This window comes from Carcharodon carcharias, chromosome 4 (genome assembly GCF_017639515.1).
Source record: "Carcharodon carcharias isolate sCarCar2 chromosome 4, sCarCar2.pri, whole genome shotgun sequence".
NCBI lineage: Eukaryota > Metazoa > Chordata > Chondrichthyes > Lamniformes > Lamnidae > Carcharodon > Carcharodon carcharias.
In genome coordinates this window covers 151,953,058-152,396,679 of record NC_054470.1, presented here as the reverse complement: position 1 = coordinate 152,396,679, position 443,622 = coordinate 151,953,058, and the positions used below count along the sequence as shown (strand labels likewise).

The 443,622-nt window shown below is 44.2% G+C and overlaps 1 protein-coding gene across 1 annotated transcript; it reads left to right on the top strand.

The window, feature by feature from the left end:
• The first annotated feature begins 91,087 nt into the window (after nucleotides 1-91,087).
• Nucleotides 91,088-356,600, top strand: rasgrf2b (Ras protein-specific guanine nucleotide-releasing factor 2b). Its single transcript, XM_041185342.1, has 27 exons — nucleotides 91,088-91,363; nucleotides 121,926-122,032; nucleotides 161,603-161,750; nucleotides 176,127-176,216; nucleotides 192,976-193,229; nucleotides 209,608-209,687; nucleotides 213,967-214,160; nucleotides 216,381-216,490; nucleotides 227,899-228,017; nucleotides 239,081-239,241; nucleotides 241,530-241,596; nucleotides 242,424-242,560; nucleotides 246,181-246,263; nucleotides 250,247-250,495; nucleotides 255,613-256,001; nucleotides 270,699-270,824; nucleotides 272,919-273,033; nucleotides 307,313-307,421; nucleotides 328,536-328,648; nucleotides 332,876-332,936; nucleotides 334,293-334,396; nucleotides 340,052-340,136; nucleotides 342,846-343,043; nucleotides 349,786-349,865; nucleotides 352,455-352,572; nucleotides 353,757-353,825; nucleotides 355,401-356,600. The coding sequence occupies exons 1-27, from the start codon at nucleotides 91,088-91,090 to the stop codon at nucleotides 355,491-355,493; spliced, it is 3,735 nt and encodes a 1,244-aa protein (XP_041041276.1). The 3' UTR covers nucleotides 355,494-356,600.
• The last annotated feature ends 87,022 nt before the right edge of the window (nucleotides 356,601-443,622 follow it).

Sequence of the window (443,622 nt, the reverse complement as noted above, 5' to 3'; positions counted from 1 at the left end):
GCGCGATACAGTCCGACATATCATCAACATAGTCAAATATGTTTCTGGTGTTTTTGTGCTGCAATGCGAGCATCTCTACAGAATTTGTAGCATCGGCTAGGGAAATGGATAGGCGAATGGGTAGGAGTTCATTGGCTTCCTTGGGCTCCATGATTTTGTGCCCTTGTGTGATTTGACCCAGCTCAGATCAATTGGTGTGGTCATATGACAAACTTAAACAAGTTCAGCTAATCCAGAGTTACCCGTGCAGAATTTCAGTTTATCTTGGGCATTGTGGGAGTTGCTATTCCGCCGGTGGGAATATTAGAGGACTTCGACATAACCAGGATTTCGTTTCGGCCAAGTTTGACTCATCGCAGTTTCACTGTAGCATGCTTCAATATATTGAATTCATACTTGTTGCCTGTTCAGACCAGAAAAGAGCTCATTGCAATTCATGCTATTGTTGTTTCTTTTTAATACACTTGTTTGTGCAGAGTAGCTTTGAAAAGACGGCAATCTCAGACAGCAAAGACTGCCAAGGTCACCCTGTAGGAGGATATTAATGATGAATGAAATAATGGTTCTTGTTGTTACTTTTTCACACACTGAGTCTTCTTACATGAGCCATGGAATACAAGAAAAACTCAGACTTAGATTCTGATTCCATGTGATAAAATTTCACAATCCTGGTTGTCAAATGAGGAAAAGGTTATGGAGCTAACTCCCAACATTTTTCAATGCAAATCTCCAGCCTTTTACAAGGTCAGGCCATTGTGAGGTCATGAGTGAATGTGGCCACTGTTGAGAATTCAGGGACATCATTCGCATGTACGAATCCAATTAGATGATTCCAAATTAGACACCCCAAAATCCAAGGGCTATTAGAAACTTGGATAGTTATTTACAAATAAAGGGGGATTGGAAAAGTTATCAACTTCACCAGACTCACCACCATGACCAAAAGTGTTTTCTATCTTAATTCTGTCTTATGATCACAGTCAGTCGAATCTATGCCAACAGTAGAGTACCTAGAATTGAATGTTAATACTCTCTAGATAGAAGCTTGTGGGTTTGAGGCTAATGACAAGATGGCCTTATAATTTAGGTCAACCCTCCAATGGACTACTGAGAATGTGCCACATTATCAGTGGTGCTGTCTTTCAAATGAGATGTTAAAAACTAAGTAGGCATTGAAGCCTTAATGGGAAGATAGTAGTGTTGGTATCCTAAAAGGCTAAGATTAATCAGCATGAAAAGCAATCTTGGTCTGGAACCATTTTTTGAAATCAAATTTGACTATGGTTCCTGATCCCTATCACCTGTGAAATGGCATGAGTAAGATCCAATGTCCCAATTAGAAATGATCACCGTGAAAGGGCTAATGTACACCACAACTGAGCATGGTTGACAGATTCATGCTTGAGCATAGAAGACCCAACCACAAGTTGCATATGAAGCTGGCATGCTTGTGCCACAGACTGTCCTTCAGCCCTCGCCTTTACCATCTGATGGGTTATGGCTAGTCAAATGAAATGACTGCAAGCATTTAAAGATCAGTGCATAGACGCAGTGTGAAGGCAACAATCATCTGACCTATTTTCCTTCCGAACCATTTGGAGTAGTTGTTTTGCAAAACCTTAGTTATAAATTTGGCTCAAGGTAATCAATAATAGAAACAGAAGGATCACACCTTTAGTGACTTTAAGAAAATATTTTTTCATTTTCAGAGGGGCCAATTGCAAAACTGTAGCTGTTTTCTGCCTGTCTCATGACTAAAACACAAATCTATTTTGAAGACTGTTGTGACTGCAAGAAGTTAGCAATTTAAACATATTCAGACAATTGTGTGAGGAAAAACTCAACATGTTCAAATGCTTTTTGTTCTCACGGCTTTTGAATTTAAGCCATTTCCTTTATAACAGGATCTTGATTTCTCACACAATATTGAATATTGTTAGCCATTTGCTTTAATGGGCAGAAACATTCCAGATACACTGCCTTCAGTACTGTTTGCTGATCCTGTGACCTCTTTTGATAGCTTGAGCTGAAATAGTGAGATGATCCTACCACTTTATAAATCATGGGTGTGACCACGCTTAATATATTGTGTCCAGTTCTGGTCACTGCAGTACAAAAAGAATAACATCCTTATTTATTTATGCAGAGGCTTGGTTGCAGAAGAGATCATATAAAGCAATATTAGATAAAGATGTAAAGCTGTGAAAGATACAGCGTTATGGGGAGAGATTAGAGTGGTGGGATTGATATGGAATTAATACGCTCCAATTCTGTAAAACCTAAATAAAGCTGATGCAATTATCTATCCAAGAAACCATGTCAAATAGGGTTCCAAGGCTGGGCTAGAGATACGGAAACAGGTAATTATTTTAATTTAAATCCCCCCTCTCCACCTCAGGACAATTTGAGGCACAGGGCTTTCTGCCTCTTTCTCTCCAGCAGCAGAATGTCCTGATCTCAGTAGCCAGGAGCGCAGGTTCTTCTGGCACAATGCTCAGCTGGTCTGCGAATGGAGTTCTCCTGGGCCATGTAAATATGAACATCTGTCTCCTTGTGGGCCCAGCAGGCTCCCATAAAGAAAAAATCCACCTCTAGTGTGTTAGCTGCTAACTTGAATGGAGTACAGATCTTCTATTCTAAGTATTATGAAAGCGATTCATGCTAAATCAATTAGCACTGATTTCAGCCAATGCTTGATTTGTCTCCTTTATGGCCTCACTGCTCACTTTCAAAAAGGTGATTTCAGCTAGTTCAAGAGCAGTTTTGCATTTTGTCCTATCACATTTACATCCTTGGAACCCTTAGAAAAATATAGCCCTGTGTGTTGAAAAACTGCCATAGAAACCGCAAATAAAACATGCAATTCTCCTGGCTTTATTGAAACCAGTGCTGGAATTAAGAAGGCAGAATATGTTTATGGGTTATGAATAAACTGGACAAAAAAGTCCAAGGAAAATAATTGAGCTACAAGGGCAGCCAGAGGAAGTTTCTTCAGTTTCCATTCGTGTGCTGCCATCAATGTATACTTTCCTTCTCATTGCATTACAACAACTTTCTCATCAGTTCTCAAGTCTTGAGCAGTGCTTTTGCCAACAAAATACCTGTAAGCATTACATATTCTCTCTAGTTTCTTAGAATAACGGAGTAAAATAGATCAGTTTTACAACAGTGTTTATTCAGGTCTTTGTGGGTTTAGTGTATGGCCAGTCGATGAATTGGCTGTTCCAACATTTCTGACAATTCTTATTTTATACACAACATGGAATTGAAGTTTTTTTTTAAGATAAATCAAATTTCAGCCAAAGTTCAAAGTTTTTCCACAGGCAAATAGCAAGCTGATTTAAGAGTAAACTTGGTGCTTCCTTGCTGCCAGCTGTGCTCAAAAAGGGTGTGGGTTGGAAAGAAAGAGAGAACATGGTGACATTGATTTTCTGATATGCACATCCTTTGAGTGCAGCCCGCCAACCCCCATCCCAACACTTTGAGCACAGGAGCTCTGAATTACACAAAATCATAGGGAACATGGACTGGATGACAATTTGGTGAGGTCAGTGTGGTCAAGTGGAAATGCAGACTTGATGCCTCTTTGGCACTAAATGTAATGCAGGAGAAAATCTAGTTCAATATGTTCATACATGTGGACATCCAGGCCTGAATTTTCAGTCCCCACCAAGCTTGAAACGGATGTGGATGGGGCCCGAAAATACTGCTGCCGGCTGGCATGCCAATTTCCTAACACATTCCCTGTGCCTGCCGTTTTGTTGAAGGTGAGTTCAAGATCAGCAGTGCTGCCTGACCCCAAGAGGTGGGCAGCCAATTAGGCTCATTAAGAGCCTTTTTATGGGGTTTGAAAACAGGCTGACTAGAATTTTCCAAACAGTCTGCAGTTTTCTGAGCCGGTGGGGGCAGTTTAACTGCCTGGAGACAGGCATCCAACAGCAGGCTGGGGGCGAAGCACTCCAGGCAAGTCTAGAGGCCCACCCTGCCTGCGTGCATGAGAGTGCAGCCAAAGGCCATCGTGCAGAGGAACCCCCTGTACAAGGGTGGTCTGGTTGCTGTATGTCGGGGGATGTAGTGGGATAATGGTAATCTCACTGGACTAGTAACTCAGAGACCCAGGCTAATCCTCTCATGTTCAAATCTCACCACATGGAGTTTGAATTCAATTAATAAAATTTGGAATTGAAAGCAAGTCTCAACAATAATGACCATTAAACTATCATCAACAGTGGTTAAAAACCCATCTTGTTCACTAATGTGCTTTTGGGAAGGAAGTCTGACCTACATGTGACTCCAGGTCCACATTAATGTGGTTGACTCTTAACAGTACTCTGAAATGGCCTTGAAGGGCAATTAAGGATTGGCAATAAATGCTGTCCTTGCCACCACCAACAACACCCATGACCGATGTGTTTTTTATTTAAAGTTTTTTAAAAGGTTGGAGAGAGGGTGACCTCATGTTGAAGTATCCTCTCAGTTATTTACCCATCACTACAGCCTGCTACTTCTCTCAAATAGGAAGGCCAATTGGCCCTCCTCCTCCAAGAGCCTGCCTGCTGCCCTTAATTGGATGGAAAACCTGTCTCCATGCTAATTAAGAGGAGCCCCCATAAAAATCCCAATTCAATTTTCCCCCCAAGCATGGGTTCAAGACCCAGAAATAGTCCCTGCTCTTGTTTCCAGGCTCCAATGTGAAATTCAACCCCCTGGCTTAACCTTTTATTTCTCAACTGAAACATTTTTTCTTCCACTTTTACTGCTACAGCTTTCCTCCCTCCTGCTTCTTTTCCTTTGTTTACATTTCCTGTTTCATTTTTTTCTCTTTAATAGCCTTTTTTTTTATTCATTCATGGGACACTGGCTGAGCCAGCATTTATTGCCCATCCCTTGGGAAGGCAGTGGTGAGCTGCCTATCAGCCTGTGCCCATCGGTAATTTGTTTCTTCATCTGTCTCTACCCTTATGATCCATTTTTAGCCTATGATACATGGGGACAGAGGAAAAAATTCTACACTCATCAAGTGGATGATCTTCTGGTCCCAGCATGGAATCAGCAGGACTTCAGAAGAGCACCATGAGCAAGCTTAGTTAATTTTCCATGGAAAATTACCAGCTCATATTTGGCCTGGCATTGCAAGCTTGCTGAAGGGGGCGGGGTGGTATGGGGGGGTGGGGGAGGTTGGGGTGGTGGTGGGGGTTTGTGGTGGGGCGGGGGGGGTGGTTGGTGTGGAGTGGTGGTGGTGGAATTACATATATGAGCAATTTAAAGGCTCACTGCCAACATTTTTAAAGGACGCAGCTGCTCAAAAGCAATTTGCTGCAGAGGAAAAAAAGATTGTTTCAGCCTTTGCAGGAATATTTGAAATGTATTTGCAACCATTCCAAAGATTGTATGGGACAAAATAAGTGCCTGGAAAAATCCAAATGAAGGCGAAAGAAAGGTGAAGACAGCAAGTAGTTTGCAGCCAAATGCTGATGTAGTGCAGCACCTCAATCATCTGGTGACTAGGTTTAAAATTGGGTACGGTACTCATACCACCTGGGAACAGATGCAGAAGATGATGGTATACCTTAAGGAAGGTGCCAAAACAGGACTTCCCAGTAGTATCATTTACTATGTAAATGTCATAAAGTTTAGACTGTCAAAATAGTTCTCATTTGCCCATGGCAAGCCCTCACACAATGTCACAGCTCTTTATTTACTTATTATGTATATCCATAATACAGCACGACACTCACTCAGGTGCTATCTTACAGTTGGTACCCTTGCGTATTCACATTTTCAAAGGGCTTCAAAATCATTGCAATACAGGCTACTTGAATAATATAAAAGCAAAATACTGCAGATGCTGGAAATCTGGAACAGGCTACTTGAATAATATAAAAGCAAAATACTGCAGATGCTGGAAATCTGGAACAGGCTACTTGAATAATATAAAAGCAAAATACTGCAGATGCTGGAAATCTGGAACAGGCTACTTGCATGCTGTATTGTCAACACATGGGATGGGTCAGGATAACCTCTAAGGCAATTATCATTGGCACCTCTATTTTAGGAAATACAACAGTTTGGTGACATGGAATGGCTGTGTTATGCTGCTGTTGGTTTTCGGTAGAAAAGGAAATTAAAACACTGGACAGGATTACTGACACATCTGTCACCTGTTTGATACATGTGTGGACAGATGCTGTCTATGTAATCCTGGAGGGAAATGGAGACAAAATGGTCCCAATTATCTCAGGCTAAAGACTATGAATCAAAGTTGTCATAAGATGAACAGATATAATATTAGCAGATTACAATTAATTCATAGAAGCTCTTTTAAAACAGCACAAATCTTGAAGGACTTGCAGCTCTCAGTTTAAACTAAGGTGATGAGACGCTTTACACGAGACTAACCAGCCCACGTAGAAGTAAAGCAACCAGCAAACTAAAGAATTGGTGTTACTATATATTCAATTATATCTCTCACTTTACTTTGAAGGGCAAATTGGGACAAAAATCAAAAGGATACCTACACAATATTCAAAACTGCCAATCAAAATGAACTTCAAATATAACAGAGCAGCCCCCACAAACTACTGTTTTACGTTCATGATCTACACCAAAATGAAGCAGAACTGTGAGTTCTGCCAGAGGACCAGCTTCCACAGAAGTTAAACATGGTGGGTCTTTAAAGAGCTGGCAGGTTAATGATTGATAATGATTATTTCTATCACCTGGGTGTGTCCTGTATATACCTGTTATCAGACAGTTAATTTTAACAGAAATGGCATATTCATCCTTGAAATTGTATCCACTTTTGTAATACTAGGGTGTTCAGGGCTGAAAGGGTTAATGTGTTGGACTGGAGAAACAGTACCGCCCACTATATGATGTAAGAAGGAGTCACATGACTAGGAGTCTCGAGGGCGAAAGCTCATGGCTTAGACTGAGTAACACCTGCAATCTTGTACATCTGTAAATACTTACGTTCATCCAATAAATCAGTTGTTCAGACATATCTATGTCTCTGCAACAGTCCCTTAGCCAGTCACAGCCAACATTCAACACGGCAGCAGCAGTGAAGGATCCCAAAATCCCTGAAAATCAACTTTAAAAAAAACAGCTGTGATGGACCCTGAAACCTCTGAAAATCAACTTTAAAAAAGTTTGTAAGTCTGACCTGAAAAAAGACACCAAAACTGAAGACTTTGGTAAGACAGTTAGAAAGCTCCAAAAGAGCAGAGTTCCATAGAGGACATGAGAAGCAGAGAAAAAAAATTAACCGTTCAGCTTACTAAGTGATACACCATAGCTCATGGTGGTCTGTGAAAAATCACACTTCAGCAGCAGAGTCAAGGAACCTAGTGACGATTGAGGAAAGGTGAACAAACCTTGAAAGAGGTGCAAAATCTTCAAATGAACGGTGCAGTAAATAGGCAGCACTGGGAAAAAATCCTTTTTTAGTGAACGCAGGTTTTGATACACTCTGGAGCCTGGGTCCGAGTTGGCGCCATTACATATGGTGACTGTGAGGTAGCAATTGAAAAAACAAATGGCTGCTTAAACACAGTTCCTCAGTAGGAGAAAAGCTGTGAACAGAGCTTAATAGTAACTTTTAATGATTAGTTTAAAAATTCTGCAAAGTCTAGGAATGATTACCAAAAAGGGTCAGCAACTGCAGTGGGTATCAATGCAGGGCTGATCAGAGTGGGAAAACTCCATTACTGCAACAGAAGTTTTTTAAAAAAGGTAGAATTCCTAAGAGCTTAAAACAAATGTGGATTCCAAATTCAAATTGCCAGACTGATTTGAACATATGGAAGGGCCAGACAAAACAAAGAATTGGGAACCATGGAGGAAGAGATTTTTAAAATTCAGAATTACATCCGGATTGAACAATAAGTCAGAGCTGAACAAGTTAATACGTTATTGTACTCTATTGGAGTAATTGCTGATGATGTGATAGCAAGACAAAGCATTGATGAAACATTAGACAAATTCAAAGAGATCATAAAAGCCTTTGATAATTGTTTTAATTTATGGAGCAACAAGATATTAGAAAGAGCCAAATTTAACAAAAGGATCCAGAAACATGGTGAACCAGTAGATACCTTTATCAATGACCTGTATCGACTGGCTAAAGGTTGCGAATATGGTGATCTTAAATCTGAGCCGATATGAGACTACATCATAGTCGGGGTAACTGATGACACCCTTTCTGACCTTCCAAAGAAGACTTAACTTTGGAGAAGGTGATACAGTTAGTCAGACAATCAGAAGTCCATCAACAAACTAGAGCCATACTAAGAGGGGAAGACAAACATTGGTTCAGGAAACCCCCAATAATGGTACAGTTTATTAAACAAAAGAATGTCAAAAACACTCCACGGAAAAAGAAACCTATGGAACAAATTTCAAGATGCCATTAAGCCATGCCAGTGCTGTGGTGCCAAAAAGCCCCACAGGCATGAACAGTATCCTGCAAGCTCTGCAGAATGCGTTCATTGTACAAAGTTTGGATACTTTAGAAAGATGTGCAGAACTGAAACCTTTAGATACACAGAGTATAATGAGAGAATCTTCACACACAAGGCTATGAATGAAATCGAGGAGTCTCAGCAAGAACAGGGACAACAATATTACCTAGGTGAAATCAAAAATCCAAGATACACATTCTGGAATGTGGACAGTTGTGTCAATGGTGTCATGAGGCTATGCCCCTTTAATTTTGAAAATGTGGTTTTTAAACTTTCAACTGGCTGGAAATTTTCCAATTTGAAATGAGACAGAACAAACTATTTAAAAATGCAAGGCCACCTTCCAAGGTGAAGACAAAAAACAAACAAATGCAGAGACCCATTGAAAATCACCATGTTGAAACAATGGCTGCCACAGACAGACCCACCCAAAACCTCTTTGAAATACACAATGGGTGAAGTACAATAGGCCAGGCTGCAGCCACTGCAGGGAGATTGCAAGTGATACAGGGAGCGTCAAGAAAGTTTTCAGCAGAGGAAACAGGCTGAAAAGCTACACTCTCTCCTCTCTCACTTAGAAAAAAATTGTTTTGATGTAGATGTTGCAATTATTACGAAATCTCAGTTGGCTGGTAGGTTTCCGATAGTTGACTTCTCGAACTGGACATCTGACCACACCCAAGAAACCAGTTAACCTAAATCGGCCAGAAAGTTTAAAACCTATGCCTCAAGGAAAATCAAAGAACGCTTAACCGTATATTATTTAAATTTTTTTTATTTGGACTCTAATTTTCCATATTTCTGACACCTGTGTGTCTATGACATCAAGTCTTTTTTCTCTCAGGATTAGTGGTTAATAAATTTGCTCCATCTTTAACTCAAGAAAACCTTTATTTTGATTGTTTCCTCATTGCTCACTGCATATATCGTCAAATGCATTTTGATTTGGAAAAGGGATGTCGCTGTGGAAAAAAAACTTAAACCTTTGTTCTGACCAATTAAGGAGGTTGAATAGAGAGGAGCCTGTTCACTCCTTCTCACCTGGTCATAACAATGGACATATCACTAATTTTAAATTGGATACAGGAGCAAGTGTAGCAGTCATGTCTGATAAAGAATCGTGGCTAGTAGAACAACGCCAGAAACCATCTACAACCCAGTCATATGGCCCAGGAGGAATCAAACTACAGGTCAGAGGTATGTTGCAAGTAACATTCCAATATAAGAACAAACAGATACAGGAAATAGTATATGTGCGTCACCACCAGGAATTCTCTCCTGGCTCGAAGATCCTGTGTCGACCTCAACCTCATCCAAAAGAGCAGGGAAATCAATGAGAAACGATCTGGGTCAGACTTCAAAAAGGATTTTCCAAAACCATTTGCTGGGCCGGGGCGATTGAAGGTTGAGAAAAAATAATAAACCTGTATGTCTTTTCACACCGAGGAAGATACCACATCCAATCATGAAACAGGTTGACGAAGATGGGACTCATCCCTCCTGTCACCCAGTCAACATGGTGCTCCAGGATTGTTCAGGTTCCTAAACTAAACGGGTCCCTTTGCATCTATGTTGATCTGACTCAACTCAACAAGGCTGTGATGAGGGAAATCCACCTGATGTCCTCAGTGGATGAACGTTTGACTAAGCTCTCCAAGAGTACAATGCTCTCAAAACCTGATACAACAGCAGCTTTTGGCAGGTATTGTTAGATGAAAAATCTAAATCATTGACAATTTTTATTACCCCATTCAGCAGATTTTGCTTTAATTGTTTGGCGTTTGGCATAACTTCGGCACCCGAAATTTTTCAGCGAACAATGAGTGGAATTATCTGTGCCTGCTGGTGTCAGGTGTGATTGGTGCCATCAGTGGATGATGTGGCACGATTGGTTTTATGACGGCAGGAAACTAATTCGCGATTGTCTGCTCAGCCTGCCAATGGCAGGCCGCGTTTCCCACCATCAGATGTTGGGAACCTCATTGTAATACATCAACATATCATTATCAGGCCGGCTTGCCAGAATCGTCTCCCCACCGCTGGATCATCCGTCCATGTCAGTGGGAAAGCACACCAATGTGTTTCACAACAGCACATAAAAGGCATGCACTTGGCAGCCTGCATTTTGAGGGGAACTTGGAGATGAGTACATAGGGTCCCCAGGGTCGCCTGTTGGACTTCAAACTTCAGGGGCATCGGGGTTAAGGGCAGCCCTACCGTTGAGGTGACTGGTGGGTGGGGGTGTTGTGGGGACCAAGGGCAGCCCTGCCATTGAATATAACGCACAAGCATTTGGTGTGTGTGTGTGTGTGTGTGTGTGTGTGTGTGTGTGTGTGTGTGGAGTGGGGGGTGGGGGGGGGGGGGGGGGGGGGGGGTGGGGGTGGGCGAGGGACGTGACCATGCATTAGGGAAACCTATATTAAGTGACAATTCCTCTGTAACCAAGACAGTTCAGGTGCAGCCGCATTGATACGATTGGAGTCGGGCTTCTAGCTTGTCTGCCCACTCAAGCAACACAGAGACATCAAAGTGCCACCAAGTTCTCCAGGGCTCCTTGCTGCTCCCGGCACAGACTGCAAATTCATGAGCATTTTAGGACTGCACACGTTGTACAATCTCCTTGCTAAAGTGGCCATGGAACAGTCACTGCTAGAGGCGCTCACAGCCATTTGTAATGACAGCATCCCAGTCTGGACCAGTCTCCCCCATGGTTCAAGCTAACAGGGCAGCCTTGCAGTGCACTAATCTCTGGCCATCCAAGTAGTGGCCAATTCTCTCCGGGAAGCGTTAAGGGGCCTTCACACTTAACCAGGGCAGGTTCCTAGTACACACACGCTAACCACGTGTCTCTCTCTTCCATCCTGCAGGAGGAGTACATTAGGATCATGGAGCCTGATGAATGAGCTGTATGCCTGATGGCCTACAGAGCACAAACACGACAGATCAGCGAGTGACTGAGGCTCCTCGCTGCGCAGAGGCAGGAGCAGCAACCTCATGAAGAAGGGACGGCTGGGGTTCCTGCACACGCCACCCAAGAGCCGCAGCGAGCTGTTGCAGACCGGCACCCAGTGACACCCAGCTGCCTTTCATTCCTGCAGATGACTGAGAACTAGTTTTGCCGAAGACTACGAATCTCTAGGGAACTGGTCAGTCACATCTGCCAGTTACTGCAAGATTTGGCGCCATGGGGACATGGAGGGCATCCACTGCCAGAGGCTGTGAAAGTGACTGCGGTACTCAATTTCTATGTCAGTGGCTCCTTTCAGGGCTCCACAGGTGACCACTGAGGGATATCACAGGCCTCCAACCACAAATGCAACAATGAGGTCACGGATGCTATCTTTGCGAGGGCACACAACTTTGTTCATTTCGTTCAGGGCCAGGACGGTCAGGGTGCAAGAGCGATTGGATTCACCCAGATCTTGGGTTTCTCACAGGTGCAGGGCCCGATCGATCGCATTCGTGTGGTCCTCAGATCTCTGTCATGACACACCATGGACTACATCAACCACAAGGGGTTCCATTCACTGAATATGCAGCTTGTGTGCGACCACCAGAAACGCATCCTGCAGGCGTGCATACGGTTTCCAAGAAGTGTGCACGACACCTACATCCTCAGTTGCTTGCAGATCCCTAGAGTCTTCCAGGGCCCACAGAAGCTGCAGGGATGGCTCCTTGGGGACAAGGGCTACCCACAGAGGCCATGGCTGATGACACCCGTGTGGCGGCCTCAGACTGCAGCAGAGTGACGAATAATGACGCTCATCATGCAACTCGCAACTTGGTGGAGCAGCCCATTGAGATGCTGAAGATGAGGTTCCGGTGCCTGGACCAGTCTGGTAGAGCCCTGCAATATAGTCCACAGAGGGTGTCATGCATCGTTGTCGTCTGCTGTGCCTTTTACAACCTGGTGCTCCAATAGGGAGATGAGCTGGCTGAGGAAGAGATAGAGGAGCTCCATGTTTCCCCCAATAAGGAGGACGCTGAGGGGGATGAGGAGATCCTTGGAGGCTGCGATGAGGCCCTCGCATTGGCTAGAGGAGGCAGGCATGCTCAGGTGGCCCTCATAGCTGCTAGATTTGTGAAGGAAGAAGGCGACGTGCAGTGAGGCGACCCCATAGATCGTTACATCGCATCTGTGAACATTTGACTCCAGTCTGGCTTATGGCAGCACGAATACCCTGTGTGAGAATGCTCCTGTCAGGGAGATGCAGTGGAGGTCCTAATAGTTGCTGGATTGCAGGAGGATGATGACGACACACAGTGAGGACACTCCAAAAATCTTCACATAGCCTCTGAGAATGTTTGACTCCTGCCTGGCCTAGGGCAGATCGCTTGTGCTCCATAATCAGGGTCATATCATAGACGTGCAGCCATGAAACTTTAGAAGCATTTGAAGCTTTGTTTGCCTTCGGCACCTGAGCTGTTCAGGAGCACAGCATCACTGGTCACAAATGTTGAAGAGATGGGGGCCAGCCCTTCCCTAAAGGTGCTGAGAGCACACAGAGAGAATGAAAGAACCTTGTGGTGCCTGCCCACGACTTTCTGGCAGCAATGACCATCACTGCCAGGGTGCAGGCATCAGTAACGTTTCCCTGGGAGTGTGAGGCTGGACCACCACTGTGATCTGAAGGGAAGAGACCTTGGACTGAGACATCTGCTTTATATTGTGCAGAAAGGTTTCACATCTGAGTGACAAGGACACTGCTCATCAGAACAAGGAGCCATAGGCAAGGAGATATTCTTGGGAGTTTATTTACAATAGTGAACAGTATGTACAAGTAGTCAACACCCGTGCCCATGCTGTACAACTAATTCTCCTTAACTTTCCTAACGCTGCCTCTCCCTGGACATCCACAGCAGAGGTGGAGGCAGCCTGCTGATTGCGACGCCTTGTCCGTGATGACTTTGGCAGGTGTCCTCTTGAGGGCTGAGACTTTGAGGGCCCTGGTCTGCTTTCAGGTTCTTGCTGTGTGGCACAGGTACCTTCCTCAGTCTGTGGAGTTGGAGCTGCCGAGGTCACAGGAAGCGGGGAATCAGATGGGCACCTGGATGGATCGGCCCAGATTGTGCACCAGCTGACCGTCCTCCGAGGGCCCCTGGCTGACTACATGAGCGGAAGGGGTAGCTGGAATGAGGTCAAGCTGCCCAGCACCCCTCACGTGTACACACTATTGGAGGCCAACTATGGCATCAGCAATAGAGTTGAGCTCATGTAGCAGTGCAGGAGCAAAATCTTCATGGCCGCCACCATCCTATCAGTGTTGACCTCGATGCGTTGGCATGCCGGCACTATCACCTCGGAGAGAAGGCAGACAGACTCCTCCATCATACCTGGCAATCTGAGGAGTGCAGTGGACATCCCTTCCTGATGTTCCCGAGCTTGCCTTTGCAGCTCCAGCAACTGTGACATGACTGAGTCCAGAGGGCTCGTCATCTGACTCGGACTCAGCAAATTTCTGGCCTCCAGTAGTCCTCTGAGTGCTGGACAGCTGGGAAGTCCCGGTCTCCACCTGCTGTGGATCTGATGGTGCAATGTGTTCACCAGATTGTGATCCTGAGGCTTCTCTAAAGCTAGGTCCCAATGAGGTGTGTGTCTCTGCACTGGTGGAGGGTGTGGGTGAGCGCTGTGATGGGACTTCAGGGAGGGTGCCTTCAGATTCTTTTTCAGAGGTTTCTTCAGGGCTTGATTGGAGGCCCTGGGTCGTGGACTCCTTCGGCTGTTTGACAGATGTGCCTGTGGAGGTGAGGGGAGATAATTAGTGCATGGCAGTGGCCTGTGAAAGAGGACACATCACTCATGGCATGGTTGTCTGATGGATGTTGCACTGTTGGACCCTCACTTGGTAGAGCAGCGCTGACCTCACTGTCAGCACAGGACCGGTCCAGATCCTCATTGGCCAGCTGGATGCCTCTGTTTTCAAAGTCCATGAGGGCCTTAATTTTAGGCATTCCGCCACTGGTCTGTGACCTCTCCCTTTTGTTGTGTGCCAGCTTGTCCTGCATTAATAGAGATAGAGGAAGTGTAATCAAGATGCTTGCCAGGCCAGATGATAAGTATGCCTGGCCTGTGTGGGTGGTGAGTGGTCGCATGGACAGGATGAGGACAATGACAGTGCATCACAAAATGCAGAACACGAGCCCAGTCTGCTGGGTGGTGACCAGGACTATAAAGATCAACAGAAGAGATGATTTCACACTGCCTGGTGTATGCGCTGCACAAAGCAGACCAAAGGGAGCCCCTTATCCCCTTTCAGTTTCCTACCAGACCCTGGGAACATCTGAGAATGCATCTATTTATGTACAATGGAAATCTTTCCTTATCATTGTCAACTACTTCTCCAGGTGGATCGAGGTGAAATGTTTACACACTAGAACCACTGAGTCGGTCATTAGGTCATTGAAAGAAGCCTTGCAACACACGGCATTCTGGACAAGGTGGTGTCCAACAACGGTTCGCAATTCGTTAACAACTAATTCACCCATTTCACCGAGAACTGCAAACTCCTACACCCCACTGGTTTCCCAAGGTATCCCCAATCCAACGGCAAGGCAGAAAGGGGCATCCGCACTATTAAAGCCCTCTTGAAGAAGAATGAGGATTTTCCAATGACATTTTTAATATACAGGTCTACTCCACTGCAGTGTAGATTGGCACTGTCTGAACTGCTGATGGACAGGAAGCTTCAAACACAGCTTCCCATTCCTGCGCAAGAAATTACCCCCAGGGTTTGCAGTCCAGGGCTGTCAAGAGATTCAGGACTAAGAACAGTCCTACAGTAAACAACAGGCTTCCACTTACAATAGGAGATACCGCACCAGAAACCTGTCCAGGCTGAACCAAGGAGACAAGATCTGGAGGCAGAGAAGGTGTTATCATCCAAAGGGATGATAATCAACAATTATCTTACTTAATACGTACCCCAGAAGGCACGATAAGAAGGAACAGAAGAAATCTTATCCTCATTCCTCAAAGTGAACCTTCCATTACACATTTGGGATAACCAGATGTGGAGAGCCAAATTGACAATACACCATATACTGCAACTCTTATCGAAGACCAACCATGTCAAAGCAAAGAAGTTCAAAGGGGGACTATCGATCTTCCAAACCTCCCAAGAATACGATCAGGGAGAGTCGTGAAACCTCTCCACTGATTAAACCTATGAAGTCAGAGACTTGGGAGGGGGAAGGTGTAGTGTGTAATTATTACATCTTTTATAGAAGGGGGGAGATGTAATATTAGGATGTCCAGGGCTGAAAGGGTTAATATGTCGGATTAGAGAAACAGTCCTGCCAGATGATTAGGTATCTAGAGGGTAAAAACTCATGGCTTAGACTGAGTAATACCTGTAGTCTTGTATATCTGTAAATACTTATGTTCATCCAATAAATCAGTTATTGTTCAGACGTATCTATGTCTCTGCAACTGTTCCTTATCCAGTCAATTTAACCAGAGAAGTGAACTCTTCCGAGTTTACCCAGCACAATTCCTTCAATCAAGACTGCAGAAAACACGTTAACTGGTCATTTATCTCCTTGTTGTTTTTGAATCTTTGCTGTGCACAAATTGATTGTTGCCTTTGCCTAGAGAGCAAAAGAAGCTACTATTCATCAATCCTTTCCTGGTGACTGGGAAACTACATTGGGAAATCTTGAGGATATGAAAGATTTTATATTGGTGGAAATGCCTTACAATTCTCAGGGTGATTTCCACCAGAGAAGCTCAGACTATAGGATGGAAACTGGCTCTGCTGGGAATCTGTCTTTAGATCTGATCTTTCTATTCAACTCCAGGGTCTGTAGGCAGGTCTTGCACCAGTAACAACAACAAGGAGATAAATGACCAGTTAACGTGTTTTCTGCAGTCTTGATTGAAGGAATTGTGCTGGGTAAACCCGGAAGAGTTCACTTCTCTGGTTAAATTGACTGGATAAGGAACAGTTGCAGAGACATAGATATGTCTGAACAATAACTGATTTATTGGATGAACATAAGTATTTACAGATATACAAGACTACAGGTATTACTCTTAGTGAGTGTGTACTGAGGTGGGGCAGGGGAGTTCTTGGGCCACTCAGGAAATTGTTCCCTTTATGCCTCTTGTGATATTGTATACATGCCAATGCAGACAGTGTGATGTGCCTTTAAGAAGCTGCATAGTGACATCACTATGACATCATCATGTGTAAGGCTGGAGGATAAAAGGCCTCCATGTTTATGTTCATTATTGCTTATGATTTCTACTGCAGATGTTCATGACTGTCTGTGACTCTGTATCAGTAAGACCAAATGTATATTTGAGTCAAATAACCAGCCTATGTAACTGTTAGGACCCAGGCTAGATCAAGGCCTATGAAGAGCTGTATATTGTTGTTGCTAGTAATAAACCTCATGTAATTGTGTTCAATCCCTTGAGGTCTACATCAAGATCCCCAACATATATGGCTGGAGCAGGCCGAAAGAGACCTTGACATGGTTGGCAGTGGTGGTTGCTTCTAAAGATCTCGTAGCAGCGAAGATAATTTCTGAAGATACCTGGACACAAGACGGAAGACTGCTTAAGCAGCAACACCAACTGTTGTGATTCCACTTACCCAGCTCCAATCCAGACTCCTCGAGGGTAGGACAGTCTGTAAGTACAACACTTTAAGGGAAGTCACTCACAGGGAACTTCAGTCCAGGTGCTTTGGTTTAAAAACAAAAACTGTCCAGTTCTTCAACCACAAAAACTTGGCATCTGACATTAGGCACAGAGACCAATTCCAACAAACATCCATATTCAGAAACGAACATGGCCTCTTATATAAAAACAAAAAACTGCAGATGCTGGAAATCCAAAACAAAGACAGAAATACCTGGAAAAACTCAGCAGGTCTGGCAGCATGTTCTTCTCCGCCGATGCTGCCAGACCTGCTGAGTTTCTCCAGGTATTTATGTTTTTGTTATGGCAAAACTCTTACTCAGTGATTTAGGCAGCAGACTTCGTTTTATCTGAATATTGGGATCAGCTGTTTGTAAGTCACTCATCCTATAGTTAAGGCCAGAGCGTCGAGTTTGTTTTAAAAAAAACGTACTCCAGGTTGAGGGCCAGGAGAGACAAGTTCCAACAACTCTCGGCAGAGCTCAACACAACTGTCGATTAGTTACGCCATTTTGTTTTTCAGTTTTGGTGCCAAAACCAGCTTTCCCACTCCGCCAATTGACGTGTGGTAGCAAATCAGCAGAATAAAAAGGCACAGCTTCAATACTGCAACAGAAACAACAAGCAAGGCAAAATCTCTACAATCTAAAGATCGGCAATTTAAAATTCTTTCTCCTTATTTCAAGCTAGACTAGAAGAAGCCAACCATCTGAAGTGCTACTTTTAAAATATACAGTAACAGGAGAAGCAAGCATTTTCCCTTAACAGCGCACTGTCATGAGCCCACAGTGATACATTGTTGCAGCATCTGTTCTCCAACAGCACAGGGACAACAGACAGACAGCAAGTGCAAATTCTCATTCAAAGGGACACAGCACTCAGTAACTGCATTTGTGTAGCACCCAGTGCAGCCAATAATCAAGAACATCACAATGGCGCGCAGGAGTTCTCCCTGCAGAATTTCAACCCTTCAGACAGTTGAAATCTTACACTTTGTAGACTCAGGAACAAGAGAAAGATGCCGGCAAATTACTAATTGCTCTTGGCAACAAGAGGCTAAAGCATGTAAACTTATCATGCCTAGCTGATGAAGATCAAAAAGATCCCAATAACATCTTCAAACTCAAAGAAAATCAACTAAAGGTCCAAGTTAACTTTAGAATTCTCAGGCTAGAGTTCCGACAATAGCCAAGTGAAAGCATTGATCAATTTATAAACAGTTGCCGGTGCAAAGGAGCCAAATGCGACTTCAGTGCCGATGACCACGCAGAGTGATTGATGGAGGTTGTCATCACTTCAGTACCCATCAAGTCTTTCAGGAAAGCACTACTAGGTTACTTAGGAGATGCACTACTGGACGAAGATAGAAAATTTGAGGCGTTAGTGGCTGGCAAACAGCACCTTCAAGCCCTTGATCACAAATCTACCATTGCTGTGGTGCCCAAAACATCAAAGACACCCAAAACCTGTATGTGGTGTGGTCTTCCACACTTCCCCAGGCTATGTCCAGCATTTTTAGACACGTCTAAAATATGGTTCACCAGAGGATTTGGGCAAAAATGTGTCGCAAATATACCCAAAGTACAAACCTCACAACAAAGAAGGATTCCACAGCAATCGGACAACACTGACAGTTCCAGGGCTTGTCCCACAAAACATAAACATGTCAACAAAGTGAAAGACACCCCCAATACACCACAGTGAACAGATCCAAGCTGAACTATACATATTGTCAACCTCACTCATGATGTGGACTAGGTCAGGTGAGCTGAAGCATAGTGTTGTGTGGCACTACCACCGTGCTAAATAGGATAGATTTCGAGCAGATCTAGCAACTCAAGACTGGGCATTAATGAGGCACTGTGGGCCATCAGCATCAGCAGAATTGTACTCAAACACAATCTGTAATCTCACGGCCTGGCATATCCCTCACTCAACCATTACTATCAAGCTAGGGGATCAACCCTGGTTCAATGAAGAGTGCAGGAGGACATACCCGGAGCAGCATCAGGCATACCTAAAAATGCAGTGTCAACCTGGTGAAGCTATAACACAGGACTCCTTGTGTGCCAAACAGCATAAGCAGCAAGTGATAGACAGAGCTAAGCAATCCCACAGCCAACAGATCAGATCTAAGCCCTGCAGTCTTGCCACATCCAGTTGTGAATGGTGGTGGCCATTTAAACAACTCACTGGAGGAGGAGGCTCCACAAATATCCCCATCTTCAGTGATGGAGGAGCCCAGCACATCAGTGCAAAAGATAAGGCTGAAGCATTCGCAACAATCTTCAGCCAGAAATGCTCCATCTTGGCCTCCTCCGGAAGTCCCCAGCATCATAGATGCCAGCCTTCAGCCAATTCAATTCACTCCGCGTGATATCTAGAAACGGCTGAAGGCACTGGATACTGCAAAGGCTATAGGTCCTGACAATATTCTGGCAATAGTACTAAAGACTTGTGCTCCAGAACTTGCCGCGCCCCTTGCCAAGCTGTTCCAGTACAGCTACAACACTGGCATCTCCTCAGCTTTGTGGAAAATTGCCCAGGTATGTCTTGTACACAAAAAACAGGACAAATCCGATCTGGCCAATTACCACCCCATCTGCCTACTCTCCATCATCAGTAAAGTAATGGAAGGGGTCATCAACAGTGCTATCAAGTGGCATTTGCTTAGCAATAACCTGCTCACTGACACCCAGTTAAGGTTCCGCCAGGGCCACTCAACTCCTGACCTCATTACAGCCTTGCTTCAAACATAGATAAAAGAGCTGAACACCAGGGGTGAGGTGAGAGTGACTGCCCTTGACATCTAGACAGCATTTGACCGAGTGTGGCATCAAGGGGCCCTAGCAAAACTGGAGTAAATGGGAATCAGGGAGAAAACTCTCCACTGCTTGAAGTTATACCTAGTACAAAGGAAGATAGTTGTGGCTATTGGAGGTCAGTCATCACTGCTCCAGGGCATCACTGCAGGAGTTCCTCAGGTAGTGTCCTCAGCCCAACCATCTTCAGCTGCTTCATCAATGGCCTTCCTTCCATCATAAGATCAGAAGTGGGGATGTTCGCTGATGATTGCACAATGTTCAGCACCATTCGAGACTCCTCAGGTACTGAAGCAGTCCATGTCCAAAGACAGCAAGATCTGGACAATATCCAGGCTTGGGCTGACAAGTGGCAAGTAACATTCGCGCCACACAGGTGTCAGGCAATGACCATCTCCATCAAGCTAAAATCCATCCATCGCCCCTTGACATTCAATGGCTTTACCATCACTGAATCCCCCACTATCAACATCCTGGGGGTTACCATTGACCAAAAACTGAACTGGACTAGCCATATAAATACTGTGGCTACAACAGCAGGTCAGAAGCTAGGAATTGTGTGACCAATAACTCAACTTCTGACTCCCCAAAGCCTGTACATCATCTACAAGTCACAAGTCAGGAATGTGATGGAATACTTCCCACTTGCCTGGATGAGTGCAGCTCCCACAACACTCAAGAAGCTTGACACCGTCCAGTACAAACCAGCCCGCTTAATTGGCAACACATCCACAAACATTCACTCCCTCCACCACTGACACACAGTGGCAGCAGTGTGTACCATCTACAAGATGCACTGCAGGAATTCACCAAGGCCCCTTTGACAGTACCTTCCAAACCCACAACCAGTACTATATGGAAGGACAGGTGCAGCAGATAGATGGGAACACCGCCACCTGGAGGTTCCCCTCCAAGTCATTCACCATCCTGACTTGGAAAAATGTCGTTGTTCCTTCACTGTCGCTGGGTCAAAATCCTGGAACTCCCTCCCTAACAGCACTGTGGGTGTACCTACACCACATGGACTGCAGCAGTTCAAGAAAGCAACTCACCACCACCTTCTGAAGGGCAGCTAGGGATGGGCAATAAATGCTGGCCCAGCCAGCGAAGCCCACATCCTGTGAACGAATACAAAAAAACTGCCACTGTAAGTGCTAAGTATCCACAACACTACGGACAGTGTACCATACATGTGAAAATTGCTACCAGTGCAAGTGCCACACCTTACCATTGCACGTTCTCAACACCGCATACAGGGGATAATGGCACGGCGTATTCCAGTCAACATCTTGACATGCTTACTGCCTGCAAAATTTCTGACATCCCATGTATTGGCACCATCACAATACAACGCTAGTATGGAAGATCCAGGTGGACACTGGAGATTTTTTATGTTGTGGAAACCAGTGGCCTGGCAATCTTTGGTCTGCCAGCGCACCATGCCATGCACGTAGTTACCATCCATGGCATGTCAGAGGTCACTACTACCAAATAGGAAAGCGCCAAAGGAGGCATTGATCCATAAGGGAAAGACAGGTAATCTCTGACAACCTGAGTCACTTACCCAATCCAGCCGACAGAAAGATATGCCTCTAGACCTCCACGTAGACAATGTCGAATACAAGGTGAAAGACAAACTGCACGTTGACTTGGTCCATTTCGGGCAAGTTCAATCCGAAATGATACAACAGGCCATCCAAGAAGACCCACAGTTTCAACAGCTGAAGTAAGTTATTATCGCACATTGGTCCGATCACATCCAGGATGTTCACAAAACTATCCGATCATTTTAGCGCTACAGAGATTTTTATGACTGATGCAGTTGTAAAGCGAAGTTAGTTAAAAATCCCAGAGGGAAGTTTTAAACGACTGTCATAACCTATAATTTTAAATGTTATGTTAGAGATGTGACTCTAAATTCAGGAATCAGACAATCAGTTCTTGAGGTTTTACATTAGACTAATTGAAACATTTTATTAATTTACACAGGTTGAAAATATATATACACATGACCACAGATTACTACTATTGTAGCTTTTAACAAATTCCCAAACTAATTTCCATTAACGCAACAGCAACCCATAAACTTAACCAAACACCAGGAAAAGCATTTTCGCCTTATGAATTCAAAATGACGTTCTTTCACTTTGGTTGCTGTGGAGCCAGTTGTAGGGTTGCAGCTGCCTTTTGATCTCACATTGCCTCTGCCCTGCACACCCGAAAACTACTGGAGTTATACCTGTCAGCCCCATTGAAGGTTAATTCTCATTGTATCAACAAACTCTTTGAACTTCACCTTTTAACCTTTCATCATACCAATTTTGTTAGTAATATAAACATATTGCTTGGTAGCTGCTAGGAAGGCATCAGTTTTCACCCCCCTTGAATGCTCTGTTCAAAAAATGCAAATACAAATTCTATCTCTCTTACATGTCAAAGCTAGTACACATCAAAGCACCCAGATTAGCTGGTTTTAATCCAATTAAGACACACCCACAGACTAAACCTCTATTTTAAAAGAAAAATATTTTTCAAAATAATATATGCATTAATAGCTTCATGACAGAAATGAAATGGCACCTCCAGAAGCATCATATTCAAAGGCAAGTAAATTCTTATACCTCAGGCAATGTGTCAAACCATGTTAAGTCAGACATATGGGCACAGAACGAACAAAACACCTTGCCAGAGAATTGGTTTATTAGCCAGGTATTAATAAGGACATTGACAAATTGGCATAGTCTTGCCACACCTGCCAGATGCATCAACCACAACAGGGCAGAGAACCATTCTTACCACATGAAATACCTCAATGCTAATTTGTTCAAGTATATCACAGTCCCCCTCCTGATTTCTATACCTACATCGTCCTTCTATATAGTGAATACTCATTTAAAAGGTACTCATTTAAAACCTCACTTACATCTTCCGGCTCCTCTCACAGATTGCCACTTTGGTCCCTATTGGGCCCCACTCTTTCCCTGGTTATCCTCTTGCCCCTAATATACTTACAAAATACCTTTGAGTTTTCCTTTATTTTACACGCCAATGTTTTTTCATGCTCTCTCTTCGCTCTCCTAATTTCTTTTAAATAACCCCCTGCACTTTCTATACTCCTCTAGGGCTTCCGCTGTTCTGAATCCTTGGTATCTACCGTAAGCTTCCCATTTTTCCCTTATCCATTCCTCAACATCCAGGGTTCTCTGAACTTCTTGGTCCCACCTTCACCTTTAAGGGAACATACATCCTCACTATTTCCTTTTTGAATGACTCCTACTACTCTGATGTAGATTTTCCCACAAGTAGCTGCTCCCAGTCCACTTTGGCCAGATCCTGTCTTATCATATTAAAATCAGCCTTCCCCAATTCAGAACCTTTGTTTCCAGCCCACCTTTGTCCTTTTCCATAACTACCTTAAATCTTACTGAGTTAAGGTCACTATCACCGAAATGCTCCCCCACTGACACTTCTACCACTTGCCCAGCCTCATTCCCTAAAATTAGGTCCAGCACCCTCTTGTAGGACTTTCCATGTGCTGGCTTAAAAAGCTCTCCTGGGTACATTTTAAGAATTCTGCCCCCTCTAAGCCTTTTATACTTTGTATATCCCAGTTGACATTGGAGAAGTTGAAATCCCCTACAACTATTATCCTATTACTTTTACACTTCTCTGAGATTTGCCTACATACCTGCCTTTCTATCATTCCCTGACTGTTTGTGGATCTATAGTACACTCCCAGCAATGTGATTGCCCCATTTTTGTTTTTAAGTTATACCCACATGGCCTTATTTGAGAAACCTTCTAAGATATCATCCCTCCTCATTGTAATATAGTTGTTGCTAGTAATAAACTTCATGTAATTGTGTTTGACCAGAACCCTCATCAGTCTCAATATCATGCTTACCTTAGAGTCCTTGAGCTCTACATCGAGACCCCCAACCTATATTGTGACAGCAGCCCGTAAGAGACCACAACAATGCCCTTGAAAGACTTGAGCAGAATTCATGCTAGTTGAGGCCTGCTGTAAGTCCCTTCAGTAGGCCCAGACATTTACATTACAATAATATAATTGATCCCAAAAGGAACCCAATCACCTTCTCTAGCATTGAGTAGCTCTGGTGTGAGATGAAGACTGGTTATTTTGTTTTTACTGGTCCATTTGGACCTTGAAGGGACTTTGGGCAGAGAACAATGAGTGGGACTGGGAAAGATATTGCTAATGCTCCATTGCAAGCCCAAGTAGGCCACCCCAGTGGTATGAATGTCTGATACCTGGGATTTGGAATGGGGATATCAGACCTTGGCAAAGATCTTTGTGACTGTTGTGTAGTTGAAGCAGCTATGCCTGATGAGATGCTTCCTTTGCACTTGGTTAGTGTGGTAATTATTTTTATGTTGCAGAAACACTGAAGTTGATCTGATGATGAAATGGCTGACTTCATTTCAAAATCTGGAAACTTCTTTCTGGATAGCACATGTAAGAGGAGGTTCTGGAACGTAATTGCTACGCTATTATGTCTCTATCAAGGGGCCCTCTAGTATTCAGCTACCAATTTGCAAGACAACGTATATCACTCTTCCCCTCAGAATTTGAAAGTGGCAACAACTATCTCAAAAATGAGCCTGGGTAACAGTAACTACATTATACAATGAAGTGATTAAAAATAACCATGGCATTCTTCCAGTAATACACAGGTTATGCTAACACTAAAACCATGATGAAAACCATTATACTCATAACTATCTACAAGTACAAGTGATTTGGTGGTTTCCTTGAACTTTAAGAATATCTTCGAGTAGGTTTAACAATGGCTGAGTTGGGGCTAAATAACGGGAGCAAGAGATAGGAACATCACTAGTTTGGTTTCAATGTTGCTGGGCTTCATAGTTTCCTTTGGAGGCCTCCTGGAAAATTCACACCAGAGTATGATGCATGGGAATAGGCAAAGCAGCTGAAGCCTCCTGAGGCGCTGAATCAGCTATTACCTTATTTAAAACCGACGTTGGTGATAGGTCACAGGCAGTGTTATTATTTAGTAATGGGAAATAGGTCAATAGAGCTTTTTTAACTGATCTTCATAAAGCTTCCACAGCAAATCATACACTAAAACTAAAAAATAACAGCTCTCATCTTTTATTCAATTGTACTAACACTTCATTTTTTCACATACCCATGGAATAAAAACAATGTTCTTTCTCCCACATGACACTGCTTCAAAGTTAATGATCCAGTTTAACAAGTTTTTCTTCTCAACACTGACGTTTTCAAATCAGGATTACAAACAACAAAATAAGTTTGTAATTTATGCCTTGTGAATACTCCAAAGGTGTCTTTAACTACATTACAACAGCGATTAAATTTCAAAAAGTACGTTATTGGATGCAAAGCACTAAATGCCAGTCTTCCTTTTCATTTTTAACTTCCCTACAATTACAAGTGGCTTTGTTCGCAGATATTCATTAACTACTTGGACTTTTTCTCATAGCTTTTGTCTTCAGGGTGGGTAGGAGTGATCAGATTCTACTCCAAGTATACATTGCAAGTTGCAGAGTCATTTACAGCACAGAAGGTCATTTGGCCCACCCAGTCAGTCCCATTTCCCTGCTTTAGCCCTGTAGCTGCAAGTTTATTTCTTCAGGTTCCCATCCAATTTCCTTTTGAAATCATTCATCTTCTCTGCTTCCACCACCATCATGGGCAATGAGTTCCAGGTCACTGCCACTCATTGTGTAAAATAGTTCTCCCTCACATCCCACTACTTTTCTTACCCAAAACCTTAAATTTGTGTCTCCTAGGTCTTGTGCCATCAGCTTTTGGGAATAGTTTTTCCTTTTCAACCTTATCCAAACCTGTTGTAATCTTGTAGACCTATATCAAATCTCCCCTCAATTTCCTTTGCTCCAAAGAGAACAACTCCAGCTTCTGCAACCTAACCTTGCAGTTAAAATCCCTCATCACTGGAACCATTCTGGTAAATCTCCTCTGCACCCTCTCAAGGATCCTAACATTCTTTCTAAAGTGTGTTTAGAACTGGATGCAATATTCTAGTTATGGCCTAACCAGAGTTTTATGAAGATTCAGCATAGCTTTTGTACTCAATGCCTCTATTTATAAAGTCCAAGATCCCATATGCGTTACTAACCACTCTCTCAATATGTCCTCCTACTTTCAAAGATTGATGCACATGCGCCCCCAGGTCCCTCTGTCACTTAACACTCTTCAGAATTGTGCTATTAAATCTGTAATGTCTCTCCCTATACCTTCTGCCAAAATGCATCACCTCACACCTCTAACTATTAAATTCCAGGAATGTTATGCTGAACCTTTATAAAGCTCTGGTTAGGCCACCTGTCTGTTCATTCTGCTACCCTATCTATGTCATGTTGCAGGCAATTGGTATCATCCTCACTGTTTGCCACTCCTCTGTCCTCCAGCCTGAAAAATAATCATTTACTACAATTTGCTGTTGTCTGTCCTTAAGCCAATTTTTGATCTAAGTTGACACTGTCCCTCTTATTCCATGAGTCAGAATTTTGTTAACCAGCCACTTATGTGGTACTTATCAAATGTTTTCTTATGTTCCATATAGACAACACCCACTGCATTCCCTTCATCAACCTTCCCTGTTACTTCATCAAAAATTTAATTAGAATAGTCAAACACAATCTGCCTTTTACAAATCCATGCTGGCTATCTTAATTAATTCAAACTTCTCCAAGTGTTTGTTGATTTCTTTTTTTCCAGACTATTGTTTCTAAAACCTTACCCACCAGTGATGCTAAATTAACTGGCCTATTGTTGCCAATAGTGCAGTGGGATTCTTTGCATCCATCCAAACAGGCAGATGGGACCTTGGTTTAACATCTCATTCGAAAGACAGATGCAGATCACAGAGAACAATCAGTACTGCTTTCTACTTGATACCTGTTGTAAGTTAATTTGCCTAGAAATAAAAATTAAATCTATCCACATATTCACTCCACTTGACCCTGTTCTGTACATCAAATTTTGGATTGAATGCTGACATGATAAATAATGAAGATTAAAGAATGGGCCATTTGGCCCATTGTGCCTGTGCCAGCTCTTTGATAAAACTATCCAACTAATCCTGTCCCCTGTCCAATGTTGGTGCAGCCTTATCTGCGAGGCACCTCTCTCAACATATCTGTAGCTCTTTGTACCCCTATCATGAATGGCTTATCCCGTTGTCAACCAATTCCTATTTTTATGTTCTGCCTTAAAGTAATTGATATACAAGTAGTAATCTTGCTCCTTATACAGTCTTTAATATAATATTCAATAAACAAACAAAATTGCCATATAAAACTCAAAAGTAGAATGTGTATGCAGTTCCCAGTTTTAATTTTAAAAGACCCCCTAATTCTCAAAAATGGTTTAGAACAGAAAGGCTTTTTGATTGACAAAAAATATATTCTTGATCATGAATTTTTATCGATAGAAACAAAATAATACAAAATAGAGCTGTCATTATTCACATGTATATGAATGAGAGATTTTCTCTGAGCACTTCATTATAGAACCATTGAACTAGATTTTTATCCTGAGCCAGGGGCAGGTTGGAGGCTGGCATGCTGGCAATTTTTGCCCATCAGCTGGCATGTCCCTGCCTCTGACCTATTTTCAGCAGACAGCTTCTGAGCAGTGATGGCTATTCGCCCATCAGTGGTAGGTAGCCAATTAGGCCAAATAAATTAGGCCAATTGAGGGCACTCTTCACATGCTGACTAGATGTTCCAGACAACAGGCAAACCCCCCAATATTGGAGCCCATGAATGAAATGAAGGCAGCGTCCCAGCAGCAAGCCTGTGGGAATAGGGAGCTGGGGGCAGGTGATGCAGAGGCATACCCAACAATGCAGCCCAGCGTGGATCCACAGCCACGGCCACATTACAAACTGTGAAGAGATTCTCCCTCCTCTACGATAGCTTGACAGTTGTAGCCATGTATATTTTGTAGCATTTACAAGTCTTTAGAGGGTGCCTCCATCTTGAGGCTCTTCTCACAGAAGCCCTCGTAAAGCAACAGTGCCCACTTCTCCCAATGGGGCTGCCAGCTGCTCAGAGCCTCAGACACTCCTATTGCCCCTCCCACCTATGGAACCCACCTTCCATCCTTAATTGGATAGGGCTCCGGGAAGTGGCTCAAGAACTGTTCTGATGAAAGGACACTGACATGAAATGTTAACTCTATTTTTCTCTCTCCACAGATGCTGCTGGCCCGGCTGAATATTTTGAGTATTTTTGTTTTTATAATAGCTGGCCTGGTTAGTGGCAAGAATAAGTCAGCAACTGACCGACATTGATTTGGTCTAAGGTCCCTATCTTTATCTAGTAAAGAGAAGATTGGATTATATCTTTAAGAATTTTTACTTAGTGCAATTGTTTTGAAAATAAATGGTAATGTCAGAATATGTGATAAGAAGCTGTGAAGTATCGCATTAGTTAATTAGCTCTTGATTCATTTATAATGCCCTTCAGCTATATGTTTATAGTACTTCACAATTCAGCATTATAAATGATTTATGTATTTGCAATATTTACGATAAAAATAAATAATTGATCTCTTAAACAAAGTCTGACAAATTATTTTCTATGGGACATGAATTATTAAATAAAACAATTGAGAAGTTTTATGTCCAATTGTAATGTCCTTTGTTGACTTCATTATTTTGCTTTCTTTGAATGATTTTCTTCAAATTCTAGTTATGACCACTAAGAGAATTGGAATGGAAGAGCTACTGAGCCTAAAGCTGCATGGACAATGAATTAACATCAACAGAAACACTATCATCATGCTAAATGGGATAGATTCAGAACACATCTAGCAGCTCAAAACTGGGCATCCTGGCAGCATTGTGGGATATCATCAGCAACAGAATTGTACTCAACCTCAATCTGTAACCTCATGGCCTGGCATATGCCCCACTCTACCATTACCATCAAGCCAGGGAATAACCCCGGTTCAGTGAAGAGTTCAGGAGGATGCCAGGAGCAGCACAAGGCATCCCTAAAAATGAGGTGTCAATCTGGTGAAGCTAAAACACGGGACTGCTTGCATGTCAAACAGCAGAAACATCATGCAATAGACCAAGCTAAGCAATACCACAACCAGTGTATCAGATCAAGGCTCTGTAGTCCTGCCACATCCAGTCGGGAGTGGCAGCAGGCAATTAAATAACTGACTGGAGAAGGAGGCTCCACAAATATCCCCATCCTCAATGATGAGGTGGCCCAGCACATCAGTGCAAAAGACAAGGCTAAAGCATTTGAATTATCTTCAGCCAGAAGTGGATGATCCATCTCAGCCTGTTCCTAAGGCCCCTAGAATCACAGATTCATTATCTTCAACCAATTCTATTCACTCCGCGTGACAACAAGAAACCACTGAAGGCATTGGATGCTGCAAATGCTATGAGCCCTGACAATGTCCTGGTAATAATTCTGAAGACTTGTGCCCCAGAACTAGCTGTTTCCCTAGCCAAGCTGTTCCAGTACAACACTAGAGCTACAACACTGGCATCTACCTGACAATGTGGAAAATTGCCCAGGTATGTCCCGTTCACAAAAATCTGATCTAAACCAATCTAGCCAATTACCGCTCTATCAGCCCACTCTCAATCATTGGCAAGGTGATAGAAGGTGTCGTCGACAGTACTTTCAAGTGGCACTTGTACCACAATAACCTGCTCAATGGTGCTCAGTTTGATTTCTGCCAGGGCCAGTCACCTCCTGACCTCATTATAGCCTTGTTCCAAACATGGACATAAGAACTGAACTCATGGGGTGAAGTGAGATTAAGGGAGCATTTATGAGCATGGCATCAAGGAACCTAGCAAAATTGAAGTCAATAGGAAGCGGGGAGAAAACTGCTTATTGATTGGAGTCATACCTAGCATAAAGGTGATTGTTGGAAGTCAATCATTTGAGCCTCAGGACATCACTGCAGGAGTTCCTCAGGGTAGTGTCCTAAGCCCTATCATCTTCAGCTGCTTCATCAATGACCTTCCTTCCATCATAAGGTCAGAAGTGGGGATGTTTGCTGGTGATTGCACGATGCTCAGCACCATTTGCAATCCCTCAGATACTGAAGCAGTCCATGTCCAAATGCAGCAAATCCTGGGCAGCATTCAGGCTCGGACTGATAAGTGGCAAATTCCATTCATGCCACACAAGTGTCATGCAATCATTTTGATGGACAAGTCAGGAGCATGATAGAATATTCTCCAAGGCTCCGCAACAGCGCCTTCCAAACTAATGACCCCTAGAAGGACAAGGGCAGCAGATGCATGGCAACATCACCATCTGCAAATTCCCCTGAAAGCCACACTATCTTGGCTTGAAACTATATTTCTGTTCCTTCACCACCGCTGGATCAATATCCTGGCACTCCCTCTCTAACAGCACTGTGAATGTACTTACACTAGATGGACTGCAGCAATTCAAGAAGGTGGCTCACTACCACTTTCTTGAGGGCAATTATGGATGAACAACAAATGCTGGGTAAAATAGATGATCAGAAAATATGGAAAAATGTATGATGTCATTCATTTTCAGGTTACTTCATCAAAAATTTGGGCGGATATTGCCACTCACAAGAAGGATTGTGCAAAGGGTGATAATATTCAAAACTGTGTGGATTCTGCTGCAAAACTACTTTAGAGGGCATTACATGTTTCCTGCAGAACGTCCTTTGTGATAGCACATTATAAAATTCCCCTGAAAATTTGTTCTGTGTAATTACTTCTAAGTGCTTAAATTGCAAAATAATGATAGAAAAAATTCTTATTCTTAGTTAATAATTGCTCAGGTAAAATGTATCACTGCAGTTGTAATCTGTAAGGTCTAATGATTTAAAACATCCATGTTTATAAAAGTTCTATAAAAAAATGTTGATTTATAACAAAAGAAAAAAATAATTCTGCTGGAATCAATCAACTATTAACCTTCCTCATGCCTCTCCTTACCTTTTTTTAATCTTTCCTCCAGTAGATTACTCTGTAGATTTCCTTGCGCTTTCTCTCACTGCTTTCTGTCCCTTGTTTTGCTCTGCCACATGTATAATCACTGTGGCCTCCTCCTGTAATTATAATTCCTGTCTCCCCCTTGTGCCCAATCATTATCTCCTTTCCCAACAGTTATTATCACCGTATCACTGCCTACATTTATCATCATTGTGACCTCTCCATACAGTTAGAATCATTATGCTCTTTCCCACCTCCGAGCCATAATCATTGTGTCTTTCCCTGCAAAGATAATTACTCTGCCCCAGCTGTTATAGTTCCTGTGAACCCCCATCCACCCCACAATAGAGTTATAATGACTTTAATTATTTCCCCCCTGCCCCACAGTCATTTTACCTTCCCACTATTACAGTTCACTAGATCAGACAAATATAATTATGAACTCCGTCCTGGTTATCCATCCAGGAATATCTACAATTCACCACATGGCAGTTTCCTATATAACTTTAATGATTATGTCTCCACTACCCAACCTGGAAATCCATTTCATGTGTTCTTCATACTTTCGGGTCAATTCGCTCATAGTGGAGAGCACAACATGCAGTAGTGCATCACTGGTGCAGGGCCTGTGGTTACATATCCATGTAATTGAATTGATAGGAGATTACAGGGCAGTGTTCCCAAACTGAGTGAAGTAGAACATCCTGTCATCAGTTCTAAATTTTCTTTGAACTTGTTGCCCTCTTATTCTATTATTACTTCTTTAACTGATGCTCCAAATTTACCTTTCCAATACTGTTTAGTATCTATTAGTAGATGTTTCTTTCCTTCATTGTGGAACTAGATCTGTCTGGATACATTTCTCTTAATTGGATGGATGCACAATTGGCAAATATGTGTTCCCAGTGACTGCAGTTCCACACTGGAAACAGAGAATACTCCCATACAATGCTCCCTCTAATTGCTATCTTTCATGACCGAAAAGCCCAAGTTTCTCCAAGCACCCTTTATACTCAGTCCTCAGGCCTTCCTGTGCATTCCCCAAGTTTCCATGGGCAAGCATTAACTACAAGCAAGGACAATGGCCTGCTCTACTACACTGAACTATGGAGACCAAGGGCTGGATTTTCAAGGGACCATGTGGCCAGAATCTGGTGCAGGGAGGTGGTGGCATAGTGTTAATGTCATTGGACTACTAATCAAAAGGTGCCCTGGGGACATGAGTTCAAATTCCACCTTGGCAACTGGCAAATTTAATTTCAATTCAGTTAATAAATCTGGAATCTAAAGCTAGTTTCAGTAGTGGTGCCCATGGCCTGAATCTTAACTTTGATGGGCTGGCGCGATCTGCAGGCCCGGGAGCAGTCGGGAAACAGGCACCCCGATCGCGATTTCACACTGGCTGGCCAATTAACAGCCAGCAAATGTGAAACACGCGCTGAAAATTTCAGTGCTGCCAGGATGGGGGCGGGAGAGGGTGGGTAATGATAAACAAAAACAGAATTACCTGGAAAAACTCAGCAGGTCTGGCAGCACCGGCGGAGAAGAAAAGAGTTGACGTTTCGAGTCTTCATGACCCTTCAACAGAACTAGGTGAATCCAAGGAAGGGGTGAAATATAAGCTGGTTTAAAGTGTGGGGGGAGGGGGGGGGGCAGGGGGGGTGGAGGGGGTGGTGGGGGTTGGGTTGGGGGAGAGAAGTGGAGGGGGGTGGTGTGGTTGTAGGGACAAGCAAGCAGTGATAGAAGCAGATCATCAAAAGATGTCACAGACAACAGAACAAAAGAACACATAGGTGTTGAAGTTGGTGATATTATCTAAACGAATGTGCTAATTAAGAATGGATGGTAGGGCACTCAAGGTATAGCTCTAGAGGGGGTGGGGGGAGCATAAAAGATTTAAAAATAATGGAAATAGGTGGGAAAAGAAAAATCTATACAATTTATTGGAAAAAAGGAAAAGGAAGGGGGAAGAAACAGAAAGGGGGTGGGGATGGAGGAGGGAGTTCAACACCTAAAGTTATTGAATTCAATATTCAGTCCGGAAGGCTGTAAAGTGCCTAGTCGGAAGATGAGGTGTTGTTCCTCCAGTTTGCGTTGGGCTTCACTGGAACAATGCAGCAAGCCAAGGACAGACATGTGGGCAAGAGAGCAGGGTGGAGTGTTAAAATGGCAAGCGACAGGGAGGTTTGGGTCATTCTTGCGGACAGACCGCAGGTGTTCTGCAAAGCGGTCGCCCAGTTTACGTTTGGTCTCTCCAATGTAGAGGAGACCACATTGGGAGCAACGAATAAAGTAGACTAAGTTGGGGGAAATGCAAGTGAAATGCTGCTTCACTTGAAAGGAGTGTTTGGGCCCTTGGACGGTGAGGAGAGAGGAAGTGAAGGGCCAGATGTTACATCTTTTGCGTGGGCATGGGGAGGCGCCATAGGTGGGGATTGAGGAGTAGGGGGTGATGGAGGAGTGGACCAGGGTGTCCCGGAGGGAATGATCCCTATAGAATGCCGCCGGGGGGGTGAAGGGAAGATGTGTTTGGTGGTGGCATCATGCTGGAGTTGGCGGAAATGGCGGAGGATGGTCCTTCGAATGCGGAGGCTGGTGGGGTGATAAGTGAGGACAAGGGGGACCCTATCATGTTTCTGGGAGGGAGGAGAAGGCGTGAGGGCGGATGCGCGGGAGATGGGCCAGACACGGTTGAGGGCCCTGTCAACGACCGTGGGTGGAAAACCTCAGTTAAGGAAGAAGGAGGACATGTCAGAGGAACTGTTTTTGAATGTAGCCTCATCGGAACAGATGCGACGGAGGTGAAGGAACTGAGAGAATGGGATGGAGTCCTTACAGGAAGCGGGGTGTGAGGAGCTGTAGTCGAGGTAGCTGTGGGAGTCGGTAGGCTTGCAATGGATATTGGTGGACAGTCTATCACCAGAGATTGAGACAGAGAGGTCAAGGAAGGGAAAGGAAGTGTCAGAGATGGACCACGTGAAAATGATGGAGGGGTGGAGATTGGAAGCAAAATTAATAAATTTTTCCAAGTCCTGACAAGAGCATGAAGCAGGTAATGGTGTTTCCACAGGCGTGCGTAAGCACTGTGAGGGAGCTCCCTGAAGGTAAACAGCTACCTCAAGGAGCTGCAGACCTGAAAATGATCAAACAAAGGATTAAAAAGCTGCAAAAAATTGCCCATGCATCACAATCAGGCATCTGAAAATATTGCTAATAAAAACTCTGTCCACAGATATTTATTTTAATTTTATTTCATAACAGAAATTTCATCCCGCCCTTGGGTGAGGTTTGATGAAAAATGCAAAGGCCGCCTGGCTGATTCATCCATCTGCCAACCATAAGATTGGCTGGGCCATGAAAACTTGGAGGCAATTGCACCGTTAATGGGCTTAATTGCCCTCTTAATTGTCGGTGAGCGCACTTCCGACTTTTGTGCACGCCTACCGAGTGAAACATTGTGCGAGAGTGCGATGACATCGGGACGCTCGCCCGACATCTTCTTGCGCGATTTTATGCCTGATCGGGTTGGGCACGTGCCCACCCATGGGACATAAAATTCAGCCCCATGACAGCTATAATTGATCATTATAAAAAGCTTTAGGGAAGAAAACCAGCCATCATTACCTGGTCTGGCCTATATGTGACTTCAGACACGTAGCATGGCGTTGATTTTTAATTGCTCCCTGAAATGGCATAACAAGCTACTCAGTTCAAGGGAAATTAGGGCTAGGCAACAATTGTGGGCTTGTCAGTGATGCTCAGATCCCATGAAAAAAAGAACAAAAAATCTCAGTCCTGGAGGTTCTCTTGGAATCCTGATGTCTCTGGGACGTTTGAAATTTTCAAAGGGCTGGTGGGGGAATGGAATGGAAACCAGCTTGCCATCAATTAATGACCCATTAAACTCCTTAAGGAGCTCATTAAGGCATCTGTGCAGTTGGGAATGGAATTTTAAAAATTTACTTCGGCAAATGCGAGCAGTCTGGTGCATGTTAGTGCACAGCTGTTAGGTTTGCCATGGAGCCAAAGAAAAGCTCCTCTTGTGATAGTGAAAGTTTTGGAGCCGTTGGGTACACTGCACAGGAATGTGCACATTACCTTGGTTTGGTGCGGTCGCCCTCATGATCATTTCTCTTGCATGGTTTGTCTGCAGGGCAGCAGTAGTCCCCAATATGGCTGTCGCCTGCCTTTGCTGATGACACCAACCAGGCAGCTCCTGTTCCCTGGTGGTTTTCAGTGACGCTAATCGAACGCCAAGCTCACTTCCTGTCCAATTCGGCCATTTGAATTTAAAAATAGCATTGCGAGAACGACGCAGCTGAGGTGTGGGATCGGGATTTTGGCTTTGAGATCCAGCCCCAAGAGACACCCAAGAATATCCTGATAAAGATTCCTGTGTTAATTTTTTTTTTGGTCTCTGCACAAGGTTTCAGTGAAGTAAGCCCACAGCTCACCACTCAAACATAACATTCAAACTTACCACAAAGGGCCCTGCCTCCATGTCACTGTCATTGAGAGACTGATGGAAAATCATGGGGGCCACAGTTCACAATGTGTGCTCCTAGTGGCCAATGATCAATTGCCATGAGCATGATTCCTCTTGTGTGAACTTGGTTCACCTCTAAATTTTTTTCTTGAAATTTCTAAACAAGATTTGCAAGATTCCAGTAAGAATCTATTATAATATATAAATCCTGATGACTCAACCCTTCATTTTCATCTTTATTGCTAATCTACAGTAAGGGCTTATTATCTTTTTTATGGGATGTGGGCATTGCTGGCTAGGCCAGCATTTATTGCCCATCCCTAAGTGCCCTTGAGAAGATGGTGGTGAGCTGTCTTCTTGAACTGTTGCAGTCCATATGGTGCAGGTACATCCACAGTGCTGTTAGAAAGGGAGTTACAGGATTTTGGCTCAGTGACAGTGAAGGAACGGCGATATATTTCCAAGTCAGGATGGTGAGTGGCTTGGAGGGGGGCTTCCAGGTGGCGGTGTTCCCATGTATCCATATCCTTGTCCTTCTATATGCTAGTGGTCGTGGGTTTGAAAGGTGCTGCCTAAGAAGGCTTGGTGAGTTCCTGAAATGCATTTTGCAGATGGTACAGACCGCTGCCATTGTTCGTAAGTGGTGGTGGGAGTGAATGTTCAGGGGTTGGATACCAATCCAGTGGGCTGCTTTGTCCAGGATGGTGTCAAGCTTCTTGTGTGTTGTTGGAGCTGCCCTCATCCAAGCAAGTGGAGAATATTCCATCACAGTCCTGACTTGTGCCTTGTAGATGATGGAGAGGCTTTGGGGGATCAGGAGGTGAGTTACTTGCTGCAGGATTCCTAGCCTCTGACCTGGTCTTGTAACCACTGTATTCATATGGCTAGTCCAGTTCAGTTTCTGGTCAATGATAACCCCATGGATGTTGATAGTGGGGATTCAGTGATGTTAATGCCATTGAATGCCAAGGGGTGATGGTTAGATTCTTTCTTGTTGGAGATGGTCATTGCCTGGCATTTGTGCAGCATGAATGTTACTTGCCACTTGTCAGCCCAAGCCTGGATATTGTCCAGGTCTTGCTGCATTTGGACATGGACTGCTTCAGTATCTGAGGAGTCGTGAATGCTGCTGAACATTATGCAATCATCAGCAAACATCCCCACTTCTGACCTTATGATGGAAGGAAGGTCATTGATGAAGCAGCTGAAGATGGTTGGGCCGAGGACAGTACCTTGAGGAACTCCTGCAGTGATGTCCTGGAGCTGAGATGATTGGCCTCCAACAACCACAACCTTTGTGCTAGGTATGACTCCAACATGCAGAGAGTTTCCCCCCTGATTCCCATTGACCACAGGTTTGCTAGGGCTCCTTGATGCTGCACTGTTTTTCAGATAAAGAAAAATTATGCAATTGAAAAAGTACCACAGGTTGGCCAATTTCCTAAATTGCAACATGCTTTTCTTAAAGAATGAGATGCATTTATTTGTCTAGATCACCAGCCTGATATTCCATTAGCCAGTGCTGTCTGCGTGGTGGTATAATTAAGAAATTATCATTATTGCCAGCAGGTTAGACTATTTAGACTGCTCCAAAGAAGGATATAACTGCCAACCAGATGATATGTGGAGTGAAGACTCCTTTAATGTTATTAAAAATGAAAACAGCTTCCGTATGAGGAAGCAGAGAAACAATTTTACAAAATTCCTCAAACCCAAAAATAACATGCGCGGCCAACATTCATTGACAATAAGGATGGAAATGATGGGTTGAACTGCCAGGGTTTATTTTTATATGTAAGTTCTTACTGAAACTTTCCATTATTTGTGAAGCAAGCTGTAAATAAACTTCAACCATCTCTGGAATAAGGGAAATGTCCAATAGATTGATTGTAGAAAATGGTTTCTCAAGATTCAGACATTTTCTGTGTTGTATCAGTTTAATCCTAGAGAATGTTAATTGGGGTCAAGATAGTTTAGTAACTTCAAACCAAGCTGCTAAATTTCAGCTGTTGGAAGCTTACTTAGCTATTCGATTTTATTTTGCTCACTCTAGTCTTCACATTTTTAAAATATGCTCAGATATTTCATACTTTCACCTTCCAAATGCTTTTTAATGAACTTTGGGAAACACCCACAATGCTGTTAGGAAGGAAGTTCCGGGATTTTGTCCCAGCGACAATGAAGGAAAGAAGATATATTTCAAAGTTGGGGTTGTGTGAGGCTTGGAGAGGAACTTGCAGGTGTTGGTGTTCCCATATATCTGCTGCCCTGGTCCTTCTTGATGATAGAGTTTATGGGTTTGTGAGGTGGAAGCAGCAACTTGGTGAGCTGCTGCAGTGCACCTTGTAGGTGGTTACACACTGCTGCCACTGGTGGGTGGGGTGCCAATCAAGTGGGCTGCTTTGTCCTGGAGGGTGATGATGAATCTGATGGGTTGTTACATGGTCATCATTAACCTTTCATTACAGGCTTATTAATTGAATTTAAATTCCACCAGCTGCCATGGTGGGAATTGAACCCGTGCCCCCAGAGCATTAGACTGGGCCACTGGATTACTGGTGCAGTGCCATTGCCACTATGCTACCACCTAGGATGCCTGCCTATTATGTCTGAAAAGCCCACGTTTCTCCAATCGTTCCTTATAACTCAGTCCCTTGACCTTCCTGGGCATTCCCATGGGCAAAGCATTAAACATGTGCAAGGGCAATGGCCTGCTCCAGTATACGGAACTGGAAATGAGTGGCTGGATTTTCAAAGGGTTGTGGGGTCCCTCTATCGTGACTAAACCGAGTGACCAGTGCTTTCAGTCCCCAGTGTGTCCTGACACCATTCTTCTGGGTTCAGTTGAGGCACTGACTTAGATCTGCAGATGAGTTAACATTTCCAGGGCCTCACCCCGCCATGGACCTTGAATAGCCTGACTGCCACCCAAGTTAAAATTGGGGCTTATAACCTGGCTATTAAATGTACTGTGTAAATAACTTACCTGGTTAACTTATAAAATAATCCACTCTAATTAACTAAGCAATGTAAAAACTGCCTCAAAAGTTATAACTGTGGAGATAAATAAAAAAAATCAATAACCAAAAGCTGTTGATTTCTTAATTTCTAGCTGCCACTGGTATTATCAGTATTTTCCATTGCCAGCACCTATGGAGCTTAGTATCAAAAGGGGCAAAACCAGCATTTTTTATTTGGCAGTTTTTCTGCTATGCAAGGGAAAAATAGCTCATTAACACTAGTACTCTGGCATTGTTTTATTAAGGGCTTTTCAACAGGTATCGTTTCCTGTTTGGAGGATTATATTTTCCATTGTGAATTAGTGTTTAAATTAAAAACAGAAATGCTGGAAATAATCAGCACGTCTGGCAGCATCTGTGGAGACACCTCAGGCTGATGACTTTTCGTCAGAACTTTTTTCTTTGAAGCTTGCGATCCTTCACACCTGAAAGGAAGAAAGAAAGAGTTCTGATGAAAGGTCATTGACCTGAAACATTAACTCTGTTTGTCTCTCCGCACGTGTTGCCAGACCTGCTGTGTATTTCCAGCTTTATCCTGTTTTCATTTCAGATTTTCAGCATCCGCAGTATTTTGTTTTTGTGTTTGGATGAATTAGACTTTATTGTGTCTCTGAGATGTGCTGAGCTTTATGTGCTGTCCTACGCCACCAGAAGGGCAAAGTGGGAGTGAAAGCTTCATAGAATATTAATGACCATCTGTAGTAACAACAACAACTTATACTTATGTAATGCATTTAAATTAATAAAACACCCCAAGGCACTTCACTGGAGAATTATAAAACAAAGAATGACACTGAGCCACATAAGGAAATATTGGGCTGAACTTTGCCCTCGCCGGGTGGGCACGGCGGGCTGGCTGGTCCAGAAGCTGTTCTGAAATTGATTGCTGCCTGTGATTGGGCCCCGACATCAATTTCATGCTGGCTGGCCAATTAACGGCCAGCCAGCCTGAAACGCACACTACAATGCTGAATGCTGCTGGAGGAGGAGGGTGAGTGTGGAAGTATGTGCCTGCACGCAGGTGCATGCACTGAGAGCTCCCTGAGGCACAGAGCTGCCTCAAGGAGCTGAAGACTTTTAAAATCAAAAATAAAAAACTTACAAATGTTAAAAACATGTCCCCGCTCATGTGACTCTGTCACATGAGCAGGGGCATGTTATTAATGAGATTTAAATTTTTAAAAATTTTTAATGCTTGTTGGAAACCTTATCCCACTCGTGGAAGAGATTTTGTAAAAAATCCAAAGGCCGCTTGGCTTTTTTGCCCGCTCACCAACCGAATGGTTGGACGGGCAGCGAAAAATCTGATTTAATTAATTGATTAAGGGCCTTATTAGGCCTCTTAATTTTTGGCGGGGGCGCTGCTGACTCTCGTGCATGCTTGCCGAGCGAAATATCGCGAGTGTGAACGATGATGTCAGGATGCTCGCCTGACATCATCACACGCTATTTTACTCTCGGTCGGGCTGGTGCGGGCCCGCCCAACGAGAGAAAAACTCTGCCCATTAGGTCAGATGACCAAAAGTTTGATCAAAGGGGTAGGTTTTGAGGATTGTCTTAAAGGAGGAAAGTGAGGCAGAGAGACAGAGTGATGCGGGAAGGGTATTCCAGAGCTTTGAGCCTAGGCACAGCCACCAATGGTGGAGTGGTTAAAATCGAGGGTGCGAAAGAGGCCAGAATTAGAAGAAAACAGATATCTCAAGAGGTTGTGGGGCTGGAGGAGATTACAGAGATAGGGAGGGATGAGGTCATTGAGGGATTTGAAAGCAAGGATCAGATTTTTAAAATCAAGATGTTGCTTGCCCAAGAGCCAATGTAGACCCAGCAAGGACAAGGTTGATAGGAGAACAGGAATTCGTGTGAGTTAAGGGCAGCAGAGTTTTAGATGACTTCTAGTTTGTGGAGGGTAAATGTGGGAGACCAGCCAGGAGTCCGTTCAAAGTGTCAAGTCCAGAGGTAACAAAGGCATGGAGGAGGGTTTCAGCAACAGATAAGCTGAGACAGACATGAAGTTGGATGATGTTATGGAGGCAGAAATAGGTACCCTTATTGATGTTGCACATATGAGGCTGGAAGCTCATCATGGGGTCAAATGTGACAGCAATGTTGCGAACAGACTGGCTGAATCTCAGATACTTGCCAGGGAGTGGGATGGAATCAATATCTAAGGATTGGAGTTTGGAGAGTGGACTGAAATCAATGGCTTCAGTCTTTCCAATATTTAATTGGAGGAAATTTCTGCTCATCCAGTGCTGTGTGTCAGATAAGTAGCCTGATAATTTAGCAACTGTGGAGGAGTTTAGAAAAGTGGTGATGAGGTAGAGCTGGGTGTCATCAGCGTGTGTATGAAAACTAACACTCTGCCTTCAGATGCTGTCACCGAGGGGCAGCATGTAGATGAGAAATAGGAGGGCACCAAGGATTAATTCTTGGAGGGCACCAGGGGTGATGGTGTGAGAGCAGGAAGAGAAGCAATTGCAAGTGATTCTCTGCCTAGAATCAGATAAGTAAGAATGGGACCAGGCGAGAGCAATCCCACCCAACTGAACAACTGTGGAGAGGTGTTGGAGGAGGATGGTGTCATCAGCCATGCCAAAGGCTGTAGACTGACCAAGAAGGATGAAGAGGGAAAGGTGACCTCTGTCACAGGAACATGGGATGTTATTTGTGACTAAGAATACTGTGATGGTGGGGGCACGGGTGTTTTGGGTGGCGGGGGAGGGGAAACCTGATTGGTTGCAACTACCTTTGAAGACTGTGTGCACGGAACAGGAAGCTCTACCTGTTCCAAATGGAGAAGAAGTACATGCAAAAGCTGAGGATGTTTAGACAGGTGGTTATGAACCTGTGCCACCTGATGGATGATGAGCTTCAGGACAATGTTCAGTTAACAGTGTCCACTCTGCAACAACAAGACAAAAACAATTCTGATTCCATATAAAATACTAATTCATTCACACCATTTTAACCACAGTACGTATATATATTTCTTTTCCAGTTCAGGCAAACCTCGTCATTTCTAATCATCTGCTCTTGAGCAGTTTTATTTAATTTTACAAATATGAACTTATAATAGCGCCACATTGTACTTTCCCCAGATAGCTCATTTGCACATTAATTTCCATAACCAAGCTGTATTTGCATTATGTGGATGGCAACACGATACGCATCACAGACAGCATTACAATTCATATTTATTCTTTGACTCTTTGTTTCATGTATTAATGCTGACTTATGTTTGCACTTTGTGAAAGTTGTTCATCATTCTCCCTGACTTTATCCATGATCCAGGGATTTGAGAGACAATGGGTGGAATTTTCCCAAATTTGCACTAAGTGCGGTAATGGTGGGTAAAATGGTGTACTGCCTGCCCACGGCGATTGCGGTTTTTCACGCCGCATCATCCCGAACCCGCCTCATTATCTATGCGCTCCCGGGAAACACGCCGTTTCAATGGTGGCCGGGCTCCTCATTCGCCCACCCGCCATCACCCTGCCATTGCATCACGCCCGGCGCCATGTTTAAAAGCTGGCCGCAAGCACAGCGCTCATTGTTTCCAGCTCAGCTCTACCGCCCGGGAGACATGGCCCACAAAGGCAAGAAGACTGCAGCCCCCCAGTTTAATGACAGGTCCCTCGAGTGACTGCTGGATGCCATGGGGGCCCGTTGGGATGTCCTGTACCCCCGCTCGCACTGCAGGATGGGCAGCAACGTGACCAATCTGGCTTGGGAGGCGGTGGCAGTGGTGGTCAGTGCCATCACCCTTCAGAAAAGGACAGCCACCCAGTGTCTCAAGAGGATGAATGATCTCCTCTGTTCCGTCAGGGTAAGTCACTCTCCTCATCACAATGTACAGATTCACAAACCCATCACACATCCACAGGGATCCCACTCATAGACAGTTCAAGGGACATCACCATTCACTCTCCCACACACACTTTCATTGAGCTCATTCCATCCATGGGGCCACTTACCGCCTGCATAGGCCAGGCATACTTATCATCTGGCCTGGCAGGCATCCTGCTTACACTTTATCCATCTCTATGCATGCAGGATAAGCTGGCACATAACAAGAAAGAGAGGTCACAGGCTGGTGGCAGAATGCCCAAAATCAAGGGCCTCACGGACTTTGAAACAGAGCCATCCAGCTGGCCAATGAGGATCTGGACCGTTCCTGTGCTGTTGGTGAGATTGGTGCTGCTCTACCAAGTGAGGATCCAACAGTGCAGCATCCATCAGACAACCATGCCGTGAGTGATGAGTCCTGTTCCACAGGCCACTGCCACGCACTAATTATCTCCCCTTGCTCTTGTAGGCACATCTGCCAAACAGCCGACAGAGTCCATGACCCAGGGCCTCCAATCAAGCTCCGAAGAAACCTCTGAAGAGGAATCTGAAGGCATCCTCCCTGAAGACCTGTCACAGCGCTCACCCACATACACCACCAGCCCAGAGACACAGACCTCAGTGGGACCTAGCTTTAGAGTAGCCCAATCTGGTGAGCAGATTGCACTGTCTGATCCACTGCAGGTGCTGGCAGGGACTCCCCAGGTGTCTGACACTCGAGGGATTGCTGGAGGCCAGAAATTTACTGAGTCTGAGTCAGATGATGAGCCTCTGGACTCGGTCATGTCACAGTTGCTGGAGCTGCACAGACAAGCTCGGGAACATCAGGAAGGGATATCCGCTGCACTCCTCAGATTGCAAGGCACATTGGAAGAGTCCGTCCACCTTCAGGCTGAGATAATAGCACTGAAATGCCAACGCACCGAGGTCAACACTGGTAGGATGGCAGCTGCCAGAGAGACCCTTGGTTGAAGATTTGGCTCCTGCACTGCTGCACGGGCACAGCTCCATCACTGATGCCACAGTTGGCCTCCAACAGTGTGTATGCGAGAGAGGTGCCAGGCAGCTCGATCTCACTCCAGCTACCCCTGCTCCTCAAGCAGTCAGCCTGGGGCCCCCGGGCACCCTTAGGGGGGAGGATTTGCAGGTGCACGCTCTGGGCCCATCCATCCAGGTGACTCTGAAAGTGTCTGGCCCATCCGACTCCCCTCTTCCTGTGACCTCTGCATCTCCAGCTCCACAGGCCGAGGAGGGTGCCACTGCCACAAAGCAGGACCCTGAAAACAGACCTGGGCCCTCCAGACAACACCTGCCAAAGTCATCACAGATAGGGTGTAGCAGTCAGCAGGCTGCCTCCACCTCTGCTGTGGATGTCCAGGGAGCACCAAGATGTAGCGGCAGGGTTAGGACAGTTAAAGAGAATTGCACAACCGGGGCACGGTTGTTAATTGTACATGGTGTTCATTATTGTCCATAAACTCCCAAGAACGTCACCCTGCCTGTGGCTCCTTGTTCTGAGGAGCAGTGTTCTTATCACTCAGATGTGAAACCTTTCTGCAGGTGTCTCAGTCCAGGGCCTCTTTCCTGTGCTCTGTGCAGCCTTCAGACCACATTGATGGTCCAGCCTCACATTCCCTGGAAACATTACTGATATCTGCACCTCGGCGGTGCTGGTCATTGCTGCCAGAATGTAGTGGGCTGGTCCACAGAGTTCTCTCATTCTCTTGGTGTGCTCTCAGCACCTTTAAGTTGGGGCTATCCCCAAACGCTTCAGCATTATGACCACTAATGCTGTGCTCCAGCTCCTGAAAGGCTCTGGTGCTGAAGGTGGACAAAGCACCAAACACTTCTTAAGTTTAAAAACAAAAAAACTGCGGATGCTGGAAATCCAAAACAAAAACAGAATTACCTGGAAAAACTCAGCAGGTCTGGCAGCATCGGCGGAGAAGAAAAGAGTTGACGTTTCGAGTCCTCATGACCCTTCGACAGAACTTGAGTTCGAGTCCAGGAAAGAGCTGAAATATAAGCTGGTTTAAGGTGTGTGTGTGGGGGGCGGAGAGATAGAGAGACAGAGAGGTGGAGGGGGTTGGTGTGGTTGTAGCGACAAACAAGCAGTGATAGAAGCAGAATATCAAAAGATGTCAACAACAATAGTACAATAGAACACATAGGTGTTAAAGATAAAGTTGGTGATATTATCTAAACGAATGTGCTAATTAAGAATGGATGGTAGGGCACTCAAGGTATAGCTCTAGTGGGTTTTTTTTTTTATTTTATATAATGGAAATAGGTGGGAAAAGGAAAATCTTTATAATTTATTGGGAAAAAAAAGAGAAGGGGGAAACAGAAAGGGGGTGGGGATGGGGGAGGGGACTCACGACCTAAAGTTGTTGAATTCAATATTCAGTCCGGAAGGCTGTAAAGTCCCTAGTCGGAAGATGAGGTGTTGTTCCTCCAGTTTGCGTTGGGCTTCACTGGAACAATGCAGCAAGCCAAGGACAGACATGTGGGCAAGAGAGCAGGGTGGAGTGTTAAAATGGCAAGCGACAGGGAGGTTTGGGTCATTCTTGCGGACAGACCGCAGGTGTTCTGCAAAGCGGTCGCCCAGTTTACGTTTGGTCTCTCCAATGTAGAGGAGACCACATTGGGAGCAACGAATGCAGTAGACTAAGTTGGGGGAAATGCAAGTGAAATGCTGCTTCACTTGAAAGGAGTGTTTGGGTCCTTGGACGGTGAGGAGAGAGGAAGTGAAGGGGCAGGTGTTGCATCTTTTGCGTGGGCAAGGGGTTGTGCCATAGGAGGGGGTTGAGGAGTAGGGGGTGATGGAGGAGTGGACCAGGGTGTCCCGGAGGGAGCGATCCCTACGGAATGCCGATAAGGGGGGTGAAGGGAAGATGTGATTGGTAGTGGCATCATGCTGGAGTTGGCGGAAATGGCGGAGGATGATCCTTTGAATGCGGAGGCTGGTGGGGTGATAAGTGAGGACAAGGGGGACCCTATCATGTTTCTGGGAGGGAGGAGAAGGAGTGAGGGCGGATGCGCGGGAGATGGGCCGGACTCGGTTGAGGGCCCTGTCAACGACCGTGGGTGGAAAACCTCGGTTAAGGAAGAAGGAGGACATGTCAGAGGAACTGTTTTTGAATGTAGCATCATCGGAACAGATGCGACGGAGGCGAAGGAACTGAGAGAATGGGATGGAGTCCTTACAGGAAGTGGGGTGTGAGGAGCTGTAGTCGAGATAGCTGTGGGTGTCGGTGGGTTTGTAATGGATATTGGTGGACAGTCTATCACCAGAGATTGAGACAGAGAGGTCAAGGAAGGGAAGGGAAGTGTCAGAGATGGACCACGTGAAAATGATGGAGGGGTGGAGATTGGAAGCAAAATTAATAAATTTTTCCAAGTCCTGACGAGAGCATGAAGCAGCACCGAAATAATCATCGATGTACCGGAGAAAGAGTTGTGGAAGGGGGCCGGAGTAGGACTGCAACAAGGAATGTTCCACATACCCCATAAAGAGACAGGCATAGCTGGGGCCCATGCGGGTACCCATAGCCACACCTTTTATTTGGAGGAAGTGAGAGGAGTTGAAGGAGAAATTGTTCAGCGTGAGAACAAGTTCAGCCAGACGGAGGAGTGTAGTGGTGGATGGGGATTGTTCGGGCCTCTGTTCGAGGAAGAAGCTAAGGGCCCTCAGACCATCCTGGTGGGGGATGGAGGTGTAGAGGGATTGGACGTCCATGGTGAAGAGGAAGCGGTAGGGGCCAGGGAACTGGAAATTGTTGATGTGGCGTAAGGTGTCAGAGGAATCACGGATGTAGGTGGGAAGGGACTGGACAAGGGGAGAGAGAAGGGAGTCAAGATAACGAGAAATGAGTTCTGTGGGGCAGGAGCAAGCTGAGACGATCGGTCTACCGGGGCAGTTCTGTTTGTGGATTTTGGGTAGGAGATAGAAGCGGGCCGTCCGAGGTTGGGCAACTATCAGGTTGGAAGCTGTGGGAGGGAGATCCCCAGAGGAGATGAGGTCAGTGACAGTCCTGGAAACAATGGCTTGATGTTCAGTGGTGGGGTCATGGTCCAGGGAGAGGTAGGAGGAAGTGTCTGCGAGTTGACGCTCAGCCTCCGCGTGGTAGAGGTCAGTGCGCCAGACAACAACAGCACCACCCTTGTCAGCGGGTTTGATGACAATGTCAGGGTTGGACCTGAGAGAATGGAGTGCAGTAAGTTCAGAGAGAGACAGGTTAGAATGGGTGAGAGGAGCAGAGAAATTGAGACGACTAATGTCGCGCCGACAGTTCTCAATGAAAAGATCGAGAGAAGGTAAGAATCCAGAGGGAGGGGTCCAGGTGGAGGGAGAATATTGAAGATGGGTAAAAGGATCCGTTGAACTGGGAGAGGACTCCTGCCCAAAGAAGTGAGCCCGGAGACGAAGACGGCGGAAGAAGAGTTCAGTATCATGCCGAGCCCGAAATTCATTGAGGTGAGGGCGTAAGGGTATGAAACTAAGTCCTTTGCTGAGCACTGAACGTTCAGCATCGGAGAGGGGAAGGTCAGGGGGTATAGTGAATACACGGCTGGGGTTGGGATTGGAAGATGGGGTGGGGACGGAGGGACAGGCAGGGGTGGAGGGTCCTAGATGGGTGTTGGTGTCGATGAGTTGTTGGAGCTTGCGTTCCTTAGCACTTGAGAGAAAGAGAAAAAGTTTCTTGTTGAGGCGTCGGATGAGCCGAAGGATAAAATGAAACTGGGGGCACGCGCAGCTTTGAAAAAGGGTACGGCGGTGCTGCTGGAGGGAGAGGTCGAGTGTGTTCATATGGCGGCGCATGGCACTGAGAGTGGATTTCAGAATGTGACGGGAACAGCAGTCCGAGAAACGTTTTATGTCCCGGAGATACCTGTAATCCTGGGTGGGTTCGAAACATGAGGGGTGGAATTTCAGTTGAAATCCATGTGGGGTAAGTCGGAGACGGAGACAGTCACTGAGAAAGGAGATATGGCTGTGAAAGCGGGTTTTAGTAAACACCTTGTCAAACACTAGGAGAGAAATGGAAAGCAATGAAGGTGAACAAGGCAACAGAGAAATCCGGAAATCTTGTCGCAGAGAGGAACAGAACTTCTTCAAGGAGGTAGGCATTTCTTGAAGAGCAGTGGCAGTCAATTAAACACAGAGATAAAAACAAAAAAACTGCGGATGCTGGAAATCCAAAACAAAAACAGAATTACCTGGAAAAACTCAGCAGGTCTGGCAGCATCGGCGGAGAAGAAAAGAGTTGACGTTTCGAGTCCTCATGACCCTTCGACAGAACTTGAGTTCGAGTCCAGGAAAGAGCTGAAATATAAGCTGGTTTAAGGTGTGTGTGTGGGGGGCGGAGAGATAGAGAGACAGAGAGGTGGAGGGGGTTGGTGTGGTTGTAGCGACAAACAAGCAGTGATAGAAGCAGAATATCAAAAGATGTCAACAACAATAGTACAATAGAACACATAGGTGTTAAAGATAAAGTTGGTGATATTATCTAAACGAATGTGCTAATTAAGAATGGATGGTAGGGCACTCAAGGTATAGCTCTAGTGGGTTTTTTTTTTTTATTTTATATAATGGAAATAGGTGGGAAAAGGAAAATCTTTATAATTTATTGGGAAAAAAAAAGAGAAGGGGGAAACAGAAAGGGGGTGGGGATGGGGGAGGGGACTCACGACCTAAAGTTGTTGAATTCAATATTCAGTCCGGAAGGCTGTAAAGTCCCTAGTCGGAAGATGAGGTGTTGTTCCTCCAGTTTGCGTTGGGCTTCACTGGAACAATGCAGCAAGCCAAGGACAGACATGTGGGCAAGAGAGCAGGGTGGAGTGTTAAAATGGCAAGCGACAGGGAGGTTTGGGTCATTCTTGCGGACAGACCGCAGGTGTTCTGCAAAGCGGTCGCCCAGTTTACGTTTGGTCTCTCCAATGTAGAGGAGACCACATTGGGAGCAACGAATGCAGTAGACTAAGTTGGGGGAAATGCAAGTGAAATGCTGCTTCACTTGAAAGGAGTGTTTGGGTCCTTGGACGGTGAGGAGAGAGGAAGTGAAGGGGCAGGTGTTGCATCTTTTGCGTGGGCAAGGGGTTGTGCCATAGGAGGGGGTTGAGGAGTAGGGGGTGATGGAGGAGTGGACCAGGGTGTCCCGGAGGGAGCGATCCCTACGGAATGCCGATAAGGGGGGTGAAGGGAAGATGTGATTGGTAGTGGCATCATGCTGGAGTTGGCGGAAATGGCGGAGGATGATCCTTTGAATGCGGAGGCTGGTGGGGTGATAAGTGAGGACAAGGGGGACCCTATCATGTTTCTGGGAGGGAGGAGAAGGAGTGAGGGCGGATGCGCGGGAGATGGGCCGGACACGGTTGAGGGCCCTGTCAACGACCGTGGGTGGAAAACCTCGGTTAAGGAAGAAGGAGGACATGTCAGAGGAACTGTTTTTGAATGTAGCATCATCGGAACAGATCCATCTCTGACACTTCCCTTCCCTTCCTTGACCTCTCTGTCTCAATCTCTGGTGATAGACTGTCCACCAATATCCATTACAAACCCACCGACACCCACAGCTATCTCGACTACAGCTCCTCACACCCCACTTCCTGTAAGGACTCCATCCCATTCTCTCAGTTCCTTCGCCTCCGTCGCATCTGTTCCGATGATGCTACATTCAAAAACAGTTCCTCTGACATGTCCTCCTTCTTCCTTAACCGAGGTTTTCCACCCACGGTCGTTGACAGGGCCCTCAACCGTGTCCGGCCCATCTCCCGCGCATCCGCCCTCACTCCTTCTCCTCCCTCCCAGAAACATGATAGGGTCCCCCTTGTCCTCACTTATCACCCCACCAGCCTCCGCATTCAAAGGATCATCCTCCGCCATTTCCGCCAACTCCAGCATGATGCCACTACCAATCACATCTTCCCTTCACCCCCCTTATCGGCATTCCGTAGGGATCGCTCCCTCCGGGACACCCTGGTCCACTCCTCCATCACCCCCTACTCCTCAACCCCCTCCTATGGCACAACCCCTTGCCCACGCAAAAGATGCAACACCTGCCCCTTCACTTCCTCTCTCCTCACCGTCCAAGGACCCAAACACTCCTTTCAAGTGAAGCAGCATTTCACTTGCATTTCCCCCAACTTAGTCTACTGCATTCGTTGCTCCCAATGTGGTCTCCTCTACATTGGAGAGACCAAACGTAAACTGGGCGACCGCTTTGCAGAACACCTGGGGTCTGTCCGCAAGAATGACCCAAACCTCCCTGTCGCTTGCCATTTTAACACTCCACCCTGCTCTCTTGCCCACATGTCTGTCCTTGGCTTGCTGCATTGTTCCAGTGAAGCCCAACGCAAACTGGAGGAACAACACCTCATCTTCCGACTAGGGACTTTACAGCCTTCCGGACTGAATATTGAATTCAACAACTTTAGGTCGTGAGTCCCCTCCCCCATCCCCACCCCCTTTCTGTTTCCCCCTTCTCTTTTTTTTTCCCAATAAATTATAAAGATTTTCCTTTTCCCACCTATTTCCATTATATAAAATAAAAAAAAAAACCCACTAGAGCTATACCTTGAGTGCCCTACCATCCATTCTTAATTAGCACATTCGTTTAGATAATATCACCAACTTTATCTTTAACACCTATGTGTTCTATTGTACTATTGTTGTTGACATCTTTTGATATTCTGCTTCTATCACTGCTTGTTTGTCGCTACAACCACACCAACCCCCTCCACCTCTCTGTCTCTCTATCTCTCCGCCCCCCACACACACACCTTAAACCAGCTTATATTTCAGCTCTTTCCTGGACTCGAACTCAAGTTCTGTCGAAGGGTCATGAGGACTCGAAACGTCAACTCTTTACTTCTTAAGTTTCATGGCTGAGTATCTATGATGTAACCTTGATCATGGAGTCCAAGCTAGTTGCCCTCGGCCAGGCAGCAGTCAGACATTCTCAGAGGCTGTGTGAAGATTTATGGAGTGTCCTCAATGTATGTTGTCATCATCCTCTTGTAAATGAGCGACTATTAGGTCCTCCACTAAATCTCCATGACAGGAGCATTTTCACAGAGGTTATTGGCACCGCGATAAGCCAGATTGGAGTCAAATGTTCACAACTGCGATATGAGGAACAATGGGGGCACCACACTGCATGTCGTCATCATCCTCCACAAATCTAACGGCTGTGAGGGCCTCCTGAGCACATGTGCCTTGTCTATCCAGTGCGAGGGCTCATCTCCGTCATCATTGCCTCCGAGGACCTCCTCAGCCTCACTCATCAGAGGATATGTGCAGCTCCTCCATCTCCTCCTCAGCCTGGTCATCTCCCTGTTGGAGCGCAAGGTTGTAAAGCGCACAGCAGACAACGATAATGTGTGACGCCCTCAGTGGACTGTATTGCAGGGCTTCACCAGACCGGTCCAGGCACTGGAACCTCATCTTCAGCAGCCTGTTGGTCTGCTCCACCAAGTTGCTAGCTGCATCATGAGCCTCATTGTAGCGTCGCTCTGCTGCAGTCTGAGGCCGCCACACGGCTTACCGCGGTGCTAGTACCCTCTGTGAGATTGTCCTGTCATAGAGATGCAGTAGAGGCCCTAACAGTTGCTCGATTGCAAGAAGATGATGACGACATACATTGAGGACACTCCATAAATCTTCACACAGCCTCTGAGAATGTCTGACTCCTGCCTGGCTGACGGCAGCTAGTTTGCGCTCCATGATCAGCCACAGCCTCTGCAGGTAGCCCTTATTGCTGAGGAGCCATCACTGCAGCCTCTGTAGACCCTGGAAGACCCCAGGGTCTTTATACCAACCAAGGATGTAGGCATTGTGCACACTCCCTGGAAACTGTGCACACACCTGCAGGATGTGCTTCTGGTGGTCACATGCCAGCTGCACATTCAGCGAATGGAAGCCCTTGTTTGTATTCACCATTTGTAACAATGGAGATCTGAGTGCCTCGTGAGTCCAGTCGATCACACTCTGCACCTGTGGGAAACCTGAGATCTGGGCGAATCCGATCGCTCTTGTATCCTGGTCCTGGGCGAAATGTACAAAGTTGTGTGTCCTCGCAAAGATGGCATCCATGACCTCATGGATAAGATTGTGAGTGAAGGCTTGTGATATCCCTCAGAGGTCACGTGTGGAGCCCTGAAAGGAGCCACTGGTGTAGAAATTGAGCACCGCAATCACTTTCACAGCCACTGGCAGTGGATGCCCTCCATGTCCCCTTGGTGCCAAATCCTTTCGTAACTGACAGATGTGAGCGACCAGTTCCCTAGAGATTCACAGTCTTAGGCGACACTGGTTCTCAGTCATCTGCAGGAATGAAAGGCAGCGAATATAGACCCTGGGTGCCACTGGGTGCTGGCCTGTAATGGCTCGCTGTGGCTCTTGGGTGTCTTGTGTGGGAGTGCCAGCTGCCCCTTCTTCCTCTGCGCAGCCAGGAGCCTCAGTCACGCTCTCTTCCATCTTTTTCATTCTCTGTAGGCCATAAGGGATATGGCTAGTTCACCAGGCTCCATGATCCTGAGGTGTTCTTCCCGCAGGATGAAAGAGAGAGACATGCGGTTAGCATGCGTGTGCTGAGAACCTATCCTGGTTAAGTGTGACGGTCCCTTAACACTTCTCAGACAGTGCTGGCCACCACTTGGATGGTCAGAAGTTATTGCGCTGCATGACTGCCCTGTTAGCTTGAACTATGGGGGGGGAATTGTCCAGACCGGGATGCTGACATTGTAAGGGGCTGTGAGCGCCTCCAGCAGTGACTGCTACATGGCCAGCTTTAGCGAGCAGATTGTACAACATGTGCAGTCCAACTGCTCTGCAGTCCACTCAAGTGCTCATGAATTTGCAGCCTTGCCGGCAGGAGGGACGGGGAGGAGGTGGGGGGAGGGGGGTGGGGCTGGTGGAGGAGGAGGGGGTCCTGGAAAATTTGGTGATACTTTGATGCCTCTGCATTGCTTGAGTGGGAAGATAAGCTAGGAGCCCAACCCCAGTCATATCAATATGGCTGCACCTGAACTGTCTCAGTTGCAGAGGAATGGTCACTTTCTACAGGTTTCCCAAAGATGTGGCCACTTCCCTCGCCCACCCTACTTCCCACCCTGAATGCTTGTGCACTATATTCAATTACAGGGCTGCCCTTGCATCCCCCCCGGCCCCGCCATCAGTCACCTCAGAGGCACGGCTGCCCTTAACCACCAAACCCCCGCCACAAACAACAAGGCTGCACCTGCCCCTCGCTCCCCCTCACCCACAAAAGTCGCCTTCGAGGCAGGGTGGCATTTAGCCCCGACCCCCTGGCACCCCTGAAGCCTGCAAAGTAACAGGTGACCCTGGCGAATCCTGCAGGACGTTGCTGTGCATGCACTTGCAGCTCACCCAAAGTGCAGGCCGCCAAAGTGCACGATGCCTCTGTGCTGCTGTGAAACACATTGGCGTGCTTTCCCGCTGACGTGGACGGATGATCCAGTGGGGGTGCAAGACCTGGCGGATGTATTACAATGAGGTTCCTGACCACCAATGGTGGTAAACGTGGCCCACCATCAGCAGGCTGAGTGGGCAATTGTGACCTGCCTTCCTGCCGTTGTGAATCTGATTGTGCCATATTGTCCGCTCATGTCACCTATCATGCCCGCCGCCAGTGGGCATGGAAAATTCTGCCCAATGTTTACCATGTCAATAATTCACACAAGCATGCTGATTCCTGACTCTTGGGGAGCCAAGAGATCCTCTTTCTTCTCTTGAGGCTGTACCTGCAAGATTCAACAGAAGCCTCTGTGTTCAACTGAGACCAAAGCCCCAACTTTTACTCTGATTGCTGGCAGAATGTTAATGGGCTTTCATTTTTAGTTTACTTTATTTGTGTTTTTGCTTGGAAGTTTTTTCTCCTATTTTGCATTTCGTGCTGTGTAATTCAAAATTTCCAAAAATTGAAAAATTTTAAAAAATCAGACTGAACAATAATTTTAACAAGGTGCTGATTAGTTACTTGTACCATTTAATGTATCGGAGAAATTTAACAAGTCTTTGTCTCACAACTGTGCACACCCATTTCTCAGTGTATCTACTTGTCCATGGTTTAAGAGGATACGCTGTTGACAAATTCATTTTCATTAATCCTCTGATTCCCATTAAATAAGTCGCATGCCTGGACTAGTAATGTATATGCCACTTCCTTGCCCATAGTTCAGCTCACCCAAGCTATTCTGGTGCAAGATTGTCTGGATGGTTTGCCTTCTGAAATGTTTCAATGCTTTTCATTATTGGTCACAAGTTTGCTTCCTTTTGCCTGGTGACACAAATCATGTGACAAAACAAATTCTGCTCACTTTTGTCCGCAGACGTTGGCATGAGTGGAGAAGCAGTTGGGCACAGAGGACCTCTTGTACAACCTTCACAGATCTGCAACCCCTTCATTATTTCCAATGGGAAACTGATTATTGTCAGAAAATTATGTAATTAACAATTGTTGGCACAAAGGCTAAAGTAAACCTAACAAGTCAGAACATTATGAAGGAAAACAGTTAAGGATTGACTGAAATGCATGTACCTTAAAATTACTGTATTCTTTCTGTGCCCTTCCTTGCAAACCTGCAAGTTCATTTCACAGGGCTGTGGTCTATATCTGAGTAAGATGTGGTCCCAAGTGAGCATTTAAACTTAGTGCAGAGTTTTCTGTGCCTGCTGGCAGCAGGTGTGATAGGTGGCATTCGGACAAGATGGTACGATTGGTTTCACGACGGCGTGAAGGCTGGTCGCAATTGTCTGCTCAGCCCGCCAACGGCAGGCCACGTTTCCTGCCAAAGGTCATCGGGGAGCTCATTGTAATACATCAGCATATCATTAAAAGGACGTCCCACCAGGTTCTTGGAACCCCGCCATATCGTCCGTCCACTTCAGTGGGAAAGCACGCCGATGTGTTTCACAACAGCACACAGGCGACCTGCACATGGTGGCCTTCACTTTGGGGGAATTGATGTGAGTGAACAACATCGTTTTCCACAGCTTGGGTCGCCTGTTGCCCTGCAGGCTTCAGGGGCGCTGGGGGGCCTGGGTAAAGTGCCACCCTGCCTCAGAGGTGACTTTTTGGTCGTTGGTGTCCAGGGGAACTGCTGCCCTGGCATTGGATCCTACGCGCAAAAAAACGAGGTGGGGGTCAGGGTAAGAGAGGAAAGTGGCCACACATTAGATGAACCTATATAAACTGACCATTCCTCTGCAACTGAGACAGATCAGGCACAGCCACAGTGATATAAGTCTTTTGTAGCTGTCACTGCTAGAGGCGCTCACAACCTCTTGCAATCTCAGCATCCTGGTTAGGAGCTGTCTCCCCCATGTTGCAGGCTGATAGGGCAGCCATATAGTGCACTCATCTATGGCCATCCGATGGGTGACCAGCACTCTCCGGGGAGCGTTAAGGGGCAGTCACACAGGGCCAGGAAAGGTGCTTAGTTCACCCATGCTAACCACATCTCTCTCTCTCTTTCATGCTGCAGGAGGACTACATCAGGAGCACGGAGCCTAGCTTGCCTTTGCAGCTTCAGCCACTGTGACATGACCGAGTCCAGAGACTTGTCATCTGACTCGGACTCACCAACATCCTGGCCTTCAGCAGTTCTCCGTGAATGCTGGGGACCTGGGAAGACCCTTCCGCCGCCTGCAGTGGATCAGATAATGTGATGTGCTCACCAGATTGTGACCCTATTCTAAAGCTAGGTCCCACCAAGGTGTATGTCTCTGCACTGGTGGAGGTGTGGGTGAGCGCTGTGACTGGACTTCAGGGAGGGTGCCTTCAGATTCCCCTTTGGAGGTTTCATCGGAGCTTGATTGGAGGCCCTGGGTCATGGATTCTGTCTGTGGTTTGGCAGATGTGCCTGCGGAAGCAAGGGGAAATAATTAGCGCATGGCAGTGGCCTGTGAAAGAGGACACATCACTCACAGTATAGTTGTCCGATGGATGTTGCACTGCTGGATCCTCACTTGGTAGATCAGTGCCAACTTCAACATCATCACCGGAGCGGTCCAGACCCTCGCTGGCCAGCTGGTTGGCTCTGTTTACAAACAACGTGGGGACCTTGATTTCGGCCACTGGTCTGTGACCTCTCTTGTGTTCCAGCTTGTCCTGCATGGTTAGCGATGGAGAAAATGTAAGCAGGACACCTGCTGGGCCAGATGATAAATGTGCCTGGCCTGTGTGGGCAGTGAGTGGTCCCATGGATGGGCTGAGGACATTGACAGTGAGTGTGAGAGAGTGAATGGTGATATCCCTTGGACAGGCAATAAGTGAGGGCCCTGTGGATGTGAAATGGTTTTGCGAGTGTGTGAGTTGAGAGTGATGAAAAGAGTGACTTACTCTGGTGGAACAGAGGAGATCATTCATCCTCTTGCGGCACTGGGTGGCTGTCCTCTTCTGAAGGGCGCTGGTGCTGACCACCACTGCCACCGCCTCCCAAGCCGGATTGGTCACGTTGCTGCCCATCCTGCGGCTAAAGCGGAGGTTACAGGACATCCCGATGGGCCTTCACAACACCCAGCAGTCGCCCAAGGGACCTGTCATTAAACCAGTCTTTTTTCCTTTGCTGGCCATATCTCCCAGGCTGTGGTGATGAGTTGGTGGCAATGAGTGGTGTGCTGGCAGCTGCCATCTCTTAGTCATTCTTCATTGTGGGACCCCAAGCAATTAAAGGTAGTTTGTCCGCTGATATCCCCCTGACTTCATAGTTGTAATCAGATAGATGATCTGTTTTGTTGTTGCTACCCATGATGTGTAATGCTTTGAAACCATGAAGCAGTCTTACTGAAGTTACAAAGGAGTCTTTATTACCAGTACTGAACTTTACTTACTGAAGTTACAAAGGAGTCTTTATTACCAGTACTGAACTTTGTACATATTTACAGTAGCGAGTAATGGTATGGAGAGGACCCCATACTAGAATATTATAGAACTTACATATTGCTTCCTATCTCTAGGCAGCCCTTAGCTCTAGGTCATGCACCTTCTTACATCATTATGTGGACGGTACTGTACTCAGTCCCATATTGGTGGCCGGTGTGATGCAATGGCGGGGTGATGGGTTGGGAGGGTGAATGAGAGCCCTCCCGCCATGTCAACAGCATGTTTCCTGGGAGTGCATAAATAATTAGGTGGATTTGGGACGATATGGCGTGAAAACCCACCATTGTTGTTTTACCCACCTGCTGCAGCACTTAGTGCAAATCTGGAAAAATTCCGACCTTAGTTCCTGCTGTTGAAGGCAGGTGCTTTTGGCAGCTACGGAAGTGGGCAAAGATCTTGCTTAAGATATGCATTCCATTTCCTGCTGCTGCCTTTTGTAGTAGAAGGATCTGGTACCTAAAGGGTCAACATGGGACTGAATACAGTACTACCCACATAGCGCTGGAATAGTTTACAGTGTAACACTAAAGTTAAGTGCACAAGACTTATAGCGATATAAGTCTTGAAGGAAACTGTAAGTAAACTAATGTCAGTCCATATCCAGGGGATAAAGACTTGGAGGGAGATATAGCAGAGGGATCTTGTACCTAAAGGGTTAATATGGGACTGAGTACAGTACCGTCCACATAATGATGTAAGAAGGTGCATGACCTAGAGCTAAGGGCTGCCTAGAGATAGGAAGCAATATGTAAGTTCTATAATATTCTAGTATGGGGTCCTCTCCATACCATTACTCGCTACTGTAAATATGTACAAAGTTCAGTACTGGTAATAAAGACTCCTTTGTAACTTCAGTAAGACTGCTTCATGGTTTCAAAGCATTACACATCATGGGTAGCAACAACAAAACAGATCATCTATCTGATTACAACTATGAAGTCAGGGGGATATCAGCGGACAAACTACCTTTAATTGCTTGGGGTCCCACAATGAAGAATGACTAAGAGATGGCAGAACTTAAAGGGATGTGCTTTAAAACCCATGGAATCACAGTAACCATTTTTTCAAAGAAAAGTGGACAGGAAAAGCAAAATTATTCAAGAATGCATCTGTGATGTAACAAATAAAGCTAATCCATTCACTGAAAATGGTAATAGAAAAGAGCTGCAGGTGTATGTTCTATATCACATAAACATTATTTTTTGCAAAGATTAGACAGACATGTGTTCATTGTTTTCTGTGAAAGCATTCTTACTAATTTGTTCCTTTTCACAAATGTTGATGTTCTATTACAATTTCCCCTGCAGCAAATGAGAGATCAGTCATTATTTTAATTTTAATTTTGTGGTCTTTAAGCAAATAGTCTACAATGTATGAAACTGGAACACAATTTTATTTTGCACACATTAGAATTGTCCAAGCTCACAGCTGTTGCACAGCCCAGACACATGCCTTTTATCCTGGCAAAGGTACTTGAATCCCATTCCCATCCTAATTGCCCAGCGTTACATTCCTATTTCACCCATTCACAACTGCAGTGGCCTTGTTTGTTGTACATTTGTTCACAATTATTTGTGTTTTAATTTCAATTTATTCCATTGAGAACAATTATAACTTTTAACAGGTTATCAATAAAATGCATATCCATATTCCTGAGCTGACAGGACAATATTCCATCTAGTGCCCCACAGGATAACCAATTAAATCAAAGCTCAGATGTTGAGTGGGTCTTTTTGAGTTGCTGTTATAAAACTACAGCTGTTTTCCAGGAACTGTTTATATTCCATTTCAATCATTCCTCTGAGTCGTTTGTTTTTGCGAATACTTGCTCGATCGTAGGGTCATGTCACTTGTCAAGCCCTTAAATAGCTCAAACCAGCTATGACACAACCCTCTAGAGGTAGTTCTTCCACATCTCTCATTTGTGTAGCTCATCATTACCAAGTTTATTTGCAAAACACATAAAAAGTCATGTGCTTCTCTAAGATCCTGTGAAGGAAACTGGCACCTACAGTGCGTTACAGGAACACACGAACTAACAGATTGCTCAGGCACCAAGCAGTGCCCTCCTGCTAAGTGTGCAAAAATTACAAAATCAGATGATTTAGCTTATCTGGCATTTCATTAAGTATCTCATTATCCAAAAGAATTAACATTCTCCATTTTATCAAGTGGTCGATTTTGTCAACAAAATTTAATAAATTTTTTCCCACCATTTTTAAAACGTTTTAAAAAATGTTTCTTCCTTTCACCTTCTTGGATCTCCTTACACCATACCTACACTGGTGCTAATGCCACTCTACAACTAGCTATATAGGAACAACTTAGGCTGGCTCTTCCACCAATTCACCCTGTCTGGCCATAGGGAATTATGTGGTCTTTAATCAGTAATTCAACACAACAGCATGGTTAAATTCTGGAATGAAGTATGTGCAGGATTGTGAAATCATACCAACCTTGCCTGATTCCTTCACTTGTGGTGTGGACAGTAAGATCCCTGTTCAATAATTCAACAGCAAACTAACAGGATTGAATCTTGGCTGAGGATATGGTAAAAGTACAATTAATTACACTCTGTTTTTGGCATGTCCGGACCAGCTGTTCAGTGGGAAGGCCTGAGCTGCACTAATTGTCAGCTCTGTGAAATGGAAGTTGCATCAAGATAAATACTTTTAAAGGAAAATATTTATGGGATATGGGGAAAGGACAAGGGATTGATGACTCTTTCAAAGATCCTTCAATTTCTGTATCATTGTTGCAATTTTGGATTACATCAGTTGATATGCAGTCCATATTTTGAGAGATGCTATAAGGCAAAGAGAGCTTCAGGACATTGACCCAGCAACAGTGATATAGTTCCAAGTCAGGATGGTGTGTGGCTTGGAGGGGATCTTGCAGGTGGTGGTGTTTCCATATACCTGTTGCCCTTGTCCTTCGAGGTGGTAGAGGTTGTAGGTTTGGAAAGCACTGTTGAAGGAGCATTGTTGAGTTGATGCAGTGCATCTTTTAGACGATACACACTGCTGGTGTTGGAGGGAGTGAATATTTAAGATGGTGGATAGGGTGTTAATAAAGCAGGCTGCTTTGTCCTGGATGGTGTGGAGCTTCTTGAGTGTTGCTGTAGCCACAATCAACCAGGTACGTGGAGAATATTCCATCAGACTCCTGAATTGTGCCCTGAGTAGGTGGACAGATTTTGGGGAGTCCGGAGGTGAGTTACTCGCTACAGATTTCCCAGCCTCTGACCTGCTCTTGTAGCCACAGTATTTATATAGCTGTTCGAGTTCAGTTTTGGGTCATTAGTAACCCCTAGGATGTTGATAGTGGGGGATTCAGGAATTCGGTAATGGTAAAGCCATTGAATGTGAAGGGGAAATGGTTGGAATCTTTCTTGTTGCAGATGGTCATTGACTGACACTTGTGTGTTGCAAACATTACTTGCCACTTCTCAGCCCAAATCTGAATGTTGTCCAGGTCTTACTGCATATGGACATGGGCTGCTTCAGCATCTGAAGAATTGTGAATGGTGTTAAACATTGTGCAATCATCCATACTCCTGACCTTATGATAGAGAGATGAAGCAGCTGAAGATGGTTGGGCCGAGAACACTGCCCTGAGGGACTCCTGAAGCAATGGTCTAGAACTGAGATGACTAGCCTCCAGCAATCACAGCCAACTTGCTTTGACCAGTGGAGAGTTTTCCCCTTGATTCCATTGACTTCAAATTTGCTACAGCTTCTGATGTCACATTCCATCAAATGCAGCCTTAACATCAAGGGCAGTCACTCTCACCTCAGCTTCTTGAGTTCAGCTCTTTTGTCCATAACAAAAACAGAATTACCTGGAAAAACTCAGCAGGTCTGGCAGCATCGGCGGAGAAGAAAAGAGTTGACGTTTCGAGTCCTCATGACCCTTCAACAGAATTGAGTGAATATTAGGAGAGGGGTGACATATAAGCTGGTTTAAGGTGGGGGGAGAGAAGTGGGGGGAGGTGGTGTGGTTGTAGGGACGAGCAAGCAGTGAGCAGATAATCAAAAGATGTCATAGACAAAAGAACAAAGAGGTGTTGAAGGTGGTGATATTATCTAATTGAATGTGCTAATTAAGAATGGATGGCAGGGCACTCAAGGTACAGCTCTAGTGGGGGTGGGGTGGAAAGACTAGCAGGGCATAACAGATTTAAAAATAATGGGAATAGATGGGAAAAGAAAAATCTATATAAATTATTGGAAAAAACAAAAGGAAGGGGGAAGAAATGGAAAGGGGGTGGGGATGGAGGAGGGAGTTCAAGATCTAAAGTTGTTGAATTCAATATTCAATCCGGAAGGCTGTAAAGTGCCTAGTTGGAAGATGAGGTGCTGTTCCTCCAGTTTGCGTTGGGCTTCATTGGAACAATGTAGTAAGCCAAGGACAGACATGTGGGCAAGAGAGCAGGGTGGAGTGTTAAAATGGCAAGTGACAGGGAGGTTTGGGTCTTTCTTGTGGACAGACCGCAGGTGTTCTGCAAAGCGGTCGCCTAGTTTACGTTTGGTCTCTCCAATGTAGAGGAGACCACATTGGGAGCAATGACTACAGTAGACTAAGTTTGGGGAAATGCAAGTGAAATGTTGCTTCACTTGAAAAGAGTGTTTGGGCCCTTGGACAGTGAGGAGAGAGGAAGTGAAGGGGCAGGTGTTGCATCTTTTGCGTGGGCATGGGGAGGTGCGATAAAGAGGGATTGAGGAGTAGGGGGTGATGGAGGAGTGGACCAGGGTGTCCCAGAGGGAACGGTCCCTAGGGAATGCCGCCGGGGGGGTGAAGGGAAGATGTGTTTGGTAGTGGCATCACACTGGAACTGGTGGAAATGGAGGAGGATGATCCTTTGAATGCGGAGGCTGGTGGGGTGATAAATGAGGACAAGGGGGACCCTATCAGGTTTCTGGGAGGGAGGAGAAGGCGTGAGGGCGGATGCGCGGGAGAAGGGCTGGACATGGTTGAGGGCCCTGTCAACGACCGTGGGTGGAAAACCTCGGTTAAGGATGAAGGAGGACATGTCAGAGGAATTGTTTTTGAAGGTAGCCTCATCGGAACAGATGCGATGGAGGCGAAGGAACTGAGAGAATGGGATGGAGTCCTTACAGGAAGCGGTGTGTGAGGAGCTGTAGTCAAGGTAGCTGTGGGAGTAGGTAGGCTTGTAATGGATATTGGTGGACAGTCTATCACCAGAAATTGAGACAGAGAGGTCAAGGAAGGGAAGGGAAGTGTCAGAGATGGACCATGTGAAAATGATGGAGGGGTGGAGATTGGAAGCAAAGTTAATAAATTTTTCCAAGTCCCAACGAGAGCATGAAGCAGCACCGAAGTAATCATCGATGTACTGGAGAAAGAGTTGTGGGAGGGGGCCGGAGTAGGACTGGAACAAGGAATGTTCCACATTCCCCATAAAGAGACAGACATAGCTGGGGCCCATGCGGGTACCCATAGCCACACCTTTTATTTGGAGGAAGTGAGAGGAGTTAAAGGAGAAATTGTTCAGTGTGAGCCAGACGGAGGAGAGTAGTGGTGGATGGGGATTGTTCGGGCCTCTGTTCAGGGAAGAAGCTAAGGGCTCTCAGACCATCCCGGTGGGGGATGGAGGTGTAGAGGGATTGGATGCCCATGGTGAAGAGGAAGCGGTTGGTGCCATAGAACTGGAAATTGTTGTTCCTGCCCCACGGAACTCATTTCTCGTTATCTTGACACCCTTCTCTCTCCCCTTCTCCAGTCCCTTCCCACCTACATCCATGATTCCTCTGACACCTTACGTCACATCAACAATTTCCAGTTCCCTGGCCCCAACCACCATGGACGTCCAATCCCTCTATACCTCCATCCCCCACAAGGATGGTCTGAGAGCCCTTAGCTTCTTCCTCAACCAGAGGCCCGAACAATCTCCACCCCTCCATCATTTTCACATGGTCCATCTCTGACACTTCCCTTCCCTTCCTTGACCTCTCTGTCTCAATTTCTGATGATAGACTGTCCACCAATATCCATTACAAGCCTACTGACTCCCACAGCTACATCGACGACAGCTCCTCACACCCCACTTCCTGTAAGGACTCCACCCCATTCTCTCAGTTCCTTCGCCTCCGTTGCATCTGTTCTGATGATGCTACCTTCAAAAGCAGTTCCTCTGACATGTCCTCCTTCATCCTTAACCGAGGTTTTCCACCCACGGTCGTTGACAGGGCCCTCAACCGTGTCCAGCCCATCTCTCATGCATCCGCCCTCCCGCCTTCTCCTCCCCCCAAGAAACATGATAGGGTCCCCCTTGTCCTCACTTATCACCCCACCAGCCTTCGCATTCAAAGGATCATCCTCCACCATTACCGCCAACTCCAACATGATGCCACCACCAAACACATCTTCCCTTCACCCCCCGGCAGCATTCCATAGGGATTGTTCCCCCCGGGACACCTTGGTCCACTCCTCCATCACCCCCTACTCCTCAACCCCTACTTATGGCACCTCCCCATGCCCACTCAAAAGATGTAACACCTGCCCCTTCACTTCCTCTCTCCTCACCGTCCAAAGGCCCAAACACTCCTTTCAAGTGAAGCAGCATTTCACTTGCATTTCCCCCAACTTAGTCTACTGCATTCATTGCTCCTAATGTGGTCTCCTCTACATTGGAGAGACCAAACGTAAACTAGGCGACCGCTTTGCAGAACACCTGCGGTCTGTCTGCAAGAAAGACCCAAACCTCCCTGTCGCTTGCCATTTTAACACTCCACCCTGCTCTCTTGCCCACATGTCTGTCCTTGGCTTACTGCATTGTTCCAGTGAAGCCCAACGCAAACTGGAGGAACAGCACTTCATCTTCCAACTAGGCACTTTACAGCCTTCTGGACTGAATATTGAATTCAACAACTTTAGATCTTGAACTCCCTCCTCCATCCCCACCCCCTTTCCATTTCTTCCCCCTTCCTTTTGTTTTTTCCAATAGTTTATATAGATTTTTCTTTTCCCACCTATTTCCATTATTTTTAAATCTGTTATGCCCTGCTAGTCTTTCCACCCCACCCCCACTAGAGCTGTACCTTGAGTGCCCTGCCATCCATTCTTAATTAGCACATTTGATTAGATAATATCACCAACTTCAACACCTCTTTGTTCTTTTGTCTGTGACATCTTTTGATTATCTGCTCCTATCACTGCTTGCTCGTCCCTACAACCACACCACCCCAACCCCAATTCTCTCCCCCCAAGCCCCCCACCTTAAACCAGCTTATATGTCACCCCTTTCCTAATATTCACTCAATTCTGTTGAAGGGTCATGAGGACTCGAAACGTCAACTCTTTTCTTCTCCGCCGATGCTGCCAGACCTGCTGAGTTTTTCCAGGTAATTCTGTTTTTGTTTGAGCTGAACTCAAGAAGCTGAGGTGAGAGTGACTGGCCTTGATGTTAAGGCTGCATTTGATAGAATGTGACATCAGAAGCTGTAGAAAAATTGAAGTCAATGGAATCAAGGGGAAAGCTCTCCACTGGTCAAAGGAAGTTGGCTGTGATTGCTGGAGGCTAGTCATCTCAGTTCTAGACCATTGCTTCAGGAGTCCCTCAGGGCAGTGTTCTTGGCCCAATCAAATTCAGCTGCTTCATCAATGACCTTCTCTCTATCATAAGGTCAGGAGTATGGATGATTGCACAATGTTTAACACCATTCACAATTCTTCAGATGCTGAAGCAGCCCATGTCCATATGCAGTAAGACCTGGACAACTTTCAGATTTGGGCTGAGATGTGGCAAGTACCATTTGCACCACACAAGTGTCAGTCAATGACCATCTGCAACAAGAAAGATTCCAACCATTTCCCCTTCACATTCAATGGCTTTACCATTACTGAATTCCTGCTTGCTTGTCCCTACAACCACACGACTGCCCCCCAACTTTTCTCCCCCCACCCCCCACCCCACTTCAAACCAGCTTATATTTCACCCCTCTCCTAATATTCATTCAGTTCTGTTGAAGGGTCATGAGGACTCGAAATGTCAATTCTTTTCTTCTCCGCCGATGTTGCCATACCTGCTGAGTTTTTCCAGGTAATTCTGTTTTTGTTTTGGATTTCCAGCATCCGCAGTTTTTTGTTTTTATCTCTTTTGTCCATGTTTGGACCAAGGCTGTAATGAGGTCAGGAGCTGAATGAGCCTGGCAGAACCCAAACTAGGCATTCGGTTATTGCTGAGCAAGTGCTGCTTGATGGCACTGTCGACCACACCTTCCATCACTTTGCTGATGGTCAGAGTAGACTGACGGGGTGGTATTGGCCAGATATATACAACGTACCCCACAATTCCATTTTGTTAATGTATGGTTGCTTGTATTATCCTGCGCTCAGAATTAATATTTGGGGATAATGTAAAATTAACAATTTTAGATCTGTTGCTCATAACACATTTCCTTGATTTGCATTTCTGCTAAAGTCAAATTAGGATTAATAATTGGAAGTGATGCAGAAAGGGTGGTTATTTGATATCATCTATTTTACACCATCACTCAACATCAAAATTATCCCTTGATGCTATAAAGTAAAAGAGTAGGATGGAATAGGGATAGATTGATATTGTGGTAAATCTTTTGAAATTTTCCATTAATAACCTATGACTGATAAATTTAGAGGGTTCACTATAGTAATTGTTAATCCTAAAATGATTTGCAAGATTCGTTTAAAGATAGGTTTTTCTCTTTGTTCTGAATGGGTTATTTTAGCACTTGAGATCAGGTGAGTGAAGGATGTTAGTGCTGAAGAAATAAGCACACTCAGATTAGATATGGCTTATTATTCAATTCAGGTGTTTTACTCAATAGTTATGTGCTGTGGACCTAGACTGGTGTGGAACTGGGTTTGAATTAGCACTAACATGTCAGATCCTTACAGTGAGGAGATTTATGTTCTATCTGTCTGGATTAGATTCAAACTCATGTCATGAAAATGAAGGAACAATGTCCTATTAAAGATCATCTCTCTGGGTTCAGTTTCACCAATCTCTACCATAAATGGCCCTCACACCCCTTATGATCAAAAGCTTACCTTTACTGCCCAATATCCAGTCATAAAATAACGTAGCCCAGGGGTTGTAACAATATGCAAATATGTGAACTCGAGACTGTAATTTCACATGTAACTCACAAATATTTAACAAGTGTTCTGGAATGTAAACTGATGAACAACTTAGAGATACAGTAAATTTTGTATTATCTGGCATGCTACCAACTTGAATTCTCTACTAACCAGAATTTCTGATATTCCCCTAATTCAAATCATGTCTTTACCAAATGGATACCAAATTACAAACTTATCTGGAACCTATACCTTTATACTGTATTATTTTATAGCTGAATTTATGTTTCAACATACTGTTGAAGATTAGAAGTTAAAAGAATACTGTTCTTTACTTCCTGAGTACATGCATATTAGTTCATGCTACAAATTTTGCACTGTATTCCATTGGCAAATGTAACTTGCTGTAAACCGGCATTTTTGATTAACTGGCACCACCCATTCCTTGCGTATGTCAGATAATAAAGATTTTACTTATTAGATCAATTCTAAATCAAAACATTGATTTATTGTTCATGCAGTATGTTAACAAACAGATGAGTATTTATAGAAAATTTCAATCTGTTTGTAATTCTTCTCATAACATGGAACACATAGCATGTGTTAAATATAACAGGCGAAATAAATGTGTCTGAATGGCATATTTCCCCAAACCAATTGACTTAAGGAATGAATCTTCATGTTAGGGATGCGGAATGTGAGTGGCGTTGGTTTCTTCATCACAAACCACCCAGCCCTCGGGAGAGAAACAGAAATGACGCATGATATTCATGGGGAAGACTCCTTAATTGTTGTAGAGATGGTTTTGCTATCCAACTGCAGGCCGATTTAAACAGACCATGGCAGCCATTTCTGTGGCTGCTGTTTAAATCAATCTGTTGACCTTCCGAGGATGTCCTGAGCAGGGCTGCCCAAATTCTCTGATGCTGTCCGAGAAGCAATGCTGGAGGCCATGTAGGAGAGGAGGAAGGAGATGCTGACCTGCACAAACGAAACAGGCCGGAAAGGACATAGCAGCAATTGTGAGGGGCAGTGGTTTAACCCATGGATCCTGGATTCAGTGCGGGAAATAGTTCAACAACCACATATCCTCTGGCAATGTGAATGAAGCCCCTAATCCTCAGGACAGACCTTTAAGTATCCACCTTCCAGCAGACACACAGTTGTGGAACCTCAGGACATTTGCTGCTCCTGAACATGAGAGGAATATGTGCCCAGGGCAGTTACTGACTCCTCTGAATGGCTCAGAGAAACAGTGTCGTTGAGGACCCATCATCATTAACCTATGCAACTTCTAATGCATAGGACCAGCAAGCACTAGCCATGGAGGTCAGCACTGTCTTGTCTCGTTCTCTTTTGTCCTTGCAGGAGAAATTAGTGCACAATTAGCACACAACCTGGAAGTCCCTCCAAGCCACTTACCATCCTGACTTGGAAATATATCGCCGTTTCTTCACTGTTGCTGGGTCAAGATCCTGGAACTCCCTGCCTAACAGTACTGTGGGTGTACCTACACCACATAGACTGCAGCGGTTCAAGAAGGCAGCTCACCACCACCTTCTCAAGAGCAATTAGGAATGGGCAATAAATTCTGGCCCAGCCAGCGATGCCCACATCCTGTGAATGAATTTAAAAAAACAATGCGAGGGAGAGGGCCCAGATGGAAGGAGGTGTCTCCTACTTTCATGTGATAACTTCCATTGAGCATTGAGCAAAGGAAATAGCCAGAATTGCTGACCAGGGGAAGTGGGCAAAATGAGCTATCATGGAGCAGATGCTGATATCAGAGGATACTGCATGCACTGACAGGGTACATTGCACTCCACATTCAACAGCATGTCAAACACTAATTTCTATTGGAAAGCTGCAGCACTGTAGAGGCTTTTAAAAAGAAATTTCATTATTTTATTGCTAGCTAGGCCAGCATTTATTGTCATCCCTAATTGCCCTTGTTGAGAGTTTTTTTTTAAAAAAGGAGTCAACATGTAGCCAGACCAGGTAAGGACAGCAGATTTCTTCTTTGAACCGGATAAGCCTTTACAACAATCAACAATAACTTCACGGTCATCATCCAGATTTTTATTAATTAAAATTCCATCATCTACCCTGGTGGGATTCAAACCCAGGTCCCCAGAGCATTATCCAGCATTACTGGAATATTGGTCCAGTGACAATACCACTATGCCACCATCCCTCCCAGACTAGCTATCATAATCTTTTGTGTCACACACACATGCAGACATCCATCTATGGAGACCCTCTCCCTTCCAAGCTTCAGCCCAGGAGAAACAGCTGTAAACAGAAGAGACATCATGACATCTTACAAGCGCATGATCCACCAGTGCTGATACACTCACCTCAGTTTGGCCTTCATGTGTGGTTAGGAAGTGTGTCAAAGCGTGATGATCATGGCAGTAGTATGCAGGAGGAGGTACCAGAGACAGAGGGAGTGGAGTCAGTTCCCCTCAAAGGATGGCACAGCCCTGCTCAGCTGGTCAAAAGGAAGGAGGATCTACCTGGACCTGCAGCAGCAGATGTGCTCCTACATGCCAGAGTTCCCTGAGGGAGGTCATCTTGGAGCTGTATAGAACCTTGGTGAGGCCACAGCTGGAGTGCTGTGTTCAATTCTGGTTGCCACATTATAGGAAAGATGTGATTGCATTGGAGGGGGTGCAGAGGAGATTCACCAGGATGTTGCCTGGGATGAAACATTTAAGTTATGAAGAGATGTTGGATAGACTTGGGTTGTTTTCGTTGGAGCAGAGAAGACTGAGGGGCGACCTAAGCGAGGTGTACAAGATTATGAGGGGCATGGACAGGGTGGATAGGGAGCAGCTGTTCCCCTTAGTTGAAGAGTCAATCACAAGGGGGCATAAGTTCAAGGTGAGGGGCAGGAGGTTTAGGGGGGGATGTGAGGAAAAACTTTTTACCCAGAGGGTGGTGACGGTCTGGACTACACTGCCTGGGAGGGTAGTGGAGGTGGGTTGCATCATATCCTTTAAAAAGTATCTGGATGAGCACTTGGCATGTCATAACATTCAAGGCTATGGGCCAAGTGCTGGTAAATGGGATTAGGTAGATAGGTCTGGTGTTTCTTACGTGTCAGTGTAGACTCGATGGGCCAAAGGGCCTCTTCCACACTGTGATTCTGTGATTCTGTGAGTTCCAGGTCATGGGCTGAGAAAGGAGGGCTCCATTCAGCTTGTATGTGTCAGCATCACTCAGGGCTTTGAACCCATCACTCTTCATCATCACAGGATGTATGCCACACTGTGTAGCCTTGTCTGCTCAGTGGGGCTGGTAGCACAAAGATGTTTGGAAGGAATATCAGTTTTACCCCAGCTGGTGCACCCTTCCAGCCATCCAGGGTACCTGCTAAGTGCTGAGGATGTCATGGGCACCAGGATCATCCTTGGCCTCCTTGGCTCCTCTGACAGTGAGAATCTTTGTGTAGCAGGGCCAAGGGTTGGAGGCTGCCCCTGCAATGATGCTGGTGCAGTAGCCTCTGGAGATGCCCCCATGAGCATCTCAGTCTGAAGCCAAGATGTGGGGAGCATCCTCCTCTTCTTCAGAGGTCACAACGGAAAGTACAGTGTAGGAGTAGCTGAATGCAGAGGTGATTGTGTGGAGTGGAGCACTGAGTTGGTCACAGGGCTGTCTTCTTGCTGTTTCTGAGCATTGTCCATTGCCTTGTGCGGTGTAAATAATAATTAAGTCACATGTCTGAGACTCATTTTATTGCTGATGTGACAAGGAAAGTAGTATAAGGTGGTGAAGGAAATCAATGGCTCCTTCGTGGTGAGGTCAAAGCCTCTGACTCTAGCTCCATATCACGCCCTTCATCCTGGGTCAGAGGGGCTCAGCTGAAATGTTCCTGAATCAAATGATCCCTGACATTCATGACATCCTGACAAGATCCTTTCACTTTGTACCCTGCCCGGGCACCTCTCTGTGCAGCCAGAGCACCTTGGTGTTCTGTATCCTCCCCCTCAGCCTCCATTTCCTGCTCCTCTCACACCTCCTGCTCCTCCTCTTTCTCTGATGAGCCAACTGGTTCCAGGGCCTCACCATCCTCTCTAGAGGGCCATGTTATAGAGGGCAGGGCAGGCATCATAATGACTGACACCCATGCAGGAATGTGTTGATGGCCACATGGGTACAATCACTGAAACCCACTGTCCTCTGTGCCTTTGAGACCACGAAAGTTGTGAAATGACTGTATTGTCCAACTCTAGCATGCAGGACATGAGTGACCTGCTGTGGTGTGTTTCTGTCTGTGGGATGCCAACGAGGTCTGCAGCTGCTCCTTGGAAAGAACCAGATGTGAAGAAGTTCAAGGCCACAGGCAGGGTATGGCGCCCATTGCTGCGATGTGTGATGCTTTCGTCAATGAGGGCACAGATCTCTGTGATCATCTGGGTGGAGAGTCACAGTCTGTGCCTGCAGCACTGGTTCTCACTCAGGTCCAGGTAGCTCCTTTTTGGTGATAAATCCTATGCTGAGAGTATTCCTGCCCCTTGACCCCCTCTGCGCTCCTCATGCCCAGGGCTCCATCCTTTATGTGAGAACATTGTTCCTCATCACTACTGGACTCAAACTCTGAGGGCCCTACCTCTGTTGCCAGCTGCTGCCTTCCTTGCAGTCAGCTGGTTGTCCAACTGTCCTTGGCAGCCTTGCTTCTGCTCTTCTTGCCCCCAATGCCAGGCTGGCAGTGACCCCCCTACACTGTCCAAGTGCTTACTGCCCAATCTGCCTGCGCAGTGCCAAGGACACCTGTTTCCTCTATAATATGGCCCTCTGGAGAGGATGGTGAGGCCCTGGAACCAATTGGCTCATCAGAGAAAGAGGAGGAGCAGGAGGTGTGAGAGGAACAGGAAATGGAGGCTGAGGGGGAGGATACAGAACACCAAGGTGCTCTGACTGCACAGAGAGGTGCCCGGGCAGGGTACAAAGTGAAAGGATCTTGTCAGGATGTCATGAATGTCAGGGATCATTCTCTGCTCCATTGAAACTTCGACAGCTCCAGGCTAATTCCCTAGGGTGGCCATGACTGACTTCTCATTCCATACCTGTATCCCAGCATCTGCTTTGGCCAGAGAATGCATGTAGCCAGTGCACCTCTGTGAAACCTGTAACAACTGTCCCAACAGCACCCCCCACCCCACCACCCCACCACTCCCCCGCACCCCCCCCCCCCCCCCCCCCCACCCCCCAGTAATAAATTCTTAATGAACTCTACAAGCACTTTGATTGACCACAATGGGATGTGTGGCAAGGTTGTGATCCTGCCCTTTGCGCATCCTGGTGAGCATAGTTGATGTTGGGAATGGCTTTGAGAAACAGGCCAGTAGTTTGGGCCCGATTTGTCCTCTACCCTGACCTTAGCGGGGTCTGAAAATTCATCCCTAAGAGCATGTAGGAAGATCTCACCCTCTGGCCACAATAATAACTGCCAGTTAGGAAGGGGGTTGATGGGGGAGGATTTATGGTCAGGAAGTCTGGAGCTCCTGGAAATTTTAACATCAGGCTGGCTATTGAGTGGGAAGGTAGCCAGCATGTAGAAAAGTTAAAAGTCTGATTGGGGGGAAAGGGGTGCAACAAGGTGGTGACAGAGCATGTTTGGTGGCCAGTTGCAGGGGCCCATCACTTGGAGGTAAGCTTAGTGGGCTGAGAGAAGACCCCCTACTCCTCCTGGCTGACAAACAATGTTGTAAAGACACTGATGGATCAGGCCCTTCATGCCTCCCTTCAGCTGCCAGGTTTCCTAAGGCCTGGGAATCTAGATGGACCAGGAAATAAGGTAACCATCAGGTTAACAAGTATTGGATGAGATGTAAGTCTTTAATGAAAAATTACAATCTTCCTATCATTGCTTTCCATCTGGACTAAGGACTGCCAAGTTGCCCTGAAACTCCTTGAGAGCATTTTTTCTATTTAAAATTACTTGTCTGATTACGTAGCTTTGACTGTGGAGAGCTCTGCAGTTTGGAGCACATTAAAATGCAATTGATAATTTCTTCAAAGGTGGCCCAATATGGTATTCCAGCTCTTAACATCTACTTGATTTAGTCCAATCTATTTATTGCTTCTCTCCTTCCCCACCCCCATCCCCTGTTTTGAGTTTTAAAGTGTTGCACAAATGAAAATTGTATTGCTTGTGCTTCTAAGTCTCACACTCCCCTCAGCAGCAGCCATGAATCTTGGCTTCCATCACCACCAGCCGTGATTCTTCTACTTCTTTCCTATTGAAACCCAAGGCAGAGCTACTGTTTTGCTATTTATTCTGCTAGCTCAAGCTACTTTACAATTTGTGCACTAAACATAACCATAGTGGATGGCAAGGCTAGCTTAATCAGTTTGCTTGTGACAGTTTGTAGATCAACAGCAACTTCAGTTTGGCAATTTGCAAAATGCTTAGAATTGAAGCATACTTCTTCATAACAGGAGGTGCAAGGTATAGAGTATAAACCAGAATTTCTTTATTTGCCTGTGAACTTTATACTGCTGTAACAAAACTATGGTGGAGTGAGTAATGAGGATGGGAGGTTTGAAGAGAAATAGGAAATAAATAACGTTCGCGCCACACAAGTGCCAGGCAATGACCATCTCCAGCAAGAGAGAATCTATCCATCTCCCCATGACATTCAATAGCATTACCATCGCTGAATTCCCCACTGTCAACATCTTGCGGGGTTACCATTAACCATAAGCTGAACTGGACTAGCCATATAAATACTGTGGCTACAAAACCAGGTCAGAGGCGGTGAGTATCTCACCTCCCGACTCCTCACCATCCCCAAGGCACAAGTCAGGAATGTGATGGAATACTTTCCACTTGCCTGGATGAGTGCAGCTCCAACAACACTCAAGAAGCTCAACACCATCCAGGACAAAACAGCCCGTGTGATTGGTACCCCATTCACCACCTTCAACATTCATTGTCTCCATCACTGACACACAGTGGCAGCAGTGTGTACCATCTACAAGATGCATTGCAGCAATTCACCTGTGTTCCTTAGACAACCTTCCAAACTCATGACATCTACCACCAAGAAGGACAAGGGCAGCTGATGCATGGGAACACCACCACCTGAAGTTTCCTTCCAAGTCACACACCGTCCTGAATTGGAAATATATCACTGCTCCTTCACTATTGCTGTGTCAAAATCCTGAAACTCCCTTCCTAACAGCACTGTGGGTGTACCAATACCAAATGGACTGCAGCGGTTGAAGAAGGCAGCTTACTACCACATTCTCAAGGGCAGTTAGGGATAGGCCATAAATGCTGGCCTAGCCAGCGATGCCAACATTCCGTGAATGATGAAATAAAAAAAAAGAGGTCCAATAACTTAATTCATCTTGAATTGCCTGCTAATAAAGTAATATTGATAATTAATGGCTTCCAGTTTACAACCCAGTCTGAGAAAGTGGGTGGGAAGTAAAGAATGGAAAGAAAATACATCACAAAAAGCCAGATAGCCACTGAATATATTTCAGTCACAAAAATAATAGAACCAGTTTTCCAAACATGTGCTGATAGCAGGGGAACTCACACACTAACCATACATATCAAAAAACTCAGATATGAAGATTACAACAAGCAATTAGGAAGGCAATTGGAATGTGGCCTTCATTGCCAAGGGATTTGAGTACAGGAGTAAAGATGTCCAGCTGCAATTGTATAGAGCTTTGGTGAGACTACACCTGGAGTATTGTGTACAGTTTTGGCCTCCTTATCTAAGGAAGGCTGTATTTGTCATAGAGGAAGTGCAACGAAGGTTTGCCAGACTAATCCCTGGGATGGCGGGCTTATCTTGTGAGGTGGGATTGAGGAAACTGGGTCTATATTCTCTAGAGTTTCGAAGAATGAGAGGTGATCTCATTGGAACTTACAAAATACTTACAGGGCATGACAATGCAGATGTGGATGGGATGATCCTCTGCCTGGTGAGTCTAAAACCAGGGGACATAGTCTCAGGATAAGGGGTAGGCCATTTAAGACTGAGATGAAGAGGAATCTTTTCATTCACAGAGTGGCGAATCTTTGGAATTCTCTCCTCTAGAAGGTTGTGGAAGGTCAATAATTGAGCATGTTCAAGACAGAAATATTTAGGTTTCTGGATACTAATGACATCAAGGGATAGTGGGGAAAAATGATATAGAGGTAGATGATCAGCCATGATCTGTTTGAATGGTGGAGCAGGATCAACGGGCTGAATGGCCTACTCCTACTCATATTTTCTATGTTCCTTTGCTCCTACAACCATTGATCAGTTACAAAAAAACTATAATAAGAATAAAACGTGAATGGACCACCTGGCATCTACCTAGGCAATGGATTTGGATAACAAAGGCCCACCCAGCCCAGCTGATGCTGCATAGTCTGCCTCTTTAACATCTTTTTGTATTCTTTCAGGGATGTGGGCGTTGCTGGCTAGGCCAGCATTTATTGTCCATCCCTAAAATCTGTGAATGTGTGTCCCACTGACTAGTCAGGCAACAGCCTGATGGAATCATACTCACAGCATCATACATTTCAGACAACAGCCCAAACTCCTCTGGGTACCTTCTATTCCATTGGCAGGACAGATGCACCAGAGACGATGGCGCTCTGCTATACAGTAAGGAGGGAGTGGCCCTGCGAGACCTCAACATTGACTCTGCAGCCTAGAAAATTTCATATCATCAAGTCAAACATGGGCAAGGAAACCTGCTGCTGATTATTACCTACCGCCCCCCCTTCAGCTGATGAATCAACATTCCTTCATGTTAAACACCATTTGGAAGAGGCGCTGCAGGTAGCAAAGGCACAGAATATATTCTGGCTGTGGGATTTAAATGCTCATCACCAAGAGTGTCTCTGTAGCACTGAGTTAGCCAATTCCTGAAGGACAAATTGCCGACTAGTCCTGTAGCAGGTTGTGAATGAACCAACGTGACAAAAACTACTTGACCTCATCCTCACCAAGCTACCTGTTGTAGATGCATCTCTCCATGTCAGTCCGCTTTAGAGCTGTTTTGTCTCATCACATTCCTCGCATCATTGCCGCCCGTTGTCATTGCTCAGCACGCGTCGTCATGCACCAGCTGCCTTAGTGTAATGTTGAGTGTCATCCTTGAGGCTGTTTGTATTGGATTCGTTTTTTTTCGTCACTGGCTGGGCCAACATTTATTGTTCATCCTAATAGCTTTAAAATGCCCTCAGAGGGCATTTTAAGAGTCTGGTCTGGAGTCACATATAGGCCAGATCAGGTAGGAACCGCAGTTTTACTTCACTAATGGGAAGATGGGTTCTTACAACAATTAGCAATGGTTTCATCAGGATTTTAATTCCAGGTCTGCCCTGGTGGGTTTCAAACCCAGGTCCCCAGAACATTACCCTGGGCCTCTGGTATTGTTCAGTAACAAGACCATTATACCACATTTCCCAAAAGCAACATTGATTTTTATTTAAAAACCCAGAGGCATCCAAAGCCAGAGTTGTTTTTTTCAAGCAAAAGTTGGATTTAAATTTGATTTAAATTTTGGAGTTTCAGGAATGGCTGATGTGAGTGAGACTTTTAAATTACTTTTAGACATGAGCCAGAAATGCCCAGTAAGTGCTAGTAGTGTGTCTGCTACTGCAAAGAAAGCAAGAAAAGCCATCAGCTTAGTAACAAAATTGGACCACCACAAAGTCCTTGTTGAGATGAAGTCCAGTCTTGACACTTGACTCCATCGTGTGTGTGGCACTACCACTGTGCTAAATGGGTTCAGAACAGATCTAGCAGCTTAAAACTAGGCACTCATGAGGCACTGTGGGCCATCAGCAGCAACAGAATTGTATTCAACCACAATCTATAATCTAAAGGCCCAGCATATCCATCACTCCATCATTATCAGTAAGCCAGAGGACTAATCCTGGTTCAATGGAGAGTGTAGAAGAGCATGGCAGGAGCAGCACTAGGCATAGCTAAAAATGAGGTGTCAATCTGGTGAAGCTACAATACAGGACTATATGCATGCTGACAGTGGAAGTGGCATACTGTAGACAGAGCTAAGGGATCCCACATCCAATGAATCAGATTTCAACTCTGCAATCCTGCAGGATCCAATGGCGAATGGTGGTGAACAATTAAACATTTAACAACAGGAGGAAGCTGCACAAAAATCCCTTCCTCCATGATGAAGGATGCCAACATGTGAATGCAAAAGGCAAGGCTGAAGTATTTGCAACCATCTTCATCCAGAAGTGCTAAGTGGATGATTCATCTCAGTCTCATCCTGAACTCTCTAGCATCACAGATGCCAGTCTTCAGCCAATTCGATTCACACCACATAAGATCAAAAAACAGCTGAAGGCAATGGACACAGAAAAGGCTATGGACCCTGACAACACCACACTTGCTGAAGACTTTTGCCTCAGAACTTGCCACGCCCCTAGCCAAGCTGTCCCAACACAGCTACAACACTGGCACCTACCCGACCATGTGGAAAATTGCTCAGCCATGTCCTGTCCACAAAAATCAGACTAAATCAAATCCAACCAATTACTGCCCACTCTCAGTCATCAGCAAATTGATGGGAAGGCATCTTCAACAGTCGTGTTAAGTGGCATTTACTTACCAATAAGCTGCTCATCAATCCTCGGTTTGGGTTCTGCCAGGATTCCACCTCCAGACCTCATTAGAACCCTGATCTAAACATGGATAAAATAACTGAATTCCAGAGGTGAGATTGTGTGCCCTTGACATCAAGCAGCATTGAACCAAGTGTGGCATCAAGGAAAATTGAAGTAAGTGGGAATCAAGGGCAAAACTCTCCACTGCCCCAGGACATTGCTGCATGAGTTCATCAGGCTCAATCATCTTCAGTTGTTTCATCAATAGCTTTCCTTTTCTTATTAAGTCAGAAGTGGGGATGTTCACTAATGATTGCAGAACGTTCAGTTCCATTCACAGTTCCCCAGATAACAAAGCAGTCCTCGCTTGCATGCAGTAATATCTGGATTTGGATTGATAAGTGCCAAGTAACTTTCACACTAAATAAGTGAATGGCAATGGCCACCTTAGACAAGAAATAGTCTAATCCCCTGCTCTATGTATTACCATTGTCAAGTTCCCCGCTATCAACGTCCTGGGAATCACTTAACTTAGACGAAGTACATAAATACTATGGCTACAAGAGCAGATCAGAAGCTGGGTTGTCTGTGACAAGTAACTAACATCCTGACTCCCGAGTGCTTTTCCATCATCAGCAAGGCACAAGTCAGAAATGTGATCCATTATGTTCCACTTGCCTGGATGAGTGCAGCTCCAAAAGCTCTCAAGCAACTTGTCACCATCAAGGACAAAGAAACCTGCTGGATTGGCATCCTATCTACCACCTTAAATGTTCACTCACTCCAGCATCAGTGCACTGTGGCTATCAAGTGCATCATGTACAAGATGCAGATGCACTGCACCAACTTGCCAAGCCTCCTTCCAAAATGGCAACCTCCACCTCCTAGAAGGACAAGGGTAGCAGATGTATAGGAACAGCATGACCTGCAAGTTCACTTGCAAGCCAGCTACCAACCTGACTTGAAAAATATCACTGTTCCTTTATCGCTGGCTCAAGATCCTGGAACTACCTATCCAGAAGCTCTGTGAGAGTACTTTCACCACATGGACTGCAATGGTTCAAGAAGAGGGCTCACCGCTTTCTTTCTCATGGTAATTGAAGATGGGCAATAAATGCTAGCCTTTCCAATGTTGCCTCAACCTGTGAAAAAACTAATTGAAATACTGTGGCCACAAATTTGGATATGACATAATTAACGTCTGTCCATTGCTTCTAATACAGGCAGCGCACAAACATCGTGCTGCCTGCTGATTTACCTGATAGCAGTATGCAGCCAGCATTAAACGCAATGCTTAGTGACTATATGCCTCAGCAGCACCCAAGTTTCTATGACGTTAGCACTACTTAAAGCTAGTCTGTAGTATTTAAAGCCAGCCTGCATCTCTTAAAAAGAAAGTGCCTTCTAGCTGGAGCATATGGTAAAACTAGTGCATTTATGAGTTTGGAAACAGGAGGATAGAGCAGATGAATGCATGCTAGACAGTGGTACAGGAGGGAGGTCTTTAGAGTCCTGGGACACTGCGACTAGTTATGGGGGAAGTGGGGTCCTTCAGATCATATGGGTTGCACTTCAGCAGAGCTGGGACCAATCATTTAGCAGGGTGGTTTGCTAGTGGTGTGAGAGAGGATTGAAACTAAGTTGGTCGGGGACTGGTAACCAGACCCAGTAGATCAAATGGCTTCCTTCTGTGCTGTAGCCTTTCTACAGTTGCAGAAGAATGTGTGAGCAAAAAGAACCCTGAATTTTGATGCAACCCTGCAGAAAGCTTGCTCCAATGTCCTCTGATGTTGTGCTGGATGCCTTGGTGGAGGAGGTGGACAGAAGGAGAAAGGCTCTCTATCCACAGGGGACCAGGAGGCACTCTAGACAAACTGTGATGGCAGTGGGAGCAGGCAGTTGTGGCAGTCAATGCCAGGAATCTAGTCCTGAGGACCTGGATGCAATGCCACAAGAAGTTCAATGATCTCACAGATATGGTGAAGGCCAGTGAATTCATCTTCAAATGCCATATCCCACCAACTGCACATTCGTCTCAGATGCTGCTCAGCACGCCACTCTCCTATCACTCCAACAATCTGTACCAATCACGATTCTTAAATAACCTTCATAGCTTTACCTCACCCTCACACACTTAGCATTGCAGCAAGCCTCATACCCTGATCTCACGGCTTGCATACATTGCCAGCTTTCAGCCATGAAATTCAGATTCCTAAACACATTTCACCCCACTTACTGATACACTTCCCTCGCTGCTGTGGGGCAAGCTGGTGCATGATGGGGAACATGTCCTCACCCCTATAGAGCTAGTGATTGCCATCATGTGAGTGGCCATGACTGAGGCCATTGCCAGCAGCAAGACTGAAACCATTGACGAGTTGTGCTCATTGTTATGTATTCTGGTTCCCATAAGCTAGAAATAATCACATTTTAGACTCAAAATGCTGGAGCTTCATTGAGTATTTCCTACAGCTCTCCATGTGGCTGGTGGACTACATTGCTCCTTGACACGTGACTGCAGTGCCGCAGTAAAATGTGACATCCTGGATGAACATTGTCATAACAATTTGTTCCTATTTCTTTACAAATAATATAATGAGATAACACTCACATCTAATCCTGCTTTCACATCGCACTTCTCTCATCCCACAATCTCTTCTGATTTACAAGCTGCCAAGGTGTGAGCATACAATGCTTGCTTTCTCTACCTGTCTTACCACAGCCCTGCCATTGTGTCTTTCACCTTTCAGGTTCCCAAGAACTGCAATCTGGCCAGGCAGTTGTGGAAGAGAACAAGGTGGAAATACAGGAAGGCAAGATGGCGAAACATCATCACTCACTCCCAAACTCAAAGCCACCACCTCAGATATTTTAGGCATAAGTTTAGCAGTGGGATCTACATGTGACGAGACACCTGACATGGCTGAGTTACAGCCAGGGCCGGGTAGTGCAGGGAACAATTGTAGATCAATGCAATCAATGTTAAAGACCATGGATGAACTTGGCACCAACTTGACACAGGGTTTTGTGCAAAGCTTTGAGCCCATCATCTGGAAGTGGAAATGATGGCCAACTCCATGAAAACACTTGCGGGCCCATCCATGATGCAGCAGCTGATGGCTGACGTTTCAGCTTTCATTGCAGCACAATCAGTGGCCATCCCAATATCTAGGTCCTGCAGTGGACGCTCAGACTGAAGTCATGCAAGCTCAGTTTGCTGTCATACAAATTCAGACTGCATGCAAGTTTAGCTTGCTGCCACACACACTCAGACTGTTCTCATCATAGCTGAGTGTTCAAAGAAGCATGCTTGGTATCACAGCAGTCCAACAATCTGTCCTCCAACAGATTGCTAGGAACACTGAGGCATCTCTGTGGGAATAGCAGTGACACCATAGAGTGCAAACATTTTGTTCTCTCTCAGGATGACAGCATTCGTTCTCACACCACTGCCACTGCACCAGTTCTCTTGCTTGTTGCCTATCAATCAGCCAACCCAGGGTGCTGCCCATGCTGAGGTGATGTAGTCTAAAGCCAGGCCTTCTAGAGCCAGACCTGCTCAAGGTTGTCTTCCAGGGCCATTTGCAGCTTCCTCTAGTGGATTTCAACAGCATTCCACCCGCCATGTTGCAGGCACTGACTTTTGTATGCAACATGGCATAGTTTGATATATAATTTAATTTGGAATGTTTGTTTTGTGGCTCAGTATTTAGAAAGGTAAGGTGTGGGTGAACGGGAAATTGGGATTGCATTCACAGGTACCGCACTTGGATGAATCAATCATGGACAGCCCAGATAGAAAGTGTATTGCTGGTTTCCTGCTCCATCTATCCTCCTCTTCCTCAGCTGTTGACAGTATCGTTGGTGACAAGGACTGTGCCCTCATGATGATGAGGTTGTACAACATGCAGCAAACAACAATGAAATTTGACACATGCTCTGACGAGTACAGCAGAGTTCTTTTAAAGCAATCCGGAAGCATTGTTTCAGTTCCCCAATGGTCTGTTTGATCACATTGTATATGGAGCATGGCTGTCAATCTATTAATACTATATTTGCGTGGGTTGTATCATATTGGCTCAAATGCAGCTGGTACAGTGGACCGCTGCCGAATGAAAGCAACATGATTGCAACCAGAATACTGAATGTTGATCTGCATGTTATGCTGTGATTTGTTGTCCACCAGCTGGACACTCAGGGAATAGAATCCTCTCCAGTTGTGGTACAGGTCAGAATTGACATTCAACACCTGCAAAGTGACATGTATGTGTTCAGTGGAATCTGCATCTTGGGGAAATATCTTGAGCTGCATGCTCAATCTGCTTCTCTTAGTAAGTTCGCTTTTCAGTTCTCTTAGAATATAGATCCTCCCTTGTGTGAATGACAAATTGGGAGATTTTGCAACTACTGTCTGCTCCAACCTGTGGAAAGAGCCAGATAGATCAAAGTTCATGGCCACGGTCACCTTTCTAGCTCTGGCAATGTTGTCCTCACCCTGCTCTGAGGTTGCAGATGTAGCAAACTGACAGCAGATAGCAGGTTGCATTGTGAAACTCCTAAGTGAAGTGAAAAATCTGCTTGCTGTTCTGCACTGAGGTTCAGGTCAGAGAATTGCTCCCTGAAAACTATGGGTGCAGACAGACCAGTTAGCTTAACATGTTTCATAGGGAAAATGTTAGGAGCTTTTCTTAAAAATTTTATAGCAGGGCACTCAGATGAATTCAAGGTAGTCAGGCAGAGTCAACATGGTTTTGTGAGAGGGAAATCATGTTTAACCAATTTATTGGAGGTATTTGAAGAAATAAGTTGTGCTGTGGATAAAGGGAGCCGGTGGAAGTTCTGTACTTAGATTTCCAGAAGACATTTGATAAGGTACCATATCAAAGGCGATTGCAGAAAATAAAAGTGGTGTAGGGGTAAACTATTGGCATGGACAGAAGATTGGCTATCTAACAGGAAACAAAAAGTAGGCATAAATGGGTCATTTTCTAGTTGGCAAGATGAAACTAGTGGTATACCACAGTGATCAGAGTGGGGCCTCAACTTTTTACAATTTATATAAATGAATTGGATGAAGGGACCAAAGGTATGGTTGTTAAATTTGCTGATGACACAAAGAAGGAAAGCAAAGAAGCAAAGTAGGAAAGTATGTTGTGATTGGACATAAGGGGGCTACAAAAGGATATAGATAGGTTAAGTTGGTGGGCAAAGATCTGGCAAATGGATTATAATGTGGGGAAATGTGAAATTGTCCATTTTGGCAGGAAAAATAAAAAAGAAGCATATTATCTAAATGGTGAGAGATTGCAGAGTTCTGAGATGGAGAGGGATCTGAGTGTCAGTGCATGAATCACAAAAGATTAGAGTGCAGGTACAGCAAATAATTAGGAAAGCTAATAGAATGTTATCATTTATTGCGAGGGGAATTGAATAGAAAAGTAGGGAGATTACAATTCAGTTATATGGCATTGGTGAGACCACATCTGGAATGTGTACAGTATTGGTCTCCTTAGGTGTAAATGCATTGGAAGCAGTTCAGAGAGTGTTTACTAGACTAATATCTGGAATGGGCAGGTTGTCTTATGAGGAAAGGTTGGACAGGCTAGGCTTGTATCTGCTGGAGTTTAGAAGAATAAGAGGTGACTTGATTGAAGCATATAAGTTCCTGAGGGGTCTTAGGGTGGATGTGGAAATGATGTTTCCTCTTGTGGGCAGGGGGTGGGGGGAGGGGGGTCAATGTTTATAAATAAGGACGCTCACATTTAAGACAGAGATGAGGACATTTTTTTTCTCTCAGAGGACCATGAGTCTTTGGAACTCTCTTCCTCAAAAGGTGGTGGAAGAAGTCTTTGAATGTTTTCAAGGCAGAAGTAGATGGGTTCTTGCTAAGCAAGGGGGAGAATGGTTATAAAGGATAGGTGGAAATGTGGAATTGAGGTTACAATCAGATCAGCCATGATCTTATTGAATGGTGCAGCAGGCTCGGGGGGTTGAGTAGCCCACTCCTGATCCTATTTCGTATGTTCATATGACTTTCTACTGAATGCCCTTTCCCTCTAATTCTCCTCCCTCTTTCAGCCATTGTTCTGCTCTTTGTCGCCACTGCTCATTTTCCCTGTTATACTGTTGTCCAGAGGGATTCAAACTACTGCACCCATGCCTGGGAGTAAGTGGTTTATGCAGAACCTTGAAGTCAGGATGTGCCACATTGTTTCCTGTAGACCTCGGCAACTGTAAACAATTCTGGAAACTACCAAACACTTGTACAATCACAGCAAGGGCTAACAGGCATCCATTGGGAATGAATCTGAAACAAGTTGATCCCTTTAAATAACACTGGTGGAGAGCCCTTCCTGATGCTGAGCATATGTTCAGCTGTTTGAGGTTAAGAGATTGAATTAGTGTTGGGAGTGTTGAGTTCCAAAATGGCAGTGCTGGCATACACAATGATTGAAATCACAATCCGCAAACTCAGCATGCTTCTGACGGACACTCCCTGTGTTCATTCTCATGCTTACACCAAAATCCCAGAAGTATGCGCATGCACCTATTTTTAAAGGCAAAATAGCAACTGTGGTGCCAAAAATTCGGGCAGAACTGAACTGAATTTTATGGCTACAGTGTCTTATACAGAATTCTAGATAGCACCGTTATACAGAGCAATATATTGAAGATGCTTCGAGCTTGATTTTAAATTTGGGGCCAGGAACCCAACCCCAAGATCATTTCCAGGCCCTGACCCGGGCCACATCTGCTCATGCGATATGATTTTCAAATGTAAATGCCCTAATTGAGCAGGAGGTGAGCTCAGCACTCAGTGGCACTGAGCATTACCAGGTGGGACCTGCCTGCACAGCTTAAGTGGCAAAGGTAGATGGCAGCCATTGTGGGGCCTGCTGCTGCCTTGCAGAGGAGGGGAGGCACAAAATTAGCCAAACAGCCAAATGAAAGGTGATGTGCATGATCCAGCTCAAGATCACTCAGATCTCAAAACTTCTCAGCTTTAAAAAAATGACTTTTGCCCACATTGAACCTTACAGCTGTGCACTAACATGCACCAGGCTGTTCACGTTCTGCGATTTACAAACTGAGAATTCCATTCTCAAATTCCCCAGCCCTTCAAAGAGCTTAACAGGCCCTTATGGAGGCAAGCAGGTTCCCTGTTCCACCCTTCTGGCGTCCCTTTGAAAATTGTGCCAACAGGATGTACTGCCACCCTCCGCAAATGAGATTTTCAAATCAGACCCACAGCTGCCCCCACCCCAGCTGACAATTAAAATTCAAACCCTATAAATCTGAAATAAAAACAAAAAATTCTGGAAAGAGTCCTGTGGCGTAGGGACGCGAGAATAAGGGAAGTAAACACGTGGTTAAAGGAGTGGTGCGGGAAAGAGGGGTTCCATTTCGTGGGGCACTGGCATCAGTATTGGAACAGGAGGGATCTGTACTGTTGGGACGGTCTCCACCTGAACCAATCTGGGACCAATGTTCTAGCGTAAAGGGTAAATAAGGGTGGTCAATAGGACTTTAAAGTTGAAAGTGGGGGTAGAGGGAAGGGTAAAATTCCAAGAAGTATGACTAATGGGAAACAAAGCAGCAGGTTAGCGTGTAGGGGGGGGTGGATTCAACTTCATGGAAAATTATGAAAAAACTGAAAAGAATGGAGAGGCTATTAAAGTCTCCAGAACACAAAATAGAACAGAGTGTTTGGAAAGGGCTAGGAATCTAACTTCAAGCACATCAGATAAAGGGACGACAATGAGAAAGGGGACGGGAAATACAGGACTGAACGTGTTGTATCTGAATGCACGCAGTATACGAAATAAGCTAAATGAGCTTGTGGTGCAGATTGTAATTGGCAGGTATGATGTGGTGTGCATCACGGAGACATGGCTGCAAGGGGATCAGGACTGGGAGCTAAACATCCAAGGATATACATCCTATCGAAAAGATAGGCAGGTTGGCAGAGGGGGTGGGTTGCTTTGTTAGTAAGAAATGAAATTAAATCGATAGCAAGAAATGATGTAGGGTCGAATGATGTAGAATCTGCGTTGGTAGACTTGAGGAACCGCAAAGGTTAAAAAACCATAATGGGAGTTATGTACAGGCCTCCGAACAGCAGTCAGGATGTGGAGCACAAAATACAGCAGGAGATAGAAAAGGTGTGTAAGAAAGGCAAGGTTACAATGATCATGGGGGATTTCAATATGCAGGTAGACTGGGAAAATCAGGTTGGTAGTGAATCCCAAGAAAAGGGATTTGTGGAATGTCTACGAGATGGCTTTTTGGAGCAGCTTGTGGTGGAGCCCACTAGAGAACAGGCAATTCTAGATTTAGTGATGTGTAATGAGGCAGATTTGATAAGGGAGCTTAAGGTGAAGGAACCCTTAGGAGGAAGTGACCATAATATGATAGAATTTACCCTACAATTTGAGAGGAAAAAGCTGGAATCAGATGTAACGGTATTACAGTTGAATAAGGGCAACTACAGAGGCATGAGGGAGGAGCTGGCCAGAATTGACTGGGAGATGAGCCTAGCAGGAAAGACAGTGGAACAGCAATGGCAGGAGTTTCTGGGAGTAATTTGGGAGACACAGCAAAAATTCATCCCTAGAAGAAGCATACTAAAGGGAGGATGAGGCAACCATGGCTGACAAGGGAAGTCAAGGACAGCATAAAAGCTAAAGAGAAAGCATACAACTCAGCGAAGAGCAGTGGGAAACCAGGGGATTGGGAAGCCTACAAAGACCAACAGAGGACAACTAAAAAAGAAATAAGGAGGGAGAAGATTAAATATGAGGGTAAACTAGCCAGTAATATAAAAGAAGATTGCAAGAGTTTTTTAGATATATAAAGGGTAAGAGAGGGGCAAAAGTGGACATTGGGCCGCTGGAAATTGAGGCTGGAGAAGTAGTAGTGGGGAACGAAGAAATGGCAGAAGAACTGAATAGGTACTTTGCGTCAGTCTTCACAGTGGAAGACACGAGTGACATCCCCAAAGTTCAAGAGAGTCGGGGAGGCAGAGGTGAGTATGGTGGCCATTACCAAGGAGAACGTGCTAGGAAAACTGAAAGGTGTGAAGGTGGATAAATCACCTGGACCAGATGGATTACACCCCAGAGTTCTGAAGGAGATAGCTGAAGAGATAGTGGAGGCATTAGTGGTGATCTTTCAGGAATCACTGGAGTCAGGGAGGGTCCCAGAGGACTGGAAAATCGCTAATGTAATCCCACTGTTTAAGAAGGGAGTGAGGCAAAAGACCGGAAATTACTGGCCGATTAGCTTGACCTCGGTCGTTGGTAAGATTTTAGAGCCCATTATTAAGGATGAGATTTCAGAATACTTGGAAGTGCAAGGTAAAATCGGACAAAGTCAGCATGGTTTCATCAAGGGGAGGTCATGCCTGACAAATCTGTTAGAATTCTTTGAGGAGGTAACGAGTAGTTTAGACAAAGGAGAGCAAATGGATGTTATCTACTTGGACTTCCAGAAGGCCTTTGACAAGGTGCCGCACAGGAGGCTGCTCAGTAAGGTAAGAACCCATGGTGTTAGATGCAAGGTACTAGCATGGATAGAAGATTGGCTGTCTGGCAGGAGGCAGAGAGTGGGGATAAGGGGGTCCTTCTCAGGATGGCGGCCGGTGACTAGTGGAGTTCCGCAGGGGTCAGTGTTGGGACCACAACTTTTCACTTTATACATTAATGATCTAGATGAAGGAACTGAGGGCATCCTGGCTAATTTTGCAGATGATACAAAGATAGGTGGAGGGACAGGTAGTATTGAGGAGGTGGGGAGGCTGCAGAAGGATTTGGACAGGTTAGGAGAATGGGCAAAGAAGTGGCAGATGGAATACAACATGGGGAAATGTGAGGTCATACACTTTGATAGGAACAATAGAGGCATAGACGATTTTCTAAAAGGGGAGAGAATTCAGACATCTGGAATGCAGAGGGACCTGGGTGTCCTAGTCCAGGATTCTCTTAAGGTTAACTTGCAGGTTGAGTCGGTATTTAGGAAGGCAAATGCAATGTTGGCATTTATTTCAAGAGGACTAGAATATAAAAGCAAGAATGTGCTGCTGAGGCTTTATAAGGCTCTGGCCAGACCACATTTAGAATATTGTGAGCAATTTTGGACCCCGTATCTCAGGAAGGGTGTGCTGGCCCTGGAGAGGGTCCAGAGGAGGTTCATGAGAATGATCCTAGGAATAAAAGGCTTAACATATGAAGAACATTTGAGGACTCTGGGTCTATATTCAATGGAGTTTAGAAGATGAGGGGGGATCTGATTGAAACTTACAGAAAACTAAAAGGCCTGGATAGAGTGGACGTGGGGAAGATGTTTCCATTAGTGGGAGAGACTAGGACCCGAGGGCACAGCCTCAGAGTAAAGGGAAGACCTTTTAGAACAGCGATGAGGAGAAACTTCTTTAGCCAGAGAGTGGTGAATCTGTGGAATTCATTGCCACAGAAGGCTGTGGAGGCCAGGTCATTGAGTGTGTTTAAGACTGAGATAGATAGGTTCTTGATTGGTAAGGGGATCAAAGGTTACGGGGAGAAGGCGGGAGAATGGGGTTGAGAAACTTATTAGCCATGATTGAATGGCAGAGCAGACTCGATGGGTTGAATGGCCTAATTTCTGCTCCTATTTCTTATGGCCTTATGGTCTTATGAGTCAGGAAGCACCTTTGGACAGAGAAACAGAGTGTTTCAGGCAATGACCTTCTTTCAGTACTTGTCAGCACTGGTGAATGTGATAGGTAATTGCAGGCTATTTGAAATATCTTCTATGATTTACAATTGCAGTTTTCCCTCTGGTGAGATTAACAGAGCAGCAAATTAAGCAACATGGCAGTCTCTGCTACGTTAATCTATTTCAACTCTTTATCCTCTTCAAATCTTTTTCCTCTTGCATTCCTCTGTTGAAGGATCTCCTTCTGAAAATCATTCGGATGCTGACAGATCACAATGAAATCATAATGAAATTTAGAATCTACCAGCACAGTATATATTGAAAATACACAGCAGGGCCAGCAGCATCTGTGAGGAGAATAAGCAGGTTAGCCATTGCCTAGAATTGTGATGATTCATAGACTTTCTACTTTTTGCCTTTCTCTTCAGATATGTAACAGTTGCTTTCTAGTTGCATAAGAAACATAAGAAATAGGGGCAGGAGTAGGCTATTTAGCCCCTTGAACCTGCTCCACCACTTAATCGGATCATGGTTGATCTGATTGTGGCCTTAACTTCACTTTTCTGCCTGTTCCCCATAACAGTTAGCTCCCTTGTTGATCAAAGCCTGTCCAACATAGCCTTGAATATATTCGATGATCCAGCCTCCACTGCTCTCAAGGATAGAAAATTCCAAAGATTAATGACCCACAGAGGGAAGAAATTCCTTTTTTATCTCTGCCTTAAATGGCAGATCCCTTATTCTGAAACTGTGACCCCTAATTCTAAATTCCCCCATGAGGGGAAACATTCCCTCGGCATCAACCTGTCAACCCAATGTTTGTTTCCTTTATGTTTCAATAAGATCACCTACCATTCTTCTTACCTCCAACAAGTGTAGGCCCAACCTGTTCAATCTTTCCTTTTCAAAAGGTTTTTGTTGTGTTTTCCAAAAGGTTTAATGCATTGTTTTAATAACTTTTTAAGGCAAAGTGTTCAGCATTATTATTATTTTAGTTGTTATTATGTGAATCATTAAGACTTCCTTAAATTTATCCTTCAAAGTTACACTGTACTGAACCACCAATAAGTGTGCAGGATATTCTACATTTTTGAAAGCACTTTCATTCTTTTTCCTTCTCAATTTTAAAAATATTTTTCAAAATATTTTTCTTGCATTTTGCAAAATGTTTCCATGCACTTTCAGGACATGTTTTGACACAAAAAAACAGGTTGTGCAGTACTTGCAGGCACACATTGAGGACCTATTGTACTGTTACACATTTCAAAAAAAAACTTGCATTTATATCAGCATCATTCAGGACTTCAGGATACCCCACACCAATGAAGTTCTTAAAAAGATGTAAAGCAAAATGCAACTGTTACATATCTGAAGAGAAAGGTAGCAAAAAGTAGAAAACCCATGAATCATCAGAGTGCTAGGCAATAACTAACCTGTTTTTTCTCTTCACAAATGCTGCTGTGTATTTTCAGCATATTCTGTGCTGGTAGATTCTAAATTTTGTTATGATTTTACATTATTGCTTTCTTACTTGGATTAGGCACGTGTTTATCTTTATTTCTGTTAGGCACCACCTAACATTTAGGACAGCCTAGAAATTTTGTGATTGAAAGACCCAAGGGGCTATGGAATTCCTCAAGGGAGTGGCACAAGCTGGGTGATAGTGTTGTGATTTAATTTTGATGGAAGAGGAAAAAGTATAAAACTGATGACTGATTCACCATTGTCCATTTAACATTACCACCCAAGGTCAATTTCACCCCCAAAATTGTGAACTTACTCCCAAACCTGTCCAAATACCACGTACAAACAATTTATAAGGTTTTTAAAACTCTGCTTTGTTAGTAACATTCTCATCTTTGAGCCAGGAGGTTATAGCTTCAATTTTCATTCTGGGAGGAAATAATTCAAACTGACACTCAAATGCAGCAATATCATACATACGAACATTTGAATTAGGAGCAGGAGTAGGCCACTCAGCCCCTCGAGCCTGCTCCGCCACTCAATAAGATTGTGGCTGATCCGAATGTAACCTCAACCCCACATTCCTGCCTACCCCGATAACCTTTCTCCCCATTGCTTATCTGTTCTGCCTTAAAAATATTGAAAGACTCTGCTTCTACTGCCTTTTGAGGAAGAAAGTTCCAAAGATTCATGACCCTCTGCTAAAAAAGAATCTCCGCATCTCTGTCTTAATTGGGTGACCCATTATTTTTAAACAGTGACCTCTAGTTCTAGAGCATCCTACAGGAGGAAACAGCCTCTCCACATCCACCCTGTCAAGACCCCTCAGGATCTTAAATGTTTCAATCAAGCCTTCAATCAGCACCTTACTCTTCTAAACTCCAGAGGATAAAAGCCTAGCCTGTCCAACCTTTCCTCATGAGACAACCGTTCCATCCCAGGTATAGAAGGAGAGCACAGTCTGAAGCACTCTCCCTAAGATGACAAATTAAACCAAGATCCTGAATGACTACTAGTTTAGATGGATGGTAAGCGTCCCATAGCACAACTTGACACGAAGGGGGTTCTGGTGTCCTCATATTGCAACCAACATTATCAGAAACAGCAAGATAAAAGCAAAATATTGCAGATGCTGGAAATCTGAAACAAGAACAGAAGATGCTGGAAAAACTCAGCAAGTCTGACAGCGTCTGTGGAGAGAGTAACAAAGTTAACGTTTTGATCTGTATGACCCTTCTTCAGAGCATCACGTTTCCACTTCTCCAGCTCTGAAGAAGAGTCACACGGGCTCGAAACGTTAACTCTGTTTCTCTCTCCGCAGATGCTGCTAGACTGCTGAGTTTTTCCATCATGTTCCATTATCAGAAACAGACCTATTTGGTTGTTTACCTATTTACTATATGTAGGATCTTGTTGCGTGTAAAATGGCTTAGCGGTTTGTTTATATAACAGTAATTGCCATTGAATACCAATGTCTTTGGAACATTTCTGGGAGGTGAGATAAATTTTTGTAAGGAATGTTATGGGTGTTCTTGGAGATGCACAGCCATTTCTCGATTATTCCCTTGCGGTGGTGAGCAGCCTGAGCTCAGTAACATAACAGTCTGTGGTTAACAAGCAACTGCGGGGAGTTCCCATCACAGGGGACAGTGAGAGTAACTGCGCCGCCTGACGGACGAGTTCCCCGGCTGTTTACAGCCCAACAGGCTGCAGTAACCGCGACCCACTCCATTACAGCAATCCAAGCGCATTGACTGAGTGTTTGAAAGCAATAAGCAGTTCAATACTTGTTACTGATCTAGGATATGTAGGGCAGCATGTTCCACTGAGCATGTTCCACTGAGAGGTTTGGCCTAAATAGCCAAGTGGTTATGGTACTGGGTTTGTAACCCTGAGATCGAGAGTTCAAATCTCACAATGGCAAACTATGAAACAATGTTCCACTGAGTGCGCGCTCTCTCAAAAATGTAGTTTGGGATGTTACACATTTTAACCAAAACAAAAACTGGAGGAACACGGAAGGACAGTAAAGATGCAATTTTCTCCCCACTTTACACCAGTCGCGTTAGTCCGAAATTAGTTGATCGATTTGAGTTTCTCAGGGCGAAAAAAGGAATTAATTAAAAATGTAAAAAGAGCCAGACATCAGCGAGGCTCCCTTAAAATGTTAAACACGTTTAAATAGTTTATTATAATAAATCGATGAAAGGCTGTCATTTTATTTTGTACATTCACACACACGGGGAATAGCTACCGGCTCAAACTTCCGAGTGAAGAATTGCTAGCGAAAAAAAAAGAAATCAAGTATTTAATGTGGTCAGTTTGGGGTGGGGAAGCAGCCACGAAACTCGAGCCTCCGGTGTCTATCTTCCACAGAATCTTATCCTGAGAAGGGCGAGCGAGATCCCAATGGCAGCGGCGAGTGTTTGTGGCCCTTGTCACCCGGTTTCTGTGACACTGGGGAGGGAGATCCCGGGACTGCGCTGCAGACTGTGACAATAACAGGAGCCACACGGGGTCGTGTCTCTTTAAATCGGTGTCAAAGCCGATTACAGCTGATCTCCCCACGTGATTCTCTCTTACCGTCTGTTCTTCAGCCCCGTGCTTTCCAGCGTGCCTGGGCTCGGCACCTCCACCACACACACCCTCTCCCACCTCCCCTCTCCCTGCCCCTGTTAAGGCCATGTCTCTGCAGCCAGGCTGGAGTTCGGTGCTGCATCGCAATGCCTGACCCTTCGCTCTCGTCCCGAGGTGTTTGCTCCTGGTCTCTGTCCGCGGACCCATCACTTTCTGGAGATACCTGAGCTTTCAGCAGCTCTCCGCTGGCTCGCACCTTAAGTTTTATTTTTATTTGTGGCTGTTGTCGCTCCCGGCTTTGGGCTCATGGGTTTCTATCTAACACGGCTCGCGGTGGCTCCTTATGGAACAATGATGGAACAGAACTAGTTGTTTTGTTTCTTAAAACAATCAGCAATCTTCCTACCCAGCCTCACCCCCACCACCACCACCCCCCCCCCCCCCACCTCCCCGCAAACCCCCCCTCCCCCTTAAAAACATCTCAACAGACCTAGCGGACGGAAGATGCAGAAAAGCATCAGGTACAATGAGGGACACGCTGTGTATTTAGCTCTGATCGCGCGTAAAGAGGGGACCAAACGCGGCTACCTGAGCAAGAAGACAGCGGAGAACAGCAAGTGGCACGACAAGTGGTTTGCCCTTTACCAGAATGTGCTCTTCTACTTTGAGAACGAGCAGAGTAGCAGACCCTCGGGGATCTATCTGATCGAAGGCTGTGCTTGTGAGAGGGTCCCGTCCCCCAAGCCCCCGACAATGGGCAAGGAGACCCTGGAGAAACAGGTATGAGACCGGTGCGGTGCAAAATTCCACGTGGAAATTCAGCTGCATCAGCTAGCTAGCTATCTGTCAATTGCACTTAGATCCAACTGTCAGGCTGCCTCACTAACAACTAGCTTGCCTGTCTATCAGTCTCCTGACTGGGTTTTGCAGTTGTCACTTTTGAAGAGGAAATTTGACAATTACTGTCATTTACAATGATCAGAAGTGCCAATAAAGGTGCCATCGCTAAGTAAAGCTCACGTGACTGTATTCATGCGGTCTACACACTCCCGGTTCTAGTTCTGTAATGAGCACTCAGACTCGTTTGTAACCTGCGCTGTAACTATGATGCCTTCATATCTTGTGGCTATCGCAATAGAAGTCAGAGCCCGTCTGGCGTCCGGTGATAGTTCTTTTGAAGAGCCGCTTCTGATAACCGTAAAACAACTTTTAATTAGTGTTGAAATTAATGATCAAACAAAAACATCCACTTCCCCCCCATCCCCAGGAATAAACGCTGGTATCATTTGGGCAGAAGCTTCTAAGACGCCAACATTTAATAAACAGCACATGGTAGAAGATGAAATCTCTTCAGTTAGCAACTTTTCAGTTCTGACACTACCTCTTTAAATAAGACCTGGTGAAAGACTGATGCTCCATTAGGAATATAACGCTGTCTTTTGTCGTATTAACAAATACAGAAAACTAGGTTTTCATTGTTCTGTTTCCAAGAAATATAGTTCAGCAAGATCCATAAACATCCAGGTGGGACAGTCGCTCGGTGATATAGGGAGACTAAAGCTTGCCTCGTGCTTTTTTAAAAAATATCTTGTTCCAAGTATTGCTTCTCTTTTTAAAATTTACCTCATACTAATTTTGTCACTTGTGGCGAAACTTGCTTCCAAAACGGATTTGAAATAAGGTTCACTCACTCTCTCCTCTTACCACAACTCATAGAAAATGTTAATTCAGTATGAAATCCAATTCTCTGGCGAAAGCATTTTATCTGGCAATTGATATTCGTGTTGGAACCAGGTAATCTGCATTCTTCATTGCATAAATACGATTATAGGCATTTTGTAGAATTTGGAAAGCAGAGATATCCTGTCATCATTACAAAATACTTCATGACTTTTTGGAAATAACCCAGGAATCAAGTTTCGAGATTTATCCTTTTTTTGAACGCACATGTCTGCACTGGTGGCGGACACTTGGGAATTATTACCAGGTTGTAATCTTAAACTTTGTGGCCCGAAGGCTACACTCTGAGCGTTACAGACTGGCTCTGCGCTAGTTATTTGTATTAAGCGCACACGCACACAAACAAACAACAAAACGTTGTGGAGTTATGTCATTTGCCCTACAGTCAAACACCATTTATAAATAGAAATGTGTCTGTACCACCTGACCTATCTTTAGTGCCAGGGAAAGAGAAAAACACTCCTGTAAAAATATTCAGCCTCTGTGGTTTTCCACTAATTAATGTACTTAACATTTGTGTGACTGTGCCTACGGGCGCAGTTAAAGATAAAACATAACATTGCATAATTCTGTGTTCATCTCAATTGGGTCATACTTTCCAAGTCACCAACTGTTACCTTAAGGAATTACAGACAATACATAGGGACGATACGGTAGTTTGAGTAGCCCTAATGTAATTGGACTCCAAACAAACATTAGTGTATCATAATAGTGTTATTCCACACTGGTACTGTGTGTGCCCACATTATTGTTTGTTATAATATTAACATAGTGAGCTTTATTTTCATTATTCCCTAGGGGTACAGGATATATCAGGGAGGTCTTATGGCGCAGTGAGTAGTGGCCCTGCCTATGGGCCAGAAGCTCTGGGTTTGAGTCCCACTCCAATGGCGGAATTTTACAGCCTCAATGTGGCAGGGGCAGGGCGTGAAATGCAGCAAGGCATTCAAAAGCCCATTGACTTTGGCGGGACCTTAAAATTCCACCCCAGGACTTGACAGTCAAGGAAGGTTTGTTCATAATGTGGCAGGTTGAGTATCAGCCTGCAAATCCCTTCAACACATGCCAATAGCAGGCAGTAAGAGTGGGGGAGATCTTTGCTCAGTCAGGTGATGGAAAGAATGCTGGAGCCTCTACCCCCAGTATCCATAGCTCCAGGCTACCACATGGGTATTAAAGTGCATGTTGCCACAGCAACTTAGACTCCCTGAGGGAACTGTAACACACCACCACCACAGGATATATCAATCCTTCAATAGCAATCTGCAAGGATAAACACTGCACACTGTTTAGACTCTGTAAGGGCTGGCAATCTTTTGGTCTGAAATGGTAACAAAAGGCTAGATGGCAAGGGCTGATTTTGTTGTATATTACCACTCCCGAATAATATTGAGAGCATGCTTGGAACATATTGTGTCTGAAACTTTATTCCTCCTCATTTTTTCACAGCTAGGAGGTAACTCATTCTAACATGTCTTCTTCAGATGGTTGTTTGTGACATTGTCAGCATTCATTCACCAGGACCTTCCCTTTTTAAAGCTCTAAGTAATTAAATATTTTGGGTTTGGCTGGCTTCTACAGAACAGCAAGTGTATGTAGGGTAGAACTTGTCTCTAGGATGTGGGAAATTTCAATGGACGTGTAACAGCTGATTCACTCAAATGGCCCATTCATTGAAAAAAATCTAACCAAAATCCATTTTCTTAAATATGGTTTATAGTTTAGTTGTATTTGTTGCATATCTCAATCAAAACCACTGTGTAAAAATAATTTGCTATTGGGTGTGAAATAGTGTTAGTGATAATAGTAGAGAGACACCAAATTCACTCGTATGATATTCCCTTGCCTACTATTTTAACTGTCATTCACCAATTTAATGCAAGTGTTACAATAGTACACAGAGGTTGTGACATATTACGTTTCAAAGTCATGAGGGATCTGGACAGAGTAAACAGGGAGAAACTGTTCCCATTCGTGAAAGGATTGAGAAAGAAAGGACAGATTTAACGTCATTTGATAAAGTGATATGAAAATAAACTTCTTCATGCAGCAAATGCTTAAGGTCTGGGATGCACTGTCTGAGAGTGTGGTGCAGGCAGGTTCAATCGAGGCATTCAAAACGGAACTTGATTGTTATTTGAAAAGGAACAATTTGCAGCATTGTGGGAGAAGGTGGCAAATGGCACTAAATAAATGGCACATTTATTTGGAGAGCTGGTGCAGAAACGATTGTAAAGATTCTGTGATGTATGCATTAAGCATTTTTTTGCTATTATCTGCAACAATAATTTTGAACTAAACTCTTATTATTTTTGTTGACAGAACTATAACCAATGAACAACCAATGATGTTGATTAAAGCAATTCCCTAAAAAAGAAATCTTCTTTAGGTGATCATGTTGGCTTCCCCCACACCCTCCCCTAATTAATATTACATCTCATTATGTAAGAAAGACATTTTGAAATAAATTATTAAAACTCAAGTCTTGTATTTATACATACCATCATTTCATTACCTTTTGACAAGTTTCCCTACCACAGATCTCCCTTTCTCCTGGCCTGATGAGTTGGCATTTTCTCTGTTGTTGGAGTTGGGATGTATTCCCCAGAGTGCTCTTACGATGTTTTGAAAAATCAAGGTGTTCCTTCATATTGTGTTTATACAATGTGATCAGAGTATATTGGTGTGATAATGTAATGGTTATGCCACTGAGATAATATTCTAAGAGTTGTGAGTTCACATATCACCACAATAAGTTATGAAATTCCAGCCAATAAATCTGGTAGTTTATGGTACATCAGAAAATGACTGTGAGCATTATTGGATTGTTGTTCAAAAACTCCAGCTGGATCACTATTCATCTACAAGAAAGGGATTAACCTATCAGCCCTACAGATGACAAAATTAAATTACTGCAGACGCTGGAAATCTGAAATAAGAGCAAAAAAAGCTGGGGCAACTCAGCATCAGTAGAGAGAAACAGAGTTAACATTTCAGCTCGATGACCTTTCATCAGAACTGAAGATAGATAGGCATGTAAAGGGTTTTTAGCCGGCGGAAGGGAGTTGGCGGCAGGAAGAACAAAGGAGAAGGTCTGTGATCGGGTGGAGGCCAAGGGAGATTAAATAACAAAAGATTTCATGATGCAACAGTGAAAGGGAGTGGTAATGGATATAGTAGAGAAACAAACATTGTGTCCAAATTAGGTGTGGATTGCTAAATAAAGACCTGCTGAATGCAACTTAATGAGAAAAAGAAAGAAATAAGATGAAGATCGACCCATCAAAACAAAAATGGAAAGAAACACATAGAATAAGGTGGAGACAGAAGTTATAATCTAAAGTTGTTGGACTCAATGTTGAGTCCAGAAGGTTGTAGAGTGCCCAGCCAAAAGATAAAGTGTTGTTCCTCGAGCTTGTGTTGAGCTTCACTGGAAAACTGTGGCAGGCCATGGACAAATAGGTCAGCATGGGAGTAAGGTGGAGAATTAAAATGACAAGCAACTGGAAGCTCAGGGTTGTGCTTGTGGGCTGACTGGAGGTGCTCTGCCAAGCGGTCACCCAGTCTGTGTTTGGTCTCCCCAATGTAGAGGAGACCACATCATGAATACTGAATGCAGTATACTAAATTGAAAGAAGTACAAATAAATTACTGCTTCTTTTGGAAGAAGTGTTACGGTCTTGGTCAGTGAACAGGGAGGAGGTGAAAGGGCAGATGTTGTGTATCCTACACTTTGACTGTTGCAGCATGAAATCTTTTATTATTAATCTCCCCTGGCCTCCACCTTATCACAGAGCTTCTCCTTTATCCTTCTTGGCCTTACTAGCTTAAAAGCTCTTATATTTCTTCAGTTCTAACCAAAGATTACGGACCTGAAATGTTAACTCTCTTTCTCGCCACAGATGCAGCCTGGCCTACTGAGTTTCTCCTGCTTTTTTTTCTCCTTATTTTAGTCCTAGTGTTGAGTCTGGTCCACATTATAGTATTGACTCTCAGGTCTCAATATTTATGAAGAGGCAGGGAGAGAGCTGGGTTAATTTGTTTGTGGCCAGGGAACCCAGAATTGTGGGGTATGTGGAGGTCTTGCTGAGTTTAGGACCCCATTTGAATTTTTTTTCACTGTTGGCCAGGCAGGCCTGCGGTACCAGGCCACAGGAGGAAGGGAGAGGTTGCAGGGACAGAGTTTGCAGGGAGGTAGATTGCGTTAGGCATTGTCTTGCTGGGTGATCAGCCTGGAGGCTGTGGGGAGGGTGTGTGGATGATGGAGATAGGGGAGAAAATTTGAGGCAGGTTAGCTTGGGGCCCGAGGGAAAGCACTCCTGCTCCTTCTGGCTGACAAGCAGTGCTGGAAAAGTACTGGCTCTTCTCATCTCCCTCCAGCTGCCTGGTTTCCCGAGGCCTGGAAAATCAGATCTGCAGCCATGAAATCTAAATGCCTGTTAAAATCTGAGGCAGCCTCACTGAGTTGTTGAAATTATTGGCTCACTCTTGCAAGCGGTTCACAGGCCTGCCGCCCCACCCGCCCCAGTTAAACCGGAAGTTGGTGCATTCTCAGCAGGCTTTGGGTTTGGGTTTCACATTTTAGGAATTTAACCACTCCAGCTCCTCTCCCACTGATCCTGACAAATTAAAATTTCCCTCTTGATATTCTCTGAATTGCATAAACAATCAATACGGCCAACTACTTCTCAGAGTAGCAAGGAATTACTTTAAATTCAACTTTGCCAGTCGCTCACGTGCCAAAACCAAATAGGATTTCTGCCCCGATATATTTTTAAAAATATCCCTATAACATGCTAAATGTATCCACGAACCTGCTTTTTGTTTTTCTGAGGACCTTCATGAGTGTTTTTATTTAAAGACTGCCAGCCTTTCCTGTAAGCTTCAATTTTAATTTTTCATTTATGCCCAGAGTTATGACTCACAGTTTAAGCCAAATCCTACAGCCTGAGGGTGAAGTGTGAACAACTTCCCAGTATACTTCAGTCACATTTTGTTGACTGAAATGGCTCGGGCACAAAAATCAAGGCTGACAGTCTAATGCAGTACTGATGGAGCACTGCACAGTCAAACAGAGGCCCTATCTGCTTGCTCAGGTAGATGTAAAAGATCTCGCAGCACTATTTCAAAGGAGACCCTATGACCTGGCCAATATTTATCCCTCAATCAACAACCAAAAAGAGATTGTCCGGTCATGATCACATTGCTGTTTGTGGGAGTTTTCTGAATGCACATTGACTGCTGTGTTTCCTAAATTACAATAGTGACAACACTTCATTGGCTTTAAACTGCATCAAAAATGGTCATGAAAAGCGCTATATAAATGCTCGTCTTTCCTTCTTTTAATTCCTGTAACAGTATCAATTTGGTTGTTTTCCAAAAGCAACATGATAAATTCTGGCAGTTCTGTTCAGGTAAGCTTAATTATTAAGTTTTTTTAAAAAAAAAATTGTGAGGTAGAATGGAAAACAAATATTCACTTCAAAGGGGAGGTGGTGGCATAATGGTACTATCACTGGACTGGTAATCCAGGGACCCAGGGTAATCCTTTGGGGACCTGGGTTTGAATCCCACCACAGCAGCTGGTGGAATTTGAATTCAGTGAAAAATCTGCAATTAGAAGTCTGATGACCATGAAACCATTGCCAATTGTTGTAAAAACCCATCTGGTTCAATAAGGCCCTTTAGGGAAGGAAATCTACTGTCCCTACCTGGTCTGGCCTACATGTCAGACCCACAGCAATACAGTTGACCTCTGAATGCCCTCTAAACAAGGGCAATTAGGGATGGGCAACAAATGCTGGCTGAGCCAGCTATGACCACATCCCATGAACAAATAATAAAAAAAAGAGACAGTAATGACTACATACTTATTTAAAGTGGAATCTATCATTGTAGAAATTCTGTTTGTGTACAGCTTCAATTTGTTTGATTTTGGAAATGATTTGGATACAAACTGGCCCACATGGAATTTAAATAGATTTTCATTTAAACATTTACAAGCAATAACTTATTGTTTTACTTCAAAAGTGTCAAACTGAGAAAGATAAACAGAGACACTGTCTTGCTTATGTTTACAACACCAAAACAAATCATCATTTACATAAGATTGGTTTTGCAGAGTGAGTGCAATGCTAATTAAGTGTTGAGGAAGAGGTACCAACCCTTCCTCAGAACTGTACATTGATGAGAGGTACAGAACTTTTGCTGATAGCCCCATGTCCTGTATATTTCTAGAGCTTTGATTGGCCAGTGATCTGGGAGACTGCTTGAAGTCTTATGTTTCAGCTCCCTGTATTTGTTATTTATAGTCATACTGTGCTCCTGCCATCTTCCAGAAAGTGACAATGGGACCCCCAGAGAGTGGCCAAACTTGAAGATGGCAGGTTTGAATCTAATTTCATTTTCTCATTGAGTAAATTCTTATTAAGACCCCACTCTGAGTCATTGCCCTTACCTCCGGTCCCATGATCGAAGTGTCCCTTATTTTAATTCTTAAGAGTTGGTCACCCTGCTTTAAGATGAAACTTAAGATTCTAGCCCACTGGACTTTGAATGAAACATTAAACTGAAGCCTTTATACCTTTTTGAGTGAATGCAAAACTTTTCTGGCACTATTTGAAGGAAATTCTAATGGTATCCAAGCCAATATTCCTCCCTCAATAAACACTACTAAAGGAATTATGGTTTGGTCATTCTGTGGCCACATCATGGAGAATTCAGCAAAGATCAATGATCTGGGATAATTTGATAGGATGGATTGACACACTGACCTGCCGAGACACTGAAACGCTGCTTAATAATCCCTTCCCTAACTATCGACTCCATGGCTCTCCCGGCAAAAATTTGTAATTAAGCCAGCCTATTTGCAACCTTGCTATCCAATTTGATCCTGAGATGAGCTTCCAATGTCATATCTGTACCATCACTAAGACTGTCTATTTCCACCTCTGTAACATCGCCCGACTCTGCCCTTGTCTCAGTTCATATGCTGCTGAAACCCTCATTCATGCCTTCGTTATCTCTAGCCTTGACTATTCCAGTGCATTCCCAACAGGCCTCCCATGTTCTATCCTCTGTAAACTTGTGGTCATCCAAACTGCTGCTGCCATGTCTTAACTCGCACCAAGTCCCATTCCCTTATCACTCCTGTGCTCGCTGACCTACATTGGTTCCTGATCAAGCAATCTCTTGACTTTAAAACTCTTATCCTTGTTTTCAAATTCCTCCATGGCCTTGCACCCATCCTCCATTTCTGTAATCGCTTCCAGTCCCACAAACCCCTGAGATATCTGCACTTCTCTAATTCTGACCTTTTGAATATCCCCAGTTATAATTGCTCCACCGTTGGTGACTGCACCTTCAGTTGCCTAGGCCCTAAACTTTGGAATACCCTCCCTATACCTCTCTGCCTCTCTATCTCATTTTGTTCCATTAAAACACTCTTTAAAACTTATCTCGTTGACAAAGCTTTTGATGATCTGACCTAACATTTCTCTTTTGCAGCTCGTTTTCATATTTTGTTTTGTAAAGGCCCTGTGAAGCACCTTGGGATGTTTTATTATGTTATAAGCGGCGAATTCAAATAAGTTGTTGGCTTTAAGTCCAAAGTCATACTTACTTACATCGAAATCCATTTGTCACAGTTCTTTGCATTCACATAATCTGTTAAAATCTCTTTTTGTAATTTTATGCTCCAACTACACTGTTTACCAGCTTTGAAAGTTTTCTGCCATCAGGACCGAAGCGGGTTCCGACCCTGCTGGTTTTGGCTGGCCGCATGGTGTTGTGATCCTCCAATCGAGAGGTCACCTCTATATTCAACATCAAATTAAGAATGGTGGGTGGGGTTCCTGAGGCAAGAAGGCCAATCAGAGGGTCCAAAGCTCAGGATGGCTGGTAGCCTGTGACAGGCATAGGATTGTGAGGGCGCCTTAAAACATTGGTGCTCTCAAGAATTCTGAAAATTTGAAAAGAAAGAAAGGCCACAGCTTTCAGGCAATTTTTGTGGAGGGTGAATCCCCCCCGCCACCACAGGATTGCTTGTGGCTGTGCCCGTCACCTTCATATCGTGATGGGATCATTGAGAGGAGGAGTCGATGGCTCCTGGCACTGTCAACAACTGACCCCAATTAGTCCCTTAATTGGCCTAATTGGCTACTTGTCACTGCTGGGTGGGAAGCTGCTGTCATGTCGACCCACCTCCGGTAAGGTTGTTTGGAAGCTCGAGAACATCTGGGAGCTGATCTGATGCACATTTTTCAAGTTTTGCTCCTGGTCCCATCTTCAACTCTGCTCTGGACCAGCTTATATTTCAACTCTTTCTTGGACTCGAACTCAAGTTCTGTCGAAGGGTCATGAGGACTCGAAACGTCAACTCTTTTCTTCTCCGCCGATGCTGCCAGACCTGCTGAGTTTTTCCAGGTAATTCTGTTTTTGTTCTGCCTCTGTGGGGATGGTAAGATTCTGCCCAATGTCACCTTATCTTCATATCATCAAGCTTGGATGCTGCCTGATCTACAGAGTGTTTCCAGCATTTTCTGCCTTCATTTCACTGAGCAATTTGTTTGGTTAGGCCACCAGAACTTTGGTATAATTAAACAGAAAACATTTTGTAATTCAGTAAAATTGCTAGCCAATATTAACAGTTCCCTAACCTATAGTAAACAGCATTCACAAATGCAATTTAACAATGAAATATAAATACGCCAGACCTTCTTCAACAGCTAGCAGCCAAAGAATCTATATTATTAATCCTAGTCTAAGGATATTAAGCATAAGTTGGAGAGATTTTCCTCAAGGGCAGGATTGCTGCCAGAAGTGGGTCGAGGCAGGATTTCCACCAGCCGATCCAATCCTGATGTGATTCTTCCTCTAGTTTCTTGGTTGGGTCAACCAAGCATCCCAGTGGTGGCCCACTGCTGCAGAAAATGGAATGTATCAGGATCTATTTTAAAGGAGGCACAAGCCTCCTAATTTTGTTGGGTCCAATTTTAATTTTTTTATTCTTTTGTTGGACCTGAACATCACTGGCAAGGCCAGCATTTGTTGCTCATCCTTATTGGCTCTTGAGAAGGTACTAGTAAGCCACCTTCTTGAGCCACTACATTCCATCTGGTGTAGGTACAGTGCTGTTGGGAAGGGAGGCTCTGAACGAGCTCAACTGCAAAATAATCAGCAGTTGGAAGAATAAGAAGTGGTCAGATTGTCTTCCTTGATGTCACAAAGATATTCAATGTTCCTCCCACAACCATAATCCACTCATCACCTCTTCACTGGCCATGGCCTCCATCAGCAATGCAGAGTAGAGAAGGAAATCTCGAATCCTAAGCTTTGCCCCTTCGTCACAATTTATGTGCAGATGGACAAGCAGTGTCTTTGGTAGCAGTGAGGGCATCGCAAAACTTAGCAGCCAGTTTAGGAAAGGAAGGCCTTCCCATCCAACTTTACTCAATTCCCCACTTTAGGTGCCAATTCAGGGAACATCCTTGCTGATGGGTTTGCAATCATTATTTTTTTTACCCATCCATAGCGTTTTAAAAATATAATTTGTCAGTTCATTAAGTACTGCCAAAATGTAAATCTAGTCATCTTTAATGTATTGCTTTTCTTACAACTGCACACACTTCCTGAGTCACAATTTTGTCACATAATATAAAACTGTGAACACTTGCCGATGCCTGGAGTCAGGCTTAACAGTAACATCTATTTACATTTCTTTCAGTTAGTCACACTAGCGTTACACCTCCTTTGCTTTATATTTCAGTTCAGTCTTCCTATATGGCACTGCTATCCATCTTTGATTCTATTATCATTCATTGTATGTCCTCCAAATCGCTCAAGCTCTTTTTTTTCACTCCAACAAAGCTGCAAATATTTTAGTTTGCATCAAAGGCCTTTATTTTTGTTCACTCTGCCAGAACTTACTTCTTTGTATCATAACGTTTCTGCAATCTTTTCTCACTGGTATCATCCATCACTATTGCAGCTTCTCACTCTTTACCCCAAGTCAAACTCATCTGTTTCCCTTCCTGGTTACTATGGCTGCTGACTGTTCATTCTGAGGCACTGAGAGCCCACATTTAATATTTTAATGCCAGTGTCAACAAATAAGGAAATAAATTAAACTAGTGTAACTTTACAGACATGCTGATAACCCTGGTTTAAAAATCCTTTCTTCAATTCTAGCCTTTCCGGCTCCTGCCTGTTCTCTCCATGTCCACAATTTTAATTTCAAAACTGTCACCATCTTTTGAAAGTTAATAGTGAATCTTCTAATGCTGTTGCTGATGAGTTAACTACAGTGGTAAGTAGCTTGGTGGTTATTTAATTGGACTGGAAACCCAGGCATTGTAAGTTCACAATCCCACCATGGCAAGTTGTGATTTGAATTCAATGGCCTGGATTTTTGCTCCCCCATCAGGAGCACAGTCAGGATATTTCCCGGCTCTGCGAACCTGATCTGGGAGAAAGTGGCCTAGAAGGTGTGATATTTGTTCTGGGGTGCTGGAGTTCCCTGGGAATCAGGCTGGGTGACCCCAGAGTGAGTGTGGAGGATGCTGGGTGCAGAGGTGGGCTGGGAGGAAGGCATGCCTCAGTGCACAGGCCCTGAATCAAAGCTTTAAAAAAAAACAGAAACATAAAACAGCCATCCACTCCTCACCACTCACAGCACACACTCCCCATTGCCCATACAGGACAACTCTTGTCATCTCATGCTACCCCACCCACACCATGGCCCCCACAACCTCCATGCCAACCTATGCCCTTCTGCTGTACCCTCATGGCCCCCTTTACCCTCCATGCCAACCTATGCCCCCACCCACCCTCATGGCCCTTTATAACACCATGCCAACTTAGTGTTAATTCAAACCAACCTATGATCCCCACCCAGCACCCTTTGCCCTTACACCTACCTTGCTAACCGAACCAATATCCACCATGGCCAAACTTCAGGTCTCATGCTGAGATTAAATAAAATAAAAGTTCCAAGTGTCTATTGCAGGCTTTATTTAAAAAACAATACACTCTCATTCATAAAAACCCATTTCCTACATTCACATTCCTTCAGCTACATTATTCAGTTCAACAACTATATTATTCCTTTCAACGACAAAAATGTCATTCAATTGCATGATACTGTCTAAAAACCAAGCCTTGGAATTCATAATCCCTCCTCAAAGAGTCCATAACTATTCGGAGATATCAATCAAACTGTGAAATCACATGAAGCCTACTGTGATAATGTGTAGTTATGAAATCAGTCATGCAGCACTAATTCAGTAATGGTAACCCTTAGGCTTATGTCAACAGGTAGAGTGAAATAGCAAGCAATCATTTTTCTAACACTCCAGACAGTTTTTTTCAAAGAGTTAAAGGGCAGGAATTTTAAATGCCTTGAAAGCTTGACAGCTCATTTTGACAGTTCATCTTGACCCTTTTGATAGTTATTCTTGACAGTTTGAATGAGGTTATGCGCTTTTTAAATAAACATTCATGCCCAATTTTAGCAATCCCAAAGGGCACCTGACCTCCCCCAATGGTGTCCTGGGACCATATATAAAGAGGTACATTACCTCTCCAAAAAGGTACTCTGGCTATCTAAACAAATCCACAAAGTTCAGATCTGCTCCTGCCAGATCAAATCTGCACATGTTGGGTTTCACATGCCTGGGTCACCAAAACCACACGAGTGGGGGCAGCTGTTGATTGTGGTGGGCAGCTGCCTCCACGCAATGTGCAATCTGGGCCCATTCCTGCTCCCATGAAAATGGTAGGTGCTGTGTTCAGGGCTGGGGCATCCTGATTCAGGCCTCTTCTGCCATTTTTGCAATGACAGAGTAGCTATCCATTGTTGCAAAATTCCAGGCCAATAGGCCTGGTGATTTGTGAGCTGTTTTAAAAAAGACAGTTGGTTCACCAATGTCTTTCAGGGAAGGGAATCTACTACCTCTACCCGCACTGCACTGCTCCTCAATTCATTTCATTTCTCATTTCTAATTACGTTGACTCTCTAATTGGTATTCAAACTATTCATATATTCACATTAATTTTTTACAGCCAGTATGTGCAATATATTTTCTTTGTAAATTCTTACTTCCATTCCTGGGACTTATGCTCTTCTTCTACCCACCAACCACAATTTAATTCCTTGCCATCTGTGCCTAATGCGCACTTTTTCCTTCCTCATTAGACACACACTGCATACTTCACCCACTCTTCTTTTTCTGCCCCATTGCTCACTTGTTTTCCTTTCTTCTCCGCTACTCCGCTTGATATTTTTCATCTGCTATACACCACTTGTTTTTTTTCTCATCTTCACTCCACCAATTCCCCACTCTATTCACTTCTGCTCTTACCTTTCTCTGCATTATTGCACTTTTTCCCACTGCTGATAACTTCCAATAATTTGTACCCAACCCTGTCCTGCTTTTTGCCAAGGTAACCATGCTGCTTCCTGTTAGCCACTCTCTTTTTTGTTGTTTTTTCATGGGATGCTTGCATCGCAGGCAAAGCCACCATTTGATACTAATCTCTGATTTCCCTCAGGAAGGTGGTGGTGAGCTACCTTTTTGAACTGCTGCAGTTCATCTGATGTAGCTACAGTGCTTCTAAAAAGAGAGTTTCAACATTTGGATTCAGTGACAGTGAAGAAATGGCGATATAGTTCCAAGTTAGGATGGTGTGTGGCTTGGAGGGGAACTTGCAAATAGTGGTGTTCCCATGCATCAGCTGCCCTTGCTCTTCCTTGCTCTTCTAGTAGAGGTCATGGGTTTGGAATGTGCTGTCGAAGGACATTTGATGAGTTGCTGCAGTGCATCTTGTATATGCTGAACACAACTGCCATTGTGCATCAGTGGCGGAGGAGTGAATGTTTAAGGTGGCGGATGGGGTGCCAGTCAAGCAGGCTGCTTTGCACTGGATGGTGTCAAGCTTCTTGAGTGTTGTTGGAGCTGTATTCATTCAAGCAAGTGGAGAGTATTCCATCACACTCCTGACTTGTGCCTTGTAGATGGTGGACAAACTTTGGGGAATCAGGAGATGAGTTACTTGCACAGGATTCTTAGCCTCTGACCTGCTATTGTAGCCACAGTATTTACATGATTGGCATGTTTACATGTTTCTGATTTACAGGATTTACATGTTTCTGGTCAATGGTAACCCCCCAGGATATTGATAGTGAGGGGATCAGTGATTGTAATGCTATTAAATTTCAAGAGAAATGGTTAGACTCTCTTGTTGGAGATGATCATTAGCACTTGTATGGTGTGAATATTGGTTGCCACTGATAAGCCCACTTATGTTGTCCAGGACTTGCTGCATATGGCATCAAGTAGCCAACAAAATGAAGTCAATGGAACCATGGGGGAAACTCTGCTGGCTGGAATCATACCTAATACTGCTTCTGTATCTGAGGAGTTGTGAGTGTTGCTGAACATTATGCAATCGTCAGCAAACATCCCCACTTCTGACCTTATGATGGAGGGAAGATTATTGATGAAGCAACTGAAGATGTTTGGGTCTTGGAAACTAGTCTGAGGAACTTCTGCAGTGAAGTCCTGGGGCTGGGATGTTTGGCCTTCAACAACCACAATCATTTTCCTTTGTGTTAGGTATGATTCCAGCTAGCAGAGCGTTTCCCCCATGATTCCCATTGACTTCATTTGCTGGGCTACTTGATGCCACACTTGGTCAAATGCTGCCTTGATATCAAGTCAGTCACTCGTCTCACCTCTGGAGTTCAGCTCTTTTGCCCATGTTTGGACCAAGGCTGTAATGAGGTCAGGAGCTGAGTGGCTCTGATGGAACCCAAACTGAACATCAGTGAGCAGGTTATTGATGCATATGTGCTGCCTGATAGCACAGTCAATGACACCTTCCATCACTTTGCTGATGATCAAGAGTAGACTGATGGGGCAGTAGTTGGCCAGATTGGATTTGCTCTGCTTTTTGTAGACAGGACATACCTGATCAATTTTCCACATTGCAGGGTAGATCCCAGTGTTTAGCTGTTTTTCTAATACCAAACCTCATCTACCACTCACCATACATTTTTCTCCCCTCAAATACTTGATTCTGCTTAATATATCACCACCATCTTGTACTACATACATTTGAGAATTGTCAATTGAGAATTTTTTCTTATCTTCACAATTTTCCTATTGCACACTACTTTTATAAAACAAGCTACCTGGTACTCACTATGTACAATGCTACAGAAGGTCTGCTAGTACATGTATTAAAAATTGAGATTGCAGAAAAACACTCCAGATTCTGCTTTTTGTGTTAAACATCAACAGATCATATAAGTACAAGAAATAATTATGTCAGGCTGTTTTTTTTTCTGTCTGGAGCCAGAAAGTAACAAGCACATTCCAAGTTGCAAACACACCTCACCAAAGAGTAATTAAACTCAGGAGCCCAAAAATTCCACTGGGCCAATGCATCCTGAATTAGGCCCCCTGGGATCTAACCTGCAATCTCCTTTCTCTTCCATTTATATAAATGAATATAGGCAGATGCAGAATAATTGCACTTTCTGATAATAACAAATTAATGGGTATCATAACTCATGAGAAAGATTGCAAGACATAAGCAGGTTGGCTGAGGGGTCAGATAAGTAATCAATGCACTTCAAAGCAACTAATACGAAGCATTACATTTTGGGGAAAAAAGTGCAAGGAAGAGTGTCATAAATGATGAATCCCATAGTCAAGTGAAAGAAAAGAAAAATCTAAAGGTTCAAATAAACTAGGTAATAATAAAAAATAGGATGTAGCCAGTAAACACTTTTGAAATGGAATTATTGGCACATTTAATATAAAGGAAAGTAAAGCTTAATCTGTAAAAGATACTGGCAAGTTCACAATTGCAGCATTACTCCCAAATTTTAGAACATTAGTTCGGCCCCTACTGGTGTTTCATATCTAATTCTGGGCACCACAGATTAGAAATGAGTGAAATCTTTGGAAAGCACTCAGAAGAGATTTACTAGAATTGTTCCAGTGATGGGGAATTTCATTGAGGTGGATTGACTGGAAAAAAATGGGTTTTCTCCTTGGAACAGAGAAGGCTAAGAGGACATTTGACAGAAGTGTTTAAAGCCATGAACAGTTTAGATAGGGTAAATAAATAGAAACTGTTTCCAATGACTAAAGGGTTTGGTAATGAGAGGCTGCAGGAACAGAAGTGATATCAGGGTAAACTCATGCAATGAATGATTAGTGTTTGGAATGCACTGCCTAAAAGGATGGGGGATACAAATCCAATAGCAGAATTTAAAATGGAATTGGATAAATACTTGAAGGAGATTAAGTTACAAGGAAAAAGAGGGGGAGTGGCACTAACTGGATTGCTCTTAGAAAGAGCTGGTACAGACTCAACGGGCCAAATGGCCACTTTCTGTCATGTACTGTTCTATGGTTCTTCCAATAACGTCTGTATCTTTGATAGAAGATCAATGGACATGCTAAATGTCATTTTTCACCATTTATACTCTTTCTGTAGGGGTTCCACTGAATGGGGAGATGCTTTGGCAATTCCAAGTGATTGTGTGCAAATTGTGTACCCCCTTATAGTAAGAATATTAATGTCAATGAATGGGTACAGTGAAGGCTCACTGAAATGACTCCAAGGATTAGAGTTTTATTTAATAAAAAAAGGTTTGACCTTTTCCATTCTCTGGGCAGGAGAAGTTGAAGAGAAATCCAATATAATTTTGCAAATTGGTAACAATGGTGACACAAGCTGAGGACAATTATTTGAAGATTAATCGAGGAAGTTAGAAAAATATTTTTCACACAAGATTATGACAACATGGAATATATAGGGGGAAATAGTGGTGGAGCAGACAACTCTGCTCTAGCACTCGCATAGGTGCAATGAGACAAAATGGACTCCTTCTATGTTGCTATTTCTAACATTCTACGAAAAAAAGCTGAAAGCATTGATTCCCTGCAGAGCACCCGGACCAGATCTGATCTAGAATTTGTAGGAGGTACAAATTACTCCTCTTGTAATTCAAATGAAGTATTAATCGAACATGTTGAGCACTAAATTCGCATTTTGTTGTGTTATTTAAGTTGTTTAATTTGAGTTATTTGGCAATTAAAAATATTTTGGCTTGTAAATCTTTTTGAATTATCAGAAGCAGGCAGGGGTTCGAATTGAATTTAGAGAATGGCTCGTGCAGCCCTGTTCTTTAAAGATGAGAACCATAAACCACCTGGATGCTGCTGTGATGATGTGCTCAAGATTCACACATGAATAATGAACACTTGGGAAAGGTGGTGGAGAGCAACCAGTGTTGAAGGAATCATAACCCAGCAAGGTTCATTGCCTCCAGGCAAAAAATTTGATGAGGGGGAAATAAATTCAAACATTTTAAAAAACATTGAGTTAACAACACTCATAACTTTTCAAAACAAAAATAACAATAAAAATACCTGGATAAACTCAGCAGGTCTGGCAGCATCTGCGGAGAGGAACACAGTTAACGTTTTGAGTCCATATGACTCCTCAACAGAACTAAATAAAAATAGAAAAGAGGTGAAATATAAACTGGTTTGGGGAGGGGGGGGGGGGGGGGGGGGGGGGGGGGGGGGCGGGGGGTGGGTGGGGGTGGGGGGCTGTGGGACAGGTAGAGCTGGATAGAGAGCCAGTGATAGGTGGAGATAGCCAAAAGATGTCATAGACAAAAGGACAAAGAGGTGTTGAAGGTGGTGATATTATCTAAGGAATGTGCTAATTAAGGGTAGAAAGCAGGACAAGCAAGGTACAGATAGCCCTAGTGGGGGTGGGGTGCAGGAATCAAAATAGGCTAAAAGGTAGAGATAAAACAATGGATGGAAATACATTTAAAATAATGGAAATTGGTGGGAAAAGAAAAATCTGTATAAGTTATTGGAAAATAATTTTCCGACTAAGCACATTACAGCCTTCTGGACTGAATTTTGAGTTTAACAATTTTAGATCATGAACTCTCTCCTCCATCCCCACCCCCTTTCTGATCCCCCCCTTTTTTTCCAATAATTTATATAGATTTTTCTTTTCCCCCCTATTTCCATTATTTGTAAATGTATTTCCAACCATTGTTTTATCTCTACCTTTTAGCCTATTTTGATTCCTTCACCCCACCCCCACTAGGGCTATCTGTACCTTGCTTAACCTGCTTTCTACCCTTAATTAGCACATTCCTTAGATAATATCACCACCTTCAACACCTCTTTGTCCTTTTGTCTATGACATCTTTTGGCTATCTCCACTTATCACTGGCCCTCTATCCAGCTCTAATTATCCCACCGCCCCCCCCCCCCAAACCAGTTTATATTTCACCTCTCTTCTATTTTTACTTAGTTCTGTTGAAGAGCCATACAGACTCGAAACGTTAACTGTGTTCCTCTCCGCAGATGCTGCCAGACCTGCTGAGCTTTTCCAGGTATTTTTATTTTTATTTTTGTTTTGGATTTCCAGCATCTGAAGTTTTTTGCTTTTTACTCATACCTTTTCAGTTGTTAATGCTAGAAAGGTTTAACATATTCATACTCACTAAAAATTACAGGATGCTGCCCATAAAAGCCTTATATAACAGCATGTATCTATTTATTTTGCATGACCTGGAATGTCTAATTTAATCAGTTCTTAGAAACTGCATGTCAACAAATAGTAATGGAACTAGAATCTCCTTAGCACTTGAGCCAGATTAAAGATTCAATTTTATTGTGTCTCTACAAAATAAAGTTCAATGTCGAGTTCTAAAATTCTATCAAATAGTAATGCAAATGTAAGCTGATTTAAAAAAAAGCATGAGGTGCTACTTAAAAATTTTAATGAGGTCTATTTCTCAGCACCAAAGAATCTTATTTTAAGGTAAAATTGTAATTGCTTACCTTGAAACTTAGATTTTAATATTGTGAATATTGAAACTCATTTCACGGCATTATATGTTGTGTAGAATCGCTAAGAATTCAAAGTTCGAATGAGATAATGGCAAATCTAGTGATATTTTACATTCACTAATGGAAATTGTACATATATGTCGGCTAATGTTCTCTGGTATAACTGAACTTCGGAACATTTACTTTTCTAAATTTCAAAACTCAAGGTTTTTCATTGCCAAATCTATGGTACGATCATTAATATTTATCTTCCTGACCTCCCAGGGGGTCGAGCCAAATAAGGGGCTTTTTGATATCCCAGGCACCACATCAACTGGAACACAGGAAAAATTTCAGCAGCAGAGTTTGTGCAGGTTTTTGTCACTAAACTCTTCCTGCCTTCAGTCTCATGAAAGTAGCAGTGATCTGGATTTACTCTTTTTCTTCTTCCTTCTCCACGCTTCCATTTTCCTCTGCAGGTAAATAACTTGTGGAGTAATAGCGCTTCTAACTAGCTGGGCATTTTGTCAGAATCTATTTTCTGTTTTCTCTCTCTAAGTGCAAGATGTACATACATAGGAACAAATAAATTAGGAGCAGGAATAGGCCTTTTGGTCCTTTGAGCCTGCTGCATAATTCACTAAGATCGTAGCTGATCTGATTGTGATCTTAACTCTACTTTCCTGTGTACCCTATACCCTTTGACTTCCTTGTGAATCAAGAATCGATCTAACCCAGCTTAAAAATATTCAACGATCCTTCTTCCACTGCACTCCGGGGCAGAGAATTTCACAGACTAATGATCTTGTGAGATTCTTTTAGTTCTCCTCTGGAAAATTCATATCTTCATAAAAGTTATCGGTCTCAACGAGGATTGTAACAATCACTATTCACAATCAAAGAAACAGCCAGGCAGCATACTCACAAAACTCTCTCATGTCACATTCCAGCTGGGTGCAATCATAAGGAGATTTGCTCTCTGTTTCTCTTAACTCTGTTGAGTGCTAAAATAATGGATTGATTAATATTGGGAGATGTTAAGAGATACCATTTCTCCCCATCTCTGTCTTAAATGGGAGACCCCTTATCAGTGCCCTCTAGTTCCAGTCTCTCCCCTAAGGACAAACACTCTCTCAGCATCCACCCTGTCAAGCTCCCTCAGGATCTTATATGTTTCAATAAGATCACCTCTCATTCTTCTAAACTCCATTGGATACAGGCCCAACTTGTCCAACCTTTCGAATATTACATTTATATTACATCGCGTTCACCAGCGAAACTGGCCATTCAGCCCAAATGGTCTAGTATGCTGTTTGGTAATAGGTTAACCTGAGAATGTCTACAGTTTAAATACATGGGCCAGGATTTTACATTAGTCGGGCAGGCTCAGCGGGAGTGGACAGGGGCAGTCGCAGAGCCAACCGCCGCCCACGATCAGCTCTGCATCACAATTTCACGCGGGCAGGCCAACTAAGGCCCGCCCAGTTTGGATCATGAGCTGTAGTGCTGAGCACTACCTGTGCACACAGGGGAGGAGGAAGAGTTGGGTCCAGCATTCTTTTGTGCATGCGTGCAAAAGAGCGCTTCAGTCTCCCTGAGAGCTGCCTCAAGGAGATTGAAGCACTTTTTAAAAAGATAAAAACATTAAAAATTTAATGAAACATGTCCCCTTATGTGACTGTGTCACATGAGATGGGACATGTTTTTATTTTTCAAAGGAATTTTTTACTTAATTTGTAATAAGCTTTAGGAAACCTCATCCCGCTCATGGATGAGGCTTCCTAAAAAATGTAATGGCCGCTTGGCCTTTTCGCCTGTCCGCCAACCATGGTGCTAAATGGGATAGATTTTGAACAGATCTGGCGACTCAAAACTGGCCATCCATGAGGCACTGTGGGTCATCAGCAGTAGCAGAATTGTACTTGAACACAATCTTTAGCCTCATGGCCCGACATTTCCCCCACTCTACCATCAAGCCAGGGGATCAACCCTGGTTCAATGAAGAGTGCAGGAGGACATGCCAGGAGCAGCAACTGGCATGCCTAAAAATGAGGTGTCAACCTAGTGAAGCTAGAACACAGGACTACTTGCGCACCAGACAACATAAGCAGCAAGTGATAGACAGGGCTAAGTGATTCCACAATCAACGGGTCAGATCTAAGCTCTGCAGTCCTGCCACATCCAGTAATGAATAGTGGTGGACAATTAAACCACACACTGGAGGAGGAGGCTCCACAAATATCCCCATCCTCAATGATGGAGGAGCCCAGCACATCAGTGAAAAAGATAAAGCTGAAGCATTTGCTATAATCTTCAGCCAGAAGTGCCGAGTGGATGATCCATCTCAGCCTCCTCCGGAGGTCCCCAGCATCACAGATGCCAGTCTTCAGCCAATTCAATTTACTCCATGTGATATCAAGAAATGGCTGAAGGCACCGGATACTGCAAAGGCTACGGGCTTTGACAATAATCTGACAATAATGCAAAAGACTTGTGCTCTGGAGCTTGCCATGCCCCAAGCCAAGCTGTTCCAGTACAGCTACAACACTGGCATCTACCCGGCTATGTGGAAAATTGCCCAGGTATGTCCTGTACATAAAAAGCAGGACAAATCCAACCTGGCCAATTACCTCCCCATCAGTCTACTCTCTATCATCAGTAAAGTAATGGAAGGGGTCATCAACAGTGCTATCAAGCAGCACTTGCTTAGCAATAACCTGCTCACTGACACCCAGTTTGGGTTCCGCCAGGACCACTCAGCTCCTGACCTCACTATAGCCTTGCTTCAAACATGGTCAAAAGACCTGAACTCCTGAGGTGAGGTGAGAGTGACTGCCCTTGACATCGTGGCTGCATTTGACCGAGTGTGATATCAAGGGGCCCTAGCAACACTGGAGTCAATGGGAATCAGGGGAAAACGTCTCCACTGGTTGGAGTCATACCTAGCACAAAGGAAGATGGTTGTTGGAGGTCAGTCATCTAAGCTCCAGAAGATCACTGCAGGAGTTCCTCAGGGTAGTGTTCTAGGCCCAACCATCTTCAGCTGCTTCATCAATGACCTTCCTTCCATCATGAGGTCAGAAGTGGGAATGTTCACTGATGATTGCACAATGTCCATCACCATTCGTGACTCCTCAGATACTGGAGCAGTCCGTGTCCAAATGCAGCTAGACCTGGACAATATCCAGGCTTGGGCTGACAAATGGCAAGTAACATTCGTGTCAAGCAATGACCATCCCCAACAAGAGAGAATCTAACCATCACCCCTTGATGTTCAATGACATTACCATCACTGAATCCACACTGTCAACATCTTGAGGATTACTATTGACCAGAAACTGAACTGGACTAGCCATATAAATACTGTAGCTACAACAGCAGGTCAGAGGCTAGGAAACCTGTGGTGAGTAACTCACCTTTTGACTCCCCAAAGCCTGTCTATCACCTACAAGGCACAAGTCATGAATGTGATGGAATGCTCTCCACTTACCTGAATGGGTGCAGCTCCAACAACACCCAAGAAGTTTGGCACCATCCAGGACAAAGCAACCCACTTGATTAGCACCACATCCACAAATATTCACTCCCTCCATCACCGATGCACAGTAGCAGCAGTGTGCACCATCTACAAGATGCACTGTAGGAATTTACCAAGGCTCCTTAGGCAGTACCTTTCAAACCCACGACCACTGCCATCTAGAAGGACAAGGGCAAAAGATAGATGGGAACATGACCACCTGGAAGTTCCCCTACAAGTCACTCATCACCCTGACTTGGAAATATATTGCCGTTCCTTTACTGTCGTTGGGTGAAAATCCTGGAGCTCCCTCCCTAACAGCACTGTGGGTGTACCTACACCACATGGACTGCAGCGGTTCAAGAAGGCAGCTCACCACCACCTTCTCAAGGGCAACTAGGGGTGAGCAATAAATGCTGGCCCAGCCAGCGAAGCCCACATCCTGTGAATGAATTAAATAAAAATGGCATGGGAAGTGTGGAAGTGATGGGATGTGAGGGATCAGGGCTACAGGGCTACCAGCCCACCTTGGCACTCAGGTATCCTTGTGGCTGCCTCCGATCTGCTTCCGGGGATAATGGGCCTGACTCTATCCTGCCCCTGCCACCGCGGAGTGAAAATAATAGATAAAAAGGTGATTTATACTGAGCTGGTCTGCCGAGTCTGGAAATTTCCTGAGTTAAGCTACCTGCCTCGGTTGTGAAATCTGACTCAATGTTTCAGCCTTTGACCTTACATCAGAACAGTTCTGATGCTGCCAGACCTGCAGAGCATTTCTAACATTTTCTGTTTTTATACTGTATATTTCTGAATGGCTCCTCACATACAGAGAAATAGTTCTTTACAGAGTAGTTAGCAGTGAGTCAACATTCTGTACAGAGCTTTGGTGAGACCACATCTGGAGTACTGTGTACAGTTTTGGTTTCCTTATTTGAAAAAGGAGATAATTGCATTAGAAGCAGTTCTGAAAAGGTTAATTCGTCTCATTCAGTGGTTGAAGGATTTATCTTATGAAGAAATGTTGAATAGGTTGGACCTATGCCCGTTAGAATTTAGAACAATGAGAGGTGATCTTGTTGAGACATGTGTGATCATGGGGGGTTTGGTGGGGTGGATGCTGGGAGTATGTTCCCCCTTGTGGGAGAAACTAGAACTAGGGGACATAGTTTAAGAACAAGAGGTCTCCCTTTTAAGAGGGAGATGAGAATTTATTTCTCTGAGGGTCATTCATTTTTGGAATTCTTTTCCCCAGAGAGCAGTGGAGGCTGGGTTAGATAGTTTCTTGATAGATAAAGGAACCAAGGGTTATGGCAGGCAGACAGGAAAATGTCACAATCATATCAGCCTTGATCTTAGTGAATGGCGGAGCAGGATCAAAGGGCCTAATGGCCTACTCTGCTGCTAAGTCCTATGTTCCCATTAAGCAGATGGAAGGAGGAAGAACAAGAAGATGGGATAAGTGTAAAGTAAGGCATGTTTAAAGTGAAGGGCCTTTAGCAGGTTTCTGAAGGCAGGAAGTAACAATAAAGAATGCTGAGGGAGGAACTTCAAGAAGGCAGTGATATTATGGCTGAACAAATGTCTGTTGATGGTGGAGATCAGAGAGCGAAGAATAAGAAGTAAGCTAGTGTTAGAGGATTGGAGCGTAATGCTAGTAGTATCCATTTGGAAACTATGGACAACAGGAGGAAGTGAGAACATAGAGAGATTTGAAGATGTTATTAATTATCTTAAATTCTTTGCTGCAGCGGAACCTTGTGAAACCTGGTAAGGACAGGTGTGTTGGGGATGTAGGCCTTACTGTGAGGAGAACACAGTTCTAGGTAATTTTGAGTTTGCAGTGGGTGGAAAGACTGGCAAAGAGACTGTTGGAGAAATTCAGCCTCGATAATAAAGATATAGATTACAGTTTCAGCAGCAGAGGAGGTGGAGGTGGGCAATGTTGCGGGTGTGAAAGAAAGGAGTCTTTGTGATTGATCAGGTGTGGGAAAAGGGAGGAAGTTGAGCTTGGGATAGGGCAGGATGCCAAGTTTCTGCACCCCTGGATTTAGTTTGAAGTGTCAGTTTGATTGATAGAATGGAGGCTGGAGGCACACAGCGTTTGCCTGTACTTAAGGGATGGCTTCAGGTTATATTTTGTCTTGGGAATACTTTATCTGATAAACTATCAGTTTACATGATATTTATCTTGGATTCAGCAAGTCACCAGATTACTAATATGCCTTCTGTGTGTCAGAGTGCTGTGAAATAATTTATAATATCTAATTTATATTGAATGGATAGATTGCAAGGTAAATTTTCCAAGCCCATACCCGTGGTGATGTACCTGGACCTCCATGAGTGTACTGCTAACCGAGTAAATACTCTACTCCAGGCAAGGACTGAGAAACTCTACTTCCATAACTACATCTCAAACTACAGATTCCATTTACGTAAACTTTAGTTGCTATTCATAAGTGACACAAAAATCTTTCATCACAAAAATAATTATTTAAATCAATTTCTTCTCTTTAGTATTACAAGCCAGAGTTAAACAGGCCTCTGAGGGTCAAACATAAAAAATAGCACAAACCAAGTGGTGTGTCAATTGTGAGTTATACTCTTGATCCAATACTATTTTTAAATTTTGTTGATGTACATCTGATCTTATAGTATAGCTTCACTTTCGACCATCAAAGATAACTTTTTTAAGATGGTAAAATGAAAGCAAAATACTACAGATGCTGGAATTCTGAAATAAAAACAGAAAATGCTGGCTCCCTGAAGAAGAGTGATACGGACTCAAAACGTTAACTCCCTTGCTCTCTCCACAGGTGTTGTCAGACCTTCTGAGTTTTGCCAACATTTTCTGTTTTTATTTTTTTAAGATGCTGTTGTGCATTGTCTGAATTGATGGGATTCTGTGTGATGCAAAAAAGTCTACATAATGTCTATGGGAAAAGCTTCAACAGTGGCTAACAGGATAAGTTTAGGATAGTATTAGAATAAAGGAAGGAGCTCATAATGTTGTCAAAAGCAAAGTAAGCCTGAAAATTGTGAGGATTTTAAAATTAAGCAAAAGGATGAGCAAGAAATTAATAAAGAATAACAAAATATGAGAGTAACCTAGCTAGAGACATAAAAGATGGTAAAAGGTTCCACAGGTATGTAAAAAGGAAAAGATTAGCTAGAGTAAATGTGGGTCCCTTAGAGGCAGAGTCAGGGGGGAGAAATTATAATATGGAATAAGGTGACTCCAAATGAATATCTTGTATCTGTCTTCAAGGTAAAAGACTCAACAAAACATTCAGAGAATGGTGAGAATTCAAGGGTCTAAAGAAAATTTTAAAAACTTGCATTTATATAGTGCCTTTCATGATCACTGGGCATCTCAAAGGGCTGGATTTTCCTGAGTGTTGTACTCCCTGCTCCCCCACCCCGGCGAAAAAGGTGGTAGGGTACGGGCCCACTAAAAGGCCAGCTGCCCTGCAGCCATTTTGCACCGGAAGTAACATTAATTGTCTAAGATCGAGACTCCCCACTGCCCTCGGGGAAAAAGTGTTTTGGCTGGCATCTCTATAGACCCAGCAGCGCCAGGTTCGAGTGGTGGCCACTGCTGGGACCACAGGCAGTCCCCCAAAAAAAGGAGGTTATAGATCCGGACTTCATGGTAAATTAGGGTCATCAGGGGCCTAGCTGGCCGACACCAGTGAGGGGGTTGGGAGGGGATGTGTTTGAGAGGCCAGGAAAGGAGGGTTAAAGGGGGACATGACCTTCTGGGGAGTGGGGGGGGGGCCTCTGATGGACACAGGGAATCCCAAAAGTGGCTCCCCACCTGCCCTTGCCTAACATACGCCTGCGCAGTGAAAGCTGCCGGGCTCCCACCTGACATGGGCCTCCCACTGCCATGGGTAAAATAGCAGCGGAGATGGAATGAAGCATTTAAGTGGTCATTGATTGACCACTTAAGGACCTCAATAGGTCCAAGGGTAGGTGGGCTGACCAATGCTTCCCCCACCCAGCATAAAATGGGAGACAGGTGAGGACAGGTGGGAAGGCCACGCACTATATTTTACGAGACCTTCCACCTTCAAATATGCCGGTGGTGGTGGAGGGGGGCTGGAAAATTCATCCCAAAGTGCTTTATAGCCAATGAAACAGCTTTGAACTGTTGTAACATAGGAAGTGTGGCAGCTGATTTGCACATAGCAAGGTCACAAAAACAGCAATGATATAATGACCAGATAATCTATATCTTGTGATGTTGACTGAGGGATAAATATTGGCCAGAATAACTCCCCTGCTCTTTTTCAAAATAGTGATGTGTGATTACTTTATGTCAATCTGAGAGGGCGGATGTTTAACATCTCACCTGAAGGATAGTACCTCTGACATTGCAGTAAGTGCCGGGCTTGGGTGTTAGCCTTGATTTTTGTGCTCAAGTCCTTGAGTGAGATTTGAACCCAAACCCTTACAGCTCCAAGGCTAGACTGCCACCAACTGAGTCATGGCTGACACATTAAAATAATTTAGGATATTAATATAATTTGTAAAGAAATAGGAAAAAATTAGGAATAAAAACAGAAAATGCTGGCAAAACTCAGCAGATCTGGCAGCACCTGTGGAGAGAGAATCAGGGTTAACGTTTTGAGCCTGTATGACTCTTCTTCTGAGCTGAAATTAGGGTAAGTTTGACTTTAGAGGTGGAAAAATGCTAGAATCAGTATTGAGCTCAGGGAAAGTTGAGGGAAGTTGGAGCTCATTGTAAGAAGATCAGTGGATTAAGGCTGATCCCAGGACATTGAGTGAGTATAGGAAGGGAGAGGCCATTCTTGGCTGTTCTGTGAGTAGGATTTGTCCAGCATAAGGGATACAGAATAGGAAGAACTCGCTACTTAAAATCACTGCAGCTTTCTCTTCTCAAACCAGGAATGAATATTTCTGGTTTAGCTCTAGTCTGATGCTGTTTGATGTCAATTTTAAAGCTGAGGTTCTTATCAACCAAAGTTATAAAGGAATATGGGACAAAGACAGGTATATGGAGCAGGATTTTTGGGCCACAATGGGGGTGGGTGCAGAGAAGGGTGCAGAGGTGAGCAGGTGTAAAAATCTGCGCTACTGATCGAGGTGCCAGTTTGCAAGCTCTGTCTCACTTCAGGGCCATTTTCCTGAAGACGGAATTGGATTCAGTAGGGAAAGCAGCAAGAAGCCAATTAATGGCAGTTAAAGGCCCATTAATGATTATTGTCAGAGGCTGACTGGAAAATTTTAGTCAGCCACTTGGCCTCCCCAGGCATCGGGGACTAGGTCAGCTGCCTGGAGGCAGGCCTGGGGGCCAGAGTTCCAGGCAGACTTTGAGGCCCTCCTCTCCTGAACGCATTTTTAAACTTAACAGTTTAAAAAGTTGGGGAGTGGGTATCTCAAAATGGAGTCATCCTCTCTCTCTCTCTCTCACTGGAACTGCAGGCCGCTGCTCCTTCAGTGTTGGAGTGCTTTCTATTGGTCCATCAGCTTTGAGAGCTCCCGCTGTTCTTAATTGGGCAGTGAGCCTGTCCTCTGGCCACTAATTGGGCAATTCATGGAAAATCACTGCATAGTGATCGTTTCCTACACAGTACAAGGTTGTGACTCTCATTTGAACCAAACATAGGGGTCCCGACACAAGGCCTAAAATCCTGTCCATGGAGTTAGGTCATAGATCAGCCATGATCTCGTTGAATGAGGGAACAGGCTTGAGGGGCTGAATGACCTACTTCTGTTCCTATGTCATTGTTATTGGACAGTTCAATCAACTGGGCGGTTCAAATGATCTTCCTCCCACAGCTTCCAACCTGATAGTCGCCCAACCTCGGACGGCCCGCTTCTACCTCCTACCCAAAATCCACAAACAGAACTGTCCCAGTAGACCAATCATGTCAGCTTGCTCCTGCCCCACGGAACTCATTTCTCATTATCTTGACTCCCTTCTTTCTCCCCTTGTCCAGTCCCTTCCCAACTACATCCGTGATTCCTCTGACACCTTACGTCACATCAATAATTTCTAGTTCCCTGGCCCCAACCGCTTCCTCTTCACCATGGACGTCCAATCCCTCTACACCTCCATCCCCCACCAGGATGGTCTGAGAGCCCTTGGCTTCTTCCTCGAACAGAGGCCCGAACAATCCCCATCCACCACTATTCTCCTCCGTCTGGCTGAACTTGTTCTCACACTGAACAATTTCTCCTTCAACTTCTCTCACTTCCTCCAAATAAAAGGTGTGGCTATGGGTACCCACATGGGCCCCAGCTATGCCTGTCTCTTTATGGGGTATGTGGAACATTCCTTGTTCCAGTCCTACTCCGGCCCCCTTCCACAACTCTTTCTCCAGTACATTGATGATTACTTCGGTGCCGCTTCGTGCTCTCATCGGGACTTGGAAAAATTTATTAATTTTGCTTCCAATCTCCACCCCTCCATCATTTTCACATGGTCCATCTCTGACACTTCCTTTCCTTGACCTCTCTGTCTCAATCTCTGGTGATAGACTGTCCACCAATATCCATTACAAGCCTACTGACTCCCACAGCTACCTCGACTACAGCTCCTCACACCCCACTTCCTGTAAGGACTCCATCCCATTCTCTCAGTTCCTTTACCTCCATCGCATCTGTTCCCATGATGCTACCTTCAAAAACAATTCCTCTGACATGTCCTTCTTCTTCCTTAACTGAGGTTTTCCACCCACGGTCGTTGACAGGGCCCTCAACCGTGTCCAGCCCATCTCCTGCGCATCTGCCCTCACGCCTTCTTCTCCCTCCCAGAAACATGATAGGGTCCCCCTTGTCCTCACTTATCACCCCACTAGCATCCGCATTCAAAGGATCATCCTCCGCCATTTCCGCCAACTCCAGCATGATGCCACCACCAATCACATCTTCCTTTCACCCCCCCTGTCGACATTCCGTAGGGATCGTTCCCTCCGGGACACCCTGGTCCAATCCTCCATCACCCCCTACTCCTCAACCCCCACCTATGGTACCTCCCCATGCCCACGCAAAAGATGTAACACCTGCCCCTTCACTTCCTCTTTCCTCACCGTCCAAGGGCCCAAACACTCCTTTCAAGTGAAGCAGCATTTCACTTGCATTTTCCCCAACTTAGTCTACTGTATTCATTGCTCCCAATGCGGTTTCCTCTACATTGGAGAGACCAAACGTAAATTGGGTGACCGCTTTGCAGAACACCTACAGTCTGTCCACAAGAATGACCCAAACCTCCCTGTCGCTTGCCATTTTAACATTCCACCCTGCTCTCTTGCCCACATGTCTGTCCTTGGCTTACTGCATTGCTTCAGTGAAGCCCAACGCAAACTGGAGGAACAGCACCTCATCTTCCGACTAGGCATTTTACAGCCTTCCGGACTGAATATTGAATTCAACAACTTTAGGTCTTGAGCTCCCTCCTCCATCCCCACCCCCTTTCTGTTTCTTCCCCCTTCCTTTTGTTTTTTTCCAATAATTTATTTAGATTTTTCTTTTCCACCTATTTCCATTATTTTTAAATCTTTTATGCCCCCACCCCCACTAGAGCTATACCTTGAGTGCCCTACCATCTATTCTTAATTAGCACATTCGTTTAGATAATATCACCAACTTCAACACCTCTGTGTTCTTTTGTTCCTTTGTCTGTGACCTCTTTTGATGATCTGCTCCTATCACTGCTTGCTTGTCCCTACAACAACACCCCCCTTCTCCACTTCTCTACCCCCCCGCCCACCACCTTAAACCAGCTTATATTTCACCCCTCTTATTGTAAAGAAAAATCAGTTCTGTTGAAGGGTCATGAGGACTCGAAACGTCAACTCTTTTCTTCTCCGCCGATGCTGCCGGACCTGCTGAGTTTTTCCAGGTAATTCTGTTTTTGTTTTGAGCGGTTCAATAAACTGGGCAGTGCATTTGCCAATGATATCATGAAGCGATTTATTAACATTCCATATACACTTAGTCAGTGCTCCCTTCTATGACAAGACCCATCTCTATAACTTAACACACAGCTGGAGCTGGATGTTTTCAGTATTTGAGTTAGGTTTATTAATTGTCAGATTTATTTTTGCTAATGGATGCTTTCGAATTTTATTTTGCAAAATTTTGGTTAAATCTGAATGTCACCAAAACACCTTTTGTTCTGATATTTCATAGCACCATCGAAAAATATAATGATTAATATTGTAATATTCTGTTTGTTGTGCAGCATTATTTTACTATAAATTTTGGCCATGAAGGATATAAACCACTGGAGCTCCGAATTGAAGAAGAGGCTGACTGTGAAACATGGGTGGATGCTATTCAACAGGCCAGGTACAACCACTTATATTTTTTTATATTTGAATCCATAAACTGCCCTTAGGATGACAAAAACTGGCAGTTAACATCGTGACTTAAAAAAGATGCCTTGGAACATTTACAGGGCAGAAGATTGGTAATGAACTGATAAAGGAAGAATTTAGGAAGGGAAAGCAAAAGCATGGTTTAAAAGATGGATTTTTTTAAAGGTTTCTGAAGGCTCAGAGGAAATCATTCTGGGAGAAAATCCAGTGGCAGGAGGTAGTGACTGAGTAATCAGCTTCCAAAGATTAAGTGAAGAGACTTAGAGGAATGGTAGTAGGAGGGTACAACATGCATTTGTGACCAGAAAAATCCACTCAGAGTGGAATGGGAGCCTGGAGGGATTTGAAGGCAAGGATCCATCTCTGGAAGTTAACTTGCAGTGGAACAGGGAACTAATGGAACTTCACAAGGACAGGAAATGATAAGAGTGCAGGAACTTTGTGAGGGCCAAAGCACTTCCTGAGGAATTTTGGATTGGTTGGAGTTTGTAAAGAGTGGAGCATGGATGCTAGAAAGGTTTTAAAATGACAAAGCCATGTATTAGGATTTCAGCAAGAATGGGGCAGAACTAGTGGTGTAAACTGGTAATGTTCTCTTCCTGTCTAATGTCTTGATTGCTTGACTGAATCAAAAAAAAATACTTTTAACAGAACTTGGAAAATCAATGAAAAGCGTAAAAGCATTATAGCTTCTTCTGAGTGAATCAGAATGAGTATTATTGTGTGGAAGGAGTTATACAGTTACTTTGCTTGTCAAAATAGATACAAGTGTTATGTCTCATGAAAATGGATCAAAGTTTAAGTTGTAAAAAATAAATAGTGCATTTTACAATGCATAACACATTCTCAGGACAATCTGAAATGTTCTATAACCAATTAATTAATTGTGAAGTGCAATCACTATTGTAGACAAATGTAAGGTACCACAAATTTGCAAATTATTAAATGACCAGACAATTAGATTTTGTTGGCATTGTTTGAGGGAGGAATGTTGGCCAGAAGAACAGGAGCTCTCCACAGTGCCATGGAATGATTTTATTTTTAATATTTATTTATCTTCTTTAAATGAATTTAATGCATTACTTTAGTTTTCTAGATTACCCAATTTTTCTTACTGTGTCATTCATGTAAAATTATAATGTAGTGCAGTGAATATTGTTCAAACTACTCCTCACAAATAAAACTCAATTTAGAGAATGGGAAACCTATCTCCGGCCTTTTTATATAAATAGAGTGCTGACAGTTCAGTCACAAAACCCCACTTGTAAAACTCATTCCCCACAACATTTAATCATCCAACTCTATCACAGAAAACAACCTGAGCTTTTTAACTCTTAGATTTGCATCAGGATATTGCATGAAGTGTGAATGCTCCTGTTAGAATGAGATTGCATTCCCTTCTGCAAGATTTTGCTTCTGGAGCGGTGGAACACGAGCTATTCAGCATGAATTGCAGACAGGCCTCCCTAGAGGTTTGGCTGGAAGAGGTCAGGTTGAGGAAGAATGTTCTCATTCCAGTCTGTGGGAGGAAGATCGCAAAGAGCCAAGTGCACCAGGCATGGAGTGAGATTGCTGAGGTTGTCAGCTCCAGGAGCATAAAGGCTCAAACCTGAATGCCGTGCAAGCAGAACTTTGACCTCACAAGTGTAAGCAGGGTAAGTGGAGTTCTCCATTTATCCATTCTTCTCAACAGCACAGCCCTTTCCCTCCTGCTCCAGCCCACTCAACAATTCCCTCTCATTCATCACAACATTTTGAGTTTAAAAATGTGACCATGAGAATTTATGGCTATGCCTGCGTACTCAAGGGCTGTATGACGAACCAGCCAGAAGCTAGATTGGGACCAAATATATCAGGTCTGAAATCACTGAAGTATTGATGGTCTGCAGGGGGTAAAACCTTCACCCAGCTCAAACTTGTTTATCAACCAGGCTAAGCAGCTGAGGCAATGGGATCACCTTAGGTTCCAGGCTGAGATTATTGTCTGGATCCCTGAAGATTTGCCTCTAAACCTTCTTTTTCACTGTATGCCCTTATGTAAGTGAGCAACTACACCTTGTATCAGAGTCAGGGCACAGCATATTCCGCAACCATTCCTGCACCCTACTCAGCCACCCTACTTTGGCTGGATTTGCTGCAATGACAGATCTCAATAATGCATCTAGTGGTATAAGAGCTCGCCAACTGTAGACAAATGAAGGGTCCTCCTCCAATCTTGCAAATGTTGGCAAATTCAATGGCAGAGGCCCAGGTGTGTAAATCTTAGCACTTGGCTTTGAGATGTGTCATACTGCAGGTTTCTTTGGACCAAATATCCTCAGGCGCAATCAAATTTCTTATCAGTAATAGCTTCTGTAAATGTATTATCTAACCTAATGAAATTTACAGTTCAAATGAGCAAACCAGAAACCATATATACAGCCAACAAAACGCCGCATGGGATCTGAAGCATCCTTGGCAGACACACTGTACAGGAAAATCATCAAATGTTATTACTTTTTATTGCATATCAGTAAATCTTGTCATCATGTGGCAATAACATTTTTCTATCTCACAAATCTCAGATTGATTTTAGTAAAATTAAAGAAGTAAAAGTTAACAGCTTATAGTAAAACTTATAGTAAAATTTATATAAATACTTAATGCAAAAGACAAGGCTGAAGCGTTTGCAACCATCTTCAGTCTCCGTCTAATGTCCTCAGAATCACAGATGCCAGTCTTCAGCCAGTTCAATTCACCCCATGGGGATGATTTTTCCTATGGTGGGCAGGCTGGGCTGCCAGCGATCGGCTGCACGCCGCCATTTTATGCAGGCGGGCCAATCAGCACTACCTGTGCGGGCGGCGGGAGGAGGGAGAGTCAGGGCCAGCGTTCTTTCGCATATGTTCAGGAGAGAGCGCAGCAATCTTCCTGAGGCACTGAGCTGTCTCGAGGAGATTGAATGGTTGTGAAAACTTTTTTAAAAAATGAAAATTTATTTAAACATGTCCCCTCATGTGACAGTATCATTTGAGCTGGGACGTTTGTGAAGTAAGTAAAATTTATTAATTTTGTAGAACCTTCAGGAAACCTCATCCTGCCCGTGGATGAGGTTTCCTGAAAAACGCAAAGGCTGCTTAAGGTTGGACGGCCAGCGTTGTTAACAAGTTAAGTTAGTTTTTTAATGGGCTTAATAGGCCGTTGACAGCTTATCGGGCAGTCAGCCGCCTCCAGTGTGTGCCTGCCAAACGAAATATCAAAATGATGCACAATCACGTCGGGATGCAAGCACGATGTCATCGCCTGTCATTTTACGCGTTGGCATGTCGGGCCTGACCCTGCATGCCGACTGGGAGATTTAGCCCCATGTGTTATCAAGAAATGGCTGAGTGCATTGATACAGCGAAGGCTATGGGCCCTGACAATATTCCAGCACTAGTACTTGATATGTGCTCCAGATTTAGCCACACTGTCAACGAATTTGCTCCAATACAGCTACACCACTGACAACTCTTCCAACAAAGTATAAAATTGGCCGGGTATGTCCTATTCACAAAAAGCAGGACAAATCCAATCTAGCCAATTACTGCCCCATTAATCTACTCTCAGTCATCAGCAAAGTAATGGAAGGTGCCATTGCTATCAAGAGACATTTACTCACCAATAACTTGCTCAAGGATGCTCAGTTTGGGTTTCTTACAGCCTTGTTCCAAAGGTGGTCAAAAGGGCTGAATTTCAGAGGTGAGTGACTGCCCTTGACTCAAGGCAACATTTAACTGAGTGTGGCTTTAAGAATCATTGATAAAATTGAAGTCAGTGGGAATCAGGGGAAAACTCTACCGGCTGGAGTCGTTCCTAGCACAAAGAAACATGTTTGTGGTTGTCTGATGCCAGTGCCAGCTCATTGCTACAGCAGTTCCTCAGGAGAGTGTCCTGGCCCAACCAACTTGAACTGCTTCATAAATCTATCAGAATTTTCTATATCATTGGTTTAATTCACTAAATAATGTCTTGAATCAGTTGTTAAGTTGACCTGTTTGTGTATTTCTGAAATGACATTAAAATTCATTTAAATTCCACAGCAATGTGGTTTAGCTGTCTTACTTTGTTGCTGCTCTCGACTTCTTGCTGTATTTAGACCATAAGATGTAGGAGCAGAAGTAGGCCATTTGGCCCATCGAGCCTGTTCCTCCATTCAATGAGATCATGGCTGATCTGATAATCCTCAACTCCAATTTCCTGCCTTCTCCCCATGACCCTTGATTCTCTTACTGATGAAAAATCTGTCTATCCCTACCTTGAATATTCTTAATGACCCAGCTTCTACAGCCCTCTGCGGTAAAGAATTCCACAGATTAACAACCCTCTGAGAGAAGAAATTCCTCCTCATCTCTGTTTAAAATGGGCAACACCTTACTCTGATATTATGCTCTCTGGTTCTAAACTCTCCCACAAGGGGAAACAACCTCTCAGCATCTACCCTGTCAAGCCCCCTATGAATCTTATATGTTTCAATAAGGTTATCTCTCATTCTTCTAAACTCCAACGAGTACAAGCCCTAACTACTCAACCTCTCCTCATAAGAAAATCCCCCCATACCCGGAATCAACCTAGTGAACCTTCTCTGGACTGCCTCCAATGCTAGTATATCTTTCCTTAGATAAGGGGACCAAAATTGTTCACAGTATTCAGGTGTGGTCTAACTAGTGCCTTGTATAGTTTTAGCAAGATTCCCTATTTTTATACCCCATTCCCTTTGAAATAAAGGGCAACATTCCATTTGCCTTCCCTATTACCTGCTGAACTTTTATGTTAGCTTTTTGGGATTCATGCACAAGGACTCCCAAATCCCTCTGTGCTGCAGCCTTCTGCAGTCTTTCTCCATTTAAATATTTAGCTTCTCTATTCTTCCTGCCAAAGTGCATATCCTCACATTTTCCCACATTATATTCTATTGGCCGCTTTTTTGCCCACTCACTTAACCTCTGTAGACTCCTTGTGTCATCCTCACCATTTGCCTTCCCACCTATTTTTGTATCATCATCAAATTTGGCGATAGTACATTCACTTCCCTCACCTAAGTCAATAACATATATTGTAAATAATTGTGGCCCCAGCATTGATCCCTGTGGCACTCCACTAGTTACAAGTTGCCATCCTGAAAATGCCCCCCTTATCCCAACTCTCTATGTTCTATTAGTTAGCCAATCCTCTATCCATGCTAATATACTACCCTCAAAACCATGGGCTCTTATCTTATCTTATTATGTAAGGTACCTAATCGAATGCCTTTTGGAAATCCAAATATATTACATCTACTGGTTCTTCTTTGTCTATCTTGCTAGTTACCTTCTCAAAGAATTCTAATAAATTTGTCAGGCATGATTGCCCCTTCATGAAGCCATGCTGACTCTGCTTGATTGTGTTATGCATTTCTAAATGCTCTGCTATTAAATCTTTTATAGACTCTAACATTTGCCCAATGACAGATGTTAAGCTAACTGCTCTATCATTACCAGTTTTTTTCTCCCTCCCTTTTTGAATAAGGGTGTTACATTGGCAGTTTTCCAATCCTCTGGGACTTGTCCAGAATCTAAGGAATCTTGGAAGATTACTACCAGTGCATCCACTATCTCTGTAGCTACTTCCTTTACTATCCTAGAATGCAACCCATCAGGTCCAGGGGACGTATCAGCCTTTAGCCCCATTACTTTCCCCAGTACTTTTTCTCTAGTGATAGTTATTGTATTTATTTCCTCCCCCTCTTTTGCCCCTTGATTATTTAGCATTGGAATGCTATTAGTGTCTTCTACCGTGAAGACTGAAGCAAAGTATTTATTCAACTTCTCTGCCATTTCCTGATTCCCCATTATTATTTCCCCATTTTCTGACAACTAGGCTAAGAGGGGACGAGGCTGTACACAACCAGATATATATTTCATAATCTGCGTTTTGATGTCTTGTCGATTCAAAATTGGGTCCATACCAATTATGAATATGTAATTTGTTGCAGTTAGAGGAATTATTAGCCTTGAATCACGTAGGCCGGGATTTTCCGGCTCTGTTGCAGGGGGGACCTGCTGCAGGCGAGGCAGCGCCCCGACCAGAAGTCCATTGACTTGCGGCAGGACTGGAAGGTTGCGGTGGCAGGACGGTGCAGAAAATCTCACCCATAGTGTCTGCAAAGGCAGGCAAAACATTACTGAATTATGGTGGAGAAGTTCCGTTCACAGGAACTGCCATGAAACTGTTGGAAGAAAATACTTTGGCATTAAAAAAGCAAATTAAATTAGATTTTGGGTGAAAAACTGGGTGCATTATTGCCCATTTAAAAAATTTTACTCCAAAGTGGCATCCATGGCATACTCAGACAATTGTGAGATGAATCGCACCGGATGCCATATCGGTGCAGGTTTTGCATGTATGCAGTAAGTATCCTCTGGAAGTATGCAAAGCAGAAAGATTGTGATATCAATCAGCATGCTGCACTGGCTTGAGTCAGTGGTGCCATTTGGCAGCTCAATTTCCAGATAACTCAACTTCACACAGCTGAACAGCATGAAGGACGCTCCCATGCCAGCAGTATTTAAAGGGATCATCAACTACTTACAGGTTAGTTGCTGATTGATTTCTACACATTTTTACTATGATTGTACAAATGTTTAGTGCTTTCCATAGTAATTTCAAGTTGCCAAAATCTATAGGGAGTGGTGTAGCAGGTTCTGAGGAACTTTGTGCTGACTTCAAGGCTTCTGCCTTGCAGACATTTGTACATTAGTAGACATTCCCCTTGGAATACAGCATGATTTAGAGAATGATTTGAGGCCATGTGAAACAGGACAAACTGCTGAAAGATGGAGAAGGGAGAAGGATTCACAGCAGAAGAACATACCCACCCAGAGTCTTCAGGGAGCAATTCTCCCACATGAGCCTCAGAGAGGAACAATGTTTGATACTTCAGTGCTTCAATAAGGACATCCTTAATCTGCCGCCTGTTGCAACCTATTGCTACAATTGCAACTTCAGAACAGGGCAAGGATCACATTGCCAGTGGTTCTGAAGATAACTGTGGTGATGAACTTTTATTGATTTGACTCCTTCCAGGCTGGAGTTGGTGATAATTGCTGTTGGGAAAGGAAACAGTTAACCCACAAGGAGTTGAGTTGCTAAGTATCAGTTAACATTCTAGTACCCATTTGGATATATAAAAGGGATAACAGGTGAGACAAGCTCTCTCTGTGGAGAGTTTTATGCACCAGAAATAAAACTCTATCTGAAGGAGCCTGTCTTGGTCTCAATATTTATTGCCAAACAGCTATTGGAGCTTAACAGTGGTAGCAGAGAATGATTTCTACCTGTAAGCAAAAAGATTGGAAACTAAGCTTTCTTCGGACAAAATACTGTATTTGGAGTTAACTTGAAGAACAGAGTGGTTTGGAGTCACTCAAAAAGGCTGAATCAAAATGTAGAGTTTCGGGGTATGATTATCCACCAATGTTTTCTGAGAGTGAATCCTTTGAGCAAGGAAGGATGAAGTAACTATGTGGACATGGGTTAATTCCTTGCCAAAATAGAAACAAGGAATGTCCTTGGCACTTTAGCTACCATACAAAAGTAAAGTGAGATGCAAAGTATTTTCAGAGTTGGAGCCTGAGCATTTTGACACAGATGAAGGTTTGGAAACATTATTAGATTTTATGGATAAAATCTATCAAAAGGATGTGTGATCATATTTTGACAAATTTAGAAAGTTGGAGGATAATTCCGTAGAAGATTACATAATGGAATTCAGTAGACTGTATGCAAGATTGTAAAAGTTCCATCTAGGAATTCCCCAATCAGCGCTGGCATTTAAGCTACTAGACTGAGCCTGAGTATCGAATATGGAGAGGCTTCTAGTTTTGACAGGAGTTAAATTTGCGGAAAAACACACACTGCTAGAACAGATGTCAGAGCTCTTTAAAAAAATTCTTCAGAAAACATTCCTTTCCGGCAGCATTCATGGCACAAATGGATCATTTAGCAGTAAGACAGAAAATGGAGGGTACAATGTTAACAGGATGGTGAGATTGTTTAGAAACAGGAGGTGCAGATGTCATTATGAAAGGTGATTTGTAACTAAACACAGAGGACAGAAACACCTTTGACAATTATGGCAGGAGAAAAGAATTGGGTAATTACAACAAAAGAAAGAGCCCCAGAAATGACCAGGGTGTACTCAATTGGTGTTTTAGATATGATTCAAAATACCATTATGCAATGAACTGTCCTCAATGGTATAATAAGGTGTTTGAAATTAAAAATGAGACAGAAGACTCAGAAGAAGAATATGGAAATATTGACCAAAGAGAGGGCATTGTATTAGTTACGAGAAGTTTCAGCCCATTGATGAATGTATTGGTTGTAGATTTCTTTAACTGTGCGGTGCTAGATAGTGGATGCGTGTCTACAGTCTGTGGAATAGACTGGTTAAAATGCTACCTGGATTCCTTAAATGACAAGGATTGGAATAAGGTTAAAGAATTTGAGAATTCCACCAGTTTTAGATTTGGAAATGATAATACCCTAAAATCTTTAAAAAGGGTAGTGATTCCCTGTAAGATAGCCAGAGTCAATCATTTCATCAGCACGGACATTGTGTCTAGCAATATAGCGTTACTGTTGAGCAGACCATTGATGAAGAAAGTGCAAATGAAGCTGGACATGGAAAATGACAGGGCCGTTGTATTTGGAAAACCTGTGGATTTACAATTTACAATCTTTAATGAAACCTAACTTTTCTACTGAGGAAATTAAAGAAGTGCTATTAGCGTCAGGGGATAAGAATTTACAGGACAAAAGACTAATTGTGTTAAAATTGCATTGGCAATTTGCCCACTCTTCTTCCCAAAGAATAAAAATGTACTTTGAACAATATCTGAGACTAGTGCTGCAGTTGGTAGGATATGGCACCTGAAGATACATTCACTGACCTTGACCACTTGTGTGAAGTCATTCAACTTCTCGTGGCACTGCATCTTGGTCCTTGGGGCTTGACTCCTAGCACTGACCACCTGCTTCCACTGTCTTTTCAGGGTGTGCCTGGAAGGCCTCCTTCCCCCACTCGGCGGATACAGGACTTCTTTCTTCCTTTCTACCACCTCTGCCAAACCCTCCAGTGCAGCGTCCAAAAACCGTGGAGCCTGGTCTCTTTTCTGTAATTCCATTCTTCATTCTATCCCAGATCTTTTCTCTTCAACCAACACTCCCCGCAGCTGCTGCAGCTACAATGCACCTTTCCTCTCAGAGGTGCAGGCTAGCTTTAAGAAGTGCAGCTTTAAGACATGTTCAGCTCTCAAGATATTGGCCCTCTTCAGGTGTGTTTAGCTAGTAAAAACATGGGTTGAACACAGATGGCTAGATGCAGAGATCTTTCAAATGAGCATACAGCACAAAGTGACGTACTGCTTATATTGCAATCAACGGGCACAGGTTAATCACACATCACAATCTTCACACTTGCTTTCGTGGACTTTCCAATTTAGCCCTTCCTTATTTGAACTTCTACCAACAAAGTGGCAGTCATGTGGAAACTGTGTCATGTATCCATGTTATTTGTCTATTATTGACAGGCTTCTTGCCTCTTTGAACTCTAATAACAATCTCTAATATGTTAGGATTCTTGAGCGATTGGTGGGAGTAAATGGCTTTGCATTCTTTCAACATGTTTCCATGTCATTCTGAACAATATGTTATACATTTTATTTCTACAGTGCTATACTGCTTTTGGACAGCAATGAAAGTCAAACATATTGCCTTACATAATACAAATAGCTACAACTAGCAGGCTTACCAATATCCCTGTATTTGGCCAGAGTCATTTACATGAAGTCATAATCTGCCACTTTTCAGGGCCAGGATTGTAATACTAATGCAAGTCCCTACCTCACACCAGTGGAGGGCCCCAATTCTCACAGGGCATTCAACACAGAAGCTCTTACCTGTACAGTTATAGGGAATTTGTTCCATCCACATTCACAAGAACAGTCAGATTCTGTGTTCTTAAAAAGAAACATTCAGTTATACACAATGTAGGGGGAATAGAAGAAGGGGCCAGCAAACAATGGATTGAAAGAAAAACCGAAAATGGTGGAAATGCACAGCATGTCTGCCATTGTAAAGATTAAGCAGATTAACCTCTGAGAATGAGACCCTTCATCAAAACTCTAGATATGGGTTATTTTTTAACTCAGTGACTTCTTTCTTGAGATTCTGAACAAAATCTGAATCGTATGTACATTTTCAAACAAATGATTAGAAAGACACAACTATTCAGGAGAACATATCAAAGACAATGAAATAATAAAGTCCATTGAAGGTGTTAGACACATTTACCTGTTGCAGAAACAGTAGTCATGTTTTCTGTACAATGAGTTACAGTTTATATTTCTTTCTATAGCCCAGAAGATCAAAAAGAGCCAGAAAAGATTGAATCAAAATTCATTTCTAATGAGGATTATACCCATAATGTTAACTGATCTTTTTCCTTTAAAGTGCTGACTGGGCTTGCTTGTGTATCTTCAGCATTTTCTGATCATTTGAAATCACTTTTTTTTTACTTCTGATTTCAATTTGTTGAGCCTGCATTTCCTGTGATAGCACTAATTTATTTTAGGATGTTCCCTGCCCCAAGAATCCTGTCATTGCCATTGCTTACAGAGTACTCAAATATTCAATGAGCAGTTTCCACAAGATCAGACTGTAACACATAAGTGGTTGGATAGATGTAAAATAGTGCAGAGCTAGGGAGGGACTGGAAAATACAGATGCATAATCAGACAAAATAGGTCTGCAAAACCAAAAGGGGTATATTAGAAGGGGTGACCTAAAGGTTGATCAAAGGATAGGTTTTAAGGAGGGTCTTAAAAGAGGGAAGACTGTGAAAAGGCAGGTATGGTTGCCCACTCTCCAGGAATTGAAGATCATTCTCCGAAGAGCAGTGTGTGCAATCCTGGAGAAAAATCATCAGGACATTAAAAAGTAATGTTTTAAAATTTTCTTTGAACATTTCTCTTTACAGATACAAAGATATTGAAAATGTGGCAAAATAAGCTGTTTGGCTGACAGTCAAGCATCATCCAACTGAGTAATGAATTGTTTTTGCTTTCCAATTGGTGTGTCACAAGGATGGATGTGTTGGTTAACTAATGGCTGAAGCATGGAGACAAGTCATGTGATGAAACCTCCAGAATTACATTTAACTACAGTTGGCAACCCTAAAGACAGGGGGTTGTAGTAGGACCTTCCAGAGCGTGGAACCTAGATAGCTGAAGACACAAGCATTAATGGTGGGCTGAAGGGACACGGGAAGGCACAAGAGAGTTGGAGGACTGAGGTGTACTGCGCAGGGTTGTGTAGGGTGGTGGTGATGTAAGGCTACATGAGGTTACAGAGATGGGAAAGCTCAAGGGAAAAAAAAACAAAATTGAGAATTTTAAATTAAAAACGATCAGAGGGCCAGCAGCTCAGTAGCCTCAGCAATGCCACTGCTACCAATAGCCATTACTGTGGCTGCACCTGGAGGATGAGAGTGCATCAATGGCTGTGAGTCAGGCAGGCCCTGGTGAACGGATGGGGACAGGCGGCACTGTTGCTGAGAGGTTAGTCATTGGTGCCGGGCAAGCCCCCACCATGGCCCAACTAATGGCCAAAAAGATGGGTGCTACCCCCACCCCCCGTGCCGGATGGGAGGCTGGTAGGCTTTACTTGGTGGTCTCATTATCTGGCATAGGTCCCTCCTGATGTGACGAATTGCCTGCAGAGATATGAAGAGGACCTTCATTAGCCACTTAAGTGATTCAAATGGGCTCCAGGTGATGGGTTGTCTGCCATCTTTCCTGCTGCTGGCAAAATGTCAAGGTGGCAGGAAGATGTCAGGCACCCCCTCCGACTCCTTTTCCAGTCCCATTTCGTCACCCTTCTGCCTCTCAGTCTATCCCAAAAAGGACCCGGAAAATTCTGGCTTGATGCGTGGCAGGTTTTTGATGAGCTGAGGTTTAAAGAGTATGGAGAGTATTGGAAAAATGAAATCTGGGTGAGAGTTCAGCAGCAATAAGGATGAGGCAGGGCTTGAGGTGGGCACTGTAATAGAGGTGGAAGTAGATGACCTTTGTGGTGGAGAGAACATGGGATCAAAGTTTCAGCTTGTGGTTGAATAGGGTGCCAAGTTTGTGAAGAGTCTGAATTAAATTGGGACAGCGGTCGGCAAGGGAAATGGAACCATCTCGAGGGTACTAGTGATGAAAGATGATGAGTTTGGTTTTCCCAAGGTTTAAACTAAAACTGTGGATCATCCAAGACTGAATGATGGACATTTGCCCTGATATAAGGGTGAGAACAGAGGCAGGTGGGTGTGTAATTTCACACCACCAGCAGGCGTGCCAATTTTCTCAGCATCATTCCACCCCGGAGATATTTTCCCAGAGTTGGGATCGGGGTGGAAGGGCTATCCACCCGCAAGCAGCGGGTAGCCAACTGAGGGAAATTAAAGGCCTGTTAAGGCCAATTATCAAGGCTTTGGGTCCAGGTGGATAGAGTATAAAAGTAAGCAAGTCTTGCTACAACTGTACAGGGTGATGATGAGATCGCACCTAGTGTACATTGTGCATAGCTCTAGCCTCCTTATTTAAGGAGGGATATTGTTGCATTGGAAGCAGTTCAGAGAACGTTCACTTGGTTGATTTCTGGGATGAACGGGTTGTCTTATGAGGAAAGATTGAACTAGTTGGATCTATTCAAGTTTAGAAAATGTGAAGTGACCTTATTGAAACTTTTAGGATTCTGAGGGGGCTGGAAAGAGTAGGCACTGAGAGGATGTTCCCCCTCTGGGAAACTAGAACTAGGGGGCACAATTTAAAAATAAGGGGTCTCCCATTTAAGATAGAGATGAGGAGGAATTTCTTCTCCCAGAAGATTGTTAACCTTTTGAATTTTCTATCCTGAATAGCAGTAGAGGCTGGGTCATTGAATATATTCAACACTGACAGATTTTTAATTTACAAGGGAATCAAGGGTTAGGGGGAATAGGCAGGAAAGTGGAGATGAGGCCACAGTCAGAGCAACCACAATCTTATTGATTTGCAGAGCAGGCTCCATGGGTTGAATGGCCCACTTCTGCTTCTATTTCTTACGTTCTCTTATCTGATTCCCAAGGTGAGCTTCTATCACTTATTTGCCATCACGTAGACTGCCTAATTCCAGCTCCGTAACATCACCCAACTTTGTCCCTATCTCAGCTCATCTGCTGCTGAAACCCTCAGTCATGCCTTTCTTACCTCTAGTCTTGACTATTCCATCACGCAACTGGCAGGCTTCCAGTTGCCTAAGCTCTGAGTTCTGGATTTTCCTTCCTATCCCTCCCTCTCCACTTTTTTTTCCTCTTTTAAGACTTTCCTTAAACCTGCTTCTTTGACCAAGCTTTTGGTCTTGTTTTCACAAAATCACAGAATCACACAGTGCAGAAGAGGCCCTTCGGCCCAAAAGTCTGCACCGACACATGAGAAACACCTGACTTACCTAACTAATCCCATTTACCAGCACTTGGCCCATGGCCTTGAATGTTATGACATGTCAAGTGCTCATCCAGGTACTTTTTAAAGGGTGTGAGGCAACCCGCCTCCATCACCCTCCCAGGCAGCGCATTCCAGACTGTCACCACCCTCTGGGTAAAAAAGTTTTTCCTCACAGCCCCCCTAAACCTCCTGGCCTCACCTTGAACTTATGTCCCCTTGTGACTGACCCTTCAATTAAGGGGAACAGCTGCTCCCTATCCACCCTGTCCATGCCCCTCATAATCTTGTACACCTCGATCAGGTTGCCCCCTCAGTCTTCTCTGCTCCAATTTGTTTTGCATCAAATTTTATTTGATAAGGCTCTTAGGAAGCAGTAGCAGGCCTTTAACTATGTTAATCACTGTATATAAATGCAAGTTGTTGTTGGGGAGAAGTCAGCAACTGCACTGTTGGAACCTGATTTAAATATTACAATACACTGTCCTGCCTCTCAAGGGCAGGACACAGACACACTTTGCAATTGATGACAATACAAAGACAGCAGGTGCACGCATGGTTATTGTGTTACATGATTTAAAATTTTTAACCCACCTGCCCCGACTCTCTCCTCTCTGTCTTGTGGGGTGGGTTAGTATCGACTCCAGTATTTTTGTGGTGACCATATTTAAAAGTTACTGCTGATTTGTAATTTTGCAACAAGGCAAATTGAATGAAATACATACACGAATCTTAAGTAAGGATAATCTCATAAAAATGTATGCACTTATAACAATGAAAGGAAAAAAAGAGAAATCTTTAACACTAATAATCAGTCAAACCAGAATTACAACTTGGCTGTGCTAACAGAATAATGAAGTAAGAAATGACAATTGTATTTTTATAACACCCTCAAGCACCACTCATATTCTGGGATTAGAGAAGACAAACAATAGAATAGTGGCCAGAAGAAGTCACAATCAAACCCTATGGTGCCCTGGTCAGGCCAGACACTGAATATTGTGTCCATTTCTCATCACCAATGAAGGCATACAACTACTAGAGGCATCATGAGGCTGATCCCCAGTATTAGAATCCTTGGATGTGAGGGCAAGTCAGGGAAACCTTGAAAGGAAATATCTGAAGTAGGATCTTGTAAAGGTGTACATGAAAAAAGATTCTTGTGGAGTCTTATTTTATTTTACTCATTCTTGGAATTACAAAACTGTGGAATTCCTTTCCTGCCTCCTATAATTGCAAAGGTAAATAAAACAAACCTGGTGCCGCCTAACCAGAGCTTCTTGCTTTAGCCCACCAAATCTGCTTCTGGTTTGCAATCATTATGGTATGGTGCACTATGGACCTTGGGTCCTTACCCACGCTTTTTAATTTAAAAAAAACAAAGTATTCATTGAAGAATCCTGCTACAGACACCATGAAGTAGGCTTCATTATCTTGAGTATGTTAATAGCAAGTCCGTATTAACAGCTCATAACTCTGTACTTACTTACAGTAGAGGGTATAGGTATGGAGCTGAATCCAGCCTAGGGCTGGAATCTTCCAGCTCCTCCGGGGCGGGTTCCAGCCCAAGCCTTTAGCCTACTCTGTCTATCTCTAGACTGATTCTGGCTCTGGGTCATGCGCCTTCTTACATCACTGTGTGGGTGGTACTGTACTCAGCCCCACATTAACCCTTTATGAACCAGACCCTACTACTACATCTGCCCCCCAGATTTTATCCCATGGATATGGAGTAACTTTAGTTTACTTCAATTCTTACATTATTATAAGTTTTGTACATTAACCTTATTGTTATAATCTTAATGCTTTTCCAACATTATTGCTACTATGGCATTAACATTAACAACATTCTCACTATCCCATCTCCCCCCTTCACGTCCTTGAAGTTAGAGGTTCAGGCAGTCTGGAGGCCATATAACCCTTCCACATCTCGTTCGTTCTTGTGTCGGGAGATTGGTAGGCTCTGGTACTTCTTGTTCTTGTTGTTGGTTTGGAGATTTGACTTGTGTTTGGCTGTGATTTCATCCATTTCTTCCATTGCTAGAGGTTAAACCTCGCCTGGTTGGTCCGGCTGGCTTGGCAGTGTATGGTTATTGTTTGTCTTGACTGTTGCTTGCAGGGTGGATGAAAATGGTATGCGTCAATTTGGCAGTGTTTCTTCTTCTTTCTTTTCCATTTAGGCTGTCTGGAAGCTCTCTAAGGCTGAAGAGGAGTGTTCCTGTGGTGAGAAGAAGATTGACTAGCATGCTCACCTCTGTTTTTTGTCATTGGTCGCAACTGCTACCGGGTTCCAGCATCTTGTGCTTTTGGCTCGCTGGCTGGACGTTGATGTGTGTGCACAGTGGTTGGTGTGTCTACCGAATGTACCATCATCATAATTGGAGATATAGGCTCCTCAGACTGTTGGTCCTTCTCTGGTATCACTTCCATTGGAGGTGCAAAGGTAATCTCATGTGCGGGAGGTTGGGCTGACCATTTGGGACTTTCTGGGATCTGGAATGATGATGGACAAAGCTGCTTTGCAAAAAGAGAAGAGATCGCAGGTGAAATCAGAGTATGAATATCCTTTAGTGCTGAGGACTCAGGACCATGTTGTTCTGGTTGACTAACAACTGTGGTGGTCTTGACAGCTTCTGCTGGCTGGTGTAGATCGAGGCTACGCAGGCATTTCTGCTCAGAAGAGAGAGAGGCTGATTGCGGACCACATACATCAGCTCAGAGATTTGTTTGTCAGCATACCTCAGTGGTTCAAAGATCATGCAGAAGTCTGGGAGTTGAACTCCCCCACTTCATTCAGTGGAGTGTCTGTCGATCTAATCCAAAGGCCTTGGATCCATGGTTCATCATCTGACAGGACTGTCACTCTAGCACCTGAATCTAGTTTAAAATTTGTTAGATGAACATGTACCAGTATGTCAGCATTCCAAAGGGAAGAGCCACGTTCTCTGATGTCCTCCAAGAAACATGGCCCTGTCTTCGGTCTCGACCTCGTGAATTACCTTTGGGATGTCTGGGTGGTGTTGGGGTTTTGACGTGCACAGTTTACCAAAGTGTCCCTATCTGTTGCAGTGGAAGCATTGAGCGGTAGTTGCAAGACACCGATCTCTCCTGTGAGGATGCTTCACACCACAGCACCACCAGGGTCGCTCTGCTGGGCAGCTCAGGAATCGCTTTTCTTGGCTTGAGTGGTCCCTGAGTTTTCCTGACCTGATATGATGGACTGAGGGTTGGTTTCTGCCCCATGAAGTGTTCTCTCCCCTTAGGATGGCCCTGTTGTTCACGTAGCTCAGACAGCCTAACTAGCTGGAAAGCCTTGTCGAGGGTAAGATCATCTTTAGCTTGTAGGAGGTCAGAGAACGAATTGTTTGCGGCACCCTCCATGATTCTGTCTCGGATGAGCTCAGACTTTAAATTGCCATATTCACATCCTTCTAACATCCTATAGAGATCGTTAATGAAGGAAGTATCATTAGTGAAGGTTCCCCAGAAAGCTGGACTCTCTTATTAAATTTAGCTATCTCCAATATCTTATTGGATTTCAAGTTGAAATAGACATTGAAGGATTTCAAAACATCATCAAATTTGGCAGCTGATTCCTCAATAGGTTGTCATGTAATGATGTTGTCTGCTATTGGTTCAATCGAGTAAAGAAGTGTAATAACTTGTTCTGCCTCTGATTATTTTTTTTATTGAGATTTGCAGCAATGCTCTATCTTAAAAACCTTCTCCCCCAAAGACACCAATTGTGTGACTGGTCTGGGCCATGGGTGAATCCCAGTGCAGCTTAAAATGTGGAATTGAAATCCATTTTTGATGATTTTAAGAAGTGTGGGTATAGCTTTAAGAGATTACAAGCTTTCAAGATGTTGTCGGTTATGGTTGAACAAAGGATCTCCCTGCGCTTGCTGGTTTTTGGTGGGCTCTTTAAACTGGCGGTGGCGTGTTTCTGCCCGAAGAAGAAGGGTCTGCAATGGTTGTGTATGTCGGCTGGCTGCTGACTTAATTCATTCAGTGGAATCACGTTACAAGTCAGGATTCTTGGAAAAGAGCTGCATGTTTGCTGCTTCTGAACTTGGATGGTTGCGAGGTACATGGAGCAGACAAAATTAATTAATTAATTTTTTTTTTGCCAGACTCGGGAGCCACAAGCCAAGACTTGGGGTGGAATTTTTCCCTCGTTGGGTGGGCATGTGCGCGCCCAACACAAACGAGAGTAAAATAGTGCGCGATGATGTCGGGCAAGCGTCCCGATGTCACCCCGCACTCTTGTGATATTCCGCTTAGTGGACGTGCACGAGAGGCAGCAGCATGCTTGCCGACAATTAAGAGCCCTATTAAGGCCCTTAATTAATTAATTAAACCGATTAATTAATTGCCAGCGTGAAATCATGGTTGGGGCCCGATTGCGGTTGGTTTAGCAGCCACTCCCAGGCCCGTCCACAGTGCCCGCCTGACGAGGTAAAAATCCTGCCCTTCGAGTCTGGAATCAGGTTTAGTGATGGGTTGCTTTCAAACAGTGCTTCTGACCGACTGCCTTAAAGGGGGTTTCTCAGGACTGGCTGACCTGGAATTTAAAAATTTTATCTCACCCTTGCAGGCTGCGAGCTCTGCTTGCTGAAGCTGGACTTCCAAGGATGATGCAATGGAGTCTTCTGTTGAGCAAAGCTTCTACCTGTTCTTGTTTGCTTCCAGGCTCCTCTTTCTCCAGAGCTTCTTCTTTTATTTTTTTTTCTCTCTGTCTGGTGAGTTTTCCCAGCATCTGTAGCTTCAGTTGGCAGGTTGGTTTGGTGCAGAATCTGCTAAAGGTGTCCTTTTTCTTAAATTCTCAGCATTCTTATGAGGATGAGTGTTTTGATCCCAATGTTGTCATCATGAAGAATCTTGCTTTGGACACCATGAAGTAGACTTGGTAGTCTTGAGTATTTAACAGCAAGTCTTTATTAACAATTCATAACTATATACATATATACAGTAGAGGGTACAGGTATGGAGCTGTCTCCAGTCGAGGTCTTTACCCAATTCTGCCCACCTCTAGACTGACCCTGGCTCTGGGTCATGTGTCTTTTTACATCGCTGTGTGGCTGGTACTGTACTCTGTTCCACATTAACCCTTTCAGTCCTAGGCCCTACTGGTACATTCAGAATTTGATAAGATCACAGGGCAAAGGAAATAACTCCTTAACTGTAAATCCATGTCAGTTCTCACCCAACGTAAATTAGATCTGCTGTAAATGTCAGAAAAGAGTTGAAGCCAAGAATTACTGTCATACAGCACAGAACATGAGGAAAGTAATTGCCAAAATAAATGTTTACCACATCAGCTAAGGCTTTGAAAATGCTGCTGGTAAATATCCAGACAGACTGGGGGAACATGTCCTTTATTTAAAACTGCAACAACCTGAGGCAGAAAAATGAAAAGTTTGCTGTTGGACACCCATTGGCTGAGGAAAATGCAGAGAGTCGAAAGTGCTAGTAGCAAAGAAAATAGTGTCAGAAAAGATAGGGAACCTTGTGGATGATTTCTGGAAGATTTGTAAGGCAGCTCCCAGACAATAAAAAGAAGACACCGTACCGTGTTTTGAATTCCCAGATTCTAGAATTTATGGGGCGAGTTTTAACCTAACCTGTCCAGTGGAAAACTGACAGCATCAGTGTGAATTAGGTGCCTGTATTGAAATTAATGGAAAATTGTCCCCTAGCCAGCAGCACTCTGGGTGTTCCCACACTACAGTGACTGCAGTGGCTCAAGAAGCCAGCTCACCATCAACTTCTCAAGGGTACTTAGGGATGGGCAATAAATGCTGGCCTGTACCATGAAGTCCAGATCCTACGAATGAATTAAAAAATGAAGTGGTTGTGATATATATTCCTATCCTATTGGGTTCCCATTGTTCAGCCCCCCAGTATTAACACCCTGAATGTCACCAATGACTGCTGTCTTAATCAGACCAGCTATATCAACTCACTGCTACAACAGCAGGGCAGAGGCCTGTGATTAATGGCTCACTTCCTTACTTAGTCCCTGCCTCGCCACCACCTACAGAGCTTAAGTCAGGAGTTGATGATACATTCACTTGGATGAGTGAAGCTGTAACAACATTGAAGAGTTCAACCGTATCCACTTGACCAGTACTACCGCCATTGAGCTCAGTATCCACCCTCTTCCCCCCGGCACGCTATGGCTTCAATATGTACTATTTACAGGATGAGCTGCAAGATTGTGCCAAGCTTACTTTGATAGCACTTTTGAGCCCTGCGACCTCTACCATGTAAATGGATGAGAGCAGTAATGTCAAGGGAACACCACCACCTGCATCTTCACTCCAAGTTATTCACCATCTTCACATGGGCATATGCTGCCATCCATTCATCATTACCGAACCATTATCCTGGAATTCCTGGCCGAATTGTATTGTAGGAGAATCATCACAAGGGGTTCAGCATTTAAAGGAAAAGGCTCACTAACTCCTCCTCAGGAGCTTTATGGATGAGCAATAAATATAGGATTGACAATGCTGCCCATGTTCTGAGAACAAATAACACAATGCATATCTGGAATCAGCTAACTATTTGTTAGGCTTCAGATTAGCGCCCAAGTGACGAAAATAAAAATATACTCTATGGTGTCCATTTCTGACCACCAGGACACAATAGAGACATATGAGCATGGAGGCCATAAAGAGAAGTGGCACAAGGCTAGTTACTAATGTCAGGGACTTGAGTTATGAGGGAAGACTTGAGCTTTTCAACTTTGAAAGGAGGTACCTCAGAGATGATGTGATAGAGGTATATAGATATTTGATATGGAAAGGTAAATTAGAAATATTATTACAAGAAGACTCAGACCCAGTCTAATAAAAAGTAAATTGAAGACTGATATCAGGAAGTTCTTGCCTGCAGGCATGTGGCACTGCAAATTCCACATCACTGCTGGTGATGTATCCTTGTGAATAGTTGTTAAAGATCAGAGTTATAGTTTTCATTCCAGAGTTTCCCTGGTAACCTGGAAATGTTGATTCTGGCCAGGAAATCATGTGGGTGGCTTGGGCAAGTGAGTTCAGCCAGTCTTGGTGAGGAAAGTGGCTGCTGGGGGCAGTGTATAAATCTGACTTTGCTGGATATGCTACTTTCAAAGGAGCCCCGGAAACCAAACTTTGAGGCTTTTTTTCTTCACCATCAATGCAGCACTGCCAGAGCAGTCGTGACAGAGCTATTAAATAAAAGGGCCATGTGGAATGTAGTTCATAACTGTTGACTCTCAACTTGGTTACTCACAAATTCCTCACGAATGGAATAAAAACACCATTTCAGGTTACCCAGGAGAATGCTTAACGCTTATTTATAAAAATACATGGATATCATGGTTGTCATGAAATGCATAAAAAATTTGCTCTTGGGTAGTAGTGTTTGTTACTGGGAAACAAGACTGCAGTGAATTGATCCACAATTTTATCTGTGCATGCCTGTTAGTGTTTGCAGAATGTATTTGTCTCCTGAGAAGGAACTTTGCTCCGAATAAATTTTAAGACTATGGTCTCAATAAGCGTTCGGTTTCTGCAGCTTTTCTTCAGAGGGAGTAGAGCTTGCCTCAGGTTTGCTATTTTTAAGTGTTGCAACATTGCAGCACGATAGCTTGCAACAAGATTCTTCAAGCTTCTGTGGAGAATATTGCATGCTGTGTGAGTTGCTGTTTTGAATCTTTAATCTCACGCTTGGTGTAGCAGTCTAAAACATAAGTAAAATGCTTTCCACCTTTTGCTTTTTAAGTCGACACATTGTGATCTTTATGTGTTGCTCAGTGTCTTTAATGGTTATGATCATTAAACCAAATGATAACAAGCTTACATTTATATAACAATTTTGATTTAGCAGAATGTCCCGAGGCTCTGCACAAAATGGGAAGAATATTTGTACCCAGGGCATTAGTTTCAAATGTGGGTTAGAGGACGCGACCAAAGAATTAGTTGAAAAGGTAGCCCCAGCACTTCTGGGCTCCCTCGTCTAGCTATTTTTACAAAGATCCTAAAGGTAAGCCTAAACGAGGGATGTTTCTTGGCCATTCTGGATCGCTCTTTCAAAGAATTTTGCAAATCCACCCCATCATTGAATTTTAAAACCACTTCAGCCAACACATTGTTGACACAAATCCTTATGTTACAGTAATAAACTTAGTTAGTTATCAATAATTCTTTATTACTGTATCATCAATTCTACGCTATTATGCTGGGTCACCTGACAGTTTGGGCAGGAATTTTCCTATGGCAGGCGGGGGCAATTAAGGCCCACTCAGCATAATAGACGACCGGTAGTGCTCAACGTGACCGGCAGCGCTACCTGTGCTGGCAGTGGGGGGAGGAGGGAGAGTCAGGGCCAGTGCTCTTTCGCGCATGTCGTGAAAGAGCACAGCAACCTCCCTGAGGTTTGGATATTAAAACAATTAAATAAATAATTAAAAAATGTATTTAAACGTCCCCTTATGTGACTGTGTCACATGAGTTTGGACATGTTTTTAAATTTATGAAAATTTATTTATTTATTTGATAAAAGCTTCAGGAAATCTCATCCTGCTCATGGATGAGGTTTCCTGAAAAAATGAAGGCCACTTGGTCTTTTCGCCTACCTGCCAACCTTAAGGTTGGATGGGCAGCGTTCACAAGTGCTTAACTTAATTCCTTAATGGCCTTAATAGGCCATTGACATTTTGGCGGGCACGCAACCCACTCTGGTGTGCACCCGCCGAACTAAATATTGGATGGCGCACGATGACACGCCCGATGTCATTGCGCATCATTTTATGCATCGGCATGTTGGGCCCGCCCCCACACGCTGACTGAAAAATTCTGCCCTTTGTTTTCAATTCTTTCATGGGATCTCAGCATCACTGACAAGGCCAGTGTTTGTTGCCCATCCTTATTTGCCCTTGAACTGTGTGGCCTTTGTTAGGCAATTTCAGAGGGTAGTTAAGAATCAACCACATTGCTGTAGGTCTGGGGTCACATGTAGGCCAGACCAGGTAAGGACAGCAGATTTTCTTCCCTAAAAGGATGTTCGTGAACCAGATGGGTTTTTACGACATTCAATGATAGTTTCATGGTCACTGTTACTAAGACTAGTTTTTTATTCCAGATTTATTCCAACTGCAGTGGTGGGATTGAGCCCATGTCCCCAGATCATTAGTTTGGCCTGGATTACTAATCCAGTGACATTGGCAATTTTTTTGTATTCATTTACGGGTTGTGGGCATCACTGGCTCGGCCAGTCGAATTGCCCTTGAGCAGGTGATAGTGAGGTGCCTTTGTGATCTGTTGCAGTCCTTCTGGTGTAGGTAAACCCACAGTGCTGTTAGGGAGGGAGTTCCAGGATTTGGATCCAGTGACAGTGAAGGAATGGTGATATATTTCCAAGTCAGGATTGTGAGTGGCTTGGATGGGAACTTCCAGGTGGTTGTGTTCCCATGTATCTGCTGTTGTCCTTCTAGATGCTAGGGGTTGTGGCTTGGGAAGGTGCTGCCCAAGGAGCCTTGGTGAGTTTCTTGTAGATGGTACACAGTGCTGTCACTGTTCGTCAGTGGTGGAGGGAGTGAATGTTTGTGGAAGGGGTGCCAATCAAGCAGGCTGCTTTGTCCTGGATGGTGTCAAGCTTGTTGATTGTTGTTGGAGCTGCACTCATCCAGGTGAGTGGAGAGTATTCCAGCACACTCCTGACTTGTGCCTTGTAGATTATGGACAAACTTTGGGGAGTCAGGAGGTGAGTTACTCACCACAGGGTTCCTAGCCTCTGACCTGCTCTTGTAGCCACGGCATTTATATGGCTAGTCCAGTTCAGTTTCTGGTCAATGGTAATTCCCAGAATGTTGATGGTGAGGGATGCAGTGATGGTAATGCCATTGATTATCAAGGGGCGATGGTTAGATTCTCTCTGTTGGAGATGGTCATTGCCTGGCACTTGTGAGGCATAAATGTTACTTGCACTTGTCAGCCCAAGTCTGGATATTTCCAGGTCTTGCTGCATTTGGACATGGACTGCTTTGGTATCTGAGGCATTGTGAATGGTGCTGAACATTGTATAATCATCAGCGAACTTCCCCATTTCAGACCTTATGATAGAAGGAAGGTCATTGATGAAGCAGCTGAGGATGGTTGGACCTAGAACACTACCCTGAGGAATTCCTGCAGTGATGTCCTGGAGCTGAGATGACTGACCTCCAACAATGACAACTATCTTCCTTTGTGCTAGGTGTGACTCCAACCAGTGGAGAGCTTTCCCTCTGACTCCCATTGATTCCAGTTTTGCTAGGGCTCTTTGATGGCACACTCCGTCAAATGTTGCCTTGATGTCAAGTGCAGTCCCTCTCTCCTCACCACTATTTCCCCCTGCTGCCTGAATTTCTGCTCCTGCCAGCCTGCCAGGCAGTGATTCCTGCTGGGTTTGGGTGAGTATGTAATAGAAATGAAGCCTATGAGGCAAAATCTTTTTCTCACTGTTTGCATCACTTTATTGGGAACAATGTGCGAGGTGAGGCCAGGGGCAGGATGATGGGCAGAGATTCATACTGTTGCACTATTGTCCATTTTCTGTTGGATGTGACACCAGCCAACTATTTAAATCAGCTAGTAATGATGGATATTTTTTGTCATTATCACTTGAGCACCACTGGATGCTAAGGCCACTTATATTTAACATTGCTGGGAGAGACATGTGCCATTCGTTACTTCAATACCCAAGCAAGATTTGAAGAATAGTGGAGTGCCAATTCCTCATGGGTAGATTTTGCAAATTCATTGCGTCAGGAAATTTCTTTTAATGAGGCTCCATGCCCTTTTATGCTGAAGCACACCAGAGTATTCCCAAAATAGATCCCTAGGGGCACCCCACTGGTTACAACCAAAAGAAATAGCAAAGGCCCAAAAATGTATATTTCAGGGTTTATTGAGAGTATATGTTTGTGTGAGGTGAGGACAGGATTAGGCTTGCGGCTCAGATGTGATGCCTCATAAGCAAGTAGTCAATGAATTCACTAATATGTCAGGTATAATATCTAGGGCAGATATTGCAGGACTGTCAGAACTCAACAAGTCATTGACTGGTATGAGACAAAAGTGAAAACATTAGAGAGATGAATCTTTTAGGCAAAATCCTACCAGATCATCTTCAGACAACTATACACTGACACTTTCAAACGGGAGTCAGTGGAATACAACCAAGAGCAGGATCATTCTCCACTCCTGTTGATTGTTATGTGCAAATCACAAATCCTTTGTGCATTGATGATATAAATAACATTGAAATGAGACCAATCAACACAACAGAGGTCATAGTTAACCTAGTAAAAATAAAGTAAATTCAAAAATAAAAACAGAAAATGCAGGAATACATCAAAAATTAATGAGATTAAAGGCACCACTTGAATCATAAGTCCATTATTTAGTCCATGCTGACCAATCTGCTCTGCTCTTTATATTTCAAATGTACTGAATTTGCTAGGTTTATATCCCTACCATCAACAAAAATCATATAATTTGTACTGTTTATTTGGTGTTGATCTATATAATAACATTCCACTCTATAATGCATTGGAATTCTTCACTATCGATGCTTTATTCCACTCCAAATTGTTGTCCCACCCTCAAAACAGCATTGCATTATATCTTAAAAGAAATATTCTACTTATTAACCATTTAGACGATGATTAACGTGCGTAAGGTTCAAATGCCATAAATATTTGCATTTAACTGTTTATTATTTCATTTAATATTTTAATATTCTCTTTTATACTTACACGACATAAAGAAATACATCCCTCTGAAATATGGACAGGAGGCATCAATGTGGACAAGATATGCAAATAGTTTCATTGATCAGGATATAAAAAGGAGACTACTGAGCTGAATACATCCGTCCATTGATTAATTCTTAACATTAAGGAAAAAGATAATGTTGCCTCAAAGACTATGCTCAAAGCACTCAAAATATTACCAACTGTATGTTGATAATTATTCTGCTGGTCTTTTTCTGACTATTCCTTTCATTGATTAGGATATCTCATTGCATAAAAATGTCAGATGAAACATCTCAGTATTTTCATATTAGTTGGTGGGTAAAGGACAAGAAGCCCTCCATTAAAAGCAGTCATTGCTCTATTATTCTCTCACATTGGTTAAAACTCAAATCTCAGATCACTAAGTCAGCAGGGATGGTTGAATAATGTGCATAAAAAAAATAGTTTGATCACAAAGGAAAATGAGTGATGTGATAAGTGCTGATCAGATGGTGCAAATCTAGGATGCCAAGCACTTAGATATACTTGGGTATCAGAGAAAGAAGAATACAGGCTACAGCTGTCCACACAATATGCTAGTGTGGTTTTTGGTCTTGATTATGTCAAACAAAAGAAAGTCAAATTATTCTCTATGCTATAAACAGACTAAACACATGGAAAGGGTGGGGAAGGAGAGGCAAACATCACTCCTGGTGAATGTGAGAGAAGGAAAATACAGGTTAGGCAGTGAGGCAGTGCTAGGCAACCTGCCTATGTTTTCCTTCACCATGTCTCCCCAGCAACCAGACTTAGCGAACCTCTTAAGCTTACTTTGATATTGGCATTGGCTGCACAAGACCTTCTGTACTCAGGCATATTTACAGCTCACTCCATCGTACTGGTGTACTGGGCTGATTGGAATTTGACCCCTTATTCTAGACTGGCAGCTCAGTGCAGTACAGAATCGATGTTGCATTTTTTTGTCATCTCCTGGATGAGATATTATATAGAGGCCCTCACTGCCAATTCAGATGGGTGTAAAAGTTTCCATGGTACTTTTCAAGGAAAGCTTGGAATTAATCTGATGCCCTTGAGAATATTCCTCCCTTAACCACATAAGATTTGGTCCATGAGTCACAGATTACTCAAAATGGGGGATTGAAGTCATAGGTGATTTTAAAGCAGTTTATTAAGGAGCAACAGTTTAGATATGATATATACGTTAAATAGGCAGAAAATAATTTTACATTTGCCGTGTAGGTGTGCGGCAGCCCTGGCGCCCACCGGCAGTTAAAGGGCCGATTAAGCTCATTGAAAGTGCAATCGATCCTGATTTTGAGAAGCCTGTGTCCTTTTACGCTTGAATCACTGGAGCCTGCATTTTCAGGGTCTTACGGTTCTGCTGAGCCAATCAGTCAGGCAGGCTTCATGTTTTTTAATCATTCTAGATCCAGTGCGGGACAGAAGGGCTAGAAGGAATGGTGAGGTGAGGAGGTAGCAGGATCAAATTGAGTTGTGAATGTGTGCATTATAGTTCATTTTTTGATTCATTTTGTCCATTTACACAACTTTAGGATGTTTAAATCTTTGCAGAGGCTTTTTGCAGACAAGCCCCTTCATACTTGAGGTCAAACCTCTGCAAGCATAACGTTTGACATGTGTATTGTGTACTGTTCTGGAGGGACCTGCTCAGATGAGGAGAGAGCAAGAAGGGAGAGGAGGCCAGTTGTCCGCAGGCACGGTAATAGAGTCTGCCCTCAGGGCCGAGAGGCACAGCCAAAAGGGGTCGAAAGCCAGCAGGTGTTGCAAGGGAGAAGGGGCAGGAGAAGGCACTACTACCAAGCTGCAAGGGTATACAGGCTGTGATCCAGCTACCTTGACATGACACAGGTACAGTGACAAAGAAGGCTCTGCTTCTCCAGAGAAACAGTCACCTCAATATGTGACACGATCGGCCCTGAGATAGCCTCAAACTATGTAGGTGGCCACCCAATGCCAGTGGCTCCAAAGGTCACAGTTCCCCGAAATTTTTATGCCTTGGGTTGGTTTCAGGGATCTGTCGGAGGTCTTTGGGGTGTGTGGCAATCTGGGGGCCTTTACAGATAGAAAGTGGTTCCATTCTCTGAACATTCAGATAATATGTGTGATCAGCAGCATGAGCTCCTGCAGGTTTATGCCAGATATCCTGGAAGCTGCCATGATGTGTACATCTCAAGTCACTCCCAGGTGCCAAGGCTCTTCACAGCCCCTGCATGGTTGGATGGATGGCTGCTGGGGGGCAAAGGATATCCACTCAAAAGGTGGCTGATGACACCACTCAGACACCCAAGGATGCCAGCGGAGGAGAGGGAGAACCAGAGTCATGCCTCCAAAAGGGCCATCATTGAGGGAACAATAGGACTCCTCAAAATGAGGTTTCACTGTCTGGAATGTTCCAGAGGATCTCTGCAATATCCTCCAGAATATGTTTCCCTTATAGTGGTAGTCTGCTGTGCCCTTCACAATCTGCCTCACTCAAGGAGGGGAACTGATAGGGTTGAAGGCCATGACATTCTTCCAGAAGCTGCTGAGGATGAATCGAGTGCTCAATCTGAGGAGAAGTCTGCTCAACCCCAGAGTGATGAAGAAGATCCAGCAATGAGGATGCTAATGGGAGCTAGGGAGACCAGGGAGTCCTTGATTCAGAGGAGTTTCCAGTAGGACTCCAAAGTCAGTACTCCAAATGTTCGTAAACAGGCCGTCACCTTACTGCTCGGGGCTGATGAGGCTTCCTGGCACCATCTTTGCAGCCCAATCGATGTCTTACAGAGCGCCAAGTCTCCTCCCTAACTATGACATTAAGCATAATAAGGCCATTTGACATGATGGCACATTTTAATAGTGATGCGTGACAGGTACATTTAACATTACACAAGTGACAATGAGAAATTATTCACCAGCGAATCCCCTTCAGTGATCATGGTGACTTCAATTTCCATTTATGAGTGCTACATCTTGGTGCTTTCCCCTTGCTGGCAGCTGCATTGGAGGCAGGCTGCTGACTCTGATGGCCCATCGGCCTTGATGACTTTGGCAGCCATCCTCCGGTTGCCAGTGCCTGTGTGGGCCCTGTCTGGGTGGGAGAGTCCAGCGTCTTGCCTGGGCTCTGCTCCGTCATTGTGGTCTCCTCAGATGCGACGGTGACTAATAAAGGGACAGAGGTGTTGCTGCCATCATTAGGAGTGCCCTGAGAGGAGCTCCCAGATGCATGGAGCTGCAGGTCATCCACCAACATGAGGTTTGTTTGAACCTCCCTGCTCACCAGCAGAGTCACTAGGTGCCTCATCCATCTCTCACTGAGGTCACTGCCAGTGTGTGGGCTCGCAGGTCTGAATACAACCCCAGAAAGCTCTGATTGAGTTCCTGGGGCTGCCTCTTAGTGGAAGTTGCTACTCTCTCAATGGAGGATGCTGTGGGTTCAGCGTAGTGGGCTAATGCAGTGTTCATGCTCCACATGGACTCTGATACAGAGACCATGGCATGCAAACCCTCGGGGGTCTCTGCCATATCTTCATGTGCATCTGTCTGGATATCCAGCATTTGCTGCTTAATGGATGAATCCAAAGGCTCATCATCTGCCTCAGCCTCAGCATCATCCTGGTCTCCAGCAATCCTCCAATTGTTGACACCCTGGGGACTCAGCCTCCACCAGCTCCTCAAGCGCATGTTATGTGCCTTCCCCAATGTGCACTACCATCTGTTCCGGAGCACACAATTCCACCAACATGCCTGTATCTGTATTGGTGCGTGGTGCAGAGAGAGGATGTGATGCAAGTGCATCTGGCTACACATCACCCTCTGATGTCAAGGGAGGGTCTTCTGAGTCATTATGCGGTCTGGAGGATGTTCTACGTGAGGGAGGGAAAACATACGAAGTCTCCAGCAGCTTTTACGAATCAGAGTACATGCATTCTCAGATTCAAGATCTAGCTAAGCAACGACCTTCTAAATGGAGGCGCATAAGGGATTAGTGCATTTCACGTGTCAGTCTTACAACTGCTGCCGCACAACTCTCATACCCTCCCCCAATCTCTTCCTTGTCCACTGCACTCTTAACCTCCTCCAAAACCTCTGCCTCTCCATGACCAGTGGCACTTGATCCACGCTCAAATGCCATGCCCAGGATATGCTCCTTTACCGGAGCTAGCACCATCAAATTAGGAACAGCACCCGTGTGTCTTCGCTCCTGGGCATTGTGACTCTTTTTCTCAATCTTTAAGGGAACAGGTAGATGTGCCACATTAAGCTCGGGACTTTACACCCATGAGCCGCAACAAATGCAGGCACACACAAACATATCTCTCCATCGTTACAAGGGGACTCAATACTCATCCTGGCAGGTCGCAGAAGATTATTGACCCTCTTCCTAATTACATCCAGGTCCTTTGGATTACATTATGGCCACTGACCAAAGACACTACCACTCCATGCCTTCTTCGTTAAGTGTGGAGGCCTCCTCTTTCCATCTTGTGGCAGAAATATCTCCTGACAATCACTCACAGCCTCCAATAGAACTCACAGGAAGTCATCTGAAAAGCTGGGGGGCTGATTGGCTTTGGCCATTTCCATCAGGTTTGGCATGGTTTCTGGGTCCTGATGAATTGCTTGTTTCATGTTCAAAGACAGAAGAGCTTCTCGGCCTTTCTCATTGTAGGTCTTTATTGAACTGATCTCAAGATGACAGCTTACAGAGATTGCCTCATGGCAGAGGCCATCTGACTACAGAAAGCCAGATAGGACATGTAGAACTGATTGCATTTCAAACCCAAACATCCCCTTTTCATACCAACAAAAAATACAAACAACCCCCTTTTCCTAGCGAACAAAAGACAAATTTGCATGCATGATCATGTGTAACTGAGTTACCCACTATACATCCACAGACCTCATGCATTAACTGCTGTTTGTTCTACTAGTCAGTCTCTGTTGGGTTGATGACTTCCAGATCTTGTCAGTAGCCCCTCATGTATTTTCATGGCTACATATTGATTCTTCAAGGAGTCTTTCAGGGTGAAAACTTCTTTCTGTGCCTTTTCTGATGGCCGTTTTGACTGGCAGTACCTCTGGTTGATTTTTTTCAACTCCTTTGTTTTTCCAGCTGTGGAATTGAGGGTCATTATTTTCTCCTGGTAACTTGGTGTTGTCTCTAAAATTTATTTGCTTAGATCTCGAACAGCTTGGTTCATTGAAGATTCCAGTTTATTATGCATTTTCAGTGCGATATACTCAGCTTGAAGCAAGACCTTCAAATCTTCCAGTCCAGCTCTGATGTGAACATTTTCCTGTAAGACTGCTTCATTTATCTTTGGCTTGTACATTTCCTGGTCCTGACATGGTTGGCAACCATCTTGTTGTTTTCTTGAGTATTGTCTCCCTCTCCCTGGGGTCTTTTATTACCCTTTGTCTGTTGGCATGTTCAGGGTTACTAGTCCAAGCTTTAGACGAGTTTCAGCTGAGCTGAGTGGCCGTTGCATCCCATCTATGATCTGGAACTCTAGATCTTCCTTCTTACCATTGCACTGGGCTCTCAGTCTAACTTGTCCTCTCGGTATGAAGATCGTGCCATCATATAGCCTCAACCTTACTTTCAAGGGCTTCATTTTTGGATCACCATATTGAGCTGCTTCACACAGCTCTGTGAAGGTCATAATGTCGCATGACGTACCAGTGTCTACCTGATACGTTTTTGTTCACTTGATGCTCTCCTTCTGCCATCATCATTGTAACAGTCGCAAACCAGTTATCACTTAAAGGTCTGATAGAACCAGCCTGTTGTATCATGTGTAGTGCTTCATCAGACTCTTCGGCTGATATCTCCCCAGTGGCCATCTGTATAGGCTTGTTTTGCTCCTTTCTAGCCAAGCACTTGTGGTGTGAAACGATTCTGCTTCCTGCAGTTAAAATGCTTCTTTCCCCACTTTAGGCAATCCTTCTTTTCCTTTGTACGATGTCCTCCACAGTACTTGCATCCTGCTCTTTGTCTGTGATTGCTCTGCTCTGTCAGCCTGGAATGTCTCTCAGCATAACGTATCTCCTGAACAGCATTGAAGCCAGCTGGTCTAACTCCCAGTAGTCAGAATAGTGACAAGATAATCAGCTCCTGCTGTGGTGAAGAGGTCTACTCCCAGTTTCATCCATGGTCTGTCTGTGATGTCATGCGTCATCAATGGCTTTCTAGCTTGTTTAGCTTGGTACTCGTTACAAACACCGCATTGGCTGATGTGGTCTTTAATTTCATTGCTCATGCTTGGCCAGTAGGGCACTTCTCTTGCCTTTCTCAGACTCAATTCAATTCCTTGATGGCTTGCATGGATGCACTTCAGCATTTCTCCTCTTACCTCCTTAGGGATGATGACTCTATTTCTTTTGTATAAGATGCCATCTTGGGCTGTCAATCAACTCCGTATGCCCAATATGCTCTTGTGACCACAGGTGTATCCTTGATGCTCCCAGGCCATCCTTTCATCAATACTACTTGAAGTGCTTGCAGTTGCATCTTGTTGGGTAGTTCATTTTAATGAATGCTGCTGTCTGTTCTGTGCCCCGATACCACTGCACCTCCTTGGCAGTGAGCTTGCGGAATGTTTTACAAACTGGTGACAAATCTCAAGATGGTAGCTTACAGAAATTTCCTCATGGCAGAGGTCACTGACTACGGAGAGCCAGATAGGACATGTAGAACTGATTGCATTTCAAACCCAAACACTGATAATGTCCTGACCACACTTGCCTGCACAGTGTCTCATGACAGTTGTCTGCCCTTTTAAAGATGACAGTAGCCCTCTGCCACAGTTCCTCCCTGCGTAGCAGCCTTCAGAGAGCTGCTTTTAAACACCCTGCCCGCAGATGCAATCATTCTGGAACTTGCCCTTTCCCTCCTCCCCGCCGCCCCCCCCACCCCCCAGTAGCGTTGAGCCTCTCACGGTGCGAGTTTCACACTGGCCAGCAGTTAATTGGCCAGCCAGCATGTAATCGCTCTGTGGTGCTGATCATAGGCGGGCATGCATTTTGCACCTGCTTCTGGTCCCACTGATCGCACTGCCTGACGAGCCGAAAATTCAGGCCACACAGAATCACAGAACCTTTACAGTGCAGAGGGAGGCCATTCAGCCCATCAAGTCTGCACTGGCTTGCCGAATGAGCAATTCACCTAGTGCCATTCTCCTGCCTTCTCCACGTAATCCTGCACAACAATGAACAATCCTTTTCAAATAAGTCTAATTCTCTTTTGAATGCTTCGATTGACCGCGCCTCCACCACTTTCTCAGGCAGTGAATTCCAGGCCTTAACCGTTCACTGCGTGAAAAAGTTCTTTCACATATCATTTTTGCTTCTTTTGCCAATTACTTTTAAATCTGTGTTCTCTCATTCTCGATCCTTTCATGAGTGAAAGTAGTTTCTCCCTATCTACTCTGTCCAGATCCTTCATGATTTTGAACACCTCTACCTGATCTCCTCTCAGCCTTGTCTTCTCCAAAGAAAACAGTCCTAATTTCTCCTATCTATCTTCATAACTGAATTTCGTTATCCCAGGAACCATTCTTGTGAATCTTTTCTGCACTCTCTCCAATGCCTTCAGATCCTTCCTAAAGTGTGGTGCCCAGTACTGGATGCAATATTTAGCTGAGGCCTAACCACCAGTAACAGTTTCCTGGCCCCGGATTGGGGAGGGGTGGGGCGGGCGGGTGCGGGGAGTGGTGCAGATCTCCGTAGCTGAAAGTGTCAGTCCCATCTGTTCTCAGTCTTCTGGAACTAGCCAAAGTGTTAGTATTAGGCTGAAGCCAATAAGGATCACTTTGAAAAGATCTTTCCTGTCCCAAGTGATCTTTCCTCTTGCCTGTTTAATCTTTACTCAGACTGTTGGTTTATGTATGGGTGATGAGATCTAACCCTGTCAGGTTTAGGAATGGCCTTGTTTCGGGGCTTGTGCTAGGTTCAGGTCCTTGGAAGGATAACATGTCTACGCTGTCCTGTGTTTGAGAGAGAGAGAGAGAGGGAGACAGAACACTACTTCTGTAATGTTAAATACATTTTTTAAGATTTTACAAGGTCATCATGCAGCAATTGCTTATAACCAACACCACCAAAAGTGGATAATCTGATCACTTCCCCATCCTCAATGATAGCAGATTCAATTATTTATTGTTTGCGGAATCTTGCTGTGTGAAAATTAGCTGCTGCAATGGCATACACTTCGAAAATAATTCATTGAGTATAAAGTACCATGGACATCCTGAATCAATGCCAAAGTAGAAAATAAACATAGGTCTTTTTCTTTTACTACATTATACACACAGGAAAAGAAATGCTAATAAATGTTCCATATTTCTATTTGCTCATAAACTAATATTGCATAGAGTTAATGCTAATTGATTGTAAGTAGAAAACTGAATGCTTTTACTTATAGAGTGGTGTCTATATGTGCGTGTGTGTGCAGGGAAAGGGAGGGGTTGAAAGCAATTCTCTTGAAAGCAATTCCTGTTTCAATGAAATAGAATAAATTTCTGGATTGCCATATTTTGTTACAGAAAAGACCTGTAGCTGAGATCTGTAGGAAAAGTTAAGCAATAAGTCAAACAATAAGATTTTCTGGTGCTTAACAACAACTGTGTTCCACATACAGGCTGTTCTTCCAAATCGCATTGAAATAAATTAACTAACTGTCACAAGCTAACAAATCACTGCCTGCACAAGCTCTCCAGCATGCCTCCAACACCAAGGGCTAAGGGAATATGTGTGGTATTTTCTAAAATATCATGCAAAATTAATTTGGCAGGAAGCAAGCTCTAACTGAAATGAGGTTTCTAATTCATTAATTAATTTTTTTTCTGCATTCACAAGATGCGGGCTTTGCTGGCTAGGCCAGCATTTATTGCCTTCCCTATTTGCCCTTGAGAAGGTGGTGGTGAGCTGCCTTCTTGAACCGTTGCAGTCCATGTGGTGTAGGTACAGTGCTGTTAGGAAGGGAGTTCCAGGATTTTGAACCAGTGACAGTGAAGGAATAGCGACATATTTCCAAGCCAGGATGGTGAGTGACTTGGAGGGGAACTTGGTGGTGGTGTTCCCATCTATTTGCTGCCCTTGTCCTTCTAGATGGTAGTGGTCGTTGGTTTGGAAGGTGCTGTCTAAGGAGCCTTGGTGAATTCCTGCAGTGCACCTTGTAGATGGTACAAACTGCTGCTATTGCGTGTTGGTGGTGGAGGGAGTGAATATTTGTGGATGTGGTGCCAATCAAATGGGCTGCTTTGTCCTGGATGGTGTCAAGCTTCTTGCACGATTCCTAGCCTCTGACATGCTCTTGCAGCCATGAGGGTTATTTCAGACTTCAGGATCTGAAAAATAAATAAACTGAGCCACAAATATCTGCCACACTACACCTGAGAAATAGAGACAGAGATAACTGATCCCACACCCAACGGATCAGATCAAAGCTCTGCAGTCCTGTCACATCCAGCCGTGAATAATGCTAGACATTTAAACAACTAATTAGAGAAGACTTCACAAAAATTCCCATCCTCAATGATGGCAGAACCCAGAATGGCAGTGCAAAAGACAATGCTGAAGCATTTGCTATTATCCTCCTGAGGATCTCAGTATCAGAGATGCCAGTCTTCAAAGGTATTCAAAAGGTAATTCGAGGTATTCAAAAGGGAATTGGATTGCTACCTGTAAAGAAATAATGTGCAAGGTTACAGGGATAAGGCAGGGGGCTGGGACTAGGTGAAATGCTTTATCAGTGAGCCGGTGCAAACTCAATCGGCCGAATGGCCTCCTTCTGCACTGTAAAAATTCTGTGATTCTTCAGCAAATTTGATTCACTCCACGTGATATCAAAAATGGCTGAAGGCACTGGATACTGCATAGGCTATGGGAATCATAGCTGTAAAATGAAGGCTCATGCTTTACAGCTAACTGCCCCTAGCTAAGCTGTTCTGGACTTACTGTGGACGTTAGAATATAATATAGCTTTTGTAACTTGTGTTATCCTTACAAATCTGTATATATCTGTAAAGGTATAGTTGTGGGTTAAGAAGTATTGTAATATAGTTCATCTTTTCTTGTTTAATAAATGTTTTATTCTTTTGTTAAAAGTTCATCAACTAACCCCTGTGACTGTTCAGCAGCTACGCTCCACATATTTAAACAAACAAATAAAAGTTAGGATCTCTCAAGCTGGATTCCACTCTGGGATCAGTCTTGTCCAGGGGTAATCTCAGCTGGGCATCATAACACATCGGTTTACTCTCAACCATCAGCAAGGCTCAGAAGTTGTTGATGACAGAGCTATCAAGTGGCATTTACACAGCAATAACCTGCTTGCTGATGCTCAGTTTGGGTTCCACCAGGGCTACTTGACTCAACACCACGTTACGAGCTTGGTCCAAACATGGACAAAATTGAATTCCTGAGGTGAGGTGACAGTGCAATTGCCCTTGACATCGAGGCAATGTTTGAATGAGTGTACTATAGGGTGTTTTAATAACATTGAGGTCCATGGGAATCAGGGACAGAACTCCCTGCTGTGCTATGATCCCCAGCTGAGATTACCCTGGAGTCAGAAGTCAGCTGATGAACTTTTAACAAAATAATAAAACATTTATTAAACAAGAAAAGATGAACTATATTACAATACTCCTTCACCCACAACTTTACCTTTACGGATATATAGGCCAGGATTTCCCAGTCAGTGAGCGGGGGCCGGGGCCTGCTCGCCGACATGTAAAATGACGTGGGATGATGTTGGGCGGAACTCCCAATGTCACCCTGCCTCACTTCAATTTTCAGGTGGGCGGGGGCTCAGCAGGATCAGCTGTCCGCCTGCCGACCTGTCAATGGCCAATTGAGGCCATTGGCAAAGTAATTAAAATACTTAATGGATCTGCCCGTCCAACCTTAAGGTTGATGGGCAGGCCGGGAGCCCTGGTGTGCATTGGTTAAAAACATGAAACCTCATCCCCGGGTGGGATGAGGTGAGATTTCATGTACGTTTTTAAATTTTTAATAAAAGTTAATGAAAGTGATAGACATGTCCCAACTCATGTGGCAGTGTCACATGAGGGGACATGTCAGGGGAATTTTTTTTCTATTGTTAATATTTTTAAATTTGGCACCGATCTCCTTGAGGCAGCACTTAGCCTCAGGGAGATGAGTGTGCCCTTTCGCGCACACCCACAGTTTAGAGATCCCCCCCACCCCGCGCCTGCACAGGGAGTGCATAGCACTTCCTTGTAGACATCACGCTGGGCGGGCCTTAGTTAGCCCGCCCATGTAAAATGGTGGCGTCGCCCCAATTGGGGGCGCTGATCGGAGGTGCGCCTCCATGCGCCCGCTCCTAAACTTTCCCTCCAACAGGAAGGAAAATTCTGCCCATACAGATTTGTAAGGATAACACAAGTTACAAAAGCTATCTTATACTTTAACGTCCACAGTAAGTACACAGTCCATGTACCAATAGGCACGCTTTGGTCAGACCCACCACACTCTGAAACCAAATAACAGATACTGCCTCAACCAGATGTTATTGATCACTCCTCAACTCCCCCCAGATGCTTGTCACACTGTGAGCCAACCAGTCTCACTGAGCTCCCTCTTTCACATGGGGGTTTCCAATCTCCACTCTCCAAGGACTCGCCTTGGAATCTTCCCACAAACAAACGTTTTCTCTCAGATGCCTACCGCAAGGGTTCACCTCCAGGGTTTCGAACTCTTCTTCTGATGTTCCTCTTCCCTGAGTCATCAGGGAAGCTTTCTTCCACATACTCTCACTCATCAGCTCATTCATCAACAGTACTACTGCTTCACATGCCCATAGCAAAGAGTTACAGACCTTCAGTTGTCTCTTTGGACCTTCTTGCCTCGTGCAAGCGTTCTCACTTTAAATCTGCTTTCTGCAGCTGTTGTCTCTTTAAATCTAAAATTTGGAGCCTTTTTCACTGGCCCTCACTCTTAGCTTCACTTAACAGGGCTTTTCAGATTCCTGTCCTTTCTTTGACTAGAAGGTTTGCTTTGGACTTCCCCCTCTCCCACTCCCATGGATTTTTGGAGTTTTTCTTTAGCTTGGGACTGGCTATCTGTCCCTTCCAAGTGGCTTCTGTTTAGCAGCTGGCTTTCAAACTAGTTGAACTCCAACAGCTTCCAAATCAAACTGCTGTCTTTTTCTTTGTGTGTTTGTCTGTGGAAGGGACCTGTCTCTCTGCCTCCCCGTTGCTAGGCAATAGTACTGTTTTTCAACTCTTCCAAACCAACTGAACTCCAACAGCTTCCAAATCAAACTGCTGTCTTTTTTCTTCTGTGTGTATCTGTGGAAGGGACCTGCTTCTTTGGCTCCCTATGCTAGGTAGCAGTACTGTTTTTCAACTTTAGTGTTTGCTTAACTTCTTAAGGCGTAAACTCTCATCAGCAATGCAAGCATCATTTTAAGGTGAAACTAAAACTCCATTTGACCTTTCTTAACACACAGATACAGAAATACAAATCAAACTTAAACTTTAAAGCTAAAACGCATTCCTAAAATCCACAAATACCAATATAACTTACTTAAACTACCTCTATTTCCTAACAGCTGGTTGAAGTCATACCTAGCACAAAGGAAGATGGTTGTGACTATTGGAGGCCAAACATCTCAGCCCCATCAGGACATCACTGTAGGAGTTCCTCAGGATAGTGTCCTTGGCCCAACCATCTTCAGCTGCTTCATCAATGACTTTGGCTCTAAGGTAGGAAAGAAGTAGGGATGTTCTCTGATGATTGCACATTCACAACTCTTCAGTTATTAAAACAGTTCACACCCACATGTAGCAAAACCTGGACAAAATTCAGGCTTGTGCTGATGAATGACAAGTAGCATTCATGTCACACAAGTGAGAGGCAATGACCATGTCCAAAAAGAGAAAATCTATATTCTCTTCGTGTTCAACAACATTAGCATAGCTGAATCTCCCACCATTGATAACTGGACTACCCATATAAATATTGTGACTACAAGAGCAAGTCAGATGCTGGGAATTCTGTAGAGAGTAACTCACTTCCTGATTGCCCAAAAACTGTCCACCATCTACAAAGCACAAATCAGTAGTCTGATGGAATACTCTTCACTTGCGTGGATGAGTGAGGGCAGTTTCAACAGCATTCAAGAAGTTTGACATCATCCAGGACAAAACAACCTGTTTGATTGGCACCCCAACCACCGCCTTAAACATTCACTCCCTCCACTACCAATGTACAATATGTACATTTTCAAGATGCACTGCAGCAATTTATCAAGGCTTCTTTGACAGCACCTTCTAAACTCATGGTATCTCCCATCTAGGAGGACAAAGGCAAAAGATACATGGGAACACCACCACCTGCAAGTTCCCCTTCAAGTCACACAATATCCTGACTTGGAACTATATCCCCAATCCATCACTGTTGATAGGTCAAAATCCTGGAGCTCCTTTCCTAACAAGATTTCCTATACCACATGGACTGCAGCAATTCAAGAAGGCAGCTCACCGCCACATTCTCAATGAAATATTTTCCTTTATTGGATAAGGTATTGAATACAAAAGCAAGGATGTGATGCTGGAACTGTATAAAATGCTGGTTAGGCCATGATTGGAATTTTGTGTACAGTTCTGGTCACTACATTACAGGAATGACATAATTGCTCTGGAGAGAGTGCAGAGTACAAGAAGTTGCCAGGGATTGAAAACTGCAGCTATGAGGAGTGATTGGATAGACTAGGGTTGTTTTCCTTAGAACAGAGGAGGCTGAGGGGTGGCTTGATTGAGGTGTACAAAATGATGAGGGGCCTAGATAGAATAGACAGTAAAGACTTGTTTCCCCTAGTAGAGAGATCAATTACCAGGGGGCACAGATTTAAGGTGATTGGTAGAAGGATTAAAGGGGTTTTTAGGAAATATGTTTTCACCCAGAGGGAGGCGGGCATCTGGAATTCACTGCCTGGATTGGTGGTTGAGGCAGGAATGTTCAACTCATTTAAAAGATACCTGGAACTACACCTGAAGTGCTGTAACCTGCAAGACTATGGACCAGGTGCTGGAATGTGGGGTTGGAGTTGGAGACTTGTTTTTTAGCTGTCACAGACATGATATGCTTTTTGTGCTGTAACTTTATAGTTCTATGGTTTATCATTACTGGTGTTTTTATGTTGCAAGAGATGTTGCATTCAATTTCCTGATACTACTTTGCATTAATTAATGTTATTTTCTCCTAGTTATTGTGATATTCTAATTGAGCGAGAGGTACTCATGCAGAAGTATATTCATCTGGTTCAGATAGTGGAAACGGAGAAAATTGCAGCACATCAGCTCCGACAACAACTTGAGGACCAAGACACAGAAATCGAGAGATTGAAAGCTGAGGTATGTCATTCAAATAATCAGAAAAAAACACTTTTTTTTGTGTACTAGTGCTTTTTACCCCTGCACCTTGCTTTGTTCAGAAGTATTGCATACCGTACCCAATGGCTTTATTGCAGCAGTCCTTGTAGATCTTCAATATTTGTAACTATGTAAATCCATTCAATTGAGGATTAGATGGATTGAGTTCAACTAAATTCTCCTGATATCATTTGGACGAAGAGCTTGGTTCACTTGGCTTTACTTTTGATTTGAAGAACCAAAGTTTGGACATTTGTGAAGTTCAATATGAAGGTTCTTATTACCCAAGTCACTCAAAGCTAATAGGTTTGATAGACAGAAATCATGTGTTGGATTTTATGGCCCCTCCCCCCAGGGGCAGGTTGGCGGGTGGAGGGCCATAAAATGTCATGGATACTGAGCCCATCGCCTACCCACCTGCCCCACAACAATTTTACCAGCCGCAGAAGCCGACAGGAGGCCCTCGCGCCCAAGGGTCAATTAATGGCCATTTAAGTCAACTGGTTAAAAGTTGGAAGGGAAGGAAGGGTGACAGTATGTCCTTCTGGGGGAGGGGGGGGGGGGCTGCTTTGTGCACATTTGGGGGCACCCCAGCAAGATGATACCTCCTCTTTGTGCCTCCAAGAACTCCCTTCCCTCCCTAAAGGCCTGGGACTTATCTTAGTCTGGGATCCTTTGCTTTTCTGTCTGGGGCTTGCTTGCAGTCCGGGCAGCACCCAGTACTGAGTTTTGGAACTGCTGGGGCTGCTAGAGCTGCTGCCAATCACATTGGCCAGCAGCTCTCAAGGGTGGGACTTCCTCCCAACGAAGGATGACAGTCCACTCTCTGTTTATTTAGGTCACCCCCAGATTGTTATCACTGTGGGGCAGCCTTTTTAAAAGCTGGTTGGTTTGAAACCAATATTCCTAAAGGGGCAGGGAGATGGAGGGGGACCCAACATGCACTCCACCCCCATCCCTGTAAAATTCATACTGGGCGTGCACAGCAGATCAGGCAGCATCTGAAAAAGAGATAAAGGGAAAAAATTGCAAATCTGCTGTAAAAAAGATCAGATACGAAATGTAAATTTGTTGTGACAGTCTAAAGATACTGACCGACCTGTTTTCTTTTCTGAGCGACTGGGTTGATATGTTTGAATTGAACCCTTCATCAGTAAATCATGTGAATTGAATTTTCTGCTACTCAGTTATGAACATGGCTGGGTAGATTTTTTAATGCCAACAAAAACTTATAGGGCAGAACTTTCCATTTGTCGGGTGAGTGGCCGATTGCCGTTGGAGAAGTGGGCCGCGCCGCCATTTTCCGTGGGCAGGCCAAATAAGGCCCGCCCAGCGGGTTAGCGACTCCCGTGGAGAACGGGAAAATAGTCGCGGGGTGGGCGGCCTCAGACTGCCGGTTCCAATGGGGAGCTGACAGCCTGTATAAAGAGTGGCCAGGCAGCCTGCTTGAAGCAGTGCACTCATGGAGCGAGGGAGGGAGGACTGATTGGACAGCAGCATGAGCAGGAGGAGGGGGGCAGGCTGCAGGAGAGGCCAGCGGGGGGGCCAATGTGCCCCACCCCCAACTTTCAGATGCATGCCGTGCTGTCCCCCTCCAAGAGGTGTCTATCCTTCGGCACGTGCTGTATCCGGAGGATGGGAGGAGGAGGGCCCCCCATGTCACTAGCCAGGCATGGGAGGAGGTTGGTGACTCTGTCAGTGCCCATGATGATGTGCGGCGCACTGGCACCCAGAGCAGAAAAAGATTCAATGATTTGCTGCGCTCTGGATGGGTGAGTACCATGTCAGCTTTGGCCATTTGACCCAGAAGGCAGCCTTTGAGCCCACCCTCACGTCTTGCTGTCATTACTGCATAGGGCATCTGGCGCACGCTGGGTGGGCAAACGGGTACTGACACATACTCAGAACTCCAACACATGTCATACTGATGTTGAAGAGATGGTGGAAGGGGTGCCTCAAGGTGTTGTGGCCAAGAGCCATCTGCTGGCCTCGGCACCACACCTACTTGCGCCTCCTTGCCGTGGGCGCTACGACCCGTGTGCTATTCAAAGTGATGGACGCCAAATGTGTCCAAGGTGGCCGTTGGGAGCAGCCGTGCTATCTTCTGGGGACTGATCACCAGTAGTGTGGACAGCAGCTGCTGGAGGCCTCAGATGGGCCACTGTGGTTGGGGTGTGGCTTGCGTGTGCAGAGTACATGATCGAACAGCCCCTATAAATCCTCTTTGTTTGCAGGCAAAAAGTCAGCACAATGGACGGGAGTGCCAGAGGATTGGAGATGGGTGCGCCCTCCTCCGGTGCTTCACAACATTTGAAGAACAGGCCAGGGAGCTGGGCAGGAGGCAGGAGGCCAGGGCGGCCGGGGGCGGCGAGGCTGGAGTCCAGCGGCCAAGTATTTGAGGTCCACAGTCCATCCACTCTGTCTGCCCACCATCCAAACCACTGATAGCTGCTGCAGTCGTTAATGCTGAAACACTGCTCATCCACAGACTGAGACATTCTGACGTGTGGGTCATACAGAAAGGACCCTTGTCCCCTTGAGGAATCGCTTCTCCACCACCTTCCAAAGTCACCTTATTCCATTTGTGACCACTATCACCGTGGCCTAACATGCCATGGCATCGCTGCTGCACAGCCAAAGACTTATTACATCTTAGGGGATTTGGGACCTTCAGCATCCTTTCAGCCAGTGCGCCCCACATTGCTTTGTCCAAAAAGTCCTCAGCACCTTAGCTGTGAACCTCATGGCACTCAACTTAGATAAATGCCACCACGTTATTCATCCCTGTGCCAAGGGGAAATGTTGCCTTCTGCCCACTCAGTCTATGCCCCTCCTAATGGAATGAAGGTCAATAATGTGACCTGTCAATCTCCTGTGATCCACAGCAAATGTTGCAACTGTTTGCGATGTTTCCTCAGCCCCGCAACTATCCAGGCCAGCATGTATCCAGGTCAGGAACCTCTGCACTCTCCCCACTCCAATGGTACATAACATGCCATATGGCATTCCTGAGGCCATCTGACCAGCCTGGCTGTATGTGCATTTAATGGTTGGGGCTCCGCTTGACTCTTTTCCACCTCACCAATGTTCGTCTCCTTAGGGTCTTGAAGGGTGAGTAATTTATGAGGCTGGGGTGGGGAAAGGGATGAAAGGTTTAACTGACTGTACGCTAACTGATGCAGTGTCCTTGTTGTTGATTTCAGCATCACCAGCAGAGCGAGCTGCAACTCGACACTGAAGCCCCCACTCCACACCTGAGGCCCAACATGTGCAACTTGCAGCACATCATTTCAGCCAGCCAGGCACCAGCACAGACACATACACCTTGTTGGGGACTTTACTGTCGGCTAGCGTCCTGGATTACAGTGGAGAGGGCACATCACAATCGCTGGAGGAGATAGTAGGGGCAGAGAGTGCCGGAGGGCTGTAGGGGACGAGGCACATGCTGAGTCCGGCACTGATGATGTGCGTCTGGAGTTGTCCCCAATGCAACAGCTGCAAAACAGGCAGCAGGAAGTGTGTTTATATCTGGCAGGGTTGCATGAGGGAATGGTTCAGAACAAAGAACAAAGAAAAGTACAGCACAGGAACAGGCCCTTCGGCCCTCCAAGTCTGCACCGATCATATGCCCGTCAACTAAAACATTTTGCACTTCTGGGGTTCGTATCCCTCTATTCCCAACCTATTCATGTATTTGTCAAGCTGCCTCTTAAACACCACTATCGTACCTGCTTCCACCACCTCCTCTGGCAGCGAATTCCAGACACTCACTACCCTCTGCGTAAAAAACTTGCCCTGCACATCTCCTCTATAGTTTTCTCCTGTCACCTTAAATCTATGTCCTCTAGTAATTGACTCTTCCACCCTGGGAAAAAGCTTCTGACTATCTACTCTGTCCATGCCACTCATAATTTTGTAAACTTCTATCAAGTCACCCCTCAATCTCCGTCGTTCTAGTGAGAACAATCCGAGTTTCTCCAACCTCTCCTCAAAGCTAATAACCTCCAGACCAGGCAGCATCCTGGTAAACCTCCTCTGCACCCTCTCCAACGCCTCCATATTGTTCTGGTAATGTGGCGACCAGAATTGCAAGCAATATTCCAAGTGTGCCTTACCAAGGTTCTATACAGCTGGTCTCTAAGACGGAGGAGTCCACGCAGAGTGCACGTGAAGGTTTGATCCTCAGGGTAGAGCTTCAGGCTTCTTCCAATGAGAAATTGGCAACTCTCATAGAGAGGGGGTTCAGTCGGATGGAACAACTCATGATTGGGTTACGCTCTGACCTGCAAGCCCTCACAGCAGTACTGGCCACGGGTGGTCATTCCCAGTGTGGGAGATGTTGTGGGCACCAAGCATCGGTGCTCAGTGCCCATGCATCTGCGGTCAGCAGGGAGGTCGAAAGGGATCTCATGTTGGTGCAGCAGCTGCCTGTCGTCGCTGCGAGCTCCTCTCAGGGCGCTCCGGGTGAGGGCAGCAGCTCCTCCATCCCTCTGCCAGTCAATGTTTCTTCCGTTGAGGCTGCAACAACTGGGGAGGTGTCAGTTCTGGAACTGGCCACTCCGTCTCAGGCGGAAACATCACAGTCTCCACGGGCCAGAGGACGCCCGCCAAGGTTATCGAGGCCAATAGGACAACAGAGTCAGCAGGCTGTCTCTGAAGCCACTCCGAGCGATGGGGTGGCACCTAGACGTAGCACCTGCAAACGTAAGCATAAGGTATGTTTGGCACTCAACGGGTATGTCACTGGTGAATTTGTGTTGGCCTTAGAATAGGGACCCAAATTCTTCTTATTGCAATGGAGTGTCATTTGCTTTTCTTTTGGACATAATAAAGTCCACCTTTGTTACCATGGCTGAGGGTATTTCCTTTGTGCTGCATTTTTCTTTTTCACAGAAATATCATGAGTGTTTGAGTGGACATTGATGTTTCTGTACTAAGCCCTTAGTTGCAGCTGATGAGGTGGAAGATGTAGCACCTAAGTGCCACGTGTGGAAGTGGCAGGCAATGCTGGTCCTGCTGATCCATGTGTGTGGAGCTAGCTGAAGGTTCGTTGGATTAAATTGTCCTGGGTGTCCCTGCCTCCTTGGTGTAGTAGCGGGTTGGCGTGCTGCCCTTCATCATTGCCCTGTGCTTCCTCATCCTCTGAGCCACTACTGGATTCATCATGTGCAGCCTCATCCAGTGCATCAAGGTCTTCATCGTCAACTGCACCCTCCCTTTCCAGCGCAAGATTGTGCAGAGTGCAGCATGCTACCTCTATCAGAGAGACACGATCTGGGGGGTACTGAACTGCACCCTGAGTAGTCCAGGCAATGGACATGCATCTTGAGAAGACTGATGGCTCTCTTCACCACAGCCCTTGTGGAGGCATGGCTCCTATTGTACCGCTGCTCAGCTTCTGTTCTTGGACGGTGTAGTGGCGTCATGAGCCCAGCAGCCAACCATCCAACCGAGCCGGAGCACTGAAGAGCCCCGGCACCTGGGAGTGTCTGAGGATGAAGGCGTCGTGGGAGCTGCCTGGGTACCTTGCACAGACTTGTAGAATCAGCAACCTGTGATCACACACTATCTGCACGTTCATGGAGTGGAAGCCCTTCCTGTTGACGAATGCACCGGGCTCACCTGCTGTCAACTTGATGGCCACATGTGGACAGTCAATTGCACCCTGGACATGGGGAAAGCCAGCAATGGCCGCGAAGCCTCTGGCTCGCTGTGCCTAACTTGCCTGGTCCCAACGGTAGTGGATGAAGGTCAATGCAGACCTGAACAGAGCGTCTGTCACCTGCTTGACACCAAGTGTGCACAGCTGATTGGGAGACACTGCAAAGATCACCCACCGAACCCTGGAAGTAGCCAGAGGCATAGAAATGGAGGGCAACTGTGACCTTCAGAGCTGCTGGCGTGGGGTGTCCACCCACACAGTTAGGGGTGAACTCAGGGCCAATCATCTGACAGATATAGTTGACTGTCTCCCTTGACAGTCAGAGCCTTCTTTGGCACTGCACCACAGTCATATTGAGGGAGCTGCTTCGTCACCTTTATACCCTGGCAGCACGATAGTGGCGTCTTCTGCGGCCCCTTGCACCTTGGACAACCTCTTGGCCCTGTGTCCCTTGTGCCTGCACCTGGCCTCCCAAAGGTGGCTCCCCTGGAGGCTGATTGTCCAATTCTGGTCTCCTCCTTATTCTATCCCTCCCTTCCTCCTCAGGGGAGCTGCCTCCAGTGGAGATGTCAGAACCCATACCCCCTAGCTAAATGGAGACCTCTGGAAAGCTGCAGGCCCGAGGAAGATTACTGTCTGCAGACTGGTTTCAAAGTACACAAGAAGCTCTTGGAAATTGTTGAGAACTGCTAACAATCACACAGGCAACTTTAAAACACTTTCAGCAATTAAAACTTTCGTGTAAAACATGAACAACTCTTCTGAGTCCACATATCCCACCAGTGCATGAGTTTTATTAAAAAATCTCCTACCCACCTGCCCTTTGGGCCCGTGCACCAACCCGAAGTTCGCACGGGCCCCTCAAATTCCAGGACAATTGGCAAGTTAAGGGCCTAAACGAGGCCTTCGAATAATGGCGGGCGAGCGTGCGTCCCACTGCTGAGCGCGCCCGCTGACCGAAATATCGCGATGCCACACGCTGATGTCGGCACGCTTGCGTGACATTTTAAGCGCTGATGTACTCTGCTACCTGCACGCCAGCCAGAAAATCCTGGCCATAGTACTTGTCAAAAATGGGGAAAGTAGTTTTATATGCACTCACTTTTCTGGCATTACATATTTCCCATTATTCATGTTAATAATTTAATTAGCAAAAACTTTTCAAATTCATTTAAAGTAATCGTTCCTTTATTAAATGTCTACCCTAAATGTTGCTGCGTTTGTTGTGTTGAGCTGCTCAATGGATGGAATTATCAGTTTGAGGGACAAATACGAGGAGCACGACATTGATAAAGATTGGGACTAACCCATGGTGACCCAACCAGATAGCTTGCAATGGAAAAGCGGCAGGTGCTGTAGTGGAATATTGATTCTAAGTGAACTTTAGTGTTAATGAAAACAGTGAATCATCAGGATTAATATTTTGTTTAGTCTCCTGGTAGCAATCTGGATATGACATTGTAGAACAACAATCCCGTGCACAGCTCAATTAGAAGAAAAGCACAATATAAATTTTGCAATTCAATTTAAGTTTTACGTTAGGATTTAAAAACTTGAAATCGTTCTACACAATTCTGGGAGGCCAAGGGAAATAGAATTGATTAGCTGAAAGTGCTGTTTTGAGAAGGGGTTGTATACACACCGGGCAGAATCTTCTGGCTGGCGTGTGGGTGGCGGAGCCCGCATGTCAGCACTTAAAATGTCACGCGCGAGCATCCGCATGTCAGTGCACAGCATCGCGATATTTCGGTCAGCGGGCACGCTCAGCAGCAGGACGCATGCTCGCCCGCCATTATTCGAAGGCTTCGTTTAGGCCCTTAACTTGCCAATTGTCCTGGAATTTGAGAGGCCCGTGCGAACTTCGGGTTGGCGCACGGGCCCAATGGGCAGGCGGGTAGGAGATTTTTTAATAAAACTATGCAATGTCGGGATATGTGGACTCAGAGGGGTTGTTCATGTTTTACACAAAATTTTAATTGCAGAAAGTGTTTAAAAGTTGCCTGTGTGATTGTTAGTAGTTCTCAACAATTTCCAAGAGCTTCTTGTGTACTTTGAAACCAGTCTGCAGACAGTAATCTTCCTCGGGCCTGCAGCTTTCCAGAGGCCTCCATTTAGCCTGGGGGTATGGGTTCTGACATCTCCACTGGAGGCAGCTCCTCTGAGGAAGGGAAGGATAGAATAAGGAGGAGACCAGCATTGGACAATCAGCCTCCAGGGGAGCCACATTTGGGAGGCCAGGTGCAGGCACAAGGGGCACAGGGCCAAGAGGTTGTCCAACTTGGAAGGGGCTGCAGAAGATGCCACTATCCTGCCGTCAGGGTTTACAGTTGGTGAAACAACTACCTCAATATGTCTGAGGTGCAGTGCCGAAGGAGGCTCTGACTCTCAAGGGAGACAGTCAACTATATCTGTCAGATGATTGGCATTGAGATCTCTCTAACTGTGGGTGGACACCCCATGCCAGTGGCTCTGAAGCTCACAGTTGCCCTCCACTTCTAGGCCTCTGGCTCCTTCCAGGGCTTGGTGGGTGATCTTTGCGGTGTCTCCCAATCAGCTGTCCACACTTGTGTCAAGCAGGTTACAGATGCTCTGTTCAGACGGGCATTGACCTTCATCCCTTCCGCTGCGACCAGGCAAGCTAGACAGAGCGAAACAGAGGCTTCACGGCCATTGCTGGCTTTCCCCGCATCCAGGGTGCAGTAGGCTGCACACATGTGGCCATAAAGGCGCCAGCAGGTGACCCCGGTACCTTCGTCAACAGGAAGGGCTTCCACTCCGTGAACGTACAGATAGTGTGTGATCACAGGATGCAGATTCTACAAGTCTGTGCAAGGTACCCAGGCAGCTCCCACGACGCCTACATCCTCAGATACTCCCATGTGCCGGGGCTCTTCAGTGCTCCAGCCCAGCTGGATGGTTGGCTGCTGGGTGACAAGGGCTATCCCCTCAGAAGTTGGTTCATGACGCCTCTCCGCCATCCAAGAACAGAAGCTGAGCAGCGCTACAATAGGAGCCACAGCACAAGGGCTGTGGTGGAGAGAGCCATTGGTCTTCTCAAGATGTGCTTCCGTTGCCTGGACCGCTCAGGGGGCACACTCCAGTACCCCCCAGATCGTGTCTCTCTGATAGTGGTAGCATGCTGCGCTCTGCACAATCTTGTGCTGGAAAGGGGGGGTGCAGTTGACGATGAAGACCTTGACGCACTGGATGAGGCTGCACATGATGAATCCAGCAGTGGCTCAGAGGATGAGGAAGCACAGGGCAATGATGAGGGGCAGAATGCTGACCCGCTACTACACCAACGAGGCAGGGACACCCAGGACAATTTAATCCAACGAACCTTCAGCTAGCTCCACACACATGGATCAGCAGGACCAGCATTACCTGCCACTTCCACACGTGGCACTTAGGTGCTACATCTTCCACCTCATCAGCTGCAACTAAGGGCTTAGTACAGAAACATCAATGTCCACTCAAACACTCATGATATTTCTGTGAAAAAGACAAATGCAGCACAAAGGAAACACCCTCAGCCATGGTCAGAAAAGTGGACTTTATTATGTCCAACGTATAACAGAAACGTCTCAATTGCAAACGTAAGTATATTTTTCCCTATTCTAAGGCCAACACAAATTCACCAGTGACATACCCATGGAGTGCCTAACGTGCCTTATGCTTATGTTTGTGGGTGCTATGTCTAGGTGCCGCCCCATCACTCAGAGTGGCTTCAGAGACAGCTTGCTGACTCTGCTGTCCTGTTGGCCTCGATGACCTTGGTGGCCGTCCTCTGGCCCGTGGAGCCTATGATGGCTCCGCCTGGGAGGGAGTGGCCAGTTCCAGAACTGGCACCTCCCCAGTTGTTGCGGCCTCAATGGAAGAAACATTGACTGGCAAAGGGGCGGAGGAGCTGCTGCCCTCATTCGGAGTGCCCTGAGAGGAGCTCGCAGCGACGACAGGCAGCTGCTGCGCCAATGTGAGGTCCCATAGGATCTCCCTGCTCACCGCAGATGCATGGGCACTGAGCGCCAATGCTTGGTGCCCACAACATCTCCCACATTGGGAACGACCACCCATGGCCAGTGCCACTGTGAGGGCTTGCAGGTCAGAGCGTAACCCAGTCAGAAGATTCTCCATCTGATAGAACCCACTCTCTATGAAAGTCACCAATCTCTCAGTGGAGGAAGCCTGAAGCTCTGTCCTGAGGTTCATGCCTTCACGTGCATTCTGCCTGGACTCCTCCATCGCAGAGACCAACTGAAGTACACCCTAATGCAACCTTGCCAGATGCAAATGCGATTCCTGCCGCTTGTCGTGCAGCTGCTACATTGGTGACAACTCCAGAGACACATCATCAGTGCGGGACTCAGCATGTGCCTGGTCCCCTGCAGCCCTCTGGCTGCTGGCGCCATCGGCACTCTCTGTCCCTACCATCTCCTCCAGCGATTGTGATGTGCCCTCTCCACTGTGACCCGGGACACTAGCTGATGGTAAATTTCCCACTGAGGTGTTTGTGTCTGCGCTGGTGCCTGCCTGGCTGAAATGATGTGCCGCAAGTTGCATGTCTTGGGCCTCAGGTGTGGAGGGGGGGCTCCAGTGTCTTTGGGCACGGCCATGTGGTGGTGATGCTAAAATTAACCAAAAGGACACTGCATCAGTTAGCATACAGTCAGTTCAACCTTTTATCCCTTTCCCCCCAGCCTCATAAGTCGCTCACCCTTCAAGACTCTAAGGATATGAACATTGGTGGGGTGGAAAAGAGTCAACAGGAGGCCCAAACATTAGACGCACATGCAGACAGGCTGGTCAGATGGCCTCAGGAATGCCATATGGCATGTTATGTACCATCGGAATGGAGATAGTGTAGAGGTTCCTGACCTGGATACATGCTGGCCTGGATAGTTGCGGGGCTGAGGAAACATCGCAAGTACTTGCTACATTTGCCGTGGATCACAGGAGATTGACAGGTCACATTATTGACCTTCATACTGTTAGGAGGGGCATAGACCGAGTGGGCAGAAGGCAACATTTCCCCTTGGCACAGGGATGAATAACGTGGTGGCATTTATCTAAGTTGAGTGCCATGAGGTTCACAGCTAAGGTGCTGAGGACTTTTTGGACAAAGCAATGTGGGGCACACTGGCTGAAAGGGTGCTGGAGGTCCCAAATCCCCTAAGATGTAATAAGTCTTTGGCTGTGCAGCAGCGATGCCATGGCATGTTAGGCCACGGTGATAGTGGTCACAAATGGGATAAGGTGACTTTGGAAGGTGGTGGAGATGCGATTCCTCAAAGGGACGAGGGACCGTTGTGTATGACCAACATGTCAGAATGTCTCAGTCTGTGAATGAGTATTTTTGTAGCATTAATGACTGCAGCAGCCATCAGTGGTTTGGATGGTGGGCAGATAGAGTGGATGGGACTGTGGACCGCAAATACTTGGCTGCTGGACCCCAGCCTCGCGACCACCTACCGCCCTGGCCTCCTGCCTCCTCCCCAACTCCAAGGCCTGCTCCTCAAAGGTCATGAGGCACTGGAGCAGGGCATGCGCACCTCCAGTCCTCTGGCGCATTCCGCTGATTGTGTTCAGTTTTTGCCTGCAAAACAGAGAAGAGGATTTATTGAGGCTGTTTGCTCATGTACTCTGCACGTGCACGCCGCACCCCAACCACAGTGGCCCGTCTGAGGCCTCCAGCGGCTCCTGTCCACACTACTGGCAGTCAGTCCCCATAAGATGGTATGGCTGGTCCCAACCCCCTCCCCCAGTGGACACCTTGGACACATTCGGCGTCCATCACTTTGAATAGCACACGGGTCTTAGCGCCCATGGCAAGGAGGTGCAACTAGGTGCGGCGCCGAGGCCAGCAGATGGCTCTTGGCCTCGACACCTTGAAGCTCCCCTTCCATCATCTCATCACCATCAATGAGACATGTGTTGGAGTTCTGAGTATGTGTCTAGCTGCCTCCCCTGCAGGTTGCCCCCAGACTACTCAAATGCGACAAACACCAACATTTGCTGCGGGGAGAATGCATCTTCTCATCAACCACTAAGGCTGATGTAAGCATGGTCACTATCTGTTTGCCCACCTAGCCTGCACCAAATGCCCAATGCAGGAACTACAGCAAGACATGGGGGGTGGGGGTGGGGGGCCCAAAGGCTAAGGCTACCTTCTGGGTCAAATGGCTAAGGCCGACGTGGTACTCACCCTTCCAGAGCACAGCAAATCATTGAATCTCTTGTGACACTGGGTGCCAGTGCACAGCACATCATCATGGGCACTGACAGCGTCACCAACCTCCTCCCACGCCTGGCTGGTGACATGGTGGGCCCTCCTCCTCCCATCATCCGGGTACAATATATCCCGACGGCTGGACACCTCTTGGAGTTGGACAGCAAGGCATGCATCGGAGAAGCGAGGGGCACAGTGGCCCCTCGCTGGCCTGTCCTGCAGCCTTCCCCCCTCCTCCTGTTCATGCTGCTGTCCTGTGACAGCTGCCCCCCCTTGCTCCCCGAATGGCCACGGTGCACTGCCTCAAGCAGGCTGCCTGGCCACTCTTTATACAGGCTGTCAGCTCCCCATTGGAACCGGCAGTCTGAGGCCGCCCGCCCCTGTGACTATTTTCCCGTCCTCCACAGGAGTCGCTAACCCACTGGGTGGGCCTTAATTGGCCTGCCTGCGCAAAATAGCAGCACGGCCTGTTTCAGCAGTGGCAATCAGCTGCCCACCCGTCGCCAAGTCGGTCAGGCCTGCCCGCCCATCAAGGGCAAAATTCTGCCTACCATGTTTGCAGAAGAGCACTTGTGGCATTTGCACTAATTATGTGTTTTACATGATAATTAGCTCTGCTGTTCAGAAGTAGTCAGGATTTCTGCAGAAATAGTAAGTTTACTAAGGTGTAAAATGTTCCATTCAATCAAATATAGATAAATAGCACTAATTCCCAGAGCCTATAATTAAAGATAGAATGACTGAACTCTTTGAAAATTTTCAGCTGGCAGTCAGCTTGGGTTTGTAAAGTGTAGGTCATGCTTGACAAACCTCATTGGATTTTTTGAAAAAATGATTGAAGCAATGGACAAAGGAATGTCTATGGATGATATTTATATGGACTTCCAGGAAGCTTTTGATTAAGTTCTTCATAAATTCTCTTAGCTAAACTTGAAATTTGTGGAATAGATAGCAAATGATTGACCTGGTAAATAACTGGCTGAGAGGCAGGTGATAAAGAGTAGGGATAATGAATAGGTATTCTAATCGGGACCATTTGTCCAGTGGTGTCCCACAAAGATGTGTTGGGGCCTCAATTGTTAATTGTATTTATTCACTACTTAAATTATTGAATAGAAAGCTACATATCCAAATTTGCTGATAGAACAAAGATATAAAACATTGTAAACAGTGTGGATGGAAGCATAAAAGTACAAGGAGCTATAGATAAATTAAGTGAATGGGAAAAGCTGTGAATTTCAATGTAGGCAAATGTGAGATCATCCACTTTGGACCTAAAAAGGATAGAGCAGGATACTTTTTGAATGGTGAAAAGCTTGAAACTGTGGAGACCCAAAGAGACCTAGGAGTCCAGGTACATAGATCATTAAAATGTCATGAGCAGGTAAAGGTGAAAGGAATACTGTCTATCATACCTAGAGGAATAGAAAGGGATAAAAGTCATGCTTCAGCTATACAAAGCCCTGGATAGACCATACCCGGAATACTGTGAGCAGTTCGGGGCACCACAATTTGGGTAGAACATAGTGGTCCATTGAAGGGGCTACAGTGTAAATTTACCAGAATGATACCTGGACTCCAAGGATTAAATTATGAGGAGAGATTGAAAAACTAGTATTATAATCCCTAGAATTTTGAAGGTTAAGGGGTGATTTGATCAAAATTTTCAACATATTAGGGGGAACAGATAAGGTAGATAGAAACAATTTCTGTTGGTTGGGGAGCCTAGGACTAGGGGGCATTGTCTAAAAATAAGGGGCAGACCTTTCAGGAGTGAAATTAGGAAACCACTTTTATGCACACAGGTTGGTAGGAATTTGGAACTCTCTTCCACAAATCACAATTGATGCTAGATTAATTGTTAAGTTTAAATCTGAGATTGATAAATTCTCATTAACTCAGGATTTTAAGGAATATGAGGCAAAGGCAAGTATGTGGAGTTAAGTCACAGATCAACCATGATCTCATTGAATGGCACAAAAGGCTCAAGAGAATAAATGGCCTAGTCCTGTTCTTATGTTCCTAATTGTAGTGGTTATGCTCGGATATGTAGAAATTACAACACGGGACAAGCCCTTTCCCCATAGCCCTGCTTTTCTTTTTCTTCAGATGTAATGCTTAATCACTCTCTGAACTGATTCTTTGAATTTGATCAATAGCAGACCCTTCGCTCAGCGGCAGACTTAGCAATGTGCAAAATGCTGTTTAAACCCTGTTACAGCTCAACTGTATGGATCTTTGGTGAATATTTTAATGGTAGAAAGAACAGGAAATATCCTGTAAATTTGGGAGCAAAGGATCAATAACATTACATCCAAGATACTGCTATAATGTTCTACTGGGAAAGAACGACAGATGTAACAAATGGCCCAGTAAGTACCATGGCTGATCAAGTATTGATGTACAGCCTGGGAATTTACCTAAGAGACATTTTCCCTGTTATTATGATTATTATTCTTTTCTTCCTAAGATTGTTGCCGTGAACAAGACTAAGGAACGGATGCGTCCTTACCAAGGAAACCCAGAGGATGAAGACCCAGACATTAAAAAGATTAAAAAGGTAATATAATAATGAATGGAACTATTAATGTAGAGGATTCTTGTGAAAACCAGATGCATGATGCCATTTTCAGGTTCCTCAGTCATTTAAAATGATGGTGTGAAGCTAATGTCTTGAATATTTGACTGAAGAGGTTATTATTTTCTGAACAAGTCACTATTTATAAGATACTTGATATCAAATCTATGAAGTCTTTGTGCTGTTGTACCTAATTACTGGAAGATTTCTTTGCTTGAATATTCATTTGTAGAGTTGATTTAAAACATACCTAAGAATGAAAAAAAAATCAAATGGTCTAGGCTCCTTTCCTGGAAATTTGAACAACAGGTCCCCTCCTATACTGGAAGGGATAGACTGATGCAACTCAAAGTATACCAGCTGTACAGAATGTGAGACCCAACCTAAAAACAATCCTAGAAAAGTTTAGATAGCCCTATCTGGCAGCTGGGACAAACTGTCTGCTCACTGCACTCTCCTGGTCTTGTTCATGCCACCTTAAAATATCAAATCCGTAAATTGGGACTTTTAAGTTAGCCAGTTAGCCTCAGGATGGAAGAATAGGAAGGCAAGGAACCAGTGGACTTTCTACTATCACTTGCTACCCTCCCAAGAAGACCAATCCAGCTCTGGAAATTTCCATTTTTGTACATCATTAAAGTCCAAACAAGTTTTAAGTTAATAAGGAGACGTGTTTGCAAAACATGACTCACAGGTTCCAACAACAGAATACTGTGGATGCTGATGAAAGGTTCACAGACCTTTAACGTTAACTCTGTTCCTCTCTCCACAGATGCTACCTAACCTGCTGCTTATTTCTAGCATTTTCTGTTTTATTTATGACTCACATGTTTCCTACATGTGAAGGTGTGAAGATGTTTTCCTTAGTCATGTCCAATACTCTGAAATATCTTTCTATGTGTGAGGAACAATGTAGAAATGTACAGTGTGGTTGTTGGATGGTAGTTGCTGGCTGGAGGATAACTCTGGAATAAAACTTCAGGATGTATTAAGTTTTTTTACTCCTATTAAATGTCAGCCTCACTGCTGACTGGTCTTGTTGCATGAGTAGACAAAGGAGTACAAAGTTAAGACAATAGCTTGAGATTGTTGTTCCTTGCTCAGGAAATATCTGACTGTGTATTTTTTGAGAACTTATGGACTATTGACAATGGCAATGGGTGAACAGTTAATATGCGTTATGACACATCTCTACTATTTTAATGCAGGACCATTTATTTTAAATGGGTTAAGACCTCTGATCAAATTCTGAGACGGAATTTTCCGTGTCCATCGGCACTGAGCGGCCTGGCGGGCATGAGCAGACAATATGGTGGGAAGGCCAAAAATTAGTTTTCACGATGTTGTGAAACCAGTTTGCAATCGTCCGCTCAGCCCGTCAATGGCGGGTGTTTCCCATCGCCGCATGTCGGGAACTTCATTTTAATACATCTGCATTATAAACCCAGTTCACCGGAATCATCCCCCTGCTGTGTCACCCAAGCACTTCGGTGTGATTGCACACTGACATGTTTCACAACAGCATTCATATGGCGTGCACCTGGCAAGCTGCACTATGATGGAAATTTGGAGGTGAGTGCACAGTAATATTGTGCAGCGCTCGAGAGGTTCGCCTGTTGGACTTCAAGGTTGAGGCACCGCGCACTCAGGTGAGGGTACAGGCAAGTCACTTTCTCCCGGCTGGCTGTCAGTGCAGTGCCGGGGCAAGTGCTGCCCTCCGGTTGACATAAGTTGGTGAGGGCAAGGGTTGCACTGCAGTTGAGGTGAGTTGGGGTGGTGGGGCAAGGACTGCACTGCAGTTAAGGCAAGTTTGAGGCGGGGCAAGGGCTGCACTGCGGTTGATGGTAGTGCACAAGTACGTGCGGGTTGTAGGGGGAGGGAAGCGGCCATGCATTAGGGAAACCTTGTATAAAGTGATCACTTCTCCACAGCTGAGACAGTTCAGGCACAGTCACATTGATATGCTTGGGGTCGGGCCTCTAGCTTATCTGCCCTCTCAAGCAATGCAGAAGCCTGAAAGTGCCATCAAATGCTCTAGAGCTCTTCACCCCTCAGGTGCAAACTAATGAGTGTTTTAGTAGAGTGCAGAATAATTGGACGACTGGGCACATTGTACAATCTCCTTGCTAAAGTTGGCCATGGTGCAGTCACTGGTGGAGGTGCTCACAGCCCCTTGCAATGTCAGCATCCCAGTTTGGATCAGTCTCCTCCATGGTTCAAGATAACAGTGCAGCCTTGCAGTGCAGTTTAGGAGAATGCCTGTGCCTGAGCTGAGAGCACAGCATGCAGTCCAGTGGGCAAAGCTGCTGCCAATTGGTCAGGTGGAGTGGGGCGGAGTTGGGTGGGCTTTTGGGCAGCCATGCAGTGCACTAAACTCTGGTCATCCATGTGGTGGCCAGCACTCTCCGGGATGCATTAAGGGGCCTTCAGGCTTAACCAAGAGAGATTCTTAGAACACTCAATCTAACCCACACATTTCTATCTTTCACAGGAGGAGTACATCAGGAGCAAAGAGCCTGGTGACCTAGTTGTATGCCTCATGGCTTATAGAGATCGGAGACGAAGGAGAAGAGAGCAATGGAGGCTCCTGGCTGCGCAGAGGGAGGAGCAGCACCCTTTGGAAGAAAGGGCGTCTGGGCCTCCTGCGCACGCCATTGAAGAGCTAGAGTGAGCCGTCAGTGGTCAGCGCCTAGCTAGACCCAGGGTCTATAGACACTGTCTTTCATTCCTGCAGATGACCAAGAACCAGTGTCGCTGAGGACTGCACATGTCCAGGGAATGGTTGGTCACATCTGCCAGCTACTGCAGCATTTGGCACCACGGAGACATGGAGGGCATCCACTGCCAATGGCCATGAAAGTAACCAAGGTGCTCAATTTTGACCCAGTGGCTCCTTTCAGGGCTCCACAGGTGATCTCTATGGGACATGAGCTGGATGTCCTCCATGCACAAATGCATCCATGATGTCATGGACCCCATCTTCAAAGGTACACAACTTTGTGCATTTCGCCTGAGAAAGCCAAGGGGATGCAAGAGTGCTGGGATTTGCCCAGATCTCTGGTTTTCCACAGGTACAGGGTGCCATCGACTATACTCACGTGGCGCTCAGATCTCCATGGCAACAAGTGGTCAACAATGTCAACCGCAAGGGATTCCACTCGCTGAATGTGCAGCTGGTGTGCATCCTGCAGGTCTGTGCACGGTTTCCAAGGGAGTGTCCACAACTCCTACATTCTCAGTAGGTCACATATCCCTGATGTCCTCCAGGGTCCACAGAGGCTGCAGGGTTTGCTCCAAGTCCTCCAGGGACAGGGACATGTCACAGGGAAGGATGACTGCTCTGTGTCCACCACTTATCAAAAGAATGAATGTTTCACATAAATTATAAGCTTAAAGAGAATGCCAGTGTCGGAAACCTGGGAAGTCCCTGCCTCCACCTGCTGTGGGTCAGGCAGTGTGATGCGCTCACCAGCTTGTGACCCTGAGGCTACTCTAAAGCTTGATCCCACCGAAGCGAGTGTCTCTGCTCTGGTGGAGGGTGTGGGTGAGCACTGTGATGGGTCTTCAGCGAGGGTTTCAGCATATTCCTCTTCTGAGGTGTCTTCAGGGCTTGAGTCAAGTCCCTGGGCCTGGACTCCTTCGGCTGTTTGGCAGATGTGCCTGTGAAAGCAAGGGGAGATAATTAGTGCATGGCAGTGGCCTGTGAAACAGGACACATCACTCACAGGATGGTTGTCTGATGGATGTTGCACTGCTGGACCCTCACTTGGTAGAGAAGCACCGACATCACCATCAGCACAGGAACGATCCAGGTCATCGCTGGCCAGCTGAATGACTGTATTTTTAAAGACTGTGAGGACCTTGATTTCAGGCATTTCTCCACCAGTTGCAACATCTCCCTTTTGTTGTGTGCCAGCTTGTCCTACATGAATACAGATGGAGAGAATGAAAGCAGGACACCTGCCGGGACAGATGAGAAGGATGCCTGTCATGTGTGGGTGGTGAGTGGTGCCATGGATGGGAAGAGGACGTGAACCGCAGGGCAGATGAAGATATGTGTGTGAGGGTGAAGGCAGTGAATGAGATTCCTGTGGTTGTGTGATGGGTTTGTGAGTGTGTAAATTGAGAGTGCTGAGAAGAGTGAGTTACCCTGGGGGAATGGAGGAGATCATTCATCCTGTAGCGGCACTGGGTGGCTGACCTCTTTTGCAGGGCGTTGGCACTGACCACCGCTACCACTGCCTCCCATGCTGGATTACTGCCCCTCCTGCGTCCAGAGCGGGGGTAGAGGACATCACGGCCGGCCTCCATAGCATCTAAAAGGTATTCCAGGGATGCGACATTGAATCGGGGGGCTGCAGCCTTATTGCCTTTCAGGGCCATGTCCTCTGTGCAGCAGTTCTGGGCTGGAAGCGCTGAGAGGTCTGCGCGCAGCTGCAATTAAATATGGCGCCTGGCGTGAGGAAGTGGCGAGGTGACAGCGTGGCAGGACAATTGGAGGCCACGCGCCAGCAAAACGGCGTTTTTCCTGGGAATGCATGATTAATGAGGCGGGATAGGGACCATACGGTGTGAATTTTCGCCATTGTGGCTGGTGGGTAAAACGTTCTTTTTCCTATCTTTTACCACACTTATTGCCAATCTGGGACGATTTCACCCAGTGTTTTATTTTACTTTCAAAGAGACTGGAAAGAACCTGCTGTGGCATTCTCTTTAAGCTTATATTCTATGTGAAATGTTCATTCTTTTAGATAAGTGGTGGACACAGGGCAGTCATCCTTCCCTGTGACATGTCCCTGCTTTATCTTTTGATTCACTTGTTTGGCCTTTGGAACTTTTCATTCCTGATTTGTGTGATCTTTCCTCATTGTTTCTGGCCTTACTCCACAGGATCATGAAAACGCTTTAAGTGCTCTGGAATATTAGTCGCTGACCTGAGAGCATTTCTGCTGTAGAAGGCCCCCCTTGCCATTGAATCAGGAGGAAGAAAACTTGTGACTATTGCTCCTGAACTTCCATTCTCATCAGGATATAACTCTCAGCATGTTGACATTTTCATTCTGACATCTGCATTTGTTCCTGTTCAGATTCCTTTAGCTGGAAGAGCTGACAATGCTGGGCTGTGGTGTAACCAGTCATTGGGAGCACAATTGGGCAGATTACATAGAATTACATAGAATTTACAACATAGGCCAGAATATTGCTGTTGGCACGCAGGGCCGGGCCTGATACGCTGACACGCGATGACCTCGGGTGTGCGTCCCGATGTCATCACGCGTCATTTAGATATTTTGTTCGGTGGGCATGCGCTGGAGGCAGCCACGTGCCCGCCGAACTGTTAACGGCCTATGAAGGCCATTAAAAAACCAATTAATGTTATTTGCAACACTGCCCGTCCAACCTTAATGTTGGCGGGCAGGCAAAGAGCCCAAGCGGCCTTCGTGTTTTTTAGGAATCCTCATCCACGAGCGGGATGAAAAGAATTTCCTAAATATAAAAACATGTCCCAGCTCATGTGACACAATCAGATGAGGGGACAAATTTAAATAATTTTGTACTTTGCTTTTAACAAAGTTTTTTTATCAACTTAATCTTCTTGAGGCAACTCCAAGCCTCGGGGAGATTGCTGCGCTCTTTCGCATGCATGCACGATAGAGCACAGGCCCTGACTCTCCCTCCTCCTCCCTCCTGCACAGGGAGTGCTGAGGGCTACCGGCTGTGCATCACGCTGGGCTGGCCTTAATTGACGCCCCCCCCCCCACATAAAATGGCGTGCAGCTGATTACGGGTGGCGATTGGCTCCACTCCCGACTCGCCCGCCTGACATAGCTAAGTTTCTGGCCATAGAAACAGGGACAACTGGTCTCTGTTGGTGTTTATGCTCCACATGACCTAATGCGCACTCTATTGAATCAAACCCAATCAGGACTGTTGAATCAAACTGAATCGGTTTTTGATACTTATTTTCCCTTGTTTAACATACTTCAACTAATACTTCTAGGTAAGAATTGATAAGAGTCAGCCAGGCAACAAAAGAGTTCAAGAGCAGACAAAGGCCTTTGGTTCACCACCCTCAATTAACTCTAGCCTCACCTAACCTCTCTTTCCCTTAGATCACTGTTTGCAGAGCTTAGGCTGGAGGAAATCAATTGCCTTTGTGAAGAAGTGTTTTGTAAGCCTTTTTTTATTTCAGAAGAATGAAAGAGCACTGCATTATGTTTGTTTGTGGTAACATTACAATGAAATGATGCATTTGAACATGACTTAAGGCATCATTGCATTGTTAGTAAATAAACAAAAGTTTGGCAAGCACTTTGGGGTGAAAAAAAATAAAAACAAAAAAACTGCGGATGCTGGAAATCCAAAACCAAAACAGAATTACCTGGAAAAACTCAGTAGGTCTGGCAGCATCGGCGGAGAAGAAAAGAGTTGACGTTTCGAGTCCTCTTGACCCTTCGACAGAACTTGAGTTCGAGTCCAAGAAAGAGTTGAAATATAAGCTGGTTTAAGGTGTGTGTGTGGGGGGCGGAGAGATAGAGAGAGAGAGAGAGAGGTGGGGGGGGGTGTGGTTGTAGGGACAAACAAGCAGTGATACAAGCAGATCATCAAAAGATGTCAATGACAATAGTACAATAGAACACATAGGTGTTAAAGTTGGTGATATTATCTAAACGAATGTGCTAATTAAGAATGGATGGTAGGGCACTCAAGGTATAGCTCTAGTGGGGTTTTTTTAAAATTTTTTTTTAAATAATGGAAATAGGTGGGAAAAGGAAAATCTTTATAATTTATTGGGAAAAAAAGGGAAGGGGGAAACAGAAAGGGGGTGGGGATGGGGGAGGGAGCTCACGACCTAAAGTTGTTGAATTCAATATTCAGTCCGGAAGGCTGTAAAGTCCCTAGTCGGAAGATGAGGTGTTGTTCCTCCAGTTTGCGTTGGGCTTCACTGGAACAATGCAGCAAGCCAAGGACAGACATGTGGGCAAGAGAGCAGGGTGGAGTGTTAAAAGGGCAAGCGACAGGGAGGTTTGGGTCATTCTTGCGGACAGACCGCAGGTGTTCTGCAAAGCGGTCGCCCAGTTTACGTTTGGTCTCTCCAATGTAGAGGAGACCACATTGGGAGCAACGAATGCAGTAGACTAAGTTGGGGGAAATGCAAGTGAAATGCTGCTTCACTTGAAAGGAGTGTTTGGGTCCTTGGACGGTGAGGAGAGAGGAAGTGAAGGGGCAGGTGTTACATCTTTTGCGTGGGCATGGGGTGGTGCCATAGGAGGGGGTTGAGGAGTAGGGGGTGATGGAGGAGTGGACCAGGGTGTCCCAGAGGGAGCGATCCCTATGGAATGCCGATAAGGGGGGTGAAGGGAAGATGTGTTTGGTGGTGGCATCATGCTGGAGTTGGCGGAAATGGCGGAGGATGATCCTTTGAATGCGGAGGCTGGTGGGGTGATAAGTGAGGACAAGGGGGACCCTATCATGTTTCTGGGAGGGAGGAGAAGGCGTGAGGGCGGATGCGCGGGAGATGGGCCGGACACAGTTGAGGGCCCTGTCAACGACCGGATATTGACAGGGCCCTCAACTGTGTCTGGCCCATCTCCCGCGCATCCGCCCTCACGCCTTCTCCTCCCTCCCAGAAACATGATAGGGTCCCCCTTGTCCTCACTTATCACCCCACCAGCCTCCGCATTCAAAGGATCATCCTCCGCCATTTCCGCCAACTCCAGCATGATGCCACCACCAAACACATCTTCCCTTCACCCCCCTTATCGGCATTCCGTAGGGATCGCTCCCTCTGGGACACCCTGGTCCACTCCTCCATCACCCCCTACTCCTCAACCCCCTCCTATGGCACCACCCCATGCCCACGCAAAAGATGCAACACCTGCCCCTTCACTTTCTCTCTCCTCACCGTCCAAGGGCCCAAACACTCCTTTCAAGTGAAGCAGCATTTCACTTGCATTTCCCCCAACTTAGTCTACTGCATTCGTTGCTCCCAATGTGGTCTCCTCTACATTGGAGAGACCAAACGTAAACTGGGCGACCGCTTTGCAGAACACCTGCGGTCTGTCTGCAAGAATGACCCAAACCTCCCTGTCGCTTGCCATTTTAACACTCCACCCTGCTCTCTTGCCCACATGTCTGTCCTTGGCTTGCTGCATTGTTCCAGTGAAGCCCAACGCAAACTGGAGGAACAACACCTCATCTTCCGACTAGGGACTTTACAGCCTTCCGGACTGAATATTGAATTCAACAACTTTAGGTCGTGAGCTCCCTCCCCCATCCCCACCCCCTTTCTGTTTCCCCCTTCCTTTTTTTTCCAATAAATTATAAAGATTTTCCTTTTCCCAACTATTTCCATTATATAAAAAAAAAACCCCACTAGAGCTATACCTTGAGTGCCCTACCATCCATTCTTAATTAGCACATTCGTTTAGATAATATCACCAACTTTAACTTTAACACCTATGTGTTCTATTGTACTCTTGTCATTGACATCTTTTGATGATCTGCTTGTATCACTGCTTGTTTGTCCCTACAACCACAACTCCCCCCCACCTCTCTCTCTCTCTATATCTCTCCGCCCCCCACACACACACCTTAAACCAGCTTATATTTCAACTCTTTCTTGGACTCGAACTCAAGTTCTGTCGAAGGGTCATGAGGACTCGAAACGTCAACTCTTTTCTTCTCCGCCGATGCTGCCAGACCTGCTGAGTTTTTCCAGGTAATTCTGTTTTTACTTTGGGGTGGAGTTGGTCTGGATTGGGACCACAAAATGGGAAATAGTGCATTGGCAATTTCTTTTACACTTGAACAGAAACAGAAATACCTGGAAAAACTCAGCAGGTCCGGCAGCATCGGCGGACAAGAGCACAGTTGATGCTGATGCTGCCAGACCTGCTGAGTTTTTCCAGGTATTTCTGTTTCTGTTTTTGTTCTGGATTTCCAGCATCCTCAGTTCTTTGCTTTTATCTCTTTTACACTTGGCCTGATTTTCTTTTCTATGGTCTTTGTGGTGTGTATAAGGAGCTGCCAATGCTATTGCCTGTTTTTGCAGTACTATCCAAACTGAATTTCACCACCCAACGTGTTTGCCAGATCTTTAAGATAACTTGAGTAAGAAGATATAAGTGTAGAAAACGCATAAGAACAGCTAAATGAGGTGATTGGAATCACACCTGGCATTGCACTGATTATTCAACAGACTGCTTTCAGTCACCATGTTTATTGAATCCATTCACAGTGTGGTTTCAATAAGGAAGAGGGGACCAGCATTATATCCACAAAACCACATGCATGGGGAAGCATAAGAAGAAAATTACTATTTTTATTTAAGTATATTTAACAAGCTGGTTTAGAAGTACAAGTTAACATAAAAAAGGAAATTTTATGACATACACTGCTAGTAAGGACCCTTTCCCATTTTGTGCGCACATGAGGAATATATTTTCGTTCATGGGATGTCAGCGTAGCTTGCAAGAACAGCATTCGATGCTTATCCCTAATTATTCTTAGAATGTGGAGGTAAGCCACCTTCTTGAACTGCTGCAGTCATGTTGTGTTAAGTATACCCACAGTGCTTTATTTTCATAGTGGCTTGATACAGCTGAGTGGCTTACTAGGCCACTTCAGAGGGCAGTTAAAAGTCAACCACATTGCTGTGGGTCTGGAGTCATATGTAGGCCAGACCAGGTAAGGAAAGATTGCTTCACCTGACAGACATTAGTGAACCAAATTAGTTTTTAATTGTTGCCCAGATTTGTTGAATCGTTTACAAGACACACTCGAATTTCTACTATGTCCTGCTGGTTCACCTGCGAGGCTCACTTCTAGCAGCATGGATTTGTAAAACTACTCCATATGTTGCAAAATGTAGCCTTTGTATAATGATACAAAAAGACCAACAAGAACGACTTGTATTTATGTAACATCTTTGATGAACAAAATCTAAAGGTGCTTTACATGAATAAAGTTGGATGCTGAATCAAGAAGGGAGAGCTAGTCAAAGGACAAAGATGAGTTTTGAAAAGGTCCTTAGAAGGCGGAGGGAGGGATGTAGAGCTTTGGGGCAGAGGTGGCTCTGCAAACAGTGATCTAAGGGAAAGAGAGGTTAGGTGAAGCTAGAGTTAATGGAGGGTGGTGAACGAGAGGGCAGCAGAGAGTGAACATAAGAATGTAAGAAATAGGAGCAGGAATAAGCCATTCAGCCCTTCGAGCCTGCTTTGCCATTCAATGAGATCATGGCTGATCTTCTACTTCAATCCCAATTTCCTGCACTATCCCTGTATCACTTGATGCTTTTAATATACAGATCTATTGATCTCAGTCTTGAACACGTTCAGTGACTGATCCTCCACAGCCTTCTGGGGAAGAGAATTCCAAAGATTCACCACCCTCTGAACGAAGAAATTCCTCATCTCAGTCTTAAATGACCTGCCCCTTATTCTTGACGCCCCAGCCAGGGGAAACGTTCTTCCTGCATCTACCCTGTCAAGCCCTGTCAGAATTTTGTATGTTTGAATGAGATCACCTCTCATTCTTCTAAACTTCAGAGAAAAAAGGACCAGTCTATTTAATCTTTCCTCATAGGATAACTCCTCCATCCCAGGAATTAACTTAGTGAACCTTCGCTGAACTGTCTCTATGGCAATTATATCTTTTCTTCGGTGAGGAGATCTTAAACTGTCCACTCCAGGTGAAGTCTTAACAAGGCTCTATATAATTGCAGTAAGATATCTTTACTCTGATACTCTAATCCTCTTTCAATAAAGGCCAACACACCATTTGCCTTCTTAATTCCTTGCTTTACCTGCCTGTGGATTATAACAAGAGATCTGAGGTAACAAATGCCTATGGTTTCAATGATGGAGCTAAATTTGGGGCAGAGGAATGCAATGTTTCAGATATTGAAATAATTTTTTTGATGCTCCAGCGTTGTAACTGGATGCCTAGATTACCAATAATGTCCTTCAGCCCAAGAAAGTGGAGTCAGTGGGAAGGGAGCACTTTGTAACTGGAGTAGAAGTGAACAGCTTCAATCTTCCCAAGGACAAAGTTATGGCTAGTCAAGGATGTCAATCAAACAGTATGATTTCACAGATGCAGTCAAGGGGACAGGAGAAGTGGTGGAGAGCTAGAGCTAAGTATCACCAGACTACATGTGACAGGTGATCCTGCGTTTTTTTTTAATTCATTTGTGGGATGTGGCTAGACCAGCATTTATCACCTATCCCTAAGTGACTTTGTTCAGAGGGCATTTAAGTCAACCACATTGCTGTGGGTCTGGAGTAACATGGAGGCAAGACCAGGTAAGGACAGCAGATTTCCTTCCCTAAAGGGCATTAGTTTTTATGACAGTTGGCAATGGTTTCATGTTTGTTTTAAAATTGAATTCAAATTTCATCATCTGCTGTAGTGGGATTTGAACCTAGATCGCCCTGGGTCTCTGGAATACTAGTCAGTGTCAATACTACTATGCCACCACCTCCCCCAGATAATGTTACTGATCGGCGGGGAAATGGGTGTAACTTCTGTCTGCACCCCCACCCCCATCCTATGGCCTGACAGCATTTCAGGGGCGCTAATTGGAGAGCAAGCCCAGGATTTCCAGCTATCCTGCCACAATTAGACCCAGTGGGGGATCCAGAGTCTGCTGAGAGTAGGTGTGGGTTCTGCACTGGGTTTTCCGAAGTGAGATTGGTGACCAAAATTAATTGACCTGAGAAGGGATTGATTACCTCTGAATGCAGGCCTTGTTTCCCTGCAGGGAATAGTTAATATAAAGAGCACCAATTGATCACTTAAGGTCCTTGGGCTCATCACAGCTGATTTTTCATCAGCGCTCCCAAGGGGTCACCTCTGTTACACCTCTTCAGGTGCAGATCATTGCAAGTACTAAAACGTTGCTGCCCCTAGGATTTAGGACAAGGTCAATGCAGTCCCTCCCTTTTGCACTTCCAATTGCAATGTAGGATCTCAGCAATCATTGGCCTCAAGTTTTTTTAAACTCAAGTTTCTGGACAAATACTCCATGGCTGTGCAAGGATAGATAGATCAGTCAAAAACAAGACTGCACACTTCATAACTGAAAGCATAGCAACCTGTTTTAAACAGGTTTGTGATTTGTTTTGTAACTAATGGCCAGACATCTAACTCTGAACATTCTCATGATGTGAACGAGACTGCATCCCAATAAGGCAAACACATTCTTCAGCAGCATAAGAAGTATGATGTGTTGCTACCATTTAAAGTGGCACATGCCAAACATGGTACATGGTGAAATATGAAATATAGAACAAACTGCACTGACTTACTTGGCAAAAGAATTTGGTCTCTAATAACTTTATAAATAACTTTGACATGTCTAGATTGTCTGCCAGTGAAAATAAAGCAGGCTGCATGGATGCAAACTCTATTTATTTTCTTTTATCAAATGCGAAATATGGGGCTGAATTTAACGGGCCACTCACAGGCAGGAAAACAAGGCACAATGCCATTGGTGGCTTGCCCACTGCTAGCCTGTGCACCCCTGCCCCACCATGATTTTAGTAGCAGCAAGCGAGGCGTTGGGTAGGCTGCTTGCCCGTGGCCAAATTGAGGCTCTTAAGTGGGCAACTAATGCCCAATTGAAGACCTTATCCTGCTACTGCTCGGATCTCAAGGATGCCAGGAGAAGCCTGCACCCAATGTGTACCCCGGCAGATTTAACCCTCTGGGATGCTGATCAGTGAAGGGGGTTGGCAGGGGCGTTGCCCCCTTCCCAGGTTCCCTGTATCAATCAGAGGCCACCCTCCACATTTGCACCCCCACCCCCCCCACCGCGTCCCCCCCTCTCCGCTCCCCTGAGCAATATGCTCCCCACCCCTCTCGGTGGGGCCTGCCAACCTGGGTCCCCTGAAATACCGGTAGTAGCCACTGATCCAGGTGTGGCACAGAGCTGCTGGTCACCAATTAGCCGGCAGCTCTAAGAGGCTGGACTTCGTCCTGGAGACGGACGAAAGTCAATTCTGATGCTAATTCAAGGGTTGTGGTCTGAAAAATTAAAGCAGGGCGAGCCAGACAATCGGAGGCAGGTTTGCCTCTGAAATTTATGCTGCGGTGCAGGGAGTCTGCTCTCACTATATAATCCAGCCCATGGAGGTTTTGAAAATACTGCACTAGGTTGGTGAGCACTCCATCTAGTGGATCAAATAGCATTGCAGCATTTCCTTCTATTGACCCATTTTGAGGGCAAAATTGGTCTAAACCAACAGCCTAATACTGGCTCGTAGCAAATCAGCTGCTGAATTTTCACTGGAATCAATCTTCTTTCTACTGAAGATCACAAATCAATAGATCGTACTTTTTTTGAAGTTTCATTTCCTAGTCTCAATGTTGCTTTTACTTTATTTGAAATTAAAAATCTTGCAATATTTTCTAAGTCAATGGAAAGTAAAAACTGGCACACTTTGCACTGCTGGCATGGAATAATTTCACCCCCTTTATATTTAGCAAGAGTCACAGTAATTTATAAAATGAATTGTTAAGATCTGATGTTGCATATTGTCATATGTACCCATGCAAAATAAAAATCATGCTTAACTTGACATCACACATCACAGAGCTTCTTTAGTTCCTAAGTTATTTTGTCATTAATTAAATTATTACATTTAATTTTAAAATTAGATTTAATTATTTAATAATTAAATTATTTGAATTTTTAAAATATTATTAAATTGTTCATTATTTAGCTCCTAAATCAGTTTGAATTTATAGAGGATCTAAAATCACCCTAAGTGATCGAATGTGAAAGATCCAGCACATTTGCTGAAAATTATTTTCTTCAAAACTTACAGAAGGCATTGGCTCATTTATTTGAATCTGGCTCCTCTAAAATAGTGGAGATGAAATTCAGACAAAGGCATTAAGTATTTGTACATTAGTATCCAAAACATAATTCCAGGGCTGTCAACATCAAATATAAATCATACTGTTCCATTCCGTGAATTGCAGTGGTAAGACGTGTGTTGCTCTTTCCCTATGCATTTAAAGTACTTATTTTGCACATTAACTTTTGTTCTTTCACACTTCTTTGAGCAATCAATTTTGAATCAGAAGCTGAACAGTGCATTGCATCTTTCACCGGGAATTTTCTCAAGGTTTCCCACAATTGGTTGCCGCAACTTCGATGGAGTGTCAATGGAAACTCCTGTTGAGAATTTCCTTAGGGTTTCTCCTGCTTTTCTGCTGTAATGTCGGTGAATGCAACATGAGGTGCACATTTGCTGTTGGTGCATATTGCCTGAGTAATCATCTTGGGATTTGTTATCTGACATGGGGGTCATTCCTTTGTTAGTTCTATCTTTCTGTCTCCTCTGTCTCAATCAGTGAACAGCAAAATTAACTTGTTATTTTTATATATGTAAGTGAAATTTTGATAAGGAATTAACAGATGGGAAAAGCTAATGTATGATTTAGATGATGATGTATTATCGACACTAGTCAGTCATATGTTAGGCTCCCTCTCTCTCTCTCTCTCTCTCTCTCTCTCGTCAAGCTGAAGAGCTACATGTAACCTGTTTAGAAGTAGTACTAATACATATGTGTTAAGCAGATACCAGAGTATGCCTTTAGTCTGTTTAAGAACTACGTCCTACACTTAGAGTCCAAGACAGAAGGACCCAATCTCAGAACAAGGCAGTGATGGAGACTTCAATGCAAAAAGCACATTGGAGTTAGTGATGGGACCACAGAGTGAAGAAACCTTCGAAAGCAGCTTGAGACATTTCGGCAGTAGAAAGAGGCCCACTGGAGAGAGGTAACGGTGACCATACCTAGTGAGCAGTCCATGCCCTTGCCCTGCCCATTTGACTGCCTTGAGGGCCCATGAAGAGCCCAGCAGTGGGAGTTATGGAGCAACATCAGGCCTTCATGTGAAAGAGCCAAAGCTCCAAGTTAGTTCCTTTCATTATGCAGTAGGTCCAGTAGCAGACGATGTTCTCTTAGGATAGGGTGTGCAGGAGTCCACCAGAGATTTTGACTCCATTGCAAAAACTCTTAACACCTAGTTTAGCCCGAAGCAAGATTTAGTCATTGAAAGAGCACATTTTAACCAGCATTCGCAATGACCTGGGGAATCAATTTTATTATTCCTAACCAACCTATATCGCCTAGCTAGTCCTTGCAGATACAGGGCACTGATGGCTGAGCTAATCTGTGATCACATAGCTGTGGGTGTTTGGAGCAAGAAGCTCTCCAACTTTCTGCAGATCAAGGATGATCTCACATTGGATCAAACGGTCCAGTATGGTGACAGGCTGAACTTAAAGCATTTAATCGGGCTATAATTTGTGGTGACACCAAGGCTTCACACGACTCTGTAGATTGGGTAGACCCATGGGCAGTGGCCCCACCCGTGCAAAAGCCTGCCTGCAGTCCAATGGCATAGCGGAGAATAATGTCAAGATTGTTAAATGACTTCTCCAAATGCGAAGACACTGGTCAGTCAGAGTTTTTAGCCCTGGTAGTTTGATGCAGGTGTAGGTACAAGTCCTGCACAAGAGACTTCAGAGTTGTAGGTGCAAGATTGCTTCCTATGATGAAGCACTCCTACGGCCTAGATATTTAACTGAGGAAGACATTTGGGTGCTTGTAATCAAGCGGCAACATCATCAGTATTATTAGAATGGGAATGTTAAATGCACTTCAAGAAATGTACTCTGGTGATACAGTGCAAATGAAACTCCCTAACCAGAGTGTCTGGAACATGCAAACATGTGGCGGGTCCGAGAAGTTACAATGTGCAAGTTGGACACTCATTTTCAGTTAATTTATGCTGACAACACAGCTGTGAGCAAAACTCATGAGATTGAGGAGTTTTTTCTGAAATGCAGGTACTCAATGGTCCTCTGAACTGTCAGCCATCTTCAAAGAAAGAAACAGCTGCAACACCTGAAACGTCTGGTAGTCAGCCACCAATTGATGATCTGGAGAAAAGCATCAGCCTCATCTTGATTGAATTGCACTTTGGCTTTTTTTTGATGCCTCCTTATGATTGTATGCTTTGTTTCGGTTAAATTTCTGAGTTCCTCTATCTGTGTGTATTTTTTTGCACTTGTTTGCTAGTGTTAGAGAGCTATTGACACAGCAAAAACCCTGGGCACCCTGAGCATCCATCAAAGGTAGGGAATAGAAAACTCTGAGGCTATACACCTATATTGGGGGACTTTGCAAACCTTCCACCAAGGTTACATCAGTTGATTGGGAGAGCCTCAAAAGAAATTCTGGTGTTACCTTTTAACAGATTTCAGTCTTACATAAGCCACAGAACCAAGAATAAAATGATGAAGCCACAAAGCTTTATTTGTCAACAGTGATTTCCTTTTCTCACTAAAATTAATGAACAGAGGAAATGTGGCAATTATATTTTCTTTTAAATCTGCAGATGTTATAAAATCCATCTTCAAAATTTCCTGAGTGGTTGCCTGTACAATAATGTTGAAATGAAAGTTATCAGCAAAAATATCAATTACAGGACTTAATAGTTTCCACAGTTCATGTTTTCAGTGACAAAAATAGAATGATGATACGCTTGTAGCATTGCAGAATAGTTGCAAGGATGCTGCAAAATATAATTAGCCAGCCTGTGAAATAAAGCAATAATACTGGCCTTTGCTGCCGGAGAATTATTCTATGTAGGTGTGCAGTCACAAACACTTCTTCATCTATCTTTTGCTTTGTTTTTTTTTCTCATTGATACTTACAGGTTCAGAGTTTCATGAGGGGCTGGCTATGCAGAAGGAAATGGAAGACGATTGTTCAGGACTACATTTGCTCCCCACATGCAGAGAGTATGAGGAAAAGGAACCAAATCGTCTTCAACATGGTGGAAGCAGAGTCAGAGTATGTGCAACAATTGTACATCCTGGTCAACTGCTTTCTCAGGCCCCTGCGGATGGCTGCCAGCTCCAAGAAACCCCCTATCAGTCATGATGATGTCAGCAGCATTTTTCTCAACAGGTATTTAGCAAAGGACACGTGTCATCATGGGAATGCTTGTTTGTACCAATCAGAAATTCTTTTTAATTTTGCTGAATAACTTTTGGAATAGATACCTTCTCTTATGCTATCACATATTTACAAGAACAAGCAATCTCTTAAGTATTTAATTGTATCAATGTCCAGCAACAGCTCCATTTACCCACAGGCTGCTTTGATTATCACAGAATAAAGCTTTGCTAGAGGATTATGAACTGAAATTTCTAGAGTGGGGCTCAAACCCACAACCTTCTGATCTAGAGATTAGCAAGCTATCCACTGAGCCAAGGCTAATATCTAAAAGCCAAGTGTTAATGATGAGTTTACATAAAACCTTAATAAGCTAGAGCACAAGTATTGGGCTCTGCACAATAGGAAGTATATGGAGTCTCAGAGAGTACAACAAAGATTTATTAGAATGCTGGTATGAGAAAATATTAATATGAAGAAAGACTTGAAAATAGTTTTTTCATTAGGACAGCAGAAATTATGGGACAATATGGCAGAAATGTTTAAAAGTATGGAAGAATAGGAGAGGATAGTTAAAAGCAGACTCTCTCCAGTAGTTGAGGAATACACAAGGAGGAATTTATAGATACAAGACTTACTAGAAGAGATTTAGAACAGAGGAAATGCAGTGAATGCAAAATTCACTTCCAAGATTAGGTTGTTAACATTTAAGATTAGATTGGGAATGAAGTAAATGGGTGTGAGGGATCTGGGAATATTCATGTGGAGGGTAAATGCTGAAGCTGATTGGTTGAGCAGAATGGCCTATTTCTATAATCCTTTAGGTATTTTTATAGAAGACAGATCCAGATCGTGTTTGACTAATCTAATTGAATTTTTTGATGAAGTAACAGAGAAGGTTGATGAAAGGAATGCAGTGGATGTTGTCTATATGGATTTTAAGAATTTGTTTTATAAAGTAACACAAATGGCTGATTAAAAAAATTGAGGCTCATGGAATAAGAAGGTAGGTGCCAGCTTGGATAAAAAAAATGAATTAAGGACAAAAAACAATGGTGAATTTTTCAGACAGGAGATATAACTTTGATATTGGAATACAGAGTAAAATTTCAAAATTAGCTAATGATGCCAAACTTGGAGGTGTGACAAAAAATGAGAATGATACCAAAGGACTGCAATGGGACACATAGATAGGCTACCAGAATGGGCAGTCAAGTGGCAGGTGGAATGTAACACATAGAAGAATGAGATGATGCATTTGACAGAAGGGTCAGGCTTATATAGGCTTAATGGCACATTTCTAAAGAGTGTAGAGGGACAAAGGAACCTGGGGGTTCATGTGCTTGAATCTTTGAAGGTTGCAGAAAATATTGAGAGAGTAGTTGGTTGAGCATTTGGGATCTGAGACATCATAAGTAAAAAATGAAGGGATGTTATGTTGAACCTTTATAAAGCTCTGGTTGGGCCAAAACTAGGGTTTTGCATCCAGTTCTCGTCACCACACTTTAGGAAGGCTGTGAGGATGTAAAGGAGATTTATTAGAGTCGTTTCAGAAATGAGTGATTGACTGGCAAATATTTTGCTCATTTATCTTCAAAACTCATGTACTTTATTAGTAATTGTAAGCTTTTATCAGTTGTAGTAAGGTTTACTGAGGTTATTGGGAGTAGCGGTGTTTATTAATTTTAAATTAAGAAAAATAAAGTAATAACGCATAATAAAGATGGCAGGGCAGGCAACGTGTTGCGACTGCAGAATGTGGGATTTCCTGCATGCCAGCATGTTCCAGGTCAAACATGTCTGCAACAAATGCCTGTGGTTTGAGGAGCTTTGGCTCAGAGCCATTAAGCCGTAGACAAGGTGATGCACCAGAACAGGGGACAGTTGCCTGGACACTTTGTACCAGAAGGCAGTCACACCCTTTAGGATGAGATCTTCTGATTTGGTCAGGAGTCAGGGACAGAAGGGTGTGACGGCATGTGAGGCAGTTATGGGGACCCAAAAGGTAGAAGTGGAGGAGCCTCAGCCCTTGCAATTGTCCAGCAGCCTGTATGGATGCACGTGGTAGTTGCAGGGTGGATGAGCAAATTGACCATGGCATTGTGGTACAGGAAGCCATTCAAGCAGGGGGAGTTAATAGAAATGTAGTGGTCATAGGGGACTATGTAGTCAGGGGGATAAACACTGTTCTTTGCAGTTGAGACCGGGTTAGGGACTTCTGCTCTGGGCTGGAGAGGAACTCGCATTTGGAGAGGAAAGATCCAGTGGTCATGGTCCATGTAGGTACCAACCACACACTGTCCCTACGACTGAGCACTTACCGGCCAATCAACTTACTAGCTTCCTGTGATGTCACGGTTGCTTTTTTGCCTTTTTCCCCGGACTGCAGCTTCCCGGGCTGCAGCTGAAACAGTGAAACAGCGCACTGCTCAGCCTCTGACTGTCTCCTGGAGGTCTGCTCTGCTCCGCTCTGACACCGAGCACGATAACCAAGGTACCCAAACTACCATCTAGAAGGACAAGAACAGCAGTTACATGGGAACCTCCCATACATGGGAACACCATCACCTGGAAGTTCCCCTCCAAGTCACTCACCATCCTGACTTGGAAATATATCGCCATTCCTTCACCGTCGCTGGGCCAAAATCCTGGAACTCCCTCCCTAACACCACATGGACTGCAGCGGTTCAAGAAGACAGGTCACCACCACCTTCTCAAGGGCAATTAGGGATGGGCAATAAATACTGGTCTAGCCAGTGATGCCCACATCCCATAAATGAATTTAAAAAAAACAGAGAAGACAAGGCAAGAGAGCAAGGTAGGAATAAGGGAAATGATGATCAGAATGTGGAAGGAAGGGACAGAATGTACAAACCTAAGAATGCCCTAGCAGATAAGGTTAGAGGTTGCAAAACTAGCAAAAAGACAAAACTAAATGTTCTGTATCTGAATGCATGTAGCATTCATAACAAAAGAGATATTAACAGCACAACTAGAAATAAATATGTGTAATCTGATAGCCACTGCAGAGCCATAGCTGCAGGATGACGGAGACTGCGACCTGAATATTTAAGGGTACATGATATTTAGGAAGGACAGAGAGCTAGGAAAATGTAGCTCTGTTAATTAAAGGTAACATTAGTACTAGAGAGAGAGATGACCTTAGTTCTGTAGATCAAGATGTAGAATCAGTTTGAGTAGAGATGAGAAATAGTAACGGTAAGAAATCACTTGTGGGACTGGTTTAAAGCCCCCCTCCCCCCCCCACAACAGTAACTATACTGTAGGATGCAGTATACAGGAAGAAATAATACAAACTTATGAGAAAGGTACAGTGTTAATCATGGGTGATTTTAATCTATATTTAGATTGCATGAATCAGATTGGCAAAGCTAGCCTGGATGATGAGTCCATACAGTGTTTTTGGGGCAATTTCTTAGAGCAGTATGTTCTAGCACCAATTAGAGTGCAGGCTATACTAGATCTGGTATTGTGCAATGAGACAGGATTAACTAATGACCTCATAATGAAGGTGCCACTAGGTAGCAGTGATCATAAAATCATTGAATTTCATATTCAATCTGAGGGAGAGAGAGGAGTGGATATAAGACTAGTGTTTTAAACTTAAATAAGTGCAATTACGAGGGCATGTGGCCAATGTGAACTGGGAAATTAGATTAAGATCAATAGAGATACAGTGGCAGACATTTAACGAGATACTTCAGAATACTCAGAAAGATACATTCCAGTAAGAAAGAAAGACTCCAAGGGAAGGATGCATTATCTGTGACTAACTAAGGAAGTTAAAGATAATATCAAATTGAAAGAAAAATCATATATTTCTGCAAAGATGAGTGGCAGGTCAGAAGATTGGACAGAATATATAGAACAGCAAAGAATGACTAAAAGATTAATAAGGAGGCAGAAATTCAAGTATGATAGAAAGCCATCTATAAATATAAAAACGGAGAGTAAAAGTTTCTCTAGGTGTTTAAAAAGGAAAAGAGTGAGTAAATTGAGCATTGGTCCTGAGAGTGAGTCTGGAGAATTACTAATAGGAAATAAGGAAATGGCAGATAATTGAACAGATATTTTATGTCTGTCTTCAATGTAGGGGATACAAATAACATGCTATAAATAATTGTGAATCAGGAGGTGAAAGGGAAGGAGGAACTTAAAACAATCACAGGCATCAGAGAAAGAGCATTGACAAAATTATTAGAACTAAAAGCTGACAAGTTCCCAGATCCTGGTAGACTTCACCCTAGAGTTTTAAAACAAGGTGTTGTTGAGATACTAGATGGTTCTAATTTTCCAGATTCTGGAAAGTTCCCATCAGATTGGAAAATAATGATTGTGATTTCTCTATTCAAGAAAGGAGGGAGATGGAAAGCTGGAAATAACAGGCCTGTTAGTTTATCATCTGTTGTAGGGAAATTGCTGGAATCTATTCTTAGGGAGGTTATAGTGGGGCAGTAAGAAAATCTCATTACAATCAGGCAGAGTCAACATGGTTTTGTGAAATGGAAATCACGTTTGACCAATTTATTAGAATTCTTTGAGGAAGTAACAAACAACACGGATAAAGGGGAACCTGTGGGTGTGCTGTACTTAGATTTCCAGAAGACATTTGACAAGGTGCCACATCAAAGGTTACTATGCAAAATAAGAGCTCATGGTATAGGGGGGTAATTTATTAGCATGGATAGAGGATTTGTTAGCTAACAGGAAATAGAAAGTAGACAGAAATGGGCCATTTTTGAATTGACAAGATGTTGACAGGGATCAGTGCTGAGGTCTCAACTATTTACAATTTATATCAATGACCTGGATGAAGGTGAATATGCTGATGACACAAAGTTAAGTAGGAAAGTTAGCTGCGAAGAGGACATAAGGAGTCTGCAAAGGGACATAGTTAGTTAAGTGAGTGGGCAAGAATTCGGCAGATGGATGATGTAGGAAAATGTGAACTTGTGCACTTGATATTTTGTTACATTCCTGTTAGGGACTATTAAAGAAGACCAATTGAAAGGGATCATTTAAAGAAAAATTCTGAATACCCACCAATTAACCGACACAAAGTTTCACGTTTTTTTAACTCAACAAACTTTATTGTATTAAAGCAAAATTAAACAAAGCAAGCACTACTAGCTTAACACCATAGCTTATAAGGTCTTACGCTATAAACTCAGTTCTACTTTTTACTTTCCCCCAAGAGTTTCCTTATCTTATGAAATTTTGAAGATACATTCACATTTCCTGATACCAACCCAAAAAGTATTTCACAGCCCTCTGGAATTTTCTCTAATTCTCCTTAATATTCCAGATATTCATCGAGGTATGAATTACATGTGGAACCTTCATTTGCTTTTGGCTAAACAATCCTCCAAGTTTCTTTCAAGAACTCATGCCATTGGATTCTTCAGCTCCTTCTCCTGGCTTTGGACATACATAAACTGTTTTTTCCAGTCTGCTCCCATAGCTTCTATATAGCTCTTTTAAAACTAACTGTTAAAGCTGAATGCTTTCTGCCACAAAGCTCTGTGAAGACCACTGTAGATTTCTTTCAATAGCTGCAAGCTCAGGCAAATCTTCTAGCTGCTTTTCCCTCCCGAAATTCAAACTGAGATTCTGCCCATCTACCTTCCATGAGGTGAATGATGTAGAAAGCATTTTCTCTGCTTGAAGTACAAGCTTAACTAACTCAGGCCTGCAGTGGTTCTCTCAATCTGGTGAGATATAGTCTATCCCACAGCAAAACTGCAATTGTCTCTGTCAGTTCCCCAAACTGAACTGCCTGCTGATGTCAGCAAACACACACAGATAAATTAAACAACTGAACCTTCTAACCAGGGCTCCATCTTGAACCATTGGCCAGAATTTTCCGGCCCTGTTGGCATTGGGTGAGGGAGGACGATATGGCAAGAAGGCCAAAAATCAGCTTTACGTTGTCGTGAAACCAGTTTGTGAGCGTCCGCTCCACCCATCAACGCACGTCGGGAACATAATTTTATTATGTTTGCATCTAATTATAAGCCGGAATCATCCCCCATGTCAAATTTACTGCATTTGGCAACGTGACTTCAGAATGGCATGCTTCAGGGCTGCCTTCAAAAAGCCTGTACCTGACATCCTGAACTTTGAGCGGAACTCAGAGGTGAGTGTGCACAACCTTGCGCAGTGCTTGTGAGCATCGCCTGTAGGACATCAAGTCAGAGGCACTGCTCATATATGGGACACATAAGCAAGTCACTTTCATGGCTGGGGTGGGGAGACAGCACAAACAGATTGAAAGAAATGCTCAAGCAAATGCTGGGGGGGTGGTGGGTGGTGGGGAGGGGGCCTGAGGGAAGCTGCCACGCACTTGGAAAAGCTTGTCAAAAGTGAGCATTCTTCCGCAGCTGAGACTATTCAGCTGCAGTTCCATTGATGTGCTTGCAGTTGGGCCTCTAAAGCTTTTCTGCCCAGTCAAGCAATGCAAAAGCATGAAAGTGCCACCAAATGCTGCAGAACATTTCACTCCTTGGGTGCAGATTGCAAATTTATGTGCATTTTAGTGGGCAGCAGAGCAATTGGCTGACTGGGCAAGCTGGACAATCCCCTTGCGAAAGATGGCCATGGTGCAGTCACTGGTGGAGGCACACACATTCCTTGCAATGTCTTTATTAAGCTTTGGACCAGTATCGATTATGGTTCAAGCTAACAGTGCAGCCTCGCATTGTAGGTTAATAGAATGCCTGTGCCTGAGCTGAGAGCACAACATGCAGTCCAGTGGCTGAAGCTGCTGCCAATTAGTCGAGTGGAGTGGGGTGGGGTTTGGACAGCCAATGAGTGCACTACACGTTGGCCACCCAAGTGGTGGCCAGTATTCTCTGGGATGCATTAGGGGGCCTTCAGACTTAACCAAGAGAGGTTCTTAGTACACCCATGCTAACCCACATGTCTCTCTCTCTCTTTGATCCTGCAGGAGGACGACATCAGGATCATGGAGCCTGGTAATTTAGCAGTATGCTTCATGGCTTACAGAGACCAGAGAAGAAGAAGAAGAGAGCGGTGGAGGTGCCAGGAACAGCAAAGGGAGGAGTACAATCCTCAAGATGAAAGGGCAACAAGGCCTGCTGCGCATGCAACTGAAGATCCACAGTGAACCATCGCTCAGAGGCACCTCGCTGCCCAGGGTTTATAGACAGCGCTTGTCATTCTTGCAGATGACTGAGAACCAGAGTTGCCAATGACTACGCATGTCTAGGGAACTAGTCAGTCAGATATGCCGCAATGCATATAATGCAGTATGACATGGCTCATGCTGCAACCCGGACATTGGTGGAGCAAACAATAGGCATTTTGAGATGAGGTTCCGGTACATCAGGTCCAGTGGAACACTGCAATACAGTCCACTGAGGGTGTCACGCATCGTCATTGCTTGTGCGTGCTTTACAACCTGGAGCTGTAATGAACAACTCCAGCCTATCCAACCTTTCCTCATAGCTCAGACCCTCCAGCCCAGGCAGCATTCTGGTAAAAATCTCCTCTGCACCCTCTCCAGTGCAATTGCATCCTTCCCATAATGTGGTGACCAGAACTGCATGCAGTGCTCCAGTTGTGGCCTAACCAGCGTTTTACACAGCTCCAGCATAACCTCCCTGCTCTTGTATTCTGTGCATCGGTTAATAAAGGCAAGTATCCCATATGCTTTCTTAACCACCTTATCTACCTGCCCTGCTACCTTCAGGGATCTGTGGATATGCACCAAGGTCCCTCTGATCTTCAGTACTTTCCAGGGTCCAACCATTCATAGTGTAATCTCTTGCCTTATTAGCCCTCCCCAAGTGCATTATCTCACACTTTTCCGGGTTGAATTCCATTTGCTACTGCTCTGCCCACCTTGCCAGTCCATTGATATCCACCTGCAGTTTAAGGCTATCCTCCTCACTATTTACCGCCCTACCAATTTTCGTGTTATCCACAAACTTCTTGATCATACCCCCTACATTTAAGTCCACATCGATTACCTACATCACATACAGCAAGGGCCCCAGCACTGAGCCTGGCGGAACTCCATTGGAAACAGACTTCCAGTCACAGAAACATCCCTCTACTATCACCCTCTGCTCCCTGCCTCTCAGCCAAATTGGAATCCAACATGTCACTTCCCTTGGATCCCATGGGCTCTTACTTTCTTAACCAGTCTGCCATGAGGGACCTTATCAAAAGCTTTGCTAAAGTCCATGTAGGCCACATCAAATGTATTACCCTTACCAACACACTTAGATATCTCCTCAAAAATTTCAATCAAATTTGTCAAACATGACCTTCCCTAAACAAATCCATGCTGAATATCCCTGATTAATCCTTGCCTCTCCAAGTGTAGATATATTCTGTCCCCCAGAATTCTTTCTAATAACTTCCCCACCACCAAGGTTAGACTGACTGGCCTGTTATTTCCTGGTCTATCCCATCCTCCCTTTTTTCACAATAGGACAACGTTAGCAGTCCTCCAGCCCTCTGGCACCTCATCTGTGGCCAGAGAGGATTTGAAAATTACTGCCAGGGCTCTAGATATATCTTCCCTTGCCTCCCTCAACAGCCTGGGATACATCTTATCTGGGCCTGCGGAATTAGCCACTTTTAGGGCTGGTAAACCCGCTAGTACCTCCTCTCTCTCTATGTTAATTTCCTCTAATATTTCACAGTCCTCCTGCTGATGTCTATACCTGTGTCATCCTTTTCCATTGTGAAGACTGACGCAAAGTATTCATTGAGGACTGTACCCACATCTTCCGGGTCCACACACAGATTACCTCTATGGTGCCTAATTGGCCCTACTCTTTCCTTAGTTATCTTCTTGCCCTTTTTTTTAATTTAAAAAACCCCTTTTTGTTCTCCTTTATTTTACACACCAATGCTTTCTCATGCATTCTCTTAGCTTTCTTAATTTCCTTTTTAAGCTCCCCCCTGCACTTTTTACACTCCTCTAGGGACTCTTGTATTGAGCCCTCAGTATCTGCCATAAGCTTCTCTGTTTCTCTTAATCCTAGCCTTTATGTCCCTTGACATCTAGGATTCTCCGGATTTGGACCCACCCTTTATCTTTAAGGGAACATATTTGCCCTATATGCTCGCTGTGTGCTCCTTGAATGCCTCCAATTGCTCTGGCACAGTTTTATCTGCAAGTAGCTGCTCCCTGTCCACTTGGGCCAAATTGTATCTCATCTTAGTAAAATTAGCCTTTCCCCAGTTTAGAACTTTTATTCTCTGCTCAACCTTATCCTTTTCCATAACTCAGTTAGATTTAGGATAGTTATGGTCACTATCTCCAAAATGCTCCCCTACTGATATGCCTACCACCTTCCCGGGCTCATTTCCAAACTGCCCCCTTCCTTGTTGGGCTAAAAAATTCTCCTGGATGCAACTTGAGAATTTTTCTCCCTCCCTACCTTGCACACTAAAACTATCCCAGTTAATATTTGGGTAGTTAAAATCCACAACTATTACTGCTTTATTATTCTTACACTTCCCTGAAATTTGATTACATATTTGATCCTCTATCTCTCCCTGACTTTTTGGGGGCCTATAGTACACGCTCAACAGCGTGTTTGCCCCTTTTGTGTTTTTTACATCTACCCATATGGCCTCATTTGATGATCCTTCCAAGATATCATCCATCCTCACTGCTATAATTGAATTGATTCAATATTGCGACTTTCCCTCCCCTTCTATCCCCCTCTCCATCTTGTCTGAATATCCTATAACCAGGAATGTTGAGCTGCTGATCCTGCCCATCTTTTAGTCAAGTCTCGGTCACAGCTATGATATCATACTCCCACATGCCTCTCTGTGCCCTCAGTTCATCTGTCTTATTCCTCAGGCTCCTTGCATTAAAATATACTCCATTTAGCCTTGCTAAACTCACATCATTCTTATCTAGCCTATGTTTCCTCTGCTTTCCAGACTTACTTACTAGCGTTTTAACTTCTAATTACATCTCGGCTTCTCCCCCCTCTGAACTACTTTTCAGGATCCTAATCCTCTGCCAGTTTAGTTTAAATCCATCCCAACAGCATTAGCGAACCTCCCCGTGAAGATGTTGGTCTCGTTGGACCATTACTTTGGTATGAAGATTACAGACTGCACATGGAAGAGGCCCTGGACTGAAACACCTGCTTTTAGCTTGTCCAGGAACCAAGCTTTCACATCTGAGTGACATGAACACTGCTCGTCATAACAAGGAGCCATAAGCAGGGAGACATTCTTGGGAGTTTATTTACAATATTGAACATTAAGTACAAGTGATTAATGACCATGCCCAGGCTGTGCAGCTACATCTTCTTAACCTTCCTAACCCTGCTGCTACACCTTGGTGCTCCCCGGACATGCACAGCATGGAGCCTGCTGACTGCTACACCCTGTCTGTGATGACACTGATGTGTGTCCTCTGGAAGACCGAGTTCTGGAGGGCCCCAGCCTGCTTTTGGAGCCCTGCTTTGGGGCAGTGGCGCCCTCCTTGGCCTGTGGAGCTGGAGCTGGAGCTGCTGGGGTTACAGGAAGAGGGGATTCAGATGTGCCAGACACTCCTGGAGTCACCAGGGTGGATGGCTCCGGGGCGGGGGGAGGGGTGGGTGGTGGGGGGGTGCACCGGCCGATCTTCCTCCCTATGGGTACCCAAGGGCCCCTGGCTGACTCCTTGAGGTGAAGGGAAAGCTGGAGCAAGATTGAGCTGGCCCACTCCTTTCTCACATTGACACTGTTGGAGGCCAACTATGGCATCAGCGATGGAGTTGAAACCGCACAGCAGTGCAGGAGTGACATCCTGGACCAAGGTCTTCATGGCAGCTGCCACCCTACCAGTGTTGACCTCGGTGTGTTGGCACGTCGGCACTGCTTCCTCCATTGTGCCTTGCAATTTGAGGAGTTCAGCGGACAACCCTTCCTGATGTCCCGAGCTTGCCTTTGCAGCTCCAGCATCTGAGGTATTACCAAGCACTGAGGCTTCTCATCTGACTTGGATTCAGCAGATTTCTGGCCTCCAGCAGTCCTCTGAGTCCTGGAAACCTGGGAAGTCCCTGCCACTGCCTGTTGTGGATCACACAATGCAATGTGCTCACCAGATTGTGACCTCGAGGTTATTCTAGAACTAGGGTCCCACCGAGGTGTGTATCTGCACTGGTGGGTGCTGTGATGAGTTTTCAATTGGGGTGTCATCAGATTCTTTTTCCAAGGTGTCTCCATGGCTTGAGTGGAGGACCTGGCTCATGGACCTCCTCGGCTGCTTCCCAGATGTACCTGTAAATCAAGGAGAGATAATTAGTGCATGGCATGGCGATGTTACACTGCTGGGACTTCATTTGGTTGAGCACTGCCGACCTCAGCGTCAGCACAGGAACGGTAGCTAGCCTGATGACTCTATTTTTGAAGTCCGTGAGGACTGTGACATCGGGCATTCCTGCACCAGTCTGTGACCGCTCGCTTTAGTCATGTGCCAGCTTGTCCTGCATGAAGACAGAAAGGGGGCATGTAAGCAGGACACCTGCCAGGCCAGATGAGAAGTATGCCTGGCATTTGTGGGTGGTGAGTGGTGCCATGGACGGGATGAGAACACGATCTTCAGGGCAGATGAAGGTGTGTGAGAGAGAATGAATGGCGGTGCCCCTTGAATTGGCAGTGGGTGAGATCCCTGTGTATGTGTGACGTGCTTGTGAGTATGTGAGCTGAGATTGATGAGAAGAGTGACTTATCCTGACAGCAAGGAGCAGAACATTCATCCTCTTTCGGTACTTGGTGGCTGTCCTCTTTTGCAGGGCATTGGCACAGACCAAGACTGCCACTGCCTCCCATGCTGGATTTGTTACCATGCTTTCTGGTCTTCTCCCAAACTGGGGTTAGAGGGCATCGCAGCAGGCCTCTATTATGTCCAGTAGGCGCTCAAGGAAGGCGATGCTAAATTTGGGGGCAGCACGTTTCCTCCCTTTGGCAGCCGTGACTTTGCAGCAGCTTCCGATCCTTCAGAGAGTGCTAGCTCTGTGCAGGGCTGTCCTTTAAATATGGTGCCCGGATACTGAAGGCCTGAGGTGATGGCAGGGCAGGCGAATCAGAGGTCACCTTGCCAGCAATCCGGCATGTTTCCTGGGAATGCATTATTAAAGGGGTGGGATGCATTGGGGATGACACAGTACGGCACGAAAACTCACCATTGTGGCCGGTGGGGAAAACATCCTTTTTTGTCATCTACTACCGCACTTTGTGCAGATCTGGGACAATTCTGCCCATTATCTCTATGGCAATGTGGCTTGTTTTGGGGTGCTTCAAACAGAAATGCAAGCAAATTCTTTTACCTTTAACATAGCTCTTTGATTCTGCAACCCATATGAATAATTTCTATCTCTAATGGAGTTTCATGAATCCTTTTCCCAGAATTGTTAACTTATAATTTCTCTTATGTTGATAACAATCGATACCCTGGCTCTACCAAGGGGTCCAGAAATGGTCATCTATATAAGTTTTTTTTCTATCAATTCTGACCTTGTAAGGTAAACGCAGTTTAGTTTTTAACTGTAATTAGCACCAAGCTTGTTTGAATTGCATTTACTTCAAGGTAGTTTATCAGTTTCTCAATCAGATGCCCTCGTTTTTCTAGAGTTCAAACTTTAATTCCTAAAACTAAAAGTTATATTTTAAAACATATGAATTAGATATTTGCAACAATAAACAGGTTGGTGAAATGAGCAGACACATTACAGATGCATTTTAATGTGTGATGTGTTGCGATGCACTTGGGAGAAACAATATGAAGGGGCCATATAATCTAAATAGTGCTATTTTGTGGGGGATGGATACAAGAGCAGAATGACCTGATGTTGCATAGTCACAAATTTCAAAGGTGGTAGGGGAAGTGAATGAGGTAGTTAAGAAAAGGTATGGGATGCTTGACTTTACAAACAGGAGCCTTGAATATAAAAATAAATAAGTCATACCAGACGCCAATGAATCATTGATTGAGGTTCAGCTGGAGTATTGTGTACAATTCTGGGCACCATACAGTAGGAAGGGAGTCAAGGCTTGGAGAGGGTACAGAGGAGGTTCACCAGGATGATACCAGCCATAAGAGAATTCAGTTATATATGAGATTAGAAAAACTGGAATTGTACTCCTTAGAGCAGTGAAGGTTAAGGGGGAGATCTAATCAAGGTATCCAAAATTATGAGGGTTTTGACAATGAGTCATTTTGGTAGACTGAAAAGAACTGCAGATGCAGAGGGCTAATTTTCAGTGTTAAGGGAAAAAGCTGCGATATGGGACCAAATTGAGCAGCTCTTTCAAAGAACTGATACAGACAAGGTGGACCAAATGAACTCCCTCAGTGGTGTAACATTTGTTGATTCTATCAATTTAAACAAAGTCATATTGTTTACATAAAACTAATGATTGTTACTCCAACTGAATGATGATTCATAGGTCCGCAGATTCATTCTGCCTTTTGTTTTAATCCTGACTTTGGTTCTCTTTATGTCATTTCTTTTAATGCAAACACCACAATCTAACTTGCCTGGGGGATGTGTAGAATGGAAATTCCAGGAAATGCTTAGCTTGTTGATAATAAATAACATGGAATGTTAAAAAAAGGTAGCAAAAGATGAAATGGGCCATTAGCCAGATGGACAGCAATGAGGTAATCATCTGGTAAGTGGTATATAGCCTGAAGAGAATCAGGACTTGACAAGATCGTTCCTTTAAAGGTTAACTGTGCTTTTCAACTTTAAAACTATGAAGTTGCTTTAATTAGGGAATGGTCACTAAACAAATCATAGGAACAGGAGTAGACCATTTAGCCCCTTGAGCTTGTTCCAACATTCAATAAGATCTTGGCTGATCTGCGACCTAATTCCATGTGGATAACTTTTCCCAATATGCTTTAATAACTTTGGTTAACAAAATCCATTAATTTCAGCTTTAAAGTGGATCTAGCAACTATTGCCATTTGCAGAAGGGATTCCAAATTCCTACCATCTTTTGCAAACTTTCTAATTTCATTCTTGACTCTCTACTTCAGACTGTCTCCCAATCCTAGATCCCCAATCAACAGGATAGGATAGGTACAGGGAAACTATCTGTTCCCCATCATGGACTGGATTTTCATTCTAGAGGCAGGTTGTGGGAGTTGGGGAATTCCCTGGTTCGGACTGCTCACCTTTGGAGAAAGTGCCTGAAAAGGAAGGATTTTACTTCCGGGTGGGGGCTGGGTGTGAGGGATGGGTGGTCCATGCTGGAGTTGGTGAAATGAGCAGACACATGGCAGACGCATTTTAATGCAGATGTGTGATGTGAAGTGATACACTTGGGAGAAACAATATGAAGAGGCCATAATCTAAATAGTGCTATTTTGAGGGGGATGGATACAAGATGGTCACCCTCGGAAACAGTGTGGAGGCAGCTACAGGTGCTGCTGGCTGCAGAGGCAGACTGTTTAAAATACCTGCCTTGGTGCTCTGGCCCCAGTTTACCCCAGTTGTAACAAAAGTAATAAAACAGAAAACAGACCTCTAACCCTGATAACTCATACCCCCGAACTGCCCCAGACACTCTCCATGCTGCCTCCATGCTCCTACACAAATCCTCCATGGCCCCTCATACCCATCATGCCAACCTATGCCCCTGGGCTCTCAGCCAGGAATGACAGTTTTGGCTGCAGGTTTTCCAGCATTTTCTGTTTTTAATGCATAATGAGGCTTGGCTGAGAGCCTAGACACCCATTGATTTGTGGAGACAGCTGCACCCAAGGGAAAACATTGCTTGATTGACAGATTTTTCTCTTAGATCTATTTTTCAATTGCTCAATATTTATTTCCACAAGATATAGAGGTGTCAAGTGCTTGCAATTTCTGCTTTTGATACTTTAAATGTCTGATTGATTGACATTTTTATAGGGCTATAGAGCAGTTTTTTAAAAAGAAAGTTATGAATAAATGACTTTTTTAAAGCTTTTTCACAAATGCCATTGTTATTATAGGGTTCATTGGTTCTGTACAGAGTGTATACTGGGTGAATAGGCATGGAAGTGCCATAGGTTGATATGGAGGGAATGAGTGGCTATTGGGTGTGGGTGGAGGGGCATGAAAGCCATGAGGGGCCATGGTTGGGTGGGTGGAGGGGCTTAGATTGATCCACAAAGTCTCCAGCCCAATATCTTGAAAACCTTGACCAAATCACCTTGTAACCTTCTAAATTCAAGTGAATACCTATTTTGTGTAACCTCTCCTCAAAACTTAGCCCTTTGAGTCCAGGTATCATTCTGATAAGTCTATGCTACACTTCCTTAAGGCCAATATCATTTTCGTAACAAGTGGAGCCCGGAACTGCTTAAAAGTACTCCAGGTTTGGTCTAACCAAGGCTTCGTGTAGCTGTGGCATAATTTCCACCCTCTTGCATTTTTGTCCTCTAATTATAAATGCCAGAATTCCTTTAGCCTTCTTGATTATTATCTAACCCTAGTCATGACATCAATATATTGTATATATCTATATGCTTGGACTCCTAAGTCCCTTTGAAGCTCCACTGTTTCTAGCTTTTCACCATTTAAGAAGTACTCTGAGCTATACTTTTTAGGTCCAAAGTAAATGTCCTCGCATTGCCTACTTGAAAATTCATTTGTCATAGTTTTGCCCATTCACTTAATCTATCAATATCGCTTTGTAATTTAATGCTTCCATTTATACTGCTTAAAGTGCCTCTTATCTTTGTATCATTGACAAATTTGGATATGTGGCTTTCTATCCCAATGTCTAAGTTGTTAATAAATATGGTGAATAGTTGAGACACCAACACAGATTCTTGTGGGAGACCAGTGGTCTTGCCAATAAGAGTACCTGCCCATTATCTTTAACCTCTGTCTCCCGTTGCTTAGCCAATTTCCTAACTAGTCAACCATTTGTCTTCAATTCCTTGAGCCTCAAGTTAAGGTAACATTCTTTTATGGGGGAATTTATCAAATGCCTTCTGAAACTCCCCTTTCCACTATAGGTTTAATTTAGTTTTGTAAGAAACCTATAAGACTTAGTGGCCTTTTTACTGAATTCAAAGCCAACATCCCGAACAAATACAAATTGTAAATAGTTGTGGCAACTGCTTCAAGTTTCCCTCTGGGATTTGGGCAGCTTGGCATTTACCATCCACCTGCCATAACACGCCTCCAACACTGGAGGAGTGCTGTACTGGAGTGCCAAGCTAGATTATGTGCTCAAGTGTCTGCTGGGGTTGAGGTGCTTAAAACCATGGCTTTTTGACTCAGATGAGAGTGCTGCCACTGGGTCCTTCAAGAAGCTTATTGTTTATAGTTTTTTGTTTCTCTTAGCTAATCAAATTATAATGTTACTTTTCTGAAATATTTTCTTTCAGTGAAACAATTATGTTCCTTCATGAGATATTTTACCAAGGACTAAAAGCACGGATAGCCAACTGGCCTACATTGGTGTTAGGTAAGAACTGGTTAATGTAGAAAGTGGGAAGACATAGATTGCATTCATTAAAATAGACCAAAATATTAAATGACTGGTTGATTTTGCTGGGTAAGAGAATCAGTTGCTGAGTGCTGTTAAGTATAGTTGAACGCAAGCTGCAATTTGTTAGTCAGTCCCTTAAAGGTAATGGAATTTATTATACTTAAGTGAAGAATAAAAATTGTATTACCACTGGGGTTAACAGCACAATGACAACTAACGTCAACCTTATTGGGTCATTCTTTAAAAAAAAAATTTCCTTTTTCCTTTGGAGATAGGACAAATATTTTAACAGAACATTTATTGTGACCAGCAGTATTCTAGATAAGTATTTCCTACTTATAAGGATACCATAATTTATTTGACTTTGTCGCTTGCGAAGTATCTGACCAACATAACCATAGAACAGTTATTGTAGCGCAGTTATTTTTACCACCTGGGTGTTAAACAGTATCTGGACAGAGCACAGAAAAGGAAAATGTCTGGGTGGATTGCACACTGGAATCAGAATCTTCTGGAATTTTCCTTCAATTGGGTTCTGTGTGATCCTATCTGCTAGATTTTCCTTTCTGTGATCTGCCCAGGCAATACCCAAATATTAAAGATGAAAATCTGCCACTGCAATTATTAAATATCACAACAGCTTTATACAACAGCTAGCTTTGAAACTGGGAAAAGTGTAGCCTCAGATAGAATTTTAAATGACTCTATAATTCCTGTAACCCTCAACAGTGGATGGTATTATTCATTCGCAATCCATCAGCTGTTTTTCCAGCTTAAACCAAAGAAAGATAATTGTTTATAGATTACACAAAACAGATGACAAACAAAAAACATTCTTCCAGCAGAATAAGTGATGAGTGGAACTAACTCAGCCAGCAATAGCACTGCCATGGCAGACAGATGTAGCATATCCTTCCTCTGTAGCATATACTCTGGTCCAAATCAGAAAATAAAGAACTTCCTATCTAAATTGCAGGGAATCAGCTTTAGTGAGCAAACTTCGTTTGCAACCATTGTGCACAACCTGTGAGTTTATTGGTGGATTATGAGGCGTAATTTTCCAGCTGCCCAGGAACGTCAACCACCAAGAATTCACCTGAGAATCTCAGGTCGCACTTTGCACTATTTTCTGACCATCAATTTAAATCATGGTGTAATGCATTCCCTAATTTTTTAACGTACTTGTCCAGATGGGGATGATGCTCTTGGCAATAGCTCAATTTTGGAGAATTATCCCTGTGATATATTAACAATATGTACTATAAGACCTGTCTTAGTTTATCTCATCATTATTCTTTATGGAGGTGAAATTCCTCACTTGTTGCAGCAGGCACTTGTTTGTAGCTTTGGCAGAGGATCTGGACCTGGTTATGCTAGGTTCTGGCCTTGGCATATAGATTCTGGAAGTCCTTCTGTGGCAGATCATCTGCCCCTTCCTATAAGGTTATTGATGTAAGAGGTCGGAGGTTAGGGTTACCTAGATTGCAAGTTCTTATACTCACTTTCCAACAGGACTTGCTGTTATATTGGCAACCATTATATTGTTGTAAGGGTGGCCGAGTTGCTAATGTTAATGATAGAGTTGAACTGCAGACACTTCTTGGGTGGAAAAAACATTAAGTTTATTTACAACATACTCAGCAGCAACTACATGTGTGCTTTAAACTCCAACTCTATCTCTACACTGACTGGTGAAGTAGCCCGCGCTACTCTCCTATTGGTCACTACAGATCATGTGATCTCTCCTATCACGTATTATTCTTAAAGGTACATTACACACTTAATAAAACCAAAATTAATACAGGTATGCTTGGTTTCATCAGGTGTCTGGTCTCATCAGGTGTCCTTTTGCAACGCCAGTAAAAGAGGGGCCAACTTTCAGGGCTTAGACCTTTGAAACTGAGAGGAGGATTTTTTTTTGACATTGCATGTGGCCTCTGCTAGAGGGCTATTGGGGCCATCCATTTACCAATTTTGAAGGGTGGTGGGAGGGGGCAATGAGGGGACCTAGTACCTCTCCAGTCCAGTAAACATCATCGATGTCAGTGGGAGCTGCTGCAGATGTGTCCCCAATCCACTAAACGCCAATTTTTAAGGCATCTCCCGCCAACTCCACAAACTTCAGATTGACAAAAATCACTGGTGGCTGCTGTACTTGTGTTCTTGCTAGGTGCTCCAGGTCTTTTTGGCTAACATTTTACAAAAGTACTTCTTTTTAATGCCCCCTAAAAGCCTTTAGCTTCCAATCTCTGTGACTCTCTCTTTCACAATTATTTCCTCTTTTTAGCTTGTTGATGTTTTTTTAATGAATGCTCCCCTTAAATTTCTACTTCTGTTCTAAATACACCTTTTTACACACTTTTCCTTGTGTTGAAATCAAGATTCATCAGCCACAGTCTCTGCTCATTCTAGTCAAAGAACCATGGAACAGCTTACCCTCATTTCCCTCCGTTTCCACCCTCCATAGGCTTTTAAGGCACAAACCTTGGGTCTTATAACCATTTTACCACCTCTGTCCTACCTTTCTCAACCTTGGTGATGGGCTCTAGTGTGGGTCTTGACTATCCTAATTTTATAAAACAGCATGTATTCAAGTGAAATATTAATTTATGGAAATTTGGCTCTCAGCCACTCACTGATTGGTGTCGTTTCCTTTAGGCTAACAGTGACATCACTAAACAGCAAAGTGTTGGATTTTGTTGTGTATATTATGGAGATTATGATGCACAACAAAAGCAATGTTCAAATACACTGTAATAACTGTATTGCTATATTCATGATGTGTTTCATACACTTTAACAAAAGGTCAAGTTTATGTGCTGGCTACAAATCCTGTCAAGTAGGAATGACCCTGCACTAGTTACTGTTTACGGTGTACTACTGCAGGCTCATTTTCAGAAGGAGCTCTTGTACAAATGAAATGGCCAAAGTTCCTGCTGCCTTGTGATTTTTTTCTGCCTAGTTATTTTGGTGGAAGGATAATCATCAGCTGCCAAATGCAGAAGCAGACCCCATGTTTCTCAGATGATTGGGGCTACAGAATCTGCAAGTGTTTAAGTAGTTCGGAGTTATGGAGTTAGGCACCAGTGGAGTTATGGTTCTGGGTGGGTAGGGGCTGGGCAAAGAGAGGAAATGAAAGTTTTTTGAGTTAAGAGGAACTTAGATCACGACACAGAAGGAAATTAAAAGAATTGTTCTACAAGGACAGTCCTGCTTGTGCATCTTGTGAAGAAGGTAGAAATAAGCTGTGCAGAGTTGTTGGGAGCAGTGGAGCGAAGATCACTCCAGTAGAGCTGAGGCAGATCGAAGCCTGAGAAATAATGGTTTGAAGTTGGGTGGTGGAATCATGATCCATAGGGAGATAGGAGGAGTCACTGGGGAATTAGTGGTTGGTCTCAGCAGGGTATGACATCTTCTGCCATATAACAATGAGCCCCTTTTCTTCTCAGCAGGTTTGCTGGTGATGCCAAAGTTAGAAGCGAGGGGTTGGGGTGTTGCAAGTTTAAAATGAGATGAAGTCACAACAGTAAGGAGAGTGGAGAAAATGAAATGGCTGATATCAAAATGATGGTTCTCAATATGCATGTGCAGACAGCAGGTGTGAACAAGAATGGACTTTGCAGTGATACCAACCCCCTCAAGATGAAATAGCAGGCTGACTTCCAAGGTCATGCTTGAAGGAACATCATGTGGATATAGTTCCAGAAGGGGGAGAAACAAATCTAGGTTGGAAGAGAGAAAGAGGGGATAGGTCACTTCAACTTTTTTTGTTACTTTATAAGGACAAAATGACAGGATTCCTTTTGAAGCACTGCCAGAGAAATTTTTGATGTTTCCAGATAGTCAAGAGTTAATATTATATTTTTGCCGCTTTACACAAAGTCACAACATTCTTTTAGGCAGGATTTATGACATCCTGGTTGCTGATTAGAAGCTGTGGTGTTAATCAGGCACAGCAATCCATTTCCTTTTCAACAAAAAAACTGTAAGGTTCCTCGAAAGAACAAAAGATTATAGTTTAACTGAAAACAGAACCACTTAGGAAATAACGTCTCAATCAAGCATTTCAGATAGACTATGAATCTTCATGATACAAATAAGTATCCTCTAGTTGTTACAGAGTTAGAAGATATTAAGATTGTGCAGATCATACTGTTTCTATGGATACCAAATAATGTTGTTCCTGCAGTCGCCATTACAAGTATGTGAAACAGCTGCTGTGATTAAATTTATTGACTTTTGTTTCTTTTTCCAGCTGACTTATTTGACATTTTATTACCTATGCTGAATATTTACCAAGAGTTTGTCAGGAACCACCAGTACAGTCTGCAGGTATTGGCAAACTGTAAGCAAAACAGGGATTTCGACAAGCTGCTGAAACAGTATGAATCAAACCCAGCATGTGAGGGGCGGATGCTGGAGACCTTTCTTACATATCCCATGTTTCAGGTAAAATTTAACTCTGCAGATGAACATTTGGAGTAATCTATCAGTTACATGGGCATAGCCATGTTGGGTGTTAAGTGCAGACCTCTGGATTGCAGAGGCTCCACAAAGCCCAGTACTTCTCTCTCTGTTGTAACTAAAATTTGATTAAGTTAGTAAAAAGTAGGTTTTTTGACTGAGGCGATTCCTACATTAATGGTGATAGTGATGCCTCATTAGCATATTATCTTTTCTATTGCAGTAAGTAAAGACTGAAGGAATGCTTTTGTTATCAATGGTTAAATTATTATTCATTGTAGTATTGTTACTTCAGAAACTCAGCTTCCAATGTCCTGTCATTGGCCTGAAAATTACTCTATGTGAAGATGAATGTATTGATATCAAATCTCTTTGATCACTGTTTTACCAGTGGCAACAAATGGGTTGATGTGTCTGTTAAAATCATAGAAAGAAATCTGATATGAAAATATCATTTGTATGCAAAACTTCTTACACAGTAAGGGTAGTTTTCACCTTCACAACTTGGGGGCAATCTTGCGATGTTTGGATCTCACGTCCATTCTAGGACACATCCAATTTTAATTTCATTGATTTTAAAAATTGTGCAGGTTCTACCAAGAATGGGCAATCCACTCTGCTAGATTGTCACCTAGAGGGTGAAGTTGAAAACTGTCTCCAATAATTTCATCAACAATATTGTGCACAAGGAATTATAACCAGAGCACTTGATGAATTTATTCTCTTATTTTCTTAGTGTTTGACTGCTATAAAATTCAATGAATACCCCACACATGCATTGGCCTGCATTCTGTAATGTGTGGTTATATTTTTGTCTTGTTTTTCTGTGGAGTTACTTGGCCATTATGCACTTGGCATTCACACTGACAGCAAATATTTAGAACCCCTGGGGGCAAAGTATCTTGGTTGGAGATGTTAAGCAGAAATGATCACCTGTGCCAACGTTGTTTTTAATCCTGGCGTTGCTAAGGCAAATATAAAAAGAATGGCCCCCGTCGTTGATTATCAAATCTCTTTCCCTCCCTTTACATGCTGGAGTCGTTTTCTCAATGGACACCCAACAACTAGCCGTTGCCCGTTTAACCTCCGTGATATTCTGTGGGGCAATTGCTGGAACTGTGCAATGCAAATGATGCAGCACCATGATCTGAATGAACGGGGCAAGGAACTATGTGTCTCCTCAACCAATCAGATTGAAATACAATGCAAGGTCTAAACAAAAAAATGCAATTTTGAGTGGGTGGATTCAATGTCAAATCAATTACAGGAAGAGAAATAAAGAGATGGACAAAAGATTCCAATCTTTCAATTAAGAGAGCGGAAAAAATAGAACAAAAATTTCTAAAAAAATTGTAAAAATACCTGCAATAAATAAAATCTGAAGGAATGAGATGCCACATAGGTAATAGTTAATTTTCGGTGTCCGAGAGGTTGGCTAGCAATAATTAACACTTATCACATTGGTTAAACATAAGATAACTTGACTTAACTTTCTGTGGTCTCTTTGTATCTACTGTGCAAGTACGGGGACTTCAAGCTGCATTTGAATGTGGAGCCAGGTAGTGATATGCCATTTTTACAAAACTAACAGAGGAGTGAATCATCTCTGACTTCTTGATTTCTATGTTTAATCGCATACCTGCTGAAGATGCTGGGGCACTTGCACTTAAATAATGGAGAGCACTATTAGCCTTGCCATTATTTTGACATCAGTTTTTGGGCCATGGTTTTATAGTTGTTTCTATGGGTCTAGCAACAATATTTTACATTTTAATGTATCTCATCATTTACTTCAGGGTTGTATGTTCTTTACTCCTATTGAAGTTGGTTATCATCATGTCAGGAGCATGCCTGAGGATCTCTGAAGAAAAATTTAAATCTGAAAATTATAAACTAATGGCATTCAAAACAGCAATAGCAGTGTTCACCATTTATATTATAGCAAGCGATTTGTAATTATTCAGACCACCTAAGAAACAGGATTACAATGCCCCTGGGACTCATGATACTTAGACAACAAATTGTATTGCATGCATAAAGTGTAGAAGTTCAAGGGATCTGTCAGAGAATACTCTACAAAGTAAACTGTTGGTGCTAAGCACACAATGCCTGCCCATAGCAGAATGTAAACATGTGTGTTGTTAAGAATGATGGTATATTTTGTTTCTTACCAACTTTATGTCTTTCTCTGTTGTACAATTTTAGATTCCACGATATATAATAACATTGCATGAACTTCTGGCGCACACACCACATGAGCACGTGGAAAGGAAAAGCCTGGAATTTGCAAAATCAAAACTGGAAAATCTTTCGAGGCAAGTGGTATTTGTGTGTTTTAAAAACTGCACTTAATAGATGCACATCACCCTTTACTCCAGAGTAAGCACTTTATAAGAAGAATCTGCCTAACTTGATTTGGCAGTTCAGGGGATGGGACTGATGCCCAACTAGCAAGCCAGCTCACAGGAGGTCAAATTCAATTTTGTTGGAGGTGAACATCAAGCGATAGTGGACTGACTGCCTGTTATCTACCTCCATCCAATTTTTGGTTCGAGTGAATTCAAAGGAAAAACTGGTGCTTTAAATAACAAGCAGTTGACCCACTATCACTATTTTTGCATTCCTGTTGAAGTTGAATCTTACCCCCTCTGTATCCCACAGCCATTCCTGATTAAACCATTGGCGCTTTTTAGTGTGTTCACCAATTATTTGAGTGTACTAATTAATTATTCCAGTGTGCTCATTGATTATTTCAGTGTTCTCGCTAATTAGCGGTACTTTCATTAAGTATTTGATTGTACTCATTAATTGTTCCAGTGTGCTTGTTAATGATTCTGGCATGTGAGGATCCACAGATGAAGGCCCAAATCTTCTGATCAGGGTCAGAACCTAGTTTTTGGGGGGGGGGGTTGGGGGGGAGGAGATTAAGAGGGGGGAGTTGGGGTGGGGTATTGGGGATTTGGGTAGTCAGTGTGAATGATTGATTGGGCGGGGGGTGGGGGTTGCTCAGTTATATAGTTACCCAGGAGTTAGACTAGGATTTTTCTGCCTAACATTCCTTGGGTAACCATTCAAGTAAGTCGGCATCTGCCAAATATAAACAATTATCCAAGATTGCAAAAAAACATTGACCAAGGTTTGTGGAAAGTGGAGTTGTTGCCACACAAAAGATATGCCACAATTCTGTTCAGGCAGAAAATCTAGCCTTTAATCTCCTAGGAACAGAAACAAATAGAATTTTTTTGATGCAGAATGATTGCAAGTGGATGTTCCATTTGTTATGCTTCAGCCAGAAACATGGAAATTCACCAGGACTCACTGGGATAAAAATGCAGCATAGAGGTGAACTTAGAATAAATGTTGCTCCTATAAACAATTGCTGACCACAAAATAAGGGTAGGAACAATCTTTACAGTTGCATACAGGGTGCACGAACAAAGATAGTGAGGGTACTTTTAAGTGCAAATTGTGAGTGCCTTTGCCAATAGGTGTGTAGGTGAAAGGGCTCAAAGTGGCAGTGTGGCAGGAGGCTGGCAGCAACACTCTGACCTGGGCACCTTCTGTGGCAAGCGAGAAACCTCTGTGGGACAGGGGGGCTTGTCATTATGAAATGTTCATTAAGAAGTGTTTTACCTCGAGTTGAGCCTTAACGTTGAGATGCGCGGGTTTCCCTTCGTGGAACTCGCCAGAGGAATCATGGCGAGAGAACTGTGGGATTTGACGGGGTTGAACAAGTGACAGGTAAGAAATCCTTTAAATGCTAAGACTTCACACCTGCTCCTTTGACAAGGTGAAAGGCGTTTGCTTATAAGGCTTGTTCTGAGAATGTGCTTTCACTGTTTTGAGGATGATTCCCACTACTTTGGAGATAATTCCCGATACTTTGGAGTTTATTACTTTTGAGCTGAACTTCCCAGCCGTCAAGCTTCTGTTCAGTGTGGGAACTGCTTATGCTTGAACATCAGATAAGGAACAGGATAAGCAGCAGCAGCTTCTCGTCAACTACCCGCTGCACCCTTCATTTCTTCGCTTCTGGCTCCTTCCTTGGATCTGCTGGTGATATTTGCAGCATCTCACAATCTGTTGCCCACAAGCGCATCTCACAGTGACCAGCGACATGTTGGTGAGGACCAGACCTTATGTGCATTTCTCAACCAACAAAGTCAGCGAGCGTGAACATGCACTTGGCTTTTCCAATCTGGCTGGCTTCCTACATGTTCAGGGAGTCATCGGGGAGTTCAGTGGCGATCGACTCACCACTCTGGAGTCTTCATTAATGGAAAGGGTTTCCACTCCATCAATGTTCATCTCGCCTGCAACCACCAAGATTATCGTGCTTGTCTGTGCAAGAATCGCAGGGAGCTGCCATGATGCCTTCATCCTGCACAAGTCAAGGCTCCTGGTGATTTTTACACCTAGAAGCAGATAACTTCTTGGAGACAAGGGATACGCTCTGAAAATATGGCTGATGACCCCCGTGATAAGCTCAGGCAATGAAACCTAGGAAAGGTCCAATAGAAGCCACCTGACCACCAGAGTTGTGGGGCACAACAAGCAGTCAGGATGCTGAAGATGTGCTTTAGGTTTCTGGACAGATTTGGGAGCACCCTTCAGTATGCACCAGCCAGGATGTCCAGATCGGTAGTCATCTGCTGTGCCTGCACAACATAGTGCAGCAGCGAGGACTGGAGTTCCAGGAGGAAGAAGGTGCTGAACGCTCTGTCTGTTTGGAGGAGGAGGAGCAACAGCAGCAGGAGGATGAGTGCAACTTGCCACTGCACTAGCAGCCACACACACACACACACACACACACACACACACACACACACACATAGCTGCCTGGAATACCCACCTGGGATTCAGGAACCGTTCACTTAAACTGAGGCAGTGCAGCCATCTGGCAGGCAAATTCTGAAACACATGCTGTATCAGCCCCCAGCACAATCAACCATTGCTCCCATTGCTTGTTTTTACCTGTCTTACCATTCTTCAAAAGACAGAAGACCGCTTGCCAGGCAGCAGGGAAATAGGGATAATACAGGAGATGGAGCAAACAAATAACCTTTATGGTACAGAAAAATTGAACAGCAATTTAACAAGTTAAACATCCATGTGAATACCCTATTGAAACTACAATTCTTTGTTTGTCCTTTTCCAACACTTCCTACATTCTGGGTATTACCCTCTGGTTTCAACAGTGCTGGAGGCAGGCTGTTTTTATCCCTTCTCTGACTGATTAGTTGCTCAAGGCTAACCTCCTCTGGATTTTGGACCCCTGACAACTCCATCAAAGTCTGACTTACCTACACTCCTGTATGGGGCAGACTTGCCCATCAGGACAGGAGGCTCATTGTGGGGCTCTGATGGGGTAGAGGCACTGGGTGAGAAGTGGGATCGCTTTGAGCAGGGACCTCACTACCATGCCCCCTTTCTCCATCTTCCCCATTATGGACCACCCACACCTCCATGCTAGGCAAAAGCTAGATAGCACTTTTCTACACTTCAGTAAGTTGATAAATGGCCAAGGCTAGGTTTTCATCTCATATTTTCATAGGTTTCTGCTTAAGGTGGCATTCTACGTGTGCAGGCCATTGGTGAGGGCCAGCATGCACTTGGTTGATTGCTGGTCTGATGCTCCATGCAAGTGGCCTGCCTTTCAATGGATGTAGAAATTGGAGCAGTGCTCCCCCGAGCATCACGAGGAAACCTTGGACCTCCCCTGCCTGGACATTCAAACCCCACCCTTTCCTTGATCACGACTTACCTGAATAAATGCGACCATTCCTCTGGGTCCGTGGTGCTGGTTTATAGTTGCACTTGCCTCACTGCTGGCTATGGACAGGAGTTGGGCCTGGACTATATTAATGAAGCGCAGAGATTTAAACTGATCCAGGTCTCAACCTAGCCCCACTCTCACCTCTCGCCCCAGGTTAAAATTGTGGCTAATGTGCCTTAGTAGATACTAACTCATTCGCTGGAAAGAGCGCTCCTTTACATCAATTTAACCACCATATCCCAGAGGCACTTCAGGATCTGATATTGTGCAACATCTCCTCATCAAGTCTCCAGAACAAAACGAACAAGAATGAACGGCACTGCTTTTTGATGTACATATGTGGAGTCTAACACAAGCCACATGAGGGCTCTAGAGTTCACAACATCAATTCCTTTCTAAATAATTCAACAAGCATAAAGTCAAAACAAGGTTTTTAAAATCATGCTGAATTTTATCTTAAGTCATTTTATTTTTAACTCTGTGCACATCGTCAGAGTAAACCGTGAAACAACAGCCATAAGATTGATTGATTCTGAGAGCGATGAGAGTGATGAATGTGATTATATTATGGCCTCTTCATTATTTACACAGTTGGTTGTAACCAAACTTATAAATTCCATTAAGCCTTTGTAACTTGGAACTTAAGTTGGCTTTTTTAAAAATAAATGATAAGGATTGTTATTATCAAAAAATATCCCTTTTTAGAGGGGCAGAATGAATAGAAAATTAAATCATAAAGCAAAGGAAAGTTGTAACTGAAATAATAATGTTGGTTACACTATCTACGACACACAGTTAGTCCTTGCAGTGACCACCAGTCCCAGGAGGCCTCAAGCATACCAATGGACCCTGTATGCTCCTGCTCCAGGACCACCATTTTGTAAACAAGCAAGCCTTGTATAATGGTAAAAGCAGTGGCTATACAGAGGAGATTTTATGGAGCCCACAAGAGCAGGAAGCTTGGCGTGCGAGGTGACTGAATTAGGTGGGATGAGAAATTTTGATTTCTCAAGGGTGGATTGAAATCCAGAGGTTAAGCCAGCATTGTGTCAAGCCTCATGTCATCCTGTTCATAATTGTCATACATTTACATACCATGAACACACATTAGCGTAAAACTTTTTTTCAATCACATGCTACATCCAAGATAAAGTCAGTGGCACAAAAGAATCTTGTGGTAACTGGTTCACATTCATTTATAGATGGCATGTACCAATCAGCTTTGTGTAGCCAGTCAGCGGTCTTTCTTACTGAACTCTGCAGCACAGGGGAGGGGAGCAGGAGAATAGCAGTTTGCATGAAGTCTCAGGACCAGAAAGGGCGAGTCAGGGGCACGTGGGGGTTGTGGTGGGGGTTGAGAGGCTGAGGGTCAGATTCATGGAGGAGTGGAAGCAGGACCCAAGGAAGGGGAGGGGATGGGGCATAGACGAGTGAAATGGGAAGAGCCTGGCATCCTGGGTGTGGTGGATGTGAGTGATTGGAACAATCAATCAAGGTTATGAGAGGCCTAAAGGGTGGGGTCAATACTGTCAAAATGTGTGTCCATCTCAGGGTGTTGGCTGGCAGAGTTCTTAAGGGTCTTTGAGTTCACCTGCAACATTTCAGTTATCCCTGCTGAGAGTGATCTCAGATAATGTCTTTTATATTGCCTAGAAGGGAGGGCCAGCTGAGCCTGCAAGTTCAGCCCGCCTGCCATTGAAACGGCGTGTTTCCCAGGAATGCATAAATAACGTGGCAGGTTTGGGACAATACGGCATGAAAACCCGCCATCGTGGATGTTTTACCCACCTGCTATCGCACTTAATGCAAATCTGGGACAATTCCACCCACTAACATGAACATTCAATAAAGAGTGAACAAAAATGCACAATATTGTTTTTCCACAATAAGGAACTGTCCCTAACTCTCCTGTACCCATCACTGCATGCCAACCATGAGGTGTGCCAGTACATTCAACCCTCTGACTAAGCTGGCCTCAACAAATAACGATGATGCAAATGTGAATAAAATGAAACCAGTGCAATATGAAATCTTTCCAAGTGAAATTTAAATGTGAAAGAATACCCGGGCCACCTTAGTGCTCTCTATAAGTCTTAAGTTAATGGCAATGGAGTTGTGCCGTGATGCAGGACCTCCCTACTTGACCAGGAGTATCTTTTATAACCCGCCGTACCTGCTGCATTGTCAGCTGACAGTGGGCTTCACCACTGAAAGGCTTCTCCTGCCGCAGAATTGGGTTTCCCATGCATGTAGCCGGCACTTTAAATTTTAATTGTAATCCCATGGGAAATGGGGAAAAAAGCAAGAGAGCAGAGGTGGTGCCTACTTCCTGTTCCACCATTGGCCACTGCATGCCACTGAAAATTCCACCCTATGTTTAGAAGTTTAAAGGTATCAAAATGTTATTGCTTAATATATACAGTTGGTTCCTGTCTTACCTCTTATCACGCTAATTTTGTGACCCTTAAAAGCTAATCAAATTAGTTAGCTCTCAACTGCTTCATATGACCCAATTTCCTAGAATATGAAGTAGCAATGATTAATTTTCCAATGCCTATCAAAATGAAATTTAATTGTCAGCGCTTGAAGACGATCTCTGTGATGTTCTGTCTGGAAAGTTCAGCAATCTATTCTCAGATTGGAAGCTGGTGGAATTTACAATGTGGCCCATTCTCTGGAGCTTTTCATAACTTGCTTAGTGACCAAAAGAAGTCACATGAAGTTTTCCAAAAAATTTTTACCCATATAATTTTTAACATTTAACTTTTCTTGATGGAGATATCTAACCACCTTTTTGAAGCATAAAAAGAGACTTCTAAAGTCATAGAGTCATTACGGCAAAAAGGAGAAAATTTAGCCTTTCAGGTCCATGCCAACTCTCTCTAGAGTAATCTAGTCAGTTTCATTCCCCCAATCTGTCTCTGTTGCCTGCAAGTTTATTACCCTCAAGCGCCCATCCAACTTCCTTTCAGATCATCCTTGCTTCAACCATCCTTGTAGGCAGCAATTTCCAAGGTTTTACTACTCGCTGAGTAAAAAAATCCTTTCTCACATCCCCAATCAATTTTTTTACCCAACGCTTAGAATCTGTGCCTCTTTGTCCTGGTACAATCAACTAATGGGAGTAGCTTATCTATGATACCTGTGATAATCTTTTACTTTTAATCTTTATTAAATCTCCCTTCAATCTCCTTTGCTTCTCCAAACTAACCAGTTAGCTAAGATCCCTCATCGTTGGAAACATTCTGGTAATTCTGGGACCCTCTCAGGACCCTCACATCTTTCCTGCAGTAATTATGGGTGATTTTTATCTTCATGTAGGCTAGAAAAATCATATTGGCAAAGAGAACCTTGAGCAAAAGTTCACAGTGTATTTGGGAGAGATTCTTAGAACAATATATTCTCAAACCAAACAGGGAACATGCTATTTTAGACCTGGTAATATGTAGTGGGACATAATTAATTAATGATCTCAACATAAAGGATCCTCAAGGCAAGAAGGATCATAACATGATGGATCTTCACGTTCTGTTTGAGAGTGACAAATTTGGCTCTGAAACTTGTGTCATAAACTTAAATAAAGGCAGTTACAAAGATATGAAGACAGAGTTGGCTACAGTGGACTGGGGAATTAGGTTAAAAGGTAATATGGTAGATAATCACTGACAGACATTTAAGGAGATATTCCATAGCTCTCAATAAAGATATATTTCATTGAGAAAATAAAGTTCTGTGAGAAGGCCTCAATTGGCCTCCAAATGGAAGGCTGTCTTCGACACTTCCTGCACCAGATTTAATGAGGATGGGGGGGGGTGCGGAGGGATAGGAAATTGGAAAGATCCCTCCTAAATACATAGGCCACCCAGTTACCAGTCCACCTCAAGGGGGAGTATTTAATTCCATGCAAAAAATCTGCGAAATGATTCAGATAGATAAGTGGGTGGGCAAAAGTTTGGCAGATGAGTATAATGTGAGAAAGTGTGAGGTTGTCCACTTTGGTGGAAAGAATAGAAAAGCAGAATATTATTTAAACAGAGAGAGACTGTGGAGTGCTGCGGTACAGAGGGATCTAGGTGTTATCGTATATGAATCGCAAAATGAGAGCGTGCAGGTAAAACAAGTAATTAGGAAGGCCAATAGAATATTGGCCTTTATTGGAAGGGGAATGGATTATAGAAGTAGGAGGATCTTGTTACAACTGTTCAGGGCACTGGCGACACCACATCTAGGGTATTGTGTAATTCTGGACCCCTTATTTAAGGAGGGATATACTTTCATTAAAGACAGTTCAAAGAAAGTTCACTAAGTTGATTCCTGAGATGAAGGGGTCGGCTTATGAGGAAAGGTTGAGGGGGTTGGGTCCGTACTTGCTGGAGGTTAGAAGAATGAAAGGTGATCCTGTTGAAACGTATCAGATTCTAGGGGGCTAGATGGGGTGCATGCTGAGACAAGGTTTCCCCTCGTGGAGAAATCTAGAATTGGGGGCACTGTCTCAAAATAAGAGGTCTCCCATTTAAAATGGAGATGAGGAAGAATTTCTTCTCTCAGAGGGTCAGTAATCTTTGGAATTCTGTACCCTAGAGAGCGGAGGAGGCTGGGCCATTGAATATATTCAAGACTGAGTTGGACAGATTTTTGGCCCTCGAAGGTGCCAAGGGTTATGGGGGACAGGCAGGAAAGTGGAGTTAAGGCCACAATCAGATCAGCTATGATCTTATTGAATGGTGGAGCGGTCTTGAGAGACAAGAAGGCCTACTCCTGGTCTTGTTTCCTATGTTCTTCTGTTACTTTTCTAAAATGAGGTGACCCAGTACTCTAAGTTATTGCCTAACCAGAGCTTTATAAATGTTCAGCATAACTTCCCTGCTTTTGTATTCAATATCTCTGTTTATAAACCAAACACCCCATATGCTTCACTAATTATTCCATCAATATTTCCTGCCAACCTCAAAGATCTATGCACATGAACCCCCAGGCCCTCCTGTCCCTGCACACACTTTAGCACTGTGCCATTGAGACTATATTGCCTCTCCCTAACCCTTTTGTCAAAATGAATCACCTCACTTCTCTGAATTAAACTCCATCTGCTACTTGAATTAAACTCCATCTGCTACTTGTCTGCGCATCCTACTGGCCTATCAGTGTCCTGTTGTAGTCGATTGGTACCTTCCTCAGTATTCCATATCTCCAAGCTTGGCACCGTTGGCAAATTTTACATTTTTACATTGCATTTCAATATCTAAGTAATTTACATAGTTATGATCTCTGTGGAGGTCAACAAATCAAAAGAACCCAATTTCCCAAATGACCCCAATGAAAAGCCGATGGACAAGATTTCACTTTTTGTAACTTTTACGTTAATGATCAAACTAAAATCAACGTAATTTGTCTGTTAATTCAAGTTTAGCTTATTGTCAGTGTATGTTGTAAATTACACTGTTTGAACTCTAGATTAGTTTATCGATCTTGCATATTCCCCGATAACCTTGTCACACTTCTCCATTCACTCGCCCTACTCGAACCCCTTCAATTTGGCGGTAAAGCTAACCTAAAGTTACCAATAGGTTTTGTATGCACTGTGGGCCTGTCCCTTCAGGCACTGAGGAATCCTACAGTGTGGGAAGCTCGATGTTCCAGGAGCTCCAGATAACTCTGCAATCCACTGCCCTGGTATGCAGAAGGGTCCTGGCTGAACTACAATGCTTTGGACCTAGCATATTAAACTCCAGCAGAACCTTGACATTAATTTCAATCTGCTGAAACTTTGCTTCTGGCTAAACTGTACCGAAGTTCTCTAGTGGTAACTACAGTTGGTCTGTCAGCTCCTCAAGGCTGCTCACCCATTCGGTTTGACCAAGCCTGACTCAACTCCAATTATTTGCCTTAGCTCCATTTCCCTTGATACCCTTACTTGGCAAAAATATTAAGGATGTACTCTACAACAAGTAAACAGAACTATTGCTTGGTGCGGATTTCACAATAGCTTGGTTTGGAACTTTGGAGGCAATTAAATATCTGTGGTGGTCAGACACATGGGATGACTAAATCCATAACTTCATCAGCTAAGTTTGAATTTGAGTCCTAATTTGAAATTAATGAAAAGCAATTAATTTACTTTAAGTTTTGAAACAGGAGCAGTTCAGCCCCTGCTTACATAGCTCCATCTTGTAGTGCCCCGGTTGGAAGAATCTATCTCATGCCAGTTGTTAGTTGATGATTATTATGAAAATGTCAAAATTACATATTCAATGGCTATGGAACACAGACAGAGAAGAAATATCAATGAACACTCATTCTATATTATTAGAGAGTGCCATACAAATATAAGAGACTGCACTGGCAACATATAAGGCATTGGCAGACCATTACCTAGAGCATTATGAGCCATTTTAATCACCTAGTTATAGCAAGGATGTCATTATCCTCGAGGTGGAAGAGGAAATGACCAGGTTATTCAAGTTATCAGGAATTTAAGAGAAAATGTTCTTTTTAAGAATTCATGCATGGCATATGGGCATTGCTAGTAAGGTTGACATTTATTGTTAATTCCTATTTCCACTGACACAACTAAACTTTTTATGTATTTTACCGTATAGCTATTTATCTTTCTTCGCTTCATTCTTACTGTCTCCAGGTAAACTGGGAAATAAGTAACATTGTCACAGATTGACTATTTCTTATTCTCAAGTTGCTATTGGAATGAACTTTGATGGGCCTCTACAGCTCAACTATGCAGTTCTGTTACATAAGTGAATGACAGTATGCATAATTTGAATTTTCAGTCATTAATTTAGCACTTCAGTTAAATCAAAAGATATACTTATTTAGATTTTGAAAACACATTTGCAGATTATGAAAAGCCATTTACAGAAAGGATTCATTTGTATACTGACACAGGGATAAGAACAATTTACACATGCAGCTGGGGTGAAATTGCAGTGGAACATTAAGGAATGAATGCTTTTAAATGGATTATTGCCTTTTTAAAATAATAGATAAAGAACTTCACATAAATATGTTAAGCATTGGTGCATTCATAACATAGAACTTAATTGCACCCCTGTAATATTCCACAGTAGACCTCAATGCTGCACAGTTCAGCTTGTTTGGCAAAAGCTATGTTAGTCTGGGGGTAAAATTGGTCTTTGACAGTAGTGCAAAATGAATGATAACGGATTGGCAGCCCATCTTCCACCCCGCCTGATTTTCTATTCCATTGAATTATCAATTCCCTATTGTCCACCTAGTGCTACCAGTGAAGACCAATTTCAATCTCATCATGATCATGTTGTCTGTTTAAAAACCAGAATGGAATGGGATAAATTACATCAATTTCTTTTGCACACTGACAACAAAATTAAAACAAGAAATGTTTCCCTTATTAATTTGCACAACTTTTTTTTCAACCTCTATTACAATATTGACACATGGCACCTGCAGCACGGTGCAACTAGTTATTTGTTTCACTCAGAATAGATAAGAATGTGATCATTAAATAACATGGAATTATGAAATTGATCTGAAGTCATTAAGTTGGCAGTTGAATAGGTGATGAAGTTTTAGTCAGTTATTATTAGAATGGTGTTGAAGTTCCTGCCAGAGTTTAATAATTACAGACACAGTACACTTTATAATAATGGAGCACACTCAGGGACAAGTCTCATCCCTTGCTAAGTGACCTTAGTTCATATTAATTTGCCATGTGTGTATACAGCTAATTACAATGATTTCCTATGAATTACTTTGCTGTACAACAAGAACACTTATATTCTGTGAATTGTATCAGGTCTAATAACTGTATTCTACTTCTCTTTAGCTCTGAAGAAGAGCCATTTGGACTCGAAACGTTAACTCTGTTTCTCTCTCCACAGGTGCTGTCAGACCTGCTGAGCTTTTCCAACATTTTCTGTTTTTATTTCTAATAACTGTATTGTTGTGCATATTCAGGGTAATGCATGATGAAGTGAGTGACACAGAAAACATTAGGAAAAATCTTGCAATAGAACGAACAATTGTGGAAGGGTGTGACATATTGCTGGATGCAAGTCAGACATTTGTACGCCAAGGTAGGTGTATTTCATCTGTCATAAGTTAAAAACTGATACATATTGTACAATGGCAGTAGATAAGAGTGTCAAATCTGGCCTCAACCACCCTTGTCCTTCTGTGCCAAGGCTGTCTGATGCTTAAATCTGTATTGCTTGAGCTTTTCATTTCTGCACCAGGCAGCTGGTTGGAGTGCTGAATAACGTTTTAAGAGCTTGAAGACATGGAGGATAAAAAAAATCTGATAACATGTACCTGTTTTGTGATGGAAAGTAATGGCTGTACCAAAGTCTGTTGTCAATTACATTAATTTCCTCATAAATGTGTCAAGGTACATGGTGTCAAGCTTTCTGCATGAATGATGCAAATGGAAACAATAGGATTAGGTTTAGAAATATTTGCAAATTCATTTTGAGCATTAGAATAAGATGATGCTTAATTGCAACAGAATTTGTTCAAGACCATGTGATGGCTACTTACTAAAATCATCGTCAGCTAGATTTTAAGAATGTTTGCCTGCTTCAATAAACCAGAGCAGAAAATAATTTAAATATTTCATGTGCTACTGATGTGAAACAGAAAAAGAAAAAGTTTTGAAAGGCTATGGGACAAATTTCAGCAAAATGCTTCCAAATCACCAAAGCTGTAAGAAAAATATCAATAAATTGTCTGTCATACAATGAAGGTATGCTCTACTCATAGCTTTAAATATAGACTCTGCGTTCATATAGAAGCTTATGAAATTTTCTTTTATTTAAAATGGGCCCTGATGAGCTGCTAAGGTGGCTGCCAAGAGCCAGGTGACCTTTGCTTATTCAACATAGGCTATCTCAAGCTTCTGGAAAGTTCTATTTGAATCACCCTGGGTAGGGACCTCCCAGGAAATGAACATATCAAGAGGAATGTTATCTGTGGAACTTGCACCTGCCATTGTTTGAAGTCCACCTCAAATACCGCATCAATAGATCTCCAGACTTCTTGGCCTGGATTTTCATCACTGAGGTGAATAACAGGGGTCAGGAAAGTTCTCAGCTCAGCCGTCAAATTCAGGAGAAAGTGCCTGCAAAGGAGCGATCCTCATTACTGAGGGAAGGGGGTAGATGTAAGCTGGAGTCGGGCCACCTGACCTGGGAAAGAGGTTGGAGGCAGCCAGAGGGACTGCTGGGTGCTGAGGTGGTCTGTTTAAAAGGTCTGGCTCATTGCTTTGGTGCATAAAAGCACAAAGGCCCTCTAGCACTCACCCCCAATACCCCTCAGCCCCACACACTCCCCATGCCCCATCTATGCCAACTCATTATCCCCACTGACTCCTTAAGGCCCCTCATGCCCCCATGCCAAGCTATGTATGCTTGACTGAGTCCAGACATCCATTGCTCTGCTGAAACACCTAGGCCCCAGAGAAAACATTGCTTGATTGTCAGATCTGGCTCTCTGATCTTTGCTGTTGGTTTCACAATATTTATTTACATTAGATTAATAGGCTTCAAGGACTTCCAGTTTCCGTTACTTTAAAGGGTCAGGATGATTGACACTTTCATTGGGCAGTAGCGAAAGCAATTTTTATGATTGACTTTTTTGAAGCTTTTTTTCACATATACTACTGTCACCATAGGGTTCATTGGCTCCATACAGTGTATAGTGGGTGAATGGGCATGGAAGTGCCAAAGCCTGGCATAGAAGGCATGGGGGCCATGGGGGTGTGTGGAGGGGCATAGATTGACACGGAATGAGGGACCATGGGGTATGGGTACAGGAGCATAGTTTGGCATAAGGGGCCTGAGAAGAACCTTTTGAGCTCTCAATTTAAAAGGTCCCCTTGTGCAGACGATGGTTCATGACTCTTCGGAGAGGCTGTGGGCCATGACTCTTTAAATAATAAAGAGGGAGAAAATAAACTTTCGATAAACTAGAAAGTAATATAAAAACGGCAAGCAAGAGTTTCTTTAAATTTATAAAAAGGAAGAGAGAGGCCAAAGTCAATTTATGTCCCTTAGAGAATGAGGCTGGGGAAATAATAATGGGGAACCAGGAAATGGCAGAGGAGTTGAATAAATACTTTGCATCAGTCTTCACGGTAGAAGACACTGATAGCATTCCAAAAATTTGAAATAATCAAGGGGCAGAGTCCGGGGGAGGAAATAAATACAATAACTATCGCTAGAGAAAAAGTACTGGGGAAACTAAAGGGGCTAAAGGCCGATAAGTCACCTGGACCTGATGGGTTGCATCCTAGGATGTTAAAGGAAATAGCTGCAGAGATAGTGGATGCACTGGTAGTAATCTTCCAAGAGTCCTTAGGGCTGAATTTTCCCCCCATTGGCGGGGTTTGTGCGGGGGCGGGTGGGAGCAAGCGCGAACCCGATCAGCAACCCCGATTGGGTCCGCGCCGCCATTTTATGTGGGTAGGCCAATTAAGGCCCGCCCAGTGTGATGCACGCCCGGAAGCGCTGAGTGCTCCCTTTGTGGACCGTGGGCATTTCCTGAGTCGGGGCCTGTGCTCTTTTGCGCATGCACGCTAAAGAGTGCAGAAATCTCCCTGAGGCACGGAGCAGCCTCAGGGAGATCAGTTTAAGGTTATAAAATTTAAATAAAGGGGAAAAAGAAACGTTTAAAACATGCGCTCTCATGTGACATTGTCACATGAGCTTGACATAGAAAGCATGGGGACCATGGGGCTGGATGGTCACGTGTCACATGCCACATGAATTTTTTAAATAATTTTTATTGAATTTTAAAACACTTCATGAAATCTCATCCCGCCCGTTTCATGAAAAATGTGAAGGCTGCCTGGGCTCTTCGCCTGCCCGCCAACCTTAAGGTTGGACGGGCAGCTCAGTTAACTGTTTTAGTTTTTTGCAGGCCTTAATAGGCCTTTGACAGTTCTGCGGACGTGTAACTGAGCCAGCTGCACGCTCGCTGAACTGAAAATCTCAATGACACACGGTGACATCAGGACGCCTGCCCAACGTCGCTGCGCATCATTTTATGTGTCGGCTAGCGGGCCCCGCCCCTCTCATGACCGGAAAATTCTTCCCTTAGGTGCTGGAAAACTCCCAGAGGATTGGAAAACTGCCAATGTAATACCCTTATTCAGAAAGGGAGGGAGACAAAATATAGGTGACCATAGGCCAGTTAGCTTAACATTTGTGATTGGGAAAATGTTGGAGTCTATTATAAAGGATGTAATAGCAGAGCAGATCAGATTAGCCATGATCTCATTGAATGGCAGAGCAGACTCGATGGTCCGAATGGCCTACTTCTGCTCCTACATCTTATGGTCCTATGGTTTAAAACCTGGCCCGACTCCATGAAAATTCCAGAGGAGTAGGACGTGCTTATACCTTCAGCCAGCCAGGTCAGAAGTGTCTGGTATGGGCTTTTGACTCAAATCCCTTTAAAGGCACTCCTGAAAAACAGATAGCTAGGGAATGGGGTCAGGAATCCTGGAATCCGGACCTGCCCATCATTTATAATGGGCTCCTGAATCATTCCGACTTGGTGAAAATCCAATCCCTCATCTCCAAGATCAATGCTTCATAAACAGAGCTAAAGAGGCTAGTTATCTACAGAATAAATGTGAAAGACCACCATTTACCTTCTATTATGTAGTGATGTCTTTGGACTTCCAAACCATTCTAATTAGACAATGCTAGCATTGGACAGGTGACTGAAACCGGCTGGAGATAACGAGTTTTGACCTAAAGACCCAGAAAAGACCCAGCTAGTCTGCAGAAGTTACCGGAAAAGACAGCATTTGCAGGAGAAGAGGCTGTGCCAGCTTGAGCTTTTAAGAACCAGGAGGCTGTAAAATCCTTAAAAAGCTTCCCGGCCTGATTCCAAAACTCCAAGTCCATCTGTAAAGAAATTTGACCTCCTGATATGAAAACTGCAAGTGCCTAGCTTTTCACAACCTGCTGAACATTTACCTCTTTGAAGGAATTCTGCAGCAATCGGGATATCGGACTTCAGCTATTTTTGGACCCGTCACAACCACAATTCAAGGAAAAAGACCTCTTTATCAGGCCCACACCAACTGATCTCCTTAGCAAGCCATACACATGAACTGTTAAACTATTCCTTTGATTTAACACTTGTAGAAATGTACTATCTTCTGTAATTGTATCTTCCTTGAGTGTATGGTGTATGAGTGATGCAGACTCTTTTGGGTGAGTATGTGAATAAGTAATCTCCTTTATTCTTAAACCCACAAAAGCTCTAGAATTGCCTAATTCCTCTCTCCTCTGTTTACTTGTAAGGATAACCTAACTTTATATTGAAAAAAATTAAGTTGTGGCCATTTCCCCATCAGGAAACCATCTTTTTAGGCCTGATGTTAACTTTCTGCAAGTGAATGGGTTTTGAGTGACTCTCAGCCAAATTTGTAAATGCTCAATCTGCTGACATGTTGCTTTTAATGGATCTGCAGGGAATATAGGGAGCTGTGACTGGGCACATACTTTTGAACTGATCGGTCTGAACAACTGCGGTAATGTCTATTCAATCCAAAATTCAGTAGGGGATGAAGCAGTTTAAAAAGGCTACACATGAAGACTGACTGCATGAAAGTGGGTCGGCTGTACACCCATGAAACAGTGCTGATGAATGCAAGAAGACATTTGGGTCTGCAGCTCATTGCCTGAAAGGGTGTTAGAGGCTGAAATCCTCATTGCATTAAAAAAATAGTTGGGTATGTACTTGACATGCCGTAATCTTCAAGGCACCAGACCAAGAGCTGGAAAGTGGCATGAGGCTGGATAGCTCATTTCCAGCCAGCACAGACACCAATGGGCAAAATGTGCCATAGATTTTCCGTTTCTAGATATTTTTTCACAATTGTGATTCATTCATGTTTCATATGCATACGTTGGAAAGTAAGTGAAACAGTACGTGCATCATATAATGCCTATCACATTGCTGAAACATCTTGAACCACTTTACATAGTGAAGTGCGGTGATTGTTGTTAAATAAGCAAATAGCTTCCCATTTTTCATTTCTCAAAAGCAAATGGCCACCCCCGAAATCCAGACTGCCCAGTTCAAAAGCAGACATTTGGTCACCCTATTAAAAGGTACATTTAAAAGAGAATTTCACAGCAAGGCCCCTGATAGGTGAAGCTTCCTCTTGGGAGTACAATATTATAAAACTGACTCTCCAGTGTGTGCTTTTTGGAAGCCCCATGTAAATGTTGTGTTTTGTTTTATACATGTTGCCCATTACTGCCATGGTCTGGACTGCATTCCTTCAAGGTGTTGTCACTCCCAGCAGTCTCCAATTCTGAATACCTGTTTGAAGGTGGCACGTTATCCCCACTACCCCTTGGTCCAGATTTGGGGTAATACATTTGGTTAATGGACAAGAGGCAGAGAGTAGGGATAAATGGGGCATTTTTGAGTTGGCAGGCTGTGATTAGTGGAGTGCTGCAAGGATCAGTGCTGGGGCCTCAGCTATTTGCAACCTATACTAATGACTTAGATGAAGAGACAGAGAGTAATGTATCTAATTCTGCTGATGATACAAAGTTAGGTGGAAATATAAGCTGTGAGGAGGACACAGAGAGGCTGCAAATAGATATAGACGGTGTAGTAATTATGGTTTTATTTAGTGTGTAAGGTCCCTTTTAAGAGAAATACTTGTTCAGGAAGATCACATGATCTGTAGTAACCAATGGGAGAGTAGCAGGGGTTACCTCAGAGTCAGTGTGGAGATAGAGTTGGAGTTGAAAGCACATGTGTAGTTGCTGCTGAGTATATTGTAAATAAACTTGATGTTTCCACCCAAGAAGCGTCTGCAGATCAACTATATCATTAATAGCACAACTCGGCCACCCTACAACAAACTGTTGATGAGGATAAAACAGGATTGAACAGGGGAAATCAAGCTGGAAAAAAATCAGCACTGTACCTCGCCCAGTGATTGTAAGGAGTAAGCTCTGTTAAAATTGAAGAAGTTATCCCCTCTCAGAATGCCACAGCTGGGAAAATTGATCCTTTTGAACCAATCACAGATGGTCTCAATACATAGAATGGCTCATATTCTTTTTTCAAGTGAATGAGATTACAAGGGAAGAGAAGAGGCAAGTGATCTTTTTGAATACTTGTGGGAATAAAACCTACAGTCTTATTCGAGGTTTGACAGCACCCAGTGCCTCAGATTTGAAAAATGTTGATGAATTGGTGGACCTCGTGAAGGATCATTTTCAACCAAAGCCCTCAGTCATGATGCAGAGGTTCAGGTTTAATACGCGAAACAGAGCCCCTGGTGAGACAATTGCATGCTGCGTGGAACATTTGAAGCAGCTAATGAAACATTGTGAGTTCGGCAGACCTCTGAACAACATGCTCAGTGATTAAAAACAAAAATAAAAACAAAACATAAATATAAAAACAAAAAAACTGCGGATGCTGGAAATCCAAAACAAAAACAGAATTACCTGGAAAAACTCAGCAGGTCTGGCAGCATCGGCGGAGAAGAAAAGAGTTGACGTTTCGAGTCCTCATGACCCTTCGACAGAACTTGAGTGAGTCCAAGAATGGGGTGAAATATAAGCTTATATTTCACCCCTTTCTTGGACTCACTCAAGTTCTGTCGAAGGGTCATGAGGACTCGAAACGTCAACTCTTTTCATGCTCAGTGATTGTTTAGTGTATGGAATGAAAGAGGACACTATTCAGAAAAGATTATTCTCCGAAGTGAATCTGGATTTCAAGAAGGCGCTAGAGATAGCGCTGCCCATAGAAAGCGCAGTAAGAGATTCAATAGCAATGCAGGGTGTGCAGAATGGTGTTGTCCTCTACATTGGGTGTGAAACCTCAGCCGAAAGAGGCGTGAAAAAGCAAGACTCTGGTGAGAAGTGGGAAAAAGCCCCCGCTAACCGAAGAATAAAGAAAAATAACTTAGCAGTGATAGTGAAGAATAATTTTAATAGAGGTGGAAACAATCAGCCTTTTAGAGATTGGCAGTTTAAAAAAAATCGAATGCTACCATTGTCATAGAAATGGGCATATGATGAAGCAATGCAAGGAAAGATTCAAGCAGGCTTGTAAACAAAAGAAGAAGCCCAATGAAATCCACAATGTAGGAGAGCCTGAAACAAAAAATTTACTCATTTAATCTGAAAATTGGGGAGACAGAACCAATATTTGTCACAGTGAAAGTAAATGGCAAACCTGTTAGAATGGAAGTGGACACAGGAGTTTCACTACAGTAATTGGGGAACATGCCTTTAGATACTTGAATAATGGTGAAAATCAATTAAGTTTAGAAGAAACAAATACCAAGCTAAAAACATATAGGGGCGAAGAATTCAAGTAAAAGGCATAAGCAGAGTAATTGTCCGTTATGGAAGGCAATCAGCAAAGCTACCAGTATTAATATTGAGAAGCAGAGGAACAAGTCTTCTAGAGCAAAATTGGCTAATGGAATCAACATTGTTTGGCTACTGAGATTCCAAAAAGTAGCTGGAAGTATTGTTGTTTTGAAAAAAGAAGTGTGTAAGGACTCAACAACCTGAAGAAATGTGGGATGTCTTAAGCCAAAACCTGGAAGGCAGCAGAAGAAACTCGAAGAAACCCTGTTTGATGACAGGGTTGGAGACGAGGTGAGTAACCTTTGAAGGGAAAAAGAAAACCTGTTGAAAGACCTTCACATACTACAAGATTCCCTCAGGCAAAGTTTATACCTCTGGAAAAGTCTGAAGAGAAATGGAAAGAATTCAACACCTCTCTGAACAAACTGAAGGATGAGTTGGCAGAGAAGACACAACAATGTTCAGTTTTGCGGGAGGCAGTAAACAAATACAAAAAGAGACATAAGAGCTGAAGAATCAGCTAAATGAAGCCAAAACAGCTTTGGAAGCAAAAGTCGCAGAATTTTCCAAGAAGCAGACAGATAATGAAATTTTGGGAGGCTCCGCCATTGAGCTCAGACAAGTTGAGCTTGCATCTGAGAGAAGTCTGGCCAATAATGAAGTCAAAAAGAAGGCTGAGATTAGAGTCTGCATTAGAAAGAAGAAGGCACGTAAAAAGAAAATACAGAAATACTAATAGGGCTTTAATTCTGGCAGCATATGAGTACACTTTCATACATAGGCCTGGCAATCAAATTCCAAACGCCGATGCCCTTAGTTGTTGCCTTTACAAGAAAATGATGAGCATGTCCCAGTTCCACAGGAACTGGTTTTACTGTTAAATTTCTTTGATTCCTCACCAGTATGTGTTCAACAGATCAGGGACTGGACAAGTCGGGACCTAGCCTTATCTCAGGTAGGAGAACAAGTGCTACATGGTTGGTCACAGAAGCCCTTATCTGACAAATGAAGCTGTACTTCATCAGAAGACATGCAATAACCAGTCAGGATGGCATCTTATTGTAAGGAGCATGAGTGATAGTTCCTCCAAAGGGAAGGGAGCCACTTTTAATTGAATGACACATTGCCCCTCCAGGAATTTCCCCAATGAAGTCCGTAGCATGCATCTATTTATGGTAGCCTGGGATCGATGGTGAAATAGGGAGTTTGCTAAAGCACTGTGTGCAATGCCAACAACTGCAAAAGTTGCCAGTGACAGCTCCAATAAACCAATGGGAGTGGCCAGGTAGACCCTGGATCTTTCCTGGGAACAATGTTTCTGCTCATTGTCAATGCCCATTCAAAAGGTTTGGATGTATATGAAGTTACCAACGTTGAGTACTACAATTGAGAAACTACATCAGAGTTTTGCCATTTATGGACTATCAGAAGTAGTCATTTCCGATAATGGCACGGCATTTACGAGTGCTGGGTTGAGGATTCTCAACCCAGGACTGACATGTCTGATGTTCCTGCAAGAATTGAGGATACAGAACTGCAAGTGCCCACCAAAGCACCTAATGTTCAGGCAACTTTGGAAAAGGAAGTTCCTGACAAAGAATCTGAAGTTTATCAGCCTCAATGGTATCACTCATGTGAAAATTGTACCGTACCACCCTTCCTCAAATGGATAGGCCAACAGGGTGGTTCAAACATTCAAGACAGGCATGAAAAAGCTAGCTGGCAAATCCTTGGCAACCAAGCTAGTACACTTTCTTTTTCATTACAGGACTACCCCTCATACAGGTGTCACATCAGCAGAGTTATTGTTGAAACGCCATTTCAGGATGAGGTTGAGCTTAATAATGCAGAATTTAGAGGGGAAGGTCGAAAGGAGTCAGGAAAGCCAGAAAACTAGACATGACTGGCATAGTCGCAAGAGGAAATTTACTGTGGGAGAGCCGGTACACGTGAAGAACTTTGGGGAAGGACAAAAGTGGTTACTAGGTGAAACGAGTGCAGTGACTGGACCTCTATCTTACCACATGGAAGTGGAAGGCCAGAACATTCATAAACATGTGGACCATTTAAGGAAGAGAGAGACAACTTACAAAGATTTGGTTCCACCAGTGATCATGACCAGGTCTGCATTTCCTCTTGTGGATTCTCAACCCAGGATTGACATGTCAGATATTCATGCAAGAGCTGAGGATACAGAACTGCAAGTGCCCACTGAAGCACCTGATGTTCAGGCAACTCCGGAAAAGGGGGTTCCTGACAAAGAATCTGAAGTTGTGGAGCTGCGAGGTTCCACATGTACTAGGAAACCACCTGAAAGGTCGAGCTTGAAAATTCCTTACCCAGTGTAGATATTATGTTGTCTTGAAAAACTTGTTAATATAAAATGTATAGCCGAGTTAAAGGGGGAGGAATGTAGTAATTATGGTTTTATTTAGTGTGTAATGTACCTTTAAGAATAACACTTGTTAAGGAAGATCTCATGATTTGTAGTGACCAATAGGAGAGTAGCAGGGGCTGCCTCAGAGTCAATGTGGAGATAGAGTTGGAGTTGAAAGCACACGTGTAGTTACTGCTGAGTATATTGTAAATAAACTTGATGTTTCCACCCAAGAAGTGTCTGCAAATCAATCCTATCATTAATAGCACAACTCGGCCACTCTACAACAGACCGGTTAGTTGAGTGGGCAGCAAGTGGGCAGATGGTGTATAATGTTCACAAATGTGTGGTTATTCACTTTGGTTATAAGAATGGAAAAGCAGAATATTTTTTAAAAGGTGTGAAACTTGGAAACATTGAAGTTCAGAGATAATTTGTTGTACTTGTACAAAGAACAGAGATTTCTTTGATTCTTCTTTCAGGTTGCTGTGATAGTAAAACTTTCTTAGAAGATCAAGGGAACTAAATTCTCTCCTTAAAACCTATTACTTGTATTTATAATTTTAGGTTGTCAGGAGTTGGTCAAATTGGAATGAATAAAGAATTTAGATTTGAACAACTTACACTTCCAATACAATTAAAGGAGGACAAGTTACACAAAGTGCATTCAGTAACAAACCTCTTAAAAATAGAAAAAAAAAATCAATTTTAAATTTGCTCTCTGCTGTCCTTGAGGTCCCCTGTTCTTAGCAGTGGGCAACTTAAAAAAATTTGGTTAGTGTGGATACCAGTTTGGCAGTACAAACTTGGTGCAAGGAGCGATCAGATAGGCTTCAGGCCTCATTTAAATAAGGCTGGCAAGCAACCAAAACATGCTGGCCGTTTACAAGCAGCTCACCAGTGAATTGGCATTGGCCTTGAGGTAGATTCTGGGATAGGGTAGCAGGGGGAGGGGGGAGGAGAGCAGTTCGGGGGGTGGGGGGGGAGCGGTTGAGGGGTGGAGCTGTTGGATGTGGGGGGATAAGATCGCAAAGCGAGGAGACAAGCAGGAGCCGACTAAGCCTATGGCATTGTAGTGGAGCTGAGGGAATCACTCCTGTTCCTCTTGGCTCCATATTCATGTACATATTTTCTTTAACAGAATTTACCTTTCAGTGGTGGGGACATGTTTTGCTGAACACAGCCTACGGAACACTAGATAGTATCTAATATTAACTGATTATCAGGTAATTCCCACAAAATAGTATTAGTTTGGTTTCCTTCTTATATGTTTGATTATTTGATCACTGATTGAAATCTGCTTAATTAACAAATATTAATTTACATATTGTTAGTACATATTCTTCTTCCAACACCCTTCCAATTATGGCAACTGATCTGAACATTTTTGACATTCCAGGTTCTCTCATACAGCTCCCTTCAGTGGAGAGAGGAAAACTTGCCAAAGTTCGTTTAGGTTCCCTTTCTTTGAAGAAAGAAGGAGAAAGACAGTGTTTCTTATTCACAAAACATTTTTTAATCTGCACAAGAAGTTCTGGAGGAAAACTGCATCTCTTGAAGGTGACCTTCACTTCTCATTAACTCTTAATGCACCCAGCAATGTCCCTCAAACATACAGACTGTGCATAAATAAATATTCAAAATTTTTGGAGAAACATATAGGCTGTAAAAAAACATACTCTTATAGTAAAACATTTTTCACATTATTTTATCCATTTAATGTTTTCCTAGATCTAAGTGGGGGAAGCAATTGGAGATATACTTACATCAAACATCATAAAAAGTTGGAAAGCTGCATTTTCCAGTTGTACAGCACTTGCGTTTCATTTTGGAGATTCAAAGAACAAACTTTGCAGCATGTACTGTTCCGACACCACATTTTATCCAAATTAAGGGGTTTCTCAGTTTTTGTATTCACGATTGCCTCCGAGAGCACCCCCACTCCAAAAGCTACATAGCTATATTTTCAAAGGGTATCTTGGAGTACAGGCAATGTTATGTGGGCAAATAATGTGAAAGGACACTTGCCAAGGAAATCAGCTGGTGCCAGAGCAAGGTTGCCTGTACTCACCATTATGCTATCAACAATATTTGCAAATTCTGGATGATCTAACTGGTTACCTCTAAGGGGGCTTCTGTGGAGCTGTGCTGTAGACATGGGACAGAATTTATTGGTTGGTGGGCCTTTCCGCCTGTGGGTACGCGTCTCCGTCAATGCCGGTTGTCCCTCAGCCATTTAACACTTCATGGAGCATTAATTGGCTAGATGCAAGACTTTTGCCCCTCACTTAGGTTAAGGTCCTGCCTCAGAATTTCGCTGGCCATCTAATTGGTCGACTGCTCTGTACTCCCAGCAGCATCAGTAACAGCAATGACTGGGGTTGGGACTACAAGCAGCCCCTAGGTTGTCTGGGGGTTCAGGACCAGGTAAGTGTAGGAGGGTCTCAAGGTGGTGAGGTCCAGGGGGGAGGGGGTTTGGGGAGAGGAGGTGGGGGTTTTTGATAGAAAGACTGGAGGTGGGATTTGGCATGGAGGGAACACTCTGGGGGAGTGGGGTGATGGGCTGATGTAGGTAGGGGCCCTTGAGGGAGGCACCCAACCTTTCCCTCCTGAGGCCCAAGGAGGGTCACGTGTTGGGCATCCCCTCCGCCCCTGAATCCTCCCACTGGCTTCAAAATTGAGGCAATTAATTGGCCACTTAAGGGCCTCAATTGGGACGAGGGTGGATGGGCCGGTCTAGACCTTGCCCGCCTTAGTAAAATTGAGGACAGGTTGGGGGCGGGTGGGAGAGCAGTGCCTGGGTAATTAAATGGACCCCTGCCAGCTAATCCACTGGTGTGGGAGCAGTTAAATTCTGCCCATGCTGGCCAATCTACACCATGGTGCAGGTAGTAGTGGTCAAAACCATGTCATCAGTCAACTATTATCCCGCCAACTCCTTCCAAGCTAGTATGGGATCATCTGCATTATTTTCTGCCCAGAGATTTATCAAACCAGTCACTTACATGCGGAGGGAAATTTGTGGTTTGGGTGCAATATGGCAGTCAGGAGTCTGAAACACATTCAGCTTTTGGTTACATTAAAATTTTGTCAATGAGCTTTGGGCAGCAAATGGGTGCCAAGGTGGAAAATCTGCCAGCTGCAGTACATAGCAAGGAACGCTGGTCTGGTGGGGGCAACAGATGCCAGGTGAACAGGCCAGCAGATCAGAAAATTCACCCTTTGACAGCATTATCATTTTGGGGAGGTGTCTACCAATCCCTTTTAGAATTTTTTGGTTAATTGTCTTTACTCCAGAATAGGAGTGCCATATATGTACCACCCCTTTCTCTTTGAAAGTTGAATTGTTGGCCCTGCAACTGGCTTAGGGCCCGATTTACACCACAACCTCCCGCTTGGTTTGGGTGGGACCTGCATTTAAAAGTCCAGTTGAAGCTTGGTTCAGGTGAGCTATTGCAGCACCCACACAGTTCCCAGAGCCAGCACCACAGGTAGGAGTTGCACCACATACATGGTAAAGGCTAAATCCAGGAATACAGTGTGTGCCACTGTGCCTCATCCAGACCTTTACCCAGGTTCATCAAAAACACAATCTCATTGGTGAGTAAGAAGGCCCCAGTCCCTCTTACTGGAATGTTGTTATAATACTGGTGAATTTTCCAGACAGAAAAAGGGCTCTGGAGAACCAGGATGTGTCCAGTTTTAAAACACTGTTCTCCACCTCTGTCATGTTATCAAATGAGATAAGCAGGTGCTAAGGTTCTATGAAATCCAGTTTACAATAAGCTGTAGGAAGCAAAATGGTCTCTGTAAAAAGATTTAATCTGTAATTTTTTTCTGTGCTTCAGACAGGAGGTGTTCTTTCCCTAATAGACTGTACTCTAATAGAAGAACCTGATTCAAGTGAAGATGAGTGTAAGTACACAATGATTCCTAGTGACATGTTCTGGATACTTGATTTTTAATGATTCCTCAATTTGTTTTTTACATTCTTTCTGTAAATGCATTCTTTATTTTAATTTAACTAAGGCCTTATCCTGTTAAATTGAGAAGTTGATTGCAGTTGAACATTATTTTAATCAGCTGGGTGCCTAGTACGTGCAGAGCCTTTATCACCATGTTTGAGGGTGTCCAAATCAAGCTACTGAGAAATTTGCCTGTAGAATTTCTTTTAGCTGATAAAAAGTGCACACTGTCTTCCCAGAATAACATTCCAATTACTAGTCCAGGGAAATTAGGGGGAAAATTCCACAGTGCTGTTGTGTTGGCAGAAACAGGCAGAACTTCCACCAGCTGCCAACCCTGGGGCAAATACCAAAGATGGGGCCATTCTAATAAGCTCATGCCTAGGCTCAGTACTAAACCAAACAAAATGAATTCAGCCACAGAGCCACTGGAGAAGTTGGATAGGAACCTTGTAACACAAAGGGTGTTGGAAACTGTAAGTAGTATACACTGGATTAAAAGCAGATTAGATGTGTTTCTGGAGAGAACCAATTAAGATATATAGTAAAAAAAATTGTTAACTGGGATTGTGGTAAACAAAGTTTGTTCCAATTAACCAGGGGGGCGGCACAGGCCAAATGAAATGATTAACTGGTAATATTTATACATTGTATATATAATTAATGGGAATTGTATTTTTAGATTCAGCATGGGAAGCCATGCTGTTGTTTTAAGCAATAAATAGTTTATTATAATTTCTATTTTGTGTATCATTGTATTTCATTTACACTTTTTAGCAAAAGGCTCTGGTCAGGTCTTTGGGCATCTAGATTTCAAGATTGTGGTTGAGGCTGCTGATGCCCCACCATTCACAGTTGTACTACTCGCTCCATCAAGGCAGGAAAAAGCTGCATGGACCAGTGACATAAGCCAGGTAAATATAGTTTATATTATTCCAAAATGTTCAATGTATTTCTTCAGAAAAATATAAAGTGTTAAAGAAATGTTTTCCTGGATGAATCTTTTCTATTTGTTTGGCAAATTCTGTTGGAAAACAGTTCCATTATCAATGGATCTTCCCCTACTCAACATTGAAAAACAGAAGCAGGTGACTCTCAACTGAAACAAGAGTAGGTGGCCAGTTAAAATGGCTGTAGAGATTTAACCCACTTGCCATCCCAGTGTTGGTAGTGATTTTAACTTGGTCTTTTGAGCAGATGAGCAAGACAAATGTTAGGAAGCAGCAGGCTCCAAGTTTAAATATGCAGATCGGGCTCTGACGAGAACACAGGCTCTGACTACAGTTTTAACTCAAGGCCTGCGTGGGGGAATCATCATCTTTGCCCACCAGATCAAAATGGCAGCCAGCAGATTCAGAGCCAGTCGAGGTCTGGAAAGGCTTTCTTTGCTCCTTCCAGGAAAGGAAGAGAAGGTGTGTTACTCTGGATGCTAGAAGAAATCCTTGGGCTTCCCCTACTCTCTTTACCTTCTTCCTTACCAGTATTTAGATGAGTTCACACTGAGTTTTGTGGTAGGACCTGTGCTGCAGGTGATTGATGGACAGAAGTCCCATCCCCAAAGGAGGCATGACAACACTGTAAATGGCCCCTTGCATTTTTTTCTATTCGCTCATGGGATGTACTTGACTCTTTGAGGATATAACAAGCAGAGTTGATTAGGGGAACTGGTAGATGTATTGCATTTGGATTTCCAACTGGCATTCAATAAGGTGCCACATAAAAGGTGATTGCACAAGAGAAGAGCTCACGGTATTGTGGGTAATGTATTAGCATGGATTGAGGATTGGTTATACAGAAGACAGAGAGTTGGGATTAATGGGTCTTTTTCAGGTTGGAAAGACGTAACTAGTGGAGTGCCACAAGGATCAGTCCTAAGGCCTCAGTTATTTACTATCTATATTAATGACTTTGAGGAGGGGGCAGAGTGTAAGGTATCCAAATTTGGGGATGATACAAAAATAGATGGGAGGGCATGTTGTGATGAGGACATAAGGAATCTGCAAGGGGATATGGCAGATGGAGTTTAATGTAGGAAAGTGTGAGGTCATGCACTTTGGGAGGAAAAATCAAAAGGCAGAGTATTATTTAAATGGACAGAGACTCCAGAAAAGTGCAGCACAGAGGGATCTGGGTGTTCTTGTGCATGAAGCACATAAAGTTAGCATGCAGGTGCAGCAAGTAATTAAGAAGGCAAATGGAATTTTGGCCTATATTGCCAGGGGGTTGGAGTTTAAAAATAGGGAGGTCTTGTTACAACAATACAGGGTGTTGGTGAGCCGCGTCTGGAATACTGTGTACAGTTTTGGTCCCCGTATTTAAGAAAGGATATACTGGCATTGGAGGCAGTTCATAAGAGATTCACTAGGCTGATTCCTGGGATGAAGGGGTTGACTTATCAAGAACGGCTAAACAGGTTAAGCTTTTATTCATTAGAGTTTAGAAAAATAACGTGTGATCTTATTGAAACGTACAAGATTCTGAGGGAGCTTGACAGGGTAGATGTTGAGAAGATGTTTCCACTAGTGGTGGAATCTCGAACTAGGGGACATAGTTACAGAATAAGGGGACACTCGTTTAAAACTGAGATGCAAAGGAATTTCTTCTCTGAGGGTAATGAATGTCTGGAATTCTCTGCCCCAGAGATTGTGGAGGCTAGATCACTGAAAGTATTTAAAGAGAAGGTCAATGGATTTTTGAATTATTGGGGAGTTGAGGGCTATGGGGAGCTGGCATGAAAGAGGAGTTGAGGCCTGGGGTAGATCAGCCATGATCTTATTGAATGGCGGGACAGATTTGAGAGGCCAAATGGCCTACTTCTGCTCCTATTTCTTATGTTCTAAGAGAGAATCTAACCATTGTCCCTTAATGTTCAATGGCATTACCATCACTGAATCCCCCACTATCAACATCCTGGGCGTTACCATTGACAAGAAACTGAACTGGACTAGCCACATAAATACTATGGCTACAAGATCAGGTCACAGGCTAGAAATCCTGTGGTGCGTAACTCACCTCTTGACGAAATACTCTCCACTTGCCTAGATGAGTGCAGCTCCAACAACAACCAAGAAGCTTGACACCATCCAGGACAAAGCAGCCCACTTGATTGGCACCCTTGAACAAACATTCACTCCCTCCACCACTGACGCACAGTAGCAGCAGTGTGTACCATCTACAAGATGCACTGCAGAAACTCACCAAGGATCCTTAGGCAGCACATTCCAAACCCACGACTGCTACCATCTAGAAGGACAAGGGCAGCAGACAAATGGGAACACCACCACCTGGAAATTCCCCTGTAAGCCACTCATCATCATGACTTGGTAAAATATCGCTGTTCCTTCATTATTACTGGGTCAAAATCCTGGATTTCCCTCCCTAACAGCACTGTGGGTGTACCTACACCACATGGACTGCAGCAGTTCAAGAAGACAGCTCACCACCACCTACTCAAAGGCAATTAGGGATGGGCAATAAATGCTGGCCTAGTTAGCGACACCCACATCCTGTGAATGAATAAAAAAAAGTAGGCCAGGCCAGGCAAAGACAGCAGATTTCCTTCCCTGAAATGAACCAGATGGATCTTAACAATAATCCAATCATTTTGTTATTATTATTGAGACTGGCTTTTTACAAAAATTTCAGACTTATTAATTAATTGAATTTAAATTTTCCGGCTGCCAAGATTAGATTTGAAGCATTAGGCCAGTAACATTATCACAAAGCTAACATTTCCTTTCTCAGGGTTAGTGGTGAACACTGATGAAAGGCTAACATTGCACTTCAAACAGAATAATTATCAGGGAATAAACAAATCCAGTTTAAAATGAGGAATGAAGGGAATTGCAATGGATTTTCACATGCAGAGGTAAAATTGAAGATCAAGCAATAAATCCACGTGATCCACTGATCTATTTAACAATGTAATAGGGTGAGGGGCTACATTGCAAAATTACTGCATATTAATCATCAGCACATTTGTGTCTTGCCATTTAGTGCCTGAAGGAAGCCAATGTTTTCTTTCTGTAAAACTTAAAATTAAATAAGACTATGTAGAGTCCATTGTGTATTGCTTTTGGAATTTTTCTATGTTAGAGGTGCAATATAAGTGCAAGTTGTTGTTTCTTGTTAACCTGCCTCCTGCAGCATTTTAGTGGACTATCTCTACCAATGCCTTTGTTTTTCTTTTGGTCTCTATGGGGACAGATACATCCACGGCATCTGTTTCCATGGTGGTGCCAGATTCACTTATACATCCATATCCCTAGTGGTCTGCTTGTTTCTTTGGCAGTTTATGGAGGTTGTTCCTTGTAATCTCTCACACACTGTTAATGGGTTTAGGTTGATCCAAATGTTCAACCCTACTACTAAGGTAGAAAATAAAACTAAGCTAAAGAAAAACAACCTTGTGATGTTTTTCATGATACCTCAAAGGAATAGATGAGCATCATTAATTTTATACTCTGGATTTTTTTTCCAAAAACCTGGAAAATGTCTTTTTATTTCTAATTGTCTGGTGTTTGTATTTTTGCAGTGTATAGATAACATACGATGCAATGGACTAATGACCAATGTATTTGAGGAATATTCAAAAGTTACTGTCCCTCATATGATTAGGTAAGTCTTAAGCAAGGTATCTAAATGGTAATTTCTGTAAGGAATGGGCCTTAATGGGAGCGAATTGTTGGAAATTGTAAGAACCAAGAAATAGGAACAGGAGTAGACCATGTGGCCTGTTGCAGCTCCTCCACCATTCAGTACGATCATGGCTGATCTCCTGCCTCAACTCCACTTCCCCCCTCACTCCACATACCTCTTGATTCCCTGGGAGACCAAATATCTGTCTATCCAAGCCTTAAATGTATTCAAAAACGGGGCATCTACAGCCCTCTAGGGGAGAGAATTCCAAAGATTCACGACCCTTTGAGTGAAGTAATTTCTCCTCATCTCAGTCCTAAATGATTGGCCCCTTATCCTGAGTGGGTAGTCCACAATACTCGAGCTGCGATTCTTGTGAAGGCCATTCCTGTTGAGAGAGCCAGGTAGTGGAAATACTGATTTATGGCATCTTCTTTTCTTACAACAGCCCTGATTGCAGCTACTACTACATCTGCAGCAAGTAAGATGGATAGATTGGGATATAAATAGAAAATGTTGGAAGCACTAAGCAGCATCTGTGCAGAGAGAAACATATCAGCTCTGTGATTGCAAGAAGTTGGACACGTAACAGGCTTTAAGCAAGTACAGATGCAGGAAAAAGGGCAGGTGGTGGGGGGGTGGCGTGAAAGAACAAATCGGAAAGTCTGTGGTGGAGTGGAAGTTAGGAGACATTAAATAACAAAAGGAAAGATGGTGCAAAGCAAAAGGGCATGGCAGTGAGACAAGCAAAGAAATAAAATATGGCTCTAACAGAGGTGTAAATGATAACAGGAGAATTGGATAGCAATTCCATTAGGGATTGGAGGAGGAAGGCTAGCCCTTGAAAGGACAAGAAAGCAATTTGTAACTGCTGGTCATGTATGAATGCTCTTATCCTAACTTTAGGAAACAATTACTTTCCCAGAGAGTCACTCAAGGGCTTGCCAGAAGCTTACTTGCAACTGATGTTGCATATTGACTATGTGCTTTGTTGAGGTATGGCTATATATGAAATACAATGCCACAGCTGTTAGGCATGTAAACCCACCTAACTGGCACAGGCTGCTGTTGGTTTTGCTTACTTATCTAGATTCCTTAATTTATGCTATCATCTTTTGCACTATTTACATGCCTGCAGGTAATCCTGGCAGCCATCTCCAGCCAGGCTGAGTGCATTGGTGTCCTCTGATGAGGTGCCATGAGCAGATGACCAATGTGGCCATACACCAATGAGAGGCTCAAGTTCATTATCGTTTCCCCATCTATTGAAAGACTAGAAGCTGAATTTTAACTTAAAAAAAACAGCTGCATTTGAGTCAGATGGGAGGTTAAAGTCAGAGAAGTCTGTTCCCTAACCTGAACTAGCCTCCAATCCGCACATTTCTGGCTTTAACTGAGGTTGAAAGATTGTTGACCAACCAGATCCATGGAGGAAGATCACAACTTTAAATATTATAATAAAGCTGTGCCTCATTGTCATTCTGATTTTAAACTTTAACTGCAGTCAACCAGATTTCTCAAGTAACTGGTAGCCTGATAGCTTCCTTAAGGCGGGGACTTGGTGGATTCAGGAGGCAAATGCCTCTCCATCTATCTCCTAGAGTCAGGCCTGAGGAACCTCTAGGATCAGGCCTTCCCCCAGCAACCCTCCCTCTGAGGCCTCCAACCTTCCTGCCCACACCAGGTTCAAATTCCACCACCACCCCCCCCATGTCCTCCAATGCCCCCTACCATGAGGTCTCTGATCATATGCCCCCTAGTGTTGACCACCTCCCGGGAACAGCAGCCAACTTGATTGCTGCCCAACTCCCCTCCCCCAATCGACCCACAGATCACTCTCCCTGATTGTCCTCCCTCTATTCCCCTGATCGCTGCCATCACTATTCCCGGTGACCCCGGTTGATTGTCTCTGTCTGGCTGACTTCACTATGTGCCCCATGACCCCTTCCAGTCAAAAGCCTCCAATTACACTTCACTCCATTCAAACCCCTGTTGACAACCTTTCCTGTCCCTCCAACAATCAGCTGGACCTCTGCGTTGGGAACTGGTCACTGATTTCAGGGACATGAAGTGAGTTAAAACTCCGCGGTGTGTGAATTGCTGGTTCACATCCCATGAATGAATAAAAAGAATCACATGCATCATCTGAGTCGATGATATCTAATGAGTCCAATTCTCTACCTAGTCAGCACACAGAGCAGCCTGCAAATTATGGTTTCAGCAGCTTGTGTAATGGTGTTGCATATCTAGCCTTATTGAAAAGAAAAATCACATAACCTAGAAAGCCATGCAATGACATCTGAATATATTCATTGCAGGACACTGGGGCCAAATGTCCTACTTCTGCTCCTAACTTGTATGTTCATATCATGAACATTTTTATGGCAGAGGTTGATAGATTCTTGACTAACAAGGGATTCAAAGGTTATTGGGAGTTGACAGAATGTGGAGTTGAGGTCACGATCAGATCAGCCGTGATCTTATTGAATAGCGGAGCAGGCTTGAGGGGCCAAATGGCCTACTCCTGCTCCTAATTCATATGTTTGTAAGTTTGTAAAAAGATAATGATAGCTAATAAACCAAATCAAACTGAAGAAAACTTGAAAATCATAAAATTAAAACCACAAAGTACAGCTACATACTCTCTCTCATCACGACATTCAATTACATTTGCTGATGGTGGAAAAGTCATAAATAAACAAAGCATATGCATTTTTTACCGGTGTATTTAAGTATGTAGTCTTACCTTAGGACTTTCCATGTTTGTTGCCATCCACGTAGGTAGTGCTTGCAGTTTGAATCTGGCTGCCACCTGATGCCAGGCTGACAGCAATGCTGACTTCTGAGGGGGTTACCATTGAGTGGTAAACAGCAGGACTCTTCTGCCTCATATGTTGTGCAGCAATTCCTCCCCTTCATCACCGACCAATTATGGATTCCAAAGCTGTGCTGCTCCATCACCAGCTCACATACTCCATTTCCCGCATTCTTATTTATTGTACTGGGTATTAGCACCCACTTTTTTCTCATAAACAGACTTTGGAAAGGTTAAAATGTGCCTTACCAGTCAGTGTGTTAGCAACCTGATCTTTTTTTTTAAACATAGAATTACATTGTACATTGACACATTTGGTCCAGCCAGTTCATGTTGGTGTTTATGCTCCATTCAAGTCTCCTCCCATCTTTCTTTATCTACACCTATCATTATAACTATCTATTCCACCCTCCCTCAAGTACTTTCACGTCCCCTTAAATGCATCTATATTCGGGTCAAGGACTCCACATAATAGCGAGTTTCACATTCTCATCACTCTTGGCTAAAGAAGTTTATTCTGAATTCCCTATCGGACTTTTTGGGCCTGTCTTACATTGGTTTTTTTTTTGTACTTTCATTTTATTTTGTCCCAGACCACGTTTGAGAAAGCTAAAATACGCCTTAAAGTTATTCATTGTCATTATGCCCTAGAAATGATTGCCCCACTGTAAATGTTCGCATTGTCCTTTGTCAGCAGGTGGATTACAAGGTCCCTCTACTGAACCATTCCCAATCAGGTGAGCTCCCAATGTCAGGCTCAAATGGACGGAAGCTCACGTTGATTATTATAATTAAATTGACCCTGGTAGTTCATGTGTTTATTTGATTGGATGGGTGAACACAAACCCCACTGTGCCCACATCCCACTCAATCTGTTCATGGAACTGAAAATCATCACTGTACAGATGACATGACATAGTCATATAGTTTTCTCCTGTACTGTCCCATCATTATCCCTTAATCTATAATGAGCCATTGTATATTTCCATTTACCACACATGAGCCATTGTTTTAGTTCCTCCGTGAAAATTAATTTCAAGTCAGCAATCAAGCCTGCAGTCAATAGCTTTCTTACATTAATATACTCAATGAAGTATCATTACAGAAGATTTGTGAAACTAATTAACAAAATGATTATTTTCCTCAGATCTGATATCCGACTTCATAGTGATGATATGGATATCTGCTTCAGTAAGACACTGAACTCCTGCAAAGTGCCACAGATCCGTTATGCGAGTGTAGAGAGGTTGCTGGAAAGACTGACTGATCTGCGCTTTCTCAGCATTGATTTCCTCAATACCTTCCTCCACACCTATCGCATATTCACTACTGCACTGGTGGTCCTGGAGAAGTTGACAGACATCTACAAGAAACCGTTCACCTCCATCCCTGTCAGGTAGGGCCTAATTTAAATGGTTATTGAATTTGATAAGAATTTAGTTCAATTAAAAATAAATAATCCTCAGGATGTTGGCAGCACTGACACAGCCATGTTAATTGCCCAACCATTGTTATTCTGAACAGATGGTGACAGTGGACTTTCTTAAACTGCTACAGTCATGGTGGTGGTAGGGCTTCCATAATGGTGTTAGCTAGGGACTTCTGGGATATTAACTACTTGGCATTGAAGAATAGGGATGGGCAATAAATGCTGGCTCAGCCAGCAAAGCCCACATCCCATGAATGAATTAAAAAAAGCAGTGATTTTTTTTTTATTCATTCACAGGATGTGGGCTTTGCTGGCTGGGCCAGCATTTATTGCCCATCCCTAGTTGTCCTTGAGGAGGTGGTGGTGAGCTGCTTTCTTGAACTGCTGCAGTCCATGAGGTGTTGCTACACCCACAGTGCTGTTAGGAAAGGAGTTCCAGGATTTTGACCCAGTGAAAGTGAAGGAACGGCAATATATTTCAAGTCAGGATGGTGAGTGACTTGGAGGGGAACTTCTAGGTGACAGTGGTCCCATCTATCTGCTGCCTTTGTCCTTCTCACTGGTTGTGGGTTTGGGAGTGCTGCCTAAGGAGCCTGGATGATTTTCTGCAGTGCATCTTGTAAGTGGTACACACTGCTGTGACTGTGTGTCGGTAATGGAGTGAGTGAATGTTTGTGGATGTGGTGCCAATCAAGTTGGCTGATTTGTCCTGGATGGTGTCAAGTTTCTTGAGCGTTGATGGAGTTGCACTCATCCAGGCAAGAGGGGAGTATTCCATCACACTCCTGACTTGTGCCTTGTAGATGGTGGACAGGCTTTGGGAAGTCAGGATGTGAGTTACTCATCCCAGGATTCTGCCTCTGACCTGCTCTTGTAGTCATAGTATTTATATAGTTAGTCCAGTTCCGTTTCTGGTCAATGGTAACCTCCAGGATGTTAATAGTGGGTGATTCAGTGATGGTAATGCCATTGAACATCAATGGGCGATGGTTGGATTCTCTCTTGTTGGAGATGAAGGAAGGTTGTTGATGAAGTAGCTGAAGATGGTTGGGCCCAGGACACTACCCTGATGAACTCCTGCAGTGATGTCTTGGAGCTGAGATGACTGACCTCCAACAACCACAACCACCTTCCTTTGTGCTAGGTATGACTCCAACTAGCGGAGATCTTTCCCCCTGATTCCCATTGACTCCAGTTTTGCTGGGGCTCCTTGATGCCACACTCTGTCAAATGTGGCCTTGATGTCAAGGACAATCACTCTCACCGCACCTTGATATTGTTCAAGATGCAGTGAGACTTGGAGGAGAACCTGTAGGGGATAGCATTCTTATGGCATTGCTTTTTGTGTTAGTGGGAGGATGGTATTATCGAAGTGACTTTGGTGAGCTGCTGAAACACATCATATAAATTGTACACAAGCAGCCACTGTAAAGATGGGGTAGATGGGATAGATATTGAGTTCATTCATAATAGAGTTCAGGAAGTAAACTTCTCTTCCCTAGTTGGCATTGAGCTTCTTGAATGTTGCGTCTGCATCTATTCAGGTAAGTGTGATTGTTCTGTCATGCTCCTGACGTGAGCCTTGTAGATGATGGGTGGAGAGGCTTTGAGAGATCAGGAAGCGAGTCATCCATTGCAGAGTATCCACACTTTCATGCCCTATAACCACAGTATTGACATGGTTAGTCCACTTCAGCTTCTGTTCCATGGGGACTCAAGATTTTGCCAGCAGTGTTGTCATCGAAGGTCAGGATAGTTGACTCAGTTTTCTCTTGTTCAAGATGGTCCCAGCAATTACGTGGAATGGATGTTACCTGCCACTTGTTAGCCCATGTCTGGAAGTTATTTGGGTCCTACTTTAAGCTGGCATGGATAGCTTCATTATCATAGAAGTTGTGCAAGAAGTTGAACCCTGTGCAAACAGCTCCATTCCTGACCTTATGACAGAGGGGAGGTCATTGATAAAGCAGCAGAAGATGGTTGAGCCAGGGTCATTGCCCTCAGGTCAGTCAGGCTCCATAGGGTGAATTTTCTGATGGGCAGTATTGTTCCTGCTGATGGGATTTGGGGTGCAAGTTCCAGAAAACTATGACGTCCCAATTATTTCCCCCTCCTTTTGAGAAGACCCTTACTAAGCCTTCATGCAGCACATACTGAAGGCCTAAAATGAGGACAGTAAGTGCTAAAAATACTCAGCAGGTCTGGTGGTATCTGGAGAGAGAAACAGGTCAAAGATGCAGAATTTTACTTTTGCTTTTTTGTTGATCTGCTTCACTTCGATATTTGGATGAAGTCCACCTAGCAGCATTACCACCCATTTTTGCCATGTATTAAAGGGGATCTGTTTGAGTACCAATGCAAAGAAAAGGACGAAATATTTAACAATGCTTTTTGGATTAAAAATATCAACATTGATTCTCTTATTTTTCAGATATATTTTAAGTTGTTTTCATATTTTCTGGATCAGGCAAGGTGGAATTATTAACTCAATGAGAGAAACTGAATAATCATTACTATTATTAGGACAGAGAAACTGACAGTGTGGACTCTCCAAGAGTTCTGTAGAACAGAAAGATCCCAGAGAACAAAGGAACTGTAAAGTGTTTCCCATAATACCAATGTTTGTATCACCTGAGTGTAGCACTGCTTCTAACAGGCAGTACCCTGTGACATGTCATAGTTATGCTACTGCTCATAACTGATTGGGAAGCATTGCAATTATGTTCTACGCAATATAAGAAGAAATAGCTAGTGATGGGTAGATTAGCTCCTGGTCAAGCAACGTCATGATTTTAAAATTCTCATCCTTGTTTTCAAATCCCTCCATGGCCTCATCCCTGTCTATCACTACAATTTCCTCTACCCCCAGAATCCACGGGGATATTTGCTCCCATATTTTTGGTTTTCTGAGCATCCCTATTTTAATTGCTCCAACATTGGTAGCCTTCAGCTGCCTATGCATCAGGCTCTGGAATTCCCTCCCTGCACCTCTCAGCCTTTCTACCTTGCTTTCCTCCTTTAAGACACTCCTTAAAATCTACCTCTTCAATCAAGATTTTTGTCATCTGACCTAATATCTCCTTTTATGGCTTGGTGTCATGCTTCATACTTTGTTTTATAATGCTCCTGTGAAGTGCCTTGTGACATTTTATTACATTAAAGAGCCTATATAAATGTAAGTTGTTGTTGTCATCAAAATCACAATCCATCCATCAGCACTTTTAAGTGACACACATCATGCAACTGGTTTTAGTTGCAATGTTTACATGTGTGAAGCCCTTTGAAGCTGTGCAAGTGCTAAGGTCTTCAAATGTAATTTGCAACTGTGTAATAGATTCTTGGGCTTTCATCCAGGGCACTTGACTGAGAGCCCAGACATCCATTAGGGTACTGAAACACCTGAGCCCCAGGGAAAACATTGCTTGATTGACAGCTCTGGCTCTCTGATCTTTGCTGTCAATTGCATAATATTTATTGACACAAGATAGAGGCTTCAAGTATTTGCAATCCCCACTATTAATATTTTAAAGCGTCTGGATGATTGACACTTCTATTGGGTTATAGTAAGAATTTTTAAGATAGTGGAAAGTTAGCAATAAGTACTTCTTAAATCTTTTTATTATAAATCCCATTGTCATTATAGAGCTTATTGGTTCTATACATTGTATAGTGGGTGAATGGACATGTTAGTGCAAGAGATTGGCATGGGCGTATGAGGGGCCACAGGGATTGGTTGGGGGCATACCTTAGCATGGGGGGATTGAGAGGTCTTAGAGATTGTTTGGAGGATATAATTTTACACTGGGGTCATGAGGAGCAATAAGGGTTGGTTGGGGAACATAACATTGGCTTGGGAGCATGAAGGGCTATAGGGAGTGGATGGGGGGCATGACATGGCATGGACAGGACAAAGGGAGTGTGAGGGTGAAGGCAGGAGAACCTTTCTGTTTTTATTATAGCTGAGGCAAAGTTCCACAGCACTGCCTTTTAAATAGCCCACCTCCACACCCAGCAGCCCCTCTGGCTGCCCCCGAACTTTTTCCCAGTCAGCTAGCTTGACTGCCATCTACAGTGCACCCCCACCTCCCCACAACCTCACCCTCCCAAATCCCAGAAAGAAAATCCTGTCCTTCCTGGCACTTTCTCCCAAGGTGGATGAGCTGAGCTGGGAATTTTCCTGACTCTCGCCACCTGCTTCGCGGATGAAAATCCAGCCCTCCATGTTTGTTGCCATGTCAATTGGGCAGGCCATGCAATTTGAGGATGGTTGCCAGGTGCTGCAAGGCTCACAGTTATGCTACCTTCTGAAGAAGCTACCCTTGAGCTATAAACAGGGCAGCTGTCCCGACATATAACTCAAGCTGCAGCTGGTTCACTTCATCAACTATCAGCAGGGAATTCTAGAACAGTGCTGCTCCATTACCAGCTCACACACTCCATTTCCTGCATTCATATTTATTGTACTGGGTATGAGCAACCATTATTTTCTCATAACAGCCTTTGGAAAGGCTAAAATATTCCATAAAGATACTTACTGTCCTTATGGCCTAGAAGTGACTGCACCCCTGTAAATGTTCCCATCATCTTGTGTCAGCAGATGAATTAACAAAATCCAACTTCCCAGTTCCCAAACTGATGAGCTCCCAATCTCAGGCTCAAATGGGTGAAAGTTCACATCTATTATTATAACCAAATTGACCCTGTGAGTTACAGGGGGAGAAATTCATTTGCCATATAGAAAAAAAATTACATCCTATAATCTTGGCTTACATTCAGTCCCACAGTACACAGGTGATATCATTCTGGGCAAGTTCACACTTTACATTATGTCATGTAAGACTATTAAATTTCACTAGGAGATGCACCATTTGCTATCTATTGATTTACTTGAATGTTACATATTAAGCCAACCAATAAGTCCAGAACAAGGTGGTTAACCACCAAATAGTTTATTTATAATCTATCTCAATATTTCATATTGACATTTGATGGTTATCATTTGTACAGTGGGATATATCCTGGAGTCCTGTGGCAATTGATTTGCTTCAATTATCCAATTCAATACATTCCCTTTTCATTCATAGGTCACTGGAACTGTTTTTTGCAACTAACCAAAGCAACAGATCTGAGCACATGAATGATGGAAAGTCCCCAAGGCTGTGTCGGAAATTTTCTTCGCCTCCTCCGCTGTCTCTTTCTCGGACGTCCTCTCCTGTCCGAACTCGGAAACTTTCACTCAGTTCCCCTGTGAATTCTAGAATAGGAGTTCTTGACCTTTCCACATCCTCCACATCTAGTACTTCTACCTTTGCTTATAGCCCAGCTACCTCTCCACCTCCCCTAGCAAGCAAAACACCACTGGATCTGAGCAAAGGTTCCTCATCCCCAGACCAGTGTCCTCTGTCCACAGAGGAAAATTCAGAGCATCCCCGCATTGATATTTGCAGCAAGTTAAGAAGAAGCATCAGGAGAGGTACAGAAAATACTTTACTTATTTATTATTATTAGATTTTGTCCCTCTTCTATGATTGCCTTCTTTTTCTGCTAAGTTTCTCTCTTTATGTCAAATCCTTTGAGGCTACTTGCCAGTACTTATTCTTCTGATTACAGACTTCACCACTGCCTTTAATGTTGTCTGTGATAGGTCAGCAAATAAGTTCAGTTCAATGATCAGTTTTGTTAAAAAAAATATATATTTATTGCCCTATTTATCTCTTCATTTAGCTAATATTAACAACCCCAATTAGCACAGATGGATGGCTTACCCGTGGACATCTCCATGTACAAGGTTAACCCTTAGCAAACCACCAGGAGCTGTATCTAAGAAAAGTGGGTAAGTTTGCCACTCTCTGCGATTTAGCTGAGATGGCCAAACATCCATTGAACGTAAGAAATAGGAGCAAGAGGCGCCCTTGGACCTTCGAGCCTGCTGCGCCATTCAATAAGATCATGGGTGATCTTTTACCTCAATTCCACCTTCCTACCTGATTCACATACCCCATGGTTCCCTTAGTGCAAAAACATATTGATTTCTATCTTGAATATACTCAATGACTGAACATCCACAGTCCTCTGAGGTAGTGAATTCCAAAGATTTGGAACCCTTTGATTGGAGAAAGTTCTCATCTCAATAATAAATGGCTAACATCTTATTAAGAGTGTGTGTAGCCAGAGAAAACATCCTGAGAAGCCCCTTAAGAATGTTATATGTTTCAAGTCACCTCTCATTCTTCTAGACTCCAGGGAGTGTAGGCTCAGTCTACTCAATAAGTCTATTCTATTCAGTAAACATTGTCCCTAGACTACCTGGCTAAGTTTAATAGATTTACCTGCCAAACAGGGCTGTGTAGGAGTGCATTGTTGAACAACTATACAGTCCAGTGCTCTATATAATCAGAGACATGGTGTTGATCAAGGCTAAGGCAGCCGTGATGTCTCATTCTGAGAAAAAATGCTGCTGTTCAAGAGAGCTATCACTTCATGACCTAACTAATAATTGAAAAACCCAGTAGGAGTATGGCATGCAATTTTTATGGTCAGACAGACACTATTTTTAATGCAACAATTGATTGTTAGAATTGTGTTAATCTTGCTCAGCAAATATTCAGGATAACTTTACAATGCTCATTTTTAGTGTATTTTAATTAGCTTCATTTTAGCAGTGTTATTTGCATCGTATGTTTTCCACTGACTGTCATTATCTGAATATTGGAGGTAGTTGAAAGCTAGTCAGAAATCATTGGTGTTTCCTAGTAAAGTTAAAAGAAAATATGAGATGCCCCTCATAAGAGGTTGGTGCTTTAACTCTTTCATTGTCCATTTATGATGATAGAGAGGGTTTCAGTTTATTGTTATTGTTATCTTTCAACGTTCTCTCCAATGGGTTCCAAAATCTGAGGTATTACTCTGTTTATTAAAATATTTTTTCACAGTTTGTTGCAGGAGGGGAATTTGGTGCAAATGAGCCAACAGTTTGAAAAAAAAATGAAATAGCAATATTTTGTCAAAATTATTTCCGCTTTTATTTTTTATACAAAGGAACCTTTTAAGAGACCATATCACTGACTTGTTTTTTAACAGCCATTTACTGTCCTTATTAATTGGGCTCCGTGTGTGGGATTTTCTATCATTACCTACAAGATCGAAGATTTTTTTGTTTGTGTTGACATTTTAAAAAGACCCTGGACATTATCGTTATGATTTTGTTACTCTTGACATTATGTAATTCGTAAGGTATTACAACTCTCTATGATGTAAGCAAATAGAACTTTACTCGGTAATTGGTGGAATGGTATTCTGGATTTGGTCTTTGTTCTTGTTTTCAAATTGACCTTGCCTCACCCGACTTTGTCACTACATGGCAACGCCCTGCCTTACTGTGCCAAACATAACCCTACACTCCAACATGTACCCTCCATACTACCAGCTCTGGTCTTCTCCATGTATTCCCCTCAATTTGCTGCACAGTAGATTTAAAAAGAAAGAGAGACTTGCAGTTACATAGTGCTTTTCACAAGCTTGGATGTCCCAAAGTTCCCCTGGTGTAGCCCATCTCTCTGCTCCCTTAGTCTAAGGGATACAAATTAGAAGCTTTATGGTGAATAATTGGTTTAGTTATTGATCGTCAGATCTGGTGGCACCACATAAAGCACTTTTGTGATTCGCTCTGTCTGCAAAACTGCTTACTAATTCACAATCATCTTGCGAAGCAAATATAACTCTATTTTCTTTTCACTACAAACTATCTTCTTAAACCCTTCTCCCCTGTATCCTCTGCCCTCACCTCAAACAACCACTGCAAGAAACTCATGAACTTCTTTGTCACTAAGATTGAAATCATGGACAGAATTTTCTGTCTGTTGGGTGGGCGGTGCGGGAGCAGACGTGGTAGGCGTGGACCCAATTGCCGCTCGCGATCGGGTCCGCACTGCTATTTTACCCGGGTGGGCCAATTAAGGCTGGCTCAGCGTGAAACGCGGCTCCTGAGGACAGCAGGAGTGGGACTGCAATGAGTACTGGGTCCCATGGCGACCCCGCGGCCTGTTTTAAAAAGCTGCTGCAGCCTTTACAAGGCTGTGAATCATGGCCAGTGGAAGGCCTCTCCAGAGCGCTGCTGCTGAGTAGGCCAGGCAGGAGGGTAGGGCAGGGGGGCACTGGCCCCCTCATTTTTCCGATGATTGCCTTGCTGCCCTCCTCGAGGAGGTGGTAGCAGCACGTTGGGAGGTGCTCGTACCCCAGGACAGGAGGAGGAGGCCCTCCCAAATGACCAAACGTGCCTGGGAGGAGGTGGTGGAGGTGGTGAGCTCTCGCGATGTGGTCCGGTGCACCTGGATCCAGTGTCGCAAGCGCTTCAATGACCTGTTGAGCTCGGGAAGGGTAAGTACCATGTTGGCATTGGTCACTTAACCCAGTGGGTAGGTTTCCCCCCCCCGGTGCCATCCTCCCAACCCAAGTCTGAGTGTAGTGCCTGCATTGAATCATTGATGTCATGTGTCCTTCGCTGGGTGGGCCAGCAGATATTGCCCATGCCGAGGTCACCCTGAGAGGGTAGTGAAGAGATGGGTTCTGCCCTCGCAGCATGTGGTACACTGAGATCCACATGACTGTTTTGGGGGTAACCTGGAGGAGCTGCACCTAGGCGCAGTGCTGGATCTCCAGGACATGTTAAAACCAGGGTGATGACATGCTGGGAGGGGATCTTCAAGGTAGCGTGGCACCAATCGACCTGCTGTGCTCTGTGCTCCATGTACTTGTGCCTCCTTGCTATGGAAGGTTAGACCGTGTGGTGCCTAATGTGACATAGGCAGCATTTGGCCAAGGGCGGGGGAGGGAGGTGTGGAGCAGGCCTAGCATCTTTGTGTGAGTGTTTGGCAGCAGTGGGGTGAGGAGGCGCTGGGGCCCTGCAATGTCCCACTCTGGTTGGGGTGGGCCGTCTGTGAAGAGAATCCAGGTACATGTAGCACTACACAATGCTCTTTTCTCCTTTTTAGGAGAATAATGCACATAATGCCACTGAGCAGGTGAGGACTGGTAGAGGGCTGGCACAGTTTGTGATTCTCAGCAGCTTTGAGCAGGAGGCCTTAGATTTGGAGAGGTGACATGCGTCCAGGTCCATCAGTGTCAGTGAGGCTGGGGTGCCATGGGCAGGTATGTTTGCCCAGCAGTGAGGTCACCATGGTTCTCCCAACAGCCATAGCAGCGCTGAATGTTCAGTGATTGAAGTTTGCGACAAGGCTTGACCATTGATTATAGAAGGATGAGCACATAATGATCCGGGGGATGGGGATGCACATTGACATTGTCTCCACGTTAACTGATCCAATATCCTTGTTCTTCCTTTCAGCATCAGCAGAGCAGGGCCGGGAGGAGGAGCAGCAGAGGCCCCCTCTCACACCTGAGAGCCCTGAAGCATCACCAGTGTCACACCATCTCTGCCAGGCAGGCACCAGCGCAGATACTAGCACCTCAGTGGGAATTAGGACATTGGCTAGTGTCCCGGGGCACTGCTGTGAGGGCACTTCACAGTCGCTGGAGGAGCTGGTAGAGATGGAGAATGCCCTTGGCGCCAGCAGTCGGAGGAATGCAGGGGACCAGGCACATGCCCAGTCGGGGCCTGATGATGTACCTCTGGAATCATCCGCGACTCAGCAAACACAGCAAATGCAGCAGGGTGTGTGGGAGCATCTGGAGATACATGAGGCTATGCTTGGCTTGGTGTCCGTGTTGGAGGAGTCTACGCAGACGATCAACAATGAAATGAGCCTCATGGCCGAGCATCATGCGTGCTCCATGGAGAGAGTGGTGACTCTTGTGGAGAGGCTCCTCTAGGAGACCAATCAGGGCTTCCTGGGGATGCGCTCAGTCCAGCAAGCCCTCACATCAGCATTGACCTCAGCTGGTCAGTGCCAGTGTGGAAGATGGTCTGGGCACCAAGTTTCTGAGCTCGGTGCCCATCATCCACGGTGAGCAGGGATGTCTGAAGCAACATCACGTCGGCGCAGCAGCTGCCTGTCGTCTCTACGGGCTTCTCTCAGGGCGCTCCAGATGAGGGCGGCAGCTTCTCCGCCCCTCTCCCAGTGACCATTGCATCCGATGAGGCTGCAACAACTGGGGAGATGCCAGCTGTGGCAGTGGCAGCTCCCTCCCAGGCAGGGCCAGCACAGGCTCCAAAGGCCAGAGGACGACCGCCAACAGGACAGCAGAGTAAGCAGGCTGTCTCAGATGCCACTCCCAGCGAGGGGTCAGCACCAAGATGTAGCACCTGGAAATGTAAACATAAGGCACCTTAGGCACACCACGGGTTTTTTAATGGTGCTTTTGAGTTGGCCCGCAATGAGGTCTTTATGAGTTGGTATGATGTTGACCTTTGTCATTTTGTTTTCTTAAGTTCCTTTTGTTGTAATATTAAATTCAGACATATCACCATGGCTGAGGGTGCCTCTTTTCTTCTGCAGGTGGATGGTTACCAATAATTTTATGAGTTATTTGTGAGACATTCAGCTTTATTGACAAGGCCCTTAGTTAATGTTCCTGTCCAGGCAGATTTTGCACTCAGGTATCGAGTAAGGAGCCTGCAGCCCAGGCTTGTGCTCGAGGTCCGTATGTAGTGTGCTAGCTGCAGGTTCATTGGATTAAAGCTCCCGGGTGTCCCTGCCTTCCTGGAGTATGCCCGGGTCAGCGTCTACCCCCTCAGCATTTCCCTGTGTGTGCTCATCCTCGGTCTCACTGCTGGATTCATCGTGTGCAGCCGCAACCACTGCGTCTACATCTTCATCGTCCACAGCGTCCCCCCTTTCCAGCGCAAGATTGTGGAGAGTGCAGCATGCAACCACTATCAGTGACACACGATCTGGTGGGTACTGGAGTGCGGCCCCTGAGTGGTCCATGTATCGGAAGCGCATTTTGAAAAGACTGATGACTTTCTCCACCGCAGCCCTTGTGGAGGCGCGGCTCCTATTGTAGTGCTGCTCAGCTTCTGTTCTTGGATGGCAGAGAGGCGTCATGAACCAACTTATGAGGGGATAGCCCTTGTCACCCAGCAGCCAACCATCAAGCTGGGCTGGAGCACTGAAGAGCGCTGGCACCTAGGAGTGTTTGAGGATGGAGGCATCGTGGGAGCTGCCTGGGTACCTTGCACAGACTTGTAGAATCAGCATCCTGTGATCACACACTATCTGCACGTTCTTGGAGTGGAAGCCCTTCCTGTTGACGAAGGCACCAGGGTCACCTGCTGGCACCCTGATAGCCACATCTGTACAGCCTATTGCACCCTGGAGCGGGGGAAGCCAGCAATGGCCGTGAAGCCTCTGGCTCGCTGTGTCTGGCTTGCTTGGTCCCAACGGTAGTGGATGAAGGTCAATGCAAGCCTGAACTTCTGTAGCTTGACACAAGTGCGGGCAGCTGATTGGGAGACATTGCAAAGATCACCCACTGATCCCTGGAAGGAGCCAAAGGCATAGAAGTTGAGGGCAACTGTGACCCTTAAAGCCACTGGCATGGGCTGTCCATCCACACAGTTTGCAGAGATCTCAGGCCCTATAATCTGACAGATATATTTGACTATCTCCCTTGAGAGATGGGGCCTTCTTCGGCACTGCACCTCAGACATATTGAGGTAACTGCTTCGTCGCCTGTAAACCCTGGCAGACGGATAGCGGCGTTTTCTGCGGCCCCTTCCACCTTGGACTACCTCTTGGCCCTGCACCCCTTGTGCCTGCGCCTGTCCTCCCAAAGCTGGCTCCCCTGGAGGCTGAATGTGCACTTCTAGCCCTCCCTTCCTCCTCCGAGGAGATGCCTCCAGTTGAGAGTTCAACTCCCATTCCTAGGCTAAGGGAAGGCTTCCTGAAACCTGTAGGCCCAAAAAAAATTCCTCACTGCAGAGTGCTGACCGGAAGGTTGTGAGTACAGTCCAAGCAGCTGGTATGTGTTTTGAAGTATTGCAGATCACACAGGCAAGTATCAGTAACTTTGAAAATAAATATTTGACAGAGCGCACTCGCGATCCCACTGACCCCTCTTATCCTGCCCGTGGGTGAGGTTTATACAAATGTAACCTACCCACCTGCCCATTGCGCCCATGTGCTGATCCGAAGATCGCATGGGTGACGAAAAATCATTGTCGATTGGCGCCTCAAGGGCTTTATGTGGCCCGTTAATGGCGGGTGATCATTGGGTATCATCGTGTGCCTGCCCAACGAAATATCGCGATGTCATGCCTGACGTCACTGTGCATCATTTTATGCGTCGGCGTGTGGGTCCTGCCCCTGCATGCCAATGGGAAAATTCTGCCCCATGGCCAGGATTTTCCAGTCGTTGGGTGGGCACGGCGGGAATGGGTGGAGGTGGCGCGGAGCCAACTGCCGCCTGTGATCAGCTCCGCACTGCGATTTCACGCAGGCGGGCCAATTAAGGCCCACCCAGCGTGGAGCACGAGCAGTAGCGCTAAGCGGTACCTGTTCAGGCAGGGGGAGGAGGGGGAGCCGGGCCTAGTGAGCAATTTGCGCTTCCGCGCAAAAAAGCGCTTCAATCTCCGAGGCACCGTAAGGTTGGATGGGCAGTGTAAAATGCAACTTAATTATCTAGTTAATGGCCTTAATAGACCTTTCAATTATTGGCAGGCAGGCAGCCAACTCCGGCGCACGGCCACCGAATGAAATATCGCGTGAGTTCGCGATGACGTCAGGATACATGCTTGACATCATCACACGTCATTTTACGTTCCAGCATGTCGGGCACACACCCGCACACCGAATGTAAAATCCTGCCCCATCTGTTTGGCTGCCTCTGTCACCTCCCTCCCTTCCCCCAACTCACCAGGCCAAACATTCCCTAAGTTTCCACCTACCCCAGTCTCGAACTTGTGTCTTTCCTTAGTGTGTCTTTCCCTAGTTTGTCTTCTATCTCCCTTCATGCCCTTCTTTAGCTCATCTTGGTCCATGAGACCCACTTCCTGCTGCCTTGACCCTATTCCTACCAAACTGCTGACTACCTAGCCTCCCTTCCTGTCGGTTAGTTGGTATTGCTAACAGTTCCAATTCCTCAAGTACTATCATCTCCTTCAAATCTGTCTTCATCACCCCTCTCCTCAAAAACCCTCCCTTGACCCCTCTGTCCTTACAAAATACCGCCCGATCTCTAACCTCTCTTTTCTCACTAAAGTCCTTGAACATTTTTTTGCCTCCAAAATCTGTGGCCATCTTTCCCAGAACTACATGTTTGAACCTCTCCAATTAGATTTTCATCCCTATCACAGCACTGAAATGGCCCTTATAGGAAATTACAAATGACATCCTATGTAACTGTGACCATGGTAAACTATCCTTCTTGTCCTCTACACAGCCTTTGATATGGTCGGTCACAACATATTTCTTCAATACCTCTCCTCGCTCACCTGGGTGGGACGGCGTTTATCTGATTCCATTCAGTCATAGCCAAAGAATTACCTGCAATGGCTTCTCTTCCTGCTCCCACACGGTTACCTCTGGAGTGCCTTGCAAAACTATTCTTGGCCAGCACCTACTTTTTTATCTACAGGCTGCCCCTCAGTGACATCCAGCTCTAAGTCATCACTGCTTCTTTTGATCTTTCCACTGGTTGGGATTTGTCACACTGCTTGTCTCTGATATTCAGTACTGGAAGAAATTTCCTCAATCTCAATCTCAATTTCATTTATTATCCATATGGAAATTCATTTTGGATAACGTTGTTCGTTTATGATAAACAATTACATATTACTGAATAATAACAATAAGAGAAAAAAAACGAAGTATTGGGGAAGAGAAAATATTTTAAATAGTCAGAATACTGAAACCAGTGTCTTTGGTCTTCACCATAAATTCAGTTCCCTAACCAGAGGTGCATCCCTCCCTGGCAACTGTTTGAGGCAAAATCTGACTGTTTACAACCTTGGTGCTATGGGATGACTTTCTGACCATATATCTGCTCCAACGTCAAGACTGTCTACTTGCACCTCGCTAACATTACCTGACTCTGCCCACCACTCACCCTCCACCACACACCCCCACCCTTGCAGCTCATCTGTTCCAGTAATCCTCATCCATGCCTTTGTTACCTATGCAAACACACGAATTAAGAGCAGGAATAGGCCATTCAACCCCCTGAGCCTGCTCTGCCATTCAATACATTCATGGCTGATCTGATTCAACTTCTCATTTCTACCTGCATACCTCTAGATTTGAATATTATAATGCTTTCCTGGCTGACATCCCATCTTCCACCCCATATAAACTTAAGCTCATCCAAAACTCTGCTGCCTGTAAATGACAAAGACCAAGTTCTATTCACCCAACATTCCTGAGCTTGTTGACCTACATTGACTCCCAGACCAGCAATGCCTCAATTTTCTAGTTCTCATTTATGTTTACAAATCCTTTCATGGCCTTGCCCCTCTATATCTCTGTAATCTGCACCAGCCCTAAAACCCTCCTGAGATCTTTGTGTTTCTCTGATTTTGGTCTCTGTGCACACTGATTTTCATTGTTCCATTATTGGCAGCCATATCTTCAGGTACCTAGGCTCTACACTCTAGAATTCCTTCTCTGAACCTTTATGCCTCTCTATCACACTATTCTCCTTTACGATACCCCTTAAAGCTTGCCTCTTTGGCCAAGCTTTTGGTCACCTGTCCTAATAACATTTTATGTCTCATGGCATCAAGACTTGTTTGAGAATGCTCCTGTGAAGAACCTTGGAGTATTTTACTATTGTTACAATCCCCGTGGGGAAATATAAATCAAAATAACCAAAGTTATGATCCCCCAATAACCAAATGATCCCCCAAATTAAAAAATACAAGATTTCACTTTTTGTAACTTTTACTTTAACTCAAATCAGAGCCAACGTAAATTAAACAGGAATTAACAGGCAAATGATACTTCAAATAAAAAGGTAAATTCCACTTGAAACAATTAGGCAACAAAGATACATCTTACATAAACACAATTACCTGCATCACTCTCTGCAGGCATGTGACACTACATAGCTACAGAGCTCCACAATATACTGTTCTTTATTCAAGCAGGGTAGATCAGGAGTCCTATCCAACAACAGCTTTCATTTCTGAGTTTCATGGGTAGGATTGTCATCAGCAAGGCACACTTCTACAAACCCTCTCTCCCTCAGGTCATGACAGTTCTGATGGTGTAGCTTTCCAGAGGTCCTTTTCAACCGACCAATGAGTAACACCCTAGTTCACAGTTTGGCCACTTCTGGGAAAACATCCAGCATCTCTGAGCTATTCACACAGCTTTCCAGGTTTTAGACCTTTCTATCCAGTTCGCACATTGCCTCCAAGAGCTCCTATCTTCTTTTCTGCCAAACAGAAAAACTGACCTCTTCCTGAAAAAGATGTGCTTCTTGTCTTCAAAAGAATCTGCTGTATTCCTTTTTCGATCTGTTTGCTTTGTCCTTGTGTCTATATCAGTGTGAAGTAAGCCTTCATCCTCAAGATCTCCTGCTTGTAGCTCTCCTTTGTGTCTGGCCACACAGCTTCTTCATTTTAAGTTCCTTCCTGTTAGCTTCCAGGTCAAGGATCACCAGGTCAAATGGTGCAGTATTTCTTATTATCCAAGAAAATTACAATTGATCCCTTCACAATTGAAACAAACCCTTAAGAGTCCTTCTCAAACATTCTTAAAAACAATTATAGACTCCAAAGACATTTTAAAGACTTCTATTCTGGGTTCTCAGCCAAGCATACATAATGAGGCTTGGCTTCGAGCCCAGAAATCCATTAGCCTAGTGAAACGCCTGAGCCCAGAGAAAACATTGCTTGATTGACGGCTCTGGCTTTCTGATCTATGCTGTCAATTTCACAATGTTTTCTTACACAAGACAAAATGGTTTCCAGTGCTTACAATTTAAGCTATTGAAACTTTCAAGGGTCTATATGTTTGACACTATTAGTGGGCTGTAGTAAATAGGAGCTCTTTTTAAGAAAGGAAAGTTATCCATGAAGGACTAAGTTTTTTTCACACATCCTACTGTCACTATATAGTTCATTGGTTCTATACAGTGTATAATGGGTAAATGGGCATGGGAATGCCATTAATTTACATGGGGCCATAGGGGTTGTTTGGAGAGCGTATCTTGGCATGGGTGGCATGATGGGGCATAGAGGTTGTTTGTTGGACATACTTTGGAATGAGAGCATGATGGGCCACAGGGGCTCAAGTATTCTGGAACCAGGTCATGGCTGCCATTTTTAAAGGGCTCCCAAGTCATCCCAATTCAGTGAAAGTCCAGCCCTTTACTCAGCTACTGTTTTACTATGCTCTGGAGTCATTTCTCTAGATCCCTGCAACTCACCATCATTTTCCCAACTTTCAAAATTTACCTTTTTAACTGTACCTTTGGTTACCACTTGGAACTTCTCCCCCACTTCTTTATCACAAGGTCATAAGGTGTCCTTTTTTATGTGTAAAGTCCTACATAAGTATAAAATACTGAGGTTTGTGGTGACTCTCAACTATCCAGGATACTACAGTATTTTTTAACCGTCATTTAGGCTATTTGGCAATTCACACTGTTACAAGGGAAATGTTTACCTGTTGGATCTGTTATCTAATTCTGAGAGAGGACAGAGCAGGCATTTACTTAGAGGTCTGTGGTGAGGAAAAGCTGGCTGGTGTGCAATGATTCCTCTAAATTTTCTTCAAAATGCAGAATTATTCCAATGTGTGGTTCCTATAAATTTCTTTGCATAGCTGCACATTGTTGTGCACCCATGTATGCGCACAGCTTAGACAGATCATTCATGGTAATTCCTGCCCCAACAACAACCCTCCCCCCCCCTCCCCCGGCAACTGTTTGTCCCTTATGGCGGGGCATGTTAGTGAGACAAACACTGCCACTATTACAACATTAATATCTGGTTCACATTCATCACTTTCTCAAAGATGCAGCTTTTCCATTAACAGTATTACATAGCCAGCAGGGAGTATTTTTAGATCTGGAATTTGGAATTCAAAAGAGATCTGGAATTTATGATCCATATTAATTATTTGGATGAAGGGATCAACAGTATTGTAAACAGATTTGCTGAAGTTACAAAAATAGTTAGGACAACAAAGCAAAGAGTCTGCAAAGTGATATAGATATATTGAGTGAATAGGCAAACACTAGGCAGATGGAGTGGAATGTGAGCAAATGTGACATTGTCCACTTTGGCAGGAAGAATAGAAAAACAGAATATTATTTAAATGGAGAGAGACTGCAGAATGCTATGGTACAGAGGGATCTGGGTGTCTTTGTACATAAATCATGAAAAGTTAACATGCAGGTATAGCAAATAATTGGGAAGGCAAATGGAATGTTGGCTTTTGCTGCAAGGGAGATCAAGTATAAAAGTAGAAAAGTCATGCTACAACTGTACAGAGCAATGGTGAGACCACACTTTTGTCTGTATCTTTGGACTCCTTACTTAAGGAGGGATATACTTGCATTTGAGGTGGTCCAGGGATGGTTCACTAGGCTGATTCCTGGGTTGAAGGGGTTGTCTTATGAGGAAAGGTTGAGCAGGTTGGGTCTATACTCATTGAAGTTTAGAAGAATGAGGGATGATCTTATTGAAAAAAACATACAAGATTCTGAGGGGGTTTGTTTTTTTTATTCTTTCATAGGATGTTGTTGCCCATCCTGTGAAAGAATGTTGTTGGTGATAGGGTAGATGCTGAGATAATGTTTCCTCTTGTGGTGGGGTGTGGGGGGGGTATCTAGAACTAGGGAGGACAATTTAAAAGTGAGGTCCCCCATTTAAGACTGAGGTAAGGAGATTTTTTTCTTTCTCTGAGGGTCATTAAGTCTTTGTAATTCTGTTCCAAAGAGAGGAGTGAAAGTTGGGTTATTCAAGGCAGAGTTAGACAGATTTTTGATCAACAATGGAGCCAAGGGTTATGGGGCCAAGCAGGAAAGTGGATCTAAGGCCACATTCAGATCAACCATGATCTTATTAAATGGTGGAGCAGGCTTGAGGGACCAAATGGCCTTCTCCCGCTCCTATTCTCTTATTTCTTATGTTATTATGCAGGGATTAGAATTAAATAACAAAGCCAAATGTTTTGCTTTACAGTAAGGTATGTAATGAATATCCAATATTATTTTCAACAATAAACCTTGCAATGCTCTTCCACCTGACATGCTTGAATAATCCTTTATGCTTACATCACAGCGGGGTTGTAAAACCTTTTGTTTGTATTTTCCACGCAGCGGAATCTTTTCCTTTTTAACATAGACACTTAAAAATTTATCACAAAAAAATCTAAAGTTCATGAAAAAATGTTCATATTGTTCGATTAAAAAAAAAGAATTAACACTTCACGCTTGGCATACTCAGGACTACGACAGAAATATTATATTAGAAACGTTTCCCTCAGCCAGCAGCTGCTCAGACTTGATGGTAAGCTGTGTCTACAACCTTTAGATAAGGTACTCAAAGTAGTTGAGTTATACGTAGGAGGGAGTTAATGGAGCCCAGTGATGGGAGTCAGGTGCGTCTGTAGACTAACAAAGCTTTAGTTTCCTAGTTTATGGCATTATGGGGAATTTCCTCAGGGCTTCTCCTGTTTGGCTGCAGTAACTACAGTGACATTTCAGCCAAAACCCTGTTTAAACCAGTGGAGCAGAAGACCCAACGAAATTCATTCCCATTGTTTCAGTCTTTTGATTGGATTGGCGCTTTATAATCTGTGCAGGGGAGTGAATATTCCTAATTTGTACAAGTAACTCAGAATACCGCAGGTCTTGCTGCAGAAAATTAATAGAAAATTAGGGGAAAAATCCAATATTTCCCATAAAATCAACATTCTTTCAGACCACACATTTTGAATCAGCAACAGAAACAAAACACCCCATTAGCAGAATGGAGAATTATGAAGGAAATTCACTCCCTGAAATGTATTATAAAGCAGGCAGTGACCTAGTTGTTGGGTTCTGATGACCAGCATAAACTGTTCTCATGCTTTAGGATATCATTTGAACCCATCAATTTGATTACAGCCTTGCAATTCACTGAGGGTGTCAATTATGCTCTGCTTGCATTCGTTTATTATTCTGTTCTCAAATGTGTTGTAAAGAAATAGTATGGATTTCCTGGCTACCAATGACACCATTTGGGATCATTCTCACTGTTGGGCCACATCCCAGGAAAATGCCGCATGGCGTTTTTATTGTACATGTTCAGATTTGATCCTGGTGATGACAAATGATATCATAGGCGTAGTGGATAGTGTATTGAAAATTGCATTAATTTCTGAGAGACCCTGGTGACATTTTTTGAGGCATATCTTTAAGTTTCATCAAAATTAGACTGCACTGTAACTGGAGACTACTTATGCACAAACCCTGTTCACAAAGCATTGCATTTACTGAATGTCATTTTTGAATGGCAAGAGGCTGCTTTCACGCTTATTTTTAATAATGTGTCTCTAGTTTGCTAACTTAATCAGAGATTTTGTATGATGCATGTTTGACTAATTAGAGATTGCATTTGATGGCATCTATATACAGTAGAGAGTTATTAATATTCATAATTCTTTCATGCTACTTTGTTCAATACTGTGAAGTGATAAAGATCAGAAAACTTCCATCCAATTGCTTGCACCTGCTGTATTAGTCCAGTTCATATAGTTCCCAAGTGGTTTCCACAGATCCCAGCTCCTTTTCCTTGCTTGTTCAATTATCTGACAACCTCTTACCTCTTCTCATTTCTTCATTCCGTGCTGTTCAGTTGCTGACTGGCTTGAATATTTCTTCATTGTCTAGCTGTACAATGTGTAAACTTCTTTCTGGTCTCTAGATGGACTTGCATTGAACATTCATAACATTCTCCTGGTATTTGATATGTTTGGTGAATACCTCAATTGCTTGGTGGTTATGAGTCTCCACCCTGACATCCATCTACCACCTTTACCCATTTTCTATCAACCTCATCCAACCATCTCATGATATCTACCTTTCCTTTGCTCATTTGACTACTAACTATCTGACAATAGGTCAAAATTAAGATCTTCCATAGCTCTGTCTTACTGTATTTATTGATTGCTTGCTGTGGCACAGGATAGTTCTTGTTAGGGGCGCTTTACTGCGTTAAAGGTACTAAAATAAATGAAAACTGTTATTGTTCTCCTGACATATGGCTGTTCTCCACATTCAGATAAAATTCAGATAAAGAAAGGCTTTCCTCATGGACAAACTATCCTATGCCATTATAACAGTTGGTGGAAGAGTTGGAACAGTAATGTATCCAGGCCAGGAGGATCAGTCAACATAGCTGAGGACAGTAGACCACCTGTTATGACCCTCCCCAGTATTTGGACAGGCCACACCTGGTCTGTGAGGACCCCTCTGGACAGGTGTGCATTCTTTCCAAGGATTCCATGGGGCATCTCTCCCTACATCATGATGAAGGTTTGCAGAATCCCTGCACTCTCACAACTGCTTTCTCTGTGGCAATTACAGTGACATCAATCCTCACTATTTACAGCTCTGTTTCCTTCTACTCTGCTTCAAGATATCAGTGCAACACTAACAGGGGAGCTGTCAATGCATGTAACCAACAGGTGACGGATGCCCTCTTTCATAGAACTGCCAGATTTGTGCATGTCAGCAACACCTGACAGGCAGCAGAGCAGTTTAACTGGATTCCCCAGGATACAGGGAGCTATGATGACAAGCTTAAGAGATAGAAGAAGCCAACCAAGCAACCGCTGATGACCATCTATGATGCAAACCAGGCTCTGTCGTCATTTACTGCTGCATGTGAAGGCATTTTCTGCAGGACATCTTAAGCAAATAATTGACTGCAGTGGCAGAACCTCAGACTTACCGCCTTCTACATAAGCTATGAGTTGATGACAAGCATATTTCTTTGGCCCAGAAGGGAATCATTACCTTTACAATGAAGTCCAGATGTACTGATTGGTCTATTTACTCTCATTATCGTGATAGACATAAATAACGCAGAAGTGCGAAGTATATTTCAAAGCAAACATTTCTTTTATTGCAAGGTAATGGGCTGGAAGGTTGTTTGTGTAGGGTGATGTGGCCTGGGTTAAGGAGTGTTAAGAGGTTTAATGACAGATGTGGGTGTGTGAGAAGATTAGAGTGGGGGAAAGTGTTTTGGGATTCTGCAAGGAAGTGGTATGAGTTAGGAACATTTTAGACACGATTACCTAGGTGTTAGTGTGAAGGGTTAGTAGTTTGAATATTACTTTAAGATTGTGAAAATGTGGTGCTGCCCAGAGCAGGAAGGAGGAAAGAGTGAGTGTGGTGACATGCTACCCTTGCCTGCCCTTATCAAGTGTTCTTACTTCTTTCTGCACTGTTAATCAAATCTGGAGGGATACTATGTCAATGTCAGCTTTTGCTGGCACCATAACTAATGTTGGTGTCCAGATTGGTAAAAGGAAGACCCAGGAGTGTAAGGTTCTGGCCTTCTAGGTCTTGAAGGAGGATTAGAGATCTTCATCAGAAAGGCTGGTTGTGTTTCTTGTACGTGAGGTGTTGCCTGGTGGGCACCTAAGTGGACATGAATGTGACAATCTGGACTGTTGGTGTTGGTGCCTAATGCCATCAAGTGATTTGGTGAGAATTGCCAGAAAAACCTTTTATTGTACACCTCGCTGTTGAACAGGGTTCGGCTGCTCCTTGACTTCTGTGCAGTGCTTTTAAAAAATTAGGCCATTGTTTCACTGAAGTTTCCTGGCGAGGGAGGGGGTAATGCCAGCAAGTTACACGGAAACTCATTTTTACTTTGGATTAGCAGTTCATTGTGCATTTCTCCCAATTTTCATTTCCAAAATCGCCCATATCCGAAATATCCCCCGCAGTCTCTGCATTCAAGTTACATCAGAGTTTCACCAAAAATAATTCAATTAACTTCCCCCAGGAAACTTATGTCAACTCCCTCTACCGGTGAAAGGTGTAACTTTCCAGTGCAACAATGGTGTAATTGTCATTGAGGAAATTGAGAGCCTGTAAATTATATATTGCATTCATAAAGCTACAGTGTGGTCTGTATAACAATTCTGCAGTAAACATTACATGGGTCTCTAAAGTTGGTTTCTACAACATGTCCTGAAGAAGTATAGATATATATACTTCAATGTCTTAGGACAAAACAACATGAAAGAATATGTTGTCACAATTTCTTGCTGTTCCGCACACCTCACTTTCTAAGTTGCATTTAGAAACATTTTACAATATTCTACAACCACCAGATGGATTCAAATCTCAGCAATGGCTTAACTAATGTCATTAGGGTCAAAGACAAAGTATTAGCATGCTGTACCATTTAGTGTCTTACAATTTGCATTAACTGTACCTACAAACTGGTAGAATTAAGGATATCCTTTGTGTGATTTAAATAATGCAGCTCAATCTGGTGTGATGGGACCTGGCAGCAGGGAGATGGACAATGCACGATGCTCTGTGTCTCCTACTTCAGCATTTGCTATTGCCACAGCGGCAGCAGGACATGGGAGTCCACCAGCCGAAAACTCTGGAGTGCAGGAAAAGTTTAGACGAGTTTCTATGGGAGGTAAAGCTACCCTCTTCTATTCATTTTATATTCTTCAGTATGCCAATGGGTTGAAAATAACAATAAAAATTGTTGGAAGAGCAGAGCAGTCAGCCACTGCAAATGCCACATTTCTGTTTTTGTCTTCATTCACTGATGCCTGTCCATAAACAGTGGTTTACATTTATACCCCCAATCTCCTACACTCTATTTTCTGCTCATGCTGTGGCTCCCTCTGTACTGAGGAGGGCAAAGGTGTCCTCTGCAAATTTCAGTCCCAGTTACCAAGACAGCTCCTCACCTTTCCCCTTACCTTTCTTAAATTAATCTTTCCATCTTCGGTATCCTACCTTCTAAACTCAATACAACCTTTAAGAAAAGTATCTCATTTTCCTCCAGGATACACTAATACCTTCTGGTCTGAACATTGACTTCAAAATCTTCAGATCTTACTTACCTTACTGATTTTCTTGTGGGATTCTTCTATTCACATTCCCTCTTTCTTCCTTTCCATTTTTGCATCATGTTTAACTCTTTCATTTTACTAATGCTTGTTCGCATATGTAACTTGGATGATCTCTTACAGTACATAATCTTTTACACTTCGAACTTGCATTTTATGGTGAGCTGTGCTGTTCAGATAATTGTCCAAGATGAGTTTCTGGACTCAGACCAACACTTGCTACTTGCTTAATGAACAAGAAGTGATCACTCTCCTTTGGCAGGGAAGTAGGAAAGATTTCTTTGGGGTTGGACTTGACTCCAAGATTGCACACTTGGTGAACTGTTTATCGTCTGCAGCAAACTTAATAACCTAATACTTGTGCCACGCAAGATATGTTAGTGACTGGCTGGTTAACGTGGCTGATTGCTGGACCTGAGGGAGACAACTACCACTACAAATTGGGATGCCTCCCACATCACTTCAGACAAATGTCCCAATGGAGAAGTGTCTATGCTTTTTGTCTTTATGGACTGTGAATGTAAGTGTATGTCATATCACATCACTTTCCAAATATAATGATTGAATCCAAATTTCCCTTAATTTGCATATATCTCAAGTATCTATATCCCAGATGATGGACCAAATTTCCCTGTCTCTGGATTGTCCGAGACTAAGCCTATGACTGAGATGTGCATCAGGACCCTATGGAAGTTCTGATGCACTGCCCTACATGGGAATTGCTGGGAAGTTTCAACTTCTGATGGGCAATTCTCCTGCTCCCTGGGGCCTTCCATGAACATCTCCATCTGAGCTAGAATCAGAGACTTCGGAGAGTTCCACAGTTCTTACCTGAATAGTTACCCAGGTTATGTTAAGACAGATTAAAACCTAGTCTAGCATCTGGGTAACTCCACAACTGATCCCTACTGACCCCCTGACCCTACGACTACCCACCTAACCCAATCTGACTACACTCCCAACCCCTTTACTACCCCCTGACCTTTCCCAACCTGAATACTCTGCTGACTGGACCCAACCACCCCCCCTGACCTCTGGACTGCCACCTGACCTCCCCTTTGACCGCCCACCATCCCCAGGACCTGACCCAACTACTCCCCAACCTATATACCAACTCCTGCACCTATCACCTCACCCACCTACCCCATAACCCACCTTACCCACATTACCCACTTACCTCCCCCGTTTAACCACTCATCCATACACTAACATTCAGACTGGACCTTTAAACTTACCATATGGCAGCTAGTGCCATAAAGAGGGCTTGTCCTGTCTTCCCCTGACACTACTCCGCTCTGACAGAGTTTCCAGAATGGCACTGTGCTGCACATTTCTGTGGAAGCCAGGCTTGGAAGGTCCTAGATGTAATGTGCAGCAGTGTCAGCACAATGGCAACGCTACAATCATCGCTGCTGCTCAGAAGATCCGGGTTGATGTGTTCCAATTTATGATTTATGCATCAATAAGGTAATAGCTTTAAGAACAGTACTGTGCAAGCCACCTGGCTCACAAACTTTAAACAAAATAAACTAAATAATAAGAAATATAAAACAAAAATAAAAATACCTGGAAAAACTCAGCAAGTCTGATAGCATCTGTGGAGAGGAGCACAATTAAAGTTTCGAGTCCGTATGACTCTTCAACAGAACTAAGTAAAAATAGAAGAGAGATGAAATGTAAGCTGGTTTAAGGAGGAGTGGGACAGGTAGAGCTGGATAGAGGGCCAGTGATAGGTGGAGATAGCCAAAAGATGTCATAGACAAAAGGACAAAGAGGTGTTGAAGGTGGTGATATTATCTAAGTAATGTGCTAATAGCTGACATTAAGGGTAGAAAGCAGGACGAGCAAGGTACAGACAGCCCTAGTGGGGGTGGGGTGGGGGGAAGGGATCGAAATAGGCTAAAAGGTAGAGATAAAACAATGGATGGAAATACATTTAAAAATAATGGAAATAAGTGGGTAAAGAAAAATCTATATAAATTATTGGAAAAAAGGGGGTTCGGAAAGGGGGTGGGGATAGAGGAGAGAGTTCATGATCTAAAGTTGATGAACTCAATATTCAGTCCGGAAGGCTGTAAAATGCCTAGTCAGAAGATGAGGTGCTGTTCCTCCAGTTTGCCTTGAGCTTTGCTGGACCTGTGAACATTATTTTTAAATGCATTGTTTTATCTCTGCCTTTTAGCCTATTTCGATCCCTTGCCCCCACCCCAGCCCCACTAGGGCTATCTGTACCATGCTTGTCCTGCTTTCTACTCTTAATGTCACCTATTAGGACATTTCTTAGCTAATATCACCACCATCAACACCTCTTTGTCCTTTTGTCTATGACATCTTTTGGTTATCTCCACCTATCACTGGCCCTCCATCCAGCTCTACCGCCACCCCTCTCCCACCCTCCTAAACCAGCTTATATTTCACCTGTCTTCTATGTTTCCTTAGTTCTGTTGAAGAGTCATACGGACTCGAAACAGTAACTGTATTCCTCTCCGCAGATGCTGTCAGACCTGCTGAGTTTTTCCAGGTATTTTTGTTTTTGTTTTGGATTTCCAGCATCCGCAATTTTTTGCTTTTATAATAAGAAATATAAGGTCATTAATGGACCTGCCTGTCCAAGCTTAAGGTTGGCAGGCAGGCTGGGAGCCCTGGCGGGCTTCGGAAAAAGCATGAAACCTCATCCACAGGCGGGATGAGGTTTCATGAAGGTATTTAAATTTTTATCCAATCTTTCTATTAAAGTTATGGACATGTCCCAACTCATGTGACAATGTCACATGAGGGGACATGTCAGGGAAATTTTTTATCATTTGTATTAAAAATTTTAATTCCGAGCCGATCTCCCTGAGGCAGCACTTAGTCTCAGGGAGATCTGTGCGCTCTTTCACGTGCATGCGCAAAAAAGCGCACTCCCGGCTGAGGGAATCCCCCCCCCACCCGCTTCCGAGCAGGCGTCACACTGGGTGGGCCTGAATTGGCCTGCCCACGTAAAATAGCGACGCGTCCCTGTTTGGGAGTGTCGATTGGAGGTGCGCCAACTCCTGCACCCACCCCCTCTCCCTGATGGGGCGGGGAGATTTTTCCCCAAGCATAAATAAAACTGAGATTATAAATTTCTTTGAGTTATATTTCCAGACCTTACATGTGCCTCATGAACAACTCTGCCCTAATGGTTAAAGTGGTCTTAGATAGGAAAGCAGCAGGAAGAGAATCATTGCTGTTAACTGTTAAGCTGCATGGTTTAAGCCTATTAAACTTCAGCAGTTCCTCACGTTCAGATGGGAGGGTCTTTAAGTTTTGCCAAACAGAATCCAAGTTTTCTGGTCTTATTATAAGAAAGTCTGCTTATACTTATGCGTTTTTCTCAGTAGCCTCAGCAACAGCATGATTCCATCACCACTTCTATTCGATCAAACAAAAACTCATTAAACTTTAGAAATGTATTTATATGTATTGTTGCCTCTTTGCAAAACCAGTTATCATATCTGTACTCCTGACTCATACCTATTGTTCTTTCCCTCCACTTTGTTCTAGGCCTGTAAAGATGCACTCTACCCTGTATTACCAATTCTATGAAGGGTCCCACTCAAAATGTTAACTATCTATTCTATTTCAGATAATAAAAATAGAAAGTGCTGGAAAAACTCAGGAGGTCTGGCAGCATCTGTGAAGAGAGAAACAGAGTTAACATTTCAGGCCTATGACACTTCCCAGTTCTGATGAAAGGTCACAGATTGGAGATGTTGAGCAGGGTTTTCGAAGGCGGTGGGTGGGTAAGGGTAGCACTCCAGGATAACTTTGAGGGCCCTCCCACCTACTTGGCTCCAGCTGCAGCCACCACCCTTTCTGTGCAGCGGTTTCCCCTCCACAGCGGTTGTCCAGCAGCTGTGGCCATTTTTTGTTCCAAATATGTTAAAAGTACTGAGGGCATCTCATGTTGGAGGCACCATCTCTCTCCCTTATCTGCAACTGCAGCTGCAGCTTCTTCAGTTCTGGTGGACTTCCTATTATGTCTCCAGATTTGAAAGCTGCCCCGCCTTCCTTAACTGAATGGCAAGTGTGCCTTAAGATGACTAATTAGCCAATTTTGCAAAGATTAATGCCAATGCGGTGCAGGATCAGGACCCACATGGTGGTAATGTTGGGGTGTCGACCCTGAATGGAAAACTCTGCCTGTTAACTCTGCGTCTCTCTTCATAGATGCTGCCAGACCTGCTGAGCATTTACAGCATTTTCAGTTTTTATTACAGATTTCCAGAATCCGCAGTATTTTGCTTTTGTATTTTGTCTCCGATGCTGATTGACTTGTTGTATTTGTAGTTTCATATCAGATATTATTTACTGATAACCATTGACTGATACAGAAAAGGTGTAATTCCAAAATGCCTCAGTATTGAAAGTGAAATTCAGACATGCTACACATAAAATCTGTAGGATGTGATCCTGGCTGTTACACCAGGGTTACGGCCACTGGTGCCTTCCAGCATTGAACCTGTCGGAGTTTGCTGAGTCTGAGATGCAGTCAGATGGACGCAAACACCACTAAAGATCAAGGAGACTGCTTACATCAATCATTCATGCTTATCCTGCCCGAAGACATTGGCCTTGTAAGAGGTTCCTCCCCTGCTGGAAAAGCCTGGAAATGGTAAAGGGTTGGCACAACCAATCCCCTACAGTAGATTCGATCAAGCTTCTCCTGGAGTTACGGCAGAAGACTAACAGAACCGTCATTGATTTTCGAGGATGTTGTCTACATTTCATAACCTGCCTTTTAACAGTCTTTCATGAGCTATTGGATACAGTCCGAGCAGTGGCTAATCCCAACAGGAACCCTCCCAGAATCCGAAAAGGCTAACGAAAGTGACGTCAGCGCAAAGCAAAGAGCTGATTGGTAGGTAGTGGGTAAGATGTTTTTCTCCACTTTGAAACTACATTAAGGAAAGGTGGTCCTAGCTTTTTTTGAAAAGAAAGAAACTTCAATAATTTTCTGCTTGGCTTAAACTTAGGGTAAGAGTATTTTAACTACTGGTATAGCAGGGGAGCTCAGTCTCATGTGTTGCACGGCCTGCAGTACGTGGGAAGTCATAGAAGCTTCTGGCAGTCTGGATGACCACACCTGCAGGAAATGCCACTGGTTTGACCATCTTGAACACGGGGTTTCGGAGCTTGAGCATTTGCTAGAGGCACAGCAGTGCATCCGTGAGGCTGAGAGTTACATGGACAGCACATTTTTAAACTTGGTCACCCCGCAGCTTAAGGAAGTGCAGTCAGAGAAGGAATGGGTGACCACCAGTCAGAAGAAGGGAGGCAGGCAGGTGGTCAGGAAAGCCCCAAAGTGCATCTCACTGAAGAACCATTTTTCTGTGTTGGAAAACGGTGAGAGTGACAGTTCCTCTGGGGAGTGCAGCCAGAACCCAACTGCACAAGGAGGGAGGAGAAAGAGAGGAAGAGCAATAGTGGTAGGAGTCTTAATAGTGAGGGGTACAGACAGGCATTTCTGTGGCCACAGACGTGCCTCGAGGATGGTGTGTTGCCTCCCTGGGGCCAGAGTCAAGGATGTCACTGAATGGCTGCAGGGTATTCTGAAAGGGGACGGCGAACAGTCAGAGATCGTGGTTCACATTGGTACCAACAACATAGGTAGAAAGAGGGGTAAGCTCCTCCAACAAGAATTTAGGGAGCTAGGTAGCAGATTGAAAAGCAGGGCCACAAAGGTTGTAATTTCTGGATTACTCCTGGTGCCACATGCTAGTGAGTATAGGAGTAGGCAGATAGAGCAGATGAATATGTGGCTGAAGAGTTGGTGCAGGAGGGAGGGCTTTAGATTCTTGGATCACTGGATCAGTTTCTGGGGAAGGTGGGACCTGAAGGGGTTGCACCTGCACCAGAATGGGACCAATATCCTTGCAGGAGGCGGGGTTTGCTGGTGCTGTTAGTGGGAGTTTAAACTCATTTGGGAGAGAGAGATGGGTTATACAAAATGGAGGTACAGTAGGGGTGATGTACAGACAAATATAGAAGAAAAACTAGTTTGGAAGGCAGAGCATAGAAAGTCAGGTTAAGGCACAAGGGAGCATGGCAAGGCTGGATGGCATTTATTTTAGTGCAAAGAGTCTCGTGAGTGAGGCAGATGAGTTGAGGATGTTGATTAACACGTGGATATATCATTGCTATCACGGAGACATTGTTGAGGGAAGGGCAGGACTGGCAGCTCAATATTCCAGGGCATAGAATCTTCAGGCGAGACATGGGAGGGGGATGTAAAAGAGGAGATGATGTTGCAATACTGATTAAGGAGTCAATTACTGAAATAAGGAGGGATGATATCTTAGAAGGTTCCTCAAATGAGGCCATATGGGTAGAACTTAAAAACAAAAATGAAGCAATCACTTTGCTGGGAGTGTACTATAGACCCCCAAACAATCAGAGAAAGAAAGAAGGGCAGTTATGTGGGAAAATCTCAGAGAAGTGTAAAAATAATAGCGTAATAGGAGTAGGGGATTTCAACTTCCCCAGTTTTAACTGGGATAGACAAAGTGTGAAAGGCTTAGAATGGGCAGAATTCTTAAAATGTTTCCAGGAGAGCTTTCTAAGTTATCACATAGAATGTCTGACAAGAGAGGGGGCGATGCTGGACCTAGTTTTAGGGAACGAAGCTGGGCAAGTGGTAGAAGTGTCAGTGGGGAAGCATTTCGGTGCTAGTGACCATAACTCAGTAATATTTAAGATAGTTATGGAAAAGGACAAAGATGGACTGGAAATAAAAGTTCTGAATTGGGGGAAGGGTGATTTCAATATGATAAAACAGGATCTGGCCAAATTGGACTGGGAGCAGCCGCTTGTAGGAAAATCTAGATCAGACCAGTGGGAGTCATTCAAAAAGGAAATAGTGAGAGAGCAGGGCCAACATGTTCCCATAAAGATGAAGGGTGGGACCAACAAGTCCAGAGAACCCTGGATGTCGAGGAATGTACAGGATTGGATAAGGCTAAAAAGGGAAACTTATGGTAGATACCGAGGGTTCAAAACAGCAGAAGCCCGAGGCGAGTGTAGAAAGTGCAGGGAGTTACTTAAAAAAGAAATTAGGAAATCGAAGAGGGAACGTGAAAAAACACTGACGGGTAAAATAAAAGAAAATTCAAAGGCATTTTATAAGTATATTAGGGGCATGAGGATAACCAGGGAAAGAGTGGGACCCATTAGGGACCAAAGTGGCAATCTGTGAGAGGATCCAGAAGACGTAGGTGAGGTTTTAAATGAGTACTTTGCATTTACATTCACTATAGAGAAGGACGATGTAGGTATAGAAATCAGGGAGGGGGACTGTGATATACTTGAACAAATTAACATTGAAAGGGATGAGGTATTAGCGGGCTTAAAAGTGGATAAATTCCCAGGTCCAATAAGATGTATCCCAGAGAGGTAAGGGAGGAGATTGCAGAGGCCCTGACATTAATTTTCAAACCCCCCCTAGCCACAGGCGATGTGCCAGAGGACTGGAGGACAGCACATGTGATATTATTCAAGAAGGGTGGTATGGTTAAACCAGGGAACTATAGGCCAGTGGCTGGGATTTTCTGGCCCCATCAGGGGCAGGACCCACCTCAGGCGAGGTGGAGCCCCAGCCAGAAGTCCATTGACTTGCAGCAGGGCCAAAGATCCTGGCGGTGGGCAGATGCGGAAAATCCCACCCAGTGAGTCTAACATCAGTGGTAAGGAAACTTTTGGAAAAAATTTGAGGGACAGGATTAATCTCAACTTGGAGAGGCAGGGATTAATCAAGGATAGTCAGCATGGCTTTGTCAGGGAGAGATCATGTCTAACAAATTTGCATTTTTTGAGAAGGTGATTAGATGCGTAGTTGAGGGTAGTGTAGTTGATGTAGTCTACATGGACTTCAATAAGGCTTTAGACAAGGTCTCCTATGGGAGACTGGTCAAGAAGGTAAGAGCTCATAGGATCCAGGGCAATTTGGATTCAAAATTGGCTTAGTGGCAGGAGGCAGAGGGTTGAAGGTTGTTTTTGCGATGGGAAGCCTGTGTCCAGTGGTGTACTGCAGGGTTTTGTGCTGGGTCCCTTCCTCTTTGTAGTATATGTTAATGATCTAGACATGAATGTAGGATGTATGATCAGTAAGTTCGCAGATGACACGAAAATTGTTGGTGTGGTAAATAGCCAGGAGGAAAGCCTTAGATTACAGGATGATATAGATGGGCTAGTCAGATGGCCAGAACAGTGGCAAATGGAATTTAATCCTGAAAAGTGTGAGATGATGCATTTTGGGAGGACTAACAAGGCAAGGGAGTACACAATGAATAGTAGGACCCTAGGAAGTACAAAGGATCAGAGGGACCTTGGTGTGCATGTCCATACATCCTTGAAAGCAGCAGGACAGGTTGATAACGTGGTTAAGAAGGCATATGGGCTAGTTTCCTTTATTAGTTGAGGCATTGAATACAAGAGCAGGGAGGTTATGATGGAACTATATAAAGCATTAGTTAGGCTCCATATGGGGTATTGTGTGCAATACTCTGGTCGCCACACTATAGGAAGAATGTGATTGCCCTGGAGATGGTGCTGAGGAGGTTGACCAGGATGTTGCCTGGGCTGGAACGTTTCAGCTATGAAAAGAGGCTAGATAGACTGGAGCTGTTTTCTTTAGAGCAGAGAAGGCTAAGGGGGACCTGATTGAGGTGTACAAACTTATGAGGGGCATAGATAGGATAGATAGAAAGAAACCTTTCCCCTTAGTGGAGGAGTCAATAATCAGGGGGCATAGATTTAAGGGAAGGGGCAGGAGATTTAGAGGAGATTTGAGGAAACTTTTTTCACCCAGAGGGTGGGGGGTATCTGGAGCTCCCTGCCTGAAAGGGTGGCAGAGGTGGGAACCCTCGCAACACTTAAGAAGTATTTAGATGAACACTTGAAACGCCATAGCATACAGAGCTATGGGCCAAGTGCTGAAAAATGGAGTTAGTGTAGATAAGGGCTTGATGACCGGCATGGACACGATGGGCTGAAGGGCCTCTTTCCGTGCTGTAAAACTCTATGACTCTATCCGGATGCTATATATTGTTAGTTACAATTTGTCCAGTTGGTTATAGCATCTGATTTTGTGATAACTTACAAATACTGACAGTTCTTTCCAATCCTGATCTTCTGATCGTTTCAGCTGAACAGTGCACTGATAAGAGTTGCTGTACCTTGTCGTATGTCATTGCTTAAGATTCTGAGTAACCTTTGCAGAAGAATATCATGACAATGCAATACACAAATGTGAGATCAAAAATTGTGTTGGCCTTTTTGAAGCCTAATTTTCTGAGGCATATAGGAATATTTCCAAAGGTTGCTCGGCGCAACAGAAATTGGCTGGCAAAATTTAGCAGATGGCATAATAAACGTGGAGGCAGGAAACTGAGTTTACAGGTTACTGCCAGAACAATGCAGCACTCAAATTTCCTTTTTAATAGCTCATGACTTGGAAATGCTGCTGCATGATGTGGGTGTGAGGATAGTTGCTCTGTTTGCCACTTCAAGATACTGTTCCCAGCGGAAAGCAGGATAATAAACTTGACAGGGGGTCATGGTCAAGTTCAACATCATATATACTACCCACAAGACCTGGGGAGCAAAAGGCAAGTAAAAGGAACGTGCCTGTCTGCATGTGCCTTTTCCTGAATTGGCTTGTATAATGTAAGGAAGGGCCATGCTGACTTTGGGCAGTGCCCTTACCACATGCTCAATAGAATGAGTTAAAATTCAGAATGGTGAGTTCCTGGTGGCTTTCTGACAGGTAAGTAATCTGGGTGTTTTTAACTTCTCAACTGTCAGGCAGATAGTGTTAAAATCTTCCCCAAGACCAATTGCTAACCATGTGAACACATAGGGTACACATTCACATATTTCCAAAGGGCTTCATGCAGGAAAACATTCTAACATAAATGAGCTGTAGATGTACGTTCATTTGAGGACATGGATAATGGACTGTGGCTTCAGCCCATGCCTTTCACTGTGCATGTGTTCTTTCAATTAGTAACGTGTCAACATGTCAAGACTATGGATAGTTCAGTTGCACAGCATCAATTTTTTTGGGTGATACTTGGTTGTTGAAGGATAAGTTTTGCTTTGTGGCATGCATATACTCAGTCCATGTCTGAAGTACATATCATGCCATATTGATTAGAATGTTCTGTAGCTGCCTCATTAGAATGCAAATGATCACAGCCTGTGATTCGTGCTGTCAATTTCCTTGGACAGCTAATTCAACTGTCCTTAAAGAAACTGCTAGAAGCTGTCATCAAAAGGATAAGTATAAAATGTTATATTTACCGGAAATTGGAACCAGGAGGAGCAGGCTGACTCCACATTAAAACTTGACAGCTCATACGATTGCCTTTCCTCTGATTGCTTCTATCCTCAACTTGTCTTACCTGTTGCCCTTGCTGAGTGTCTCAGCTAGTCAGACACTCTCCAGGACTGCCAAGCTGCCTTTGAGGAATCTAGTCACTGGTATAACGTAGGCAAGTATGGTAGACTTTTGTGCACAGCAAGGTCCCACATGCAGCAAATATGATGAATGACTAGTTTATTTGTTTTTGATGGTTTGGCTAATGTAGGGATGATGGCCAGAAGTTGTTTGCCATTTTTCAAATTATGTGGTGCTATCCATTGCATCCAGCTGAAATAGCACATGGAGGTTTCATTTTAATGGCCCATCTAAAAAATGGAATCTCTCCACCAAGCAGCATTGCCTCAGTCCTGCACTCAGCTGTTGGACTAGATTATGTTAATCTTGTTGTTTTGCAGAACTCTTGGAAGGAGTTTACTGTCAGCTTCTTTGTGATTAGTTATGAAACTGCTGCTTTTCGCTCCATGAATCTGAAAATAGATTTAACACTTGGGGGAAAAAAATCCTAATAGAATTTTAGAATACTTTCTTTCTACCCCTTCTTTCTGGGACTGCTTGCAGCTTTCCTTTAACATATAGCTAGAATGGACAGAAAATCTTCTGGACAAGACTTCTGCCCAAACATCGGAATGGGAAATTGGCCTGCCAGTGACCTTCATTACATGCTGCATAAATTCTTAGTAGGGCTAAGAATTATTTAAAAGAGGATTGAGAGTGATTGGCATATGTGATCAGCACTAATGGAAATCTGCACAGAGTACATTTTCAACATAAATGCTGATATTGTTAGCCATGTTGTTTCTCGGTTCCAGTATGTGGAGATCCCGCCATCATGTGCAATGCTACCTGGCAGAAAAAAGACCACCAATTCCTGTCAAATGGAACTTGTTTACATATTTGGGGCATGGTACAAATATGGAAGCTCGTACCCTTCGACACAGAAAACAGAACACAGAAGAGCATTGTAAAATGTAAATGCATGGTGATCGAGAAAGTTGATGGATAAGCTACAATGACTGTAGAACATGGAGGGATGACCTGTAAAATAGCTGGGAAATCTAAGCTACAACGGGTTGCGAAACACACATAAACTGCTCAGAGAACAAGGCATTTAGTCTAAACTGCTGAAGAATAAATTGCTAAAAAGCCAAGACTGCTGTATCTCAATGTCACTGTCCACAAATGGATCTGGTAAATGATGTATTTAATGACTGCTGTCTGCTTTAGTTAATAATAATAAATAACTTAATATCACCATACCTATGACCATGAAGTATTCAACAATGTGCATGAGATTAATATTTAATAAGCTTTTATAGATGGATCTCTGTTTTTCATACTTCCAACTCCAACTCCTTCATTAAACATCATCAGTTATATCATCACAGATCAAATCATCATCCTGGTCTGTTTTATTGGGATCAGACAAATCTGCAATTTCTGGCAGCCTCCAGTGGGATTCTTGCATCTTTTGGAGAATGAGAATGCAGTTGATCACCCTGTGAGTGACTACACTAGGCAAGCAGGCCCTTCAAACTCTCAAATCAGTGCTGGATGCTTGAACATACTAATCTGCCTACTTATGGTACAAATGATGGGGTGTAGATTACACAACATTTTTAAGTCATTAGTCACCTTCAAGCCTCATTTTCTACTTTACTTGTTGCACTACCAGAATATCATTGTTCATGTTTAGTCTAGCCGCTTGGAAGGAAGGGACAGCCATGGAATGTTGCAGCATTCACACAAAGGTCCTAAGCTTTGGTATGACTGAAAGGATGACCTTCGGGGATTAGGGAGAACTGGGGTCAGGCTCCTTGAGTTCATCAGCACTAGGCTTTGACATTGAGATCACCATCCCATAGTGCCAAAAGCTGCACTTATAGGATCTGGCTTCAAGTGCTTTTAAACATTTGTAAAGTGCAGTTTCTGGTATTGTAAGGGTGGGAGGGATAGTGTTGGTAGTGCGTTGATCATGGTTCAAAGCCTGTAAATTGTTCCAAAAACATGCATTATCTTGCTAATAGAACTGATGCATCCAAATAAAATAGTTCTGCATTTGGCGAAAAATCTAATTGATAAAAATTGGACCAATTCTATTCACTTTGGGTTCACACTCTGGGTTTAGTACTTCCTAAATTGTTATTGCTTGGCCAGGTGTAAAAAGTATTTACATAGAAGTCATAACACAGAGATAATTTCTGGGCTGAATTTCAAGGGGGGTGAGTGGGGGGTCATATTGCTCACCCCTCCTCCATTGCAAGAGTTGGCTGGCAGCTGATGGATCTTAAAAATATAAGCTCACCCTGCAAAAATAACGTACCGTTGGCATGCAAAACAGACTGAGATTGGGACTTCTGCCCCTTAATGGGAGGATTGGCTGATCTGAATGGCCCATAAGCTCTAGCAGTCCCAACAGTACCAGAATTAAGTAGTGGGTGCTGCTGGGATAGCAAGCAAGCCCACAAAGAACTTGGATGGATCCTGGACCCAGGTAAGTCCTGCACTTTAAGGGTGGTGAGGGATTGGGCAGTACAGGGAGGGGATGTGGGTTTTGGAGGCTAGGTGTGGAGGAGCAAAGGGGAGGGGAGGATGCCCAAAGCTGTGTCTCCATTCTTTCCCACCTTCCCAAAAAATTTGACTTGGATGAAGGGACTGATGGTATCGTTGCTAAATTTGCTGATGAGACCAAGAAAGGCAGGAAAGTAAGTTGTGAAGAGGTCATAAGGGCCAGGATTTTACAGCCCCACCGCGGTGGTGTCTCCCCCGGTGGATGCAGCGAGCCACTTAAATTTCCATTCAGTTCGGTGAGACAGTACAATCCCGGTCAAGGAGCCTGCAAATGGACATAGGTTAAGTGAGTGGGCAAAAGATTGGCAGATGGAATGTAATGTGGGGTAAAGTGAATTTGGTAGGAATAATAGAAAAGCAGTATACTATTTAAATGGACAGAGATGGCAGAACTCTGAAGTAGAGAAGGATCTCGTTGTCCTGGTATATGAATTACAAAATGTTAGTATGCAGGTACAGCAAGTGATTAGGAAGGCAAATGGAATGGTGTCATTTATTGCAAGGAGAATATAAAAGTAGTTATGCTCTCGTCTGGACCTGGAAAAATTTAATAATTTTGCTTTCAATTTCCACTCCTCCATTATTTTCACATGGTACATCTCTGACACTTCCCTTCCCTTCCTTGACCTCTCTGTCTCAATTTCTGGTGATAGGCTGTCCACCAATATTCATTGCAAGCCTACCGACTCCCACAGCTACCTCGACTACAGCTCCTCACACCCCACTTCCTGTAAGGACTCCATCCCATTCTCTCAGTTCCTTCACCTCCGTCGCATCTGTTCTGATGATGTCACTTTCAAAAACAGTTCCTTTGACATGTCTTCCTTCTTCCTTAACCAATGTTTTCCACCCACGGTGGTTGACAGGGCCCTCAACCGTGTCTGGCCCATCTCCCGCGCATCCGCCCTCACACCTTCCTCTCCCTCCCAGAGCCATGATAGGGTCCCCCTTGTCCTCATTTATCAACCCACCAGCCCTGCATTCAAAGAATCATCCTCCACCTTTTCCGCCAACTCCAGCATGATGCCACCACCAAACACATTCCACAGGGATCGTTCCCTCCGGGACATCCTGGTCCACTCCTACATCACCCCCTACATCTCAACCCCATCCCACGGCACCTTCCCATACAACCGCAGAAGGTGCAACACCTGCCCCTTTACTTCCCCTCTCCTCACAAGGGCCCAAACACTCCTTTCATGTGAAGCAGCATTTCACTTGCACTTCTGTCAATTTAGTCTACTGCATTCGCTGCTCCCAATGTGGTTTCCTCTACATTGGAGAGACCAAACGCAGACTGGGTGACCGCTTTGTGGAACACTTTCAGTCTGTCCGTAAGCATGACCCAGACTTCCCTGTCGCTTGCCATTTCAACACTCCATCCTGTTCTCATGCCCACATGTCCGTCCTTGGCCTGCTGCAAACTGGAGGAACAGCACCTCATCTTCCGATAGGCACTTTACAGCCTTCCGGACTGAATATTGAGTTCAACAATTTTAGATCATGAACTCTCTCCTCCATCCCCACCCGCTTTCCGATCCCCTTTTTTCCAATAATTTATACAGATTTTTCTTTTCCCACCTATTTCCATTATTTTAAAATGTATTTCCATCCATTGTTTTATCTCTACCTTTTAGCCTATTTCGATCCCTTCCCCCCACCCCACCTCCACTAGGGCTATCTGTACCTTGCTCGTCCTGCTTTCTACCCTTAATGTCACCTATTAGCACATTCCTTAGATAATATCATCACCTTCAACACCTCTTTGTCCTTTTGTCTATGACATCTTTTGGTTATCTCCTCCTATCACTGGCCCTCTTTCCAGCTCTACCTGTCCCACACCGCCCCCCCCTTACACCAGCTTATATTTCACCTCTTTTCTATTTTTCCTTAGTTCTGTTAAAGAGTCATATGGACTCAAAACGTTAACTGTGTTCCTCTCCACAGATGCTGCCAGACATGCTGAGTTTTTCCAGGTATTTTTATTATTGTTTTGGATTTCCAGCATCTTCAGTTTTTTGCTTTTATAAAAGTAGGGATGTTTTGTCCCTCATGTTTTGCTACAGTTGTACAGGGCATTTCGAGAGACCACATCTGGAGTACTGTGTACAGTATTGGTCTCCTTATTTAATGAAGGATATGAATGTGTTAAAAGGAGTTGGGAGAAGGTTCACTTGACTGATACCTGGAATGGGGGATTATCTTGTGAGGAAAGGTTCGATAGGCTGGGCCTGAATCCATTGGAATTTAGAAAAATGGGAGGTGATCTTATTGAGACATATAAGGTCCTGAGGGGACTTGGCAGGGTGGATGCTGAAAGGATGTTTCCCCTTGTGGGAGAGACTAGAACTGGGGATAAAAACAAAAAAACTGCGGATGCTGGAAATCCAAAACAAAAACAAAAACAGAATTACCTGGAAAAACTCAGCAGGTCTGGCAGCATCGGTGGAGAAGAAAAGAGTTGACGTTTCGAGTCCTCATGACCCTTCGACAGAACTTGAGTTCGGGTCCAAGAAAGAGTTGAAATATAAGCTGGTTTAAGGTGTGTGTGTGGGGGGGTGGAGAGAGAGAGAGAGAAGTGGAGTGGGGGTGTGGTTGTAGGGACAAACAAGCAGTGATAGAAGCAGATCATCAAAAGATGTCAACAACAATAGAACAAAAGAACACATAGGTGTTAAAGTTTTTTTGTTTTTATTTTTTGTTTTTAGAACTGGGGACACAGTTTAAAAATAATTGGTCTCCCATTTAAAATGGCGATGAGAAGAAATATTTTCTCTGAAGGTCGAAAGTCTTTGGAACTGTCTACCCCAGAGAGCGGTGGAGGCAGGGTCATCGAATATTTTTAAGGCACAGGTAGATAGATTCTTAACTAACAAGAGAGTCAAAGGTTACCTGGGATAGGCGGAATGTGGAATTGAAGCCACAATCAAATCAGTTATGGGCCAGAGTCTTCGGGCCAGTGAGCAGGGGTGGGCCCCGCTCGCCGACACGTAAAATGACGGGCGGTGACACCAGGTATGCATCCTGACGTTGCCGTGCATCATTCTGATCCTCAGTTCAGCGGGCGCGCAGCGGAATCGGCTGCAAGTCCACTGAAATGTCAAAGGCCTATTAAGGCCATTTAAAAATGAATTAAAGTTATTAACTGAGCTGCCCGTCCAAGCTTAAGTTTGGCGGGCAGGCGAAGAGCCCAGGCTGCCCTCGCATTTATCATGGAACCTCATCCACGGGCGGGCTGAGGTTTCATGAAGGTTTTTAAATTAAATAAGTTTTTAAATTAAAATTCATTGATATGTCCCAGCTCATATGACACCGTCACATGAGGGGACATGTCTTAAAATCTTTTTTCCTTCATTAAAATTTTTCAAAACCAAACTAATCTTCCTGAGGCAGCGCTGTGCCTCAGGGAGATTTCTGCGATCATTCATGTGCATGTGCAAAAGAGCACAGGCCTCAACTCAGCCTACTCCCCCCACCCCGCCCGCACAGGGAGTGCTCAGTGCTTCTGGATGCACGTCACGTTGGACAGGCCTTAATTGGCCTGCCCACGTAAATGGCGGTGTGCTCCCGATCGGGTTCGCACTCTCTCCCACCCTCCCCCGCACAAGCCTTCCGACAGGGGGAATATTCAGCCTCAACTGTTTTTATGAAGTGGGCAGTGTGAAGTACAGGTCAATTGGCTTGGTAACAAACTCAATTGCCTGTTAATTATTTTTTAAAAATTGGCAAGTGAGCTACCTATTTTCACACCTATTGGGTGTGGGCGGGAAGGTGGTGAGCTTGCCATTCCCCACCCTCCCTGCCAAAAACCACACCAGGTGCGGGGCTCCGGCAAAGGAAATATTTACCATGATTCTCATGAAGAATCAGAACCTCTATATTGGCAAACATCCTTTCTAACTGCAGAACAATTATCCTCATTTAAATTTACAAGAAATGGTAGCTTATTCTGAGAATCAGCTGCTCCATAGCGGTAACTGTGCACTAAATACTGAGTCACATGTTTTTGTCATTGCAAAATGCTCGAAGTTATACTGAAGGGACTTAACAGACAGCTGTTCATTCATAATTGCAGTTTAGAATGGTGCAATTCATTAATCTGTATCTTTCAAATTATACTTAAAATTGAAGGCAACGTTTTTTAAAAAAAAAATCTTCACTCAACCCAAATAATCAAATAAAATAAAAGCCAGATACTGTGGATGCTGGAAATCTGAAATGAAAACAGAAAGTGCTGGAAATACTCAGGCCTGGCAGCACCTGTGGAGAGAGAGACAAGAGTTAACGTTTTGAATCGAATGTGACTGAAGAAAAGTCATATTTGACTCGGAACGTTGACTTGGTTTCTCTCTCCACAGATGCTGTCAGCCCTGTTGAGTATTTCCAGCACTTTCAGTTTTCAATCCAAATGCTCAAGCTCAATCTTGACCTTTGAATTAAGTTTATCTTGAAGCAAGTGTGTGGTATATATGAAAAAAAGGAATGGAATTGAATTTGTTCTGGAAAATGGGTTGTTACCTCAAATGTCACAAAAAAAATTGGCACAAGACATTTGCGTACATCAGGAATGCTAGGATAAAGAAATGTGACCTAAACAAATTGATCCCAAGAAAAACTAGAAAAGAATTTGTTCAAATTATGCTGTTTGAATGTATTTAGAGCTGTGATAAAAAGAGAACTGAAGTAAAGTAGGAGGAGAAGCTGCTTAATTTAAAGAAACAACAAATATAAAATGATTGAGAAAGAGGCATGTAAAAAAAATGGGAAAAGTAGCAGAGAGATGGCATGATGCTTAAGGACCCTTCAGGTGTGATTGTAACTCACTTAAAATCCATTCACTTCCTGGGAGTTAAAATCAGGCCCTAACGGTTAGTTTTTATTACTGATTTAATAAGCCAGGTTTCTCTCAAGTTCTGTTCAGTTTTTAACCAGGAATTTCCGTAGGGCAGAATTTTATGTTCCGTGGGTGAGTGCATGCCCGACCTGATTGAGAGTGAAATAGTGCACGATGACATCGGGCGAGCGTCCCAACATAATTGCTCACTCACGCGATATTTCGCTCGGTAGGCGCGCGTGGGTGCTGGAGCAGCGCCCGCCATTAATTAAGTAGCCACTTAAGGCCCTTAAGAGTCCAACTGGCTGTGATTTTTCTTTGCCTATGCAAAATCCAGCTCATTGCAAGGGCAAAACGGGCAGGCGGCCTTCCGACATTTTCACAAACCTCACCTAAGGGTGTGACAAAGAGGGTTAGCAGCTTTGCCAGTGTGAGTAGTGAAGGGTTTTGGAGATAGTTTACTGCTGGTTGGTTATTGGTACTTAGCAGCTTCATCTCTGTTTGGGGCTTAATTCTTCACATTTCCAGGCTTCATTTCAGGAATCATTGCTGTCTGCCAGGCCCCCAGAGGATTCAGACCACGTGGCCCTTCCAGGTATCAGGTAGCCTTCCCTTACCCTGGTAATGGGGGTTGTGGTCTCCACTGGAGGCACCTCCTCTGAGGAGGAAGAGGGGGGCAGAAGGAGAGGAGACAACGTGTCCCTATGCAGCTTCCAGGAGAGTGACCTGTGGGAGGAGAGGCGCAGGGTCAGCAGGTAACCCAAGGTGGAAGGGGCCACAGAAGACACCATTATCCTGCTGCCAGTGTTTATAGGCAGCGATGCAGCTACCTCACTATGTCTGAGGTGCAATGCCAAAGGAAGCTCTGCCTCTCAAAGGAGAGTGTGACCTCCATTTGTCAGATGATTGGGCCTGAGATCAGCTCCAACTGTGTGGGTGGACACCCCATGCCAGTGGCTCTGAAGGTCACAGTGGCCCTCAACTTCTATGCCTCTGGCTTTTTCTAGCGATCAGTGAGGGATCTGAGTGGAGCGTCTCAATCAATGTCCACAGTTGCGTCAAGCTGGTGCTAGAAGCTCTGTTCAGGTGGGTACTGACCTTTATTCATTACCGTATGGACAAGACCAGCTAGGTTGAGCGAGCCAGAGGCTTTGCAGAGGTTGCTGGGCTCCCCCATGTCCAGGGTGCCATCGACGCTACACATATGGCATCAAGTCACTAGCGAGTCAGCCAGGTGCCTTCGTCAACAGGAAGGGATTCCACTCCATGAACGTGCAGATAGTGTGTGATCACAGGATGCAGATTCTACAAGTCTGTGCAAGGTACCCAAGCAGCTCCCTTGATGCCTACATCCTCAGACACTCCCAGGCGCCAAGGATCTTCAGTGCTCCAGCCTGGCTGGATGGATGGCTGCTGGGTGACAAGAGTTATCTGTTGAAGAGGTGGTTCATGACACCTCTCTGCCATCCAAGAACAGAGGCAGAGAAGTGTTACGATATGAGTCATGCCTCCACAACGGCAGTGGCAGAAAGGACCATGGGTCTTCTCAAGATGCGCTTTCGTTCAGGGGGAGCACTACAATACCCCCCGGAGTGGGTGTCACTGATAGTGGTTGCATGGTCCACTCTCCACAATCTGGCACTGGCAAGGGGGGACTCACCAGAGGAGGAGGATCTTGACACAGCTGCATAGACCACAGATGATGAGTCCAGTAGTGAGTCAGAAGATGAGCACGATGAGGAGAATACTGAGGGCATGGAGGCAGACTTTGGTAACTTCCAGCGAGGCAGGGACACCAGGGACGCATTGATCCAACGCTTCTTCATCTACGTCACCAAAGATCAGCTTCAACCGCATGCCAGGGCTGTTGCCTCCATCCCGGCTGTCTGAGATTACCCTTTCATCTGAACACAAAGAACACTCAGTGCCTGTGCAATAAAGTTCAGAGCCTCTCATGTCCTGCACAACATACTGGCGGACCCTGCACCAATAAAATATAAAGGTGAAGCATACACAGGCCAAAATGACAAAAGCAAAATTGATCTCATTTTGACAATTCCAAACTATTTACATAAACTTCTCTGGTCTTCAATCCCAAAACAGTATAGATAAAATAAACATAAATGAACATAAAATCACCCGTGACCTGTCCCTCTTGTGCTCATGGTAACTTTAATTTACACTTGCGAGTGCTACATCCAGGTGTTTCCCCCCTCACTGGCACTGACATTGGAGACAGCCTGCTGACTGTGCTGTCTTGTTGGCCTTGATGACCTTGGTGGTTATCCTCTGGCCAGAAGAGCGTGTGCTTTCCACGCTTGGGGAGGAGTGGTCAGTGCCATGGCTGGCATCTCCCCAGTCGCCACATCCTCATCAGATGTCATGGTCACTGGCAGAGGGTTGGAGGAGCTGCTGCCATCATCCACAGTGCCCTCAGAGGAGTCCGCAGAGACGACAAGAAGCTTGTGCACCAACATGAGGTGGCCCTGGGCCTCCCTGCTCACCATTGATGGATGGGCCCCTAGCTGGGATACTGGGTGCCTGATCCATCTCCCACACTGACACTGATCACCTGAGGTCAGTGCGTGTGTGAGGGCTTGCAGATCCGAGCGCATCCCCAGGAATCCCGCATTCTGTCCTTGGAGCTGCATCTCCATGAGAGTCACCACTGTCTCAATGGAGGAGGCACTGTGCTTGGCCATGATGATCGATGCAGTGCTCATGCTCTGCATGGACTCCTCCACAATAGAGACCATGATATGCATACCCTCATGGATTTCTGCCAGACCCTCCTGCACATCTCGCTGGACATCCAGCATCTGCCGCCTAATGGACGACTCCAGAGGCTCAACATCAGCCTTCAACTGAGCATTGTCCTGGTTCCCAGCAGTCCTCTGACTGCCGGTGCCCTGGGCACCCTCTGCCTCCACCTGCACCTCAAGTGATTGTGAAGTGCCTTCACTAACGTGCACCGAGATACTAGCCGCCGTATCTGCGCTGGTGTCTGCTTCAGAGAGCAGGTGTGATGCAGGCGCAAACGATGCCCGATGGTCTTCCAGTATCAAGGGTGGCCCTTCAGGGCCTGGAGAGTGAATGCCTGCTGGCAAACCTTAAAGTCAGGATTCTGTCACTGTGCATGCCAGGCACCCTGGTGAGACAACAGAAATCTGCATCATGGTGCCATCGTCTTCCAATGATCACTGGGGACTCCAGGTTCGAGGCTCACATCAATGAAGAGACTACACTAGACTGGTTGCACAACCTGAAAGTCTTACCTCTGTGCACTGCACTCTTACCTGCGCCTGGCACCCCAGTCTCACTGCGCCATGCTGGCTCCTGAGCTCCAGGCATCTTGCTCGTTTCTTGAGAGGATTAGGAGGCTATCTATCCGCTGGTCCGCGACCTTTCTATTTTGTTGTGGGCTGTCTTCTCCCGAAGCAATAAAGGAGCATTGATTAGTTCTCTCTCTACCTGCAACGCAGTTGCAGCCTGGCCAACCCCAGCTGAGGAACACCTGGCAGGGCACATACAAGTCATGACCCTCGAGCCGCAAGGCACTCAGTCCAAGCAGCCAGGGCTCACTCCCTTGGCCAGCTCTGGCATGATTGACAGTTGGCACTCAGACTCTAACACCCCTGAGGTCCTTGGGAGGATGGCCAAACCTTAACACATTTGCACCCTGACCCACGCCAATATGGTATTCGCCCTTCCTGAGTGCAGCATGTCATTGAAGCGCTTCTGGCACTGCACCCAGGAGCGCCTCACCATGTTATGGCTGCTCACCATTGCTGCCACCTCCTCCCATGCCCTGTTGGTGAGGTGCAGTAGCCTCCACCTCCCATCCCTGGGGACAAGATTGTGTCTCCTGGCAGCCACCTCCTCCAAGAGGACAGCAAGGCACTCATCAGAAAAGCGGGTGGCCGAGTGCCCACCCTACTTGTCCACTCACCTGCCATGTCCAACTGCACTTGGGTCCATCACGAAGGTTCTGGGGACGTCCTCTATGGCAGCCTTCCAGGGGCTGCCTCGGCCACTTTTAATCCAGCTGCCAGGTCACCATGGGGCCTGGCAGCTGACAGGCGCCCCTGCCCCACCACCCCCCCACCTCCCCCACCACCCTCCCTTGTTCTTTCCCGGCCAGTGCAGAGCCGCGTTTCATGCTGGGCGGGCATTCATTGACCTGCCAGTGTGAAATCGTGGTTGGAGCCCGATCGCAGGAGGCGCTCCGTTTCACGGCCATTCCCAGGCCTGCCCGCCATGTCTGCCCGACAAGGGGAAAATCCTTCCCATAGTGTAGCTCCTGCTCCAGTCCATTCCACTCCGCTGCTGTAACTCTCAGTGGAAGCCCCGTTCATAAACATGCATAATGTTTCTGTCACCTGCCTGGTGAAGTTAGGGCGGAGGAGTGGGAGCAGCTCTGAGTATATTCCCAGCCTTTGTATTTAGTATCAAATATTTAGTATCAAATAACAGCAAGGAAATTTAGATCCAGAAATCAGATAAATTTAAAGGAAGTAAATGTAGTGTAATGGGTTAATAACATAGATATGCTGATGAGTGATGTAGACTATGATGTACCTGTGACATCAGCAGTCATGTGCTAGAGACTCTATATAGCAGACAGACATCTCACAGGAGATGTGCCTACTCAGTAACCCACCTTGTACACATTGTACATAGTGTAAATACATTAGTTTTAAGTAAATACCTGAGCTTGACTACAGTCCCTCTTCACAAGATACAAGGCCTAGCACATCCATTAAACAGTAAATAAAAATCACTTCATTTTTAACATCAAGGAAACAAGCAAGAGACCAACAAAAATGCACAACTACACTAGACAACCTTCACTTATTTACATTGTTTGCAGACATTGCTTTTAAGGACCTCAGTGGCAGTTCCAAAAGTTCTGGCAAGCGTCTCCTCACAGCAGTTACATCTAACTATATTTGCCTGGGTTTGTTCACCTGGAATTTTTGATGTAGTCATGGCTGGAAAGTTTCCTTTAACTATCTGCTAAGCCAGATGCAACAACAAGGTTGTGCAGCAGGTTCACAGGAACAAAGCATATCAGTAATTTAGAGCTTTTCAATTTCCTTTAATTGCTCAGTTAGGTGCTGCTGCACAAATGGAGGTCTTTACAGGAAAGCATTTTTTTTGTTTTTGAATTGTTATTCAACTTGCATTTTACCATCTTTAAAACTTCATATGACAAAATGCAGACAGGAAGGTAATTGCATAATTCTCATCATTAAACAATTATAGTGTACCTACCTAGACAAAAAGCAGTGAAAATTTGTAAAAAAAAACCCCCACAATTTTAATGATACCCACATGCCAACCATGCCCCTTACCTGTCACATCAGCACTCCTTCAGCAGTCTGGTTTTTTGGGTCCTGTCAAAAGTGTTAAAGGAGGCAGACAGATGACGAAAATAGCAGTGCAACTGGCATACCCGTTTTCCATCACTGTTCCTGTTGTCAGCGAGTTTCACTGGGCTGAGGGTAGAACAACCTCGAGAATTTGCCTAATCTGTTAATACTTGCAATTGAGGTTGTTAAAGAGCTCAATGAGAGCTCGTTGAGGGCTACATTGAGATGTTGATGGGGGGCTGGGGGCAGTGCATGGGCTAAATTCTGGGTCAGGGGCAGACCAGATGCATGGAGGCAGTGACACAGTGAGGGGTCAGTCATGGATGCCCCAGGAAATTGGTTCGCACGTAAATTGGAGAAGGGCTCAAAGGTTGATGCAACCTTTGGCAACACAGATGCCATCAGATCAGTGCATGTTACAGACATGTGGTCACTAATTGCTCTGGCATTGCAGGGGCATAAAGGCAGGGGGCTTCGGGACACAATTGGGCAGCTACTTGACCTCAGGGAAGGTAGCAGCTGGTAATGAGAGAGTAACTCTCAGATTTTGGGTCAAGCGATGATGAGGAGCAGCATCTTCTGCTGGAACAACATCCCAGCGCTGTCAGCACCGCTGATCAATCCAAGCTACATAGTGTTGTGTGCATTCTGTGAAGATCAGTGCACAGTTCCTTCATGCCACATATGGCTCTCCATGAGGTTGGCTACCCTCTCAATGGAGGAGCTAATGTTTTCAAAGCCCTGAGCCAAGATGATGCACATGAATTGGACAGACTCCTCTATTCTCAGAACATGACTGCATACTGCCTCAGGGAACTCCACCGTGTGAGGGTACATATTCTCTTAGAGGAACCTTCTTTCCTGTGACTCCTGAGGCCCTGCATCTATGCCCATTCTCTATGGGCAACTTCCCACAGCTGCCTCTGTCCCCCCTTCTGCATGATCGTACCATGCTGATCATACAGTGCCGTCCTATCTATCCGAGGGCCGACCAACATGACTGTTTCTGTGCTGGTGGAGGATGTTTGAGAAAGATGTGACAGTGTTGCTCTGAGGCCTGCTCTTGGCCTGGTGATGGCACAGGAATCAGTCTTTGCACCCCAATGCCAGAACCTGAGAGTGACATTGGGAATGTCCTTTAGGGAAGGAAATCTGCTGTCCATATCTGGTCTGGCCTGTATGTGACTCCAGACCCACAGCAATGTAGTTGACTCTTAAAATGCCTTCTGAACAAGAGTAATTAGGGATGGGAAATAAATGCTGGCCTGGCCTGTGATGCCCACATCCCATGAATGAATGAAAAAAAAAGAGATGATGAGAACTAGCCTTTGAGAGCAGAAGTCTCTGCAGTGCTGAGGCTTCCCAATGCAGCTGAGCCTTCATCATACAGTCAGACGGCCTGGAGTGCAATGCACCCCCTTAATCATTCCAGTTTCTATTTACCCTCTCCACCATGGTGCCCATCTCACCTTCTCCAACTTGCTCGTAGTCAGCGACCCTGCCGATCACCATTTCTTCCTCTTTCATTTTCATATGCTGCATGTATCAGTGCTGGCAGGTCCTCAACAGCCTTGCAGAGAGTTCAGTAAGTGCCCTGGGCTGATATTCCTCCAATGTTCAGCAGCAGTGTGCACCCTTAGGCTCCTCAGCTAGAGTATCTGCTGGAGTTTGAATACCCAGCAACCTTTCCTGAGGATTTGCACACACCTTGCCAAAGTGAATAAGGCCAATGAACCTCATCATTCACTGTACACAGTTCCTCTGGACCACACTCTGTCTGCTCACTACCTTTGCCACCTCGATCCAGGCCTACTTGCTGTGGGGGGGGGGGGGGGGTGGGGTTGGCCTTCTCCTGCCACCAACCGGAAAGGGGACCTCACTGTCTCAAAGATGACCTTAATGTCAGCATCTGCAAAACGACGGGCAGCCCTCCCCTGGGTTCCAGCCTTGTGTCTTTCCTGTTCCATGTTTAAACCAGGTTGGAAACATAAAGGCTCCCATGGTGCGTTTAAATCAGGCCTCAACTTCCGACCCACTTCTGTTCCTGCCCCCACCTCCGGATCCTCTAATTAGCTGTCCAACCCACTCCCCAACCAATTAACAGGCTACCCTGTGAAAATCCGGAGCTGTGACTGCTTCCTCCTGGGTGTGTGATTGGGGTCTGGATTCAGTCCTAAAGTCCATTTCTCACCCTTTAAGGAAAATCGGGTCCTTTATAATTTGTTCTGTGCTTGTTTTTTTGATAACAGGAAGTTAATTTCTTTCTTCCCAATAAAATTTTTTTGTAACTTTTGTGGTCCAGAGGAACCGTGCACAGTAAATGATCAGGGTCATTGGCCTTTTGTAACTTTCAGCCCGGCAGAACTGACCTTTCATCCCTAGATTCCTTTTTAGGACCGATTTCCCCAAGAAGCTTAAAGTCCTACATTCTATTCCATGCATGTGATTTTTAAATTTTGCATGTGTTTGTATCAGTGCCAAGCTTTATGCTAAGTTTTCATCTGAAGCCAGCTTCTGTGGTCAGTGATACAGACTTACCTAAGTAATGTGATGCAACACATCAAATTGTTAGCTGCCTACTTCATTCCTTCTTGCCTTCCGAATGTTCAATAATTAGGAATCTATTCTGGATTTGCAATTTTTGTAGATGTACATTTTATGTTATCTATTTTTATTTGCTATTCTGTCCCATCCTACATGTAGATTTCATTTTCTTTTTTATAATTATATTTTGTGATCGTGTTACCTAGGATCCTGTAGAAATTATGCTTTGAACAGCTAAGTGGGGTTTTACCTTAAATAAAGGATTTGTTTTTCAATAACGCTGTTTTTTCCCTAAAGTTGTTCTGGTTGAAAGTTGTCTTTAAGGATGACAAGTAAGGATGAAAGAATAGAGGATTGTCAATCCAATAATAATCATCATAGTTTATTGAGCTAAATGAATGATTTGAATAATTACATTGGACCTCACCATCCCAGCTTGTATCAGTCATTGTTACACTTATGCTGCCAGCCAAGTCCTGGTAAAGCTCACTGTTTGAAACAAAATCAAGTTATAATTATATATGTATGTATCATACAGTGCCTTCAAAAATGTGCTTGGACAGCCCTATATAAAAAAACTTAGGCACCAGATGTGAGATAGGGTAGAACAAGTTACTGTTGTTGTTGGCATGAAATCTCAGCACTGACCTTGTCCTACATTTCAGGCTCAACTAATTTGAATATGTGGAGGTGTGCAGGTTTTCCACGTTTGACCTGCAACTCCTTAGATTCTTTGCAGAAGAGGAAACAGGTCTATGCAGAGTAGTCAGATAGGAGCCAATGGGTCCTGAATGGCTGGCAATGTAGATTGGGACAGAGGGAGAAGAATGGAGCAGGCAGACCAGTGGAGCAACAACATATAAGAACTGTTGTTACTTAAAGGCCCAATGGAAACAGAAGAGGAAGTAGGAAACCTGTGTGAAAAGAATGCAGACAGATCAAAGAATTCTTTAGGAAGTCGGTCCTGAATGTCTTTCAATTGGATATTGGGGCACGGAGGATGGGCCTTTTGGACTTAGGAGACAGAAACCCATCAAAAATGTGGATGGTGGTGACTGTGGCAGCAAGTGCCAATTTCTTAACCCTTTGTAGGGACAGAAAAAGTTTAACGACTTCACCAGTCCAGCCAAGGTATTCTCCCTTTTCTTGCATTCCCTTTGTGTATGGCACTTCTCCATTCATTACCTTCTCTGTACTTTGTGACTGTACTTCTTTTATCCTCTATCATCTGCTAATAGACCTTCCTTCATAATGTGCCATACATGATTAAACCGCTTTAGTACATCACACTTCTTCTTTCTTAATTTTCACCCCTCAGATAGCTTGCTGTTCCAAGCTGTTGTAAGAAAAGTCTATCAGTGGACTGTACTGGAAAACTAAAGTCTTCCCATATCTATGAGAGGGGAAGGTGGCCCATAATCACTTTGAATTTCAGGCTATTGGTGGTGATGTCTATGGCAATAGACCTCTGACCCCTAATGAAGAAGAAATCCTGTAAATCCTGGGTTGCTGAACCTATTAGATGGAATTTAATGCCCTCTCCTGAGTTGAGTTGAGCTCTTAATCGGGTGGAATGATGGCAGGTGGGAACCCCACCCTTTCCTGGGTGGGGAACCCATTCTTTCCTGCTTTTACCCCAATTAAGTCTGGGGCAGGAAGGTTCGCTATCCCACCCCATCACTAACTGAGACCTTTAAGTGGACAATTAATGACCAATTAAGGGCCTCATTCCAACACCTTGTATATTCAGCAAGCGTTGAGCAGGGCAGTCATGACCCAGGGCAGTCACCACACACTCAGTGCCTGATCAAGGAACCCAGCATTGGGGAGGGGAGGGGGCCTGCTGAGAGCCACCCCCACTGCCCTTGCCTCTGACTTCTCCGCCCCCTTCCCACAACCCCAAACCCTACGAAACCCATCCTGCCCTCACTCATCTGTGCCCTGGGTTCCTTACTGATCCTGGGCTCCTGGTGGGTGTATTGCCAGCAGCTACCACCGCTCCACTAGGAGCGCAGCCTGCAGTGAAGAGTTGGCGGCCTCTGATGGGCTGTCAGCTTATGGGGAGCAGGATTTCTACCTTGGGGATCCTTGAAGGCCTGCCAGTGGCCACTTAAGTGCCTGACTGGCATTTAATACTGGAGGCCTTCCCCCAAAGTTGGCAATGTGGGGCTCTTGCCGGTTCTCCAACTGGTGGGCAAGACTTGAGTCATCTAAGATTAAATTCCACCCTGTATGGTTGGAGATGGAGAAGGGGCAGTATCAGCTGTAAGTTTGTTTACACCATTTGGAGCTTACCACAGATTGGAAGCACAAACACCCTAGCAAGGCACATAACTTGCCGCCTTCAAAATCTGCAGAAGAACGATACAGTAGCTGCATAGCATTATAACATCTTTTCATTTTCTTTTCCTCCAGATAAGTCAAAGACACCACTGAGGAGAAAGAATGATTCAGAGGTGAATAGCTTTCTACTTCAGTCCAACCTGCCACATCCTCACTCAGGCCATCATTCACCCTTTTCCTCTCACTCACCATCCCAGAGAAATTCTCTTGTGAAGTTGGAGGTAGTTCTGACGAAAGTTTCTCACTGAATGAGGGACAATACACTGGGAGAAGTGAGAGATGAAAGTGGGATCTGGCAGTGGGGAATGCGAGTTGTGCGGAAATTAGGCATTGGCTCCAGAATCCATGATCCCAATCTTTGGGGTCCTGCTCTTAAATACAGGACGCTGGATGAACATTACTCTCACAAGATGTCACTAAGGCAAGATGGCAAGAGACATGACAGAGTCAAATGCCATCCTAAATGCCAATATACCTTGCAGCATTACCTGGAACAGGTGGTGGCATCAGAAACATCTGCATCCATGTATCCTAGCAAGGAGGCCTCCAGAATAAGTTCATTCAATGTGAATGTTTTGACTGCTGGTTACCAGATTGGGCTCTGTTTCAAGAGAATGATGGCAATCAACTACTGAGAAAATCCCTAGCGCTATTTCTCAGGGCCTGCTGGATCGAACTAATTGCTCGGCATTCCAATCCAGGATCCAGCATGAGTGGCAGGCTGAAAAATACACCCTTCTGATATCATTCTCTCTCCTGATGACAACTCAAGTCAGCTTCTCAGACACCTTCAAATGTTGGCGCTAAATACAGGACTAGGCTGTCAGTACACCTGCAGTAGCAACACAACCTGCTGGAGTCATCCCAGAATATGGTCTCTTCAGTCCTAAGAAGCTCATGAAACCAAAATGCAGCCAAGCACCTCTGCCATCTCAGACTTAAGAAAATGGCCGAGCTGAGCAATAGTACAGGGATTCACTATGGTGGTTATAAATATCATTAATTAAAAGCATAAAGTACACATGCACACAATCAAATCATTTTGAGACATGACATCCAGCGTTCCAAGGTATGTTTGTTCTTTTCTGCAGTTTGCCTTTGAGTGGATGTTGGGAGGTCACTGCAATGAGGCAGTTCCTTCAGTGACTCCTCAATTGTTTCCTGAAGCAGATCTCTTCTCATATTTTCTCAAGGGAGTGACATGGGCTGGGATTTTCCATGTTCACTGACGTCGGACATGTTCGGTGGCATGTGCAGGCAATATGGCTCAATTGGTTTCACAACATCACAAAAGCAGTTTGCAATCGTCTGCTCAGCCCACTGATGGCGGGCTGCTTTTCCCACCACGCCGGGAACCTCATTATAATACATCAGCATATTATTATTAGGCCAGCCCGCCGGAATCTTTTCTCCCTTTGGATCGTCCGCCCACGTCGGTGGGAAAACATGCCGATGTGTTTCACAACATCATATATAAGGCACGTACATGGCAAGCTGCACTTCACTCGGGACTTCAAGCTTTGTTAGCCTACCTTGCTTCGGTCAGCACTCACAGTCATCAGTGCCAGGCTTCACAGACAGCACCACATCACTTTTAGGGCGGTTCACGGGCAGGTCTCTACCTACCAGCCATATGTGGGTGGCTTTTCAATAGCTGACAGGCTAGGGCTTGCTTGTGGAAGGGGGAGAAGTGGCTTCAGGCAAAGGAAGAGACTGCAGGTTGAGGGCTGTGCTGGAGAAGGAGGGTAACCCAGGGTGTGTGTGGGGGCAAATGTTGATCTTTGCAAGTGGCCTCAAGATGGTGAGAGCTGAGGAGGCAGTCTCCAGAGCAGATGAGGCCAGATGGACATGTGAGGGTATGTGTGTGAGAATAAGTGGTGATGTCAGTGAATATGCGATGGGCTTGAGTGTGTGAGTTTAGAGTGATAAGATGGTTGCCGTACCCTGGCTGCACGGATGAGATCATTCATTCTCTATCTGCGTTGGATGGCCAACCTCTTCTGTGCAGCATTGGCACTGATCACCACTGCCATTGCCTACCAAGCCAGAGTGGTAAATGTTACTGCCCCTCCTGCGACCAGGGTGGGGGTAGAGGACATCATAGCAGGTTTCCATGGCGTCCAAAAGGCACTCGAGGGCTGCAGTCTTCTTGCCTTTCGGGGCCATGTCTTCCTTGCTGCAGTCCCGGGCTGGAAGCACTGAGCACAGCTGTACTTTAAATGTGGTGCCTGGCACGATGAAGCGGCAACGTGACGGCATGGCAGACGAATCAGAACCCACCTGCCATCGAAATGGTGTTTCCCAGGAATGCATAATTAATGTGGTGGCTTTGGGATGTTACGGTGTGAAAAGCTGCCATTGTGGCTGGCGGGTAAAAGGTCGTTTCTCCCGCCCGGTACCGCACTTAGTGCAAATCTAGGATGATTCCATCTATGGTCTGTAGACTTCCCTCCTAGTTGGCCTCCTCTTTTGGTGTAGCCTTATTCTGCGTATCTAATTTCCGCATCCTTCTGCTCCCGTTCAGGCTCCAACATGGGAATGCCCAGGTGAACCCTGGGGCACAAGCTTCGGAACAGAAGGGTGGGAAGGAAACGTTTTCTCTGTCTGAAGGTGCCGAAAGGCAGCCTTTCTTAGCAGGATAGCTCAAAAAAGCTATTTTCTAATTACTCTGGGCAAGCTGATATTTCAAAGCCTGTGAACCCAGTCTCTTGTCTGCTTTGTCTAGTTATGCAGATAAACCGCCCCATTTTTATGCTGGTTTCAGAACATAGGAATAGGAACAGGAATAGGCCATTCAGTCCCTCAAGCCTACTCTGCCTTTCATTTCAGATCATGCCTGACATCCATCTCAACTCCATTTATCTACTCTAGCCCCATGTCCCCGATACCCTTACCTAACAAAAATCTACTGATCTCAGTCTTGGAAGCTTGAAGAGCATTCCAGGTTTCAACTTTTTGTGAAAATCAGTGCTTCTTGATTTCCTTCTTTAATGGCCTGGCTCTAATTTTAGATCAGAATTTGTGTAAATTAAGAATCCTGGGACAGCTGGTTTGCCCTCATTATTACAGCATTTGCACATGCAGCACTTTGACGATGGGTGAATCTTCTGTCAACAGCCATCAACTGGAGCTTAGTATGTATTGTAGGATGAGTGGGACTCCTGACTTAAGCCCTGATTACGACTCCCTATACCAGGACTAAAACTGTTTTGCCCCCACCCCTCCCCAAAAATATCATGAAATTTCAAGCCCTAATACATAATAGAAAAATAATCTATATTACACAAGATTCATTTTTGATACAGTATTTTGTATAGGATCTCCAATATTCTACCATGTATACACACTTCTCACTATTCTTGTACGAATGGTACTTAATTTGTTGGCATGGTGCATCTCACAGTGAGCACTGTGAATGGGATTCTTTACCAAATCCTTCAGATCGCACAATATTTGCACTGCAATTTCCTGGAAATGGGCACTGATAACGGTTTGGCAATGTTAACAGGCATGTGGGACCTTGTGAATGAAGAATCTCCTTAATGAAAGAAACTTGAGCATAGAGAAAGAAACAGAACAACAGAGAAGGAAATAGAGTGAATTATAGTCAGATTTGATTCAATGAAAAATAAAACGCAGGAAAGATAGAAGGTGGATTAAGAGAGAGAGAGAAAAAAAAACAGCAAGGAAATGTAAGAAAAAATTTTAAAGAACAAGCAGAAGAGGAGAATGTTAGAACCCAGTTTTGTTTGGGTCATTGGGAATTAATAACACATTAATGGCAGCAGTGGCGAGTGACATGTATATTCTGACTTGTGCACTGTATCCCAAAATTACTTCCTGTACAGAATCTATCTAATCTTCATTTCGGAGTGTCAAAACAGCTTTGTATCCTGAAAATTGCTGCCCTCCGATACTAACAGGAGTATCGATGATGACTGGCATAAAATGACTGTCAAGATAATAAAAATAAATTTTAAAAACCCTGGAGGAACAACTTACTAGCTGATGGAGTGAGGCTCTATAGCTACATTTGGTCCCTATCTGGGGTTCCAATGTTGAGCTTCATGGTGGGACCATAAATCATTTCTTTACCTGGAACCTTGCAAAAGCAATTACCAACCCTAATGGCAGCAGCAAGATAAATTCACATTTACAGTGCAAATCCAGCAGTTTGGTAATGTGCAATTAATTTCAACTGAGAGCCTGGCAGTGAGATTCCAATCTGTGTCGTATTGGTGAGGCTAATAGCAAGCTGTTTGGTGCAAAATGTACAGCAATTCGCGGTGAATTGGAATTTTTGTCATAACTTCTAGTCTTCACCACAAACTGGGGGGGAGGTGGGGTTTTGCATTAGTAACGGTGGCTGTTGCGAATTCATCATTATTTTTTCTGACATTTCTGGACCATTATGTCATCAGAAGAAATATATAGGGCTTATCAAATGGAAAATCTATCTGCCTTAGACAATCAGAAAATACGTCCCTGGATACCCGGGCTCACTTATTAGCATAGTAGTGAACAGGTAACATGTGAATACTCTTGAAGCACCTGGGACATTTGCCCTTCCCAATTACAGCCAACTTGCAGTTGTGCCAGCCACACTGGTACAGTCAAGGACAGTCAGCCTATCCTTGGCATCCTTAACATGTGTTGGTACACTCTCCTCAGCCATTGCTAACGTTTTCCTTGGGTCGTACCATCGGTACAGACTCATTTCGTCAGCATTGTAAATTTGTTCAAGTGAAAAATCTTGGTCAGAAATTAGCTTATTTTTCAGTGGTGTCATGGTCTTCAGATGCTTTATCACCACAAACTTTCAAAAGCTTGATACCATGATTCTTGAATTTCTGCAATTAATCTATCGTGCATTCATATGCACCTTTAAGCCTCAGTTCTTCGTGGTAGATCTTGGCTTGCTACATGATCAATGGTTCAGTCAGTGGAAACCTTTCACTTCAGCGCTGATGAATCCATTCCATCATAACACACTCATGTTCATCATTTTTCGACATATGCAAAGATTTTCTATTTTACATTAACTTTTGTGAATCATTTTCAATATAAAATTTCAACAATTGATTTTTCTGCTTCTTTAAATCATATATGGTGGTGATACCCACCCCATACTCCTCACTTAGTTGCCTCACAGATGCACCACGGTCAAGCTTCTGCAACAACACCACTTTCTTAGCAATTGATGACGAATTATGCTTCCTTTTCCTTTTCTCACTATTACCCATAAGGGTATGTGATGGTCTTTTTGACATGTTCATGGTGGAATAAAAGCACTAAATAAGCACAAAAAACAGCGCAGGCAAACAGCTAGACTTCCCTTGCTAAAGGTTGGGTCCAGTCGGTGATGTTTGTGTTGGCTGTTGGCTCACATTAGGGTCCGTTGAAAAAAAGTTCCGTTTTTGGATGTGCTCGGTTTTTGGATAAAGGATACTTGATCTGTATTTTTAATTTACATTCTTCCCTCTCAAAGTTGACTTTGAATAGTCAATTTGGGAGACTTTACAGTGATATCTTATTGTTACGGCACACAAATCCACTGGTTTCCTTCACCTAGCACTTATTACTTCCTGCTAGTCAGAGGCTGACAGTGGACCCAAACTTTTCTGAGGGATTTTTTTCTGGCATGATACTGATACATTAAAAAAACAATGACTTATGGCTCTGTTGTGTTACACTAAAACTGTCCTTTTTTTCCCTTTTTGTAGGATTTAACAACTCAGAGCGCATGTGTGACAAAGAATTTATAATACGTAGAGCAGCTACAAACCGTGTTTTGAATGTCCTTCGACACTGGGTTTCCAAGCACTCTCAGGTACAGAATTTTAGACCATTAGAACAGTACATACCACACAAATTCAAAGAATTCCCTCTTTAAGTAAAGAACCTATTTCCCACAAAATGTGTTGACGTTCCTGAAGAGTGAAGTATATAAATTGTTTTCTGCTGTGAAGTACAATGGAGATTGATGAAAACCTAAAATGTTCCTTACTCCAACGTAGTTGTAATGTGATGGATCATTGGACTAATGATTCATGCAAGTAGCTCTGTTTAATTTCAGCTGTGAACATGGTAATTGTGTACTCCTGGTGAAAATACTTTTGTACAATTAAAATAAAGCACAAAAATCATTTAGTTGACAGTGGTGAACACAAGTGTGAGTGGAAAGTAGTTTGAGGTATGCCATGGGCAGCTAGCAGCTCCCTGATTCCACCCCGACACTCCTGACAGGTCATGCCCAACTCATCCGGAGCACCAAGAAAATATGTAAATACGCTGACTATGATCCATTTCCTGAATTGTTTCCCTTAACTCAGCCACAATACAAGAGATTTCAAAAAGCCAGCACAACCTCAAACTAATTTTGCTGCATATGCTGCAAAGTTTGTTCTTTCATTGTGTGACTATGTCAAAAAACCTCTCAATGTATTGGTATTTAAATCTTAAATGAAATATTTTTTGCCTGAGATTACCCAGGGTTAACAGAGCCAATTAAGGATAACTCAAGTTATAAAGAAAGAAAGACTTGGATTTATGTGCTGCTTTTCATGGCCATTGACCATCAAAATGCTTTACAGCCAATGAAGTACTTTTGTACTTGTACTGTTGTAATGCAGGAACCATGGCGGCCAATTTGCACTCAGAAAACTCCCATAAATAGCAATGCGATAATCCATTTGCTGTGATGTTGATTGAGGACTAAATATTGGCCAGAACACTGGAGATAACTCAACTGCTCTTCTTCAAAAGAGTTCAATGGGATCTTTTACATCCACCCAAAGAGGTCTCATCTAAAAGATAGCATCTCCAACAGTGTAGTACAGCGCTGGAGTGTCAGTGTAGAATTTTGTCCCTGGATTGGGACTTGAACCCAGTACCTTGGGATTCAAGTCAAGCTTGTCGTTGCCATTTATAATCCATACTGAGTTTATTCCTCTTTCCTAGAATATGCTGATAAACTAGCATAAAAATAGTAAAATTCAGTGTCTACAGCAGGGACAGTTATTTCAGAATTGCCTTTAGCCCCATAAAATTAATTGATCTGCAATGTGTTAGTGATAAGTGAATTCAATGAGATGTCTGCTTCAGGCGTATACCATTTCACATTTCTAGTAATAATATACATTACAAAAAGTTCTCTCTGGTAGTTTCTAAAAGTGCTTGTTTTACTTCCACATTTACTTATCCACCATATACAGTAAAATTAAGTCTGTCATCCAGTAGCAGAGCTCTTCACTGGGATCTTTGGTTGCTCTGGCCATACACTAAGAATCAGAGCCCTATGGAATCTCAACTTTTCCTGGTTTCATTTTAGTTTTCCAGTAAGATATATTCTCCAATCTTTCCTATCGTGAATATTTTATTGATCCAGTTAACAGTCACAATTCCTAACACAGCATTCACTTTATTGCTTAAGAAAATGTTTGCTACCTAGTATCAACTAAGGTTGCAAATAATCTGTCTGCTGAAAAAGGCAATATTCCATGGAGTGACAACTGATTGTCCATATTCAACTTTAATGGATGATATTACGCCAAGATAGGTCTGATGATGCCTATAGTCCCTTTGTTGTCTGTTATTTCTTGGGATAGAATGTTTCTGCATGCTTTGCTTGTACCCTGCCACTTCCTTTCATCCCAAGAATTGAAGAGAAGGTTCAGGTAGAGGGAGAAGTATGATTTCTGGTGACTCCATAACAGCCAAAAATGTCTGATTCTTAAAACTGCTGAAACAAAGTATTGGACAACAACTAGGGTCTAGAACTTTGATCACGCCGTGCCTACTTTTTGGGTACTAAACAGGCACCTAACCCTCCAGTATCGTGCAGAAAGTGCATGGTCATTTCAAGCCAGAAATGTATTGACCACCATATTATATCTGGCTTCTGCATCATCATGCAGAGTAGAAGCCAAAACTATTTAAATGATCATATTCATATTAGGATCCTGCACTTCTTGGAGAACCCTATTTTAATTTTAGTATGCCCTGGTCATTGATACTAGTTGTGCCAATAGTAAATATTTGGCTGAAAATGGGCACAAAAGCTCTTTATCCAAGTCCTATAATCCATACCATGTAGGGTTCCAGTTAGTTCAAATGGCTTGATAGCTAGTGTATGGTTCAGAATAATGCCAACAGCATGGGTTTGACTCCAATTCTGGCTGAGTAGACTTGGAACTTGCTTCCTCGCCTGGCCCGTGAGAGTGGAAAGCAATGAAAAACCACCACTGACAAAAACTGTCAAGAAAATGGCTCAAGATAAAGTGTCAGTAGGCAACGAGCCAAGGACATGCCTTCGAGCACAACACACATGATGATGATGAATACCTACTGAATGCCACTTGCACTACAAAGTTGGAACTGTTATGAAAGTGAAATATAAATTGCCTGTTTTGTGTTACCACCCCAGCCCCTCACTGCCTACCATGGCCAATTTCAGCCCCAGTGAACCTGTACTCTGGTCTGGACCATGGAGACTAAATCATGTAACTGTGTCACGTAGAATACAAATAAAATAGCATTACTACATTACAAAACCAGAAAATGCTGCAGAAATACAGTTTCCTCAATAAAGAGAAAAGACAACTTAAGATTTTTGGGAATAACCCAAAATCAGAATGGTCAGTTTGGCAGGTTCACTTGTCAGTCACACTGCAAATATTGCACTAAAGTGTCTACATTGACACAGAAAGTGCAGAGTAATTAGGTCATTAGAGTAAAAATGCTTCCGTGTACACCTCGCAGTTCCTGATCTCAAAATTAATGTCAGCAGTAGGAACTAGTTGTTTAATAATGCATTTTAGATGTATGTACGAGCTTCAATTGACCGATGGATAACATTCTACATAAATTATGCATTTTTCCCAGCCTTACAGTATTTGAAGTCTCTTTGCCTTATCTATTCTAATGATTGAAACATAAGAGATGGAGTGAGGTGGTATCTATACTGTATTAAAATTCTCCAGGGATTGTTTTCTTATTCTAGAATGCTAGCCAAGTCTCTGACTGAATCAGATTAATTAGAAGTTGGTTTGTTGGAACAGGAGTTTGACAGCCGCTTGCACACTAGAAAATTGTAATTGCCTGAAATTTTAGGGCAAATATGTCAGGTCTGCTCTGTGAGCGTGGAAATATTTTTGACAATTTGACAATACCTTGTGGTGCTTCTGTACTCTCAACTTTTCTCATTGTTGTGGTGCAGTTAGATTATAAAGAAATTAAGGTTTGAAAAAAAATATGGTTGTAATGACTGAATCTAATGATGGGATAGATTTTGATGTTGTCTGTCACATGAAAATGATCTTACAAAAAGCCATAGAAACAAATAACATCCAGTAAACTGAAAATATGCATTAATCTTATGAGCGACAGAGTTTACAGTTTCTAAAGCATTTTCCTTCTTCACAGAGACCAACATACCTAGTGCCTTTACTTTTAGTTATAATGTGTATGAAATAAGGCTAGCAGTATTTTTGGGTGAGTGCATGTAAAACGTTGAACTGAGCAAATCATAGCCTCTGACATGTTACTTGCCATTTATCCTCTTTAAATCTTGGATGACAGAGCTGCTTTTTAAAGGCTGGCATGCATGGGTCGAATGCTAATGAATTATTAATAATCTTAAGAGTTACAAAAGTCCATGCCTAGGAATCGAGCATATGTAATAGCCATTCGATTAGAAATCAATGGCTTCCCATACTTTAGGCAATAGTTGTCCAGTCCCAGTCATCATGTTACAGCAAGAATGTGATTGGCGAGAGTACAGAGGAGATTTACGAAGATATCGCCAGGAATGGAGAATACTAACTATGAGGAAGGGTTGGATAGGCTGGGGTTGTTCTCTTTGGTACAGCGATGCTGAGAAAAGATTTAATTGAGGCATTATAAATTATGAGGCATCAAGATAGAATGGCTAGGAAGATATTATGCCCTTTAACAGAGAAGTCAATAACCAGGGGGTATAAATTTAAAGTAATTGGTGTAAGAATTAGAGGGGTGTTGAGAAGAAATTTTTACCCAGAGGGTGGTGGGAGTCCAAAACATTCTGCCTGAAAACTAGTGGAGCTAGAAAGCCTCATCGCTTGTAAAAAATGCTTGGATATGCACTTAAAGTGCAGTACACAGCTACGGACAAAGAACTGCCAAGTGGGATTCGGCTGGATTGCTCTTTCTCAGGTGACACAGACACAATGGACACAAATGACTTCCTTTGTGCTGCAAAAGTTCGATATCTTGTATTGGCCTCAAAGCCCTGTGATATCTTGGTTGGTGAATGTACCAGCCAGTGTAGAACTGAGACATATAAAGCAGGATGGTTTAAAAAAAAGGCAGTTGGTGGAAGTTGGAAATAAATTAAGAAAATTGATGGAAAAGCACAGCAGGCCTGCCCACGTCTGTAAAGAGAAAGACTATGTAAAGCTTTGGACATAGGCCCTTCATCAGAACACTGAGCTTTGATGAAGCATCAAATAACCTGCCAGTGATTGCTGGAGAGCAGTGTCAGCCACAGGACTGTATCCTAGCATGTGTGAGTTAAAGCGATGAGGCAGAGGAGAGTTGGAAGTGAGACACAAAAGAAAAATCATGAGACAAATCTTTCAGGTCACTCTGAAAAGTCAATGATGTAATTTATTTATTGCTTGGAATGTTGCGCTTTGTGAAAATCTGTTGCACGATGCAAAACCCTAGGTGGTGAAAAATATCAGCAATGTTTCAAATTTGTTATGATGTTTGGAATTTAACAGGGAGTTGTAAGAATATGTTAGTTTAATGTCAGCATCAGAGTGCCATCTTTTGGTAGCATTTGTTTTTACAGCCAGTGAGAACTTTGTTTTGGTGATGGTTACATCTAGATGGCTTGATCAGTATTATTAACATGATGCTCTCATGGAATGGTTTTTATTCATTCACGGGATGTGGGCTTCGCTGGCTGGGCCAGCATTTATTGCTACGGTACGGGTAGGGAAAGTGTCTCTTTCTGAATTAGGGCAACATAACCTCACTACTTTATTGGCATTACTCCCCTAACAACAACACCAATAACAACTTGTATTTAAAAAACATTTTTAACCTGATGAAACTTCCCAAGGCACAACATGGGAGTATTATAAAACATGACAGGTTATCTTATGAGGAAAGGTTGGACAGACTGGGTTTGTTTCCACTGGAATTTAGAAGAGTGAGGGGTGTCTTGATTGAGGTATATAAGATCTTGAATGCTATAAAGGATGTTTCCTTTTGTGGGTGAGTCCAAACTAGGGGGCACTGTTTTAAAATTAGGGGTTGCCCTTTTAGGACAGAGATGAGGAGAAATTTTTTCTCCGAGGGTTGTGTGACTTTGGAATTCTCTGCCTCAGAAGGCAGTGGAAGCAGGGTCCCTGAATGTTTTTAAGTCAGAGGTAGATAGATTCTTATTAGGCAAGAGAATCAAAGGTTATCGGGGTTAGATGGAAATGTGGAATTCAAAACACAAACAGATCAGCCATGGTCTTATTGAATGGTGGAGCAGGCTTGAGGGGCTGAATGGCCTGCTTCTGCTCCTATTTCGCATGTTCCTATGACACTGAGCCACATAAGGAGATATTAGGTCAGATGACCAAAAGCTTGGTCAAAATGGTAGGTTTTAAGGAGCATATTAAAGCAGGAATGCGAGGTGGAGAGGCAGAGAAATGTAGAGGGGGAATTCCAGAGCTTAGGGCCTAGGCAACTGAAGGCATGGCCACTAATGCTGGAGCAATTAAAATTGGGGATGCTTATGAGGCCAGAATTAGTTGAGTGTAAATATCTCTGAGGGTTATGAGGTTGGAGGGGTTTGCAGAGGTGGGAAGGGGCATGGAGGGATTTGAAAACAAGATGTGAATTTTAAAATCAAGATTCTTCTTGTCTGGGAGCCAATGTAGGTCAATGAATACATGGGAGCTCTGTGAACTGGATTTGATGCGAGTTAGGAGACTGACAGCAGAGTTTTGAATGACCTCAAGTTTACAGAGGGTGCCAAGTGGGAGACCAGCCAGGAATGCATTGGAATATTTAAGTCTATTGGTATGATCCAATTAGAGACCGTTAATGTTTAAAAAGAAATCCAAACACCTTGTTTTAGCCACAAGATTTCACTGTATTTTTAAAGAGAAACTTTCTTGTATATAAAAGACTCAAACAAAACAAGCACTATTAACTTAACAATATGGTTTTCAACTATGTATGTTATACACTTAGGTTTACTTCTTACTTCTCCTAAGAATTCTCTTTCTAAGACACATCAATCTTAAAGTTATTTACTTCTGAACGGACCACGTATTAAGTATGCCACAGTCCTCTAGAGAATTTTCCTCGGCTCCAGCTATTCTCAGAGAAAAAACTTTCATTTAGCATCTTTTGACTGTGGATGCCGCAATCCCTTGTTCTGGTTACTTTTCCAGTGCTTCCAAGCTAATCCGTTTGTTGCTTTCTTTGGCACAAAACTCTGTGGAGGACCACTGTAGATTCTTCCCCTAGTTTCAAACTATGCAATCTTCCAGTTTTTGTCCCCTCACAAAATTCAAACTGAGATTAAGCTCACTGCATTCCACATGGTCAATGATGAAGTTATTTTTTTTTTACTCTACTCACATTGCAGGTCTATTTAACTGTCATTTATTTGGCTATCTTCTCTCAGTGAACTGCAAACCACATGATGTCTAAACTGCAACTAATTCTCTCAGCAAATACCCAGATAAACTGAAACTAGAAAATCTTCCTAAGCTTCATCCATCTGCATAACTATGTAGTCTGTTTAGGGCTGTCCTCAAACTGACCTTTAGATTAATTATCCCTCATTTACAATTTCTTCTTTGATCTGATGAAGGAAATGGGTTTTACAGCCTTTCAGAGTTCAACAACATACTTTAAAACTAACTTAGCCCTAACGCTCAAAGCAAAAGCATCTCTCACCTTCCCTTGTTCTTGGAAGCATTGCAGACATCATGTCTCCAGTTCTTTGGCTAAATAAGCCGACTTGCTGTTTTTAGCTCTATCTCTTCTGACTTTGTTAAACAAACACGGGTCACCTTTTGAATTGCAATTTCTTGATATATTCCCTGAAGCCCAACATTTTACTTACCTTACCTTTCCAACTTTAATCTTCCCGGAACTAAATATTACCTCTAAAATATTAACATGAACCATGAAGTAGACATTCGCAATGCAGGCATGAATGAGGGATTCAGCAGCAGTTAAGCTGAGACAGGGGCAAAATCAGGCCATGTTACAGAGGTAGAAATAGACAATCTTAGTGATGGTGCAAATATGTGGTCAGAAACTCATCTCAGAGTCAAATAGAACACCAAGGTTGTGAACATAGAAAGTGCTGGAAAAACTCAGCAGGTCTGGCAGCATCTGTGGAGAGAAGAACAGAGTTAACGTTTCAAGTCCCATATTACTCTTCTTTGAAACTGCAGAAAAGTCTTATTGGATTCCAAACACTAGGCACAATTTTGCCCTTGGCAAGACGGCTCGGCAGGAGTGGGTGGGGGCAGTCGGGAAAGGGGATGGGAACCTCAGCAGGGAGACAGAGGAGGGTGAAACAGGGATAGAAACAAAAGACGGAGAAGTAAGAAGCAAAAGTGGAAGGCAGAAAAAGCAAGGGCGAAAAACAAATGGGGTCATAGTGCAAAATAAAGCTAAGACGACTAACAAGGTTAAAAAGACAAGTCTAAAGGCATTGTATCATAATGCGTGGAGCATTCGCAACAAGATAGGTGAATTAACAGTGCAATAGATGTAAACGGTTATGATATAGTTGCAGTTACAGAGACATGGCTGCAAGGTGACCAAGGATGGGAACTGAACATCTAGGGGTATGCAATATTTAGGAAGGGCAGACAGATAGGGAAAGGAGGTTATGGAGCATTGTTAGTAAAGGAGGAAATCAATGCAATAATGAGGAAGGATATTGGCTTGGAAAATCATGATGTGGAATCTGTTTGGGTGGAGATAAGAAACACCAAGGGGCATAAAACATTGGTGGGGGTTGCCTATAGGCCCCAAAACAGTAATGGAGATGTAAGGGAAGGCATTAAACAGAAAATTAGAGACAAATGCAACAAAGTTACAACTGTAATCATGGGTGACTTTAATCTCCATATAGATCGGACAAACCAAACTAGCAATAATACCGTGGAGGAGGATTTCCTGGAGGATGTACATGATGGTTTTTTAGACCAATAAGTTGAGGAACCAACTAGAGAGCAGGCTATCCTAGAATGGGTATTGTGCAATGAGAAATGATTACTTAACAACTTTTTGTGCGAGGTCCCTTGGGGAAGATTGACCATAAAATGATAGAATTGTTCATTAGGATGGAGAGTGAAGCAGTTGAATACGAAACTAGGGTCCTGAAACTAAATAAAGGGAATTATGAGGATGTGAGGCATGAGTTGGCAATGATGGATTAGGGAACCTTACTAAAAAGGTTGACAGTGGATAGGCAATGGCTAATATTTAAGGAATGTATGCATGAATTACAACAATTATTCATTCCTGCCTGGCACAAAAATAAAACAGGAAAGGTGGCTCAACCATGGCTTACAAAAGAAGTTAGGGATAGTATTAGATCCAAAGAGGAGACATATAAAATTGCCAGAAAAAGCAGCAAGCCTGAGGATTGGGAGCAGTTTAGAATTCAGCAAAAGTGGACAAAAAGATTGATCAAGAAGGGGAAAATGGAGTATGGGAGTAAACTTGCAGGGAACATTATAACTGATTGTACAAGCTTCTATAAATATGTGAAGAGAAAAAGATTAGCAAAGACAAATGTAGGTCCCTTACAGTCAGAAACAGGGGAAATTATAATGGGGAACAAAGAAATGGTAGAAGAATTGAGCACATATTTTGGCTCTGTCTTCACAAAAGAGGACACAAATAATTTTCCAGAAATGTTAGGAAACCAAGAGTCTAGTGAGAGGGAGAAATTGAAGAAAATGAATATTCGTAAAAAAATTGTGCAAGAGAAATTCATGGGGTTAAAGGCTGAAAAATCCCCAGGGCCTCATGGTCTACATCCCAGTACTAAAGGAAGTGGCCTTGGAAATATTGGATGCATTGGTGATCATCTTCCAAAATTCCATAGACTCTGGAACAGTTCCTACAGATTGGAGGGTGGCAAATGTAACCCCACTATTTAAAAAAGGAGGGAGAGGAAAAAACAGAAAATTACAGACCAGTTAGCCTAACATTAGTAGTGGGGAAAATGCTAGTGTCTATTATAAAAGATGTGGTAGTAGAACACTTGGAAAGTATTAACGGGATTAGACAAAGTCAGCATAGGTTTATGAAAGGGAAATCTTGCTTAAACAATCTACTGGAGTTATTTTGAGGATGTAACTAGTCGAATAGATAAGGGAGAACCAGTAGATGTGGTGTATTTGGATTTCAAGAAGGTTTTGGTAAGGCCCCACTTAAGAAGCTAGTGAGCAAAATTAAAGCACATGGGATTAGGGGTAATATACTTGCACGGATTGAGAATTGGTTGACAGACCAGAAACAGAAAGTGGGAATAAATGGGTCTTTTTCCGGGTGGCAGGCAGTGACTAGTGGTGCACTGTAGGGATCAGTGCTTGGGCCCCAGCAATTCACGATGTATATAAACGGCTTGGATGAGGGGACTAAATGCAATATTTCCAAGTTTGCTGATGATACAAAACTGGGCGGGGTTGTGAGTTGTGAGGAGATTGCAAGGAGGCTTCAGGGTGATTTAGACAAGTTGTGTGTGTGGGCAAACACATGACAGATGCAGTATTACATGGATAAATATGGCATTATACACTTCTGTGTGAAAAACAGAAAGGCAGAGTATTATTTAAATGGTGATATATTGGGAAATGTGGATGTACAAAGGGATCTGGGTGTCCTTGTACACCAGTCAATGAAAGTGAATAACCAGGTGCAGCAAACAATTAGGAAGGCAAATGGTATGTTGGCCTTCATTGCAAGAGGATTTGAGTTCAGAACTAGCGATGTCCTTCTGCAATTATACAGGGCCTTGGTGAGACCACACCTGGAGTATTGCGTGCAGTTTTGGTCTCCCTACCTAAGAAGGGATATCCTTGCCATCGAGGGAGTGCAGTGAAGGTTCACTAGGCTGATAGCGGGGATGGCAGGACTGTTGTATGAAGAGATATTGGTTCAACTGGGCCTGTACTCACTAGAGTTTAGAAGAATGAGAGGGGATCTGATTGAATTGTATAAAACTCTAACAGGGCTAGACATACTGGATGCAGGGTGGATGTTTCCCCTGGTTGGGAAGTCTAGAACCAGGGGCCATAGTCTCAGAATACGGGGTAGGCCATTTAGAACTGAGGTGTAGAAAGAATTCTACACTCAGAGGGTGGTCAACCTGTGGAACATTCTGCCACAGAAGGCTGTGGAGGCCGGGTCACTGAAAGAAATTGATACGTTTTTGGATATTAGGGGCATCAAAGGGAATGGGGAGAAAGCAGAAATATGGTGTTGAGATAGAATATCAGCCATGATCATATTGAATGGCGGAGCAGGCTCGAAGGGCGGAATGGTCTACTCCTGCTCCTAGTTTCTATGTTCCTATGGGAAGCCGACCTCCACCTACGATCGACACCTCACTGCAATTTCACACGGGCTGGCCAGTTAAGTCCTGCCCACCGTGAAACGCGAGCAGCAGCGAGCGCTGCCCGTGCAGGAGGGGGGAGGAGTGGGAGCCGGCCGAGCACAAACTTTGCGCATGCGTGTGAGTGAGCACTGAATAATATCCCTTAGGCAGCTCTGTGCCTCAGGGAGATGAAGAGATATAAAAAAATTACATGTCACATGAGCAGGGACGTTATTAATGAAAAATTAAAGTTTTTATTTTTATTTGCTTTGGAAACCTCATCCACGGGTGGGATGAGGTTTCCAAAAAAATGCAAAGGCCGCTTGGCCTTTTCGCCTGCCTGCCAACCATTAGGTTGGATGGGCAGCGAAAAATTTAAGTTAATTGATAACCTAATGGCCTGGAGTGGCCTTTTAATTGTCGGCAGTCACGATGCTGGCTCCGGTGCACGCCCGCTGACCAAGCTATCATGCGACTGCATGCTGACGTCGGCACACTAGCCTGACATCAACGAGCTTCATTTCACGCTCGAGCGGGTCAGGTATGCCCCTGCCCACCGAGCGAAAGTTTCTGCTCATTAACTCTGTTTCTCCACAGGTGCTGCCAGACCTTTTCCAGCTTTTCCAGCACTTTCGGTTTTATTTCAGACCTCCAGCATCTTGCTTTTATTATGTAAGGTTGTGAGCAGTTTGGTTCAGTCTCAGGCAGTTGCAAGGGGTGGGATGAAGGCTGTACTTGGGGAATGGAGCGTGGAACGGGAACTGAAGACAATTGCCTCAGTCTTCCCAGCAATTAATTGGAGGAAATTTCTACTTATCCAGTACTAGATGTTTGACAAGCAGTCTGGTATTTAGCAATATTGGAGAAGTTGAGAGCAGTGGGGTGAAGTAGAGATGTGTGTTGTTAGCGAAAACTGATGCTATGGTTAGAATATTGTGCTCGTTGGGCAGGCTTGGTGGGGGCGAGCGGGAGCAGTCGGGAAGCCGACAGACGCTTGCGATCGGGCTGCGAACACGATTTCACGCTGGCAGGCCAATTAAGGTCCACCCAGCGTGAAACACATGCTGCAGCGCTGAGAGCTGCCTGTGGGGGTGGTGGGAGGAGGGCGAGCGGGGAACTTTGCTCATGTGCGCAGGCCTGTACAGGAAAAGCTTCCTGCACAGAATTGCCTCAGGAAGATGCAGATTTTTTAAAATTAAAAATAAAGAATTTTAAAACGTTAAAAAACATGTCCCCTCATGTGACTCTGTCACCCTGCAGCTCCCTGAGGCAGCTCTGTGCACATGAGCAGGGACTTGATAGAAATTAGTTTGAACATTTTTTTTTTAATGGCAGATTGAAACCTCATCCCGCCCATGGATGAGGTTTCGTAAAAAATCCAAAGGTCAAACTGTAGGATTGGATGGGCAGTGAGTAATTTAATTCAGTTAGATCTTTAATGGTCTTATTAGGCCTGTTAATTGCTGGTGGGCGCGTGCAGGAATCAACAGTATGCCCGCTGATCGAAATATCATGCGAGTGCGCGATGACATCCGGGATCTCACCCAACGTCATCGTGAGTCATTTTACGCTCGTTCGGGTCAGGCGCACACCTGCCCGACAAGAGGAAAATTCTGCCTATGTTGTCAGATGATGTCACTTAGGAACAGTATGTAGATAAGAATAGGTGATAGGCAAATATGTATCCTTGGGGGACACCAAAGGTAGCAGTGCAGGAGCAGGAAGTGCAGCCGTTGCAGGTCATATTCTGGCTACAATTGGATCGATAGGAATGAAACCAGGTGAGAGCAGGTCCATCTAGCTGGATGACAGGGTAGACACATAAGAGGAGGATGATGTAGTCAACAATATCAAAGGCTGCACACAGGTCAAGAAGGATGAGGAGTGATAGTTTACCTTTGTGACAGTCACTTAGGGATGTCATTTGTATCTTTCATAAGGACAGTCTTTGTACTGTGGCAGGGATGGAAAGTTGATTGGAGGGATTCATACATGGAGTTCTGGGAAAGATGGACATGAATTTGGGAGATGCCTACATATTCAAGGACTTTGGAGTGCTAAGCTGGAGATGGTGGTAGTTTGCAAGGATGGTGGGGCCAGTGATTGATTTTTTTGAGACTAGAGGAAACAATGGCAGACTTAAACGGGAGAGGGACAACCCCAGAAGTGTAATTCGGATCAAAGTTCTATTCTAGTGACAATCAGGCTTGATCTATTTACAGATTCCTTCCGTACATTTGGCCTAACAGAATTAGGAAACCGGTTATTTGTGTATGTTTAATATAGAGTTATATTCAATACAAAGAGGACATTCCTGCATGGGATATTTTTCTCCTCCTTAGCCCCAGGACACTGAGGTCAATTGTATCACCTCTACAGTTGCCCTGGATGAGATCAGTTAACTGGTTCAGGAATTGTGCCTGGTCAATTCTGCCAAAAAAAAGTTTGGTTCCAGAATAGAAAGATTTTATAATGTTGCAACATTAACAATGCAGATGACTGAAGCAGAAAATGTCCATATGCAGCAAGACCAGGACAATATGCACAATTGGGCTGACAAGTGGCAAATAACAGTCACAGTATCACAATATCTTTACAGTGCAGAAGGAGGCCATTTAGCCCATTGAGTATGCACTGGCTCTCCGAAAGAGAATGCCACCTAGTCCCACTCCCCTGCCTTATCCCTGTAATCTTGCACATTCTCTCTTTTCAGGTAGCAATCCAATTCCCTGTTGAATACCTTGATCGAATCTGCTTCCACGACCCTTTCAGGAAGTTTGTTCCAGACTCTATCCACCGTCTGGGTGAAAAATCTTTCCTCACATCATATTTACTCTTTTTGCCAATTATTTTGAATCCATGCTCTCTTGTTCTTAATGTTCTCTTGAGTGGGAACAGTTTCTCACTAGTTAGCCTGTCCATATGCTTCAGGATCTTGAATACCTCTATCAACTCTTCTCTCAACCTTGTTTTCTCCAAGGAAAAGAGTCCCAACCTCTCCAATCTACCCGCATAACTAGTGCCAGGCAATGACCATCTTCAACAAGAGAGAATCTAACCATTTCCTATTGACATTCAATGGTGTTACCATCACTGAATCCCCGACTATCAACATCCTGGGTGTTACCATTGACTAGAAACTGAACTGGACGAGCCATATAAATACTATGGCTACAAGAGGTTGGGAATTCTGTGGTGAGTAACTCACCCCCTGACTCCCCAAAGCCTGTCCACTATCTACAAGGCACAAGTCAGGAGTGTGATGGAATACTCCCCACTTGCCTGGATGAGTACAGCTTCAACAATACTCGAGAAGCTAGACATCATCCAAGACAAAGCAGCCCACTTGTTTGGCACCCCATTCACCAACTATAACATCTACTCCCTACATCACTGAAGCACAGTGACAGCAGTGTGTAGCACCTACAAGATGCACTGTAGCAACTCACAAATGCAGCTTCGACAGCACCTTCCAAACCTGTGGCCTCTACCAACTAGAAGGACAAGGACAGGGGATGCTTGAGAACACCTGCAGGTTCCCCTCCAAGCCTTACAGCATCCTGACTTGGAACTATATTGCCGTTCCTTCACTGTCACTGTGTCAAAATCCTGGAACTCCCTTTCTAATGGCACTGTAGCTGTATCTACACCAAATGCACTGCAGTGGTTCAAGAAGGTGGCTCGCTACCACCTTCTCAAGGGTAATTAGGCATGGGCAATGAAGGCTGGCCTAGCCAGTGATGCCCACATCTCATGAAAGAATAAAAAATAATTTTAAAAATGCAGCAGCCTAGTGGCCAAATCACCAGGTAGATTAGAATGACCGATTGGAACTCATTGCACAACTGGATAGAGAAAGAAAGATCGATTGATTTTTAAAATCTATCACAATGTATAACTATGTATTGGCTTTTACAACCACAATATCTCCCAAAACGCTTTGCAGCCAATGGAGTACTTTTGATGCGCAATCATTTTTGTTATGTAAAAAATAATTCATACAAATAGTTTGCAACTGTACATTAAGTTTCTAAAAGCATAGCAGGCATGATAGTAAATGGTGAAAATTACAATGACCATAGTGGTGTCCCTGTTTCTATACATGCCAATCAGCTGTCAAATCAGGCCTGGCATTTGGATAATTCTATGCCCTTTTTAAAAACAAATGTTATCGTGTCACATGCACTCTGGTGATTTTCTTTGTGACAGCAGCATGTCAGGATCTGGGTCTGTAGCAGAGTGTGCTCTGTATATACTAGGTAACCTGTAGACATTACTCTGATGCTTATAGTTATCTATGATTCACACCATTGACAGCAGCTCCAGGATTTCTCTTGGGAGAGGGGTGGAATTGTACTGTATGATATTGGTTGGATTTTGTTATGAAAGCAGAATAATTTTATTAATGACCTTGTTACTGTTGTCTTAAGTTATAATTTGACCATACTTGTGGTTAAAGCCAGGCGAGAAAATAAAACCAGGGTCATGCGATTAAATTCTGCTTTGCTCTACTCAGTCTAATGGAGACAAGTACATTCCTGATTATTAGGTAACATCCTGCCTCTGGGCAAAGGTTGCTGTGGTTGATTTGATTTTTTTTTGTTATATAAATTTTTCTACCACAGAGAGCATTAAACTGCAAAAACCAATTCCATGGGAATTAAATTTCTATGGTTTTGTAATTACAGGTGCAGCTGGTGGGTAATTTTTAAAAGTCCATGATGGAGACAGAAAACATTATTTGTCACCAGACTTTATCAGAAATTTGTGTGTGCATTAATTTAAATAGGTGGTAAATTATTGTCTGGTAACAGGCAGCTGAACTCCTAATATATGTTCTGACTGCTGGGGCTGCCAGCTGGAAGAACGGATTTGTAAAATGTATCCCTCTCATACCTATTTATAATTAGTTAGACTTTGTGTGAACGAACATGTTCAAATAGTTTACATTGAATGTTGGTCGTTACAATTTCACATTCACTACGGGGTATAAGGTCTGTCAATATAAATCAGGTTGGGCTTACTCATTGCCTAGGGTCTCTAATCCTTCCATCTTGTGTTTGGAAGACCAATCCTTCTGAATCATTTTTAGTAGCTATATACATATCCAATCACTCATTTTTATCAAGGACCATGATATTATTATTGATCTTTCAATTTTTGTGTCTCTGACAATATTGGGTGAGTTTTACTGTATCCCTGCCCTGACCCTACAGGCTTGAGGGTGTAAGCTGGATGGTCAAGTAAGACACAGGTGTCCTCTGCTCTTGTCCTTGTGTTACACATTGGTTTTGTAAGCAACAACTGTACTCCATGTCCTTGGACTCTGAGCAGCCATCCCCACATGCTTTGTGGTTGTTCAATGCTGTTTGCACCCCTGACTGCTGGAAGTTGAAAGAACCATGGGAGCTGCCAGTTTAGTGGGAATTCACACCTAAAGTTTGAGGAATAGCAGTCTTTTTTGTTGCTTATTGCATTTCAATTCGTTGTCCCTGGCAAACAGTGCATCAGTGACCTGCATTAATTGATCCAAGCTTGAGAAACACAATAGGAATACTGCATACTAGCTTAGAAAGAGTCTTCTGCACAAAAGTTCATTGCAACTGTAACTTATATGGCCACTGATAGAGTCATCCTTGTAATGCAAGAGGTGTGAAGTGTGCGTACCTTTAGTTGAAAATCATGAAATCCAATCTTTGGCCATGTCCAGAAAGAATAGCTTGACCCTGTAAAGATGGTAAAAGCAGATACACTTGCCTGTCATGTCCTTTCTGGTACTCCTTCAAAACCTAAAAATAGAAAGGTATGCCCATAATATGTTGTGCAGCTTTAAGAATCTCCAAATATTATTACATTCTTTTGTTCAACAACAGTAATACAGTAAATTTGCGAACATATACTAAAAATAAAGTAAATTTATTAGAATTCTTTGAGGAGGTAACAAGCAGGATAGATAAAGGGAAACCAGTAGATGTAATATATTTGAATTTCCAAAAGACACTACACATAAGGTACTACACATAAGGCTACTTAGTAAGATAAGAGCCTATGGTGCTGGGGGTAGTATATTAGCATGGATAGAGGACTGGCTAACCAATAAAAGACAGAGAGTTGGGATACGAGGGGGCATTTTCAAGATGGCAACCTGTAACCAGTGGAGTGCCACAGGGATCAATGCTGGAGCCACAATTATTTACAATATATATTAATGACTTGGATGAGGGACATGAATGTACTATCACCAAGTTTGCGGATGACACAAAAATAGGTGGGAAGGCAAGTGGTGAGGATGACACAAGGAGTCTACAGAAGGATGTAGACAGGTTAAGTGAGTGGGCAAAACATGGCAGATGGAATATACTGTAGGAAAATACTTTGGCAGGAAGAATAGAGGAGCTGAATATTATTTAAATGGAGAAAGGCTGAAGAAAGCTGCAGCACAGAGGGATTTGGGGGTCCTCGTGCATGAATCCCAAAAAGCTAGCATACAAGTTCAGCAGGTAATAGGTAAGGCAAATGGAATGTTGGCCTTTATTTCAAAGGGAATGGAGTATAAAAATAGGGAAGTCTTGCTAAAACTATACAAGGCACAAGTTAGACCACATCTAGAATACTGTGATAAAAGCAAAAAACTGCGGATGTTGGCAATCCAAAACAGAAACAAAAATACCTGGAAAAACTTAGCAGGTCTGACAGCATCTGCGGAGAGCAATATAGTTAATGTTTCGAGTTGAATGACTCTTCATCAGAACTAAGGAAAAATAGAAATGAGGTGAAATATGAGGCCCAAACAATCCCCATCCACCACTACTCTTCTCCGTCTGGCTGAACTTGTTCTGTCACTGAACAATTTCACCTTAAATTCCTCCAAATAAAAGGTGTGGCTATGGGTACCCGTATGGGCCCCAGTTATGCCTGTCTCTTTATGGGGTATGTGGAATATTCCTTGTTCCAGTCCTCCTCCGGCCCCCTCCCACAACTCTTTCTCCGGTACATCAATGACTGCTTCGGTGCTGCTTCATGCTCTCGTCTGGATCTGGAAAAATTTATTAATTTTGCTTCCAATTTCCACCCCTCCATAATTTTCACATGGTTCATCTTTGACACTTCCCTTCCCTTCCTTGACCTCTCTGTCTCAATTTCTGGTGATAGACTGTCCACCAATATTCATTACAAGCCTACCGACTCCCACAGCTACCTTGACTGCAGCTCCTCACACCCCACTTCCTGTAAGGACTCCATCCCATTCTTTCAGTTCTTTTGCCTCCGTCGCATCTGTTCCGATGATGCCACTTTCAAAAACAATTCCTCTGACATGTCTTCCTTCTTCCTTAACTGAGGTTTTCCACCCACGGTCGTTGACAGGGCCCTCAACCGTGTCCGGCCCATCTCCCACGCATCTGCCCTCACACCTTCCTCTCCCTCCCAGAACCATGATAGGGTCTCCCTTGTCCTCACTTAAGCACCCCACCAGCTTCCGCATTCAAAGGATCATCTTCTGCCATTTCCGCCAACTCCAGCATGATGCCACCACCAAACACAATTTCCCTTCACCCACCCAATGGCATTCCGCAGGGATCATTCCCTTTGGGACACCCTGGTCCACTCCTCCATCACCCCCTACACATCAACCCCCTCCCATGGCACCTTCCCATGCAGCCACAGAAGGTATAACACCTGCCCCTTTACTTCCCCCCTCCTCACCGTCCAAGGGCCTAAACACTCCTTTCAAGTGAAGCAGCATTTCACTTGCACTTCCCTCAATTTAGTCTACTGCATTCGCTGCTTGCAATGCCGTTTCCTCTACATTGGAGAGACCAAACACAGACTGGGTGACCGCTTTGTGGATCACATTCGGTCTGTCCGCAAGCAGGACCCAGACCTGCCTGTGGCTTGCTATTTCAACACACCACCCTGCTCTCATGCCCACATGTCCATCCTTGGCCTGCTGCAATGTTCCAGTGAAGCTCAACGCAAACTGGAGGAACAGCACCTCATGTTCCGACTAGGCACTTTACAGCCTTCCGGACTGAATATTGAGTTCAACAACTTTAGATCATGAGCTCTCTCTTCCATCCCCAACCCCTTTCCGATCCCCCTTTTTTCCAATAATTTATATAGATTTTTCTTTTCCCACCTATTTCCATTATTTTTACAGGAGGGAATTTCCATCCGTTGTTTTATCTCTACCTTTTAGCCTATTTCGATCCCTTCCCCCCACCCCCACTAGGGCTATCTGTACCTTGCTCATCCTGCTTTCTACCTTAATGTCACCTATTATCACATTCCTTAGATAATATCACCGCCGTCAACAACTCTTTGTCCTTTTGTTTATGACATCTTTTGGTTATCTCCACCTATCACTGGCTCATTATCCAGCTCTACCTGTCCCACTCCCCCTTAAACCAGCTTACTTTTCACCTCTCTTCTGTTTTTTTCTTAGTTCTGATGAAGAGTCATTCGGACTCGAAACATTAACTGTATTCCTCTCCGCAGATGCTGTCAGACCTGCTGAGTTTGTCCAGGTAGTTTTTATTTTTGTTCCTGGAATACTGTGAACAGTTTTGGTCGCCTTATCTAAGGAAAGATATACTGGCATTAGAGGCAGTCCAGAGAAGGTTCACAAGGTTGATCCCGGGTATGGAGGAATCTTCTTATGAGGTGAGGTTGAGTCGGTTGGGCCTGTACTCATTGGAGTTTAGAAGAATGAGAGGCGACCTTATTGAAACATCTAAGGTTCTTAGGGGGCTAGACAGAGTAGATGCTGAGAGGTTGTTTCCCCTTGTGGGAGAATCTAGGACCAGAGGGCATCATCTCAGAGTAAGGGGGCACCGATTCAATGAGGAGGAATTTTTTCTCTCAGAGGGTAGTGAATCTGTGGAATTCTTTACTGCAGAGGACTGTAGAAGCTGGGTCATTAAGTTTTTTCAAGGCTGAGATGAACAGGTTTTTAATTAGTAAGGGAATCAATGGCTATGGGGAAAGGGCAGGAAAGTGGAGTTGTGGATTATCAGATCAGCCATAATCTCATTGAAGGGCGGGCCGAATGGCCTACTTCTGCTCCTACATCTTAAGGTTACCTTTCCAAGCAAGAATTCAGCTGTAGAGTTTTCCCTTGAGCACTTAACAAATGGAAAAAAGTTTAAGACTTTAATTCATTTTACAGAATGAGGGGTCACTGTTTAAAAATAAGGGGTCACCCATTTAAGACAGAGATGAGAAATTTTTTCTCTGAGGGTAGTGAGTCTTTCGAATTCTCTTCCTCACAAGGCAGTGGAAGCAGAGTCTTTGAATATTTTTAAGGCAGACCTAGATAGATTCTTGATAACCAAGAGGGTGAAATGTTACAATCACATCAACCATGAAAGCATGATCATATTGAATGATGGAGCAGGCTTGAGAGGCCAAGTGACCTACTCCTGCTCCTAATTCATATGTTCGTTTGTATGTTCGTATGTACAGGGTCCTCATGCTATTTGCATAAGTCTGACATATAATTGGTGGACCAGCTGCAATTGTCTTAAACATGCCTGGATCATGTTATTAAGCTGTAGACAACTTTGTATGCTTCAGGTCTTAGCATCTCATAATACAGAAAATAATTAACCAGTGCTTGAAGAAGCAAACATCACATCATCCATGCCATTGAATATGAACTGGGATATTGAATTAGAATACAATCATTCTTGTGCTGTTCTAACTAAGGAAAGATCAGTAAGTGTAACTTGTTACAGCTAAATAGCGGAGATAAAGGGACAAAATTGTGAATTCCAGAAATCTGAAGTGAGAAATAACTAGATATACACAGCTGCTTGATCAGCATGAGGTATTTGAATAGTAGATAACTAGGGAAGATGGACATCCTGCAATTCTGGTGATCATGGATAAACTCTGTAGAGTTTTTACTCAGGATTTAACGTGTAAGACCAAATCTATTTTTGGATAGATGTGTACAAACATTGTCCTTTGGAAGGAGCAAGCCAGATAACTGAGTGACATTTTCTTGTTTTCTGGTTGCCTGGTTTCCTAACAAAATTAAAAATGTCTTTAGGCTTGGGTAAGTTGACAAAGTCCAATTAGATTGTTCTTGATGATTGGATGTGCGCTGGGCTGTGAGGAAGAAATTTTCTTAATAATGGGCTGTATGGGTCTGACCTAAATACTTTATTAAGTATGAACCTTCCTCTTCAACACTCAGAAGTAATTGACTATGAGACAATGCATACTGGGATAAAAATATTAAGTGCTTTTCATATAAGAGGATTTATTGACAAAATGTGGGCACTTACCTGTGAATACTAATGAGTTTATTATTTTCTAATTATTCAGGATTTTGAGATGAACAGTGAACTGAAGTCAAACATTGTAACTTTGTTAGAGGAAGTGATGCGTGATCATGATCTGCTGCCCCAAGAAAGGAAAGCCACCGCCAACATTTTAAGGTGATATTTTTATGCTGTGCTAATAATTTCTTGTTGCTGTCTATATTTACCATTTGAAAACTTAGTCAAAAAAACAATAACAGGGTGACAGAATTTTCTTAGAGCATCCTAGGGTATTACTGCACTCTACACCTTTTGTATTTAGAGGCATTGGCCTGTTTTTTGCGGGAATGGAAAGGATCTCCAGCTTAGTCAAAGTGGCACCAGAGCGACACTTCTGGAAGTCCTGCCCCTGAACGCAGCACCAATATTTTTGCCAGGGCGGAACAGGGACGGTTTGTGGTTGGCACAACCTTGGTTCACGGAGGCAGCTGCAAATTGAAAAGTGCAGCTGCCTTCAAACAAATCCATTTTCATTAGTAGGATATCCAAAACATGACTTTGAGGAAAAGGTCTAAAGTTGCCAGAGTTGTTTGGAGAGGTAGGATACCCTTGTGGATAGATCCATATACCCCTTTAGGAAAGCAAAGGTGCCCTTTGAGAGAGGTAAGGTGACCTTTAGGAGATGTAAGGTGTCTTGTGGGACTGATCAGTGTAGCCATGAATGTGCTAAAAAGTGGATAAGTTCTGTGGAACTGTCAAGCTTTCAAGGCATTAAATCTCTGGCCCTAAATAAAAAGAAAACATCCTGCAGTTTTAAAAAAGGCTTTGCTTGCAGTTTCACTCTGTTGACATAAACCTGAGGGTTATCATTATAGGATTTGTGCTGCATGACTGATTCCACAACTTATCATTATCACAGTGGGGCGCCTGTCAGTTCACACTTTGATTAACAGCTCCAAGTGGTTATAAAGCCTATGATGTGGGGCTATGAACACAAATGCTTGTTTTTATAAGGGATTATGTACTTGGATTAAATGTTTGTATTATAAGAGATGAGGCAGTTGAAGGGATTTAAATGTATTCAATGGGCTTTTATGAATGAGGGGGTGTATCTTTTAAAATAAAATCTGTAAAGACACATACAACCTTATTTTATTTCATCTCACCATGGCTCCTATGGTTTGCCTATGTTGGCATGAAGGGTATATGGGCAAAGGATGTGGGAGGTTTGGGTTGGCAATAAGTATTGGCATGGGGTGGTTAGAGGGGCATAGGTTGGTTTAGAGAGTATGAAGGTCAATGGGAGGCAGGTAGAAGGGCATTAGTTGGCATGGAGGGGCATGAGTTGGCATGGGAGGTGGGGGCTAAAGTGCTGTTATTTTATTCTTTTTCTTACAAGTCCCAGAGCACTGAGGTGGGTCTTTCACACAGCCCGCTTCTACACCTAGCAGTCCCCTGTGGCTACCTCAGAACTCTTTCTGGGGCAGCGGGCCTGACTCCTGTTTTTTTTATTCATTCATGGGATGTGAGCATCGCTGGATAGGCTAGGCCAGTGTCTATTGCCCATCCCTAATTGCTCTTGTTTAGAGGGCATTTTAAGAGTCAACCAAATTGCTGTGGGTCTGGTGTCACGTGTAGACCAGGTAAGGACAACAGATTGATTTCCTAAAGGACATTAGTGAACCAGATAGGCTTTTATGACAATTAGTTTCATAGTCATCATTAGGCTTTTAATTCCAAATTATTTTTATTGAATTCACATTTTACCATCTGCTATGGTAGGATTCAAGCCCGGGTCCCCCGAGGATTACCCTGGGTCACTGGAATACTAGTCCAGTGACATTACCACAATGCCACCATCTCCCCATAATAAGCCTGGCTCCTGTTAACACCCGACTTCCCAGAATGAAAATTAGAACATACAAGGTACTTTGTCCCAAGTTGGGTTTGAGGAGTTGGGAGTTTTCTTGACTCTGCACTCCTGACTCAAGAGTGAAAACTTGATCCATTAATTGCAAAAGCAAGGAAATGGTATTGAATTTATACATGATTCTAATTAAGCAACTCTGAGTATTGTTTACAATTTTAGTTCCCTCCTTTATAGAAAGGATATGAAAACAATAGGAAAGATGCAATTGGAATGTTACCAGAGACAAGAAGTAACCGCTATAAACTGAGACTTAATAAATTAGGGCATTTTTCAGTAGGACTGAAAAGGTTCAGCAATGGCTTGATAGAGGCATTGATAATTATGATGGTTTATGAGATAAATAATGGCAGATTGTTTCTGTTAACTAAGAAAGTAACAAGCGGGAGAAGATTTAAGATAATCCTAATAAGACATAAAGGGAAAGGGAGAAAAAATGCACAGATTAAGGTAAAAATATGGAATTCTCTGCCACAAGCCATTGTTGGAACAAAAACCATAAAGTGTCCTGAATAGGAATTTGCTGTTTAAGAAAGAGAAATCTTACAGGGTTTTGGAAGCAAGCGTAAGATCAAGATACAACTTGGTTGTTTGTGTGGAGATTCAATAGGCTGCTCTGTTTCTGTACTGTAACAATATTTAACCTCCTAAGGGAAGGGAGGTTGGAGTATAGTATATCAATAATAGCGCTGGACCCATAGGTTAAATGAGATGAAGTGGGAGCAATTGAATTAGGTTCCAGGTACAATGACAGATTTAGGGTGGATGGAGGCACAAGTACTAAAAGATAAGGATTAGAAGGTCAAGTCACAAATAAAAGCCTAAATCAAAAAGAAATATGGCGTTTTTAAAGAGCAGTCTTATGAGGAATTGGGCATCAGAAGTACATTTAATTTACATCTAAAAATTGCTCTTATTTACAACAATGAGAGTCAGATGTACCTAGATACATGACTAACTCATATTGCTTAATGTTCAGACCAGTAAAAAATACTGTCAATTGCAATTGGCAAGACTGGAATCATACTGCAGGCGATGCTTTGCACACTGTGAACCTGAAAGAAGCTCTGAGAATATGTGCTTAGATCTCTGCTCTAGCATTATTTTCTTTTCCATGTTAGGAGACCACAGGTGGCAGTGTCCGCATCCTCAAGGCTTTAAGAATATATGTCATATTTAAATTTATCAGCTTAGACAAGTGAACCACCTGACTTATAGTCCAAAAGGTCAGTTTTCACCAATATCCAGTCCTGAAGAGCAGACATTTCCTCCAGTTAAGTATTGGGAAGACTGAAACTTCCATCCCCACTGTAAACTCCATTCTCTAGCCTCCAGTTCCAACCTTCTCCCTCACAAATATCTGAGTCTAAACCTGACTATTCACAACCATGGTATCAAATTTGACCCCACAATGAGCTTTCGTCCACTTATCTACACCATGACTAAGACTGCCTATTTCTATCCCCATAACATCACCCGACTTTGCCCCTGCTGCAGCTCCTTTGCTGTTGAAAACCTCACCTATGTCTTTGTTACCTCCAGACTTGACTATTCTAACCCATTCCTGGTTTCATTCTACCTCTCCCATAAACTTGATGTCACTAAAATCTCTGCTGCCTATGTCCAGACTTGCACCAAGTCTTGTTTACCCATCACCCCTGTGCTCGCTGATCTACATTGGTTCTTGGGCAAGCAACACCTCGATTTTAAAATTCTCATCTTTGTTTTCAAATCCATCCATGACCACTACCCTCCTAATCTCTGTAATCTCTACCAGCCCCATAACCCTCAGATATCTACCCTCTTCTGATTCTGGCCTCTTGAGCATTCCCAACTTTAATCATTCTGGCATTGGTGGCCATGTCTTCAGTTGCCAAAGCCCTAAGCTCTGTAACTCCCTCTGTACTACTTTCCACTTCTCTACCTCTCTTTCTTTCTTCAAGACACTCCTTAAAACCCACTTCTTTGATCAAGCTTTTGGTGATATACCCTAATATCTCCGTATGTGGTTCCGTTTTGCTTTATAACATTCCTGTGAAGTGGCTTTGGATGTTTTATTTATTTAAATGAGCTCTATAAATATGAGTTGTGGTTGTTACAAAGCCAAGACAGCATTTTTGAGGCTTTAGTGTTTTCTGAAGTCATGGCCGAAATTACCTCACAAATTACACAGCCATTTTCACGTCAGTGCACAACCAAAATAACTTGATTGTGTCACAATGCAGCCAGAAATTGCATAATATTAGAAACTGAGTCTTACAGTCACACAAAACTATCTACAGTTCAGAGGAATTGCAGCAAAACAGTTTATCTGCATATGCCAAATGCTGCTTGCAGTCCCAAAAACTGGAGGTTAATTAATTTGTTTTATATAATAATGACTCCAAATATCTTAGTAGTTCATTGATTTGGTTGTATTAAATATTGTCGGCCTCCCTGATGTCCATCTTTCTAACCTATATTAAATTCCCTGTCAGTGCGCTTTCACAAGATGAGTTGGATGATCCTCAGCTGCGGCTGGAAGTTTTAATACAGATGGTGAGTATGTCAATCAACAAATAAACCCACCTGGTATCCTGCTTAACTAGTTCTTAGATTCAATTTAATATCAGCAAGAATAAGACAGCATTCCAGATCAGTAAATCATTAAAAATAAACTGTAGCCTTTTGATGCCACTTCCTTGTGTGCTGTTTATTTTTATAATAAATATGTAATAAATATTTTGTTCATTTAAATGGTTTTTAACAAGAAGACACTAGGCAAAGTTAGTCATTATGACTGACTTATGATTTAACCTTAATAAATATAAGTGAAGCTAATTGAAGTTGTAATTTTAAACAGAGAGATTGATATTAACTTCGATGTGGTCTAAGCAACATATAGATTTGTGTTAACAGCATTTGTAGGGAAAATAGATTACACAAGGAGTTAGATACTGGCCTTTCAACTCTAAGACCTAGATTAGGATTCAGACGGGCCGACAGGGGTCTCACCCATCGATTGGAGAACTGGCAGACAACCCTTGTTAGTTCCATGAGGGAGGCCCCGTGGAATTAAGTGCTCTTCAGGCACGTAAATGGCCACTGCTGGGCCTTCTTGCAGCTGAGGTTCCCAGTGGTGCAAGTCCTGCCCACTGAGAACTGCCGGCCAATCAGAGGTTGGCAGCTCCTCATGCTGGCAGTGCCGGGGGAGCGGTGGCAGCTGGTGGGCACCAGAGATCCAGGATCATCAGGGGACCCCAGACCAAAGGTGAGTGAAGGCAGGATGGGGATTGTAGGTTTGGGGAGGGGGATGCAGGAGATTTGGAGGCAAAAGCAGGAAGGTACCTTTCAGAACCCCCCCTCCCCCACCCCCCCCAACTTCCTGGTGCCGAGTCCCTCCATCGGGCACAGATTCTGAGACACCACTAAATATTGATGGACCCAGAAAGAATGGTTGTCAATTAGCTCATCAATGAGCATAATTGACATCCTGCTACTGGCGGCCGGGAGTCCCATGTCACACCCTTCCACCCTCTGACTTAATTGGGGAAGGTTTTGCTACCAGCGGAAGACTGATGCTGGGCCTCTCCCATGTCTAACTGGGCCCGGGCAAACTAATGAAAGAAATCTTTTTTCTCCAAAGTTACCACCGAGCAAAAATTGCAGAAGGAAGTATAGTCTTATTGCTATTTCTTGTTACTTTGTGGTACATTAATCTTTAATGGCTACTTTATGAATTAAGTTTCTGGTTATAATTTTATAATCTTGTATATGAATTAATTTCATTGGCACAATTTGTATTAAAGATTCCCACTGAGCAAAATCTCAAAATCAAAATTCCTGTAATTTAATCCAGAAGATGTCCCGTTTCCTTTCTTTTACTAATCTGCCACATAATGTGATTCTTTACAGACAGATGGCCCCAGGATGGAATCCTTTGAGACACTATCAGTCATGGAAATAGCAGAACAGTTGACACTCCTTGATCATATTGTTTTCAGAAGCATACCATACGAGTGAGTTTGAATTTGTCTTGAAAAAGTTATTTTGTTGGTAACAATCTATGTCTCAGGACACAAACTTTCCTACATATGCTGACAACTCCAGAACACAATGCAAATTGAAGCTCTCTGTACCTGAGAGAGATAAATTGAGCTGAAACATGCTTTCGGGATTCTCTTGTCCTCTTTTAAAATATTTAAACCTTTATGGAGGTCAGCGGCCGTAGAGAAGGTCTCCTTGTGTTGCATTTTTATAGAGAAATTCTCATCGATTTTGGGCTGCGGGGAAGGGCCAAGATCCTGGAGCAGGTGGCTCTTCATGATAGTTTCGAACTAAGATATGCAGCATTATCTGCTGGAGTACAAAATTCTCTGTGGCAGTTTTCACTGTAAATTTGTTTCAGTTTATATTTATAAATTCACTTTTCACTTGTATAGGAGGTGATATGGTGGTATTATCTGACGGCTTGTGATATGCCTTGTCTGTTGATAAATGCCAGTAACAACTTTAGACTTTGTGCACTTTTAAAGTCCTGAAGAATCCCGCTTTGCACACCATGTATTGGGCTTCGTAGATGTTGTGTATATTAACAGCAATTCTTTATTAACAACCCATAACTATGTACATATATACAGTAGAGGGGACAGGTATGAAGCTGACTCCATCCCAGAGGACAATTTTCCCCATGTTGGGTGGGCTGGTCGGGAGTGGGCATGGGTGGGCGCAGCACTAATCGCCACCTGCGATCAGCTCCGCGTCGTCATTTTATGTTGGCGGGCCAATTAAGGTCCGCCCAGTGTGACGCACAGCTGGTAACGCTCAGTGCTACATGTGCGGTCAGAGGGACGAGGGAGAGGCAGGGCATGCACGCAAAAGAGCGCAGAAATCTCCCTGAGGCACGGAGCTGCCTCAGGAAGATTAAGAACATATTGAGAATTTTTAATAAAGAAAGTTAAAAATTATTTACATATGTCCCCTCATGTGACAGTGTCACATGAGCTGGGACATGTTTATGAATTGAACAAAATTTATCTATTTATTTATTAAAACCTTCAGGAAACCTCATCCTGCCCATGGATGAGGTTTCCTGAAAAACGCGAAGGCCGCTTGGGGTCTTCACCTGCCTGCCAACTTTAAGGTTGGATGGGCAGTGTTGATTAGTACTTTAATTGGTTTTTAAATGGCCTTAACAGACCTTTGACAGTTTGGCCGGTGCGCAGCCGCCTCTGGAGCGCGCTCCCGCCGACTGAAAGATCTGAATGACGTGCATGCCCGGGACGCGTGCCTGACATCACTGCGCGTCATTTTATGCGTCAGTATGCCAGGCTCGCGCCCACACACTGAACAGAAAATTCTGGCCCAGGTCTTTTCACATCTCTCTCCATTTCTAGACTGACCCCAGCTCTGAGTCATGTGCCCTTTTATATCACTGTGTGGATGGTGCGGTACTCAGTCCCACATTAACCCTGTATATACCAGACCCTTATACTACACCTCCCAACAAATCTTTATCCCATGGATATTGAGTTACTTTAGTTTACTTCAAGTCTTACATTGTTATAAGTCTTGTGCATTTACCTTACTGTTGCAACCTTAACGCTATTTCAACTTTATTGCTATTCCAGTATTAACATTAACAACATTCTCACAGGCCTTTCCCATGGCCTGTTGGGAAATTACATGAGTCTTTGGTATTGGCACAATGTACAAACCTGGCAATTTGTGATGGTCTCTTCTATTGCTTGGGAGATACCTGGCCACCAGACGGCAGATTGGGCCTGTGCCTTGCACTTAGAGATTCCCAGTTGAACCTGGTGTATCTTATGAAGGGCATCCACTCACAGAGAAGCCCATATGACCAGCGATTCATTATACACCGGGAGGTCACCTGTGACTGTGAAGTGGCTCGGCTGTTTGAACCATGTGTTGGTTTTCCCAGCACTTGCTCTCTGACAATGCCATCCCTTTGGCAGCAGGTGTGGACGCGGGCACATTCTTCATCATGGAACTGCTCTTGGCAGATCTGTTAGAGCCGGGTCGTGCTGGCTGGTGAGTGGGTGGTAGCGGTTTGAGATTAGGCCTCCAGCTGAGTGATGAAGGCGATGTCATATTTGATCAGGGGTTCCACAGTGGCTTTTGAAAGTGCATCTGCCATTGTCTGATTCTTTCCTTGGACTAGATGGTTTCATATACTAATCTCTTGCAGCGTAGACGAAACCTCTGGATCCAAGGGGGCATCTTTGCAAGCTCCTTTTTGTTCAACAAGGACACCAGTGTTTTACGGTCTGTCTCAATTGTGATTTTGACATACATGAATTCCATGTCTGATAGTCCTCTAGAAGCAGAGTAGACAGATCGCTCTCTGCTGTCCAATTGCTCCTGAAAGAGAACTGCCCCGAGGCCTGTGGACAAAGCTTTGGCAGCTGTGGTGGTGGGCCGGGCCAGAATGTTAGTGGACAGCAACATTTGCTGTTTGCAAGCGATACCATGCTTGGTCTTGCTTGAGCAGGTGTCTGAAAGGTTCCGTGACTTGTGCCAAGTGAGGAAAAACTGCGTCAGCTGGTTTACCATCCCGAGGAGATGCTGGAGGTCAGGACGGAGGAAGGGTTGGGGAAGTCCGTGATCACCTTGTTTTGTGTGTGGGCCGGCGGTCGCCTTGGTTTGTGTGTGGGCGGGCGGTCGCCTTGGTTTGTGTGTGGGCCGGCGGTTGCCTTGGTTTGTGCGTGGGTGGGCGGTCGCCTTGGTTTGTGTGTGGGCGGGCGGTCGCCTTGGTTTGTGTGTGGGCCGGCGGTCGCCTTGGTTTGCGTGTGGGCCGGCGGTCGCCTTGGTTTGCGTGTGGGCCAGCGGTCGCCTTGGTTTGCGTGTGGGCCGGCGGTCGCCTTGGTTTGCGTGTGGGTCAGCGGTCGCCTTGGTTTGTGTGGGGGTCAGTGGTCGCCTTGGTTTGTGTATGGGTTGGTGGTCGCCTTGATATTGTGGGTTCACTGTGGCTCCTTTGTTGCTAATGATGTGGTCCAGGAACCAGTTAGAGGTTTTGGTAAACTCACATTTATCGTTCAGTGTCAGCCCTGCCTCTTAGTAGCCGCTCCAAGGCTGCTGTGAGCCTCTCGTCATGGTCTCCCACCATGGTCCCGTGAACAGGACAACACCCATGTGGCAAGTGGCCCCCTGAAGGCCCTGCACAATGTCCGACATTGTGTGTTGGAATATCTTAGTGCTGACGTAATCCCAATGGACAGGCGGGTGAAGCAAAATCTGCCAAAAGGGGTAATAAACGTAGTTAGGAGCTGGGAGGGGAAGCTGTCAGAAACCGCTGTTAGTGTTTAGTTTAGAAAGTACTGTGCTCCTTGAGAACTTGGTCAGGCTCTCGCCCACTGAGGACATGGGATGGATCCCCCAGGCTAGGGCCTTGTTAAGCTGTGTAAGGTCCACGCAGATGTGGAGAGACCCTTTTGGATTTTGGACTCGGACCATCCCCGAGCACCAGGTGGTAGGTTGCTTGACTGGGGAAATGACTCCAATGTTCACCGTTTCATCCAGCTGTCACCATACTTCCTTCATGAAGGGTCTTTCATGGAGTGAAGAGGCACACCAGCTTGACACCACTCCTGAGTGTGATCCTGTAGGCATTTTTCAGGCAGCCCAGTCCCGTGAAGAGCTTCAGAAACTCTCAACAGTATTTGGAGCCAGGCACTTGCTGGTTGACTTCACCAATCTAATGCAGGAGGTTAAGCTCGATACAGGCGTTGTGGCTTAACAAAGAGTAATCCTGATTGTGGACCACAAAGTGGGTTGTATGGATTGTTTTGTTCTTGTACTGCAGAGTGGTCTGCAAGGTGCTCTTTACTGGAAGGTGGAGTCCTCCTGCGCGTGAAGTGGAGTGTCTGTTGTTTGAAGTTTGAGGTCTTTGAGTCATGGTTCCTTGCCTGACAGGACTCTCACACTGGCTCCTGAATCTAATTTAAAATTTGATCATTTACCAGGACGTCAGCATTCCAAAATGAAGAACTGCATTCTTATCTCATCCGAGAAACATGGCTGCGTGGTCTTCTGGGTTTTCAGTGTTAACCTTGTGAATTACCTTTGGGACATCTGGGTAGTGTTGGGGTTTTGACGTGCACAGTTTACCAAAGTGTCCCTGTCTGTTGCATTGGGCGGTAGTCGCAGGAAGTTCATTCCACAGTACAAGCAATGTCGCTCAGCTGAGTGGTTCGGGGACCACTTTCCTTGGCTGGGTTGGTCCCTATGTTTCTGTGACCTGATATGGTGGACTGACAGTTGGTTTCTGCTCCAAGTTGTGTTCTCTCCCCTTAGGATGTCCTGTGGTGATCATGTAACTCAGACAGTCGAACTAGCTGGATTGCCTTGCCTAGGGTAAGATAGCCTCTAGTTTGCAGGTCTGCAAAATTTTTACTGAAGTCTGGAGCAACGCTGTGTTATAAAAGTAGTTCCTTCCAGGGACTTGAATTCTGTTTCTGGTCTGGGCCATGGCAGAATCCCAGTGGAGCTGGAAGTGTAGCATTATGATCCATCTTAAAGATTTTTAAAAGTGTGGGTACAGTTTTAAGGCACTACAGGCTTCCAAAATGGAGTTGCCATTCACTGCCAAACAATGGATCTTCCCCCGCTTGCCAGATTTTGGTGGTCTTTCTAAAATGGTGGCGGCACGCTTCTGCCTGGAGAAGGGTCTGCAATGGCTGCGTGGGTCAGCTGGCTGCTGACTTAATTTAATCAGCAGTATCGCATTGCGAGTTGGGACATGTAGAAAACAAACACAGGCTTGCTGTTTAGGAAATTGGACAATTGGGAGGTACACGAATTAGACAAAATTAATTATTAATTTAATTTTCTTTTATTTTTGCCAAACTCAGGAGCCACATGTTGAAACTCGGAGTAGGGGACCGGGATCAGTGACAGGTTTATTTCAAACGGCGCTTCTGACCGACTGAATGAATGAAAAGGGGTTTCTCAGGTCTGGCTAGTCTGGAATTAAAAAAAAAAAATCCCACCCTTTCAGGCAGTGAGCTCTGCTTGCTGAAGTTGGACTTCCATGGGAGATTCAATGGGGTCTTATGCTGGAGGAAAACTTCTACCTTTTTGTTTCCAGGCCCTTCTCTTTCTGGAGATTTTCCTTTCTGATGAATTTTCTGTAGCTCCAGCTGGGAGATTGTTTCAGTTCGGAATCCATTGAAGGTGTTTTTTTTCTTAGTCTTTCTGAATTCTTGTGAGGATAAAGGTTTTTGATCCCACCACTGCCACCATGAAGAATCCTGCTTCGGACACCATGAAGAAGACTTCATAGCTTTGAGCATATTGACAGCAAGTCTGTATTAATAACTCATAACTATGTACATAAATACATTAGAGAGCACAAGTGTGGGGCTGACTCCATCCTAGGTTCTTTCACATCTCTGTCCACCTCAGACTGCCCCTAGCTCTGGGTCATGTGCCTTCTTATGTCAGTGTGTGGGCAGTACTGTACTCAGCCCCACATTAACCCTGTATGTACCAGATCCTACTACTACAGTCTCCTCTGAACAGCAATCACTTGATTGTGGAAAGGTCAATCCAATGTTGTAGAGGCCACATGTACCTAATGAACACACAGAATTGGAAGGGAAAGCCAATGGTGCAGCATGAGCAGTCTCAATAATTTGAAAATTTTCTTTCAGAGAGTTCCTTGGTCAAGGGTGGATGAAACTTGATAAAAATGAACGGACACCATACATCATGAAGACGAGCCAGCATTTCAATGACGTAAGTAGCTATAGGTATCCATATTTTTAAAAAATGTTTAATTCCAATTATAGATATCGATATGAGATAAAGGGGCAGATACAAAATGCAAATTGTTGAATGTGATATTTTCAATTTTTTTATCACAAAAGCTTAGTAACGTTGCAATACATTTCTATTTTGCCCAATAGTGTTTTTGTTTTTAATAGGGAAAAATCCTACAGCTATTAAATCCAAAATATTTGGTGCCTCCCACAAAAATTCTTGACATGAAATTTGAATTTTTATTTCTATCAGTGCCACTTGTATTTGATACCAGATATTTATTATCCAGTTATTTTGTCATCTTTTCAAAACACATTTGAGAAAATAAATGGTAGTCCTTCATAGTGATCTGGAGTAGGTATTGTGCTGTTTTAATAATCTTGTCTCCTCCAACCAGCATGAGATGAGCAGCAACCTTACATTGTCAACTAACAAACAAGCTGTTACTTCAAAAGTAAATAATAAATAAGCAAAGCTTTCCTCCGTGGAAGAGATTCTAGGCATGGGTTAGCATGGATGCCACTTTTTATGCAAAATATCCAGGATAGCAGCATCTTTGCACATTCTAATGGGAGGGTGCAGCCCAAATCCAAAGTCATCCGAATTGTGTATAATTTGGAGATTGTAAAATAACCTAATTCAGGGCATTTTAATTAGAAAACCAACACTTCAAGTCATCCTAACCAAATGCGTTAACCTCTCAGATCCATGTTCATCCAAATATTTATCCTCATACTCTATCAACTGAATCATGAGGAAGGATTAGATAATTGTGAGAAACCCATAGGATTTTAGTGTGGGTGTCAGGACCCCAACATCGGGTCCACATGGGAGACCTGAGCCCACCCAAGTTGACAGTGTGCCTGCTGGTGCAACCTCCAGGAGGTGGCCTCCTAATTGGCTCTTAAATAGGGTGGCAGCCTCGCTGAGAGAATTGGGCCCTGCTGAAGTAGCGAGGAGAGCATTGAGGGTGCTTCAAAAAGGAGTGGCACTCAGCTGCTTGTCTTGAAGTTCTAAATTAAAGAGCTCTCAAGCCAGAAGAGCCATCAGATTGGAGGGGTAACAGCTTCACAGGACTATCAACAGATGGGGATATGGTCTTTCATCCCTGTGGTCCAGTCATAGGGGCATGGAGACCCTGTTCGGATGGCCCACTGGCCTGCCAATGGGAGGCTGCCTTCATTGAACCTTCAGACATGGCTGGGGGGCTGTTCCAATGTCTGGCCCGGTACAAAATGGCCCCTAAGCGGAGCCTTAATTGAGTTAATTATCTGTTCACCTCCGTGGAAAGGGCAGCCAACCTTACTTCAAACCTTCCCCTGAAAAAGAACCCCATTGGTCTGAATGTGTACAGCAGCTTCTGCGTGGCTTCCCCTATTTTCCTGGCTTCCCCGCCTCCAACCCTGTATCCATGGGGCCTGGGAAATCCAGCCCATAGATCCTGAAATTATGATAAAAGCAAAATACTGCAGATGCTGGAAATCTGAAACAAAACAGAAAATGCTGGAAAAACTCAGCAGGTCTAGCAGCATCTGTGGAGAGAGAAAAACAGAGTTAACGTACAGAGTTAACATTTCATACAGACTTGAAACGTTAACCCTGTTTTTCTCTCTCCATAGATGCTGCTAGACATGCTGAGTTTTTCCAGCATTTTCTGTTTTTGATCCTGAAATTATGCTCAGGGATAATAATTATACAATTCCTGACTCCATTATTTCATGGTGGCATTACCCCATTTGTCTTATATGGATTAGAAATTTATAAATTGCTGTAGTTTGACCTGTTAATGACTAACTGGAATTCACTCAGAAATACAATAGCTTTTAGTTTTCTTACATATGCTGGACATATAATTTGGGGATAATTTGTCTGCACCATTGGTGTCATTTAGTTGTCCTACTGCTTTGCTTTTATTTATTATTTTATCACAGAACACCACAGAAGATTATGACAGTAGTATTATAATAATAGAATTCAAGGATAAATGATCTTGGATACTGCTATAATACAATCAATATTAGGAACCATTGCTTCTGCTAACTTTTTCATGTTATTTGTATTACTGACTTCCTGATAGAAATCTATTTTCCTTTCTTATTTCTTTGAAGCTGCAAATCTGTTGTTCTCTGCAATTTTTCCTCCTTGCATTAACAATGTATGAGAGTTGGAGCTCATTACACCATCTCTTTTTCAAACTCATTCCTTCCCTTATTCCTATACCTTTTAGAACACAGAGCTTAGTTTCGCCCAAGAATGATTTCTTGTCTTTCCTGCTACAGTTTTCACTCTTGACCATATTCGGCATTATCGGTCTTGGCTTTTCATCTGGATTTCACAATAATGAAAACTATCCAACAGCAGGTTACAGGAAACATGCTAAAAATAACTTTAAATTATTTTATCAGCAGCACCTTTCCCTTAATTTCTTATCTCGTACAATATCCAGACACAGCATGGCAAATAAAATGGTAGACTAACAAGGCTAGTATCTAGTATAAATGTTAAATAATGACTAATACAAGGGAATTATTTAGAGGCTGTAATCTAATGTCAGGCTTTCTCTTAGGGAGATCTATACCCTTTATTAAATTACAGCCATTGTAATTATTTCCTGCTATCTGCTATACTTTATCTCAATGAGCATCAACACAACCCACTTCCCTTTCGCTATCATTTCTCTTTCAGATGAGTAACCTTGTTGCTTCTCAAATCATGATGCATGCTGATGTTAGTTCACGCACAATTTCCATTGAGAAATGGATAGCAGTGGGAGATGTTTGCCGATGCATGCACAACTACAATGGAGTCCTCGAGATCACGTCAGCGCTGAATAGGAGTGCTATCTACAGGCTGAAGAAAACCTGGGCAAAGGTTTCCAAACAGGTAATGAGCATCAAGCATGTGGGTTTCTGTGCAAGATCCTGGTACATTACTCACGGTCAAGAGCATCTTATTGTCAAACTGCTCCCCCTTCTGTTCAAAACAAAGGAACAGAAATAACCATTTTAAAAATTAAATTCCAGGTGTCATACTTATTCCATTCTGTTCCTTTCCCTCAAACTTATCTTAGCAATGAAAGAAAATTCATTGTTAAACAGTAGACAAATATCCTTGGGAAGAAAGAGAATAAAGCATATACATCTGGGTCTGGCAGCCTCTGTGGAGAGAGAAACAGAGTTATCATTTTGAGTCCATCTGACTCTTCTTTAGAGCTGAAGAGAGGTAGAAATGTGATGGGTTTTATTCTGCCTTTATAAATTCAGTTGTGTTCACTCATATATAAAAAAAATTAGTGTTTCCTCCACCATTTCAGATCATCCTGTGCCATTTGCACCAATTCCAGCATGCTGCCACCACCAAACACATCCTTCCCTCACCACCCCCCCAACAGCATTCTATAGGGACCATTCCCTCCGTCACACCTTGGTCCACTCTTCTATACCCCCGAAACCTCATTCCCTTCCCACGGCACTTCCCAATGCAATCGCAGAAGGTGTGAAACTTGCCCCTTTAGCTCCTCCCTCCTCGCTATCCCAAGCGCCAAACACTCCTTCCAGGTGAAGCAATGATTCATTTGCACTTCGTTCAGCTTAGACTACTGTATTCACAATGCAGTCTCCTCTATACTGGGGAGACTAAATTCAGACTGGGTAACTGCTTTGTGGAACACCTTCGGTCTGTCTGCAAGCATGACCCAGACCATCCTGTCACTTGCCATTTCATTCACCACCCTGCTCTCATGCCCACATGTCCGACCTTGGCCTGTTGCAATGTTCCAGTGAAGCCCAACGCAAACCGGAGGAACAGCAACTCATCTTGTGAATAGGCACTTTACAGCATTCTAGATTTAACATTGAGTTCAACAACTTCAGACCATGAACTCTATCCTCCATTTTGATATTTTTTCTCAACTCCTCCCTGCATAGAGCTAGTCTGCTACTTGTTCATATGTTTTGCTTTCAGAGAGAACTGACTCGTGTTCTGCTGTTAACACATTCTATAATCTGACTATTATGCCACTATTAAGCACCTGCCTTAGTCTTTAACATTATCATTGCCACTCCCTTTGTCTTGCGTCCATGACATTTTTGTCAAATCTCTCCTGAGCTTCCACCTATCCCTGACCTTCTATTTTGCTCCACATACTCCAACCCCTCTCTTCAACAGTATAAAACCCATCACATTTCTATCTCTCTTCGGTTCTGAAGAAGAGTCATACAGACTCAAAACATTAACTCTGTTCCTCTCTCCACAGATGCTGCCAGACTTGCTGAGTTTTTCCAGCGTTTTCTGTTTTTATTACCGATTTCCACCATCTGTAGTATTTTGCTTTTATCATATATATCTGAGATTTGACTCTCAGACTCCTAGACATTTACAGCACAGGAGGAAGCCATTCAGCCCATCATGTCCACGTTGGTCAACAAAGATCTGACTACAGACTGTGATTTTTTTAATATGAATGGACACAACTAAATTTATAAAATTAATGTAGCTCAAGGAATGGGGAGGGTTTTACTAATCATATTCCTAGCGCAAATCTTTAAACAAAAGGGTAGAATCTTATCACTCCTCCCAGTGACGGGCTTGAGATGTTTGGGGGGGTCAGTAAAATGGCAGGAAACCACATCAAAGTAGAACCCTGTTGGCTTCCTACCACCAGGCAAGTTTTCAACGGGCTGTTAAGTAGACAACTGTCTGCAATTTTTGAGGTGTATTGTATTTTCAATTTTAATGGGGGCACATGAGACAGAGCATCAGTAGCTTGCCAGCCAAAAGGAGGCGAGAGTTCGTCGGCAGGTGCATGATGGCTGGAGGTGGAAGCCATTGAGAGCGGCAATGTTTTCAAATAGTCATGGTGAGATTCAGTCTGTCAGGGGAGTGAAAAATTGGAAGGATTGAAGTGTGGGAGGGGGCACAATTATAGAAGGGACTCTCCCAGGGTCCACTTCATTTAGTGCAGGCAGCATTAGGGATTGAGAGCATTTGAGCTTTGAGGGCTCCAATTCCCAATGGGTGATATGCATTTTAAATTTGAGAACATGGGTGAGACAGATTTGGCTACATAGAGCGGGTTGTTACAGCCAGAGAAGCATCAGGGGATGAGGGGACACAGACAAGGAAGGCGCACAGGGCCAAGAAGGCAGGCTAATGTTAGTAGAAGGCGCTACCCAGCTGAAAGTGTTTACAGAGGCTTTGCTTCATGTTGGTGCACCAGTGTCTGTGAAGACAGTGGGCAGGATCATCCCAGATTTGCACTGTGAAAATGTTCTACCCACCGGCCACAACGGGAGTTTTCCAAACCCCACCTCATTAATCATGTATTCCCAGGAAACATTCTGTTTTGATGGAGGCCAGGCTCTCATTTGCCTGCTACGCCGTTTCCTCACACCGGGCACCATATTTAAAGTGTAGCTGCACAAACACCCCTCAGTGCTTCCAGCCCAGGATTGCTGCACAGAAGACATGGCCCCAAAAGGCAGCTCCCCCCGGTTTAGTAACACATCCCTTGAGAGCCATTTGGACACTGGGGAGGCCCGCCGTGATGTCCCTTACCCCCACTTAGGCCGCAGGAGGGGCAGCAACATTACTGCTCCGGCTTGGTAGGCGATGGCAGTGGTGATCAGTGCCAATGCTGCACAGAAGATGTTGGCCACCCAATGCGGAAAGAGGATGAATGGTCTCATCTGTGCTGCCAGGGTAAGGCAACCATCTTATCACTCTAAACTCACACTCACAAGCCCATCACACATTCGCTGGCATCTCACTGCCAGCTCAAGGGACATCACCACTCACTCTCTCACACACACCCTCACATGTCCATCTGGCCTCACCTCCTCTGAAGACTGCCTCCTCAGCCCTCACCATCTGGACACCACTTGCACAGATCAACATGCCCCCATACACACCCTGGGATACCCTCCTTCCCCAGTACAGCTCTCGTCCTGCAGCCTCTTCCCTTGCCTGAGGCCACTTCTCCCCCTTCCCCAAGCAAGCAATAGCCCTGCAGCCGTTGAAAAGACACCCTCGCCTTATACAGCTGGTCTAGTAGGTAGAGACCTTCCCATGAGCCCCCCTAAAGTGATGTGATGCTGTCTGCAAAGCCTGGCGCTGATGACCGTGAGCATTGCCTGAAGCAAGGTAGGCAAACAAACCTCGAAATCCTGAGCGAAGTGCAGCTCACCAGGTGCACGTCGCTTATGTACAGTTGTGAAACACGTAGGCCTGCAATCATGCTGGTGTGCTCGGAGGATCCAGCGTCGGGGTGATGATTCTGGCGAGCTGGGCTTATAATGCTATGCTGATATATTACAACGAAGTTCTCGATGTCCAACAGAAAGAAAAGCAGTCTGCCATTGACGGGCAGAGTGGATGATTGCAAACTGGTTTCACAACATCGTGAAGCAGATTTTTGGCCTTCTTGTCATATTGTCCGCTCACGCCACCAAACACACCCACTACCAACAGGCATGGAGAAATTCGCCCAATGTCTCTAAACGCAGTGGGTATCAGAGCTGTACGGAATGCTGGAGGAGGAGTTGGGGTCAATGGGATGTGTTGGTCATCATGGCTACCAATGGCCTGAGTTGGTGAAGGTGACTGGGGCACTTAAATTTTACACTTTAAAATCACCTGGAGACATCTGTGGCATTTCCCAATCAGTGGCTGATTGTGGCATCAAGCAAGTGACAGATGACATGTACCAGAGGGCAGGGCAAAACATAAGGTATTGCACCAAACAGCCCCAGTCAGGCTAAGGATAGGTTTCAGAACCATATCAGGATTCCTTCAGGTACAGGCGACGATTGACTGCACGCATACGGTCAACATGTCTCCAACAGAGCAGCCAGGTGCCTTCATGACTGGAAAGGGTTCCACTGATTGAACGTTCAATTAGTCTGTGACCAGTGCAAAAGGATCTTGCAGGTGGATGCAAGGTGTCCGGGAAGCTGCCATGGCTCTTACATCCTGAAGCAGTCCCAAGGACCCTCAGCTGTTCAGGCCATCTGAATGCCTTTGTGAATGGATACTGGGGGATGCACTGAAGATATGACTGCTTATCCCTGTGCAGAACCCCAATATAGAGGTAGAGGACACATACAACTGCTACCACATGACTACAAGGGCAACCGTTGTACAGGGCATTGCCCTTCTGAAAATCAGATGCCTGGATAGACCTAGGGCAGCCCTGCAATACCCATCAAGGGTCTCACATCGGGGTGGTATGCTGTGCTCTGGCAACCTGGCACTGCAGAGGGAAGTAACATAGAAGAATGACGGACACATTGAGCACGCCGTCTCCTCTGACGAGGAGAATGTGTTGGAGAAGCTTCAAGACCAGGCGGGCAATAGAAATGCACCTGCAGGACCGATGTCTACGAGCATTAACATGTGTGCCAGAGAGACACAAGACTCACTCTTAAGCATATGTTTCTCCTAAGATTCTGTTAAACACCCCTGGAAATGATTCACTCTTCTCCCTAATGTAGTCTTGATGGCCTCCTGTTAAACCCCATAACCATCTCATTGGCCCCTGTCATTACATCACTTCAAAGGCTACACTCACCACTGGTCCTCATTCTGCACATAACTTTTCAGACCCTCCATTTCAAGTGCTCATCAGCTGGTGACAGCCACTGGTGCAGGAATGAACAGATGAACAATTATATAGTGCATTACAAGTCCTTTAAAGTAGAACATACAACCAACCCTTTGGTATTCAGCATTACACCATCACCCAGTGAGACTCAAGAGCAGTCTAGGTGGATTTTCTTTTATTAGTAATTCATTCATGGGATGTGGGTGTCATTGGCTAGGCCAGCATTTATTGCCCATTCCTAAATGCCCTTGTTCAGAAGGCATTTAAGAGTCAACCACATTGATGAGGTCTGGAGTCACATAGAGGCCAGACCAGGGAAGGACTGCAGATTTCTTTCCCTAAAGGCCATTAGTGAACCAGATGGGTTTTTATAACAGTCGACAATGGTTTTATGGTCATTGTTTGACTTTTAAATTCCAGGCTTTTTATTGAATTCAAATTCCACCATCTGCTGTGGTGGGATTCGAACCCCGGTCCCTAGAACATTACCCTGGATCTCTGGAATTCTAATACAGTGACAATACTAGAAGTCTGGAAGGAGAAAGCTCATGGCTTAGACTGTGTAATACCTGTAGACTTGTACATCTGTAAATTGTTATGTTCATAAATAGTTATTGTTCAGACATATCTATGTCTCTGCAACAGTTCCTTAGCCAGTCACAAGTAACATGCAACAACCACCTCCAGTTCTTCTCTACTCCCTGGCAATGTAAGCACAATTCTCCTGCAACAGCATTGTCACTGGCCTCCACTAGGCCCGTGGCACTCGTCAGCCTATGCCAGTTTCCATGTTGAGCATTGTGCCACTGGGAAGCCTGCTGTAAGCAGTCATTCAGTCTTGACAATGCAGTGATCACCTTTGACTGACCATGGGCCTCCTGTGTGAAGTTGTTCTGTGTCTCACTGTGGATGCTGGCACCTAGTCATGTCTGATACATGAGTTTGCCACCTGGGTTTCCGTTTATGACCTGCAGGAATGCAAGCTTGCTATTATGAATGCTACTCACCTTGCCTGATGTACCAGGTCAATGAAATACTTGCAGCACTGTGCTCATGTTCATGTGACCATCCCATGCCTGCTGATTTCCTTGCCCACCTCCAGTCATGCCTTTGTCATGAGACTTGCAGTCCACCTCCTCCCATCTACTGGAAACAGCACCTCCCTGGGTTTCCTCACAGTGTGCAGGAGCACCTCCAGGGAGGCATCACTGAGTCTTGGTGCTACACTTCCTCTGATTCCAGCCTTTAGGAAGGCTGCTTATTTATCTTTAAATATGGCACCTGCCTTTGAACTGTTGGATCTGATTCCTGCTCCCCATCTGTTATTGGCTAGCACCCCCGCCTGCCAGACTTTATTTGGCTGCAGTCAGCAAAATCCCCATGGGTGTCTGGCCACCTGACCCTGCGGCTGTGTGATCTGTAATAAGCCTGTTGTTGGGATTTCCTCTCTTTTGGTAAACTCAGCCCAGAGTACCTGCAGGATTTTCCATCCATGGACCTACTGATCTCCACATCTGAATTTCCATAGTGCACTTCTAGTAAGAAAAACCCCAACATTTTGCATCCGTTTATGGATCCTGATAAATTTGCTTAATATTCTAGATTTAATTAGCTAGATAAGAAAAATTCTAACTCTACATTAAAGGCACTATAATAATGAATCTCATTACCTGATGTATTGTTGAGTTGTGCTGACCAGAAATGCTCAGATATTGTCCTCAGTTGTTCTGCATTGTAAATCATGTCAGCATTTGGGATAGTGCACTGGCCTTAGAGTCCTTGCGCTAAAGGAGATAAAAAACTATCACATGATTTGCCTCTGATACATTTTGGTAATTTCCCATTTAAATTCTTAATGCTGTCTTTCTAATTTGCCATAGACAGAATTAGATTTGAAGACTGGGTATTATTGACTGTATAGTTTGTTTTTGTATCATTCAAGTATGTATATCATGTGATCTGTTTTTATTAATTGGTAACATTTTAAATGTGATTTTTTAATTATTATGATGTCATTTGTTTTAGACAAAAGCACAAATGGACAAGCTCCAGAAAACCGTCTCATCAGAAGGAAGATTTAAAAATTTAAGAGAAACATTGAAAAAGTTAGTTTTGCTTGAGTTGCTGGGTCTGTATAATAAACATCAGTGAATTTCCGCACTTATTTTTCAATATTAATGGGTCTTTGGGGCATTTGTTATGTCTCAGTCCTTAACAACCAAGCACTCACAGCCTATTAAGCTTTAATAAAACAACTTCCCTCACATGAAACCCAATGCTTAGCTGCCACCATTCCCTTAATAAGTACATAGAAAGCATTATATTTGCCTACTCCAAAGGTAATTGGTTGTGTGAACGACTTTGAAATGTTCCGACAAGTTAATGAAAAGCACTACGTGAACACCTTTTTGTTTCTTTTTCTAAACGCACACAGTTCAGTAACAAACTGTGTAAGTTGTGATGAAGTGAGCCCTCAAAAGGGGTTAACAGATGGGTTATGTTAATGTATGACGTAGATGATGATGTACTACTGACATCAGTCAGGCATGTGTTAGACTCTGAGAGAGAGAGAGAGTGGTTGGAACACCATGCCTAGGAGCAGCATGCCTACTCTGTAACTTGTTTAGGTGTAATACCAATAAACAAATGTTATGCAGATACCAGAGTGTGACTACAGTCTGTCCAGTAATCAAGTACCATGCCTAGAGTCCATAGATACGAAGGAACATCCCAGAACAGGGCACAGAACGATATAATGGCTCTAAGTTGCAGAATTCTCCACAAGCTCACTGCCTGAACTCAACTGAGAGTAGATGCACTGCAGAGGCCAGTCACTTCTAAAAAAGGAGGTATGGAATGTCAGAGCATTAACCAACTTAAGAGTATTGAGGACGTTATTGTTCACTTACAGAGAACTTTCCTCCTGTAAAGGCATGAAACTTGTAAGAGTTGGTGTTCAAAAAATGCTTGTACAAGGAATGCAGAAAGTTAGCATGCAGATGCAGCAAGCAATTAGGAAGGCAAATGGCATGTTGGCCTTTATTGCAAGGGGATTGGAGAGCAAGAATAAAGAAGTCTTGCTGCTATTGTACAGGGTTTTGGTGAAACTACATCTGGAATATTGTGTGCGGTTTTGGCCTCCACATGTACGAAAGGATATATTTGCATTGGAGGCAGCATAGTGAAGGTTCACAAGATTGGCCCCTGGGATGAAGGGATATCCTATGATGACAGGCTAAGTAAATTGGGCTTATATTCTCGGGTTTAGAAGAACGAGAGGAGATCTCATTAAAAGCTATAACATTCTGACGGAGGGTGAGAGGGTGGATGCTGAGAGATTGTTTCTGCTGGTTGGGGAGTCTAAAACACATGGGCACAGTCTCAGGATAAGGGGTCAATCATTTGGGACTGAGATGAGGAGAAATTACTTCAATCAGATAGTTGTGAATCTTTAAAAAACTCTACCCCAAAGGGTTGTGGATGCTCCACTCTTGAGTACATTTAAGGCCAGGATAGATAGGTTTTTGATATTTCAGGGGATTGAGGGATATGGGGAGTGGACGGGAAAATGGAGTTGAAGCCCAATATCGTCCATAATCATGTTGAATGATGGAGCAGGTTCGAAGGGCCATATCGCCTACTCCTGCTCCTATTTCGTGTGTGCACAGTTGTGGGACTGGACAAGGTTACATAGATACGGACAGCTAAGTCACTTTATCACAACTTACGCAGTGGCCAGGATTTTCTGGTCCCGCCAGCAGCGGGCTTCATCATTGGTGGCATGGGAAAATTTCTCCAAATTTCTTCACCTGCGACGATGCCCACCTCTGGCAGGACTGGAAAATCCTGGCCGGTATGTTGCTGAATTGAATGCATTTACGAAAAGAAACAAAAAAGTTTTGGGGTTCATATAGTGCTTTTTATTACCTTAGGAGGTTTCATAGATAGGGAGAGCTGATGGATTTGAACACAAGGATGAGAATTTTAAAATTGAGGCCTTACTGGCCTGAGAGGTCTATTGGCCAGTGATCACAGGAGTGATGGATCAATGCAACTTAGTATGAGTGAGGGATACAGAGAACAGAGTTTTGGAGGGCTGTTGGAAAAGGTACACGTGTGAATGATATTTAAAGATAGATTTGGATTCAGCCTGGCAATACTTCTGACTGCGTTCACACATGCAAGGCTAACCACTTTTGTCAAATAATTGAAAACTTCTGCCTCTATGAAGAGCATGAGTTAATGGCTTTAGGAGAAATGAGGAGTGAAATGCAAAGTGGGGACAGCTTTGGAGGACAGCACTGATCAAAAACATATAGCCCATTCTGTATAGTTGAAGATGCAAAAAATATTCACGGGTTTAGCATTCTTGAAGTTTTTATTTTACTCTCTTTGTTTGGTGAGCTGCTAATTCCAACTTTATTTTCAAAGGCTAAATTAAAGCTGGGAATGAAGCTAGCAACTTTCTCAGACACCATTTGAATTATTGTACTGCAACCTGAATATTAATTAGGCATACGCCCTCATACAGACATTGAAAATAAAATTTAAATATGTGATGCATCCTGAGAGCAATCTGCTTAAGCGCCCATCTTATAAAAATGAGCTTCTCTGTTTAATTAGATTACATGATATTGATATATGCATAAATTAATGATAGCCAATAAATTTTAACCCTTTTTCTCCCCTCACAGTTGTAATCCACCCTGTGTTCCATATCTCGGGATGTATTTGACTGATCTAGCATTTATAGAAGAGGGTACACCAAATTTTACTGAAGAAGGGCTTGTAAACTTTTCCAAAATGAGAATGGTGAGTAGAGTCTATGATACAAGATCTTGGCTATTTTGCTTTCATAAAAAATAACCTAGTGTCTAGACAGTGATGGAGATGCATGGCAGAGTGTAAATGGGTGACATAACAACTTGTTGACAACTGCTGATCACAACATTAGTAATGGCACATTAACTCGTTTGTATGACATTCCTTTGTTCTTTAGCTTTAGTAAATTACCTGAGAATTTCTGGACCAGGTAAGTGCCAGTCTAAGTGTGGCAACGTGGAGTCTGACCCATCTTCCTTCAAGGCCAGGAAATTGCCACAAACTTTGTGGGCAAAGTCATTCACATAATCAGTGTAGGTTGCCTGGGACTGAGCAATTTACATAGGCCAGGGTGGGCTGCCAAGATTTTTAAATGTGCATTACCTTCAGCTGTCCTGTCCTTAAAATGTTTTGCTCTTTTAAGGCTGAGGGGAGACCTCCTGAGGCCCAAATTGGTAAAGAATTTTTTTATAGTCTTCAGCTGCCAGCGGAGCAACTCCAACTTGTTAAAGATTGATGCATTGATTCAAACACAAAAGGGCCGTAGAGATGTGTGTGACAATCATACACAAATTTCTCTCCTTGACATCACAGGAAAATCCTTGCTATGATTATGCTAAATCATTGCATCAAGTACATAGCTGAGAAGCTTTTGCCAAACAAAGTGGAAAAGGCAAAACAAAAACAGAATTACCTGGAAAAACTCAGCAGGTATGGCAGCATCGGCGGAGAAGAAAAGAGTTGACGTTTCGAGTCCTCATGACCCTTCGACAGAACTGTCAAAGGGTCATGAGGACTCGAAACGTCAACTCTTTTCTTCTCCGCCGATGCTGCCATACCTGCTGAGTTTTTCCAGGTAATTCTGTTTTTGTTTTGGATTTCCAGCATCAGCAGTTTTTTTGTTTTTATCTAAAGTGGAAAAGGCAGTGGTTCTACTGATGTGATCTTCATTACCTTTATCAGGAAAAGCACTGATAAGAAAAACTGGATCTTTACCATGACTATCAAGTGTTTTGCCATTCTTGAAAGTTCACTTCCTGTAGCCAAAGAAAAATGTTGCTGCTGTAAATCACAACTTTGTTTGCAAATATTGATTTGTGGACTTAATGATAGGAAGTGTGTATCCTGCTCTTTTTAATTAAAAAATGCAACTAATAATGAATTCTTTTACCTAGATATCACATATTATCAGGGAGGTACGACAGTTCCAACAAACCCCATACAGAATAGATCATCAACCAAAGGTAACCTTGTGTGTATTATCTATTTTCCATACCATTTTAAATTTTGTGACCAAATTGGATTTCATTGGATTCTAGATGATTCAACTGCTAGTCTGAGAGTCACATTTAGATCAGAATTCAGTTTTGGACTGTATGTATTGCATCAAACTTCAGAGGCTGATTCCTAGCCTGCATGTAACTGTGTTAACAATATTTTAAGTAACCTTGTGTTGATGTGCACAGTCGCAAGTTGTTCATTTTAGACAAGAATGCTGAAAAGACATAGGGCAGGATTTTTAGTTCAGCGGGCACTCACGATTGGCAGGCCTGTGAGTGGCCGGGGAACAGACCCCCAACCGCAATCAGCCTCCCCACCGCGATTTCACGCTGGCTGGTCAATTAATGGTCAGCCAGCGTGAAGCGCGCACTGAAAAGCTCAGCGCTGTTGGGGTGGGGGCGGGAGGAGGGTGAGCGCTGAAGTCAATGCGGAATGAAAGCTCCCTGAAAGAAGAGAGCTGCCTCAGGGAGCTGAAGAATTTAAATGCAATAAAAACAGAATTTAAAATCTAGAAAAAATGCCCACACATCAGAATCAGTCATCTGAACATACACAAGATGAAAATTCTGTACATACATTTTATTTATTTTGATTTGATAATGGAAAACTCAATCCCGCCCATGGATGCGGTTTCCTGAAAAATGCAAAGGCTGCCTGGCCTCTTTGTCCGCCCGCCAACCATAACTTTGGAAGGCCAATGAAAAATCTCCGTTAATTGCAACTTTAGTGACCTTAGTAGGCCTCTTAATTGTCGGCGGGAGTGCTTCTGACTCTCGTGTGCACCTGCCGACCGAAATATCACGCGAGTGCACGATGGCGTCAGGATGCTCGCCCAACGTCATCACACGCTATTTCATGCTCAAGCAAGTCGGGCACATGCCTTCACGCTGAGTGAAAAAGTGGCTGATTGGACAGCAGTGTCAATTTACATGTGTAGCTAGAAGCATATTGGATTTATGATTTAGTGCAATGTAACTATTGGACTGCAGTTGACAACCATCCCAAAACATCAGGTCACCTACAAGAATAAGGCTTAGTGAAGATGGAAGTTGATACAAGAGCGTGATTTTGTTGCTGTATTCTCAGATTTTCACTTTTCTAGATGAGTGTTTGGTAGAAACACCTTAGATGTGTTCACTAATGTGACATTAAGAGTACCAATGTACTGGATTTAACTTGCTCTTTTAAACAGCGGCATTGACCCATATTCTGAGAGTTTTGTTATTCTGGCAGTGCTATTAATAATAACCAAGACTATTAAAGCAGGCTGTGTGATGAAAAAGTGCTGAAGAAATTTGTGTATAATTTTAGGAACATGATAAAATGAAAGGTGCAAATCCACTTGAAAGCTGCAGTTTCCCCACACCTGTCTAGCTCTTAAGTCTCTGATTGTTTATGTCCCAGTGCCATCAATAGTCCGGTCTGTTTCTTCGAGCACTAATTACATTTAAATAGGCTGTTCAGTGAAATACAATTTAGCCACAGTACAATTGTTCTTTGAATTAATATTTTTCACATTTACCTCCTTGCTGTTGTAGGTCATTCAATACTTACTTGACAAATCAATTATTATGGATGAAGATACACTGTATGAGCTGTCCTTAAAAATTGAACCTAGGCTCCCTGCATGAGAGCCAGCATTTTTGTGGCTGCAAAGATCCAGCGGTTTAGTATGACAACCCAGAGTGTACATGGCATGCCGCATGGAGTGTGACTTATCTACCCAGGAAAAATGTGAGCGTGAGTTTTCCTAAAGGAAAGATGGAGCCTTACAGGAAGATTGTCTGCCTATCGCACGTTGGAAGATGATGAACTTCGGCTTGGGGTGAAAGTTAAGGTCATTTATATCCAGCAAACTTGACATTATGAGAAGAACATAACTTCTGCAGCTTGGAAAAATATGAAAAGCAGTCAAAATGAAAGTCATTATTTATAAAATTAAAAAAAAACACTTAAAAGGGTGCACAACAAGTGGCAAGCATTGAGGTAACTGTGTTCATCTGGAAGCCTGGACATACAATGTGACGCAAATTATTTTCTTCCTAGGAGCTATTTTAGTAGCAAGTGGCTTGTGTGGTTGTTGGGTAGCTTTTGCTTATCACACTTGTGTGGTCCAGAGGTGCTGTGTTACCTGTCAATCTACGAGACATGAAAACTGAAGGATTTTCAAAACCTCTCAGAGAAGTTTATTCCTAAGTAACATCCTGGAAGAATGCAATGTTGAGTATCACAGAGCAAAGCGTGAGGTGATGGCAAAATACCACTGCAGTTCTTAATGGCTTAAAGAAATGAGCTCTTCAAACTTGAGTTGAAAAGGTCCAGTTATCAGTGTGAAAAGAGTGCACAATTCTAATGGCATGAGCTTTAAAAACATCAGCTTACTGTAACTTTGCAGCTTTGTTGCACATATGAAACCATTCATGAAATTACAAGTAATCCTAAAATAGTGATTTAAGGGTATCACCATTTTTCTATACTTTAACAGGCCTCAGCTTTGTATGTTGTAATGTATTCTGGAATGTCCCATAGTAACTTTCTAAGTGGAGTGTTGAATGTTTTTATATACGCTGATATTTAATCACATCATGTTTTAGTTGCACTAAGTATTGTGTTGTACAGCTTGCTTATGCTTTCCTATGACTGAAATCTTAAAAACTCTCCAGAAATCTAGAATCAAAGCTGCCACAGACAAGGAGCAGATCTAGGTGAATAATAAACTACTGATGATTTTAATAAGATTTCAAAACATGTTCCTGAAAACTATCGTTATTTGATATTCATGAAAATGATTTTTCCAAGAATTTGAAAGCCCATTCGTCCTCAATGTTATGGAATTTGTTTAAGACCGACTTCGAAAAATCAAATTTCACAAGATTTTTTAAAAATGAATTGAGCCAATGAACAATGGGTGACATTGGGTTGGATTTTACGGGTTCTGGCAGAGTAAAGGAGATGGAATGGGGGAAGTGTTTGCTCCTGCCCTGCCATTTCAGCACATCGAATCAAGTGTTGGCTAGCCAATTAACAGCTGCCCAGCAGGAATGCAAGCCAATTAGCAATGGGAAGGGGGGCTGTACACCCAATCAGGCATCTAGGATGGGACACCCGGTGGCAGAGGTGTTAGGACGTGAACCAGAGTCAGTTCCAGCCACCAATTTTGAGGCCCACCTCCCTCTCAATCTTCCCTTAATTGTTATGCCAGCCTATAAAAACTTAAGAAATAAAGTCGGCCAACAGCCAAACGCTGCCACCTTCAGCAGCAGACCCGGCTGCTACATGTAGCCACGGTCCTGTTTGCAGACTTTTTCATCTACCCTTGTGCCACCTCCTCATACCTGGTGAAACTCACAGCCAATGTATAATCCATGTGACTAGCAAAAAACTGGAGTTGGCAACGAAAAATTGCGGTCGAATGGCTTTTTAACAAGCTCAATGTTTTTTCAGAGAGCAGTGTCTTCTGATTTTGGCACACATGTTATCGGAAACTTGGGCCACAATTTTACACTCTCCCACAGGTGGGTTTTTGAAATTGAAGGGATGAGATTCCCTCCAGGTTCCCACCTGCTCTGACCACACAGCGATTTTATGCTGGGGCGGGCAAGGCCTCAGACAGGGGCCTATCAGTGACCAATTATTGGTCATTAAGGGCTGCTTCTTGCCCAGCCTCAATCTTTAGGCGGGAGAATCAGGTTGTGTGGGGGAAGGCCGAAAATCAGCAAAGTTATGTGTCAGGCGAGAAGAGGTGGGGTTGGGGGCTGGCGCCTCCATCAGAAGGCCCCTTCTGAAATCAGGCACTACCCCCCTGCCCCTTAAGGTGCAGAAGCCTCTGGATCTCCATCAAACCCAGTCTCTCCCCCAAGATTCCAATAATCCCATTCGGACTCCCCCAGGCCTTACCTACCCTCCCCACCCTGGGATCCCTTGAACATGCCTGGGCCTCCGGTGCCTGGATTCAGGCTCTGATGTCCTCCTGCATTTCTTCTCCTGACGACTGCAGGTCTTATTGCTGCAGGGACTGGAAAGCAGTCAGCCAATCAGGTTGGCCGATAGCTCTCTAGGTTGGAAATTCCCCCCAAGTGAGGGTGGAAGTCTCACCTCCAGTACTTAATGCTCAGTTGAGCGTGAAATGGCTGCAGGGCACTCAGAGTTGGCTAGTAAGTGCTCCTCGCCGACTCTTCGGATGGTGGGAAGTGAGACACCACCGAAAAATTCAGGCCTTGGTGGGATGAGCTTGGATTGCCAACCTGATGTCAGCACACTGTATTTTACAAAAGTGAGGGGTGGGCTGCTGGCTCGACTTGCAGCTGTAGAATCCAGACAATTGGTTTTTCTTTCCACAATCTTCACACATTAACAATCCATGTTATATTGAGGCCTATTGATACAGCTTTTTAACAGCACCTCTGCAGTTAAAACTAACTATATGGTCTCACAAATTATTTCTGCAGAAAGTATTTCACGGTATCTAGTTGTGCTAATATGAATCAATGTCAAGGATTGTCAAACCTAGAATAGCAATTTCAGAGACTTGGGCCGGAGTCTTTCAGCCCCCCAACCCCTGCTGTGGGTTCCCCCACACTGGGGCTGGCGAGCCTTTGAAATCTCCAATCATATCGGCGGGACCGGAAGATCTCACTGGTGTGAAGGGCTGGAACATTCCAGCCTTGGTAAAGACGTTTTGATGGAACATTCTTTCCTTTCACTCTAATGCTGGAACTTATATCCAATTCTCTAACAAAAGATCACTATAATTGTCAAGGATGTAAGTTAACATATCAAAATGATTATGTGATTACAATAGCATTTATATGATAACATGCATTGTATTAACATGGAGGTTAGATCACAATTATATATTTTAAGGTGAGATATTATGGAGAAGTGTCCTTCATGCTTTATGAAAAATATATTTTGTAAGGAGGTAAAATTCAGTACTAGGGTTATTTATTTACCATATTTAATAAAGCAACTCTCAGGGAGTCAACTCTTTAATGTACTAAAGTCAAACAGTTGCAGATAAAGCTAAATTTAAATTCCTTTTTATTTAATTTCCTACACAATATATTTTATGTTAAGTTAAATAACAATGGATGTTTGATCTGAAAGTTTCATTTCTGTGTTTGTATAATAGATTTATAATTACATAACTGCAAATACGCCGCCAATGTCATAGCATGTTAGGCGATATGTAGTCATAACAACCAACTAGCAAAGTAATTAGTGACTCCTCCAACAGTGATAGAATATGGGACACAATTATTTAGTGTGACAGTAAATAAAAGTTGTTGGGGGAGAATTTTAACAATGAGAAGCGATGGGGTTTTGGTTTGGGACAGGGGATTAAATTTGATGAAAATATGAGGATGCCTTGAAGCCGACTCCATCACACATACTCCTGTGTTTATCTCTGACGCAGTTGTTTGTGTTGGTGTAAACCCCACCCCCCCCCCCGCCCCCCCCACCACCGGAGAGGCTGATAGCAATTTCAATATATAGAGAAGTATATTCCAATGATGCTTAGGCCAACATTTAACAGTGCATGCATGGGTTTTCCAAGCTTCCTAAAACTCACTATCGAAACCAAGGTGAGAACAGAACTGCACTTCATGCAGCTCATTCAAAGCCAGGCATACGACATCAACAAGCACTCAGTGTTCTCTGTTGTTTTCCTACCTCCAATGGGAAAGGGTTTATTTAGAGTACTTGTGGTGAGACACTAACCTGTGCACTTTGCAGGAATTGAGATTCTATTACAAGGAGCAGCACAATGGCTTAGATAGATTGGACCTCTGATGAGGAGCAACGTGACTATCATCAGCAGCACCGTCAGCCTGTTCTGGAGAGACCTACAGGTGGTCAGCAGGGAAGGGAACAGCAGAGAGGAGAGCAGTGGAAAGGCACTACTTGAATAACCGAGTGTACAGTCAGAGACTCAGTTTCCCTGACTTCTCAGAAGATCAATGTTTTCAGAAGCTCAGACTGTTGTGTCAGGTGGTGACAGACATCTGCAGCCTCTAGAGGATCACCTGCTCTCTCCTGGACCTGTTAGCCAGGTGTTAGCAGTGAAAATAACCACCACCCTCAACATTTTTGTCTTCGGATCCTTCCACGGTGTGACTGGAGACATATTTACAATTTCCCAGTTGGCTGCACATAAGTACATAAGGCTGATCATTGATCAATTGTTTTCCTCCACTGGCAGTTACATCAACTTTACCTACAATGATACTAGCCAGAATGAGTGGGTTTCCTGCTGTGCATCTCTGGCTGGCTTCCGACAGCTGCAGAATGTCATTGACTGCATATACGTGGTAATCTGAGCTCCCCTGACCAACCACGAGTATTCGTTAACCGTGAGGGATTCCACTCAACTGGTGTGCAACTACAAGAAAAGGTGCAGGTGTGCCCAGACTCCCAGGGATCTGACATGATGTCCTGCAGGTCACAGCTCACTGACCTCTGTCCTTCAACCAGACTTAAGGACAGCTGCTAGGAGACAAAGGATATCCCATCAAACTTAGCTGTTGACACATATGGGAAACCCCATCAACAACGCCAAGAGCAGTATAAAGACAGCCTTGTGACACCAGATGTGTCATTGAGCAAACAAGTGGCATGGTTAGGATGCTCTTCAGGTGCCTGGACAGATCTAGAGGCCTTCAGTAATCGCCAGCCAGAGTCTCCAGGATGATCATAGTATGCTGCACCCAGCACAATTCTGCAGCAGTGAGAATTGAAGCAACAGAAGGAATAAGGTGCAGAGCACAAATCATCTACAGTCAAATCCAATGAAGAGATATAGGAAGCAGAGGAAGGTGGTGAACTCAAAGCAGCACCAGCAGCTCAGACTGCTGTCTGGGCTGTCAGAGATCCTCTTTTGGTTGATAATCACTACAACTGGACTGATATAAAAATTACCTCCTCGGTCACTATCCTCCACCAGTCCCTCTCCACCCGCCCCATTCCCGAATCCCCATCCCCCACCAGTTCCACTGATTCAAGGAAGTGCTATAAGCCACCCATTTCAAATCCTGCCCATTGGTCCCTATCAATTCATGTCACATAATTGATCACAAACAACTCAAAAGGTGAGTTGCCACCTGACAACCAACAATATCAACATGGGAATGTGATGCAAATTAATACATTTTTTAAAAATTGCACTAAACACCAGAAAATTAACAATGTAACATTTTCTCAGAAAACTATATCCTACCCTATCCTTGTGAACTACAAAGCTTTAGGGCGGAATAGTCTGTACCCGCTGGCATCGGGTGTGTTTGGTGGCATGAGCAGACAATATGCGAGAAGGCCAAAAGTCGGTTTCACGGCATCGTGAAACCAGTTTGCAATCGTCCGCTCAGCCTGTCTATGATGGGCCGCGTCTCCCACCATTGAACGTCGGGAACCTCATTGTAGAACATCTGCATATCATTAAAAGGCTGGCCCATCAAACTCATTACCGCACAGATCACGCCGACATGTTTCACAACTATACATTAGCAATGTGCACGTGGCGAGCTGCACTTCACTTGGGGCTCTGAGGTTTGTTTGCCTACTTTGCTTTGGTCAGCACTCGTGGTCATCAGCACCAGGTTTCGCAGACAGCACCACATCACTTTTAGGGGGGCTCACGGGCAGGTCTCTACCTACTAGACCAGCCATAAGACAGGCGTGGCTCAGTACAGTTGATGGGCGTAGTCTTGCTTGGGGAAAGGGGAGAAGTGGCCTCAGACAAGTGAAGAGGCTGCAGGGTGAGGGCTGTACTGGGGAAGGGGGTATTACAGGGTGTGTCTGGGGGCACAGGTTGACCTGTGCAACTGGCCTCAAGATGGTGAGGGCTGAGGAGGCACTCTCCAGAGGAGATGAGGTCAAATGGAAATGTGAGGGTGTGTGTGAACAAATGAGTGGTGATGTCCCTTGAGCTGGCAGTGTCTGAGATGCCAGTGCATCTGTGGTATGATGGGCTTGAGTGTGAGTTCAGAGTGATGAGATGGTTGCCTTGCCCTGATAGCATGGCTGAGGTCATTCATCCTCTTTCTGTATTGGATGGCTAACCTCTTCTGTGCAGCATTGGCACTGATCACCACTGCCATCATCTGCCAAGCTGGAGCGGTAATGTTGCTGTCCATCCAGCAGCCAGAAAGGGGGTAGAGGACATCATGGCGGGCCTCCACTGCATCCAAAAGGCAGTTGAGGGATGCATCATTAAAACTGTGGGCTACAGGCGTTTTGCCTTTCAGGGCCATCTGTTCTTCTGTGAGGCAGTTGTGGGCTGGAGCCACTGAGAAGTGTGCATGTGGCTGCACTTTAAACGTGGTATCCAGCATGCTGAAGCGGTGAGGTGATGGTATGGTGGGTGAATGAGAGCCTGCCCGCCATGAAAACAGCATGTTTCCTGGGAATGCATAATTAATGCTGCGGATTTGAGACAATATGGTGTGAAAAGCCGCCATTGCGTCCGGCAGGTAAAATGTAGTTTTACCTGCCCATTGCTGCACTTAGTGCAAATCTGGGACGGTTCCGCCTTTAGTCCCTCTTTTCTTCCTGCTCCCACATGGTGCAACCTTAGCAGAGATAGAAGGTGTCTGCTCAGATCCCTGCTCTAACAGTTGAGATGTACTTAGCCAATGACATTAGAATGTTGGAGCCTGTGAGGACCCCACCAAAGTTTTCTCCACCTGCGCCTGTATGGGCTGACTTGGCCAACATGAGACAAAGCAGCATGTTGGATACTAGCTAAGGGGGTGGGGAGGGGGGGTGCAGTGAAGGTTACAATGAGTGAGAAGTGGGAATAGTTTGAGTGGAGTTCCCCCATCCTTGTCTCCTTTCTCCATCATCACTCTCATGGGCCAGCACACGTTACTGCTTCCATTCAGCAGATCATTGACATGCTGTATAGCCAAGACTGACATGTTTCTCATCCTAGTTAAGGCACCAGACATGTAGGCATCCAACGTCTGTACAGCCATAGTCATAGTCTGAATGGATTAATTTCATTGTTGCAATTGATTCCATCCATGGAGGAAGATACCCTCACAATGCCTTGTAATATCAACCCACTCATGCTTGATTGGGACTCTTCCATTCTCTCTGCAATTATGGACAGTGTACCTGGACAGTCTGTCAGTACATCATCTTCTCACATTGTCTTTTACCTGCCACAGGTCCTTCCAGCATCCGCAAGCAGAGTTGTGGAAAGAGGACGAAGATTCCTTTGGGGAGGTAACTCACTCTGAGGATGCACTATCACATGATTGGTACACCCTGTCCAGACAGGCAGTTGGCAGTTGGGTTGTCACATGGTGAATCATACAGCAGCAGTGAGCAGGAGCAGATGTTGCAGACAGTGACAGCAGTGGAGAATCCCCATGAAGGGTGCCAAATCCTCCAAGCTTTGATCAACATGGATGCAGATGCTGAGCATTGGGGGGGCCATCAACAAAAGCAGAAAATGTGTGAAGGGTTCTGTCAGCCTTTCCAGATGCACTGCACACAACTGGAGAGAGATTAAAGAAGCCCATCTCCAGCATGAGCACCATGATGTCTCAGGCTTTTCTGCTGCTGACTCCATAGAGAGAGTGGCCAGCTGCATGGAGATTCAGATGAAGTAGGCAACTGAGTGCATGCTGGTCCTCATCATTGACCTGCATACCTAGTCTGCTGGCTTATGAGGATGGAGAGAAACATCGTCTTGGCTGTTCACTGAAGTGCAGCAAAGTGCTCTCCAGTTCTTAGCTCACAGGAAATTGCAGGTGGCTATTAGAGGGAAGATGAGAAAAGGTGACATGAAACTGGGGACTCCGTTCAAAGTCCTTTCACTTCTAACCCCTTGCCAGCCCCTTAGTCAGAGTCTCACTTTTATTTATTTTTTCATGGGATGTGGGTGAAACTGGAAAGGCCAGCATTTGTTGACTATTCTGCCCCTGGCCATGTCTGCCCTTGCACAGGTGCAGATGGAACAGTCTTTGTTTCATGCTTATGAACCATAACATTTATTTCAATGCTTCATTGTTCCATCTTGCCCAATTTTGCCTGACTGCAATTCTGCCTTGTCAAGAAAGGTATGGCAAGGGTTAAAGATGAGTAATGACTGTCTGTGAAAGAGATGAAATACTGATTGTGAGACTGCTTTGAGCTAAGGGCCAGGGGAAGAGTAGGTTCAAGATTGGTGTGCCAAATGGTTGCATATGTACCCACATACGAATGTCACTGCCCTTGACATCAAGGCATCAAGGAGCCCAAGCAAAATTGGAGTCAATGGGAATCAGGGGGAAAACTCTCTGGTGGTTGGAGTCATGCCAAGCACAAAGGAAGATAATTGTGGTTGTTGAAGATCAATCATCTCAGCTCAGGACATCACTGTAGGAGTCCCTCAGGGTACTGTCCTAGGCCAACTATCTTCAGCTGCTTCATCAATGACCTTCTTTCCATCATGGGGTCAGAAGTGGGGATGTTCGCTGATAATTGCACAATGTTCAGCACCATTTGTGACTCCTCAGATACTGAGGCAGTCCTTGTCCAAATGCAAGCAAGACTTGGACAATATCCAGGCTTGGGCTGACAAGTGGAAAGTAATATTCACACCACACAAGTACCGGGCAATGATCATCTCCAACAAGAGAGAATCTAAACATTGCCTCTTGATATTCAATGGCATTACCATCCTGAATCCCCCACTATCAACATCCTAGGAGTTACCATTGACCAGAAATGGAACTGGACTAGCCATATAAATATAAGAGCAGAAAGAGAGGCTAGCAGCTAGTGACTCACCTCCTGGCTCCCCGAAACCTGTCCATCATCTATAAGGTACAAGTCAGGAGTGGGATGGAATACCGTCCACTTGACTGGATGAGTGCAGCTCCAACAATGCTCAAGAAGCTTGACTCCATCCAGGACAAAGCAACCCACTTGATTGTCATCACATCCATAAACATTCACTGCTTCCATCACTGATGCACAGTGGCAGCAGTGTGTACCATCTACAAGATGTACTGCAGGAGCTCACCAAGGCTCCTTGGACAGCACCTTCCAAACCTAAGACCATTACCATCTAGAAGGACAAGAGCAACATACACATGGGAACACCGCCACCTGGAAGTTCCCCTCCAAACCACTCAGCAACCTAATTGGCAATATATTGCTGTTCCTTCGCTGTCGCTGGGTTAAAATCCTGTAACTCCCTCCCTAACAGCTCTGTGTGTGTACCTATACCACATGGACTGCAGCAGTTCAAGGAGGCAACTCACCACCACCTTCTGAAGGGCAATTAGGGATGGGCAATAAATGCTGGCCCAGCCAATGAAGCCCACATTCCATGGATAAATAATAAAAAAAGGTAGGCCATTTGGCCCTTAAGCCTGTCCCCTTTGATAAGATTCTGGCTGATATGTTTGTGGCCCAAACTCTACTTTCCTGCCTACCGACCCACCGCACCCCCGCCCCCCACACACACACACACACACACACACACACACACTAATTCCCTTGACTCCTTTGTCAATGAAGAATTTATCTAACTCAACCTTAAAAATATTCGATGAACCTGCCTCTACTGCTCTCTGGGGTTTAACTGAAGCATGACTGAATCAGACCTTCCTGGGTATTCCTGGCAGCTATCTATGTGGCTACAAGTCCCCTTGCCAAATGAGGCTCCTCCCTTTCCTGCTCCCCCTGTTACTCATCCTCCTGGAGCTCCAGTCCTCGCTGTTGCCTGATGTGTGCAAGGCACAGCAAGCCCCTACCATCAGGAAATCCTGGCTGGTGCATACTGACCTTCCCAGGCATGTGAATCGCTACTTCAGCAACCTGATTGATGCTCACTGATGCTCATGTGGTTTCTGCTGTACTTTTCCTGGGTGTCAGTGTTTGGGCTCCTCATTGGCATCTTCAATCATGTCCTCATAGGTAGCCCTTCTCTCCAAGAGATCATCCACTGGCTCTGCTTCATGGTGTGAATATCTCACGAAGGTTTGACTATCGCGGGATGAATGCATCATGGCCGCTTTCTGGGGATCTTGCACACACATGCATGATGAGCATGATGGTTGCAGATCAAATCAAGTTAGGGGAGTGGAATCCCTTTTGGTTGTTGAAGAATTGTCGGTAATCTCAGGATGCTTTGATTGTCACAAGTGTGTGATTTATGACTCCCATGATCTGTGGAAAGCCAGCCTGAGCAGCAAATCTGAGTGCCTGCTTGTCTGACTAGCTCCATCAATAGCAAAGTGCACTAACATGACATCACCTGTGAGATACATTTGTGGGCACCAGATTGTGAAATTCAAGAAACATTACAGCAGTGCCCTGAAAGGAGCTAGAGGTGAGATTAAAACAGTGGTGATCTTCACCACTACTGGCAATCAGTGCCCATCTGGTCCACTTGGCAGGAGGTCTTCTCCCCAGGTTGGCTGCAAGTTTCAGAGACCGCTTGATGGGAAAGTCTGAGCATTGTGAGGTACTGGTGCTCAGTCACATCCAGAAAACTAACCTTCTGCCTGGATCTGCTAAGTTCAGGGTATTGCCTCCTGTGAGCTGGAGTTCCGTGCTCATTCCCTCTCTCCTGCAAAGTGGTAAGTGATTGAGGAGCAGGCATTTGCTGCTCTTCTTGTTCCTCATCTGAGATCCAAGGTAGAGCAGCTAAGTATAAGCCCTGCTGATCTGAAGGTAGACAGCTGGGAAGTGCCGATCACAAACAAAAAACTTCAAGGTAGTAGAAATGACGTCTAAATTGATGGAAATCATCGCCAAAGCAGTTAAAATATACTCTCAGAACAAACTGAGCAAAAACCTTTCATGTAGGCAAGGAAGCAGCTGTTAACTCTCAGTACTTTAAGCATTTTCTGCTTCTCACTTTGTTTTCCCTGAAAAGTTCCAGGAAACCATCTGTGCGCACTCTGTTAAACTTAGAATTCTGTCTTAAAAAAGCAGCTAATTAGCATGGCACTCATGCCTGTTCCATGGAGGTTTCCCATTTACTGCACATTGTGCTCAGGTTAAAGACGGAAGTCAGTGGATTTCTGTCGGCTTCACGGCACACCATTAACTTCAGTTGGTTTAACCTGCACAGAAATCTGCCCCTTTTAACAGGTTAAAACTTCCACCACCACCCTCCCACCCCATTGTTCAGTTGTTCAGTAACTCACTTGACTATAGAAGTTGTGGCAGAAAGTTACATGGGGAGATGGAGATTGAAAAAGAAGCAGAGAATGGAGAAGACTGACTGCAAAAAATAACTGGGGGTAGCATTGCCACTTGTTTCTGCTAGTTATATCAGTGCAATCTAGGGAGCAGTGACCAAACCGGCACAAAAGAGCTGGAAATTTTAAACATGTGGGATGCCCAAAACCACTGACATTCATTTCCCAGCAATTTTTTATACTGTCCCAAGATTCAATTCACATGGATAAAGCCCCAAACTGGCCGTGGACTTATTAGGCAAAGCATTCAGGCCTTTTGTATTCAGAAAATATGAACATAGAAACTGTTCTATTCTGTTTTCTTTTAAAAGAAAACATTTTTTAAAGAAACATATTTTAGTTTTAGTGGTTACAAAATAATAATTCATTGGAAAGATGCTGAAGACAATTTTCCTATGACTTCCCAGCTTGAGGTTTTCCTGCTTAGGGAAGATTCCTCAAATTGCACTCATTTTCTTAAGCGCAGTCACTAAATGACGGATTTAAAAAGTTTTCATGAGAAAAACTATTTAATTTACTAAGAAATTGACTAGTGTACACCAATTAAACTATTAAATGATTCAGAATAGTTTGTTCAAGTAATTTTTAGTGATTTTAGTTCTGTTTACTTGCAGGAAGAGTATTGGGCACCCTTTTAAAACGGTTTAATTTTGGTGATAAACCCATTTTATGTTGTTTTAACAAAACTGTCCAAGGCTGCCGCTCTCAAATGCATCAATGAATATCTTATTAATGAAGGAAGAGGAACAATTAGGTCCGATTACACTGCCTGTTTGCATAGGTTCATTAAAGATTTTAGTTTTGTGATTCTGCAAATGAACTTTAGTGAAAGCTTGAAATGTAACCAAACCAGCACAGTTTCGGGCACATCTTGGGCTCAAGTTCCCAAAAGTGGGACCTCTATGCGTTGCTGTTGAATTGCCTTGGAGTTTGGGAGTTGTGGAAATTCTGTTGATTTAAAATAAATAAACATTTCAGTTTAAATTCTGAATGCCAATGACTTAATCAGAGAATTGGAGAATTATACTGAGGTTACCAGCAAAGAAGCAGCAGATAGCTATTAACTCAAGTAACAACGATTGCTGTCATTTTAACTGAGGTCAATTAAATTTCTCAACACGGTCAAGAACAGTAACTCTTTCCATTTACTAGTTTGATACCAATGCTTTCTTCAGCCTCATGAGCTGGGAATTTCCTTGCAGCTGCTCCTCCTACCCTATCTGTAACGTTGTCAGAAATGCAACGGACGCTCTTTAAATGCACATAGAGAGAATTTCCAGCTCATATCCAGCAAAGATGAGTGGGAGCAGCTCTGAGGAAATTCTGACCCACAGTATGTTAAGCTGTACATTTCAAAAAGAACCAGTCATGACAAACTGGAATTTTCCAGATATCCTGAAGAATTAGAGCCAATTACAGAATTATTTTTAATTGTTTTGCCTTTTTGTATAAAGCATGGATGATGACATTTTCTTTTTCAATTTAATATATTAAAACTGCAGAGGTCATTTGTATTCAGAAAATATGAACATAGAAACTGTTCTATTCTGTATTTTTTAAAGTAACATTTTATTTTTAATGCTTACTAAATAATAATACTGTAACAATGGAAAGATGCAGAAGATGATTTTTCTATGTCCTCCCCCTGCATTCTCCCAAACCCCTACCTCACCCCCACCACATGACCCACCACCAACCCAGGTGCCAAATGGGGACAGCACTGGCCTTGGCCTGAGTATGTCTGATTTTTGTTAGGCCAGGCCATGTGCAGTGTCCCTTAGTGCCCTGACATATGTCCATTGCCTGAGTCAAATGAAACACAAGCACAGCTTCAGGACTGACTGGTGATCTCTGGGCTTTCTTGATGGTTGCAAAAAGCACTTAGGCTCAAAGATCCTTGTGGACAACTTGCCTTCATAGTCCTTCCTTATCTTGCTGCCTGACCCCTTTCAGGCCCTTCAGCTGAAGGGCCTGGACATATGGCCTAATGATTGTTTCTTCACATACCTAAGCATCCTTTCAGCACTGATGGAGGAAACAGTAAACTTGAGATGTGAGAGCTGGGTGCAGTCCCTGCCAACACATGGATGCCCTTGACCTGCACCTGTTGTAGGTACAAACTCATGCGTGCCTCTTAGAAGGAGCCCTGAGAATTGTGGGGCAATGCAGGTGGAAGGGAAACTCAGCATTATTGACCTCTGCCCCAAATTCCCATGCTTTACATCTGGAAAACAGCTATCTGACATGGCACAGTGCATCAGAGTAACAAAGAGCACTAGCAAGCAACAGTAGATATGAATTCACCTCACTGATCACTCACTGACATCCTACTAGCAGTTATAGTCATGCTACTGAGGAGGAAAAGCACTTTCCCAAATGGAAAGACTAATGATAGGGTTGCTGTTGCTGTCTATGTCTGACATGGACAGAAATATAGGAGTAGATCAGCACCTGTTTCTTAAGAAAAAGAGAAGAAAAAATAGCATAAGAAAGAGGTTTTTAAATTGCCCCCAGAGGAGAGAAAAGCTGTTTGTCACCATAATCAAAATAATGGCAAATTGACACAATGATGAGTTTAATATAATTTATACCATGAAAATCATTGCCATGTTTTTTATGAAGACATTTCCTCTATAGTCTGAATATTTTCTTAACAGTCACAAAAGTAAAAACAAACCTGTCATAGTTACTCTTTAATAAAATAAATGTCTTGACTTTCATGCCACAGTTCAAGTATGTAAGAAAAATTCTAGATGCTTTTGCAGGCATTGACTCCAGCTCCAGATTAATAAAGTAATATTTTATCTTTTAAACAACACATGCATATATACATATGTATTCAGTTGAATGGAGCATCATTCAATACTAATTACAATAGTAATTGCAAAAATTGTTCCCGCTAAACAAGTTTATTGAGTGCTATTGTCTCGAACAAAATCTCAAAAATCTAAATTGTTGAATGCTCTATTTATTTCTAAAAGACATAATGACACCAATATTCCTGTGTTGGTTTTTGTCTAGGCCACTGTTGTATTCTGTAAGTTACCTCTTCTGTGGTCTGTACTGAAGCAAACCCAAAGTAAAATATTTTGATAAACATTAGAAATAAATATATTTCAAGCTTCTATTTAGAATGTGGTGTAAGTCTTTTAACTTATTGTTGAATGATTAAGAAAATAATATTCAAAGGACTGCAGGGTGATTCTTCCGAAGCAAAACATTTAGAACATCAGATTAGAGCAAACCCAGCTGTTCTGTACTGTGGTGTTTTGGTCATAAATGTCAAGTATGTTAATTCAACATGCTTTTATATAGTTATTGTTCAATGTGCTAAATATTAAACTGTAGACATCTACACTGTGAAACTTGTTTAAACTGATCTATTTTTGATTATCATTGATTAAGTAGAATTTAGTAACTCAAATTGATCTGTTAGCAAAAGCGACAATGTTAAAGGAGGATTTAGTGAACAATATTAATTCCCCATGTCATCATTGCCCTCCCTCTACAGTGCAAATTGCAGAGTATCATTTCGATATTTATCATGGCACAAGATAGGAAATTCAAACTGCTGATTGTTTCAGCATGCATTATTAGCATGAACTTTATCCTGTTTCAATGTGTTCATTTTGTGAATGAGTGAATGTGGCCAAAAATTAATAGTTTCTGGCAATTTGTTATCTTTGTACAATATTTATTTTAATTAATGCATCTTATAATGCCAGATTCTATGTTATATTTAAAAAAGATTAAAATGCATGGCTTGACAGGTTGTGCAAGACTTTTACGATATATTAAATATAAATTGAATTGTACAAATCATAACATGAGATTGTACTACCAATTTGATCTCTGCATATAAAATAAAAAGCTATCTTTTGCTGAATAATGGATGGCGTTAGATTTCTATTCCTCAGTGTCCATTTTATTATAATTCTGCAACATTGTCTATTATGATATATTAATAAAAATTTTATACATCCACACTGTACATGATACAACTATTACAGTGGGCTTTGTCAGAATACTATTGGAAAAATTAACTAACAAAATTTATTAACATCTTGTTGACTTTTTATTTATAAATGCCGATAAGTAATATATTTTCATCAGCAGTGGGGATTGTTGGATGAGGTGGTGAGTTGAGGCTGCTATTGTGAGCTACTTGCTGCTTGTATGTGTAGGGGGAGGTGAAGGTGTAGTGGTATTGTAGCTGGGCTAGTAATCCAATGACCCAAGGTAATGTTCTGGGGACTTGGGTTTGAATCCTGCCATAGCAGATGGTGGAATTTGAATTCAATTAAAGATTTGGAATTAAGGTGCACAAAATACTGAAAGAGACAGATAGTGCTGATATAGGGAATAGTAAGTTAATAGGTAAGGGAGAAAGTAACAAAATCTAAATCAGGGTTTCTCATGTAAAGTATAGTAAATAAGATTGGGGAGTTACAGATGCAGATTGCCATGTGGAAACATGGGACTGCATTTCTTGGCTGATGTGTGGGTGGCAGAGCCTATACATCAGTGCTTAAAATGTCATGTGAGTGTCCTAGCAGCATCACGATGTTTAGGTCAGCAGGTGTGCTATGCAGTACAACGCGCACCAGCCATTAATAAAAGGCCTTGTTAAAGCCATTAAGTCACCAATTGACAAGGATTTTGAGGAGCCAATGCAAACTTTGGCTCAGTGCACTGGCCCAACGGGCAGGCGGGTAAGTGATTTTTTAACAAACCTCATCCACTGGCAGGATGAAGTTTGACATCGGATTTTAAAAAGTTTAATAAAGTTTTTGTGTACTTCATTAACATGTCCTATCTCGTGTGACATTTTCAAATGAGGAGGACATATTAATGATTTTGTCATTGTTCTATGTTTATTCTTTCATAGCCTTTCAGTGATCTCCCTGAAGCAGCATTTAGCCCCAGGGAGATGTGCGCTCTTTCACGCGCATGCGTGAAAGGGCTCACTCTAACAGTTGGGGAATCCCCCCCCGCCTGCCTGCACAGGGAGTGCATGGTGCTTCCTGTCGGGCAGGCCTTAATTGGCCCTCCCACGTAAAATGGCGGTGGGGCCCATTTTGTTGGCGGCGATCGCCTGCCCGCCCGCCCGCCGAGTCAGTCGGGCCCGCCCGCCCATCAAGGGCAAAATTCAGCCCATGATGTTGTGGCGATAACAGAGACCTGGCTCAAGGAAGGGGCAGAACTGGGTGTTAAATATTCCCAAGTACAACGTGTTTAGAAGAGATAGGGGATGAGGATGGGTAGTAATATTGGTTAATGAGTGCATTGCAGTGGTGGAGAAAGAGGATGTCCCAGAGGGTTTGAGGACAGAATCAACTTGGCCTTGGCTAAAGAACAAAAAGAGAGCAATTATATTGCTCAGTGTAGTCTATAGATCGCCAAATAGTGAGAAGGATGTAGAAGAACAAATTTGCAGAGGAAATTACAGAGAGATATAGGCATTATTGAGTAGTTACAATGGGGGACTTTAATTACCCGAATGTAGACTGGGACAGTGGTAGTGTAAAGGGCAGAGAGGGGCAAAAGTTCCTAGATTGTGTTCAGGAGAATTTTCTACAGCAGCATGTGTCCAATCCAACAAGAAAAGATGCACTATTGGACCTGGTTCTTGGAAATGAGGTGGGCCAAATAGATCAAGTATCCATGGGGGAACATTTAGGAGACAGTGATCATTGTATTGCATGATTTAGGATGATGATAGAAAAGGACGATAGGCAATCCAGAGTAAAAATAATCAACTGGATAGAGTAGATAGGGAGAAGCTGTTCCCACTCATAAAAGGATCAAGAAAGAGAGGGCACAGATTTAAAGTGATTTGCAAAAGAAGCAAATGTGACATGAGAAAAAACTTTTTCACACAACGAGTGGTTCGGGTCTGGAATGCACTGCCTAGAAGTGTGGTGAAGGAACACCCAATTAAGGCATTCAAGAGGACAAAAATGATTATTTGAAAGGAGACAATGTGCAAGGGTACGGGGAAAAGGGAGGACAATGGCACAAGGTCATTATGCTCATTTGGAGAGCCTCCTTCTGCCCGCCATTAAGATTCTGTGATTCTGTAAAAGTCTAAAGATGGCCGTGAAACCATTGTCGATTGTGGTAAAAACCCATCTGGTTCACTAATGTCTTTTAGGGAAGGAAATCTGCTGTCCTTACCTGGTCTGGCCTACATGTTATTCCATTTTAGCAATGTGGTTGACTCTTAAATGCCCTCTGAACTAGGGCAACTAGATGGGTAATAAATGCTGGCCTGGTAGCGACGCCCACATCCCATGAATGAATAAAAAAACCCCAGGTATTAACATACCTATACTCCACAGAGGTAACTAATGTTTGCATAAAATTTAAGAGCAGGGAGGTTATGCTGAAGCTCTAAAAAATATTAATTAGGCCAGAACTTGAGTATTGAGCAGCCCCAGTCACCTCATTATCCAAATGATGCAATTTCATTAGAGGGGGTACAGAGGAGATTAATGAGGATGTTGCCAGGACTGGGAAATTGCAGCCTTGAGGCAATAATTGATAGGCTGGCGTTGCTCTCCATGGAACAGAGGAGGCTGAGGGGGATTTGATTGAGGTGTACAAGTTTGCTTGGCGTCTGGTTATTTTGGATTGAGGGAGAGCGGATTTTAGTAAAATAAGGCGGGATCTGGCCAAGGTAGACTGGGAACAGCTATTTGTGGGGAAATCAACAGAGGAGCAGTGGGAGGCGTTCAAAAAGGAAATTGGGAGGGTACAGGCTCAACACGTTCCCTCTAGGGTGATAGGAAGGAGTAACAAGCCCAGAGAACCATGGATGACCAGAACTATTCAGGATACATTTAGAAGGAAAAGAGAGGCTTTTAGCAGGTACGAGGGAAGCAAATCAGCAGAGGCATTGGTGGAGTACAGAAATGCAGGGTGGAGCGTAAGAAAGCAATTAGGAGAGCAAAGAGTGGATATGAGAAAGCTCTGCTGGTAAAAGTAGGGAAAATCCCAAGATATTCTATAAGTATATCAATGGGAAGAGGATAACCAGGGAAAGAGTAGGGCCCATTAAGGACCAAGGGGGCAATCTATGAGTGGAGCCAGAGGACATCGGTAGAGCGTTGAACGAATACTCTACATCTGTCTTCACACAAGAGAATGAGGATGTAGGTATCGAACTCAGGGAGAGAGACTGTGAGCTTCTTGAGCAAATTGATATCAGGAGTGACAAGGTATTGGAGGTGTTGGCAGGCTTAAAAGTGGACAAATCTCCAGGTCTGGATGATTTGTGTCCCAGACTGCTGAGGGAAGCAAGGGAGGAGATCGCAGGGGCTCTGACACAAATTTTTAATTCCTCTCTGGCCATGGGGGAGGCGCCAGAGACTGGAGAACAGCTAATGTGCTTCCGCTATTTAAGAAGGGTTGTAAGGATAAGCCAGGGAACTACAGGCCAGTGAGTTTCATGTCAGTGGCAGGGAAACTATTAGAGAAAATTCTGAAGGACAGAATCTATCTCCACTTGGAGAGGCAAGGTTTGATCAGGGATAGTCAGCATGGCTTTGTCAGAGGGAGGTCATGCCTAACAAATTTGATTGAATTTTTTGACTAGGTGTGTAGATCAGGGTAGTGTAGTTGATGTAGTTTATATGGATTTCAGCAAAGATTTTGACAAGGTACCACAGTGGAGACTTATAAAGAAGGCAAATGCACATGGGATATAGGGTAATTTGATAAGATGGATTCAAAATTAGTTTAGTTGCAAGAGACAGAGGGTGATGACAGAAGGATGCTTTAGTGCCTGGAAGCCAGTGTCCAGTGGCGTACCACAGGGATCTGTGCTCAGTCCCCTATTAATTGTCATTTATATAAATGATATAGATGACTATATGGGGGGTAGGATTAGTAAGTTTGCGGATGACTCAAAGATTGGCCGGGTGGTTAACAGTGTGGTTGAGTGTCTTGAGTGTCTTGGGCTACAGGAAGATATAGACGGGATGGTCAAATGGGCAGATAAGTGGCAGATGGAATTTAACCCGGAAAAGTATGAGGTGATACACTTTGGAAGAAGTAATTTGACAAGGAAGTATTCAATGAATAGCATGACACTAGGATGTTCTGAGGAACAAAGGGACCTTGGCATGTGTGTCCATAGACCTCTGAAGGTGGAGGGGCATGTTAGTGGGGTGGTGAAAAAGGCATATGGGACACTTGCTTTTATCAATCGAGGCATAGATTACAAAAGTAGGGACGTCATGTTGGAGTTATATAGAACCTTAGTGAGGCCACAGCTGGAATATTGTGTGCAGTTCTGGTCGCCACATTATAGGAAGGATGTGATGGCACTGGAGGGGCTATCGAGGAGATTCACCAGCATGTTGCCTAGGATGAAACATTTAAGTTATGAAGAGAGGTTGGATAGGCTTGGGTTGTTTTTGTTGGAGCAGAGAAGACTGAGGGGCGACCTGATCGAGTTGTACAAGATTATGAGGGGCATGGACAGGGTGGATAGGGAACAGCTGTTCCCCTTAGTTGAAGGGTCAGTCACAAGGGGACCTAAGTTCAAGATGAGGGGCAGGAGGTTTAGGGGGATGTGAGGAAAAACTTTTTACCCAGAGGGTGGTGACGGTCTGGAATGCACTGCCTGGGAGAGTGGTGGAGGCGGATTGCCTCATATCCTTTAAAAAGTACTTGGATGAGCACTTGGCACGTCATAACATTCAAGGCTATGGGCCAAGTGCTGGTAAATGGGATTAGGTAGGTAGGTCAGGTGTTTCTCATGTGTCGGTGCAGACTCAATGGGCCAAAGAGCCTCTTTTGCATTGTGTGATTCTATGATTCTGTGACTCTGGATAGAGTGGATGCAAAGGTCAGTGACCAGGAGGAATAGATTGAAATTGATTGGTAAATGGATTAGAGGGGAGATGAGGAAAAAACCTTTTCATCCAGAGGGTGGCAGGGGGTCTGGAACTCACTGCCTGAAAGGGTATTGAGGCAGAAACTCTGAACCCATTTAAAAGGTGTCTGGTTGTGCACATCAAGTGCTGTGACCTACTGGGCTACGGACCAAGTGCTGGAAAATGGAATTAGGCTGGATGGCTCGCTTTTCGGCTGGCAGACACAATGGGCAGAGTGGCCTCCCTCTATATTGTAAATTTTTCTACATTTTTCTAAATGCTATATATGACTGAGTAGGTGTCAACTCAGCTGGCAAATGTCTGTGTCTCTGTGATAGTATCGGGGGAAAAAAAATCAATATTCTCACACACTGCCTATAGAAAAAAATCAGATAGGACCTTCCTGTGTTGCAAACCCCATGGCACAGATACTTGTGGAGCAGGTGCTGCCTGCATAAAACACTGCTAGCTGTTAAATCTATATTAACCAGTCTCTTCATAGTATAGAATTTGAATATTGCAGAAAAGAGAGAAACCTGCATGAACTGGGGTTATTTTTATTCAGGTGGTGGATATTAATTGGGGTCTTATCTGTGTTTATACACAGAGGAGAAGGCTGAAAGTGAGGTTGTTGGTTGGCGGTGCAGATTGTGTAATGTGCGTCTTTATAAATAATTTAAAATGTAAAGAAACGTATAAAGACTAGGGGTGGAATTTTCCCCTCTTGCCTGCAGCAGGTTTCGTGGTGGGTGGGAGCAGAAAATTTAGAGAGAGGCCAAAAATCTGATTCCTGCCGGTGGGAGAACAGTTTGGAATTTTCCACCTGTCCTTCACAGTGAGTTGGTGGCGTGTCGAGTATCTGGCTGATCGGTGTTAGGAATTCCATTTGCGTGCATTCCCATGTCATGGATGCTCATTAAATATGCTACATTTCGGAATCACATCCCGCTTTCCAATCTTGCATCATGCTAGCGGGAATTCAAACCAATCTGAAACACGTTTGGGAATCAGTGGCGTGCAACAGCCAACCCTCACTTCACTCATGACTTCTAGGTCAGTGCAGTTTTCAAAGCCAACCTGCAACAGGAATGCTCTGGCTGAAAGCCACATTCGCGGGGGTGCAGGGATGGCCTGCTCACAGTGGGTGCCTCTATACTCCAGGAGGACACCACTGTGCAGTGGCTCTCAGGCACGGCTGCAACCCTCAAGCAGACATCAGCATTGTGACTGGGGTTGGGGGGGGCGTGGGGGAGGATGGCAGATACATGGGGGGGCAATGGAGGCATTGGAGACGGCAGGTGGAGGGGAGACCGAGGGTGGGGAAGCTGGAGCCTGACATGAAAGAGTAGAATGCAGATCCAAGGCGATGGATGGGAATCAAACTGTATGAATGGAAGGGGATGCATGCAAGCTCCGGAACAGGAAGGTGGAATGTGTGTTAGTGTGGCACAAGAGGGATGGGCTGCACAGAGATTCGGGGGAGGGTGTGGGGTGGGGAAGGGAGACTTTGTTGCGAAGAGTCATGAGGGAACGGGGGAGGTGATTGAAAGATAGTCATAGGCCCTAGTCTGGGGCCAACAGGTCAGAATAAGATAATAAAGGCAGTGCTGGGGCTTTGTGGACCTCACAGTCAGGGTGAGAGATTAAAAGCAGTCTTGGGGCTTTGCGGGTTATGCCACAGTACTATGCATGGCACTCACGTCGTAGTCCCACTTCTGGGGGGGGCAAGGTCTGTGCACTCAATTGGGATAAAGTACAGCTTGGAGTTCACACTGTCAATGGTGATGGGTTTTCCTGGCTTGGTACTGGGCTGCAGATGGGATGGTCATGGTTAGGGGAGCCATCTGCACACTGTAATTGGGGAAAATGTAACATAGCGGGGAGAGGTGCTCAAAGTTCTCCTGGGTGAGCTCTCTTCTGTAGGTGACCATGCACACAGCCTCAAGGTTGGGAGGGTGCAGTCCACATGGGGCATGGGGATGTCAGCAGTGTTTGGTTCAGGCGGGAGTTTTGGAAAGTCCATCATAATGACGATGGGATCCAGAGTTACTGGGGAAGGCTGGAGAATCAACAAAGGGGGGTTCCAGGAAGACTGGAGGGACCTGATCACTGACAGGGGGTGGGGGGTTGAAATAAAATGGCCTCAAAATAAAAATGGAGCACCACCATCTTGAATTCACAAAGTAATGGCGCAGTTTGAAATCGAAACTGGAAAGAATCTGCACAGGAAGGGTCTGAGGCCCTTTCAGGCGACATCCTCAAATGTCATAGAGTCACAACATTCAAATAGAAGCAGAGCTGAGTGAAAAGAGGAAGGCTTCCTTGAGAAGGTGCCATTGGAGCCAATGCCTTTTGCTGCGCATTGACGAGAGAGTGCAGGAATCAATGGCTTCATAATACAGTTGCTCCATTTCAGCATTAACAGGGGAGGCAGTGGCATAATGGTATTGTTACTGGTCTAGTAACCCAGAGACCCAGGGTAATGCTTTGTGGGACCTGGGTTCAAATCCCACAATAGCAGATGGTGAAATTTGAAATCAATAAAAATCTGGAATTAAAAGTCTAATGATGACTATGAAACTATTGCTGTTGTCATAAAAAACCCATCTGGTTCTCTAATGCCCCTTAGGGAAGGAAGGAAATCTGCAGTCCTTACCTGATCTGACCTACATGTGACTCCAGACCCACAGTAATTATGGATGGGCAATAAACACTGGCCTAGCCAGGGATGCACAGATCCCAAGAATGCATTAAAAAAAAATGCAGGCACTCTTTAAGGAAGCACAGCTGCTGCATATCTGCCAGGTCATCAATGAAAGCCTCTCATGTGCTTTCTCCAATTGGCATGGATATTGGGTTAAAGGGCATCCAGTTGTTGCTCATCTGAAAATTAATAAATATGACAGATCAGAGATTACAGGAGTGAGTTTGATAAGGTGGTGCATTTCATGAATGCGTCCAAACCTTTTCCAAGCTCTGTGGGATTGAGATGTCAAGTATCAGGATTGGCATTTTGGTCACCTAGATCTGCGCGTTTGTGTCTCAACTAAAGGCTGTATCAGTAACAAGCTAGTAGTGCAGACACAGCTCTAGGGCATGATAGTGGCTTTCTGTTAGCAAGTGGGAGCTTTGCTATATTTTCCCAGTATTCATTAATCTGTTGCACCTATCAGTTGCACAGGGAGAAGGAGGGCTGACTAATGGAGCCTGGGCTTAATGCTGCCTTCTTGATGGTACTGATCCAATAGGGGAGGAGATGGATGGCCTGGCGCCACCTCGCACAGCTTCAAGAGGAGGCCCCACCTGAGGTCCATGGTCCAAGGGAGCCCCAGCAGGAACCAGAGGATGAGGAGGGAAGACCTATCCCACAAAGGAGACTCACCTGATCAAGGGTCTACCGAAGAAGACTTTGCTATCTGGAGATTAGTGAAAGATAGTGCCACGCATGTCTGCGCTTGTCAAGAGATGTGGTGGATTATATCTGTCACATTCTGCGGGAGGATCTGACACCTTGTGGACTGGGACGGCATCCCTTGCCAGTGGCTCTGAAGGTCACCACTGTGCTCAATTTGTTCCAGGATCCACAGAGGACCTACAAGGCACCTCACAGTCCTCAGCACAAAGATATATCAAAGAGGTGCCATATGCCCTCTACAGTAAGGCTCATCATTATGTGAAGTTCACATTGGATGAAGCTAGCCAATCTGCTAGATTTTGGGGGTTTGCAGCTATCTCAGGCTTCTCTAAAGTACAGGGTGCAATCAATTGCACATATGTGGCTTTGGGAGCTCCATGGCAGCAGTCCCTTGTTGTTCATTAAGAGGAAGGGGCTCCACTCCCTGAACATTCAACTGGTGTGCAACCATCAGCAGCACATCATACATGTTTGTGCCAGGCACCCTGAGAGTTCCCATGGCTCGTACATCCTGAGTCACTCCCAGGTGCCTCACATATTCGAGGGGCCTCAGCAATTACAGTGCTGGCTGCTGGGGTTAAGGGGTACCCACTCAAATGATGGCTCATGACACCTGTGCAACGTCCTCAGAGTGCCTCAGGAGAGAGATACAATGTGGCGCATGGATCAACACTATCCATCATTGAGCAGATCATTGGCATTCTGAAGATGCGCTTCCAATGCTTGGACAGCTCAGGTGGCACTCTGCAGTACTCTCCACAGAGGGTGTTCCGCATAATCATGGTCTGTTGCACCCTTTATAATCTGGTGCTTTTAAGGGAGGATCCCTTGCCAGAGAGAGACATGGAGGAGGCTGAGAGATCCTCACATGATGAAGAGCAGGAAGGGCAAGAAACTGAAGTGGGAGATGAAGGTCAGCTTCCCTTTGAGAATGCCATCAAAGAAGCACGACATGGAAGACATGCCAGTGCCACACTGAAAGCCACAAGATTCCAGGAGGAATCTTATGGCTATCACTGTGGCCCTGTGGCTATCAGTGAATCCCATTGACCTGGGCAAAACTGGAGTCAACGGGAATCAGGGGGAAAACTCCTCGCTGTTTGGAGTCATACCTAGCTCAAAGGGAGACAGTTGTGGTTGTTAGAGATCAATCATCTCAGTTCCAGGACATTAAGGCAGGTGTTCCTCAGGGCACTGTCCTAGGCCCAGCCATCTTCAGCTGCTTCATCAATGACCTTCATTCCATCATAAGGTCAGGAGTGGGGATGTTCGCTGATAATTGCACAATGATCAGCACCATTTGCGACTACTCAGATACTGAAGCAGTCCATGTCCAAATGCAGCAAGACCTGGACAATATCCAGGCTTGGGCTGACAAGTGGCAAGTAACATTTGCCTACACAATTACCAGGCAATGGCCACCTCCAACAAGAGAGGATCTAACCATTGCCCCTTGACATTCAATGGCATTACCATTTCTGAATCCCCCACTATCAACATCCTGGGGGTTACCATTGACCAGAAACTCAACTGGACTAACAACATAAATACTGTGGTTACAAGAGCAGGCCAGAGGCTAGGAACCCTGTGGCAAGTATCTCACCTCCTGACTCCTCAAAACCTGTCCACCTTTTACAAGGCACAAGTCAGAGTATGTCCACTTGCCTGGATGAGTGCAGCTCTGACAACACTCAAGAAGCCTGACACCATCCAAGACAAAGAGGCCCGTTTGATTGGCACCACATCCACAAACATTCACTCCTTCCACCACTGATGCACAGTAGCAGCAGTGTGTACCATCTACAAGATGCACTGCAGGGACTCACAAAGCCTCCTTAGACAGCACCTTCCAAAGCCATGACCTCTACCATCTAGAATGACAAGGGCAGCAGATACATGGGAACCACATCACCTGCAAGTTCCCCTCCAAGTTACTCATCATCCTGACTTGGAAATATATCACCGTTCCCTCACTGTCGCTGGGTGAAAACCCTGGGACTCCCTTCCTAACAGCACTGTGGGTGTACCTACACCACATGGACTGCAGTGGTTTGAGGAAGCAGCTCACCATCACCTTATCAAGGGCAACTAAGGGTGGGCAATAAATGCTGGACCAACCAGCAAAGCCCACATCATGTATTAAAAAATAATAATCCTTTTATGTTATTGGCATTTAGAAATCTGTCAATCTCTACCTTAAATATACTTAAAGGCTTCCATTGCCCTCTAGGATAGAGAATTCCAAAGATTCACAATCCCCGGAATAAAAAAAAAAATCTCCTCATCTCAATCTTACGTGGTTTCCCCATTATTTTGAAATTGTGTCCGTTGGTTCTAGACTTCCCACTCCAAGGAAACATCTTACCTGTATCTACACTATCAATATCATAAAAGCAAAATACTGTGGGATGCTGGAAATCTGAAACAAAAACAGAAAATGCTGGAAAAACATTTCAGCATCAACTTTGTTTCTCTCTCCACAGATGCTGTCAGACCTGCTGAGTTTTTCCAGTATTTTCTGTTTATGTTTCTGCGCTAACAATCCCTAATTAGTGGCAAGAAATAGTCGTGCCACACAAGTGCCAGGCGTTGACCATTTCCAAGAGAAGAGAATCTAACCACTTACCCTTCACGTTCAATGGCATTAGCATCACTGAACACCGCCACCCCCCCACCCCCCACCACCCCCTTACGCCCCACCACCCACCACCATCAACATCTTGGGGGGTGTCACTATTAACCAGTAACTTAACTGGACTAAGCACGTAAATACTGTGGCCACGAGAGCAGGTCAGAGGTTGGGAATTCTGAAATGAGTAACTCATCACTTGATTTCCCAAACCCTTTCCACCATCCAAAGGGCACAGGTCAGGAATGTGATGGAATACTCTCTCCTCGCCCAGATGAGTGCAGCTCCCACAACACTCAAGAAGCTCAACACCATCCTGGACAAAGCAGCCTGCATGATTGGTACCCAATCTACAAATATTCCTTCCCTCCATCACTGACGCATAGCGGCAGCAGTATGTACCATCAACAAGATGCACTGTAGGAACTCACCAAGATAAAAGTAAAATGCTGTGGACACTGGAAACCTGAAATAAAAACTGAAAATGCTGGAAAAATCAGCAGGTCTGGCATTTTTGAAAACTGTATGCATGCAGTTTGTGACTTCCTTATTCCTTGTACCAAAATGCTCTGAGGGCAACTAGCAGTAAGTAAAAAATGTTACCTTGTCAGTGTTACCCACAAACCAAGAACTAATTTTTAAAAACTCCACATCAAACAGACATTGCCCCATAGGATTTTCACAGTAGTTTTGCTACGATATCCGTAGGGACCAATAACTTAAAAAAAATCAAATTCCAAGTGATGAAGGTTTTAAGGGTCCATTTACACTGGAGTCAGGCACTGCAGTTAAATCCTTTCCCCAGACTCAGGTGGACCCCCACTGGTACTCTAAATGGTTTGGATGCCCACTCACTGTTCCTGTCCCAGGCTACGTACCAAGGTAAGAGGTGCATCTAAGGGGAGTGAAAGTTCCAGATCTGTTCCCAAAAGACATATATATATATAATATTTAAATCCCAATGCTCTATCATGGAACTAATTTTAATTCACAGAATGTCTTCAAGTGCTGGTATTTGGTCTCTCAACATGTATTAGATGGAGCATATTTCCAACTGTATACCGTATACTTTCTCATACTGTCAAACTTTGCTCCACACACTGATAATATAAACCAAACTTTAATTATAAAAGTGCAGGTGAACTGAACACTTTCTACCTGTGAAACTAGCTGTTGATCTAACCAGCTAGAAATCTATATCTTTCTTAAGTGGCCTGAGAGAGTCAGAACATGCTTAAATTAAAATTATATTTCATTTACCAATGGGACAAAGAGGACTAGTATTCTACACCCAGATTTCAAGATAACCCCACATACCAATGTCCCAACAGGTAGTGTGGTCCCAGGTGGACAAGCATTACCAAAATACCAATGGTCTGCATATACATGGGATCCCAAACCTTGGCTCTTGTCAACATATGCCTGAATTCTGTAGACAGGGGAAATGGGATGTGTCCCAGTTGGCAGAGTGTTAATAGGGTACAATAGCCTAGTTGCTGTATTACTGGGCCATTAAATAAATCCCACTGTAGCAACTTGTGGAATTGAACTCAACAAATATGGTAACTTGTGGGCTAACAACAGGAAAATAAATGACCATAAAGGCTGTTGTAAATTGTTAAAAAAAATAGAACCGCTTCACTAATGCCCTACAGGGTGGAGAATTGCATGCCTTTAACTGATGTGTTTGTGTGTTGTTTCAATCCCACTATCTTGTCAATGTTATCCACGAACCAAGAACACATTTTCATAAAACTCCCCATCAAACACTCTCCCTATAGGAATTTCACAATGGTTTTGTTACAATCTCTGTAGAGACTGATAACTTTTAAAAAGAAACTCAAATTCCAAGTGACCAATTTAAAGGGTTGCATGACAAGATTTCAAGTTTTGAGATTTTTATAGGAACAAACTAAAAACAACATTGACTAAACACTGTTTCCTTGTAGGCAACTTGTATTTTTAACCACACAATAGAATTTTTCACTTTTGACATTTAAAATGACCAAAAATACAACTTCACAGATATACTTTACACTGTCCATTAAGTAGATATTCAATTCTCCTGGAACCAGTCCAGAGTGATTTTTAACTCTCGGGGGTTGACTTCCCTTCTTTTCCTTCCCAGCCTGGTAACTTTGAACCCCAGAATTGTCTTTCATGGTAAAGGTTTTCTTGGAGATTCTCCCTCTAGCTCAAGCTAGGTAAATGTTTCAGACTTGTTTTAAATCCTCACGAATTTGGGCTTTTCCAACGAGGCATTAGCTTCCACCTGCATTTCTGTGCAGTGAACCATAGAGAATTGCCATCTTAATCTGTTTCCTCTCTCTGTCTCTCCCTCGCAAAGCTCCTGGCAGACAGACCTGTCTGTGAAATTGAGGGATATCTTTTAGGAAAGCCTTGCAATCTGATTCCTATGCACCTCCCCCTCTTAAAGCCCATCTCCATGGCAATATGAATCACAGGGGCTTTGTATTCAGATAGTAGTGTTGAATAGCTATCCTTTAGAGTCCAACATCATTCTATCTTGAATTAAATAGACCATTTATAAAACCTGACATTCTTAACACCTTACTGGGACTAGGAGGGAATAGGACAGTCTATCCACTGTCAACATAGATACTTCTGCTAATGTCTACAAGTATGAAAACCTTGTACCTCCTCTCCAGTAAAACATTAACAATCGAACTGCCCAGGTTTGCTGTCAGCAGAATTCAGTACAGATCACCTGACATCCTTCATTCCTCCATTTTATCCTATATTAAAACACAGCCCCAAGCCATAACTATCTTATAAAATCTCACATTTGTAATGGTTTATTTTGGAGACTCAATGATATAGTCATGGATTTCTACACATGGCTAATACCTAGTTGACAGCATAAGAATTTCATAATGTGCCATAATTATTGACAGTATGTTTGAGCAATAAGGGAGATTCGGAATAGAACAGAAACATGTAATTAATCTATTTGACTTGAAGGTGATGTGGAGAATTTAAGATTGTATATAAGCTAATTATACAGCAACCTGTGTATCTGTTTTGGTGTTAAGAGTGGACAATTAAAACTATGGGTTCTGACTGTGCCATAATTTGAATAATTGATTGCTGGAATGGTAAACTTATGGTTGTTTGCATTATGTACTACTTTATCTTTACTAAGTATCAACATATGATATTTGGCAGAAACATTTAGCAAAGCTACAGGGTGTATTGATGGGATGTGCATCCCGGCAGGGTGTCAATCTGTTGGTGATTATGCCAATACTGCTATAGCCTGAAGAAAGAAACACTCCAAGTTACCTGAGAATATCATACTGTGGCATACTGGATAATTTCTCCACAGTTCACACAATAAGATTGCAATATGCTATGAATTGTAAGTGTTTGCTGGAAGTGCAGTTGTTCAATCTCTGCTATAAAAGCAGAACATGCTGAAAATACTCAGCAGATGTGGCGGCATCTGTGGAGGGAGAAGCAGAGTTAATGTTTTGAGTTTAATATGACTCTTCTTCAGAACTGGAGGGTAGAAATGTGATGGGATGTTGGGGGGAAGGGGAAGGAAAACAAAAGGGAAGATCAGGGACAGAGTAGAGGATGGGAGAGATTGACCATAACATGATAGAATTCTTCATTAGGATGGAAAGTGAAGTAGTCTGATCTGAAACTAGGGTCCTAAATATTAACAAAGGAAACTACGAAGGTATGAGGTGTGAGTTGGCTAAGATAGATTGGGGAACTTCATTAAAAGGAAATGGAAGAGTAATTAAACAACTACTTTAGCCTGTCTTCACGGAGGAAAACACAAATGACTTCCCAGAAATACTAGGAAACTAAGGTTCTAATGAAAAGGAGGAATTGAAGGAAATTAGTATTACTAAAAGTACTGGTGCTACGATCCTAGCCGACGTTACTACTGGACAAGCCTAATCCCAGGGTCGCACCTGGCTTGATAGATCCAACCTTTTGTTTTTTGCTTAGGTACATGGAGAGTGGCCACTGAACAGAGTCACAGGTTGCTGTATAATTAGCTTATATACAATCTTAAATTCTCCACATCACCTTCAAGTTAAATAGATTAATTACATGTTTCTGTTCTATTCCGAATCTCCCTTCACAATCCCCGGAATAAAAAAAAAATCTCCTCATCTCAATCTTACGTGGTTTCCCCATTATTTTGAAATTGTGTCCGTTGGTTCTAGACTTCCCACTCCAAGGAAACATCTTACCTGTATCTACACTATCAATATCATAAAAGCAAAATACTGCGGGATGCTGGAAATCTGAAACAAAACAGAAAATGCTGGAAAAACTCAGCAGGTCTGACGGCATCTGTGGAGAGAGAAACAAAGTTAACATTTCAGCATCAACTTTGTTTCTCTCTCCACAGATGCTGTCAGACCTGCTGAGTTTTTCCAGTATTTTCTGTTTATGTTTCTGCGCTAACAATCCCTAATTAGTAGCAAGAAATAGTCGTGCCACACAAGTGCCAGGCGTTGACCATTTCCAAGAGAAGACAATCCACGAAGTTTTCCAGTTCAGGTCAAGAGCAGGAAGCAGCACTGATACAGTCATCAATATACTGGAGAAAGAGTTGTGGGAGGATATTAGAATCATACCTCTTTAGACTAGGTTTTTATTTTTAAAAATATGGAAGGAACTGGCAGTATTTGGAGGCTGTCGAGAGTTTATTTTAAAAAGGTCACAAGTTCACAAACAGGCCTCTTCCAAGAAATCACTTTAGTTACATGGTACTCGAGAAGGAGTTATTTGTTTGTTTTGAACTGCGCTTGGGACATCCTGAAATTGTTCATAACGCTATATAAAAACAAGGGCTTCTTTTTCAGGAGGTTAGAGTGGAAAGTTACCCCCAGAAAGTTTCACATTTAAAGAGCAATGCCCAACATTGATTAGCTATTTGAATTGTTGCAGTCATGGACTTTATCCCCCAGATGGCAGTATGCCATAAGATATAATTACCAGTCTATTTATGTCAGGCCTAGGTCTGTTTATCACACTATGGCTTACATTTTAAGTTTTAGTAATGCATTAAACATGTTCATTGAATGTTTAACTGGAGTCTTCTCTGCAATCCCACCTGAATTTAGGCAGGATAGCAGCAGGAATGATGGCAGACTTATATCACCAATGTTCTCACTTGTTATTGAGTTGATTTTCCAGGCAACTTTTCTTGGTGGAAACATTGAACTTTATTTACAAGACAGCAGCAGCAGTAGCTACATGTGTGCAACTAGCTCTATAACTAAAGAAGAACTCCCTCTTAAAGGTTCCCCATGCTGCTAATTCATTGGTTTACACAGATCATGTGATCTTACAACACATGATTATTCTTAAAGCTACATTTATAAAACTATAATAACTACATTCCTCCTCCTTTAACTTTTCTGTGCATTTTGTATTTACAAGGATATTTATCTCATGACATCACAATGTTTACACAGGTCATGAAATCACAAGTTCAGTATTTCAGGTGGCTTCCTGTTCCGTGTGGAATGTTGTAACTCCACGACTTCAGGTTCTTTAACAGGAACCACCTTCTCTGGAACTGCATTAACATCAAGTACCTCATTAGGCACAGGCAGGTCAGTGTCTTCTACTCCGACAGACATCGGGCATATCTATCCTTGGTTGAGCAACTTCAACGGGAACCACAGGTTCAACAATGGTTACAGGTGGAACATCATTTTGTTGAGGTATCTCCCTTCTTCTTAAATGATCCATATGCTCATGAGTGAGCCGGCTTTCCACTTCCAAGTGGCATGACAATGGTCCAGTCACAGAGCTTACTTTTCCAGGTAACCACTTCGGTCCTCCACCGAAATTCCTTACACATACTGCTTCACCAACAGTAAATTGTTGCTCATGGCTATGCAAATCATGAGTTGTATTTTGGTTCCTTTGACTTTTCTCCACCTTCCAGTCCAAATTGGGAAGTATCAGGTTTAGTTTTGTTCGAAGATGGCTCCTCATCAGTAACTCCGCAGGTGTTTCACCTGTCGTGGTGTGGGGGTTGTTCTGTAGTGAAATAGGAAATGAGCAAGTTTAGCTTCCAATGATGCATCTGTTAAATTTTTCATCCCCACCTTTCAGCGTCTTTTCAGAACCTTCTTCCTTTTGTCTTTTTCTTTCTACCACAGGGTTTAGTCTCAGCCTTCCTTTCAACTTCACTGTTGGCCAGGCTTCTCTTAGATGCAATCTCAACTTGTCTTAGTTCAGTAGTTGAGCTATCTATGACTTCATTATCTACTTGCAATTAGATAGTTCTATGACTTTTCCTTTCAAAGCCTCTTTAGCTTCGTTCAGCTGATTTTTCAGCTCTTCTGTCTCCTTCTTGTATCTGTTGACGTTCTCCTGGAACCTTGAACATTGCTGTATCTTCTCTGCCAACCGGTTCTCCTGTTTGTTCAGAGAGACGTTAAATTCTTCCAGTTTCTCTTCATAATTTTCCAGAGGTACAAACTTTGACCTAAGGGATCCTTGTAGTGTGTGAAGGTCTTCCAACAGGTTTTCCTTTTCCTTGTGAAACTCTCACTTCATCTTGCATTCTGTCACTCAACAGAGTCTCATTGAATTTCTTCTGCTGTTCTTCCATGTCATTGTTTAAGACAGTCTTCATTTCTTCAGGTTGTTGAATGGCTACACACTCCTTTCTCATCCTGTTGCAGTCCTTGGACTCTCCAGGCTCTTTCTGAAATACCTTGCCTTGTTCCTTTTCCACTTCAGGAACGCTTCCTGCTTCCTTCTGAAATCTCACCAGCCAATCAAGGTTAATTTCCCTCAACCAATTTCAACCTAGAAGGCTTCACCCTCTGCCTTCCTTTACCATCACAGGCAGCTGTGCTAATTGGCGTCTATAATGCATCATTACTCTGGTGATACCTTTTACCTGGATTTCTTCACTTGTGTACATTTTTAACTTGGCAGGAGTTAGTCCCAAATTTAATTGTTGAGCACTTTTATTTAAATATCTGAAAGTGTGTTCTCCTACTAAAGTGGTAGAAGCACCTTCCATTTTTCAGGGTTTACCATTCACTTGCAGTGTGACAGCAATTGGCTCTGTCTTCCCAACTTTCATGGTAAATAAGGAATACATGTTAGAATTGGTTGTTCCTGGCTCTTCATACTTCATTGGGTTTTGTTTCTTGCCTGGAAGCCTGTTTTAATCTCGCTTTGCAATGTTTCAATGGGCAGGATTTTGCCCTTGTTGGGCGGGTGCAGAGGACGGGTCCAGCGACAGTGATGGAACTGCAATATATTTCCAAGTCAGGATGGTGAATGTCTTGGAGGGGAAATTCCAGGTGATGGTGTTCCCATCTATCTGCTCACCTTGTCCTTCTAGGTGGCGTGGTCGTGGATTTGGAAGGTGCTGTCTAAGGAGCCTTAGTGAGTTCCTGCAGTGCATCTTGTAAATGCTACACACTGCTGCTACTATGCGTTGGTGGTGGAGGGAGTGAATGTTTGTGGATGTGGTGCCAATCAAGATGGCTACCTTGTCCTGGACAGTGTTCAGCTTCTTGAATGTTGTGGGAGCTGCACTCACCCAGGGAAGTGAGGAATATTCCATCACATTTCAGACTTGTGCCTTGCAGGTGGTGGACGGGCTTTGGGGAGTCAGGAGGTGAGTTACTTGTCGCACGATTCTTAGCCTGTGACCTGGTCTTGTAACCACAGTATATATATGGCTAGTCCAGTTCAGTCCAGTTTCGTAATCCCCAGAATGTTGATAGTGGGGGATCCAGTGATGGTAATGCCATTAAACATCAAGGGGCGATTGTTGGATTCTCTCTTGTTGGAGATAGTCATTGCCTGACACTTGTGTGGCATGAATCCTACTTGCCACTTGTCAGCCCAAGCCTGGATATTGTCCATGTCTTGCTGCATTGGGACGTGGACTGCTTCAGTATCTGAAGAGTTGCAAATGGTGCTGAACATTGTGCAATCATCAGCGAACATCCCCACTTCTGACTTATGATGGAAGGAAGGTCATTGATGAAGCAGCTAAAGATGGTTGGGCCTAGGACACTACCCTGAGAAACCCCTGCAGTAATGTCCTGGAGCTGAGGTGACTGATCTCCAACAACCACAACCATCTTCCTTTGTGCTAGGTATGACTCCAACCAGTGCAGATCTTTTCCCCAACCCCAATTCCCATTGACTCCAGTTTTGTTAGGGCTCCTTGATGCCACACTCGGTCAAATGCTGCCTTGATGTCAAGGGTAGTCACTCACACCTCGGGAGTTCAGGTCTTTTGTCCGTCTTTGAACTAAGGTTGTAATGAGGTCAGGAGCTGAGTGGCCCTGGCGGAACCCAAACTGGGCATCAGTGAGCAGGTTATTGCTGAGCAAGTGCCACTTGATAGCACTGTTGATGACCCCTTCCATTACTTTACTGATGATGGAGAGTAGACTAATGGGGCAGTAATTGGCCAGGTTGGATTTGCCCTGCTTTTTGTGTACAGGACATACCTGGGCAATTTTCCACATAGCTGGGTAGATGCCACTGTTGTAGCTGTACTGGAACAGCTTGGCTAGGAGCACGGCAAGTTCTGGAGCACAAGTCTTCAGTACTATTGCCGGAATATTGTCAGGGCCCATAGCCTTTGCAGGATTTAGTGCCTTCAGCAGTTTCTTGATGGGGATGGAGATACTTGTGGAGCCTCCTCCTCCAATGAGTTGTTTAATTGTTCACCACTATTCACGAATGAATGTGGCAGGATTGCAGAGCTTCGGTCCGTTGGTTGTGGGATCACTTATTTCTGTCTCTCACTTGCTGCTTATGCTGTTTGGCACGCAAGTAGTCCTGTGTTATAGCTCCACCAAGTTGACACTTCATTTTTAGGTATCCCTGGTGCTGCTCCTGGAATGCCCTCCTGCACTCTTCATTGAACCAGAGTTGACCCCCTGACTTGATGGTAATGGTAGGGTGGGGGATATGCCGGGCCATGAGGTCACAGATTGTATTTGAGTGCAATTAACAGCCAGTCAGTGTGAAACGCATGCTGCAGCACTGCCAGGGTGGGGGCAGGAGGACCACGAGCGCTGAAGTGTGCCCATGTGCATGGGTGCGCTCAGTGAAATCTCCGTGAAGCACAGAGCTGCCTCAGGGAGCTGAAGATTTTTAACTATAAAAATAAAGATATTTAAAATCTTGAAAACATGTCTGATCATGAGCAAGTACATGTTAAATAGGAATGTTAAAAGTTTTTATTTTTCTTTCATCATTGGTCGTAACCTCATCCTGCCCATGGATGAGGTTTCGCCAAAACTGCTTGGCCTTTTTGTCCGCCCGCCAACCAAACAGTTGGACGGGCAGCGACAAATTTGAATCAATTCATTGATTAAGGTCCTAAATAGGCCGACTTAATTCTTGGCAGGGGCGCTGCCAAATCCCGTGCACGCCCGCCGACCGAAATATTGCATGAGCGCGCGATGACATCAGGATGCTCACCCAACGTCATCGCGCGTCATTTTATGCTGGTTCGGGTTGGGCGCACGCCCGCCTGACAAGAGAAAAATTCTGCCCAATACGTGCCAACTTTTGTGACAAAAGTAACACTCCACCTTTTTAAATTGCCAATCGTTAGGAGTATGATTGTTTCCACGTCGACGAAAATTTGTTTTCAAATTTGCTGCTAAGCTGTTTCCTCTAAATTTTTGGTTAGTCGGGGCTGTTTCCTGCTCTGCGGCAGAATCCCGCCTTTGCGCACCACTTTTGGCTGACTGTTTCTGCCAACTAGGAAAATGGTGCCATTTTGCATACCTTGAATCACCTGTGAGTCCCTTACAGTGCTTTCCAATGCAAGCACTACTTCTAATGCTTTCTTAAAATCAAAATCCACTTCTGTTTTTGTCTGTGAACTTTAATCTTGTGTGCTTAACTTTTTTCTTCTTCTTGTTAATAAATCTTTTAATTTTAAAATCCTAGAAGTGTTACCAGGATTCTACGCTTCTGGAATCAGTAGTTTTTCCCTCATTTTCAAAATACAAAAAAACGGCTATGAGAGCTTCAAGGATCGTAGGTTTATCGATGTGGTCACCCTGCAGCTTATGAGTATGAAGGGGGAGAGTGAATGGGTTATCATCCAGACAGTCAAGGAGAAACAGGTAGTGCAGGAGTGCCCTGAGTGCATCTCACTCTCCAACCAGTATTCAGTTCTGAGGAATGCAGCCAGAGTCCATGGCACCACAAGTGGCTCAGCTGTAAAAAGGGCACAAAGAAGACTAGAAGAGCTTTAGTGATAGGAGATTTGATAGTTGGGAGAACAGACCCCAGTGCCAGGGTCAAGGCTGTCACTGAACAGCTGCAGAGCACCCAGAGGTGGGATGGGGGGAAAGGGGGAGGGTGAACAGTTAGCAGCCATGGCCCACATTCTGGCATTGAGCCCAGTTCCTCCAGACTACACTGTCTACTCACTTTCTCTGCCACCTCTATCCAGGTCTGCTTGCTCTGATTGGCCTCCTCCAGCAACTCTCCAGAAAGAGGATCTCCCTCTTCCCTCTCACTACCTCCAGGAGAACTTTCAGGTTCTCCTCCTGCATCTAGTGTAGAAAAGCCTAATATTTTTTAAAATTGTGAAACTTTTAAATATTGATGTTCGGAGATATCTGGGTGTACTCGTACAAGGAAGAGAGAAAATTTGCATGTGGGTACAGAATGAAATTAAGAAGGTGAATGGCATGTTGGCCTTTATTAAAGGGGATTGGAGGAAGAAAAAGGGATTCTTGCTACAATTGTACAGGGCTTTGGTGAGACGAGACATAGGCCAGAATCTTCGGTTCAGGCTCCACTCACTGATGTGTAAAATGACACATCGGGCGGGTGTCCTGACATCACTGCGCGTCATTCAGATTTTCAATTTGGCGGGCGCGCACCAGAGTCGGCTGCACACCTGCCAAACTATCAAAGGCCAATTATGGCCATTTAAATTCCAATTAAAGTTATTAACTGAGCTGCCCGTCCAACCTTAAGGTTGGCGGGCAGGCGAAGAGCCCAGACAGCCTTCACATTTATCATGAAACCTCATCCATGGGCAGGATAAGGTTTCATGAAGGTTTTTAAATTTTAATAAAAATTTTAATAAAATTCATAGACATGTCACATGAGGGGATATGCTTAAAATTTTTTTCCCCCTTCATTTAAATTTTTAGAAATCTAACTAATCTCCCTGAGGCAGCTCTGTGCCTCAGAGAGGTTTCTGCGCTCTTTCGCGGCCACCACTCAGCCTACTCCCCCTGCCCACACAGGGAACGCTCAGCGCTTCCAGGTGCACGTAATGCTGGGCTGGCTTTAATTAACCCGCACACGTAAAATGGCGGCACGCAGCCCAGTCCCGCCCAACCCCCCTGACGGGGAAAAAAACTCTCCCCATGGAGTACTGTGTGAAGTTTTGGTGTCCATATTTAAGGAAAGATATACCTGCCTTGGAGGATGCTCCATTGTTGAATATATTCAGCACTGAATGCAATAGATCTTTGATCTCTTGGGGAATCAAGGGATATGGGGAGGGGACAGGAAAGGGAGGTAAGATGGAAGATCAGCAATGAGCATATTGAAAGGCAGAGCAGGCTCAGAAGGCTGTATGGTCTACTCTGACTCCCAATTCTTACGTTCTTATATTTTCAGGCACCAACCAAACATTTCCCACGAACCACATGTGAAAGTTGTTGCGAAAATTGACTTCATGGTTTATATGGTTTGGAATATAATTTTTAGTTTTAAGAACTAAGTACTATAGAAAAATGGGGTCATCTGATTGAGAACATGATATGCAACACTGAAGTAAATGCTATTCAAACAAGCTTGGAGTTAATTATGTTTAAAAGCTAACTTTTGTTTGTCTTGCAATGTCAGAGTTGATAGTAAAAAGCTTGAACAATGAATAATTTGTCTCTGAACTTGTAATGGAGCCAGGGGATCAAGAGAAAGGGTCATAAAACTCTATTGGCAATATAAATTATTCATATGGGTTGCAGAATCAAAGAATTGTGTTGGGTTAAAATAATTCATTTGCATTTCTGTTTAAATCATTCCAAAGCATGCCATACTGTTGAAGAGATAGTGATTCAGGGTGGAGCCTTGTTTAGAAGGTTTTTTTTGTTTAATTTATTTGTTTTTGTTTGCTGACAGTTTACTTTGGTTTTCATGAGAGAAATGCAACTGGAAGATTTGCTCTACTTAGCAGATAGTGGAAGAAATCTACAGTGGTCCTCACAGAGCCTTGTGGCAGAAAGCAGTCAGCTTGACTAGTTATCTTGGAAAGGGCTGTACAGAAGTCATGGGAGCAGACTGGGACAAAACAGTCTAAGTTTATCCAATGTGAGGGCAAGGAGCTGCAGAGTCCACAGTCATAGATTTTTAAAGAAAAATGGAGGATTGCTTACCGAAAAGCTAATGGAAGGATCCCCCATGTAATTTGTATCTCGAGGAATAGTTGGAATACTAAGGAGAATTAAAGTAAATTCCAATGGGTGGTGGCATACCTTTTGGTCCCAAGAAAAGAGAATGAACCTTCAAGATTTTGTAAGATAAGGGAACACTTGCTGGGGGTTGCATGGGGATATGATAAGTAAAACTGAGTCTTTATAAACTAGAGTGTTAAGTTAGTAGCACGTGCTTTTTAAAATATTTTATATGTACAATAAAGTTTGTTTTCATGAAATCTTGTGGTGTAGTTCTGTCAGTTAATTGCTGGGTGTTCAGATTTCTTTTTTAAAAGTTAATGGTCCCTAACCATAAGACCATAAGACATAGGAGCAGAAATTAGGTCATTTGGCCCATCGAGTCTGCTCCACCATTCAATCATGGCTGATAAGTTTCTCAACCCCATTCTCCCGCCTTCTCCCCATAACCTTTGATCCCCTTACCAATCAAGAACCTAGCTATCTATCTAACAAGATGGTAACAATGTCAACATGGAAGTGGGGAGCACAAGACACATGATTTCCTTTCCCAGTGACTCCAGCATGCTGGTAGCTCCTTGAGGAGCACTGGTAAGTTCCCTAAGTCATTTGATGAAAATAGGGGACAGCATTGTCCCTCTGCTTAGGCCTCATCCAGTAGAGCCATTTTAGGCCTCAGCCTAAACTAAGTCTGAAGGAGTAATTTCCTTCTATCCTCTTCAGGATTTTCCTATCTTCTTCAAATTTCCTCCACCTCCTCAAGCACTGCAGCTGCAGTCTTGCTCCTCAATTTTCCATGCTTACTTCACAAGGTTCTTTCTTGGTTGCAGGAATTCCACCTGCTTTTGTTCTGCACAACCAATGAGTGGCAACCAGAAAAATAAGTCTGGGTAGTAGTGGAATCAAAGGAATGAGTGAAAGACCAAACCAGCCACTAAACATCCAACATCAGGATACTCCAAGCCATTATCGCATTAAGGAAATCATGAATAATTAATACATTGGTTCAGAAATTGCTTTCAAATGAAAAATGCTTAATACCCAAACTTATTTAATGAGCTGAATGTTATGGACCTATTGGGGTTGGCGGTTGTGTGGGGGGTGCTGTGATGGGGGATGTGGATGGCAGACATGTGGGGGTGTAAAATTGCACACCATGGCAGTGACACTGTGCCCATTGCCTAACCACCACTAACATCCACCCCCCTACCCCCCACCCCCACCACCCTTACATTGATTTTACCTGCAGCAGGGAGGCATTGGGCAGCCTGCTCAGCAATGGGCCAATTGGCCCCCTTATTTAGCTATTGAAAGGTCCTCCTCTCTTCACTGCGAGGACTTTTCCCACAGTGGGGAAGGCTCACGCTAAGTGTCCAGGTCACCCTATGAAGGTTGGTGGCCTGGTGGTTGGGCCAAGAGCAGGGGTGCATTCTGTTTGAACGCCCTGTGCCAATCGGAGGCTGACCCTCCAATTCTCTCTGCCTTATCCTATCCACCCTCAATGGGACCTGCCAGCTTGGTCCCGGTGAGACCCTGGGCTAACAGGCTCTTGGTTCCCGGTTCCTGTTCTTCAGGGGACTCACTGTTGTCCCAGCAATGACCACCACTCACAGTGACGCTGCTGAGACAAGAGAGCTGCCAACCATTTGAATGACTGGTAGTTCTCAAAGGAGGAACTTCCTGTTGGATAGGGCCAAGATTCCTTCCTGAAGCCAATAAAAGGCCCCACGTTCATTAATTAGCTCTGGGGGTGAGCTGGCCAAGCACAGATGGGTTAACCCCCAACTTTTATACTGTAGGGCAGCGACCCCCTCATAAAATTCAGCCCAAAAGGTGTGCTAAGTTCTACATTTTGTTTTAACACACTTACTGTTTAAGTCACTGGGAGAAATGCTATTATTTAAAAATTAACTGAATTTATTCTTGGAATGCGGACATCGATGGTAAGACTGGCATTTACTGTCCATCCCTAGTTGTCCTGAGGAAGTGGGTTTTATATTGAGCAGTTTGATACAACTAAGTGGTTTGCTAGGCCACTTCAGAAGGCAGTGAAAAGACAGCCACTTGGTGTGGGGCTGGAATCACTTAAGTGTTTGCAGATTTCCTTCCCCGAAGAGCATTATGTTGGGTTTTTACAACAATGCAACATCGCAGTCACTTTTGCTGATGCTGATACCAACTTTATTTTTGGATTTTTAAAACATGAATTCAAATTCTTAAACTGCTGCACTGGGATTCACATAATGTAAATGAATCCATCATGATCCTGATGTTCCAAACTCTCCAGGGATTCATTCATCCCATCTCAATCTACTGTGTTGGATCCCATGCCCATCTCTCCTTCTGCTCCAGCACTGCCAACAGAGCTTTCAATTTTGTCTCTGGACGCTCGAGTTCTCCGCTAAATGCTTTCACTTTGCAACTGGTCTCCCTATCTTCAGAAGCTTTTTCAAAATGGAACTATTTTATAAAACAAAAACAGGAAATGGTGGCAACACTCAGAAATTCAGGCACAGCACCTGTAGAGAGAAGTGACTACTCATCATCAGAATGTATCCCTTGTACATTTGATCACCTTCTCAAACTTCTTGCCACACTTATGCCTGCTTCGCCTGTAAAGTTCTTGGAATGTTTAGTAGGTCAAACATGTCTCGATTTTAAAATTCTCATTTTTAGGCAGAATTTTCCATGCACGCTGGCATTGGGCATGCTTGGCAGCATGAGCGGATGATATGGTGAGAAGGCTAAAAATTGCTTTCACAACATTGTCAAACCAGTTTGCGAACATCTGCTCAACCCATCGATGGCGGACTGCATTTCCCACCATCAGATGTCGTGGACCTCATTGTAATACATCAGCATCTCATTATAAGGCCAGCTCGCTGGAATCATGCCCCCCACCCAACTCCCCCTTTGGATCGTCCGCCCACGTCAGTGTGCAATCACACCAACGTGTTTCACAACAGCATATATAAGGCGTGCACTTGGCAGGCTTCACTTTGAGGGGAGTTCAGAGGTGAGTACACAGTAACATTGTGCAGCCCTCACCTGGGTCGTCTGTTGGACTTCAAGGTTGAGACACATTGGGGATGTGGGGGTAAGGGCTGCCCTGCAGTTGAAGGTAGTGCCCATGCACATGCGGGGTCGGGGGGAGGGAAGCAGCCACACATTAGGGAAACCTTGTATAAAGTGACAATTCCTCTGCAGCTGAGACAGTTCAGGCACAGCCACACTGACATGCATAGAGTCAAGCCTTTAGCTTATCCGCCCACTTAAGCAACGCAGAAGCATGAAAGTGCCAGCAAGTGTTCCACAGCTTTTCATCCCTTGTGCACAGACTGCAAACTAATGAGCGTTTTAGTGGACTATAGAACAGTTGGACAACTGGGCATGTTGTACCATCTCCTTGCTAAAGCTGGCCATGGAGCAGTCACAAGTGGACGTGCTCACAGCCCCTTGCAACGTCATCATCCCAGTTTGGATCAGTCTCCCCCATGGCTCAAGCTAACGGTGCAGCCTTGCACTGCAGGTTAGAAGAATGTCTGTGCATGAGCTGAGAGCACAGCATGCAGAAGACGTGGCTGATGACATCCGTGTTTCAGAGTGCAGCAGAGCGAAGGTATAATGAGGCTATTGCTGTAACTCGCAACCTGGTAGAGAAAACCATCGGGGATGCTGGACTGGTCTGGTGGAACCCTGAACCCTGTAATATAGTCCACAGAGGGTGTCACGCATCATCATAGTCTGCTGCGCCCTTTAAAATGTGGCACTGCAATGTGGAGAGGAGCTGGCTGGGGAGGAGGTGGAGAAGCCGAAGATCTCCTCCGATGAGGAGAATGCTAATGCAGATGAGGGTGAGGAAGTTCTCGAAGGTGACGATGAGGGCAATGAGGGCGATGAGACCCTCGCAATACCCAGACAAGGCAGGCATGCTTGGGAGGCCCTCATAGCTGCTATATTTGTGGGGGATGATGATGACATGCAGTGAGGAGATACCATAAGATCCTCACATTGCATCTGTGAATGTTTGACTCCAGCCTGTCTGATAGCAGCACAGATACCCTCTGTGATAATGCTCCTGTCATGGAGATGCAGTAGAGGCCTTAATAGTCACTCGTTTGCAGGAGGATGATGATGACATGCAGTGAGGATACTCCATAGATCTTCAAATAGCCTCTGAAAATGTCTGACACCTGTCTGGCCGAGGGCAGCTCGCTTGCACTCTGTGATCAGGGTCATATCATGTAGACACAGCCATGAAACTTTAAAAGCATCTGATCCTTTGTCAGCCTTCAGCACCTGAGCCCTTCAGGAGCACAGCATCACTGGTCACAGATGCTGAAGAGATGGAGGCCAGCCCCACCTTAAATGTGCTGAGAGCACACAGAGAGAATGATGGAACACTGTGACTCCTGCCCATGATATTCTGGCAGCAATGACCAGCACAATCGAGATGCAGGCATCACTAATATGTCCAGGATCCGTGAGAGTAGACCATCACTTTAGTCAGAAAGCTGAACAAAGCACTGGGGAGAGGCTCTGGACAGAGACACCTACCTTCACCCTGTGCAGAACTGTTTCACATCTGAGTGACATGAACACTGCTCATCAGAACGAGGAGCCATAGGCAGGGAGACATTCTTGGGAATTTATTGACAATGGTGAACATTATGTATAAGTGATTGACACCCATGACCAGGCTGTGCAACTACATCTTCTTAACTTTCCTGCCACTATGTCTTGGTGCTCCCAGACATCCACAGTGCAGGTGGAGGCAGCCTGCTGTGCTACACCCTGTCTGTGATGACCTAGCAGGCGATCTCTGGAGGGCTGGGACCTGGGGGGCTTGGCATACTTTCAGGGTCCTTCTGTGTTGCAGTGGCTCCCTCTTCGGCCTGTGGAGCCAGCGCTGATGAAGTCACAGAAAGAGGGGATTCGGATAGGCCAGACACACCCAGAGTCACTTGGATAGATGCCACCAGGGGTGGGGTACACCTGCTGATCCTCCTTCCTATGAGTGCCCAAGGGCCCCTGGCTGACTCCTTGAGGAGTAGGGGTAGCTGAAATGAGATCGGGTACCCTGCACCCTTCTTGTGTGCACACTGCTGGAGGCCAACTATGGCATCAGCGATGGATTTCAGTCCACACAGCAGTGCAGGAGTGACATCCGGGGTCAAGGTCTCTATGGCGACTGTCACCCTACCAATGTGACCTCAGTGCATGGGCATGCCAGTGCTATCACCTCAGCCTGATGGCAGATAGACTCCTCCATCGTGCCTTGCAATCTGAGGAGTGCAGTGGACATCCCTTCTTGATGTTCCTGAGTTTGTCTTTGCAGCTCCAACAACTGTGACATGAGTGAGTCCAGAGGCTCATCATCTGACTCAGACTCAGCAAATTTCTGGCCTCCAGCAGCCCTCCGAGTGCCAGACACCAGTGAAGTCCCTGCCTCTGCCTTCTACAGATCAGATAGTGCGATGTGCTCACCGGTTTGTGATCCCGAGGCTACTCCAAAGCTAGGTCCCACTGAGGTGTGTGTCTCTGCACTGGTGGAGGGTGTGGGTGAGCGCTGTGATGGGTCTTCAGGGAGGGTTTCAGCAGATTCCTCTTCTGAGCTTCCTTTGGGGCTTGATTGGAGGCCCTGGGTTGTGGGCTCTCTTGGCAGTTTCCCAGATGTACCTGCGAAAGCAAGGAGAGATAATTAGTGTATGGCAGTAGCCCGTGAAACAGGACACATCACTCACAGCATGGTTGTCTGATTCTCACTTGGTAGAGCAGTGCCGACCTCATCATCAGCACAGGAATGGTCCAGATCCTCAACAGCCAGCTGGATGACTCTATTTTCAAAGCCCGTGAGGACCTTGATTTCAGCCATTCCTTTACCAGTGTGCGACCTCTCCCTCTTGCTGTGTGCCAGCTTGTCCTGCATGGATAGAGATGGGGAGTGTATCAGGGCATCTGCCAGGCCAGATGATAAGTATGCCTGGCCTGTGTGGGTGGTGAGTAGTCCCATGGGTGGGATGAGAACAATGACGGTGAATGTGAGAGAGTGAATGGTGATGTCCCTTGCACTGGCAGTGAGTGAAGGACCTGTGGATGTGTGATGGGTTTGTGAGTATGTGAGTTGAGAATGATGAGAAGAGTGACTTACCCTGGTGGAATGGAAGAGATCATTCATCTCCTTGCGGCACTGGATGGCTGTCCTCTTCTGAAGGGCGTTGGTGCTGACCACCACTGCCACCACCTCCCAAGCTGCTTAGTGATGTTGCTGCCCACCCTGCAGTCAGAGCAGGGGTAGAGGACATCACTGCGGGTCTGCACTGCGTCCAAAAGGCCCTCGAGGGATGTGTCATTAACCCGGGGGGGTGGGGGGGCTGCAGTCTTTTTGCCTTTCAGGGGTGTGTCTTCTTTGCAGCAGTCATGGGCTGGAAGCACTGAGAGGTGTGCCCAGCATGGTGAAGTGGGCAGGTGATGGCATGGCGGCTGAATGAGTGCCTACCCACCATGGAAATGGTGTATTTCCCAGGAATGGCTGGCTGAGGATATCGGTCACTTGGCAGAGCTTCCTGCGAACCAAAGAAGAGATGATTAATGCTTGGCAGCAGAGTCAAAAGCAGGAGAGAGAGCACTGACAGTTGTGTTGAGAGAGGGATGATTTGGTGCAGGATCCTCATGTGGGTGTTCACCGCTGACCTCTATCACCACAGGCACGATCCCCGTCCTCACCAGCCGGTTAAAAGTGAATGAGGGGCCTAATGTGGGCACTCCACCTCCGGCCTGGGACATCCCTCTGCTGCTGTGAGCCAGCTTCTCCTCCATGAAAACAAATGGAGAAAGTGTGAGCAGGACCGACGCCACTGAAAGGGATGTTTAAGTGGTGAGCGGAGCCATGGATGGGATGAGGATGCAAGCTCCAGAGGATATGAGCCTGAGGAAGATGTGAGGGTGTGTGTGAGAGTTAGTGGTTTTGTCCCTTGAGGTGCAAGATTTCTGAGAATGTGTGATGGGTTTGTGAGTGTGTGAGTTGAGAGTGATGAGCAGAGTGACTTACCCTGGCAGAACGGAGGAGATCATTCATCCTCTTTCAGCAGTGGGTGGCTGTCCTCTTTTGCCCAAACTGGGGATAGAGGAATTCACGTTGGGCCTCCACTTTGTCCAGTAGGCACTCAAGGGAGGCATCAGTAAATCTGGGGACAGCACATTTCCTTCTTCTTGAGCCGCTGCAGTTCATGTGGTGAAGCTGTTCCCACAATCCCTGAGTGTAGGGAGTTCCAGGATTTTGACCCAGCGACAATGAAGGAACAGCGATATATGTCCAAGTCAAGATGGTTTGTTACTTGGAAGGGACCTTGAGATGATGGTATTTCCATGCACCAGAGGAGATTTATAAATGAAGTAGATTTGTTGGTCAGCTTGAAAATCTGTCAGTATATAAGTACTTTATATGTGGTCTTTTTGATCAATATACTGCATCTAAAATAATTTGTAGGTCCACAGTTAACCTTTGAACCAAGAGTGAATTGGTTAGAAATGTGGCACTATAATAATTAAACATCATACACCATTACAGCCCTGTAAAAGTCATTATTTAATTTATTCAGCCAATATATCCGAAATCCATACAAATCTCCCTTGAACTGATATTACAATTCATGTTACACAGAGCATTATACAGGGCTTCAGCTGCAATTCATGTTATACAGAGTTGTACAGGGCTGCAGTTATACAGGGCATTGGTGGGACTGCACCTCAAATACTGTGTGCTGTTTTGGTCTCCTTATTTAAGGAAGGATGTAAATGCATCAGGGGCGGTTCAAAGGAGGTTTACTAAATTGATACCTGGAATGAGTTGGTTGTCTTATGATAAAAAGTTGTACAAACTGGGCTTGTTTCCACTGGAGTTTAGAAGAGTGAGGGGTGATTTGATTGAATTATGCAAGATCCTGAACGGCCTTGGAAAGATGGACGTTAAAAGGATGTTTGCTCTTGTGGGTGAGTCCAGAACTAGGGGGTCACTGTTTTAAAATTAGGGCCTGCCCTTTTGGGATGGAGATGAGGAGAAATGTTTACGCTCAGAGGGTTGTGCAACTTTGGAATTCTCTGCCTCAGAAGGTGGTGGAGGCTGGGTCATTGGATATTTTTAAGGCAAAGTTAGATATATTCTTGTTAGGCATGGGAATCAAAGGTTATTGGGGTAGATGAGAATGTAGAAATCGAAACACAAGATGATCAGCCATGATCTTATTGAATGGCGGAGCAGGCTCGAGGGGCCAAACGGTCTACCACTGCTCCTATTTCTTATGTTCTTATGATGATTGCTGAAGCAAAATGCAGTATTGAACTACAGCGGTGCACATACCATATGATCCATACACATTTACATTAGCTTGAACGTGTGAAAAATTTGTGTACCAGCAGATTGTATCAAAATAGATGCACACCAACAATATCATGCAAATCAGGACTATCAACTCCTAATCTTTTAAAATTGAAAGTCCGCATTTGAAATACACGAGGGCCTGGGAGTCCTGGAAGCATGTAATCAACACATAACACCAAATTTAATATCCACATTTACACTAATTATCTCACATGTTCACATGTACACTAAAATCTCCTGAAACTCTCTTTAGCGTAGCTACAATATAAAAACCCATGTGAAGCAAATGGATATCAATATAAACAATTGCAACCCAAGGAAAACACTAAACCAATGCCATGTTACTTCATCAAGACCTTCTATATGCATGAAAGTTAAAGCTTGAAGCTATCAAATCTCACTTACACATACATGGGAGTTTTTCAACTTATAATGCAAATCATTCTGATAACATAATGACGCTTTCAAAAATACAGAAAATCTATTTTAGTACTCAGTGAGGAGGAATGCTTTTATTTTAAATTTATTGTAAGGTACCAAAATGTCCAGTTGTACATAAAGCTTTAGTTATAAATTTATAACCCACTGTGAACTGATGTAAATTCAACTAATTCAAGTGAGTTGTATTTTTGTATGGGGTGGTGTAAGGTAATGAGAGGTACAGGGTTTCAGCAGAGGTTTCTTTGAATCAGTATAAAAGATCCAGGAAATTCAGGTGTGAGGTTAAAATAGGCCTAAGCCACTTAAACCTGAATTGTCTCTATCTTGAGCATTGGAAATAGGCATTGGGCCACAATTGCACCATTTTTTTAGGGTGTAGTTTACTGGAAGCTCTGGACCATTGCATCTCCTGCATGAATGATACTGTACATTCAGAATATGATTCAAAACAATGTCATTGTAATCATATGCATTTCACATGATACATCACAGTTCAATAGATCTATTTTTTGCATTTTGCCATTAATTCCATCCAACAAAGTAAGTGCTTAGGGAAAATTATTTGAGAAAACAAAGTTTTAAATAATTGTTTTGCGCAATGAAATTGTTTGAGAAAAATGCTTTTTTTAACCAGTTGGAATCTATAGCATTTATGCTGCCTTTACACTTTAATAAATGGTTAACTTGATTACAGTTTATGGACAATTTATTCTACTTAAACTCCTTAAAATGTCCATCAGGATTATACAGTGTGAAAATTATTGGCAGCTGGAACGAGGCAGGAATATTTAAACCAGAGTTTTTTTTTAATAATGCTGCTTTTCCTCTACCGAGGTTTCAGCAACTACCATTATCAGTTTGACAAAATTACCATCACCAGAAAAGTCACTTCATTTTTCCTTCTAATTATAATTATATTTTCTCATTGAACAATCTCTGAAAGTGAATTACAATGAAATCCAACCCCGGATGCTTATTTCAGCAAAGCACGGGCAGACCTGTACAAGGCTGAGTTAATTAAATATGAGTGTTCTGCAAATCAGCCACCAATAGGCCTATGTCCTGCTTTACAGAGAATGAGATGATTTTAATTCTTTCATGGTATGTTAATGTAATCATTTGTATTCTTGGAATGAGAAAACTCAGATGCTGCAAGTCTAGGGGCTTTGATTTGACTGTTTCATAAATAAAGAATACTTAGTTTAAAAGTAGAATTGTGTAACAGTATTGATGTTTTACATTTTATTTTTTATTATGGAGTTATCGTTAGCCAGTATTATGGCACAACTGATGGTAAAGGCTGGGTCGTTCAAATCCCAGAGGGAAACATAGACAACTGTCATAACCCATTTTTTGCAATTGGTATGTTTCGAGATGCAGGCTTTGAATTCAGTAGTAATAAGACCACTGAGTCTCAAGAGGTTTTTATAAAACTAAATTAAACATTTATTAAGGCAAGTAAGATTGTAAACACATACATACGTCTACAAAATTACTACAATAATAATGACAAAAATCCCCTAATTGATCTGACTCTCAGTTATACCCTATTAAGGCAACAGTAAACTCATAGATTTAAACAGACACCTGGCAAAGCACATCCTGGACAGTTGCATTCAAAATGAGTTTCTTTCAGCTCTGGGTCCTTGCAAACAGCAGCTTGAGACTTACAGGCTGGAGGCTTCTAAAGCTTGTTGGATCTTAAAATGCCTATCCCTTACACACAATCTCCTTTCTCCTTTATACATATCTTCTCTCTTTGAATGTAAATTTTCTATTGCGTCACTAGGCTTTTAACTTCACCTCTTCTAACAATAACATCCTTTCATCTCACAAATTTTATTAGTAAACTGGAAAAAATAAATACCTCGCTTGGTGTCTTTTACCTAGGTGTAAGATTTCACCTGCAGCTTTGAATGGTTTCTTTACAAGTGCAGATTTACACTTTACCTCCTACCCTCTTTACATTTACCTAATTTACACCTCAAAGCTACTATACATCAAAGCACCCAGACTAGCTGACTTTAATCAAATTAAGACACACCAGACACACACATAGACACCTATCCCACTATTTTAAACCTCTATTTAAAAAAAACTTCCAATAACGTTATAGAAATTAATATAGCTTCATGACAGCTAAGAAGGGATGATGACCATGAAACCATTTTTGATTGTTGTAAAAACCTATCTGGTTCACTAATGTCCTTTAGGGAGGGAAATCTTTCGCCCTCACCTGTGGTCTGGCCTACATGTGACTCCAGACCCACAGCAATGTGATTGATGCGTAAATGCCCTCTGAAATGGCCTAGCAAGCCACTCAGTTGTCACAAAATGCTACAAAGTCACAAAAAAGGAATGAAACCAGACGGGCAACCTGGCATCGACCTAGGGACTGGAAACGACAATGGCAGTCTCAGCCCTCTGGACTCTGTAAAAGTCCTCTTTATTAATATCTGGGGGCTAGGGCCAAAATTGGGAGAGCTGTCTCACAGACTAGTCAAGCAACAGCCTGACATAGTCATTCTCATGGAATCATACCTTAAACATAATGTCCCAGACACCACCATCACCATCCCTGGGTATGTCCTGTCCCACCAGAAAGGCAGGCCCAGTAGAGGTGGAAGCACAGTGGTATACAGTCGGGAGGGGGTTGCAATGGGAGTCTTCAAAATCGACTTTGGACCCTATGAAGCCTCATGGTATCAGGTCAAACATGGGCAAACAAACCTCCTACTGATTACCATGTACTGCTCTCCCTCAGCTGATGAATCAGTGCTCCTCCATGTTGAACACCACTTGGAGGAAGCACTGAGCACTGAGGGTGGCAAGGGCACACAATGTACTCTGGATGGGGACTTCAATGTCCATCACTAAAAGCAGCTTGGTAGAACCACTACTGATTGAGCTGGTCGAGTCCTAAAGGACATTGCTGCAAGACTGGGTCTGCGGCAGGTGGTGAGGGAACCAACAAGAGGGAAAAACATATTTGACCTCATCCTCACCAACCTGCCTGCCGCAGATGCATCTGTCCATGACAGTGTCGGTAGGAGTGACTACCGCATAGTTATTGTGGAGACGAAGTCCCGCCTTCACGTTGAGGATACCCTCCAATATGTTGTGCAGCATTACCACTGTGCTAAATGGGATAGATTTTGAACAAATCTAGCAACTCAAGGCTGGGCATCCATGAGGTGCTGTGGGCTATCAGCAGCAGGAGAATTGTACTCGAACACAATCTCCAACCTCATGGCCTGGCATAACCCCCACTCTACCATTACCATCAAGCCAGGGGATCAACCCTGGTTCAATGAAGGTTGCAGGAGGGCATGCCAGAAGTAGCACCAAGCATACCAAAAAATGATGTGCCAACCTGGTGAAGCTATAACACGGGACTACTTGTATGCCAAATAGCACAAGCAGCATGTGATAGACAGGGCTAAGCGATCCCACAACCAATGGATCAGGTCCTCTGATCTGCCACATGCAGTAGTGAATTGTGGTGGATAATTAAACAACTCACTGGAGAAGGAGACTCCATAAATATCCCCATTCCCAATGATGGAGGAGCCTAGCACATCAATGCAAAAGATAAGGCTGAAGCATTTGCTATAATCTTCAGCCAGAAGTGCCGAGTGGATGATTCATCTCGGCCTCCTCTGGAGGCCCCCAGCAACACAGATGCCAATCTTCAGCCAATTCAATTAAGTTCCATGCAATATCAAGAAACGACTGAAGGCACTGGATATTGCAAAGGCTATGGGCCCTGGCAATATTCTGGACAGAAGACTTGTGCTTCAGAAGTTGCCATGCCCCTAGCCAAGCTGTTCCAGTACAGCTACAACACTGGCATCTAACCAGCTATGTGGAAAATTGCCCAGGTATGTCCTATACACAAAAAGTAGGACAAATCAAACCCAGCCAATTACTGCTCCATCAGTCTACTCTCGATCATCAGTAAAGTAATGGAAGAGGTCATCAACATTGCTAACAAGTGGCCCATGCTTAGCAATAACCTGTTCACTGACACCCAGTTTGGGTTCCGCCAGGGCCACTCAGCTCCTGACCTCATTACAGCATTGGTTCAAACATAAACAAAAAAGCTGAACTCTAAGGTGAGGTGCAAGAGTAACTGCCCTTGACATCAAGGCCGCATTTGACAAAGTGTGGCATCAAGGAGCCCTAGCAAAATTGGATTCAATGGGAATCAGAGGGAAAACTCTCTGCTGGTTAGAGTCATACCTAGCACAAAGGAAGATGGCTGTGGTTGTTGGAGGTCAGTCATCTCAGTTCCAGGACATCAATGCAGGAGTTTCTCAGGGTAGTGCCCTGGCCCCAACCATCTTCAGCTGCTTCATCAATGACCTTCCTTCCATCATAAGGTCAGAAGTGGGGATGTTCACTAATGATAGCACAAGGTTCAGCACCATTCGCGACTCCTCTGATACTGAAGCAATTCATGTCCAAATGCAGCAAAACCTGAACAATATCCAGGCTTGGGCTGACAAGTGGTAAGTAACATTCATGCCACACAAGTGTCAGGCAATGACCATCTCCAACAAGAGAGAATCTAACCATTGCCCCTTGACATTCAGTGGCATTGCCATCATGGAATCCCCCACTATCAACATCCTGGGGGTTACCATTGACCAGAAACTGAACTGGACTAATCACATAAATAATGTGGCTACAAGACCAGGTCAGAGGCTAAGAATAGTGTGATAAGTAATCCACTTCCTGACGCCCCAAAGCCTGTCCACCATCTACAAGGCACAAGTCAGGAGAATGATGGAATACTCCCCACTTGCCTGGATAAGTGCAGCTCCCACAACACTCAAGAAGCATGACACCATCCAGGACAAAGAAGCCTGCTTGATTGGCACCACATCCACAAACATTCACACCTTCCACCATCAATGCACAGTAGCAGCAGTGTGTACCATCGATAAGATGCACTTCAGGAATTCACCAAGTCTCCTTCAACAACACCATTTAAGCATATGGCCACTACCATCTAGAAGGACAAGGGCAGCAGGTGGATGGGAAGACCACTACCTTAAAGTTCTCCTCTAAGTCACTCACCATCCTGACTTTGAAAGATATCACCGTTCATCACTGCTGCTGAGTCAAAATCCTGGAAATCCCTTCCTAACAGCACTGTGGGTGTACCTACACCACATGGAATGCAGCGGTTCAAGAAGGCAGCTCACCACAACCTTCTCAAGGGCAACTAGGGATGGGCAATGAATGCTGGTCTAGCCAGCAACACCCACGTCCCATGAATGAATTTTAAAAAAGATACTGAATTTAACATCTTGTCCCGAAGATGGTATCGCCAACAATAAAATACTCCTTCAGCAGGATTTACTTAGTAGTTTTCTATGTGGCTAGTTAATCTTAGCCAGGCTGTTAACACCTTACAATGGCTTACTGGTTGGTGTCTTTGTGTTTGAAGGAAGAGCCATCAATTCAATGGCCAGAATTTTCCAGCCCCGTTGGCTTTGGGCATCATGGCAGGAGGCCGAGAGAGGGGGAGGGCAGGACAATATGGCGAAAAGGCCAAAATTTGATTTCACACCATTATGAAACCAATTTGTGATCATCTGCTCCGTCTGTCACTGGTGGGCCATGTTTCCAGCCGCCATATGTCGATGTTGTAGACTTGAATTTCCAGCCAGGTTTCTCATAAGAAACAGTGACTTTATTTACAGGGCTTCAGCAGCAGTTACATGCTTCCATCAAGATCCACAGCTAGACACAAACTCCACCCCTAAGGTTCTCTGTGCTTCAGGCTGATTTGTTCGCACTGTCACGTGATACTACACAGCACAATAAGTCTTAAAGCTACAGTCACTACATTCCTTAAAGCTACAGTTACCACATTCCTCCCCCTTTAATTTTTTTCTTACATTTTGTATTTACAAGAACAACTACATTCATGACATTACAAATATACACACGAGTTATGAAATTATAAGTTCAGTCTCGCAGGTGGTTTCCTAATCCTGGTGAAATGTCGTAGCTCCATGGCCTTAGAGTCTTTTACTAAATCTTCATTTTCTGGACCCGCAGCAACATCAGGTGCCTCCTTATCCACTCCGACAGAGATGTCTGGTATGTCTATCCTTGATTGATCAATCACAATGGGGACCAGATGTTCTACAATGGTTACCAAGTGGAACATCGATTTACTGGGATATCTTCCTTCTTCTCAAATCGTCCACCTGTTTTTGGGTGATCTGGCCCTCCACATCTTCGTTGTATGACAATAGTCCGGTCACAGAAACTATTACACCAAGAGTCCAACTCGCTCGAAGTTTCGTACAAATACTGTTTCACTGACAGTAAATTCTCGCTCTCAACTATGCAAATCATGGGTCACTTTTTGATTCCCTTGACTGTTCTCTATCTTCCCCTCCAAACTGGGAAGTACCAGTCTTATTCTCGTATGAAGGCGGCGCTTCATAAATAATTCTGAAGGTGTTGAAGCTGTGGTAGTCTGGAGGGAGTTGTTCTGTAGTGAAACAGGAAACGTGAAAGTTTAGTCTCCAATGATCCTCCCAATAACTTTTTCATCCCACCTTTAAAAGTTCTCTTGACCAGTCTATTAGACACCAGATGATACGAAGCTGTCTTTATGACCTGAATTTTTTGCTCATCGGGCGCATGCAATCAGCGGGCCCGGGAGTGGATGGCAAACGGGTCTCCGGCCGCGATCGGCCCCTGACTACGATTTCACGCTGGCTGGCCAATTAAAGGCCAGCCAGTATGAAACACAGCTGAGAAAGGCTCAGCACTGCCGGTGGGGGTGAGAAGAGGGTGGGCTCTGACGTCACCGCAGGTGCTGGTGAGAGCTTCCAGTGAGCCCCCTGAAGGCAGACAGTTGCCTCAGGGAGCTGCAGACCCCCAAATAGTAAAAGAAGCAACGAAAATTCTGCAAAATACATCCATGCAGCACCATCAATCATCTGAAAGCATACCTCATTAAAAAACGGTCCCCCGTTATCTCTTTTTGCTTCATTTCCCCATGGATATTTCATCCCGCCCTGGGTCAAGGTTTGAGCAAAAATGTAAAGGCCGCCTGGCTGATTGACCCGTCCACCAACTGGAAAAATGGATACGCTACGGAAAATCACTTTCAATTGTCTCCTTAATGGGTTTAATTGTCTGCTTAAATGGCGGGCACAGGCAGCATTCAGAAGCAGGCCTGCTGACCTGAAGATTGCTCACATGCTGGATGATGTCAGGATGCTCACCCAACATCATCTTGTGCTACTTCACATCCATTTATGTTGGGCACGCGCCTGCCCACGAGGCGTAAGTTCTGCCCTATATGTTTGATAACATTTAGACTCACAGATCTTTGAAATTCAACACTAGTAAATGCAGTAACATTGTCTGAGACAATGACTTCTGGCAAACCATGTATAGAAAAACTTTGGCGTAACCTTTCTATAGTTATACCTGACATTGGCGATCTAACTTCATATGCATCTAACCATTTGGAATATGCATCAATTATTAATAGAAACATGGTGCCTAGAAATGGACCTACATAACCTATACATTGGAGAGACCAAACGCAGACTGGGTGACTGCTTTGCAGAACACCTTCGGTCTGTCCGCAAGCATGACATAGACCTCCCTGTCGCTTGCCATTTCAACACTCCACCCTGCTGTCATGCCCACATGTCCGTCCTTGGCTTGCTGTATTATTCCAGAGTAGCTCAACGCAAACTGGAGGAACAGCACCTTATCTTCCAACTAGGCACTTTACAGCCTTCCGGACTGAATATTGAGTTCAACAATTTTAGATCTTGAACTCTCTCCTCATCCCCACCCCCTTTCTGTTTCTTCCCCCTCTTTTTTGTTTTTTTCCCAATAATTTATATAGATTTTTCTTTTCCCACCTATTTCCATTATTTTTAAATGTATTTCCACCCATCGTTTATCTATACCTTTTATGCTCTTTTAGTCTTATTTCACCTCACCCCCACTAGAGCTATCTGTACCTTGCTTGTCCTGCTCTCCACTCTTAATTAGCACATTCCTTTAGATAATATCACCAGCTTCAACACCTCTTTGTTCTTTTGTCTGTGACATCTTTTGGTTATCTCCTCCTATCACTGGCTGCTTGTCCCAACAACCCCTCCTCCACCCTCCCCAAACCAGCTTATATTTCACCCCTTTCCTATTTTTACTTAGTTCTGTTGAAGGGTCATGAGGACTCGAAACGTCAACTGTGCTCTTCTCCACCGATGCTGACAAACCTGCTGAGTTTTTCCAGGTATTCCTGTTTCTGTTTTTGTTCTACATAACCTATATACAGTCTCACCCAGGGCTGACCAGGCAATTCCCACGGGTGCTGCAACAGGCAGCTTCTTCAGTTGCTGGCACTGGAGACAGTGTTTAACCATTTTTTCTATATCACGGTCTATACCTGGCCACCAGATATAGCTCCTTCCAAACATTTTCATTTTGGAAATTCCAGGATGTGCACTATGCAACTCAGTTAAGAGCAGTTCCCTTTCTTGTGAAGGAACAACGACTTGTGCACCCTATAATAGGATACCATCCTAGCTACTCAATTCATTCCTTCAAGTGAAAATGGCTTCAATTCTTCGGTGGCTGGTTCCTGTGACCATCCTTTCAATACTTGGCTTCGTACTCTAGACAAGACTGGATCACGGTTCGTCCAGTTCCTTATTTGCCTGCAGGCTAATGAAGTATCCAGGAAATTTATCGCTAATATGATCTCTTGGGGAGTTGGAGCATGTTCAATGCTCTCCTGCAAAGGAAGGTGACTTGGGGCATCTGCTTGGCTATATGCATCCCTGGTCTGTGCATTAAAGTCTATTCATATAAAGATAAATTCAAAGCCCATCTTTGAATTCTTGTGGAAGCTATGGGAGGGATAGATTTTACCTCACTAAACAGGCCCAAGATAGTTTGTAATCAGATACTATGGTAAAGTGTTGGCCGTGTTCATACTGATGGAGTTTTTAAACTCCAAACATAATCAATAATCCTTCTTTCCCGACTTGTGAATAACCATTCTCGGCCATAGAGAGGGTGCTGGATATGTAGCCAATTGACCTTTCTGAACCGATGTCCATCTTGTGAGATGGTACCACTCCCATGCCTTAAGGGGACTTGTCACAAGTTATAATGATTCATTTTGTCGGGTTGTAGTGTACTAACAAGTTCGAAGAGTGCAAGAGCTGTTTAACTTTCATGAAGGCTTCTTCTTGAGGTGAATTCTAAGACCAATATTAGTTTTTCTTTGATATTGAGGGTGGAGGGGCTAGGACCATTGATAAGTTGGGAAGGAAGCAGTCATAGTAATTTACCACACCCAAGAATGACTTGAGCTCTGAGATATTTGTAGGGGAGGGTGCCTCCTTAATAGCTTTGACTTTTTCTTCTACCAGATGTAACCCTTGGGCATCCATCTGGTGGCCCAAGAAAATGACTTCACATGCCTGAAAGGTACACTTTTCCTTTTTCAAGTGCACCCCTGCTTCCAAGAATCGTTTTAGGATTTCTTCCAAGTTAGCCAAGCATTCCCCTTCTGTTAGCCCAGTTATTAGGACATCGTCCAGGTAGGCCATGACTTGAAGTAGTCCTTGCAACAAGCTCCCCATTGTCCTCTGGAAAATTGCGCAGACTGAAGAAACACTGAAGGCAGGTGTAGGTATTGATACAGCCCTTTGTGTGTGCTTATGGTTACAAATCCTCTGGATCTGTCATCCAGTTCTAGCTACCGATTTGCGTGACTCATATCTAATTTAGCATAAGTTCTCCTGCCTACTAATTTGGCATACAGATCCTTGATCACGGGGATTGGGTATTTGTCCAACTTGGCAGCCTTGTTTACTGCTAACTTATAATCCCCATAGATACTGATGGTCTGATCCGGTTTCAAGACAGGGAATATGGATGATGCTCATTCCAAAAAGTGAACCGGCTAAATAATACCCAGCTTCTCTAAATTGTTTAATTTGGTGTCAACTTTCTCTCTCAGCGAATATGGCACAGGCCTGGCTTTAAAAAAATGAGGAGTTGCTTCAGGGTCAACATAGATCTTTACCTGCAGGCCCGTGATTTTCCCCAGTTCCTCTCCAAAGACCTTGTCATTTTTTAAGCAGCTTTGGCAGTCCTCGAGTGTTCAGCTGGAAAATTTCAGCCCAATTTAGTTTAATTTCTTTTAGCCAATCACAACCTAGGAGGCTTGGTCCTTCACCTTCCACTACAATCACAGAGCTATGCTGTCTGGTGCATGTAATAAACAGGTACAGTGATAATATCATTCACTTGTCTGGCTTCACGAGTATACATTTTCAATTTCCCTGAAGTCTGCTCCATATTCAATTGTTGAGTACCCTTGTTTAAATATTTGAATGTGTGCTCCCCCACTACAGTGGTTGATATACCGATATCCACTTCCATAATTAAAGGTTTTCCATTGACCTGCAGAGTAACAGTGATTGTCTCTGTTTTCCCTGCGTTCACATTAAATAGAGAATAAACATCAGAATTAGTGGTTTCTGGTTCTTCCACATTATGTACTTTGATCAGTTTAGTTTGCTACCTGGGAGTCTGTCTCAATCTTGCTTTACATTGCTTCAGTATGTGCCCTTTTTTGTAGCAATCATGGCACTCCACCCACTTAAAACATCAAGTTTCAGGGATATGGTTATTTCCACATCGGTAACAATTCATTTTCAGATTTGCTGCTGAGCTGTGTATTTTTTTAAATTTTCAGGTAGCAGGGGCTCTCTCCCGCTTTGCAGCTCACTCCCTGGTTTATGCACCACGCCCTACAGTCTGTTCCTGCCCCAACTGGAAAACGGCGCCATTTTGTACACCCTGTAAGGCCAATAAACCCTGCTCAGTGCTTTCCATTGCAAGTGGTATTTCCAATGGTCTTTTAAAATCGATACTTACTTCAGCTAATAATCGTTGTGGAACAGCATCATCGTGCACATGGCAGACCAAACAATCCCTTAACATATTGTTTGGGGTCTCCCCAAAGTCACAATGTTCAGTTAGCTGTTTCAACTTCAATATGTATGTTGCTAAGTTCTACCCCAGAGCTCTTACTCAAATTAAATTTGAACCTCGGCTAGGTTATAGAAGGTTTGGATTGAAAATGACCCTTTATGAGGTCTATCAATTTGCTGAAGGTCTTCGAATCAGGAGCATTCAGGGCCATCAAACTCCCACAGATGTTTAGGAGAATTGCTTTGCTTTGCTTTTTTCCTCTGCCATTATTTTGATTGCTTGAAAAAGAAACCAAGATGTTCTATGTATTGACTCCAATCCTCTGTGGATGAGTCAAAGGGGTTGATCCTGCCAAAAAGGGGCATACTTAGTGAGTATATTTTCCCTTTTTTCTGTTTAAAGCAAGATACTCATATTCACTGGGTGAGGGACAGCGCCAGAATGAATTTATCCTTGTCGCCAGTTGTTATAGACTTGATTTTCCAGGCAGGTTTCTCATAAGAACTAGTGAACTTTATTTACAGGGCTTCAGCAGCAGTTACATGCTTCCATCAAGAACCACAACTAGACACAAACTCCACCCCTACAGTTCCCCGCACTCTGAGCTGATTCGTTCGCACTGTCGCATGATACTACACAGCACAACAAGTCTTAAAGCTACAGTCACTACATTCCTTACAGTTATTACAGTTGGGAACCTAATTTCAATACTTTAGCATCTCATTATAAGGCTTGCTTGCCGGAATCATCCACCCACGTCAAATTTACCGCCCATGTCAATGTGACCTCAGAACAGCATGCTTCATGACTGCTTGTAAAAGGCATGCACATGGCGAGCTGAACTTTGAGGGGAACTCAAGAGATTAGTGCACAAAACCTGGCTCAGCGCTCGCAAGCATTGCCCGTATCACATCAAGGAAGTGCAGTTGCGGGGTCACAGGCAATCTGCTTTCTCCCGGCTGGTTTTCAATGTGGTGCTGGGGAAAAGAGTTCCAGTGTGGGTCAGGCTGGGGATGGCTGGGGGACAAGGCAGCACAGACTCAAGGAAGTACAAAATCACATGCGAGGAGGGGGGTGGGTGGGGGGGGGGAGTCTGAGGGAAGCTGCCACGCACTTGGAAAAGCTTGTTAAAAGTGAACATTCTTCCGCAGCTGAGACTGTTCAGCTGCAGCTCCATTGATACGCTTGGAGTCGAGCCCCTGAAGATTTTCTGCCCGCTCAAGCAATGTAAAAGGATGAAAGTGCCACCAAATGCTCCAGAACCTTTCACCCCTCAGACACAGGCTGCAAATTAATGTGTGTTTTAGGGGACAGCAGAACAATTGGTTGACTGGGCAAGTTGTAGAATCCCCTTGTGAAAAGTAGGCATGGCACAGTCACTGGTGGAGGTGCTCACAGCCCCTTGCAATGTCTTTATTCAGGTTTGGACCAGCAACCATCATGGTTCAAGCTAACAGTGCAGCCTTGTAGGAGAATGCCTGCGCCTGAGCTAAGAGGACACATGCAATCCAGTGGCCAAAGCTGTCACGCATCTCTCTTTGATTCTGAAGGATGAGAACATCAGGATCATGGAGCCTGGTGATTTAGTGGTATGCTTCATCGTTTACGGGAAGCAGAGAAGAAGAAGAAGAGAGCGGCAGAGACACCTGGCACAGCAAAGGGAGGAGCACCTCAGTCAAGTTGAACGGGCAGCAGGGCCTGCTGCTCATGCAGCTGAAGATCCACAGTGAGCCGCCACTTGTAGGCTCCTCGCTAGACCCAGGGTTTATAGACAGCACTTGTCATTCCTGCAGGTGACTGAGAACCAGAGTTGGTTCTGAAGACTGTGCATGACTATGGAACTGGTTGATCTCATATGTCACCTGCTGCGGGATTTGGCGCCATGGAGACATGGAGGGCATCCACCGCCAGTAGCCGTGAAAATGACCATGGCTCTCAATTTGTATGCCAGTGGCTTCTTCCAGGGATCCACTGGTGATCTGTGTGGGATCTCATAAGCCTCCATGCACAATTGTATACAGGAGGTCACTGACATCATCTTCACTGAAGGCACTGAACTTTGTGCATTTTGCCCTGGATCGGGAAATCCAGGAAGCAAGAGCACTGGGTTTTGCACAGATCTTAGGTTTTCCACAGGTGTAGGATACCATTGACTACGCTCACATGGCGCTAAAATCTCTGTGGCAACAAGCAGTCAACTATGTTAACCACAAGGGCTTCCACTCATTGGCTTCTCACCTTTCATCTGTGAACGTTTGACCCCTTTGTGGCTGATGTCATGGAGATGCAGCGGAGGCCCTAATAGTCATTGGATTCCAGGAAGATGATGCCGACATGCAGTGAGGATACACCATTAGTTTTCAAATTGCGTCTGTCAATGTTTGATTCCTGTCTGGCTGAGGGCAGCTTGCTTGCACTCTGCGATCATGGTCATATCATGGAGACACAGCCTTGAAACTTTAAATGCACCTGATCCTTTGTCTGCCTTCAGCACCTCACCCATTCAGGAACACAGCGTCACTGATCACAGGTGTTGACCAGATGGGGGCCAGCCTCGTCCCAAATTTGCTGAGAGCACACAGAGAGAATGATGGAACTCTGCGCTGCCTGCCCACAGACATTCTGGCAGCAATGACAAGCACTATCGAGGTGCAGGCATCAGTAATGTGCCCAGTGAGTGTGAGGCCGGATCATCATTTTGGTCTGAAGGTTACACACTGCACAGGGAAGAGGCCACCTTGTGCAGGAAACAAGGTTTTACATGTGAGTGACATGGACACTGCTCATCGTGACAAGCAGCTATGGGCAAAGAGACATTCTTGGGAGTTTATTGACAATAGTGAACATTATGTGCAAGTGATTAACACCAGTGCTTAGGCTGTGCAACTACATCTTCTTAACTTTCCTAACCCTGCTGCTAAGTCTTGGTGCTCCCCCGACATCCACAGCAGAGGTGGAGGCAGCCTGCTGACTGCGACGCCCTGTTGCCTGTGATGACCTTGGTGGGAGTCCTCTGGAGGGCCAAGACCTGGAGGGCCCAGCCTGCTTCCAGGGTCCTGCTGAGGGCAGTGGTACCCTCCTTGGCCTATGGAGCTGGAGCTGCTGAAGTCACAGGAAGAGGGGATTCTGATGGGCCAGACACTCTTGGATTCACCTGAGTGGATGGCCCAGGGGTGTACACCTGCTGATCCTCCTCCCTATGGGTGCCAGAAGGCCCCAAGCTGATTCCTTGAGGAGAAGGGGAACTGGAGTGAGATCGAGTGCCCCTCACCCCTGTCACATTGACACTGCTGGAGGCCAACTATGGTGTCAGCGATGGAGTTCAGTGCGAACAGCAGTGCAGGACCAATATCCTGGACCAAGGTCTCCATGTCAGCCACCATCCTACCAGTGTTGACCTCGGTGCATTGGCATGCCAGCACTATCACCACAGACTGAAGGCAGATGGACTCGTCCATTAGGCCTTACAATCTGAGGAGTGCAGCGGACATCCCTTCCTGATGTTCCCGAGCTTGCCTTTGTAGCTGCAGTAACTGAGACATGGCTGAGTCCAGAGTCTCATCATCTGACTCGGACTTAGCAGATTTCTAGCCTCCAGCAGTCCTCCAAAGGCCGGAAACCTGGGAATTCAGTGCTGCTGCCTGCTGTGGATAAAATAGTACGATGTGCTCACCAGGCTGTGACCCTGAGGCTACTCTAAAGCTTGGTCCCACCGAGGTGTGTGTCTCTGTGCTGGTGGAGGGTTTTCGTGAGCGTTGTGACAGGTCTTCAATGAAACTGTCATCAGATTCTGCTCCTGTGGTGTCTTTGGGGCTTGAGTCGAGGACCTGGCTCATGGACCCTCTTAGCTGTTTCCCAGATTTGCCTTCGAAAACAAGGAAAAATAATTAGTGCATGGCAGGGGACTGCAGAACAGGGGAACTGATCCACAGCATGGTTGTCTGATGGATGTTGCACTGCTGGATCCTCACTTGGTTGAGCACCACCAACGTCACCGTCAGCACAGGAACGGTCCAGATCCTTGCCAGCCAGCTCGGTAACATCAGGAAAGGATGTCCGCTGCACTCCTCAGATTGCAAGACACAATGGACGAGTCTGTCTGCCTTCAGTCTGTGGTTCTGGTGCTGGCATGCCAATGCACCAAGGTCAACACTGGTAGGATGGTGGCTGCCATGGAGACCTTGGTCCAGGACATCAGTCCTGCACTGTCGTGTGGATGGAACTCTATCGCTGACACCAAAGCTGGCCTCCAGCAGTGTCAACGTGACAGGGGTGAGGGGCAAGTCTGTAAGGGCCTTGATGTTGGGCATTCTTCCACCAGTCTGTGACCTCTCCTTTTTGTTATGTGCCAGCTTGTCCTGCATGAAGACAGTGGAGAGACAGTAAGCAGATGAGAAGGATGCCTGGCATGTGTGGATGGTGACTGGTGCCATGGATGGGTTGAGGACACGATCCACAGGGCAGATGAATGTGTGTGTGAGAGAGTGAATGGTGATGTCCCTTGAACTGACAGTGAATGGGATCCCTGTGGATGTGTGATAGGTTTGTGAGTATGTGTATTGAGAGTGATGAGAAGAGCGATTTGCCCTGATGGAACAGAGATCATCATTTATCCTCTTTCGGCACTGGGTGGCTGTCCTCTTTTTCAGGGCATTGGAGCTGACCACCACTGCTACCACCTCCCAGGCTGGATGAGTGAAATTGCTTGCTGGTCTTTGCCCAGAGCGGGGGTAAAGGACTTCATGGCTGGCCATCATTGCGTCCATTAGGCGCCCAAGGGAGGCGTCGCTAAATTTGGGGGCAGCATGTTTCCTGAAGGCCTGATGTGACTGCGGGGTAGGCGATTCGGAGGCCACCCTGCCAGCAATCCAGCCTGTTTCCGAGGAATGCATTAATAATGAGGCAGGACATGCTGGGAATGGGATGATACAATGTGAAAACTTACCATTGCATTCGCCAGGTTAAATGGCTTATTTCATACCCACTGTCACAGCTTGTGAAGTTTCTGGGGTGATTCCACCCAATGAGTTTTTGTTTACACATTTGGAACACACATTGAATTTTAAAATGTCTTTGTTTTAGGGTCGGCCCTTAAACGCTTGCATGCTTGTCTCCTCGTAAGAGAAAGATAATTGAAATCCACAATTTTGCCTGGTAGCCTGGAGCCATTTTGAGAACAGTCTTTAAACTCCCTCAATTCCCTAAATTTAGTCGACTGCATTCGCTGCTCCCAATTCCGTCTCCTCTACATTGGAGAGACCAAACGCAGACAGGGTGACCGCTTTGCGGAACACCTTCGTTCTGTCCGCAAGCATGACCCAGACCTCCCTGTCGCTTGCCATTTCAACACACCGCCCTGCTCTCATGCCCACATGTCCATCCTTGGCCTGCTGCAATGTTCCAGTGAAGCTCAACGCAAACTGGAGGAACAGCACCACATCTTCCGATTAGGCACTTTACAGCCTTCCAGACTGAATATTGATTTCAACAACTTTAGATCATGAACTCTCTCCTCCATCCCTACCCCTTTCCGAGCCCCCTTTTTCCAATAATTTATATATATTTTTCTTTTCCCACTTATTTCCATTATTTTTAAAGGAGGGTATTTCCATCCGTTGTTTTATCTCTGTCCTTTAGCCTATTTCGATCCCACCCACCCCACTTCCACTAGGGCTATCTGTCCCTTGCTCATCCTGCTTTTTACCCTTAATGTCCCCATTAGCACATTTCTTAGCTAATATCACCACCTTCAACACCTCTTTGGCCTTTGGTCTATGAAATCTTTTGGCTATCTCCACCTATCACTGGCCCACTATCCAGCTCTACCCATCCCACTGCCCCTTAAACAGCTTATATTTCACCTCTTTTCTATTTTTCCTTAGTTCTGATGAAGAGTCATTCAGACTCGAAACGTTAACTGTATTCCTCTCTGAGATGCTGTCAGACCTGCTGAGTTTTTCCAGGTATTTTTGTTTTTGTTTTAAACTCAGTCCAATCTTTTTTAAAATGTGACTTTCAGAACCGTTTTTCTAAAAATTTATTACATCATAACTGCAAAATATATCAATGTGCACATACAGCCTGTACTTCCAACAACTCAGGCAGGATTTGGCATGCTTGTTGAAGTGTTGACCTCCTTATACCTGTGCACCAGTGAATTGTTGTTTTACTTCCTCCTTGAAGGAGTATCTTGCTTGGCAAGAGTTGTCTTCTACTTTTTTCCATTCAGCAGCTCTGCAAGCGATTTCATGTCAGTCTTGAGAGAGAGAGATTTCTCTCTTTTGTAGTATGATAGTCGTGTCGCCTTGCATACTACCTCTGAGTTTATTGAAACTCTTTTCATGTGATTCTGACAACTGGTATTCAATATCTTCTCTCACCAGCTCGCGTAGGTTTGCTGTGTATTCTTACATGTGAGGTATGAAGGAACTCATGTACTGGGTCAAACCAAAGAAACTTCTCAACTCTCTCTTGCCTCTTGGAACTTCCATCGCAGAGATAGTTGTGATTTTTTTCAGGGCTCAGCTTAACTCCATCAGGTGCATACACCAGTCCAAAGAATTGTCATCTGCACAATGCATTTGTCTATGTTTAGCTTGACCCTAGTTTTTCTGGTTCTCTCCATGGCTTCATGTAGATGGGAGGCATGATCTTTTTCATCTACTCCATTAATCTGGATATCATCGGCAATGCCAACCTTTACATCCTTTGCATGTCTCATCTATTTTCGGCTGGAACACTTCCTGGCTCACTTTAACATAGATGCAGGAATTTGTTCCGAGCAAAGGGTGTGTTGACTAATTGCTAGTACAAAACTTGAGTATTACTGAAAAAAGACACATGTTGAAGCTTTTCATCTTTCATTCATCAGGCCAATTCACAAGAAAACCAAATGTAAAGGGACCACCAATTTATACATCATGAGAAGAGAGTGCTGAATGGTTGGCAGTCTCCTCAAGGCCCAGCTCTTGCAAACATCTTTGTTGGGCTTCGATGGAATGACACCTAACCTCCCAACCCTTACATATTTCTGATATGTAGATGATACATTTGCTATACTTGAATTCGTAGCTGCGTGTAAGAATTTCCTTACGCGCCTTAATGGGTTCCATCCTATGCTCAAATTCACCTTTGAAATGTGTTAGGAAATAGAGATAGTTTTAAGTGAGTTATATGTGTATTTGGGTGTGTTAAGAATAAGGTATATCTTTAATGTTTAAGTTTGGTTTGTATTTCTGTATTTGTGTGTTAAGAAAAGGAAAGTTGAGTTTAAGTTTCACTTTAAAAGGTGCTTGCATTCTAATAGGATCTACACAACTTTTGATGGAAGTAAAACAAACACAAGGTAAAAATAACTGTGTTGTTGCCTACCAACAGGGGTCCAGAGCAGGAGCCCCCACCCACCCACACACTCACACACACATACACAGACAGAAAAAACTTTTTTTAAAAAGTGGTTTGAGTTCAGTTGGAAGCAGCTGCCAAGAGAGGCTGGACAGAAGAGGAACAGATAGCAAATCCCAAACTGAAGTTCAAGCCAGGTTTCAAGCATCTGTCACTCGGTTTCAGAATGTGGTGTGTCTGACCACAGGGTTTCTAGTTTACATGGACTGTGTACTTACTGTGAACATTAGCATATAAGATCGCTTTTGTAACTTAAAAATCTGTATATATCTGTAAAGGTATAATTGTGGTGAAGAAGTATTGTAGTATAGTTCATTTTATCTTGTTTAATAAATGTTTTATTCTTTGTTAAAGGTTCATCAGTTGACTCCTGTGACTCTGTTCAGTAGCTACTCTCCATGTAGCTAAATGAAAAATAAATGTCAGAATCTATCAAGCCAGGTTCCACCCCGAGATCCGGCTTGTCCAGTAGTAACATCAGCTGGGATCATAACAAATGGAGCAGTCAATTGAGCTTCCTTCCCTTGATGAGTTAGTTGAGAAATCTGCCAGGGGGTTCTCTACTACCATCTACCACAAGGCTACTTTTACTGGTTAATATATGCATTGGGATTCCTACAGTTTCATGCTTTGTAAGATTGGCTTTATCGGCAATCTCATAAATAGGGCCTAAGCCATTTGCTCACTATGCAAGCTTGATGCTGAAATAGGGCATATCAAAGACATCCTGTGAGATTATTGCTGCCTTGATCAGATTATTGTTTACTGTATATCGTGCAAGCTCATGAATGGGCCTAGGTCTGCCACTTACAGTCCTTAAAAATGTCCAGTCTACCTCAGATTACCCTGGAAGAGCAAGGTATCTCAAAAGTTTGAGCAACAGGTAAAGCTAGCCGTTTCACACTGCTACAATGCAGTAGCAACACGAGTGTTATTTACCACTAACAGAATGCAGCCATCAAGCCAAAAAGACATTCTGCCTATCACAGTAATGAGGAATGTAGTGTATGAATTTCAGTGCCAGAATGATGCTAGGTATGTAGGCCATACCTCCCCAAGACTAATGGATCATATCAAACAGCATGTCCCTTCGGCTGTTCACAACAGGCAAGGTACCGACCGTACCCAACCAGCCCGTGCTTGCAAAACTCAAACCATAGCATTCAACATTAGATGTGATTCTGCGATTGGACAACATTTGCTAAACAATCCTGAGTGTGCTAAGAATTATACTGACAACCAACTTAAGACTGTCAGTCAGGCTCACAGTGTGGTGCACTTACGCATGCTGGAAGCTACATATACACAGGGCACTGTTTTTTGCAGACAGAAACAATATATGCACAAGTTGCTTCTGTTTCAACTAAACAAAATAAACAACAGTCATTCTCTGATTTGTTCCCCAGGGCAGTGCCTTGTCCAATCAGAGTCAACCTGCTTGGTTTGAATTTAAACAAAGCTTGGCAGTTAACTGTCAGTCATCAGTTAATTGGTGCATTCTCCATGGTTATGCCTCTACCCATTAGAGTCCACGTGCTAGCAAATTAGCTCTCTCTTTTCATGAAGTATAAATTATTGTTCCCTTTCTTTGGTATTCTTGCAAATTGTCCTGATGAGTGCAAAATGAAAAGCTTTGAAAAGATGCGTTGAATGCTGTCAAGAGCGAAGATTCTTCATCAAGCTTCACATTCCAGTAGCCATTGCTGGCATCAAGCTTGCTGAAAACTTCTGCCCCGCCAATGCTGGTGTGACCGCTTTTAGAATAGGGTAATGATTCCTCTTTATTGCTTGGTTAAACTTATGAGATCCAGGCAAGTTCTTACCTGTCCATTTAGCTTCAGTCTTACCACAATGGAATTTACCGAATCTGTAGGCTCTATGATTCTTGTTATCATTTTATTTTCTTCCATCTCTTGGAGCTCCTTTTTAAAAAGCTTTCCTTTTTGTTCTATTGATGCATTGTGTGGGCAATGAATTACTGGTTTCATCACTGGATAAATAATGGTATGATACTCAAATACATTTGTGCCAGATCTTTCTTGCTTCTGACTGGAGGTTGCTTTTCATTGAGTGTACTACCTTCAACCCTCAGTGTCATCTCCTTCACTCATTGTCTACTGATATAAGCTGCAGCTCTCTGCAACTGCTAACCCCAGAATAGCAACTCTTTCATTGACGTAGGACATGCAGTTAACGTCTTTTCCTCTGTGTCCCTCTGATTTCCTAGCTGTCAAATCTCAGTTCCCCTGTATGCCATTAGCATGACATTGCAAAGTTTTGGATCATCTTTCCTTGGGCAACCATTTTCTTTCCAATTTTCAGGAAAGAACTTCTGGTATAGTCTAAGCGGGCTGATGTTACTATGAGCAAAAGTTTCAATCCTCAGCTTCAGATTTATGGTTGTGGGTTTAGTTCTCACCCTCTTTCTGATCTGAATGGTTGTGTGAATTTATTTTCTCTGGGAACTGTCACATCCAATCGTTGCATGCCGTAGAATGTCTGTTGCATTCTCAAACTCATTACCATCTTCCAGGGTATAAATGTTTGGTTTATTTTCCTTTTAATTTGCCCTGTTGCTCTCCCTCTGATAACTCTTTTACCAACTTTTTTCTTTGTTCTGTATGGCCAGGATTTTATGGCCCCTGCTGCCCAGTGGATATTATGGTCCTGCCGAATGGAATGGAGGTTTCAATGGCTCACCGCATGCATCGGGGGGAGACACACTGCAGCAGGGCCGCAAAATCCTGGCCTATGTCTTTTTCCAGTAATTGGACTTTCCACGACCTCTGCAATTTGATCCATTTGCAGAATGTTTTCTTCTGCCTGTGAACTCAGGTAGTCATCCACAGCTCTTGTACATCTTTTACTCTGCCTGGTGTGCATTCTTTTGTTGCTGTTTCACTGCATCAACCCTGATACCTGTCTGTTGACTTAACCAAAGATTTTTAGGTAGCCTGTGTCTTCATCTGTCTACTCATGGCTTCATGTTGTCTGACTGTCTACAGCCCGTGGCATTGTGAGCTTGTCTTTTCCAATCAAATCTTTTTGTACTTCAGGACGTGCAGAGCCCCAAGTGAGCTGATCTATCAGCCTTTCATCTCATTCCTTGAAGTTACAACCTTGTTAAGAAGTTAGCAACAGCCTGTTTCCTGCCTCAGGCTTTGAAAATCATATCGGTGTATCCAATGATTTGACTTTGTCTGGAGACATGTTCTGAATTTTTCAAAAATTTTGCCTGGGTTTTTACTATCATCGTTATTCATCTCTCAGCTAGTAAATAAATTTAACCCTTTCTCTCCAGCCCACAAAAGGATGGATCTGAACCTTTCCCCTTCACTAGTGCCCTTTAGAAAACCACCAATTCATTTTTGTTTCAACTTCTCAACTGCCTCTACAACATCATCAGCTTCTCAATTCATTATGGGCTGTAGCTATCCATTCATTGCTGTGAAAGTCATTTCATCTTTGCACGATTCAGTCAGTTTTTCACGCTCTGGTACTAATTTGTGTTATTTTTCTCAATTTGATTCAACATTAACTCCATTTAAAATGTTTTTCTTACAGACACCCATTGCCACCATGTTATGTCCTCTGGCTCCTAGAAGTTCAAAATAATCACACTTTTGGCTGGAGCTTCATTGAGTGCATTTCTTACAGCTCTCCATGTGGCTGATGGACTGATAAATAGTGGCTCAGCCCTTGACTGCAGTGCAGCAGTAAATGTGGTACCCTGCATGTACATTCTCAGAACAATTAGTTCCTAGCTCTTTATAAATAATATAACAACCTAACATGCTGTAACTGAGGTGAAAAATCGATGTAACCCCAAATCAGAGACATAATTGGCTTAATATGGCCATTTGCATAATTTCTGAGAATTCTGGTAAGCTCCCACTACAGTGACAGCAGGAAACCAGGAGAAGTCCCATGGAACTTAAAGCCTTGGGTGGGCAGCAATGCATGAGAGACAGATTCAATTGTGGCTTTCAAAAGAGAGCTGGATCATTGTCTGAAGAGGAAAAAAATTGCATGGGAAAGACAGGGGTGTGGTGCTAGGTGAACGGATCTTGCAGAGAGAAGTATAGACATGACAGGCTGAATGGCCTCCTTCAAGACTGCAAGAATTCAGTGATTCAAGATATGCGCTGTCCACAAAAGACAGTACAAATCTTATCTGGCCAATTATAGCTCCAATTCAATTATCTCCCTCAATTATTGGGAAAATGATGGAAGATGTCATTGACAATGCGATTAAGAGACACTTTCTCAGCAATAACCTGCTCCCTGAGGCTCAGTTTGGATTTGACAAGGCCACTAAGCTCCAGACCTCTTTACAGCCTTGGTCCAAAGATGAACAAGAAAAGTGAATTCCAGAAGTGAGGTGAGAGTCACTGCTCTTGACATCAAGGCAGCATTTGACCCTGTGTGGCAACAAGGAAGCATAGCAAATTTGAAGTCAGTGAAAGTTAGGGAAAAATGCTCCATTGATTTAAGGGATAGCTAGCATAAAGGAAGATGGTAGTGGTTGGTTGAAGCCAATCATCTCAGCCCCAGGACATTGCTGTTGGAGTTCCTCAGGTTAGTGTCTTAGACCCAATATTTTCAGTGTGTCATCAATGACCTTCGCAACAACATAAGGGGTGGAAACGTCCCAGATTTGCACTAAATGTGGTAGCGGGTGGGTAAAAGTTTTACCTGCTGGCCACAATGGCGGCTTTTCATACCGTTTTACTCAAACCCGCCACATTAATTATGCATTCCAGGGAAACACTTTGTTTCTATGGCGGGCAGGCTCTCATTCGCCCTCCACGCCATCACTTTGCCATTTCACCATGCCGGGCACAATATTTAAAGTCCAGCCATGTGCACACCTCTCAGTGCTTCCAGCCCATGACTGCTGCAAAGAAGACATGGCCCTGAAAGGCAGAAAGTCTTTCCTGGTTCAATGACGCATCCCTTGAGCACCTTTTGGATGCCATGGAGGCTTGTCATGATGTCCTTTGCCCCCGGTCTGGCTGCAGGATGTGCAGCAACCTTAATAATCTGGCTTGGGAGGCGGTGGCAGCAGTGCTCAGCGTTAACACCCTTCAAAAGAGGACAGATATCCAGCGTCGCAAGAGATTGAATGATTTCCATTCCACCAGGGTAAGTAACTGTTCTCATCACTCTCAACTCACACACTCACAAAGCCATCACACATCCACAGGACCCTCACTCACTGCCAGTTCAAGGGACATCACCATTCACTCTCTCACACACATCGTCATTGTCCTCATCCGATCCATGGGACCACTCACCACCCACACATGCCAAGCATACTTATCATCTGGCCTGGCAGGCATCCTGCTTACACTGCCTCCATCTCTATTCATGAAGGCCAAGCTGACACAGAACAAGAGGGAGAGGCTGCAAACTGGTGGAGAAATGCCTGAAATTAAGGTCCTCATGGACTTTGGAAACAGCCATCCAGCTGGCCGGCAAGGATCTGGATCATTCCTGTGCTGATGGTGAGGTCAGTGGTGCTCTACCAAGTGAGGATTTAGCAGTGCAACATCCATCAGATAAACATGCTATGAGCGATGTGTCCTGTTTCACAGGCCACTGCCATGCACCAACTATCTCCCCATGCTTCCACAGGCACATCTGGGAAATAGCCGATGGAGTCCACGACTTAGGGCCTCCAATCAAGCCCCACAGAAATCTCTGAAGAGGAATCTGGAGGTATCGTCCTTGAAGTCCCATCACAGCACTCACCTGCACCCTCCACCAGCACAGAGACACACACCTCAGTGGGACCTGACTTTAGAGAAGCCTCGGGGTCACAATCTGGTGAGCACATCACACTGTCTGATCTGCAGCAGGCGGTGGCAGGGATTTCCCTGGTGTCTGGCACTCGGAGGGCTGCTGGAGGCCAGAACTTTGCTGAGTCTGAGTCAGATGATGAGCCTCTGGACTCGGTCATGTCAAACTTGTTGGAGCTGCAATGACAAGCTCTGGAACATCAGGAAGGGATGTCCACTGCAATCCTCAGATTGCAAGGCATGATGGAGGAGTCCATCCGTGATCAGGCTGAGGTGATAGCGCCAGCATGCCCATGCACTGAGGTCAACACTGGTAGGAGGCAGCTGTCATTGTGACCTTGGTCCAAGACATTGCTCCTGCACTACTGTGCTTGCTCAACTCCATCACTGATGTCATAGTTGTCCCCTAACAGTGTGTACGCGAGAGGGGTGTGGGGCAGCTCGATCTCACTCCAGCTACTCCTTCTCCTCAAGGAGTCAGCCTGGGTCCCCAGGGCCCCCATAGGGAGGAGGATCAGCAGGTGCACATCCCGGGGCCATTCATCCAGGTAACTGCAAGAGTGTTCGGCCCATCCAAATCCCCACTTCCTGTGATCTCAGCAGCTCCAGCTCCATAGGTCGAGGAGGGTGCCACTGCCACACAGCAGGACCCTGAAAGCAGGCCAGGCCCTCCAGGTCTCAGCCTTCCAGAGGATGCCGTCAAGGTCATCACAGACAGGGCGTCACAGTCAGCAGGCTGCCTCCACCTCAGCTGTGGATGTTCAGGGAGCATCAAGACGTAGTAGCAGGGTTAGGAAAGGTAAGAAGAATTAGTTGCACAGCCTGAGCACGGGTGTTAATCACTTGTACATATTGTTCACTATTGTCAATAAACTCCAAAGAATGTCTCCCTGTCTATGGCTTCTTGTTCTGATGAGCAGTGTTCATGTCACTCAGATGTGAAAGCTTTCACAAGATAAAGGCAGATGTCTCAGTCCAGGGCCTCTTCCCTGTGCCTTGTGCAGCCTTCAGACCACAGTGATGGTCCAGCCTTACACTCCCTGGAAACATTACTGATGCCTGCACCTCGGCGGTGCTGGTCATTGCTGCCAGGATGTAGTGGGCAGGCATCACAGAGTTCTTTCATACTCTCTGTGTGCTCTCAGCTCCTTTAAGGTGGGGCTGGCTCCCATCACACCAGCATCTGCGACCAGTTACACTGTGCTCCTGAAAGGGTCAGGTGCTGAAGGCGGACAAAGGATCAGATGCTTTTAATGTTTTATGGCTGCATCTCTATGATATAACCCCGATCACAGATTGCAAGCAACCTCGGCCAGACAGGAGTCAGACATTCTCAGAGGCTGTGTGAAGATCTATGGAGTGTCCTCACTGCGTGCTGTTAGCTTCCTCCTGCAATCAAGCGACTATTAGGGCCACCACTGTGTCTCCATGGCAGGAGCATTATCACAGAGGGTATGTGTGCTGTCATAAACCAGACTAGAATCAAACATTCACAGATGCAATGTGAGTGTCTTAGGTGTCTCCTCACTACATGTCATCATCATCCTTCACAAATCTAGCAGCTATGAGGGCCTCCCGAGCACACCTGCCTCGTCTGGCCAGTACGAAGGCATCATTGCCGTCAGCGCCGCCTCCGAAAACCTCCTCACCTTCAAGTTCGCATCCTCCTCATCTGAGGAGACCTCCAGCTCCTGCATCTCCTCCCTAGCCAGCTCCTCTCTCCATTGCAGCGCCAGGTTGTAAAGGGTGCAATAGACAGCGACAATGTGTGACACCCTCTTTGGACTATATTGCAGGGCTCTACCAGACCGGTCCAGGCACCGGAACCTCATTTTCAGCATCCTGATGGTTTGCTCCACCAAGTTGCGAGTTGCAGCGTAAGCCTCATTATACCCTCGCTCTGCTGCAGCCTGAGGCTATTGCACGGATGTCATCAGCCACGGCCTCTGTAGGTCGCCCTTTTCCACAAGGAGCCAGCCCTGCAGCTTCTGTGGACCCTGGAAGACGTCAGGGATCAGTGACCGACTGAGAATGTAGGAGTCGTGGTCATTCCCTGGAAACTATGCACAGACCTGCAGGAAGCGTTTGTGGTGATCACACACCAGCTGCACATTCAGAAAATGGAATCCCTTGCAGTTGTCATAGTTGATTGTGTGTTACGACGGAGATCTGAGCACCACGTGTGTATAGTCAATGGCACCCTGTACCTGTGGGAAACCCGAGATCTGGGCAAATCCAATCATTCTTGTGTCCTGACTATTCTAGCTCCAGGCAAAATGCACAAAGTTGTGTGCCCTCGCAAAGATGGTATCCGTGATCTCATGGGTGCATTTGTGACTGAAGAATGTGATATTCCATAAAGGACACCTGTGGACCACTGAAAGGAGCCACTGGCGTAGAAATTGAGTCCTGTGGTCACTTTCACAGCCACTGGCAGTGGATGCCCACCATGTTCCCATGGTGCCAAATCCCGCAGTAGCTGGCATATGTGACTGACCAGCTCCCTGGACATGCACAGTCTTTGGCAACACTAGCTCTCAGTCATATGCAGGAATGAAAGGCGGCGTCTACAGACCCTGGGTGTCGCTATGCGCCAACCATCGATGGCTGCCTGTAGCTTGAGGAAACCCCAGCTGCCCCTTCTTCCAGAGATTGCTGGTCTTCCCTCTGCGCAGCCAGGAGCCTCAACTGCTCTCTTTTCCATCAACTTTGCTCTCTGTAAGCCACAAAGCATATAGCTAGGTCACCAGGATGAAGGAGAGAGACACATGGTTAGCATGGGTTATTCAGAACCTGTCTTGGTTAAGTCAGAAGGACCCTTAATGCATCCCGAGATGGCTGACCACCACTTGGATGGCCAGAGATTAGTGCGCTGCATGGCTGCTCGAAACCCCACCCACGTCCACCCCATTCCACCTGACCGAGTGGCGGCAGCTTTGCCCATTGGACTGCATGCTGTGCTCTCAGCTCAGGAGCAGGCATTCTCCTAACCCACACTGCAAGGCTGCACTGTTAGCTTGAACCATGAGGGAGACTGGGCCAAACCGGGATCTTGACATTACAAAGGGCTGTGATCACCTCCACCAGTGACTGCTCCATGGCCAGCTTTAGCAAGGAGAATATACACTATGCCAGTCGTCCAACTGTTCTGCAGTCACTAAAAGGTTCATTAGTTTGCAGTCTGTGCCCAAGGGGTGAATAGCTCTGGAGCACTTGGTGGCATGTTGATGCCTCTGTGTTGCTTGAGTGGGCAGAGAAGCCAGAGGCCTGACTCCAACCATATCAATATGGTTGCACCTGAACTGTCTCAGTTGCAGAGTAAAGGTCACTTTTTACAAGGTGTTCCTAATGCATGGTCGCTTCCCTCGCCCATCATGTCCCCATCCCACGTGTACTTGTGCACGACCTTCAACCGTAGGGCAGCCCTTGCCCCCCAGCGAGCCTCAACCTTAGGGCTGTCCTTGCTCCCCGAACATGCTTCAACCGCTGGGAAGCCCTTACCCCTTCCCCGCCACCCCCCCACACCCCCACCCTGCCCCACCCTACCCCACCAACCCCAATGCATCTCAACCTTGAAGTCCAACAGGTGACCTTGGGAGCACTCTGCAACGTTAGTGTGTACTCAACTCTGAGTTCCCCTGAAAGTGCAGCTCGCCATGTGCACGCCTTTTATATGCTTTTGTGAAACATGTCGGCGTGCAATCATGCTGACATGGGCAGACGATCCAGCAGCGGGGACGATTCCTGGGGGTTGGCCTGATAATGATATGCAGATGTATTACAATGAGGTTCCTGATGTCTGACGGTGGGAAATGTGGCCCACCATCAGTGGGCAGAGCAAAAGATCGCAAACTGGCTTCACAACATCATGAAATTGATTTTTGGCCTTCTTACCATATTGTCCACTCACGTTGCCGAACATGTCCAACGCCTGTGGGCACAGATGATCCCACCCAAGGTCAGGAGTGAGGGTGTTTGCTCATGATTGCACAGTGTAAAGTAGCACTCATGACTCTTTTTTAAATTAATTTATGGGATGTGGGAGTTGCTGGTTAAGCCAGCATTTATTGCCCATCCCTAATTGCCCATCGCTAATTGCCCTTAAGAAGGTGGTGGTGGTCAGCTGTCTTCTTGAACTGCTGCAGTCCATGTGTGTAGGAACATCACTAATTGCCCACGCCTACTCCATAACTCCTCAGATATTGAAGCAATCTGTGCTTGCATGCAACATTACCTGGACAACATTCAGGCTTGTGCTGATAAGTAACAAATAACATTCGTGCCACACAAGTGCCAGGCCATGACCAATTCCAACAAGAGAGAATCTCACCATCTAGCTTTAACATTCAATGGCATTGTCCTCATTGAATTCTCTGCTGTCAACATCCTGGAGGTTACCATTAACCAGACACTAGCCCTATATATCCAATGGCTACAACAGCAGGTCTGAGGCTGGGAACTCTACAGGAAATAACTCATCTCCTGACTCCCCAAAGCCTGTCCACCAACTACAAGGCACAGGTCAGTGGTGTGATGGAATACTCCCCACTTACCTGAATGATTGCAGATCGACCAACACTCAAGAAGATCGACACCATCCAGGAGTGTATTGGCATCCAATCCACCACCTTAAACAATCACTCCCTCTACCACCAGCACACTGTGGCAGCTGTGTGTACTATATACTGCAGCAACTCACCAAGCCTCCTTTGACAGCAGCTTCAAAACCAACAAACTTTACCACCTAGAAGGACAAGGGCCACAGGTGCATGAGAACACAACCACTTGCAAGTTACCCTTCCAAATCACACACCATCTTGACCTGGAAATTTATTCCCATTCTTTCACTGTCACTGAGTCAAAATCTTAGAACTCTCTAACTGCGCTATGGATGTACCTACACAACATGGACTGCAGCAATTTAATAAGGTACACCTTCACAAGGGAAATTAGGGATGTGCAATAAATACTGCTCTTGCCATACAGTGACACTCACTTCCCATTAACAATTTAAAAACCTGAAATAATAAAAGGTGAAAAATGACACTAAAGTGCTTATCAACTACCAGTAATGTGACAATAAGCTCCATTGTATCTTAAATTCCTTTATAAACTGGGATCCTTACTTTTACCACTAAACAAGCTAAACTAGACATATGTATAAGTATAATTTTCCTTAGGAATCTGAGAATACTTTAAAGATGGCAGAGAAGAAGAAACAGTTTTCTTAAGTTCACTAGCACAACTATAATCATGGGCAGAATGTTCTGGCTGGCAAGGGGGGCAGAGTGGGAGTGAGCGCAGACCCGATTGCTGCCCGTGATCGGGTCCGCGCCACCATTTTACACGGGCGGGCCAGTTAAGGCCGGCCCAGCATGAATCGTGGCTCCTGAGGACGGCGGGAGTGGGCGGGCAGCGGTGGGTCTGCAATGAGCGCTGGGTCCCATGGCAACCCCGCGGCGTGTTTAAAAAGCTGCTGCAGCCTTTGAAAGGCTGTGAATCATGGCCAGTGGAAGGCCTCTCCAGAGCACTGCTGGTGAGCAGGCCAGCAGGAGGGTAGGGCAGGGGGACACTGTGCCCCTCATTTTTCCGATGAATACCTTGCTACCCTCCTCAAGGAGGTGGCAGCACGGCAGGAAGTCCTGGTACCCAAGGCTGGGAGGAGGAGACCCCCCCACATGACCAAACATGCCTGGGAGGAGATGGCAGAGGTGGTGAGCTCCCGCGACGTGGTACGGCGCACCTGGATCCAGTGGCGCAAGCGCTTCAACGACCTGTTGCGCTCAGGAAGGGTGAGTACCATGTTGGCATTGGTCACTTAACCCAGCAGGTAGGCTTTCCCCCTGGTGCCACCCCCCCATCCCCCCCACGCCCCCCAAGTCTGAGTGTAGTGCCTGCATTGAATCATTGATGGCATGTGTCCTTCACTGGGTGGGCCAGTAGATATTGCCCATGCCGAGGTCACCCTGAGAGGGTGGTGAAGAGATGGGTTCTGCCCCCACAGCATGTGGTACACTGAGACCCACATTACTGTTTTGGGGGCAACCTGGAGGAGCTGCACCAACGAAAAGCTGGAACTGCAGGACATGTTAAAGTCAGGGTGATGACATGCTGGGAGGGGAGGTTCAAGGTAGCGTGGCACCAATCGACCTGCTGCCCTCTGCACTCCACGTGCTTGCACTTCCTTATTATGGAAGGTTAGACCGTGTGGTGCCTAATGTGATGTAGGCAGCATTTGGCCAAGGTGGGGGGTGGTAGGGACAGGCCTAGCATTTTTGTGTGAGTGTTCAGCAGCAGCGGGGTGAGGAGCCCTGCAATGTCCCACTCTGGTTGGGATGGGCCGTCCGCGAAGAGAGTCCAGGTACAATTAGCACTAATCAATGCTCTTCTCTCCTTTTCAGGAGAAGAATGCTCATAATGCCGCCGAGCAGGTGAGGACTGGCAATGGGTTGGCACAGTTAGCAATTCTCAACCGCTTCCAGCAGGAGGTCTCGATTTGGAGAGGCGCCATGCACCCAGGTCCACGGGTGTCAGTGAGGCTGGGGTGCCACGGACAGGTACTTATGCCCAGCAGTGAGGTCACCATTGTTCTCCCAGCAGCCATAGCTGTGCTGAATGTTCAGTGATTGAAGTTTGCAACATGGCTTTTCCATTGCTTCTGGAAGGATGAGTGCATAACGATCCGGTGGACGGGGATGCGCATTGGCGTTGTCTCCACGTTAACTGATCCAATGTCCTTGTTCTTCCTTTCAGCATCAGCAGAGCAGGGCCGGAAGGAGAAGCAGCGGGGGCGTCCTCTAACACCTGAGGGCCCTGAAGCATCACCAGCGTCACACCATCTCTGCCAGGCAGGCAGCAGCGCAGACAGTAGCACCTCGGTGAGAATTAGAACATTGGCTAGTGTCCCGAGGCATAGTGGTGAGGGCTCTTCACAGTCGCTGGAGGAGCTGGCAGAGACAGAGAGCGCCCAAGGCGCCAGCAGGCGGAGGACTGCAGGGGACCAGGCACATGCACAGCCGATGACTGATGATGTGCCTCTGGAGCTGTCCGCGAAGCAGCCAACGCAGGAAATGTGGCCGATGTGCAGGAGCATCTGGTGGAGATACATGAGGCTATGCTTGGCTTGGCCTACGTGGTAGAAGAGTCTACGCGGACCATTGCCAATTCAATGAGCCTCATGGCCGAGCACCATGCATCATCCATGGAGAGAGTGGAGACTCTCGAGGAGAGGCTCCTCCAGGAGACCCATCAAGGCTTCCTGGGGATGCACTTGGACCAGCAAGCCCTCACATCGGCATTGACATCAGCTGGTCAGTGCCAGTGTGGGAGATGGTCTGGGCACCAAGTTTCTCAGCTCAGTGCCCATCCATCCACAGTGAGCAGGGAGGTCCGAAGCGACGTCATGTTGGCGCAGCAGCTGCCTGGCGTCTCTGTGGGCTCCTGTCAGGGCGCTCCAGATGAGGGCGGCAGCTCCTCCACCCCTCTGCCAGTGACCGTTGCATCGGGTGAGGCTGCGATGACTAGGGAGATGTCAGTTGTGGAACCGGCCGCTCCCTCCCAGGCAGGGCCAGCACAGGTTCCATGGGCCAGAGGATGACTGCCAAGGTCATCGAGGCCAACAGGACAGCAGAGTGAGCAGGCTGTCTCAGATACCACTCCCAGCAAGGGGTCAGCACCAAGACGTAGCACCCGGAAACGTAAACATAAGGTACCTTAGGCACACCATGGGTTTATCAATGGTGCTTTTGTGTTGGCCCGAGATGAGGTCTTTGTGAGTTGGTGTGAAGTTGAACATCTTGTCATTTTGTTTCATTAAGTTTCATTGGTTGCAATATTAAATTCAGATTTTGCCCTTTGGTCTTGAATATGAAGCATATAGCCTAGGCTTGTCCTGGAGATACATCTGTGGTGTGTAGGCTGAAGATACATTGGGTTAAAGTCTCCCAGGTGTCCCTGCCTCCCTGGAGTATGCCCAGGTCAGCGTCTACCGCCTCAGCATTTCGCTGTGCGTGCTCATCCTCGGACTCACTGCTGGACTCATCGTGTACAGCTGCAGCCACTGCGTCGACATCTTCATCATCCACACCGCCCCCCCCCCCTTTCCAGCGCAAGATTGTGGAGAGTGCAGCATGCAACCACTATCAGCGACACATGATCTGGGGGGTACTGGAGTGCGCCTCCTTAGCGGTCCAGGCATTAGAAGCGCATCTTGAGAAGACAGATGGCTCTCTCCCTACAGCCCTTGTGGAGGCATGGTTCCTATTGTACCACTTCTCAGCTTCTGTTCTTGGATGGCGGAGAAGGTCAATGCATGCCTGAACAGAGCGACTGTAACCTGCTTGACACAAGTGTGGACAGTTGATTGGGAGACACCGCAAAGATCACCCACCGACCCCTGGAAGGAGCAAGAAGCTTTGAAGTTGAGGGCAGCTGTGACCTTTAGAGCCACTGGCATGGTGTGTCCACCCACACAGTTCGCGGAGATCTCAGGCCCTATCATCTGATAGATATAGTTGACTGTCTCCCTTGAGAAATGGAGCCTCCTTTGGTACTGCACCACAGACATATTGAGGTAGCTGCTTTGCCGCCAGTATACCCTGGCAGCAGGGTAGAAGTGTCTTCTGTAGTCCCTTCCGCCTTGGACAACCTCTTGGCCCTGCACCCCTTGTGCCCATGCCTGATCTCCCAAAGGTGGCTCCCCTGGAGGCTGAATGTGCACTCCTGGCCTCCTCCCCCTTCTAGCCCTCCCTTCCTCCTCAGAGGAGGTGCCTCCAGTGGAGAGTTCAGCTCCCATTCCCAGGCTAAGGGAAGGCTTCCTGAAACCTGTAGGCTCAAAAAAGATTCCTCCTTGCAGAGTGCTGACCTGAAGGTTGTGAGTGCAGTCCAAGCAGCTGGTATGCATTTTGAAGTATTGCAGATCACACAGGCAAGTATCAGTAACTTTGAAAATTAAATATTTGACAGAGCACACTCGCGACCCTACTGAGGCCTCTTATCCTGCCCGTGGATGAGGTTTATACAAATGTGTCTTACCCACCGGCCCGTTGTGCCAACCCAAAGATTGCACGGGAGCTGCAAAATCGCTGTTGATTGGCACCTCAAGGGCCTTAAGTGGCCCGTTAATTATTGGCGGGCGCACATCAGAGATCATCGCACGCCCGCCCAAGGAAATATCGCGATGACGTGCGGTGACTTTGGGACGCTCGCCCGACATCACCACATGTCATTTTACATGCGTGCGTGCGGGTCCCTCCCCCGCACATCAACGGGAAAATTCTGCCCCATGTCTTCATCAAGTCCAGTTGCTTGACTTGGTTAGAAAGCATCCAATGTTTGACATCAGTAAAAACCGCTTCTCTGTTTCAACTAGAATGTGCAGAGTTAGGCAATAGATGCACAAGGACATGCGCATTGATCATGGTACGAATGTTGTTGTCTATAGATCGTTGTCATTTGAACAATAAGTTGCTTTACGTGACAACACATTTTTTTGTTTTTTTTTATTTGCCAGCTATGACTTAATGAATCCATTCATATGCAAATCTAATGCAACCAAATTTTTACCCAACCCCAACCTCCCCCACCATCCCACTTATGCAGGTATGGTTAGGACGTTTTTATTTGTTTATTCAAGTTAGAATCACAGAATGGTTCCAATGCAGAAGGATGCCATTCAGCCAATATGTCCGTGCTGGTTCCCTGCAAAGGAACTCATCTAGTCCCATTCCCCTATATTTTCTCACATCGCCCTGCAATTTTTTTCTCTTCAGATAATTATCCAATTCCCTTCACACTCTCAGGCAGTGCATTTCAGATTGTAGGGGGGCTAAGACCTCACTCTATATTTTCATAATATATATCTATATTATCCTGGCTAATCTATAAAATTATTTTTTTAAATAACTGGACAAAGGCTTTAAACTGACTGAAGCCATAATTAGCTATAACTCACACAAAAGGAAGTACTGGTCTTCAGAGCAGCAGCAACCTTGTTATCTCTAAAGAGGTTCTAATGTCCCTATGACTGCTGAGATCAAAACTCTCCACCATTTCCGCCGACTCCAGCATGATGCCACCACCAAACACATAATCCACTCACGCCCCCCTGTCAGCATTCCGTAGGGCCCATTACCTCCAGGGACACCCTGGTCCACTCCTCCTTCACCCCCAACATCTCATCTCCCTCCCACGGCACCTTCCCATGCAATCGCAGAAGGTACAACACTTGTCCCTTTACTTCGTCCCTCCTCACCATCCAAGGGCCCAAACACTCCTTTCAGGTGAAAAAGCACTTCACTTGCACCTCCTTCAACTTAGTCTACTGCATTCGCTGCTTCCAATGCGGCCTCCTCTACATTGGAGAGACCAAATGCAGACAGGGTGACTGCTTTGTGGAACACCTTCAGTCTGTCCGCAAGCATGACCCAGACCACCCTGTTGCTTGCCATTTCAACACACTATCCTGCTCTCATGCCCACAAGTCCATCCTTGGCCTGCTGCAATGTACCAGTGAAGCTCAACGCAAACTGGAGGAACAGCACCTCATCTTCCAGTTAGGCACTTTACAGCCTTCCGGACTTAACATTGAGTTCAACAACTTCAAACCATGAAATCTCTCCTCCATCCTCGCCCCTTTGTTCAATATTTTTATTTATTTATTTATTTTTAATTTTTTAACCACATTTTTATTTATATTTATTGTCATTCATTTATTCATTGTTTTATCCCCACCTTTGATCCTATTTTCAGTCTTTTATCCCCACCACACCCTCCCCCCACCCCACCCCCACGAGGGCCATCTGTCACTTGTTCACGTTGTTCTTTCCAGAGTGCTTACCCTTGTCCTGCTATTACCACGTTCTGATTTCTTACCTTAACACCACAATCAGCATCTCCTTTAGCCCATACCACTACCATTAACACCCACTTTGTCCTTTTGTTCATGACATCTTTGTCAATCTCTCCTTTGCCCCCACCTATCGCTGGCCCTCCATCCAGCTTCACCTGCTCCACCCCCCTTAAACAGTATAAATTTCATCACATTTTCACTTCCCTTTAGCTCTAAAGAGTCATATGGACTCAAAATGTTAACTCTGTTTTTCTCTCCATAGATGCTGTCAGACCTGCTGAGTTTTTCTAGAACCTGCAATATTGCCCTGTGGAGCTGAGAAAAAGGCAGACTGGCATTTTCCATCTAGCAAGCAGCAGCGGAAAAAGAGCTAAGCTGCTTTCTATAGGAACTTTCAAACTTCTGCACCAGCACCAAGAAGACCAATTCATTCCCATGGGCCTATCTCATCAAGGAAGTCATCTCTGCTGGAAAAGTGGACTATCCAGCAGCCCCTTTAGCCTGCTGACTCTGTGAAAGAATACACCATTGGACTTTGATTCTGGACTCTGGACTCACGTGAAATAATAATCCTTATTCTGTCTGTGGCCTTTGCCCTATACCTCTTTCTGTTCGTTATCCCAACTTTATTGTATGAATGGAAAGGAGGCAAATTTTTTCACTCAGAGGGTTTTGAGTCTTTGGAACTCTCTCCCTCAAAAGGTGGTGGAGGCAGAGCCTTTGAATATTTTTAAAGCAGAGGTGGATAGATTCTTGATAAGCAAGGGGGTGATAGCTTATCAGCGGTAGGTGTGATATAGATTTCAGGTTACCATCAGATCAGCCATGATCTTATCAAATGGTGGAGCAGGCTCGAGGGGCTGAATGGCTACTCCTGCTCCTTGTCCGTATGTTCGTATGAGGCCAGTTGTGATTCTTTTTCTCTAGTGTTTGAGCATTTACAAATATATTAACCCTTTTAGTTCATCCTATCTTGAGTTTGCTGTGGGATTATTAAAATAGAATTGGTTCATACCAAAACTAAGGGGTTGGAAAAAAACACTATCATATATAAAGGGGGAAATCAAAAATCAAAAACACCTTTCTGTTTATGGAGGGATGATGAGAGGAAAAATCAGGGCTGTTTAAATTAAACTCCTTCCTAACAAGATCCCAACCACTCAATGCATAGGAAGGTTTCTTCCTGTGTCACCATTGCTCTTTTTGCCATTTATCTTAAATTGGTGCCTTCTGGTCCTCGATCCTTCTCCAAAGGGGACAGTTTCTCTTCATCTGACCCCTCCTGATTTTGAAGACCTCAATCAAATCTCCTCCCAATCTTTCCTTCTCTTAGGAGAACGGTCTCAGCTTCTCCAAACTATCCAAGTAACTGTAGCTTCTCATCCCTGAGCCTAATTTGAGAATCTTTTCGGCACTTTTTCTAATGCCTTCACGTCCTTCCTAAAATGCGGTGCCCAGAACTGAACACAATATTTCAGCTGAGGCCCAAACAATGGCCAGAATTTTGTGTCCTGAGATTGGGCACGCACCCGACCCAAACAGGTGTAAGATTGTGCGAGGTGATGTTGGGTAAAGCGTCGTCACGTCATCGTGCACTCACGCAATATTTCGCTTGGCAGGCACACTTCCAAATGCCGCACGCACCCACCGACAAGTAAGCGGGCAATTAAGCCCAAAATAATGCCAGTAACAGCAATTTCTCCTGTCCCATCCAACGTTACGGTTGGAGGACAGGCCAAGCAGCCAGACGGGCTTTACATTTTTGATAAAACCTCATTCAAGGGCGGGATAAAAACTCAGTTTGGATTTAAAATAGAAAGAAATATCTAGGCATTGCTTTGTTTAATGAGGTATGCTGTCAGGTGTTTGACTGTGCTGCATGGACATTTGTTTCAGTATTACTGTGCTTTAGTTTATTTCTTGACAGTCTGCAGCTCCCAGAGGAAGCGCTCACCAGCACCACTGGTGACGTCAGCCTGTCCTCTTCCCGCCCCCGCCAGTAAAATTCAGGCCAGGACAGGATTTTGCCCTTGGTGGGCTGGTCGGGAAGCCGACCACCACCTGCGATTGGCTCCGCGCCGCGATTTCACACAGGTGGGCCAGTTAAGACCTGACCTGCCTGGGTCGCGAGCAGCAGCACTGAGCGCTGCCTATGTGGGCGGGGGGGGGGGGTGGAGGAGGGAGAGCTGGACCTAGAGCACACATGATTCTGTCACATGAGCTGAGACAAGTTTTTAATTCAAAAATAAAGTTTTTATTTAGTGTTTATTTGCTTTAGGAAACCTCATCCCACTCGTGGATGAAGTTCCCGAAAAAATGTAAAGGTCTTTTCACCTGCGTAAATTAGAATTTAATTAGCTTGTTAATGGCCTTAATAGGACTTTTAGTTAGCGGTGCCCACCCGCTGAATGAAATATCGCGAGACACACACCCGACGTCATCGCGTATCATTTTACGCTCAGGCATGTCGGGCACGTGCCCACACGCCGAGCTTAATATTCTGCCCATAACGTTTGTCATGTGTTGTGTGATTTGGTTTTATTTCAGCAGTGCCATTTTTGCATCAAGTAGAAAAAGTGAAAGTAATAAAACTTTCTTTTAATGCAGTGCTCACCATGTTGCCACACACACTCTACTTTCCTTCCTATTGGTTCCCTTTGTTGGGCACAAGTAGAATTTGCCATTGGGATGAAAACCCTAAATTCACTGACGAGCCAATGTTAACTGTGGTTTTATTATCCATTAAATGAAGTTTTACAACTGGCTGCAGTATTTGAAAACAAATTAACAGATTTCTGGTGGGGTCAGGAGGATATACTTTATAATGGAATAACACTCAGAGTTACGGGGGGGAGGCTGATGGGCAGGTGCGTGCAGGCGCGCTTCCGATTGGGGCCCCCGATCAGAGGCGTGGCACCATTTTACCTGGATGGGCCAATTAAGGCCTGCCCAGCGTGACGTCCGCACAGAAGCGCTATGCGCTCCCTGTGCGGGTCGGGGGTGGGGGGGGGGGAGATCCCAAATTCGAGAGTGTGCTCTTGCACACGCAAGTGCACACTCATCTCCCTGAGGCTAAGCCTCAGGGAAATCGGCTGCACATGTAAAAAAGACGAAAATAGAAAAATAAAATTTCCCTAACATGTCCCCTCATGTGACAATGTCACAGGAGCTGGGACATGTCTATAATTTTTACAAAATCTTTATTAAAATTTTTTAAAGCCTACATGAAACCTCATCCCGCCGGTGGATGATGTTTCATGTTTCTTCTAGTTCCCGCTGGGGCTCCAGGCCTGCCCGCTAACTTTAAGGTTGGACGGGCAGGTCCTTTAATTACTTAATTGATCCAGTCAATGGCCTCAATGGCCTTCCTGAAAATTTAAATCGCGCACGGTGACGTCAGGAGTTCCCCCCGAGGTCACTGCTCATCATTTTACGCGTCGGCAAGCGGGCCCTGCCCCTGCTCACCGATTCGTAAAATTCTGCCCCATGGGAAATTATAGGGTAGGTACTAGATAGTGTGATTGGCTTCTGTACTTTAAGTAATTATATACCAAAGTAAAAAAAAGCATTATTATTATAGGATTATGTGCTTTGCAGCAGCATCAAAATATTCAATGAACTGACAGATCATGCCTATTTGGTTAACAGTGCCAAATGATTTGTTACTCGTAATCAAATGCTGTTGTACTCTGTAGATTTGTTGAAACTTATGTGTTTGCATAAAGCAATGGCTATTTCCATAAGACAATGGTGAGGCCACAGTTGGTTGTCCTATTAAGAACATTAAAATGCATTGACAGAATGTACTGTGTTGACTTAGCAGAATAATTCCAGGGACAAGAACTATTAGTTACTAACAAAAATTTGAGATATTAGGACTGTTTCATTGGAACAGAGATGGCCAAGGAGAGTTATATATATTTTTTTAAATTTTCAAGCTTTGATAAATTGTACAGGGCAAGATCACTTAGCGGGCTGTGTTATCAATCACATTGGTCACTGAGAGAGTAAAGAGGGGGGTTGGGAGAAATTTCTTGTGCAGGAAGTTGTTGAAGGAAGGAATTCTTTTCCACAGGGAAAGCTGAGGCAGACAATTGCAGCTCGCAGGGAAAAATAGATAAATATTTGAAGCAGATGGTGATATAGCTCTAGGGGAGAGAAGAGGGCAGCGGGATTCATTTGGACTGATGTAGCAAACAGCTGGCACAAGCATGGTGAGCTGAATCTCCTCCTGCGCTGTAAACTCCATGGTTTGTCTAGATTACAGAAACCATGAGTTAAAGGAACCCAGCTGACAACTTCCTCTCCTTATCCTGACCCCATCATGTGATTCAGAAGTGTGGAATAACAGTGCTAATTGGAATGTTTCCTTTTTTAAAAAATTGCCATTAATCAAAATGTGCTAATTGCCAATTTCAAATTTATGGGCTGATATTGAACCTTGGTGAATGCATTGTCCTTCTTTTGAAATCAATAATGTTGTAGTTTAAGGGTTTAACCCCCTAATAACAGAATCAATGGGGACAATAAAGTTCACTTATAGAGTAGCTTTATTAAGAGAAAGGCAGGCATACTTATTTACTAATGATAAAGTTCAGGCAGCAGTTTACAGAAGAACGCAAGCTATATTTTTTCACTGTCATATCTGGACAGCAGAATGCACTTCTTTTCAGCTTTCTTTGTCTTGTTTCCTGCTCCTCTGTTTCACTTCCTTTATTCTGTTCTCCAGCTATGACAAACCCTTGAGATGACACCCTTCTTATGCTGGCAATGCTGTCCCCAACAACTCCCCCCAACTCCCCCACCTCAGCTAGCTCCCCTGAGGCTACCAATTAGAACTATCCATGTATACTTTACTAAACAATCATGCTGCTCTTCCAATCATAGGTGTGTTCATATGAACAGTATTTGCATCCATGGTTAACTAAAAAAATTAAAGATAGTATCAAACTTAAAGAAAAAGCGTACAATTGTACAAGGATAGGTGGCAAGTCAGAAGATTAGACAGAATATAAAAGGCAGCGAAGGATGACTAAAAGATTAATAAGGAAGGAAAAATTAGAGTATGACAGAAAGCTAGCTAAAAATACAAAAACAGATAGTAAGAATTTCTATAGACATTTAAAAAAAGAGAAGTATTAACCAAGTGAGCACTGGAGGTCCTGTAGAAAGTGAGTTTGGGGAATTAATAATGGAAAGTAAGGAGATGTCAGATGAATTGGACAGGTGTTTTGCCTTAGTCTTTACAATAGAGGAAACAAGTAACATCCCAGAAACAGCTGTAAATCAGGAAATGGAAGGGAGGGAGGAACTCAAGAAAATTACAATCACCTG

Bases quoted from the DNA above. Each gene is read 5' to 3' on its own strand.
- rasgrf2b (XM_041185342.1), top strand. From the start codon at position 91,088: ATGCAGAAAAGCATCAGGTACAATGAGGGACACGCTGTGTATTTAGCT. The intron at 332,937-334,292 runs GTGAGTATGTCA...GATTCTTTACAG, and splicing joins TGGAAGTTTTAATACAGATG to ACAGATGGCCCCAGGATGGA. The intron at 349,866-352,454 runs GTTAGTTTTGCT...CTCCCCTCACAG, and splicing joins TTAAGAGAAACATTGAAAAA to TTGTAATCCACCCTGTGTTC.